At 38.9% G+C, this 576,716-nt stretch overlaps 2 protein-coding genes across 4 annotated transcripts in view; one reads left to right on the forward strand and one right to left on the reverse strand.

Moving 5' to 3' along the window:
- Nucleotides 1–10,918: 10,918 nt before the first annotated feature.
- Ack (activated Cdc42 kinase) lies at nt 10,919–377,788 on the reverse strand. 3 transcript variants are annotated; one of them, XM_067139425.2, is made up of 13 exons: nt 377,657–377,788; nt 357,398–357,501; nt 337,330–337,586; nt 302,684–302,875; nt 275,463–275,572; nt 247,001–247,113; nt 215,556–215,694; nt 200,184–200,347; nt 148,084–148,241; nt 136,581–137,161; nt 107,015–108,162; nt 78,713–78,867; nt 10,919–12,530 (listed from the first exon to the last, which is right to left on the reverse strand). In XM_067139425.2, exons 2-13 carry the CDS (start codon nt 357,488–357,490, stop codon nt 12,428–12,430), a joined length of 3,213 nt encoding a protein of 1,070 aa, XP_066995526.1. In that variant the 5' UTR covers nt 357,491–357,501; nt 377,657–377,788; the 3' UTR covers nt 10,919–12,427. The 3 variants fall into 3 exon arrangements, with proteins under 3 accessions (XP_066995526.1, XP_066995528.1, XP_066995527.2); XM_067139427.2 differs by lacking the exon at nt 78,713–78,867; XM_067139426.2 differs by lacking the exons at nt 10,919–12,530; nt 78,713–78,867 and adding an exon at nt 84,032–84,081.
- Nucleotides 377,789–421,013: 43,225 nt separating this feature from the next.
- LOC136863675 (tumor protein p63-regulated gene 1-like protein) overlaps nt 421,014–576,716 on the forward strand; it is a 167,893-nt gene continuing 12,190 nt past the window's right edge. Inside the window, exons 1-5 of the mRNA XM_067140037.2 lie at nt 421,014–421,299; nt 447,934–448,138; nt 448,234–448,410; nt 487,190–487,333; nt 576,207–576,340. Coding sequence (XP_066996138.1) covers nt 421,014–421,299; nt 447,934–448,138; nt 448,234–448,410; nt 487,190–487,333; nt 576,207–576,340 — 946 coding nt within the window. The remainder of the gene's footprint in view (nt 421,300–447,933; nt 448,139–448,233; nt 448,411–487,189; nt 487,334–576,206; nt 576,341–576,716) is intronic.

A 576,716-nucleotide genomic window follows, 5' to 3' on the forward strand; every position in this document is an offset into this window, starting at 1 on the left:
AAACGAGTTGGCCGTGCGGTTAGGGGCGCGCAGCTGTGAACTTGAATCCGGCAGATAGTGGGTTCAAACCGCACTGTTGGCAACCCTGCAGATGGTTTTCCATGGTTTCCAATTTTCACACCAGGCAAATGCTGGGGCTGTACCTTAATTAAGGCCATGGCCGCTTCCTTCCCACACCTAGGCCTTTCCTATCCCATCGTCGCCAAAAGACTTATCTGTGTCGGTGCGACATAAAACGAATTGTTAAAAAACAACTTCTGGTTGTTAGTTCAATAACATTTGATCCATCACCATGTACAGAGGGGTAGTTGCCGTTCCAAATTTCTTGCAAAAAATCTGCAAATTAATTTTTTTTTTTGTGGTTTTGGCTGCATAAATTTTTGTAAGCAGCGTATTTTGAAGAAGGGTCATAGAGAAGAGTTTTTAATACAATTATAAATACATCATTGTTTTGCAATAAGCATGTGGCAAAACAGGCAAAACCTTTATTATGAAATCTTCCCCAAGAACAATAATTTTCTCACCAGCAAGAATGGAATGTCATTAGTTACTTAAGATATAATTTTAGAAGATGATTCATTCATAATAATGAAGGACTATTTGCCATTGGGGCTTTATCCCAATTTGAGCCATGCTAATCAAATATCATCAGCTGCTTTGGAATTTAATTATAATTCTGATACCGAACTCTCATTTAAATTTAGAGGAATTTTGAACGTAATGTGCACTGTTCAAATGATGGGCAGCAAAACAGCAGCTATTCCTGTTCACATTACTGAAATAACATGAAACCCTAAATTGAAGCACTTTTGTATTATATGTATCCTAAATGTTTCTCTAGTGCCCCTGCGACCGTCGATGAAAATTGCATTCTTGACATTTGTGTTGTTTCGTTGGAGCAGGTCAATGATATCATTCATAACTGAAAGTTTTCCTGTTTGTGGTTTTATTTTTATGAGTACCATGTCGGCCAAGTCAAAATTGAAAATTAGTACTTTAGTATGACACCGAGGATAGACTCGCTTTGCTAACTACTGAAAAAGAAGTAGTTAAAATTACGACATGAAAAAAGGTAGGTGTGACTGCGCACGTGTGCTTTCATCCTCCTCTATCGTGCCACATGCCTCAGCGCTGTCATGGTTCAAGCGGACCTGAAGTGCTGGCAAGCACTTTAGCCAATCGCTACATTTTTCTTTAATAATTTATAAATATACAGCAAGAAATTTTTGTGCTTTTAAAGACACTGCAAATCTACATGTCAAGAGCGTTTGTCAGAATGCTTTATGATGTTAATCGGTTCAGTGTTCTGTCAAACTCGTGGTCACAAGAATCAGCCTAGTGTTTTATATACTGATAGTAAAAATGTTACTCGTATTTGACACATACTAGGGAGAAATGAGCTCCATAAGTTGAAGACGCTCATTTCTATTAGTCATTAGTCAACATTAGTCATGAAAAAAAAAAAAAAGCCTGCTTCAATACATTTCCAAAACCTCAAAGGGACCAAACAAGAGGGATGCACAAGTTAATCGGCATCCAAGACGAAGAACTAATTGTCAGAAATCGAAATTGGATTGCGGAGATAGCTTTGTCATTCTCCATCATGTTATACATTAGACTCATTTCTATATTAATTTTCAGCAGCCTGTTCTAAGATCCAACAAAATAGGCATGTCGCTAATAGCAGTGTGTAAAATATTAATAATATTATATCTCACACATTGCCAACTAAAGTACTCTACAGTCTAAGAGCTCACCCCGAGTCATAGCTTATCACGGCTATAGGTAGTACGTGAGGAGTGCGGAGTGCCAACAAGAAGGGAAAGAACGAGGCAAGATAGAAAGAGGAAAAGACCAACCTACCAGCCACGAAATAGGTCAAAGTAAGTGAAAAGCAGTGTCTTAAAATCTTCTAATTAAGTGACAACAAATATCGGTATCCAAAGATAAAACCTTTATGCCAAAACTGAGAGGCGGATCGGACTCTGTTAGTGAGGTTAAGTAACAAAACCCACAAATCGCACACCAGAAGAGAAACACACAAAATCGGTGTCAAGTAACAAACTCACAAACTACACACCAGAAGAGAAACATAGAATTTCGTGCCAACGTGAACCGGGATTAAATCACGAAGAATACACAAAGGCAACGCACACACCACACACCATGGCACCCAGTAAAAACAACAATAACGCAAGCAATGAATGCAAAAAAACAATCAAAGAGGAAGAGCAGGTAATCTTGTGTGACGGAAAGTGTACGACAATGTATCACAGAGTGCACGGGCGTCTCCATATCAGCGTATAACGTGTTAAAATCGAAAAAGAACAATTTCTTCTGGTTCCACCACAAGTGTAGAAATCAATTAATCGCATACGGCATGAACACAACGCCACCAGAAAAAGACGAAACAAGATGCGCTATCCTGGAAAATAAGGAATTAAGCTCAGAATTACACAAAGATGTAAACGAAATTAAATCAACGATCGACAACCTCAGCGAATCACTGCTAAGCAAACTAGCACTCATACTGGAAGTGCAAGTGAAACAATCGGAAATAATAACAGACCAGCTGAATGTACTGTGACCCAGCAAACATCAATAGGCAAAGAATCCAGAACTGCGGGCAAGCAACCGTACCCAGAAATAACTCAAAACCAAACACAGGAAGCAAAAAAAAAAGACCACGCCCGTAGCCCGACTCAAAACCGCACTGTTAAAGAGCAAACCAGCAGCATGCTACAAGCAACCACGTACACACAGGATGCCCGCACTGGGTACAAACGTAAACAATACGGTACAGGAACAGGCAAAGGAACTAGCAACCTGAGAGCTGCCGAAAAACTAGCATGGTTCTACGTTGGAAGACTAGACCCCACCACTACAGAGGAAGACATAAAGAACCACCTCGCAGCAAACGGCATAAAGGATGTCCGAGAATTCACACCCTTAAACTCAGAAGGACAGAGCAAAGCCTACAGGCTCACAGTCCCATTATCAAAAAAGGAAACCATGGACGACCCAACCTTCTGGCCTGAGAGGGTAACGTTTCGTCCCTACAAGTTCTAACAGCGAAGCAATCAGCTCGTCCGACAACACCAGCTCAACACACGATTATGACAACCGCGGAGCACCCACCACAGACAGAACCTATACAACAATCCAAATGATTCTATGGAAGGTAGAGGAACTCAAAACACTACTCTCTAGAGATTTAAGCACAAGTTGGGACACATACAACATTGTAATGCTTATACTGTATAGACCCTCACCACAGAGGGAATTGACATACGGGGATTCTACGGCACCCATATCGGTGCAAAACAAGGAAGCAGAGGATGCCCCAGGGGGGGGGGGGGTCAGCTGCTACGTCAAACCACATCTGCAATCAACATGAGCAGTTTTCAAATCACAGTTCACAATGTCACTATCTACCCCAACTCATCAACATAATAATAGCCTACTTCAGCCCAAATATAGACACAGAAACCATCATAGACAGCTTAGGAGGAGCCATTGAAGCATTCAACGACAATAAGCCCCTCATTGTAGCTGGGGACTTCAATTGCCGGATTGACAAAAGAAGCATTAAAATTGATAATGTTATAGACTTCCTAATAGACAACCGTCTGAACCTAGTGAACACAGACGAGTATGCATACATAGGACATAACAGGAAAAGCACTAATGACCTGGTATTCCTCAGCAACCAAGGGAGAGACCAAGTGAAGCAAAGGGTTGAACTCAGCAATCCAATCAGGAAGCACCTACCAGTCAAGACTTCCCTCTGCATAGATATAGACGCACCCATGAAAGCTCCGGAACTACCAACAAGTTTCTTGAGAAGACTAGACATAAACCTATAGGAGGTAAACAAAGGAGCCATACCGGAAATAACGGCAATGACCGAACGGGGAGACACTGACGAAGCCACGACAAAACTACAGCAAATTCTACTGGCCTCAACTATGAAACCAAACACCCAGAGAACGGCCAAGAAATGGTTCGACAAAGAATGCTACATTGCAAGACAGGAAACCCTGGAATACCTCCAAAAACCCAGATCCAGTAGCAACCAACACCATCTAAAAAATACGCTGAGGCGAGGAAAATGTACAAAGAAATACTAAGAATGAAAAAGAGTGACCATGAACTACAAGAAGAGAAGAAGCGGAAGCAGAGGAAAACCCTCCACCGAATCCTGAAAGCAGGCAAGTCAACACAGAAAACTTCTGTAATAAGCCCGCAACGATGGACGGAACACCTCCCGGAACACACTCCACCCACTCACAACCGATGAGGTGTGGAGAATTATCCAAGAATAAAAAGGCAGCAGGCCCGGACGGAGTGCACAACGAGCACATCAAAGCCACGGCGACGGACACTAAGTGTACTGACGCTACTGTTCAACGAATGCCCGTGAAGTAAGATGATCCCAAACATATGGAGAGAGGCCAATCTAATCACATTGTACAAAGGCAAAGGAAACAAGGATGACCTCAGCTCATACTGAGAAATTGCCCTGGGGAGCAATATCTTCAAAATATTCTCAAAGGCCATCCTCACCCACATCAGACCAAGAATAAATGGAAGAGATACCACCCAAACAATATGGATTCATGGATGGCAAATCGACATTGCAAGCCATTAGGAAAGTAACAAACGAAGTAGACACCGCACTAGCACAACCATCTACACCAATTTACACTATATTCATCGACTATCAAAAAGCCTTCGACAGCATAGACAGGAAGATGCTAATAGGAAAACTGGAAGCAACACTAACAAACTTGCAGCATGAAATGGAAATCATAAAAGTTATACTTAATGTAAACTACGTGAAAATCCACGATGAGACAACACTCTCAGCACCTATAACGCAGACCAAAGGGGTACTCCAAGGAGACCCAATGAGCCCGGTATTGTTTAACCTGATGACAGCTGACATCGTAAGTACTATAGGGCCAGCAGGGGTCAATCTTGTAATGTATGCCGACGACATGGCTCTGCTATCAAGAGACCCTACCGAACTCCAGAAGGCAGTCAACAACCTAGAAGAATAGGCAAACAAAAACTCATTGAGCATCAACAGTGGGAAAACGAAAGTGATGAAATTTAGAAGAGGAGGAAGACTGGCAAAGAACGACAATTTCACAAACGGAGAGGACCAGCTTGAAATAGTACCATCATTCAAGTACCTTTGTATCACGCTACAGACCACAGGAGCAACTTTCACACAAAACGTTGAAGAAAGAGCGATAGCAGCAACTAGAGCAATGTTCAAAATCCCCAAGGCTCAGAATCTATCGCTAAGAACGGCCGTGGCATTGTTTAAACTCAAAGTCGCCCCAGAAGCCATGTATGGAATATAAGTAATCTGGCACAAGCTAACCACAGAGAACCTAAAACTGACTGAAAACATCTAAGCCAGATTTCTCAAACGGATCCTCCAACACCCCGGTGGACGAGCCGTTCTTCCTAGAGGACATAAAAACTACCTTTGACCTCCTCGACACTTAAGCACCAGCCACAGTCCTGGAAGAGAGACAACGAAAAGCACAGCAAACTCCCAAAGAATTACGAAATGGAGGCAATGAGAAACGATGAATGGAAGAGGCCGGGCTACATCCAACATTCGCCCGATTCGCCGTCCACGGGTTCCATTGAAAGGTATGTCAAACTGCCTGGATACCACGAGCCAGATGAAGAATATACTTGCCGGTTCTGTGGTGGAAAATGCCCCAGGTACCACCTCATCAACTGCACCGCAAGAACGGTATCCATTGCCGCATTCGCTAAAGACTGGTAAAGTGGAACCACAAAGACTTACAAGCGGACGCGGTATGCTCAACAGTGTGTTGCAACTAGACAAACAAAAGATCTTTCATCACTGTGCTCTGCAATATGCGATCTCAACAGAATGTCGCAAATTAGACAAGCAAATGGCCCCTCACCACTAAGCGTTGCAATATGTGATCGAGGTCGGTCCTAGTCCTAAATGCCCTCTCACAGATGGAACACGAGAAAAGTCGAACACCAATTTACGATCCTACTTGCAAGATGAACACTAGAATAGTCACCCCCGGCTATGATCAGCAAGTGCACTTAGGCCATCTCTCTCTCCCCCACACCTAAAAAGCCACTCCGCATGTAACACAATGGAATGGCCTACTAGCACTATGGTTACCCAAGGGTCCCCTAGGAAAAATGACCACTTAAATGCACTCTAACAAACAGAACAACTAAAAGGCCTAACCTCACTGTGTGTAATGATACGCGACCCCAGAGAGGACTCAACTTAAAGGAGCGCCAAAGAAGTTTCCACAAGCGGAACGGAAGGAGATACCCACTTTAACTGCTAGTATGTTATTCTATGGAATTTAATTACCTATGTAATCTAATTATTGTGTGTATCATCCCTTATGGCCATTGGCTGCAATAATTATTATTATAGCTTATCATGACTTTTGACATACCAGAAAAGGCTTAAAACAGTGAGAATGATATAGAACACTTCTTCAGAAGCTGATCAACGATCGAACCAAGTTAAAAAAAAATTATGGGTCTCGTAAATTTTCAATAAAATGGTTCATACATTTCTAAAATAACGTACAATGCAGTCCTTAAAAGTGGACTTCTCCCTAGAAAAGTGTCTGTTAACAGTGAGTTGAAGATGTACCTATGACAATGATGCTGGGATTTGTGAAAATATGAGTTAAAAAGTGGGAATACCTAACTCCCCCCACCCCCACCCAAATAGAACAACAACAACAACAACAACAACAACAACAACAACAACAACAACAACAACAACAACAAAATCAACACAGATCTTTCAAATGTGATCTACACTTTAACAAAATACTGACTGAGCAGTCTCTGTCATCTTACACAGGGAACAGATGTCTTCAGAATTCTTTAGCAATAAAGCACCCAACTTCTAGAACTGTAGCCATACAGTGTGTCCACAGTCCAAGAATTGCAATGACATGACAATGCAAGTGAAGTGAATTTTTAAAATTGTATTTTGAATATTTACAATTAATAGTTTCCTTAAAGGAAAAACGGTTTTGTTTACATGTATATATTAATTCAGAGAATAACAGACACAAGAGCACAGAAAAACTCTGGTTAATTCTTGAAGTTCCAGAATAATATAAAAAAACTGGCTAATAGTGTGCTGCAAATTTAATAATAATAATAATAATAATAATAATAATAATAATAATAATAATAATAATAATAATGCCCATACATTTTAAAGTTACTGTAAATTCAGAGAGGAAACAATTACTTGCACCACTTAATGAACAGTTATCTAATAATGAACAATAATACACAATTCTAAACAAGATTCTGCAACAGCATATACAACTTGGGATTCTTAGAAAGTGATAAAAAGGGTTTTGATGATAGGATTATTAGTAAAGGATTATTGACAGCACGTTTACATGATCTTAGTGAGTGCAGCATCTTTCTGAAGGGAACACTAAAAATTACAACCTATACAAATACCTTGCATGCCGCTGAGGAACTTAAAAGAAAATATCAGGGTAGAAATTGTAAGACAATAATGGCTTGTTTTCATTATGCATATTTAGGGATTCTGGACAAAGCACTTTGATGTTCCAACACAGAAAATTAATGTAATTCTCACAGATTATTTCAAATGGTTGAAGTTTCTTAAAGTTGAAAGAGGTGAGGATATTAAAAAAAACATTTGGCTATATTGCTTTTAGATACAATCAGCAATATTACAGCTAAAAATATTCACACATCACAGAGTTTATAACACAAATGCCGTTAGCACCAATACAGGTATTTATCCTTATATTACCAGAGATTTCTTTCAGTATGTTTCTAAAATTACTTATGAACTAAAATTGATTTGCATACATTTCTAGAATATGGGATAATTCTCCTATTATGTACATTGGTGATCTTTAAGTCTCAGAACATATTCTGACAAACTTGTACAAAATTTAGTGTAAGTTTGATACAAAAGGTGCATCATTTATGGAGAATCTAGATTACTATTCTTCAGGCATTTTCATAAAAAAAATTCTGGAGGTTGCTGGAGCCACCCTGGGTCACTTTGGGTTCACAATTTTCCTGATGATATTTCTAGCGCAAATTCCAGCCCTGGGATCCACAGAGATTTGAATCTCAGACGTTCAAGTGGAATGTCAACAGCTAAATCACTCAGCTAATTGCACCTCCCTTCCCCCATACTTTTCTGGTATTTTCACATTCCCCAGTAAGGGGAATTTAACAAAAGGACAATGCTTAAATCAAGACTTTTCATTTTACACTTTCCTTAATTTCTCTTCAAAACTAGGCCTATATTATAGAGCATGATTTCACTCATTATCACATTACTTCACGTATGTCAGTGTCATTCAGTGCATCAATCAATCAATCAATCAATCAATCAATCAATCAATCAATCAATCAATCAATCAATCAATCAATCAATCAATCAATCAATCAATACAGAGTTCCAGTTTTTAGAGGCTAGCAAGTGTGCTTTGTTTTCAAATTAGAGGAGAAAATTGTTTTAATTACTTTTGTACATTCCTTTTTGAGATACAGATAAAAGACAATATGCTTCAAAAACTGACAAATGAAAATCTGAAGAGTTTAAGATGGGTGGATAAAGGCTAATGTTTGCCGGGTAAAGTGGCTCAGACGGCTGAGGCACTGACCTTCTGACTCCAACATGACAGGTTCGATCCTGGCTCAGTCCGGTGGTATTTGGAGGTGCTCAAATAAGTCAGCCTCATGTCGGTAGATTTCCTGACATGTAAAAGAACGACAAAATTCCGGCACCTCGGTATCTCCAAAAACCGAAAAAGTAGTTAGTGGGACGTAAAGCCAATAACATTATTAATTAAAGGAAGCATAACTCAAAATTGCATAAAAATTCAGGATTTCACTTTCTACACTTTCAAATTTCCTTACAAAATTAATTCACATATGAGTACTGAAGCACAAATAATGCAAAAACTTGTAACAGATAAGCAAATGTGAAAAAGAGGTGCAAGGTCCGTCGATTTATAAGTTATTACAAATCGGGTCAGGCATGTTAATGGTAACATCTCTAATGCTGGCAATATACAGTACTATAAAAGGAAAAGTGAATGAACTAGGGCTTAAGACAGAGCTGAAGTTAGTGTGTTGCAAAAAATTGGATTCAGTGTTTTGAAGATCAAATTCATATTACCTCCAAAGCTGTTTCTGAACACGAGAGATCAATTAACACTGTTGATATCAGGGATGGCAGGAAAGTTTAATGTCCATCATATATTCATGTCATGTAGGCTATTTTTGGTGCTGTGGAATTGCAGTTTCCTTATACCAAGCCCAAAAAGATTTTTGTATTACCCATGGTAATAAATCTCAAAATGGTAAAATCTCACAATGGTAGAGTTACAGTCCTATTGTGATACAATACCTATAGGTGTGAGAAAATCTCTTCTCCCTCAGCTGCAAAATTTAAATATCCACTGTTTCAAAAGGTACTGGATATTTTTCTTGAAAATATATAACCATTTGAAAGAGAAAACAGCAGGTTAGAACAGAAATCATCTTTCTAGACCGGTGAGCTGCTCATACACAATTTGATTTTAACAGCATACATCTGTTATCTCCACCAGCTAACACAAAATGGTCATCTTAGCACAGATTTGCGTGTATGATTCTTCCACGATTCTTCCTTCGTGAAATTTTGCTAACAGATTTGAGCAATGGAAATGTGAAGGGAACATCAATGTCATGAGCAGTATTACCACAGTATGGATTACTATTTCTTTTCAAAAAAAATTAAGAAACCTTCAATGAAGTGTGGATAGGCTTCGGTAAATGAAGCAGAAAATTCCAGTAAAGAAAATGAAGAATGGAAGGAGCTAAAACAAGGATTCTACACTGATATACTTCAAGGAAAACATACAGATATACACACTGAAACCCACAAATGAACTGATGGATATGCTAGTGCCATTCAACTTTAACCACACAATGCCATAACTTGTTGCCCAACAAACAAAGTGGGGGAATTATCCAGATGTAAATGATGTTCCCTTAAAAAAAAATAATAATAAAAAAATAAAAAATATATATATATATAACATGGCTTAGCTAAAATGATACTGCTCCAAGCCTGAAACAGTGGGAAGTTACTGCCACATCTCTGAATGATTGTATTATGTCAATTTGAGGGGTTTTTCTCAGGCAAAATACACTGAAGGTAAAGTAGGCCCCCAATTTGAATCTCTAGGTGAGGACTACATGAAACAGAGAGGGTGGGCATTCATCACGAAGGTGATGAATGCTGATATTCTGCAAGACAAGGTGTGGAATTTTAGATGTCTGAATTATTGACGCACGCTAGAGTTTCTGAAGATAGCAAGACTGCAGTTTTACAGAATTGTTATTAATACTGTGATCATAGCAATGGGACCTAGAGTTTTAAGTGGAATTTGCACTATAGAGACATGACTTTTCATTTCAAAAATCCCACTGGCATTGGTTGATTCAGATACCAGTGTTGGATTGCATAATCCTTCCAGGAAATGAGGACTCCAGTCACAAATTTGCAGCTGCAAAATGTTGACTAAAGTTGAAGAAATTCGGGACACAATGCAGAGGGCAAAAGAAACACAAGAGCGGACAATCCTACATAAATAATGAATCAAGTAGACAAAGTGCAAGGCAACTAAGGGGGAATGGCTGAAAGAAAAGTTAAAGATGTTAATGTTCGTATGGTTATGTGAAAGGTAGTTGCAGTATACAGACCCAATCAATTAAAATTGAAGAGGTTTTACAGTATGTAAATTTACTCTTCCTATAAATGATAAAGTCAACAGCACTGATGATCCACTAGACCTGCTTCTATGATTTTCTTTTTCTTTTTAGAATTTGCTTTACGTCGCACCGACACACATAGGTCTTATGGAGATGATGGGATAGGAAAGGGCTAGGAGCAGGAAGGAAATGCCATGGCCTTAATTAAGGTAAAGTTCCAGCATCTACCTGGTATGAAAATAGGAAACCATGGAAATTCATCTTCAGGACTGCCGTCAGTGGGATTTGAACCCACTATCTCCTGAATGCAAGCTGACAGCTAAGTGCCCTAAACCACGTGGCCACTTGCTCGGTCTACTTCTATGGATATTTATATCAAACTAATAAACAAACCCTCCACTTCACTAAGTACATATATGAGAATAGCATTTTCACTTGGCAAAATTTAAAAGCATCTGAGCCGGCCCCGCGGTATAGGGGTAGCGTGCCTGCCTCTTATCCGGAGGCCCCAGGTTTGACTCCCGGCCAGGTCAGGGATTTTAACCTGAATCTGAGGGCTGGTTCGAGGTCCACTCAGCCGACGTGATTACAATTGAGGAGCTATCTGACGGTGAGATGGCGGCCCCGGTCCAGAAAGCCAAGAATAATGGCCGAGAGGATCCGCCGTGATGACCACATGACACCTTGTAATCTGCACGCCTTCGGGCTGAGCAGCGGTCGCTTGGTACGCCGTGGCCCTTCAGGGCTGTTGCACCATGGGGTTTTGAAAGCAAGGAGAAGTATTATAATTCTAACATAAAAGAAGCAGCTAACTAGTTATATGAATCATCACTAGACGCATAGGTAAATCTAGAATGAGTCATACTTGATGAAGAGCTTCATATTTTGGTAAATGAAATGGAAAATAAAATATACCTGCATACTATACAGCAAGTTATAAATTTATTTGCGACACTAATTTTTTAAAAATTATGTCAAAACTAAAAACAACAACAGAGTTATTTATAAACAAAACAGCTAAACACTGGACTAATGAAGAATGACTCTACTTCTTACTAGAGGCTAAGTTAAAAAAAAAAAAAAGAGAGAATGATGCATGCATCATCATCTTAATAAAGAAGACCAGAACAATAACTTTGAAGATAATACTCAATACGCATTAAGTAGGGCAGTCATAGTTTAATGTGTACTGTACCTATAAAACGAATGCACCTAGTATTGTGACTTAATCGCCAAATTGTAATAGCAAAATGGCAACCCTAATCGAAGACCACAATAGTGGCACAGCACCTACAGCACTTTATTCCTATGAAATGTCCATGACATCTCACAATACACTTCTATATACATCATGGAAGAAATAGCTTTATCACAAGATAAGAGCATTGAAAGTATAAACAGAGACAGATATCAACAGACAACATCCACTTTTCTCTGCACAATAAAATGAAGACTGCGAAGACACAGTTGTATTATAAAAATGTATACTTTGTATATTTTATAATAATATTTATATAAAAACAAAAATAATGCTCTCAATTAATAATTGCCAACAATATAGACCTTAACAGCCTAAAAAAGGACACAATATCAATATAACTATGGTACGTGCCAACAAAGGCAACTACCTACTGAGCTCATCCATAACCATAGATGCAGCTGATGCTATGTTCCAATCACACTTCATAAGAGCCAGCTCACACTGTTGTCTTGAAGCGAGACCCAATCTGCAATAAAAAATATTTTGTTAATGATTAGTTACAAACACTAAAAATATTAGTTATTTAATATTGATATTTACACTAAAGACAAAATTAAGTTTCTTCAAACACATTTAGCCAAAACTGGAGGAAAAAAGTCTGTCAAAGAATTTGTCACCAAAGCAGATCTACTAGACCTGCTATGTGACAATGTATAACTGTGATACACTCCAGAAAACAAAATACGTATGTAGCAGTCAAAACTATACAATACATTGATAAACATTGTGCGTTTCTGTAGTTGTTGGTAGCGTAATGTGTTGCAAGCAGATAAAGATATGCATTAATTTTAATATCGTGTGGCTATTTCTAGCCGAGTGCAGCCCTTGTAAGGCAGACCCTCCGATGAGGGTGGGCGGCATCTGCCATTTGTAGGTAACTGCGTGTTATTGTGGTGGAGGATAGTGTTATGTGTGGTGTGTGAGTTGCAGGGATGTTGGGGACAGCACAAACACCCAGCCCCCGGACCATTGGAATTAACCAATTAAGGTTAAAATCCCCGACCCGGCCGGGAATCGAACCCGGGACCCTCTGAACCGAAGGCCAGTACGCTGACCGTTCGGCCAACGAGTCGGACAAGATATGCATTGAGACGAACACAAATGATACTTCCCAGGCTAGAGGAATTAACAATACACAGTTAAAATCTCCAACCCGGGTGGGAACCAAGGGCTAGTACAATGACTATTTAGTCAAGGAACCAGACCCATCATACACAATCTATGAGTTATATCTTTACTCTGATCAGAATTTTAAAAACTTGACATTTGAATCAGCCATGTCCGTCCAACTGCTGACAATGTTAATCTTATCACCAAGGAATTCTTTGTAATAAAGGGAGCAGGAATAGTAAATCCTGATCTTCCATGCCTCATACATTTTCCTCGTAGTAGACAGGTTACCAATTCTGACACCGGAACGTAATGTCTGTCCCAAAGTGGGTCATCAGTAGATGTATGCACGATGTATGACCTAGGGGAATTGCCTAGTCAAGTGGAACAGCCTCCTGTGCCTGAATATTGGTGGGGAGGAGCTGGAGAGTTAGATAACTTTCTATTTTATCTCATACTTCCTCTGGATAAAAAACACACACACTACTCCATAATGGTATTTGTCATATATCTTACGATTAAGCAGTTATCAGATATCCCCTTTATCCTTTTTCTATAATCTATACTTTATTATTCCTTCCCATACTATGTGAACAGATCTTCAAAAAATACAGGTTTTATTACAAAGGAGATTACATACAGAAAACAAAAACACTTGTTCCTACCAAAGAGATCCAAGCAGTACAATTAAAGTTCTGAGATACACACTGGTGCTGCCACAGTATTTAAGCTACTCGATCCATGATATGGAAGTGTTTACAGAATGGATTGTTTACAAACTGAATGGAACAGAGCAGAACAGTCTTCACTATTGTCTGTGGCCAAATCATTCCAGCACTGGAACTTGGCAGAGGTAGATTGCAAGTGTAGCACTGTTCCCAAAAAGTTAGAATCTGTGCTGGTTTTAATTTGAACAAGCATTTCATGCAATAGCATTGCTTTTAACTGCAACATTCAGTCTGGTTAAATATATTCCGATAAGAATACTGATGTCAGTATGAGGAGTACCAATAATGCTCCCATGAAACTTAAATGCAGCAAAATTTTGCAACAGTACTCTTCTAATAACAAGGACATTACACAAGGCTGCTTACTACATTTCCACCTAACTGAATCCCTCCCTGCCATTTTATACCTTTCAGCAGATGATCCATGTAAACTAAGACCAGCAGAGGTGAAAGATTACAGCCTTGTCTAACCCCTACAAGTACCCTGAACCAAGAATTCACTCTACCATCAATTCTCACTGAAGCCCAATTTTCAACATAAATGCCTTTGATTGATTTTCATAATCTACCTTCAATTCCATAGTCCCCTAGTATGGCGAACATCTCTTCCCTCGGTACCCTATCACATGCTTTCTCTAGATCTACGAAACATAAACACAGCTGTCTATTCCTCTCCTAATATTTTTCAGTTACCTAATGCATACTGAAAATCTGATCCTGAAAGCCCCTCTGTGGTCTGAAACCACACTGGTTTTTATCCAACTTCTTCTCAACCACTGATCGCACTCTCCCTTCCAAGATGCCAGTGAATACTTTGCCTGGTATATTAATCAATGAGATACCTTGATAGTTGTTGCAATCTTTCCTGCTCTCTTGCTTATAGATAGGTGGAATTACTGCTTTTGTCCAATCTGAAGGTACCTTACCAAAACGCCAGGCTAATCTTACTACTCTATGAAGCCATTTCATCCCTGCTTTCCCACTATACTTCACCATTTCAGGTCTAATTTCATCTATTCCTGCTGCTTTATGATAATGGAGTTTATTTACCATCCTTTCCACTTCAAGCATGATTTCACCAACATCATTTTCCTTTTACGTTGAGAAGATGTTCAAAATATTCCCTCCACCTCTGCAGTGATTCCCTGGGATCTCAAAACACTGTTCATTTCCTTTTTCCCTCCCTTCCTAAGATTCTTTATTACTGCCCAGAAAGGTTTCCCTGCAGCTTGACCAAGCCTTTCCAGGTTATTACCAAAATCTTCCCACAACTTGTTTCTGGATTCAACAACTATTTGTTTTGCTCTGTTTCTTTCAACTGCGTACAATTCCCTGTCTACCTTGGCCCTTGTTTGGAGCCATTTCTGATAAGCCTTCTTTTTACGTTTACAAGCTGCTCTCACCTCTTGTAGAAGTAATGTATTTTAAATACTGTAGTTATATCAAAGCATTAAAAAAAATAGGATGATTCAAAATCAGAACTGGTTTAAGGAATGTTTACCATTGCTTTTACTGCATAAAAAAACTTGTTGTTTTATGCAACTGTTGATCATAGCCATGAGACCCCCAGTTTTACGTGAAACTCGATATATAGAGAAATGACTCTCGCTCCTTTTGACTGTAATGGATAACAGCAGCAACAGGTAGAATACAAGAATGAACATCATGCTATTTGCTGATGATTATGTAATGTGGGGAAAGGATCAGGGAAGTATCCAACATCAGTGATGTAATGAATGGGATGGCTGAATGAAATATATAAATAATTGGGGGAAGGGGGGCAATACAATGCTAATGAGTAATGACCAAGTGGAGAGCAAGAAGGAAAAGGAGGAATAAAATCAAAGAAAAAGATAATGAAAATGAGAAGAACTTTACAAGTAATAATGAAGTGAATTAATGAAGAATTCAAGACTGAATATGGAATTAATGCAAAGATAAATTCAGAAGTCTTTTCTATCACAGGGTACTGAATCTGCTTTGGATCTATGATGTGCCAATGAAGGCTAAAGAAATAATCTAATATACACAGCATATTACTCTCCTATAATGACACATGTGGACAAGACCTAGCCAGTAATGATGTGGGACAGATATAAAGAGAGAATTTCTGACACAAGTATGCTACAGAAGGTAGATTACATGCAGCAGATAGAGGAGAGGCATACACGGAAGAGAGTGACAAAATTGATAAGACGTATACCAAGATAGTTTAGAAATTATGAAGAATGTTTATCAGAACAATGAGAGGAAAGAATAGTTGAGAAAGAGTCAGATTATCAAACCTGGACTGGGATGGATGATGAAGGGGTGGGAAAGGGAGAGTTTAAGAGAACAATGTGTCTCCATTTGAATGAGCCTTGATAATGTGAAATGGAAAGAAATAATATACAGTATACTGATGGATATTGGCATTCATAAATAAGACTTAAGGGGAGTATCAATGATGAACATATAAATTTAGAGCTTAATTTATTTTTTAACTTACCATAATTCCTCCTGTCTTAATCCTAATGACATCAAAAACTATCTAAGAAAGAAATCTTAAATTCCAAAAATGTGGTGTGTTTATTTCCCATCTACTTTCAACAACAACATTGATTTCAATCCAAAATTTCATGATGATGCCAACAAAGAAAATTATTTTACTGTATGTTTAGGAGCAAAGATCTGATTAATGACAGAAGAGTGAACTTATGAAAATTTTAATTCTAAGGTTGTGAAATTGGCATAATGGATGGAAATGATTAAGTTTATAACTAAACTAATCAACTAACCACAATAACAGATATAGTAATCAATGCATAAGATTATGCATGTGTCTAACCTCGCCAATAATTTATCCAGGAAAAAAGTATATAATGTTTGTCTGCCTTTCACCATAATAATCAATCCTGTTGGGACTCCTACCTGTCTTTCTTTAGTCTAGGGTTCAATACACACAGGAACAGGTTTCCTTCCCTTGTTGTATCCTGGAGCAACTTTGCCTCTGTGAGTCCCAGCGGGATTGATTATTATGGTGAAAGGCAGACAAACATGTTTTAAGGTCACGATGAAATCTCTCGACGAGGTTTGGCTGAGGGTGGTGGGGGCTGAGACAGATGTGTTTAATTCCCCAAGAGAAACACATGTTTTGGAAATTAGCACAAGTAAAAACAGAAGAATTGTCTGATATTAAAGTCTTGGGAGGGCCAAAGATGTCGAACATATGTTTAGTTAACATATTTGTAGTGCCATTGGAATTAATCGTACGAACAGGAAAAACCGAACGAAATTGGAGAAACCATCAATGACACGATAATATACCGATGTTCCCATTTTGGGATTTTGTTAACGGCCCGCAAAAGTCGAACAGTTTCTCCCCACGGGAATTAGCAATATTGGCGGTGTGAAAGCCAACTTGACCCTTTTGAACAGGCTTACTTTTTGACAATCGTCACATGCCTTAACATGTTAGAAAACATCCTCCTTTAAATTCGGCCAGTAACAGATCCTTGCGATTTTATGGAAGGTTTTAAGTTGCCCAAGATGAGCACCCAAATGAGAATCATGATGATAATTTAAAATCTTAGATCTTAAGGCATGGGGAACGAATATCTTTCAAGTTTTGTTACGGGGACTCATACGACATAACAGACCTTTCTTTATCTTGAAAGATTCCCAATCCTGTTCATTGCTAGAGATTCTACCCATTATATGAACACATTCATCATCCTTCTTTTGAAATTCAGTCAGATCTGTAAAGCTGAAGGGGTCATTTTGAAGAATACAGACAGGAAGATGAGCATTGGAACTACATCCGATGTCACAATCGGGTGTTTCTACGCCTTCAAACATACGTGATAAACAATCATCAACAATCCTGTCATTGCCTCTCACACGTACCACAGTGAACTTACAAGACGATAAGCGAAGAATCCAACGAATTGTCCTTCCTAGATTTTTGATATTAGCGCTCATCCAGGATAGCACTTGGTTATCCGTGTGAAGCCAAAAATGACTATTCTAGGTACGAGTGGAAATTTTTGACGCCTAGGACAACAGCCAAGCATTCCTTTTCGTATGTAGTGTGCTGTGGGAAGTCTTCCCCGGCCCCTTGTATTTTATTCAGGCTGGCCAGGCTATAATGTTATGTGTAACTTTATATTTGTAACCGTTTTCTTGTATAAGTATATATGTTTATGTATTCATTTCCAGCCTGCCTTCCTTCCCTTAATAAAGTGTCATTCTTTGATTATTAACTATGGCTCCAGGGGAAGTGGATTTCTTCCACTCCGGAGCGTTACCCCTCTTCTCGTGCCTCCATGTCTTTGGGCTACTTCCCTGCCCCTCTCGGGGGATCCAATCATTGTTGACTCACTCGGCACGTTGCCCCTTGGGCAAGGTCACGGTTGACCGAACTGAGAGAGACCATTCTGCTTCTCGTGCCTGAAGGCGACACACTACGGGTCGGTGCCGTGTGAGGGTAGAACTAGGTTCTACTGACATGGAGATAGGAGTTGAAATTTCTATAGTTCCCCAATGTCTTACCAAGTAAGAAGGGGTATGAGGTGGTTCGACTTTCTTAATGAAAATCAAGGTGTTAGGTTTACACAAAAACTCATTTGTAACTATCCTCTGTAAAAGTCTAGTTGGTGCATTTACGTAGAGCTAATGTTTGTTATTTCTTGTACTGTGTTGCACTTCTGCCGTGACAGTTGTTCGATGAGGCATGTCGTATCCCTTTTATGGGGATGATTAAATTGTAAAGTTCCTGAATATGAATTGTAAAGCCACAGGTAATGTTATTTGAGGTTCCTTATGATGAAGTGGCAAGCTTTAACGCACCTTTGTATAATGCCAAGTAAAGTGGGCGACGCCTAGCCTAGTCGCATCTGTTGGAAACTAGAAGAGTTTCTCTGCAGTTCTAAGAGCTGGTTAGATGATGTTACTGTAATCTCGTGCTTACCTCAAGTGTAATAGTTAATTAGATTGTTAGCCAGGTTATTTTCTGGAATTACCTGTTTGTAATTGGCAATTACATGAAGTGGGATACCCTCCTATTTAAGCTTGTATTAACTGTTTTTTTAATTACCTGGGCTGGTTCCCTGGGTTACCTTGTGTGACATTTGTAAATTATGTATTATATTATATATTGGATAACCCTTTCAGACCGTGTACGCACAATTGTGCGGGTTTGTATTTTATTTATGTCTGAGCTTATTTGTTGTTTTCTTGGCGCTAGACTGGACTGCAGTGCTTGTGCGGGGCACGTAGCATGTACTTCAGTTGCTTTTATTTAGGTCTTGACCACAGGGGGCAGGAAGAAGAGTTTAAAAATACAGTTCATCGGCAAGATGGTGGGAAGCAGTAATGCCTAAAGTAAATATTTATTTATTTATTTATTTATTTATTTATTTATTTATTTATTTATTTATTTATTTATTGCATTCATATTAATCTAGAAGCTCTACTGAATATCAGAATATAATCAATTAAGTGTGTAAATTGTTTAGCGAATGTAAATTGCGAACTTACAACATCATACGTAATACCATGAGGTTTTGAATGTTGATACACACATGTGTGCACGCTAGGTTTCCCCACAGGCAATACATGCAAGAGTGCTGGGTGCTGCGACCAAAAGGACTACGAAAGCAGAACTCGTACTCTAAGTGAGAAATGTAATGTATAAGATTTTAATTGTTTAAAATCGTTCCACACTGTAAAATAGAACATTTGATCATGTACATGTGTATATTCACATGTACTGAGCTGAATTATTTTATTTTTTTATTTTTTGTAAGTAGTGAATTAAGTTCCGACATGCACACTTGTGTGGGTTCTGTTCTTCAGTTGAAAGTTCTCATTTTGTAAAATAAACTGTAAAAACATGTATTTGAGAGCATTTTAGTTTTTGACGTACAAACGCAAATTTACACCTCCAGTTTTCTTTCAGATCCGACGACAAGGCGCTGCTGCCAAAAGGGCAGTAAAAGCAAAACTAGTCTACAGTGTAGAAAATGTAATATTTACTTGCGTTTTATCAAAGATTTAATTGTTTTAAATTATTCCCCACTGTAAAATAGAACATTTGATCATGTACATATGTATATTCACATGGATTGAGGTAATTTTTTTTGTTTGTAAATAGTGAATTAAGTCCTGACACGCACAATTGTGTGGGTGGTTTTTCTCAGATGTTAATTTTTATTTTGTAGAAAAACTAAAAATATATCTATTGAAGATCATTTTAGTCGGTTTTTGACGTACAAACAAAAATTCACACCACCAGTTTTCTTTCAGGTCTTAAAGGGATAAAGAGTCTGACAGAGTTTATGATTAACATGCGAAGCAATGTTGTCCTCAAAACAATGCAAATTTAAATCATTTATATAATAAAGTTTTGGCACTATGTTTCGAGTGCTTATCTGTCCAGCCCCATAGGCCCACCACTTCCTTCTCTTTCGCTACGCTTGCCATATGTTGGCACATGTAGAATACCTGACTTCAGAGTCGCACAACATCTTACTGAAGTACGTGATAGGTGCCAAACTGTTATCCTCTATCCTTTGATTTAGTACGGCAGAGACTGCAGTGTCACTGGCATCACATTGAAGAACAAAGTCACTGTTAAAATCAGGACTGTGCAACATGGGAGCTTGACAAAGAGCATCTTTAAGCTTACAAAAGGCTTGTTCTCGAGTGTCACCCCAACAGAAACAAGTTTTTTTCCTCTTTAACAGGTTTAACAGAGCCAAAATATCGGAAATATTGGGGATGAATCTGCTATAGAATCCCACCATGCCAAGAAACCTTGGACACCCCGGAGATTTTTAGGTCTGGGAAACTCACGAATACTCTTTACTCTCTCTGGATTTATGGAGATGTCAGTGCTGGAGACAGTGTGCCCTAAGAATTTGATCTGCCTAAAACACAAGGATACTTTCTCAGGGTTGACAGTGAACCCAGGTTTCTTCAGTCTAGTGAGGAACTCGCAAAGATGAGTGATGTGTTTCTAAAATGTGTCAGAAAAAAAAATCACGTCATCGTCCAAATAAGCAAACAGACAGGAAAACTTTAGATCACCAAAGACTGAATCAAATATGCGGCTCAGCGCCTGACCACCTACAGAAATGCCTATGGATAATTTGTTAAACTGATACAAGCCGAAAGGTGTGGCAAAGGCTGTGAATTCATGGCAACTAGGATCGAGAGGTATCTGAAAATACGCTAAATTGAAGTCAAAAATAAAATAGAATTGGGCTTTCACAAAGGACTGTAAAATGGACTAGATAGTGGGAAGAGGAAAACTATGGAACACAACATGGAGATTCGAAGATCTATAATCTATCACAAGACAAGGTTGGCCGTCTTTCTTGGGGATTAAGAAAGTGGGGCTGCTAAAAGAAGACTTCTAGTGTCTTTTCTAACAACTCATTGATACATTTCCTCATGGCAGCGAGTTTGGGAGGGGAACAGCTGAAAGGGGGATGTCAGACTTTTTAGCGCACCCCAGTTATGCAGTAAGCACATCACAAAATTCTCCAAGAAGATTGTTCAGTACGAGGGCTTGGTTTTCAGACAGATCAGATCGATCAATAAGGGGATTACAGTTTGACAGAATGCATAAATATTTTGTTTCCAGAAGGATTTTCAAAAGGGAAACTTTCAATGGATCTAAAATGAAAGGCAAAGGATCGACTGATGAAATCGAGAGACAACCCAGTGGCTAGCATGAAATCAGAATCTAGAACGAGAGGAACAGTCAACTCAACTCTGGGACAACATTGAAATTACAGTCCCAGGAGAAATTATAAATATTCATATGAATTCTGACACACTTTATAGGATGCACGCGATGACCATTGGCAGACATGCTGTATAAGTTTCGGAGCAATCACTATCTCGAAGGTACTTTAAGATCATTCCATCTACAAAAGACTGATTTACGAAGGAACTACAAGATCCAGTGTCTAGTAGGGTGTATACTGAGCATGAACCAGAAAGAACTTTGGCCCAGGGTGAGGCCGAAGGAAGTCGTCAAATTCTATGATTTAAACAAGTTTTTATGGCATCAACGGTGGGTGGTTACGTTGGTGCGAAGTAATTTTCCCCGATTTGCATAGCACCGTGGACAGATGCTGAGATGAACACCAGTCTAGCTGCATTGACTGCACTTTACAGGAGACTTGGAGTTACAACGTCTAAAATCATGTTCATCGTTCCCACAGTTCCAACACTTGACCGAATTCGCCACCTTATGACGAGATACATTCCGACTCAGAAGGGCATTACCGGTATGATTTGAGGAACGAGGTGATTCAAGGTGATCAACATACCTATCAAGTATATTGCACACGGGTAGGCGACCTAGCGAAGGAGACAGATTTGGACACGATACGGCAAGCAGTGTCAGGAAAAGAGCAACCGGCAGGAGGGGGAGGATGTTGATATAGATTGTTCAGGTGAAGTGTTGACTCGAATTCACGACCAAGACTGATTATGTTGTCAACGCAATTTACCTCAGACTTCTTTATGAACAACTTGTACTGAGGAGCTAAATTACAGTAGAAAGTGTTGAAGATTTCCGCTTCGTAGGTGCTTACATCAAGGTGATTAAATAAGGTTAGAATACCAGTAGCGTATTCTTCGATAGGTTCTTCCTGACCTTGCGTTCCCCTAAGTATCTCTTGCTTAAGGATAAAGTCCATATCATATAGGCCAAACCTATTCTTAAGCTTTTTTGCGAAATCAGCCCAGCATCGAATTTTAATCTGTACAACCAAAACCATTTACTGACACAATGGGAACAAACAGAACTGGGGACATTGAGGTACATGCCGCTATGTCTTCAACCCTTCCCAAGAACTCTACGACAAAGTCCGTTTTCCTCTCCAAAGAATTTTAGGTCCCATTTATGAACTATGTCCAAAGCAGGACAGATGGGATGACCTACTTGCAACAGAATGGGAAATCTGCTATAACTGTTAACCTCGACATCAGCATTGCTACGATTTGCACTGGATTGAGGGGAAGCGCAATCATTTGACATATCATTATTCTTATGTGGTTCAACATTGGGAGGACTACTGGGTATCATTTCACTTTCATTCTCCATAGTTCACAGATACAAGGACGGTTTGAAAAGTTCTCGGAATCACCGCTAGATGTCAGTGCTAGAGCAACGAGTTTCCCACGCAATAATCACACATCCTTTGTGAGTGAACACGTGGCGCGTCAGTGCTCTAGCTGCAGGAGTGTGGTAGTGACGACACTTTGTTGTTGTTCCCACGTAGTGATCTGTGACAATGGAAAAAACTGAGATTCGAGCAGTGATTAAATACTTTGTAAAGAAAGGTATGAAAGCAAAGGAAATTCATGCCGACTTTCAGAACACACTGGGGGACTCTGCTCCTTCATTTTCAATTGTTGCCAAGTGGACCAGCGAGTTTAAATTTGGTCAGAAGAGCTTGGATGATGATCCGTGTAGTGGGCGGCCAAAAAGTGTTACAACACCAGAATTTATTGCAAAAGTGCATAAAATGGTCATGGAGGATCGTCGACTGAAAGTGCAGGAGATTGCTGAAGCTGTAGGGATGTTTTCTGAATGGGTATATTATATTTTAACCGAAGAATTGGGTATGAAAAAATTATCCGCAAGATGGGTGCCGCGGCTCTTGACATTGGACAATAAACGCACCAGATTGGAAATGTCCGAACAAAGTCTGGCCCGTTTTCAGTGCAACCAACAGGATTTCTTGTGCCGGTTTGTGACTACAGATGAAACTTGGGTCCACTACTATACCCCAGAGACAAAACAGCATTCAAAGCAGTGGAAACATGCTGATTCACCACCACCCAAAGAAAGCAAAGGCAGTGCATTTAGCGGGAAAGGTCATGGCCTCAGTTTTCTGGGATCCAAAAGGCATTCTGCTGATAGATTATCTTCCTACTGGCCAAACAATTATGGGGCAATACTATGCAAACCTCCTAGACCAACTACAGGAAATGATACACAAAACAAGGCCTGGTTTGGCAAGGAAAAGGTCATCTTTCATCAGGACAATGCTCCGCCACACACAAGTGTTATTGCCATGGCAAAACTTCATGAACTGGGGTACGAATTGTTGCCACATCCACCTTATTCACCTGATTTGGCACCATCCGACTTTCATCTAATCCCCAAGCTGAAAATTTTCCTCGGTGGACGGAGATTTTCTACAAGGGAAGAATTGACAGCCGAACTGGAGAGGTATTTTGCAGGCCTGGAGGAATCTCATTTTTGAGATGGGATCAAGGCATTGGAACATCGCTGGACCAAATGCATTAGTCTACAGGGAGACTATGTTGAAAAATAAAAGCAGTTCCACCGAGGTAAGATACTTAATTCTAGTACATTCCGAGAACTTTTCAAACCACCTACGTAAAGCAAGCGGGGCAATATGAGGTGAATATCGCAAAACAATAATCGAAACCAAAATAAGAGCATGAAGGTTACATGCAGGATGTAACAAAAATACATACAGAGAAATTATGTTGGTTGGAAGTACACGAATCACAGATGACGACGTGCAAACACTACGTGAGGGAAATCTGGGTTATAAACGATTTCAGCTCTGCTTCACCAAAATTCAATCTTTCAATGAAACATTTTGACCGAACCACGCTCTGCATGCTATTTATACTACCTACCACTTTTGGATCGGTCGAAACTGGCTAAGAACTGCCAAGAGCTTAATCCGGGCATCTTAGACTAATGAACAAAGTGTAAAAGGTATGTCCCCCAAAGCAGAGAGATAATAACGTAGAGCAGAGGTCAATTTAAATGACTTAAGTTTATTAACATAAAAGCAGAAGGAAACGGTCTGAAGATTAGCATTAAAAAACAAACTAATGGGGATACAGGGAGTCAAATATTCACATACATAACATGCAATGATACTCCAACCACAATAAAAATGACTTGACTTATCAATCTGTTTCCTTTGTACCTTGCACCGCCACAACAGAGATATCGTGTACTGCGATACAAATTTTTTTTTTTTTTTTAACCAGACAGTGACAACAGGATTAAAACATGATTCAAAGTATTCCTTTCTCAAAAAGGACCATTAGCTATCTCTAGGTGAAAGTAACAGCTTTCACGCAATAAAATCTAGCAGCTCTCTAGATAACGTCAAAGTTTCATAAAATATGGCTTCCAACAATCCCCATAGAGACTACATCCCCATAAATCAAAGACGCCAGTGAACCAAGACTGGCAGAAAAGTAAAGAAATATGGAATTCAAGAAGATAAGAAAGGGGTTGACATAGTTACAGAAATATGTGAACATGAGTCAGGAAGCAAGTAAAATGAGAGCAAAACCCCGAAATAAACATATTAATCAGCTGAGGAAACCGGAAACAATGGCGAGATAAAATAATAATGACAAAAACAAATAACAAGATACTGAAAAGTAACACAGGTCGGATAACCACTCCACGCTCACACACACTCACACCAAACACATGAAACAGAGGGTATAAAAGTATAATAAGACATGTTACGACAAGAATCGTAACAGCATGACATGATTCAGTCAATGGCTCATGAGCTTGACCTGAGAGAACAGATCAGAAACCTGTGTCGCCGCAAAGAGGCCTGGGCTCGCCCAGTCTAAACACATAACATAAATAACTTACACACTACATAACATGTATTCATATTGTACATCTAGGCGAACATGAAGCGTACAGTATCAGTGTTAAATCACAATGCAGAACATAAGCTCGAACCAAAACGTCGAAGATACAGAGAAATAAAAGTTCTCCAACCAAAACAAGCAAACCCATCACACACACTTATAATTGTATCGGTGCCACCTTTCGTTCTTTGCAGGAACAAGTACACATAAGCAGATATGAAGCAGAAAGGAAGGACAGTGAAATAAGCCTGCAGCAAAATTATAAAAGAATAATACACTAAACAAGGTATCTCTCTGTAAACTAACTAGCGTAACTATGGCAAGCTGAGAATGACTGGAACAAACATCACCCACAGAAAGGTAAGTAGATTAAATACTTCAAAACTGAAATAGTCATATACACAACTCTAAACTTTGGGAGCCATTTAAGATAATGTTTAAATCATTTAAAGTACCATCTGTACGAGATGAAAGCCACCTTGCCGACCAACGTCACCATCTTTTCTCAAAACTTATTACAGTCAGACGACCAGCGATAAATCAAATCAAAGTAAGAGAGAAGGAAATGCTTTGGCAATTCTCCATTACATGAGGTGCCATCTGTCGAATCGGGACAAACTACACATCAAGTCTGGCATAGAAAATACTAAGCAGCCATAATAGACTGACCTATGATATCACAAAGAATGTGATATCTGTAAAATACAAAAGCAAGATACGGTGGTAACGAGGTGCAGCCCAGTGCTTAGGTTGATGAGCAAAATTTAACTCTAGCAGTATGCCTCTTCACGCAGTTCACAACATGGTATCTCACACGTTCCTGCATAATTCAAATACACACTCTGCATTCGGCATATGAAACAATTTTTTTTTTTTTTAAACAAACTCGATGGTTAAAATCGTGAGTTGCAAATCTCATGACCATGTCACTGTTCAGTCTGACTTCAGCCAATCTGCAGTAGTCATGGCATCCATGGCATAGCTTTCCCATATTTCCCCTCTTCGTTCCATGTAGCTTCATTTGTAGCTGGTTAAATTAAGTTCTAGATGGCAACTTAAGTTTGAAACTTTCGTGAGTATAAGTTCTCTTGTGAGCTCGTATCACAGTTTGGATGGAGTAAATTCAGAAAGGCACAGTAGTTTTTTCATGTTAATTGGCTTCATATTTTGTATGCCTTGTACATTCAGTTTGGAAAAGCAGTCCCATAGTGGTTCCAACCCACATGTAGTTATCGATGAGATTGGCATGGATTAATTTCACTGCTACGTCAATCAAGAGTTTACTTACCACAGAGATGTCATTCATCACTATTACAGTTGCTGTCACAATCTTTAATGAGCCGTATACAGATAATTCCTGATATTTGCAGCACGATAGCTGGATATTTAAACCTGTTAAGGATTTGTAGAGATTCTCATAGCATAATGCTGTAACGCTTGTACGCTGATAAGCAAAAGTAATGTAACACTTGGATTTTTTGAGTAATGTACATTTAATGCACATTAATGTTCCATTTTTATGTACAGTTGTAGGCGTGAAAAGCAAACCAAGAAATTTGACCAACTCAAACAGTTCACAATCATATATTGGTCAGCTAAATGTTTGTAATTTTAACAATAGTTTACGGTACATAACTTTTCTAATCTATCTATGTATATATAATAACTTGCCCTGACTGACTGACTCATTCGTCATCGCAGAGCCGAAACTGCTGGACATAAAGAAATTACATTTTGAAGAAATGTTCATATTACAATGTAGGTGCTCACTAAGGGAGGATTTTCAGATATTCCATTGCTAAGGGGGTGAAAACGGGGGTGAAATTTTAAAATGAGTGTATCTATATCTCGAAAACTGAACAGTTTAAAGACATGAAAATTGGTAATTGGAATCTGCTTTAAAAATAAAGAAACATGTATTTATTTGTTTCCAGAAAATCCTGTCAAGCGGGGTGAAAAAAGGTGAAAAGGGGGTTGAATACCTTTTATGTGGATACTTGTGTCTCAAAAACCAAAAATGCTGCAGTCATGAAATTTAATTTGTTTTCTGAAAATTGACTTAAGGGGAAGTGTTAAAGGGGGTAAATTTTTAAAATGAACATATATACAGTATATATTAAAAACTTAACGTTACAAATGGGAAAATTGGTATATTCAATCGCATTTAAAAATAAAAGTAACACACATTTGTTTGGTTTAGGAAAAAAACACTTCAGTAGGAGGTGGGAGTGGGGTGTAAAAAGGGTTGAATTCTTTTTATGTGGATACTTATATCTCAAAAACTGAAGATGTTACAGACATGAAAATTGGTATTTGGTGGAGTGTAAAAGGAGTTGAATTCTTTTTATGAAGATACAAATAAAAAGTGGACTTAAAAAAATACATCTCTAAGGGATTTTGACTGGGGGATGAGGAATGATGACAATATACGTTTATATGAAGCCGTTTAAATTCAAATGATGTCCTAGGTGTTAAATAACAGAAGGTTTGAAACAAATTTAACCGCTCTGAGTTAAACAGGGGTTAAGATCCGAAAACAAATATATTAATTCCTTCCTCCGAAACGGTTTAACGTACGAAGACAAAATTCCAAATAGCGGAGTATATTTTAAATTCTAGGTGTGAAATAGGAAATATTTTTAAACATTCCACTGCTTAAGTGTCAAATGAGGTTAGCTCCGTAAACTAAATTATTCACCCCTCCAAAACCGTTTGACATAAAAATTAGTAATTTTATAAGAAGGGTCTTCCTTTGTGTCCTACGTGTAAAATACCCTATACTTAAAAAAAATTCTCCTGTACAAGGTTTAGATGGTAGTTGATTCTCAAAAACACAATATCCATTCTTCCGAAACTGTTTCAGGCACGAACATAACCTTTTTTTTTTTTTTTTTTTTTTTTTTTTTTTTTTTTTTTTTTTTTTTTTTTTTTTTTTGAAGGGTGGTCTTCTATATCCTACATACATACATACATACATAAATAATAATTATAGATCGTTATGCCTTTCAGTGTTCAGTCTGCAGTGTAAGTAGGATAGCATCCTGCTTCATGAAATTACTAAGCTCAGAACGTTTTAAGCAAGCCTCTATAACCTAGATGTTAATAAATATCTCAAAACATTCACTCCTTAAAAAAATATTCATTCCTCCATTACTGTTTGACGTAAAAAATAAAAAAATTGCAGGTTGGTTGCTTTTATATCCTAGATGTTAAATCAGATATGGTTTAAAACATTCAAATTCTTCCGTACGAGGTTCAAGTGAGTGGCAGATTATAAAATGATCATTCCCCAAAACCGTTTGACATACGAACTAAGGATGTAATTTACAGGCTCAGTTGACAGTGGACTCTCCAAAATTTAAAACTTTGAATAATGACTCATTTTAAAGCCGTAGCGAAGCACAGGTATCTTTCCAGTATTTCAGAAAATGAACTTCTTGAAAAATGTACCAAATTCTGATGTGTCACACCTAGAATTAACTGTGCACGCTTATAGTAATTTTATCCACAACCCTAAACAACCGTCAGATGTTAAATACATATAACTCATCCAGGCAGCTGTGAAGAATCAAATCATTTGATTACAATAGTACCGGTATTGAATATACAGGGTGTCTCAAGCCTTTTGGGTAAAATTGAAACAGGTGATAATGGGTTCACAAACAATTATATTGAGATAGGGAACCAATGGTCAGAATGCATATTTATTGTGTTATGGACATACACAGCGTACACCGCATAACAACAATGTAGCTCATAGTAACTGTTCATAGTGACGACTGCCATTCTCAATGCATGGCAACGGCGCATTAAGTTCTGCTGCACTCTCTCAAAAATCCCTGCTGTCAGTTATACCAGAAGACAGGCAGATTAGACCCTAGCAAGCAGGTCTTCATCCATTTCTACAGCGGTTTGATACACAAATGACTTGACGTAACCCCGGAGGAAAAAGTCCAGAAGTGTGAGGTCAGGCAATCGTGCTAGCTATGGGACAGGACCTCCCCTTCCAATCCAACAATGAGGGTACGTGTTGTTCAGGTGCTCGCGTACATTAGCATTGAAGTGGGCTGGTGCACCGTTGTGTTGAAACCACATCCTTTTGCGGACAACAAGGGGTACAGCAGCACATCCCACAGGAACACCAGGTAACATGGACCAGTCAAAAGGGGAGGCAGCAAATAAGGTCCTATTAGGTGATCTTGGACAATGCCCACTCATAAGTTGACAGAGAATCATTGCTGGTGGCCACCGATGTGAGTAGCGCGGGGATTGTCCTCACTCCAGACATGGCTGTTGTGGCTGTTGAAAACACCATCACGGTTGAATGAGGCCTCATCGATTAACAATACAAGTAGTAAAAAGTTCAGCACTACAGTACTGCGGTGGACAATCCACTCACAGAAGTGAACGCGGGGCTCAAAATCCGTTAGTCCCAGTACTTGGCCAAGTTCTTTATGATACTATTCTGCCAGTACTCTCCACACTGTATCCTTCGAAGTGTACATTTAATGGACAAGTTGACAGTACGCCATACCATCCAACACCTCAAAGTCTGGGGTTCGGACATATCTTTGGTGGGAACCTTAGCCAGCTCTCTGTGACGTGAACGAACCCGTCTCTCGTAATTTGGTATCCACAGAGATAAACTTCTTCCAATTAGGATGACACCTGTTGGGAAAGAGTTCTCTGTACATTCATGCTACTTTACGAGCACTACATCCTGCCACACTGTACATTAAATGCATGTCTGCCAACTCTCGTGATGAGTAATGTTCCATTTTTGACTAAGCACAGTAGTAACAACCTCACCATGGACACATCACAGGCTGTCTGATGCAATGGACAACTGACACCAAGTATATGATGTGCATGTGGCACAGGTTAATGTACCAGTGCGATATATGCAGTCATCACACAACACACATGCTGCGAGCTAAGTTGTGTACAGTACATCTGTTTGGTTGTCGGTGGTATACGCCTTTTATCACCCGCTGCCTGTTCCAATGTACAACAGACACCCGGGATCTTTGCAAGAGTGCGGCGTTGCAATACACACATTGAGACTGGCGGTCATCACTTTGAACAGTTACTATGAGCTACATTGCTGTTATGCGGTGTACACTGTATACGTCCATGACACAATAAATATGCATTTCCGGCCACTGGTTCCCTATCTCAACATAATCGTGTATGGATCCACTATCACCTGTTTCAATTTGACCAAAAAGGTTTGAGACATCCTGTAGAAAATTGAAGAACAGAATCAGTAATAATCTCTTACTTATCAAGGCTGATAAAGGAAATTCCTGAGTTAATCTGAAAGGAAAAAAAATAAAATAAAAATTTCATTTCATCTAACAACTTCAGGCTACTTCACAACAACCAATTACCTCAGTCTTACCAAGATATAAAATCTTCAGTTAATAATGTAAATTATCGCCTTAGTGAGAGAGAAAAGAAAATCATAGTTCTAATGAATCCCAGCCCTCCACAATTACACGGTCAGTCAAAACTACATAAACCTGGAATTCCCATCAGACCAATCGTTTCATATTCATGAACTCCCTCAGCAAAATTAACCCACAGATTGAATACCATTTCCAAGCGAAAATTCAGTTCAGACCAAAACACAGCAACAAACACCCTTTAGATCTCGTCTATAGAATACAGAATATTCCAGCCCCATTTTCCCACAGGGTCTTTTGATGTCGAGAAACTTTTCACTAATTTCCACTCTCTCAAACCCTCTCTCTTGCCAAAAACATTTATAACTCTTCAGTACCTTCCATGAAAAAAGTGCAGCAGTGTGAGCTACTTTTTTACCTACCAAACACAACTTTTTTAAACTTTAAAGAACAATACTACAAACAAACTGACTGCCTTTCCATGGGAAACCCCCTGTCATCTCTACTTGTCAATATATTTATGGACAATTTTGAGAAAAATCATTTGTCTACAGACCAAGATATAGTTTATTGGTTTTATTATATTGATATATAATCTGCTTGTAAAAAGGTACCAATTTCCAACTTGAGAAACTACTTCAGTTAAAACATTTCTTTCACACCTTCTTGCAGTTTACCCTTGAAACTGGCAGCAATTTCAAATCAAATTCCCTTGATTTAACTGTTGATAACTCAAAATATCCACACCTTTAGCATCTATGGAAAACCAGCTAAGGCAGTAATTTCCTACACAAGAGCTTCACTTGGCCTCCAAAGGGGGGACTCCTCCACCGTAGCCGTTTGTCCCCACTTTGGGTGTAATGGCCGCTTGACCCTTGGCCAGACTCTCGCAGGTAGTGCCATCTAATGTCACATACAGTAGTAGGATGATCCTGATCTGACAAAGATCTAATCCCAGACAGCAGTTGCAAAAGGTGTCCGTACTCCTCAGAAGCAGCCTAAGTTACACCAGGCAGTAGGTATACAATGCCTCTGGGAGTGGCATCCCCGCCCAGTAATAGCAGCCTAAATATGAGTATGAAACTTCTAAAGCTGCCTTGGAAAACGTTTAGGGCGTACCCTGCAAGCGACGCGCAGCACCTTGGATGCTGGGGGAAGTGTGAAAAATGGCTGACCAGTATCCAGCATCATGAAGGTGGGCACAATCAACCACAACAATCAACATGACAGGAAAGGCAGAAGTGATGGATTTTATGGAAAAAGGAGGTATAGAAATGATGGGGTTGACCAGGTTAAATGGCAGGGGAAAGGAACAGAATGAGGAAAGGATTTACACTATATTGGAATGGTGGCCGAGATGCAAAAATGGAGTGGGCCTGATAATTTCAAAACAGCTGGATGAGTATGTAGATGGATGTATGTGGATATGGGAAGAGGAATGAAGGAGAGAAACTAGTTTAGTTTTGTGAGAGGAATGGAATGATTGTAGGTAACACATGGTTTTGGAAGTAAAACAGCAGGAAAATTACAATATAGGCTAGGGTGACAGAAGAATAAAGTCCGTAATTGATTTATTTCTGGTGGAGAGGACAAATCTCAGGCAGTTGATGGATATAATAGCATTACCAGGAGAAGCATTATATGGAGATCGGAGTTGTGATAGAAAAAAATGAGTGGGAAAAAAATGGAAATATTTAAGGAAATAGCAAAATTAAAATGTGGAAATTAAAAGATAAGAAAGTACAGGAAGAATTTATGGAGAGTCTGAAACAACAAATTCCAGTTACTGAAATAGGAAATGTGGAAAATGAATGGTCCAGCTTTAAAAGGCATTTGTATGTGGGGGCAGAGAGCACCTGTGGTAGAACATCGGCGAGAATGAAGGTAAAGAAGACACTGTGATGGAATGAGAAGGTGAGAGAGGCAATGAAAGAAAAGGTAGCATGGCAAGAATGGAAAAGCATAAATCAAAAGGAAGTATTTTCATAACAAAAGGAAATTTAAGAAATTGGTATGAGAAGAGAAAAAGAAACGTTTGGAAGAATTTACACAAAAGATGGAAATGGATGGACCTGGCAGTAAAAGAATCCTGTATGCAATTATATGAAGTAATGGAAAAGAAAGAGCTCATACAAAGCTGATGAAAGAGGAATGTGGAGAGTAACACATCCAGAAGAAATAATTAAAAGATGGAAGGAGTGCACTATTTGATCAAAAATATGCGGACACCCCTGTACACCAGTTAACAGTAACAAATGACGCATTAGAGTCATATAAAATGAGGCTAGGTGGTTTGTATTGTGGACTGCGACTACGGAATAGCAACACGGGTAGGTCACGTGAACTTGGTGACCTTTAACACGGGGAAATCACTGGTTACCTAATAAGCAAGCAAGATATCTGTAAGAGACATTTCTAACCTTACGAATGTACCCAAATCAACTGTCAGTAATGTAACAGTAATGCAGACACATGAAGGTACAAATACGGCATAACCAGGATCTGTTTAGTCACATCACGAACACCCAGAGAACAATGAACTTTAAAGAGAGTGGTGCATGAAAATCTTTGTCTATGGAAAGAATCACCAGGGAATTTCAAGGTGTTGAGCAAAGTACAGCCAGCCCCTTGGCTGTGCGTTGGGAATTAAAAGTAATAGGGTTACGTGGTCGAGCAAATGCCCATACATCAAACACTCCCCCCACAACAAAAAGCACCGCTTTGCATGGTGTAAAAAGGAGGTGCTACTGGATCCTGGAACAGTGGAAACAAGTCATTCGGAGTGATGAATCACATTATAAATTGTGGCAATCTGATGGCAGGACTTGATATGCTTAGTATTTTTATTAACAACAGTGAAGTTTCGAAGAGTTTGCATTATGGTGTGGGGATGTTTATATGGCATAGTCTTGGCCCTCTTGTAGGACTGCATGGCACTGTAAACAGAAGGATATCCGGACATCAGCTCATTCTGAATGCTTTCAAACTACATACCGTCGAAAATCAGTTCGGTGATAACTATTGTTTATCTCAACATACTAACGTTCCAAATCATAATAAAGGGCTCTGTAATCCAATAGTTTAAGGATAATAATATTCTACAACTGAACAGACCTGCCCAGAGTACCGACTTAAACTCAAAAAAAAAAAAAAAAAAAAAAAACCTGTGGGATGAGTTATAATGCTGAATTCATTCCAGACCCCACCGTTCAACATCGACACATTCTCTGGCTAAGGCTCTTTGGGAAGAATAGGATGCCCATTCCCCTCTGGAAATATTCTGACACCTGATGGAAAGTCTCACCAGCAGAATCATGGCAGTGATGAAAGCAAAAGGCGGACCAACATCATATGAATATTAATTATTAACGGGCACATTACCAGCAAATTCTGTCTTCAGTTTGAGGTAGGTGTATGGATACGTTTGATCAGATAGTGTATTTTGATAAGGTGCTAAATGTGAGAAATTGACCATGATGCATACCTGCCAACTTTTAGAAATAAAAAATAGGAAGATTTCTAATTCTTGGATTTCATCGTGTATATTGTGCCATGGTCTCGAAAAAAGGACAACATAAAAGGCATCCATATCTACAGTTACAAGCGGAATTGACTATTAAATTTAAAATCTTATACTGAGAAAACATACAAATGGTTACAAGAAAATGTAACAAAACGTGGAACAAAATGCATAATAGTTTCCTTTATTTGTAACATGAAAATTCAAAATTCCATTTTATAGCTATCTCTGAACATATGGAGATAACTTGTTTTATGGCCATAATGTGAAGAGAAAATATCAGAAACTGTTGCCGACACAACTCTCTGAAATACATTCAACTCATTAAAATTATGAACTAAGAATGAACACAAATGCTGACCGAAATATGCGAAAATACCACATACCAAATAGATAAATATGTCTTATTATTAACATGTGACTTCAACAGGGGGAAAAGCACAGAACCGCAAAAAAGAAAAAGAAAACCGCACGTGGCCTACAACTCTAACGACACTATGCACAGAAACAATGTTAACAGCGCGCGAGCCACACGATAAGAAACTCAATCTTTAGTCCCGTTTAACAGAGTTGCTAGCGCGTGCTAGCATCTCTCGCTTGTAGGATGATTGCCGTCCCGAATTCCCAGATGTAAAACACATACAATGCTATAGTGAGTGGGAAACACGATACACAAAGGCAACGGACGATACACTTGCCAAATAAAGCACCAAATAAGTACACTTGAAAATGAGGTTGTGTAAATTACACAAGCACACAATAATTTATCCTAGGGGAAGAGTATTGACCGTACTGGAGGTTATATTGCTCAAAAATAGGAAGAAGTAAAAATAAATCAGAAGAAGAGTTAAAAAACAAAGTTTCCAGGTAAATCAGAAGGGCTGGCAGGTATGATGATTATAGAACAATGTTAGAGGTGAAATTAGCAATGTTAGAGGTGGAAATAGCAATCATTAAATGAAAATGAAGGCACCAAGGATGGATGAAATTAGTGTGGAAATGATAAAGACTGGTGGACCGGTCAGACTACAATAGGTGTACAGGTCGTTAAAGTGCATATAGAAACCAACATGTGCCAGAAGACTGGCAGGAAGGAAATAATATCAGTCTCTAAGATGGGGTACAAAAAAGTGTGTGATAACTATAGAGGAATGACACTCTTATAAAAAATGGCATATAAAAAATGGCAAAAATACTGGAAAGGATTTTAGGAGAATGAGAAGAAAGGAGGAGGAGGGTTGTCGGAGGAACAATATGACTTTGGAAGTGGAAGATCTAAAGTGGACCTAATGTTCAGCATGAAGCAATTAATGGAAAAGAATTGGGAATATATAAAGGATCTGGTCATGACATTCATAGATGTAAAAAAGGCATGTGATAGTGTTCCCAAGGAGAAGGTTTGAGAACCATGGTCAAAAGGAGACTGGGTACACAAACTGTAGAAATGGTGCAAGCAATGCACAACTGCATCAGCTGTGTTCAGACTCTAGTTGGAAAGATGGAATGGTTTAGAAATGAAACTAGACTAAGACAGGGTAGTATGGTACCACCTCTTTTGTTTCTAATGGTTATGAATACATTTGTAAAGGAGACAAAGGAAGCATATGGGAATGGGGAGATAACTTAATACTATCTGCAGACAACATTGTGGTCTAGGGAATGAACAGCAAAGAAGAACAAGAACAACTTGGTGCAATGAACAAGAAAACTGAAAAGTATAGTACGAATATGAGTGCAGAGAAAAGCAAAACCATGGTGATATCAAGAGGAGAATGGCAAGGGTAAGGCATTGTGAGAATTGGTGATCAAAGCCTTGAAATTGTCAACAGTTTCAAATACCTAGCAAGTGAATTAATGCAGCATACAAGGCTGGACGTGGAGATTAGCAAGAGGATGAAACAGAGCAAAGCATTCTACATGAGTGTAAGAAACCTTGTCTGGAATAAGGAAGTTCCAAGGAAGTGTAAAGAGAATGTATAAAATGTATTTTGCACCCATACTGATTTACATGGCTGAGACCTGGAAAATGATAAGTAGGGAGGAGAGTAGAATTCAAGCCAGCAAAATGAAATACCTAAGAAGTATGATAGGAAAGATGAGGAAAGACAGGGTGAGATGTTAGAAAGGAAGTCTGAATAGAAGACCTAAATGAGAGAACTGATCAGAATAGATTAGGATGGTTTGGACATGCAAACAGGATGGAGGAGAAAATAATACAAAAACAGAGATGGAGATGAAGTTCGAGGGAAAGAGCATGATGCTAGAACAAGCTGAGATCGATTCAATAGAGATGTGCAAGAAGAAACCTGGTCTGGGACAAAATGATCGAAGAGGAATGGTGTAAGGAGAAAGGAAGATGGAGATGTTCCATGAATGTCCCGACCCAAGAGGTAATCACGGAATAAATCGTCATAGCCGCATGGCTTCCTAAGTGGCCATGACGGAATATTCCTTCATAACATAGCAAATGTCTTTTGGCGATGGGTATGACGACTTATTCTGTCATAGGATCCAAGATCCCTGTCCTTTGTGCATGTATGTTAATTTCGAGCTTTGCGTATAGCAGCACTCTCCTAAAGGGAATAGGAGGAGTTTGTAAGATTAGATATATTAAGCCTGTACTTACGCAACAAAAAAAAAGCATGTTTTTCTGTTTTCGTAAAATAAGGATGACCTTCAATTAAAGTGAGAACTTAAGTCCCTGAATTGGATTAATCTGGGGTATAAAAAGCATCTAAACCTTACATTAAAACAGGACTCAGAATGCAAAATATCTTCATGAATTATTGAGTCATTTCTTATTAAATCTTTTTATACATTTATTTAAATGAAAACCAGAATCGTAACCAAAAAAAAGGATACGTAAAACAGGAGTGAATAGATGTTGCACAAACTGTTCCTCTGGTAGCATTCGAATTACCCTCATATAATGCCATTTAAACACACCCCCGGCCATAAAAGAAAGTGCACAACCAATTGAAAACTGCTCTCACAATTTGAATCAATAGAAGCTTGCATCCTATTTGGCGTGCTGGCAACTGAGGTGACAAGATCATTGTGTGGTATTGTGTCCCATTCTTGCAGGAGAACTGCCCGCAGCTTGCCAGGGTATGAAAATCTTGTTGATAGATTCCACACATGCTCAATAGGGTTTAGGAGAGGGGCTTTGTTCTGGCCAGTCCAACATAACTATATCTGTCTCCAGTAGGAATGCTGACTCTGAGCAGCATAAGGACGGGCATTGCCATGCATCAAAATGAAGATTTCTCCAATACAGGGAGCAAAAGGGATGATGTGATCAAGAAAAATCTATGTACTGGTATGGTGTCCAGTTTTCAATAAACATCAGCACAGTCAGACGTGAGAAGTGACCCTCACCATACCATGGCAGGACCTCCTCCGTAGTGTGTTCCTTGTTCACAAGTGAAGTAATCGGTAAGACAGGTTGAAACTTATACTGAAATATATTTTTTAGACAATCCTTGTACAATAACAGGACAAAGTGCAGATATCAGCCTCCAGATGTAACTATAAGTTTCCGAAATCATGTGGCAAATCTCTCATATCCTTTCAAGCGGTAATGACGGAATAAATCGTCATAGCCGCATGGCTTCCTAAGTGGCCATGACGGGATATTTCGTCACACAGTAAATGTCTTTTGGCGATGGGTATGATGATTTATTCTGTCACAGGATCCGAGATCGCTTTCCTTTGTGCACGTATGTTAATTTCGAGCTTTGCCTACAGCAGCACTCTCCTAAAACCACGTGACCGGGCGAAATGCTTTTGTTCCGCAGCCATCTGGCAGCCAGCCAGTACCGGCCGCTAGGCTGCTGAGAGTGGTAGGTAGTACATTGTGGTAGGTGTAAGCAGAGCTCGCAAACGTCTGCGGGAAGAAGAACTGTTCGATTTATTACACTGTGACAATTTGAAGAGGGATGTGTCGTCTGATAATGAGAATAATGTTGAAATGTCAGGAGATAGCAAGTGCAATGGTGAAAGCGACTCCAGTGAATGTGACGGTAACACTAGTGGTGATATTCAGCTTGGAGTGTGGACAAAGGTAGGATCTGAACGGCCGAGATTTACATTTACAGCGCAAACTGAAGACATAAATAATCCGCTAGAATATTTTCAATTGTTCATCACTCCTGAATTAGTGGAACTAATAAGTAGGGAAACCAACCGGTACGCTTAACAGATTTTAGAAAGCACACCGACCTTGAAACTATATTCAAGAGTGAATCAGTGGACTGATACAAATAAAGATGAAATTTTCTCGTACTTTTCTCGTAGACAGATATTAGAGACCCGAATATTTTTGGAGCTGTTCTCTGAAAGATGATTTCATCTCCTTCTCAAATTCTTACACTTTATCAATAACGAAGCATAAGATGAAGCCAAATGTGGTCCGAAGAAACTCTACAAACTGAAACCTAATGCGGACCACTTGAAGAGCAGATTCCGAAGTGTGTACACACCCGAAAGTGATGCGTCTGCAGACGAGTCTCTTATGATCTGGAAGGGACGTTTGTCATGGAAAGTTTTCATACCGTCTAAGCGCTCCAGATTCGGTATCAAATCATTTGAACTGTGTGAATCTAAGTCTGGTTATGTGTGGAATTTCTTGGTGTATATAGAGAAAGACACCCAGTTTGATGACTCTCTGAAAAATGAACCATATGAATCAAAAGCTGTTTTGCAACTCATGGCACCCCTTCTAAACAAAGGGTGCCACACAACAATGGATAACTGGTTCTCGAGCCCAGATATGTACAACAAGCTGTGTGATAAGGAGGCAGATGAAATGGGTACATTGCGTTGGAAATCAAAAACAGCACACTCAGGAAGGGAGAAAAACTAGCAGTTTATAAGGGGAAACTCATGATAATGAAGTGGAAGGATAAAAAGGATGTGTGCCTGATAAGCACTACGCATGATGATACCATGGTGTCATGTAGGGAGAGAGGGAAAGAAACCACAAAACCAAAGTTAGCCATTGACTACAACTGTTAGATGGGCAGAGTTGACCTGAGTGATGCATATCCCATGAGCTATCAAAGCACTTGTAAAAACCGAAGAAGTACTACCAGAAGCACTTCCACCATGTGCTGGACATACGCTGCCTAAATGCCTACTTGTTGTACAAGAAGTCAGATTGTCAGGATACCCAATTAGAATTCCCGATGAGACGTTTTGTTGTACTTCATTATGATGTTCTCAAACATAAAAGACCGCAGTCAGCCAGACCTTCGGAGACTCTTCCCCCAACAAAAATCAATGCACCTCACTATCCCTCATACACTGTTACAACGGCATGCAAGGAAAACCCCACTCGGCAGTGTGCTGTGTGTTATCGAATGGGACAGAGACGAGAACCTAGGTATGAGTGTGAAGACTGCAAAGGATCTCTGTGCAGTGTGCACTGCATCTTGCTTCCAGTGCTACCACACAGTTGTGGACTTCTGAGGACTACTTTTACGGAAGTGGAAGCAATGCTTCAAGATTGATGAATATGAATAAAGTATTATAAAGGAGAGAATAAGTATTGTGATCATAATACCTAAGACAAATTCTTTAATCCTGTAAGTAAATATGCCATTTGAAGAGGAGTTAGTAATTTAATGCCCTGATTGAACTTTACTACGGAGGCTTCCTTGAAACTGTAATCATTTATGGTGCGTTGATAATGAGCGTGTATTTTTAAAATCTGATAAAGTACTTGACTACACAAGATTATGTTATTATAGGTTTCCTGCTGCTTTCCTCACGAGCCAGATTCTCTTTCTTTGCCATTGGCACTGTAATCCTTTTAATAGCTTCATAGTGAGAATGGTTTTTTTTAAAACCTGACGCAAATACCTGATCAATTAATTGTATTGCACGATAAGTTTCCGTTGATTTCCTCAGCGAACCAGATGCCTTGACCTTTGATAATTTTTGACAGCTTGATACATATTCTGTACTTTTTAAACCTGATAAAAATACTATACTGCACAAGAGTATCTCACTATATGTTACTTCCCAGTACCTTATGGAAAATGTGCCACTGTGTTAGTAGCTATACCACTTGAAAGGATATAGATCAATGAGAAATACAGTGAGGATCATGTATGTACACGCTGGTGGAGTGGACAGCCCTGACGTCACAGGTACACAAGGCCAGTGATAAGCAGTGGAGAGATGGCCTGGAATGACATTAGTAGACGAATAAGTTTGAGTGGTGCCTTTAAAAGTAGGAAAGATCGAAATATGAAGGTAAAGTTGGAATTCAAGAGGACAAATTTGGGGCAAATATTCATTTATAGGAAGGGGAGTTAGGAATTGGAATAACTTACCAAGGGAGATGTACAACTTCTTTGCAATCATAAAAGGCTAGGAAAACAACAGATAGGGAATCTGCCACCTGGGCGACTGCCCTAAATGCAGATCAGTAGGGATTGGAAAGTCGCACATGCTAGTCAGTTGTAGGGCATTTCAATGCATACAGCAATAACAGAAGAGTTTTGATGGTTATTTTAAAGAAAGCAAGACAATGAAAATGAGTTTCTTAGAGGATGACATTTTAAATGCAATTAACATAACTGAGTTTGTAGCAAGTTATATCCGCGAACAGGGGTTTTTGTTTTCCAGAGAAATTAGCTCGAAAGAAAAGGAAATGAGGCAATATCCGATTGATTTGATGGAAAATAATCATAGCAGAGTGCAACATATTGAAGTTTCTCTTGATGTACACAGTGGAGACAGTGAAAGTGACTCAAGTGATTCAGTTTGTCAAAACCTGCTGACTGCAAGTAAAGTTCTAGGTCCGAGTTCAAAACTAGAATACGACTTCCCGGAATCTAGTGAAAATATGAGTGTCTTGCCATACAAATTGTCCAGTTCTAGTTATGTTCCTAGTCCCGTAAAAAGTGTGTGAGAAAAACATCACTATGGTACGGCGGGGGGGCTGTAAAATTCTTGCTTAACGAAGGGGCTAAAAATCGATTATCACTTTCACACGTGCAGAAATACTTAAGGTTAATAATAATTAATGTTATTTGCTTTACGTCCCACTAACTACAATGTTATGGTTTTCAGAAACACCGAGGTTCTGGAATTTAGTCTGCAGGAGATTTTTTCCAAGCCAGTAAATCTACCGACACGAGGCTGACTTATTTGAACACTTTCAAATACCACCGGACTGAGCCAGGATCGAACCTGCCAAGTTGGGGTCAGAAGGCCAGCGCCTCAACCGTCTGAGCCACTCAGCCCGGCAAACATTTAAGTTTAGTGAGTCGGAGCGATATCTTTACTTGTGGAAGCAGCAGTTGGAAAATACAGGTACGTCAGCGAGTCCGATTGAACACAAAAATATTATGTATGAAAAAATCTATTCCCGTTTCAAGGAGGCAAGAAGGAGAAAGCGAAATGTAAGTGATGAAGATTTACGACTGTGGACTTAGGAAGCTGCATGTGAACTACCTATAGTAAAAAGTAATTTCACCATCTCATGCCTGGATCAGCTGTTTCAAGAAACACAGAACTGTAAGTAAGAAAATTATGAAATTTGTATCCCGTTCGCATATTCTGGATGAAAAACGAAAGAAAAAGGCTGCAGAAGAATTTCTGGAGAGGGCCCGAGAGAGATTTCTCCATTACACCCCGTCCTCTGTTTACAACACTGATCAAAGTGGGTTAGAGCGCAAAATGCAATTGAAAAGTCTATTTCTTGTAGGTGAGAAAAAAACACACACACGACAGCTCAATCTGTTAGTTCATTCACACATTCATACATCATAATGCCAACAATCAGTCTGGAGGGTTCTTTGTTCCCTAAATTATTCATTGTACTGAAGGAGCCGACCGAAACCTTTGGTCCTCTGGTTTTACAAAAATGTTTAAAGCAGATATCACTGTCACAAAATCAGGAATAATGGGGAAAAAAAAAAAAAAAAAAAAAAAAAGAACTGAAAATATGGTTCAGAGAAACGTTTTTCCCGTTTTTTGAAGATGATTGTGCCCTCCTTTTTGATTCGTGGACCACATACATTGATACAACTTGTCTTGAAAACATCCCTCCATGCAAAACAACAAAACAGCTTTCTTCCACGTACCATTCAACCATTACACAAATTCTTCTTCTGGCAGTGGAAAGCTTTTTACTGCTGATTAACAGAAATTCTAACTTCTTGTGAAGATGTTAAAGTTGAGGTTCATCACAGAGAAAAAATCCTTAAATTGCAGTCTTACATACATTTTCAGTTTTCATCTCCTCGATTTTGGGATAAAATATTCATGGTTTGCAATGAATTACAGAAGAAAGCAACCTCCTGAGCTCATAGTGCCCACTAAATATGGCTTGGAGAGAAGGAAACGTGTAAAGAACAGTGCAACAATGAATTTCTATGTAAAATAACTCAACTAACAAGTAAACAAAAAAATTCCACCTTCCACCACTTTAATAATCACTTTTAATGTAAGAATAATCAATCTATTTAAAAACGGTACATGTACCTAGTATGGTTTTCTTTTGAGAACTATTTCAGCCGTGTTCATAGTTCAAGATTAAAATACACACAGAGTACAGGTTTCATAGATACATACAATTAACAACACATTGTTAAGAACATCTTGTCCTAATTGTGGAAAAGGCTTAAGTCTTTTGAGTCCTGGAGCATGTGACATATCATGTTCTTAAAATTTATCTAAATAACCTTCTGAAGAATAAAGAATTACAACTGTATACAATTATTCAGGAAAAGTGTGTTCCCAACGGGTCATTTGCTGTGAGTGGAAAGGGAAAATTTCTTAATTCGGACAAAATGGACTAATTGTGTTTGAATTAAAAGAGCAACTCCATATGCAGTTGTATCCAAATCTGGAAAACGGAGAGTATAACTAAGTACCCGAAAACAGCGAGACAAACTGCACTCACAGCTGCCAGCGGGGCCTGCTTGTGCGGTAGGAGGGGAAGTAACGGAGGAAGGAGGGAGCTGTGGGGAAGTGCTCCATCTAGGAGGGAGAAAATTCTTCTTTCCATAAAATATTTTGCTATTAACGTCAAATAAATTTAATAAGTGAGGAATTGATACCAAAAAAAAAAGATACGCATTATGTTAACACAATTGTGATTGAAGAATTTTTGTATTGGAATTTTTAAGCTTGCCAAGTGTCAATTTTGGAAAAAAAAAAAAAAAAAAGCTTCCTCTTTACTTTAGTTGCAATTTTGCTGATGAAACCTGCATCAAAACCGTTAAATTTGGCTATGTTGCTTACAAATTTCAGTTTTTTGACATGTTCGTCAGGGAAAGGGGTAATTTGAGAGCGTGATTCACCAAAGTATAGTAAGCCTCTTTCTTGTGGCAGGTTGGATAAAAAGTTACTAATAATTGTAATGGGTGAATATGTTGATTCCCTATGGACATCTAAGAAATTTATGGAACTCTTCACTTCATTTTCAACAGTAAACTTTATGTTTTTACCTCAATTAGACAAGTATAAAAAAATACAATTTTTCTGTATTTTCATTTAATAATCCTACGATTATTCAGGTAGCTAAATTGCCTGAGAAAATAAACTTCCAGGTGGCATATTCCACCGACAATACCAATGCCAACATTTTTCAAATAAAAAAAACAAAAAAAACAAACATTAACTTACTGGTATAATACAGAAGTAAGGCAGCTGTAAGTGCAGCAGGTAATCGGGTGTGAGTTAGCTGTGGGAGGTAACACATGGTTGAGTAATCTTAATCGTGCACCTCATAAAAATTAGTTCGTCTTGCCATTTTTGGATACTTAGTTATACTCTCCTTTTTCCAGATTTGTATACAACAACTGCATATGGAGTTGCTCTTTTAATTCAAACACATTTGGTCCATTTTGTCTGAATTAAGACATTTTCCCTTTCCACTCACAGTAAATGACCTGTTGAGCACTCTTTTCCTGAATAATTGTATATAGTTGTGATTCTTTATTCTTCAGAAGGTTAAGATAAATTTTAAGGCAAAATATCAAGTGGATTTCACGTGTAACGCGCGTTTATAAACAAGATAGGTCACATGCTCCCACACTCAAAGACTCAGTTTTTTAAGCCTTTTCCAAGATTAAGACAAGATGTTCTTAACAATGTGTCATTAATTGTATCTATCTATGATGATGATTAAGATTACAGTCCTTAAACTTTAGCCAGAAAGTGCTGGAATTTTTCTATTCTTACCTAACAAACTGCCGGCAGTGTGTGGTTGCAAATAATAATAATAAATCAACGTGGCGAACCAAAAATACTGGTGTTCCACAACGGTCAGTCCTAGGCCCTCTCCTATTCACTTTATATATAAATGATATCACCAGATCAATTAAGCACTGCAAGTACCATCTTTATGCTGATGATCTGCAAATTTATTACCACATTAGAACTAATAATATACAACAAGCAATATGTTATGTAAACGCTGACCCTGAGCAAATTAATAGCTATGCAATTATAAACAACCTTAAATTAAACCCCCATAAAACACAAGCCATTATCATCGGTACATCAAAGAATCTTCACATTTTAAAACAAAATTGCATTCCTCCCATAACTTTAAATAATACTGTTATACCTTATTGTGAATCAGTTTCTAACCTTGGTGTTACTATAACGGAAACTCTAAACTGGTCAGCGCAAGTTAAGAATATCTGCAAAAAGGTTTATTGTGGCTTGCACCCCTTAAAACGGCACAGAAATGTATTCCCTCGATCACTAAAAATTCAACTTGTTCGGTCATTATTATTTCCCATTTTTGACTACTGTGATGTAATTCTTACGGATATAACAAATGAATTAAGCTTGAAACTACAACGCACCCAAAATACTTATCTTAGTTATGCTATGGATTTACGGTATGACGCTTGAGTTTCTCCCTACTATAAACAATTATCTTGGTTATGACTAGACGACAGGAGTAAACTACATGCAAATACTCTTGTGTACCAGGTACTTTTGGAAGACATCCCTGCTTATCTCTCCAGCAATTTTCGTCACCTTGGTTCTTTACATCTCCATGATACTCACTCAGTGTCCCTCCTAGAAATACCTGTCCACCGAACAACCACATACCATCGATCATTTACTATCACCGCTTCGGGATGGTGGTGGAATGCTCTTCCCAAAGACATCAAGGATGCTGCATCAAAAAGTATATTTAAAACCTCCTACCAGCAGTTCCTCGTTAAGTGCTTCCAGCAAGGTACAGTACCTGTATGAGTGGAACGAGTGATTGTGTGTGAAAATGATATGAGATTATTGCACAATAAATTAAATATTGGTTTAATATGATAATTTAAATTAAATTAAAAACATCCATATTGTATTTACGAAGTAGAAGTAGCCTAAAAATAGCTAGTAGTAAGTACAGTATTTAACTTAGATCTAGTCATGCAAGGATACATTCAGTTAAATTTCATTTAATATTTTTATTAAGCTTACTAGTATTTTTTACATTCGTATTTCTTTCGTTTGTATTGAAACTTTTTTCAAACCTGTATTATGTAGGCAGTTACTTTTTCTTTCTTTCTTCTTTGCGTGTATATATGCATATTTTTGTCTTAAAAATTAGTGTTATTTGTAGTTCTTGGTATTTTAAATTAATCAATGTCATTATATGGAATAACAACAATATGTGTGTGGTTAAGTGTAAGAAAGGGCCAAGAGCCCTAACTTCGCCACAGAAAATAAAGGCTTTATCTATCTATCTATGATGATGACTGTTGTTTAACCCTCTGAGCGCCAACGTCCTTTTGAAAGCCCGTTTGGTTTCCATCTGAAAACTGCCATAGTCCTTTCAAAAGGAAGTTCAGTATTCATTTGTTATTATTAAAAGTAACAGTCATTTCCTTTCAGAATTTCTCAATATAGTTAAAGACTTACTATTTTTGCAATACACAGCCTCTTTTATTTTCAAGGCCATTGTTTCAGTATATCAGTCCAATCAGCAGGCATATTTATCGGCGCGCTTTACTTGGCGCGGCAACAACACCAGCAGTCTCGCTGTGTACCTTGTCCGCTCTGTGTCTAGTTGCTCTTGATCTTTTACTTGTTAATTTATTGCTGTGAAAATGATTATATATCCACTCTCCTTGACAAAACATAAGTGTGTTTGAGAGGTCTTGAAAAATGTACTTGTACTGAATTTGATTATTATTATTATTATTATTATTATTATTATTATTATTATTTGTAGTATGTTATGTAAGTGTTATGTAAAAGAAGTTTGTACCGTATTTCATTAGTATTGACATAAACCAAACGAGTGTTATTAGACTTGTATTTATGGCTCATTTGGATATGTAAATTAACTATTTTTACTACAGATTTATTTTAGGTACAAAATTAATGAAATTTTCAATATAGCTTCATAATAGGTTGTACTATTCAATAAATATGTTCGCGATGTATAAAAAAATTTTTGTTCTACCTAAATTTTATTGCTAAACTTTTGTTTTGTTTTATTTTTAATTAATATTTTTGGGTTTTGGCTGCTAAATATTTACTAATGGTCATAAATAAACTGAGTAAGGCTTTATTTGTATAGGCAATCATATTAGTAAAATAATAACGAAAATTTCAAGTTTATATCTACAAGAACAGCTGAACTGTGAGTGATCAAACAAAAACTTGCAAAAAACAGAAACTAGCCTTGGTGCTCAGCGGTAGCAGAACTGTAATATAGATCAGGCCAGCTAGGAAGACATCTGGGCACGCATGCGCTCTTTGGGTGATCCAGCGTAGTGCATCCCCTCCTAACAGAGCTCCTGCTACAAGGACAGTTCAGTGCATAAGTTTACACTCAGCTGACACGCGCTGCTTTGTAATTTCTCATTGTGTAGTAACTGTGGTTAGTGGTGGTGTATGTTAGGGCGATCTGTGAGAGTATGGAAGGCGTTCAAAGTAGCCTGCGTCGTAAGGTGCTAAAGAGTCAGACTTGTGCAGCAATCTCGAACGTTATAGACTTTATGAAAAGGGAGGCAGTGGAAGAAAAGTTCGTGATAGATTGTAGGAAAGTGTAGGAAAGTGTAGCAGCAGCTGTTGGAGTGTCAGTAAGTTCTGTGGCACGTATTAAGAGAGAAAAACGAAAAGCGATAGAATTAGAAAAACCTATCGATAGTCGGTTTGAAACACCAAACAAAAAAAGAATGCGCACAAAGAATGTTACTGGACTGGACGACTTTGATGAAAGTGCTGTACGTCGTATTGTTAACAATTTTCATTTGGTTGAAAAATGTTTACCTACAGTTTCAAAAATTTGTGCCAAGTTAGAGAAAGACTTAAAGTTCAAGTGTCAGGCGAATCCTTCGATCAATAGGATATCGTTGGAAGAAAACGAACACTAACAAGCACATCCTAATGGAAAAACATGACATAATATACAACAGATTTGTTTATTTAAAAAAATTGCCCAGTATCAGGTGGAGGATAGGCCTATAGTGTACAAGGATGAAACCTATGTACATACGTCCCATGTATCCAGCAAAGGCTGGTAATTCAATATCTGGTATATCAGCGCCCATGTCAAAAGGAAAAAGACATACTTGTACATGCTGGCGGGGAATGGGCTTCATCGAAAACTATCTGCTAATCTGGAAGTCTGGCAGCAACAGTGGCGATTACCATGATGACAGGAATAGTGACATTTTTTTTTTAAAGTGGGTGAAAGATATGCTTATTCCTAATCTTCCACCTCGCAGTGTTCTCGTGATTGACAACGCGTCGTATCGCAACAAGGAAGTAGATCGTGTTCCAACCTCCAGTTCACGAAAAGTGACGATCTCCTGGCTAGTGAATAGGAACATTCCACACCGTGAGACAATGTATAAACACGAGCTTTATGAGCTTATCGAATTCCACAAGCCGGCACACAAAACCTACGTCCTAGACGAACTCGTGGAACAGTACGGACACTCGGTCCTTCGACTGCCCCATATCACCCTGAATTAAACAGTATTCAAATAATGTGGGCAGAAGTGAAGAACTGGGTCGCTTCTCACAACGTCACCTTCACTATTGATGACGTAGGGAAACTCGCTAGACAGAAATTTGCGTCAATATCCACCGAAGACTGGAAGCGTAAATGTGAACGCACAAAGAAGGTGGAGAAAGATTTCATGAGGGATGAGGAACCTCTTGAAGACAAGTCCTTTGTGATCCAGCTGGGAGCCGATGACACGTCATCCGATGAGGTCGACAGAAGTGATGACGGAGGACTCAGTGGAACTGAATAGCTGTAGAGGACATTTAAAACAAGTATGTGTTCATTTTGTGAATATAGTGTCATTATTTTATTATTTATTATTTCAAGTGTCATTTAAGTTATCTTTGTATACATTCGTTGTTGCCTTTTACTCAGCATATGTAGACCCTTTATGGTGCATCTTTTTATGAATTATATTTTGTTTCTGTACCTGAGAATCATTATATATGTCATATCGTTAAGTCACATTTCTTATTTTACAAGAGAGCAAAAAAATCTTGACATTAAGGAGCTAGGGACAAATTATCATATAGTCTAACACTGCTTTCTCACCTTATAGCAAAAAATTATTATTATTATTATTATTATTATTATTATTATTGTTGTTGTTGTTGTTTTTTTGTTTCACCCTCTTTGGGGTATGTTTAATCAATCCTGTCTCTGTGTGTTGTTCTTTCTTAGTGCCCAGTATTTCTTCATTTTTTAAAAATCTTAGTTTCCTCCTGTCTTTCGAGATAATAGATTTGGCTTTTAATGTAGATTTGTCTTGGAACCTTAGATTTTCTTCTTTAGTTATTACTTTAGCTGTTTGACCGAATAGTGAATTTTCTGTAATTTTTAATTCTACCAGGTCTTTTTTACTTTCTTTAAACCAGTCCAGTTTTGTTTTGCGGTCACGGAAGAAGTTAAAGATTTGTTCGGGTAATCTGTTAGAGTTCATTCTGAGGAGAAGACGGCCGTAAAAATTATCCTCCCTTTTTCGCATAGTATCCGAGAGTTTTTCAATTTTCTTGTAGTGTGTTTTATTCGTGATTTGTATTATTATTATTATTATTATTATTATTATTATTGTACCGGGTGGTACGCCTCCACGCCGCACATTCGAATTTTCCGCCTTAAAGTACTACTCTACTGGAGAAACAGTGAACTTAAAACTGGACCTACTTAAACTTTTGCTCTGAAGATGTCACTGTGTGAATTTTGACTTGTTTTTGTTTTCTATTTATCAAGAAGTTTGATCATTCTCTCATAGATGTCACTGCCTAAAAACTATAATCAGACACCCTGGTGCGAAGTGAAGGAACTTTCTTGAAGAAATTTTGTACTCATAATTTTTCTTTACTAAATTTCGTTCTTTCATTTGTGGGTTGGCAATATTCACCTTTTCTTTCCGCCAGTTTTGAAGTTAACCAATCAGTTATTTCTGTAATTAATTTTCAGCCAATCCCATATGTCTTCTTGGATTTTGTGTGTAACTGTGTACTGTAGCCAATAAAAGCCTGTGGGTGTGTCTTAATTATTCATGAAAGGTCTCGAACCTTCGAGGGTATAAAACCTGCTGATTTTCTTGTCTCTCGGCCACATGATCAACATCTAACCTAGTGTATGAAAGTGTAGCAGGAGGCGGGAGGTGCCTCGTTCATCAGGCAGCAGCTCTTCAGCAAGGTAATGGCCACTTAACATCTTTATTTCTTGCTAGCTCAGCAGTTTAACCCGCGGGGAAGGTCCGAAACCTTTACCATGTAACTTATCTCTATAAATATGTAAATTTCTTCCAGTTTATGTAAAACTTAAGTAAATTTGTAGCTGTAAATTGGGGATAGAGAGTGCTTTACCCTCTCGAGCTCCCCTTCATTTTGATTTGAGGTGACTACATTTTGGTAACTGAATTTCTTTTCTTCCGTAATGTTCATATTTCTTCCTTATACGGGTCACCTCCATAGTTTGGGAATAGCCCCTGTTTCATCGGCGTAGTGCCTTTTAGGTTTTAAAAAGTTTCATGTAAGAGTGCAAATTCACGCCTCCATTCCTTTTGTGTGTCGGGCCATTTACTTAACCTGTTCTTTTTCTGCTAAGGCCCAGTAGGTTGGGTGCAAGATACCCCTGTTTAATTTTGTAAGTTGTGCCTTGATGGCAAGTAATTGTAAAATTTGATGTTGCCTTGAATAGGCTTGATTAATTGAGAGCCTATTAGCTCTTTTCAAAATTAGATTACTGAGTGCCTTTTGAAGGCTTGATTTTGTGAGTTGGGAGCAAGTGCTCCAGGAATTAGGGGATTTCTGCCCTTTGAACAAATTTGTGCCTTGGTAAAATTGGGCTAGTAGCTCAGGGATTGTAAAACTTGGGGCTTGAAGCCCAGATTGTTAAATTGTCTCTAAATTTTGGATTTTCGTGTTTTGGTTAATGCCTTGTCATTTTACCTAATGTTTCATTGTTATAAAATTTGCAAAAGTTGAATTAAAACAAAAAAAAAAAGGAAATATAACCTTCAATTTAAGTTTTAAATTTTTCTTTTCTTGACATTTGTAGTTAGACCCATTCACCCCTGCACCTTCTTTCACCTCTGCTGTTCCACAGAAACTTCGGAACAATCATCATCATCATCATCATCGACATATTTTACATGATGTGGCTCAGGTTATGTAGCCTACTGTTATAGCAAACCATATTCTACACTGTTCTTCTACATCGTCATAAAGTTAATTTTACATTAAATTATAATTTAAAATAATGACTACGCAAAGTGATACACGAAAAACATATTGACAGCTACTATAATAAGAGGTTAAATTATGTTGTAACTCCTTAAATCTAATCTATCATCTGTAACACTTATAAATAAATTCATTTCGGCTAGGTATATCTGTAATTTACAGCTGGAAGAGAATTCTACTAACTAAAAATCTGCGGAGTGTTACATATCAGTTATAACAAACATTTCGGGTCAACTGTATGTCGCAACAACACTGAGCGAGAAGGGGAAGTCAGCGTTCTCGCTCCCACGGCTCTGCTTTCCCCCTCGCACATTTCCCTTCACCGGCTATCTTCCTAGCTGGCCCAATCTATAGCACGCGTCGCTCAAAGGGTTAAAGGTGGCTAACAACTAGGTCATCTGCCCCTAATGGTACGAAATGGTAACAAAATGCAAATGCAAATTAAAACTTCAAAATGTATTCACTGACTAGCATTTAAAACAAATAGTGATGAGAAAATGATCATGAAACAAAAACTATCAGTGGCTTCAATTCATAATGTCTTAATCATTGGGATGATGCTTATTATCTAAAGGGGTTCAAAATCCATGTCACCAGCCCCTCACAATGGTACTAATCACAGGTAACGTAGACTCATGGCCTTTCTCGCATGGTGGTACTAATCACAGGTAATGTAGAACCATGGTATGTCACACACAAGGGCATTAACACAAACCCATGGTGTTTCACACATAGGGGCACAACTCGCAAGCAACGCAGACACATGGTGCTCCTCACATAGTGGAACTAATCACGGGCGCCGGTATTCCTCACTTGGTCGAACTAATCACAGGCCACGAATACTCATGGCGTCGCTCACATAGTGGTACTAATTATAGGCAATGCAGACCCACGGTGTATCGCACATAATGGTAATGCTCACAGGCAACACAAGCCCAGGGTGTTCCTCACATAATGGTACTACTCTCAGGCAATGCAGACCAATGGTTTTACTCAAATAATGGTACTGATCACGGGGGGGGGGGGGGTGTCAGCCAAAACTGTAGTGTTTCTCACATAGCAGTACTAACCACAGGCAACGTAAATTCATGGTGTTTCTCATAAAGTGGTACTACTCATAAATAACACAGACCCATTCTGAACACAGTGGAACTGACCAGTGGAATACACACACTGACCTCTATCATAAGCAACACTCGGACCCATAGGTTCCTTACATAATAGTACTGCTCCTATATAACCTAGACCCACAGTTTTCTTCGCATGGTGGTACTAGTCACAAGTAACTTTGACCTATGGTGTTCCGCACGTAATGGTACTAATCATAATTATTCTCATGGTTGTAATTTAATTATCCCTTAGTCGCCTCTTACGACAGGCAGGGGATACCGTGGGTGTAGTCTTTGTGTCCCCCACCCACAGGGGGTAGAGAGAGAGAAAGAAGTAATCAGACACTTTGAAAAATGAAGTACCGAACAAAGAAAGGCAGGGGCCACGAATAGCATGAAAATGAAAGACTCCCTACACCCCGAATGCTCTAATACCGCTGGGGTCAGAAAAGAACAAGAGCTGACCAAGGGAGGTCAGACAGGATAGAAGAAAGTGAGGAGCCTGGCACAAGTGAGTAAAAGCAATGCCAGGACTCAGCTAAGGGATCTGTGGTCACCAACCCACTCTTCCATGTATCTGTGACACCTGTACTTTGTGTGTATTTTAATCTTGAACTATGAACAGGGCTGAAGAAGTTTTCAAAAGAAAACAAAACATGTACTGTTTTTAAATAGATTAATGTTCTTTTAATGTCAGAATAATCAAAGATTATTAAAGTGGTGAAAAGGTGAAATTTTGAACTTGTTAGTTGAGTTTTTACATTCCACCACAGACAAATATGAAGTTTATAACAGGTAATTCAATTCTAATTCATTGTGCTAGGTGTACAAAAACTTGTATTATCATCATGCAATTCACACAAGTCATTTCTGCTATACTTTATAGGGTGACTGACAAGTGAGTGGAACAATACAGCTTCAGAGTGGGTCGAGAGACTGCATTCATACCACAACTCCGAGCTGGCTAAGGGATGTCTAGCTGCACCACCCATTATGCTTGCATACCAAGATTCCAGGTGTGATTTTGGAGCCTTGCAGTTAAATCTGCAGGCTGATTCTCTGCATGCTATCCTCTTACAGCACAACAATTGTGTCAAAAAAAATTCAGGATAGGTTTTGACTTGTCTTACCTGTTACTTCCCTTGTGAGAAGGTTACATAATGGTCTACAGGTCTCTTCCACGTTCTTTCCTTTCCATCTGCAGAGCTGAGGTTGAACAGGATTCATCAGAGAGAAGGATGGTGCTCCTGTGCCCAATTCTGATGTTCTCAAGCAAACTGTGATGTTGGCAGTGAAGTGGGACTAGTAAGAGCTCTTCTTGAAGACAGAATTGCCTCTCTTAGTCTTCTCACTGTCCACTGAACATCACTAACATTGAACATCTCCTCTAGATGCCTTCTAGCCTGTACAGCTGTAACGTGGCAATCTCTTGCCACCTCTAGAGTAAAAAATCTACCAGGCGAGTTGGCCATGTGGTTAGGGGCATGCAGTTGCGAGCTTGTATACGGGAGATGGTGGGCTCCAACCCCACTGTCAGCAGTCCTGAAGATGGCATTCCATGGTTTCCCAATTTCACACCAAGCAAATGCTGACACTGTACTTTAATTAAGGCCACAGCTGCTTTCTTCCTGTCCCTGGGCCTTTCCTATCACATCGTTGCCATAAGACCTGTGTGTGTTGGTACAACGTAAAGCAAATTGTAAAAAGTTAAAAATCTGCCATCCCTGGTAGATGCAGACTTCGAACAATCTGATCCAGGTCATGTATGATAAGTGATTGGCTCTCAATCAAATCTTACAGCTCGGTACACACTTGGGGGTAATGTTCCCAGCATATTCACAACATAATGCAGCCTGTGTCCATCATCAATTAGTGCTACATCTCTTGCAGCATCTTCCAGTCTCAAATGTAATCTCAAAAGCAACTTTCAACGACAGAACCTCATGAAAACTAAATGAAAAGTTCATGGAATGTGTTTGAAGACTGGCAGACACAAGTTCAACTATAGGAAACAATAGGGACATTGAAATAATGTAAAGCTCCTTCCTAGGTATTGGTATCAAAAAGTCACAATGTAGGACTTCCAATTTTACAAGGATTAAACTTGTCTTCTGGTAAACATTAAGCTTGTCATCTCAGCAAAGGTGTGATAAAAGATACTTCAAAAATTACAATGACATAATGCATTCTGAGTATCCCTTTAGTACATTAAATTTGCATTTGTTGCATTTTTTTTGCAGGTTATTGTATTTAAACAGCAACAGTCTTCTTCAAAACTAACACAACAACAACTCCTGGCAATAACTGTCACTTGCTATTTGTTACAGAACAGAGCCAATAAAATTGAAAGTTTTAGAAGTAATATAACCTATTCACTTACATTAACTATGATGTATGAATGAATTAGCTTGCACTCATTGCCAAGAAAACTGCAAAAATTGGGTTAACATCTACAAGCAACAACACCACAAAACAATATGGAGATAAAGCAAAAAGTATGCATTAGCAATACTTGACATTCAGTTGCTAATTCAAACAAAAATTTGAAGTTGATGATTATCTTTGTTTCAGGGGCTAGGACAAATGTGGACAACAGCCTTATGTACTTAGTATATATATGAAGTCCACAATGGGGGGGGGAATAAATTTCAAGCTCCTTTTGTCAGGGGTATGAAGATTAGAACAGGGTTTATAGTATATCTAGATTAAATCTATCAAAACATTTCTATAATAGGAAAATCTACCATAAAATACAACAAACAACAGTAAACTATTAAAACTCAAATATAAGGGAAAAAGTGCAAACATGCATTTAAATGACACAGGAATGTCTTTAATATCTGTCAAAACAGTATGAGTTTGGTGATGCAAGTTGTTTAAGCGAACACAAAGGGGATCATAAACACTAGAGATGAAAAGAATTTATTGACCAACAGCTACTCAACACACCAAGCAAAAGATTGCTACGAAGTTCTTTAGAATAAAAGATGCACTCATATTGTAAGAATATGATGAAAAGAATGTGCAAATGAAATGATGTTTTACTAGGGGAGGATTCTACTCACAAAAAGAGTAAAAAAATATTTTTGTAAACACTGTGAGTCCCTGGATGCTTCATCTGAGTTGTAGCCCTCTCATGCTATAAAGTGATGAGGTTGTGTTTGCAACTGCAAGAAGAAGGATAAACATTAAAGCAATAACATATGGACCAGAATGAAGGAGAATAAAAATGTCAGACTGAAAAGATATATCCTGACAGATGAAACAATTAAAAACAGATATGCGTACATCAAAATATCAGATGATCCACCAACATATGAAAACAACTTCTAAAGACGGCAACTCACTAAATACGAGTATGATTCTTTCATGTACAGATAAGTAATACAAGATATATATTAACGCATCAAGTCTCAATTTATGATGATAAACGGAGACCTCTAACTACACAATGCATTTCTGGCAGAGCTTTAATTATAGATTTTTTCGAGTTAAAAGGCGTATGTTTTTTGTTTTGATTTAGGGAGCCAAACACTGAGGACATCGGTCTGGAGTAAAGAAAGGAAATATAGGAATAATTTAATAAAGGCATATAAAGAAAGATAGGTATAAGAAAAAGAATGCCTAACAGGATAAAAACAATGACAATACAATGTGGGAAGAGCAACAGATAGAGATTAGGATAAGCACTAGAAGACTAAGGAACATCTTCGTATCATATTATTTGAATAAAGAATAGGAACAGTAATAGGATAAATCTAATTAGAAGGCAGTGTGGGGAGGGGGAGCAACAGAAAGAGTAGACAGGCTTTCACCACCTCAATTTCTGTTCTTCTAAGCTTCCGACGAGTTAGCCTGTCACCACCTGAATTTATCAGAAATCTTTCTCTCCTCCCTTTCCCTGCATTTATTTGGCTTTCTTCATATATTAAACTACCCACATCAAAACTGAAGATCTCTCAAAATGGCCCCTCACTGAGTGTCGAAGCATGCCGCCCTGATTAAGCTGGAAGCAGAAATTACGTTGTCGAGAAATACGAAGAAATGGATGCAGAAGAACTGGGATTGAGGAGGAGAAAGTCTATTTAGGCGAAGACAGTAATGTACGAAGATGTAGAGTTTGTCCCTTTGTTTTTTCATATTTGCTCTTTTCTCTTCTTTCTGTTGCTCCCTCTTCCCATACTGACCTCTCATTATACAGTGTGTACACAAAAGAATATCCGAGTTTTAAGTTGTTAATATGGCTATGTAACTGATCTTGGCCATCTGTTTCCTAGATCAGATGAGAGAGCAACTGTGGACATTTGCATTGCACATGGCAAATTGTTGTTTCCTCACCCTGTTGCCTAACAGCACCGTATGAAGAGTTCCTGCTACAGATGGTGGCTCTCAAGTGTAAACCATTGTGTACTGCAGCTTGCGAAGTGTGATTCAGTAGTTACAGTTTAACATCAGTTTCGATGGCAGTATGGGTGTGATCCTCCATCCGACAACATTCAGCGATGGTAAAAACAGGTCCAGATGACGGGATGCCTGCGTAAAGGAAAGAACCCGGGGCAACCTTGAACATCAGGCAAGACAGTCAAATAAGTCGGGGCAATCTTCGTGCGCAGTCCTAGCAAATCTGCACGATGGGCTAGTATTGAACTAGCACTGCCGATCATGACAGCGTGAAAAGTGTTATGATAGCAAATAAAGTGCAACTGTACCATCTTCAGCTGTTACAGGCCCTAAAGCCTGTAGACCGTGAGGCACGTGCTAACTTCTGCATGGAAATGCACAAAGGGATGCAAGGTGATGAAAGTTTCCTTAACTATGTAATCTTCAGAGATGAATCAACATTTCACCTTAGGGGTAAGGTGAACACACAAAACACTCATATCTGGGCACTGGAGAATCCACACATAACAGTGGAATATGAAAAGGATTCCCCACATGTTTATGGGCCATATTTTTTCCAGGAACAAAAATATCACTGTATACCTTGACATGCTTCAGAACTGGCTCTTCCCTCAGATAAAGTATGGACTTCAAACCATTATTTGGCAGCAAGACAATGCACTGCCACATTCTTCTCACCCCGTGTGAGAATGGCTGTACAAAGTTGTTCCCCATCACTGAATCGGTCATAATGGTCTGAACAACAAGGGTTTCCTTTGGTGGTCTGCAAGGAGTCCCGACCTTTCCGCATGTGATTTTTGTTTGTGGGGGTATGTAAAGGACCACATGTTTGTACCGCTGCAACCTACCAGCCTACCCGAACTCATATGTAGAATTTCTGCAGCTGTTGCATCCATTACTCCAGACATGCTGAAGTGTAGAGAGAGCTGGACTCTTGGCTGGACATGTGTCATGTGACTAAAGGTTCTCACATTGAGCACTTGTAGTGTGCACTGTGAAAACTCTTACAGTTACTCTTTCAGCCCACATATTAATTATTATTGGATACGATACGCAAGAGAAATTACACAACTTTAAAACCCCAATATTTTTGTATTTATCCTATTACGTGTTGATATTCTTATTCCAATTTTTTCTATGCACAATTAAGTTACTTGTTTCTTGCCAGTACTTAGTTTTAATTTACAGTAATAATAACTATATTTAAATTCAATAATATACAAAATATTAGACAATATTACATAACAAGATTAAATGTTCTTATAGAATATAACAAGCTATCACTTAAGAAAGGGGGATTATAAGGTAAATTTGACTTGGGAGGCATCTTTCAGAATATTTAGAGCTCATGCAAATAGAGAGCATTGTGAACAAAATGCACAGTGGGTCTGGCATTTAGGTTTTAATTCCCCATTTAATGCTTAGCCGATCGCCAGCAAGAGATGCGTTTCCATCAAGTCAAACAGAACACTCAGCTGATATTACTCTGTGGGAACATACTCGGAATTGAAAATGCCACCAGTACAAATCAAGCTACAGGACAAATTTCTTCATATTCAAACCCGTAAAGTGGTTCTTAATGTCCACCACTTTATGAAGTAAGAAGCTGTGCTTGCTGCTCCAGTGAAACTTAAATCAAACAACTGGCAGAAGCAACTTACATATTGTTTACTTCTGTCCAGCAAATCAAGAATAAATCCAAAACTGTCCAGGCAGGTGAATCCTGATTATTTTAAACACTTCAATAGAAGGCCCGAGAGATCTTGGAAAGACACTTCACAGACCATTTTAATAGGGAAGTCATTTGCCATGTAGTAACTAATGCTCACTTATTAAGAGACATATTAAAACCACCTTTTCATTACAAATCGTGATACAATGGACCACTAAGTTAAATAGATATATTTTTTTTAAATCACATTAAAAATGTATGGAGTACATGTTTCATCCTTCTATGGGACATCTTCAGCTACACAGATTACAATACTGAGTTGCACATAATTAAAATAACATTGTCTTACAAATTGAAGTGGGGAATTTTTAAAAAAAACCTCTACAGTCTTAAAAGCATCAAGTAAATATATGCTCAACAATGCCTCAGTAAAATGTGGTACTATTACAATACACTGCCATATAATGTAAACAAACTAAAAAAATCTTTCAAGTTCAAATGATTATTAACAGTGCAGGAGTTGCATCAAGTCGCATTAAAATAGCCAATTATTGTGTGAACTTATAACGTGCAGGTGGTGGACAAGTTCAATATTTGGGATTCTGATTAGTGGGGCAATATCTCTCATAAATGCAAGTACAGTATTTACTTGCATATTAGACCCCTTTTTTCCCCCCACTTTTACAGCCAAAAAAAAGGGAATGCGGGGTCCAATATGCGATAATCTCAAATTTTGTGCAGTGAACACATGACTTCTAGGCTATAAAGAGCTATAAATTCTACATGCAAACATTCTACACCATTCTTTAACAAACTTATGAATGTATCTGAGTTATACTGGCTATTTTCGTTGGACGGCAGTATTTCTAAATGTAAAAAGTCAATAAATGGTGAATACAACTTTTAGGCCCACATATAATGTTAGTTTTAGTTACTCATATCATGTCATTCGTTTCATCTCAATTTCTCTGATGTGGAAGGGCATACGGTCATAAAAACTCACTACGAAGATTCATCTAACTTCATACTAGACCCCGTAGGGAAACAGGATAAGGGTATCGTATTATCATACTATGCAATATTGATACAAAGCAACTCAATGGTCAGTCATTTGTCTCTGTCAGTTGAGCAGTAGGCCTACCACAAAGTAAACCTGATCACTGTTTTAATTTTAATTGTCTTGCACCACTAAATTCCCTGTTACCGGCATGTCATCATTCCAACTGACATCATCTTCACTGCCATCTCGTCAGCCAAGCACTGCAATCAAGACCGAGAGCATTCGAGGTCCTGTCTTTTTGAACCTTTTAAAAATAGTTTTGTTCCCGACTACAGAGTCCAAACTGTGTGAAGCTATCCCCAAATGGTTTCTGGAGATGGTCTCTGATATTCCCAGCTGGTGTATGTGTAGCAGAAGCCACTCCTTCTGAATAAAGCCATGTTGTTGAAAGTGTGTCAAACCACCAGCTGATAACTAGCGTATGTTACGAGTTGTATTTTCAAATGTAATATGCCCATAGTGACTGGGAGCGTTCTTTTGATAACTGCGGCTGTTGAAAGCCAGACCATTATTTTTAAGTATATTTCATGCTTGTTCTCAACATTTATCACATCAGGATTTACCTACACAACTGTAAATGAGATGATAGACCACATTGTTTAGGTTAGGTATGCTATCACCCGGATAGTGCCAAAAGTTCCATGACAGAAAGAATAAAATTAAATAACAGGAAAGTGTGCCGCATTTATGGATATCTACAGGTGTGGCGGTAATGCGTTCAATATCATAATGTTTAATTTCGTATGTTCGTTGTCTCCCATTTTTTATTAACGTATACCCTAGTATGTTTTCTTTGACGTCTCCAAAAATTTTTAAAGTGGGGACATAAAAAAAATCAATATTATTATTTGTTAGGTACGTTGGCGAGTAAAACAATTGTGGCTGGATTGTTTTTATCATGTTTTAAACCTACTTTTCACCCAAAAAACCCTATACTGGCCCGATTTACAAGATATTAAACGATTACTTTGTTAATGATCACGCCTGCCTATATTAATAGGCCTAGCAACAACTGTGAATAGTTCTTAATTAAAGTAAACTAGTTTCCTTATGCTGAGGTGGTGCAGCTCTTTTTTGGACAGGCCCCCAGTGGAAGGGAGTTGCATGTACCATTTTTACAGCAAATCAACCTTCCTGCCATTCATAAATCTCTGGTAATACGGTAATGGGAAACGAACTTAGGCTCCCGAGAACAGCAGCTAATTGTGCTAACCACTACACTGGCGGACATTTCTTAACTACAAAATACAGATGTAGCGTGTTTTCATTGCGTGAGTTGTACGGACGAAACTAGTCGCAAACTTGTGTAATATCATCAGAGCTGCATAAGGCTTGTACCCGCTTCGAAGCAGAATCATTGTTCTTCTCTGATGAATTGCATTCAGGGGTCTTGTATGCAAGATTTATTTTTTCATTTTCGTCGTCCCAAAATGCCAAGGGGGTCTAATACGCAAGGGTGTCTAATACACTAGTAAATACGGTAATGGAAGTTATGGAAAAATCTTATAATAGCATGGATTGAAAAGCCCAGTTCTAAAAGGATCAAATTCTAGTAATTGTGAAACGATATTCACCAGGCTTGAAAGAGGAGTCTAAAAAAAAAAAAGAGGAAAGAATGCATTGAAACAAGAGCCGCAAAGGAAGATTAAATGATGCAGAAATGAAATACTTACTCCCCGCTGGCCCTGCTGGATGCACTGAGACCTGCTGTCGTGTTTGTGATGGACTGATCGCTGTGTAACCGTAAAAGCTGGGAAGCAGCCTTGTTGAGGAGAGGCGGAGGGCGAATAAAGGGAGGGAATGGTATACGTGGCGCAAGAGCAGAGCTAGGAGAAGTTTACATGGTAATATATGCATTAGAATTAGTCATCAAAAAGGATGTTTTGTTATTCCAAAATTTCATTCAGATTTTTTATTCAGTCAAAATTTTGATCAAGTAATGAAAGTAATTGAAGTTCTGTAAAAATCTCATAATGGCATGGATTGAAAAGCCCAGTCTTAAAAGGATCAAACACTAGTAATTGTGAAACGATATTCTCCAGGCTTGAATGAGGAGTCTAAAAGAGAAGAGGAGGAAAGAATACATTGAAACAGGAGCCGCAAAGAAAGACAGATTAAATTACGTCATACAGAAATGAAATAATTACTCCCCACTGGCCCCGGACACCTTTGTTTTCAATGCAAAGATTGCTGAGATCGTGGCATAAGGAAGGAAAAGAATGGTTAAAATCTGGCACGAATGCACTCATGGCAGAAAATCTATTGTATTCCTTGGCATTACCTTCTTCTCGCATAGAGGAAACACATGATGCCGGATAATTATTCGTCTGATGCTTGGTTACAAAAATCATTCTAGGTACCTAATGTGCATGATGCCATCAGAGAACACCATCTGTAAGTTACTGTACTCGCAGACAGGTAGCAGCAGCATTCGAAGTTGAGTTGCAACTGTTCGTTTCCGGCAGTGCACACGTGTTCTCAAGTCTGCTTGCACTAGGAATATAATCCCTTCGTGTACGCATCAGTACTGGTTTCAAAAAGTAAAAATACTCGGATATGCAGTATTGAATGCTTTATACAACAGTATGAAAATACTAATATCATAATAATTTGTAGCAGTACTAGAAACCGTAACACATGTGGCATCATATGATGCCAGTACGCAGAAAGTTACACATAACCTCTACGTCTTGGTCAGTTATGGTAGCACAAAAACCATTTGATTTAGGTCAAAATTGGAGTTTATATTATTGTTAATTTACAAAGTATAATGTAAGTGGTCTAGAAATATTTCTTACTATGCCAATGTTGCTTTCAAAATAATTTTAGGTGCCGTTCCTCCTAGCAGCAGCCTATAATAAGACTATGCCGCCTATAACGTGAAGATTGTTAGAAATTACTAATGAGCCCATTATTTCATAATAGATTCCTAATGGCTGCTTTCTGGATTCAGATGAAATCAAGGAACACTTGTTGGAAGATTCTCTGCCCCTAGATTCTGATGCTAGCTTTTCGAGTAGTGATGACAGTGATAAATGTGAAGTCATTCAAAGAAGAATTCGTGATCGCATATTTCTACATAGTGATACCGATGATAATGTTCCACAGCTACAAAATGTCCAAAATTCTACACGATTGCTTCCATTCCCTGATAGTGGAACACGTAACCTTGAATGTGGAACTAGTCATCACTAGCTTCCGAACCTAGTAGTTCTAAAACTATCACCCAAGGAAACAGGGTCAATCCATTATCCGCCACTGATAAGGTAAAGCAAAGACCCAAACTATAGTTCTCAAAGAAGGACAATGACTACACCAACCGAATCCCTCAGTTCCTTGATATCTACAGTATACACATAGATAGAAATGATCCGTACGATTTTTTCATTCATCTGCTATAGTGTACGAGACTCACCATTATGCCTTTCAGAATGGGAAAATGTTGTTCAGGGTTTCAGAAAATAACCTAAAAATCTTCCTGGGAATGAATATTATTATGACCTACATTGTAAATATCCACAATCAAGAACTATTGGTCATCAGTGAAAGGTCTTCAAATGGATCTAATTGCAGACAGCATGTAAGTCAATAGATTTGAGGAAATATAACGTTACATTCACTTTGTGAATAATGACAATAAAGATGATCAGATGCCTGATAAATTCTGGAAAGTACGTCCAATTGTTTCCACCTTGCACCAAACCTTCCATGAAGGTGTTAATTCTAAAGAACATCAGAGTGTGGATGAAATGTTGGTACCTTTCAAAGGCAGGAGTCATTTGAAACAATATTTGAAAGGCAAGCCAAAATAGTGGGTCTTTAAAATTTGGGTAAGAGCTAATGTGGATGGTTATGTTCACTGTTTTGAACTTTATGAATGAGCCAAGCAACAAGATAGGAGTACACTAGGACCTATTTGTGACACTCTTGTTATGCTCTGCCATGGAATTGAAAGGAAGAATCACAAATTATTCATGGACAATTTATTCACATCGGTCCCTTTGCTGGAGCACTTGAAATTGCAAGAGATTTATGTTGTAGGAACTGTGCATTTGAATAGAATTCCCAACATTCAGACAAAACTTGTGGATGGGAAGCAGCTTCCACGAGGACATTGCTGAATTGCAACACCCTGTGACAACATGACTGTTGTACGCTGGAAGGACACGAGAGAGGTGCACTTACTTTCAACATATGCTGGTGCACAACCAGAGGATGAAGTGGAAAGATGGGACAGGAAGAAGAAAAGAACTGTATCCATTGCAAGACCTTTTGCTGTTGGAGAGTACAATAAAATCATGGCTGGTGGAGACTTGGACAGAATGATTGCCACTATCCTCATGAGTTTAAAAACAAAAAACATCTGAGACTGCTTTTTCACCTCCTAAATATGGCTATTGTGAATGCATGCCTGTGTTACAGGGAAAAAGTTGAAAAGATCCCAAGGCTACTGTTGCTACATCTCTTATTCTGATAGGGACCACTCCTCAAAGCTGAAAAAGAGGTCGCCCTTCAACTGAGGGGGAAGATGAACAAGTTGCCAAGAAGAGGCAAACAGTGAAAATTGCTGACGGACAGGTACGGTATGATGGCAGAGGACACTATCCTAAGAAAGTAACAGCAAAACAAGCACCAAGATGTCATGATGAATTCTGCAAGAAACGTACCAGATACATCTGTAAGAAATGTGAGGAACCAGTGTGCCCAGAATGTATGGAAAGCTTTCATTATCAATGAAAAACATTGTTTGCTGACCTTGGATTTTAAATACTGAGAAATCCTAGTGTAGTAATGTGATAAGTGAAGTGTATTAAGTAAATATCTTACATATAAATATCATACCTATTTAATTTCTTTAAAAGTTCAATAATTTTGTATAAGTGATACCTTCATTGTTAACTCAGATATTGGTTATCAGATGCATAATGGCATCAAATGATGGCAGGATCCACAGGTCCTTATGTGGGCCTTTATAATGAAAACGTTATTATCTTGTAATTAGATAGGGCTCTCAGAGCAAGATTTCACAATTTTTAAAAATTTTTTTTTTTATTGAATGAATGTTAATTTGCGCAAGAAGAGGTGAAGGTGTTCTTGGTATATGACAGTAAAACTTCTACCAGTAAGGCTTACATAGCTAGCTTCAGACTGAGAATATTTCAGTTTATAAACTCCGGAATTCCAGAATTTATTAGTAATATTAATGCTGTGTTGTGAAATAAAGAAAACTAGGTATTATATGTCCTAAAGACTATGTTGAAATTTAGTTTATTTGAAAATATTAGTACTAGTAATTTGATAAATATTGTTGTTGTATATGAAAGTAAGATATTCTTCCATTTCATTTTTACAGATGACCTGACCATACCAGCTAGAATCAATGTGGATGCGGTTGTGGATGTGTATAGAGCCACTGCTGGTTTCATGACCATTGTGGAGGCTGAGTATAAGATCATTCAAATGAAGTGATTACCGATTGCCAAGACCCTAACTAACACGTTTCATCAGCTTCTTAATCAACTGTCAAACTTGAATGATAAGAATATTGCTGTCCACTCGGACTTTGTGAATCTGTTATATGCATCACCCACTGCAACCAGACAATACAAGAACAGTGCAGAACATGCCAGAGGCCCTGTGGATGATATACAAGGGATTCAACAACAACTTAGAATGCAGGTAATGGGAGAAGCTAGAAGACCTACTGCTGGAGTATCAGGATGTCTTCTCCCCGGCAAGACGAAACTTGTCCAATATCGGATTAATGTGGGTGACAGTGCGCTGTTCAAGGCTCCGTTGTGACCAGTTCTGTTCATGAAGCAAGATGAATTGGACCAGATGATCGAAGAAATGAAGGTGCAACAACCCTTAGTAAGTGCTGACATGTTCGGAACTACTTTCTCCTAATTATCAAAGTTCTGTATTGTGTTTGTGCACACATCTCGGATACATAAGACTTAGCCATGAAAGATGTTTGGCAAATGTAACCATATGTAAGAAAATGTTTATTATTTTATTAGTGTGACAATTGGATGCCGTTATGCATCAGTAGACTAAGCGCCATTTGACGAAAATTGAGATTTTAGCCCCATTTTGTAGAGGAAGGCTTGAACTGTTTATAAAAAAATTCCCCAATGCATTACAAGAGGCCGTTAGTTGTTAGTAAACAGAAAACCTAAGCGACAAAGCGGGAATCAGTAGAAATGTAAATTGCATCAGTAGACTATGCGATGTTCCTGTCTGCATCATTAGACCAAGCGCCACATTCGTCACATGACGCGCGGATGACAGCGAGGGAGCCCGCGTTTTCGATAGTGCTGACATTTTTACGTGGTGATACATTCAGTGGTTTATCAAGTGACGAACTTCAGCGATGTATCAAGTACTTCCAAAAGTAAGGAGAAGGACAATGCTATTAATGCAGCTTGCTAAGAAGGTTGCGTCTGAAAATCATTCTCTAGAATTTGATGGTGAATCTCAGGAAGTAAATCTAAATAAGTCAAGACAGGGACGACCACGGGAAAGTAGAGTTCCCTTTCACCAGGCATTAATACCTCTGTGGCCAATAGGGGAAAACCTATCTCTGAAGCCAAACTAAGATACTTTTGTTTGCTGATGCACCTAATACCTGCAGACGCCAAACAATTTTACCAGAATCTTCAAGCAAATTCTGACATCGTGGATGACGTACATGGATTTAATGGAGATCCTGATTTCAGGTTTGAATGAACTGAGTGCAACAATCTTATTACCTGTCCAGTGATTTGTGTGTATTTATGGGAGAAAATATCTGGAATCACATTTTCTGTCTCAAGCAGAACAAAACTTACCCACAGGCTTAAAAGTATCACGTCAATACTGTAGGCCTACTCTCAGAATATAATAGGCATATCGTTAAGGAAAATCCATTCAAAAATTGTACAGACTACAATGGCTCATGTCTTACCAATGTATTTGACTCAGATAAGTTGAAATTCCTCAAATCATTAAGTCGTTATAGCAACGACTTTAGAGAATAGCTTCCCATCTAGAATTTCTCCATCTAAAACTTGAATAATGTACCGGAGTTGTGGCCCAGCTCGCAGTGCATCAAGCACTTAGCGGACCTTTCCAGACAGTAGGAGATTCAGGTTTTAATCATGGCTGCCGCCACGTCATGTTTTTTGAAGTTTTACTCTGTAGATACTCAACAGTAAGGGGTTAACGGTGTAGCATCGTGATGCATTATTCATACTTGAGAAAAACCTTAAATTGCATCAGTAGACTAAGCGCCATTTCTTCAAGAAAATCTATGCAGTGCGAGTATAACAATGTTGAAATTTGGCGAGAAGGTACAATCTATTATACTACAACACCAGTAATACCATATTTAGCAAAATTATGTTCGCTCTAATTTACACATAGAACCAAATTTAAACGCGATTATCTCGCAACCAAGTTTTGGCGCTTGGTCTACTGATGCATAACGGCATCCAATTGAGAATGCATGCTTACATTTTAAAAATGATCAAAAATTCTTCAAAATGTTATATATTGACAAAGTCTTCTTGAAAGATGAAATAATGACCAATCAATTTGCAAAAAAAAAAAAAAAAAAAAAAAAAAGTTATCCCGTGGGGGTTTTCTTACCAGGTCCCCTAATGGGCGCATCCCAGATAGCGGATAGGGGGACCCTCCAGCCTCTCATGGATCAAAAACAGGTATTGCCAGAAAACGTCTTGAGGCACTGTGATTGTTACTAGCCCAAGTCAAGGCTTGGAAATGGAGGACCCGTCCACACATGCTAGAGACGCATCCATGATTCCTCCACATGGCTGATACGTTGGTTCAGGTGAAGTGGGGCTGGTGATTGGGGTGAAGGCTCACTGTGGGGTGCTGGAACCAACACATCACCTTGCTCGACGTAGCCTTGACGAGCCGCGGGTTGGGAAAGAGGAGATCCCAACCTAGGGAGAAAGTCATGGCTGTGAACTCAGTCATGATAATGCGAAGTTAGTAGGCCTACTGAAGAGGGAAAAAACCTAGCTAGGTTTGGGCCAGGGGCAGACCGCTGGATGGACGACTGAGGGGCGTGGTCTCTGCTACTGAGAGCCTGAGTTGCGGAAGGACAATGTCGGCTGTATGCCTCACCAGGGATAGTGAGAACGACACTCAAGACCCTAGAAGGGGCAAAAACCCTATGATTGATTGAAATATGGTTGAATATAAAGAAACAATTTCAAAAATTTTGATATCAAGGGAAGCCAAGGAAGCTCCAGTAGAGCAGATCCGGAAGCAAGCCAAGATAAAAAAAAAAATGGAGACAGAAGTCCCAACTGGACAGGCTGTTGCTGACTCAAAACAAGAAATGGTAACAGAAGCCAACAGACTATGTGGGATTGAGATCTACAGAGACCCAAAAAAGAACTAACTGGGACAGATACAGAGAAGTTCTAGGGAAGGCTGTACAAAAAATTCCAACTAACGTGAGAGGACAGAAAGAATTGGATGAGGCAGTGGAACTATTAGAAGAGGCCATAACAGACTCAATCCATGACAACTGCCCTCTAAAGAATTTGAAGAGCTCAGAAAGAGAAACCTTAAGGCTAAGCTCAGACTTGGGCAGATCAAGTTTCAAGTCATCAGAGGAAAAACAAAACCCAATGTTGATAAAGATGGAGCTGAAGGTCCTTCAGACCAATCTTCAGCATAAAAAAGCAGCTGTAGCCAATTTTGCCAGGAAGTTCAAGTCCAAGGCTATTGATGTGGCCCTTGTTCAAGAGCCATGGGTAGCCGAAGGCAGAGTAGCAGGATTGGCAGAATCTGGAGGTAAGCTGATGTACGATATAACATCGGAAATACCCAGAACATGTCTTCTTGTGAACAGGAAATTAAAATGTCTTATGTTGCAGGAACACTGTTCACGGGACTTAACCATGGACAAGATTAAACTTGGAAACTGGGAGGGACCCAGAGAAATAACAATAGGCTCTGCATACCTCCCATATGACTCAACTAATCTGCCCACATCAGAAGTTCAGAACCTAATTTGCAATGTAAAGAGGAAAGGTGAACATCTAGTCCTTGGAGCAGATGCAAATTCACACCACACGGCATGGGGCAGCACGAACTGCAATGCAAGAGGCGAGTCTTTACTAAGAGTTTATTATTGGAACTGAGTTGACGATACTAAACCTGGGAAACAAGCCTACATTTATAACTAAAAATCGTAGGGAGGTAATAGACATTACACTAAGCACTACGCATATTGCAAACTTTATTAAAGACTGGAAGGTGCTGGAGGAACCACCATTGACAGAATACCAGCACATCCAATTTGCAATAGATGCGAGACTATGTGGGATTGAGATCTACAGAGACCCAAAAAAGAACTAACTGGGACAGATACAGAGAAGTTCTAGGGAAGGCTGTACAAAAAATTCCAACTAACATGAGAGGACAGAAAGAATTGGATGAGGCAGTGGAACTATTAGAAGAGGCCATAACAGACTCAATCCATGACAACTGCCCTCTAAAAAAACCACCATAAAAGTAAGGAGGTGAAACAACAAACTAGCCAAAATAAAAAAAAAGAGGTTAGGATGGTATATAGAATATCATCTAGAAATGGTATGTGGGACGTTTTTCATAGGAAACTCACCGAGTATAATCTAGAGATACGGAAAGCAAAAAGAAAATCTTGGAGACTGTTCTGTGAGAAAGTGGACTCACACTGAAACAGCAAGGCTCCAGAAGGTTCTTAAAGCAAACCATATAAATCAAGTGGGGACACTGGAGAAACCAGATGGGTCATTTACTCAGGCGGGGAGGGACACGCTGGAGATACTAATGGCGTGTCACTTTCCTGAGGCTGAGGAGATGATGGAAGAAGAAATGGGTGGAGCAGAGACCAGAGCTCGAAGAGCAGACTGGAACTGTGCCAACAGAATAATAAAACATAACCAAGTAAAATGGACAATCGACACGTTTCATCTTATAAAGGCTCCGGGGCTAGATGAGATACTTCCGATACTCCTACAGGAAGGACAGGAGGTACTCGTCAATGCCCTGACGGACCTTTTCAGAGCTAGTCTAGCTTTAGGGTACGTGCCGAAATCATGGTCTGAAGCTAAAGCAGTATTCATACCTAAGCCTGGAAGGGCAAATTATGCCCAAGCCAAAGCATACAGACCATTATGTTTAAGCTCTTTCATGCTGAAAGCAATGGAGAAAATTCTGGAAAAATATATCAGAAGAACAGTGCAACTGAACTCAATGTTACATGAAAATCAGTTTGAATAAAGACCTGGCAGATCCACTGAAGTAGCACTCCACTAGTTGGTTTGTAAACTAGAGGAAAGCATAGAATATAAAGAAATTGCACTAGCGGCATTTCTAGATATAGAAGGAGCCTTCAGCAAAACAACCAATCGCTCTATGATCAAAGCATTGGAAAAGAGCAAGGCGAGTAAAACCGTCGTCAAAAGGATTAAATCCATGTTAGAAGGAAGGAAGATAAAAGCAACCCTGTTTGAAGAAACGCTGACGGCTAGGACCACCTGAGGCTGTGCTCAGGGAGTAGTTCTTTCTCCTCTGCTGTGGAACCTCGTGGTGAACAAAATCATAGCTATACTCAACGAGCAAGGTTTTTATACACAAGGATACACAGATGACCTAGTGATTGTGGTACGAAGTAAGGTGTTAAGTGTTATCCAGGACCTCATGCAAAGATCACTAACCTTGTGGAGAACTGGTGTCGGGAATAACAACTATCAGTCAACCCGAACAAGATAACTCTGGTCCCTTTTACAAGGAGGAGAAAATTAGAGGGAAAGAGATCACTGAAGCTCTTTGGGTAAGATATATATATATATCTCGAAGAACAGGCACTGTACCTAGGTGTAGTGTTAGATAAAATCTAACCTGGAATCCACATATAGAAGGGAACATAACCCGGGCCAAGAACTTGCTGTATGCATGTAAAAGAGCCGTTGGGAAGACATCGGGCCTAAGACTATCAATGGTATTGTGGATATATACAATGATCATTATACCGTTGATGGCCTATGCTGCAATCATCTGGTGGCAGAAAGTAAGACAAGGGAAAGTCAGTAGTAGATCGGATAACCTACAGAGAATGGCATGCATAGCCATAACTGGGGCTACGAGAACTACGCCGACAGAAGCCTTGAATACTTTACTAGACCTCCCCCATCACTATGCAATTTCATGAAAGGAGAGCTCGAATGAGTTCATATAGATTGGCACAATCAGAGTGCTGGAATGCACAAAGACCCAATCTAGGACACTGTAAAATTAACAGAATAATAACAGAGGAAGTTCTACACATGCCTTCTGATCATATGATACCAAAGTACAACTCTGAAAAACTGTCTGAGATCCAGATAATAAAAAAAAGAAGACTGGGATATCAACAAATGGAATACTGAAAAAGAAGATATAGTGTGGTGGACTGATGGCTCAAAGACTGGGGATGGCACAGGAGGAGGGATCAACGGAGGAAGACCTGAGAGATCAATCCAGATGAGCCTGGCCAAACACACTACAGCCTTTCAAGCAGAAGTGATAGCTATCACAACATGTCTTGAAGAAAATCTGAAAATGAACTATAGGAATAAGAACATTTTCATTTTTACGGACAGCCAAGCGGCCATTAAGGCACTAGAGGCAGTCCGGATAATATCCAAAATTGTCTGGTATTGCCATTCACTTCTCCTGAAGCTCTCAAAGTACAACATTGTCAAAATATGGGTACCAGGGCATGCAGGTATAGAAGGAAATGAAAAGGCAGATAAATTGGCCAGGAAAGGGGCAGAAACACATTTTGTAGGCCCAGAACCTGTATGCAGGATTTCCTATGGACAAGCTCAACACTACATAGGAAAATGGGTACAAAAGAAACTGAAAAAATACTCCAGGATGCAGGCTTGCAAAGGAACGGATAAAAAGACCAAACACGAAGCATACTAAAGAACTGTTGAAACTCAGCAGAGAAAATATAAGACGTGTAGTAGGACTGTTGACAGGACACTACCATCTGAAAAAACACCTACACAGAATTGAAGTAATAAGAGACAATATATGTAGGAAATGGAATGAAGCAGAGGAATCAGCTGAACACATACTTTTCGAATGTGAGGCGCTAGGTAGAATCAGACTCTCCACTCTAGGACTACCAGGTGAAGAGAGAGAAAAATCCAAGACGACCCAATAAGAACAACCTGCAGCTTTGTGAAGGGAGCAGGCACATCTAGGTGGGAATGAAAGAAAAACATGGTAGCAAAAGATCTTAGTGTCGACACTAATTAGGAACTAATATTTAGAGGCCCCATGAAGAAGAAGAAGAAGAAGAAGAAGCAGTATTATCCTTTGTTATATCGCAAAATAAATTTCTACACTACTGAGCAATGTTCTAAATGCAAAGGGAAAAAAGATGACATTTCAACAACACAAGTTTCTTGGTCCTGGTTGACGAGACGAGGAACCCACCTGACAGACAATTTTCTGAAATGGAGTTAATCTCGGATGATGGTTTGAACACTTCTGTAACTTATTCCTATGGCTAAAAAAATTGCAAAATATTTATTTGCCGATCTTCACCAATAATGTCACGAATGGCAACATTGTTGTCAGCAGTGATGCTTGTCCACGGTGTCCTTTCATGAGGTTCATTTTCCACAGCTTCTCTTCCTGCCAGAAATTTTTTAGCTCACTCATACGCTGGAGTCTGCAAAAGTGTTTCTTCCCCAAACTGTGTGCAGAGCAATCTCAAAATATCGGAAGGTTTGATGCCCTCTTTTGCGAGAAATCACAGAAAATCATTTTCAGGGTTGCCGACAGTGTGGCTCGAACCCATATCTCCCGAATGCAACCTCATAGTACAGCGACTCCAACTGCACGGCTAACTTCCTCGATAAATTCATTAATACCTATATCTGTTGTCATAGCCGACACGATAAAACAGTGGAAGTCATAAATGACTGGAAATGGTATTCTCTTTAACTTTTGTCACGTAGTATTCATTAATAGGATCAGAGAGAGGGACAGGGAAAAAACATTTACTTACAAATTAGCATATGCTTGCGGCTTCGCCCACATATATTAATTCAACCGCATTAGACGTTTCTAAACCATAAAAGTTGCTTGCTGACAACGCTGACAGCTTCATTTCTTGGAGCAAAAATCGCTCTTTGACATAGCCATGGTGATCAGTGAAATGCAGTGCCCACGTATGTTAAAAATTTCAGATCTCTACGTCCAGTAGATTTGGCTGGGCATCGCAAACTTATACACAAACAATTCTGGATATCACGGACTGAATGAAAATAGCTTCCTAAGCCATGGACTTAAAATGGCATCTTGACTGTTATATGTATTACTATTCCTCTTTTTACAAAATTGGCTTTACGTTGCACCAACACAGATAAGTCTTATAGCGATGATGGGACAGAAAAGGCTAGGAGTTCGAAGGAAGCGGTTGTGGCCTTAAGATACAACCCCAGCATTTGCCTGGTTTGAAAATGGCAAACCACGGAAAACAATCTTCAGGGCTGCCGACAGTGGAGTTCGAACCCACTATGTCCCGAATGCAAGCTCACAGCTGAGCGTCCCCAACTGCACAGCCAGCACTCTCGGTTTACTATTCCTTGTTTATCTATCTTATGTATTATATGTCCCTCTGTATAAGATAATAAAATATAAGATTGAGTTAAAGAAAATGCAATTCCGTTTTATTGCTGGTATAGTAAAATCCTCGTATTCCCTAACATTTTAGTGAATGAAATGAATATTGGATAAATACGAAATAAGTAAATTATTAAAGCGATTAAAGGTAGGCTAATATAAATAATGAAAACAGGCCTTTACTTGTATAAATATTCATCAAACAACATGCCTATGTTAAAAATTTCAGATCTCTGCCTACTGTAGATTTTTCTGGGCATCACGCACATATACACAAACACTTCCGGATATTACGGACTGAATGTGGCTCTTTGTGTCTGGAGACCATCCAAAAATGGCTTCTTACACCAAGGACTTAAAATGGCTCCTTGACTTGTATTACCTATCTTATGTACAGTACGTTGCCTAGCGACAGTGAATCTATACATTTTCCATCTACCTATGTTCAAAATTTGACCTCCTTCCATCTACCTACGTACAAAATTTCAGATCTCTGCGTGCCATAGATTTGGCTGAGCACCGCTCACACAGACAGACAGACAGACAGACAGACAGACAGACAGACAGACAGACAGACAGACAGACAGACAGACAGACAGACAGACAGACAGACAGACAGACAGACAGACACTCACTATGCTTTATTATTATTATAGATGTACTGCTAGATTTTCATCTAGTTGCCACAAGACAGTGTGTAGTAAAATCAATCAATATTGACTATCTGTTGTGAACACGTTAGCATTTATATTTAACAAGGCCTACTAGTTCAGCAAAAGATAAAGAAATCCAAGAATATATTAGAGGTACAAGATTTGATCCTGATGATGATGCTTGTTGTTTTAAGGGGCCTAACATCGAAGGTCATCGGCCCATGGTACAAGATTTAATATAGTATGCAAAGGTGACAAGAATCTAATTCTGATGGGAGACTGGAATGGTGTCGTAGGCCAACGAAGGGAAGGTAATGCACTAGGAGAATTCAGATTGGGACAAAGGAATGAAAGAAGTTGAATTCTGCACTGATCATAATTTAGTCCTTGCTAGTACTTGGTTCAAACACCACAAATGACGGTTGTATACATAGACGAGATCTGGAGACATTGGAAGGTATCAAAATAGACTTCCTCATGATTAGGCAGAGATTAAAAAAAACTACGTGTTGAATTGAAAGACTTTCCCTGAAGAAGACGTGGACTCTGGCCACAATTCGTTGGTCACAAAATGCCACCTGAAGTTGAAGAAAGGAAGGAATGCAAGGAGATGGGATCTAGAAATGTTGAATGAAAAAGATTTGAGGGATTGTTTGAAGAAACATCTTGCCCAAAGTCTAAATGAAAAGGCTGAAGGAAACACAATATATGAAGAATGGAGAGTTGTAAAGAATAAGATCAGTACAGCTGCTAAAGATAGCTTAGGAAGAAAGGAAAGATCAAGTAAGAATCAATGGAGATACTAGACCTGATTGACGAAAAGCAAAAGTACAAGAATGCAAAAAAACATGAGGAACGCAGAGAAGAATACAGGTGATTACAGAATGAAGTAGGTAGAAAGTGCAGGACAGCTGAGGAAGAATGACTGAACGAGAAGTGCAAGCTTGTTGAAAGTTGTATGGTCGTAGAAAAGGTAGATACTGCATACAGGAAAATCAAGGAAACTGTTGTAGAAAGGAAAACTGATGATGATGATGATGATGATGATGAGGTGCCATCAAGTCAACGTTGACTTGAGGATGGACTGCCTGCAGAGGTTTCTGTCTTCAACCATATACTTCAGGTCCTTCAGTGACATGTTCATTTTGGATTTGATGGAGTCGATTCATATCAGTGTATGAATATTAAGAACTCAGATGGAAAACCTGGAAATCCACTTCTAGGGAAAGAAGACAAGGCAGAAGGATGGCAGGAACACATCCAACATTGTTGTATCAAGGGGAAGAAGTCTACGATAAAGTTCTGGAAAAAGAAGAGTATAATAATAATGTTATTTGTTTTTACGTCCCACTAACATTTCATATTTTTGAGAGACTCTGAGGTGCCAGAATTTTGTCCCGCAGGAGTTCCTTTATGTGCCAGTAAGGAACACCTGTGGGACAAAACCTACCAACATGAGGCTGGAAAAAAAATCATTTCCGTACAGGCCATGAAGGCCCTTGGAGGGGTGGAAGGTAAAGGCTTCCACTATCCATAACCTTGGCACTTGATGGGGTAAAGTGGTTAGCTCTATGCCCAGCCGCATTTGCCCCCAGGAATTAACCTGGTACTCATTTTTTGTGTAGGCTGAGTGAACCTAAGGGCCATGTGCACATCTGGAAGTGGAAATATTGTTTCTTAAGTTTTATGACTTCCCGATGGGGATTCAAACTCACGTCCTTCCGGGCGAACCGAGTACGCCTTTACCACCTCGGCCAAGCAGCCACTCTGATGTATCTGAGGACCTTCAAATACCACCAAACTGACTCAGGACCAAACCTGCCAAGATAGCCTCAGAAGGCCAGCACTCTACCACCCAAACTACTCAGCCTGGCAACAAGAAGACGCTGTTGATGCTGATGAAATGGGAGACCCAATTATGAGGTCAGAATTTGACAGACTTTGGGAGACTTAAACAGTAACAAGGCTCCTGGAATTGATGATATCACCTCACAATTACAGACTGCCTAAGAAGAAACCAGCATGGCAAGGTTATTCCATTTAGTTTCTACAGTAAGATAATAAAACTGGGTTAGTGCCATCTGATTTTAGGCAGAATGTTGTTATCCCTATTCCCAAGAAAGCACGTGCTAACAAGTGTGAAAACTACTGCACCATCAGATTAGTATCTCTCACATGAAGAATTTTAAGAGGTATTATTTACAGAAGAATGGGAAGACAAGTTGAAACTGAGTTGGGAAAAGATCAGTTTGGCTTCAGAAGGAATGCAGGGAGATGTGAAGCAATCCTGACAAGCTCATGTACATTGCATTCGTAGATCTAGAAAAGGCATTCGATAATGCTGATTGCACCAAGCTATTTGAGATTATGAAGGTGATTGCCATCAGATACCGAGAAAGAAGAATTATTATCTGCAGTCTGTACAAAAATCAGCCTTCAGTTATAGGAATCGAGGGCTTTGAAAAAAGGAAGCAGCCAATCCATTAAAGAGTGAGGCACAGCTGCAGTTTGTACCTTCTCTTTTGCAGTGTTTATATAGCACAGGTAGTAACGAAAATCTAAGAGGAATTTGGAAAGGGAATCACAATCCAAGGAGGGAATATCAAAACCCTAAGATTTGCTGTGTTATGTTACCTGAATGGTAATATCAGGAGATATTGCTGAATAGTATGAACAGAGTCTTGGGGAAGGAGTACAAGATGAAAAATAAATCCAAAACAAAAGTAATGGACTGTGTCAAACTAAGTCAGGTGATGCAGGAAATCTTAGATTATGAAATGAAGTCTTAACACATTGGCTGCCAGAGCACCGCTGAGTGAGTGTCTCATGAGGCCACGGTGGTACAAAGTACCGCTGACAGGTGTTGCATTATGACTTTCCCTGCTGGGCCGGCAGACCGCTGAGCCGTTGAAATCGCTATGCTAGCATACCGCTATGGCCTCGGAGCAAATCCTGGCATGTTTGCTTTCCAAAATATAGTCTATTTTTTATTAATCCAACCTCCTTTTATTGGCAATATGTGAGTATTGTCCAATCAGTTTAGCCATGCGCTTAGGTGTACCGGGTTAGCTAACTCGCAAGCTCAAGGTTTTAGAGATTGTGGGTTTGAATCCTACTGTCGGGAAACCTGGTTATGGTTTTCTGTGATTTCCCATTTTCACCCCAAGCTTATGCTTACTTGATCAATAGGCCACACTGATACCTTCCAAATTGTTGCACCCATACCTGAGCCGATTTCTACGCTTATCGCAATAAATATAGCGTAAATATGAGCGTATTTGCATTTTCTAAATTGACAACATTCATTGACAAAATAACAACATTTTACATTACCACTGAGCACTTGGCAAGGAGTAAATACAAAATAAATATATTTCAAATTTAATTTGGTGAAGAGTTCTTTGTGTTGCAAAACGTAATAGTTCAGTTTGACATGGACACTACTTACCAGAATTCTCATACCGAAAGGCTAGCGTCATTATCTTCTGAGTTTGAGAAGAAACCGGTTTCATTTTTATAACTAACCTCTCCGTTCACTGGTGAAATAACCTAGAAATATCTTGCAAGTATTTCACACACCCTACTGTAAAACAATGAGTGCCCTGCGATTGTAGTCCTAAGAGCTAGTAAACAAATCGTGGCACGCTCTTATCTTCAATGTGTATTATCAAGCAATGCAAGCTTCTAGTACTGCTAGACTGTACTGCTCTGGCCGTCTAGGCAAAACCATGCAGTGAACTTTTCTGTGGGGCCACGGCGGTACCTTGGGGTGCTGGGAATTTTTATTGTATTTCGTATGTACATTTAACACTTAAGTGAAATATCACTTCGAATTTTGTTTTACTGCTTATTTACTACAAGCATAGAAGAAAAAATGCTTTGGCCACCAGGACATTTGTTGCTATGTGTCCTGGCAGTCAACATGTTAAAGGAAGTAGATGAATATTGTTACTCGGATAGTAAAATAACTGACAATGGCAGAAGTAAGGAGGACATAAAATGCAGATTAGCACAAGCAAGGAAGGCCTTTCTTAAGAAAAGAAATTTGCTCACTTCGAACATTGATCTAGTTATTAGAAAGATCTTTTTGAGGACTTTTTTTCTGGAACATGCCACTGTATGGAAGTGAAACATGGATGATAACTAGCTCAGAGTGAAAGAGAATAGAAGCTTTTGAAAGGTGGTATTACAGAAGAATGCTGAAGGTGAGATCGGTAGTTCGAATCAAGAATGAAGAGATACTGAATCGAATTGGAGACATGAGAATTTGGCTAAATTTGAGAAGAGGTGGCAGAATGATAGGACACATCTGAAGACACCCAGGACTTTTTGAGTTAGTTTTTAAGTGAAGTGTAGGCAGTAAGAACTGTAGGGGTAGACCAAGGTATGAATGTGACAAGCAAATTAGAGCAGATGTAATAGTTATGTAGAAATGAAAAGTTTAGCACAGGATAAGGTGGCATGGAGACCTGCATCAAACCCGTCTATGGGCTGATGACCCAACAACAACAAATATTATTACCATCATCGTCATCATAATCCATGTGAACTATATAAATTTTCAATTGATGCCTAATGAGAGGTAAGTAGAAACAAGGAATAGTTACACTTACAATATTAAGACACTATACATATTATATAATATAAACACAGTGAATAGAAGTAAAGTCATCACCTCACACTACAGCATCGACCGAGTGACCTGATCACACGTACTTGAAACAACCCTGCATGCCTGAAGGATATAAGGTGTTCATATGGAGGATTATTGGCATGCTTTATAAAGGGAAACAACGAATGAGCACAACAGATGTTCTACATGAAGACTGCACTAATGACATCCATCCAAGCCAAGAAGGTTTAATATTGAAAAGAGTAAACCATGCAAGGTTTAATATCGGAAAAGGTAAACCAACCAAATGCAGCTGACCTGAGCAGGTGCTCCAGTTTCACCAAACGTGCAGCAGCATTCACATTCCAGTCAGTAGCTTGCAGAGCTGCAAGGCTCTCTTCCTCCAAGGCATCCCCTACCTCCTTTATCACATGTGCAACTTTGCACGCATGGGACTCCCCGTTATGCAACACCTGCCACCGCAACAGAATATACACTCGCTCAGAGTTAGGACTTCATCATAAAAGAGAAAAGTAAAAGTAATGTATAAATACCTAAACATCTATTTAAAAATATACCAAAAAACTACCTTTACATATATAAGCTATAAGCCTTCTTTAAAATTAGGAACTACAAGACTTGAACATATACCTGAGTATTCAAACCCACAAAGATGAGTAAGTCACAAAGCAATCGCACAGTCTGACTTTAACCTTTTCCGGTCCAACGTTGAGGTGAGCTCGACATCATGGTTTATTGTAACTGGTCCAATGTCCGAGGTCACCTCGACATTATTGTGTCGTTCTACTTGAGAGGTTATTTATTGAAATTCTTTGATTTCATTGAGGTCTATCGATATCCCTGGAGTTTCTAGAGCAAATTTTGTGCATAAAGGAAGCCGTTCTCTTATATCCATGGAAATAATATGAGATATATGTAGCCGTGTGGATACCTGCGGCCTGTCAGCTGTGTTTACATTGAGTAGTGCTGCACTAGTGTTGTACTAGGCATGTTTATCTGTGAATGCGAATTGTCTCAGTTGAATTTACGATATAAAAGTGGCAAATATGAATGAAGAGGAAATATGTATGCACGTTTATTTAGATAGTAGTTACGATGATTATTTATTTGAATTAGACTGAGAGTTTAGAGAACTGTCAAGTGAAGATGAAGGTGTAGTGAACTCCAGAATTGCAAGTGAAACTTCATCGACTGGACCTCTGCGTAAAAAAAAGAACGGAATGATCCCAGACCATCATATGCTGTTTCTGAAGATTCAGAAGAGGATTTTCCAGTGACTGCTACAAAAACAAGAAGACGCGCGAAGGTAATGGTCCGGGGTGGAGGAAGGGATATGGCACACGGCAATGACGACGCTTCTCAGGTCAGTGTTGATAATTATAATTTAAGTAACAGTGATGCTGAAAATACTTCCGCACATAAAAATAAGAATGAAAACTACTATAGTGTTTACCGGAATGTAACATTTCATCGTAATTAGCCTCCTAGACTGAGTTATTTATCAGGTCAGAAAACTAGAGGACCGCAAGTGCCTCCTAGCTGCACCACTCCACTTCAGTTTTTGTTATTTTTCACTTCTGCACCGATGACGAAAATTATTATGGAAACTAATTCCTATGCAATAGAATATACGGTAATAATCATTATAATATAATTATAGTTACTAATAAAAGTTCAGAGTTAAATCTGACTAGGTAAAAATGTGCAAAATTAATTTGGACCAGAATGTTGGAACATGTGACAGAATATTGGACTGCAAAGGGTTAAAGTGTTCAGAAATGGGATAAGCTCTCTATAGATGTTGCTACTACCACAATCCTACATAGATTTTTAAGTGGAAAAAATTGTAATTCTCATTAAATAATGTGCAGGCATCACCTGGGTAATCATAAATAAGGATTATGCATACTAAAATTATTGGCTTATGAGGAACAAATTGCAAACTTAGCCAAGGAGTCAATACAGCAACCTAAAGCAAATGAATTTGTCAGAAACAAGAGAAGAAATCTTAAGGTAACTGAGGAAATTCAAAGCTACTGACTTCAGAGAACAAGCACAAAATTAGTGAATTACTTATGCAATGCAGATAGAAAAAGGGTAAATAAAAAGTTTCCAAGAAGAAGTATAAAAATAAAAAAGACTGAAGTTTAGCATAAAGCAAAGACTACACAGAAAATTCAGGAACAAGAATCATTTTTCAATCTGGTACATGCAACATTAGTTTGAACTTTCATATGGAAGGTATATTTCTTCTAACTTGCTCACATGGTAAATATCTCATTTAGAACATATCACCAACCAAGAGAGGCAGACAAGTATTATGTACCTTTTTTATGCTAGGCCTTAATTAAACTTACTTCAGAAATTTATTATAATGTAATATAAGTAAATGCCATTCGGACCCTGTATTAGAATTCACATAAACAGCACTGATACATTAGAAGAACAATGTGAACAATTCATGAAACAAATTAAAGCCTTATTACACAATTCCTTAATAATACTGCATTTTCTCTTACCATTCTCAAACAGGATCAATAATGAGCCCCACTGTAAGATGGGTTACAAAACATAGTAAATGTCTGCATAATATTTTGTCATATCTCTACATGCAGCAGGAATGAATACTTCAGCATTTTGTCTCACTTGCCAGCAATCACCACCTACACCATCTGCATGAAGCCAAAACAGTCACTGGTTCAAAACAGCTGTGATGCAAGGGAGCACAGGTTCTGCAAATCCTGTGAAGGTGCCTATTGGTTGGGCATTCCATATAATGCAACACATTTTAAATCTCGGTCAATTTTGGTTTTAAAAAATTGATATTTTGTTTGGGACATCTTTGAATGTTTCTGCTTCGTCTCGTAGAATTTCATGAATTTCCAATCGGTGGCAGTGCTATAACTAGCATTCAAAATGGCATCTGTAATAGAGGTGCTTACCAAACAGAGAGCAGTTATAGAGTTTCTTTTGGCAGAAAACCAGGGCTTCACAGATATTCATAGGTGGCTGCAGAATGTCTACAGAGATCTGGCAGTGGACAAAAGCACGGTGAGCCTTCTCCATGACAACGCAAGACCTTGTGCAAGTCTGCGCATCCGACAGGAGCTCAAAAAATTCAGTAAACTGTCCTTCCTCATCCACCCTACATCCCGGATCTCGTGCCTTCCGACTTCCATCTGTTTGGCCCAATGAAGGATGCAATCCACGGGAAGCACTATGTCGATGATGGGGAAGTCATCAATGCAGCACGACGTTAGCTTAGACATCGACAAGTTGAGTGGTACCATGCAGGCATACAGGCCCTCTCATTGCAGTGGCATAAGGCCGCAGCATTGAATGGAGATGATGTTGAAAAATAGGGTACTGTAGCAAAAGAATTGGGGAAAGCATGGTGTATTTGAATCCTCAATAAAACCAACCTGCTTTTAGAAAAAAAAAGAAGTGTTGCATTATGTATTACATATATCCCTTCATATCTGGGGCCCATTTGTAAGCTGCGTGCCACTGCAGACTCGACTTGATCCAATTCACCCCATAGATGATAAACTGCATTATAATCTAAGAAACTTGCAAGCTAAGCTAGAACACCAGGGATCAGGACTGAGCTGTTCAGAATGTTTTTTAAACTACATACAGTCTATGCATAATGGTTGGGCATATTACTCCATTAAGTAATCATGATCAGATGATAATGTCTAATGACGTTCGGTTATAAGACATACTGGAATATCCTGAGAAATTTTTTTTCGCTGCGGCAACTTAATACTCCAGGATGTAATTCTGCAATGTTTGGCGCAGGAGATCTATTACTATTGCAATTATATTATCACCAGAATGAATTTAAAAAATATATATTAATCCAAAGCCAATTTCTCAGAATATTGCTTAAGGAAACTGGATAGTGTGAAATGAGCAAAAATGGCTATTTTTGTTTTTAAGCATCGGGCTGAGTGGCTCAGATGGTTGAGGCATTGGCCTTCTGACCCCAACTTGGTAGAGTTGATCCTGGCTCAGTCCGGTGGTATTTGAAGGTGCTCAAATACGTCAGTCTCGTGTTGGTAGATTTACAGGCATGCAAAATAACTCCTGCAGGACAAAATTCCGGCACCTTGGAGAGTCTGTGAACCGTCAAAAAGTAGTCAGTGGGACGTAAAAAAAGCATTACTATTTTGTTTTTAAGCTCAAACAATTCTCCTTCCTTTTCCGATTATGGCAATATATAACACATTGTTATTAGTGTTCCGAAAGAACGATGACATAACTGTCAAAACTGCAATTGAACAGGAGATGCGAAAAACCGATTTATCTTTCGTTAAGATTCAATTACGCAAAAAATTAGTTTTGTAGGAAATTGTAACCAGGGAAAATTGTAACATATACAAGCGCACTATAAGATACAAAAAAGGTTTCAAAATAATTACTTTATTTTCGCTCAAAATGACCCCTTTTCTGCAAATACGTCATTGTTCTTCTGAAACTGTGATCAATATGTAACGAAGTTTGCCAGTAGTATCAGGAAGAAAAAGACCCCATGTTTCAAAAATTACATTCTAAAACATTCTTTAATGAACAGTTTATACATAGGCCCTACTTTTTGACAAATAAAGGAAGCTGTTTATTTTTGTGGAAACTAAAAATGCACAAAATTGCAGTCCAAATATCAAAGTGATATCCTGTGTGGATTCCGATGTTTCTACGAGTATTATCATAGAATAATAGGTGTAATTGATACCATTCTGCTAACGAAACAGGATAAATGAAATACAAACTATAAACACTGAAAGTAATTAAAAAAAAAAAACTGTCATGTAATGAGCTTCTCAACCACTGAAGCAACAAGTCAGAGAAATACAATCACATCGCAGCATGGAACACCCTGCCAAAGGATTCCTACTGCTAGAAATGGATGACCATAGTATAATTTGTACATTTAAACACCTTGTATGGCATTACACCACTGAGCTTTCACAGACAAAACTTAAGAGAAATGCTATGAGAAATACATGTTGAAAAAATCCATGAAAAATGCATTCTGAAGTACAGCATAAAGAAAAGTTATCTTCAAAACATTTAGTGGATAAGAGAGTCATAAAAACCCTTATATAAATGAGGAAAGATGTTGCTGCCAATCAAACTACGTAAATCTCTAATTTTATTTTCAGAAAGGTCCATCTTTCTATTATAGGCACGTTTCAAATCAATACCAGCTGGATCTTTACTCTGTGACGAACGACTCTCTGTAACTTTAAACTGAACGTTACTCCATTCCAATTTTTTATAGCTAGTATTATAGCAAAACACATCACTATCCTTCTCAAACCGTTAAAGTTTAACTTCAGACATTTTGAACACATTTCCATCAACGTCCTTAAAATTAGGTGTCATCTCCTCGTGCAATGCCTTGATGTCAATGAAGTCAGCAAAACTCATTTCTCTAACACGTAGAGGCTCCCCCCACATTTTTTTTTTTTTTTTTGATGATTGATACGTATTGATCAGGCACATAAACAGGTCCAAACTTCTTTGCTTTCTTCAAAGACCTCTCAATGATGCTATGGACTCCATCCCCCTCATTTTGTGTGTGACCACGAATCAAATATTTATGGGAAATAAACTGAATGTTAAGTCGTGCAACTGCATACAAATACTGTGCTATGATGTATCTGAAAAAGAATAAGACAATTTCACTCTACATGCTTTCTCCTATAAGTGAATTTTTATAATTATTTCTGAAAATTGACATAATAACTCTATAAAAATAATTTAGAGCTTCCAATCAACACGGAAATGAAGCTAATAGATGATAATAACACTATTGCGAAGAAAACGTTGCTTTCTTGCTGCTGACCTCCACAGTTATCAGAGTTGTCCCAGGCATAGTATTTGACAACTCTTCAAGGTATCGAAACAAGCAAGCTCCTATTTCAGTCACACCTCTGTTTCCGAGTCGCTCATGCCAAAAGAAACAAAGGCTTTTGTCACGTCCAATTTCAGTTACCTAAACAACAAAAATACAATAAAGTTTTCGTCACTAGAAAGCCAGGTAAAATGGATTAAAAAATGAGTAACTGTATACAATACAGGTTGACGGACACTTACTGTGAAATTGTAACAGTTGAGTCTCAATTTGTAGAAAAAGGCTGATGTTTGTCCCATTGGCACTGGTAAGACTGCTTGTAAATCATAAACCGGTAATTGCATTTCTCCACTTTTGGCCTTTGCTTTGTCTGCGGGTTTTCTCTGTTCTACTCAGTTCTTTTTCTTCCACGTGTTCTTCATACTTTAATTGCAGATTTGACTTTTCTTCATCTACCGCATTTTTATATCCTTCACATTGATAACGTTGCTCCTCGTTTGGCATGAAGAATCCTATAATAAATTCTGTATTGAATATGCGCGCGTAGGTATCGCAATTCGAACTGGCTTATTAGCGGAAGACCGCTCTGAAGAATAATGTTGGTGCATTTCTGCAATAGACAATCCACCATCTATAAATTCTCTTGAGGAAGCACTTCTTACATAATGGCTCTCAATTCGTTGTATTGAATTTATGTGGGTCCTAACTGAGTTCAAGTTTTCTTCGTCTGTCTTATTACGGTTGTCATGCTTTCCTCTTCTGCCTTCAGGCGCAATGCCAGTCCCAGTGAATTTGCCTGCGATCACAGTATGAATTGTCCTTTCTGTTATTCCGAAAATGTTTATCAAGAATATTTTGTACACACAAACTTTTTGGTCATTATTCATTACATAGAATGCGCAATTCGACTTTCTAGGTTCTCGGGCAGATATGCGCCGATATTTCAGAACAAGTTGTTCTATGCACGAATTCAAAAAGTCTCGTCATTGCAATGAACCTAGGCCCCAATAACTCCTGAATAGCTGATTTCTGTAGTCTTCCAACAACTTCCTTGAACAAGAGAGGATACATTTATCTCCAAAAGCAGCGCGCATCTAACGAGCCTTAACGATTTTCCCCATTCTAGATGTATACATTTTCCCCCAGTTTCTCGGAACTTTTGCGTGAACTTTGCGCCACTTATTAACATTCCACACTCTTGTTTTGCCTTTCTTTGTTGGAGAATTTTCAGCAAGGCCTTTCTCGCTCAACAATTGTTGACTCACAGGTATTTTGGTGTTGTTGGACAATGAATCAGAACTTGACAATTCGTCATTACTAGATGGTTCGTAATTGTCATTTGAGCCTGACGAAAACAGATCTGAACTATCATCACAGCTATTATGGAGCTTAGAGGGTGTTATTTTCATTTTTTTCAAACCTACTTTTGTTGGTGTTGAACTCTGAACCACACAATAATGTGAATTTTTAGTTTCCTGTTTGGCTACGAGAATATATTGTGTGTTAGATGCCTGTGGCTCCACATTACTGACCTTTGAAATTGAAGTATCACGTACGGTTTGCATTTTACTTGACGTAGAATAATTTCCCCCTGTTACACCTCCATTCTCTTCCGTTTCCTGAGCACGAACAAGACGCATAATTGCTTTCGTTCGTTCGCACATTTTCACCCTGTGTAAACAGTGAACACTTTCAATTATAAAAAGTAAGATTTTAGAAGGTCACAATGGTCGCAAACTACCTACTTCCCAAAATTGATATAAACGAACGTCGGCATGAATCTGTTTAACCCTCCTAGTACCATTCGGGTCTAAGTGACCCAAGAGCACGCTTGATATTGAAGAAATATCCACTGTTTTAAAAAATGTAATGTTCGACTTTATCCGTCTGAGTCAACTGTATTCAAAGATGTTTCATTATGTTTTCTATTTTCAACACACAAAGGTTTATTCACTGACTGATGTCAATTACGACCCTTGGTGGTACTCAGTGTAACAAAAAACACCTGGTATTACGAAGGTTATGCCATCTCGTTCTTGTTATCATTGGCATCAAGAACAGTTATGATGTAGAATTGAACGGACTGTGGAGTTCAACAACGGTGAAAAGAACACTTAAGATACACAGTTTTCAATTTGTTAGATGAACAATGACACCAAGCACACTTACGTTGTTGTCGCTCTGGGACTGCGATGGATGTAAGTGAAGTTTCGACCAGGAATCACACTTACGTCATTGTTCCAACGGACACGAAGGATCACTCACGAAATCAAAGAGAGCACTGAGACATGCGGCGATATTGCTCTGAAGCGCGGTCACAAACAGCTAACATTTCTACAACGACACAATTGCCCTCTAGTGGCCTGGAGCATAATTACAGTTCGAACGATATTCACACTGCGTGCTAGGTATTTCTGAACTCATACAACCACGTAACTAAATTTGATCAAATTGTGCAGTTGCGTCATTGTTCTTCTGGAGCGACGATATTATGTCAGCAGAGCAGCTGAATATTCAAACAAAGAAGGCAGAATAAGAAGAGAGAAGCAATGAAGAGGAGGATGACAATTATTGCCCTGGAATGTTTCAAAATCGTAACCACGTTCTTACTCGAACTTCAACCTCATTTTTTCTCAACATGCCATTTTTGCTCAGTCATGTACCTTTCCCTCGGAAACTACAAAGTGTACAGATGAAAAATCTCTATCACTTACTGAGCAAATACCAGCACACACTGGAGCAGAATGGGTTTGATTTCATTAGTAGTTATTGAGATAAAAATTAAATATGAACAAAAAAATTGTTTAAAATAGGCTCAAAAAATTTGCTCCATTAGAAGTTTTTGCATAAAATCAACCACCAATATTCATGACTCTGTGTCATCTATATCACAAGAAAAAAGGCACACGAAAAGCAGTGTTTTTTTTTTTTCGTTTATAAAATTGTAAACTTCCTTCACTGCTCACTGGATCAATCAATTGCTACTAAATTCAAGAGAGATATACCCACATGTCATTGTAACAATATTTCAAAATCTCACAAAGATTGTTGGAGTCGCTTAAATGATATTAAGGATTTATTGGTGACCTGCGTTTACACTACCTGGTCCCCTTAAAGCACCACTTTTTCTCATTTGTTTAGTCCCTTGACTCCTGCTCTCATTTCTTCATCAATCAAGAAAAATCATAAATCTAACCATCAGACCAAACCACCTTCCACCCTTGATATAGTGTCCAATTCTAACGATCAAGAGGACTACCATGGGCCATTTGACATCCACTACCATGAACAGAATAACTCGTCGGCAATGTATCTACAACAACACAGGTTGAATTGCTAAGTGCCCCCAGGAATCCCACATAAATTCTGCAATTAGTACTGAACAAAAAAACAAGGCAAAATCAATTTCCTGTTGTCAATAACTGCATCCTATGCTAAGCCTGCACAACTAGGCTGATAGCAGGCAATGTAGCCCTTGCGTTGCATTTCTTCATAAAAATTCATCCAAAGCTTTCTCTCTATACATTTGGCCTCCCTCGTAGCAGTCAAAGCCCCTCCCTCTCTGCTGATTGAATGCAAAGTCTGTAATTCTACAAAGTGAATGGCAAATCCAAGAAAAATATCTATCGTGCAAAAATCTTCATGGTTTCTATAAAAACTTTTCTAGAGAAAGGTTTCTGTGCTTACACGGACTTGCTGCATGTTTGGCACTACATACCTGTGTGAAGAGCTGTTTCCTAAAATGATGTTATGAAAAGCCAGATTTATTCTTCCATGTCAGATGTACACCTATAAAACATTCTCAGGCTAACCAGTGCGCAGAACCTGAACCCAGATATTGAACTTGTCCAACAAAAAAGATGCCACAGAACCTGAACCCATATATTGAACTTGTCCAACAAAAAAGATGCCCAACGTCTCGAAGCTGCCTCGAATAAATGTCTGTATTTAAACTGTGTGCTGCTTGCATTTAATTTATTCTCTTAAGCTCTAACAGATCCGTCAAAGTTTTTTAAATATATACAGTCATCATTTTTCATAATGTCCAATGTAGTGTTAAGATGTTCATTACTTGATAAGAGATTTTTAGGTTTTTGCCTATCATTATCCGCACGACCCTATCCAGCCTACCTGTGTCGATTATCCATATTATTTTCCTACAGTTACAGTGAATGCCTATATGCACCCATTTCAACATTACGACTTATTTTTGCCTTTCTGAGTATGAGAACCATTTTTTGCTTTAAATCGTATATATTTCATAAAATAAGCAATAATATTAGTAATTTATTTTATTGTTCAGTTTTCACAGTACGCATGTAAGATAAAGATGCAAGCGATGCATTAATATTATCAATCAAATCAAATCAAAATCTCTTTATTTGCAAATGAGGAGTCTACCTCGGTGGCAAATGGTACACTAAAATACATTATTGTCAAGCACTAAATATTACATTAACAAGAGAAGAAAATTTTCCTATAATACAATATTATACAATTTACACTAACAATTTTTTTCCATTAAACACACAGCTCATCCTTAATAAATTTATATTGTTTACAAAATTCTACTTACAATGTCTCCTGTACTACTTACAAATATAGTCAACTGATATACAGTATGTGGAATAACTTCAAATGATACTATACAACTGGTATAAGATTAAACTTTACATTATTGCATTTATTTACTTTTTTTTTACCCATTCTGGAACCTAAGTAGCATAACGACCTGCTGCGTCTTAACCAGAGCACCTTTTGCCACCACTTTTCAGAGTTCCTGAAGGGTCTTCACAGCTACCGTAGCGGTCCCAGGGCCCTCGAAGTCCCCACTGTACTTCACCCCTACAGGCAGTCCTCTACTTTGGCTGTCCAAACTCCTTAGACCAGGGGATGGAATTAATTTATTCACACACATTTTTTTATTTACAATAACCTGCATTGGACAAATGCCCTCCAACACTTCATTTATTTTCTCTGTTGCTGTTTATTCTCTTCTTGAATATCTGTACAGAGTTTGGAAAAGGATCAAACACTACCCCTGGTAAACTGTTCCACTCCTTCACACCCTTCCCAATGAATGAAAATTTACCCCAATCGCTTCTGCTAAAATTCCTTCTTATTTTATATTTGTGGTCTGTCCTGCCGATATAATTATTTTCCAAGTGAAGCCTCTCACGGATTTCTTCCCATGCTTCTCCTGTATAGGCTCTGTATAATCCTATAAGTCTAGTTTTCTCCCTTCTCTTACTTAGAGTTTCCCACCCAAGTTCTTTTAACATTTCTGATACACTACTCTTTCTCCTGAAATCTCCTGTTACAAATCCTGCTGCTTTCCTCTGCACACTATTTCTTTTATTAGGTATTCTTGGTGAGGATCCCAAACACTGTTTGTATATTCCAATAATGGACGAACCATACTTACGTAACATTTTTCTTTTAATTCTTTATTGCATCCTTTAAGTAGCCTCATTATGACGTAACGATCTGTATGCTTTCCCAACAATGTCATCAACATGACCCTTCCAGTGCAAATTACTTTCAAATCTCACACCTAAGTATTTGCACTTGCCATCTTTTGGGATAACTACCTCATCCAAAGTATATTCAAATTCAGTTTTAAAGCTCCTGTTTGTAAAAGTTGTAACAGTTGATTTGCCTCCATTAACCTTCATATTATTTTCTTCAACTCATTGTTGGATACTTTCAAGGTCCCTTTGTAATTCTGAACAATCCTCAATGTTATTTATTTCCCTATAAACAATTATGTCATCTGCATACAATCTTATTTTTGATGTTATATTGTTCCCTAAATCATTTGCGTATATTAAGAAAAGTAACGGACCGATTATACTACCCTGTGCAATTCCCTTCCAAACTTTCTCTTCCTGCGATACGTTAATTCCTACTTTGACTTTCTGAACCCTTGAATTTAGAAATGTTTTTACCCAACGTGTAACCTTTGGGTCCAATCCTATTCCCTCCAATTTCTTTAATAATATTCCATGTTCCACTCTTATCAAAGGCTTTGGAAAGATCTATGGCTATGCAATCTAACTGACCTCCTGAATCCGATTGATGTGATATGTCCTGCTGAAATCCCACCAGTTGTGCCTCACAAGAAAATTTCTTTCTAAATCCATACTGGCTCCTCATGAACCAATTTTTATCATCACATATCCCTCTAATGTACTTTGATATTAAACTCTCCAGTATTTTACAAACTATACTGGTCAGCCTGATTGGTCTGTAGTTCTCTGGTTTCCCTTTACCCTTTCCTTTATAAATTGGTATTATTATAGATTCCTTCCATTCCTTTAGTATTACACTATTATTTATGACATAGGGCCGGTTCTACCACCTACTGGTAAAGTAGCGCTTAACTTTCCCTCTGCGTAAAAGTATGTTTCCGTTCGACCACTCCCAGGTAGCGCTATCGGCAGCATAAATCGTCGTTACCCAGCGCATAATTTATCGCCACTTCGAGGACCCGATAAGACTTTACCTGCCGGGCAAGTTTTGAGAGCTGAACATTATTAGCTGTATTTCTGGTGACATACAACTCAAATTAGCTTAGTATACTGAAAAAAGCATTATACTGTAACAGTGAGATCGATATTGCATTGCACGATTTTCAACATTAATGCTTCCTTAGAGTTGCAACGGTCACACCAGCCTCTCGCATTGATAGCGTACGCAACACATTTTATACGTCAAGCTTTCGCAAAGAAACTCTAAAAGGATATAAAATCAAAACCTATTTGGAAATAATTTCAAATTAGATTTAATATTCTACTTTTTCAGTTTTCAAACACCAGGTATAACTTATTACTATGTATCCCAATTACCCTAAGCTACGTCATAGAGTAATGGCTAACGCGCACAGTTCATACTACGAGGTTTGCAGGTTCGAGTCTTCCTTATGACGATTTTTTTTTTCATTATTAGCGTTGTATTAAACTGTATGCCTCTTTTCATACGTTCTTTTGTTAATAACATATTTCATTGAAATGTTTAATCACAATATTATGTCTTCTAGGAAAATGCTTTATATGTGTGCTACTTATAGAAAGTGATGTTACGATTAATATAGCATACCGTATAGGACTGTCGCCCAGGTAGCAGATTCCCCATCAGTTGTTTACATAGTCTTCTTGTAAATGATTTAGAACAAATTGGAAACTATTCCATTCCCGAATTCCTCTTCTTATGATGGATATTTACCCCGATTAGTACTTTACCAGTACGGTACCTTCCAACTTTATCTTCATAAACATTAGAATGAAATGCACTATAAACAAATGGAAGCATGTGGAACTAAATGAGGTCACAGAGCTAGTTGCAAACAGAGCATCGTGGAGATACTTAATCAATTCACAGAAGCCTGCAGATAGAATGTTCAAAGGCAATAAGTCCGTAAGGAAGATGTTGGGTGTATTTGAGTATATGGAAGCGCGTGAAAAAGAGTTAAGAACAACGGCAGGGAAGGAAAATATTTTAAAAAATGTAAATTAGAAAGACGATGAAAACCTGCGTACCTTCTATTACGGAGCGAGCAACTTGACCAATCTACTACGAGAATACTTTCCAAAAATGCTGCCTTACATGACAGGTTTTAACTGGCATAAGAAAATGTAATCTGGAGATTTTAATCCCAATTAGGTATTGGTTTTGAAGCTCATAGATTAAAATCACGAAAGCTTGACATAAATCGTTGTCCATAACTCTTAAGACTCCCCTTATTAGGCTTTTTGAAGATAATCAACAGATGCAAGCACAGGAAAAGAAGACAATCGAAATGAGCTTCATACATCTGACGATAGATAGCACCACACTCGAAAGCGAGAAGTGAACTCCGTATATCGGTGTCTAGCTCCTGGTAGCTACCCAGCGCTTGCGCGGAGGTGGTTGGATGCAACGCAAAGTACCAGCTGCTTTACACCCCCAGGTAGTTTACCTCCCGGGCAGCTGCCAGCCACTTAACCAGCTGATGGTAGAACCGGCCCATAGACAAAGAGAAATTTTAAATAAAGCACTATGTACCACCCCATTGTCTTTAATACCTCCCCAGTAATTTGATCACTTCCTGCTGCTTTTCCTTGCTGAAGCAGTTGAAGCAGTTCGTGAATGATAAGCTTTTTGTTTCCCTCTGTGTCTCTCCCTCTCTATCTTCTGTTTTGGTTTCCAACTCCTGACAATAATCTACTGAATCTCTGAATTCCCTGCTAAATAGGTTTGCTTTATCAGTATCTGTTAAATAGTGTTCACCCCCTTCTCCCACCATTGTAGGAATTTGGATTCCTTTTCCTTTTTGATTCCTGATATATGAATACAGCTTTTTCCATTTCCCTTTGTGGTCATTACCCTCTTGAAGTATGCCAGTCATATAATTCTCTTTTGCTTCCTTTTTCACTCTATCCTCACATTAGCTGTTTTCTAGTTTCTCTACTCTCCCTACCCTCTTTGATTTTCCTGTTTACTATTCTACATTTTCTTTTTAATTTTCTTATTTCCCTTGTATAATAAACAGGGTCTGAGGTCATTTTACCCTTCTTAATAGGTACAAATCTCTTCTCTCCTTCCCAAATAATTCCTTTAAATTTAGCCCAAAGTGTATCCACATTACTCCCTTCACTTATCCAGCAACTGAATTGTGATTTAAGGTAAGTCCCAAATTCATCAACTTTGGTTTTTCTGTACAATTTCTTGTCTTGTGTAACCCTCTTATTAAGTCTTTCTGGTACAAGTCCTACATCCATTATTACAGCCTTATGGTCTCCTATTCCTTCAATTACCTCAGTTTTATCAACAATTTCCCATGGTTTAATCAAGAATACATCTAGTAAGTTATTGAGACGAGTCGGTTCTTGTACTACTTGTGTAAATCCTCCCTACCAAATTTACTTATTTGCCAGTTTCTGTTCATGGGCTTCACTTGCAGCTCCATTCCATTCAACTTCAGGCAAGTTGAAATCTCCCCCAATTATTACCATATCATTATTATCGGGCTGATGACCTAGACATTAGGCCCCTTTAAACAACAAGCACCATCATCATCATTAATATTATAAATTTATTATATTAAGTTTTTACAGCATACAGCTAAGATGTCAGCCAAGCAGCTGAGAGGGCAGGTGTGGGTGTTTGTGAGGGAAGCTTGGAACCAGGAAGTGATGGATTTTACCGTTATTCCCACGCCGCTTGCTTCTGCTAGAATATCACAGAAGCCGGGGACGGCAACACTTCCATATTTAGGATGACGGTAGTATGGAATTTGTCAATTTCCAAGAACCTATTTGACTATGGGCATTGACAACCTTTTCTTTACAGTTCTGACTGAAACAGTTGAGGCTAGAAACTCATACTAAGTGCTAGTTTTCTTTTGATACTGTGCTAGCAATACAAAATATCTATTAAAAAAACTTGTAAGTCTGTGTTAATAAGGCAGTGTACAGCAGACTTTCCACGTTTAATAACAGATGAAAAAGTGACTTTCTGCCAGCCGTGCAACAAACAGATGATGAAAATGTTTAAGTATAACTTTTTCTTTGTATTTCATGGATTATGGAAATATGTTCTTTTTTTTTTCTTTTCACAAATTACATCAACCTTACCTTTCTGATGCCATTTATAAATAACTTTCTCCTGTGGCATCATGAATCAAACTTACTTGACTCATTACCTGCCAAAGGGTTGACTGCCAGATTCCCCAAGCCATGAACTCTGTCCTCAGATTCCCTGAGCAACGTAACCCTGTAACCTTCATAACCACATATCATCCTGGTCTACACAAAATCAATCACATTTTTAAAGAATCATTCCATCTTATCTCATCCTCATCCTACACATGTGATGATTTCAAATAGCAGGAACCCACCTAAGCTGAGAAACATTCTCACCTACTATGAAACACACCAACACCCACCCCCTTCTGGCTCTTTCCCCTGCAAACACAGCTACCGTAAAACCTGTTGCCAACATATACCAATCATCACTTTCACGAGTAGCATTATCATTAAGTGTTAAGCTGCATGAACACCGAGCGCACTTCGCGTAGTGAGTCGGGTGTTGAGTCACGCTAAGCATAACCAGTGCTTTGTTCCTAAGCTAGGTGTGTTCACACTGTCCGTGCTTTGCTGCACTGAACGTCTACCTTACAGCTAAGCGAAGCGCCAGACAATGCGCAGTGTTGATTAATTGCTTAGCGCTACCTAGCTGGTTCTGAAGCTATGGAAGAAGAAATTATTCATGCAGTGTTTCAAAGGGAAGAAATATGGAAGCCAAGACAAAAAAACTATAAAGATGTAATTTTTTTGCAAAATAAGTGGACTTAAGTATCTACAACAGCTTTATCACATTCCTACAGTAAACATATACAGTAATATTACTTCTACTGTCACACTTTATTAGGCTTAACACTGTGGCAGGGTGAAATTGCGTATGGATTTTAGTGTCGGAAATGTCCGAAGAGAAGTTCGGCTTGCCAGGTGCAGGTCTTTTAAATTGACTCCCGTAGGTGACCTGCGTCGTGATGAGGATGAAATAATTATGAATACACACATACACCCAGCCCCCGTGCCAATGGAATTTGCTAATTATGATTATAATTCCGACTCTGCCTGGAATCGAACCTGGGACCGCTGTGACCAACCATTTCGCTATGTAATCGGACACTTTGTGACAAAGTGTATAGAATCTCCCAGACTCTGTCATATCGGTTTATTATTTTGCCAATGGAGGGTGGTAACGTGAAGAATATCGCTCTGCAGGCTAGTAGTGGGCTTGGAAGGAAATATTTCTGTTTATGAATTACATTGGTTGCACATTTACTCCACTTTTGTTATGATGATAAATTGTGTATGCTAATTGTAACAATATTGCAAAATACTATTTATAATTACAGTAGAAGTCCGTTATAGCGAGAATTCACACCAGCGAAAAATTTACTTGCTATAGCGGATTGTCGTTATATCAGATTTTTGTATAAAAGTCGGAAAACCCCCATACACATTAAAATCGGTATGAAATGGTGATCAGTTTGTTCAAAACGTGCGTTTCCACGGATGATGATTTTTCGAAATCCGATGCTACGTGAAAGTGTATGTTAATTTCATTCTGTAAAAATTACAGTACCATACTTCTCCGAATCCATGACGAACCCCACTTTTTTCTACAAAAATTTTTTTAATCATGCTCAAAAAGTGCTTTGTAAAATCATATAAATGCCTTTGTTGTACAGTACGCATTTTTAGACTATTTTTAGACGCCGAACATTGGCTTTCGTTATACCAAATTTTTTGCGGTTGCACAATTATTCTTTATTCCGCGGGTTTAATGACCATTTACTTAAAATTGGCATCATAATACCGAAGAGAACCCATTGAAAATTTGCCGGCAATACCTATTCCATATATCTCTACAATACGGCGATCCACCAGGAAAATATTCTTGCTGTCTATAAAACTGTTACGTTACTTTTACTCAGCGTCAGATATAACCAGCTACCGCTACATGCACGTCTCGCTTGCCGGGTTCGGCCCAAGTTCAGCGGCTAGCGATGTATAGGCCTAATAGCGGACGCTGAAAGTCAACGAACGAGTTTATTGCTGCACAGTATGGCCATTCGACCCTTGCGTTTTTCGTGCACATGCCTCACAATTGGATTTTCGACTTCTTTAAAGCGTCCTTGTTGCGGACCACTGAATGCACTTTTTGTTCAGTACACTTTTTTTTTTTTTTTTTTTTTTTCCTTATCGTTGTCTTCACACAGGCGCCAAATATTGGCTTTACTTACGCCTATGCCATATTTTCTTGCAGCTGCACAATTATTCTACATTTCCGAGTGTTTAATAACAATTAACTTAAAACTGGCATCATAATACGGTATCAACTAGAACCCATTGAGAATTTGCCGGCAACACCTGTTCCACGTGTCTTTAAGACTATCCATCACGAAAATGTTCCTGCTGTCTATAAAACTTAATTTTACTAAGAGTCAGGTACATTAGACGCGTTATAACTCTGCCACGCCTTTGCTGGCAAGATGTAGTGTGTACAGTGCACTATGTCTTCTGGTATGGGCTATATCAAATTTGTTACTTTCATTGACCTGTCTCAAATCTCATCCTTGGCTTTGACAATATGAAAGTGACAGGTATGAGTGATGCCTGTAATACCATTCCTTATGCAGCCAGTCCCTGTTATGAATGGTGTGAAAATATCGCTCATAGGGTTGGTTGGTGCATGCATTTCAGTGGGCTTGACAGACTGATATGTTATAGCAGCGGCTGGTTCGGTGAGGAAAGCAACGGGAAACTACCTCAATCCTCATTTCCCTAGTACGCATCTTCAGTGACGCCTAGGCTATTTATGACAGCTGTTGGCGGAGCTGCAGAGGATCAAACCAGCCTTCGGGCTGAATACCCAAAATACAACATACATAACTCTGCCACTGAGTAGCCGAGGCCTTTCTAAGAATTCGAAGGCTCGCATGTTTTGATGCCATTCTGCAGATTTGAGAAATGCTTTGTAGAGGCTAGTAGAATATGATTCTCTCCTCACTATTTCCCCCGATCCAGTGACGTTACACACAGGCACCGTACAACCGGCTGTCATGGCCAGCGATGTATAAACAAGAGGCGGTCATTTATTGTCAACGAATTTTGTGTGGGTATGCGCGTGCGGGGGTGCAAAGAAGCGGCGTGGTTGCCACGGTAGTTGCCAGTGGTATTCATTCCTGTTAGGCCGCGAATGGAAGACAACCCTTTACTTTTTGCATGAGATTCTGAGGGGAAAAACATCGTCTTGGATTCGGAGAAATATAGTATCACTCCAGAGTTTCCTTCTTCAAATGGCGTCACCTAACTAACTGTATATGAGTCGTGAAAACATATTTGAAACGCATGTAGAGCCGATTGATCCTCGCTAAAAATTTGCATGTGAATAGTCTTTCCAAAATTTAGGTAGACGCGAGAAAATATGAACTATCCTCTGAAATCAGCGATGTAGGCCTACTCTGCAATATCTGGAGGCATCATATTTTTAATTATTTTCAGTACATAACATTAAAATTAAGAGATCGTTTACTTCAGCCGTTATTTTTAATGAGCTGACAACTGCTGTCGGCCACGTTATTTACGCATTTATTACGAAAACTTATCCTCTTTCATTTCGAATTTTCTTTAGAGAACAGCGGTCGTTGGGTACCGTGTTACTAATCTACTCCAACATCGCCTTCGAATGTCGACGAGAGAGCTCGCAAATGAGAAAACGGTACTGTACCAAAGACGATCGATCGCATTTTGTGGCAGACGTTTCAGTTTCCTTATTCAAACAGTGCCACCTATCCTAACTTAACCGTACTATACATATGATAAAAACATACTTAACCGCCAGTAGAGAAATGATAACCTTTTCGCTATAAATTTACATGATAATAACCTTTCTGTAATTTAACCAGATTACAAGTGATAAGCTTTAACAGCTTCATTTCAAGTAATACTAATCCTGTATTGACTATAATCAATCAATGAATATTCAAGATAAACTTAAATATTATAATTAAGTGGTCCGCCTATTCAATACAATATATAATTTATTATATCTAGTACATGTTTCGTCCCCTAAGGGACATCATCAGCTAATAATAAATTAACATTAATATATCAGAAATAAATATTATTAAAATTGTAAAGACATATTAAAATCTTTTGACATTTAAAATAAGATCGTAATTTTGTTAAAATTGCGAGTCATAAGACAGATAAAACAGTTAAATTGTCCATATGTCTCTTGTTGATGTTCTTGGAAAATACCAGTTATGCTTATAAAATCTTAAAATATCATTTGTTGTAAATAGCACACTTGATGTGTATCTCTTGGTAGAAGATTTGTTGAAACTTAATAAGCATTCCTTAGACGGTATAATCAAATTTAAATGCTTCAGAATTTAAAGTAAAGGAGTAAGTAATGCAATTTTATTACATTACGTTATATTTATTTCATCTTCCATTTCATGTTACTTACACTTATATTATTTTTTATTTTTTCATTTTATTTCAGATAAAAAAACGTTACCCATTACCATACAGAACTTTACCATCGCGGCCCCGATCTGACTTTAAATTCTGAAGCATTTAAATTTTATTATACCGTCTAAGGAATGCTTATTAAGTTTCAACAAATCTTCTACCAAGAGATACACATCAAGTGTGCTATTTACAAAAAATGATATTTTAAGATTTTATAAGCAAAACTGGTATTTTCCAAGAACATCAACAAGAGAAATATGGACAATTTAACTGTTTTATCTGTCTTATGACTTGCAATTTTAATAAAATTACGAAGATCTTATTTTAAATGTCAAAAATATTTTAATATATCTTTCCAATTTTAATAATATTTATTTCTGATATATTAATGTTAATTTATTATTAGCTGATGATGTCCCTTAGGGGACGAAACATGTACTAGATATAATAAATTATATATTGTATTGAATAGACGGACCACTTAATTATAATATTTAAGTTTATCTTGAATATTCATTGATTAATTTAACCAGACGCGAGAAAATATAAACTAACCTCCGAAATCAATTACGCACTCTGCCATATCTCAAGGTGTATCCAATTTTTACTTGATTGCAGTATTTATCATTAAAATTAAGCGATCGTTTAGTCAGCCTTCATTTTTAACGAGTTTAGAACTGTTATCGGACACGTTATTTACGCACATATTACAAAAATATGTTCTCTTTCAGTTCAAATTTTCTTTACAGAACAGCAGTCGACAGGTATTACTAATCGAGTCCGACATCGCCTTCGAATGTTGAGGAGAAAACTCGTTAGTGGACATAGCGAAGATAATCGATTGCATGCAACATAATCGCGGGGGGGGGGGCATAAACATCGCTAACAAAAAAATATTGCGCGCTTAATCGCTCGTAATAACGGATGCGTCAATGATAAGGCTCTCGCTGTAACCGAAGGATAATACACAGTTTAATATAGGAATTTTGAAGGAACAGAAAAAAGTTGTTGGTATAATGGGGTTCTCGTTATATGCCGTACTCGCTATATCGGACTTCTACTGTATTACATAAAGAGCGTGATTTAGCTGGAAATTTAATTTCCACGTTTTTGCTGCCTGGTGCTCCTAGACAATTGGGAAAATTGAATTTCTCCCAATACTTCTCTGCTACTTGTCGCTACATTTCAGTTGCAGGGTTTGGAACGTCAAAGGTATTTTTTGTCATTCTTAAGTAATCATAAAATTTATCGCGATAAAGTCTCGCATCTCTGTACAAACGATGGAATTCTCCGAAAGTAATTTGTTCTTCATTACATTCATGAACCCACTTTCAATTCTTCTTTATCATTTTCAATTTTAAGTAACTGTTATCCATCAGTGAACTGTTTCTACTGTACTTGGATAACGGCATTAGTTTGTGACCACCGTAAAACGCCTCGTGCCAAACTAAGTTGAGAGCACAGCGTAGAGTTTCCGGTGTGAACAGCAAGCACGCCTTGCACTATGCATAGTATTTCGCGCTACACGTGACACACTATGCGAAGCACGCTCGGTGTGCACGCGGCCTTAGACTTACCACCATACCAGGTCATCATGACTGCACTTCATCCAAGATCTACCAAATTCAGTTTGTCTAAAGTCCTGATGAAGCTGGCAAGCAGAAACAAGCTCATCAGGTGCTGAGAAGAACTGGATTAAGACAAAATGGTGATGCAAGTGTGATGGACTAGTATAAACGGAAACAATATTTTCTGACCCATGAATGGTTATCTGTAAAGGGTAAATATGTTATGAGTGATGGATTGTGGACTGAAGGAATGCCTGAAGACGTGTGTGAATTAGAAAGTGTACTTACTGCTGTTGTTGTGGTTGGGTAGTGCTCTGTTTCAGAACTCATTGCGTATTGTTGCGGGTTCGTCTTGGGCTTATGCCAGCTGTGATGAGGGCTGTGGACGGAGGGGTAGGGGGATTGGTTGTTGTGGAGGCAGAGGTGAGGTTGGGCATGTCGCTTAGTGGTTTTGTGGCACATGTTGTGCTCTACTTATTGACTGTTTTGAGGCAGTCTTTTTTTTTTTTTTTTTACGGCGGGAATGATTTTGTTGATGATATTGGTTTTTTTTTCCTGTAATATCATTTATATTGGAATTGGGATTAGCGTATTGATCTAAAGAAATGTAAAACTCTTCTGTTATAATGAGCAGGGGGCCTTTGGGATTTATGTTTAATATTTTCATGGGCCGATGACCTGCAATGTTAGGCCGCTTAAAACAACAAGCAGCATAATATTTTCATATTATTTTCGATGTTCGTGAAACTGTGTTTATATTCTTGAATGTGTTGGCCTATTGCTGAGAGTTCCGAAACAGAGCACTACCCAACCACAACAGCAGCAATAACCATAATACCAGAACACAAATATAGACAGGAAAGGAACTACCACCGCTGTCAGTATTTTAATCATACTCAAAACAAGACTACATCTTGATCTTATGCTTCTAACTCAAATGAACGAGATTTTACCTACCATGAAGTTAAGTTGACCTCTTAACGTCAAGTGTTTTATTATAATACACCTAGCTATTAACCAACTAAATGGAATACATCATAGAAACCCATCATTGTTTACAAATATAGTAACAACCGACGCAAATCTATGATTAACAGCATGATCATTACAAGACGAAAGCATACGCAAGACATGTACACTTAAACTCTTCAAGTTTTAGACTATTGTTCATGAACACTAGCATCAACTGATGTAATTCATAGCCATAAGACTCTACCAAGAAAGAAGAAGATAAGTGCAAGACATAAACATATAACTTAATCAGTACAACTGATTAGCTCTTAAGTTTAGGTTGTTATAAGCACAATTTAAACCTCACGGTCATTTACACTTACATACCACAATTTAAACAATAAATCATAACTTATATGCCCCATTAGACACATTTGGATATGCCAATCAAAGATGGCATCTCCCTTCAGACAATGTAATGTAATTCATGCAAAACATCAACATCAGCCAGCTGATGATGGCCAAATAGGCCGAAACCAGTACTGTAAGAACTACAAGTATAATAAATTGTATTGATCAGGTGGAATCCTTTCTTTACCATATATGTGTAATCTATCAATACAGACATAAAGCTCATAAATAATGAATCAATTCCACCTTAACGAAACAATGACAAACTTTCAGACAAAATTTATCAAGCTAATTCAGTTTTATCCAGACAAATATCACAAGTGTACACGCAGGTTTACAACCTACAATCGAAAATTTCAACCGTACATGTTAAAATTTCATCCCAAATTAGCAACATCACAAATAAATTAACACAGCAGATATTGGACATCAGGTCCAAACTGGGACAGGTTAAGCAGATCGATAGTAGGGTAAGCCAACCGGAAGGGGACCACAAGGAGGAGGTGGAAATCCAGGTTTTCGGCATAAAACAACAGGTTGAGGGAAGAATTTCTAGTCAAGGGAAATTTTGAAAGCCATATCTCTGCTGTTGGGGGAAATTTTGGGAGCCGTATTTCTGCCATTGAGAAGGTTAAAAAATAGAATTTCGACCATCAAGGGAGATGTGCAGAATATGAGAGAAAGCATCCTTCATGCGGTAGAAGATAAGATTCACTCGAACAGGACCTATTGCCACACCTGCTAACTGGCAGTACAGGACACCTAGACCCAAAGGTGATTATAGAGAGCCGTGTAAACAACGACTGAATCAGGGTACCGGCCGACAATGGACAGAAAGAGTCTCCGATAAATGGAAGGGCCCGTGTTCTCCTTCGGGCTGGTGAGCAAATGTAGAATTATTTCAGTTGTCCTATTATCCATGGAGGTACCCTACTTGAGCGTTTGACAAGACAAGGACCTGAAGGTACATCAACTGTCTATGACTGCTATCCAAGTGTATTCCAACCAACTGCATTGCTTGAGGATAAGCAGCGTACAGCGGAGGGTTTCCATTGTGGAACACGCAAGGGTAGCTTGGGTGAAGTGGCATCTGTCGCAAATTTGCAGCATAGGACAGAAGCATTTGCTGGTGCTTCAGGTGTAAAGGAGGCACTCCAGATTCAGCAAGCAGGCTAGCAATAGGGCTGTGGTGGATGCTATTCAGTTTCACAATGATGCTTTGCCTTGCTGATCCATACACAAACTAACACAATTCGTGCTCTCTCTTTGTGTTTTCTAGTCATTGTAAAATAAAATAATTTAGCTGCTTCCTTGTTCACAAATTCTGGCTTTTAATTAATGTACATACTGTAAACTATGTAAATATCACCTAAAGCACAACTTTATATATATATATATATATATATATAAGCATAAGACCATTGTATTTAGTATTAAGTTCCAATGTTTAATAAACTTAAGACTTGACCTCAAGATTAGTATTAGGCTGAAGATGCCAAAATTAGGGCAAAACATGTTCCTAGCTAGTGTTTATAATTCATGTATGATTTAATCACTACAAAATATAATTGTATTGAATAGGTGGACACAGTAATTTTATTCTTGAAAGAATTTTACTTAAAGATAGCTAGTGCTGTGAACTTTGGCCAATCAGCACGTTTAAGAATCCATCGAGGAGGAGCCTAGATAAATTTTTGTTTCAATAAAATAAGAATAATAGAGAAATGGTCACTGTCACAGACATCAGTGTGTACATTCCACCAAAGCAGGGGAACCAGCGTTCGGCTGCATGCACTAAGGTCTATGCGAGAGTATGTGCTGCAACATACACCGAAATGAGCGGGTTCACGTGTATTCAAAATACATAAATCCAGCTCTCTTAGTAATATTTCCAACTCCCTTCCCCTGGGGCAAGGCATATCAGAGCCCCATATAAGGTGATGGGCGTTAAAATCTCCCAATAAGAGGAATGAAGGTAGAAGCTGATCTGTAAGATCAGTTACATCATTTATATTAACCCATCCGCTTTCCTCATAAACGTGTTCCGGATCTTTAAATTACCATTTAAATGCTGGTGTTTATAAGGTCCATGCAAGACTGCGCTTAAATGATGATATCACTGCAACTACTGGCAGAAACGTCAAACTTTCATAGAAATACTCAAAAATAATCATTTCAATGGAATGTGCTGCATTACAGTGAAAAATGTAAACTATGCACTATAAACTCACCTAGTAATTCTTACAGTGCATCGTAACATTTACGTTCGTAATATTTACATCTGCTTATTGACTCGTATTACTATCGCTAACTTCACTAAGCACATATAACGTATCCACATCACTAGATTCACAGGTAGAACTTTCCGATATATTATAATCTTCTTCACAATCACTATTCAGTAAAATATCCACGACTTCTCGCTCGGGAATAGTCTTGCACGTGCTCATGTTTACTCACTGAACACCCATGATATCAGCTCAATGCTATCTTCAATTTATGCGGTTAAGGATGTAAAGGAGAGAGCATATTTGTCTCTGGTGAGACCTTAACTTGAGTATGGTTCCAGTGTATGGGACCCTTACCAGGATTCTTGATTCAGGAACTGGAAAAAATCCAAAGAAAAGCAGCTCGATTTGTTCTGAGCGATTTGCGACAAAAGAGCAGCGTTACAAAAATGTTGCAAAGTTTGGGCTGGGAAGACTTTGGAGAAAGGAGACGAGCTGCTCGACTAAGTGGTATGTTCCGAGCTGTCAGCAGAGAGATGGCGTGGGAGGACATCAGTAGACGAATAAGTTTCGATGGTGTCTTTAAAAGTAGGAAAGATCACAATATGAAGATAAAGTTGGAATTCAAGAGGACAAATTGGGGCAAATATTCGTTTATAGGAAGGGGAGTTAGGGATTGGAATAACTTACCAAGGGAGATGTTCAATAAATTTCTAATTTCTTTGCAATCATTTAAGAAAAGGCTAGGAAAACAACAGATAGGGAATCTGCCACCTGGGCGATTGCCCTAAACGCAGATCAGTAGTGAATGATTGATAGTGATGACACAAATACAGCGGAAGAGACTTCCTTCAGATTGTAATGCCATCTGTTGAGTTTTTAACGTACTACCTTCCCTTTACCATCGCTAAAGCAGGACGCTGCATTACCCCGTCAATTCAACGGTTAGGTAAGCCGGTGGGTTAAGAGGCTGGCCTGGTGGAAAATAAACATTACACACTGTTCCTATGACAGGCAGCGGTACCCGCACTGCAGCTACTTCCAGCGGGGTTCTTAGAGGAACCTCTTCGCTATAGGTATCAGAACGAACAAAAATACCAACGCCACCGGACATCTGGCTAGTATAATGTCGTTCTGTGAAGTATAGTCTGAAATTTCTCCAGACCGTATGATGACCTGGTCTGACATTAGTTTCCTGAATACAGACTACACTCACCGCAAACTCACTAATTAGCTGGCGCAGCTCAGCAAGATGCCTGTCATAACCGTCACAATTCCACTGTAACAGTGCCACAGTGTGGACTAAAAGAGAGTGTGTTAGGTTATGAGCGACAAGACTCTCTTAAACCTAAGCACTATCGACATCAGCAGTTATATCCGTAGATGTAGATTACAGCTCAACGTCAACCTGTCATCAACAGATGAGGCGACCGATGCCCAGAACTTTGACGTACCTTGGGGGCAGGATTTTTTCCTACGAGGTCAGCGCTCAGGGTTTTTTTTTTTTTTTTTTTTGCTAGTTGTTTTTACGTCACACCGACACACGATAGGTCTCATGGCGACGATGGGACAGGGAAGGGCTAGAAGTGGGAGGGAAGCGGCCGTGGCCTTAATTAAGGTACAGCCCCAGCATTTGACTGGTGCGAAAATGGGAAACCTCGGAAAACCATCTTCAGGGCTGCCGACAGTGGGGTTTGAATCTACTATCTCCCGAATACTGGATACTGGCCGCACTTAAGCGACTGCAGCTATCGAGCTCAGTGCGCTCAGGTTTAGGGGCAGGCGTACCTGCTGGCGCTGGTTCATACCCCCCGACGAAGGGCATGATCTTCCTCTCCAGGAGAAGTACGGGAGCGCCCGGTAAGGGTGTTCGTCTTCTCCACCTTCTTTTCTTGTCTAGACAGGGTGGGAGATAATTTCCCAGCCCTTGTCAGTGATGCCGCATCCACCAGTTTGTTTGCGTCCCCCACCCACAGGGGGTCCCCAACAACAAGAGATCGGGGAATGATTCCATAGTTGCCAAATTTCTGAAAATGCCTGGCCGAATTTTATTGCCAAAATGGAAGAACTCTTTCACAATATATGGGGATCAGAAATTATTCCTTAGGAGTGGCTATCAGCTCATATACATCCTCTCCATGAAAAAGGCAATAAAGCAGATGTTTACGATTACAGAAGCGCATCTCTTCAGTCAGTTGCCTATTAAATCTTTGTCACAAGGACTTCAAAGTTGCATTGAACCTACTGTTGATACACAGACTGGCAAATATACAGCTGGTTTCCTTAAGACTTCAAGAAGGCCTAGGACTCAATCGACTGATTCAGTCTTGATATCCTCAAGGAGATGAGTGTTGCCAATAAGACTCATTCCATCATCGAACAAACTTTGACCAGCACCAATTCACAAGTGAAATTCATGGGGAAAATCTCTAGATCCTTTGAGATTAAGACTATGCTCATCAAGGCGATGGGATCTCGCCCATTCTTTTCAACTGTGTTCCTGAAAAGGTAACCCATGAGGGGAGAAACACATGACCCAATAATGGTAATGCCCACGCTGGGCAGTGGATCCAAAGCAGTTAACACTTACTGCCTTACTATTGTAGATAATGTAGTACTAATAGTAGATGATCTTAACAATGTCAATCTCCAGACTGAAGTGTTTACATTTCACGAAAAGAATTATCCACAACCGGTCGTGTTAATATCCGAGTAAAAGGAGACCACGTTAGAAAAGTGTTTTAGCCGTGGACTGTGATGAATTTGTAATTTAGGAGAGGATTCTAATGATGCAAGAGGCAATGAATCTTGCAATCTACAGGGAATCAAACCTATTGAAAGTTCAGATTAATGAAATACCTAGGCCTACTTGCTAATTTTCATGGCAAATTTATTTTATAGCAGTGATAATGTATTTTTATCATCTCAAATATGTTCAGGCAAAGCAGCTATATCTGTAAATTTACATGTTCATATTTGTGTAGAGACCACGTGAAACTTGCAGTGTGATAAGAAATGTTTGTTTATGCCAACTTTACTCCTTTGATGAAAGGAATTTTAGTTCATTTCTATTTTTTTTCTGTTTTCTTTTCTTTTTCTTTTCAAAATGATCCTTCCTAAAATTAGGGTGCAGAGATTATTCGGCAGCGGGGATTATTCGCGTAAATATGATATGATAACCACTTGCAAGGTGACATTTAGCTGCATCTCAGGGTAGTCTGTCACGATCTGTAGATGATGGGTTTTCTAAGTTTCAAAAATGGATGAGCAAAAGTTTTTTTGTTTTTTTTTTACATATGCCATTCTTCTACAAAAAAGAAGAATAACTTCAAATTATCCAGATATTTTCTTTGCTCTTTTTTTCTAATACCAGCGAACAAATAGGAATTTCTAGAGGAATTACTTGCAATCGCCCAATATTTCAAATTAACAAATTTGCTTATGTAATATTCAAAAGGCAATATGGGAACAGATGATTTCAATTAAAAGACACATGGTTGTACACAAGAATCAAATAGAGTTAACTCATCTCTGCTTATACTAATACCAACCTGATCAAGGTTACTATCCCGAGCGGCATGTAGTTCTTTATCAGTCCGTTGAAGCTGAGAAGTTAGTGATGAACTAGTGCCACTAACTCTATTGCTTGACGTTGCACCGACTATGGAAGAAGAAAGACTGGTGCTACTTTCCACAAGTTCAGATGGTTCAGATTTGTGCTTTAGTTTAGATACATCATTACAACTACCATTAAATAGGTAGCTGTCAGATAAATTCTTCTCTTGAGCGAGTGAATTATTTGCAGAAGAAAGCAATGTGCCATAACGGTAGCAATTTGCATCTACATTTGATGATGAATAGTTATACTTTGCAGGACTACCATACATATATGAGAGATCAATAGGCACTGAGTCAAGGCAGGCACTTTGAGACCTAGAGGACTGAGTTCCAGAATTTTCCTGTAAACTGGTACCCAGTGAATGAGAATTTAATGCCTTTTGCATCCTGAGACACTGTGAGGCTGGACTTGATGGAGATACACGTTCACGAGATGCACAGAGTGGAGAAGTTTTATGTGTTAATTTGCTAGATGGAGGAGGTGGTAGTAAAATAGGAATTTTAGAACTCAAATTTGACGCAGACTGATTTGAATCCACAGAAACAGAATTCTGTACACAGTTAGTGTTTGCACTGGCTTCTTTCTGTCCCAAATGCTTTTCCAAAACAGATATAATGCTGGGATCTAATTTCCTGACAGGAGATTCACTGGGTAACTCTTCTATGCTCACAGGTGAAGTAATTTCACAGGGTTCAACAGAAAGTCGGTTAAACGATGATTCCAAACCCACTGTTTCATTAGTATTACTAGCTGGTGATAAGTTCAGTAAACTAGTAACCATTAGATCAGGGGTCCAACACGTTTGGGTTGGACTGCCGAAGTCTTTATCCACTTTGTCAGCGACACTGATATTGAGATAACTATTACTTGTTGATGAACAGTATTCAGGTACAAATGATGACAATGCCACATCCGGTGTAACATGTGAATAATATCGGCTTGGCCTATACACTCTTGATGTATCAAATGGATCGGGAGAGTCACGTTGGTAGGGTACAGGCGTCGCTTCAGTACCTTCACCCGAATTGTCCATGAAGTTCTCATAAATACGAGCTTCTCCAAAACTCCCATCTGCATTTCCTGAAAAAATGTGAAGACTTATGTAACACAAATTAATGTATCTACATCAAGAACAGTTTATGTTTGAAGGAACACCGTTTCAAAAATATGACAAGATCTGTATGGGCCTAAGACTACTCTATACCACTGCTAAACTGGTAGAGCAAATTTACTGGGGAGTACCAAAAAATGAAATCTATACTGCTAATCTCACTATCAGAAGCTAATTATAAAATAAAGTTCAGATGTTTCGCCAAGTTCAACTACACATTCAGTGAGAATAATTGTTTTTAATTCTTTGAAGATTAATTCCCTTCTTTGTATTTTTATTATCATAGCTGTGTATGACAGGTCAGCCATGTATGTGGTTCAATTAAATGGAGAAAAGAACATGCTGATTGTGAGCAACAGCTTCTCTCAGATAACGGCATTAGTAGCTTTCAATTCGGCTGCTCTCATCCCACCTGTTACAACTGGCAGCGTCCGACTGAAGTCTCCCGCGAATAGCACTGTTACACCCCACATAACTATGTCTGTGTTCCATATGTTCTTCAGCTTCCGATCTAATGGTTCTACTACCTTTTTCTTTTTCCCGTGGTACCTTCATTCTGTCATATCCTGACCTATTCTGCTGTTCCCTGAAAGAGAATACAACCAACAAATTTGGCTATTCAGTTTCGGTCACGTAGTAGTGAGCTTGCATTTGGGGGATAATAGGTTTGAACCCCGCAGTTGGCAGACCTGAAGATGGTTTTCCGTAGCTGCCCATTTCACACCAGGCAATACTGGGTATGTACCTTAAAGACCACAGCCACTTCAATCCCAGTCCTAGCATTTTCCCATCCCACCATCGCCAAATACTATGATGGACTAGGGTGTCTATCAGTACCGGTAGTTATTAAAATATGTATGACCCAGAAGAATGACAAGATAAAAAAATGAATTTATCTAACTCACCAGCACCTTTCCTGCAATATACGGACATACAAGATAACACCCTCTAGACCACGTTATGCAGATGTCACTCGCGATCACTTTGAGACAGACAATACATTCAAGTATCGGGACCAGTAACCTTTACACTACAGCAAAAAAACAACATATGAAGTATGGAAGACAAGAACTATTCCTCCCCTCTTTGTTACTAAGGATTATTCATTAAGATTAACAGTAAGATGCAGGAAATAAGTACAAAATTTAAAAATCTAAACATTTCCCTTATTATTTGACCTAGGATCAATTTATACTGTGCATAATATTGGAAAAAAATGTCTACAAACTTTGCTATGTAGCACTTGTTGATAGGACCAAAATACCCGAAAATATATTTTCAGACCTTCCCCCAAATTACTGTTTCACCAAGCGTGAATAAAATGTACAGCCTAGATTGTAGCGCTTTCACCAATGAACTTAAATATCTTTTTTAATCAAATTCTGTTTAGTATTTTTCTTGTGATGTGAATCCATATACAAAGACAGATATGACTGAAATTGAAAAATTTCATTTTCTTCTTACTCATGACGAATGACAAGGAAATACCAATTTATAAAAATTCTGACTGAAGTACAAATAAAACACTATATTGTTGTTGCAGTCATCAGTCCTTAGGCTGGTTTGATGCAGCAATCCATGCCACCCTATCATGTGTTAACCTTTTAATTTCTATGTAACTACAACATACTCCATCTCTCCAATCTATTTGTCACATTCGTGACTTGGTCTACACCTACCTATTTTTCCACATACACTTCCCTCAAAAACTAACTGAACAAGTCCTGGGTGTCTTAAGATGTCATATCATTCTCTCTCTTCTTCTCGTCAAATTTCACCCAATCGTTCACCTATTAACAATTCAATAACTCATCATTCATTATTCAATCTACCCATCTCAGCTTCAACATTTTTCTGTAATACCAGATTTCAGAATCTCCTATTCTCTTTCCTTCTGTGCTGATTAATGTCCACATTTCACTTCCATACAGTGCCATACTCCTGATGAAGCTCTTCAAAAACATTTTTCGAATTCCTATATCAATGGTCGTTAAGTGAGCAAATTTCTTTTCTTAACAAAGGCCTTCCTTCCTTGTGCTAATTTACATTTTATGACTGCCTTACTTCTGCCATCATTAGTTATTCTACTATCCAAGTAACAATATTCACTTACTTCCTTTAAGACTTCATTTCCCAACCTAATATTTCCTGCATCACGTGATTTCATTCGACTACACTTCATTACTTTTGTTTTGGATTTATTTATTTATTTATTTATATACTGTACTACAGTATGCGCCAAAATATACAGTAACAGAAATTATGTCAGTCTTATTGTCATTACCTTACTTATCGAGATGATAGTGTAAATGTTCAAAATGTGCTCCATTGCACTGTAGGCAGTGTTCATAACGATTAAGCAGATTTTCCGACATATTCCGGAAAATAGGTTGCTGCAGAGTTCCGAAGAACGAGATGATCTTCTGACGTAATGCAGGCACAGTTTAGGGTGGATCTGGACAATTAAAAATTTGCTCCTTTAACATTCCCCACATGTAAGCATCAGGTGGTGTGAGATAGGGGGAATTGTAGGTAGGGCAACTCAGCCCAGCGGGAAATTACTCATCCTGGAAAGGTTCCCTGTAGCATAGCCATAGTCTGTCGAGCAGTGTGGCAGGTCGCCCCGTCTTGTTGCAACCACTGTCTATTCATCTGCATGTTCCTGGCACGAGAAAACCTTCTTAGATCCTGAATAAATGACCTGATCACCATGTTCCTATAGCGTTCCTGGTTAACAGTAAGAGGTGCACCATCATCATTCTCTATGAAATACGAACCTAGCACATCATTTCCTGACACTGCACACCAAATCGCCACACGCACACTACGTACCGGTTTCTGGACTATAATGTCTGGCCTCTCGAAACCAAGAAAGCAAGCTGTTTAGCAATTGATAAAACCGTCCAAGTGAATGTGACTTTTGTCGGAGAACCAAACGTTGAACAAGAAATCTGGATCCTCATACACCATGGCCAAAAATCTTGCATAATATTCCATCCTGACATGCCTATTGTGCTCTGTCAATCGTTGCCCAACCTGTATTTGGTATGGAAATCCACCTATGTCTTTAAACAATCAAAGTGACGTAGGGCTGATATTTAATTTCAGTGCTGTTCGCCGAAGACTTCGCTTTGGAGACTGCAACACCTGATCGAGGACACGTCCATGATTTTCATTTGTGGACACAGTTACTGGCCTACCAGACCTTCCCTTGCGTTGACACAATACACTACCCGTACGACAAAATTTTTTAACAATAGATAGCATAACTGTGTTGCTAGGTGCTGCCTTATTGAACTGTTCACGATATTGTTCCGCCACTATCTTTAAACTTGGCCCATCTTGACAACCGTTTCCATACGAGCGAAAATAATACTCCACTATAAACACTTTTTCCTCCGTCGCGAGACCCACTGTCACTTCCAATCACAGAGTGACTTCTTTACACAACTAACAATTCATCATGGCGACGTAAGAACACGCAGACGCTCAGGCGTGCGCATGCGCACTACGCGAAAATGAGTACTGTATATTTTGGCGCATACTGTACTATAATATTGGCAATGTACCATTCTATTGTCGTGGAGATGTAAGAGATACACTTGAAACACACGATTCCCAAAGGAACCTGAATATTCAGAGTAACCTCCGTAAGACCTGTACACTTGTGCATTTGCCAGAACACACTTCCTTTCTAGGTTATTTAGCAATATGAAAGGCTAATTCAATAGGAATAAGGCCTCGGAAAAATAGACGCAGTGGAATATATCAGGATTATCATGAAAACTAAGCGTAGGCCTAGGTACTAAAGAAAATCTAGAATCATGGTCAATGAAAAAATCGAGATAGAATAGAGCATATAATACCTTGAATTAACACTCGTTTACTTAAATAATGAAATTTTCCATCCAGCGGACTAAATACGTTAACAGGAGAATTTCACAAATTGCGAAGTGCAAATACCGGATGAAGATCAATGAAAGAACCATCACCAAGTAACACATCACTCTACACAATGAGTTTGCCTATTTAAACCAGATTATCAAAAAAATCTACCAAGGTAAATATTACTCTACTTTAGCTCATTCCGCATTAAGAAAACAGCTTTGCTCTTACGGACCAACAAGCAGTGAACACACCCCCTCTGAGACACCCATAATTCTTCACGATTAAGGGACATTATACTGTATTCTGTGATACATTATGAAAGAGAAATAAAAAGGGGGAGGCATTTTTGCCCGCGAGTTATTAAAATAACTACACAACATTTTCTTTTTCTGTATATTCATAGGGAGCAAGCACAATGGCAGGAACAGCCATCGCTTCATTGCCTTCCTTCATTTTCCTTCTTCTGTGTTGCTCTGGTACAAGCCTCGTGTAGTCCCTCACTCTGAACCGCCGGCAGATCACTTCTGCAGTGAAGTCATCTACAGTATTTATTTGTTGCGTGTGTTTTTAGGCTTTAAATCAGTACGCACTTGCCTTGTGTTGAGTGAGAGTTGGTTGTATTGTACCGGTTACGACCTGTACATAAGTATTTTTTGAACATAAGTTACATTTATTTACCACGCGTAATGTTCCGAGCGTGCCTGGTTTGTTTACCACCAGCGAGGACCAGCTAGCGAGTGTATGACGACTGTGAGCTGTGACGTACCCATAGAGGCTAGCTAGACCACCCGCTCGTCTCAACACGTGTTACCAGCCTTGACTGGTATTTTCTGGATTCCACGTCACTTGTTCTAGAGAGTTCGATGGAGAAAATTTTGAAATTTCTATAATAATGATGCTAGCGAATCGAGCGATATGTCATCTTGTTTGGGATCACCTAAACGTCCCAATGCTCGAGTTTCAAGCAAATCCATCGACGTAGACATCCCAGATTGAATAAAAGGAGGACCTACTGTAGCCTATTCACACAGCCTCAGCTGAGTAGTCAGCGGGGACACTCTTGCTGTTACTATCATCGTGGAACTCTGTCATTATACAAGTGTGGGAAGACGATTCTTCCAAGTACTATAAGTGGACTCATAAGACTTCGAGTATTGTAGAAAATTTTCTAAGTCTTCGTAAATGAACTTAGAATATTTACAAGTGTTAATTAAATGGACTTGTGTTATTTACGTGCCTTCGAGACTGAAACTTTTCTAAGTGTTCACTAAATGGACTTGTATTATTTACGCGTCTTCGAAGATGGAATTTTTCTAAGTGTTCACTGAATGGACTTGTATTATTTTCATGTGTTCGAGACCAGAACTTTTCTACGTGATCATTGAATGGACTTGTATTATTCACGAGTATTCGAGATTGGAAATCTTCTAAGTGTTCGTGAAATGGACTTGTATTATTTACGTGGAATATTTGCGACTGTTGAGGATCTCATCCTTCTAATAGACAGCGATTAACATTGCTAGTGATGAACTTTAACTTTCCAACGGCTTTAAACAAAATTAGGATTTCACTTGCATTTACTCAAAGACTTGTACATTTGCCAGTGTTGGTTTAAAAGACTTATAAATTTCGTCAGTGAATTTATTTATGTGGAAGGACTTGTGTTTCCGTCAGTGGTCACTCAAAGACTTTATGAATTTCACCAGTGATTAACTTTAAATATATTCAAACTTCCAAGTGAATGGACTTGTGTTTTCATTCGAGTTTAGGCAAAAACTTGCACCTTCGCCAGTAATGAACTTTTGAGTTTAACTATAATTTCACAAGAAGGGACTTGTATTTTTCGTTGCCAAAGTTATTCAGGGAAGGGGATTTTCCTAGTGATCAAATCTAAAATTATTAATACCACTCATATCGTTTTAGGAGTGTTGGAAGCCTTGATGTACAATTATCAAGGACTCTGCTTAAAAGTTGATCATCCAAGGTTTTCATGGACTCAGTGACCTTGAGAACATCAATCCTCTCAGTCTCATTGCCTCATCGCCTGGATCACCGGGGTTCGACCCGGGCCTCAGAGTTCGAGACATCTCTACTTGCCGTCAATCCAGACAGTCCAGCTGCCTCTGTCTGGAGTATCTGGAGTCCCTGGAATCCCTGGAGTCTTCTGGAACGTGCTTCAACCAGCTTGGCTTGGTGAGCTGGAGAACCCGAGCCATACTATTGGAATACGAGGAAGACAATCCATTTCTACTTAGAGGTGATGTGCCAATTCATGACTTATTTGAATAAACTCTTGTTCAATCAAAGTCAAAGTTTTTCTGTAGATAGGACCTACCTCCTGTACTGAGCCCTAGCTACAATTAATCCAGTTTTTCGCCCTGAGAACTACAGTCATGCTACTTTAACATTTAATCTGAGAGTCGGGCTCTTTTACCGGTACAGTATATTGCATAGTATTTGGGTGTGTACTATTATTTTTGTATTGTACAGAAGTTGTTACTTAAGATCTTAAGATTTTGATGTTGTGTGCAGCGATAGTCATGGCATAACTTGTACTGATAAAAAAAATTGTCGTGTGTTTTATTTGTGCTTGGCTTTGTTATTTAGCTATTCTTTCTTAAATGCATTTTAATTTTACCACCTTTTTACGATTGCATTTAATTTTTACTATTGTATTTGTGAGTGTTACCACAGCACAGTAGTACCCCGCGTTGCCTGGGGAAATTTATTAAATGCAGTTAAATGTATCCCTCACTCCTGGAGCCCATAAAAAATATTTTTCTATTTTCTGCTCCAATTTGCCTTACACTTCCAACGTTGAGATTTTTTATGTGCTGTAGTGTACCCCTTATCCTGTACAAACCAAAAACAGCCCCTCTAAACCCCAGTCCTCTTTAGATCATAAAAGTAATTTGCAGCTTAGTTTCTTCCACTTTTTATCTTGAACTTAAATACTGAATTTCACAAATTAATGTGCAGTCATTTTAACGTGATGGTGCTGAGCAGAGCCATTCGATATGGCAACACTGTTGTCATAAGAGCAATACTGTTTTCTTAAAATGGAATGAACTATAGAGAGAGTAGACTTTAATAGTCTAATAATTAGGAAAGTCATAACATCAGGTTAACCAATTTAACTTTTACACATTCAATTCACCAGAGAACAACGATAACATAATTTTACTAATGGAATGGTTTGTCTCGCCAGGAAAAGAGAAGACAACTTAAGTAAAATTGACGTTTAACACGAAAAGGTAGTTACTACCATAGAGCAAACTTTCGTTTTTAGTGAAGTAGGCAAAGTAATTGTTATTTTTCTAAAGAATGAAATTATTTTTTTGGCTTTAAGAACACTGACTCAGATTTTGATAAAATTAGCAGTGAAAGCTTGCCAAAGAATAATGTCATGAAGTGTTTGAGAGGTTAAGAAACAAGAATAAACATATACAGTATAGAATTTTAATACAAAGAACTCTGATTTGTGAACTCTGGTACGAGTGACATTTGAAACCTTGCCAAGGGATCATATTTCGCATTAAGCCATAAAGTGAGAGGTTATGTAACAGGGGTATTACTGAACTTTGATACAGAAAAGACTGATTTGCAGACTCAAATGCAAATGACATTAAAACTACAAAGGCTCATTGCAGGCAAGTAATAGCTGAATATGCTGACATCACATAGCATGCTGTAGAATTTGACCTGTCGCTAAGATCACAGGATAGCAAAACTGAAGTAGGAGGCAATCGAGTTCATGAAGTATCTCAACAATTTAACAAGTACAATGTACAGAAATTTAGCTACGTATAGAAGGTGTGGCAGCACAGGGGCTGATTGATTAGGTCTGTAATCAGTCAGGAAGCAGCAAGTGAACAGCCAGCAAATACAATAAATAGATCTGGTCCTAAAAATACCCAGCTTTTTGCCTGAAAGGTCAGCATAGTTGCCTTTAGTTGTGGAGGCCCCAGGTTCGATTCATAGTCAGGTTGGGGATTTAAATATTAAAGGGTTAATTTCCTTGCAGTTTCCCCACAAATGGTAGGTGACGCCACTCCTCAGAAGGTTGGAAATACAAGGGCTTCACCATAATAGCAATAGTCATAAAAAATGATTTTCTATCCTAAAAATGCCTGGCAGTGTGATCTCCAAAATATTCATGACAAAAACTGATGTAAAAATTGGTGAAATGTTGCTTAATCAGCTTACAATACAATTCTGCTAGAAAAGTAATTTGTACACATTTATTCATACACAGTACTGTAGTGCTTTCATTTACATTTGTGGGAGAATTAGTGTAGGAGAAAATTCTGACACCTCAGTACTTTTATAGCACTTGATAAGAAGTTAGTTTCTTCTACTTTCCATTGAAACAACACAGACAGGTCTTCTGGCATGATGGGATAGGACAAGGCTAGGGATGAGAAGGAAATGACTGGCCTTCATTAAGGCACATGCCCAGAATTTGCCTGATGTGAAAATGAGAAACCAAGGAAAATCATCTTCACAGCTGCCAACAATGGAGTTCGAACCCACTATCTCCCTAATTCAAGCATACAGCTATGTGACCCAAACTGCATAGCCAACTCATTCAACACTGTAAATGATGATGATTATGATGATGTTTTAGTGGAACTAGTGCTTACCTAGTCAGTATTTCACATTCTAAGCAGTGCACAGGTCTTAAGTTCATAGACGAATGACCTACCAGAAGGATCAGTGATAAATATTTATGGTATGACCGAAAAAAATAGATACAAGAGGATAAATAATCATCATTTACACCCCCCCCCCCCCCACACACACATACACTGGAGCATTTACGGCGATTATCCACTAAATTTTATTTCTCCTCCACCACTCCGCCTTCCTCACAGCATTCCAGTTTGGGTTTCAGTGTCATATTCTATCCGTAACTAATAATATTACTGTAATGTAATTGGCTTCACATTCCTTTATTCCTTTAACTAATTATACGGTTTTAGGAGATGCCAAGATGCCAGAATTTATAACCGTAGGAGTTCCCTTATGTGCCAGTAAATCTACCCACATGAGGCTGACGTATTTGAGCACCTTCAAATACCACCGGACTGTCACGACCGCATGTTGCGATGCGCCCCCTTTCATGCCTTAGTGCCGAGTGAATGGACTCTAGCGAGTCTCGAATCTACGACCTCCGAGACCACAGATATTGAGTATTGATCCAGAGTTTACATGATCATGTAACAGTGGCAAGAAGTTAGAGTGCTTCAAATGTTTGAGCGATAATTTTATTAAGTGAAAAATTTTGATTGTTCAAGCATAAGATTTCATTCAAGTTTTACTTGAGGCAAGCTAGTGCAGCGCAAGTTGGTGCCTGTGTAATGTTGTGAAATAGTCGACAACACGTCAGTGTAAAAGGGGAAACGCAATAGCAAGTTCTGAAAGGGTTTCTGGAAGCCTGTAGAAGAAAGTGTTGCGCAGAATTTTCGATACAGTAAAAAGCCAGTTGTTCCGAGTAAATTTGATGACCCCCCCCCCCCCCCCATCAGTCACTGGGAGGGACACACGAACCGATCAGACTTAAAACTACCGACTTATGGAGAAAGAGAGGGGTAAATATTTCTGAAGCCTCGAATGGAAGATATAGGGAGTTCTTTGAGAAGACGGAGCCTCGAATGGAAGATATAGGGAGTTCTTTGAGAAGACGGGAGAATGGGTCTAACTACGGTGCAGAAGCGTGTCACAAAGGGAGAGAATCTGTCTAACCACTGTTCAGGCAACGTGCGCGTCACGAAAGTAAACAGCCGCCGTGCAGACTGGGAGTACGACTGTAGGCCGTAGCAGAGCAGAATTTGTAGGTTATGTGTGCCGCAAAAACAGTTAAAGTGGCTAGGCAAAACAGTCCAGAAATTGTAAAGGGTTATGTGAGGCAGTGAGGGAAGTACTGTGTACCACATAGATAGCAGGTTGCTATAGAAAGACTCTTAGGCGCATCGACTATGTTACTTGTCGTAGCTGTGAGCCTAAAGACTGGGAACGAACATTCAACTGTTTACTAGGAACGCCGTGTAATACTGTGTGCCTATCTTACCAGTAAACTTAACCCTGTAGTCAGAACTGTTGGGAGATGAGCTATTCTGATCGACGACAGAGTTTGTGGGTGTCATGTTCGAGCCCTGGAGATACACATCCACTTTAACCTAACATCGTATCGCTCGAGACACCAGCGCAGAGAAGAAGTCAAGAAAGAAGACGGATGCAGATGGAAGAAGTAGTCTTCAATTACAAGCTAAGCAATTACCACTTGATCTTATTGTATTTCAGAGTGGAAATGAACTGGAGAGTCAAGGACTTTGAGAGAGACTATCTAACCAAGAGCTATACTTGTACAAAGATTTCAAGATTCATAATTGTATAGTTGTGAATGTACAGTGTGTGCCTATTTGAGATAATACAGGTGAAGGGAATTGTGTGAATGGAAAGCTGACCTTGTTAATGGTTAATAACAGCCCCTGAAAGAAAAACCTGAACCCGGTCCTCAGTCTGCCGAATCCTTAGTATCATGACAGGACTGAGCCATGACAGAACCTGCCAAGTTGGAGTTGAAAGGGCAGCGCCTCAACCATCTGAGCCACTCAGCCCGGCTATTCTTAACTAAAGTCATCCACTATGCTACACATAACACATAATGTTACATGCTCAAGCGACCATCAGTCTTGTCGCAGCCTCTTTGGTATTACCTGAAAGCGGATGACTAAGCCAGCTCAGAGAACTTCCCAGCCCGCCCAAGGACATGCCACGGCCCTGCCTCTATTGTTCCCTTCATCTAGTTTCTCCATGCGATTTCTGGAAGATACGACAGGAAAGTTCAGTCTCCAGCCGAACCCTGAATGTTCTAGTGGCCCAACATTGAGGTATAAATACATTGCCCCTGCAAGCGAGCTGTCGTTGTGGTGTCGGAGAGACCAGAGAGTAGGTGGGCTGTGGGCTAAGACCCTGTGCACATCAGCGAGAGAAGCCGTTATCGTGAGTGTGAAGGTAAATGGACCTAATGGACCTGTGTTAATGTTTACTGTTGTGAGTATTGTCCTGCTCTTGAATACTGTTGAGCTGTTTACTGCATGATGTGACTCTGGGAATTACCGGACTGTCTGTGGAATTGAGAGAGAGAGAGAGAGAGAGAGAGAGAGAGAGAGAGAGAGAGAAAGAAAGAGAGAGAGAGAAAGAGAGAGAAAGAGAGAGAGAGAGAGAGTGTGTGTGTGTGTATGTACACATTTATTGAGTCATCCTGAAATAAATTGGAGTAATGAAACAGATGGAATTTTATTTGTAACAATACATTACATACATATTAAAGTGACTGATTTTAGTCACCTTTTGCCAGAAAAAATATCTTATAGGAACAGTGTGTGTAAACGAGTTATTTAAGTCAACTGACATTTAAAATAGGTCTTTGAAAGTTATTTTTATCAGTTTCCTTCAGTGTGCCTTTACAAAAGAATCTGTTAAGTCTTTGAAATCCATTCTCCTTCTAGGTTTCCCAACTAATGCCAGTCTGACTTGCAGTATAAATGTTGAAAATCTGGTCATGGATTTCTTGATTTCATGATTTGTTTTTTGTACTAAGTTTTGCGTAGGGAAAGCCTCAACTAGATAGGATAAACTCTGCTAAACAAAAATTAACACTTTACTGCCCACTATTTAAGGGCGGCTGCCTGGCCGGAATTAGCAGTTTTCTGACAGGGTCGTTTAAATCTCAGACGCAGCAGTTTAAATGCCACATTTTAAAGAAAATAACATACAAGTCAAATGAATAAAGATATAAACGTAATCTCTTTTGCGTTTTGTTTCTAAATGATTAGTACATACATATATGTACTTCCCCTAATTTTGGATCTCCACATTTCGCTTCTGATGGTATTCCAAAAAAGCAGCCTATCCTGCACAGTGGTAGATCTCACAGCTTACATTTGAATGTTGCTCGTCTGCCTCTTCCAGAAGCTGTCCTATTTTTCGTTTGTAAGCAAAAAGCACACACATTGACAGAACCAGGTATATTCACATAATGAAATGTGAAAATTTAGGAGATGGGTAAAATGTTTTCCTGCTGTTTCTTTGAGGACTTCAATCTGCTTAGTTGCAATCTGCAAATTCTCAAAAAAGACTATCATCTGCAAATGCGAGGCATTCAAATTTAAGCCCGGTTCTCTTGTGACCTAATCTAATTCCATATGGAAAGTTGAACATGCTCATTTCTTTTTGCCATTCCCTGATAACTTTCTCTAAAACACAGTTGAACAAAACTGGAGAGATGCCATCTCCTTGTCTCAAACCTGTTTTGATTTCAAAGGGCTCTGACAGTTCTCCTAAAAATATTTACCTGCGATTGTGTGTTTTTAGTGTTCGATGAATCAGGGTTGTTGTCTTACCGTCTACTCCAAATTCCTTAAGCACTTTCATTAGTGTGGTATTACAGTAGTAATACATAATATTTACAGCCTGAAGTATTTACAAGTTCAAATTATTAACAAAGTCAACACACAAGGGCGAGAGCAGAAAAAAAGTCTCTAGGGTTTCCCTGGTAGACAGCGAGAGAAAACTGCTTCACACTGTGCCGAACTATTTGCTTCACAGCACCACAACTGCACGCTGCCAAATTAAGTATTCCTCATTTATAGAGAGAGTTGGCACATCTGCCATGGCCAATGCGAATCCTGTTGATTGTTTTCCAGGTCTGGTTTGTTTTTCAGCCATGGTAGATTGTGATATTCTGATGGAGCGCTGGATATCCATACTTGCTTCCAGGCCTGAAGCAGATTGAAGTTAGCGTCTGCTAGGTTTTTGGCTGTTCCAACAGGTGGGTGTCTAGATTTATGCCTGTTAGTAAGAGCATCGTTCATGTCACCATGGACCGGTAACTGACTGTTGTTAGTTATTTTCTTATAATCTCGTAGGAGAGCATTTTCCCGACGGAGGTCAGATGGTGGAATACGGGTAGAACAGGTAGCCAGAAAGTGGGAGTAGATCTAATTGTCCCTAAAATCACACGCCTAGTGTGATTCAGCTGAGAGTCAATTTGGTGTGACTGCTGTTCAGCCATATCGATGAGCAGTATTCTGCAGCAGAGTACAAAAGAATAAGAGCTGCAGATCGTAACTTAGCAGCCGTATTCTGAAGATGTTTCTTGAAGGACAGAGTTCTGTTGAGAGTGATCCCTAGATATTGTGGATATCTGCTGTGGGCAAGACAAGTGTTCTCAAACTGAACCTTCAGTTCACAACTGGCCATTTTGTTGCTAAGGTGAAAACACGTAACTTCACTTATTTGGATTTGGTTGTAATCTCCACTTGTGAAAGTACTGTTCCAAGGTAGCAAGATCAGCTGTCAGTGTTTCTTCAGTGTTTTCCATGAATTTATCTTGTACTGCCAGAGCCCAATCATCAGCATATCCGAATTTCCTAGAGCTAGTTTCAGTGTAACAACACTATTAGCGGCCGTCCTTAGTGGCCTGGGTTCGATTCCCGGTACTGCCGAGATTGGGGTACACTGTTGCTTCACATCCATAGGTTTAACGTCAAAGTGCCCTAGTGGCCTGGGTTCGATTCCCGGTACTGCCAGAGATTGGGGGGTACGCTGTTGCTTCACGTCCCTAGGTTTAACCTCAAAGTGCCCTACATGTGACCCCTGGGTGGTGCTAAGAAAGCAACAACATTGGCAGCTACACAATCCTTGGGATCTTCTGGCTTAAAACGTATCACAATCACTTGTAGTGTTAAGCTAGTAGTAAGTTCAACCCATAGTATTGGAAGCCGTAGTGTTAAGTACTGGAAATAATGAAGTTTTGCGTGAATTTGTATATAATGACGCTGGATTTAGAATGTTAAACTAGTAGTATTTCATGTAATATTTTCTTTCCATGGAATTTTTTGTTGTATTCTTGTTGTTTGTTTGTTTGTTTGTTTGTTTGTTTGTTTGTTTGTTTGTTTGTTTGTTTGTTTGTTTGTTGCTGTTGAGTAATTATGTTTACTTTATTATTACACTACTGTGAGTGACAACTTCCACCGGGTTATTTCACATTTGTGATGTGTTGTTAATAATAATAATAATAATAATAATAATAATAATAATTCCCCAATTACTGGAAATCTATAAAATGGAAAATGCAGAAAGTCTCCCAGGATCCCAATGAATTTAAACCTTCACAAGAAAGAAATTCCAATGAATTTAAGATCTCAGTACTTCAATAAGCATTTCCATTCAACATTTTCTATTCCCATACCAATTTCCGAATTTTCACAGCTCACGAGCATTTGATCTGAATCACCTCAAATGTCACTGACCCCTCATGAAGTCCAGAGTATTCTCAATAGTTTACTCTCAAACAGATCTATAGGACCAAGCCACAATAGACAGACCCATGTTCCTAGAAAGAACCTCAGCATCTCTCAGTATACCCTTATCCTTAACACTCAACTGGTGTATGGTGTCTTAAGATTTCCAGAGACCTGGAGAAGAGCTAACGTCACACCTATTTTTATACAAGGCAATAAACAAGAAATTTTTTCATACCAACTCATATCAACTGTTCCCATACTCTCCTCTGCTCTGGAGAGAATTATCCATTGCTGCCTCCACTCTTTCACTCACCCAAATCTTTCTGAAGAACAGTATGTCTTCGTCCCTAGTGAAACTTATTTAACAAATCTAACTCTTCTAAATAAGCACTTAATCTCTGCAATAGCAGATATATTACAACTGGATGTAATCTACAACAATATGGCCAAAGCATTTGACTCTGTGAAACACTTCCTACTTCTCCATAAGCTTTTTACCAAATTTAACATACATTGGGCTCCTATTCTCTCTTTAATATGGAGCTTCCTGTGTAATACGCAACGGCAAGTGGTACTCCTGAGATCTACAGGGTGAAGCGTAATTCGCGCACTCGGGTATCGCAGCGCGACTCCTCACATGTCAGCAATAAAAAAATGTCTCTTACAAAATTTCGTCTTGCGAATATATCCGGTAGAAAACGGACGTTGAAGAGTAGCAATCTGGCAACACTGTAACCATATGTAGGGTAACTATCGCTGTCAGCACATTCTCGTCGTGCTGTACAGTTGGTGCAGTGGGTAGAGGTTTTGGTTGGCGTGCAGGAGGTCGATGGTTCGATCCTGGGTTGAGGCGCATTTTTTATTTGCTAATTTCCATCTGACATTACCTACTGTAATATAGTAAGACACCGTTTCTGAGGTGACATGTATCCTACATTTACAACATTTTATAACGCTGAAACAACAAATACCTGGTTAGACTAATAAGAAATAGACAGCTGAAACAAACAGGTTTCACGTCTAGTAGATGAAGTGGTGCGAATAAATTCACGCTCACAACGTGGAAAGGGCGCCTTTCAAAGCTGACCAAAGAAAACGATTGTTCGTCGATTTCTAGGATCGTAGTATGTAAGTGCAAATGGTTTCTAGAGGACCCACTGCAATCGCTGTTGACGATTAAGATGCCAGATACCATACCACCTGGACTACATTTACAAAAGAAAAAACATACGCCTGAACCAGGATCGACCACTCGACCTCCTGCACGGTAACCCAAAACTCTATCCACTGCACCAACTGTACAGTACGACTAACTCCTGTTGACAGAGGTAGTTACCATACATGTGGTTACAGTGTTGCCAGATTTCTACTCTTCAACGTCGTTTTACTGCCGGATATACTCGCAAGACGAAATTTTGTAAGAGACATTTTTTTATTGCTGGCATGTGAGGAGTCGCGCTGCGACGCCCAAGTGCGCGAATTACGCTTCACCCTGTATATCAACCTGGCTTCCTGTACTATCAGCAGTATACCAAGGCAGTATTCTTGGGCCCCTTCTCTTTGTACTCAATATCTGTCAATCAATACTGATCTGCATTTAGGGCAGTCGCCCAGGTGGCAGATTCCCTATCTGTTGCTTTCCTAGCCTTTTCCGAAATGATTTCAAAGAAATTGGAAATTTATTGAACATCTCCCTTGGTAAGTTATTCCAATCCCTAACTCCCCTTCCTATAAATGAATATTTGCCCCAGTTTGTCCTCTTGAATTCCAACTTTATCTTCATATTGTGATCTTTCCTACTTTTATACACGTCATTCAAACCTATTCGTCTACTAATGTCATTCCACGCCATCTCTCCGCTGACAGCTCGGAACATACCACTTAGTCGAGCAGCTCTTCTTCTTTCTCTCAATTCTTCCCAACCCAAACATTGCAACATTTTTGTGACGCTACTCTTTTGTCGGAAATCACCCAGAACAAATCGAGCTGCTTTTCTTTGGATTTTTTCCAATTCTTGAATCAGGTAATCCTGGTGAGGGTCCCATACACTGGAACCATACTCTAGTTGGGGTCTTACCAAAGACTTATATGCACTCTCCTTTACATCCTTACTACAACCCCTAAACACCCTCATAACCATGTGCAGAGATCGGTACCCTTTATTTACAATCCCATTGATGTGATTACCCCAGTGAAGATCTTTCCTTATATTAACACCTAGATACTTACAATGATCCCCCAAAGGAACTTTCACCCCATCAACGCAGTAATTAAAACTGAGAGGACTTTTCCTATTTGTGAAACTCACAACCTGACTTTTAGCCCCGTTTATCAACATACCATTGCCTGCTGTCCATCTCACAATATTTTCGAGGTCACGTTGCAGTTGCTCACAATCTTGTAACTTATTTATCACTCTATAGAGAATAACATCATCCGCAAAAAGCCTTACCTCCGATTCCACTCCTTTAGTCATATCATTTATATATATAAGAAAACATAAAGGTCCAATAACACTGCCCTGAGGAACTCCCCTCTCAACTATTACAGGGTCAGACAAAGCTTCACCTACTCTAACTCTCTGAGATCTATTTTCTAGAAATATAGCAACCCATTTAGTCACTCTTTTGTCTAGTCCAATTGCACTCATTTTTGCCAGTAGTCTCCCATGATCCACCCTATCAAATGCTTTAGACAGGTCAATCGCGATACAGTCCATTTGACCTCCAGAATCCAAGATATCTGCTATATCTTGCTGGAATCCTACAAGTTGAGCTTCAGTGGAATAACCTTTCCTAAAACCGAATTGCCTTCTATCGAACCAGTTATTAATTTCACAAACATGTCTAATATAATCAGAAAGAATGCTTTCCCAAAGCTTACATACAATGCATGTCAAACTTACTGGCCTGTAATTTTCAGCTTTATGTCTATCACCCTTTCCTTTATACACAGGGGCTACTATAGCAACTCTCCATTCATCTGGTAGAGCTCCTTCGGTCAAACAATAATCAAATAAGTACTTCAGATATGGTACTATATCCCAACCCATTGTCTTTAGTATATCCCCAGAAATCTGATCAATTCCAGCCGCTTTTCTAGTTTTCAACTTTTGTATCTTATTGTAAATGTCATTGTTACCATATGTAAATTTTATTACTTCTTTGGCCTTAGTCTCTTCCTCTATCTTGACATTATCCTTGTAACCAACAATCTTTACATACTGCTGACTGAATACTTCTGCCTTTTGAAGATCCTCACATACACACTCCCCTTGTTCATTAATTATTCCTGGAATGTCTTTCTTGGAACCTGTTTCTGCCTTAAAATACCTATACATACCCTTCCATTTTTCACTAAAATTTGTATGACTGCCAATTATGCTTGCCATCATGTTATCCTTAGCTGCCGTCTTTGCTACATTCAATTTTCTAATAAGTTCCTTCAATTTCTCCTTACTTCCACAGCCATTTCTAACTCTATTTCTTTCCAGTCTGCACCTCCTCCTTAGTCTCTTTATTTCTCTATTATAATAAGGTGGGTCTTTACCATTCCTTACCACCCTTAAAGGTACAAACCTGTTTTCGCATTCCTCAACAATTTCTTTAAACCCATCCCAGAGTCTGTTTACATTTTTATTTACCGTTTTCCACCTATCATAGTTACTTTTTAGAAACTGCCTCATACCTGCTTTATCAGCCATATGGTACTGCCTAACAGTCCTACTTTTAAGACCTTCCTTTCTATCACATTTATTTTTAACTACCACATAAACAGCTTCATGATCACTAATACCATCTATTACTTCAGTTTCCCTATAGAGCTCATCTGGTTTTATCAGCACCACATCCAAAATATTTTTCCCTCTGGTTGGTTCCATCACTTTCTGAATCAGCTGTCCTTCCCATATTAACTTATTTGCCATTTGTTGGTCATGCTTCCTGTCGTTCGCATTTCCTTCCCAATTGACATCTGGCAAATTCAGATCTCCCGCTACAATCACATTTCTTTCCATGTCATTTCCCACATAGCTGACTATCCTATCAAATAATTCCGAATCCGCATCAGTGCTACCCTTTCCCGATCTGTACACTCCAAATATATCAAGTTGCCTATTATCTTTAGAAATGAGCCTTACACCTAGAATTTCATGTGTCTCATCTTTAACTTTTTCGTAGCTTACAAATTCTTCTTTCACCAGAATGAAAACTCCCCCTCCCACCTTTCCTATCCTATCCCGACGTAAATCTCTGTAGTCAAGATTCCTAGTGTTATCTTCTCCTGTACACCTACACTGATGACCTCAAGATTTTCAAACAAGTGACCAGTCCCAGTGTCAAACCACGGAAAGTTGTGAACTTTTGTGCTAATTGGTTAAAGAATGGAAAGTATCTATCCCTTAATATTAAAAAGTGCTTCACTATGTGATTTTTGTTGCAGAAACCCAGGATAGATAGATTTGATAAAATTCATGGAAACTTATTAGAAGCTGGTTCTCAGGTGAGAGATTTTGGAATTGTATATAATGGTAAATTCACCTCTCTCCACACTGAAAATAAAATCCTGCCCCATGTGTAGTCTTGGCATTCTTAACTAATGTACAGAAATTAAAGATCCCTTTGCTTTAAAATTATACTTAATATCATATGTTCTTCCCATCTTAGATATCCCTTCCCCTATTTGGTCCTTGTCTGCCATAACTAACATTTCTATATCTGATAGAGTTTTTAATATCTTCATTTCGATTGTTAAAGCTCGTAATCCTTCCCGAAGACACTTGAACAAATCAGACATCTTAAACTGACTCAATGTACTTGATCTGAGAAACAATTTACAGTTCTCCAAACTGTGTTATCTATATAAGAAAATGAATGGCTATACTAAATGCAACATCTTACTGACCTATTTCCCAATCAATGTTCCCTCCTGCTCAACAGGTAACTAATATTTGCATCGTGTTGTCTCGTGTATGCCTCAAACAGCAGAAACTGATTTTGTTATTGCAGTAGAAGTCCACTATAGTGAGTACGAAATATAACAAGAACCTCGTTAAAACAATAATTTTTATATGTCCCTTCAAAATTCCTATAATAAACTGTGTATTATCCTTCGGTTAGAGCAAGAGCCCTATCACTAATGCATTCGATATTACGAATGATTAAGCATGCACAATTTTTTCCATTATCGATATTTATGCACCCAGCGATTATATTGCATGCGATCGATCATCTTCAGTATCGTTTCCTCGCTATGTCCGCTAGCGAGCTCTCTCGTCGACACTCGAAGGCAATGTTGGAGTGTCGATTAGTAATACTCGTTGACTGTTGTTCCATAAAGAAAAATGGAAATGAAACAGGAGAACATTTTCATAATAAATGTGGAAATAACGAGTCCAACTGAAGTTGTTAACTCATTAAAAATAAAGGCTGAAATAAACGATCACTTAATATCAATGCTAAATACTGCAATTAAGTAAGAATGGAATACACCTCAAAGGTTGGTTTTATATTTTCTTGCATCTGGTTAAATTTCAGAAGGGCTATTATGCTGTAAATTTATAGCGACGTGGTTATACTTTCTCTACTGGTGCTCGAAATATGTTTCTGTGATACATATAGAACGGTTTAGGTGACTGAATACGAAAACTGAAACGGCTGCCACAAAATTCGATCGATCATCTTTGGTAGAGTATCGTTTTCTCACTATATGCACTTAAGAGCTCTCTCGTCGACATTCGAAGGCGATGCTGGAGTCGATTAGTAATACCCCTCAAGTGCTGTTCCTTAAAGAAAATCAGAAATCAAAGAGGAGAACATGCTTTGGTAGTAAATACGTTAATAACGTGGTCGGTAGCAGTTAACTCGTTAGAAATAAAGGCTAAGTAAATAATTGCTTAATTTTAATACTCTCCACTGAAATTAAGTAAGAATATGTTATACCTCGAGATATGGCAGAGAGCATCATTGATTTCAGAGGCTACATTTATATTTTCTAGCGTCTAGTTAATTTTTGGAAAGGCTATTATCGTGTATATTTATAGTGCGAAAGGTTATAATTTCTCTACTGGCGCTTGAAATATGTTTTCACAATACATATAATACAGTTACGTTCGGTTAGGTGACGCTGTTTGAATAAGAAAACAGAAGAGTTTGTCACAAGAAGAGACCTTTGGTAACATTTTCTCGCTATGTGCACTTGCGAGCTCTCTCGTCAACATTCAAAGCCGTTGTCGGAGTTGATTAGTAATACCTGTCAACTGCTGTTCTATAAAAGAAAACTGAAAATGAAAGAGAATAAAACGTTTTTGTAATAAATGCTTAAATAACATTGCAGATAGCAGTTGTTTACTCGTTAGAAATAACGGATGAAGTAAACAATCACTTCATTTTAATGTTATATACTGAAATTAAGTAAGATTGTGATAACACCTCAAGATATGACAGTACATCACTGATTCAGAGGACAGTTTATATTTCCTTGCATCAAGTTAAATTTCGGAAAGGCTATTCCCATGTAAATTTGTAGTGACGAGGTTATCATTTCTTTATGCGATTTTGAAATACGTTTTTATGACACATATACGGTTAGGTTAGCAACGCTGTTTGAAGAAGAAAACTGGAACGTTTGCCAAAGAGGCCTCTGGAGTGATGCTATAATGTTTCAGAATGATATTAAACATACACTTCCACGTAGTATCAGATTTCAAAAAATAACAGACAAGTAAGCCATAGTGTGGATATAACACTTGAACAAATTGATCGCCATTTCATACAGATTTTAATGTGTATGGGGTGTCCACCCCCCACCCACTTTTATGAAAAACCGCGAATATAACGACAAAATAAATAAATAAATAAATAAATAAATAAATAAATAAATAAATAAATAAATAAATAAATAAATAAATAAATAAATAATTTTTTTTGCTAGGGGCTTTACGTCGCACCGACACAGATAGGTCTTATGGCGACGATGGGATAGGAAAGGCCTAGGAGTTGGAAGGAAGCGGCCGTGGCCTTAATTAAGGTACAGCCCCAGCATTTGCCTGGTGTGAAAATGGGAAACCACGGAAAACCATCTTCAGGGCTGCCGATAGTGGGATTCGAACCTACTATCTCCCGGATGCAAGCTCACAGCCGCGCGCCTCTATGCGTACGGCCAACTCGCCCAGTATATAAATAAATAAATAAATAAATAAATAAATAAATAAATAAATAAATAAATAAATAAATAAATAAATAAATAAATAAATAAACGATTCAGTCACCACCACCATCATTTAAATGTGCATTTACACAAACTTGTTATCAGTGGAATTTTTTTTCATCCAAAACCCAACTAAACCAAACAACATGTGCCAAAGCCCTCACAAGTCATGGTCTACAAGCAGCTGCTGTTCCGCCTGAAGCCCTGCAGATTATGAGGCAATGCATTGTCGCGCAATTAATCATTCTGGCCTTTATTGTTGGCTTTCTATACTGGGGCCACTACCTCACCATCATAAAGCTCCTCAATTGCTCTCGCATAGGCTAAGTCATCCTCCAACCAGCCCTCAGATTCCGGTAAAAGTCCCCGACCTGGCCAAGTATCGAACCCGAGGCCTCTGGGTAAGAGGCAGCAGCTACCCCTAGACTGCACAGCAGGCTAATTTAGTTCATAGTGATGGAAGTGTGTACTAGACTAATATAACTTGGAAACAATTTTCTAAACCCCTGGGTAAATAGTGAAATATCAAGCTCGATTAGTAGGTGGCATTATTATTTTATTATTGCTATTTGCCCCCTCGTGTGTGCTTCTACAATTGTAGGGGAATAACCTTGGTTACCCTCTTCAATTGAAGATCCTCTGCATGGTGTGGGGGGCTAGTAGCTCCTTTCTTGCGATGCCGAATGGAGCCCTATTGGGTAACCATTCGGTATACAAGGAGGAAGAAGCTAAAGCACCACCCAACCCTAAGGTGTAACGCGACCCGTGCCAATGGGGTGCATGGCACATGGGAGACGTATCTTGAACGGAGCCTTCGAGATACTTGGCGCCCTCTCAAAGTAAGTAGCCTTACCCGGGTATGCGGGGCTCTGCCTGAGCGGACATTATATTTCCCTAGCTACTCGTGGGACCTATACGAGTACCGTAGCCACCCAAGAACCGGAGAGCTCCTCTGGGGCCTCCGAGAGAAACACCAGTTCAACAATAACCGATGGGGACTCTTCGGAGGTACCCTCGGATAGTACGACCTCGACAGTAAGAGAGCTCACTCTAGAGGCTAGAGTCTGGTCCAGAAGAAGAAGAAGAAGAAGAAGAAGAAGAAGAAACAGCGCTCCGGCGCTGAGAAGAGGAGGTATAAGAAGGCTTTAAAGGCCCGGGCGCAGGCCAAAGAGGGCTTAACTCCTGGAGCTGAGAGGCCTTCCACTGCCACGACAGCGACGACTGTGGGGGGATCCAATGAGCACAAGAAGCGGGACCCTGAAAAGGGCTCTGCTTCTAGGGCACAGAGAACTCCACCCACCAAGACGCCAGTGGGGAAACGACTTCTGTCGGGGGTAACCCCAGAAGAAGATCGGCAGGCCCACAAAAAACCCAAGGTGGAGTATGCCAGGATAGCTAAAGCTGGGATCAGGATGGCCATATTGCCTGTAGGATATCCTGACCAGCAGCTAACTGAGAAACAGGTGGAGTCTGTGGAGGAGGCTATCACCAATCTGATGGATGAGCTTCCAGAGCAGCGGCCCATTCAAGCCTCAGTTTCTGGATTGCTATCTGTCGAGAGGTGCAGCCATCATTATCGCAGAGGACGAGACTGTAGCATGGCTTTCTAGTCTTGTTACAGACATGCAACCGTGGGAAGGAGCCAGGCTCACAATTGTGGGCATGGATAAACTCCTTTCCTATAAGAGAGTCATGGTCTGGATACCAGGACAACCAAAGGACAACCAAAGGACAACAACGTCCTTTTGGGAAGAATGGCACGCCAGAACCATGGCTTAAATCACAACAGCTGGAGAGTCTACGTCCGCAAGGAGGAGAAGAGAGGTGTCCGACTTGTGGTCAGCATGGACTCCAGAGATGTGGAAAAAGTAGTGGGGAAGATCTTCTGCGGGGTGCATGTTGATACCTTCACCCCGGTGGAGGGCAAACGCGACAAGCAGAGGACCAACCCCACAACAGATAACACTGAGACCAGCAGGGGCAAAGAGCGGGAGCCTGGACAGGAGCCGGGGCCAGCCAAGCCTCAGGATTCATCATGGGAGACAGAGCTGCACGTTCTGGAGATCGCATAAGGTAAAGTATTGCATGAAAGTAAGAAATTATTACTTTCATACAAGCAAACATACAACATTGTATAGCGGCCGTAGGGTACTTATAAGAAGTATCCAGAAAGGCAGGTTTTCGGTCGCACTGATAAAAGAACCCTGGCTTAGACAGGGGCATATCATGGGACTAAAATGTGCAGGCTTCACTCTATTCAGTGGAGTGGCAGAGGAGAAGCCTAGAGCATGCATACTAGTTAAGGATCATAACGCTTGGGCTATACCAGCTATACCAGGCTTCATTACTAGAGACCTTGTAGCAGTTCTAGTGAGATATGAAGAGGGCGGACAGCCAAGAGATCTCGTTGTCTGTTCTGCATATTTCCCAGGAGAGACTGAATCTCCACCCCCGCCGGAGGAGTTCAAGAGACTGGTGATATACTGTAGGAAACAAGGACTTAACCCATAGTAGGATGTGACGCCAATGCTCATCATAGCATTTGGGGAAGTAAATACACAAAACGAAGAGGAGAGCATTTCATAGAATATCTATGTACAACTGATCTTGAGATCATGAACATAGGTGATACCCCTACCTTCATCAATAATAGGAGTGAGGGGATCATAGATCTTACCCTGGGTTCCATGGGAATCATACAGGAATTTAAAGACTGGAAAGTTTCGTTTGAGCCTTCCTTGTCAGATCATAGACACATTGTGTTTCATATAGAGGGCTGCTTCGAGATCCCATCTTACAGAAATCCTAGACGAACCAATTGGAAGTCTTTTAGGGAGGACGTGAGGAGGGGACTGGAAGGAGAACCCTCAAATATAATTAAGAACAAAGAGGACCTGGAGCTCAGTGTGAGCTTTCTCACACAGACACTAGTTACCTCTTATGAATTAAACTGCCCAGTTGTTAAGGCAAAAAGAGTAACAGGAAGCTTCAAGTGGAACAGTTATCTTCACCACCTGAGGAGAAACACACGAAGGCTCTTGAATGTATACAGAGAACTTCAGGATCAAGAAAGTCTAGATACTTATAAAGAATCACAAAAAAAGTACAAGTCAGAAGTCAAAAAGACTTCTAAGAAATCTTGGAGACAGTTTTGCGACTCCATCGAGAGTCAACATGAAGTGGCAAGGCTTCATAGAATTCTAACCTTGGATGGAAGGGCAAGGCTGGGCTCATTGGAGTCACCTTCGGGTGGATATACATCCAAAGAGGGGGAGACCCTGAGCTTATTGCTTGATGCCCACTTTCCAGGTTCAGTAGTCACAAATAGTGAAGTAGAATCGAGCGGATCCTTCAGACCCGATAGAAGTGGCTGGAAGGAAGCCGCAGAGATTGTTACCCCAAGAAGGGTGAAGTGGGCATTAGAATCTTTTGCCCCTTATAAAAGCCCAGGAATGGATGGGATCTTCCCAGCACTTCTCCAGGAAGCGGGCGTGGTCCTTATACTATACTTGGTCAGAATTTTTAGAGCCTGTCTCACTACGGGGTACGTGTACTCCTTGTGGCGTCAGGCGAAGGTAGTGTATATTCCTAAACCCGGAAGGTCTTCATATACTAGACCTAAGGATTATAGACCCATTAGTCTATTGTCTTTTCTTCTTAAGACTTTGGAAAGACTGGTGGATAGACATATCAGGGAGAAAGTATTAAGAGTGTCCCCTGCATCCTCATCAACATGCATACCAACCAGGGAAGTCAGTTGAGATGGCACTACACCAGCTAGTTTCTAGGCTGGAGAGCACCTTGGATCAGCAACTTGCTATGGTGGTATTCCTAGATATAGAAGGGGCATTTAACTACGCATCTTTGGGCTCCATAGAACTTAGTCTAGAGAGAAGAGGAGTGAACATGAGGCTCATAAAATGGATTATGGCCTCACTGCAGGGCCGTCAAGTTCTGTTTACCCTCAATGCAGTAATGTTGAGAGCTAATATAGACAGGGGGTGTCCACAGGGAGGAGTATTATCACCAACATTATGGCATCTAGTAGTGGATGAACTACTTACCAGATTAAATGTTGGAGGAATTTACGCCCAAGGCTACGCAGATGACAGCCTGATGACGGTGGGAAATTTCCCCAGTACAGTTTCAGAGCTCGTACAGAGCTCCCTATGTAGGGTGGAAAGATGGTGCCACGACACGGACTTGTCGGTTAATCCCGACAAGACAGAGCTCGTGGTATTTACCAGGAGGAGGAGGCTAGACGGACTGTCAGAGCTTTTCCTATTTGGGAAAAAATTAGTTAAGACAACCTCAGTTAAGTACCTTGGGGTAATCCTCAAGGCAAAACTGAGTTGGAAGAAACATATAGACTATAAGGTGGATAAGGCTCGCAAGATTATGTGGGCCTGTCGCAGGGCCGTCGGAAAGACTTGTGGCCTAGGACCTAACGTGGTCCAGTGGCTCTATATCTCTATTGTACAGCCCATGACCACCTTTGCATCTTTAGTCTGGTGGCCAGGTTCGGAGAGTAAAACTGTGACCACCAAGTTAAACAGTGTCCAAAGACTTACATGTCAAGGAATAACAGGGGCACTGGATACCACACCATTATGTGCAATATAGGCCACCCCAGGTCTTCCTCCCTTACATTTATATGTTAAGGAAATAGCGGGAATGACTGCCTACCACCTCTGGTCACTCAGAGGATGGTCCTTCAAGAATCCAAATAGAGGTCATGCTTCTATTCTTACAATGCTTCACCAGACCGGCCCTACGACAATGATGATCGGGGACCTGATGAAGCCTAGTTTTAATCTGAATTATAAGTTCACAGTAGTTATACCCACAAGGGAGGAGTGGGCTGTGGATGCTGGTGCCCGTCTTAGGTCTGGGGGCTGTATATGGTACACAGATGGGTCACGGACGGAGACGGGCACAGGCGCCGGGGTCTGGGGACCTAAGACCAGGTTCTCCCTTCCCATGGGTAAATATGCTAATGCTTTTCAGGCCGAAGTATATGCAATACTGGCCTGTGCTGTATATATATGGAACATGCCTGGACATACGAGATGCATCACCATTTGCACTGATAGCCAGGCAGCGTTAAAAGCACTATGCGCAGTTAGAACAACATCAAAAATGGTATGGGAATGCCAAAGGATGTTAGATAAGCTGTGTGAACTTAGCTCAGTTACCCTATTATGGGTCCCTGGGCACACAGGTATCAGTGGAAATGAAGAAGCTGACAAACTAGCGAAACAGGGCTCAGAAGGTCCTTTCATAGGACCAGAGCCCTTCCTAGGAGTGTCACTCCGAACCATGAAACTGGTAATATTCCAGTGGACAAACCAGTCTCACTTAGACATTTGGAAAAGGCTAACCACAGCAAGGCAGGCACGTGAACTTATCAAAGGTCCTAGCCAAAGTTATAAAAAAGGTCCTGATAAATTTGAATAGGACCAGAATACGAATGGTAGTTGGACTGTTGACAGGACACAATACCTTACAGAGACACCTACACATCATGAAAATCAGTCAGAATCCGATGTGTAGAAGATGCGGTAGGGAGGAAGAGACTTCCGCGCATGTGTTGTGTCAGTGCGAGGCTCTTGCAAGCACTAGACATCGATATCTTGGCTCACATTTTGAGAGCCTGGAAGACATCAGGAATGCCAACATCCAGACGCTGGTACCCTTTATAGGAGCACTAGGGCTGGACTAGGCAAACCCGTTTAAGGGACACAAAGGGTCTTCACAGACCTACGTGTGGAGCCCTGCCCCGCAGGGCTCACCCATTCTTTATCTATCTATCTATCTATCTATCTATCTATCTATCTATCTATCGCTATTTGCTTTACATCGCTCCGACACAGATAGGTCTTATGGCGACGATGGGATAGGAAAGGCCTAGGAATAGGAAGGAAGCGGCCGTCGCCTTAAGGTACAGCCCCAGCATTTGCCTGGTGTAACAACGGGAAACCACAGAAAACCATCTTCAGGGCTGCCGACGGTGAGATTCGAACCCAGTATCTCCTAGATGCAAGCTCACAGCTGCGCACTCCTAACCGCACGGCCAACTCACTTGGTATATTATTATTATTATTATTATTATTATTATTATTATTATTAGCTACGTAGTTAAGTATGATAAGTTGTCAGTATGGACTTTATTTGGTATAAATCGTGGTCATATCATTTATTATTTGGGTGTTGTATGATCTGTCTTGTGTAACAGAACACGTGAGGTTATGTCACGATACTTCTGCTGTATGTTATTAATACGACTTTATTTAATGTAAGAACTCTTAATTAATAGTATATAATTTATTATTACCTGTAAATATGATGTATAAATCCAATGTAAAGTTGTGAAACACAGGTTAATAATCTAGAACAACGCACCTTTGTCACTCGAGTTTTACAGAATGTTCTATCCATTTGTACATAGGTTACTGGAGACTCGATAAAGCATGTTATGTCATACTTTTCTAGAAGTCTGGCCAGGCAAGGTATATAAAGAGAGAGTCTTGGGTTGTTTAGTTGAGTTGAGCTGTTAGCAAGAGGCGTTAGTGGTTATGTTGGTACAAGTGATCCATAGTTCATGGACATGCTAATGTGGCAGACAAAGATGGTGGTTAATTAATGTGTGTGTGTAATTTGTATATAACTTATAAGTAAAACAGTATACACAGTTGACAGCAGCTCGTGTGTGCGTCTTTGTGACTACGATAATAGCTATATGTATGGTGTGATAGCGAAGTGGCATTGTCTCTAGATTTCCACCACTGCAGGTGTGCTCCAAATCTCAATAAAACCATGTGGGATTTTTTTAAAAGAAATGACACATAGTCACGTAAAACAACATGCAAGTTGTTTCTAACAGTAACATTTTCTCTTGCTCATTCAAAATGGCTTTCTACTGTTGAGTCTAGTGAGTGGAATCTACTCATCAACAATTAATTTTTTAAATAAATGTTTACCTGCTTCAAGAACTTCCAAAGGTTCATCGATAAGGGAGACTTCACGAGTTTCTGACTGCAATGTATTTGTTGTTTTAACACTATTTCTGTCCAGCCACTGAGGAGGTAACTGAATACCTGCAAGATCTATAAGAACAGGATCTCCAACAAATGCAGCATCACCTAGTGTGGGTAAACGTGAAGGATCTTCCACTGGAGCTGGAGGTGGACTACGCTGATCTCTGTTCTCATTATTTAGTTTAGAATAACTGAATTGTTTAGTGTTCCGGGTCATGAAACTGCTCTGCTGTGCCCTCTTCTTCTTCCTATCAGGAAGCTTACGAGTAGGCCCTGGGTCCTGTACCATTCCCAGGACATCAGGAGGATCCATTGGATTGCGCAAGTAGACATCGTCAATGTACGCTGGACTACCCCAAGATTTACCATAAGGAGACCCATGGCCGGTATGAATGAATGAATTCTGTAGAGGTTGGCTGATATCCTCAACCACTTTCTTCCGCATTGGATCAACGAAGCAACGTGGAAAGAAACCAACTGTAAAGGTTCGTTGATTTTGGCCCTTCCACCAATAAAGATCAGCTCTGAAAACGAAAGTAACAGAAATAAATTTTATTATATACAAGGAATATATCTGCAAAATATTTGCATTTTTACAGGACAAACTAAATTTTGAAATAATAAAAGAATTACATTATATTACAAGATGTCAAAATGCCACACAAATGTTTTAACCAACATACAGAGGATAAATCAAAGTAATTAGGAGGCTGAACAGAGTTTGGATTGAACATATAAATAACTTTTTGTAATAATATATAACATACGTATAGGAACCAGATGGAGAGCAGTGACTTACTGTGTAAGCACACGTCTGAGTACATGTTAAAGACAGATATGGATTCAGAATGTTCAGCTCTAGCCTTGTCAGTGGAGGATAGAATAAGAATATTGGTGGTCATTGTTGATAAATTAGCCACCGTTGTGAGGTACAGGAAGGGGGGAGATAGGTAAGACAAGAAAATGGAAGAAGAAAAAAATGGGAGCAGTAATCGGATGTTGAGGCCCGGTGCGCTTCTCCTGAGTGCCAGTTTATGTCCAACTCTGAATCTCTAAGGGTAAGAGGGTGAGAAGAAGGGAGAAACTGTTTAAGGACTATAAACGTAAACCAATCATCAACTGTGGCTTAGTGGTGCAAGGTGTGAATGGGGGACAGGAAGATTCATGTTAAGGGTTTTGCAAGCATTGTGGCTGCATAGTCATTTGGCTGGAGTGCTAGTAGTATAGGAGGCTGGGCAGAGTCTGGATTGAAGCAGGTAGATGTTAGATGAAGTGCAGTCATGATGGCCTTGTATGGGTTAAGACTGCTACTGGTGAAAGCCGTGCTCTATTTATAGATGGCAGGTCTGACAGCGATTGCGTTCAATGGTAAAAGAGACAAAAGGACGTAGGATGTGTGTTTCTTAACAGTGAAAATGTTTCTTTTGCAGTTAGAGATATGCCTGAATGTGACTGTGATTGACTGTAGAGCTTTTCAGATCACAGGTGTGGGGTGATGATGAGAACAGATTAAATGCTTGTTTTAAAAGATTATTGACTTTGTGAAGACCAGGATGATACTGTATTATTGGTCATTAAGGGTACTGGGTTCAGCTGCATGGAGAGTCTGAGAAGAGTTCATAGCTTGGTAAATCCGGCAGTCAACCAATTGGGTGGGTTAACCCCTATCAGTAAAGGCTCTAATTAGGTTGTTGTTATAGGAGGTATGGTCTTTAAGGGTTGAACAAATCCATCTGTCCCAGATGGCAACGCTGAATGGTACAGATCATTTAGTGTGATATGGGTGAAAACTGTTGTGCTGGAGACACTGCTAATGGTTGATGGGTTTAACGTGTATGGAGGTATCTATTCTGCCATCGTCGAAGAGGAGATCAATGTCGCTAAAAGTTAGATGAATGCCAGGATGACTCCCTCCTATGCAAACCTCTTCATGATAAAACTTCAGAAGTATTTCCTTGTTACTGAGGTTCTCCAGCCCCTAGTCAGGTGGAGGTTCACTGATGATACTTTTCTCCTGTGGCACCATGAAACAAACCTGCTGGACTCATTCCTTCATCGCCTTAACTCTAATTACAGCGTCAATTTTACTTGGTAGATCTCCCCACTTTTCTCCCTTTCTTCGACAATGATCTCCAGCTTCAAGACGACCGAATCGATACCTCTGTACCTGTACTGAACAGGTGGAAAACCCTACCCTTATCAATTATTGTAAATTTCGATTCAATACGGACCGAAAATGAAATTCTTGACATTAAACCTCTGTACTAATCCAACCCACTAACCATCAACAGAACCTCCACAACAGTTTTCACCCACACCACAGGGAATAATATTTATTACCATTCAGTCTTACCATCTGGGGCAAGCGGATCTATTCAACCCATAAAGCCAGTGCCTCCTACAATGACATCTGAGGAAGGCCTTTACTACCAGGGGTTACCCCATGCAACTGGTTATCCACCAGATTTCCCAAGCCATGACCTCTGTCCCAGACTCCCCAACATAAACCCAGAATCCTCCATAACCACATATCATCCAGGTCTGCACAAAATCAATCACATTTTAAAACAAGCATTCATTCTTCTCTCATCATCACACCACACCCATGATGATCTGCCAGAAAGCGCCACATCACATTCAGGCACCCACAAAACCCCAAAAACATTCTCTTTCAATAGAAACTACATCTACCCCAGCCCCTTCTGGCTCTTGGCCCTGTGAAAACTGCTGCAAGAATTGCCATCTATATATACCCAGCACCATTTTCTACAGCACTATCATTCACATATCTTTACTCAATAGAACGTTGTCACGATTGCACGTCATCCAACATTGCCTACCAGTTTTGATGCAGACTCTGCCCAGCTTTCTACACTGGCCTGACTACCAGCACTCTAGTCAAATGAATAAGTGGCCACTACATTACTTGCAAAATCCATAACATTGAACTTCCTCTCCCTGTTCACAACAGGCTCCATCAAACCACATTCAATGATCGACAGTTTTCATAAACATTTACCAGATATTCTCACCTTCTTCCCCACAGAGATTCCAAAATTGGACATGAACTGATGCTCAGGTCCAGGGAAGCACCTGGCCTTAATATTAGACAACTACTCCCTTATCTATTATGTTGTCTCACATACCTCCCCCTTCCATTTACCTTAAGACAGTATCTCCTTGTAAACAATTTTCACAACCATTCTTACAGTCTCCTCTGAAACGCTGCAGCCAAATTTTTTAATGTGTACTCTATATACACATGCTTACATAGTAACTCATTGCTCCCCATATGGTTCCTATACATATACATCTGTAGACCATACCTATAAAATGAGCCTAAGTATGCAGTCTTCTTCACTGAAGTAGTGGTTCTTGCTTTCTGCCACCAGCTACTGATATTAAGAAGCACCCCCAATAACATCAATAGGGATGCTGGATACCGCTCAAACAGAATGTGAAGTCAGTATACGAGGACGGTTTGAAAAGTTCTCGGAATCACCGCTAGATGTCGGTGCTAGAGCAACGAGGTTCCCGCGCAATAATCACACAATCCTTTGTGAGTGAACACGTGGCGCGTCAGTGCTCTAGCTGCAGGAGCGTGGTAGTGACGACTCTTTGTTGTTGTTCCCGCGTAGTGATTTGTGACAATGGAAAAAACTGAGATTCGAGCAGTGATTAAATACTTTGTAAAGAAAGGTATGAAAGCAAAGGAAATTCATGCCGACTTTCAGAACACACTGGGGGACTCTGCTCCTTCATTTTCAACTGTTGCCAAGTGGACCAGCGAGTTTAAATTTGGTCGGGAGAGCTTGGATGATGATCCGCGTAGTGGACGGCCAAAAAGTGTTACGACCCCAGAATTTATCGCAGCAAAAGTTCATAAAATGGTCACGGAGGATCGTCGACTGAAAGTGCGGGAGATTGCTGAAGCTGTAGGGATGTCTTCTGAATGGGTATATTATATTTTAACCGAAGAATTGGGTATGAAAAAATTATCCGCAAGATGGGTGCTGCGGCTCTTGACATTGGACAATAAACGCACTAGATTGGAAATGTCCAAACAAAGTCTGGCCCGTTTTCAGTGCAACCAACAAGATTTTTTGCGCCGGTTTGCGACTACAGATGAAACTTGGGTCCACTACTATACCCCAGAGACAAAACAGCAGTCAAAGCAGTGGAAACATGCTGATTCACCACCACCAAAGGAAGCAAAGGCAGTGTGTTCGGCCGGAAAGGTCATGGCCTCAGTTTTCTGGGATGCAAAAGGCATTCTGCTGATAGATTATCTTCCTACTGGCCAAACAATTACGGGGCAATATTATGCAAACCTCCTAGACCAACTACAGGAAAAGATACGCGAAACAAGGCCTGGTTTGGCAAGGAAAAAGTCATCTTTCATCAGGACAACGCTCCACCACACACAAGTGTTATTGCCATGGCAGAACTTCATGAACTGGGGTACAAATTGTCGCCACATCCACCTTATTCACCTGATTTGGCACCATCAGACATTCATCTATTCCCCAAGCTGAAAATTCTCCTCGGACTCAGATTTTCTACAAGGGAAGAACTGACAGCCGAATTGGAGAGGTATTTTGCAGGCCTGGAGGAATCTCATTTTTGAGATGGGATCAAGGCATTGGAACATCGCTGGACCAAATGCATTAGTCTACAGGGAGACTATGTTGAAAATTAAAAGCAGTTCCACCGAGGTAAGATACTTAATTCTAGTAAATTCCGAGAACTTTTCGAACCACCTACATAAATAAACTCTTATTTAACCCCCAAAGCAGATACAGAAAACTTAGAATTAAAAAGAAAGTTACTTTATTAGCTGACCTTGTCTTTTTATTGATATTTTATTTGGATGAGTGTATCACTGACCAAACTCCGCTATACTATAAATTTCATTTGGGGTTGTATCTATATTACAATGTTCTTTATTTCACAGGTCATCTTGAGGCTATAATTGCTTGTGTTTTGTTTGTCTTTCCTGTTCGTTATTTTCCCAACAGTCTCTTTCTACAAAAAACGCTTTTCTTTCATGGGGGCCTTGGGTAGCAACTTCAGACTGCTCATTCTGTTTTCTCATTTGAGTATTTTAGCAGTAACAAAATCAGGGGGGTACTTACTAATCGTAATTACTTTTACGTAACTGTTGATATTATGATCGTAACTAAATATAATAACTGTTTAACTAATGAATACCCTAATTTAGTAGTCTGTTTGCTATTATGGGCTAGGTATTAGTACTGCAGCTTCTAATCTTGTCAAGTTTGTTTTCAACATCCTGCTCTGCAATGAATGCAAGACTGTCCAAGAGACTGGAATGCGGAACACACAGCCTCAGGTAACAACTGATTGGACAAGCAGATTAAAATCCCAGTCTCAGCTATCACAGATGTGGTCTTCTATATTTTCCCACTTCAACTCCAGCCATCAGCTATCACAGATGAGATCTTCTATGTTTTCCCACTTCAACTACAGCCAAATGTCAAGATGGTAATGACCAGGCCAATTACAAATACATATAATAATACACATATCACAGCAGTACTTATTATCAGTCAGCTGCTAACCAAGACAACTCAAGCACCTTACATGAAGCAAAGCAACAATCTGCCAAAACTTGGAAGCAAGTATTATGAAGTTATACATTGTGAGAAAGTTTCCTCACAAAACAGCACCATGGTCTTGATGGTGTCTACCACAGAAGCATTAAGGATGATTTTTTTTTAAATTCCAACTTGCTTTATGTTGCACAAACATTGATAGGTCTTATGGTGACGATGGGAAAGGAAAGAGCTACGAGTGGGAATGAAGCATCCATAGCCCGGTGTGAAGATGGGAAACCACAGACAAACATCTTCTGGGCTGCCGACAGTGGGACAATAATAAACAGAATGACATGATATAGAATCTCAAAAGGCATCACTGGTAACATCCACAAAATTCTACAAAGTAATATGAAAAGTTATAATGAATGCAAAGTTTTATGAGATGGAATGAATTCTTTTTAAAATACAGCTGCAAATTTGTACACAAGATATGATTTCTAACTACTGATGATTTCTACTATTCAGAATGAGCAACATGAAGGTTTTGGTTCACAAATCCAGAACATCCTATTTCACTCAGTTTTGGTAGCAGATGGAAAGCTCAAATCTGAACACAGCCTGATGCACCTACCACATACCTTCACATCATGCAAAAAAGAGAAGCTCAACATCCATAACATCAATGATTAGCTGCAAAAGAAGTGAGAGAGAAGTCTAGGTATAGACTGCAGGCCTTCAAGGCGTATAGTCTTATCAATAAGAAGAAGACGGTCAAGGTGAAAGGAATCCAACTGAAAAGTTCAGTCAAATGGTTAATACCATTAACCCGGAAGCGCCGTGCGGTACCGTATAGTACCAGTGCGTCTTACTTCAGATTTTCTCATACCGGTACTGATCGTTACCTGTGCCATAAATCTGGCAACTCCGCTTTACATAGTCAAGGAGATACTCCGTACAATGCCTGAAATAAACAGAGCGTTTTATTTTAGTTTTGTCTGCAGCGATAACTACTTGGAATTAGAGACTGCATCGAGAGGAATAAAAATCACTTCCCGCTGAAGATAAGTTGCTTCATTTTCTTTATAAATTTTGACAAATTTTTGTATTATGTGGTTTATCATCTTGAAATATCAATCCATGACTTGAAATAACAAGCAATTGGTCACCATTTCTGTGTCTGCTGTTATGACACTAATTTGTTGGTACAGTATGGTACTGCATGGCGCTTACCATACCTTTCTGCTCCTTTTCTCCTCCTTGCTTTTAAGGGTAATTCTAAAGTAACAATTCATACTGTAGTCAAAAATGATTATTTATGTGTGTCTTACAACTGTATAATTGTAGATTTTAATTTTTTTAAACACTTATAACACACACAGAGATCACAATGTATTGCATCTAATGATGTGTGAACTTCATTTGAGTGGCTTGATGCTTGACATGGTCCTACATGTTATTGAAGAAGAGGATACTGATGCTGAAGCCATATACATTGTACCACCAGAATCTAATGTATTGTCAGATGAAGATAGGGGGTTCTCACAGGTAACCTTATAGGACGTCAAATCTGAGCGCTAGCTGAAGTAGTGTTGAAGCAGCAAATTATGCAAAGGAGTAGAGAAGCTGTCCAATAATTATTCACGGCCCATGAAGAGAGCGAAATCATCACACTGTAAACCAGGCAACTAGATGGCAGATGACCCACAACAGTCCACTTACATCCCAAAGTAACCCCAAAGAAATTAAAATATTTGTTGCCATTTTACTTCTAAGTGGCCATATGCAAGTGCCACCATCAGAATAAGGTAGGTGCAAAATAAATATTACAATACGAGAGGGGGGGATCAAATATAAACAGGATTTCATTTTTCATTTAAATTCATTTATTGAAAAACACAAGACAATTACAATTTATTTTTCCACATAGTATCCAGCTTTGGAAATACATCTGTGCCACAGTGTATAGGCAGCTTTTTGATGCCATCATAAAATGATCAGGGTTGTGTCACCAGCAAGTTGCACACGAAATCTTCCACACTTTCATCATCTTCAAATTGTTGCCCGCCTAGAGCTGCTTTAAGCAGTCCGAACAAATGGAAATTGCAGCGGGATAAGTGCGGACTGTAAGGAGGATGATCAATGATCAAGTGTAGTCCAGTGCATTTCCTGTAGTATGGAGACAGAGCTGCAGTATTGAGCCGCGCATTGTCATGGAGGAGGATGACCTGTCAAGTCAGTTGGTCTCGTCTTTTGCGGCTATATGCAACCCTCGCCAAGTTCAACAGCTTGCAGTAGTAAGCAGCATTGATTGTGCGTTGCTCATGCAAAAAATTAATCAGCAAAATGCCTTACCGATTGAAAAAAAAAAAAAAAAAAACAGTTGCAAGAACCTTGCCAGCCGACAGTCGAGTCCTGGCTATCACTGGTGCTGCCTTCCCTTCCCTCCACCACTCCTTACTGGCTTGTTTGGATTCAGGAGTGTAGTGGTGGACCCATGTTTCATCACAGGCAACGATCCGACTCAAAAATGCATCACCTTCTTCCGCAAACCTTGCTGTAAGCCCCCGACAGACCTCCAAACGTCTCAACTTCAGATTTTCGGTCAAAAGGTGAGGGACCCATCTGGAACACACTTTATGGAACTGTAGGCCATTTGTGATGATTGCTTGACAGCTCCCATAACTGATTCAGACTTGTTCTGCAATTTCTGACACACTCGCCCGTCAATCGTCGTCAATAATGTCTTTAACTGCAAAAATATTTTCATCTGTAATGCTGGTCCAAGGATGGTGATTGTGTTGATGATTTTCGATACATTCTCATCCTTCCTTGAGCTTTTTATGCCAGGCAAACACATGCGCCCTTGGCAATGTTTGATCACCGAACTGTGCAGTCAATCTCTGGCAAATTTCTGCCGCTGTAACTCCTTCGCGAGCAAGAAATTTTATAATTATGCATAGCACAGTGGAGGGGTGCACCTGTGCTCCGACATTGTGAACATTACTGACGAAATGGCGGGAAATATCTAACAGCACGCTCTCCCCACTCGTAGCAGACCCACCTAAGCATAGCAGAAGCGTGGGACCAGTTCTAGCAACTGTTGATGATCAGGAACAAAAAACCTGTTTATATTTGATCAACCTTCATATATATATATATATACACTGACCGACAGAGCAAATGCAACACCAAGAAGGAGTGGTTCGAAAGGGATGACAGTTGGGGAAAAAACAAGAGACGGCACGGACGAATAATTGATGTTTATTTCAAACCGATATGCAGGTTACACGATGCGCACGGCATCGACTCAGTAGGATGTAGGACCACCGCGAGCGGCGATGCACGCAGAAACAAGTCGAGGTACAGAGTCAATAAGAGTGCGGATGGTGTCCTGAGGGATGGTTCTCCATTCTCTGTCAACCATTTGCCACAGTTGGTCATCCGTACGAGGCTGGGGCAGAGTTTGCAAACGGCGTCCAATGAGATCCCACACGTGTTCGATTGGTGAGAGATCCGGAGAGTACGCTGGCCACGGAAGCATCTGTACACCTCGTAGAGCCTGTTGGGAGATGCGAGCAGTGTGTGGGCGGGCATTATCCTGCTGAAACAGAGCATTGGGCAGCCCCTGAAGGTACGGGAGTGCCACCGGCCGCAGCACATGCTGCACGTAGCGGTAGGCATTTAACGTGCCTTGAATATGCACTAGAGGTGACGTGGAATCATACGCATTAGCACCCCAAACCATGATGCCGCGTTGTCTAGCGGTAGGGGGCTCCACAGTTACTGCCGGATTTGACCTTTCTCCACGCCGACGCCACACTCGTCTGCGGTGACTTATCACTGACAGAACAGAAGCGTGACTCATCGGAGAACACGACGTTCCGCCATTCCCTCATCCAAGTCGCTCTAGCCCGGCACCATGCCAGGCGTGCACGTCTATGCTGTGGAGTCAATGGTAGTCTTCTGAGCGGACGCCGGGAGTGCAGGCCTCCTTCAACCAATCGACGGGAAATTGTTCTGGTCGATATTGGAACAGCCAGGGTGTCTTGCACATGCTGAAGAATGGCGGTTGACGTGGCGTGCGGGGCTGCCACCGCTTGGCCGCGGATGCGCCGATCCTCGCGTGCTGACGTCACTCGGGCTGCGCCTGGACCCCTCGCACGTGCCACATGTCCCTGCGCCAACCATCTTCGCCACAGGCGCTGCACCGTGGACACATCCCTATGGGTATCGGCTGCGATTTGACAAAGCGACCAACCTGCCCTTCTCAGCCCGATCACCATACCCCTCGTAAAGTCGTCTGTCTGCTGGAAATGCCTCCGTTGACGGCGGCCTGGCATTCTTAGCTATACACGTGTCCTGTGGCACACGACAACACGTTCTACAATGACTGTCGGCTGAGAAATCACGGTACGAAGTGGGCCATTCGCCAACGCCGTGTCCCATTTATCGTTCGCTACGTGCGCAGCACAGCGGCGCATTTCACATCATGAGCATACTTCAGTGACGTCAGTCTACCCTGCAATTGGCATAAAGTTCTGACCACTCCTTCTTGGTGTTGCATTTGCTCTGTCAGTCAGTGTATATATATATGTACTGGGTGGTATTTTGATTAGAAATTGATTGTTCTCACTTATTTTCTTTTTAGAGTATATGACACCTTGAGATTCAATGGCTTACATCACTATATTGCTCTAACGCCAGCACTGTGTGGCCTCTGGATGCAAATCCCGCGTCCGCACAGAATGCGCCAAGTGTAGTGTGGGCGTTTGTGTAAACTACTTTTTTGACATTCGAAAACTAGTTAAATGTGGAAATGAGTGACTAAATAAAAAACTGAAGCCTCTAATAGTATCGTTCCTAACTTCTAAAAGATATGTCATGTCTGAGCTAATGTTATTTTTTGGAATTCCTCAAGGGATGTCACAAATGAATTTTTTTTTGAAACAGCACATGTCAATAAATCTTAGTTTGGAGATATCCACTTAAAATGTACAGTGTCAGTGACAAGTGCTGTTTCTCCAACAAACTATTATTACCAAGCAGAGCTACTGGGTAAGGCAATGCAGTGACGTGTGTAGTTTCTGCAGAAAACGATAGATCTATACTTAAAGACTGTATTACTTGCCTTAACCCAACTGTGGCAAAATCTTGACATGTGTCGTTTCAAAAAAACCAATTCAAATGAACATATAAATATTGTTTGTTCTTGTGTTTATTGCTAAGTAATTTGTAAGTGATATTCTGTAACAATATTAAGCATTAAATTTCATGATATTCTAACGAGGTAACAATTTTTGTTTCACTCAAAAGCTATGTCAAGTGCCGTGCAGTACCATATAGTACCAGGCCCCCATTCAGAAACCAACTGTCCAATTTTGTGAAAAATGATTTTTAAATGTTTTCTATAATGTGAATGCTGGGAATATTAAATTAAAAAAATAATTCAAAACTCAGGCGTTCCTGGGTTAATTCACATTCCAAACCATTTACTAAACAATGTCACAATTCAAAAATAATGAAAATTAGCAACTTCATTCAGAAAAAGATGCCAAAATATAACAAATTAATTCAACTACTGGCCCAAGGAGGTGGGTGGAGGGGCAAAATGCACACTTGTTTATCGTGACTATTGATATTGTGATTACAACCAAAGGACCTTCAGTTTACATGGAATCTAAACCACATGGGTGTGACTTTTCATTTCAAATATCCCAAATGCATTGGCCAGGAATCAAACCACAGCCACTTTGGTAAGAATGGGGAAGTGGGCCAGGGAAGTGTGAAAAATAGTTAAAATGTAACACACTCTCCTGAAAAAATACTCCCAGTACAAGGATTTGTTTCCAACTTCGTTGATAAACTATATATGTTGTGAACAATACCTTCCATCAATAACTATGATTTGATCTCCTGGTTCAAGGCTCATTTTCTCAGGCTCCTCATATTTCTGTAATGCCTTCATGACAGAAGGATATGACTTCGCAAAGTAATCTTTCAAACCAGTAAAATGTGGACGTTCAGCTGGATCCCTTGCCCAACACTGGAACATAAAGAAAAAATGTGCCACTGAAGGTAAATAAACCAACAATTGCTTGGAGAGAAACAAAATATGAAATTTCAAAGAAACCTAATCATCAGAAGAGAGAGAGAGAGAGAGAGAGAGAGAGAGAGAGAGAGAGAGAGAGAGAGAGAGAGTGAAAAAAAGAAAAAAAACTATGCAGATATACACACAAGAAATGGACAAGATAATAGATTGTGGTTGGGTTCGTCAAGTCTTTTCCTTATTTGTGAACAAGAAGTAATAGCCCAGTGACCTAGTAAGAGATCATGAGAGTATAGTGAGACAGAATTATTCTCCATCATGGTATGATTTAACATATTTCATCTCATCACCTTGAGCTTTGGAAACTAACCAGTATTAGAGTCATGAGACTTTTTAATTTCATGAACTGTATTCATTCACTTATACCAGCACTGTAGATTTTATTCACATATTAAAAACTTGCATCCCTGATGTTCTCTTCACACGCTTCTTGGAGTAGTTCATTACCATCCTTCAAGCGATACAATAATACCGAAGTTGTTGCCCACTGCTGTCATGATCATCACCTTTTCTTTGTTCCAGCAAGCAGGGTGCAGGGCTACACGAGTCTATTCCAGTCTGTTTTGTTGATCCACAGCTGTACCATTTTCTTGACCTAATATTGACATCTCCAGGCATGCAAACTTTCAAACGTAAAAAAAAAAATTACGAAATTTTTTGCGGCATATCCCAACAGGTTACAACAAATTGTAGTGGTTCAAATCCTGTTACAAGCTTTTATCTGTATTATTATTATTATTGTTATTATTTGTATTATTATTGTATCTGTATTATTATTACTATTATTGTAACTATTATTATTGTTCGATTCAATTCTATAATTTGATTTTGCTATGTATTAATTAATTAATTATCGGCTGCTTTATTGTATTTAATTTATTAAGTATATATACACTGACTGACAGAGCAAATGCAACACCAAGAAGGAGTGGTCAGAACTTTATGCCAATTGTAGGGTAGACTGACGTCACTGAGGTATGCTCATGATGTGAAATGCGCCGCTGTGCTGCGCACGTAGCAAACGATAAATGGGACACGGCGTTGGCGAATGGCCCACTTCGTACCGGGATTTCTCAGCCGACAGTCATTGTAGAACGTGTTGTCGTGTGCCACAGGACACGTGTATAGCTAAGAATGCCAGGCCGCCGTCAAAGGAGGCATTTCCAGCAGACAGACGACTTTACGAGGGGTATGGTGATCGGGCTGAGAAGGGCAGGTTGGTCGCTTCGTCAAATCGCAGCCGATACCCATAGGGATGTGTCCACGGTGCAGCGCCTGTGGCGAAGATGGTTGGCGCAGGGACATGTGGCACGTGCGAGGGGTCCAGGCGCAGCCCGAGTGACGTCAGCACGCGAGGATCGGCGCATCCGCGGCCAAGCGGTGGCAGCCCCGCACGCCACGTCAACCGCCATTCTTCAGCATGTGCAAGACACCCTGGCTGTTCCAATATCGACCAGAACAATTTCCCGTCGATTGGTTGAAGGAGGCCTGCACTCCCGGCGTCCGCTCAGAAGACTACCATTGACTCCACAGCATAGACGTGCACGCCTGGCATGGTGCCGGGCTAGAGCGACTTGGATGAGGGAATGGCGGAACGTCGTGTTCTTCGATGAGTCACGCTTCTGTTCTGTCAGTGATAGTCACCGCAGACGAGTGTGGCGTCGGCGTGGAGAAAGGTCAAATCCGGCAGTAACTGTGGAGCGCCCTACCGCTAGACAACGCGGCATCATGGTTTGGGGCGCTATTGCGTATGATTCCACGTCACCTCTAGTGCGTATTCAAGGCACGTTAAATGCCCACCGCTACGTGCAGCATGTGCTGCGGCCGGTGGCACTCCCGTACCTTCAGGGGCTGCCCAATGCTCTGTTCCAGCAGGATAATGCCCGCCCACACACTGCTCGCATCTCCCAACAGGCTCTACGAGGTGTACAGATGCTTCCGTGGCCAGCGTACTCTCCGGATCTCTCACCAATCGAACACGTGTGGGATCTCATTGGACGCCGTTTGCAAACTCTGCCCCAGCCTCGTACGGACGACCAACTGTGGCAAATGGTTGACAGAGAATGGAGAACCATCCCTCAGGACACCATCCGCACTCTTATTGACTCTGTACCTTGACGTGTTTCTGCGTGCATCGCCGCTCGCGGTGGTCCTACATCCTACTGAGTCGATGCCGTGCGCATTGTGTAACCTGCATATCGGTTTGAAATAAACATCAATTATTCATCCGTGCCGTCTCTGTTTTTTCCCCAACTTTCATCCCTTTCGAACCACTCCTTCTTGGTGTTGTATTTGCTCTGTCAGTCAGTGTATATATATATATATATATTTGTATGTTAGCATCGAAATAATGAAGAGTGAGACTTACTGCCTAATATCAGATATGGTTATATTATTTGGGATACCACTTTTAAAACATTACAATATATGGTGCAATACTGTTACAGTAACTGTCGAGTCATTGCTCTGTCATTGTATGCATTTAGACTATGAGATAATATTCAGGGAGTTCCTACTTTGCCTGAGGCTATTTCATCACAGTCTGTAACACTTGAGAGCTGGGTGGGAGTGACATGTACTCTTTGAGAGATAATGTGGGTGTGACAACTAGTGTCTATGTATAGAGTTGAATCCTATAGTGGCAGTGGAGTTGGAAGGATTGTGAGGCCACAGTTGGTCAGGGAGTGAGTTGGAAGGAGAGGTTGGCCATGAAGGGTTGTAGTCAGATGGGTGGAGCCTTGGTCGATGGATAGTCATTTGGAGCGTGAGACCACAGTTGGTCAGTCAGTCGGTTGAAGACAGAACAGTGACATGGATAAATCGTTGTCAATGACCAAATTGATGATATGTTTGGAGTGTTTCATGTATCTGTTCCATCGAGTTCTTGCGTCAGTTCGGCGATAGCCGAATACTGAGTCATTGTAATGCAGACTAACAGTTATCAGTGAATTACTTGTCAAGTCGATTGTGACGTGTGAATAAAATTTCAAGCAATGCTATATCTTGTTTGTGAAACTAAGAGGATACATCACCAAATTAGGTTTGAGATACCTACAGCTGATACCAATTCAAAGGAATACATCGTAATAACACTCGAAGTGTTGAAGGTACTGTTAAGTGAACCAGTGAGGGTTAAATTTCTTGTACAACTTTTAAATGTCCGGTCAAGAGGACTTCAAATTTGATGCCTGGAGTTTCTTTCCGTTGTAATTTCAAAATTTTATATTATCGCAACAAGTCTTGCAATTTCAATTATGAATTTAAAGAATATATTTTGTTTAGTGTAAAATACAATTAACTGTTTTATTTCAATAGTAGATCAGATAAACTCAAATTTTAATGGGGAAACCAAACTTCAATGTCCTTTTCCCAGAACCTACGTTATGGTGCCAAAGTAAGCTTATTACCTCACACCCTAGAGATATTCAACATTCTATTATTGTTACATTTATTTGTAGCTGGCGCCCATCAACAATCGAATGTGTAAGTAATCAGGTAAATGGGAGTACAGAGTTCGACGATTGACTATTTTATTTCTTGAATATATTAATTCAGTTTCACATTTTTAATTAAGAGAGCAACCACAACATCATTGATGACATAACTTTGAAGGATATTTAACAAATTATACTGCTCAATTATGTAATTTTTCTTATTTATGAATGAATTTATTTATTTGTAAATAAAGCCTCCATGGCTCAGGCGGCAGCCCACTGGCCTCTCACCGCTGGGTTCCGTGGTTCAAACCCTGGTCACTCCATGCAAGATTTGTGCTGGACAAAGCAGAGGCAGGACAGGTTTTTCTCCAGGTACTCCAGTTTTCCCTGTCATCTTTCATTCCACCAACACTCTCCAATATCATTTCATTTCACGTGTCATTCATTAATCATTGCCCCAGAGGAGTGTTACATGCTTCGGCATGGTCGAATGACTGGAAACAGGCTGTGGATTTGCATTTATTTGTAAATACTGAAGTATTGCATGTAAATTATAAATACTGAAGTACTGCATGTATCTTGAGCTTTACAACACGACTCATCATTGAAACTCTTCATAAATTTCTGAACTAGATTTATGCTCAAAGCACCGGCCTTGTTGAACGTGTTTTAAGGTTTAATTTTTTCCAGAATTCTTTTTCAGGAAGCTTTGATTTGAACTGAGTGTTTGTTCATGTACACATGCTAAAAAAGTACTATCATATGATTTAAAAAAAGTACTCTCACAGTCGGCACTGCTATGTGGAAATGATAAAATAGAAAACATCACGTTAGAGATGCTGTCATATTTAAGAACACCACTAGCTGATTGCATCCGTCTTGACATTGTCCACTGAACAATTCTCCCCAGCTACTGGGATTTTCAAAAATAACAGGAATATTAAATCAGTTCTTAAAATTGGGAGATACCGTAAGTCTCTGCGATCAGGAGAGAAGGAGGGAGGAAGGACCAAAAATAGGGAGCCTCCCACTTGAATTGAGGAGTTGGCATGTCTCCATTTCTCTTAGTAAAATCTCACCAGATTTGTTTTCCCAAACATAATTGGAATTACACTAAGATATTTGCCAAGACAATCTTTCAAAGTGCATTCTAGTCGTCTTATCAACTGTTCAGATCTCATATTTACTACAAAGAACTTTCCCAATCTCCTAGAGGCAAGAATAGAGAAACATCATTTCATTTGAGACGTGACTACTTGTCTGATGTGATCAATATCTCGTTTTCCCATTAATCAAAGTTGATGCTACACCTTCTCCAATTGTACATTAGGAAAGATAAATTTTAATTCAGATTAATCAATTTTCAAAAAGTAAGATCATTCAGATTGATCAAAAGTAAATTAGAAAGCATCAGATCTAATTCAGAAATGACAGCTGTAATTCAGAAGGCATCAACTGTACTTTAAAATGCATGAACCTTAGTTCAAAATATTGTTTTTTGAATCTTTACAATGAAACACAGCCTCCCGTAAGTCCAACCCCTTGTCCACGTAGTGGGAGGTGGGCAACGGCATGAAGTAAGGGATTGCCTGCAGGGGTGATGTACAGCGGAGACTGTGTGTGCCCAATGACCGCTATGGTAGCTGTGAAGGCCCTACAGGAACCCTGAAAAGTGACGGCTAACAGGGCTTTGGCGAAGTCCTCAATGGCAGATGCGGTGGAAAAAGAGACTTTTGGAGCGGCAAAGCTGGCAGACGAGGCAACCCTCTTCCCGTGGGGTTTAAAGAAACAAGGGGAACCACTGTCTTGTGGTGAAGAGGGACCTTCAAAAGCTAAGGGAGACAACCCCTACAGAAAATAGCAGGCTTGGAGGCTTAGGTGGCAGTCTCACCACCAAGCTCGGGTTGCTGTGGGTTAATAACTCTCACAGCCTTAAATATAAACTATTAAAGAAACACAATGAAAAAGACACAAATTTTTGCCAGGACACTAACTACCTCAAAATAGACGAGTCTTCGCTCTTGAACTCCAAGATCTGCAACCTCAGGTACTATGAGATAACTCTTCACATAGGATTTTACTTTCGACTATATCATCTCAATGAGATTAAGCATTGGCTGGAGACAACTGCGTTGTTTCAATATCATCAAACACTGTTTCCAATTTCGGGTAGCAGGGTGCATTATCACTAGGGAGCGGATTTTTATGTAATTACATATTTTTTTTGCGCAAGTTTTAACGCAAGTTACGAAGTTCATTATTCCTATTGTACATCCCCAACTGTAAAAACTGAATCTTATTTCAAAAAAACCCCATATTTTCAAAAATGTTTTATGTAAATACATATTTTAAGAATATCTATAATAAGCACATAAATCGCCATTATTTGTTGATCAATAAAATTTAAAATGCTTCTGTGTTATAAAACAATGCTCATATTTTCATTTTACGATTACAGTATTGTTTACAGTGTATTTAACATAATGTATCTGAATGTTTCGACTATTTATGGATTTCCCTCCATAAGTTCTAAAACTTGCTGGTCACTAGCTACGTCGTTACATTTAGACAGCAATTTAATTTGCTGCACAAAATGTTTGCTTGCATGATGTCATTCCAACTTTATGAGTCAGCCCTCTCAGGTTTTTTTATAGAATATCAGCGAAAGGCAATCACGGAGAGATAAGGTGACGTAATTCCGTTACGACATGGGAGACTCGGAAGAATATTGCCCCACCATTAGGTAGTGGAATTTCATCACTCCTAAGAGCAAGGTTAGCTGTTCGGGTCCATATATCATTCCCGTGGTCGTGTAATTTTGTATGGATTTATAAGAAATATTTCATTCAGTGTCCGCTGCTATTCTTTTTATTGAAACAGTGATTCACAATAAATGCGTGTGTCGTAACCTGCAAAATAATGCCAAAAGAGAAGTCGAGTACAAGGTCGCGTCTTCAACAATATGTAGTGGAATTTAAAAGCATTTTCACTACCAATGGAAAAGTATTATTTTGCCAACCGTGTGGTAAAACAGTATGTGCAGATCAACGTTCTCAAGTAATCCAGCATTTGTCTGGAAATAAGCATACTGCGGCTGCTTCGCGTGTGCGTTCGCGACAATTATTAATAGCTGAACCAGCTACTTCAAATGCAGGCCCATCTAAATATTCCCAGTATTATTTAGATGTGTGCAGAGCATTTGTTTGCGCCGACATTCCTCTTAGTAAAATAAATAATCCGAGACTGAGAAATTTCCTAACAAAGTGCATTAATTTTGAGCCTCCAGATGAATCCACATTAAGGAAAAACTATATCCCAAAATGTTACGAAGAAACTTTACAGAGAATTCGGGCAGTATATGATAGCGAAAAACTGTGGGTGAGCATTGACGAAACCACTGATTCAAGTGGCAGAAAAGTAGGAAATGTTGTAGTTGGTGTGTTGAAGAATGACAAACTGCTTGCGAACATTCTTATTTGCTAGCGTGTAAAGAAATGCTTGCTGCAAACCACGTCACTGTAGCTAGGTTATTCAATGAAGCCATGCACTTACTTTGGCCAAAAGGTATAAAATACAACCATGTATTGCTTTTCCTTACTGACAGTGCAGCTTACATGAAAAAGGCAGCCGAAGGCCTATCTGTGAGCTTTCTGAAAAAGATACACGTAACTTGCGTTGTTCATGCTCTACACAGGTTATGTGAAACTGTGCGGGCTCAGTATCCTCAAGTGGATAAATTAGTGTCTAATGGCAAAAAAGTCTTCGTAAAGTCACCCTCAAGAATCAATCTCTTTAAAGAGAAAAACCCAGATCTTGCGCTTCCTCCTCTGCCTATTGTTACGCGGTGGGGTACCTGGCTTAGCGCTGTTGTATACTACGCAGACAATTTCGAAAGTTTTGCATCCGTTGTGAACGTGCTAGATAAAAACGACGCGTCATCAATTGAGATTCTTCAAGAGATACTAAAAGACAGCTCTTTGAAAAATGATTTGGCGTTTATATCTGCCAATCTAAGCTTCTTGTGTAAAACAATAGACATACTTGAAAAATCCACTAACCTGTTGTCCGAAACAGTGAAGGAAGTGCGCGCTGTTGAAAATAAATTAGATTCACTCCCGGCTTCGCAGGTACAGGGACTGTTAAAGGTCAAATATCAAAATTTGTTCAGGAAAAACAGAGGATTTCAAACAATGTGCCAAATTTCTAATGTATTAGAGGGTGCTCATGTTGGCGAAATTGATGGCGTTATTGTTGGTGACATTCCTCTCTTTAACTATGCTCGTCTGACTTCCTGTGATGTGGAGCGATCGTTTTCGCAGTATAAGGCATTCTTTAGAGATAATCGGCATGCATTTGTGATGGACAATTTGGAGATGACCTTTGTTGTTCACTGCAATTCTGAGACTACTTCTAGCAACTAATATTCCAGCGTGTGATGGGTGAGTACGAACTGGTACTATTTTTTCAAAGATGATAGGTTGCTTTTGCCATATTTAAGCAAATCATTACCTTAAAAAAATAACCATTCATAATATCTACTCTGGAATATCAAAAATTAATATACCATACAGCACGTTTCCATACACAGACATCATTTTGCCTTAAGGAGCAAGTTTGGTAGCACCATATTCTAATACAAAACATTATACTTATTTACTTCTTGAGCGCGAGTAGTTATGTGATATTTAAAGGAAAATAATTTCAATTTTTTATCACATATTTTAAAGTTTATCAGCACATAAAAAAAAATATTTTTCACATTTTTAGCACATAAAAATCCGCTCCCTAATTATCACACACTACCACTAAGTCATTTAGCAGGTTGCCCACCTGTTGCAAATGACGCAAAAGGCTTGCCATTGAAGCTTTTGATGACAACTATGAATGAGCTCCTCCTCCTCTCCATCGTCACAATATCTACCGCTAAAACTGCTCCAATGAGGTGAACATTTAGGCCTCTTGCTGGAGTCATTTGCTGGACACCTCTGAAACTGGCATGGGCCCGGCGCTTGTTCGCCAACGAAACAAATTAAAATTAAGTATTTCATTTTGGTTCCATGTTGATGTCACTGAACATGTACTACACAAAGAACAATTTTAAGACTCCAGTGATTCGCTTGCCAGAATGTGTGATTCCACAACTTGATACATACCCTGTCTACTCATAGATTTTAATGATTCATACACTAGTTTCCCATAGATTTTATTCCATTGTTCTTTTATTATTTAGTGATAGTGATTTCATAATGATAATATTACCTGAAGATGTCCAATAATTGGATGAAATATGTACTAGTACTTGCTGTAAGATAATTTTATCTGAATATATGTCCGGCTCCATGGCTAAGTGGTTAGAGTGCTGGCCTTGGTCACAGGGGTCCTGGGTTCGATTCCCAGCAGGGTCAGAAATTTTAACCATAATTGGTTAATTTTGCTGGCACGGGGGCTGGGTGTATGTCGTCTTCATCATTTCATCCTCATCACGACGTGCAGGTCGCTTACGGGCGTCAAATCAAAAGACTGGCGAGCTGAACTTGTCCTCGGACACTCCCGGCAATAAAAGCCATACGCCATTTCATCTGAATATATGATGAATTGGTGAAACTTTTACATTTGCATTTGTACATGTTTAGTTTGATCTATTCAAACAATTTATTTATCCAGCTGAATATGTTTTTGCTGGGCTGAGTGGCTCAGACGGCTGAGGCGCTTGCCTTCTGACCCCAACTTGGCAGGTTCGATCGTGGCTCAGACCAGTGGTATTTGAAGGTGCTCAAAAACGTCAGCTTCATGTCGGTACATTTACTGGCACATAAAAGAACTCCTGCGGCACAACATCCTGGCATCTCAGCATCTCCGAAAACAAAAAAAGGTAGTTAGTGGGACGTAAAGCCAATAACACTAATTGAATATGCCTTTAAAATTTGCAAGTATTTGGCTCTCCTGCATTTATTTTCAATTGAATTCATCATTGTTTCCAGGTTTCTTTCTATAATACTGCGTTGGATTGTGTCCTTCCAATCCTCAGGGACCTCCTTATTCTCCCAGACATTCCTGAGAACCCGATATGTCCACTGCAGGCCTACAGCTCCAGCTGCCCTTATCTCCATCGAAATTTCATCTATTCCAGCAGTTTTTCCATTCTTCATCTTTCTTACTGCCATTTCAATTTCATTCATTGTCATTTCTTTATCCATTTCTTCATCAACTAATTGCCTTTCCTGGTCGTCCACTGAATGACTCATCAGTTCTTATGTTCAGCAGCTTCTGAAAATATTCTCTCTATTTCTTATTTCTTCTGGCTTTGTTAATATTATACCACCTTCATCCTTCACAAATCTGGTGTTTACTTGATCTCTCTTTTTGTTTCTTAAGATACCATACAGTAATTTCTTGCTGCCCTGCATATCATCTCTCAATTTCTGTGTGAATAAGGCCCAGGTTTTTCTCTTTTCTTCCTCCACTACTTTCTTGGCCAAATTCTTTGCCTCCGCATATTTTCTTCTGCTTTCTTCAGTCTTAGATTTTTCCATGCTTTCCATGCCATTTTCTTTTCCTTCACTTTAATCTTTACCGTATCATTCCACCAGTGTGTCTCTTTGTCTTTCACATTTCCTGATGTTCTACCACATACCTTTTCTGCACATCCAACCAGTGCTTCCTTAAATCTTTTCCATTCATCTCAACATTCCCCACCTCCATCCTGGGTACCAAGGGTATTACTTCCCTTTGAAATTCTTCTTGTATGCTTTTCTCCTTCAACTTCCATACTTTAATTCTTTTCTCTCTTCTTAATGGGGGTTTCTCAATCTTTCCGACTTTCAATTTTCCTATCACAACTTATGATTTCCACCAAATGCTGCTTCAGGCATGGCTGTTACATCTAAAAGGTTCTTCCGGTGTTCTTTCTCTATGATTATATAATCAATCATCGTCTTTGTCTGTCTGTCTCCCCAACCATACCTTGTAATCTTCTGACTGTTCTTCCTAAACCAGGTGTTTCCAACAATCATTTGATTCCTCATGCAAAAATCCACCAACAACTCGCCTTCTGGATTTACATTTCCATATCCAAAGGGGCCTACAACATCTTCCTTTCCTTGTCTTTCCATTCCAACTTGTGCATTTAGATCTCCCATCAATAGCACTTCCTTATCTTCTATCTGTCTCTCCACTTCCTCTACGAAGTCCTCTAGACGTTCATCTATGCAACCAGTTTGTGGGGCATACAACTGAAATAGATCTTTCACGCCATTTTCAAACTGGAGTCTCATCATCATCATCCTATCGCTGACGTATTTTGTATATTCCACATATTCTTGGATTTCTTTTCTAAGTATGATGGCCACTCCATTTTTTGCTTCAGGTCCTCTGCTGTAATACAGCCTGTATCCTTCTCTCAGAGGAATCTCCCCTGTACCCCTCTTCTTGGTCTCGCACAGTCCAAGTATGGCTATATCTTTCTCTATCATACGGTATATATAAAAGCCAAATAACACTTGCTGATCACAAATTCTCCAGGTCAGAAAGACAGAGAAAGCTGAATTTTGGAACTTAGGTTCATCTTTTGCCCTAGAGATGCACTAAAAAAAAAAAAAAAAAAAGGATTCTTCAAAATTCAGTTTCTGCCCTAGATTTAGGCTGTTTACCACAATAGCATAGGCAAAAATCAAATTTGTTATACAAGGTAGAGACAAAGCTCATTTTAATTCTTATGACGTGAGGAACAATTCTCGGACATGAGGTTTTACGGCTATGAAACCAACAGTTTTTGAGATATTGGTACAACACTGTCACCGTTCTAGGTCAAAGTGCTGGAGAGCAGATGTTGACAGACTCGCAAATAAGGTGATCGGGAGCTTCGGCAGATTACGTAAGACATGCAGGAAGATTGCATGAAGAAGATATTCTGCAACAGAATTTTACAGCACTCACTGTCAATTGTCTCATTTACGACAATATGATCAGACATGCTTTTGCGTTCTATCAGACTCATCACTGAACTAACTTTTATTTGTCATACACTTCCTTTATATCTATCTACTCACTTTAATTCTTAATGTTGTCCATCTTTCCAGCCTCATTTTGTTCACAATGCTAATCCTTTCTTATAATTTGCCTTACGTCGCACCAACACAAGTCTTATGGCGACAATGGAATAAGAAAGGACTAGGAGTGGAAAGGAAATGACCATGGTCATAATTAAGATACAGCCCAATCATTTGCTGGGTGTGAAAATGGGAAAACATGGAAAACCATCTCCAGGGCTGCCGACACTATCTCCTGATTGCAAGCTGATAGTTATATAGCCCAAACCATGCAGGCTCAGTCACAATGCTATAGTTGTTCTACCAGGCTTTTCTAGAGCTCCTGTACACTGTAGTTCCTATTACTCATTGCTGACTACTTTCCTTTCTTTTTCTTTTTTTTTTCCATATCTATCTTCTATACCTAGAAAAGCACACACAAGCTTCTGCCCCCCCATTGTGCAGCTTCGTATTGCTTCATACAGCTCATTGAAATAACTTTTATTCGTCATACATACTGTATTTTCGTATCTTCTCTTCTCCTTTTCTGTTATTCTTAATACTTTCCACCTTTTCAGATTAATTTTGATCACAACGCTATAGTTGTTCTATCAGCCTGTTCTTGTTTATATACAGCTCCTGTATACTGTAGTTCCTGTTTCTCATAGCAAACTATATTTTCCTTTAGTTTTCCACAATAGAATTCATTACGTATGGAGCTCATTACTATTGGCAGTGTAATGGTACCTCACAGTGTTATATCCACAAAGGGAGACAGATCCTGCTTTTTCTCTTCCTTAACATACTTAATGTACGCACTGACTCACTGCCTGAATTGGCTTAAGGAAAGAGCTATTCTCATGCCTAAAAACAGACTCCGCAGCAAGCATCAATTATTTCTTAATGGACAAACTTCCTAAAATTGTGGGATATAAGTCTTTTTTTTTTTTGCTAGGGGCTTTACGTCGCACCGACACAGATAGGTCTTATGGCGACGATGGGATAGGAAAGGCCGAGGAGTTGGAAGGAATCGGTCGTGGCTTTAATTAAGGTACAGCCCCAGCATTTGCCTGGTGTGAAAATGGGAAACCACGGAAAACCATCTTCAGGGCTGCCGATAGTGGGATTCGAACCTACTATCTCCCGGATGCAAGCTCACAGCCGCACGCCTCTACGCGCACGGCCAACTCGCCCGGTGGATATAAGTCTGTAGACTCCATGGTGAAGATAGAGAATGTGGTCCACAATCCTATGGAGCTCCTCCACACATTAAACCCATCAGGTTTCCTATTTCATAATCTCACTCTGAAAGTTGAAGCACCTATAATGCTGCTACAGAACCTCCTGGTATCTCCTAAGCTTTGTCATGGCACCAGGCTGCAAGTTAAATCTTCATATAGTAAGATGATCGAAGCAACAATAATCATGGGATGTAGTACAGGAGAAACAGTTTTTACCCCTCGCACAAGTGAAAAAATTTATTACATATTTTAGATTATAATTCCATCGTCATTGTTATAGATTTGATTTTGCACATTTTATTCACATTATTTTTATTTAAATGCATTCTAACAATATTGGGTTTATTTTTGCAGAATGTCTCTTATTAGTTATTAGTAGGGGGTAGATGTTGTTGCCCTTAAATTTACAGAAAAATGCTATAAAATATGACAAACATTTGACCAAATTGAATTCTGGTGACTGCGTAACCATGGTTTTACAACTAATATATCCCTGTTCTATTCACTGCACAGCTTTTGTTTCTACAAAATAATTATCTCCTAATTTACTTGGAAGTGTATATAATATGGACATAATTATATGTCCCCACAGAACTTGGGAACTCTTGTTCTTTTCACTCATTACAGATTTCACATGTTTTTTCTCATTTAATGTGCTGCTGTACAACGAACTTCTTTTCTGCACTTCCTTAACACTATACAATTTACAAAATGAAACATGACCATCTTTCTTGAACAAGTCTGATTTAAAAATACACTTTGTGGCAGTTTCAATTTTGGCATTTTCCTTGCACAGAAAACGTAGCTTGTTCTATGAGCCCACTTCAGAGGACAATTCTGTACTGAAGCAGAAAGTTTCTGTAAATGTTGTTTCCACCGTCTGTTCTTGGTGGCTGCAGGGGCAGATGCGAAGTTTGGTGCTTGAGACAAGTCAGGAAATACTTTTTCCTAACTATCGGAGTTCTGTATTGTGTTTCTGCACATCTTGGATACACAAGACTCACAGTTATAAATCTTTTCCTTACCATTTCTAGTCATCCACAACTGCTGGTCAGTTCGCTCGGCCGTGAAAAATATTTGGCAAATCTAACCATATGTAAGAGGAAAATTATATTTTTTTAAAAATTTTTACTTGTGGATTTTTATCAGCATGATAATAAAGGATACATGTTTAAATTAAAAAAATTAAATGATCTAAAAATTCTTCAAATATGCTATAAAAGACCTAAAGCCTTCTTGAAAAAAGAAATGACCAATCACCTCAGTTCAGCAAAAAAATGCACAAGAATGCAAAATAAAAACGTTATTCTTCATTACATCGCAAAATCAATTTCTGTACTACTGAGCAACATTCTAATTAAAAAAGAAATTAAATGACATTTCAACAACATCCACCCCCCCCCCCCCTCACCTCCCCGGTAATTAGTATTCCATTAGGAATGCAACCTAAAACATGCAATAAAAAACTCAGGGGTAGTCTTTAAAAGTTGCTGGTGTAGAAATAATTTTTTTTTTTCTCTTTGCCAGTTTTAAGTAGCCTGTTCGTGCGTAAGCTCACCTCACAGCTTTGTGATTCTGCAGCCGCAGAGGTGAATGGGAAATACAGTTAAGAAGGAAGTTTTATAAAACAACCTGACTTCAACAACACCCTTGGACAGGCAGAAGGCAAGGGGGCCTGCCATTATAACGAAAACATTCAAACTTGAATATGACTGGCAGTAGGCAAGGTGGCCTGCCATTATAATGAAAATCCAGAACTAGATTGTGACTAGCAGTAGACAAGGGGAGCCTACCATTATAATGAAAACTCCCAACTCTATTGTGACTTCAACAACCTCATTGGACACCATAATTTGAACAGCAGCAGGCTAGGGGGTCTGCCTTTTTAATGACAACTATAGAATTAAGTTGTTAGTGGCTGTAGGCAAGGGACCCTGGCATTATAATGAGGACTTCCAAAGTCGAGTGTGACCAGCAGTAGGCAAGGGGACCTACCATTATAATGAAAACTCCCCAACCGGATTATGATTAGCAGTAGGAAACTGGGGCCTGTCATAATGAAAATTCCCAACTGGAATGGAACGAGAAGTAGGAAAGAGGAAAGGGGGTGTGTCGTTGTACCATAAACTGGGGTTACTTTGTGACAGTTTTGGTGATTTCTTCAGGATAATAAGAATAATATCATTATGTATTAAGGTTTTTCTATATTGTCGTATTCTTCCATCCTTTATTCATGTTTGGAAATAATTTTTATATGTGTATTTACATTTAATCACTTAATGTTTCAAGAAAAACTTGTCACAATGTTACCCCGTTAGGTGGGGTTACTTTGTGACACAATCTTTTTACCATTGTATTTCCATGTTTGGTGCAGATGTCACAAAGTTACCCCGATTAAGTTATTACTTAAGACTCTGGGTAAATATAAAAGGAGAATTTCTTTCATAACCATGATAATACAACACACTGTGTATTTTTTAAAACCTGAGATATAACCACTTGAAATATCTGCATCATTAAAAAGTGAATAGTTTACAAACAAAATTAAATAGTTTACAAATAGTTTACACCATATTTTATCATCTGCATACTATATATCATCCTTGATATCCGCCCGCTTCATGGTGCTATCCATAGCACTGACAACTGCACCTTGTTTGTATACTTTTGTTACGATTCTTGGACAGTACAGTTATGCGTGTCCCAACAATCTTATCATCGGATTCCAAGATACGATTTTCACGAATAGGAAGTTCTTCAGAGTCAGAATTAAATTCTTCCTCATGCAACGAGTTGTCTTTTGACTCAGTACAGATGTCATCATTGTCATTTTTACTTGAATTCTCCTTTCGGGTGTCGTTAATATTCTTTGAGGGACAGTTCCCGTCGGTGCCACTACAGCTAGGAATCTCATCTACAGTGTCAAAATCTGAAGCTGTCATACCTCTTCCAGGTGGCACATCTATACATCTCCCCTTTCTTCACCCATTACTTGTTACCTTACCCCCTTTGAGATTCAAGTGCTCAATGAAACTTACTTACAGCTTGTTTCACAGCATCACCTTCTACATCCATTGACCTGTTATACATGTGCTTCAGCACTTCTTCCTGGCTTAGAGGGCAAATACTACATTTCCTGCATCAAGAACGTAGATTACTCAGACCATTTTTAACTATTTCTCAATTAGATCTTAACAAGAGATGGACATTATTGCTTCAGTATAGTGGAATATCGTTTTCAGACTCCACATTACTAAAAAAGGCAATTTTAGAACACTGGGGTTACTTTGTGGCAGAGTCATTGTTGTCACAAAGTTACCCCTTAAACTTCTCTTTATTTTATTTTAACATAAATAACTGAAAGAAAGCTCAAAGTGTCATGCGAATCATGCATTTTTATCAGGAAACATGAAATTAAGATTTCCACTTACTTTGATGTGTGTACCTCATTAACGTTTTCTGTCGCCGACAAAAGTCTCCCGCTGTTCACAAAATCACGTGCTCAGTACAATACAACAAAAGGATCTCTGTTGCCAACAATCCAACACTTAGGACATTATCATTGTACACACAGGTAGCAGCATTATTGAGGAGTGAAAACACCTAGTGTTCATTGTCAGACCATCAATGTATATCCCGCGAAATATGAAATTATTTGGTGCGCACCTGTCACAAAGTAACCCTGGTTTACGGTAACGAATACTCCCCAACTCACACTTTAAATGAGAAACATCATATGGTGACCTCCGTGGTGTTTCGCGGGTAATGCAAAGAGCAATGTAATGTCATAAAATCTTGCTCATAACGTGTATAGTATTTTACCTAGAATTCTGTATAGTGTTTAGGACAGTGGATTTCTCGCTCAGATGTGTTGCTCCAGTTGGCCCCAGACATGATCATATTCAAGACGGAATTTCTGGATGGGCACTCCATTCACTGCATGTGGTGCTACTGCAGGAACTCTAAATGAAATTTGCAATAATGTCTTCTAGCATTATCAAATGAAATTGTTAAGAGTCCACCTTTTCAATACTATAATATTGCTATTTTCTTTTTGAAGAAATACAATTTTTTCTATTCTATATACAAGTACATTATTCTTTTTTTATTTTTTATTTTACAATTGGTTTTACATCACAGACACAGATAGGTCTTATGGCAACGATGGAACAGGAAAGAGCTAGGAGTGGGAAGGAAGTAGCTATAGCCTTAAAGTACACCCCCAGCATTTGCCTGGTGAAAAAATGGGAAACCACAGAAAATCTTCAAGTTTGCCGACAGTGGGGTTCGAACCCACTATCTCCCGAATGCAAGCTTACAGCTGTGCACCTCTAACGGCAAGCCAACTTACTTGGTAAGAACATGTTTCGTCCCTTATAATAATGAAGTTCATTACATGTATTACTAGCATTATCTTGAATATACTATGTTTTCTCCATACTGCCTCATGTAAGAAATAGCAAATGGCACTAAAATCTCATCAAAGTACCATCGAGCAGTTAAGGATCCATTGTGAATGATCAGGAGATAGGTTTTAGTGTCAAGACATGCCTGCCCACATCATAACAGATCCACCTTCATAAGCAATGGTAGACCGTACAGCTGCCAGGAGAAATCACTTCCCATGTCTTCTCCAGCTTCACGACAACTATCTGAACAATATAATGCGAAACAGGATTTATCTGAGAACAATACAGGATGCCAGTGTCTTAGCTGGTAGTGCAAATTATTTCTAGTAAACTGCAGTCTCCCACAACTATGTCATCTGTCCAGCGCAGGTACTTGAATCAGTCATTGCGATCTGTAATTAGCCTCTTGAAGCCTGTTCCCGACTATTCAGTCACTAACTCATACTCCAGAAGCCTGCTCTAGGTCCACCTCTAGTGACTGTGCTATAACTTGACAGTTTTGGAGAACATGCATACGCACAAAATTATCTTGCCCTGCCATCAATTTCGTTTGACGGCCCATGCCAAGGTGCCTGGCAACTCTTGCAGGCTCCTGAAAACGTTTTCATATTCTGAGCAGCTCCAAGTATTCTAGCAACATGTGAGTAGACTTCTTGTAGCAGTGTTAGTGCACAAGTGACTTCATGCAAAAACAACTGCTTCCCCTGTTGCCTACACCAGTCTGCATTATCAGCTATGACTTGTAAAAAATGAAATTTAAAAAAAATTTAAAAAACCACACACACACACACACACACACACACACACACACACACACACACACACACACACACACACACACACACACACACACACACACACACACACACACACACACACACACACACACCCCCCACCTTTGCACACATTCTGAATTGAGGCAATCATACCTTTAAACTAACACAGATACCTCCCAAATATTCAGATGACTGTTGAGTCCTCTTATGTAAACAGAACATGTTATTGCCATAACAGTCCAATCCCCATCCCACTATGCATTCGTGAAATGTAGTTAGGAACATGTAAAGATGTGATCAACTTTCTATTTTGAGCAGTGTATCAAAGATTTCCTTCCTTCCTTCCTTCCTTCCTTCCTTCCTTCCTTCCTTCCTTCCCTCCCTTTTTAGATCTTTTTGCATTCTGCTTCCAGCTCCATCTCTTCATGCATAGTTTCTATCTTTGATGGCAATTTCTACAATTTTTTCCACCAGACTGATTATTAGGGACCTGGAAAAAATTGCATTTGCGATAAATGCGAATTTTTGAATCTTGTACTGAATCCAAGCCTACAGTAATTCTAATGTGGAAAAAAATCATTTTTACGCATAAATAGAAGTGCGACAAAATGCGAATTGTGACCCAAAATGCGAAATTAGTATGAATATGCAATTTTTGTGCGAATTCTGCAAAAATGTGCAATTTTACTGGTGAAAACATATTTTGGCAAAATCGTAAAAAATACTCAAAATATGATGCATAAATCTTTCGACTGTTCCGATCGATGAAGAAAAGTAGCCGATCGATTGCTGCTTGCTGACTTTAATTGATATTTACAATCGGAATAGCAAGGGGAATAAGATCTGTATCAGTTATTACCGAAATGTAAATTGAGCGTCATGGAAATAACGAGATAGATGCAGCGTTGTTTTACTGTTGTTCAAAATTGAAACTAGTGAAGAGTAGAAATTCGAGCGATCGTTTAGGTTACGGGGCGCACGACAAAAACTGTGCACGAAAGGGCTCATCAATATGCAAAGGATGGTTTATAAGCCACAGATTTAGCGACAGCGTTTTGCGAGTATTGTAAATGCCGAGTTGGGTGGGGGAAAAAAGATAGCATTGTGAAACATGTTAAATCTGAAAAACACGTGGATAAGCGACACGGTAACGAAAGTTCAACCCTTGCTGCTAGTACGTCTCAAAGAAAGCAATCTTCTGTGCTTACACAATTAGATAGTTGGAAACGATGAAAAATTTCCAGAGATAACTTCTCAAAACGCACAGTTGAAGTATTTGCCAAGGCAAATATACCGCTGGAAAAGCTGGAAAGCAAAGAGCTATGAGCCTGGATTACTGAGTTTTCAAATGAAGAGCTGCCATGTGCAAGAACTCTACGTGAAGTATATTTACCGGGTAAGTTTTGATTTCATTGATCGGATATGGTTTAGGTATTACGACATCAAAACCATGCGCAAAATTGTAGGACACCAAATTTGAGTGCGATTTCCATATTGAACTATCTTACCTGTACCCAATTGATCCAGTAATTTTAAATTATTATGTTATAATTTGTGGTCTTTCTTCCTTTCTAGAAGTTGCATCTGACCACCAGAAAAGAACAGCAGAGGCTCTAGTGGGGAAGAACAACAACATACTCTGTGATGAAACTACAGATAAAATGGGCCGTTGTGTTTTTATCATCATATTCCAAGTCCCAGCCGGATCGAAAAGGGAGCTGCACGTTGTTTCTGTGAACTATCTTGATGCAGGAAATGCTACAAACTGCTCTTGTGCTGTTTCAGAAGCTCTGCACAGTTATAGTGTACCATATGATGCAGTTAAAGTGTATGTTAGTGACAGTGTCCCGTACATGACCCGGTGTATGAAACATTAAGTGTGGTCATAGGGGATCATTTAATGCATGTACAGTGCTGGGCACGTAAGATCAGCTTGGTTGGCAACAGGTTGTGTCGCAGTGATGACATTTAAATCATGTGGTTGCGATGGTAAAGTCTGCATTTTTGAACACAAGAAAGCAAAAATGTAATTATTTACAATTCTTAACATCGAAGTATGGTGCCTCAAAGGAAGCAAAGCTTTTTCCTGCACCTTGTTGCAGGCTGTCTTCTATTTGAGTGCTTACTTTACTGATGTTGTTACATTTTTTAAGATGTCTGACATGAAAGACCTCAACAACTGTGGTACTAAGTACCTGACTGAAGTGAATAGCCTTTACTCCCACATAGTTTTTGTCACAGATCATGCAACTGTATTGGTTGACCACCTTACTGAACTGAAAGGGTCTCTGTATCCTAACTCTCATCTCCTTTACGCCAAACTGCATAACCTTGACGCCACTCTTACCTTCATTTGCAAGGGGAATTTTTCTGCGACAACTAATGATGCTTTGATTAAGCTCACTCCTCTACAGCAGGCTGCATGTAGAGACACATTTATCACAGCTGTTCCTTCACAGTGCAAGCTAGCCACATTGAAAGCTAACGACACCAACCATAAGCATTTTGTGTCAATTTCTCAAGCTTTGTATCCAAAAAGTATAATTCTGAATAAAACTGATAAATTAGATGAGCTTGAGAAATTGGTTGGAGTAACAGATCTCTCACGAAACAATATCTGGTCTGGTTACTGTCCTCTGAAACATGCAATTCAAAACCAGATGAAAGAAAGTGAAAAATGTGATGTCATGCTTGCATTAACTGCAGTTCAGACAGAGTTCAGCATATTTGCTAAACACTGTCTTGAGTTGTTGCGGACCCCAATGAACAATGTAGATAGTGAGCGCGTGTTGTCTCATTTCAATACAGTGGTTACAGACAGATGGTGCAATTTGAAAAAAAGCAATGCCAAAGTACTGGCAATGCTTTCGTTTGAACAATGAATTTGTATTGTGTGAACCAAGGACAATAATTGGACTTCATAAACTTGGAATCTTTAAAATTAGTAATACCATGCAATTATTTTAACTTTGTAAATAGATGCTAATTTTGGAAGAAATAGATTTTAATTTTTCAGGTCCCTACTGATTATCTTATTTTTTTATTTTTTTATTGAACTCTACTGCTTGCCTACCCCTGCATTAATAAAATGCTTTCACTAACCCACATACAATTCCTCTATAAATGTAAAACAAAAGTAACATATTTCAAACTGATAGGAATGGGGAGGAAAATGCTAAATACATGTATGAGCTAGGGTTGGAGTGCAAGGTTTCCAAAATACAAACAACAGCTGCTTCCTCGTATGCACATCTCCAAATGCACTGGGAACTTTGTTAAATTAATATTACAAACAATTTCAAAACCAGATTTTCATTGGAAAACATAGTTCTTAAAAAAAGTACATAAAATAAGTTCAAGAAAAATTTCCACCTGAAATCTGTAAAAAATGTGAATATATGAAGTATGTGAGTTAAGGCAGCCGAAGGAAGACAGCTCTGGAGCTGGCACACAAAAGACTTGATATGAAAGACTACAAAGTATTTTCTGTAAACATTCTTGAAATGTATATACATTCTGTATTAGTATTCCTGATTATAAAGAAACAGTAATGAATAGAGCTGGAAGTTTTATGTAATATCAGGTTGCAAAGTGAAAGCAACATAAAAAAAGGTGGGTGTAATCAACCTTATGACCCTGACAGGAAAGGCAGATGAAGTGGTGGATTTTATGGAGAAACAGAGTATGGAAATGATGGGGTTGAGCAAAGTTCAACGGAAGAGGAAAGGAAAGAAGAAAATGAGGAAAGGATATACACTATACTGGAGTGGTGGCCAAGAGGTGAAAAATGGAGTGGGACAGATAATTTCCATATGGAGGAGTATGTGGATCTAGTAAAGTACATCAGTGACAGGATAATGGAAATTAGACTGAAAAGGAATGAAATACAGGACTTCATAGAAGTGTATGCACTGGACAGGGAACAAAGAGGAGGATATTGAGAAATTCCTGGAGAAATTAGAAAAGAAGATAACTGATGTGGAAGTGATTAAAAGGGGACACTTAAATACACAAGTGGGAAACGAATGACAAGGAAAGGAAGAAGTAATCAGACCATATGGATATGGGAAACGGAATGAAGAAAGAAAGAAACTAGTTTTTAGTTTTTTAAGGGGAATAAAATGATTGTGGCAACACATGGTAAATGCAACTTAAAATCTTTCCAGTCTGAACAGTGGGAAAATTACAAGATATGGCTGAGGTGACAGAAGAATAAAATCAGTAACTGATTGCCATCTAGTGGAAAGGACAAATCACAGACAGTTGATGGATGTAACAGCTTTACCAGAAGAAGCATTTGATGGAGATCATAAGAGTTTTGATAGCAAAAATGAGAGTTGGGAAAATTTAAAAAATTAAAGGAGATAGGAGATAGTAAAATAAAAGTGGGGAAATTAAAAGGTAAGCATGTACAGTAAAGGAAGAATTTCTGGAGAGACTGAAACAACAAATTACAATTACTGAAGTAGGAAATGCGGAAGATGAATGGTCGAATGTCAAAAGAGCATTTGTAAGTGGGGCAGATTTTGTTCTTGCACAGCCGTATTTCTTTGCAATATCGCTGTCCAGAAACATTTTTCTGAAAAGGTGACTTTAATGATCTGCACAATTAAGTGACAAATTATGCTCCAAAATGAATGATGTAAACAAGCATTCAGCATATCACCCCATGACTTCACTTTTAACAGCTACATTTAGTTTCTTTATTACAGTCTATACACTTGATGTTTTCTCGGTGGTTCTTTGTTTTCAAGTGTTTTGAAACATCACTTTTTCCACTATGCGATACAGAAATATCACATCGACAAACAGTACAATATGCAAAAGATCCACCTTTCCTGGATTCAATAATGAACAGAAACAGTCCTGAACACTGTTTCAAGAAAACAGAATTGTATTTTTTTGGCCACAGTGAACAAACACCAAGCAAAAGCACTATTATATGACCAAAATTGTCATTACAATCTATAAACAGCCGCTTAACAGGAAAACGAACCCCTTCAGGGATTCAGGTAGCCACATAACGTTCAGCCAACTATAAAAACTTCAATAAATACTGGATATTCTTGAACTTCACTGAAACACCTGTACGCATCCAACCGAACAAGATAGACCACCACTGAACACAAATATATAACAGAACAATGAACAATAGAAGCATCCGATCCAGTGCTGCCATTTAGTGTTAGCCAAAAGTTGTCAAATTCTAAATTAAAAGCCACCAAATCGAATTAACAACCATAATCCAGTAGCACTTTATTTGTAACATCATCATCTTTGCATTTTCCCATTAATCTGGGGTCTGCCTAAAGCTTTCTTCAGCTTATCCCAAGTGTTTCTGGGGTCGCTGGAGCCTCCCAGGCTCGTTTTGGTTTTGACCGGGGGTTTAAGACCGGATGCCATGTGATTCTTGAGATGAAAATCTCGACCTGGGATCGACCGGGATTCGAACCTCAGCCTTCCGGGTGAGAAGCCAGCAGCTAAGCCACTGAGCTAACCACGCCCCCCTTTGCACTTTATTTGTATGATATTTAATAATTTAAAAAATTAAATTCACGTACCTAATCAAAAGAAAAATAAATCTTAATTTTCCAGCTGCGACACAGCAGGTATATGCTGATATATACCACCTTTACATATAACTTTCCTGAAAGTTCACACCAATAATGTTTTCCCTAAAACCCTTAGTGCAAGTTTTTTTTTTTTTTTTTTTTTTTTTTTTTTTTTTTTTTTTTTTTTTTTTTTTTTACGTTACACCAACACAGGTAGGTCTTATGGCGACGATGGGATAGGAAAGAGCTATGAGTGGGAAGGAAGAGGCCGTGGCCTTAATTAATTTGCCTAGTGTGAAAATGGTTGTTGATGATGATGATGATGATGATGATGCTTGTTGTTTAAAGGGGCCCAACATCGAGGTCATCTGTCCCTAATTGTGTGTGAGTGTGAAAATGGGAAACCACAGAAAACCATCTTCAGTGCTGTTGACAAACCCACTATCTCCCAAATGCAAGCTCACAACTAAGAACCCTTAGTGCATTCCTGCAATGTAGAATCGCTAAAACAGTTGAACACTTATCGTGATTCCTAGATTTTTTCCTTTACAATCTGCTTTACGTCGCACCGACATAAATGGGTCTTATAGTGATGATAGAATAGGAAAGGGCTGGGAGTGGGAAGGAAGTAGCCGTGGCCTTAAGGTAAAGCCTGATGTGAGAAAGGAAAACCACAGAACACCATCTTCCGGGCTACCGCCAGTGGGGTTCGAACCCACTATCTCCCGAATGCAACTGACAGCTGTGCACCCCTAACCGCACGGCCAACTCGCTCAGTCCGATTCCTTAGCTTTGTATATGTGATGGATTTCCCACAATCACATATTAAATTAAATACTAATAACAATTAAGAACACTAACTACAACCATAAACAATACAGGAGTACTACGGTATATTAATTATAACACTTATTGTCTCAAAACCCGACTTGCTATACGAAGCTAGAAGGCTAAAAATTACATACCTCCATTCCCTCACAGGAAGTATGTGAAGGGGATGATTATCTTTGATAAGCCTTCTGAAAATAGTATCACCTCATGATCCACACATGTGAATCAGTCGTGCACTCGGATGCCATTACTTAGCAAATGCATAGATTATTATATTCCAACATGTGCCAGCACATTTATGCAAAGCGCAATGCCAGTGTTGACTGAAAGTGGCCAATGAGCAAAGGACTTCTGGCCACTGACGAACAAAGCTGAAATGAAGGGATTTTAAAACAAATGTTTGAAGTTCACCAAAAATAAACTAAAATCAGGAGAAATAATGGAATAATCAGGAGGCAGGAAAAACTGTGGAAAATCAGGAGTCTCCCACCTAAATCTGTAAAGTTGGCAGGTATATAATTTCTTGTAATGTTAAGCTAATAGTTTCCTGGGAAGTGTCATATTAGCCACATCAACTGGTGGCCACAGATGAAAGTTAAGTGCTCTAAGAGCTCAGCATGAATAAAGCACTTAGGAGCAGAGCAGAGCAGAGAGCCGAGTAATGTAGCAACATGGTAAGGTTTGCTCAGAATACAACACAACATACAGGAAAGCGAACATTCAATACTTACGAAAGCAAGGGGAACATCCAGCGCACAGTGACGCAAATGTAATAGATTAATATAACTTAGAAACAATATTCTTCAACCCATGGGTAAATAATGCAAATATTGATGATTATTATTATTATTATTATTATTATTATTATTATTATTACTTGTGAGTTTATTTAATGTAAGAACACATCATTAATAGTTTATAATTTATTATTACCTATATATATGAAATATAATACAATGTAACATTGTGCAACACACCATACAATCCAGAATAACGTATCTTTGGCACTAGATAATTGTAGAAACTTTTTACATTGTAGCTAGGCTCGAATTTACGAGAAAAACATGTCATGTATATCCCTCTAGAAGGCTGCCCAGGCAATATATACAAAGAGACAGTCTTGTGAGTGAGTGTTTTGATGAGACTTGTGTGGAAGTCGTATTAGCCACGTGGTTGAAGTCAAGTACGTGAATTGGCTTTGTTGGGTTGGTAGTTGACAACACGCATTTGCTGCAGTTTCCTCTTATTCTTTTGTAGTGTTGTTTTGTTTCATGATGGCAGTTCATTAATGCGTGTGTGTAGAGGATGTAAGTATAAATTGTGCAATAATTTGTACATAAGCTAGTGTATGCAAATGACAGCATTTTGTGTGCGTCTTTGTGAATTCATCAAGAAACATAACATAAAAGGTTTTTAGCAATGCAAGGCTGGGGAAGGTAGTAGACGTTGCCTTAATTAAGGTGTAGCCCATGGTGTGAAAATGGGAAACCATGGAAAACCATTTTCGAGGATGCCAATGGTGGGATTAAAACCAATTATCTCCTGAATGCAAGCTCACAGTTACGCGACCCTAACCTCCCAGCCAACTCGCTCAGGAAACTTCAACACATACCACAAGGAAAAGTACAGGGCTTCCACACCACTGTTTTGTTTATGTAACTCCAACACAAAATATTTAGTAATTGCTTTACAGTTTTGCAAACATATCAGGAACAAGATACAGTAAAACTGTGATTAAAAAAAGGGGAATGGGATGCAGCGAGACCAACGCTAAAACAACAGCAAATATATGCACCATCAAACTGATAATTTTAAATACAGGAGAAGTCTGTTATAGCGAGAATTTACAACGGCGAAAAATTTACTCGCTAGAGTGGATTGCCATTATATCCATTTTTTGAAAACCCACATACGTTAACTCACGTATGTAACGGCAATCCGTTTGTTCAAAACTTGCGTTTTCGCAGATTTCCAGACTACAGCTTACCTGTAAGTTGTTTTTCTAATTCCAAGACATGAATGCGTATTTTCAATTTCATTCAGAAAAATATCAGTAGTATCACTTCAGTGGCTTCTGTGGCTAACGTTTCAATTTTCTTGTTCAAACAGAGTCACTTAACTTAACCTCATATGTATCATAAACACACATTTCAAGCACCAGCAGAGTAATGATAACCTTTTTGCTATAAATTACTCGGGAATAGCCTTTCTGACATTTATCCAGATGCAAGAAAATACTGTGAAACTCTGTAGTCCTGATTCACGTTGTATTAAATCTATTTAAATCTATTTAAAAAAAACTCACTTATCGCATCACAAATTTTCTTTTTGCAAGCTGTTGTGTCCGTTATAAATGTGTAAATAACGAGGTTGATAGAGGTTCGTTGTTACCACTCAGTACAATCACATTTTTCCCAGCCCTGAAATACTTCTTTGTCATCCCTTGTGAAGCGAACGTGAATTTCAACACAGATTAGAGCCCTAGCCACAGGAGGTAGGTCGGGGAAACTTAGGCGAAAACTGGAAATGGCCTTGAATTCCGGAACTTTAGAGGGTAAATTATTGCTTCGGGAAGCAAGCCATTAGCCTCACGAAAGTTCAGGTTTGCCCTCCGGAAATCACTGATATTGCCGAGTAACCCAGTAAGCATGTTTGTGTTTGTATTCCATTCAGACGTTAGAAATGTATTCTGTGTTGAGTGAAGGGTAGCGAATATTTGTCGCGTGATAGACTACGTAAGGATTAGGAACATAATCGCGTGAAGCTGACTAGCGTGGAGCTTATTTGTCTTGTGGTAGCCCCGTTATATATAAAGAAAAAGTTGTGAAATCGCTTACTAATGAAGGCAAAATCCAGGAAGTGGACAGGCATCCGCATCTTTCAACTGTGGCGTGTATGTTGAAACAGGCACCTTCGGTTTCGACTCTATTCGACCAAAGTGTTGTCGCATTCAAGATGACTGTCAGAAGTCATTTCTGTTGCACACGGCCGAGTTTAACCTCCAAATTCATGGTCAAAGAGTGTGACCAGAAAACAATGTTTAACCACTGGTCCGAAATATAAGGCTTCAGCTGAAATTTGTTTGAGAAAAGTATGTGATCTGCAATAATGCACTGATACTTTTATGGGAGCCCACTGCAAACGTTTTTATATTTGTTGTTACATGTTTTACACACCTTTTAATACCTATTTGTATTTAATAAGCCCCAGTGGAAAAAGTATTCATATTCATTCTGTCTTCTTTTTCATGCCTGTTAACACTCGCATCGCACCTTTAGAAATTTTAGATAGCCTATATCTTTCACTGTACCTGTGCACACACGACATAAAATGCATGCATGTCGGAAAAATAACATATTGTGTATGTACGTTCTCTCGCTTAACATTATCTTTCCTCGTCCCCTGCAGAAACGCCTAACGAAGTTTTACTGTATAAACTAACCTCCGAAATCAATCATCCACTCTGCGCCGCATTTTGAGGTGTATCACATTCTTGCTTAATTTCAGTACATAGTTTTAGAATTAAGTGATCGTTTACTTCAGCCTTTATTTCGAACGAGTTAACTACCGCTATCAACCTCGTTATTTACACATTTATTACGGACACATGTTGTCTTTCATTTCGAATTATGCTGATAGAATACCAGTCGATGGGTATTACTAATCAACTCCGATACTGCATTTGAGTTTGAATGTTGATGGGAGTGTTTGTTAATGGCACATAGCGAAAAACCTATACCAGAGATGATCACATGCAATATATAGGACATAAAAAAACTTTCCAGTCTGTCAAACATACACCTAAATTTCAATAAAAACGTCAACACTATAAACATACCTGTAAAAAATACACACTATTACACAAAGAATAACATGTTTCGTTCTACAAGAACATCCTCAGATTCTACCAAATCACTTAAATCATGCATAAATATGTACAGTATTGTTTATGTTGTGTAAACTTGTCAATGATAAGAGAGTTAGGTAATAATATGAACAAGTATAAACAAATGAAGATTGTGTAAGTACTCAACCAACACCGCATTAACATAATGAAAAACAAAATTTTCTACTCATCTGGATTACCGAAGCTTAGTCCGTTATCACCAAACGCTATTTCATGACTGTGGTCAAGGAAAATCTAGTGGAAGATTTTGGGGAAAGCATGTTGTTCCGTGAAGAAGGGAAGGGCTAAGCCCTCGAACGTTGAGGATCATTCCTACTGGATAGGGGAGAGCAGGTCAGTACTTTCTCCACGTTATAATCTAGCATACTGTGCCGTGGAGATGGGATGGGGAAGTAGGGACGGGGCGATACGAGTGTTCTGGAACCTTCCTTCATCTATTGGATACAGGGGGGGGGGGGGTAGAGAAAGCTACTAATCTTCTTCATGTAATAATATATTTAGATATTATGGTTAAGTGCAAATTAATGATTGAATAAAGTGCGGAATTGAAATGGAGAGTATCTATTATACATTACTTTTACGATAGGCCATACTAAAAAAAGCTGTTAAGCGCTAATTTAAGCAGTAAGTGTTGACCAGATGTTATGTAAGTAGATCGAAGAGCGGGAATTCTTTAAACGTGTATAGTCATTTAGGTTGGTTTCATTAGCTATTTTTGCGATGTAAATTTTGATTGCTTCCTTAATATCCCAAACATTCACTTTTATTTTTGAGGTGTAAAACTTTTAGGTCTGTGTTAATGTCAGTGAAATTGTACGAACTATCGTATATGTGCTCTCCGAAGGCTGAATGACAATTACATATTATAGCATTTTTGTGTTCCTTTTATCTTGTGTGGAAATTACATTTTGTTTGTTCTATATATGTCGCACTGCAGTTAGGTTCTTGGCACTTGAGTTCATAGGCTCCCGATTTTTAGAAAGGGTCTTTTTTGTTTAGGTTGCACTTGATCACATGGTCTCTAGAGTGTGTTGTTTATTCTAAAGGATACTTTTAAACCTTGTTTTTTTTTAAATTCGCTACTTTGTATGTGTTCTTGTTAACGCAGATGAGAACATGTGTGGTGATTTCCCAGGTATTTTTCTTGTTTATTTAAAAGTTTATCTACTGTCCCCAGAGAATGGTTGTTTTCTTTCGCAATTTGTTTCATGATTTGTATCTCTTCAATGAAATCCATTGTGCTCACTGGTAATGGAAATAGCTTTGTGTATCATTGTATTCAGTCCTGCTATTTTGTGTGCGTATGGATGGTTCGACTCGCCAATAGTATGTGACATTTGAGTGGGCTTTCTGTATACTTTGTAAGACAGGTTTTCATTATTCCTACTGATTGTGATTTCTAAATAGTTTATTTTCTTGTTAGTTTCTGGTTCCATTGTGAACTTGATGGACTTGTGTAAAGATTTTCTTCTTCTTCTTCAGCTCTACAGTTCATTGTGAACCTTGGCCTCTCCAACAATCTTCCGCCATTTATCTCGATCCAACGGTAAAACTTTCCAATTCCTATAGCCCATTTCCCGAAGATCTTCAGTAACTTCATCCATCCATCTGGTTCTCGGTCGACCTCGTCCTCTCTGTCCCCCTGAATTTCCATTTAGTACTTTTTTAGGTACTTCTGTATCACCCATCCGTGCTACATGCCAGGCCCACCTTAATCTGGCTGATTTCACTATTCTTCTAATAGGTGGGTCTTTATATATGTAGTACAATTCATGATTGTACCTCCTCCTCCTCCTCCACGTTCCTCTTTCACAGACTGGGACGATGATTCTTCGAAGTATCTTTCTTTCGAAGGCATCCATCATTCCAGTATCCCTTGCTGTTAATGGCCAAGTTTCCGAGGCATATGTAAGCACAGATCTTATAAGTGTTTTATAGGTGGTTAATTTAGTGGTACGGGTCAAGAGCCTTGAGGAGAGAAGCCTTGTTAGAGCAAAATAGGCTCTGTTGGATGCTATTAATCTCTGTTTAATTTCATGAGAGGTATCATTTGAGTAGGTGACTGCCGAACCCAGATATTTAAACTGCTCAACTCTCTCAAAGGTGTAATTGCCCACGGTTATTGAGAGTGGCATGTTCTCCTTACGTGCTTTCCCAGCAGCCATATATTTAGTTTTCTGCTGGTTGATGTTCAGTCCCATTTTCCTACTGGCCTGTTCAAGGGTGATGAATGTCTCTTCCATTGCCTTTCCAGTTCTTGCCAGTATATCTGTATCATCGGCATAAGCAAGTACTGTATCTGCACTGATCTACAGAAAATTGTTCCCCTATTCAGGAGGTTTGCATCTCTCATCACCTCTCCAAGGCAACATTAAAAAGGAAAGATGCCAGCACTTCTCCCTGCCGTACCCCATTTTGAATATTTAATGTCTCAGACATCAATCCTCCCGTTCTTATACTACTTCGTGTCCCACTCATTGTCATTCTCGCCAGCCTTACCAATTTTCCAGGAATTCCCAGTTCAATCCTAGCATGGTACAATTGCTCTCTGTCTACACTGTCATACGCTCCTTTGTAATCAATGAAGAGATGATGCGTGCCAATCCCAAATTTGATTGTCTTCTCTAATATTTGCCTTAAGGTGAAAATCTGATCTATAGTGGACTGATAAATCCCAGTCTCTCTCTGAACAATTGGGAGAAGGCGGTCAAATAGAATGTTGGAGAATACTTTACATCCCAAGTTTAAGTAGCATAATTCCTCTATAACTTTCACACTCAAGCTGATCCCCTTTCTTATATATAGGACATATAATTCCTTCTTCCCATTGCTGAGGCATTTTCTCCTCATCCCATACTGAAGTAGCTATTTTTAGGAAAGTCCGTTCCAATTCATTGCCAACTTGCTTGAGCAGTTCCACTGGAATATAATCTGTTCCTGTTGCCTTGTTATTCTTTAATTTCTTCATGGCAGTTATCACCTCTTCTAAAGTTGGTGGACCTATATTTTCATCAGGGTAATTTTCTCCTTGCGCATCAATTGAGTGTCTTGTTATCATTCTGAAATTCAGGAGTCTATCAAAATGTCACCGCCATCTTTTACATATTTCTTTCCCCTCGCTAACAATTTTTCCTGTTTCATCCTTTATCAGGCTAGTTTTGCCACAGAAGGGTTTCCGTGCAGCATTTACCTCTCTGTACAATTTCCTTGCCTCATTTCGATTTCTCAGAAGCTCCATTTCTTCTATATTTGCCTTCATCAATTCTCTCTTTTTCCTTTGATGGATCTTCTTTTCAATCCTCCGTTTTGTTTTTTTTTTTTTTTTTAGACCTCCTTCGTTCTTCTTGTACAATTTGATTGTAATGTCCTTCTGTATGCCATGTTGTTCTCTTCTGTTGCTATTTCACACTCAGTGTCAAACCAAGGTGATCTTTTATATCTTGTTTAAATTCCCAGTGTTTCATTTGCTGCCATATCCACTGCATTTTTAATCATTTCCCACTGATACTCAATGTCATTGCATTCTTCAGTATTTTCAAGGATCTGTATTATCCTCTTCTGGTATTGCTTTTTAACTTCAGATGATTCTAGAGCTGTTATATTGTATTTTGGTATGTTGGTTCAGGTTCCTTTGAATGCACTGGAGATCCCAGCCCTAATTCGCACACGTACCAGGAAGTGGTCTGAATCTACATTTGGGTATCTGAGACTCCTCACATACAAGAGATCTGACTTGTGCCTTGCATCTATCAACACAAGATCAATCTGGTTAACTATGTTTCCATCCAGGTGTAAAGAATTTAGTGTTTTTAATACCTGGTATGCATTAGTGTAGTCAGTATCATAAATGCACATTACGTCATCTCTATCTGCTCTAGTGTACGATTCCTTTTGAATGTTGGCCGGTTAAGAAGAATCTGATATAGATGTTGATACCCATAGGAAACCTGAAAGAAGTTTTCGAAGTTATTAAGAAAAATATTAGCTATTATACCTGACAATGTTGAGCCCATGGCTAACCCTTCTCTTTGACAATAGATTTTGTCGCTGAATGTAAAGCAATTTTCGTTTAACATTGTCCAAAAAAGGCTAATAATTTCTTTGGTTTCTTGTAGTGAAGTTATTTCTTTGAGATTTTCGATCATTTTAAAGGATTCATCTACTGGTATGTTGGTGCATGTGTTGGCAATGTCAAAGGATATCATATGGGTGTGCTCTGTTATTTTAAGTTTATTCAGTTTTTTAATTAGTTATAGGCCGTTTTTAATTGATCTACCTTCTTTAAGTGAGATTTTCTCTTATAGAATTTTGTTGTTTGCTTAAATTATAACTTGGTGCATCTTTACAATTTACTATTGGTCTAATGGGACACGAGTTTTTGTGTATTTTAAGGAGGGCTCTTAGCGTGGGGAGCTTTGTATTTTTGATAGTAAGGCTTTCATTTTCTTGTTTCGTGAAAATAAAGTCTGTTTCCTTGATAGATTGTATTATTTCATTTTGAAATTTACTTGCTGGGTCGCATTGTAGTTCTTTAATTCCGTTGTTCTTGATGAATTGTTTTTTCTATGTACTCGTCTTTCTTCACTATGACTGTTGTGTTCCTTTCATAAACTTCTGTGACTATTAGGTTGTCGTTTTTTATTTTGTTCTTAACTGTTTTTAATACAGAGTATTCAGTGGCACAATTCGATTGTTTGGTGGAATTTTCATGTGTGATTATTTTTACGACATCGTTGGTGGCTACGTTTTTTTATTATTTCTCTTTGTGGAGAGGGGATTCTGTCGCAAGCAATTTCTATGTTAGTAATTAGCTGTTTTATGTTTACGTTATGACATTCCTGGCAATTGAATTAGAGTCCCTTCTTTAGCAGAGTTATTTAATTCTTTGAAAAGGTAGTGTCCAAACTGTTAACAAGTCTAGGGTGAAAATTAAAGAGTTTTTTGTGGGTTTTTGTTTGTTTTTTTCTGTTTAAAGATTACGTTATGTACTTTATTGTCAATGACCTTCTGTTTCCCGATTACTTCTTTTTTAATGTAATCGTGTAAGAAGTTAGAGTAGGAGTGTGGTGCCAGAAGTTGCTTAGGTTTAAATGGATGCATAGAATTTGTTTATTGATTTCCTGTTTCTCTATGTACGCAAATTTAATTTAGTTACAGTAGGAAGAAATCACAGAAAGAATATCTCAGTCCGGATTTAAGTTACCACTGGATGTTTACTGCGTTCGAAGAAAATTATCCAGACAATAAGGTGACATAGGAATACTACTGCGGCGTCTTCAAGACCAATTTCAAGACACTCCATTGTTACACCCAGAACAGACACTTGCCAGCGTTGTGACCGCTGTGAAAACCATGTCTTCAGATTCGGAACGACATAAGGCCAACAGTGAACTACAGCTACATGTAGAGCGAGTGAAAAAAAAAAAACACAAACACTTATGAAAAATTATATCTGTGATTCTCAGTTACCCACCAGTAGTACCTGCACAGTGAGTATGGATATGCAACAGGTTCTGTTTGTTCCAGCCCTTACATTTCCAGTATATTTTACTCAAGACAACTAGCTTGCTATAATCAATGCATACATGATTCAAGAACCAATGACAGTTTCATGTGCTTGTGGGATGAAGGGAACAGAGGTCGAGGGGGTAATGAAATATCAGCTTGTTTATTCAAAGTGATGACGTCTGGATATAAAAACGAAACATTATATGGTGTGACAACTGCACATCACAAAACAAAAACAGGATGATGATAATGACACTCATTTATTTAGTTGCTAAAGACCATTTTGCTACTATTGATTTAAAATTCACCGGGCAAGTTGGCCATGTGGTTAGCAGCGCTTAGCTGTGAGCTTGCATCCGGGAGAAAGCGAGTTCGAACCCCACTGTCGGCAGCCCTGAAGATGGTTTTCCATGGTTTCCCATTTTCACACCAAGCAAATGCTGGGGATGTACCTTAATTAAGGCCTTAGCCGCTTCCTTCTCATGCCTATGCCTTTCCTATCCCATCATCGCCATAAGACCTATCTGTGTCGGTGCGACGTAAAGCAATTAGCAAAGAAAAAGAAATAATTTTAAATTCTTTGTGTCCAGACATAGTTTCATGACATGTGACAGGGACTTCTGTCTCATTGAGAAAAGGAAACGAGTAATGAAAGCCATGATCCTAGATGAGCTAGAGGCCGTTATTAAGTCCGCAAGACCAAAAAAAAAAAAAAGAAAAAAACATTCAAGATAGTTAAAATGGGTACAGATAACTGCTTTGACTTTGGAGCTCTAACCAACGAGTACATCAATACTACCAAGCTGCAGCTCAGTAAAGCCTCACACATTAGAGTGAGTAACCGACACCCTAAAGTAATACATGTCAGAACGCCATTTGATAGTGATTGGGTGTCCTACACGATATTTAAGAAAACAAAGAAAATGTGGGGGCTTCCTCCAAAATCACAGCTTCCCCGTGTGCAGCAGCATCAATCATCACATCAGTGCAGAAAAGAAGAAGGATCTGCTGGCGCTCTGTGACTACTTAGATGTAAAGTATAGAGATTACTATCGTCAGCTGTGTTGAGAAGAAACCATATGTTCATAACCATGTACATACACTAAGGAAGCTGACCCACACTAACGTCTTTGTAGTGAACGTGCCCCACAGGTATGATTTGAGTAGAGACTCGTGTGTGAACATTGAAGTGGACAAGGTCAATACAGATATTGTTAAAATTTGTAAACATTTTCGGAATACCCAGATTATTGAATGCAGCAATTTTGAGAGATACTGTTATACTAAACATGGCCTCCATCTAAACAATTCAGGTAAACGAAAAATAGCAAATATTGTTCTAGATTTTATTAATCTTAAGATACCGGTATGTACTGTAAAACAGGCAACTCGCCTGACTTATAATACTCACCAGGAAAACTAGTAGAAAGAGCCAGCAGTACTTCAAGCTGGCTCAGTCAACTAGAAAATGAAACTCAGGAAAGTAAGGAATTTCAAGTTACCCAATTGCAAGAGTCAAGTTTTAGAGAGCAAGGGGGTCTGAGATTGCTCTTGGTAAACTGTCAAAGTGTAGTAAATAAACAATTAAAATTCGGTACATTGATGGAATCTTATGAGACTGATGTGGTAATAGGAGTGGAATCGTGGTTGAGAGAAGGGGTGGGTAATAGAGAAGTATTTCCGGAAGGGTACACAGTCTATCGTAGAGACCAAGGAGATAAAAAGGGAGGGGGGGGGGGTGTTTATTCTGGTGAGGGAAACTTATTGTTCACATGAATGGTTTACCGATGAAAGGGATGAAATATTAGGGATAAAATTAGTTTGTGATAATATGAAGGAGGTGGGAATTATAAGAACATACAGGCCTGGAAGAGAGGAAAGAAACATGGAAATATCTGAGAAAATAATAGATTATACTCATAAAAACAATAATAATGATATGGTAATAATTGGGGGAGATCTAAACTTGCCTGAAGTTGAATGGAATGGAGCTGCAAGTGAAGCCCATGAACAGAAACTGGCAAATAAGTTAATTTGGGAGGGAGGATTTACACAAGTAGTACAAGAACCGACTCATCTCAATAACTTACTAGATGTGTTCTTGGTTAAACCATGGGAAATTGTTGATAAAACTGAGGTAATTGAAGGAATAGGAAACCATAAGGCTGTAATAATGGATGTAGGTCTCACACCAAAAAGGCTTAATAAGAGGGTTACACAAGACAAGAAATTGTACAGAAAAACTAAAGTTGATGAATTTGGGACTTACCTTAAATCACAATTCAGTTGTTGGATAAGTGAAGGGAGTAATGTGGATACACTTTGGGCTAAATTTAAAGGAATCATTTGGGAAGGAGAGAAGAGATTTGTACCTGTTCAGAAGGGTAAAATGACCTCAGACCCTGTTTATTATACAAGGGAAATAAGAAAATTAAAAAGAAATTGTAGAATAGTAAACAGGAAAATCAAGGAGGGTAGGGAGAGTAGAGAAACTAGAAAACAGCTAATGAGGAAACTAAATAGAGTGAAGAAGGAAGCAAAAGAGAATTATATGAATGGCATACTTCAAGAGGGTAATGACCACAAAGGAAAATGGAAAAAGCTGTATTCATATATCAGGAATCAAAAAGGAAAAGGACTCCAAATTCCTACAATGGTGGGAGAAGGGGATGAACACGATTTAACATATACTGAAAAAGCAAACCTGTTTAGTAGGGAATTCATAGATTCAGTAGATGATTGTCAGGAGTTGGAAACCGAAACAGAAAATAGAGAGGGAGAGACACAGAGGGAAACAAGAAGCTTCTCATTCACAATGAAGATATTTTCAGAGAAATCCAACTGATTCAGCAAGGAAAAGCAGCAGGAAGTAATCAAATTACTGGGGAGGTATTAAAGACAATGGGGTGGTACATAGTGCCTTATTTAAAATTTATCTTTGCCTATGTCATAAATAATAGTGTAAAACCAAAGGAATGGAAGGAATCTATAATAATACCAATTTATAAAGAAAAGGGTGATAAAAGGAAACCAGAGAACTACAGACCAATCAGCCTGACCAGTATAGTTTGTAAAATACTGGAGAGTTGTTTTTTTTTTTTTTGCTAGGGGCTTTACGTCGCACCGACACAGATAGGTCTTATGGCGACGATGGGATAGGAAAGGCCTAGGAATTGGAAGGAAGCGGCCGTGGCCTTAATTAAGGTACAGCCCCAGCATTTGCCTGGTGTGAAAATGGGAAACCACGGAAAACCATTTTCAGGGCTGCCGATAGTGGGATTCGAACCGACTATCTCCCGGATGCAAGCTCACAGCCGCGCGCCTCTACGCGCACGGCCAACTCGCCCGGTGCTGGAGAGTTTAATATCAAAGTACATCAGAGGGATATGTGATGATAAAAATTGGTTCATGAGGAGCCAGTACGGATTTAGAAAGAAGTTTTCTTGTGAGGCACAACTGGTGGGATTTCAGCAGGACATATCACATCAGATGGATTCAGGAGGTCAGTTAGATTGCATAGGCATAGATCTTTCCAAAGCCTTTGATAGAGTGGAACATGGAATATTATTAAAGAAATTGGAGGGAATAGGATTGGACATAAGGGTTACACGTTGGATAAAAACATTTCTTTTTTTTTTTTCTAGGGGCTTTACGTCGCACCGACACAGATAGGTCTTATGGCGATGATGGGATAGGAAAGACCTAGGAGTTGGAAGGAAGCGGCCGTGGCCTTAATTAAGGTACAGCCCCAGCATTTGCCTGGTGTGAAAATGGGAAACCACGGAAAACCATTTTCAGGGCTGCCGATAGTGGGATTCGAACCTACTATCTACCGGATGCAAGCTCACAGCCGCGCGCCTCTACACGCACGGCCAACTCGCCCGGTAAAAAAAAAAAATTTCTAAATTCAAGGGTTCAGAAATTCAAAGTAGGAAATAATGTATCGCAGGAAGAGAAAGTTTGGAAGGGAATTGCACAGAGTAGTATAATCGGTCCGTTACTTTTCTTGATATACGCAAATGATTTAGGGAACAATATAACATCAAAAATAAGATTTATGCAGATGATATAATTGTTTATAGGGAAATAAACAACATTGAGGATTGTTCAGAATTACAGAGGGACCTTGAAAGTATCCAACAATGGGTTGAAGAAAATAATATGAAGGTTAATGGAGGCAAATCAACTGTTTACAACTTTTACAAACAGGAGCTTTAAAACTGAATTTGAATATACTTTGGATGAGGTAGTAATCCCAAAAGATGGCAAGTGCAAATACTTAGGTGTGAGATTTGAAAGCACTGGAAGGGTCATGTTGATGACATTGTTGGGAAAGCATATAGATCGTTACATGTCATAATGAGGCTACTTAAAGGATACAACAAAGAATTAAACGAAAAAAGTTACCCGAGTATGGTTCATCCATTATTGGAAATGCAAACAGTGTTTGTGATCCTTACCAAGAATACCTAATAAAAGAAATAGATAGTGTGCAGAGGAAAGCAGCAAGATTTGCAACAGGGGACTTCAGGAGAAAAAGTAGTGTATCAGAAATGTTAAAGGTACTTGGGTGGGAAACTTTAAGTAAGAGAAGGGAGAAAACTAGACTTATAGGATTATATAGAGCCTATATAGGAGAAGAAGCATGGGGAGATATCCGTGAGAGGCTTCACTTGGAAAATAATTATATCGGCAGGACTGACCACAAATATAAAATTAGAAGGAATTTTAGCAGAAGCGATTGGAGTAAATTTTCATTCATTAGGAAGGGTGTGAAGGAGTGGAACAGTTTACCAGGGGTAGTGTTTGATCCTTTTCCAAAATCTGTACAGATATTCAAGAAGAGAATAAACAGCAACAGAGAAAATAAATGAAGTGTTAGAGGGCATTCGAGCAGTGCATGTTATTGTAAATAAAAAAATGTGTGTGAATAAATTAATTCCAACCCCAGGTCTAAGGAGTTGGACAGACAACGTAGGGGACTGCCTGTAGGGGTGAAGTACAGTGGGGACTTTGAGGGCCCTGGGACCACTACGGTAGCTGTGAAGGCCCTTCAGGAACTCTGAAAAGTGGTGGCAAAAAGGGCAACACTGTACTGTACTAAGAAAAATCCTGTATTTAGCCCACTGGGCCAACCTCCCTGGCAATTCAGCCTGTCCGCCAAATTTAGCGGGAAATCCGCAGATTTCTGTGGTGCACCTGTTGTCCTGAGTGACAATGCTTCCAAGTAGCAAAACTGACTTACATGTTGTACATTTTCATCACCTACCTTAATGCTTATTGGTGTTTCCTCAGTTGATTTCTTGACAACTAATACTTTTGGTTTTTGAGGTGTTCAGTTTCAATTTTGATTCTTGTAGTGTTGATGTTAAAACTTGTAGCATTTTACTTACTTCCCTCTCTGAATCTGCAATTAATGCAATATCATCAGCAAACCTTATACAGTGGATATGTTGTCCGTTAATTTTAATGCCTTTGGCTTTTTGCTTAAGTTTTGATATGGCCTCCTCAATGAATATGTTGAACATAAATGGAGATGGCACACAACCTTGTCTCACTACCGTTCAAATAGATGCTGTCTTGACATTACCATTGATTTCTATTGTTGTGCTGTGATTTTTGTACAGGAATAAAATGAGTCTTCTGTCCTTCCAGTCCAGTTCTATATTCTTCATGTTCCTAAAGAGTTGCTTCCAGTTTACTTTGTCGAAGGCTTTCTCTATATCCACAAATGCAATGTATGTTTTCCTGTTAACACTCAGTCATCTTTCTAGAATAGTTCTTAACCTTTTCACTGCCACGTTTTCTGGACCAAGCGAGTCCTCCTGGCCGGGTTTTTTTTTTTCAAGTAAGGAGCACTTTCACAACTATTCTTTTAACAATACTATAACTGGAATATAATTCAAAACTGGCTTGAAATACATTGAATACAGGTTTGAAATACACTCAAGAATCATTAGTATATATTGAATGATCTCTAGAAGTGTCTGAGTTCACGAAAATCCTTGAAACAAAGCACAACACAAAGTCCAACACCACATTCACTACACATGTATCTTGATTCTTTCCTTTCCCATTCTTTTCTGGTAGTTTGACTGCATACAACACACAGACAGGCTGCATTTTTCCTCTTAGATGAAGGTGGAACCACGATGGGATAATGTTTTGATGTTAGACGCAGTGGGCTCTCAGTGGAAATTGATGGCCTTCCCCCCTTAGGTTTTGAAGCAGGTTTGTGGAATTTTTCCAGGATCTGGTGGATGACTGTCAGATGAAAATCTGCTAAAGGTACTTTCTTTCCAGTTCTGACCATGTACAAGGAATGGGCATTGTCCAGTAAGTGAAAGCCTAATTTTTTGTACCACTTCACTGATTTTCTCATCGAGTCAAGCCCACTAAGCATCATGTCAGTTTTATGAAGAGACCCCATACTTCCATTGTAATCTGTGGCACATGTGGGCTTCTTTACAGGTTCCTTTGTTATCCGATCCAGTTTCAAAGTCTGCGTCATACTGTCATTGAAGTTTTTTACTAAATCGAGGCAGTTCTTTTCTATTTTGCCATACAGTGCCACAATCGTTGGATTTTTTCTTGTGCAGCATGTCAAACAAAATTGGGCTCGTATACCAGTTGTCAACAAACAATGAATGACCCTTTTAGGGATGTAGTAGAGTGGTAGCAACACTACCTGACACACCTAAATTGAAAGTGTCCTCAATCTCAGTGCCTCTGCCAGTGTAAACAATTAAGTCCAAGATATACCCTGTCTGAACATCACAAAGCATGAACAACTTTATACTAAATCGACGACGTTTTGATGGGATAAATTGTTTGAACCCTAAACGACCTTTGAAGGTTACCAGGCTTTCATCTATACACAACTTTTGAAATGACAAAAGTTTACCTTTGAAGATTCTTCCGACATGATCGATCAAAGGTCGCAGCTTATGTAATTTATCACTGCCATTGGCACCAGAAGAGAAGTGAAGCATGCTGAGAATATTTTCATACCTATTTCTTGACATAATTCCTGCAAAAATCGGAGTGTGAAGGAGACCATTTGAAGACCAATATTCCTGTATAGTAAGCTTCTTTATCCTAGTCATCAGCATTGTCAATGCAAAAAAACACATACATCTCTTCCACTGTAGGATCAACCCATGACTGTACCCTCGAATTAGGTGAAAGGGGGTATTTTTCAATCACCTGTTTGTAGTAACTGACAGTAGAGTCAACTATAAACTGTACTATTGAGCGAGTTAGAAAGCACAAGAAAAAGTCAATCGCCAATGAATTGTCACGAAGATTTCTGTCGGTGATTCCCGAACTGGTGTCATCAAAATTGTGAACAACTGGGAAAAACGTACCTGATAACCATGAAAATGCAGATGCTTGCTTTTTAGGCCTAATATGCGTTGCTTTCACCCTCTTCACAGCGGGTGCTGACAGTTCCTCAGAGGATTCATCACTAGCACTTTCACTTACTTTCCTGGTGTTTTTGTTGTCACCCGTAATAAACTCACTATCTTCCTCTTCAAAAAAATCCTCTCCGGAATCACTATTTACCAGATAATGTTCAATTTCATCGTCTACAAGAGGTGACTGAGTACTGCGAGACGCCATGATGGTTGCAATACAGCGGGAAAGATATTATACTTCAACGAAGACTAAATAACATCCGATCACTTCCAAAACACACATAAAGGAGTGGAATATATGCAAGAGCGAACTTCCTTCAACATTTCCTGGAAGATTGAAAGTGTGACACTATATCTTGTACATACACGGGATTGGCAAAGTAGCCACTGCAACAAAACGTATATATACGCGTTTGGCAAATAAGGCACGGAGTTCTGAAACGTATATATACGGGTTTGACAGTGATTGGGTTAATGCTAGAAGAGCTTCTCTTGTTCCCTTCCTGATCCTGCGATGCATGTTGTTCAATTTTCTTTTTAATCCTGTTGTTAATTACATTAAGCAGTATTTTGGATGCATGTGATAGCAGTGTTAGTGTTCTATAGTTGGAACAGTCAGTAGCATTTCCTATGTTTGGTAAAGTAGCTGTCCTACTTTTAGTAAAGTCTCCAGGAATTTTGCCATTGTAATAGCATCTTGCAATGATATTATACAGCTGTTTCATTCTTTCTCCTATTCCGTTGAGAAGTTCTGCTGGTATGTCGTCCGGTCCGGTTGCTTTCTTGTCCTTAAATTGTTTTAGTGCAAAGTCAAATTCTTCAGATTATGACATTAATTATGACATAATTTAATAATTATTATTTTCCCAATGGGCCATGAATTTCTTGAACCTTTCTAGAATTGTGTGGGCAAAATATCTTGCTGGCTTGGTATACACACCCATTAAGATCTACAAATCTCACTTCTGATTTTTCCACATACCCACTCCATAGTCCCATTTAAATCCCCGATCACCCTCCAGCCAGTATCCCTCCTACACAGTATTCCACTGATAATCTCCGCTCTTTTAAACTTCTCCTGCATTATCATAATCAGATTCCACACATCCCCAAATATATTGGTACCTATTCCTGCTTGCCTTAAGTTATTGGTACCAGCATGGAAAATTACTACCGTCTCCTTGCCCTCCTCCACTTCTACTTTCCTCCACATCTGCCTTAACCTAATTCCTGGATAACACTCTACCCTGGTTCCCTTTCTTCCACACACTTTCTTCACATGCCAAACAATGGAGTCCCCCACAGCAAGAGCCTCAACCCTACTGAAGTCATTATATCCCCCTCTCCTTCTGGTCTCACTTATCTTCCCTACCTCCTTCAGAACCTATTACTTCGTCACTCTAAAAACCCTGTTCACTTCGCTCTTCCTATCCACTATTCTATGTTTCCCTTTCCTACTTTTCCCCTCTTCCTTTCCTCTTACCTCCTTTATTATACTTCCCTGTTTCCCACCCTCTCTTTGTTGTTCTACCTGCAGTGACTTATACTTTTTCCTCATGGATACCTCTCTTCAATTCCACCCCTGACTAGACCCTTAGCCCTCAATTTCATTCTGCATACAACATTAGATCAAAAGCAAAGTAATCTCTATACAGGGCATGAAGGCTCCCTGGAGGGGTGGAAGGTAAAGGCTTCCACTATCCGTAACGTTGGCACTTCCTGGGGTAGAGTGGTTAGCTCTACGCCTGGCCACCTTTGCCCCCAGGAATTAACCTGGTACTCATTTTTGGTGTAGGCTGAGTGCAACATTAGATCACCTGTCTTATTATTTTTATTTTTTTTTGTTGCTATTTGCTTAACGTCGCACCAACACAGATAGGTCTTATGGCGACAATGGAATAGGAAAGGCCTAGGAATGGGAAGGAAGCGGCCGTGGCTTTAATTAAGGTACAGCCCCGGCATTTGCCTGGTGTGAAAATGGGAAACCACAGAAAACCATCTTCAGGGCTGCCGACAGTGGGGCTCGAACACACTATCTCCCGATTACTGGATACTGGCCGCACTTAAGCGACTGCAGCTATCGAGCTCGGTCCTGTCTTAAATAACATCACCTCCCTCTAGCCTACCTACTATACTCTATATAGTTTCAGGGTTTACCTGCCTTGATTCCTGTCCAGTTAGAAGCCTAATTATCCCCCTCAAACTCTAACTCTTGTCTCATGCTCCTTAATACCCACTCACACCTGCAGTTCCTACACCTCATTCCTCAGTCATTCTTTAAGCTTCTTCAAAAAAATATGAAATATTATGAAAATATTAACAGAAATAAAGTAACATATTCTGTGAAATTTTCAAAAAATCAAAGGAGAGAAGTACTGTATACTACACTAGGATTACATTACAATAAAGCAAACAAGAAACCAGTAAATAAAATAACTCCTCTGTACTATCTACATACATACTACTTATAAAATAATAGGAATAACAAGCAACAATCTACCGAAATGTAGTGTAATCTAGGTTCGTAAATACACAGATTATCTTATCCTACTACACACCAACAGAAATGAAAACTGCCGTTAAATGCTGAAACATCAAAAGTATTACATAACAAAGAAAACAAGATATCATTTCCCTTTATCCAGCTGTAGCCAGGTAGGAGGCAAATATGGTTCCTCTCCACTTTCTTCGGTCTTTCCACCACTCCTCCTCCAACACTGTGTGTCAGTCCAGGTTTCTTTCTATAATACAGGGTTGGATTGTGCCCTACCATTTCAGTCAGGGTCGTCTATGGCCTCTCCTTCCTTGCATTTGCATTTCCATCACCTCTTTTGGCATTCTTTCATCACACATTCGCTTTATGTGCCCAAACCATCTTAGTCGGTTCTTCTCTATTCTACCATTCATTTTTTCCACTCAAATTTCTTCCCGGTTTTTCTCATTCCTCATTTTGTCTCTTCTACTCTTCTGTACCATACTCCTCAAGAACTTCATTTTGGCTGCCTGTATTCGACTCTCATCCTTCTTTGTCATTGTGCAAGTTTCTGCTCCCTAAGTTGTTATGGGTACTAATACATCTCGTACACAGTTTCCTTTGCTTCCATTGGCACATCTTTGTCCCATAACATGTTTCTTACACTATGATAGAAACAGCTTCCAGCTTGAATCCTTTTACTAATCTGAGCATCCAGTCGAGCATTCTCGATTAATTCACTCCCCAGGTATTAGAACGTCTCCACTACTTCCAGGGGCTTGTGTGCAAGTCTAATCTGACCTTTCCCTTCTTTCTTCCCTCTTTTCCTAACAAGAGTTTTACTCTTTTCTACACTTATTTTCAATCAACATTCTTCGATCTTCCCATTCACCACATTCAACTGTTCTTGAACCTTCATGTCCTCTTCTCCCCAAATCACCATATCATTTGCAAAAAATATCAAGTTCATTTCTCTTCCTCCATATTTTGCTTTTGCTGTTCTCATGTCACCATCCATTACTATTGTAAACAGGCTTGGCGACAGAACGCTTGCCTGTCTCAGCCCACTACCGATTTTGAACCAACTTGTCCTGCCAACTTGTGTTTGCATGCAACAACAACATTCCTTGTACATTGCCATGATCATTTTTATTTATCCCTGTCGAATTCCTTTTTCCACCAGACTGTCCCAAACTTTAGTCCTGGGGACATTGTCATATGCCTTTTCAATATCAATTAATGTCATCCCATATCATTCCCATACTCCCATTGCTTTTCCACTAGTTGTCTGATAATGAAAATGGGCTCTATTGTTGACCTTCCACTTCTGAAACCAAACTGATTTTCCTGTATCTGATTTTCAACCCTCAACCTTATCCTACTTCTCAGTATCCTCTCCATTATCTTAGCATCATGGGATATCAGAGTAATTCCCTTGTAGTTCTTCAATACTTTCTTATAGCCATTCTTGAAAATTGGGATGATTATTCCTTTCTGCCAATCCTCAGGGACCTCCTTATTCTCCCAGACAATCCTGATAACTTGATATGTCTACAGCTGGCATACCGTTCCAGTTGCTTTTATCATCTCCACTGAATTTTCATCTATTCCAGCAGTTCTTCCATTCTTCATCTTTCTTACTCCCATTTCAATTCCATTCATTGTAATTTCTTTATCCATTTCTTCATCAACTAATTGCCGTTCCTCGTCGTCCACTGAATGACCGTGATTTGTTCTCATGTTCAGCAACTTCTGAAATTACTCTCTCCACCTATTTCTTATTTCTTCTGGCTTTGTTGATATTATGCCACTTTCATCCTTCACAAATCTGGTGTTTACTTGATCTCTCTTTTTGTTTCTTAGAAAAATGAAAACCTACAACCTGTTTTCCAGTCATTGATCGGGTCAGGGATGGAATGAATGAAACATATATAGGCTGTTATTACAATGGGGTCGCCACTCCCAAAGTGATTTATTAATGAGTGATAAATGCTATGAAATGATAATGGAGAGTGTTGCTGGAATGAAAGATGACAGGGAAAACCGGAGTACCCGGAGAATAACCTGTCCCGCCTCCGCTTTGTCCAGCACAAATCTCACATGGAGTCACCGGGATTTGAACTACGGTATCCAGCGGTGAGAGGCTGACGCGCTGCCGTCTGAGCCACGGAGGCTCCTTGTTTCTTAGAATACTACTTAATATACTATCTCATAAAATAATTAATCTACAATTCTAAACTGCACTTCCGTGTTTCCTAATTATAACAGGTTAACTGAAACTATAGAAATGTAGTTAAAACTAAATACATGAACAAATATTTTTTTCTTACTATGTGCTAACAATAATTAACACACTCCTAAATACTGAAATATCAGAAGTACAAGAGAAGATTTCAAAAACAATGACTCGATAACGACTCTCAAAATTATACTAAAGATTTTAACAACAAACATCAAAATATGAGAATCAGCCGATTCATTTTTACTCAACCATACGTAAAATCCTTGTAATTCCATCTCTTCCATTGTTCCCTTACATTTATTTCAATTTCTGCCTCATGATCTTGGTTATTTAGTTGTTTATAATATTATGTAAAACAAAAATGTAAGTAATTTTATCTGTTACTGGTCTAGGCATGAAAAATGTCATTCTCTTTAACACATTGGAGACAGCCATATTGGAATGTGCTACCCTCCAGAAATCACAGGGTTTTTATTGTTTAAAAAAAAAAATTCAATGCTAGGGTAAGCCATGATTATAACAACTTTTTGTAATACTTAGGAAGATCACACTTTCTTCTATACAAAAACAAGTTTTAATTATCATAATAGTGCAGCAATTTTTAAATATAAATTTATGAAAAGTTTTACAAATGAAAAAAAAAAATCTGATGCAGCTATGGATGCCAGTTCCATTAATATCCTGAAATATGTCTGATATTGTGGAAACATCTACTGAAACACAGTAATACAGATTCTAACCTAATTGGTCAATTGGCACTGGTATCCTTGTTTACAACTAGTAATTTGCTTTCCCACTGTTTGTTGTTTGACGACAGGGTTGCATTGAGATGTTACAGGTTGTCATCTGTACACGGGAAACACCCACATTCTTAGGAAGCGGTATAAAACAGTATTACAGACCCCACTTCAGGAAGCGGTATGAAACTGTGTTACACTTCACACCAATTTGAAATTAGCTCATTATCTACATTTACTTGCTTGAAGCACCAGAATTATCATGTTTACTTAAGTGTGTTATTGTTATCCTCGTCCTCATTTTCAGAGCTCATGTCTTCTATAAGAACATTCATTATGGATTCGTTGTCGAAATTTCGTAGTTGAATTACACATGCTAAATATTCACAAGAATTACACAAACAAGCCTGCCTCTCAAACACACACACTCTTTCTGTCCGCATGTACTGTACTACTTTCCCACCCATTTCACAGCTGAAGTAGACGATGACGCAGCCCCAGGTTATGTAGGAATGTGGCTGTGTTATCAATGCCTTGAAAAAAGAGCTCCCGACTTATGTTCATAACTAGTACATTTTATGATTATAGAAGCATTCAACTGTATCCTAGTGAATTCACAGCTCGATGAAACGGCAGCTACCATTTTTTAGCGACAGTGAAAAAGTGTACAATTTACAAACTTCATTGTATAGATCCGTATTGATACCGTTAAAACTAAGAAACAATGTTAGGTTTTGGTCCACCCAATCAATGTATGTGGACCAAAACCTAACATTGTTTCTTAGTGAAAACGTGCCCGTACATTATCTGAGCTCCGTCAGTTCCAATGAAATAGCGCGCCCGTAGTTTCTACGAGGGGCGTTTCCAATGTGTTAAGGCTTATTTTTTGAAAACTGAAGCACTGAAAATGTGATCAAAGTATCCTTCAATCTATAATTATTCTTTTTAACACACATGTTGAATATCCTATGTTCAGGGTTTTCGAATGTTGTCATGAGCCAAAAAGTAATTCAGTAACTAGTATCATCATGAATAGAGTGTATGTAAAGTTCACTCACAGTACTCTGTATGTATAGGGACTCTCAAATAAATCCAGAACGTCCAGCAGAATTTTTACCCTCCAAGACTTGAGCAGCAGTACAGGAGGCATGCTCATAGTTCTTGACTTTGCAGGGAGAATGTACGTATTCGACCTAGCAGTCACCAGCCTGAATCTCTGCTGTGAATATGGTAAGACAGTTATTTTCATATGTAACAGTTAATTTAGTTCAAGTCAGTTCAACGGGTATGCAATGCATTTGTTCAGAAATTTCTTGGTGAAGTGCCACCTTCGTGAGCACAGATCCACGTAAACATAAATAAATATATTGTATATAAATTTAAAATTACAGCCTCAGTGTTCAATAAAAAACATGCATGCACACGAACAGTTTTAACATTGTTGAAAACCTGTTGACCCAGCCACAAGAGTCAGATATTATGAGTGGTATCTCGCATCATTGAATGATCATTTATTGGACCCTCAGCTTTTTTTTGGGGGGGGGAGGGGGGTGAAGCCTGGTTTCATCTTAATGGTTGTGTGAACAGTCATAACTGTACCTATTGGTGTGCAGAAAATCCCAATGGTGTTTATGAAGTCCCTTATTATGAAAGGAAGATTGGCGTTTGGTGTGCTGTTAGTGTAAGACGAATAATTGGGGTGGTTTATTATTTTTATTTTTTTCCCTGAGGCGATGCTAAATGCAGTGTGTGATTTTTACTTGTGGGATAAACTGAAAGAAAAAGTGTATCAAACAAATCCTCACACATTGGAGGAACTGAAAGAATACGTTACAAATTAAATCAGAAATATTACAGTGGCAGAAATCACTTGTGTAAGCCAGAATGTGGTTACCAGATACAATACCTGTATAACCCAGGGAGGACGACACTTCCAGCATCTTTTATAACGTAAAATTTTGTATAAGACAGCATACGTGCTGAAAGCAGGGCGGCCACATGCCACATTAAGTTCGGCTGAGGCAGCTGCCGTAGCGCAGAGTACAAACACTGTGTGCTCTGTCTGGGTTTATATGACAGACCCTGTATTTGAATTCTTCCAGATCTGGCAATCATATACATTCACCAACACAGAAAGTGAGTGCGTGCGTAAGTCCTAATGTACAGTAAAAGGCACTGGCACATGCAACCATAATGTTGCAGTTCCTAATTCAATATCTCTCTTTTTTTTTTTTTTTTTCTTTACTAGTTGCTTTACATCGCACCGACACAGATAGGTCTTATGGCGACGATGGGATAGCAAAGGGCTAGGAATGGGAAGGAAGAGGCCGTGGCCTTAAGGTATAGCCCCAGCATTTGCCTGGTGTGAAAATGGGAAACCATGGAAAACCATCTTCAGGGCTGCCGGCAGTGGGGTTCGAACCCACTATCTCCCGGATGCAAGCTCACAGCTGCGTGCTCCTAATCGCACGGCCAACTCGCCCGGTGAATTCAATACTAAGAGGTAATGAAACATTACTCATATAGAAGTTGCCATCATAACTGGAGTATCTACGAAGACGAAAAGCAATCAGATAAAACAGATTCCTGCAAACGGCCTTAAATACGAGCGAAGTGGAAGATAGCAGACAGACTAATAGGCGGGCAAAACGATCAGATTGCAGGATGCCCCCACCACACTCATTACACTCAAGTAGGTCATTCTATCGGCAACTATGGCAAACCAAGGACCTCACATCCATGAGCAGGTAGTTGCTTTCAACGAACAAGAAAACTAGTCATAAAATAGGCTGGATGACATTATGGCGCCCCACGAGTATGGCGACAGTGTTTGACAAGACGTTTTTGAGAATCTGGACAAATAAGCCAAAGTGCTACTGGGAACAGGACGATCCCTCGAACAATGAGGCCCATTCAACTCCATTCATGAATGCCGTCCAGCCACACCACACCACACCACGTGTTTTACCGGCAGCTCGAGATGCCTGAATCCCAGTGAACCGCTTAGAAATGAAAAGCTCGCTGATAAGCAGAGGGAGCACCGCCTTGCATTTGCTGAGGAAAACATGCTACATTATTTGTCAAATGTCACATTCTCCGTCCAGAGCATGGTTTCCTCGGCGAACGATGGGTCGGTACGCGTTTTGCCCTTTCAATACCAGACACAACCCAGCATACGTGACTGAGCATCAGCACATTTAATAGTGTGTATTTTTATTCCTTTCTTAATAATGTGTTTTTCTACAGGTATGTTATAGTGTAATATTTATTCTTAACTTGCGTATTCGGCAGACTGAAAAGCTTTTAAGTTGCGAGCATCGGCACTCTAACCATGTATCTGTTGCATGCTGGGGTTGGACGAGCTCTCGCAGGATAGGAATGTTGCACAGAATCTAGCAATGTCTCACTGCTTGGCACTATGTGCGTATCTTAGAGAATATTATGGCCCTTTCCATTTGGGTGTTTCAATCCTCCAAGGTTTCTATCAGCAGCACCTGTCTCCGATCAACACGTTCCGTTAAGTCCAGGAATGGTTTGTAAGGCAAGGTCAGGTCAGGTCAAGCTTATCAACTGGCCTCTTTGTGGGGCAGACATGAATCCCAACGAGAACATGTACCAGTGATGCATTCTGCGATGTTGCCAGTGTGGCCTGGGATGAGGAGACAATAAGTATGCTTCTGCCCTAATTGATTCCGTAGCCACATGCCTGGAAGAGGTCATGCACAACGGTGATGTGCGGTCCTCTTACTGACAGGACCTCCCAACTGCACTTTTCAGGACCACAAATACGCTCACTCACTGCCAATAATGACATGATAAAACAAAGGAAGTTACTTGACTCGCCATATAAATCAGTGTAGGAATAAATATTTTACCCTACCAAGATTGGAACTCCTGACACCAGAGGCAAGCAGCAGAACTCACGGTTTAGCACGCACAGATACCACCTTGGCTAACAGAGTCTGCACGTTTGGAGGTACTTCACAAAACTATAACATGACCGCTGGAAAAATACAGTGCATACATCACGACTTATGACTAATGTGGCCACTGGACGGATATATTATATTCCAGGCCAAGAGACGCAATAAGCCAAGTCTTGTGACCATGTAAGAACAATGAAATAGAATGTAACTTAGCAGGGTCATGCTGCATGTCCTATCTTCCCACCTGTACATGCTGCGCACAACCATACCTTCCAGGTGACCCTCACTTTTTGTGTCGGCGCTGGGCTGAGTGGCTGGCCTTCTGACCCCAACTTGGTAGGTTCGATCCTGACTCAGTCCGGTGGTACAGTATTTGAAGGTGTTCAAATACGTCAGCCTCGTGTTGGTAGATTTACTGGCACGTAAAAGAACTCCTGCAGGACTAAATTCCGGCACCTCTGTGTCTCCAAACACCATACGAGTAGTTAGTGGGATGTAAATTACATATTATTCTTATTCTTCTTATTCTTATTCTTTTGTGTTGGCAAGTGCACAGAATTCTTTCTTTGTATTGCATATTGTTTGAAGAGTAACAGTGGCAACTTCCATCTTCTAATGGATAAATTGCATATCTGCCACTAGCAATCTACAAATTCAATCATGGCCAGGAACATGTTCTCCTTCTGCCACCCACAAAGAGCATCTACTGCAATGATAAACTTTACAGATTGGTTTGCCTCCCTCTCTTTTTTCCTCTCTTTTATGGTGTTCATTGCTTTTCCAACATTATAGAAGCAGTGCTCTATGAACCACTATCAACCGCATAATGGAAAAATAATTACATCTTTATTTAAGGGCCTCTTCCACTTCTTCCACTGAAATAAGTTGTTCAAACCACCGTATATCTGTTAAAACCAATGCAGTCATTTCAGGAGATTCTCTATGTTGCTATGTTGGGTTACAAACGGACAAGAAATTCAGAATTACATTTCTTTACTCCACTAACTTGAAACATCCGCTGAGTGGACTGAAATTCTAGAGCAATTACTCTGGTAAGCATGTTAAGTTCTACAGTTGAGTAACTGTTCAACGGCAGTGGGAAGTGAGAAACAGCTCAACCACGAAAATTTGGTGAGCAACTTCCGTCAATTTTATTCAAATAACTGCAAGTAGTTGCTGCAAAATTGCCCTACATACTGTTTGAATACTAGGGGTGGCAACGCAGTGTAACCAATATACTCAAGTAACTGCTAGTGACTGCAATTCAAATTACAAGTTTAGCATGTTATCCAACCCAGGACTGCAATATTTTTATGAGAAAATCAGAATTCCAACAGGAAGTATACAGAATAAATAACCATCCTACTATTATGGCATTATAATACTTTACATTACCTGATGCATCAGCTGGTAGATATCTGAAGGGCATGCATCTGGTTGAGGAAGACGTTCTCCCTCACGATCTATTTTAACCAAGATCTGAGTTCCATTCAGTCCAGCCCATGGTTCTTCACCAAATGTGAACATCTCCCACAATGTCACTCCATACATCCAAGTGTCTGCAAATTAAGAGCAATATAAAATTTTCAATTAAATACTATGGTACTCTATACCTCATGTAATAATCATATTGATGCCATTTACTTTCAAGTATGGTGAGAAAGATTTCCCAATAATGCCAACGTCAGATGGGGAAAAGGACGTTATAATTGAAATTATGATATAACAAAGCACTTTTTAAGCCAGATTTTATTTCTTGAAGGAAAAATTTGGGGAGGGGGGGTCCCTTTGCATTCAGGGTGGTCTTGGATTCAGAGAAATTCGGTAGTTGTGATCCTGGGGTACCTGTGTAGTTTTGTATGTATTTATTAGTGTTAATAAATCTTGAGAGTAAAAACTACAAGCTGTGTATTTATTTACCTACCACCCCGCCATCATGTTACAATAACTACTAACCTACAGTGGAATAATTTAAGAGGAAGCACATCTTGCAGAAAGTTACTGCTATCAGACTAATGACCGGCAGCCACGGAACAAGCCCAAAATCATTTCTCTTCTAGATTCTTTTTGCATTAGCAAGCAGGTAGGCAATGAGTTGACCTTCCTTGCTTTGATGGGATGCGTGCAGATCTTGAAAAGCCATCGGTATGGTCTATGAGTAAAGGAAAAATCCATAATCTGGACAAAATAGAAATTAAACGTGATGTTATATAGGGTGCACATCTATCTTCCACGCTCTACAATTTGGTGACATTTTATATTAGACGAATCCTCAGAAACCACAGTTGCTGAAAAATATGGGTTGAACTGGTTAACAAAACAATAAGATAAATTGTACAAGATCCACCTTTTCAATACAAGATATGTTGTTGATTAAAATTACAACATCATGTATTAAATGGTACCAGTTTCAACATCCATGGACGTCGTCATCAGCCAAATAGGGTCATTATACAAAGATACACATTAAAGATAAAACACATAAAGTTGACCCTCATAATTAAAACTATCTATAACAAGTTAAAATACAAAGGATATTTACGCTATATGTCCAGCTTTGAATATGTGATTAGTACAAGATTGACAACTTGTTAGTCACAAATAAAATAAAAAACTGAAGCTGAGAAGCCTCGTAGAAATAATTTCGAAGTCTTTGACAGTCTTAAAATTTTTTGATTTGGGTGCTTTCTACAGCATTGGCATCAACGTATGTAGAGAAATGTATGCTAAGTGCGATGCATTAATGTTAAATATGTTGCAAGAAGTGGATGATGTTCCTCTGTGAGCGTAAAAACAATACTAAGTCAGTAGATAATACATATTAAAAACATCTTCGTAAATACGATGTTATGTCGTATTTTTCTGGAGCGAGTGGATCTTGTGACCGGAACTGTATGTTGAAGGAGTTAAAATATTCTCGATCGCACTTAGCATACATTTCTCTACACACGTTGATGCCAATGCTGTACAAAGCACCCAAATCTAAAAATTTTAAGACTGTCAAAGACTTCAAACTTATTTCTATGAGGCTTCTCAGCTTCAGTTTTTTATTTTATTCGTGACAAACAAGTTGTCAATCTTGTACTGATCACATATTCAAACCTGGACATTTAGCATAAATATGCTTTATGTTTTAACTTGTTATAGTTTTAATTATGACAGTCAATTTTATGTGTTTTAACTTTAATGTGTACCTCTGTATAATGACCCTATTTGGCTGATGACGACGTCCATGGATGTTGAAACTGGTACCATTTAATAAATTATGATGTAATTTTAATCAACAACATATCTTGTATTGAAAAGGTGGATCTTTTACAATTTAACTTATTGTTTTATAATCTCTATTCAATACAGACCAAACATGAAATTCTTGACTTTAAACTGAACTGGTTAATGAACTCTCTAAATTAACGATGCTGGTTTTGTAGATGGTACAGTCATTACAAGAAACAAAGATGATGCCAGTGTTCACCCTAGAACCTTTTTAATAGGCGCACCGGCCTGCTGCTTTTACAGACCGCCTGGCTAACATAACCTAGATATATGTTTTAGTTACATAATATTAATACATATTTGAGTCATTGAACCAAACAAACAAACCCCATGGCACTACAGCCCTTGAAGAGCCTTGGCCTACCAAGCGACCGCTGCTCAGCCCGAAGGCCAGCATATTACGAGGTGTCGTGTGGTCAGCACGCCAAATCCTCTCAGCCGTTATTCTTCGCTTTGTAGACCAGGGCCGCCATCTCACCGTCAGATAGCTCCTCAATTCTAATCACGTAGGCTGAGTGGACCTCAAACCAACCCTCAGGTTCAGGTAAAAATCCTGACCTGGCCAGGAATCGAACCCGGGGCCTCCGTGTAAGAGGCAAGTATGCTACTACCCCTACACCACGGGGCCGACATTTGAGTCATTAGGTGCTCAAAATTAAAATATAAATACTGTAAAACTGTTTATTTAAGTGATAAATCATTACTGTCAGCATAAATGCATTAATTACATCAGAGTTCAAATGTTTAGCTTGACTCACACGTAGTGACGTGCGCGAGTGGTGTCTGGAATCGCATCCGAGCACTCTATTCCACATGATGTCACAAACCAGTATGGAACTCCATAGCAACTGAGTGGTAAGCCCCAATGTTTCATTATTATGAAAGAACAGTAGAGTACTAGAAGTTCAAAATACTCTACGTCTTGTTTGTGATGATAACACTAAAATATGTCTATTTTGCAGTAAATATTTAGCTATCTGATATCATTGTTAATGCCCCCTGTGGGTCATTGGTATAGAGTATCGGCCTCTGAATACCAAGAGAGCAGGTTCAAACCCACCAGAGGTAGTCTGATTTTAGAAGGGCGGCAAATATTCCATTCGACACTCCATGTCGTACGACGTCGGCATGTGAAAGATCTCTGGTGTCACATTTGGTGTTTACCTGACAAAATATACTAAAACTCAGTCATAGACGTCCAGGACAGATTCGGTTTACTTTACCATCTAGTACGCCCAGAGTAAAACGGGAGGTTAAAATTGACAAGCAAGCAGCCAGATGGCGTCAAATTAGAATGCTTGCACATGGTACCCGAGGCCATAGGATGCATTATTATTATTATTATTATTATTATTATTATTATTGTTATCAGTATTATTTATTACCCTGAGGGGAATAAACTGAAATTTTATCACATTCATATTTTACGTAGTATTCCCCGCCCGCCTGCTCATTCTTGCCACCTGGCTGACGAACAATTCTGGGGAGAACACTGGATGCCATAAACCTTGCGAACATTGTCATTTCATCAAAGATATAAGAAATTGGGCTTTCATTAAATGCTCATGAATCTTTTGCTATCAACACTGTAAACGGAAAACTTAATAGTTCTCCAATCTCTCTAGATCCAGATTCTGCAATTCATCCCATTATCAAATTTGAGACCATGGGTTATCTTGGAGTAAATTTTTCCAACAAGCTGGTTTTCAACAGAGAAGAAACAGCACAAGAACTTAATGAACACCTTTATCTGCTACTCAGCAGTCTTCTCCTGAAGACAGAAGTTTTCTGTCATTACTTTCCCTTCCTTAATTTATTGCTTTCAGAATCTCGACAAACTGAAACAGTCTAAATGATTTCTCATAACCTTAGATAAAATTATAAAGAGCTCAGTCAAGGAAATTTTACAGTTACTGACCAACACCCCAGATGCAGTGATTTATTAATAGTGGATTAAAAGTTTAAAGCTCAATGGGAAGCCTTGATTCAGCAATTAAATACATGTCAAATTTTCAAGAGAAGTCTTGAAATAAGCAAATCACTGCAAAAACAAATCCAGGCACAGATAAATTCAAATGTTTGGAAGAGCTAAGCAATCATGATAGAGATTTGATAGTTCTCAAAAAAAAAAAAAAAAAAAAAAAAAATCTGTTGACATATGTCATATCTAAGGAAAGAGAATTTAAGAACTGGTGTCAAATTCGTACCCAAGGCAAAGGTGTTATTCTTTATGAAGACTGCCCATCAGCAAACTGATGACTTGATTCTAGAAAAGGAATCAGCAGCTCCCGATGGAGGAATGCCATCAAACTTCAAATAAATGTGGCTCCCGTAAGAGCAATCCACGACCGCATAGAGGACAGAACCCGCTGCAAGTACTGCAGTGAGAGTGAAACACTAGCAAACGTTCTAGACTCCTGGGCAAAAAGAGGACTCTTACAGAAAACTCATCACCATTGAATTAGAAACAAGAGAGCAGCTTAACTTGCTAAAAATAATGTTGAAGTCTTTGAGGAAGTTAACTGCGTCACCAACAACTGGATTACAAGACAAGTGGACGTAAAAGGAAAAAGTCAGGCATCATCAATGACCTTACTATACGTTTTGAAGTTGGTTCAGAACAGCCCCAGCTGGTCGAGCAAGAAAAAAAAAAAGACATCTAGGAACCTACAGTGGAATACTTTAATCCTTAGCACTCATGTGGCCAGCCACGCCAGACAATGAGAATATCCTGCACAGATCCTACTAATATACCGTATCTACTCGCGTATTAGACCCCTTTTCCCCCCCACGTTTACAGTTAAAAAAAAGGGGGGGGTAAATATATGTGATAACCTTAAATTTTGTGCAGAGAACACATCACTTCTAGGCTATAAAGAGCTGTTAATTGTACATGTAAACATCTACACTGTTCTTTAACAAAACTACGAATGTATTTGAGATATACTGGCTATTTTCATTGGAGGGCAGTATTTCTAAATGTAAAAAGTCAATAAATGGTGAACACGACTTATAGACCTACATATAAAGTAAATATAATCCATTTTAGTTACTCATATCATGTCATTCATTTCATTTCATTAATTCCTCTGATGAGGTCAATGTCAGGAAGGGCATACGGTCGTAAAAAACTCACTACGAAGATTCATCTCACTTCATACTCAACCCCGTAGAGAAAAGGGATAAAGGTATCGTATTATCATTTTGTGCGATACTGATACAAAATAACTCAATGGCCAGTCATTTGTCTCTGTCAGTCGAGCAGTAGGCCTACCATACAGCAAACCTGATCACTGCTTTCATTTTAATTGTCTTGCACCACTAAATTCCCTGCTACCAGCACGTCGTCATGCCAAGTGATGTCATCTTCACTGCCACCTTATCGGCCATGCACTGCAACCGAGACAGAGAGCATTCGAGGCCCTGTCTTTTTGAACCTTTTAAAAATAGTTTTGTTCCCAACTATAGAGTCCAAATTGTGTAAAGCTATTCCCAAATGGTTTCTGGAGATGGTCTCTGATATTCCCAGCTGGGGTATGTGTAGCAGAAGCCACTCCTTCTGAATAAAGCTGTGTTGTTGAAAATGTGCCAAACCACCAGCTGATAACTAGCGTATGTTACGAGTTGTATTTCCGAATATAATACGTAGGGACTGGAAGCATTCTTTGGATAACAGTGGCTGTTGAAAGCCAGAACCTTATTTTTAAGTACATTTCATGCTTGTTCTCTACATTTATCACATCAGGATTTACCTAAACAGCTGTAAATGAGATAAAAGAGTCTGCATTGTTTAGGTATGGAATCGCCCGGTTGGTGTGAAAAGTTTCACGACGGAAAGAATAAAAACAAATAACAGAAAAGTTTGCCGCTTTTATGGATATCTACAGGTGTGGCGGTAATGTGTTTTATTATTATAATTTTTAATTTCCTACGTTCGTTGTCTCCCATTTTTAACACACACCCTAGTATGTTTTGCTTGGCGTCTCCGAAAATTGTTGAAAGTGGGGACACAGAAAAATCAATATTATTATTATTATTATTTGTTAACTATATTAGCGAGTAAAACAACTATGATCGGATTGTATTTATAAAGTTTTAAACCTACTTCTCTCCCAAACCTATATTGGCCCGAGTTACGAAATATTAGACGATCACTTTGTTATTGATCTCGCCTGCCTATATTAATGGGCCTAGCAACAACCATGAATATTTCTTAACTAAAGTAAACTTGTTTCCTCATCCCGAGGTGGTGCAGCTCTTTTTTAGACAGGCCACCAGTGAAAGGGAGTTGCATGTACCATTTTTACCGCAAATCAACCTTCCTGCCATTCGTAAATCTCTGGCAATACGGTACCGGGCATCACCTCAGTGCACTAAATCGGCCTCATCAGTTGGTAAATAGCACATCTACCAAGACGCATAGGTAGTGCATACTGTGGAGGCCACTGCATAGGCTACTTGGAGCCACCAGCAGTGCCAATGCCAACAATATTGGCATTATAAATTTACAATTGTGGCATTATGCTGGCAAAAATTCTTAACTACAAAACACAGACATATATACATGACTGATATGTGCTTTCAATGCACGGATCGGACACGAAACTATTCACCTATTTGTGCGACATCATCAGAGCTGCAGTAGGCCTACGCTACAGTGGCGGACATTTCTTAACTATGAAGCACAGATGTACCGCATGACTGCGATGCGTTTTCATTGCGTGAGTAGTACGAACGAAACTATTCAAAAATTTGTGTGATGTCATCAGAACTGCGTAAGGCTTATCGCTGTTTTTCTCTGACGAATTACGTTGATTGTCTTGTATGCAAGATTTATTTTTTAATTTTATTCATCTAAAAAAAGCCAAGGGGGTCTAATACGCGAGGGGGGCTAATACACTAGTAAATATGGTAGTTGGTCCATTATTGGTATGCTAGTGCATACTGTGGAGGCCACTGCATAGGCTACTTGGAGCCACCAGCAGTGCCAATGCCAACTGTATTGGTATTATAAATTTACTCATTCAGGACAAATATTTCAGGTTTCCTATGGGAATCAACATCTATATCATCTGATGGCCAGGAAGGCATCAACTGTTGAAAATGAGACAAAGTCTCTCATAATGCATTGGCACTACTGTTGGCTCCAAGTAGTCTATGCAGTGGCCTCCACGGTATGCACTAGCATACCTGCCAACTTTTAGAAATCAAAAATATGAAGATTTTTGAAATTCTTGGATTACATCACATACATTGTACCGCAGGCACGATGACAAGATAAAAGGCATACGTATTTACAGTTACAATGAGACTTGGCCATTAAATTTAAAATCTTAAAATAAGAAAACATAAAAATGGTTACAAAAAAAGTGTACCTAATCATTCTCATTTCGGACACACGCATACCAATAATAATATTTATATCACACTGACATATACATAACAGTTTCCTTTATTAGACTGTAAAATGAACGGAAATTCAATTTTATAGGTATCTCTGAACACTTTGAGATAATGTCTATATTTTGTGGCCATAACGTGAAGAGAAAATACCAGAAACTGTCACCGACACAACTCCCTGAAATACATTCAAGTCAATACAATTATGAAATAAGAATGAAAATTAATGCGCTGAAATACGCGAAAGTACCACATACAAAACAGATCAATATGCCTCATACATTATTATGACTTTTACAGGGGGGAAAAGCACAGAACCGCAAGAAAAAAACATGCTGCCTACACCTCAAACGAAACTACGCACAGAACGATGTTCACAGCATGTGAACCACAAATTAACAAACTTATTCTTTTGTAATTTTTTTAAAATTTTCCAGCTTATAACTTTACTCATTCGGAACAAATAATTCCGATTCCCTATGGGAATCGACATCTATAACATTATTCTTTTGTCCCGATTAATTAACAGAGTTGATGGCCTCTCTCGCTTGTAGGAAGATTGCCGTCCCGAATTCCCAGCTGTAAGGCACACACTGCTATAGTGAGAGGGAAACATGATACACGAAGGCAGGCGGGCTATACACTCGTCAAATAAAGCATCAAATAAATACGCTTGAAAATGAAGTTGCGTAAATTACACAAGCACATAAGAATTTATCCTAAGGGAAGAGTACTGACCGTACTGGAGGTTATATTATTCAAAAATAGGGAGAAGTAAAATTAAATCGGAAAACCAAAAGAAGAGTTAAAAAATGGAAAGTTTCCAAGTAAATTGGAAGGGTTGGCAGGTATGCACTAGCCATGCGTCTTGATAGGTGTGCTATTTACCAACTGATGGGCCCAATTAAGCACACTGGGGCGAAACGCTGGCAACCAAGACTGAGTTAACTGGAAAATTTATAATGTCCAATAACGGACCATTAAATTGGCATTATAAATTTACTCATTGAGGACAAATATTTCATATTCCCTGTGGGAATCAACATCTACATCATCTGATGGCCAGGCAGGCATCAATTTTTGGAAATGAGACAGTCTCTCATAGTGCATTGGCACTGCTGGTGGCTTCAAGTAGCCTATGCAATGGCCTCCACGGAATGCACTAGCCATGCGTCTTGGTGGGTGTGCTAAGTACCAACTGATGAGCCCAACTTAGCACATAGGGGCGAAACACAGGCAACCAAGAACGAGTTAGATGGAAAATTTATAATGTCCAATAATGGACCAATAAACTGGCATTATAAATTTATTCATTCAGGACAAATACTTCATATTCCCTGTGGGAATCAACACCTATATGACGGATTATTGTCGGAAATTGTGTACAAGACTAACCGGTATGCCAGTGTAAACATCCAAAAGGCCTAAGTGGTCATCCGCACTTCATTTATTCTCATCTACAGAGGAGAACTAAAGACTGTGCAGTTTGCAGTGACCATAAAGTGAAAACGGGGGGGGGAGAGCAGTGTTTTTCTGCAATACTTGTAGAAAAAAGCCTGAATTACATCCTGGCGAGTGCATTGAGAAGTTCCACACAATCCACCATTACAGATAAAAAGAGATATCAGGGTTAAAACCCCTGAACATTGCATCTGAATGTTGTATTATACTTGTATTATATTTACTTTGTGTTTGCTTTATTTGATTTTTATAAATATGCTGTCCATAAGTTTGTGCTGTCTCCTATCCCTCTGCAAGCAGATTCTTAAATAAAGCTGGGGAGGCAGAAGTGTACAAAAAAGGAGGGGGGGGCTAACGGTTAAGAGGAAGTACTTCTTGCAGAAAATTACTATTAACGGACTAATGATTGGCAGCCATAGATCAATCCCAAAATAATTTCTCAATTTTTGCAGACTAGGCAATGAGGTGGCCCTTCTTGCTTTGAAGGGATTCATACAAATCTTACAAAGCCATCTGTATCATCAATGAGTAAAGGAAATATCCATAATCTGGATAAAATTATAAATTTACAGAGAGAACCATAGTTTAATGTTTATTGTTTTCCCTTTTTTATTCATCATTACTAATGTTCATTATAGCGTCCTTGTATCATAAAATGTGTATGGTACTCTTTGTCTTGAGGCAATCTGCAGTGGCAGACAGAAGAAATAAATAAAAAATAAAATTATCCTGAACATTCTACGGAAGTTACAGTAAATACAGTGCATTACGATCACGTGATCTCTATAATCTATAAGCTTCATTTTCCGTATTGATGAATTAAGAATGCAAGTATGAAGAATGAGATTTCCACCTAATAAATACTTTATTACAAAATGTTTAAAGTTATCTACATTGAAACAGTACCGGTTTTGACCTGTAAAAAGGTCATCATCAGCTGTTGGTGAACCTGCTTAATAGCGATTGTATGTAAAACATTACTAAAACTAATTTAACAAGAATGCCTTATTCTAATATAATATTACTATTAAGATATATACATATGGTACAATATGGGGCTTAGACTCGGAGTTCCATTCAAAAATCTGTGCTATTGCCAACATTATGTCAAACAATATACATATATACATATGGTGCAATAAAGGGCTTTGGCTTGCTGGAGTCCCTTGAATGCCACACACTCCAAAAATTGTATAACAGAGATTGAAAATATAGTTCCTATAGAATAGAGGATCACTGAGGTTTCGGTGTCAAGTTGAAACGTCTATGCAGCATGTCGGCACTGAGACCAACTGTTGTGAATACACAACAAATACAGCCACTCAGGAGTGTACCGCATGAAATGCAACGATTATGAAGCCAGCTACATCGGACGTACTGGCAGATGCTTTTCCATTCGCTACAGCGAACATGTCAATGCCACTAAATATAACCGCTTTTCATCCATAGGGCAACATGTCGAAGAACACAAACATAAGTTCACTAATATCGAGAACGATATGGAAATTCTAAATATGAACCCCACAGGCCCATTGCTCAACATAGTGGAAGATTTTTATATCAATATGGACCAATACGCTAATCCCAACCTCAACTTAAATGAAATCACAAATAAAACTAACATCCTCTTCAACACAGCCATTCCCATTCTAAAATACACATATTTAGAAAGAATCAGCAGACACAAACCCACACAAAACCCAAAAGGCACAACCCACTCCACCTCACCCCCTCCAGAAGCTGCTTCCCCCTCCCCACCACCTCTCAATCTGAACACTACGACAGCAACACGACGCAGCACACTCCCGACTACACTTGAAGACATACCCAGCCCACACGTAAGTAACACACACTCTATAGCACACAAACCATTTAGCAAGCACTCTCTATCAGTTATTCTAATTTCACTTCCTTTTTCTTTCTCAGATTTTTGAATTTACCTGAGCACAAATGCAAGTGTGAAGAGGGGGACTCTATCAACCTTTCTTTAATTTCAAAACTTCATCCATAGCATGACATGCCTCAACAAGGAACCTGGAAACTAGTATTTATCAGCAACATCATACACTAAGAATGAACAAGCTACAGAACCTCAGTCGATTACGCTCCCCGCAAAATTGCGGCCCAACAAAGCACCTTGATTGTGTATTCACAACAGTTGGTCTCAGTGCCGACATGCTGCATAGACGTTTCAACTTGACAACGAAACCTCAGTGATCCTCTATTCTATAGGAACTGTATTTTCAACCTCTGTTCTACAATTTTTGGAGTGTGTGGCATTCAAGGGACTCCAGCAAGCCAAAGCCCTTTATTGCACCATATGTATATATGTATATTGTTTGACATAATGTTGGCAATAGCACAGATTTTTGAATGGAACTCCGAGTCTAAGCCCCATATTGTACCATATGTATATATCTTAACAGTAACATTATATTAGAATAAGGCATTCTTGTTAAATTAGTTTTAGTAATGTTTTACGTACAATCGCTATTAAGCAGGTTCATCAACAGCTGATGATGACCTTTTTACAGGTCGAAACCGGTACCGTTTCAATGTAGATAACTTTAAACATTTTGTAATAAAGTATTGATTAGGTGGAAATCCCATTCTTCATACTTGCATTCACGTGATCTCTCTCAGTGAATATTGAGAAAGACTGAAAACAGGGTGAATAGTATCATTCCTGAACCAGATGGACAATATGAAACTAGGAACAGTCGACAGAACTAGTTGAATTTATGAAGGAGAAGGACACACCCAACTTTAGGTTTAGCGAAACCAAGCAGAAAACAACAGGAGAGAGGACACTAAGGATAAATACAAACTGATTTAGAGCAGAAGACTGGAAGCCAGAAATGGAGTAGACATAATCTTGAGAAAGAATATGTGGAAAAGGCAAAGAATATAAATGACAAGATCATAATACTGACAATTCAGTTGGTTTCAAGTACAGAAGGTTATACAGGATATTTCCTAATTATTTTATGACACCACTGCCATTTGTGAGACAGAGTTGGAGTTGCAGAGCTGCTGTTATTAGTCCTGTGCCTAATCTAGCATGTAGAGTGTTTCTGCACATAGCTGTCAAATGGTTTCAAAAATGAATAGTTATTGGGAGTAGACATAATGTCTCAAAGATGTTTTGTATTGGCCCTTTTCCACACACATTTCACACGATCAAATAGTGAAACAGAATGGTCTGACCCAGGAGAAAACCACTGAATGATATAGTGCCCTCGTGGACACAACTGGGGACCTATGTCAACAAATGGCTCCTGTAACAGGATACCAGTGAAAGCTCTGCCTGCTCTGGTTCAAGACGTGCACTCTAAAGGGACCCTGAAGGGTGCTCCCCTTCCGTGCTGTATTTCCACTGACCATGAAACCAGTTCCTATTCGTCAAAGTTTTCACCGATGCTACCCCGCAATCCATTGCGGCCGTCGCACCACGCTTCAACATGGGCTCGGCGCAGGCGTACAGCATGCCTACCACTATCAACGCCGCTGAGACAGCTGCTGCAGTAAGTGGGGACCTATGGCCATTAAAGACATTCCTTTAGAGTTTTCTAATCTACATGTTTGTACCGATAGTTCGGTTGCATTGTATATTTGCTGACCCCTCTCACGACCAACTGTCCCCGAGCTGCCTCAGACCCCAGCTTATATAGGCACGGGGTCGATCGCGTGTAGTGGAGGTAGCATGGGCGTTAGCCGCGATAGAGGCAGTGAAGGGGACCCTGAAGGGTGCTCCCCTTCTGTGCTGTATTTATTTATTAAAATAATATATACAAGGTGCTCCCCTTCTGTGCTGTATTTATTTATTAAAATAATATATACAAAGTGAAAGAACCTCAGGTGAATCCATTACAAACATCTAAGAGGTGGCCTCCGAGATGGAGCCAAAATGAAAGAAATTCAAGTAAAGAAACTTTCAATACTGGGATCTTAATCAGACAGCTCAACTGTCCTCCTGTAAGCCGAGTGGACCTCAAACCAGTCCCCAGATCCAGGTAAAATGCCCTGACCATCCCTGAAATATATAACCCAGGGCCTCTAAGTAAGAAGCAGGCACACCACCCCTAGATCATGGGCAATGAATGAATTAATTTTGAAGGTGTATTTTTCAGCAGAGCAGACAACGAAGAATAATGGCAGAGAGAATTCATTGCACTGAACATAAATCACCTCCATCTGCAGGCCTACAGGCTGAGCACAGTGATCGCTTGGTAGGCCAATGCTCATGAGGGTTGTAGTGTCATAGGGTTCTGTGTTTGTTAGCAGAACAGAAAGAGTAAGTGATGGATCAGATAAGGTAAGACTGCCAGAAAGAAACACAATAGCATAATATCTTTTTTTCTAGCGGTTTCTTTTTTTTTTATTACAATTTTGGTTTATGTTCACCACCTAGTGGTTTAATGTCATACCAGCTCAGACAGGTTTTTTAATGATGAGATAAGAAAGGGCTACAGCTGGGATGAAAATAAGTGTGAAATTAATTACAGTACATCCCCAGCATTTGAAAACAGGAAAGAAAGGGAAAAAAAAAATCTTCAGAGCTACCAATAGTGGGGTTTGAATCCACCATCTCCTAATTGCAAGTTAGCAGCTATACGACCCAAACTGCGCAGCCACTTCACTCGGAATAATCCCCAGCAATCCACTAATCTAGGGGTTCGTTAATTGCACTCAATCTTTTTTTTCTGTCTCCATTTCTCCACTAAAATGTACCATATTCATTAACATGTACTTGTTTTAAGATGTATTTTTTGCACTCCAACTGAAAGATCCAATATTTTAGAAGAAAATGTAGGTAAAGAATATTGTGGCAGTGATTTTGCTTGATTCTTGTGTAATTACAAAATTTAACAAGTAGTTTTCATGTTTGCTCAAGACAAAGGCTCTGTCATTGCCCCGCTAAGACTGAAAGAAAGTATACAGGTGACGCTGTACATCCTCTCTTCAAAACATTTTGGCCAAATATAGGTGTACAACAGCAATAATAAGGTAGCTGACATCAGGCCATTTCGAAGTAAGTATATTAGCTACACATTATCTCCTTTAATTCAAATTATATTTGTATCATTCATAATTTCCAGAAATGTCTTAATATTCAACCAATGATGTTATCGACATCAATACAATGATCACATTCACAATCTGGTTCAAACTGACCATTCACATTCTTTAACTTCGGAAGATCTTCGTAACACACGACAGAGCTTTTTCAGAATCATTCTTTTCCAATTCTTCCAAATCTGTAACTTCCAGTACACTATCTTTTAAATGCTTAGCAATTTATAGGACCTCCATTATGCAAAAGTTATAAAATTAAGGTACTGTCAATTACTACTGACAAAATACTGTATAAGAACAGTCCATCTTCAACGTACAATTCCACCAGAAGCTAAGAGCAGTATTTTTGGTATCCCAGTCAGGGATCACAAATATTCATTCAGCGAACAGTTGGATAGCACCAAGATGGTCTATCTTGCAGTGAAATATGTGATGCTCTAACTATGACCGCTAACGTCACAGCCGTTCGAGCTGTGCCAGGCAGGTCCCAGGACAATAACCGTTGTCAGCATTGCCACAACGAGATGGAAAACACTTTCTCATGTCCTGGGATACTGTCCCTACAGTGAAACCTTGCGACTTACTAGACACCACATGATACGAAGCTCCATCGCTCAGTCATATGAGACGCTGGTTACACAGTGCACAAAGTGATCCATGGACTGTTGGATAATGGCAATACCAGTAGGATTGATATGACAGCCTTAAAAAATAACAAAAAGGTATATATTACTGTCCCTATGATTCGGTTTGAATCGCACACTAACCAGACCAGTGAAGTACATGAGAAAAAGAAAAGTATCTACGAACCAACTATATCCCCTTCTACCAACATGAATATGGACTCTGTAACATTGTGATGATAGGGCTCATGATAGGTGCAAGAGGAACAATTCCCAAGTTCTTCGAAGAAATCCGCTCAAGATTAAAACTACCAGAGTCGTCGTGCAGTCCTCAAAGCCTTGAAAGGTTCATTATCAATACTTAGAAACCATTTACATGGTCACAAAGGTACTTAGTGTACTTTGACCGTATGAACTACCTCCTTATGAGGGAAGTGTTTATTCTCTGAATATATGTATATACTGATGAACTCAAGCTACTGTAATGGATTTTATTCCATCATTCAAAACCATTAAAAACTGAATTTAAAAAAAAAAATAGATTCCATAACTTCGTAATTTCAGTTAAAAGGAAGAAAATAATGCTCAAGGTATACAACATCTCCTGCTTTGCTAGGATGATGTTGCATATAACATAAAAAATAATATGCATTTCTGCTATATCACAAACAGAATAACAAATCTTGTCTTAGAAATAGTCTTAAATGGTAAAATCTAAATATTTTTCACTTCAAATTTTTGAAAAATTGTTATTGATTTACTGGGAAATTGTAAGACTAATACTGACAGCAGTGAACTTCTCAGAGTAGAAGCAATTGTTCAGGAATAACCACTAATTATCTTTTAAACTCTGAAGTCAGCAGGGTCTTCAAACATTATTTGCTTTAACCAACATTAATATCAAATTCCCAAAATAGATCGAGAATCCTACCTGAAGCATGGCTGAATTGTCTATGCCTGAGACTCTCGGGTGCACACCAGGGGAAGGGAACCCTTTTGTGTTCAGTCATAAGATAGAAGTCCTCCTGCTGAGGAAGAGCTCGCATCAAGCCGAAGTCGCCAATCTTAACCTACAACACCAAAAGTAAGAGACAATAGATTATAAAATACTGTACAATATATATTACTGAGTGATTTGCAGAGGAAACAACACAAAGAGACTTAAGTTACTCATCCAAGTTATATCTATTTACTAAAAAGGAAAAGGCAATGATTAGACTGATCATAACACTTTATTATTATAATTTCTTCATTTATTCCCTTGTTCTGCACTGATTTGACAAGTGAAACTACAGATTTCCATATGACCTAAAGAAGTACAAAATATGCAAGCAAATATACCCTAAAAAGTAATTAAATGTGACATTAAAACAAAAACAAAAATTAGGACATAAAATACAATAAAATATGACATGAAATGGCGTGTGGCCTCTGGAGAGGCCTGGTGCAGGTCTTTTGATTAGACTCCCGTAGGAGACCTGCGCATCGTGATGAGGATGAAATTATGATGAAGACGGCCCATACACCCAGTCCCTGCACCACGGGAATGAACAAATTACAGTTAAAATTCCCGACCCTGCCAGGAATCAAACCTGGGACCCCTGTGACCAAAGGCCAGAAAGCTAACCATTTAGCTATGGAGTCGGACAAATATGATATGAGCTTAAGGGATAGATAGCAAGTATTTGAATATTATAACATTAAAGTCTTAGGTAACAAAACGTGGTCAGCAATAATACACCAGACACATTTAATCATACAAACTGGCAGAGAGTGAGCCCTTATTGAAGTGCTCATTCAATTAATCAGTCATCTATTCATATGTGCAGAGAATATTTCAATTTTATTAAGTACTTGTAACTGGCAGGTAACATCTACATTCAGCAGCACGTCGCAATTTCTGCAGGGAGCTTGGAGCTCGGGTTTATTTGCTCGCCAGCTAAGTTTAGAAGGAGAAATTTTGACATGAAGTACACAAAGCAGAACAAGGAAACAATACAACTCCTCCAACAGCCAAACCAACAGACAACATTGCGAAGGCCCGGCGAGAGGCTACAGGAGCTGCAAATATACGTCTGAAGCAAGCCTCGGGTAAGCGATGTTTGAGCCAATGAAATTATAGAGCCACAGTCAATTTGGCTAGGCATTGGTCCATGCGAGTGATGGCCCCGATCAAGGATACAATGGCGTATTAGAGGACGAATTGATAAAACCAATGAGTGCGTGGGCTAGCTAACCTATTATTCGGCGAGATTCTGTGCAGGTAACATCGAGAGAAGTATTATTTACACGAGTGCGGGTCAGAACCTAGGTTTCTTGATTGTGTGGGGACTTGAACATTGGTTTAAGACGCCCAGTCTTCATTTCAATTATTGAAGATTTTAAACTTTCGAGAACGGCTTTTATTTTTTTATTTGCGGAGAGACGAACAGTTTCCAGACAGTCATTCAATGTTTAGTAGCTTGCCAGTGTAAACAGATTTTATGAGGACATCAAACTCAATAATATCCAGTCCAGCATTTAAATGGGTAATATCTGACCTACTTACGGGATTAGATAAGAGAAGTTGTTCTGCGACTGAATGGGAACTGGTTTCATGGTCAGTGGAAATTACCCCGGCTGTAGTATTCTAGTAACTGGTGGGTTAACCTTGACCTAGTTTTCTACGTCGTGGACGAGGGGATGTTTTAAGAACAACATCCAGAAACAGCGATGGAGACTACAAGATCACCACTTCAATGCCAGGAGAATGGAGACCCAAGGACTGATCCAGTTCTTTACTGAAGGCAACACTTTTGATATGGCTGGCTAAAACGATGGGATGCCGGCTGTCCTGAAAGGCTGGCGGCGATAAGTCAACGAAATACATGAGTACAGAATTTTCAATGTAATTATGTGAGTGTGAACGTGTTTTAATGTTGCAAAAGTGGATAGGTAAGTTTTAATTTTTATAAATTTTACTTTGTTTGGAAGGACTACGTCCTATTTAAAGTAAATGTTAGGAAGCTTGTTACTGTAAATTTAATTGTAACGTAGATGTGGACCGATTACATAAGGTCGCAAAATGCTTTCTGACATTTTTATTCAGAGTTATTGGCTGAGTGGTTAACATCTTTTTATGATGATGATGCTTGTTGTTTAAAGGGGCCTAACATCGAGGTCATCGACCCCTAATGGTACGAAATGAGACGAAATGTTATCCAAATTTAAAAGTTCAAAATCCTCCACTGACCAGAATTCAAAGCATGAGGACGAAGAATGAAAGGATGGATGGATATGAATTTAAAACGATTAGTGGAACCGACCCACAGTGCCTCACATGCACAGAAGCTGGCACAAAACAATAGTATTGCTGACCAAGGGCTGCTTCTATAGCACAATGCTGAATCGATTATGCTCGTAGTCGAAACGGGTCCAAAATCCAGATCATCGGCCCCTCATAATGGAACTTATCGCTAGGAAAGTAGAACCATGGTATTTGTCATTTGGCAATACTAATCAAAAGTAGCGTAGACTCACAGTATTCCACACATTATGGTACTATTCAGAGGTAGTATAATGTGTACATGTAACACAGACCTATAGTGTTTCGCAGACTGCAGCGCTATTTACAGGCAACGCAAACCTATGGCATTCCTCACACAAGTGGACTAACCACAGGGACCCAAACTATCCCGTGGTATTCCTCACATAGTGGGAATAAAGCACAGGCAAGGCAGAACCATAGTGTTGCTCATATAGGGGTACGAATCACAGGTACTGTAAGACCCTCATCCTGATTCAGACACTGTCACTACTAATCGCAAACCTACTGCGTACCTAACATAGTGGTACTACGCACAAGTAAATGCAACCCATGGTGTTCCCTGCATGATGGTACTAATTACAAGTACCGTAGTCTCATGGTTCTAATTTGATCATCCCTTGGTTGCCCCTTTTAATCGCCTCTTACGACAGGCATGGGATACCGCGGGTGTATTCTACATGTGCGCCCCCCACCCGCAGGGGGTTATCTTTTTATGAGTCTGTTTCTTATTAGTTTTTGCCTCATTTATTTGGATTTGTTTTGCTTTGATGTTTGAGACGCAGTGTACGTCTGGAAGCTTAAATGTAAATAAGAATTTAAATTAAGGTCAGGAAGGACAATAAAGTATTAAGGGGAGTTTGAATTGTACCGAAAAATACTGTGGACATTTTTCTGGGATTTTCTTGCATGTGTGAATGAGTATGTTTGAGATGGTGGAGTTTGGATCCACAAATTTTGATAGCGTCATCTTTGTGATCATTTTGAATATCAAGATGAGCGTAAATTAGCGTTTGACTCACGAGTTTCTCAAATGCAGTTTCGTATTTCAAGTTCTGAATAATCAGAATTCATTTTCTGTAAAATTTATTATTATTATTAATGTGAGTTTCTCAAGTTGTAAGATTGAGATATTTCAGTAACTTTCAGATGTTCAGACATGATCGATTGTCTATGTGGCAATTTCTTAGTTTCAGATTGTGATATTATTACAGAGTTGACCACTGTATTATTCATGTTTCACTTTACGAATGCAAGTGCTTTGATTTGTGACCAGCGTGGTCTTGTTTCTTTTCATGCGAGGGAATGTTAGAGGAAGTATTTTTATATACGTATTCAGTTTCGGCAACCTTAGAACATGTGATGGCGCTGGGTGATTTTCAGTAAGAGGACGCGTTCCTCATTTGAAAGGCCTGCATTTTTCATGTTTGTGTGACTTGCCTCGGGTAGACTGTTGAGCAGCGAGTGTGAAGAGTTGGACCCCGTGTTTTGATGATTGCTGCATTATTTTGAGAGGCCAAATCTCCACTTTTGAGTCATTAGGCCATGTGTTGACGAGGGTGATATGTGCGTCTACCAAAGAGGGTTTATTTTAGCAGTCTATACATCGTGATGATTTATGGTTTTTGTCCTTGTTTCTATAGTTGTTGCAGTAGACGAGATTTTCATATCGCGACGTTTCATTTGGTTTTTCTTTTGTGATATAACTGCGCTGAGGAACATTTGTGTCATGTGATTTATTGCAGGAACCAATGTTGAATTATGTGTTGAAAGTTAAAGCCTACTCTGTTTTATTTTTTTATTTTTTATGAATTAGTGCCTGTAATTTATTTCAGGAATCCACATTGATTTGTGTGTGCCGTTATAAAGTCCACCAGTTGATTGCTTTTGTGTTGTGTAATTTATTTTAGGAACCTACGTTGAATAGGATGTGTTACTTAATGTGTAAAATTATGTTTCCTTATTTTTTTCATCGAGGCTTTGAGTGAATGAGAGTTGCATGAATGACGCATGCTTTCTTGGCGAACCCTGGAAAATGTGACATTATGTTTCTTTGATTGTGTATATTTGCCATTTTTGTGATTTTATTGTGTGTGGTTCCGACCCACAGTGTTCTATGGTGCTCATGAGGTCGCTCATGATTCGAGGTGTATATTTTGATAGGATGTTCTACCACTCAGGGTGTTAAATACTGTACAGTCAGGTTAGTTTTCGTCTTCCCCTTTTGTGCATTAAATCACGTCTTTTCTTAAGGTTAGGGATCCCCACCGCAATGTCAAGTGTGCAGGAAAGGGAAATGTACTCATCTACAGTTGAAGGTGTTAACAAATATAAAACCAGGTGCGTGGTGTGAGAACGCAAGCCAATGTGTTAAAATTAATTAAACTTCAAGATTTGATTTGATATGTCAAGTATATGTGTATATTTGTAATAACTTTTTATTCTCAAGATGGACTTTATCAAGCTGAGAGAAAAATTCCGAGTCATGTAAAACTTTGAATCATTTGATACTTTTGCTATTTTTTTTAAATATTTTTCTTGTTTATTTTAATAAACAGATTTTCCTCCAAAACTGACGTCATGCTTCGCCTTGCTTTATTTGTAGCTGTTAGTTGACATCACCGTGTCGATATCAGTTATATGTTCCCCATCTAAATCCAGGGTGTATATATTTTTATGGCATTATTTTTATCATAATTCGGACCGAGCACCCCTGGGATCGGCTGACTAGTCTGGGGCAAATTAACTTGATGATAGAAATGGGGCATGAGCTACAATACGTTAAACGTTTCAACATTCATTATCATAGCTTTTAATCCAGTTCTCGCTTGGTTTTCCTATATAAATAAAAATAATGAACGAAGTATTAGCATGCTTTATGGTATGTGTCTGTGTAAGTTAGAAAACACTGCCTAACAGGAATTCTATCAAAGCCAATCTGTTGAAATTTGCTGGTAGAGAAACGGGGAAGGGAGCTGTAACTGGACACTTCAGCGAAGAACCGGGCGAGAGATAACATGGAATTTAATTGTTTGAAAATTGCTTCCGAACTAAATATATCTACTGGAGTGATTTAAAGACGGAAACACACTATTGTCACGTTCCGTGAACTCAGGCATTCGTGTTGCAATCTAATTTGTCCAGAAAGATGTGCTAAAAGATGCCTGTACAGTAACTCCTTCGAATCTGGTCTTCTAAACCTGCTACCTGTCTGTTCTGGGAAAATAAAATAAATATATCTACTACACTATTTGGAAATCCTGTGCTTGAAACTCAATACAGGTAACAGTACCTTGTTAAAGAGACCTCAATTTAATAAAAAATACCAAAATTATAACCAAATAGGACCTAATATAATTAAAACGGGCAAATTTAGAATTATGTTTGCCTCCTGTTACATCAGTAGCACATGTAATGTGTAATAAAAAGTGCACAAATAATTTAGCGTCATCATCGAAGCTGGTGTGTTATTTACGTGAATCAGTTGGCAACTAAATTTTCGTTGTGGTAGTTCCAAACTTAGCAGTAAAGCAAAGATGAGACGCAATGTAATTTAAACATTTGAAGCATGAAATTTCACACACCACAAGCTGTAAATGAGATAAGACAGACTGCATTGTTTAGGTTAGGTATGGTATTGCCTGAATGGTGCCGAAAGTTCCAAGACGGAAAGAATAGAAATAAATAACAGGATGGATATCTACACGTGTGGCGGTAATGCGTTTAATATCATAATGTTTAATTTTGTATGTTCATTGCCTCCCATATTTTATTAACGCATACTCTAGTATGTTTTGTTTGGCGTCTCCAAAAATCCTTGAAAGTAAGTGGGGACATAAAAAATTTATTATTATTATTATTATTATTATTATTATTATTATTATTATTATTATTATTTGTTAGGTACGTTAGCGAGAGAAACAATTGTAATTTTTATCACATTTTAAACGTACTTCTCTCCCAAAGAACCCTATATTGGTCCGAGTTACGAGATATTAAACGATCACTTTGTTAATGATCTCGCCTGTGTATATTAATAGGCCTAGCAACAACCGTGAATATTTCTTAACTAAAGGAAACTCGTTTCCTCATACTAAGGTGGTGCAGCTCTTTTTTAAACAGGCCCCCAGTGGAAGGCAGTTGCATGTACCATTTTTACCGCAAATCAACCTTCCTGCTATTCGTAAATCTCTGGCAATACGGTACGGGGAATTAAACTCAGGCTCCCGAGAACGGCAGCTAATTGTGCTAAACATTACGCTAACGGAAATTTTAACTACAAAACACAGACATACAGTATATACATGACTGATGCGTGTTTGCAATGCACAGGTTAGACACGAAACTGTCACCTATGTGTGCGACGTTAGAGCTACAGTAGGCCTACGCTATGGAGGCAGACACAGATGTACCACATGACTTCGATGTGCGTTTTCATTGCGCGAGTCGAACGGACGAAACTATTCACAAATTCATGTGATGTCATCAGAGCTGCATAAGGCCTGTACCTGCTTCAAAGCGGAATCGTTGTTCTTTGACGAATTACGTTTGGGGGGGGGGTCTTGTATGAGAGTTTTATTTTTTCATTTTCTTCGTCTTGAAAAGCCAAGGGGGCAGGGGGTGTAATACGCGAGGGGGTCTAATACACGAGTAAATACAGTAATTAACCATAGGTAAACAGTGGGGTGGAGTGGCTGCTAATCACACTAACCACTACACCTTAGAGGCCTGTGCCTTGTTGCCTTAGACAGAGAAGGTTAAATTTATGTGAAATTGCCTCCATTTAACAACAAATGTATGTCAGAATTTCCAAATCTGTTTCGTTGTGTTTTTCACAAATTTCATCTGAGGAAACTTTCTCGTTTTTTCAATATTGCTCTGCAGAAGAGTATTTTTGTCTTGCTTTACGACAGTCAAACTCGTTCCATTGTAGAAACCAGCAATAGCATTTCGATTGTGAAGAAGAATGTTAGAACACATCTAACTTTCATGTCTATCTTGAGAGGTGGCTTGCCTGAAGGAGGAAGAGAGTGAAGAAAACTAAATGTACATAGTGCCTCAAATACATCATCGCATTCTGCTGGGTTATTTCTAATGCACATTATTTTGTCAACTTCCCAAATTTTCAGAACCTATCGCTGATGTTAATTTGTCCTGATACCTTAGGAAAAGAAATTGAATTATCGTTTGGATACGAAAAACCAATTAAATATTGTCAAATATATTTTGGAATTTAGTTTGTCTGAAATCTCAATGCAATTTTGGCCTACTTCTTCACTGTTGAGCTCTAGAAGCATTTCACCACAGTTGGGTTCTACAGCATTTTCAATCCATTTTGGTTTAAAAATCTTAATTTGGAACCTTAAAGTAGTGATATAAAATTATCCGAACAGGAGTCAGAAACAATGTAGATATAAAACCCTTATGCCACTGACATTTGAAGTCATTAGAAGTGGTTCAAAACTTCTGCAGCCAATTCGACTGTCATTTTCAATTTTCCAATATTTGTATATTGATTTCTGATTTCTTTCCGAAGTCCATAGCTTCATTCTTGTTGCAACTCCTTTCACAATCTCAATAAACTGAAATAATAATACAAAATTCATCTACTTGCTTTCAGTGTCTTAAGTTGATCAATAACCAACGGCAACCGCTCTATTGATGGATTTGCTAATACGGCGACTGGCAAAAATCTTCATCTAAGTGAGCAAATACATTTCAATATGTGTCACCATCTCTTATGTTATTCCATGCTTGTTGGCAACCACATACAGCGATTCATCAGATACGTAATTTTCTTTCAAAAGTACCAAATTTGTGGTTGTGTAAGTTTTATTGTATATTTCTTGTAAAAGGGAAACAACTACATATATCTGGTGCAAATTCCAACCGTTGAAACTTTCTCAATTTTTCCATATCACTGTGCATGACAGAATAAGGATTTATATATATATATGCACACATGTACATGGTATTTTTCAAGGATTACAAATTTTTTAAGTTCATTCTTATAGTAACACTTCAGAGAGATACGGTGCATTCCCTTGGATGATACAGATTTTAGAAACACTGTACAAAGGCCAGTTTGCCACAATTTCTGGGTGGGAATGTCACTTGAGAGGGAAAAGTCATTAACATTACTGAAGATTTCAAGTATTGGCAATAAGTTTGTAACAAATCACATATAACAAACCATTTTTCCAAAAACTGGAGCTTGCAACTGATTATGAATCAATGCATGGATTTTTATTGCATCGCATCTACTCGTGATATCCCTTTGCTGTGCAATGAGTGTAGGACAACCAATGTTTTTTTAAATGCTATTTGTTCGGGGCGTCTACCTAGAAAGATCTTTTGCCCCTACTTGCACCATATGCGAGGAACCTGAGTGTATTTTGTAAATGGTGGAAGTGTAAAGTGTTGAATGTGAGGAAAGGAACTTTAAGGACAACACAAACACAGTCCCCAGACCAGAGATATTAATCATTTACGATTAATTAAGTTTGTAACCAGCCATTTAAACATTATGAACGGAATTCAGAAATAAATTTTGCATGTGGTTAAGACTTTATACTGGCGTGTGACTACAATCAACCGTGTGATAACAGTGTTTGTTACTGGGCATCGCAAAATTTGGTTTACAAATGCCGATGGTAGCAGTTTCTTCTGCAGACAGACTCAAAGAATGTAAGAATGAAGGATTTATAATTTCTTGTGGCATTCTTATGTCCAAATGTTATGATTGTCAGATTACTGCATGAAAGATGCTTCAGACAAACTCTGCAAATCAGAGCAGCATTCAAAATGCCGAGAAATTTCGCACCTTGAAGTTGGTGTTCCTAGAGTGGTCACATCGAAAGAAACATTATCAAATGCTAGTCTCTTGAAGGATTCGAAAGAAGAGTTTATTTTGGACACTACTACAGATTCGTGAAAGCTAACATACCAGTTAAAAAACCAGACAATCCTGCTATCCATACTTGGCTTCATAAGTATGTTCATGGAAGTGGACATTTACCATCAGAATATCAGATCCATCAGCAAGACATCCCTATGATCGGTGAAAGGAGGGAGGAAATTAAGGAAGAGCTCGAAAATGAGGGCTTGTTTCTGCTATGTGATGAAAGGATAAGAATGATAGGTTTTTCTCCAACATTCTACTTCGTCCATCACTACCATCAACTGAAATGAACACCCATCTGGCTGCCTCTGTTGTTCTAGATTCTGCCAATAGCGCAAATTGTGCTAATGACATACAACATGTGACAAAGTTTGGTGAATGAAGTCAGAATGGTCGATCCTGCAACACTGGCGACACACAACGCTGCACGGTTTTGACCACCTGCTCCCAACGTTGTTCAGTTGAGCATCGTGTGTGTGCCGTGTAAGACCTGTCTGACACAGTGTGTGTTTAGTGCGTTGATTCTGAACTGCGAACAGAAACATGAATGACCAAAAGATCAATGTACAGTTTTGTTTTAAGCTTGGCAAGACACCAAAAGAAACGCATGCGATGCTGGTTATGTGTTTATGAAGATCAAGCACTGTTCTTTAAGTGTGTGTACGAGTGGTTCGCCTGTTTTCGAAGAGGGCGGGAATGTGTTTCTGACAACCCCCACAACGGAAGACCGGCGACCGCCATCAGTGACGAAAACATTGAGAAGGTGAGGACATTAATCACGAACGATTGGCGATTAACTGTGCGCATGATAGCAGATGAACTGCAGATTAACCGTGAATCCGTGCGACAAATCATTACCCAGAAGTTAGCGAAGAGGAAAATGTATTCTCGTCTTGCGCCACATCACTTGACTGACGATCAGAAGCAGGCAGATTTAGAGGCTCCACGGGATTTTGTCGAAACGGTGGATGCGACACCAAATTTCTTGAACTGTAATGTCACTGAGGAAGAAACCTGGTCTCAGGTACGACCCTGAAACAAAACGGCAAAGCATGGAATGGCGTTCTCCGGGATCCCCTCATCAGAAAAAGGCCAGAGCTGAAAAGTCACGCATTAAAACGATGCTCATCAGTGATCACCTGTTTTGATAGTCAAGGCATTATCCACAACGAATTTCTACCTGGGGGAACGGCGTTGAATGCTGCACGGTACATTGAAATTTTGACCTGTTTCTTGAAACGTCTATGCAATGTACGACCCCAGTACCCACAACAGGGTTTATGGTTTTTTTTGTCCATGACATCGCTCGCCCACACAAAGCCAATATCGTCAAACAGTTCATGGCAAAAAAGGGGGTGGTGTAACTTGAACATCCCCGATACTCGCCAGATCTCAATCCTCCAGACTTCTTCCTATTCCGACTCAAACTCGCTTTGAAAGGAAAGAGATTTGAAGATATTCCTGACATTCAATGAAATGTGATGAGGCTTTCATAGACGTGAGACCCATGAATACTTCTGAAATTTTAAAAAGAAGGTACAAGGATAAAGGCACCTTCCCTTTGCTTTCTAAGGAAAGATGGAACTCTTGCAACATCAAATGAAGAAAACTGCGAAATCTTAGCTAAGTATTTTAACGACCTTCTAAACTGTGAAAAACCAGCCAACCCCACATCAAAACTAACAAACCAGTGAGCCAAAACCTGCCATCTTCTCCACCAAATTGCGATGAAGTCAAACGTCACATAAACATACATACATTATCATTATAGACTGTTATGCCTTTCAGCGTTCAGTCTGCAAGCCTCTGAGAATTTACTAAACGTAGCCACAATCCTCGATTTGCAACTAGTGTTGTGGCCTCATTTAGTTCTATACCTCTTATCTTTAAATCGTTAGAAACCGAGTCTAACCATTGTCGTCTTGGTCTCCCTCTACTTCTCTTACCCTCCATAACTGAGTCCATTATTCTCCTAGGTAACCTATCCTCCTCCATTCGCCTCACATGACCCCACCACCGAAGCCGGTTTATGCGTACAGCTTCATCCATCAAGTTCATTCCTAAATTAGCCTTCATCTCCTCATTCTGAGTACCCTCCTACCATTGTTCCCACCTGTTCCTACCAACAATCATTCTTGTTACTTCTAACTCATGAATAAGATATCCTGAGTCCACCCAGCTTTCGCTCCCGTAAAGCAAAGTTGGTCTGAAAACAGACCGATGTAAAGATAGTTTCGTCTGGGAGCTCACTTCCTTCTTACAGAATACTGCTGATCGCAACTGCGAGCTCACTGCATTAGCTTTACTACACCTTGATTCAATCTCACTCACTGTATTACAATCCTGGGAGAACACACAACGTAAATACTTGAAATTATCGACCTGTTCTAGCCGACATTCAATTCTGTTGAATTTCTTACCTACTGACATCAATTTAGTCTTCGAGAGGCTAATTTTCATACCATACTCATTGCACCTATTTTCAAGTTCCAAGATATTAGACTGCAGGCTTTCGGCACAGTCTGCCATTAAGACCAAGTCGTCAGCATAGGCCAAACTGCTTACTACATTTCCACCTAACTGAATCCCTCCCTGCCATTTTATACCTTTCAGCAGATGATCCATGTAAACTACGAACAGCAAAGGTGAAAGATTACAGCCTTGTCTAACTCCTGTAAGTACCCTGAACCAAGAACTCATTCTAGCATCAATTCTCACTGAAGCCCAATTGTCAACATAAAGAGACTGAAAAATAATAAGGCTCCTGGTGAAGACTCCATGATTGCGGAACTGTGGAAACATGTCCCGGAAGAAGTAATTGACATCCTACACCAAACCGTTGTAGATATATGGGAAAAAGAACAACTACCAGAGGACTGGAAGCTAGCTTTGATCCATCCTTTACACAAGAAAGGAAATATAAGAGATGTGAACAATTATTGTGGAATTTCTCTTCTGTCAGTAGCCTACAAGATCCTGTCATTATCCATCCTTGAAAGACTAGAAAAGCAAGTTGAACACAAACTCTGAGAATACCAAGCAGGTTTTCAGAAAGGCCGATCAAGTGCAGAACAAATACTTAACCTAAGAACCATAATAAGATACTATATGCTCAGAGGTCGAACCTATGTACATACCTGCCAACTTTACAAAACCAAAAATCAGGAGATTTTGATGTGAAAATCGGGAAAAATCAGGAGCTACAATTGGTCAAAACTGCTTATTCCACATGACTTGTGCAATACAGTACTATGATATATTTATAACACTTATAATCTCAAAGCCCGACTGCTGCTATATGAGGCTACAAGGCTAAAAATTACACATCTCTATTACCTCACAGAAAGTATGTGAGCGAGATGATTGGCCTCTGATAAGCCTTCCGAAAATAGTATGAACTCATGTTCCACACGTGTGAATCGGTCATGCACTCAGATGCCATTACTTAGTAAATGCATACATTACGGTAATATATTGCATCAAGTGCCTGCACGATTATGTGAAGCTCAATGCTATTTGTATCAAATAACTAGCTGTTGTACCCGTGCTTCGCTACAGAATTCTCAGAAAGGCTGTCCTTATAGTTTTCCCAACTGAAGTCAACATAGGTCATTACAATAACGTCAGTACGAATGTCACGATTAAAAGTAATGCTGTCATATGAAATACCCTTGATAAGTGGAAAACAGCATATTTTCTCACTTTTAACAAAAAGTACTACAGTGCCGATCTAACAGTTGAAAGTTCCAGAGCTAGAATGAGCAGGCCGCAGATAGCCGCAACACACTCCTGTGTCATTATTCCATTGAAGTGTGCACACTGCTCATTCCAACCACTACCTCAGAGAAGGGATCAAAAAGCTGGAATACCATGACGATCCAGTGTGTTATGTACCAGCAGAATCAGAAAATTTATGAACCAGAGGAATAGCATGCTTAAGAAGAGAGAGATCTAACTCCCCAGCTACTTCCTACCAATATTCAGACAGGCTGTTATACTCGATACGCAGCAGTAATCCCATCTATCGGAGATAAATGCCAGCAGAATACACAAAGCACATCATAACAAACAATGGTCAATGTAATGTTATTGTTGATCAATTTTATGAGCTCTCTGTATTGCACGTCTTCACATTTAGTTATCTTCAGACTCTGCGATATTATAGCATCTTATGTAAAGTGAGTCCTAGCATTTGACGATAGCAGTTCTGAGAACTGAGTTACAGCAGATGATGGATTTAATGCATTGGAGGCAAGATTGATTACAAGTAATAAATCTCATTGTAGACTGTACTGGACATCAGTTATAAAACTTAAAACAAGAATAATAGTTAACACCACCTTTCCAAAACTTATCTTTCCTTATATTTAGGATATAAACATTACAATAGGCGTTGTAAGATGGGACATATTTTGCTTAACAGTCGTAAGCATCATCAGCCGAAATAAATCTTAGCCTAAAGTTAGGTCAGGGCCCCGAACCTAGTGTCCTTAAAATATATGGCACTCTAAGAATCAACATTTACATTTAGAAAATCAAAAAGGCTAAAAACTAGTGTGAAAAAAACATACAGTGTTACAGCATGGCTAAGAGAAAACATACAATCGTGTTGAAACAGAGGTTAAAAACAGAAAGTACAATACGGAGCTGGTAGTGAAATAATTAAAATCGTTAGGATATAATTGCTACCAGTCAGTCAATCAGAATGTTCAAACACAAAATGTGAAAATATATGAGTGTTCATCATGGCTAAGTGAAAAAAAAAAAAAAAAAAAAAAAAAAAACCACACATGTAATCGTGTTGCCTGAGGCTCAAAACATAAGGTACAACACAGAGTTGGCAGTGTAATAAACTCATTGCTACCAGTCATTTAATAAGAATGTTCATACGTAACAAAAAATGATGATTATATTCTTTTGAATGAAGAAATAATTAAATCTCGCTCTTGTATAGATACGCGAGTCGGGCAAGAGAAATCGCATATTGTTGCAGACATGCAGTAGTAACACTTCAAACAGGATTGATCACGCCTGAAGCCGCTTATAAGGTAGAGGCCAATATCCACTTCATCCAAAACAATGGTTAAAGCCGAATAACAGGTGTCTTCATTTTACTGGGAGTTCAAGACCAAAAAGGGAAAAAATAAGATGCAAAGTGCGTGAACTGAAGTCTGAAAAATGGAAAAAGGAAAAAAAAGATGTAATCGGGCCTTGAAAATAGGGATTTCAAAATGAGAGTCTAAGGTCACTTACCTCTTATGTTGGATGAGCGTTGACTGGAGACATTAGCCGTTCGAGAGGGTCTGTTAAACGTATGCCCGTTGCTGCGTGTTTTGTATCTGTGCGTTTGCTTAGACGGAGAGCAAAGTGTAGCTTCCACCGCAGTCCCAGTCTCATCTATGGCTGTGACAGTATGGAAGCTGCTGGGGTATGAGTGGTGCTGAGTAATGACGTTTGGGGCACAACTAGTGTCAGAGTGTTATGAAAGGTGTTGCTCACAGGATCAGTCGTGCTGCAGTGGCTCTTTCTGGTCCAGTGAGGAAAGCAATGGCAAACTACCTCACACGCCTCATTTGGGCTCTGCCATTGGTTTTTGCGGTTTCCCTATAACTACATAGCCTTTAGTGGTGCTATTTGAGGATCCAACCAGCCTCCAGGCTGATGACCTAACAGACAGACAAGTTGGGACGGGAGGGGTAGGTGCAACAATGAGAGTGCTGGAAGCTGGCGGCGGTGTTCTATTATGGGGAAGGGGTAAGGTGGAATCTGTTATGGCGACCGGAGGGATATTTAAAGGTTTATAATTGAAGATTTTTGTGAAATTGTTATGATTTATATTAAAATTAGGGAGTAACTTGGGGACTTGTTCAATTAATGGGCTGTTGTTCTCAGGGACATCGTTTAAATTAAAAAATGTTGATTCAAGAAAATGTACGTATTTTCCAATCCTGTCATTAAGCTGCTTTTATTTACATATTTTATGATGTGGAGGTCCTGATCGATTTTAGAATAATTGTGCCCGGAATCCCTCGTGGTTGCTCATGGCAGAGTACTTTTTATGCTTTAAGGCATTATAATGTTCCAAGTATCTAGTTCTAAAACTGCAGCCAGTTTGTCCGATATAAGAAAATTCACACTGGGGGCATTTGAGTCTGTAAATACCAGAGTTCGAAAATTTGTCCTGAGAAGTACTTACCAAGTTGGAATTAAAAAATATATTCCGATTAGTGTTGCGAGTTCGGTAGGATTCTGATGTTATGCTTCTTAAATGGGTTAGTAATGCTGTATATGGCGGGGGTAGTGAAGGTGAACGTTGCAGTGTTTATTCTTTTGGGCTTATCTGGAATTAAATTTGTAGTATTTTTTTATTTTATTTTACCAATAATCTTATTGACCAGGTTAGCTTTATAGCCGTTAAGTTTTGCAAGTTCTTTTATGTATTCGAACTCTTCTTTCTGGTTAGAAGGGGATAGTGGAACATTTAATGCTCGATGAACCAAACTGTAGAAAGTTGCTTGTTTATGAGCTTGAGGGTGTAAAGACTCATTCTTTATTGTCAAAGAAGCAGCGGAAGGCTTTCTCTAAATTTGGAAAATAAAATTATCACTGGCTCTGGTCAAGGTTAAGTCAAGGAAGTTTAAAGACTTGTTGATTTCGTCTTCCTTAGTGAACTTGATATTGTGGTCAAGGTCATTAAGGGTCTTTAAAATGTTATCACTATTATTGCGATGTGTGTCGATGATGGCAAATGTGTCATCGACGTATCTTAGCCAAAGCTGTAGACCATTGATTTTATTGATTATCTTGTTAGTCTCATTAGTCTCGTTACAATACTGTAACGGAATTACTGTATACAGTATTCAGTTCAGTAGTAACAAATAATTGTTTCATTATTTCAGATTGCTTTGCGCTTTGTTGAACAAAGCAATGAATCTACACTAGCTGATGTATTGTTGATTAAACGGTGGCGCGACATAGCTGCACGACAGCGCTGCATCCAGAAATTTCAGAGGAAAAATCACAGATTTTATACGAGTGACATTATGTAAATATTTTAATGTTAATATATAGTATGCACCTTTGCTTAACAGAGTTTATGCATTTTTATTTCGACATTTGACATGTGTCATCCGAAAAAACTCGACAACCGAAGTGGCTCCGCCCCCCTTATTTCGGATAAACGGGGTTCTACTGCGTGTATATATCATAACCTTTCAATGGATTCTGAGTCGAAGGTGAAGAAATCATTGAAGTTTATGATAGTATGGAAGCTGTTTGAAATGATGTAAAAGTATACGTCCAGACACATTGATAATTCAAAGTAACTCGCTCAACTGAATGGCGAGCTTAAATAAAAATTAAATATATGATAATTCATAAGCTCAGAACCCCGTGGTATCTAATAAATTCACGTCCAGAAGTTTAATATTGAAGTACAATCAACTACTGTTAAATGAAAAGGACTATATTCGACGGGAGAGTAAACTGATTTCTTATGAGCAACGTTTAGTTCCGATAACAATAAGATGGAGGCCATGGACTGAAGTAAATATTATGAATGTTACATATCAAAGTCACCTTCATTTGCACTAGTCATACGTTATCTGACTACAGTGAACATCTACAAATGGTCGAGAATTTGTTTACGAAACAATCGATTAAGACACAATTGAAGAAAATGATATGAATTATTAGGTGCAATCCATTGTTAGCATTCCCGATTGTGAGAGTAATTTATGTCAAGGAGAATGTTCCTCAAACGTCAGAAATATTAAAAAGGAGGTTACATGGCAATGATTTATTCTCAAGTATAAAAATGCATGCAATTATATTACTGTTATTATAGAATAGAGTTTTATTTTTATTAAAAATAATGAGGAGAATGAGCATCGTCATTCACATACATACACAAATGAGAGGAAAGCTGGTTGCGGACTGATTGAATCTGTATAGCTATTACCTATATGCTAATAAGAAAAGTAAATTGTAAAGATATACAGCATAGCTTTCAATAGAAAAACCACAAGGCGAGTGTTGTATCAAAATATTCATATACCTGTTTTGGAGTGTAATACTGTACTGATCGTATTATATAAATTGCAGGTTTCATGATGTCAAGTCGGGTGGAAAATTGTTATACTGAGATATCTGCCAGTATGGTCATGCAGGCCTAAACCGGGTTGGAATCCCGACGGGTCTGGAAGATGTGTTGAAACAAAATGACCACGTTCCAACAACCAGAATGATGGAGCTGTCTCTTCAAGAATTCATCAGATACGATTAGTACCAAAACCTTGTCCTTTTTCCTATTCTACTAGAATTGTACATTATGTAGATGAAGATTTTCTGTGTGACGTGTTATATGTAAATACAAATTGAGCAACGCTATAAGATCACCTCTGAGCATCTTATGATATTCGTGGGGTGCGATAATCCTCTTAAATAATGGCGTAATTGGAATCATGATTTATAATGTGCTATTTCCTCTAGTTTCGAGCACACAACTATGGATTATGATATGAGAATTTGACTAGGGATTAACATTGTTTCTGACGTACGGTCTTCCTAACTAATTCAACGTGCCAATTACTACGTGGATAGTTCTTACTGGAATAATTATAAATATTTATTATGCATGTCAAGAATAGAAGTTTCCTTGTAAAGCGATGTTTCATATAACGCGAATGAGTCTTCATGAGAGAAATATTTTATTAAACCATGTTGATGTAGATGGTGAAGTTCATATGTACTTGGAACTGAAATAGTGTTCTTCGACAGTTTTGAGCTTGTGTATTTAAAGGAAGGATTTTGAATAAGCATGATGTGTAGATGAAATGATATATGGTGAAATGATAGGGTCGTCGAAGTAAATGAAATGAATTATGTTTCAAAGATATTCTTCCCGGAGAATATTTTCTTATTGGACGTGTGAATAGTCATCAATAATATTAATTCGAGATGTGGTTATGGAACGAAGGTTATATGAATGAATAGATAAATATGATAGGAAGATCTTCAACACAATAACCAATAACCAATGAGACATACGAGTTATATAATGACTGGAAATGAAGTTAGGGTCATAGGTACAACTTAGTATGTACAACTTAGTATTTCCTGTAGAATAGCAGTTGTTGTAGTGGCCGTGTCTTGTAGATATTAGTAGAATTTCAGATCTTTGGAGGAAAACCTATGGACGGATCCAGATGATGTGGTGTATTAATAATATCCAATCATGATTGTTTATGATGGTATTATGTAGTTTTGAATGTCTATTTTAGGTGCAATGATTTGAAGGCACCAGGATACGTTGTTCTTTATTTCACAGTTCTGGCAGTTATTTACCTGAGATTAGCTGCAGATCTTATTTTGAATGTCCACGATTGTTTTATTTTAGGTTCCACGATGTTACACACATTTACGTAGTGAACACTCAAGTTGTTAGTTAGGGTTCACTGATCTATGCAAGGATTATAATATTATATTAATATAATATTAAAGGGCAAGGTTTTGACTTATCAATGAATAGATATGAAGACTAATATTTTCTTTATTTTTTTGGTGGACAAATTAAATAATTTAAATAATTATACTGTCAATTGTACATATAAGCCTTCAGCAATTTTCATGTTGGCAATAACGATTCGTTTGCTTTGTTAAAACCTGATTGATTTGCCAACACATTTGTTTTGATTATATAGGATTGTGGCGCCTTACAAGCGAGAAATGAGAACCAACAAAAGTACATAAATGTTTATTTTTAACTGCACAGATTACCACGTTCAACATTTGACTTACCCATCCATGTTGCAATATTTCATTCATTATTATTGTCAATTATATTTTATCAATGAATTGATTTGATTAAAGCGGAACATCTTTCCAATTAAAATTGATTCTCAGTATTGTCAATTATAGATTAAAGAGTTAGAATAGCCTTAGATAACTATAAGATACATATTCTTATAATGACTATGATAACGTGCTATGTTTGCCATGAATTGTAACAGGTGCCTGATTGAACCTGAACGCCCGCGAGTGGAATTTCATGGATCACGGTTGAGTAAGGCCGAGGCATATCTACAACATTTCTTCAAACCCCTAATTATACTTGAACAGTTACTATATATACAGTATATACAGGCGGCTAACGAATGCAGGGACCGAGTATCTCCCGGCATAAGGAGACCACCTTCTACCAAATGCCAACGGCCTCCTAGGAGGGCGGATGAGCGGGTAGAAGGAAGGGCACTCCCTAGCCCTTGGAGTGAGAAACTGCTATTAAAGACGGAAGAGCCACTAGATGGCCAACGGCATAGGATGGGGAAGGGAACGGAAAACCACTCCATTAAAGACCTGAATGGGTATCCCAAGCATCAGCCGAGTCAACGCAAGTGTTGAGAACCTTGGAGGGGGGTGGCACCTATGTCGAGTAAGTGTACCTCCTAAACCTCAAGAAATATTTGGCTGACAGATCACCTGCTATACATTATAACCAGCAAATCCTATTATAATAGAAGGGGTGAGGGCGAGTAAATGGCACCTTAAAACTGGGACTACTCGGCTAAGATACGGCAACCCTGACAGAAAAGTCTCTGGCTCTCCAGGTCTGAGGTTGCACACAGGGTTAACATCTCTACTGCATTAAAAAAAAAAGGTTGTTATGAAAATCTCACATTTGCCTTGGATGAATAAAAATGGATATCAAAATATGACAAACCTGCAATGGAAATCGGCTTTACGAATAGGAAAATGGAATGTAAGAACCCTGTATAAACCTGAATCCTTCAAAATCCTCAGTCAACAGCTGGAGAAGTATAGAGTGGGAATTGCTGCAATTCAAGAGACTACATTATTAGTTAATGATATACAGGCCATGGAGAAGTACACACTTTTTAAGGGTGGTAAAGAAACTGGACCCCAGGAATTTGGTACTGCATTTTGTGTCCAAAATTCACTAGTATCGAAAGTGCTGTCCTTTGAACATGTGAATGAAAGACTATGCTATTTCAGGGTGAATTCTAAATGGTTTAACATATCACTGATGAACTGACACACCCCCACAAACGACAAGGATAATCAAGTTAAAGACTCCTTTTATGAGGATTTGTTAGAACTGTGGAATAAATTACCCACAGATGATGTCAAAATGATTTTGGGTGATTTCAATGCAAAAGTTGGAAAAAAATAAATTTTGTGCCAAGAATAGGAAGGGTGACTAAAGCAATGATAATGCCATTAGACTCATCAATTTTGCTACATCCACAAACAAGAATGTGCGGAGTACCACCTTCCCACAAACAAATACATAAGGAAACATGGCATTCATGTGACGGTAAGACTGCCAATCAGATAAATCATGTACTAACTGATAAGCATAGAAGATCCATAACTGATATCAGAGCTTACAAAGGAGCTGAGATAGGATCTGATCACAACGTGATAATTGCTTCTGTTAAAATTAAATTGAAAACCTCTTCTAAGACACAGACTGAGGAAAGATGCAAAGCTGACAGTGAGAAACTGAAGCAGGAGGATGAAAGATTAAAGTATAATGTAGAAATTATAAAATAGATTTGATATTCTGGGAGAAGATCCTACAGAAGACATTGATGAAACAAATGACAAAGTTTGGGAACGAATGTTAATAACGCGAAACAAATCATGACAACAGTAGTAATTAAAGTGATACCAAAAGGTGTTAGTAAGAAAAAGAAATGGTTTGATGAGGCATGTCAAGATGCAGTTAATGAAGTGGCAATATGGCGTAATAAGTGGCTGCAGTCTAATAAGAATGTAGATGTTGAACTATACAGAGAAAAACAAGAAAGAATGTAGTAAATTAAATTGTAGAAAGAAAAAAAGTCTACCCGAGACAACAAATAGAATCAATCCAAAATGACTGCAGAAACAGGAAGATCTGCAAGATGTATGGAACTGTCAACACAATTTAAAAATTATTTCAACCAAGATAGTGTATTATGAAAGATAAGTCTGGAAATCTAATTGCTGATCAGGACAAATTATTAAATTACTGTAAGCAATACTTAAGATTCCCTGCTGAATTGTGATGATCCAGAAACCTGTATTGGTAAACCATCTAGCTCCCCATCAGAAGAACAAATACTAGAGCCATCATATCCAGAGGCAAGGATTTTTTCCTCGCGGAACGCACCGGAATGGCGTTCCGGAACCTCTTCATGGATACAAATCTCTAAAAAATATTTAGACTTCAAATATGATTTTCTTTCAGGTTAAGGAATTTTTGAAATATTTTTACTGTTCCTGCGCTAAATGACCTTAGTTGAAAAGGAAATATCACATATCACCTTGTTATTTCGAGAATCAAAATTGAAAACATTCTTCCGGTTTGCGGGCAGCATGGATATACGGTATTCATTCTTGTTCTTTCTTCGCTCACTTTGTAGCAGTTCAGTATATTGGTCCCAGTTCTAGTTACATTTCATCTGGATTGCCCTCAATATAGAGTACTGTTGTTCGTTGATTTAGATAATTGCCCGTGTTTGTTGCATTCTCAGCCGTAGTTTGTACTACTTCTTACGCGGCAATAGACATAACCCAAATCTGTCGACCACAAGGCGAGAATGAAAAGAATTTCAGAATATTTTTCTGTGCCTACCACCAAACGCAAAAATTGCCCAAGCAGTTCATCAGTCCATCAAGCTGGAGTATCATCAAACTCAAGTGTGGAACTTGAAGCAACAGATGTGTCGACGAGTTCCACAACTGTAAAGTTCACAGTGAATTTCAATGTCTGTGGTCTGTAGAACAAAAGAACGATTTTGTAAAGAAAAAAGATTGGTTGAATTTTCATGAAGGCAGGTTAGGTTGCTCAGTGTATAAAAATGTTGGAAGTTTAGGTGTACAGAAGAATGTGGGTATGCGACTATCAAAAGAGTGCATAAACTGTGATATTGTGTCTTATGGAGAAAATCATAAACAGAAGCTAACATCTCTCAGGAAAAGATTTTTGACCACAAAGAAAGTCTTGGACATAAAAGTGCTAATAAAATAACTGAAGGCTTTTTGCTAGGGGCTTTACGTCGCACCGACACAGATAGGTCTTATGGCGACGATGGGATAGGAAAGGCCTAGGAGTTGGAAGGAAGCGGCCGTGGCCTTAATTAAGGTACAGCCCCAGCATTTGCCTGGTGTGAAAATGGGAAACCACGGAAAACCATCTTCAGGGCTGCCGATAGTGGGATTCGAACCTACTATCTCCCGGATGCAAGCTCACAGCCGCGCGCCTCTACGCGCACGGCCAACTCGCCCGGTGATATAATAACTGAAGGAGGGAAAAAAGAAAAACTTGAGACAGTATCTCTAAAGCATTAGAGAGAGAAAAGGAAATTACTTGTAAAGTATTTCATACTGCTTATAAGGTGGCAAAAAAGAACCAGTCTTTCTACAATTTTGAAACTGAAATTGATTTACAAGAATTAAACAGGATTGATATGGGGAGGATTTTGCATTCAAGTAATGCCTGTATAAATATAGTAAACCACATAGGCAGTGAAATGAGAACAAGATTGATAAAAAACCTACTTGATTCAAAGAGCAAGTTCTCTCTTATTCTTGACTAGCAATTACCCGCGGCTTCGCTCGCGTGGATTTCGTAATTTGATCAAAGTAATCATTCCTCGGCATTGTACTAGGAGACTATCTAAAAATTCCTAAAATATAAAAGTATAAAGTATAAGTAAAGTATAAAAACACACCCAAAAATTGAGTTTCATTTACCCCAGAAATTCTTTGTAATCCAAGCTTGTGGTGTTACCTTTTGGGGCTAAGACACCATGCAACATAGAACTTTACATGCAAGAAACAGTGTTCTCTCAAGTCAAAAAAAATAAATACATGTTTCTATATTTTTAAAGGAGATTCCAAATACCTATTCCCACATCTGTAACATATCCAGTTTTTGAGATATACATAAATATACCCATAAAAAGAATTCAACACCTTGATCAGTCCTTTCCCTACCTCCATCTACGTGTATTTTCCAAAAACAAAAGTACATGTTTCCTTATTTTTAAGGGAGATTCCAAATATCAATTTTCACGTCAGTAACATTTTCAGTTTTTAAGATATGAGTATCCTCACTATTTTTCACTACCTTTCACCCCCTGCTAGCAAAAAGGTACAGGTTCCTGTATTTTTAAAGGACTTTCCAAATACCAAGTTTCTTGTCTCTAGCATGTAAAGTATTTGACATATAATGTAAAATGAAATGGCGTGTGGCTTTTAGTGCCGGGATATCCGATGAAGGGTTTGGCTCGCCACGTGCATATCTTTTGATTTGGCGTCTGTAGGCGACCAGCACATCGTGATAAGGATGAAATGATGATGAAGACAACACATACACCCAGCCCTCGTGCCAGAGAAATTAACCAATGATGGTTAAATTTCCCGGCCATGCCGGGAATCGAACCCTGGACCCCTGTGAACGAAGGCCAGCACGCTAAACATTTAGCCATGGAGCCGGACAACATTTTTAATTTTTTGAGATATAAGTATCCTCACACAAATAATTCAATTAATTTTTCAATTCATTCACCCCCCTTAAGTGTATTTTCCATAGACAAAAGAACACACGTTTCTTTACTTTGAAAGAAGATTCCAAATTTAAATGTTCATCTTCAGTTTTTAAGAAATAAGTTGTTGTTGTTTGTCCAACCCTTGTCTCGTTTCCCAACGGGGTCGGGTATGAGGTGAGATGAATGTCATGGCGGGTTTTTATGACCGGATGCCCTTCCTGACGTCAACCTCATCAGAGGAGATAATGAGATGAAATGAATGATGTGATATATGATAGTAGGGAGAGGATGAAACCCGGTGCCGGCACATAGCCTACTCCTGTCCAATAGCACCAAGGGGTCTGCTCAAGGCTTAAATTCTCCATCCGACGGATGAATCACCATCAACAGCGTCATATGCCCTCACTCCATATGAGCACTGCGGAGAGGTTTGGAATTTAATCCAGGCTTTTGGCACGTAATCTAGTGATTAGAAATTGTATACCACCAACTCCCCTACCCCGCCGGCCAACATTCTGAAGGTGAAACTTTTATCGACCAATGGGACTCGCACCGGCTAACCTCGGTGTCAGACCGTTTAGACTTCAGCGCCTGAATGATCATGGCCACCAGGCGGGCTAAAGTTTTTGAGATATAAGTATCCTCTTAAAAAGAATTCAACTACTTTTTCACCCCACCCCGTTATGTTGATCCCCCCTCTCCAAAAATACGTGTAAATTTATTTTTAGGTGATTTCTAGTAAAAATTTTCACGTGTGCAACCTTAAATTTTTGAGATATAAGTTTCTCCATATAAAGAATTAAATGTTTTCACTTCCTTTCAACCTTCCCCTTAAGTGAATTAAGTTTCTTTGTCTATAAAGGAGCTTCCAAATGCCAATTACCACGACTGTAACATCTTCAGTTTTGAGATATATGCATCCTCATAAAAAGGAATTAAACTCCTTTTTCAACGCCCCTGCCCCAAAGTTGATTCCCCCCCCCCACCCAAAAAATGCGTGCTCCTCCATTTTTAAAGGAGATTCCAATTACTAATTTTCACGTCTGCAACATCTTTAGTTTTTGAGATATAAGTCTCCAACCCCTTTTCCACCATTTTTCACTCCCCTTAATGGGATTTTCCGAAAAAAAAAAAAGTGTTTATTTGTAATGGAGATTCCAAATGCCAATTTTTACATCTGTAAACGTTTAATTTTTTGAGATATAGAAATCCTCATTTGAATATTCCCCCCCCCCCCCCCCTTTTCACCCCCTTAGGGATGGAATATTCAAAAATCCTCCCTTAGCGAGCACCTACATGTTAATATGAATGTATCCCCAAAATTTCACTTCTTTATGTCCAGTAGTTTGGGCTTGGCAATGATGAATCAGTCAGTCAGGACAAGTTATTTTATATATACATATATAGATGAATAAACTACTCTTAAGTCAAAAGTCTGTTCTGATAGTATATGTTCACACCAACATTGAAGAAATAAAAATGGCAGAACCAGTCAAACTTTTCACTGATTTAATTGAGTTAGGTGACATAACAGCAAATGGAATTTACAAAAGCTTGATGTCTTCTATAGGAGCACTAGGGTTCACAGAAGATTTTCTAAAGGAAAATTTAGTTTCACTGACGTGTGATGGTGCCGCAGTAATGTTCAGAGTACGTGGAGGAGTTTCAAAACTTTTCAAAGACAGATTTCCTGCCATTGTTTTGTGGCATTGTGCTAGCCACAGACTGGAATTATCACTACATGATGATGTGAAAGAGGTTTCTGGCATCAATAGATTTAAGTTTTATGGACAAATTATATGTTATGTATCACGCCTCTCCAAAGAATGCAAGGCAGCTCCAGTCATGTGCAGCTACACTGGAGATGCAGATTTTAAAAATTGGAAGAATTCTTTCCACAAGGTGGGTTGCATCCAGCTATAGAACTGTTTTGGCTGTTTGGCAGGATTTTGAAGTACCGGTACTTCATTTTGAAAGAGGTAAATCAGAAAATGTTTGTGACAGAAAGGAAAAATGCCCTTATGAAGGTCCTCACAGGAAAATATCTGTGGAATTTATTTTGGATCTGGGATTAATTTGCAAGGCTTTGCAAGAACTGTCTGAACTAAGCTTAGATCTGCAGGAGAGAAATGCTGATCTTTACAAAGCCCACAGTAAGATTGAGTGTCTTGTTGATATTTGTGAGAAGAGGTTTGTCCCAGGGCCTTACTATCAGAAAGCTCTTGAGGCAGCTGCAAATCTACAATTTAAGGGTATTCCATTGCATAAGAAAAACAGAATTTATGATCCACCAATCTCTCCGAACGCTTTCTATGAACAACTTAAAACTTCTCTCCAGAAAAGATTACTTTCCGAAGAAGACACTGAACTGTCAAGATGTGGAGTTCTGGATTCTAAGAATTGGCCAGCAAACTCAAGATAAAATATTCTGTATGAAGAAGCAGAAATAGGCACAATGGCAAGAAGATTCCAACTGTATGAACAAGAAGCTATTTGAGCCTTCAGAGATCATCTGAAATTCAAAGAAGAAATGCCCAGGGAATTTTCTTGGGTTCGGAGGACTCTCAGCACAATAGCTGTATCTTCAAGTGAGTGTGAAAGGGGATTTTCTCAGATGAACTTGATTGTGACTCCAGAAAGATCTTTGTCAGTGAAAACCATTACCTTATTACTATTTATAAGAATTGTTGGACCTCCTTTGACGGTATTTGATCCAACGAAGTATGTCAAAACTTGGTTGTTACAAGGTCGTCATTCAGCCATGGATACAAAAAGCAAGACCAGAAAACGACTGAAGAGGATGATATGTCAAAAATTTGGAAATTGTTTTGAATTCAGTGTAAGTAGGTTTTGATGAAAATTACATGCTTTCTTAAATGTTCGGTAAATCCCATGTCATCTTCCTTAATTTCCCTCCTGTGAGTTCCGGCACCTCTTTTTCCAGAAAAAAAGCCCTGTCCGGAGGTATTACAAAGTATCTCTCATCCCCCATAGAACACCCCTTTTACGTCCTCCTATTACCTTCTTCATCACACTGTCTAGGACCAGCAGGAACAGAGTGGGAGAAAGAACACATCCCTGTCTCACTCCAGACTTGACGTTTCATCGATTAATAGACCAAGGAATTTAAACTCCTCTACTCTTTTAAATATATATTTTCCAGTCTTCCAAGATCTTCAAGCCTGTCTCTCATCCCCCATAGAACACCCCTTTTACGTCCTCCTATTACCTTCTTCATCACACTGTCTAGGACCAGCAGGAACAGAGTGGGAGAAAGAACACATCCCTGTCTCACTCCAGACTTGACGTTTCATCGATTAATAGACCAAGGAATTTAAACTCCTCTACTCTTTTAAATATATATTTTCCAGTCTTCCAAGACAATCTGTCAACCTCCTCATGTTTCGGTCTCTGTACGATCATGTAATGTCTTTTTATCATTTACCCGTAAGCCAATTTTTGTTGCCATTTCCTCTAGTTCCACAAATAACTGTCTAATTTCTAATTCATTACAGAACAATATCATCCACATATGCAAGGCCTTTATGTTGTCTCCTCAATATGATGCCAGCAGGTACAAGAGCTAATATCCTGATAATCTTCTCCAGTGCAATGTTGAAAAGAAGAGGAGATAGTGCCTCCCCTTGTCTCAGACCAGTTTTATTCTGGAAGGAACTTGATTTTCTGCCCTTGAACAAAACACAGCTAACATTACCATCCATACATAGTTTGCACGTGGTAATTTTATGGGAAAGCCATACTCCATCATGATGTTCCACAACCGTTCTCCTTCCCATTCCTAGGCCTTTCCTATCCCATCGTCGCCATAAGGCCTATCTGTGTCGATGCGACGTAAAGCAAATAGCAAAGAAAACAGCCCCCATTAACATTTTTAACAAATGGTTTTAAACACTGTAAAAGAATAAAAGACAGAACTTTGTAGGCCGTGTTTAAAAGAGTGATACCATGATAATTTTGAAGTTCTTCCTTGTTTCCTCTTGTATGAATTGGGACAATAAGTGATTCCTGCCATTCTTTTGGAATAACTTCATCGTGCAATATCCTTAGAATTATTTTATATATGTATTTATGTAATCTTTCCCCACCGTATTTAATAAGCTCAGCAGGAATGTCACTACCTGAAGCTTTATTGATTTTTAAAGGTATAATACTTTGTAATACCTCCGGACAGGGCTTTTTTTCTGGAAAAAGAGGTGCCGGAACTCACAGGAGGGAAATTAAGGAAGATGACATGGGATTTACCGAACATTTAAGAAAGCATGTAATTTTCATCAAAACCTACTTACACTGAATTCAAAACAATTTCCAAATTTTTGACATATCATCCTCTTCAGTCGTTTTCTGGTCTTGCTTTTTGTATCCATGGCTGAATGACGACCTTGTAACAACCAAATTAATCCTCATCTCTTTAGTCTTGCTTGTGTTGATCATGAGACCTGCACATTCCGCTTCCTTCTGCAACCTACTCAGTTTCTATGTCCCGGTACCGCTGCGCCATAAGGCAAATGTCGTCTGTGAAGTCAAGATCTTCAAGATCTTAAATCCCATGTCATCTTCCTTAATTTCCCTCCTGTGAGTTCCGGCACCTCTTTTTCCAGAAAAAAAGCCCTGTCCGGAGGTATTACAAAGTATTATACCTTTAAAAATCAATAAAGCTTCAGGTAGTGACATTCCTGCTGAGCTTATTAAATACGGTGGGGAAAGATTACATAAATACATATATAAAATAATTCTAAGGATATTGCACGATGAAGTTATTCCAAAAGAATGGCAGGAATCACTTATTGTCCCAATTCATACAAGAGGAAACAAGGAAGAACTTCAAAATTATCATGGTATCACTCTTTTAAACACGGCCTACAAAGTTCTGTCTTTTATTCTTTTACAGTGTTTAAAACCATTTGTTAAAAATGTTAATGGGGGCTGTTTTCTTTGCTATTTGCTTTACGTCGCATCGACACAGATAGGCCTTATGGCGACGATGGGATAGGAAAGGCCTAGGAATGGGAAGGAGAACGGTTGTGGAACATCATGATGGAGTATGGCTTTCCCATAAAATTACCACGTGCAAACTATGTATGGATGGTAATGTTAGCTGTGTTTTGTTCAAGGGCAGAAAATCAAGTTCCTTCCAGAATAAAACTGGTCTGAGACAAGGGGAGGCACTATCTCCTCTTCTTTTCAACATTGCACTGGAGAAGATTATCAGGATATTAGCTCTTGTACCTGCTGGCATCATATTGAGGAGACAACATAAAGGCCTTGCATATGTGGATGATATTGTTCTGTAATGAATTAGAAATTAGACAGTTATTTGTGGAACTAGAGGAAATGGCAACAAAAATTGGCTTACGGGTAAATGATAAAAAGACATTACATGATCGTACAGAGACCGAAACATGAGGAGGTTGACAGATTGTCTTGGAAGACTGGAAAATATATATTTAAAAGAGTAGAGGAGTTTAAATTCCTTGGTCTATTAATCGATGAAACGTCAAGTCTGGAGTGAGACAGGGATGTGTTCTTTCTCCCACTCTGTTCCTGCTGGTCCTAGACAGTGTGATGAAGAAGGTAATAGGAGGACGTAAAAGGGGTGTTCTATGGGGGATGAGAGACAGGCTTGAAGATCTTGACTTCACAGACGACATTTGCCTTATGGCGCAGCGGTACCGGGACATAGAAACTGAGTAGGTTGCAGAAGGAAGCGGAATGTGCAGGTCTCATGATCAACACAAGCAAGACTAAAGAGATGAGGATTAATTTGGATGTCATGACCAGCTTGACAGTAAATGGAAAGGAAATTGAGCGAGTTGAGTCCTTCCTCTACCTTGGAACTATAGTTACAACGGATGGGGGGGGGCTGAGGAAGATGTTCGAAGCATATCCGCAATGCAAATGCTGCGTTTGTCCAGCTCTATCCCAAGTGGAAGAATAGAAACATCTCCAGGAAGACTAAGCTTCGTTTCTTCAACAGCAATGTAAAGTCAATTCTTTTATACGGCTGTGAAACATGGAAAGTTACAAAACAGATCAATAACCAGCTACAGGTGTTCATAAATAGATGTCTGCGTCACATAACAAATGTGAGGTGGTCAGACATAATCTCTAATGAAGATCTTTGGACCAGGACCAATCAGCAGCCGATTGACATCCAGATCAAGAAGAGGAAATGGCGCTGGATCGGCCACACGTTAAGGAAGCCGGGTGGAGCTGTTGAGAGGGCGGTGCTGGACTGGAACCCTCAAGGCACCAGAAAATGAGGTCGGCCAAAGATGATCTGGAAGAAGGTGATTGAAAAGGAAATCGCAGAGGTTGACAAGACCTGGAGTGAAGTGAACAGAATGGCCAGGAACCGTACTGTGTGGAGAAATTTCGCCAAGACCCTATGCTCCACAGGGAGCAACAGGAAATAAGTCAAGTAAGTAAGTAAGTAAGTAAGTAAGTAAGTAAGTAAGTAAGTAAGTAAGTAAGTCATTAATCGATGAGAAAAAACTGAAGGTAACAGGAACACCAAGCTAGAATTAAGAATGCAAATAAGGTCTTTTACTCTATCAGCCCTATATTAGGCTCCAAGTTTGTAACAAGAAATGCAAAAATGATTATCTGCAATCAACCGACCAGTACTTCTGTATGGTTCCGAGACATGTTGTATAACCAAGAAAGAGCAGCAGCAGTTGAAAGTCTTTGAGAATAGAGTTTATAGAAAAATATTTAGCCCAAGGTTCGACCCTATCTCTCAAAGCTGGCAGAAAAATCTAAATAGGAGATTTACACCTTCTCTCAACAACACACTATAATGGGCGTGATAGAATCCAACAGACTGTGCTGGGCTGGACATGTACTGAGGATGCAGGATAACAGAGCACCAGTAGATCTATACAAGGGATCTCTTAATGGGAAAAGACCTTCAGAAAGACCCCGAAGCACCTGGAAGAAGGAGATCAACAAGGTATGCCGGACCCTCCAAACTGATAACTAGGAAGAGCAGGCTAAAGATCGAAAAGGATGGAAGAGGACTGTGAGATCGGCACGGGAACTTCACGTCCCTCAGAAGCCTACGGAATGAGTGAGTGAGTAAGTATCATCTGGTCTTGTAGACATCAACAAACAACATTCACAATTAAAGGCTACGGTCAGACTATGGCAGTGTGGTGAAAAATAGAATTAGGTTGCTGAATATTTCACCATGTTAACTTTTCATTCTAACCAGGAACATGGTGTTTAAATGTCTTGCTTTTAATGTTGTTCATTTGTAAGAAATAACTGTCAATGTACTTTAGGGGGAAAAATCATTAACTTTTCAAAATTAATGCGATTTTCTTAGAAAATATTTGCTAATTAGTGGGAAAAACATGCTAAATTTTTCAGCCCCCAATAATCATTTTCTGTAACAGGAGTAACTTGCAAGATCAGATTAGTAATCCAAACATCTATGGTATGAGACTAATTTGAGAGACCTGAAATTATTTCCAAATCTAGAAATGTTCTCCTCCTCCCTCCTCTGTTTCAGGCATTTCAGATCTTAAAATACGAGACATGTAATTACAAGCATGCTTCACGTAATCTTAGAGAAATCTAAAGAAAGATATTACCTTACGGTTGCTACACATGAACACATTTCGGCATGCCAAATCCCGATGAATGAAACGCATTGCTTCAAGGTATGACATTCCACTGGCTACCTGATAGGCATAATCCCAGAGAGCTGTAAAATAAAATATTGCATTACCATGGAACTCATAATAAGATTCGGTAAAAACCAGAGAATGACAAAGACTACACAAACTTCATGAGATAGATTTAGAATCAAAACACTTTCATCCAACTTCTTATTGTTGGTGTAGACAGGGTCATCAGTCCATCAACTGAAGTGATGAAGCACTCCATGCCACCTAATCCTCTCTCATTTCTACGTAACTACAACATGGAACATTTATTCTCATAACCTCCGCATACGCATGATTTGACCTCCCTCCTATGCTTTCCCAAAAACCAGTTGATCAAGTCCTGGGAGTCTCAAAATGAGTCCTACCAGGCTACCTCTTCTACTGGTTAAATTTTGCTCAATGCTCACTGCAGCACTAACATTCCTCTGCAACACCACATTTTCAATGTTTCCATTCTCTTTCTTTCTGCACCATGTTACACTTACACACAAGCTAACCTTCAACACTAGTCTTCAGAAACATTTTCCTAATATGCAAATCTGTCCGTGGTGAGCCTCCGTCCATCATCTGCATTTAGGGCTGCTGCCCAGGTTGCAGATTCCCTATTAATTATTTACTAAACCTCTGAAACATTTTCAAGCCTTTTCTTAAACGTTTTGAAAGAACTTTGAAATTTATCAAACATTTACTTCAATAAATTATTCCAGTCCCTTACCCATCATATAAATTAACATTTGCCCCAATTTGTCCACCCAAATTCCAACTTTATCTTCATACAATGATCTTTCCTACTCTTACAAGCTCCACGGAAGCTTGTTCATCTACTAATGTCATTCCACGCCATCTCTCCATAGACAGCTTGGAACATACCACTTAAATGAGCATCTTGTCTCCTTACTCCCAAGTTTTCCCAGCCTCAAATTCACACATTTTTGTAACACTACTCCTTTGTCAGAAATCACCCAGAACAAACACTGCCACTTTCCTTCAGATCTTTTCCAGTTCTCTTATCAAGCAGTCCTGGTGTGGGTCCTATACACTGCTACCATACTCCAATTAGGATCTTATGAGAGATCTTAAATGCATTCTCTTTTACACCATAATACAACTCCTAAATACAGTAAACTATTTGAGGAGATCTGTTAACTGTATTAACAACCTCATTAATATGATTACTTATATTACCACCTAGGTAATTACAGTGATCCCTGTGAGGTAATTGCCAAACACAGTACTTAAAACTTTTCCTCTTGGTGAAGCTTACAACCTGACTTTTCAATCCTGTTTACCACCATACCATAGTCTGTCGTTTATCAGGAAACATCATTTAGATCTTTATGTTTCGCTCACAATCTTGTAACTTATTAACTACTCTATACAGTATAACATCATCTGCAATTAGCCATATCTGTGATTCCATTTATATATGTAAGAAAACAACGGCCCCATAATACTGACCTGTGGGGTGGGTCCTATACACTGCCCCCCCAATCATTACAGGATCAGATAACACTTCACCTACTCTAATTCTCTGAGTTCAATTTTCTAGAGATTTAGACACCCATTCATCCACTCTTTTGTCTAGTCCAATAGCCCTTATATTTGTCAGTAATCTCCCATGACCTACCCTAACAAAAGCCTTGGATAGGTCAGTTGCGATAGTCAATTTGACCTCTTGCATCTAAAATATCAGCTATGTATGCATCATGGGCACTGGTGCCAGTTGACACACATGTGCGTCATCGATGCGAGTCTTATTAATAGACCGTACTGAGAAGTACTGGGAGGACCACAAGGCTCTGACAGTTCCTACCAAGAAATCGACAAACCAAAGGGTTTATTTAAAAAATACAATGTGGTCTCAAAAGAAGAATAAAGCGTATTTCGAGCGTATTTTTACTGCATTGTATGAAATGTTACATTGTTGTGCAATAATAGTTTATACCAAGAATATCCTTCAGTAACAGTTTTTTTTATTCAGTAGTAAACATGATTGCCAAGAATATCCTTCAGTAACTGTTTTTTGACACGGCAGTGAATATTATTGCAGTCATTCACGTCATGTATTGCACTAGTGGTAAATCCCAAAGCAAGGCTCTAAGCCAAGTGCAGGATTGTCAGAGAACTGAGGACAATAATAAATGGAGTCAGTTCTTCTCATGGCACAATTTACATCTCTTTCTCATTGATCTGCCTTTTACTTTTACTTGCGGTGTTGGAATAAGAAGGACCAGTAAAACTGTCATTGCCACAGTCATCCATCATTAAACCACATTTGAAAGCAGCTGGCAGCAAACCAATAACCTGAACAGGTAACTCGTACTTCAATCTGAGTGCAGTTACAGAAGAACAAAGCCCAATCACTGTGCCATCCAGTAAAGACAAGCAAAACTGGATCATATACTATGACACATATGCGCGTCAACGGCATCTAGCGTGGGAGCGACATGACGCACAATGTGTTAAAAACCCTCAAATAGCCGAACAGAAAGCTTGATAGGTTATATATATGCAGATTACATTGTGTTCAGGATAGCTAAACTAGAGAACATACCTCCAGACTGTAAATGAAAGCTACAGTATGCGTTTTCAACCCAGATTCCAGATAAATGTGCAAGCTGTTGCATAAATTTAAACTACACATTTATCTAGCAGTCATAATAGAAGACTGAAGACTGTAATAAAAATGTTATTTCCCATCATCCATCTTGTGTACTCATGTTTCATACAACAAAGAAATGGGTCTTAGTGTTGAGTGAGACATTCTGGGAAGGGAAGGGAAGGGAAGGGAAGGGAAGGGAAGGGAAGGGAAGGGAAGGGAAGGGGAGTAGACAAACGCACTTTCCTGTCGGCATGACTTGCTGCCAGATTTATTCCAGTCCTTCAATTTGTTGCACACGGTCGCATCCAGCAGACCAAGTCAGCTTCCCAAACAGCCAGTTTTAATTTCAAGAATCTTGCTCTTCCTTGTATCCCACAATGTTCTTGCATATTACGACCACTATAACAGGATCTCCCATCAGTAAGCATTATCTCTTAATTTCCCAGAATAATCCTCTACTTTCCTTCCCTTGATGAAGATGTTCAATGTTTCCTGCGGACATTCTGCATTATCTTCTTTTCCAAAAAGTATTTTTCTGAGTTCCTAAAATCCATGTAGGTACCTCATTTATCTCCCTCAAAAAAATTTTTTTCCTACATGAATCATCTACCTTTCCTGCAACCATACAATCACCATCATTCTAATTCTCCTTCAATCATTCCTCTCCAGCTGTCTTGAACTTCCAATCTACTTCTATTTCAGTCCCTTTACTCCCCTCTCCCCCTCATGTTTTGCATTCCTCTACTACTGCCATTCATAAATCAGGTCTAGTGAGTTATCAACCGATTCTTATATAATTTTACCTGCCTGCTTCCTCTCCTTTAATCATCAGTCATTAATGTTTTATGTTTCATGTCCCTTCAATCATTCATTATAAACTTTTAGACACAGGTCTTCAGAATTTAGTCCTGTGGGATATAAGTTACATGCCAACACCTTTAAATTCCACCAAGGCAGTTTTCTTACAAATGGAAGTACAAAGAAATGACCACACCACTGAGCTTGGCTCAACAACACCCCTACTGATCTAATTCCATATGATTGTCCACTGTTCAACTACTGCATTTCTTGCATCGTTTTCAATTAGTCCTTGGCAGTATGTTCCATGAAACATTTCATCGCTTCATTCTTCTTCAATTTAACAATATCCCACATCTTTGTTTTCCTTCCCATCTCCAATTACACCAACTTAATTCAACATTTCATGACAACCAGGTTGTCTGTTCCTGGAAATGTCCTGCAATTCAACACCTAGACTCTGAATCTCTGAGTAACTATCATGACTTCTTACAGTGTTTCCAGGTCTTGTCCATTATGCAACCATTTCATGGTTACTGAACCGAGCACTTGCAAGGACTAATTCATGATCAATGCAGAATTCTGCCAGCCAGTTTCATCTTCCATCTTAGTACCAGTTCTTATTCTCTCACATTGCCTCCCTTCCTACGCAACCTCTGTACTCCAGACTCCGATCTCAGTAAAACATTTATCCTCTTAATTTATATCAGTGTATATCTTCTACCTCTTAGTATATTCTTTAAATTCCTTCATCATGTACTGAACTAGAAGACATGAAGATCTATACTATTAGGGTAAGTATAGAAGAAGTATTGACTGGCTGATATTTCTCTGCTGCCTTTAATATTAATATAGTTAATCTGATAAATTACATATTTCCACTCACTATCAAAAACACCCACTTAATTTTGTGTTAATTCTGTAGTCATCTGATATGATATCCCATGTTTTCTAACAACACATCTTACTCATACCAAACATATCTAATTTTATTTTTATTTTTTTGCTAGTGACTAAACATCGCACCAACACTAACTGAGGTAAAACTCTGGTATTTGTCAACATGAACATGGAAAATCATGGAAAATGATTTCAAGGGCTGATGATGGTGTGGTCTGAATCCACCACAACCCAAATCCACGCTTACAGCTATACAACCCGTACCACATACTCTATACACCATCTTCTGGAACCCATCTGTTTTGAAGTTGGCAATCATCATAGCTATCTTGCCCTGTATCTTCCCTTGCAGAAATGATTCCAGTATTAAGTATCTGCAAACGGTACATCTAACTGTAGCTCTTCCCTTTTTGCAGCCCCTTACAAACAATAATGAATCAAATATCTTACATTCCATGGCCTGACTCCCAGCATGTCAGTATTGTTCTTCCAAATCAAAGCAGACCCTAGTTTAGTCTGCACCCAAAGATCCAGATGTGGGACTATTTTACTTCCAGAATGTTTTGCTTGGGAGGAAGTCATCAGAACATCACACACTTCTGCAGAGAGAGCTGCAAGCTCTCAGGAATTGTGGTAGTAGTTTCCCATTCCCTTTAGCTGTGCAGCAGTGTCAACACAGCTATGCCATGGTGCGTAATATTACAGGGCAATTTCAGTCAACTATCCAGACTGCCACCCTCAACTTCTCAAGTGCTGTTGTCCTCTTCCAAAGAAACTTTCGTTAGTCTGGCCTCTTGATAAATACCCACCCAATATGGTTACATGGCTCAACTATCTGCTTCAATGGGCAACACAAACCACCTGAACACAGCAAGGTCAATGGTCCACAGAGGCAGATTTTTATATCAAACATATATTATTTCAGGCAACCAAAGGCAATTATGTGAACAATCATATTACAATGAGAATTCCTGTGAAGGGGCTAGTAAAGTAATTGTTTTGCTCCGTTAGAGCATCACCACCATTGGTCAATGTAGAAACACAGCCTAGTATATAGTCGCAGAGCTCCATGTGATTTTTCTTCAGATGTGACTACGGCAAACCAGGTCGCAAGCAAGAGGGAACGTTAGTTCCAGCTTTAGCTATGATGATTTAAATGCAGTCATCATATTATGGAAATGCACACAGTGCTACAAATTGTAGAAATTACCAGAAAAAATGGCCAGGTCTCCAGAGAAGTAATCCTAAACAACTGCACATGAATTTAATTATTATGATGCTAACTGATCGTTAATCACCAGTATGTTACACACACGAATACCCAACTTGTATGTTTTTACTTCAGTAGCAGATGGCTAAAAAACAGCAGAAGAGACGATCTTTCTAATAGAGAAGTCCACTAGTTATTCAATAATATAAAATCTGATAGTGATAGTGATGATGAAAACATTGATGACTGGAAGGAAATAAAGGTAGGTGAGGATCCACCTCAGTTTACAACGCATTTCATGGAAATAGAGGGTCCTAAGCATTGTCCCCCACCAGATTCAAACCCATCGTCATACTTTTCCTTGTTTTTTACTTCTTCATTCTTCAATATTCTTGTGACAGAAACAAACCGCTGTGCTCAACAGTTCCTCATTTCCCATCCCAATCTTAACGCCAAAATCCAGAGCAAAACTGTGGAAACATTGCCGGAGATGAAGGCACTTGTGATCTGTATTTTGAACAAGGGCATAATTCGAAAACCGTCCATATTTGGCTACTGGTCAGTAAAAGGTTCCATGTAGCACCATGGTTCTGACAAATGTTTTCTCGCAATAGATTTCAACTTATTCTCCAGTTTTTCACATGGTAGATAATTCTAAACTTTCTCCACCTGGTGACCCTTCATATGATCCATTTGCGAAATTTCAGCCCGTAGTAGACCATGCAAATCTGACCTTCAGGCACTTTTACACTCTGCATCAGCAGCTTAGTATCAATGAGTCTTTGATTGGAACCAAATCATATACCCAGTTATTACAATATCTCCCAAATAAACATCACCGATGGCGAATCAAATTCTGGATGGTGTGCGATTCTGTTGTGGCTTACTGTCCTGGTTTCTATCCATATTGTGGTGCAAAAAGTGTAGAAGACAAAGAAAAAATTAGAAAAGATGGTCTTGCTTTCACTGTTGTAAAAAAATCTTCTCTCTACAGGCAACTACTTGAACAAAGGGTACCATATTTTCTGTGATCATTTCTTCACCTCCATTCTGCTGGCTGAGAATTTATACTGTTATGATCGCCGAATTTACAACGTGTATTCCCTACCTTGCATGCTGCTGTTCTCTTCGATCTTGTCCTCGCCGCATCAAGCATTCCACAACTCCGCTCACCTGTGCTCTGCCTGTGCCATTCATCATGTGACTATGACGTCATCCTCTCTATGCTTCGCCTTCTCCGTTGTCTGTGCGCTGCGTGCTCACCTATTGGACACATGATGATATGCTTCTCGAACTTGCTGGCTTGTAGCCTCCTCACCTTCCTCGATTTTTCTACACCACTATATATTTCCCACTCCGCTGCTCCACATTTGAGTCTGCTTTCGTCTCGGAGTGGTGGAGCACCAAAATAACCGTGCTACTTTGTATTATGTCAATTCCATCTGGACTGTATATCTTCAAACTATTTGGTGAGCAAAATTTATCATTATTTGGACATTAATTTTTCATCTGGGCCATTTGCCTGCTGAACTTTTCTTCCGCCGACTTAATACATGGTATTTTAAAAGCTCATATGAAAGACTGCACTTCTACAGGAACTGCGCTATGGACAATATAAAGTCATTTGCAATCACTTCAGTTGTCTTATAAGACGTATGCCATTTGTAAATTCTGTTCTCGTAACATAGGAATACCCGGTGGAGAAAATCCCTTCCCCGTTCTGATCCTTATCCCACTTCCCTTTCCCGTTCCTTTCGTACTTGACTGTTTTCCAAGATGTGCAAATCACTTACTACTTTATCTACGTCTAATTCTAAGCTGCTGATTTTTTCATTAATTTTTGAAATATCTTCTTTCAGATCTTTGACGAAAGAATTGATTCGGCCCTTTATTTCTTGAGACCGGGCCTCTATTTTCCCCTCGCGTTTTTCAGAAGGGGCCTCAATTTTCCCCTTGAGTTTTCAAAACTAGGCCTCAATATTTTTAGACCGGGCCTGAATCAAAGCAGTTGTGCGAACATAATGCTTACCTGGTCATTGGTTTTTTCCTCTGAGGTGACTTCGAAGTCAAAACCGCCTGGGTCCTCGTTGTCCATTAAATCCTGGTGCAGCCTCTCTTGTAAGTCCGCTTTGCTTCCAGCCGTCAGTAAACCTTGGGATGCCAGCGCTTTTCATAAAATCGGCACGGTCATTTGGTTAATCTTCACTGCCAAGTCTCGAAGTGTCCTGTCACGTTCGCCAATTTATCACTCTCAAATGTGATTTTTTTTTTTTTTTTTTTTTTGCTAGGGGCTTTACGTCGCACCGACACAGATAGGTCTTATGGCGACGATGGGATAGGAAAGGCCTAGGAGTTGGAAGGAAGCGGCCGTGGCTTTAATTAAGGTACAGCCCCAGCATTTGCCTGGTGTGAAAATGGGAAACCACGGAAAACCATCTTCAGGGCTGCCGATAGTGGGATTCGAACCTACTATCTCCCGGATGCAAGCTCACAGCCGCGCGCCTCTACGCGCACGGCCAACTCGCCCGGTCAAATGTGATTTTGACGCAAGTAAATATCACACGAGAACACGTTCACTTCTTTGTGTAAACTACTTTAATGTCACAGTAAGTCACAACACACAACTACACACACCAGCAAGTGACACTACAACACTTAATAGCGGAGTACCCTGAAGTCGATTCTGACAAGTACAGATATCGACAACAATGACTCGCCCACTGTAACACACTGACTGACAGCTCGATATATATACTGCTCGATCAACCGTCTAGAATTATTGATTACTGGAAGGGTTCTTACAACACACTAAATGGTACACACTCGAAACATCGATCGACCAGCTAGTCGAATGGAGTACTCCAGTAATGGATCCAGCTCAAACTTTTGATTACTGTTTAGCAATACACATGGAAATCTCTCGAACATTCCTAATGTCTCTACATCTATCTGGATAATAAACCTTACAGTAAGTTTCCAGATCCCTTCATATGTACCAAATTATAGCAGAATATACCTAATATACGAACATTATAGTTTTCTACAGCTTTTGACTATACAGATTTTGAGGTTAAACTTACACACATTACGTATTTGAGGTTACACAAATTTATAATACATATTTACAGGGAAACCATGTATTAATCATATTTAATATTTAATAAAAGATAATTTAGCAATTAATAAAATAATATTAATATATATTAAACATAATAATTGAAGGTTTTACAACAGTTAGAATGTCGTACCTACGACAACCCAAGCCTTTGTATTAAGAACAGTCTGAGCCAAAGCTAGATATGGTGCAATACAGGTCTCATGCTTAGATAGCAAGGGCGGTTTAACAAAAGAGTAATCTTCAGTGTAAACAGTAAACAGTATTGTGTATAGGGTAGATAGCTCCTTATTTTATTGCCATCATTGTGTAAATAATGGGTGATGGTGCAATTTATGTTAATACAGGGAGAAGGTGTGCTTTCTACTGAAACCTCGATTTAAGGTAAACCCCACCTAAGGTTTTAAAAAATCAGATCCCTGTAGAAACGCTAAATAGGTGTTTCACTGTAACCAATCAAATAATTATAATAATAATCATAATAATAATAAAAATTGTGTGTGGCCTCCGGAGAAAACTGGTGCAGGTCTTTTGATTTGACGCCCGTAGGCGTAGGATAAAATTATGACGAAGACACCACATACACCCAGTCTCCGTGCCAGGAAAATTAACCAATGATGGTTTAAATTCCCGAAACGCCCGGGAATCGAACCCAATACCCCTGTGACCAAAGGCCAGCACGCTAACCAATTAGCCATGGAGCTGAAAATAATAATGAAATAATAATAATAATAATGATAATATATCTCAAAAACTGTAGATACTATAGTCATGATAACTGGTATTTGGAAGCTCCCTTATAAATAAACACACATTTTGTAGGGGGGGGGATAGACTTGAGGGGGGAGAGTGAAAAAGGAGTTCAATTCTTTTTATGAGGATACTTATATCTCAGAAACTGAGGATGTTACAGACATGAAAACTGGTATTTAGAATCTCCTTTAAAAATAAAGGAACACATATTTTTTGTTTTCAGAAAATCCAATTAAGGGGGTGAAAAGCATTGAAAAAGTACCTGAATTTTTAAAATGAGTACTGGTATATGTACAGTATATGTCAGGGTTACAGACGTTGAACTTGGTATTTTGAAAGTCCTTAAAAAATACAGGAACATGTTTTATTTTTGTTTTCGGAAAAGGCATGTAACGAGAGCGAAAAGAAGTGAAAAAGTAGTTGAATTTTTTTGCGAGGGTACTTATATCCCAAAAACTGAACATGTTACGGATGTGAAAATCGGTATTTGGAATCTCCTTTTAAAAATGTATTTTTTATTTTTGGAGAAATCCACTTAGGTGGGGGTGGGGAAGGACTGATAATCGGGTTAAATTCCTTTTATGGAGAACTGAAAATGTTACAGATATGGAAATAGGTATATGGAAACGCTTTTAAAAATAAAGAAACATGTTGGTTTCTTTTTTACGACTTGAGAGAAGACTGTTTTTCACATGTACAGTACTATGCAGCATGGTCACCTTAGCCCCAAAATGCAATACCACAAACTTGGTGTAACGGTTCAAATCCAGTTAGAAGCTTTTACCTGTATCGTCGTCATTATTATTATTATTATTATTATTATTATTATTATTATTATTATTATTATTATTATTTGATTCAATTCTATAATCTGATTTTGCTATATATTAATTATCACCTGCTTAATTGTATTTAATTTATTATGTATATATATGTGTGTGTGTGTCAGCATTAAAATACTGTAGAGTGAGAGTTGCTGCCTAATATCAGATATGGATATATTTTGTTAAATAACTTTTAAAACATTACAACATATGGTGTAATACTGTTACAGTAACTGTCGAGTCATCACTCGGTCATTGTATGCATTTAGAGTATGAGATAATTTAGGGAGTTCTTACTTTGCCTGAGGCTACTTCATCACTATATATAACACTTGGGAGCTGGGTATGAATGATGTCATGGCCTGTTTTAATTCTGATGTGGGTGTTATACCATGTGACAACTAGTGTCTATATAAGCAGCAGTATCCTATAGTGGCTAGTCAGTTGAATGGAGAAGCTTGCCATGAAGTGTTGTAGTCAGATGGAAGTGGACTCTCAGCGAGTCGGTCAGTGAAGCGGATGGTGAACAGTCAATTGGATGGAACCTTTATCGATGGAATAGTCATTTGGAGAGTGAGGCCACATTTGGACAGTCAGTCAGTTGAAGATAGAACAGTGACATGGATATGTAGTCGTCAGTGACCAAATGGATTAACTGTTCGGAGTGTGTTTCGTGTATCTGTTCGAGTTAGAGTGTCAGTTCTGTGACAGCCAAATACTGAGTCAATATAAATCAATACTGATCTACATTTAGGGCAGTCGCCCAGGTGGCAGATTCACTATCTGTTGTTTTCCTAGCCATTTCTTAAATGATTTCAAAGAAATTGGAAATTTATTGAACATTTCCTTTGGTAAGTTATTCCAATCCCTAACTCCTCTTCCTATAAATGAATATTTGCCCTAATTTGTCCTCTTGAATTCCAACTTTATCTTCATATTGTGATCCTTCCTACTTTTAAAGACACCACTCAAACTTATTCGTCTAAGGATGTCCATAACTCCAAACTTTTGAAAAGGGCTATCAGTAAAACGCACACGCGACAAAAAATCTAACGATTTTCGACGTACCCTGGCTTGACGAAAATAATAATACTTCTGGGCTACAAAATATAAGAATTCACGCTTTAAACAGGATACTTCAAAGAAATCATATCTCCTTACAATATAGGCCAATGATTTCTAGATGAATATAACAATCAAGAAGAAATCCATGTTAAACAGCAGCAGGCGTGGAGAATATTACTTTCAGCATACATAACAGGACTTCCTTGATAAATTAAGCACAGATGCGATAATTGAAAAAGGCTTTACACAATAAAACTCGTTTAACGTAACAGGCAAGAATTAATATAATACACACTGCAAATCAAACGCTAGTTCGACTTGAAAGTCATAGTTGTAGCCTTTTTAGCTTCCTGCAAAAAGTCTTGAGGAGATATGTTGTCATAAGGACCAGAACTCCTGGTCTTCAAAATAGAAATAGACTCCAGACATTTATTGGAAATGGATGATTTGAACTCTGTTCTATTTTTCTTCACAAGGCTTAAATCAGGTTCACATTCTGCATTGCTATGGGGTACGGTGAGAATAGACAGCATTACTCTAGAAATTCTGTTATACTTAAGAAGTCCATCGTCTCCACAAGTTCTTGATATTTGTGCCCAACTGGAATCGCTTGCAACATTGTGATTTGCAACCAAAGTGCCATCAACCTGAACTCATTTACCATCTTATCTGTAGTTTCATTCTCTTCCTTGCAAATGTTGTTTCAAATTTTTGTCCGCGAAGTCGTAAAATGACACCGTCCATCCTTAAAACCGTAAAATGCAGCCATTTCTGTAAATTTCACGGATAAACCGTAAAAGCTGGCAAGTATGGATGTTACTGCACGCCATCTCTCTGCTGAGAGCTCGGAACATACCACTTAGTCTAGCAGCTCGACTTCTTTCTCTCAGTTCTTCCCAGTCCCAACTTTGCAACATTTTTGTAATACTACTCTTTTGTCAGAAATCACCCAGAACAAATCGAGCTGCTTTTCTTTGGATTTTTTCCAGTTCTTGAATCAAGTAATCCTGGTGAGGGTCCCATACACTGGAACCATACTCTAGTTGGGGTCTTACCAGAGACTTATATGCCCTCTCCTTTACATCCTTACTATAAACCCTAAACACCCTCATAGCCACATGCAGAGATCTGTACCCTTTATTTACTATCCCATTTAAATGTTTACCCCAATGAAGATCTTTCCTTATATTAACACGTAAGTACTTAAAATGATCCCCACAAGGAATTTTCACCCCATTAACGCAGTAATTAAAACTGAGAGGACTTTTCCTATTTGTGAAACTCTCAACCTGACTTTTAACCCCATTTATCAACATACCATTGCCTGCTGTCCATCTCACAACATTATCGAGGTCACGTTGCAGTTGCTCACAATCTTGTAACTTATTTATTACTCTATACAGAATAACATCATCCGCAAAAAAGCCTTACGTCTGATTCTACTTCTTTACTCAAATCATATATATATATATATATATATATATATATATATATATATATATATATATAAAACATAAAGGTCCAATAATACTGCCTTCCTCTTAATTATTACAGGCTCAGATAAAGCTTCGCCTACTGTAATTCTCTGAGATCTATTTTCTAGAAATAGAGCAACCCATTCAGTCACTATTTTGTCTAGTCTAATTGTACTCATTTTTGCCAGTAGTCTCCCATGATCCACCCTATCAAATGCTTTAGATAGGTCAATCGCGATACAGTCCATCTGACCCCCTAAATCCAAGATATCTGCCATATCTTGCTGGAATCCTACAAGGTGAGCTTCAGTGGAATAACCTTTCCTAAATCCGAACTACCTTCTATCGAACCAGTTATTAATTTAGCAAACATGTCTAAAATCAGAAAGAATGCTTTCCCAAAGCTTACATACAATGCATGTCAAACTGATTGGCCTATAATCTTTGGCTATATGTCTATCACCCTTTCCTTTATACACAGGGGCTACTATAGCAACTCTCCATTCATTTGGTATAGCTCCTTCAACCAAACAATAATCAAATATGTACTTCAGATATGGTACTATATCCCAACCCATTGTCTTTAGTATATCCCCAGAAATACTAACAATTCAAGCCGCTTTTCGAGTTTTCAATTTTTGTATCTTATTGTAAATGTCCTTGTTATCATATGTAAATTTTATTACTTCTTTAGCATTAGTCTCCTCCCCTACCTGGACATTATCCTTGTAATCAACAATCTTTACATACTGCTGATTGAATACTTCTGCCTTTTGAAGATCCTCACATACACACTCCCCTTGTTCATTAATTATTCCTGGAATGTCCTTCTTGGAACCTGTTTCTGCCTTAAAATACCTATACATACCCTTCCATTTTTCACTAATATTTGTATGACTGCCAATTATGCTTGCCATCATGTTATCCTTTTTTTTTTTTTGCTAGGGGCTTTACGTCGCACCGACACAGATAGGTCTTATGGCGACGACATATTATCCTTAGCTGCCTTCTTTGCCAGATTCAATTTCCTAGTAAGTTCCTTCAATTTCTCCTTTACTTCCACAGCCATTTCTAACTCTATTTCTTTCCAGACTAACAGTTATCAGCGAATTACTTGTAAAGTTAATTGTGAAGTGTGATTATTATTTCAAGCCATGCTATATCTCGTTTGTGAAACTAAAAGGATACTTCACCAAATTAGGTTTGAGATAACTACAATGATACCAATTCAAAGGAGTACATCGCTAATAACTAGGGCCCGGATTTTTTAAAAATGCATATGCGCATATGCAATTGCATATTTTGACATATTTTGAGGGTTAGTGCATATTCTAGACGTAACAACATATTCCGGTATATAATGTCTGAATTTAAGGATAATTACAAGAACTACTAAAATAAATCTGTTTTGTACATCCCTAGCTAGTTGCCTATTTTATGTGCATCCCTCGCTAATTGGTATTTTCGACTGTCTGTGTAACGGCACTTTACTTTCACAACTGACAATGGCAACAGATAGCTTAGGTGTGGGTAGGCAGGCTGGACTTCCCTGAATTCCTTTCTCTACCACAGCAGATAATAATCTCAGGGGGCTGGGCACTTGGTCAGGACAGAAGTATCTTCAGTCCACTAGTTACGTTCCATTTTAATGCCCTGCATCTCATTTCTAAAAGTGTTAGTTTTTAAAAAATGCCTAAGGAAAAGAGCAGCAGAGGAGATTTACTAAATCAGTGGGTGTCGGGTAATAGGGGCTATTCAACAGATGGTGTCATCGTGTACTGTCAAGTTTGCTCAAAGGAAGAGAAATGTGAAAAGAAATTTCAGCTTGAACAGCATTCAAAAACAACTGCACATATTAAAGCAAAGGAGAAGAACAGCACACCACAACAACTACTTCTTACACAGGTAAAGCCCAAGTCCTGTAGTCTTAATACATTTTCAAATGATCTTTGTATGGCTTTCGTATGCAGCAACATTCCATGGAATAAATTAAACAATCCAGTTCTGCGATCATTTCTCGAGAAATATTGCGCAATCAAAAAATACCAGATGAATCAACTCTTAGGAAAAATTACCTACCTCCGCTATATGAATCTACCCTGGAATTGATCCGTTCTGATATCGGAAGGAACTGTGTATGGACATCGGTGGATGAGACAACGGATTCGTGTGGCCGTTACATAGCAAATTTCGTGGTTGGTAAATTACATCCAGACAAACCCGGTAAGCCGCATGTTCTTGCTTGTAAAGTACTAGCGAAAACCAACCATAGCACAATAGCAAGATTTGTAAATGATTCTCTGCGACTATTGTGGCCATCTGAAATTGAGACTAATTGTTGTAAAGTGCTTGTACTGCTCACAGATGCAGCTTCGTATATGTTGAAAGCAGCAAAGGCCCTCCAAGTATTTTATCCAAAACTCATACACGTAACCTGTTTAGCGCACGGATTACACCGCATTGCAGAAGAAATACGCGCACAGTTTCCAGCTGTTAACAATTTAATTGGATGTGGGAAGAAACTGTTTCTGAACGCACCAGCTCGTGTCCATTTCTACAAAGATTGTCTACCTGAAGTTCCTTTGCCACCTGAACCTGTCCTGAAGTGAAAGAAGTGGTTACAAAACTTGAAGATGAACATATTGCGTGTGTCCATGATGCAAAAGGTGTGTTTGAAACCGCTACTGTTTATCAAGATGTGAATTTCATTCATGCACATTTTTCTAAATTTCCAAAAGCCATTGAGAGCTTAGAATCTTCTGGTACTCCCCTCCATGAATCACTTGATCTCGTTGAAAAAGCTGCATCTTCGTTGAATTACGCTCCAGGCAAAATTGGGGAGAAGATTAAATGCAAGTTACAAAAGGTGTTGAATTCGAACCCAGGACTGAAGAAGATTAAGTTAATTAGTCAATACTTGAGTGGAAGTAGGGTATCCTTGCCAGATGTATGCTCCGAAACGTTGGTGCCCATGTAGAAGTACTGTCCAGTTACGTCAGTTGATGTAGAACGATCATTTTCAGCCTATAAACTCATTTTGACGGACAACAGACATAGTTTGTCTCCAGAAAACATTGAAAGACTACTAGTTACCTATTGTGATGCTTCTTTTTGCAATAAATGATACCTGTAAATAGGTAAGTGAATAAAACTGCATGTTTTTTAGAGCATATTTCCTTATTTTCCGTGCATATATTGCAACTTTTTAGTGCATATTTGCATGCATATTTTCAGGTTTTTTAGTGCATATAAATCCGGGCCCTAGTACTTACATCAATATCTTACTTTCTTTCAGACCATTGCTCATTTCTGCCATATTGCTTATATTGTCTGTAATGAAACTTCTCACATTATACTTTTAAAACGCTCTCACAACTTTTCATTTATTTTATTGCAAGTTCAATGTATGTGAAGATGCCTAGATGTATCAACCGTATTGAACAGATTTACATCACTAACACATACAGTGGGCTCACAATGCACATATGACCATCCATCTAAGCTCATACGAACTGTTTTCTCAAATAAATCCTTGTAATACTTATCTCTCTCACACTCACTTTGAAAAATTTCTTCAAGAAGTGGTCCTGCTACTGCAACAGATGGTAGAGGAGTATAGCCAGATCGCAACATACTTACGAGTCTTCTGAATTCTTAATGATTAACGGAGCGGAAGGAACTCTTTGTGGCATAACAGAATTTTGCAACCTGCTTAACTAGGTCCTTGTTTTGTTTTTCACTACTTCAGACAACAAAGCGACTAATCTGACTTTGCTTAATTTTTGGAGTTTTTCCCTCAGTGGATAGCTGATTCGTAACTATTGTCGCGGCCACCAAATTAGGCGGGTGAGGAAAACTGCGCTGTCGTCAGATATGGGAACGGCCAAGCTACAAATGGTCAAGAGTTGCTTACCTCTGAGCACGGATTGGCAACGCTGATCGTGCAGTGCTGTCTAGTTGAAGCCCATCCGCTCCAGGCCACCTTGCCGAGTCATTCCCTGTCGTGCACCTGTTTAGCTCGCACCGTAAGTGCAGTTAAAGATGGATAGTGAAAGTGAATTGATTTGGGCTAAGACAAGAGAGAAGTGGCAGAAAGGAACAAGACATTCAAAATAAAGGATGTAGAAAAACTGATGTCAGAAGCCATCGACCGTGTGACTGCTGCAGATTGGGAAAAGTGCGTCAATCGCGCGGAAAATCTTCAAACAGATGATTGAGCAAGGAATGGAGCCATTCATCCTCAGTGTAAATGACGACTCGACAGATAGTGAGGTGAGTGATGAAAGTGACTAAGATATCTTACACTGCCTTGAAGCTAGAAACAGATTCTTAATTCATTGTAAATTAATGTAAACCTATTCTTTAAAGTAGTTCTTTTTCTATATTACTCAGTACAATATACAATATTCAAATATTTAAAGTTATAATGTAATAAAACTGATATAGATGAATATGTAATCCGAAAGTATTTGCGGCGTCCTGCAGCCTGTGCTGGCACGCGCGCCCTGAACTGCCTCAGCAAGCAACATTTATATGATAGCTTTCCGGGCCATTTTCCAGGAAAATTGCAAGACTCACAGAAATATGTTTCAGATAAAAAATATAAGTCGGGTGATTGTTTACATTTTTCGCGCCGACAAAATTTTATTGGCTGAAGAAATAAAAATTTGGCCGCTTACTGAAATTTTCAATAAATGATTCTGCGGATTTAAATTTACTCGATAAGGATTTTATTTTTAATAATTATTTAAAGTGGTTTACATGGAAAATGGTTATACCATTGAAATCAGCAGTCTTTTCCGAAGCTTGTAGTATAATTTGTTTTGAAGCATTATATGAAGAAACCTCAGGATCTTGAGAGAGAACAACTTGCCTCGCGCTCCGAAATGATGTGTTCAGTTAGACATTTCTTCGCCAGTTGCTACATAACTTTGGCAACCGCGTAATTTCTCTGACCCGCCTAATTTGGTGGCTGCGACAATGAAGATCGTTTGTTTTAATGCTGAAGGTGAAACTACGGGATCTGTCTCTGAATTTTGATCTTCAATGCCAGACATTGCAGTATCATTTTCTTGATTATCTTTTGTGCTGTTAAATCTCTGAATATGTAACTTTATTCTAGCAACTAATCCCTGCATTTCAAAACTGAATGATTTACATTTAGCTTTCATGCCCTTTCCACCTGAAGTGGGAAGGTACCGAGCTCGATAGCTGCAGTCGCTTAAGTGCGGCCAGTATCTAGTAATCAGGAGATAGTGCGTTCGAATCCCACTGTCGGCAGCCCTGAAGATGGTTTTCCGTGATTTCCCATTTTTCACACCAGGCAAATGCTGGGGCTATACCTTAATTAAGGTCACGGCCGTTTCCTTTCCACTCCTAGACCTATCCTATCCCATCGTCACCATAAGACTTATCTGTGTCGGCGCGACGTAAAACAAATAGCAAAAAAGTTTTCAACCTGGATTATCCATTTTAAGTTAAAAGCAAATTTCTTGCAACACCTTTACGAGTACAGTACAACACACTCAATATAGCGACTCTTCCATTAGAAAATTACCGCTTAACTATCTCAAATGAACTGGGAGACGAACTAAACAAGAAATCTTGGAAAATGAGTTGGTACAGCCTACCTTTTCTTAAACTATTAGAAAATGTCACACTGAGCTCGATAGCTGCAGTCGCTTAAGTGCGGCCAGTATCCAGTATTCTGGAGATAGTGGGTTCGAACCCCACTGTCGGCAGCCCTGAAGATGATTTTCCGTGGTTTCCCATTTTCACACCAGGCAAATGCTGGGGCTGTACCTTAATTAAGGCCACGGTCACTTTCTTCCCACTCCCAGTCATTTCCTCTCCTATCGTCACCATAAGACCTATCTGTGTGTCAGTGCTAAGTTAAGCAACTAGCAAAAAAGAGAAAATGTCACATGTGTAAATTAATGTTATTTCCATATCAGCGTTACATGTATGCCTTCTAATGCTGTTTAGCTTCACTTTTCACTTCAAAAAGCAGTTAAGTTTCAATTCTTAATCAATATCTGTACATTGAAGTCAACCACAGGAACAACCATTCTTTTAACTAACATCCGACCCACATGCAAAAAGAGCTCTCTGTTTACTTATGTGCAACTGTGCTCTTGCAGTGCCAGTGAATTTGCTGATTATTACGAGTTTCTTTCTCGTTAATATTTAGTAATTTATTAAGGAGGAATGTACACTTAGTTACATTAGTAATTTTGCATTATTATGTTTGTAGTCTGTTTTGGAGTTCAGGGGCCTGTTCCACGAACAAACTTTGCAACTTTTCAACTTTGCACTTTTCAAATTTTGCAAAGTGCAAAGTCTTTCTGTTCCACCATGGTCTAGGTTGTACTTTTCAATTTTTTCGCAAAGTGAAAAGTCTTTGCGAATGAGTGATACGATCGAGTTTATTCCATGAGCAAACTGTATAGGCCTAATAATCTTACGATTTTAATGCTTTACTTTTCGCAGCGAATTTGACGGTATAATTGTCGTACAGTTTACGTTTTTATCATGGGAAAAAAGGTTATTACAAGTAGCTGGCTGTGCTGGAAGTTGTCAAGGATAAACGTGACATACTTTTTCGACAACTTTAAAGATAACCTCTCAAATTGTGACACATCAATATTAACGAGAGTAGGCTGCCGTCAACACATTCACACTAGTGATGTGCTTGAGCCCAGCTCGAGCTGCTCGAACAGATGACGTCAGAGCTCGAGCCTGTTCGAGCTTTGCTCGAGCTTTTGCGCGCGCCGCAACCTAGCGCCTTGCTGTTACTAACACCCAGCAAACTTGAGAAGGATATGTAAGAGTATTTATGCTGGACAGTACCGGTTCGTCCTCTCTACTGTTACTTCCATGTATTTTGTACATAATTTAATTTCGACCCATACCTATATACTGGAGACAGTCAAAATTTGTGTTTGTGCGATGATTCGTTACATATGCCTCCATCCGTATAAACCAATTCTCTACTAAAATGTGTTGTTTGGGCCGTATAAAGACAGAAAAAGGAAACCATTCACGTGTTGTAATAGTTACATATTTAAATGGTTACGAGACTAAATATGTATATTTTACCTGCAGTTGTTGTTGACACGTTTCTCGCTCGGGTGCATGGCTCAATGGTAAGCGTGTTGGCCTTTGGTTACAGGGGTCCTGGGTTTGATACCCGGTAGGATCAGGATTTTTAAAACCAAAAGATGATGTCTTGTTTTATTTGTTCCAGATGGGCTCGAAAACTACTGAACCGATTGACCTGAATTATTGTAAATGATACAGCTTGAAATCGAGTCACGTTTGAGTTTCATATAGCCTATATTTCACGCAATCAGACAGTAACATTGCTGCATCATAATATTTATACACGTATTTGTGTATACGATTGATGAGATGTCAATCCTTTCTTACTTAAAGTCTTCTATACGAGCAACAAGGGTAATACTCTCCCAAGGAGTGGATTTAAACCCCCCAACATTGAGGATAGAAGGAGAACCTCGCCTGAGGCGCTGCCAGCTGTCTTAGCCGCCCAAAGCATCGCATTGTAAGAATAATATTACCGTATTCATAATTTTGCACGGTCTAGAAAGCCAAGATTAACAGACGAGAGGATCTGTCGTGCTGACCACACGACGCTTCGTAATCTGCAGACCTTCGGGCTGAGCAGCGGTTGCTTGGTAGGCCATGGCCCGTCGGGGCTGTTGCGCCATGGGGTCTGCGTTTTTTATTCATAGTGTTGCGTCCAACGTGGAGTTGTTACACGGCACACAAGTACTGCCTTGGGAGGAAATATTTCTGTTAATACGCGGGGAATATTACGGGTACATCCTTCGTCATTTTCATTGATATCATAACCTAAGCCTTCTAATTTTATGGCCAACCTTTATTCCTCATAAGATATACGCCAATGACTGAATGTAGTAATATGTGAAAGCACGCACCTTCGATATAAATATTATACACACACACATGTGCGAAAGGTGCTTCACTTCATATGCTGTTTGCTAATCTGCACGTTCTATCTGTAGCCCGAGACAGACTCCGCCTTCTATCACGTGACTGCTCGAGCTTGCTTCGAACCTCGGCGCGTATCAGGTCGGCTCGATCCCGCTCTCTACGTGAGTGATGGGCAAACGATACCCGTGTTCAAGCGGGATCGAGCCGACCCGTTACGGGCCGAGGTTCGAAGCAAGTTCGAGCAGTCACGTGATCGAAGGCGGGTTCTGACTCGGGCTACAACTAGTGATAAGCAAACGATACCTGTGTTCTAGCGGGATCAAGCCGACCCGATACGCGCCGAGGTTCAAGCCTGTTCGAAGCAAGCTCGAGCTGTCACATGACCGAAGGGTGAGTCTGACTCGGGCTACAGCTAGTGATAGGCAAATGATACCTGTGTTCTAGGGGGATCGAGCCGACCCGATACGGGCCGAGGTTCGAGTCTGTTCGAAGTAAGCTCGAGCAGTCATCACGTGACCGAAGGCGCAGTTGACTCGGGCTACAGCTAGTGATGGGCGAACGATACCCGTGTTCGAGCAGGATCGAGCCGACCCGATACGCGCCGAGGTTCGAGCCTGTTCGAAGCAAGCTCGAGCAGTCACATGACCAAAGGGTGAGTCTGACTCGGGCTACAGCTGGTGATAGGCAAACGATACCTGTGTTCTAGGGGGATCGAACCGACCCGATACGGGCCAATGTTCGAGTCTGTTCGAAGTAAGCTCGAGCAGTCATCACGTGACCGAAGGCGCAGTTGACTCGGGCTACAGCTAGTGATGGGCGAACGATACCCGTGTTCGAGCAAGATCGAGCCGACCCGATACGCGGCGAGGTTCAAGCCTGTTCGAAGCAAGTTCGAGCAGTCACGTGACCGAAGGCGGAGTCTAACTCGGGCTACAGCTAGTGATGGGCAAACGATACCCGTGTTCGAGCGGGATCGAGCCGACCCAATACGCGCCGAGGTTCGAGCTCAAATACGTCAACCTCTTGTCGGTAGATTTAATGGCACGCAAAGAACTCCTGCGGAACTAACTTCCGGCACCTTGGCGTGTTCGAAAACGGTAAAAGTTGTTAGTGGGACGTAAAGCCAATAAAATTATTATTCTTTCTTGGCCCTTATATTTTTCTAGCCCGATTTCCCCAGCGCTTTAAAACGAGGATGTAAGGGGTTTTTATTTCCTGTTTGGAGCCATAACCATAGAAGTAAAGAACCCCATTGTTCGTTATTGGCTTTACGACCCACTAGCTACTTTTTCGGTTTTCGGCATCGTTTTCTTTAATTGCCCATCTTCTTCTTCGTCTTAATCTGCTTACCCTCCAGGGTCGGTTTTTCCCTCGGACTCAGCGAGGGATCCTACCTCCACCGCCTCAAGGGCAGTATCCTGGAGCTTCAGGCTCTGGGTCGGGGATACAACTGGGGAGGATGGCTAGTACCTTGCCCACGCGGCCTTTCCTGTTATGCTGAACAGGGGCCCTGCGGGAGGATGGGAAGATTGGAAGGGATAGACAAGGAAGAGGGAAGGAAGCGGCCGTGCCCGTAAGTTAGGTACCATCACGGCAATAGCCTGGAGGAGAAGTGGGCAACCACGGAAAACCACTTCGAGGATGACTGAGGGGGGAATCCAACCCACCTCTACTCAGTTGACATCCAGAGGCTGCGTGGACCCCGTTCCAGCCCTCGCACCACTTTTCAAATTTCATGGCAGAGCCGGGAATCGAACCCGGACCTTCGGGGGTGGCAGCTAATCACACTAACCACTCTACAACAGAGGCGGACTAATTGCCAATCAATTAATAAATTGATGGTTTCATAACGTAATGCTTACGCACGTAAAATCGGTATAAACTGTATACCTCAACAGTAAACTATGTAGACCCTGTCTAGGCGGACATTCTGAGCCTTTAGCCAGTCAAATGCGAGCGGCCGTCCACTGTGCTATTCATGAAAAACAAAACGGAACCTATTAAGAATATTTTACCTGCATATGTCGACGTCGTTTACGTGGAGGTGTCTCCCCCTCATTTGGAATGGTGTCATGCGACGAAGGACGAATATTATGAATTTTTAAGTATCTTATCATCGTCGATGTATTTTTACTATCGTTTTAATATTTTATCACATCGAGTGCATTTTACTCGTTTGTCTGGAAGCTCTTCAAAGTAGTCCCAAGTCCATGACCTTTTTCTACCGGCCATTGTCTGCTCTGTCTGAAGTAATAATAAATTCGTCTATTATAATAATGTATTTTCTTTCTTTCTTAAACTGCATACCCTCCAGGGTCGGTTTTTCCCTCGAACTCAGCTAGGGATCCCACCTCTACCGCCTCAAGGGCAGTGTCCGGGAGCTTCAGACTCTGGGTCGGGGGATACAACTGGGGAGGATGAGCAGTAGGCCTGCCTCGCCCAGGCGGCCTCACCTGCGTAACCTTAAGTTAGGTACCATCCCGGGATTTGCCTGGAGAAGAAGTGGGAAACCACGGAAAACCACTTCCAGGGTGGCTGAGGTGGGAATGGAACCCACCTCTACTCAGTTGACCTCCCGAGACTGAGTGGACCCTGTTCCAGCCCTCGTGCCACTTTTCAAATTTCGTGGCAGAGCCGCGAATCGAACGCAGGCCTCCGGGGGTGGCAGCTAATCACACTAACCACTACACCACAGAGGCGGACATAATAATATATTATTGGGAGATAGTGGGTTCGAGCCCCACCGTCGGCAGCCCTGAAGATGGTTTTCCGTGGTTTCCCATTTTCACACCAGGCAAATGCTGGGGCTGTACCTTAATTAATGCTACGGCCGCTTCCTTCCCAGTCCTAGCCCTTTCCTGTCCCATCGTCGCCATAAGACCTATCTGTGTCGGTGCGACGTAAAGCCAATAGCAAATAAAATAATAATGTATTACTAATTATTAATGAGAAAATAATAGCTCGTAGCATACGAAAAACATGTTAACTATCGGTACTTGAAAGTAATGATTAACAACATTAAGCCTGCAAAACACGACAAAGTTATACAGAAACGTATTTCTGAAGAGCGGACAAAATGTAAAATGCAAAGGTACATATTAACGAAATAAATATTACCAATCTGTTGTTCGTACTGCCAGAAAGACTTAAACAAATGTTCTTTCCGTTCACTGAGAACGTTGTGTTCACCACCCCCCACACATAAATATACTGAGTGTACCTAGTAATAATCTAATAGGACGAATTTTCCGTCCGCGCTCCGCTTAGTCAATGTGTGGTGTCGCCTGACAGTTCGAACAGGTTCGATACGGCATCGAGCCTACGTAGCGTATCGGGCCGACTCGAGCCTGTTCGAACTTCCGTATCATTCGCCCATCACTAATTCACACACAGAAGGAAATTCACCCTTCATTAGAAATGCCGTCGCTATATTGAGTGGATTATCAGGCCAACGTACTGTTAGGAAATATTACATTTACTATAACATCTACGACTTTGGTAACAGTTCGCAAATAATTGTTTTGATGTCCCATGCATTGGTGTTACACCGTGCAGCTGGGCACCATTTACTAACCAATGTAAGCATATAAGAATTTGTTCTTTTCCGGAAAGGGATTGACTTCTTTTTGTTACATGTTTCAATAAATGTCCGATCATTTCAAGAATATAATGAGCCTGTGTTGGGGTAATACGAAATCACTCGCGAAAGTCCGTCGAAGTGAGGTTATGAAAATTAATCTCATCTTTGTACGTTCTCTTATTGGATTCTTCATCACTGTCCTCACTTGATGCTAATAGAAGCTCACGTCGTAACGTGTTTATATCACTAAACCAAATTCTACGCCGAGAAACTAGTGTACGTACTTGCTAATTAACATATGAAAAGGGAATCATCTCTTTGCAAGATTTATGAAAACTTTTCACTTCATTTCTTTGCACTTTGAATTTCTGTACCAATGGAGGAACATAACAGGCTTGAAAAGTGAAAAGATTCCTAACTTTTCACTTTTCACTTTGCAAGTTAAATCTGAAAAGTGATGGTGGAACAAAATCTGAAATGAAAAGTGCAAAGTGCAAAGTGAAAAGTTGCAAAGTTCGTTCATGGAATAGGCCCCAGGATGTAGTTAACTGCTGTAAGTGAAATGTTTCATAAGCTTTTAATTTAAATTTAAAGTTTGTCTCTTAGTCAATCGGTGCAAAACTGATATTTACTACGCTCGCCACTTGGGAGTTTAGCTACACAATCTCAAATCTGATTCACAGTTCACTCAATCTTATCATCACAAAAAACAAATCTGCACAAGTTGGACGATAACATGTAAATAATTACACATACAACTATTGTAATCCCTTTATATCCTGAGCTGCGATCACTGCTTATACTGCACAACCTCAATTTTCATTCAATATTCGTCCAAACTTATTACTATGCATAATATTTTTACCAGAGTTGGATGAAGGCATGCTATAATTACACCTTTTAAACTATTGTTGTCATTTCTGACTTAATCACTGCTTGCACTTAACCTCAATTTACCAGTATATCTATGCTAGTTCAATCTTATTATCACATAGAATATTTAAGAATAATAAAAATTCTTTGGTGAACCATTTGATAATTACGCATATGGATATATGTCTCACTTTTGATTCTTCTATGTAAGTAAGAAACTTCTTGAGATGGGCTGCTAAATCCCTGGTGATCATAAAGTAAGTTTCTCTCCACTCTGCTCAGGTATTGTAAAACATTTTTCTACGATTCCAAACATGCGGGATGGGTACAAAAGCGCCACCCCATTGACCACAAGCAATAAGACAACAAGAAAGCTGATTTTAGGTAACTGATTTTATATTAATTTTGAACATTCGACAGCAGCTAATAAGATGAGATTAAGTAAGCCAACTGAATTTATAATCATAGATATTTATTATAAAAACAAATTTATTGTAGCACACATAACATACCTGTAAAGTATTTAATTTTAGGAGAAACATTTCACACTTCTCATATTAGCACTTACACAGGCTACTCTTAAGCTAAACACCTGGAATGTGGGCTAGAACATTCTTATCTCTATTAAATTCTCTTACCACTGACAAGATTTTAATAGACTATTATTTATCACTAAAAATAATGTTTAACAAGATACTCATTAATTCAATTCCACATTTTATTTCATCAAAATCATTATCTTGCATTTACTCGCTAATACACAAAAATATATTATAAGGTAATGAAGCGGTATTTCCCCCTCCCCTCACTAATGAACAGAATTATTGCCATAGCAATCCCCTCACTCCCAAACTTTCTCTCCCCTCTCCACCGACCAGAGTTATTGCCTACAGCATTTCCTTCAACCCTCTACATAGGAACGATGACCAAGGGAACTGCCTTCAGTCTAAACGTAGTCCCTGAATTTAACAGACGATCGGCAGCTTAGGTTAAATACAGAAAACTTTCTCAAAGTTACTTAGGTGACAGCAGAGGACTATTGTTTATCCAACCCTTGTCCTGTTTTTCTACGGGGTCCGGTATGAGGTGAGATGAATCTGTCGTGGCAGGTTTTTATGACCGGATGCCCTTTCTGATGTCAACCTCAACAGAGGAGTGAACGAGATGAAATGAATAACATGATGTATGACAGTAGGAAGGGAGAGGGTGAAACCCGGAGCCAGCAAATAGCCTACTCCTGTTGAATAGCTCCAAGGGGTCTGCTCAAGGCTTAATGTCTCATCCAATGGACAAATCGCCATCAACAACGCCGTATGTCCCCCACTCCATATCAAACACTGCGAAGAGGTTTGGAATTTAATCCAGGCCTTTGGCATACAATCTAGTAATTAGAAATTGTATACCACAACCTCTCCTACACTGCCAGCCAACATTCTGACAGTGAAAATTCTCTGAACGCACAGACTAACAAAAGTTACATTACTGCTACTACTGCTAGTTGTTTTACGTCACATCGACACATAGGTCTTATGGCGACGATGGGACAAGGAAAGGCTAGGAGTGGGAAGGAAGCGGCCGTGGCCTTAATTAAGGTACAACCCCAGCATTTTGCCTGGTGTGAAAATGGCAAACCACGGAAAACCATCTTCAGGGCTGCCAACAGTGGGGTTCGAACCTACTATCTCCCGAATACTGGATACTGGCCGCACTTAAGCGACTGTAGGTATCGAGCTCGGTAAGTTACATTACAGAAAGTGTACGAGGTAAGAATGATGATGATGCTTGTTGTTTAAAGGGTCCTAACATCTAGGTCATCAGCCCCTAATAGTACGAAACGAGACAAAATGGAATTACAATTTAAAAGTCCAAAATTTATCCACTGACCAGAATTCAAAACGTGAGAATGAATGAATGAATATGAATTTAAAACAATCAGTGGATCCGATCTGCAATGCCTCACCTTCCCAGAAACTATATTACCAACCAAGGGACTGTTCCCAAAGCATAATCCTGAATCAATGATGCTTGCTGTTTAAAGGAGTTCAAAATCCAGGTCAACAGTCCCTCATAACGGTACTTATCGCTAATAAAGAACCAGCATGGTATTTCTCAAAATGCGGTACTAATCAAAAGTAGTGCAAACTCACAGTGTTCCAGACATTATGGTACTACTCACAAGTATTGCCGTTGCACAGGTATCGTAGACCTAATGGTGTTTCTCACATAATGACGCCACTCGTAGGCAACACAAACCCATGGTGCACCTCACATAGGTGTACTAATCACAGGGACTCGTACTATCCCGTGGTGTTCCTCAGAAAGTGGGTTTAAATCACGGGTGACGCAGGCCAACGGCATTGCTCATAGAGTGGTAATAAACACAGGCAACGCCCAGACCCGTGGTGTTTCTCACATAATGGTATAAACCACGGCCAACGTAAGCCCGTGATGTTTGGCATATAGTGGTACTAAACACAGGTACTGGAAACCCACAGTGAACCACTCGCTGTTGCTACTAATTGCAAACCTATTGTGTACTTAACAGAGTGGTAGTACTCTCAAGTAAAGACGACCCATGGTGTTCCCCGCATGATGGTACTAATCACAAGTAGTTTTATGGTTCTAATTCATTCGGATCTTGGTCGCCCCTTTTAGTCACCTCTTACAACAGGCAGGGGATACCATGGGTGTATTCATCTGTGTCCCCCACCCACAGGGGGCAGAGAGAGAGAGAAAAAGGAAGGGATCCGTCCCTTCAAAAGATGAAGTAACGGACGAAGAAAGACAACGGCCACGAATGGCGTGAAAATGAAAGACTCCCTAGGCCTTGAATGCTGTAATACTATCGGGATGTGAAAAGAACAAGAGTTGACCAAGGGTGGTTGGACAGGATAGATGAAAGTGAGGAGCTTGGTACAAGTAAGTGAAAGCTATGCCAAGACTCAGCTAAAGGCCCCATGGTCGCCAACCCACGCTCCCAAATTGAGAGCCCCTGGGGCCCCTTTCAGTCACCTCTTACAACAGGCAGTGGATACCGTGGGTGTATTCTTCATCTGCATCCCCTACCCACAGGGGGTACGTAAGAATGGAAGGAGAAAACCAAGGAATGAAATGAAAAGGTTTTCATAGCAAAAGATAATATAGATAGCTGTATAACCTAGTCAACAAACTGATAACCCAAATGGAAGTACGAGTACCAAACAATGAAAACCACTTACACGAAAGAGGAGTGTGATGGCACTGTTTCCTCAAGTAATCTAGAAGATTTCCAAGAGGTGCTAACTCCGTTATCATCATCAAAGGTTGTGACAGCACAACACCATCTAACCTGTAAACACACATATTCATACTGATGGAAAGGAGGAAATAAATGTCATATCAAGTCCTGTAAAGAGATAGACAAACAGGAAAAGAAACACATAATAGGATGAACACAATGACAGGTCAAGTCCTACAGAGAGAGAGAGAGGGAGGGAGGGGAACAAGAAAATGAACATAATGCCAGGTCAGTGCAGGAGGAGGGAGCAGCAGAAAGAGGACATAAGAACAATCATGAAAACACACAAGGACAATCACCACATCTTCATACACTTTTGTCTTTGAATAGATACACTCCCTTCTGCCTGCTATTAAGTTTACCCTATTATGTGTTCCTATTCTTGTTCCTATCTGTATATATTATAATGTGACAGGAGTGGTAAATAAACACACAACTAGTAGCATTTTAACTCTAAGACTACAGTTTCCTTCACAACTACTATTTACATGCACGCACGCATGCACACTATTTCCACAACTTACACTTCTATTGCGTACACAGACACAGCCACACCAGATTCACCGTTTATTACACATTACACAGTCTCACAATTATACGCAACATGCACAGTATGTCGTAACGGCCAACAGCACACTTCGCCAAGTGTACACTCTTAACAGTCCTCGACTGGTGTCATTTGCCGATCCTCGAATTTTCACTGCAGCCAGATGCGAGAGATCCTACTCCACAACATCACAGGACAAAATGTACTCAAATACACCTCAACTCCACGACAAACCGAACACTCACTGAACTCCATGGCGAGTAACAGACTGCACCAGAACAAAACCTACAACACATTCAACAGAACTTCAAATTGAACCGAACATGAAGACACTCACCGGTCGCCTGTCTGGCTTAGCAGTTGAAGATCAGTATCGAATTTGGACACATCCAGAATACTGTAAGCTCCCAGTTCTCCGGAGATTTCTAGTAGTCACCAGAGGCTTCCAGGGAGACATCAGAGAAAGGCCGGTACATTCCACTACAAGCCTCTCCTTCCTCAAGTTAACGTGCGGGCAGTACCACGGGATCGCCCCCGCCCCCCTCCTTAATGCTGCACCACAATACAGTGCCAAGTGATCCAAATGTATGACCATCTCCTTCCTGCAAGGGAACTGCTGGAATCCAGCAGAGAGCATCATTGATTCAGGAGGCAATCATGTATGGGCCCTCTGTGATGTCTGGCCTGACGATGGTTGATGCAGCCCGATGTCAACCGTGACTCTGCAACTCATCCCCAAGCCACCCGTCTGTGATCAAACTGTCGTCGTTACCCTCAATTACCAAGAGGGGGTCGAGGCCACTCCCACAGGGTAGTTCCTCAACAGATGGCTGCGCTCATTGCAATTCCAACACAGGTGACTCGCCGTCTCGGTGGTGGCATACGTCGCTCGTCGTTACAGGGGGAGCCTCCAGTATGTCCTCATACCTAACAGCTCACAACCTCAGTGATAGTGCTGCAATACCCTTTTCTGCAACCATCTCCAGGGCAATCGTCAGGACCCTTGAGGTTATGCTCCCCTCCAGGCATCATTTTCTTACAGGTCTCTGTGTCACAGAGTCCGTCAATGGAACTGCAGGCCACCTCACACTGGATGAGATCCTGGGGTAGCCCGTCCAGAGCCATGTAGGCTAACTGCTCAGCTTTGACGAATTCTGCAGTGATTCATTGGCACGCTGGGTCCCCTTCTTACACTGGATACTGTAGGTGGTCACCGTAGTGCCCGTCAAACACTCCCATAATCTCCTCGTAGGTGGCACCCGGCCGAACACTGTGTAGTACATCCGCTTTGCACCCAAGAAGCCCAGCAATCAGGTGTAGAGTTCTCTTCCAATGTCCACCCACTGTCTTCACAGATGGTCTCGAACTGTGTCCAGAATGTACTCCAGGAAGACTTTCAGTTCACTCAGTTCTGGTTCAGTTCACACTTAATTTTTTCCAGACTATATCTTAGCTCATTTTTGAGTTCACTAATGAACTGACCCTGGCTGGATGCAAGTTCATTCCTTAGTTGACCCTCACCAGATTTAAGTTTACAAAGAAAAAATTAAAAGTATCCTCCTAATTCAATACAAATCATAATTCCATCATACTGCTCCGTCTAATTTTAATACTTTTAATTTTTCCTTTGTAAAGTGAAAACCGTCAATACGGAAATGATTCTAATATCTCATAATGTAATAGATTTAAATTTGCTCTTAAGTCTGTCTAGTATATTGAGAAGAGTCTGAAACTGTGCAGTATGCATTTTACCATTCACTAGCAAATTCTACAAGCTACAAAATACGCTACCAGTTTATCCCAATTCCAAAACCAGTTGTAACATGACAGAGGTGGTAAACACACAGCTGGCAAAGTTCTAACTCTTAAGACTGGTTGAATTTCAAACTGCTAAACAACATACACTAAGTTCCACAACTTACATACATTTCCATAGTTGCCAATACATTGACACAGCCTCACCAGTTTCACAGCTTACACATTACAGTCTCACAATTATACACGGTGAACACCACCCTTTGTCAATAGTACACTCTAGCAGTCCTCAATCAGTGCCACTTGCCGATCTTCATCCAATATTTCTTTATACGATTTTATATTCATACTTCAAAATAGACACTCCAAATGCCACAGTAGGGAACCACATTCAGACTGGTTTCTAGCAAACCAAATATGTCAAAAGTTTTTTTAAAATACACACACACAAAAGCATACCAGCAAACTTTTAGAAACCAAAAATAGGAAGATTTTTTTATTCTTGGATTTCTTCACATATATTCCACCACGGTCTAGGAGAAAAAAGATCAGGATAAAAGGCATACATATCTATAGTTACAATGCGAATTCACTATTAAATTTTAAAATCTTAAACTAAGAAAACATAAAAATGGTTACAAGTAAATGTACCCAAGCATTCTAATTTATGACACATATGAATAATATTTACGTCACACCGACACAAGCAACAAAATGCATAATACCGCATTTTCTTGCGTAATTAACGCACTTTTTGACGAAAAATACTGGCGAAAACTTTGGATACGTAAATTATTCAAGGAATTCAGATATTTACAAATTATTTACAAATCATTTACATTTAAAAGATACAACAAATATAATATAAACACAATTGGTTCAACTCATTTGCGGTTATTGTCAATTGGCGTAAAATTCCGGCGAGAGATTTTTTTCTAAGAAGTCAAATAGGGTACATCAGGTAAGTTAGACACGTGGGTTTGGAGTACTGACAATGGAAAATATTCTTCCCATTACGAGCTGACAACACGACCTGAAGTGATATAAACATGAACTAATAAAAGTACAATTCATGTAATGCTGTAACAATGACATACTGGCAAAAAAAAAAAAAAAAAAAAAAACTGTCCAACACAAGAAGGGCCGGGCATCAAAGGAGGGACCCTGGTATGTTACCCCAAACTGTTGGTATCCAATCTCGTAAGAGTGACGTGTCCACCCACCCTTTTTCTTTAATACGAGCTGTTCCAGCTGTTACATCGTTTTTTGTTCCTGGTGGCGCGTACGATAACACTGTATGTTCCTTTCTTTTTGATTGTTCGACTTTAAGGCATATGGAAACTGATTAGCGTCTGACCTGCGGTTCCTATAAGGAAGATCAAATATTCCTTCACTTTATGGTTCTCAATCACAAAGTGATGAAAATGGTTGAAATCATTTGTCATTTTTTGGCATAGTGTTGTTCTTTGCTGTTCCATTTATCTTCATAGAATTAATCAAGCCTCAGCTAACCTTCAAATCCGAAACTCTGATCCCATGTATATACAGCAGCTATTTCTCATTCTTTAAAATACAGCATTTCATGAGAAATGGCTTATCCAACGTTGCATAACATTATCATATATTTAAGCAGATGCTCCTCTACTTGCGGAAACTTGCCGCTTTTTGGTCCCTGAAATGCTTTGCGAGACTTGTTGGATGCTCGAAGTGCACTTCTGTTACCGTGATAGCGCACGTTTCATTTGGACACTGAATACTTGCTGCCCGCTGCCATATTCCCGTATGTTTCGGCGTAACTGATAACCGCAAGTTTGTATGATGCAGTATTACTCTAATACTGTGGACTGACAAAATTTTGAGATCACAGAATGTCCCATACCCAAAACACTCGTAAAACTAGTGCAGTGGGATTTCCTGCCGGCTAATAACAGCGGGTTGCCCTGTATTTGGAATGCCCGCTTTTGCAATAGGAAGCCTGCTACTAGGGTAGTTGACATCTTTATATCAAAACGCATCCGGAGCTGAGTGATGTTCGAAGTTGTGGGTGCGTCAAATACGTTTTCCCCACTTTGGACCCAAAAATATTGGGATGCGTAAATTATGCAAGGGCATTAAATACGTGAGAAAACACTGTAGTTTACTTTATCAGACGGTAAAATGAATGGAAATTTATAGGTATCTGAACACTTGGAGATAACGTTTGTTATATTTTTTGGCCATAACGAGAAAAGAAAATACCAGATACTGTCACTGACACATCCCCCTTAAAAACATTCAACTCAATAAAATTATGCACTTAAATACGCGAAACTACCACATACAAAACAATTCAATACGTCCCATACATTATTAACATGCGATTTTGACAGAGTGGGAAAGCATAGAAATGCAAGAAAAAACACATGGCCTACAAATCCGATGAAACTACGCAGAGAAACGATGTTAACAGCACGCGAACAACACAATAAACTCATTCTTCCGTCCCCATTAACTGAGTCGCTAGCTCGCGCCAGTCTCTCTCGCTTGCAGGACGATTACCGCCCCAAATCCCCAGCTGTATAAAGCACACGCTGGTGTGGTAAGCGGGAAACACGATGCACAAAGGCGACGGATAAAACACTAACGAAATAAAGCATCAAATAAATACGCTTGAAAATAAGGTTTCGTAAATTACACAAAGACATAAGAATTTATCCTTTATCCTAGGGAAAGAGTATTGGCCGTACTAGAGGTTATATTGGTCAAAAATAGGAAGAAGTAAAAATAAATCAGAAAATCGGAAGACTAGTTAAAAACCGGAAAGTTTCCGGGTAAATCGGAAGGGTTGGCAGGTATGGAAAAGTTATCAACAGCTGTATTAGGGAAAAGATGATGTGCATAACGCATGCCATATGCTAAAAAAACAGAAAAAATGGTTCCCTCATGATTTGTGTGTTAAACTGATAATACATCAAATAAGTCAGGAGAAACCAAGTACATCAAATGTTTATTTTATGGTCTTAACTTACTCCCTTACTCCGGGAGTATAAGAAGATAAATGCAAACGACCAGCTACCAATACACCAGGACATCATTGCTGCTGAAGCCAGGCGTTTACGTTCGCGGAACCCCTCCATCCGGACAGCGAGACACCTGGTGAACAATAATTTCAACCTCTTACAAACCTGGAAGGATGAATTAGTAGAAAACATTCCATGTCAGCTGCAAGACATCACAACACCACCAAGTGGCTTTCACCTACCCCGGAAAACATGGTCAACACTGAACAGGATAAGAACAAACCATGGCAGATGTGCAGATCTTCTCTACAAGTGGGGACATATACCTTCGCCAGAATACAGTTGTGGTGCTCCCAGACAGACCATACGGCACATAGTGAATGACTGCCCGACGTATTCCTATAGTGGCAACTTCAGTGACTTTGTGGAAGCAGGTCCAGCTGTAATAGACTTTATTAACAACTTGAAAGTCGAACTGTAAATAATGTAAATATGTTTTTTTGTTTTTCTGACTAATATTGATATGTACAGCCAAACGCTAAATAAATAACTATAAATAACTGAAAATTGAGGGCTGATAATTTTCAGGACAATCACGATGCAAAACCTTCATTTTAAGCAGATTCAGTACTATAAAAGATTGATCACAACATCAATATATCAATGTTCTTATCTTCAGTATTATAAAAAGGTTCATAATGAAAGAAAAAGTTTTTAAGACATGCTTAAGTGCTCAAATTCTATTCTGAAAAGGAGTTCTATAAAATGCCAAAAAATCTACAGATACTTGTGTCCCACATTTCAACTATCTTCAATTGAAATTGCTGTCAAGGATTCAATCCTGATACCATGATCAAAAAAGTAACTGCCTAATCTCATACTCCCTCTCCCTGGTCCTAACATATTAAAAATAATATAAAAACACATATTCTTACACTTCAAAGAAACAAATAATTTATAGAAAATTCTATCTATGTAACATGACCACTTGTCTTAACTGACCACATTTTTATGAAACTGGCAAATTTCCATTTGTTTGCATATGCATTTTACTCCAAGTTGACAACCTGTCTAACTTGTATGTGGGCCACTATCCACTAATATTTTATGTACTATTTGCCTGTGTAAATTGCCCTCTGTAACACTAGTTGTTGGAAATACTGCATCAAACTGTACAGAATTTATAATTCATAAAGAAGTATCAGAAAATATTCAAAGTGCCCCTGAGGAGAAAGAAAAATACAATGATGATGATCCCTATGGCACCAGAAAAAAAATAGAGAATCAGTTCCAGCATATAATGAGCCCCTAATATGTGACAAACATTTAATTAAATATTATAATGCCTATCATTCAGATGTTGTAAAAGAACTGTTTAGACCAGGGGTTCCCAACCTTGTGGGCGTGCCCCCCTAGGGGGGGGGGGCTTTATCAGCGGGGGTGTGAAGTGATTTCCGAATTAATTTTTTAAACTTGTACATTACAATTTTGTGTAATAAACATTTTTTGAATCTCTCCAAGTAATTGTCGCACTAAGCCAATCGTTCAAAGCACTGGTAATTACCAACTGTCAGCACAAACCTCTGCGGAGCCACGAGGTTGGAGGTGAAATAAGAAATTTGCTGTGTTGTGAGGAGCAAAATGAAGCCTCAGAGCAGATGCGGGAACAAGACCACTCAACGCACATTTAATTGCACACTCTGTGGACCTACTTGCGTGAAAGTAAACCATGACCATACGCGACGTTTCAACTCATCAACGATGTAGTAGTTTCTTTCATTTTCCAGTATTTTTGTTACATACTGTACAAGGTTTTTCTCACAAACAAAATATATTACATGAAAGACGTACTCGTATAAATGTCTGTATTATATCAAATTGATCTAGTAGTGAGAACAACAGGAGATAAGGCAATAATAGTAGGCTAAATTATAATAAATTTATTTAATATCATATGTTAGGCTTTCACGGCTAGCGTGAAATTCTATGTAGGCCTATTAGTATTTTGGGCTACAACTATTAATGTTTAACCACATCAATTAATGAAACAGTGATATTTTCTCACCAAAGATCTTAACTGGCAATAAGTTACTACAGTCAGGAGTCGACATTAACTCTGCAGAACAAATAATATTGGAGTTTCAGAAGCAACAAATGAAGTGGAAGTTCCTCCTTCCCTCTTACTCAGCGGCATATAGACTTGTTTTGTGGGTAGCTCGTCCTTGAATGCTCTGTTCCCACCCCTACTCATTCTTATTCTTCCCTTGCAGTCAAATTGGCGAGAGCTACATAGTACAACTGTCCCGTCAGAGATGGCACAGTAATGTCCATGATAACACATCGCCGATAGACTATCAGTGGCCGGGCCGTTCGACTGTTTGATTCTGTGCCTCGTATACTTTCGCAGTGGACGTGTCTGTCAAGTTGTTTATTGTGAGTGTTGTGTATGCTTCGCTGTAACAGTGCGACTGTGTGAATTGTGTTATTTAATATTGTGACTTTTAAAAAAATGATAACGATGTCGAAGAAGAGACTGTACAATGATGACATTAAATAAGGCTTCACAGTCGTTGAATGGAACGGAATACAACAGCCTCTGTGTTCTGAGTAACGATGCGATGAGGCCTGTGTGTTTGGAGACACACTTAAACACGAATCATTCGGGCTTAAAAGACAAACCCACAGAATTTTTTGCAACTAAACTCAACTCACTAAAATGTATGAAATTAGATTCATCGGGTACTTTTAACCAAGAAAATGAGAAAGCAGTGGAAGCATCATATGAACTAGCTCTTCTGATTGCCAAAGACAAAAAAGCACACACATTTGGGGAAACATTAGTAAAGCCATGTATGTTATTAGCCGCAAATATAGTTTTGGGTGAATGTCTAAAATTTTTCTTTCTGATAACAGTGATAACACAGTGAAGTGCAGGCTTCAAGAACTGTCAGAAGACATTAGAATGCAAATTTTGGAGAAGGTGAAAGCATCTCCAGTGATTTCAATTCAGTGTGATGAAACAACCGATGTGGCCCATTGTTGTTAACTGATTGTATATTGTCAATTTGTCAACAGTGGAATTTTAACCCCCGGGATGTCGTGCCATGGTCTTTTCGACTGCTCGCATTCTTCTTTTGTTACTCTGTCTACGATTGTTACAGGACAGATTTCTCCTTACACCATATCTCCCCTGCAACCTTCCTCTAATGTTTTTAGCTAGGTAGTGCTCGCTAATTGCTCTTCTATTGTGGCTGTGGATGTTTATGTGAGTGCGCGGTGCTTTTGACCGCGGGCGACTTCTGCCATTTGTTGAATTTGGTTCTAACCCTGAACGCGCAACTATTCATATACACGAATTGTTTGACTGTTTACTTGTGTTGCGAGTGAAAATGGATTCCGAAGAAGTTGATAGGATAAGCAAATTGATTGATGGTGTGGAAAAGGAAACAGAAAGACGAAGACTTCGTGTGCTACCTGCTCTCTGTGCATATGCCGGGAGCACACTGTCTTCACCTGTCAAGCTTGCAGTATGGGGACAGCAGGTAAAGATGAAGAAAATGAAGATGACCATTTTATTATCTAAGGACGCAGTCAGCTCACGAATATAATGAAGAATGACAAATTGTCTTTAGTGAACAGTAAATCTCTAATTGCTGTTACCCTTCTATCTGTTGTAGCCTTGCTCTTACCATTGGAGTGTATACCTTATTTATATCGCTGTAACTTTTTGTACATATTTTTACTGATAGTTGTAAATTACTCTAAAATTGCACTATATTTCTTTTACCAGTTTACTTTTGTGAATTCTGTGAATCTATGTTCTTCCCAATTCACTGTTTTTTAATATGTGTTAAGTAGAACATAACGTTGGTTATTGTATTATTTTAAAGCACTATTTAAATGTAAATAAATAATATTTGTATTTTTAATGATAAAAATAGAGAGTAAACAAAAATATAGCAACATAGGAAAAATAAATTGTAAATTGAAATACAAAAACGGCATGGAGTTCTTGCGCGGTCTTTTCCACCGCAGGCGACGACTGACGTTACACTGAGTCACGCAACTCCCGAGGGTTAAGAGAAGAAATATTATTTTCCCAATGTTTTTAAACAACTTCGAAAGCTTGTGATGTGTTTTCTGCCATCGATAGTTTTTTTCCAAGAACATGGACTTTCCTGGAAAAACGTAGTGGGTGTATGTACGGATGGTGCACCTGCTATGATTGGGTCACGTTCTGGGTTTCTCAAACTGGCCAAAGATAAAAATCCAAACATCATGGGAACCCACTGTATAATTCACAGGCAGACTTTGGCGGCCTAAACTTTGCCCCAAGATTTTTATAATACTAAAAGTCGCTATAAGATTTGTGAACTCTGTGAAGACAAGTTCTTTACAGACAAGATTGTTTGAAGCCCTTTGTGTTGACCTTCAAGCCGATCAGAAGACTCCTGTTCCACACAGAGGTTCGCTGGCTATCAAAAGGGGACATGTTGGCTCGGCTGTTTGAATTAAAGTCTGAAGTTGAAATTTTTCTTCTTGGTGAAGATAAGAACGATCTGTATGAAGTGTTTACTGATGTCAACTTTATCGTCTCATTGGCATATCTTTGCGATTTTTCTGAAGCTTTGAACAGTTTGAACTTAAAGCTCCAAGGCAAAAACACTAATATTAAGCTTGCTTATGATGCCATCAGAGCTTTCCTGGAAAAAATACAGTTATGGAAACGCCGGCTTCAGTTGAACAACTTCTCATCCTTTCACCGCCTTAATGAAATTTTTCTGGGAAATGAACGTGATCGTAGTAAACTTAAGGTGCAAATTCAGTCACATTTGGATTCCCTGGCACAAGAATTCAATTTCTACTTTCCTGATGTCTCATGAGATGAATGGTGCTGGATGTTAACAAGAAATCTGTTTGCCATTGACATTGAAGCACTGCCAGCACAACTTCAAGAAGAAGCCATAGATTTGAAGTGTAATTCAAAGCTAAAAGCTGATTACAAAATATTAGGACTGGGCGACTTTTGGGTAAACTGTCTTGCAGTGTATCCTGAAATAGCCAAAGTAGCATTGCATGTCATTGTCCCATTTTCAACGACATATTTATGCGAGTCAGGATTTTCAATGCTGAGTGTGATGAAAACAAAGCAGCGCTGTCGGCTTGATGTTGCAAGGGATCTCCGCTATGCTCTGTCAAATATCAAACCAAACATAACGAATCTTACCAAGAGAAAACAGTGTCAACCCTCTCACTGATAATGACTAATTTAAGGATTTACTGTAAAAGTGTGTTCTTTGTATTGTGCTAAAATGAAGTTAGTATGTCATAGATATAAAGCACGTACTTCATATTATTTTTTCATAAATAATTGAATAATTCATAATGTAGTGTCATTAGGTTAGGTCTATATCCTCCATGTCAGTTTATCGGAGAGGTTATAGAAGCGACGAGGGGGAGGGAGGGGATGACCACCCGTATCTGAAAAGAGGGGCGCCAGCTGGCAAAGGTTGGGAACCACTGGTTTAGACAATGAAATGAGGATGCTTAAATGTAAAATTAATACAAAAACAACAAACAAATATCAAGGATACTTTTCTAAGTAAGAACTGTAAGCCAACTGTAATGTCACAAATATTATGTAATGCAAATTTTGAATAATGAAGTACTGCTCACTTCAGCCTCACCTCCAATTTAGGGGAGTTGAATGTACCATTTTAACTACATACTGTATAATTAACATTTTTACAGGTCATTAGAAAAACTTAGTAACATGACCACCTCTGGTACATAGTGGTCCACCAGACCTTTAAAATTTAGTTTTGTACAACCCACAGTTGCGAGTAAACCTAAAATATATCAGTCCGTTTCTATACAGGATTAGAACAACGATATGTTTGGGTTTAAGCTCGACAATACAGACAGAAACAGTAGCACCACTGGTAATTCAATGGTACAGACTGTAATGAGTACATGAAATAATCACAGTTCTGAATAACACATTGGAACAGGAGGCTTAGTTAAAACCTATGAACAGATACTATATAGACTGCCAAGACTCGCTCTAGCTAAGGCGGCAAAAGAAACCACCTGCATGGTTTAGGCCATGCAGAGGTCGAATTAAATCCCAGGCAGAAAGTTTCCTTTTCTGTCTGTTACTCTGAACATGGTATGGGGCACGTACCTACGCCTTTCCTATGAATAAATTTTTATTTGACCCTAACAAGTGGGAATAGAAATTACTCTTGCTTCAGATGATGATGATGATGGTGATTGTTCTTTACAAGGGCCTAACAGCCAGGTCCTCGTCCCGTAATGGAACAAGGTGCAACTAAAATGAAAATCATTTAATTCTTCTTTTTTTTGCTTTACATTGCAGTGACAAGTCTTATGGTGACGATGGGAGAGGAAAGGCCTAGGAGTGGAAAGGAAGCGGCCGTGGCCTCAACCAGCATTCACCTGGTGTGAAAATGGGAAACCACGGAAAACCATCTTCAGGGCTGCCGACAGTGGGGTTCGAACCCACTATCTCCTGGATGCAAGCTCACAGCTGCATGCCCCTAACCGCACAGCCAACTCATCCGGTAAACGATAATTAAACTTCAAAATGTATCCACTGACTAGAATCTTAAATGAATGCTGATGAAATAATAGCCATGAATCTAAAACAATCAGTGGATTAAATTCACAATGCCACATATTCTGAGATGATGCTTGTTGTCCAAAGTCCAGGTCACTGACCCCTCATATTTGTACTAACCACTGATAAAGCAGAACCATGGCGTTCCTCCAATTGTGGTACTAATTGCAGGTAACGTAGACTCATGGTGTTCACTGCACAGTAGTACCAATCACAGGTGAAGCAGATCCATGGTATGCCACACATAATGGCACCACTCACAGATAACACAGACCCATGGTGCTCCTCACATAAGGGTACTACTCACAACCAACGCAGACCTTTACACCTGAGGCACCAGCAAACGCTGTTGTCCTATGCTGGGAATTTGCGGCAGATGCCGCTTCACCCAAGCTATGCCTGCGTATTCTACAATGAAAAGAGTCAGTTGTACGCTGCTTATCCCCAAGTTAGTTGCGGATTTTTATATTTTTTATATTCCTTCAGTTCCTTGTCTTGTCAGACGAACAATTAGATTACCTCCGTGGTTAATACAATGACCTGAAATCATCCTGGATCTGCACGCTGGCCCAAATGCAAATATGGACCCTTTCATTTATTGAAGGTTCTTCATGTCTTGTTAGCCGGTATCCAGTCAGTAGATATTTACACCAGGCATCGTCAAACGACAGCAAAATGCCTTTGGAGCCAGTTTGCTCCCCGCTTTCAAGGAATGAGAGCAGCTTAGCGAGCAAGTAGGGGAAGTGCACGACGTAATACGTACTGAAGGCCAGTGGCACAAAGGTATAGCATATTTTTCTGGACAGGTTAGATTGCGACACGATACGCATGAACTCATGTGAGGTGACAGTAGTGTGTTTCCACCTTTATCCTCCCATCACACGGCGTTGAAGCCTAATAGGTAGATGTTGCATACACAATAGAAGAGAGTTCAGCAAAGCATAGGTTACCGACACCAACAAGTTTCAAACCTTCCTGGGAAGAAGAGTACCGTATAATCTCGAATACCACCCATACTGTTTTTTCGAAAATATCGCTTCCAAAGTTGGGTGCCGGTCTTATTTAAAATTTTGGGAAATTTATCTTTCCGAATGCGTGTAAATCGGGCATCACCACCAGCGCGGCTTGGCAACAATGCTCTCTCCGCTCTTAGTATACACTACTTCCGTGCTTGGTGTCAGTCTCACACATGTTCTCGAAGTATCAACATGAATTTCACAAAGCGTTTGCGATCTTTTACTGCGAGTGAGAAACTGAAAGTAGTTCGGGAAGCTGAAATTATTGGAAATTATACCGCCGGTAGGAAATACGATATTGATGAGTTGTGTGTTCACGAATGGAGAAAGAAGAAATATGTGCTATTAACATGTAGTGGTGATTGTAGAGTTTTTCGTGGACTGAGTGTACAGTTTCCAGAAATTGAAAAAAAAACTTTATAAATATGTGACAGAAAGGCAGGAATTGGGATATGGTGTGTCAACCGAAATGTGTCAGCTAAAGGCATTAGAGATCGCAAAGGAACTTTCATCAGAAGGGTTTAAGGCAAGCCGAGGATGGGTTTGTAATTTTTATAAAAGAAATTTGTTGAACGTACGAGGGCGTACCACAATTTCACAGCGTCTTCCTGGTGCCTACAATGAGAATTTATTGTTGTTTCAGTGTCACAATTCGGTTGCTGAAGGAAAATGCATATTTGCTTTCCCAAATTGGCAATGCAAATCAGACGCCAGTCTACTCTGAAATGCCAGTGGACAGGACTGTGAATGTTAAGTGTGCGAAAAGTGTTACCATTAGAACAGGTGGTAATGAAAAACAACGGTGTACGGTAATGCTGTGTATTCTCACCGACGGAACCAAATTGCCGCCGTACATTGTTCTCAAGTGAAAGACGCTCCCTAAAAATCTACCCGCTGGTGTTATAGTCAAATCTCAGAACTCCGGCTGGATGGACAGTTCACTTGTAGAAGACTGGGTAAAGGGTGTCTGGCAACGTCGCCCTGGTGTATTATTGGGACAAAAGAGCTCGCTTGTTCTCGACGGTTACCACGGCCACACAACAGACGCTGGGAAAGGATGGGAAAACCGACCTAGCAGTCATTCCGAGCGAGATGACATCTATGCTACAGCTGCTGGATGTCTGCGTGAACCATTCATTTAAAGCAGCCTTGAAACAGCTCTATACAGAATGGAGGGCGGCTGATAATCACACACTGACGCAAAGTGGTCGCATTCAGCGCCCAGAAGTTCAGCGGCTGTGTTTGTGGATTTTGGCGGCAAGAAATCGTATCCCTGGAGACCTCATGCAGAAGAGCTTCAGGAAATGTAGCATTTCTAATGCTATGGAAAGCAGCAATGACGACATTTTGTGGGAAGGTGATGGTGATGAAAGTACCGAAGTTGGTACTGATGATGATGATGATTATGAAGAACAAACTCGTAGGATATCATTCTGGAAATGTTTGTTTACTTTTATTTGTATTTTCTAATCATTTAATGTGTATTAGTAAAGATTGTAAATAATTCTGACTTCACTTTTTCTTTAAATTTTGTTCTTTCAAAATAAGGGTGCGGGTCTTATTCGATGACGGGTGGTATTTGAGATTATATGGTATTTAATAGTTCAAGAAAACAACACAGCAAAATGTTTAATATGTTATAAAATATTGAATCACATTAAAAATGTAATCTGGAGTGCCATTATTCCTTGTGCCATGCCAACAAGTATAAATATGAAGGCCGGGAAAGGACAGCTTTGCTAGAAGAACTTAAAAACAACATGTTTTTTTTTTTAAGTTGCTTTACATCGCACCGACACAGATAGGTCTTATGGCGACGATGGGACAGGAATGGCCTAGGAATGGGAAGGAAGCGGCCGTGGCTTTAAGGTACAGCCCCAGCATTTGCCTGGTGTGAAAATGGGAAACCACGGAAAACCATCTTCAGGGCTGCCGACAGTGGGGCTCGAACCCACTATCTCCCGATTACTGGATACTGGCCGCACTTAAGCGACTGCAGCTATCGAGCTCGGTAAACAACATGTTTGAGGAGGTACGTAAATTTCATATTATCCTACTCAACTCTCATCAGTTGTATTATAAAGTTTGATAATTCCTCACAGATGATGTATTTATGTACTGATATACTTATGTACGTACAGTATTTATGTTGTATTTCATTATCTTTAAAAGGAAGATATGCATTCCAGTGAACCTCCCATTCGGGCCAGCTACAAGATTGCTTTGCAGATAGGGCGTACTTTGAGACCCTTCAGTAAGGGTGCGTTTGTAAAAGAATGTATACTTCTGGCAGCTAGAGGCAGTGTGTCCAGAACAAGTGGATGAATTTCAGTCTATTACCTTATCCTCTTCTACATAATTATGCGACGAATAAAAGAGACCTAGCTAATGACGTTCATAGGCAATTATGTAGCATCATAAAGAATTTCATAGCATATTCACTGGCGATAGATGACAGCATGGATATAAATGACACCTCCCAACTTGCTATCTTTATCAGAGGCATAAACAGTGACCTTGTGGCAAGGGAGGAACTTTTAGATATAGTGCCAATGAAACATACCACAACCGGTTTTGATATATTTGCAAGTATCGAAGTGACAGTGGAGAGTTTCGGCCTTCTATAGGAAAAACTAGTGTTCATAGCAACAGATGGGGTAGCTGCAATGTGTAGGAAGAATACAGGAATGATAGGACATCTCCAAAACAAATTAAAAGAAATTAACATCCAACATGATCTTCTGCCTGTGCACTGCATTATACAACAAGAAAATCTATGTTCAAAGCAGATCCAACTTGTAACTGTCATGGATGTAGTTACTAAAAGACTCAGATCAAGGGGACTGAACCATACAGAATTTCAAAAGTTTCTTTGTGACATTGAAAGTGAGTATGGTGATATTCCATATTGTACGAACGTGCGGTGGTTAAGTAGAGGAAAAGTTTTACATAGCTTCTACGCTCTGAGGAAGAAATAGCTGTCTTAATGGAAATACACAGTGAACCACGAGAAGAACCGAACAATGGAAAATGGATACGAGATTTGGCATTTCTAGTAGATCTCACCAGCCACCTTAATGATCTTAATTCCTCCCTACAAGGTAGAGATCTTACCACTATTCACTTCTTTGACCGTGTTAAAGTTTTTACACGAAAAGTACTGCTGGGGGAAAGTCAGTTCGTGAATGAAGACAATGCATTTTCCTCACTTTGACTGCAGAGTTGTGTTCAGCTCCAAACTATTCCGGTAAAACATTAGAAGAATTTGAGAGTAGGTTTCATGATATTCAGGCATTAGAAATAGATCTGCAAGTGTTCGCTACACCTTTCTCAGTGGATGTGCAAACTGTTAGACCAGAACTGCAGCAAGAGTTGATTGACTTACAGTGCGATACTCAAATGAAAGATAAGTTTGCAAACGCAAACAGTACAACTGCATTTTAAGTTTGTTTCCCCACAGAAGAGATTTCCTCGATTGCCAAAATTTAATGCACATATTTTAAGTATATTTGGATCAACTCATTTATGTGAACAGATGTTTAGATTAATGAAGATTTGTAAATCTAGACACAGAAGTAGGCTCACCGATGAAAACTTGAAATGTGCTTTGCGACTTGCCAGTACACAAACGATAGTACCAATCATTGACACAATACTATCTAAACGAGGCCAAAGGTCCCGTGAAGGAGGAGTACACTAGTGATATGTTTCAGTTCGTGTGTTTAATTTGTTGTCATAAATGCCATACAAATATTGAAATGTGTGTTAATGAGAGTGCAAAGAATGTGTACAAACCACACAAATTGTATTGTCTTTCGGTAAATGTACGTGTCCCAAAGCTACAGTTATACGTGAAAATGTATTTATTCAGGACATATTGCACAATGTTGTATATTCCTTTGTCAATGAATAATTTTCTTGTCCTGTTATACTCCGTAATCTGTGTCCTGTTCGTATCATATGATCCATGCTCCAAATTATTATTATTATTATTATTATTATTATTATTATTATTATTATTATTATTATTATTATTATTGCAGTTCTTCATATGGTAACATTTCCAAGCGGCAAGTACAGTATGGCCACAGTATGCAACCCGCCTGTTCACTGCTCTCTTGTCACGTTACAGGCAGTCGTCCAGGACAGAGCAAGTAACACGGGCTCCATACAGCAACTACATGACGACGTCTGATTTACACGGATGATTCAGGGGCAGAAGCGAAAGTAGGCTGTGCATTCAATGTTGATGATAAGCGGTTTCTTTCTTCTCTACCTGAAACCTGTAGTGCATGCAAAGCAGAGTTCTATGCTATCCTTGAAGCTCTGCAGTATGCATTATCCAATGAACATTGGAACTTTCTGCTGTGTACCAATTCTTTGGGTCGTTAGCCTACAGACATAAGTTTCCCGAAACACACTTGGTGCAGTGGATCCAGGACCCATTGGCCAGGTTGTGCAGAGTTAGCACCAGAACTATGTTTCTAAGGCTCCCAAGCCACATGGGTGTAGCACTAAACGAGTTAACTGATAAGGCTGCCAAGTAGTTATTCACATTGCTCCGGTTGCCGTACAAGGTTCCAGCCAGTGATAATCTTTGTCAGCTGAGACATTTGGTAATGTCCCATTGGGAGCAGAAATGGCCCTCCCGCCTTCAAATAAGCTGAGAACAATTAAAGCAACAACAACAACAAAGGTATGGATGACTTCTCTTCGGGTCTCGCGGAGAGAAGCTGTGGTATTATGTCACCTTAGTATGGGCCATGGTATAGTAACGCACTCCTACTGACTGAAGGGAGAACACCCCCCCCCCACCACCACAGGTGTGTACTTGCGGCAGCCATCTGAACATAGTACGCGTCCTTACAAAGTGCACGGATCTGGCCGGTCTGTGCCGTAGTGTAAAACTTCAGAGAACAGTCTCTATCATTCTACAAGATGACGAGCTGTCATTCAATCTCATCATCCTTTTTATAAGAGATAATGGCCTGTTTTATCGTTTTAAAGTGATTTATTAACTTTTTATTTGTTTTAACTTCTCTTTTTACTGTAAACTCTACTTTTATTCACTTAACTATGTTTTTATCTATTTTTTGGTATGTTTTAATATGTTTTAAAGTTGAAACTCTAGTAAAATTCATGGTTTCATTCTTAGGCAGTGCCATATTCAATTTCGGACATTTTATTGCATCTAAAAAAATCCATTTTGCAGGAAAATAAGGCACTGTGAATTAGATCCACTGATTATTTTAAATTTATAATAATTTTCCCCATCATTTTTAAGCCCTATTCAGTGGTTAAATTTTAATCTGTCATTTCATTCAGTTTCATCTCATCCACCAGAGACCAATGACCTCAACAATCATACCCCATGGATGTGGGACACAGACGAAGAATACACTCACGGTATCTCCTGTGTGTCGTAAGAGGTGACTAAAGGGGGTGACAAAGGGACGATGGAACTGGAACCATGAGATTACTTTCAATTAGTACCACTATGTGGGCAACACCATGAGTATACATGGCCTGTTATTACTTCCACTAACTGAGGATCACCACAAGAATACCGGCACCTGTGATTAGCCCTACTAAGTGAGGAACACCTTGGGTCTGCATTGCTTGTGAGTAGTACCCTTATGTGAGGAGCACCATGAGCCTGTGTTACCTGCGAATGGAGCCATTATGTGTGACAAACTATGGGTCTACGTTAAACTGCGATTAGTACCACTATAGTAGGAACACCATGGTTCTGCTTTACCAGTGTTAGAACAATGTTATTCCAAACATGCCCTCCCTACTCCAACATGCAATAGACGGAGGAACAATTCTCAATGATAACTGGCAAGTTACCTTGGAATTTCCATTGATTCAACAAGTATGCCTCCACTGGGACTCGTACAGAAAGCTCCTGTTGCCAGCCTAACTCCGCTGTGGTGGTCGCAATTCACTTTACCAAAACCATTTTTCCTTGCTAATAAATATGCTGCACCACCAGAGATTAATCTGGATAAAATATGTGCCCTATAAAAGCATAGCAGCACTGCGATACCAGCCCCATGTAGTGCCGCTAATGAACCTCAAAATACTGAGCTAAATAGCGCAATGTTACTTTTAACTGATGCATGTGCAGGTCCAACAATACTTTATACTATAGAAAAGGAGCCCAAGAAATCGGTATGTGTCTCCTACAGGAAGAGCAACTCCCCCTGAATAAAACTCAGGACGGGAATGAAGGGTGCGCTGTCAGCAGAAGTGAACAACAGAGATCTTGCCTGTTCAAAACTGAAAACTATGTTCTAAGGTCCACTGTTCCACTCTCCTAATAGCTTGCTGTAATTGTTGTTCTGCGACTGCCATATCTGTGAGCTATGATGCAGGGCAAAATCATCCATGTATAGCAATCGCATTACTGGTGAATCCGCAGCAGTGATAATAGACAATAATATTCATGGCAATCACGAACAGAGCGACACTGAGAACTGATCCCTGTGTGACTCCATTTTCCTGAACACATTATTGCAACCATGCCCTCCCTACTCCAAGATTGAATAGGAGGAGGAACAAAAAATTCTCAATGATAACCGACACACTCTTACCGGTAATTTGTGCCCGATATAAATTCGCAATTCATAGCAGTTTTAACCGTATCTTCATGCGCCGCACTGACTATGTCCAACAGCATTTCAGCATGATTTTAACAAGCACTACGGGAACATTTCATATTATTTCGATGTGGAAACGCCATTTAGCAGTTCTGCGTCAGCTGGTGGTTATTTACAGTGGCATCCAGTGGCTTGCAAACTGCTACCATCACTCAAAGTAGATTTGGTGATTGATGATCTGACTACAGAATCAACATTTACCAGTTCCCATTTTGCAATTGAAATTGTAATAATTAGCAGTGATGGAACTAACAATTCTATGAATATCAATACAAGAAAGAGTCTGGATGATGAGCATACTCCAGATTCTAAGAATTTAGAGCCTAATTTATTTTTCAGATTTTACACTTAGTTCATCCCAGATTTTATGTTAATTGTATGTTTGTACGTTAGTTTTCATGTCAATTGTGTGTTTTTACATTTTTTATTTTTTTTTGTTATTAGATGTATAACATTAAGGCTGAAGATGGCCAGCCAAGGTCAAAACTAGTCCCTAGTTCAGTAATTTAATTCAATAATACTGCATAATATAGTATTGAAAAAGGTGGACCATACAACATCAGACATGCCAAATTTCGAAAGTGAAAAATCAGGAGAAATTTTGCAGCAAATCGCAACGTATTACGACACATCACTGATGGCAAAACATGTACAAATTCATTATAATTCAATACATTAACAATTCTATTTGCCCATATATATTTTTTTCATCATTTACATGTGAATACTAAATACTGGACATACCTGAACTGTAGAAACATGTGACTTCTCATCCTTCAACATGGTGATCACATTACGACTAATTGTGGTTCAACACACCAGTAGCTGACTTAGCCCTCTTCAGAAACTCTGAACTACATTTTTGCTCAAAGCACTTGCTTTGCTGAACTGATTTCAAGGTTAAAAGTTTCTCCTAAGTTTGTCCAGACAGCAAGGATCTGAACTGTGTTTTTGTCTTTGTGACTCTGCTAAAAATCCTTTCACATTCTGCATTGCTATGTGGAATTGATAAAATAGCAAGCATCACCTTAGAGAGTCTGTCATATTTAAGTACACCATCAGCTGATTTCATCTGACCTACAAATGCCCACTGAACATCAATTCTTCCTTTAGCCAGGTCTGTTTCTTCGAGCTGAAAGTTACAGAACTGGGAGTGCAGAATATCAGTTTCTTTATCCAAATGTTCCGTTTCACTAGTCAAAATGTTCGGACACTTGTTAATGAAAAATCTAAGGCTAGAAAATGATGCCTTACTTATAGCAGAAATATTTGCAACTTCTGCATTAATTAAAACATCTTTGAATGGAAATTTGTGGACCATGTAGTCGCACGATGAAGAGAAACACTTTCTAACAGACTTAAAGAATATGCACTTTTCCTCAGACTTCAAGGTGTTCACTAAAACAAACGCAGAGTTCCCTAGCATCAAATCACAATCATCCTTTTGATTTGCTGCAGTATGATAATCTACATCAAGGAGAGAGGAGGATCTTTTAATAACGTCTGGTTTCACAAACCTTGCCATCACATTCTTCAATAGTTCCTCCAAAACTGACCTCAATAAGTGGATGTGCGGCATACTTTACTGAAGAGCTACGTTTGGATTCTCAAAGATATCCATAAAACTTGAGAGAAAAAGGCAAAAAGATTTATGTAAATTTGAGGAAAGGAACATGAAAAGTCGTGACAATGTATGGCTCTTAGTGTGATCAGTAGTTTCTTTTTTTTTTTTTTTTTTTAGTGAAACTGATGACTGGGTTTTCCTTTTAACTGAGGAGTGAGGTGAAATGTTATGACATTCCTTAACGTTTTCAGACAAACAAGACACATCTGCACTTAAACTGTGCTTAAGAATTTTGTAAGTCTTCGAAGTTCCCATCTGAGAATCCTTACACACAATTTCGCTCCTGAAAAATGTAACCAAAGGGTCCCACTGAAGCAAAATCCTACCTAACACCTTCTTAGTGATAACCATCAAGTAGGCACATGCTTCAGAATTTTCCTGATCTCAGTGTTGTGTAAAGTCTGAAATTCTCTGAACTTTTCTTTCCTCTTTGCACTCCTTTCCAGATAATAAAATACTGTATATCAATTATACTTTCATCTACATTTACGGGCAAGCACGCCGCACCCTTCTCGGCAGCAAGTTTAATTAAGTGACAAGAGCAGCTTACGATGATTATGTTACTATTTTCCCGCTTCAAACATCCTGCCACACCATTCTTTAATCCTATCATTACTGGAGCATTATCAGCACCAAGAGCTAGGCAGTTTTTTAATGGAATGCAGAATTCCCGAAAAGTTGAGAGCAAAAGATTGGCAATGTTAGCTCCAGTAGCATCCCCTTCTAAATTAGGCACAGAGAGTAGACAACTCTGAATTTCATCAAGTTCAAGTCTAAAAAATGTTGCAACAATCGGATATATCTTCAAGTCGCTTTTATTGCTACCATCAGTAGCAACAGAAAATGCTTTCACCTGCAAATGTGATACAATTTTCGCCCTTTCTTCCATGCACATTTCTGTAATGATAGCCGCTGTTTTCGTTCTAGCACACCCATATCGTTTAGCGATTTCCGAATCAGGAAACATTTTGCGAAACAAAGGTCCCGCGTGATCAGCACAATTTACAGGCAGGTTATGTTCTACTATAAATGACATAAATAACGCCTCGGCATTCGTCACAGGATTTACATCTTGGTTTTTACATGAAAAGTTCAGTTTCTGGTTTCTTTCTACACACTGGACACTCTCCTTATGTTTTTCGTTTGCATATGCTTGAGTATATCGCATTTCCCGCCATCTGCAACTGAAAATTCACACCTACATATAGTACAGAATGTGAACGTTGGTCCCTTTCTGGATTAACTCAAACATTTTTCCCTATAAGCAGTTTTGAACACTGCATCATATTTCTTTTTTGACATTTTGGCCAAAACAAATATTAAGGCACAACACGAGCACTTCTACGGGTAAAACAAATATGGTGTGCTACTTCTGAGGTTAGGTTACTCCAAAGAGAATGTTACTCGCTTGACTCACTTACGAAGAGAATGACTGTATTATAGACCAAAGAGCAGCACACGACTGGCCACCGTGCCCCGTACTGCCATCTGGTATCATTATTAGAACTACTATCGACCAGCCATACTCAGCCATATATCGATAGAACGAGGAAATCCACGGGAGTTTGAAATAATACGAAAATTACGGATATTGCTCTGAAAATCGGGAGATCGGACCCGGCAATCAGGAGATCAGGAGGAACGATGAAAAATCGGGAGTCTCCCACTCAAATCGGGAGACTTGGCAAGTCTGCAACATTAATTTAATAATTATTATTGTGATCACAATTCAATACGGATCAAAACCATGAAGTTTATATCTTATGATATGAACAACTTTATGCCAAAAAATGCCGAATGATTTAAATGAAAAAGTAATTGATGTTCATCACTTTGTCATTGAGAAGCATAAAGTGAAGGAATATTTGCTCTCCCAAACAGGAACCGCATGTCAGACGCCATTCAGTTTCCAGATGCCTCAAAGTCGAACAATCGATAAGAAGGGGACATCGAGTGTTTTCGTACACACTATCGGAAGCGAAAAACAACAATGTACTGCAATGCTTACTGTAACAGAATGCCTGAAGTAAAATTTCTGCGAGGGATCTACGTTTGTACCCAAGAAAAATGGCGGACGGACATGTCACTCGCACAAGATTAGATACAAACGGTTTGGGGAAATCTATCAGGGTCCCTCCTTCATTGCCCAGCAATAATAATCATAATAATAATAATAATAATAATAATAATAATAATAATAATAATAATAATAATAATAATAATATTTGCTTTACGTCACACTGACTACTTTTAAGCTTCTCGGATGACGTCAACATGCCGGAATTTAGTCCCGCAGGAGTTCTTTTACGTGCCAGTAAATCTACCGACATGAGGCTGACGTATTTGAGCACCTTCAAACACCACCAAAATGAGCCAGGATCGAACCTGCCAAGTTGGGGTCAGTTTTTTCTTCTGAAAAGTGAAGTAGGGTACATTAGGTAAGTTGGACACGACCTGAAGTGAAATAAACATGAACTCATGAAAATACCATTCATGTAAGTGCATAATAATGACATACATATGACTTCAGGTCATATTGCCAGCTCATAAAGGGAAGAATATTTTCCAGTGTCGAAACTTAAAACCCACGTGTCCAACTTACCTGATATACCCTACTTCACTTTTCAGAAAAAACCTTACGTCAGAATTTTATGCCAATTGACGATAACCGAAGATGAGTTGAACCAATTGTGTGTACATTATATTTGATGTACCTTTAAATGTATATGATTTGTTAATAACTTTTGTACATATCTCAATTCCTTGAATATTTTACGCATCTGAAGTGTTCGGTTGTATTTTTTGTCAAAAAAAGTGCATTAATTATGCGAGAAAATATGGTACCCTCCTCAATTGATAACCATTTTTTTTCAACTACGGTATCTATGGCACTTTCCAGGTCCCACATCCTTTTATCTTCGCACACTACGTGCTAAACAGGAATGCCATTGATCAGCTGTCACCTCACGAAATACTGTGTCAAGAATTTTATCCACGTCACAAAGCTTGGAGGTGGTGTTAAGGCTGGCAACATAATGTTTGATCTGGCTCCACACCATCTCTATTGGGCTTAATTCTCAGTGATACAGGGGCAATCCGAGTACAGTGATGTCCACTTGTTCAGCTAACTTATCTATTACATATCTCTCGAACTGAGGCCTGTGAGTCTTCACAAATTCTAGCAATTCGGTTTTACCAAGTCCTTCGCGCATGTTACATTTTTACTTCTCAGCCAGGGAATTACCTCACCTTTTTTTCAGGATTTGTTTGGGATCCATTGTAACTTCACAGTGTGATAAGGAGTGTTGTCTACCACGATAATACTACCAGGCATCAGCTATGGTAATATTCTTTCAAACCACGTTTTAAATACGTCACCAGTCATTTCATCGTTTCTCGGTTTTTCTTAGACTTGAACATAAGATCACCACCCTGCACAAAACCAACATAACTTCCAATGTGTAACACGATCAGTCGCTTACCCCTCCCTGTTGGATTTTTAGCCTGTGCTTAAACCTGAATGAAATGCATGTTCCTTCTGTCCCAAAGTACCTTTTCTTGCTGTTTTTGTAGACGCCAAAGTGCCACAATTCAGTCCCGCAAAAGTGCTTTTACGTGCCAGTAAATCTACAAACATGAAGCTGACATATTTGAGCACCTTCAAATACCACCGGACTGAGCCAGGATCAAACCTGTCAAACTGGGGTCAGACGGCCAGCATCTTTACCATCTGAGCCACTCTGAAGACTTCTTACTCTTATCCACTTAATACAAGGAACCTGCGAAGTATCTGGTGACCTTAAAAATGCCACTATCGTTACTCTAATCAAAAAAGGCGATTGTAGTGTTTGTGGCAACTATCGTGGTATATCACTATCTATAGTAGGTAAAATTCTTGATAGAAATTTGCTTCATCGCCTGCAGAATATTTGAGAATACTACTAGTCACAGTGCAGTTCTCGAACTTCCAGAGGTACGACATATGTGCAAGGCAAATCCCGGAAAAATGCCGAGAACAACAGACTTCTTTGTACCTAGTGTTCTATAACCTAGAAAAGGCTTTCGTCTCAGTCCCGAGACCAGCTATGTGGACAGTGCTGAAACATTTTGGCTGTCCTCAGCACTTTGTAGATCTGGTCAAGGCTCTTCATAACACGTCTGGACAAATCATCAAAATGATATCTCTGATCCATTTTCCATTACCCATGGATTGAAACTTTTTTTTTTTGCTAGTTGCTTTACGTCGCACCGACATAGATAGGTCTTATGGCGACGATGGGACAGGAAAGGCCTAGGAGTTGGAAGGAAGCGGCCGTGGCCTTAATTAAGGTACAGCCCCAGCATTTGCCTGGTGTGAAAATGGGAAACCACGGAAAACCATCTTCAGGGCTGCCGACCGTGGGGCTCGAACCCACGATCTCCTGGATGCAAGCTCACAGCCGCGCCTCTACGCGCACAGCCAACTCTCCCGGCGGTGGATTGAAACTAGGATGTGTGTTAGCTCTTCCCTCATTACCAGCCTGCCATGCTATATAGTCTACAGACAGTCAAGGTGTAAGGGAGAGGTATCGCTTTGATGGGGGAGTGTTCAATCTGAATAGACTTCGCTCCCAAACACTCACGATGATTATCTCAATTACAATAGTACATGCAAGCACAGAAATGGTGTCCCGACGTAAACAATCAACACTGCCCCACTCCAGTAGAGAAAATGAAGGGAGGGAGTGGAGGGGTAGTGTCGAAGGCCATTCCAGTACCAAAAAGGAGAGGAGGGAGTGAACGGGTAGTGCTGAAGGCACAGTGTGTGTATCGCTATACATCCACCGCTGTGCCCATTTAAATCACAACAGTCTTGTAGCGGACTGTCTACCAGTAGCAATGCGTTAAGCGTGGAGGTGGGGGTATACCATGCTTTGTTTATACTGGGACACCATTTCTGTGCTCGCGTGTACAATATGCAGATGACGCTGTAACACCTGCTCTCACACCTGAAGAGCTGCAACAGTCAGTGAATTGTTTCCAAGAGTGCTTGCGATCATTTTAGCCTCTTCATTAATGTTCAGAAAATTACGTATTCTCACAGCCTGCATCTGGGTCAGGCCTCCCAATTTCCAATATCTCCACTGCAGATACTACACTAAAGCAGATCTACCCCTTTATATATCTTGAAAGTATCCTTTCAAAAAAAATGCTACCTGTTCTAAAGATGCAGCTAGGAGAATTGGTGCTGCACACTCAGCACGTTTATCCCATCATGACTTCATGCATAAGGACCTTGCACTGCATACCAAGATCATGGTTTGCCACGCTTTACGATGTGACACTTGGATCTTCTATGTCAAGATATAAAAAAGCTAGAGCGCTTCCGTCTGTAAACACTTAGATCCATCCTTAACATCAAATAGGAGGACCGTGCCATCAAACTTGCGGTTCGTGAGAAAGCGCAAGTATTAGGCTACCGTCATTGGCCATCGTCCCAGATGAATAGAGCACATTAAGCACATGAGTAATACCAGATTTCCTAGCAAAATCCTGTACGGTGAACACTGCTCCAGCACAAGACTTCATGGACCCCCTTTGAGGAATCCTCAAGGACCAGCTAAAGCATACCATGAAGACGACTGGAATCAACACTCGAACCTGAGATACATTGCTAAGATTCGTACACTTTGGTGCTACACTGTCTCTATATCAGCTACCGAATTTCAAGAGGAACAACGCAGATATAAAGAGGCCAAACGACAAGCACGAAAGTTCTGTCAAGCTCAGTATCCCCCTCTCCGAGCCACACAATGTGATTTGTGTGGATGTATGTTTCATGTCAAGATTGGGTTACTCCGCTCCTCCCTCTTCCATTCAATATTTGGGCTCCACTTCTCAAGAAAAGAAAGGGCAGGGAATTTTTTCTATGTAACCTACCTGATAAGATTTGGATGATTAAGCTGATGCATAGCTTGTACTTCTTTTACGAAGTCTTCAAATACACCAGGTTGACTGAGAGCATCCTCCTTTAAAACTTTAACTGCTACAGGTCTGATACGACCGGTTGGCGTAGTCCACTCTCCACGACGCACAACTCCAAACGACCCATCTCCTAATTTGCTGATCATCCTGTAGGCAAAACAACATTTATAAAACAATAAATCTTTTACTAGTAGCAAGAACATTTATTTCCGTTATAATTTCCAAGGAATAAAAATTCTAGCTGTTAAAACAATATGTAGTTTCTAAAACAACTGAACCATTTCAACTCAAAAGTACCAAATGGGAAAGAGATGTGCCACCTAGTGTTGAGGTATAGGAACATATTAGCTGCTGAAACCTGATGCATACTTCCTAGCAGATTGTATAGATTATTACTGAAATGAAAGCGATGGAGAAAAATCTCTCCTGGAAATATTTGCTTCATCTGGTGAAAATTTCATTTCCAGCCTGTAAGTTATATGTCCCAGTGCCAATCCCATGAAGTACAAATGAAATCATTTTGTTTTCTTCACAGACAATGCAGGAAGTATATCACAAGACTAATTGTGTAAATAAGGGTGAATGTACCAACAGATAACCTCATCATCAGTGTGACTACAACAGAAGAAGAAAGTGAAATATCCTACACGAAGAGAAAAGAATGAAACAGGAGAAATGTCATGAAAGTAATAGTGCAGAATGGTACAAATTACAAACATCAGCACCAAAGTACATGATGGCAAAATGAACAAAATTATCACAAAAATAATGTATTCTATTATCACCACCTATTTAATACAAGCCACGTGTTACGTAGATGAAATCTACATAATACTATGTACACTTCTCAGGGACATGTTTCGCCTCTTGTTAAGGGCATCATCAGCCTGTAGATCTCTTGCAAAGCAACTAATCAATCAATCATTGATCTGGATTTAGGACTGTCACTCAGGTGGCAGATTCCCCTATCAATTGTTTACATACTCTTTTCTTAAAAGATTTCAAATGACTTTGAAATTTAACAAATATTTCCATTGATAACTAGTGTTCCTTTCACTATTCCTGTTCCTACAATTGAATATTTGCCCCTATTTGACCTCTTTAATTCCAAATTTATCTTCATATTATGATCTTTCCTATATTTAACAACTACACTTGGGCATATTCATCTACTATTTTCATTCCACAACAATTCTCCACTAAATGTTCAAAACAGTCTTTGGATCTTTTCCAGTTCTTGTATCAAGTAATCCTGGAGTGGGTCCCAAATACTGGAACAATACTCTAACTGGACAGTGTTATGCATCAACCAGCTAATACCAATGTAGTTGGTCTGTTATTGGACATTATAAATTTTCCAGCTAACTCATTCCCGGTTGCCAGCGTTTTGCCCCAGTGTGTTAAATTTACCAAGTGATGAGCCCAATTTAACACACTGGGGCAAAACACTGGCAACCAGGAATGAGTTGGCTGGAAAATTTATAATGTTCAATAACGGCTCAACTACATTGGTATTATAAATTTACTCATTCGGGACAAATATTTCAGGTTCCCTATGGAAATAAACATCTATGTCAACCAGCTAAGCGCCTATTTAAAAAAAATTACATTTTGATATAGCCTATTGCATAGGACAATGAACTACATGTAGCACTGTTTTTGCACCTTTTCATTAGGTTTGTTCCAACACAATTCCGAATCGATTCTGAACTGTGTGCTCATGCGCTGTAACTTGACGGGCGTTCCAACATAAATGAGAATCGGTTCTGAACGGTTCTGAATTCCCAGCTTGCTGTTCCAATATAATTCGGAACTGATTCGTAACGGTTCCAAACCGGTGAAAACGATTCTCGGTCTAGAGAGAGCTAGACGTTCTGGTCATGAGCACTAAAAGGTTTGTTCCAATACGAGTTCGGAATGCAATCTGCGCACTTAGATCCATCTCAGATCTGCACTTCCTCCATAAACCTCACGGCCGAGATAACCCACATTTGAGATTTTGGAAAGTAAGGAAAATGAGTGATTTGGATGGTGATAGTGACCTCTACATGAGGAAAGGTTAAGTGATTAGGATGAGTTTGATATGAACATACTGAGAAAAAGAGAATGAAAATTATTTAGGTAACTAACAATTCAAGCTTTATAATTAGGTTAGGCCTATAATATTGAAGCCAAGGTTACGAATAGTGGAAGCTTTCACCTTCCACCATTCCAAGGGCCTTCGTGGCTTGTACGGAGATGACTTTGCTATAATACTGAATATTTTAACTTGATTGTACCATGTTTTCTTTCACAAGATTTTAATCCTAATGTAAACATATTAGTATAGGTACCTCCGTCCAGGCAAGTATTGCGATTTGCTGAGCTCCAATAATTGTCTCATTTTCAGCCAGATTACGGTCACGCATCTGTGAGTTTGCATTCGGAAGTTAGTGGGTTCGAACTCCCACTGTCGGCAGCCCTGAAGATGGTTGTCCGTAGTCTCCCATTTTCACACCAGGCAAATGTTGTAACTTACTTTCATTAAGGCCATGGCTGATACCGGTACCTTTAAAAAAAATAAAGAAATTCTGCCTTCTGTAAATCCTAACATGTAAACGTCCCTTGTCCATTAATGTTCCCTGGAATGTCCTTCCTGGAACCTGTTTATGGAGGTCCCACCAAGATATATCAGATCGCTGGATTCAGCGTCCAGAGTGCTAACCTTTACACCATACTCACTTACCCAATCAACTATGTCTATGCCCACTTTCAAGCGCAAGATGCTCTGGTTATGTGGGTTGGACCCTGTCTTGAATTTTCTTTTTCGATTGCACAATTGTGATGCTGAGGGGATGTTTTTTCCAAAAGGGTATAATATTTATAGGAGGAACCAGGGTTGCTGGGGTTTTCTTATTAGATATAAATAATTTTGCAAGTCATTAAATATTAAAATAATCAAAATGAAATTAGACTTCCCATCAACAGCACAAGATTTTCTTGAGAGTAAGATAGTGAAAGGAGGACAGCGTGGAGAAATATGTACAGCTATATTAAAACACAGAAGGGGGTAAAAAATAACATTCCAGACCTAAAATGGGAGACAGGACAGCTCAGGATGTGTCCTTGCAGATAGGGAAAAGTGGAGATGTAAAATTGGTGAATGATTTAATTCAGTATGGAGGCCGAGAAATGTGGTAGAAGTATTATCACTGGTGGTGACCTAAATATGGACATGGCTTGGGAAGGAGATTTAAACTCTGAGAAACATGACCAACTTTTTAGCAAACAAGTTGATCTGGTAGGGTGGTATACCCAACTGGTAAAGGAAAATACAAGGGGCAATAACTTTCTGACTGTATTCTTGGTCAAACCTGAAGAAATGCTTATTAAAACAGAGGTACCTAATAGAAGGAATGAGTGATAATAGCACAGAGATGTTAGAAATTAACTGGGCTCAGTGGCTCAACCATAAAATTAGTTAGTGGGATGTAAAGCAAATGGCATTATTATTATCATTGTTGTTAGAAATTAACACTGAAGCAAGAGAAAAGAAAAGAGAAAGGAAGATAGTCAAGTTGTATGATAAGGCAGACACAGAAGCAATAGGATCTTACTTTGCAAAAAATGTTTACAAGAGGATAAATTGATGCGAAAATGTAGAATTGCTATGGGGAGGACTCAAAAATGTACTTCTGGAAGGGGAAAGAGTAGAGGTGCTGATTGAAACTGTCAGCAATACAAAGACCCATCATACTACAACAGGGAGTCAAAAGACTAAATAGGGTGACAAGGAATAATATTAGAAAAGGAGTATGAAATAAGGTGAAACTCTAATTGTTACAAAGGGAATTAAATAAGGTAAAAAAAAAGAGGCAAAGGATTTCCTTGAGAGTAAGGACGGGGAGAAATATGTATAGTTACATTAAAACACAGAAGGGAGTAAAAAATGAAATTCCAGACCTAAAATGGGAGACAGGAGAGCTCAGAATGTGTCAGAGGTTTTAGACAAGAGTGAACAGTTGGACTGTATAGCAATAGACTTGTCTAAAACTTTTCACAGAGAATACCATGGTACTTATCAGAAAATGAGAAAAATAGGACTGGATAGGAGGCAGATGGATCATTAACAGAACCTCAGAAAGTGGGGAGGGATATAGGAGAGGGCAGTAAACTGGTGCCTTTACATTTTTGTGAACAATATTCAAGAAGAATTGAACTTGCAAATTGTATCAGATATTAAAAGGAACAAGCATGAGTGTAAAAGAGATGGCATATTTAATACTTGTAAGACCTCAACTGGAGTATGCTTCGCAGATAAGAGATCCTTATTAAGAATTTTTGGTAAAAGAATTGGAGTGGGTGCAGAGGAAAGCAGGTTAGGTATGTGATGGGGACCACAGAACAACCAGCAGTGTTAGTATCATGCTAAGGAAACTTGGGAGGGAAAGTCTGACAGAAAGGAAGTTGAGAGCAAGAATGGGGGGTATGTACCTGGCATATGCAAGGGAAAGTGCTTGGGAGGATAATGGAAAGAGATTAAAGACTGAAGGTGTTTATAGAGGTAAGTTCGATCACAAGTTTAAAATAAGGTTACGCCAATGGCATAATAACCGGGGGAAATATTCATTTGTGGGAAGAGGGAAAAAGAATGGAACAGCTGTGCTAAGGACATCTTCAATCATTTCCAAAAATATGTGCATTCATTCAAATGTAAAATGTGGTCATGGCAGAAGGAAGTACCCCATTTGGAAAATAAATTTTCTAATTCTTGTGTGTTTACACCATGATTAGATTCTGGTGAAAAGGATCATAGACTTATTGCATATACCTTTATATTTTCAGAACAAACAGTCCCTCAGTATGAAGATGAATCATTTTTATAAAATTTTTGGGTCACTCGAGCAGTTGCTGAGAATATTGCTGAGCAGTTCCAGCAAACTCCTCAGTTAAGGCACTATGGGCAGTATGGAAAACTATCGGCTCTAAGTCAGGTCAGCAGTGGTAATTTATAGTTGACTATGCTTCGTGCATTCATTTCTCAGCAAAATGCCTATACATGTATTTTATTCATCTTTGGCATAATACATATGCATTGCTAATTTCAGGTTCTCATATTTCTGAGGTTCATGGGGCATCACACTGCAAATTTCAGAGATGTTGCTGACATATTAGATGTTACCGTCAGTTCTTTACATAGGGTGCTCCAAAGAGTAGTTCTATTTTTGAGCAATCTATCTATCTATCTGCCCAAATAATTATCCGGCCTACAGAAGTTGAAAAAACGGACAGTGAACTACATTTCAGAAAAAAAAGGGTTTCCAGGTGTCATTGGGGCCATCGATGGCTCTCACATAAAAACTGACAAACCAAGAAATGACCCGGATTCCTGTATAAATAGGAAAGGCTTTTATTTTATACCTACAGTTATTTCGTGTTCCATCCATGTTTAAGTGATGCTGTTTTGGAAGAGAATGGCATCAACATTGTTGTGGAAAGGGCCTTGCCTCAACAGGAAATAGGCGACGTTGAGGACGATGACGATGATTACGATAGAGATGCTAAAGGGATTCGGAATGACATTGTCAATACGTTAAGAATGTAAACATAATTCATTCCTTATCTCCTCATTACAGTAATCAAATACCCGCCAAATAAATGATTCGTTTCTCCCACTGTCACTAGATGACACCGATTACGCACAGAACAATTTTATTTGCGTTCCAACATGCCGCAATAACGAACCGGTTCTGAACGGTACTCAGTAAGCACTTGCGCATTCACAGTTGTTGGTATCGATTCTGAATGCGTTCCGAACTGTGTGTTGGAACAAACCTTTTAACCCAGATCTGCCTACTGTCCTATTTTAAGGACAGAAGACTTACCCACCATCTGTTACTACTGCCTAAGCCATCAGGCAAAAATTGGTGCTAATTGTTATGTTGGTAGCAGACTAAAGATATAAACTGCCATTTGTTTTCGTTTCAAGCATTTTAAAGAAGTTTCTGTACATTGTTGATAGCTTTATAACAACACGACTTTGGCATCATGGAAAAGCTCCTGCCCCGGAAGAATGAAAGGTAAGTTATGCAGTACCTTTTGTTGATATTTGTAATCCAATTGCTGTGATATGTTGGTCAAGGTAGAAGTAATGATTATATGAACTCTCCATTCTTGGTGGCGAATAATTGACTGTGATTTTCATTTATATTTGAGTGTCCTCTCTATAGGACAGTGGTCATAAGGGGTACTATTACATAGTTTGTTTCTCCTCTATTCCAGCATGTCTCTGAATGGGATTTTGTCAATTCTGGAGGAAGAACCAGACTGCAATGTGGCATCTGTTACTGTGTTACCACCTAGTTCCATGGATGACATCGTTACTGATGAGGAATCCGGTGAAGAGGACAATTTGAACGTGAATCATTTTCCTGGATCATAGTTACGTGCTGATGCAGAAATGATTTACCATAAACAAGACGATGTAGCAGTTGAAGAAGTTGTAAATAACACTTCCAACTGTGACATTACTGAGGAAAACCACCCGAAATTGGCCATGTCTTCTAAAACTGCATACGTGTGGACAACACATGACTTGGAACCTGAAACGGAAAAGAAGCGCAGTCGTCCATCGCCGCTAGAAAATGCTGATTCCCGATATGACCACGTAGATCATATGATTGAATCCCAAGGGAAGCAAACAAGGTGCAGGGTATGCGACAGAAAAGCGTCTATGAGGTGCAAAAAGTGCAACATAACGCTACATGTGTAGTGTTTTGAGAAGTACCACTATGCCATGTAGAAGCACCAAGGTCCTCTGAAGTCTTACATTTTACTGTATTCCCTTCAGTTCAAACTCTAACAATTCATTCTGTAATCAGACTGCTTGCATTAGATTCAAATTAAGAATAATATAACATTAGAATGACATACACATTTTTCTTATTATCATACCCTTTTTGCCCACTGTCCTTTTCATAGGACACCCCCCCCCCCCCTGCCCATGCAATGTACCTGGTCCTGAAATACTTAACATTGGGGATCATCATACAACCTATAGGTCAGTTATATACCATTAATCTTCAAATTCAAGCAAAAAAGATTTTTGGGCAGATCTGGGTTAATAATAGCCTTAAAATATAGGAAACTTACCTAAGCACCATCATCTGAATCCAAGATTTCTATTTTGCAACAAACTGCTACGAGCGGATTTTTGTGAACAACCTTAGTTCTGCTTCAAATAGGTGACATATTACACTGTTGATCCATAACTGACAATTAAGGGTGTGATAGTACATACATCACACCCTCGCACTATATGAAGAGGCGAGAGATATTGTCAGTATTCGACTTATTATTATTATTATTATTATTAATATTATTATTATTATTATTATTATTATTACTATTATTATTATCTGCATTTCAATTGTATATTTTGTCATTAATATTTGTAAGCTGGGATGTCTCCATATATGCAGTATGAGTAATTTGTTTTGATCATACGGCTGGGAAAACATTCCTATATTGGAACTTGGAAACTTTGCATGAGTCAAGTATATATCCCAATCTGATGAGATGAACTTGTTGTACCAGGAAAGTTCTATGACTCATGTGAAGCAACCCAGAGAGTTTGTTTATGTCTTGGGACCAACAAGGAGTTCACGGCGTGGTCTTGACAAGAGGATCTACCATGATTGGCTGGCGAGGATCAATCCAGACGTATCATGTTTTCATTGTTGTTATAAATATGGAGTCTTCCAGCAATCTTTTGTCTATAAAGGTTCATCAAATGGCGGGAATGACACAAGGTACGGGAAAGGAGTAGTGCTGACACACTGTACGAGAAGGAAGTAGTGCAGACACACTGTACGGGAAGGAAGTAGTGCAGACACATTGTACGGGAAGGAAGTAGTGCTAACACACACGGGAGTGAAACTGGATATACGGTATTCGAGTGACACTGCTACAATGGACTGGACTTCAAACGTTCATGGAACGTAGTCTTGTTATGTTTGTGGAAAGTAGCTGATCGACAAATTGTGGAGTGCTTACGCGTTAGGTATTGTAGCACTTGTGGCGGCCTGGCATTATATGTTGGTGAAAGCTATCTCAGACTTTCCATAATTTATGTTCAGGATCGACAACCATGTGTTGCTCAAATGTATATATCTTTAGAACAAGTGTTAAAGTCTGTGAACACAGTATTACGAGGTACAGTATCTGTGATGTTATAACTGCCGATTATGAGAATCGGCAAGTCGTATCGATATAGAGACAGTGAAGGGTTCTTATATACATATATGTACATTGTTCAACGAACTAACTACAAATGGTGGCATAGTTCTCGCTTTCGTTTTCCTACCGTTTTCATTGTTGTTATAAATATGGAGTCTTCCAGCAATCTTTTGTTTGTGTATTATAACCGTCTTACTAATAAACGGTGTATAACTTTTATACAAGGTTTATACACCGTTTATGTGAAATTCGTTACTAATAAACCGTGTATAAGCCTCCTGTGTATACAACTGTTATAGTTATTCACTGAATTGCGTATACAGACCAGGACCCTTGTATAAGCGTTGTATAGCAGCGAGTAGCGGAAAAAGGAATGAGTGAGCAGTTTATTTTCGTGGTATGAATTGTCTACAGTAATATAATCGTGGTGAAATATTCGACTTATCCGTTTAACATTGAACACACATTGAAAGAATGGACGATAACGTTGATGATCTTCACAATATTTTAAACATAGAAGACATACACCATTCAGAGGTTATGGAGGCTAGACATCTTCATAAAGTAAAACACTTTAAAGAGACGGAATGACAATGAATAACTATAAAAGAAATGATGGTTGGGAGTATTTTTGTGCAATAATGTGTTACAACTTAATAGACTTTTGATATTGCGAGTTTATTATACACTATCTGCCCCTACAAAGATCTTTCTCAATTGAGTACCAACCGTATAAAAGGGGACATATTCCTCGAGATAAAAAATGGCATAACTTGAAAACCATACGTTATATGATTTCCATACTTTGTAGTTGAATACGCAGAAATATGATGTATAAATGCCTAATAGGAACTTTTTTTGATCAAACCTTTCGTTTAAGCTACAAAACAAGTTTTCCTTTCTATTGAAAAGTAAAAATTTTGGAATGTGTACCCTTTTCAACTAGCCGATTCAATTACAATTGCTTACGTTTTCCGTACTACCCCAGTTAGGAGCTTTTGATACTTTCTTAAGCTTTTTCATGTCTTTTTTGGCGTCCATTACACAAGCAAGCTGAAGAAATGTTGATATCAATATACTGTAAGTCAATTTCCAGCTGTCTCACGGAATGACAATGAATAACTATAAAAGAAATGATGGTTGGGCGTATGTTTGTGTAATAATGTGTTACTGCTTAATAGACTTTAAATTGTGAGTTTATTATACATTATCTGCCTCTACAAAGATCTTAGATCTTTCTCAAATTTGAGTATAAAAAGGGACATATTTCTTGACATAAAAAATGGTATAACTTGAAAACTGTACATAATATGATTTCCATACTTTGTAGTTGAGTACGCAGAAATATGGTGTATAAATGCCTTAATAGAAACTTTTTTGATCAAACCTTTCTTTTAAGCTACAAAACAGTTTTTCCTTTCTCCCGAAAAGTAAGGATTTTGGAATGTGTACCCTTTTCATCTCGCCGATTCAATTACAATTGCTTACGTTTTCCGTACTATCCCAGTTAGGAGCTATTGATCTTTTTTTAAGCATTTCCATTTCTGTTTTGGTGTTCATTATACAAGCAAGCTGAAGAAATGTTGATATCAGTATAAGCCAATTTCCAGCTGTCTCAATGTTGCCACTGCCTTTTCGATATGCCGTGCTACTGTGCGACTTTCCAGAAAGTTTTTCTCGTAGATAACCAGCAGAAGCGATCATAAAGGCGGTGAACGTGCGAAATACATCAGTGAACTGCAGGAAGAGATTCCTACGCCTTGGAACAAGTGTATATGTGCTGTATAGTAACACAATGCGTATACATCGTTTATTAGTAACAAAAATGTAAAAAAGCTTATACAGGGTTTATTCACTGTATAACTATACAAGAGTTAAACAACTGTATAAGGACTTTTTATTAGTAAGACGGTAAGTGTATTTTGGTGTGTCGATGAGGTGCTCATGCACGGATTTTATTAAGAATATAGTTAGATATTTTATAATCAGTGGAGTTATTGATGAACCTAGGTGCAGTTCCTACCTATTTAGTCGTTTTCAGAAGGTTAGGTAAGGCCTGTAGCAGATGTACCAGTACGCAGCATTATGTACACGCCCTGGGATATAAAGAATGATCATGCTCTATCTAAATTCGAGGGATCCATTCTGGTGAACTCTGGCGTCCATACTAAGGACATTTCGGTTAATTATGTTTATTAATTTAAATTATTTCAAGTATTTTATTAAGTTTTTTAGTAATGTTATTTATTTACTTACTTACTCCTCGGCGCTACAGCCCTTGTAGGGCCTTGGCCTCTCTGACGATTGTAGCCCAATCTTCACGATCTTCTGCACGCCTCCTCCATTTTCTTATTCCCATCTTTCTTAAATCATCCTCCACATCATCCAGCCATCTTTTCCGGGGTCTTCCTTTCCATCTTCTACCACCTGGATTTCCCTTATAGATCTTCTTGACAGCCCTATTATCTGGCATTCTCTCTACGTGTCCCAACCATCTTAATCTGTTGCTTTTTATTTCGGTTACGATACTTGGATGTCCATAGAGTTCTTCCAATTCCTTGTTTTTCCTTATTCTCCACAATTCCCCTTCCTTCACCGGGCCAAAAATCTTTCTCAGTATTTTTCTCTCCCATCTGTTCAACAGTTCTTCATCTACTTTGGTCATTGTCCATGTTTCAGAGCCATAAGTTACCACTGGTCGTAATACTGTTCGATAGACTGTCAACTTTAATCTTCTACCAAGGCTGCGTGATCTAAACACTTTCAATAAAGCTAAGTAAGCCCTATTGCCCGCAGCAATCCTCGCTTTTATTTCCTCTTTCATGTCATTATCTTTTGTCACCAGCACTCCTAAATACTTAAACTTTTCACATCTCTCGTAGTTAATCCCATTTAATTTTATGCACTTGTCTTCCCTTACTACGGTCCTCCTAGATGCAAACAAGTAACGAGTTTTGGCATTATTCACTCTTAGGCCCATTTCACCTCCTTCCTTTTCTAATCTATCCAGTCCTTCCTCTAGGTCTTTCAATCTTCTAGACAGCATAACATCATCAGCATAAGCCAGATTCTGTGTTACACGGTTGAACAGCGTACCGCCTGGATTACTGACCTCCAACTTTCTCATCACACGCTCCAAAACCACATTGAAGAGCAGGGTAGATAACACATCCCCTTGCCGCAAACCTTGGTTTACTTCAAACTCTTTAGTAAGATTTTCTTCTATTTTAACCATGCATTTAGTACCTGTTAGGGTCATTTGTACCAGTCTTATCAATTTAGTTGGGAACTCCATGTCCATCATTGTTTGATACAGTTTCCTTCTCTTCACACTATCATAAGCCTGCCGAAAGTCCACAAACAGCTGATGCACATCCACATTATATTCATAGCATTTCTCCATTATTTGCCTGACAGTGAAGATGTGATCTGTTGTTGATCTACCCTGTCGAAAGCCACTTTGGTAGTCTCCTAGTATCTGCTCAACCAGTGGAGTGAGTCTCAGACAAAACCTTGGCTAAGACCTTATAAACCACACTAAGCAAAGATATACCTCTATAATTTTCACAATTTGCTTTATCTTTCTTCTTATGAATTGGGCAAATAATTGCTAAGCTCCAATGCTCTGGCATTTGTTCTGTTTCCCAAACTTCCACAATTAGTTGGTGAACAAGTTGCGTCAACCAGTCACCCCCGTATTTAATCATCTCAGCTGAAATGTTATCACTTCCTGGAGCCTTATTATTCTTCAAGTACTTAATTGCCGTCCTCACTTCTTCTATAGATGGTACAGGCACTGGTTTTAAATCTAGGCTAGGATTCTGCCAAGGCTGCCCATCCACTTCTTCCAATCTCCCCGTCTCTGCAGCAACATTCAACAGTTCACTAAAGTATTCCGCCCATCGGTCAAGAATCCGGTCTCTTCCCCCAATCATGTTTCCTTCTTTATCTCTACAGAATACAGCATGTGGTTGAAAACCTTTCTGTACGTCCTTTATTTTCCCACAGAACTTCCGTACTTCTTGCATATCATATTGTTCCTCCAAATCTGTAATCCATTTCCTCTCTGCCTCTCTTCTTTCTCCTACAAATTCTGTCTGCCTCTTTCCTCTTCTTCCTAAATTCTTCTACATATGTTCTTGTTTTCCTGCTAAACATTTTCTTCCTTGCTTCATTTCTTTCCTCAACTGCTCTTCTGCAATCATCATCAAACCATCCTTGCCTTTCGGTCTTTACCTCAACTCCTAGTACTTCATCCACAGTTTCCTGCAATGCATCCCTCAATAAAATCCACTTTCCTTCGATGTTTTCCACTGCCAAGCTTTGTTGTTTAGCCTGCAATTTCTTCTCCATCCTGCATTCATATAGTTGTGCAGTTTCTTTATCTTTCAATTTTGAGACCATATATCTCCTTGGAGCTTTCCCTTTCTTAGCAGATCTGTAAGTTGCAATACGTTGCCTGTATTTTACCCGTACCAAGTAATGGTCCGAATCACAATCAGCTCCCCTACAATTGTCAACTTGTAGTATGTCAGATGCATGTCTCCTATCAATTACTACATGGTCTATTTGATTAAAGGTGACACCATCTGGTGAACACCAAGTGGCTTTCCGTATATTCTTTCTCTGAAACCATGTACTCTTTACCACCATTGAGTTTCCCATGGCAAAATCAATTAGCCTCTGTCCATTATCATTTGACTCATCATGCAAACTTTCCTTCCCAACTGTCTCCCTATAGGCTTCTTCTTTACCCACTTTAGCGTTGAAATCTCCAAGTATGATTTTTACATCTTGTCTTGGGATGCATTCTATTTCTTGTTCCAATTGTCCATAGAACATATCTTTCTCTTCATCCTCAGCCTCTTCTGTAGGTGCATACACACACACAAGGGTGATATTGAAAAAATGGGCCTTCATCCTTAGAGTGCATATTCTTTCATTTACAGGTTTAAAATTCAAAACTGCTGACTTATATCTGTCATCCACTAGGAAGCCTGTGTCACCTATTGTACCTTTGGCTCCTCTACTATGCAGAACTGTATATCTACCACTTCTAAAAACACCATTTCCTTTCCATCTGACTTCCTGAATTGCTGCTATTCCAATATTATATTTCTCCATTTCTTGTTTTAGATTGTTTAGGGCTCCTGGTTTATTCAGGGTTCATACATTCCAGGTTGCTACATACATATCATATTTCCGTTTGCATCTTCCATTTCCTCGTGTGGGTCGTTTACCATTTTCATCAGTCCGGCTAGTCTTGTCTGTGAGTTTCGTAACGAGTTGTTTTTCCGATATAGGGTTGTTAGCCCCATGATCAACCCCCAACCTGGAGGACCAGGGTATCCCTCTTAGTCTGGCCTATCACCTCTGACCTGTCCGGCTTGGGTGGCCCTACCAGGAGCTTATGCTCCCGCCGGCATAGCTCTCAGGATCACTTAGGCACGCAAGCTCCCACATCGCGACAAGATGAAGATACCAGCGTGGGAGAATGTTATTTATTTATATAATTTTAATTATTTTATTATTTATTTATAGTCATCGAATTATTACAAGGGAATGGTTATTTTCAAGAGTTTTGTTGCAGTTTCTGCTTAACACTAATCTAAATTGTGTATCCAATATTGTTTCAAAGCATTATATTGTTACTTGTGTTTTCTACACATACATCTTGCTCAGAATGACAAGCAGAGCCCAAAAACTTATAGACATGATCTTAAGTCAGCTAAGTGCCTATTTCAAGAAAATTAAATGTTGATGCAGCCTATTGCATAGGACAATGAACTACATGTAGCATGGTTTTTGCACTTCACACTATAGTGTGGAACTATATTATAATTATTATATGAATGCATTCATTTTTCACAACCATGAGGCCTATATATTCTCATATTAGAAATGAGAGTCAGCAAATGGCAGAACCAGGGAAAAGTAGGACAGTATTTAAATTTTACATTTACAGGTAGCAGGTAGGGACCCTCTTTGGAAGCAGCCCTACAGAGGGAGTGATGCCTCTGCCTATGCGAGTCCCAGAGCACACTGACCCGGTGTGTAACATCTGTTATGGGTCCCAGCTCAGGGTAACGAGTGAAGACCTCAACGCCATCTTGTGATAGTACATATATCACACCCCCGAATTATATGTAGAAGTTAGAGATATTATTGTCAGTATTCAATTTATTATTATTATTATTATTATTATCATCATCATTATTATTATTATCAGTATTTCATTTGTATATTTTGCCATTTATATTGGTAAGCTGGAAGATATCCACATATGTAGGTATGAGTAATTTGTTTTGCACGAGTGGGAAAACATTGCTTTAATAACTCAGGTAATTTGGTTGTGTCGTGTGGATACCCCAGTGTTTGTTGTGATGTACTTGTGTCGGGATATTCAATGAGTCATGTATATATCCCAGCCTGATGAGATGAGCTTGTTGTTGTATTAGGGAAGTTCGTATAACTCATATGATATACCCGAGCGTTTGTTATTGTCTTGAGACCAAGTATGAGTTCAGGGCTGGGTCTTGACTAGAGATCACTAATGATTGGCTGGCAAGCACCAATCCAGACATATCATCTGAGAGGAGGGGGATGCTGATGTCTATAAAGGTTAATCATACGGCAGCAACCGGGGTGATTGTAAAGGAACGAGAAGGAAGATAACTACAACCAGTGACAGTGTATAAGAGAACTAGAACTGACGCACTGTACGAGAAGGAAGTGGTGCTGATACACGGCACTGGAGTGACACTGCTGCAATGGACTGGACTTCAAACGTTCGTGGTCTTGTTATGTTCGTGGAAAGTGGAAGATTGTGGAGAGTGCTTGCGCATTAAGTATTGTAGTACTTGTGGCGGCCTAGCATTATATGTTGGTAAAAGCTATCTCAGACTTTCCATAATTTATGTTGAGGATCGACAGACGTGTGTATATATCTTTACAACAAGTGTTAAAATATGTGAACACAGTAGTACAAGGTACAGTATCTGTGTGATGTGATAACTGCCGATTATGAGAATCGGTAAGTCGAATTGATATAGAGTCAGTGAAGGGTATTTATCTTCATACATGTACATTGTTCATCGGACTATCTACAAATGGTAGCTTAGTTCTCGCTTTCGTTTTCCCACGATTTCATTATTGTTGTTGTTGTAAATATGGAGTCTTCCAGCAATATTTTATGTGTGTATTATATGTATAATGTTGTATGTTGATGAGGTGCTCATGCACGGAATTTGTTAAGAATATAGTTAGCTATTTTAGAATCAGTGTTATTGATGAACCTAATTAGTCGTTTTCAGGAGGTTAGGTAAGGCCTGCAGCAGATGTACCAGTACGCAGCATTATGTACACGCCCTGGGATATAAAGTTTATCATGCTCTTATCTAAATTCGAGGGATCCATTCTGGTGAACTCTGGCGCCCATACTACGGACATTTTGGTTAATTATGTTTATTAATTTTATTAAGTTTTTGAGTAATTTTATTTATATATTTTTATTCATGATTTTATTTATTTTTATCAACAAGAAGTTACAATCTACAGCTGAGAAGGTGGACTTCAGTATGGTGGAGATGGTGAAAGACGCCGCCCTGGACTCGAGGATAAATATGAGTACAATCTAAAGAGGCCAATAGCCCCGGGCTCTTTAGGAAGGCTGATGGTCCCTTAGTGGAGGTAATACCACAAAAGTTTATCTAGCAGCATCTGCACTCCATGTTAGGGGCAACTGCAAAAGGCATCTGTTTCCCCATGTTAGGGGCAGCTTAAAAAAAAAACCCTGGCAGTAGGTATAAAATGCCTTTGGGTGTGGTGAGACCATCATACTAATAGCCTATAAAATGATTGAGAGTGAGCTGAGGCTTCAGAAACGGTTAGGGTGTCCCCCGAACGCAACACACAGTTCCTGGTGTTCTCAGGCTGGGGGAACTGTGAAAAGTGGGCAAGCAGCGACGAAGATTGCAAGATTACCCTTAACAGCAGGAGAGAAGAACTAATAGAATACATGGAAAAGGACATTTCATTGTTGGGATTGAGTGAAACCAAGTGGAAAGGAAAGGGACATAATAGAGAGAAAGAGGTTTCAGTTGTCTTGGAGTGGAGGTGCATACTGCAATAATGGAGTAGGTTTTATTGTGAGGGAAGACCTGATGTGGTACATAGAGAAGGTCTACCAGGTAAATGACAGAACCATGAAAATCAGACATTACTTGGAGAGTGGAGAGCAAGATTTTATCCAAGTATATGCACCTCAGACAGGAAATGTCTGAAAGAATCTAGAGGAATTCTTGGAGAAACTGGAGAGGTGCACTGAAGATAAGGAAGTGGTGATAATGGGAGACATGAATGCCCACATAGGGGCAGACAGGCAAGGTGAAGAGGAAATAATTGGTCCTTTCAGTTACGGAAAGGAAACTGCAGAAAGAGAGCTACTACTAGAATTCTGAGAGAGGAGTGGATTAACAGTAGGCAATACATGGTTCAGAAAGAACAACAGCCAAAAAATTATACGGATGGTGACAAAGGAAAACAAAAACAATGATTGATTTGATTTTAGTTGAGAGAGGGAAATGCAGCCAACTGGAAGATGCAACAGCTATGCCAAGAGAATATTTTGAAGGAGACCATTAAAATGCAGTAGCTAAACAGACTTAGTAAAAAAGAGAAAAGAGATGAGAGAAAGAAAGATAAATGTATGGAAATTAAAGGAAAAGGGAGCATAAGAGAAGTTCCAAGAAGAACTGAAAAAACAAATTCCTAAAGGAGAGATTGGCAGTGTTGAAGAGGAATGGGTGAAGTTCAAACAAAGAATGGTGAAATGTGCAAAGATACATGTGGTAGAGTATCAGGGAACACGAAGAAAACAGAGAGACCCAGGTGCAATAACAAAGTAAGAGACATAGTGAAAGAAAAACAAAAAGCATGGAGGAGCTGGGTAGGAGGTAGAAATACGGAGAGTAGGCAAAAATATCATGAAGCAAAGAAAGCACATCAGAAGATTGTACAGGAAGAGAAACAGAAGTGCTGGGAAAACTTCACAGAAATCTTGCGAGAGAATGTTAAAGGAAGTAAGGAAATGTTGTATGGATTGGTTAAAAGCAAATTAAACAGGAGGGAAGACACAAAATTTGTAACGACAGATACAGGACAAATTTTGACACAAAGATAGCATATTCTCCAGTGATGGGAGGAATATTTTGCTAAAGTACTTAATATCAAATTAAAAGAAATGCAGGAAGAGGAACATGAAGAAGAAATGGCTGAAGGTAACCAAAATGAAGATACGGTACAACACTGTTGGAAATAGAAGAAGAAAATTGGCAAAGCATCAGGCGAGGATGAGGTGACTACAGAGATAATAAGGGCAGCAGAGCAGTAAGGTTACATTGGCTAGAGAGGGTGGTCAGAAACAACGTGAACCAGGTATATGAGCATTAGAGGGTTGGTCATGCTGATAAATAATTTGAAAGAAATAATTTGATATCTCGCACCGTTGTCTTCTTATCAGCTGCTGAACTTAGCCAATCACATTGCTTCGGGGCAAATTCATATGGGCTGTGAGGGACAGTGTTGCTGTTGCTGACGTAAGCACAGTTTGAGAACCATGCCAAGAAATAAGCAGTAAACACAAAAACACCGTTGCTTTCAGCCAGTGCCACCGTAGCGTACTTGCTTTGGCACGATCCTGGAGCTTCGAAGTTTGTATTCAAACCCCTCCTCTGGATAAGTTTCATTATTGGACTGGAGCTCTCATACTCTAGAATAAAAGACTTGAGGATTTCCACCTTTTCAAATCAATTCTAATCACACTTGGAAATTAAATTACGGTACATTATCAAACTCTTTCATCTCGTGAAAGACATCTTCAGCTGCTTGCTAACAATTTAGATCAGCAGCATCCAAGGTAAGTCTGTACTGTGCAGACAGTGTGTGTATCCGAAGAGCAGCTGTACATCACCACCCTTACCGTAAATCCTTCCTTCCTTCCTCTCCACTCCTCGCAGTGGGGGAGTGCCCTCATTCAACAAATGTTTATAGGTCAAATGTTAGGTGACGAATGTATTTTGCAGTAAACTTCGCGAGAACACCAAACTCATAATTCATGAAATATTACTTTCAGTTAATCAAATTGCTAGTCAAATGAAGGGAGGGGCTAGAAAAGAACAGCAAAAATTTTCCTTTCAAACTTATGCTCACATTAACTCTGGACTGTTTCAAACACAAAATTTATATTTTTTTCATTTAAATTTTTCCCCACTTATGCAAAAGGGAACAAGAAAACACATTTCCACTGTGCCAAATATCACACAGTAACAGCTTTACAAAAAGAAAATACCTAATGTTTCAACAATGGCAAATCTACAACTAATTTTACACACCAATTAAAACCTAGTACCATACATGTTTGCCGATACACATAATGTTAATTGCCGTTCTCATTTACAGTAATTCATGGTTTTGTGAGTTAACAATCTTGTTACAATTAGGCTCAAATGAACGTGTTACAGAGAAGCATAAACAACTTCTCAAATTCTCGTCTGAAATGCCTGGTCGTAACCTTGGTTTGTTAAGTTTCAATATTGAAAAAAATCTTTCACATACATAGGTAGAACAAAACATACTCATAAGTTTGGTGGCCTCGTAACTGTAACTCCTATTCTTTCTTAAGGGCCCCATACACGCGCAGACTTAGTCGGAGGTAAGTCTGCACAAACCAGTCTCTTCAGACATGTCTCTGTGTGTATGGCCGATAAGTCTGCCGACAAAAAGTCTGCAGGCAAGTCTCTGACATTCTAGCGCTGCTTGAATTAAGCCGGAGACTTTGCGACGAAAGCGTCATCTCAGAGTTGCGGCAGAAAATGTAAATGTGGTAACCTACAAATATGAAAACTGAAATTTATTTTTTTTGCGTGTCTTTTTTTCGTGCAGAGCGCTAAATTGTGTCCAAATAACTCATCTTCTATACCGACTATCTAATTAATTTCGATCTGTACCGGGCGAGTTGGCCGTGCGCGTAGAGGCGCGCGGCTGTGAGCTTGCATCCGGGAGATAGTAGGTTCGAATCCCACTATCGGCAGCCCTGAAAATGGTTTTCCGTGGTTTCCCATTTTCACACCAGGCGAATGCTGGGGCTGTACCTTAATTAAGGCCACGGCCGCTTCCTTCCAACTCCTAGGCCTTTCCTATCCCATCATCGCCATAAGACCTATCTGTGTCAGTGCGACGTAAAGCGCCTAGCAAAAAAACAAAAAAAAAATTTCGATCCGTATACAATTTTCAACCATCCGAAGCGCATAATCTTAAACAGAAAACAGCTGAGCGTGACGTATTCAACTTCCTCGGTAAATAGTCATTTAGTCTGAGCGTGTGTGGGGAACTGCATACTTCTGACTTACCTCCTGGAGGCAAGTCTGTGCAGGAAAGTATTCAAGAAGTCTGCACGTGTATGGGGCCCTTTAAATTATTGTGGCAAATCGCGGCTGATCCACAAGAGAACCACCTTCAGAAAAAAGTTACACACATTTAAGGGGTTCCTAGAGCCAGAAACGGTGACCAAGAAGAAGCAACAATGGACGGCTGAAAGGAAAGAAGCAGCAAGCAGGAGGATGAAGGAGTACTGGCGCCAAAGAAAACTTAAATCATGAGGAGTTATTTGCGTGGTCCACAGCTGGCGAAAATCAATAAAAGAAGAATTTGAAGAAAAATCATTAAAAGATTGATGTAGTACTAGATCAGATCTGCATTATCTGTGTTCAGAGATTCAGGAATTAAGGATTTGAAGAATTAATTAAATACTTTGACTTCAATAATGAACTTTATGTATTTTAAATAGAGGAAATAATTGGCTAGACAGCTATCAAATTTGTATTTCAGATTTGTGATATTAATGCTATTTATTCCTAAAACGATAGAGAAGAATTAGGTAATTTTCAGATAGGTGAAATTACATGGGAATTAGCCTGGGAGAAATTTGGGCTAACCACATTGTTTCATTTTCGCGAAATGTGACAGTCAGTTGACATTGAATATAATTTGTAAAATTATAGGAGCAGAGGAGTAGCCTCCTTATGTGAAAAGATACTGTAGGTTCAATGTGATTTTTGAAACTCAATCAGGTGAGATTTTGGCAAAAGCTTAGAAACTCTAATAATCAACTAATTTATTTTAACTTTGTTGAGATTTATTATATTTCAGTTGTGTAATTTTCACTGTTGTGGACACGAAGAAATTTTGTTCTTAATCACATTGTCACCATATATAAGAGAGTGAAATCTCAATTTCAAAGAACATTGTAAATTTCAGTACCACATAGAAGAATGATTTTTATATTTTTGTGAACATTGATTCTGAGTTTATTTTAATAAATGTAAACATTTGTCTGTATTCTGATTCAATTATCTCATCTTCCAAATCCTGCCATATCTAAAAATGCTGCAATTTATGTGCTGCTGAACTCCAATGGTCCACCTCTGGATTCCTCGTGTTCACCAGCTGGCTAATGGGGTTATTTCGGGGGCAATATATAAAGTCTTCATCCTCAATTCTCCACCCGGTAGGGCATGGCGGACCTTCATGATTTTACTGTCCTAATTTTCTTTCTCTAAGTCTGGCGGTCTGTCAATATAAGGGTAGCCTCATGGAAAAATTCCTCCACTAGAGGCCTCAGATGGTCCACCCATCTGACTATGTCTTCCTCACAGTCTCTTGCCATTAATATTTCCCTCCACCACAAGCTTCTCCAGAGTTCCTGTCCTCCTGGCGATGTGTCCAAAGTACCGGAGGTAAGACTGGCTGATCCGCTCAAGAAGTCAAGTTCATCCAGCACAGACGCATTACTTCAGTGTTCAGTCCAAGAAATTCAGAGAATGCGTCGGTAAACCCACACCTCAAAGCTCTCTATTTTCCTCTTATCTGCCTGTTTAATTGTCCAGTCTCAGCTGCACAGGTGACAATGGGAAATATGAGGAAGTGAGGTAGTTGCAGGTATGTGTTCTTTGTAACTGTATGGTCCTTTCATATCATTGCATACTTCTCAGCTTTGTGACGGCTGCCCTGGCCATGGCTGTTCATCTCTTGATTCACTGGAACACCCTGCTGTAATAGAAATCGTGGGGCCCCAGTAGACAAATTTCTAGACAAGCTCAAAACTAGTTCACACTTGGTTGGCTGGCTTTATATAGTACATAGCCATTAAAAATAGCACAAATTTATCATCATTTGGCGTTAAATTATCCTGTCAGTTTTCTTCTGAATGGTCAAGTATAAGCTTACACCTAGCAAGTTGAACTCAAAGGTCTGAAGTAACCTATGGGTATTGGAATGATATTCTTCGCACTGCAAGCAGGTAACAGCACCTGAAATAAAATAAATACGAATTACCTAACGTATCAATCCCTTCTGAATATAATGGCATACAGCAAAACAAGAAACACATCCTTACCTTCAGATATTTTTTGTTGCACCTACTACAGGAAGAACTGGTGCTGCCACCATCATTTGCACCTTTCCAGAACAAATCATCTTCACTCCTGTGTAACATGTTAGAGATTCCCGTTTTCTTGAAACCGTTTTCAATTGCCTCAAAGAAATCACGTCCCTAGTATGCAGTATCCACTGGCAAAGAAGTTCTACAGATGGTATCCGCATCTTGCCTGCTGGAGTTCGAGCATACATTCTGCCATCCCGTCCTGATAGAAATTTCATACATAGTACTTGAAAGGCTTATTTAACGGAATGTTCAAGGGCTGAAGTAAAGAGGATAGTCCACCAAAAATCAATAACAAACTGTTTTCTTCGTTTCCACTAACTTCTAAGCATCATCCGTCAAGTGGCCACAAAACATATCCAAAAAGAGACATCAGGCACTGATGGAGAGATCCAGGTCAATTTCTCCAAATTGTTTGTATCCAATTGTGAAAGAGCAACAATGTGACCATATATTTCAAGTTTTCAATACCAGAACGTCGAGTTAGTGCGTGGGCAAGACATTTCTCTATGCTAGTGGTATAGAGTCGGCTGTTTGGCAAAGGTCAGGGGCTTACTTTCTTGGATTAGTCACCCAGCAAAGGAGATCCGAGCAATGTTTGCACTGTAGACTGAATAGCTTTCATTGGTGGTAAGTGATCGCATGGAAGGTGTGGCAAACGACATGCTGGTTCAAGGTTAGCGAGACTGCTTGAAGACTATTCCAGATCATGCAATCGTGGAAGAAATTTTCTTCGAAGTACGCTGGGCGAGAGACACCAAGATTCATTCTCATACTACTTTGGACGTGGAACACTAATAGTTCACAACTGTCTTAGCTTATGAGAAGAATTCTCATTTATGAGTCTTTTCCATTCATCTTCGCAAGATTTCAGGTGAACTGGATAATTGATAAACTGTACGATAAGTTATCTAGGACGACATGAGGCAACTAGCAGGAAGCTGTCCACGTTGTTAGTTATGTGCCACTAAACTACCATGCCACCAAGACACTAAAGGGGATACATCCAGGAAGGTATCAGTCGAGAATTCGAACCGGCCTCCAGCTGATTAATATAAGTATACCTTTGTAACACACTTCTCATTTCAGTAGAATGTAGCACCATCTGTCTTCAGCAATTTGCATCTCTATTCAATTAAGGTACACATAATTTCTTTCGCTTCCCCTCCATATTTGTGTGCAGGTAGAATTTGAGCAGATCTACTTTTTGCCTTTTGTGGTACCGATTAGTGTTCATTTATGTGACTTGTTCTTAACATCATTACACATTCAGAAAGAAAATCAGGATCACACCGATAAATCGTAATTTAAAGAATCTCTGTTAAGGATGTGACTGCCTTCAACGATGTTATTCGTATGTTTGGTAATAGATCTGTCATCTATGAAATTCCTAGGTCCTTGAAAATCAGCAAGTCTTCTGAGCAAGGTTTTATGATTTCAGGGATAAACTTATATGTAAATGTAATGCGATAGATTTCATGACCATGATTTGCAAGTATGGTAAAATGATTCAGTGGTTAACTACGAGTGAATATAGAGGCGATTTATTGTGGCGTACCGTGCCTTTATTTCGCCAGGTTTCGATGCAATTGTACCTGCATGGTTTGGCGAATGACATGGTAGTGGTGGTTACAACATTCGTAGATGGGATTGTGAATGCGCATGTTGGGCCAGGCCATTTGTTTTTGGGGGGATAATATTTTTTGAGGGGAGCCTCCGTGGCTCAGACGGCAGCGCATTGGCCTCTCACCGCTGGATACCGTGGTTCAAATCCGGTCACTCAATATGAGATTTGTGCTGGACAAAGCGGATGCGGGACAGGTTTTTCTCCGGGTACTCCGGTTTTCCCTGTCATCTTTCATTCCAACAACACTCTCCATTCTCATTTCGTACCATCTATCAGTCATTAATAAATCACTTTGGGAGTGGCGACCCCATCGTACTAAAAGCCTATATCTGCTTCACTCATTCCATCCCTGACCCAGTCAACGACTGGAAAACAGGTTACAGGTTTTCATTTTTCAATACTTTTTGAGGTACACTATCTTCCCTAACTGACCCGAAGCAAGGTTTATATCCTGAATCATGGAGCGGAGTTCAGTGATGATGCAACTTAGGTAACAGCGATCTTCTGTACCATTCTCTTTTGCTATGCACTCGAAGGTGTGAATCTACGTAGAACTTCTAAATGATCATTCCACAGATTTGATAATGAATTTATTCTAGGAGAGCATGAAGGTTTAGTTTGTGAAATCAAGGTCTTCAATTATTAATCCTTTTTTTTTTTTTTTTTTGCTAGTGGCTTTACATCTCACTGACACAGATAGGTCTTATGGCGATGATGGGATAGGAAATACCACGGAGTTGGAAGGAATAGTCCATGGGCTTAATTAAGGTATGGCCCCAGCATTTTCCTGGTGTGAAAATGGGAAACCATGGAAAACCATCTTCAGGGCTGCCAACAGTGGGATTAGAACCCACTATTTCTCGGATGCAAGCTCACAGCCGCACGCCCCTAAACGCACGGCCAACTCGCCCGGTAATTATTAATCTGATCGTACAGTAATGATATGATAAAAAATAGTAAGGATAATAATCATGTGTTTAAATTAGAATGGTCTCGTGTACGTAAGTTGGGAACGTCATAATCACGCACTATGGTCAGTGTTCCCCCCAGGACCTTTATAATGGGCGCACCGCCCGGCTGTTTTTACAGAGCGCCCAGCTAACATAACCTAGATGTGTGCTAATTACATTATTTGAACACATAGTTGAGTCATTCGTTGTTTCGAATTAAAAAATAAATACTGTGAAACTGTTCATTTAAATGATAAAAATCCATTGTCAGCATAATTACATTGGAGTTTAAGTGTTTTGCTTCACTATAACGTAGCGTTGTGCGTGAGCGGCTCTTGGATCAACGTAGAATCACTTGCGAGCACTCGTCTCGATTCCGTATGACATCACAAACCCGCATGGCTCTCCACAGCAACGGAGTGGTCAAGCACGATGATATGCGATTATGAACGAGCGGTAGAACACCAGAAGTTCAAAATTCTCTGTCAATACTTGAATTAATAACGATTATAACAAATTCCATGCAATACAAATGGAAGAAATACACCAGAATCGTTAGAAAGCAAATCAATTGGAGAGGATTATCTGTTGCAGCAGCATTATTGAAGTCATGCATCCCAATGTGATGCTTGGTACCGGCATCCTCCCAGTCACCTTGGTGAATTCATTAACAGTGTTATACTGATAATAACAATGTTGTCTTTACGTACCAGTAACTACTTTGGACGGTTTTCGGAGACGCCTAGGTGCCGGAATTGTGTCCCGTAAGAGTTCTTTTACGTGCCAGTAAGTCAACCGTGGCTGACATATTTGAGCACATTCAAGTACTACCGGACTGAGCCAAGCACGATTATACACGATTATGAACGAGCGGTAGAACACCACAAGTTCAAAATTCTCTGTTGCCAAGTTGTGGTCAGAAGGCCAGCTCCACAACAGTCCGAGCCGCTCGGTCGGGCAACAATATCACTAGCAGCTACACAGAAATTACTGACATTCGGTCCTTCCATACTTAATTTCATGAAGTGGTAACGCGAATACCATACTAATATTTGAGATTATCCTACGTTAAGATTTAACCGAGTTTGGGGTTTTGTTCATTATTTTATTCTTGATTTGAAATGTATGTACTTCGCATATATTGAGCCATATCATTGTCTTGGAGTCATTAAGTATTATTTTAAACACACTTCCTTCGTTACATCAGGATTTCATTCCCGCTAGTTTCGTTGTTACAAGTAATTTTACGAACGGTCAGAGATGCCGATACATATTCCCATGGACTCTATTCCAGCGCAGTGTCCATTTCCAGGAATAGAACTCAACTCGAGACAGACTTTCTCGACTCCACTCCATCGCTAGCTTATCACAACATTTTACCAAAAACTTCAATAAAATATTTGGTATTGCGCATTTGCTATGGCAGCCATTTTGACGGAAAATATCGATCTACAATCGAATATGAAACATATGAATCGATAGAGTGTGTGTTAGTGTTCAGTGTCACCAACTTAGTTGTTTTCGAAGCAAATCTGTTTGTTCGGTGTTCTTTTGGTTTCTTTAACATTTAGTACTGATAACAAAGGACTTCAGTTGAATTATACTTCCAATTTAATTACATTTTAACTATTGTTGTCAGCGTTTTCCATTTGTGCTTTACTTTCTAATTCATCACGGATATTGGTATTATTTTCAATCTCTTGGCGGGAATTACGTAAATGAACTGCCCATTTCATTTCTTTGTGTTTTGACGCCAAATTCTGTGTTCTCAAAATGAGCAGGAAATCTCGTCAAACATCTACTCTTCTTTCTTTAAGAAAGAACCTAGTAAAAGTAATAATTCAACACCAGGAGAGATTTCCGAAAAAGACATTGCTGACGCCGGCTCATCTGGTGAAGTGGAAAGTATTCAAAATGAAAAACCACAAGTGAAACATAACACTGCTTATCGGGCATCAGCAATTTACGTGGTTAGTTGTGAAAGAAAATGGTATGTTTTGTTCCACATGTATAAAATGTTCATTGAAGAAACCAACAAAGAAGGAAGGGACTTGGGTGACTATATCGTGAGCATGACTTTGAAAGGAGAGTTTAGTTGACCATGAACAAACAAGCTGCATGCCGATTCTTGTTCAAACTTAAGTGAAAGACGCGCATTCGAAGAAACTGGATTTGGGCAAATAGAAAAATCAGTTTCTATTTTAAACAATTTACAGAGAGATGCTTTTCTCGGAGCCCTAAGATCAATGTATTGGTTGGCAAAAAATGAGCTACCACACACTACATTATACGGAAAACTGCTCAAACACTGTGAGGCCATGGGTTGTACATATCTAAAGCATCTTAATATTGGTGATAATGCTAATTATACTTCAGAAAGAATAATGCAGGAGTTATTTGATGTTATAGCTTCAGAAATTAGATGCAAAATATTAAAGAACATACATTCAGCAGATTATTTCAGTGTTCTGTGTGATGAAACTACAGATATTTCTGTACTGAAGCAACTTAATGTGTACATAAAATATGTCAATCAACTTGAAAAAGAGGTTAATGTTAGCTTTGTGTCAACCTGCAACATCATTGATGGTAAAGCTGAGACCATAACAAATAAACTAACTGAAATCCTTGAAAATTTAGGGTTAAAAATGTGTAATTTGGTAGGTCTAGGATCTGATGGGGCAGCTGTCATGATTGGTAAGCAAAAGGGAGTAGCAACACTGCTAAGAGAGAAAACAAATGGACTCATGGTAAACTGTCACTGCATTAACCACAGATTGGCACTTGCTAGTGCCCAGGCAGCAGCTGAAGTGCTTTATTGAGTGAAGTTTAATGACATTTTAAGACAACTCTTCTTCTTTTTTCAAAATTCCTCAGTCAGGATGGCTGGTTTAACTGAAATCCAGAATATCATGGACAGCACTCAAATTAAACTAAAATTGGCCAGTGCTACTAGATGGTTGTCTCATGACTCTGCTGTAAAGTCTCTAAGAAGAATTATGGTGAGTGTTGTTGCTGCAACTGAAAGAGAGGCCACCGAAAGGAATGATATTACAGCCGAAGGCTTAAGCAAGTACATGAAGACATACAATTTCTTAGCTACAATTATGATGCTTTCAGATATCTCACCTGTTCTGTGCACATTGTCTAGAGCTTGGCAAACGCAAGATATTGACTTGACAGAAATTGAGCCAATCTTAGAAGCCACAAAACTCAGCATGTTACAAATGAAAGGCACTCCAGGAAATAATTTTCATAGTCTCAGTCACCATCTTGCTGGTGAATGGTCAGACTTCCACATCACTTATTCAGATGTCGATGTTGTGACCTTCAAGACAACAACAAGTACATAGATACTGTTATCCAGCATCTAGAACACAGATTTCCAGATATGCCAATCATTTCCTGCTTTTCAAGAGTGTTTAATGCAAAAAGTCAAGATCAGAATGAAGCTTCTGAGTTGCTTCTTGATTTCTACTCTAAAATGGGAAGCCCTCCAGTCATAAGTTACAATAGCACTAAACTGGAATGGTCTGTTGCATCAAAAATGTTCGAAGGAGAGTCCTACATTGGATTAAGACCTAAAAAATAATGAAGTTTGCAACAACATGCGAGCTTAAGGAATCTTTTCCAAATTTAGCAAAGCCAGTTGCTATTGGACTCTCCATACCTGTGAGCACAGCTGTGAAAGGGGATTTTCGGCTTTGAAGAGAGTTAAAACCTCTTTGAGGAATCGTATGAAGCAGAGCACACTCAACAATTTGATGCTGATTTCACTAGAGGGACCAGACTCGACAGAATTCAATTATGTAAGAGCTGTAGACAACTGGGCTTCAAAAAAGAAAAGAAAAATCAACATATAAAATGTCATGCTAAAAGTAAATTTCAACTTTTTAATGGTTGAAAAAGATATCCTATTTTGTCTTGTTGGTGATAACAGTGAAATCAATTTTTCAGTTTATGTTTACCTCTCTGATATTATTGTTGATCCAAGCATGTGCCCCACCTATATCAACCAGAGGGGAATAAACAATTTATTTATTGAAACTTTATCATTCATTTTTGAAGTAGTATTCCCCCACCCGGCTACTTATTCCTGCCACCCAGCTGACAAAAATTTCTGGGGAGAACACTGATGGTGTTGTGGTTGTGTACTGGTTTATAGGTCTTTTGAATTGTACAGTGAATTTGACTTCTTACATTTTTTAATCTTTTTTTTTTTTTTTTTTTTTTTTTTTTGGCTGTTAATTTTTGTATATTTATATTTCTTATATTTGATGGTAAGGTTTAGAATCAACATTAAGTTGTTAAAGGATTGTGAAAGGGTTTCTATTCTGAATCGAGATGATAAATCTTTTTGTATCGGGATAACTTAAAGCTTAGAGTAATAACAGTAAATTATTTATTAAATTGACCACCTAATCAATACAATAATTATTCTAATCAAATATCATCAATACGGATCAAAGATTATATTTATTACATGTAATAACTTAAAGCTGTCGACAGATCATGCTACATCCTCTGACGAGTGGATAAATCAACAAATAAATGGTTACAACATGTAATTTTCCGAATCTTAAGGAAATTGTTAGGATAAGGAGTGTATTATATAAATTTCACTAGGAAACTGATGAGAATCTCTCAACTTCTATGTAGTGGTGTAGAGAAAGGAGTTAAATGAAGGTAGGTCATGATGGTTGGAATAGATGCCAACATGATTAAATTGAAATGATAGTGATACAGGCCTACAATAATGTAAATATTAAACAGAGTTTATTGTGGTCAAGAATAAAATTTATCTGGATTAGTTGAAATGGAAGAAACTGTAGATTCAGGTGATGGAAAAATAGGACTTCATGCAAGCTGCCATAAAGATTGATAAAAGCGAACTACAATTTAATTTGATAGGGATGGCTTCTGAGTACTGATGTAAGTTTAGTTTGGAGTGATTAATCTTATGAATTTAAGAAGAACTGAATATTTCAGGTTTAGACACTGTAAATATTAAAGTTGTGTGCGAGAAGAATTCAAAAGTGGGATCATAGATATAAAGATTTAAATTTTATGAGCAGTCAGGAGTATCTGCAATTGTGATTGATTTCATTCCATTTAACTGAAAATGAATAAAGGGTTATTTGTTATTTCAGTCTGACAATACTGCTGACGTTCAGTTCTATGATGCAGGAGATGTGAATGAGGAATAGAGTGAACCCTCATGTCAAAATCATGAGTGTTTAATTAAAATTTTGAAAGAATCGGCAATGTCTCAAACCAAGACGACTTAAATTTGTTATTTTAGTTATGTTCACATATTTGTTTCTTAAATAAATTATTGTGTGTTTTGATCTTTTGTGTCATTGCCTTCTTCGCTTCCTATGCCACCAAATTAAAAATGCCTCAAATTAATGGTTGCTGTTCATGAATGTACCACTCCTAAATACCTCATGCCCACCGAATGGGTAGCACGTCGTTTGGAGGCAATATATATATACACACACGAGGTTTGTCCGGAAAATACGTATAAATCTGTCGGGGTGACGTATCACGTATCGTGGAGGCGCCGCCAGGTGGCACTGCTCTTGTCGCCAATCTTCTCAACGCTCAGTTCGAGTCGGAGAGCTCTGCGTGTCAGTAGCAGTGTGCGGCTGCTTGTTGAAAGTTACCCGTTTTCACCTGCCATCGGTATGGAGCTCTCTCTGATTGAGGAACAGCGCATCAACATCAAGTTTCTTGCCAAACTAGGTAAGAATGGCCGTGAGATTTTTGAGTGTTTACAACAAGTTTACGGAGACAATCCTTCATCACGACAATGCGCCCGCTCACACGTTGCTCGTAGTGCGTGAGTTTTTGGCCCGCAGCTCAATCATCATGACAGACCACCCGCCTTATTCACCCGATTTAGCCCCTTGTGACTTCTTCCTGTTCCCGAAATGCAAAATGGTGCTTCGGGGGCGGCACTTGGGTGATGTGGAAGCCATCAAGGGAGAAACGACACGGCAACTGAACAGCATCACAACTGAAGACTTTCAACAATGTTATCAACAGTGGAAACGGCGTTGGCAGAAGTGCATCTTGTCTCAGGGAGAGTACTTTGAAGGAGACCATATTGTAATACCTGAATAATTGTCAAATAAAGTTATTATTCAACTTTTATACGTATTTTCCGGACAATCCCCGTGTGTGTATATATATATATATATATCATGTACCGGAAACACCGCTAGGTGGAAATGAGTTAGAAGTATGAGTCTTAAACCTCGCGTGAGGTGGAAGATAGGCAAGCCCACCGAACTCACTGACATACACAACCGTGACATAGCCGCCGCGAGCTGGCTTCACGAAGCAAGGCGTGACCATATATGGTATTGTTCCGACCCCTGTGTAAAGTCTATTTGGGATTAAGATATTGTTATTTTTGCACCGCCAACGTAGAGGCCATCATAACAGACACAAACTACCAAATTTTCAAGCAAATCTACCATGTACTTTGGGAGTTATTGAGGTGGATAATATCCACGTCTCGAGACTTGTGTGGTGATATTATACATGAATTATACGCTGATAATTTGTCATATGTTTCCCGTGATTGTGAGGAGAGTGAACGTTATGGTGCCTGTAATACATAAAAATATTTAAAATTAACTATAAACAACCAACAGTGACTATGGTACATGAAAACATGTATAAAATTAAAATATTGTGTATTTCTTGAATAAATGTGTTACAAAATTATTTTATGCTCGACGATGCCGAAATATGAATATTATACGCCAGAAAACTGAATCTTAATGAGGCTTATTATAGTTCAAGTTTCATTATGATACAGGTTCTCCACCAATCAGAGTTCATTGTCATTATGATACAGGTTCTCCACCAATCAGAGTAAAAATGTTCACTATGATGCAACTGTCTGATCAATTAGGTAAGGATAACATCGCACCTGCGCTCAACGCATGAGCTTCGCACTTGTTTCCAAAATCAAACATGTTGGACACACATATTAACATCAATGCACCTTCTACTTCCAATATTCCACAACCACACGGCACATTCCTGCAAATTCACTTCACCAACTGTACAATAAACAATTTGTATTTGAAATAAAGCTAGGTTATGATAACCTTCTATCAAAGCTTTGAAAACATACGACATTGTGAAGGTCTCTGATCCACTCATGGAAAATCAATAACCCAGCGCATGCGCTCTGTTTAGTAAACTGAACTGTCAAGCAACATCTCGCATGGAAATTATGAAACTAGCTTCACTCGTTTTATAAACATACTCTCATCTTAGTTATTGCCATTATAGGCTTGTTGCATAATGTACTATTTCAGTCTTGTATAGATGTTAGTCCTAAATCAAAACGTGATTGGTTAAACCATCCAAATGATATTAGTATCTTTTTTTAGTACTGTTTTTACAATTTACAATTATAAGGTTGAAACATCCAACCCTTATAATTGCACAGGTGCCAACCTTTGAAGTGGATTATCAGTAATCGCCTTCCGCCCCCGATAAACATTTCGAGTCAAATCCAAAGTATGCTTATCACTTCTTGACAATGACACCCCTTTTCCCCTTCCCTCTACCAATCTATTCGAAAGTATATCATATTACACAATAACATTTGTGCACACCCTGTTAGTTCTGTGATAAAACATTCCTTGTAGCTTGTTTCTCACGCAGCAGCTGCTTTTCAGTGTAGGTTTTCTTGAAGCATCCTTCCCACTGTGATGACATTTTCGTCTTCTGAACCATAAGCGACTCCCGCTTAATGTAGGCCTCACTTCTTTCTCAATCTTTCTGTCAACTGTCAGGTACACTTGACGCAGCAAATACAACATTATTGAAGGATTTATAGTGAAGAACAGCAGCGCCGGAGCTCCTTCATTCACAATGAATTTTACAACGCGTATGGGTGGCAAACGGAAGTCACGATCGAATAACTATCATTGCCAGCTCAGAGGCATTGAAACGAGGATGGTTTAGGAGAAATGTTCAATCTTTTCGGGACTTTTTCCTTCTTTTCTTTTTTCCGTAGAAAATTACTTTTTTCTGATAATGTCAGCTTTTCCGTAATAACTTCTCCTTTGACCGTAATTCCGTAATCATGAGGTGAAATCCGTAATAATTACGGACAATCAGGTAATAATTGGCATCTCTGTAATTGTGAATTGGTAAACCATACAAAACAAGTACTGTAATCACGTGCAGTCTCTTTTCTCGTGTATACGTACATAGATCCCTTATGAAAATATAACTTTTGGTATTTTTTTTTTTAATTTCAGAATTATATACAGCACATGTCTCTTCTGCCTTCAGCTGTTATTGCAAGCATTACCAAACATCTCCGTTTCCTTGCGTCCAGTCTTTCGTAAAAGGTGTGGCAGAAACAATAACCCACTTTAAATAATGCATCATTGTTGGTCAAGGCATCCTAGAGAGCAGAAGTTTATGCCATTGGGTAGTGCAGCTTAAAGCATTTCCTGCCCATGACATAACACAATCCTGGCAGTCAGAATGGAGCACTAATCGAATGAGCATTGAGCATTTACAGTCAAAATGTTTTACAAATGTGTGGATAGTGTAAAACAAAGCAGGATTTTTGTTTCGACAACATTCTGAACTTGGGCAGAATGGACAGGTTCCATTGCAGAAGATAATTATGAGATGGATGCGGCAATTCAGAACAACATCTGCATCAAACAAGACGCCAGGTGGAAGGTTACATATGGTTCGCACCCTGTAGAATGTGACAACAGTAAGAGCTGCTTTTGAGCAAAGCCCAATATGATCAGTTCATCGGGATTCACAAGCCCTCAACACATCGATTTTTATCTGTGAGGACTCCCGAAGTCGAAAGTCTATGCTAACACACCAAGAAATATCCAGGAACTCAAAAACAATATTCACACCGAAAATGAGGCAATAACAAGAGACATTCTTAGAAACAATGTTAGGTTTTTTGTCCACCCAATCAATACACATCACTTTATAAGAACTACTACTACTGTTTTCCCCACACCTGTGGGGTCGCGGGTGCAAACTGTGTCGCACATGTGGATTTGGTCCTGTTTTACAGCCGGATGCCCTTCTTGAAGCCAACCCTATATGGAGGGATGTAATCACTATTGCGCGTTTCTGTGGTGGTTGATAGTGTAATGTGTTGAGTGAATATAAAGAGGAAAGTGTTGGGACAAACACAAACCCCCAGTTCCCGAGCCAGAAAAATTAATCAGAAGTGATTAAAATTCCCGACCCGGCCGGGAATCGAACCCAGGACCCTCTGAACCGAAGGCCTCAATGCTGACCATTCAGCCAACGAGTCGGACTTACAAGTGAAAAACAATTTAATTAAAAAACATATTAAATATTAGGGATATGTTTCGTCTCTATTTGAGACTTCATCAGCCATAAAATCACATGGTAGATTACAAAAATCGTTGTTCAGAAATTGAAACAAATGGAAGAACCCAATTCCTTTTTAAGGATTATTTGATAAATGCAAAAGATACATAAATATATATACATTATGTGTATTGATTGAGTGGACCGAAACCTAACATTGTTTATTAGTTCCAGCCCTCAGATCCAGGTAAAAATCCCTGACCCAGCCAGTTCAGGATAAGAGGCAGGCACGCTATCCTTACATCACAGGGCCAGCTGTTCAACTTTATGGCTTTTTAAAATAAAGATTTATTTAAGTTGTCACATTTTCGGTTGATTATACAAGTGGTGGTGGTGGCGTTATTGGCTTTACGTTTCACTAACTACTTTTTCGGTTCTCGGAAACAAGATGCCAGAATTTTGTCCTGCAGTTCTCTTAAATGCCAGTAAACCTACCGCCACAAGGCTGACGTATCTGAGTATCTTCCAGTACAATCAGACTGAGCCAGGATGAAACCTGCCTGATATTATAAAGTTATTTATTCAAAATTTTATTAGTCTTGGGAGACTGAAGAACCTGACAGTTATAAATTAACTGAGTCAAAACTGATATGGCTTCAGAAAAAACAGCCAGCAATGGCTTAAATAGGCAAATATAAAATTTGTCCTTTTGTTCCAAAATTTGCCGAAAGTTGTTTATATCTGTAACTTTATCATATGACAATGCCCGGTTAAAAAAAAAAAAAGGAAAAAAAAAAAACATTTTATCAAACATCCAGGCCCCATTTATAATATTAACCAATATTTTGTTACCTGAATAACTCTTCCAGGCTGCCATATCTGAGTTGCCTACATATGCAGTAAATATCTACGTAAATATCTTTATGTTCTACACCAAACTTACATTATTTTTTCTTACCTTATATCCTTCTCTTGAATTAGGCAGGTAAGGTTAGACTCTGCCAAAGCTTCATTAGGTGATACACCTTTCCGAGTACCTGGTGACTGTTTCCCACTCACAGTTGTTGGTATTAGTTTTGTAAAAATGTTCCTTTTCCAGTGTTGGGATTTTTGTTTCTTTACTGCATCAAGTAAACGGCGTACACCAGGTTTCCCCATACCAATCTTCTCTAAATCCTCTGGCTGTACATAATCAAAATGCCTCAAGCGGGTAACCTAAAATGAAACAGTTTAAGGTATATAAATATGGCAATCAGCAACTAAAAATTTAAAAACCTGCAAATTCACAGGACTGTTAATCTTGCCATCAGTAGCCACAGGATCTAGAAATTTAGGTAAAATCCAAATCACACGGACACACAGTGGCGTATTCTGAGGGCAACCATGATTATCAGTGAAGCCCAAACCTCAAATGCGAGCGATGGAAATCTAAAGCACATTATATTGTAATCATCTGACATATTTGTTCCATTTGCAAACTTTCAATCAATCAATCAATCAATTACTGATCTGCATTTAGGGCAGCCACCCAAGTGGCAGATTCCCTATCTGTTGTTTTCCTAGCCTTTTCCTAAATGATTTCATTGACATTGGAAATTTATTGAACATCTCCTTTGGTGGAGTCTAACAACAGTAAGAAATTGAGACGAAGCTCCCTTCCCAAAAATCGACCAGCAATCAGCTTCAAAGTTCGGCATTAGACTCAATTTAGGGCATATTTAATAAATAATAGCCTACCTGGAAGGAGTGAAAGAAAAAACATTCAACAACAATTTGAACAAGTGTCATGAAGCCAATCATTTTTAAAACCTTTTAACCGGAAGACAGACATTTTTAATGTAAAAAAGTGAAACTTTTAACAACTATTCCAATGAATATAGTTTTTAAGCTGACCAACTATGTAATCATCCAGTCTCATTTCATTAACCCATTAACCCCCACATTGTTTTAACATCATTTTAATTTGTATTCAAGTAGTCTTTAAGAGGATCAATGTACTTGCAAATAATGTGTTCAGAAACTTAGTGATTCACCTAAGCTTAACAACAGCTGAAGATGTTCCCAAGTGAGAATGAAACATGTACTGTTTACAAATAATAATTTGCTAAAAAGCAAATAAAAAACATCAAAAAGGTGGAAGATTTTCAATTATTGTAACTCTCTGTGACATACCACTTAGTCGAGCAGCTCTCCTCCTTTCTCTCAGATCTTCCCAGCCCAAACTTTGCAGCGTTTTTGTAATGCTACTCTTTTGTCGGAAATCACCCAGAACGAATCGAGCTGCTTTCTTTGGATTTTTTCCCGTTCTTGAATCAGGTAATCCTGGTGAGGGTCCCATACACTGGAACCACACTCCAGTTGGGGTCTTACCAGAGACTTATATGCCCTCTCCTTTACATCCTTACTACAACCCCTAAACACCCTCATAACCATGTGCAGAGATCTGTACCCTTTATTTACAATCCCATTTATGTGATTACCCCAATGAAGATCTTTCCTTATATTAACACTTAGATACTTACAATGATCCCCAAAAGGAACTTTAATCCCATCAACGCAGTAATTAAAACTGAGAGGAATTTTCCTATCTGTGTAACTCACAACCTGACTTTTAACCCCGTTTATCAACATACCATTGCCTGCTGTGCATCTCACAACATTTTCGAGGTCACGTTGCAGTTGCTCACAATCTTGTAACTTATTCATTACTCTATAGAGAATAACATCATCTGCAAAAAGCCTTACCTCTGATTCCACTCCTTTACTCATATCATTTATATATATATAAGAAAACATAAAGGTCCGATAATACTGCGTTGAGGAATTCCCCTCTTAATTATTACAGGGTCAGATAAAGCTTCACCTACTCTAATTCTCTGAGTTCTATTTTCTAGAAATATAGCAACCCTTTCAGTCACTCTTTTGTCTAGTCCAACTGCACTCATTTTTGCCAGTAGACTCCCATGATCCACCCTATCAAATGCTTTAGGCAGGTCAATCACGATACAGTCCATTTGACCTCCTGAATCCAAGATATCTGCTATATCTTGCTGGAATCCTACAAGTTGAGCTTCAGTGGAATAACCTTTCCTAAAACCAAACTGCCTTCTATCGAACCAGTTATTAGTTTCACAAACATGTCTAGTATAATCAGAAAGAATGCCTTCCCAAAGCTTACATACAATGCATGTCAAACTTACTGGCCTGTAGTTTTCAGCTTTATGTCTATCACCCTTCCCTTTGAAAGCAATTAGAAAAGACATCGCACATATTTCTGAGAACAAGGCTTCGGAGGCTGATATTGCAGCCCAGACTCCGTCCCGCTCCCCTCGACAAGCCTCACGCGGCATTCTGCTGTATGCCTACAGGCGCGGGGACCGGTGGAGGATAGGTGTGCTAGGCTTCGGTCCATCAGATCGACGGTGCTAAATATCAACCATGCGTTAATCATCGTATATACCTCCTCACCTCATCCTTCTGACTTAATTATATAGATAACGGAGTGCTGGTATTTCACTCCCGTTTACTTCTACATCCTTGTAAGAAGACACTGCAGGCCCCCTGTTACAGGAGTAATATAGTTTTATTTTTATATGAAGATCTGCTAAAATGAAATGCAATCTTTCAAGTTTAGTGTTCTCTTTTGTTGGTTGGAATCAAACCCGTGATCATGGGTCGTACACCACCAGTGACCTTCCGAGGAAGATAATTAACCAGTGAACGACTGGTACGACCGCCGTAAAATTAAACATTGTTCTTTAACGATTATGATGATGTGTTTAATAATAATAATAATAATAATAATAATAATAATAATAATAATAATAATAATAATAATAATAATAATGGTGCATGGCATCTGTATAGGCTTGGTGGTGACCTAATAATGATAACATAAATGGCGGACGTCATAAACACCCAGTCCCCAAGCCAGGGATTTTTTTCTTTTCTATTTGAACATTCAACTATGCAAAAAGGTGTCTAAGAAAGACAAATCCATGAAAATAGTAATATAAGCTAATTACTACCTGACTGGACTTCTAAGGCATACCATGAAGCTCTCTGAATGAATTATGATTGAATAGAATTGAAAGATTGACAAGACAGCCAAGAATCAAGCAAAATTTGAGGAAAAAATGCAGCACAACCGATGGAATTCCTGCCATACAGCTTCTCTCGTTGAGAAACTCTGTAAAAAGATCAATGGTTCTATCTTGATTTCCTGCACCAATGCATTCGATTGCACGACACATGACCTGATACAGCGAGCACTTCGACAACACTGTCTTTCACTCCCTTGTCAGTTGGGTGCTGTCGCTGCCTCTGTGGATCAGTGGTAGAGTTGGCCCACATATCCCAAGATAGCAGGTTCAAACCTGCAGAGGTTGTTAGATCTATGAAGGGCAGAAAAAAGTTCATGCAATACTCCATGTCGTACGATGTCATCATGTAAAAGATCTCTGTGACACATTTGGTATTTACCTGCCATGGCCTCAAAACATCAACCCCAGGAATGGTATGATTGATTGTCACAATGTGGGCTGAGACTCAACAAAATGAGAACCAAATACATCAAGTCAACTCACAAGAAATCAGACCAAATGAAGTTGATGGAAAGGATCTCATATGAGTAATGAAATTTAAATATCTTTAGTCTACCATTACTTACGATGGACACCTTATCGAAGAAGTAATCACAAGGATCAATGGGCCCTAGATAAAATGACTGACAACGAAAGAAACTGCCAGCAATTACTGCATTTACGCGAATAATACCAGCACATTTTTTGAAAAATTTGGGGTGCGGGTTTTATTTGCATCAATGTTGGCATTTTTTTTCAAAATTAGCCTTCCTAAATTTAGGGTGCGGGATTATTAGGTGGCGGGTATTATTCGCGTAAATACGGTGGCGGGGATTATTCGCGTAAATACTACTAAATAATACCCGCACTTTTTTTTTTTAATTTGAGGCACGAAATTGGGATGCAGTTTTTTGCATCAAAGTTGGCATTTCTTTTTTTTTTTTTTAAATAAGCCTACCTAAAGTTAGGGTGCGGGGATTATTTGCGTAAATACGGTACTTCATGAAAACCTTCCTGGAATCTATTGCACCATCATCTATATTTTGCACTCTGTGGTACCAAAAGTTGGCCAACTATGAAAGATGCCAAGCATCAATTAACCTTCAGGCTACTGACGACACAATTCATAAAGAACGCTACCACACGGTAATGCTAATAACAAAACTGTTAGTCGCTATGTGCACACCTTTTCAGTTCCACATTCCAGGTATTTGAGGTGCTGTATTTTGAAAGCACACTTACCTGCAATCCTGTGATAGTCTAAAAAACCAATAAAACCACTTATTTTACATTTACAATCCCTACAGTGAGCATACAAAATGTGTGTTTAACATTAATTATTGTATCATACAAAAAGAGAAAAACGATTAGAGATGATAATGTTTCCAGGAGTACTGTATTTTTTTTTTTTTTTGCTAGTGGATTTACGTTGCACCGACACAGGTAGGTCTTATGGCGACAATGAGATAGGAAAGGCCTAGGAGTTGGAAGGAAGCAGCTGTGGCCTTAAGGTACAGCCCCAGCATATGCCTGGTGTGAAAATGGGAAACGACGGAAAACCATCTTCAAGGCTACTGACAGTGTGATTAGAACCCACTATCTCCTGGATGCAAGCTCACAGCTGTGCGCCAATAACCGCATGGCCAACTCGCCCGGTCCCATAAGTATTAAGCTATAAAGTGGAAGTAACAGAATCATGTTGTAATTTACATGGAAATACTGTGTGTTCTTAACGATTTTTTCAGTTATAATTTGTCAGTTCCATAGAGTTCTCTAGAGCTTGAACACAGCACTGGTTGAAGTTTATAATAATGTTATTTGCTTTATGCCCCACTAACTAGTTTTACGGTTTCTGGAGACTGCGAGGTGCCGGAATTTAGTACCGCAGGAGTTGTCTTACATGCCAGTAAATTTACCGACATGAAGCTGACATATTTGAGCACCTTCAAATACCACCGGACTGAGCCAGGATCGAACCTGGCAAGTTGGGATCAGAAGGCCAGCGCCTCAACAGTTTGAGCCATTCAGCCTGGCACTGGTGAAAGTTACTTATGAATTATGTAAAAGGGAGTTTTTAAAATTGCATGATGTAAATCTCTTTTACAGGAAATGAATCACATTTCAAATACCAATTTTTAATTTTCATCCACTCTGTAACAAGAGACCGCCGGGTTGTCTCGAGGTAACATTCTAGCTCCTGATCCGGAAATTCATTTTTACTTACATTTTAGCTGTATAAATTTCTGAAAGTTTACTGCTTATATAGCACTGCAGAAAAACAATTTGCCAGAAAATTTAATAGGGCTATAAATGCTACAACGGAATGCAATCGTAGTCCTCAATCACAAAAGGATAAAAGGGACAAATTAACTTACGAGTATCTCCTAACTGCAAGCTTGACAGAAGCCAACCCTTCCATTAGTAGCGAAGTTGGGATTTCCAGTGATCCACTTCTTCAGCCAGTAAGACTTGTGAATATTTTTATTACCGAACACACATCTTCAAAGTAGATCTCAACATGATCTCAAGACAAAGCGTCCCAACAATTTGCAGTGAGAAGTAGGGCCATGAGTACGTATAACAGAGTTTTCGCATTTCAACTTAGGAGGTGGTAGGGGGGAAGGCTTTGAAGTGAAATTGTACCTAGTTTGTTCTGATGGAAATTCCCCAAGCACTATCTTCTTATTGTTAACAGGGTACACAAATGTTCAGTAAAAAGAAAATAATTGGTAGGTCGGTGGGTGGGTAAAGTGTGTTATCTCCAAATATGCTATTTTCGAACTAAATTAATTTTTTAAGTCCGAGTTCCTTAATATCACCAATATATGTAAATAATTCCCTTTTGGTGATTTAGTGGTGCTTGCTGCACCAATTTTATGCTTATACTAAAATATTTGGATCCCAGCCTTCATTTCAAATATTAAAATATGTTTACTGTTATATATATTTATATATATATTTTTTTGCTGGTGGCTTTACGTCGCACTGACACAGATAGGTCTTATGGTGACTATGGGATAGGAAAGGCCTAGGAGTTGGAAGGAAGCGGCCATGGCCTTAATTAAGGTACAGCCCTAGCATTTGCCTGGTGTGAAAATGGGAAACCAAGGAAAACCATCTTTAGGGCCGCCGACAGAGCAATTCGAACCCACTATATCTCGGATGCAAGTTCACAGCCGCGCGGTGTTTACTGTTATAAGCATTACTATTGGTGTAAGTCCAGTATCCGCTGGCACGGGCGAGCACAGGCTCTGCGGCTGCTATTCGTGCACGTATAGGACGTTGTGTATAACGTTTAGAAAGATGAGGTTTGCAATCATGGCGGATAATTCAAAGGGACGTGTAGCGGCAGTTAAATGTATAAATAATGGTCCGGTATATTGGGCTGTTTGAGACAACGTAACATGATCTACAGGCACTAGACTGGGTTAAGACTAACTGGTTCATAAGAGAGACATTAACGATGCGATATGATGCAACTGTCGTGACGTGGCCAAAACGTGATGAGTAAAGCGTACGTCTGGCAAGTACGAAAAGCATTGGTCTGGTTTTTTTTAGGTCCAGCTAGTGTCAAAACCATTGGTCTGGGGACAAGCAAAGGGGATGTTCGGGTGGAAGTATCCAGATTAGGGCCGTGAAGGGGCCAAAAGGCCTCTAGCATCCCTTACGAAAAAATTGTAATTCACCGAAAACCACTGATAGCGACAGGTTGGGTTGTGATCTACCAAAAAGCACCGATAGTGACAGGTTACATTGTGATTGACCGAAAACCACTTACAGACACAGGTTAGGCTGTGATGCACCGAAAACTACTGGTAGTGACAGGTTAGGTTACGTCAGGAGCAACAGCACTGCTAATTGAGCGACTGTTGTTGGAAGTACATTTTTGTTGATCACGTCACGAATGGGAAAGCAACACTATACATACGGAGTATATTGCAATCACTAAGACAGGATATGAATTTATGGGTACTCACCGTAATTGCAGGATCCGCTGGCTCAGGAGTGGATAGAAGATGTAATTGATGTGTTCGCATAGTTGTACAGTCTTTGTTACATTCAGTAATGGCGACAGACATTTCAACAAGCAGGGAACGATTCTAGTTTAAAAGAACACTTCTCTTTCCAAGTTTGTAGTAGTTCAGCTAGCGAGCGGCTGTTCGAAAACATTCACTTTCACCATTTAAAAGAGGGTCTTCAAACGACAGTCAGTATACTCGGTCAAGGACGAACAGAACTCCCAAGCAGCAGCAGCTGTGGGAGACTCTTTGTCAAGTCTTAAGGGGAGGCTTGCAACTGTAGGATGTTTGGGTGTGTGTAGAGGAAGCCAACGTCCGAGAAAAAAATAACTATACCATCAGTTCTTCGTGGTTCAGTACAGAGTAGTGAGTTTGAATATAAGCTGATCAATGCTCCAGCGTATAATGCATAATTGTACAGTGAAAATATAGTATGTTAAGTGTAAATAATTAAGTGTAATATTTCTGTGTTAGATATAAGTTGTGTGTGAGCAATGTTGGATACAGCAAGAAAAATGAAAATTTGCAATCTGTTAAAGATGTGGTTCTAAATTTACCATGATGGAGCCCGGTGACTATGGGCGGGATTCGGTTGCAAAAATGTGAGTACATCTCATAAATTTATAGAATCTAAAACATATCTTACCGTAAATGTAGTTTTAAGTATGAGAGTCATAGTGATAAGGTTAGAGGGTGCAGTCAAATTATCTAGGGATTTTTCTTTGTCATATAAATATGTGTTCAATTATTATTATTATTATTATTATTATTATTATTATTATTATTGTTAAGAGCATGTTGCTAGATCAGGTTGTCAGTGTATTTCATGACAATTATGTGAGATATAATTTCAGTTTAATGTGGTGCCGTAAACACATTTATTTTGAATTATTTAAACAGATAATTATTGGATTAATTTTCACAATTAATCAATATATATTTTTAGTACCAGTGAAATGAGATAGGATTGAGTTATATGAGTTGGATATAAATGACTAAGAAGTCATTGATCTACGGTCACAATGTCAGATAATGTGATAGTAGGAATATTATTTTTCTTTCTTTCTTTCTTTTCAAGCAGAATCTAAATGAACAAATTGGAATATTATATAAAATTTATAGCCTTGAGTAGGAATCATTTATTGCAATAGAATGAGATGTTGAGTGACAGTATTAGTCATACATTTTTAATGAGGTCCAGATTGAAGAGTATACTGTTGTACATGATAGTTTGGATACTTTATATTTTGATAGCCACTGTAAATTTATTCAGTTGAATTTATTATTATTATTATTATTATTATCATCAAATTGTTATTATTTTATGATCACTGTCATAATATTACCATCCAAGTGTATTTTCATCGCAAATATTTAATGAATTTGAATAATAGATTCGGAAATTAATAATTTCTCACATGTTCATTAACAAATTATTTATTTTAAAAGTCAATTAATGATGTGATACCAAGTTTCATTTTCATGAACGATACTCGTGGAAACAATAACAATGTAAAAATTACAGCTTTTGATTCTGATTATTCATTATATTCACTGATAAGGGATAATTACATTTTCTTATTTTTTATGATTGTATGTATGTATGTTTAGTCATCAGCCTGAAGGCTGGTTGGATCCTCAACAGTTGCGCCATGAGCTGTCATAGATGGCCTAGGCATAACTGAAGAGGCGTACTAGGGAAATGAGGAGTGAGGTAGTTTCCCGTTGCTTTCCTCACCGAGCCAGAAGTTGCTATTACATATCAGTCTGCCAAGCCCACTGAAATGCATGCACCAACCGACCCTATGAGCAACAGTTTCACACCATTCATAGCAGGGACTGGCTGCGTAAGGAATGGCATTACTAGCGTCGCTCATACCTCAGTCACTTTCATTTTGTCAAAGCCAAGGATAAGACAGAGACAGATGAATGAAAGTAACAAAATTGATCTAGCCCATACCAGAAGACTTAGTGCAGTGTAAACACTAGGTCCCGCCAGCGAAGGCATTTTTTATGATTATAAATAATAAATTTCGTACAGAATTTTCATGAATCAGTCTGTGTCAAGGTCTTTTATTTTGGTAGATAGCTATCCTTAGTTAAATATTCCCTTATGCATCCATAAATCGACAACAGGGACTGATCACCTCTGAGGCGAGTCTCAAAGCTTTGGTAAATGTATTCTTTTTAGGGGGCAGCCATGGCAACAGTGAACTTCAAGTGAACACCGAAGAAGCTCTCAAAGGGTGCAGTATGTATGTATGTATGCACTTCCTCATAAAACAATTATCACCACCATGACAAAGCTGGATTGTTTTTTCTAGTTGTACTTCCTCTTAAAACAATAATCAGCACCATTGGTAACGGAAATCATGATTTAAGTTTTATATATTTTTAGTTATGTTGGCAACAAATGAGAGAGAGATGACAAGAGTCACCTTTTGGGGTAAATATTAAATACTTTATGATGCCATCTGTCTTACTGATAATGTATTATCTGTATCTATATGTTTTACACCTCAAGCCATCAAGTAACTTGTTAGCCGAGTGGAAAAGCTGATGGACTACAGAGTTGAAGATGGCTGGTTCAAGACTGCCTGTCGCCAGGAATTTATAACAGGTAAGTAAAATTAGTATAAAATGCAAATATGTAAGTGATATAAATAAGTATAAAATGAGATAAGTGGATACCGGTGAAGTAAAGACGGGAGGAGAAGGAAAGTGAAGATAAGGAAAGTAAAAGGGGAAAATACTCCAATAACCGTTAGGTTCTCCTGACCCGAAACCCCTACTACCCAGGAGGTCTTGTAAGTATGTAGTCATAGTTGTACCAGCAGATTCTGTCCTTGTTCATTATTATTATTATTATTATTATTATTATTATTATTATTGCAAATGCTTATTTTTTGTGTGTTTTCCTTCTAGGACACATTGCAAACCAATGAAAGTACGATAGCAATAGGATTATATTTATAGAAATTAACATTTTAAACTTGTTTGATTATCGAAAAATAGAACAGCAAAAAGCACTATATACTTAAAATTAAATTACACCTGTAACTTAAAGAGGCAAAATACTGAACATTTAAGTCAGTAATACAATACAGCTTGGTTCTATTATGAAAATTATACATCATTACTCTTAATTTTAGAAGAAAAAGAAAACACCACAAGTCGCTTGAAAAGATACTGCACATAGATTGATTGCAATTGATAATATCTGTAACTTAGGAGACAAATGAGTTTTAGCAACAGTATACACTTAATTCACTTCAAGCCAGGGTCAAAAGTTGTTCTTTGTGTTTTTTATTTTATATTTAGGCACTCAGCTACCCTCCAGTTCATCCAGACCCCTTGGATTACCCCATCTCTTAACTTTTACCTTCTCTTTCTATCTATATACTTCTCTCCGATTTTTTCTGTGTCATGGTTCATGGCGTGGATTACTGTAGTCACGCCCTAGTTCGTGAACCATGGGCAGCGGCTGAGTGGCCTAGTAAGTGGTCCTGAGAGTCAGGATACCATTAGCTATGGAATGGGAGTGGACATCTCGGACACATTCTGAGTCGTGGCCCTGCTTGTGCTCAGGCGGCTAGGACTATACAATCCACTGTGCCCCGTAACCCATTACAGGAGAGATCTTCACTTGGACTATATGCAAGTAGGGTAACATCCTGCTTCATGTATTTACCGAGATCAGAACATTTTAAGCAAGCCTCGGACCTATGGGAGTAACGGAGTCCCACTCCCATTTGACAGGCGAGTATGCGGTATAATGGGGGCGGTGACTGAAACCAAGTTTAATAATCTTATGTTCCTGTTTCTTACCACAAATGATCAGAATAAAAGTTTCCCATATTAAGTTATTTTTTTAATTTATCTCATTTAAGTTGAGGGCTGGATCAAGACCAACTACAATATATCAGACCTTAATGCAGCTATCGATATTAGCTAAAATGGCGACGCGATTGGTTTGTCCAAATGTAAACAGCATGTGCGAAGTATCAGTTTAGTTCTTTTTGTTTGTTTGGTTTGATTAGGAAATGTTAGTGTAGTGTTGTATTTATTGAAATTTGGTTTTAAAACTATTTTGATATATTAGGACGTGTGGATCGTATTGTGTGTCTGGATGTCATTCATATTACAGCAGATGCACTCACATTCAGATCAGGGTGTACTTAATGCATCGTTATGATTTTGTAGTTACATATAATTTATTAGGGTGCATTAAAACATTTGACCATAAATTTGTCAACAGAGAGGATGTTTTCCGTATACTTCCTGAGCTATTTCTTTCTGATAAGGCCAAATGTCAGTGTTGGTGCCTAGCCTAGTATATTTCTCAATTACCACTCCTTTTGAAATTTTTAAAAGTGAGGTTATAAAAAGTGATAAAGCTATTTATTTTATCTGTGACTGAAGATTATATGCTCCTTGTTGAATTAGAGGACCAAGTTATCAACTGATATACTGTCACAGTACGCATTTACGTTGCCAATGATTTTGGTGTTAAAATGCTTTACACGAAAATGCATATCCCACCAGAGAACTTCAAATCGATTCACCCATTCATTACCTGAAGTGAAACAGATGTATAGCAGTTTGGTGAGTCATTATCAGAATCATTGTTTTGAGATTATTGAAATTCGTGACAAGGTTGCGTTTCTAGTAAATTTCTTGAACGAGGTAGTATATTGTATTTAAAAGCGTGTGGTAATATGAAGGAAGAATTATTACAGTCTGGAATAATTTACTAAGGGTGCCCCCTACTATATCTACACCAATTAGATAAATTTCAGACTTTTTGAAATCACTTAAGAAAATACTAGGTAAACAACTGACACGTAATCTGCCACTTGGACCACAGCCCTAAATTCAGATCATTGGTGACTGACTGAATTGAAACTGCCACACTTTGAAACGCATCAGATATTCCCCGAGGACTGATATTTTAGAATGCAAGCCTATATTACCTATTTCCTGGACCATACTAGTTCATAGGAAAGACTTATATTTTGAATTTTCCACTTATTGCTCATCTAAATATAGTCTATTTCTAGATGGTATTGGTGTATTACCCTAAGTGAAGTATTATTTTCATTATTATTGACAACTTAGCAATTCAATACAATAATCAGAAGGTTATGTTTATGTATCACAGGCTTGTTTACATTTAACCGATGCATAGGCCATGTTGATTTTGTATTAAGGTCTGATAATATTTTAGATCTTATACTGATCCATACTGATGTAAAAATTCTCTAAAATGTTAAGTAGTGGAACTTTTTGTTCACGTTGTAGAATTTTTAGATCTTGATCTATTGTAGTATAATTGTGATTATAGTCTTTGTGATGGTTACTCAAGGCAGAGAAACGATTATATTTTAAAGCGTTGCAATGATCTGTATATCTTATGAGGAAGTTTCTACCAGATTGTCCGATGCAACTTGACCCGCATCCCTGACATTCCAGTTTATATATTCCAGAATGTGTGTATTTATTGCTAGTATTTACTGTGTGAGAATTAAATAATAATCTTTCATTAGTGTTGCTGGTTTTGAAAGCAATTTTTAGGTTCTGTATTCTTATGACATTGGTGGTAATGTGTATATTATTATTGCTAAATGTGAATGTGGCATATTTTTCTTTTGTTTTTAACTCTTTTGTTCAAGTAGCTGTAGGCTTGTTAGTATGTTTATTGATTAGCTAATTCATAAAATTTTGTGCTGAATTCGTTGTTCAAAGCCATTTCGCGGATAGTCTTGATTTCATTTTTCAAATTTTCTTTGAGAGCAGGATTTTCAAAGCTCTTCCTAACACGCTATTGTAGGCAGTTTTTTTGTGACCTTCAGGATGAATTGAATTTTGTTTAATGGTGTTAGCAGTGTAAGTTGCTTTCCAGTAGATATTAGATGCCAGGTGATTATTCTTATGATGTGATAGTGTGATGTCTAAATAATTCAGCAAGTTATTGTTCTCCATTTCCAGAGTGAATTTAATAGTCTGATCTAAACGGCTGAGTAGTTCCAAAATTTCCTTTACTACATTAACGCTGCTATCTATGATGGCTAGCACATCATCGACGTAACGTGTCCACTATTTTATAGCTTTGATCTTATCTATGATCTTTGTGGGTTCTGTTGACAGTGATTTACGATCGGTTTGCGAGATGAAAGACCTCAGCGTTTTATTCGACTACAAGCTTACAGTCAATTCGCATATACTGAAAGTGGTAGCCGAGTCGTAAAAGATCCTAGGATTCATTATCAGGAATATAAAACCCTTCAAAAACACACAAACTTGCATTCATCTGTTCAATACCATATTAAGACCAAAAGTAGAATATGCCAGCATCGTTTGGAGCCCTAGGTGTCAATCATATGTCTATCAGATTGAAAAATTATAAAAAAGATTTTTAAAATACTGTACTAACAATATAAAAAACTGGCTGCTATCCCCGTATGGTACCCTATAGTGATATCCTTTTAAATTTTGGAGTGGAGAGTTTAGAAATTCGCAGACGGAAGGATGCAGTAAAATTTATTTTTAAAGTTGTAAACTATGCTATTGATAATCCTGAATTAGTGTCTCTCCTAAATTTCCATGTACTTCATTTCAATTCAACAAATATCATTTTTAAATGAAAAAACCAGGACGTGTGGCCATGATAACTAGCCAGTAAACAGGCTCTCTAGTATCTTCAACAGTGCCATTCAAAAAAATAATTGACTTTACTTTAGTCTGCCATTGCGTGAGTTTGTAACTGAACTTCATCGCGCAATTGTATGAAGTCCTAAAAATAGGGGAAATTGTAAGTTGAAGTTCTATAATATTATGCTTGTACGTGTATTGCTTCATTTATTTTATCATTTTACTTCGTCGTGTGTTGTTCCATCACATTTACATAAGCTTCTTTAGTTTTTAGAAAAATACTTTTATATTTTATATCAATATTTTAGGAGATTAGATAAAATTGTAGAATGTAGTTTAGATATGTTTCACCATGTTAATTGTAGCTTACCTGTCATAGTTGCCACTGTAATTGGGACACTAAGTCCTGCAGTGTACAATAAATAAATAAATAAATAAATAAATAAATATGTTCACCAAAATACTCTAGGACGGTGCTCCCATAGGTAAACCTGTCTGTTGGTAGATTTTACCCTCAAAAAATGAAATAATTATTACTTAAAGAGAATTTTAATAGGCATATGAACTCGTGTATTTCACCAATGCTTAATTTGCTTAATTTGGTTAAATTATTCTGTATCAAATATATAGTGGTTTTAATGGGGATATTGGCATCTGTGTTGATATCAAATGAAAGGATCTTGGCGTTCTGGTTCCTTTATATGTTTTATTCTTTTGCAAAGTTCTATGGAGTTCTTTATCATTGTATTTGCTTGGTAGTGATATGTGTACTAAGAAAATATTGAATAAATTGAGATAATTTGTACGTTGGGCTACCCCTAAAATTGATAACTGGTCGTACAGGGGTGTTAGCCTTATGAATATTTGGTGCCGATTTTGCTAAGGGTAACCTAGGGTTCATGGCAATGAGTTTTCGTTCCAAATTCATTGAAAAGGAAAGTACTATTGATTGTAATTCTTTAATTCAATTGCAGTTATCAAGCGAAAATGACCAAAATTAACATGACAGGAGCTGTTTTAATGCATCATGACAAGTCATAGACCAGACACTGACAAAATTACATGTCCAAATAATTTTAACCAGCACTCATCATACGGTATTGGAAAAATACACTTATTTGTTCTATTCGTCCAAGGATTAGGAGATTTACTTTACAAGTCTTTACCTTCCAAACTGAAAGTTCACTCAGGCAGACACTATATTTCCAACGATGTCACAAGAGTTTTAACAATCAGGCACGTCTTTTCAGGATAACCCTCATGTGAGCAACTAGAGACTTCAAACCTTCGTCATTAACAATGAATTAATAACACTTGTAGTCTTTATAACTTTTCTTCTGTCAATTTCGTCCCCATTCCTCTACATGCCTAGATCAAATACGACTGGCATAAACTCCCGCTAAGCATCCTGTATTCTTACACCCCATCCACACATGTACCCGACGTCATATCTTCATCCGTGGGAAACATAATACAGTAAAACCTCGTCAATTCAAAGTCGTTGGGACGCAAAAATCGGACTTCAAATTGCGCGATTTCGAATTAACCACCAACACGTACTTCGGAAATGCCAACCCTTGCGGTGTCACAATATATTCTAAGACCCGTTACTGCATGCAATTAACCTTGATTCACAGTTTAAAGCTCTCAAATGCCATGGAAAAAAATTATTTCCAAAATGTATCCAACAAGGTGCATTTACAGTATTCAAATAATGCACTTGGATAACTCATCGGCAAACATAACCTCACGCAATGAAATTAAAAGAAAGAAAACATGATTCAAAGATGAGGAGAAATCTATACTGGCTCCCCTGTGCAAGTGTTTTATTCATTGGATTACTGTACTCTATGCATTTTAGGTGCCTTGTGCTTGCACGGAATGTACCCGATGCCCTTAAAACATCGCGGCTTATCGAACTTTCCCAAGACGGAGGAGAAAGTCTCTCACTTCCGCCCACATTACAACAGTACAGTGACTATACTTGTACGATTTTCCGCCATGGCACTTCTAAGACCCATTAATGCATGCAATCACCTTGATTCTCAGTTTAAACTTTTCAAATGCCATGGAAAATACTACTTCAGAAATTTCTCCAACAAGGAGCATTTATATTATTCAAATAATGCACTTGTATAAAACAATGAAAAACATAACCTCGCGCAACGAACGGAAGAAAAACACAATGCACTGTTTATAGGCCATCAACATCATGGATATTAACAGATTCCCCAACAAAGCAGCCTACCAAATTCAAAAAATATCCGCCAAGAGCTAGGATGTCAAAACATATCAGATGTAAGGGTTTTCAGGCATTTGCTCAATTAATGAGCATTTCATCTTAGTTCTGACACATCCCACTCTGATGAGTCTAGTGTCAGATCTAAGACGAAACGCTGGTTAATAGAGCAAACGCCTGAAAACCCTTACATCTGATATGTTTTGACATTTTTGACATGCTCTATTGGTGAAGAATATCTAATTCCCTCCATGGGAATTTAGAATTTTAATTCGGAATTGCTAGGCGGGCAATAATTCCACTGTGGAAATTTATCTCCCGTATGCAGTTATCAGACTGTGCTTCTTATAAGGGCTTCTGATAAGTTCACCTGCATACACCCCAGCATCAGTGGGTAGGGTCTGACACATCCCACTCTGGTGAGTCTAGTGCCAGACCTAAGACGAAACGCTGGTTAATAGAGCAAACGCCTGAAAACCCTTACATCTGATATGTTTTGACATTTTTGACATGCTCTATTGGTGAAAAATATCTAATTCCCTCCCAGGGAATTTAGAATTTTCCATCAAGAGCTAAGAGTCGTGAAATTAAAATTTGGTGCTCTTTGCCTCAGAAAGGGATAGGTGTAAAGCTCTAGAGTACACTCCAGCCAACAACTCAATTAGGCATAACCAGGGACTTTCTTGAAGTGAATGGCAGAAGGCAATCAAGATGACATCAAATATTCCTGCAGTACCAATTGCTCCAAGCAGAACTCAGGACTGAAACCTCTGTCGCAGCTGCATCAGAGAGAAAATCACTGGCTCACATTCTGGGTTCTTGCCCCTCCGGTGAAGTACCAAGAAATACATGTCACCAAAGGATAAGGTAAGTGATTGCAGAAGAACTCCACAATAAGAACTTCAGCGTACATGAAGAAGTACACAGGTTGCATACAATAGGCAGTATGAGATGAACCGACATAACTGCCTTTAACAATAATGACAATAAAGGCTTTGGTATAAATCCGACCATCCAATTCCAGTACCCTCTCAGCCATCCTACTGAAGTCCACCTTGAGAAGCAGAACATTTAAACGCCCACCATACTGTTCCATATAAACAAGAACCAGTTGAATGAAATACAGATCATCGGCTAATGGATCAGGCTCGTGGCACTATACCTGCCTGTTCGTGAAATTCTGGGAAAGTTTGAGCTGCCTATGAACAGCATTCAAAGCATTGTGACCACCACATGTGGATCTCACTTGTTTGAGTCCCTGCAATTCAAAAATCTTTCTACCACTATACTTCAGTACAGTACAATTTGTTTTACGTCACACTGACACAGATAGGTCTTATGGCGACGATGGGATAGGAAAGGGCTAGGAGTGGGAAGGAAGCGACTGTGGCTTTAATTATGGTACAGCCCCAGCTTTTAACTGGTATGAAAATGGGAAAGCACGAAAAACCATCTTCAGGGCTGCCGACAGAGGGGGTCGAACCCACTATCTCCCAGATGCAAGCCCTCAGCTGCGTGCTCTTAACCTCTTGGCCAATGCGCCCGGTGTATATTTCTGTAAGATGATAATTTCTAACGCCCGGTGTATATTTCTGTAAGATGATAATTTCTAAGTCCTGGTAAGCTATACCTCATCAGTTGTGGCAATACGAATTCTACAAAGTTACTGATTTGTTCAATAAATATATGACTTATCTAACAATTCTACAATTTGAGGAGGAGGAGGACCAAGACTCTCACAGGATCTCACAACCAACTAATTTCATTTTCTTTTTTAAAAAAATGTTTGCACAAGTCAAGAAAGTATCCACTGGTGTATTTATGATATTGCTGTTGCTGCACAGTTCCCAGAACTCAAACCTTTCCAGAGTTGAATGAAATGTATCACAGGCTGAATTCATAAGAGAATTTCCCTGAAACTATACATTTAATTCATTCAATTCTGAAAAATATGTAGTTGTAACCAAACTGAATAGCCACACACCAACACAGATAGGTTTTTTGGTGATGTTAGGAGCAAAAATGGCTAGAAATGGGCTGGCAGCAGCCATAATTTTAGTTAATGTATAACCACAGCATCTGCCTGATGCAAAAATGGGAACTATGGAAAAACCACCTTCGAGACTGCTAAGAGCAAAGTTTGAAACCATCATCTCCCAAATGCAGGCTATACAACTCTTGCAGTATGGCCACTCGCTCAGTGACAGTCATCTTACTTCTGCATTTAAATGTATCCCCACAATGAGTATTGAATAGTCTTGCAATCAAAGACCTAGATAGATTTGACAAAATTTGCAACTCTGACATCAAGAGCAGCTTTAGACATCTCTGCAATTTGGAACGGACTTACTGAAAAACACTACAGATGAGCTGGACAGGTAAGGTCACAAATGTTGAGGCAAATGGCATAGAGAAAAGAAATATTAAATACTGTGAAAATCAGAATGCTGCAGTATCACAGTCATGAGATGCGATGAGAGAAATATCATCTGCTGCAGCCAGTCATTCAAGGGAAGATACAAGGCAAAAGAAAACTGGGAAGATGCATTTCTTGAACTTATAATCTGAAAAACTATTGCATTATTGAGCTGTTTTGTGCTGTAATAACTAAAACAAGAATCTCTGTGATAGTAGCTGACCTTCTGAGAGGAGATGGCACTCAAAGAAATCTGCTTTACTACCAGATTTTGGGAATAAACATAAAGCCTACTTAGCAACAGCTCTTTGCTTTAGGGAACATGACACTGGGGGTTATCAATTCTGGCAGTCAGAAATTAAGCTTTATTCCATATTTTCAAGACAATATAATTCTCTTTAGGCCACACTATCGGTCAAGTTCTTGCTTTACTTAAAAAAATACATAATATGGAGACCATAAACATTCATCAAAATATTTGACAACTTAAAGCAAAGGAACTTTCATTATATTATTTTTAACAATAACAGCACTACAGCTTGTCTTGAAATGTATTGAGAAAAAGATCAGTCAAAAATGATGTGAAACAAGGTAATATCTGAATTACTGCATCCATTGTAAGGCAAGAAAATGGGTATAGTGCAGTACATTCTCAGTTAATAAACCATATAAAAGGGTCTGAAAAAAAGTAACACATTTATATCTTAGTGCTGGACTTGGACTTTTAATCCTCATGGTATGTTGCCTCTTGATTAAAGTATTACATAATTCAGAAACAAATGAAGATAAGAATATTTCCCTCATTCTAGCTCATTTGTTAAACAGTACTTTCATATCACAGGATACAACTTTTCTTAAAATATCTTTCATACAGGGTGGGCCATTTTGATCTATCAGAGCAAATATCTTGAAAACTACACATCGGATCAAAAGAAATGAGTAATAAAAGTTGTTTGTTTCGACAGGGGTCATCCAATGATACCAAACTCCACCCCCTACCCACACCCCCTGGGAGTGGGGGAGGGGGGAGAAGGAAATCTTAAATAGGAACCCCCATTATTTTTTGCAGATTTGGATTCCTCAGAAAAAATTACCCCTATCTGACCTATGATTAAAGTAATTTTGGCTGACAGATGGCGCTGTAATCGACAAAAATTAAATTGGTTAAAAATCATCAAAAAATAGGGATATTTCAAGAAAAACACATGATGCCAGAAAAATAAAAGTAAATGTAAATGATATTTTCAAAATTGATATCCTGGGGCACCATTATTCACCAACGCACCCCATCCCCACTTATGGGATTGGAAATTATTTCAAAATCTTCGATGGGAAACCAATTTTTTAAATCAAATCTTGGTTTTCCAGTACCAGGGTGGAGTTTGGTATCACTGGATGTCCCCTTTCAAAATAACTTTTATTACACATTTTTTTTGATCCGATGTGTAGTTTTCGAGATATTTGCTCCGATAGATTAAATTGGCCCACCCTGTATGTCTATTATTGAATATTTCACAACTACGTGGATCTAATTTGTACATATCATGAAGTAAGAAGCAGACAATTTTGCATTTCAAGGTGAAAAGTATGTATATGTGTGATTAATACACCGGACTCACCTGCAATTCATCGCGTATCCTCGTGAAGAACTGTTCTAACTGAACATCCTGAAGTAGCTCATAGAGCCATTCAGCTCCAGCATCATTAGCCATTTTCAAATAACCTTAAGGACAGAACAAAGTTCACTTCAACAGATCAATGAAATAAAAACAGTACCAAAAAAGAATACCGAAAATGAAACAAACACAGTATGATAAACAATTCATAACCCCACCATGATTTAAGAAAATTAAACCACCAGAAATTAATTTTTTTCTAGAAGTCCAAGTAGCTAGAACGGTGTTCAATTTCAAAACACACTACTGAGGAAATTAACTCAGTTTTAATAATTAGGAGTGTGAAACAACGTTCAGTCCTAATCTCTTGAACACTGATAAACTCTTCATTGCATCAATTTCCATGTTATTTTATGCTTACTTTTTAAATTTTCAATGCCTTACATTTTTTTTAAGAATTTGTTTTAAGTTGCACCGACACAAACGGGTCTTATGGCAGAGGGCTAGGTTCTCTGAATGTACTTTATCATATCAATACAGGTTAAGAAGGGACATATCGGGCAAGTTGGCTGTGCAGTTAGGAGCGCGCGGTTGTGACCTTGCATCCGGGAAACAGTGGGTTCGAATCCCACTGTCGGCAGCCCTCAAGATGATTTTCCGTGGTTTCCTATTTTCAAACCAGGCAAATGCTGCAGCTGCACCTTAATTAAGGCCAAGGCCGCTTCCTTCAAACTCCTAGGCCTTTCCTATCCCATCATCGCCATAAAACTTATCAGTGCCGGTGCGACGTAAAGCCAATAGCAAAACCAAAATGAACCTATGTGGCCGTAGTGACCCAAGAAATAGCTGGGATAAGGTGAAGAATTTTTTTAAAAATAAATTTTATTAAAATCAATAAATATCTTATCTCATAAAAAATAGTTTGCATACATGAACACAAAGAGTAACTGTAGGAGTTTTCACAACACATTCTACAAGGCCTCAGTGAGAGAACCTTTATCAAATAGCTTATGTCCAACTGACAGTTGAGTTCTTCCCACATTCCAGGCTTGTCTAGTAACAGACTCAACACCAAAAGTGAATCTACATCTCAATTCAGGCTGACTAGCACATACACATGATCCTTGACATACCTCTAAAGAAACTGCATACAGAGAGGTTGGGGTTCCTTGCATGCAATCGAAGGAAAGTCTTATCGTCAGACGATGAAAACTGATCCATGAAATCTTTCATCACATTCCATTAGCTGCTGCATTCTTAAGCAGCTTAGCACATGCCTCATGGGCACCAGGCTTTAGGGCCAGTAACAGCTGACGACAGTATGGGTGCTCTTTGATTTGCTTCTGTAACACTTTCCACACAGTCATCGTCAGCAATGCAGGTTTACTAATAGCCCATAGCATAGATTTGTTAGAAATGCACATGAAGATCACCCTGACATGTTTGACTGTCTCGTATGACACTCAAGGTTGCCCCAGACTTCATTTTACACAGGCACCCCACCATTTTGAACTGTATATGCCACCATAGAATGTTGTCGTCAGATGGAGGATCACATCCAAATTGTCACTGAAACTAACGTTGAACTGTAGGGCTAACTACCGAATTACACTTCACAAACTGCAGTACACAAAAAGCTTTGTGCTCGGGCACCGCCATCTGCAATCAGAACTCTATATACGGCATTGTGAGCCACAGGGTGAGGAAACAATTTGGCGCAAATAACAAAACGACCTTCCTCCGGTTGAGAGAAAGAGATGGCTCAAGTTTATTTACATAGCTATAACAACCACATAAAATTCAATATTCTCTTTTGTACAACCAGTATTACCTCCAGAATGGAAGCATGGTAAACTATCCGGGGTAGATCCACCTACTGACTCAACATAGTTTATCAATCCTTCATTTTTAATACTGATCTTCTCTGTAACCTTATAAACTATCAATTTCATTTTTGTTCTGTACTGAAGTGCAATTATAAGAATAAATTGACAAATACCAAGTAAATGATATTACTTAAGTCTTGGGCCTAGTTTCAGCCACTTAGTGGCCATCTTCAGCCAAATAAATTTAACAGATTATGTGATAACTAAAACATATGTATAACAGACAAAGACAATGATGCAGGAATAATTGTAACACTGAAATACATATAATAACAAAATTTATGGTTATGATCTTCTTGTCGTGATATGGTGTCTAAAGTTCACTTAGGACCGCAGGTAAAGAAGTAAATCTGAAAATGATAGCCAGAATTAGGAATGAATAAACATGTGTTGTTGTTGTTTGAGTCATCAGTCCATAGACTGGTTTGATGCAGCCCTACATGCCACCCTATCCTGTGCTAACCTTTTCATTTCTGCGTAACTATTGCATCCTACATCTGCTCTAATCTGCTTGTCATATTCATACCTTGGTCTACCCCTACCGTTCTTACCACCTACACTTCCTTCAAAAACCAACTGAACAAGTCCTGGGTGTCTTAAGATGTGTCCTATCATTCTATCTCTTCTTCTCGTCAAATTTAGCCAAATTGATCTCCTCTCACCAATTCGATTCAGTATCTCTTCATTCGTGATTCGATCTATCCATCTCACCTTCAGCATTCTTCTGTAACACCACATTTCAAAAGCTTCTATTCTCTTTCTTTCTGAGCTAGTTATCGTCCATGTTTCACTTCTATACAATGCCACGCTCCACACAAAAGTCTTCAAAAACATCTTTCTAATTCCAATATCAATGTTCGAAGTGAGCAAATTTCTTTTCTTAAGAAAGCTCTTCCTTGCTTGTGCTAGTCTGCATTTTATGTCCTCCTTACCTCTGCCATCGTTAGTTATTTTACTACCCAAGTAACAATATTCATCTACTTCCTTTAAGACTTCATTTCCTAATCTAATATTTCCTACATCACCTGCCTTCGTTCGACTGCACTCCATTACTTTTGTTTTGGACTTATTTATTTTCATCTTGTACTCCTTACCCAAGACTTCATCCATACCATTCAGCAACTTCTCGAGATCTTCTGCAGTCTCAGATAAAATAACAATATCATCGGCAAATCTCAAGGTTTTGATTTCCTCTCCTTGGACTGTGATTCCCTTTCCAAATTTCTCTTTGATTTCCTTTACTGCCTGTTCTATATAAACATTGAAAAGGAGAGGGGACAAACTGCAACCTTGCCTCACTCCTTTCTGGATTGCTGCTTCTTTTTCAAAGCCCTCGATTCTTATCACTGCAGACTGATTTTTATACAGATTGTAGATAATTTTTCGTTCTCGGTATCTGATCCCTATCATCTTCAGAATCATAAATAGCTTGGTCCAATCAACATTATCGAATGCCTTTTCTAGATCTACGAATGCCATGTACGTGGGCTTGTCCTTCTTGATTCGATCCTCTAAAATCAGATGCAAAGTCAGGATTGCTTCACGTGTTCCTACATTTTTTTTTTTTTTGCTATGGGCTTTACGTCGCACCGACACAGATAGGTCTTATGGCGACGATGGGATAGGAAAGGTCTAGGAGTTGGAAGGAAGCGGCCGTGGCCTTAATTAAGGTACAGCCCCAGCATTTGCCTGGTGTGAAAATGGGAAACCACGGAAAACCATTTTCAGGGCTGCCGATAGTGGGATTCAAACCTACTATCTCCCAGATGCAAGCTCACAGCCGCGCGCCTCTACGCGCACGGCCAACTCGCCCGGTCCTACATTTCTTCTGAAGCCAAACTGATCTTCTCCCAACTCAGCTTCAACTTGTTTTTCCATTCTTCTGTAAATAATACGTGTTAAAATTTTTGCAGGCATGAGATACTAAACTAATGGTGCGGTAGTTTTCACACCTGTCAGCACCGGCTTTCTTGGGAATAGGTATAACAACATTCTGCCGAAAATCGGATGGGACTTCTCCTGTCTCATACATCTTGCACACTAAATGAAATAACCTTGCCATGCTGGTTTCTCCTAAGGCAGTCAGTAATTCAGAGGGAATGTCATCAATTCCAGGTGCCTTGTTCCTATTGAGGTCACTCACAGCTCTGTCAAACTCTGACCTCAAAATTGGGTCTCCCATTTCATCAGCATCAACAGCCTCTTCATGTTCCAGAACAAAATTATCTACATCTTTACCTTGATACAACTGTTGGATATGCTCCTGCCATCTTTCTGCTTTGTCTTCTTTCCCTAGAAGTGGCTTTCCATCTGAGCTCTTAATATTCATACACCTAGATTTCCTTTCTCCAAAGGTTTCCTTGATTTTCCTGTATGCAGCATCTACCTTTCCCAGGACCATACAGCCTTCGACATCCTTGCACTTCTCCTTCAGCCATTCTTCCTTAGCTACCTTGCAATTTCTATCCACTTGATTCTTTAATTGCCTGTATTCTTTTCTGCCCTCTTCATTTCTAGCATTCTTGTATTTTCATCGTTTATCAATCAGGTCTAGTATCTCCTGTGTTATCCACTGATTCTTAGTTGATCTTTTCTTCCTTCCTAACATTTCTTCAGCAACCCTACTGACTTCATTTTTCATGACTCTCCACTCTTCCTCTATTGTGTTTCCTTCAGCCTTTTCATTTAGTCCTTGTGCAACGTGTTCCTTGAAACAATCCCTCACACTCTTTTCTTTCAACTTGTCTAGATCCCATCTTTTTGCATTCTTTCCTTCTTCAATTTCTTCAGCTTCAGATGGCATTTCATGACCAACAAGTTGTGGTCAGAGTCCACGTCTGCTCCTGGGAAAGTTTTGCAATCCAACACCTGGTTTCTGAATCTCTGCCTAATCATAATGAAGTCTATTTGATACCTTCCAGTGTCTCCAGGTCTCGTCCACGTATACAGGCGTCGTTTGTGGTGTTTGAACCAAGTATTGGCAAGGACTAAATTATGATCAGTGCAGAATTCAACCAGCCGACTTCCTCTTTCGTTCCTTTGTCCCAATCCAAATTCTCCTACTGTACTACCTTCTCTTCCTTGGCCTACCACTGCATTCCAGTCTCCCATCACAATTAGATTCTCGTCACCTTTTACATATTGTATTAAATCTTCTATCTCCTCATATATTCTTTCGATTTCTTCATCATCCGCTGAACTAGTAGGCATATAGACCTGCACTATTGTGGTGGGCATTGGTTTGGTGTCTACCTTGACGACAATAATTCTTTCACTATGCTGGTCGTAATAGCTTACCCGCTGCCCTATTTTCTTATTCATTATTAAACCAACTCCTGCATTTCCCCTATTTGATTTTGTGTTGATAATTCGGTAGTCGCCTGACCAAAAATCTTGTTCTTCCTGCCAACGTACTTCACTTATACCAACTACATCTAACTTTAGCCTATCCATCTCCCTTTTCAGATTCTCTAACCTACCACAACGATTCATTCTTCTAACATTCCACGCTCCGACTCGCAGAATGTCAGTATCCTTCTTCCTGATGATCGCCCCCTCTCGTGTAGTCCCCACCCGTAGATCCGAATGGGGGACTAGTTTACCTCCGGAATATTTTACCCGGGAGGAAGCCATCATCAGCACATCATTCATACAGAGAGAGCTGCATGTCCTCGGGAGTTAGTTACGGCTGTAGTTTCCCGTTGCTTTCAGCCGTGTAGCAGTACCAACACAGCTAAGCCATGTTGAGTATTATTACAAGGCCGTATCAGTCAATCATCTAGACTGCCGCCCTTGCAACTACCGAAAGGCTGCTACCCCCCTTTCAATGAACCATTCGTTAGTCTGGTCTCTCAACAGATACCCATCCAATATGGTTGCACCTGCGGCTCGGCTATCTGCATCATTGGGACACGCAAGCCTCCCCACCGCGGCAAGGTCACATGGTTCGCAGAGGAGGTGAATAAACATACAGAAAAGAAATTAAAAAGAAGAAAAATTATGTATGAGACTCGCCTAATGTCTGATGTAGAAGAATCTGGAAGAAGCAGGGAGGCGATATAACAAAGGAGTGGGCAGGGAACAAGCACTGACCTGCTGTAGAAAGCAGGCAATGTAAACAAAGGAGTAGGCAAGGGAGGGGAGGGGAAAGTAGGAGAAGGTGGGGAGGGAGGGGAAAGGGATGTCTAAGGTGGGGCTGAAGGATGTGGTGCATTGATGATGATTATTATTATTAAATAATAATAATAATAATAATAATAATAATAATAATAATAATAATAATAATAATAATAATAATGTATGTTTAATAGCCCTACAACAACTAGGGTTGGAGCTTAACAGCTAAATGACATCACAGGGTTCTCAGTACGGCAGCTGTGGTTTGACTCCTGACCCATACATGCAGAATGTTTACCCAACTTTTAACTTCTTTTAAAGCTTGCAACCTAACGTTTCTCCCTCTCAGTGCCACACATCACACACCTTAATTGATCTCATTGCCACAAACCAACCTGAATTAGTTCTTCACCACAGTCAAATTAGTGTCCCAGGTATATCGCGACATGATGCTATATTTATGGCTTATTCTATTAAAAGTCCCAAGTTCAAACCGAAAATAATTTCATATCGAGATCTACGACGAACTGATAAGAATAAACTTTTACAAGATGCAGTTGCAGTGCCATGGCATGACATATTTAATCTTAAAAACATAAATGACAAAGTGGCATGTTTCAATCAACATATGACTGAGATGTACGATAGACATGCCCCTGAAAAGACGGCTCGAGTTTCGCGGAAGCCAGCTCCCTGGCTCTCAGATGAGATTAGAGCACTAATGGCTGACCGCGATGCTGCTTACACATGATTATTTTCATTTTGACCGTATTGAAATTCAATTATTAAATGTTAAACTTTAATTTATTGAAACCACCTATTCAATACTAGTTAAGTCTTTATGACTATAACAATGTCGTCATTACATTAAGTTTGAGTATGGTACATGTTTCGCCTGGCATTGCAGGCATCATCAGCCATGAATTCTATCTCCAAGTCAGAGCTCTGAGTGGATGCTATATTAGGATTAATCATAGTAAATATTATTTACGTAACAATTGCAATGGAGTGATCAAGCCATCCATGTTTTAAAGTACTAATGTGATGACCAAATCTTGTTCACATTTAATGGAGATAATATTAACTGTCACATTTATGAGTTAGTAATGAGAACGACATGATACAGGGGTTTAAACCATCTGTACATTTTTACAACTTATTGGAGATTAACTTGTGCTAGAACTATTCTTAAAATGCTGTATAGTTTAAAAAGCTGGTGGAGAAAGAAAGCTTTCAAAGAGTGACTGAAAGAGATAATTAAGAATGTTAAATCAACATTGCTGAGTGGCTCAGCCAGTTGAGGCGCTGGCCCGCTGACCCCAACTTGGCAAATTCGATCCTGGTTCAGTCCGGTGGTATTTGGAGGTGTTCAAATACGTCAGCCTCGTGTCAGTAAATTTACTGGCACGTAAAAGAACTTCTGCAGGACAAAATTCCAGCACCTCGGCATCTCCGAAAACCAAAAAAGTAGTTAGTGGGACGTAAAGCAAATAACATTACTAAATCAACATTGTGGTTGTACTTTCCTATGGGATAACATTTTTTTAAACAATTTGCTTTACATCGCATCGAGACAGATAGGTCTTATGGTGACAATGGGATAGGAAAGGCCTGGGAGTAGGAAGGAAACGACCATGGCCTTAATTAAGGTACAGCCCCAGCATTTGCCTGGTGTGAAAATGGGAAACCATGGAAAACCACCTTCAGGGCTGCCTAGAGTGGGGCTCAGACCACGAAATAATTCCTTTCATTGCTAACCATCACAGCAACACTTTTAGGTTGTCGACAATGGTTGAATAGGAAAAGTATATGATTAGAATTGTAGCAGCTCTGCCATTTGCCTGGTGTCAAAAAGGATAAACCACAGAAAAACATTTTTTACAGCTGTCAACAGTGGGGTTCGACCCAACTATTTTCCAGATGCAAGCTTTATGCACAGCTGCCTGGTAACTCCAGGAGAGTCCATTGTCTGTTGTTCTCATAGCACTGGTCAGTCTTGCACGAGCAAAATCCGTACCTTCACAGAAAATCCTGGAGAAGACATACTGGCACTTGCTACTCTACCATGCTAGAATGTTGCTACCCACCTCATGACCATTTGGATGGACAGCGAGTTTCCATAATGCAATCACAGATGATGCAAGACATTCAATTATACCAGCTGCAAATCTGCTACAGTCCTTAAGGCTTTTACTTATATTTATATTGTATTGAAAAGGTGGACCCTCTTGTCAATTTATTTCTTATAGTCATGAAGGCTGTTCCAGGTAACATTCACATGTGATGCCAGTTGCACACATACTGACTGTATGCTCCCTTTCTGCAGATACCCTAACCTCTTTGGTTCTTGATATCCAGAGGTACCTCACCAACATATCTTTATATTTTCTAGCATCTTGGGATTTGGGGTGACAAAAGTTGCCATAACTTAGTGATTCTTGTAGTTTGTATTAACTGTAAGGAGTTGACATGAATAGAAGGGTTTCTGGTCAGAAATTAACATATCAGGCAAGGGATATTAAGATTTAAGGCAAATATGAAAACTGGATAAAAAGATATATAGTAAGGATCATTATGAGCAAGATAAAAACCAACCCAACACCTGCCATAATTATTGCCCGTCTAGATATCCACCAGTTCAGTAATGATGACATTGAAACAATATGTAAAGAATCGGTAGATAACTTAGGCCTAAGTTATACAGTAAGGTAAATAATAATAATAATAATAATAATAATAATAATAATAATAATAATAATAATTGCTTAAGATGCATTTTAAATATCAACTTTTACATACATCAGAATATATGGGGATTTTGTCCCATACAAGTTCTTTAACATGTCCGATATAAATACCTTTAAAGGGCACCAACCCCATCCAGAATGATTTTATCCATTATTGTGGCCGCAGAAGGCCAATCAGTAACCGAGTATCAATGATGGTTCATATCATAGGTTATGATTTGCATTTCCGTGTTGACGTATAACTAATATAATAGAGTTAGAGGAATATCAAACCATTCAACACAACGTAAAATATTTGAAGTGCATTAAGTGAAGACCGGTTTCGACTCCCTTGGAGTCATCATCAGTTCTTGAAGAATAATTCAATCAAAGGGAATCTGATAACAATCACAATGAGGATTGCCTACATACATCGCAATAGGTTGACATAAAACATAATGACAAATTATGTACACAATGACATGAAACACCTGGCACTTTAAGAAAGTCCTTGGATCTGGGTTAAAAAACCCTGTCGTGTGTTTGTAGAACTCGGAACAGACTTGTCAGTCTTGTTTCAATCAACTTGAAAACATGTGAACCAGTTGAAATAAACTGTAATGACAAATTATATACATAATGACGTGAAATGCTTGGCACCTTAAGAAAGTTCTTGGATGTGGGTTAAAATACTGCCATGTGTTTGTAGAACACGGAACAGACTTGTTGGTCTTGTTTCTTTTTTTTTTTTTTTTTTTGGTATGGGCTTCACGTCGCACCGACACAGATAGGTTTTATGGCGACGATGGGATAGGAAAGGCCTAGGAGTTGGAAGGAAGCGGCCGTGGCCTTAATTAAGGTACAGCCCCAGCATTTGCCTGGTGTGAAAATGGGAAACCACGGAAGGTCTTGTTTCAATCTATTTGAAAATATATGAACTAATGAAATTATACATACTGACATGAAACACTTGGCACTATAAGAAAGTTCTTGGATCTGGGTTAAAATTACTGCCGTGTGTTTGTAGAAGACGGGACAGACTTGTCGGTCTTGTTCAATCAACTTGAAAATATATGAATTAGTTGAAATAAAAACTCGGTTGACAATGAAACATACGACAAATATAGGCGTTGCTTTGCTCTAGGTCATGTAATCTTGCAGTGCTTTTGTATAGTGTGGATCAAAGTTGTTGGTCTTGTGGAAAGCTGATGTTAAGAATAATTGGTAGATTAAATTAGCTGAGGGGTTGGGGGAACATCCTTCATTATGGAACATCTGCTTTTGAAGTTGAAACTGTCATCTACTATTATTGTTGATGTAGAATTGATGATGGCACAGCCTTGGTCTATGGCACCATGTCATTGAAAAGCTGTTCAGTGTTCTACAAACACACGGCAGTATTTTAACCCAGATCCAAGAACTTTCTTAAAGTGCCAAGCATTTCATATCATTATTTGTATAATTTGTCATTAGGTTTTATTTCAACCGGTTCACATGTTTTCAAGTTGACTGAAACAAGACCAACAAGTCTGTTCTGATTTCTACAAATCAACGACAGTATTTTTAACCCAGATCCAAGAACTTTCTTAAAATGCCAAGTGTTCCATGTCACTGTGTACATAATTTGTCATTACATTTTACGTCAACCTATTGATATGTATTTAGGCAATTGCCATTGTGTACGGTATATAATTTCATCATGTTTTATGTCAACCTTTTGAGATCTATGTAGACAATCTTCATAATTGTCATCAGATTCCCTTTAATTGAATTATTCTACACAAACTGATGATGACTCCAAGGGAGTCAAAACCAGTCTTCGCTTAATAAATTTCAATTGGGGAACATACCTCTAACTCTATTATATCAATGATGGTTTGTATACCAGAAAGCAAAGTACTGTAACTATGTAAAAACATGCAAGTCTTCTGAAGGAAATTGCGGGATATTTATTTTACCTTAAAAGTAATATTTTGGACGTTTCTGAGGTAAGCTTCCTAGTCATACTTCTGCATAATTCAATACAAAGTCATACTTTGTCATATTCCACAGAATTTTATACTACCAGTACACGAGTTCCTGAGAGAAACTTCCATGTGTTATTAATGCAGCAGGTAGGTAGTACCTTTTTCTAGAGAGAATAATCAGTTTAGTCTTTTTTTCCTTTTTAACAGGTACTTGTAAAAGAATAGACAAAGGAGGCTTAGGCCTTTTGGAAATCCCTAGTTAACTCAACATTGAAGTGAAAGGCAGCTTGGCTTGGGACATCTTAATCTTACTCTTATCTGAATGGTCATGTTGCCAGGACTCTTCTTTCCTGAAAAAACAGGGACAACTGAACTAACCTCCTCTCCACCCTTTAAATATCCTTGCCTTGAGATCACAAACTCAGTCTTTCAGTGTGATTTCAACATCCCTAACGGGAAGAGTTCAGGAAGTGCCAACAGAGGTAATTCATTGAAGAATTTGGAGAATGGATTTTTAGTAGAGAATACTGTAAACTCTGTAGAGATACAGTATCAGCTCAAAAGAGTTGTAATGTGCACGAACACTGTGATAAAGGAGTTTAACTAAACTTACAGTTCGATGTCAGCAGTGAAGCGAGCAAGTTGTTTCAGTTCGTGTGCTGCATGTGATCAGTGTTTTACTTGTTCGTGTCCACTTCTGAGTTTTCTTTTGTCCAATAACTACTAGTAAGTCTTGTATAGGATGGCCACCTCCAGTGGAGGAGGTGGTCAAATTACAGGGGATTGTATACAAGTTAGTACGGAAGAGGAAGTACTTATGAATGTGGAATCTTCTGGAAATTCCACCTTTCAACAATCTATGAATGACACGACATCGCCACAGCGAAATAGTAATGATAGTAACATTTCACAAGTCCAAGTGGAAAAGGAATATTATTCCCATTCCCATCGTGGACCATACCTAGTCTTTATTGAATCAACCAAGAAAAGAATCTTGGTCAGTTACATCCTATGGTGTTGGGACATCATTTCTACGACAGACATCTATGTGCAATCAATCGCACATAAGGGGAGAAATAAATTACAAGTTGTATTTAATAATGCTGACCAGGCTAACGATTTCTTCAGTAATCCTATTCTTGCCACACTGAAACTCAATGCATATATTCCTTCGTCCAACGTCTTACGTGTGGTTGGGGCTGATGACCTTAGATGTTAGGCCCCTTTAAACAACAAGCATCATCTTACGTGTGGGCATTATTCGTAATGTCGATAAAAACTTAACTGAAGAGGACATTTATACATACCTCACATCAACGGTTCCAGTTAAATCAGTCCAAAGGCTTAAACGGAAAGTAGTTACTAACGATGGCATAGATTATGTTCCGACAGGTTCTATTAAAGTCATATTTCGTACTCAACATTTATCAGTGTAGAACACATTTAATTTACCGAGGCTAAAGCAAAAGTCGCCCCACCAGTTTATTACCCACAACAAAATCCACAGGACTTCCCACCCCTCCCTCAAGATACTCCCGTTACTTACAGTTATAACGAAAAACTGCCAAAAAGGAAGTTGACACAAGTAGTCAAGAAAGCCTCAAGACCCATGCCAGCATCAGGCTTTGATAAAGAGGGTCATATGGTGCTCCTACCGTACGAGAACATCCCCTCGGGAAGAACAGTTGTTCCGCCTCCACCACAGCCCACCGCTCTACCTTCTACTTCTACTCTACTGAATACGGGTCTTAGTTACCCGACCCTGCAGCAAGATCAGCATTTACAAATGCAAGGGACTCATCTACAACACAAAATACAAAAAATTCCTTTTCTACTACTTCAAAATTTGGGAGGAGATTCCCCAATTTCCCCCATGATTTATAAACTACAAGAGAGGATTGCACATATGTTGACACTTTATGATACGCATTTTACAGTGGAACGCAAGGAGTCTAATATTTAAAAAATATTAATTACAATTATTGATAAAAGAAACTTTTGCTAATATAATCGTTATAAAAGAAACATGGTTATCTTCTGCCATCAATTTTCATATTCCGGGATTCAATCTCAAACGTCAAGATAATAATGGAAGCACAACCATACCAACTTTTCAATTTTACGTATCATATTCCTAATACGTTTGTCCTTGGAATTATTTACAAAAATTTGTATCTGATTAACATATACTGTCCTCCAGATGTGTATATTACAGCCTCTCAATGGCCAAGGTTTTTTGGTCAATTTGATACGTTAGAGTTTGTCATTATATTGGAAGATGTAAATTGCCACCATACTTTTTTGGGGAAGTGAGCAGGACACAGCAAAAGGAACACATCTACTTCTTGAGTCTCAATTACATGATTTTATTATTCTAAATGATGGTTCGCCAACAAGAATATCTCCACCGGGTGCGCCATCAAGTGCAGTTGATCTAACTCCTTGTAGGTCCCATATGACCCCCAATACAACATGGCAGACACTTGCCGACACTCAGTCCAGCAACCCAGTCTCCCAGGAAGAGACAGAAATAATCGTGAAAAACTCATCCCAGCAATCGCTCACTTGTCTTTGTTTAGATATTTGAACCTCAGCCTCTTTTCATTTACTTCTAAACTTGTACCATTAGTGAAATCACGCGCTTTTGTTTTGTTTCAAATTAGTATATAAAACATTTTAGCCTTAGGTGCAGATTGAAACACCCATTTTTCTACCACAATGTATTGAAAGACATCTGCTTAATTTGCTTCGTGGGCCGATGGCCTAGATGTTAGGCCCCTTTAAACAACAAGCATCGTCAATCATCATCAATTCGCTTCGTGGTGCTCAATTAAAATTTTAACGCATTTGAATAATATTAATGAAATCTGGGCTTAAACGTCCCAAAAATATTTAAAAGTAGATTGATTTCTATTTTTCTTGAAATGCAGAATGCAAACATGTCTTGACTTTTAAAATGTTGTGTGATCTAATTATCTTAACGAACTTAGTACTTTATAGGTATGCATTCACAAATGTTTGATGAGTGAATCAAGGGCAATCGACTGTTAATAACTGCTAAACAGTATATTCAGAAAATTGACATGAAAGTAAGAATAAATAATTTAGTTAACAAATAATCATCAAAGGCATTGCCGTTTTGATGTATAATATATTTTAAAATGGCCATATTTATATTAATCATTTTCGGGTCATATTTTGTAATTTTTATGTCATATTTTGTCACTTTTGAGGTCATATTTCATCAATTTTTAGGTAATATTTGCTTGCTTATTTGGCTTATTTTTAGGTCTTAAACATCTGAGACCTACTGATGATATTCTCCCATTTCTTACCTCTCTTACACCGGACTGTACAGTTCCCCGCCCTTTTCATTCACCCAGTAATCCATCTTCTGAATACATTACATTATTAAATCCAATCCAGTTCAGTGAACTACAATATGTATTAGCCTCCACTAATAGTACTTCTCCCGGGCCTCATAGTATTGCATACACTATGCTGAAATTGCTACCTGCTTCCGCCCACCACATCCTGCTTTCTTTTTACCCAGAACACTATCGCGGCATTGTATTAAGTTCATGCATCAGAAAAATCTTCTTGAAAATTCTCTTAAAGCGACTGGTGTGGATATTGAAATACTCTAACAGGCTTCCAAAAACTCAATATGCCTTCCATAAGGGGGGTAGAAGCAAGCAAGATCCTATAAGCATGTTAATAACTGATGTTCTATTAGCACGGCATAGAAAGCACAGAGCAATTACGTTTTTTCTTGATATTAAAGGTGCATATGATTCTGTACCCTTGAGCCTCCTATGGACGCACCTGAAGTCCTACATATGTCCAAACTTCCTATGTATTCTATACCTTTTGAAAGTTCAAACGAGTTAAAATCTCCTTATCTGATGTTGAAGTTAGCATTTACACCGATGGTGCTAAATCCATAAATGGAACCGGAGCAGCCTTTTTTTAGTCCCCATCTATATACAGTCACAGAGTTTCACCTTCCCTACCATTGTTCTATATTTACTGCCAAATTATTTGCAATCCGTCAAGCTCTCCTTCACATTAAGAAACATTACTATTTTTAAAAAAATTACTATATATACGGATGCTAAAAATGTCTTACAGGCCTTACTCTCTAATTTGACTTCATTCAATTGGTATTTATATAATGTGAAATATTTACTGTATTATCCTGACCAGGCTGGTTTGTGCATAACCTTAGCATGGAAATCTGGACACGTAGGAATTCCTGGCAAGGAGAAAGCTGATTTTGCTGCTAAACTAGCGAGCAATCAATCTACTGCACCTATCTCCAACGAGATTCCTCCTATAGATTACCAATCGGTAACCCATACTGAAGCCTAGCAGACATGGCAACATGATTGGCAAAATTCTTCAGGTATAAAAAGGTAATTTTTATTATCAACTCCAACCTATAATCCCGCTTAAACCTAGGTACTTCTATGGATCTTATACACGACGTCACATCACAAACATAATCCGTCTCCGTTCCATCCATACGTTAACGCCTCAATATAAAGCACGTTTTCATCTTGCGCAACAAGCTTCCTCTGTGTGTGTGTGAGTGTGTGTGTGTGTGGGGGGGGGGGGGGTCAGTCTAGTGGTGATAGCAATCATATCATCTTTCAATGTCTGGTCTACGATTTACCTCAAAGAACTTTATCTTGTTTAGCGAAGATGGCTACTCCCTTTCCCACCAGTCTATCTTGCTTATTGATAGTATAAGTAAGTTTCTTGATAACGCTCAAATAGTGCTGTAATAGTTCTACTACGACTAACTTCTGCAACTCCTTTCCAATGTGAAGCGTGTTTCTCACTCCATTTTTAGTATACATGTGATAATGTACATAAAACTAGCAAATTACATGTGTCATATACAGCCTATGTCCTTATTAAATTATCAGTTACTATCTCCAAGGTTATATTCATCAAGAATTCAGCTCATAATATATGCAGGAGTGTGTGTATTAACAGGGTTATAGTGACTGGGCGATAATCAAGAGAGTCCAAACCAACCCCTCTAGAAGAACAACGACAAAACTTTCCACAGTGGAGACAAGACAGCATCTGCTTTTTGAGGGAGCTTCTTCAAATACTGTCTTGTTAGAAAACATCAGAATTTTATAAAGATCTCTGCACAATGATGGCTACTTCCAATATTCCTATAAAAAGGTAAACAGTGCCAGCTTTAGATCCTTTTTAGCAAAGTTACATCAGTCATCCAATTCCTAATGAAACACAGAAAGCAATTATACCTCAGGCAAGTCAATAAATATCTGCAATTTTTCCCTAATTGTCTTTAGGTTGGCTCTATGGCGTTGTGTGCTCACCAGCCGCTAGATTGCACAGTTGTCTACATCTGTGGTAGGTTTCAGGTCAGTATAGCTTTCGCTGGTGCGACTAAGATGGCCAGACCACTCTCTGTTTGCACCAAGGAAGAACAGCATTCTGTAATCAATTTTTTGTGGTCTGGGGTTGTACCAGGAGCGGAAATTCACAGAAGATTTTCAGCACAATACAGGGACAATGTTTTGCCACAGCGAAGTGTTTGCTGGTGGACTGAACAGTTCAAAAGGGGTCGCATGAGTGTGAAGGATGAGGAAAGATCCGGGCGTCCATCTGCAGCCATACCTGATGTCAATATTGAACAAGTGCGTGATATGATCCTGAATAAAAGACGAGTGACTGTTCTATGAATTGCAGATGACCTAGATGTTAGGCCCCTTTAAACAACAAGCAACAACGTTCTATGAATTTCCGCTCCTGGTATACCCACAGACCAAAAAAAACGGATTGCAGAATGCTGTTCTTCCTTGGCGCAAGCAGAGTGGCATGGCCATGTTTACATCGCAAGCTTCACTGATCTGATAACGCTGAAACCTACCACAGATGTAGACAACAGTGCCATCTGCAGCTGGTGAGCACACAATGCCACATAGCCAACCTAAAGACAGTCAGAGCAAAACTGCATATACTATTGATTTGTCCTCAGATATCCTCTTGCTATGAAGATAGTGTGTTAAAGAAGATAAGATTTACAGTGATCAACAATAAGGGTTATGCCAACGAATCATATCCATGAAATTTCATTGTATAATTTGTCCTAAATGGAGTATAATAATGGTTTTCACACAAATCAACAATAAAATTAGCGGTAAATTAATAAATCGATAGCTGCAGTCGCTTACGTGCGGCCAGTATCCAGTAATCGGAAGATAGTGGTTCGAGCCTCACTGTCGGCAGCCCTGAAGATGGTTTTCCATGGTTTCCCATTTTCACACCAGGCAAATACCGGGGCTATACCTTATTTAAGGCCACGGCCGCTTCCTTCCAATTCCTAGGCCTTTCCTATCCCATCGTCACCATAAGACCTATCTGTGTTGGAGTAACGTAAAGCAAATAGAAAAAAAAAAGTAGCATTATTACTAGATATAGTATATCGTAACACAAAAATAATTTTTGTTGAAAGAAAAATAGCATGATCCCTGGACTACAGCAACTATTTTGCTGTAGACACGACTCTCTTCTATGGCATTCAGCTTCGTGCCGTCTTTTGTTTCCTTCCTGAGGTCCAGGGCTAGCACCGAAGAATGGAAGTGATATGCCTGTGAATTTTCAATATCTTTGTCAATCATGACTAGTGCGGGCAGTTCAAAGGGGAAAATGGAAGTGAAGTGCTGTTACGCAGTATAATTCATAGTCTTAATATAGAAAAGCACGTATGTATATATTTCTCTAGTAATACTGGTAATGGTATTTATTAATTTACCGCTAATTTTATTCTTAATTTGCGTAAAAGCCATCATTATCTTCCATTTAGGACAAAAATTATAATTTCATTTCATGGATACAATTCATTCACGTGCCCAACAATAAGATACGGGTTTCAGTGGACGAATCAAGTGATGTAGATGGGAGATACATAGCCAACATCATTGGTGTAATTACAGGGAGCTGGCCTGGTGTAGTGTTTATTCTCATGTGTGACGTTCAGGAGAAAGTAAATAATTCTGCCATTGCAGTGCTATTTGATGAAGCTATGGAACTACTGTGGCCAGATGGTGAAAAGTGGGAAAACATACTGTTTGCAACCGATACTACCCTTACATGACCAAGACAGGGAAGGACAAACTACTTTACCCCAAAATTGTTCATGGTATGTATCTCTCGCGCATGGTTTGGATAGTGCTAGGTGAGGTTCAAACCAACTACCCTGACATAGACAGGCTATTATCTAACAGAAAGAAAATATTCCCGAAAACTCCACTTTGAATACGTAAGATGAAAGAAACAGCCCCCGTGTTCTACCTCCTCAACCTATACTTACTTACAAATTTACTTACTTAGTTACTGGGGCATATGGGTCAATGCTACTTAATATTATTGCAATATTACTCCTTTGAAAGGGGTAGTGGGCCAATGACCTTAGATGTTAGGCCCCTTTAAACAACAAGCAACAAGAAAGGGGCAATTCAAAAGTTTGATCTTTCTGATTCGCCATGTATTAAAATTATGCAAGATTTGATGTCTTGTAAGAGCTTGCTCAGAAACTTGGCACACATCAAACTTCGGCAGAATATAATGATTAGTCGTTTGCCTTGAAATTTGGTGATGCCCTGGACATTGTAAAACAAACCACGGATGATCTAACGCAAGCAACAGGTGAAGAGACTGATACAATTAGTGCAAAATTGGAAAGGCTGCTGTTGTCTAATAATGTAGGTTATTCCGTGCTTTGCTAGATAAAAGACATTCTTTGTGGTCACTATGCAAAATTTGAAGATTCTGAACCACAGTTTTTCCCAGGTGAAAAATCTTCATTCAAATTTGGTCCCATAACATCATGTTGAGATAAGCAGAGTTCTTCCAAGTATAAAAACATCCTCTGACAACCGAAGAGACTTCCAGTTTGCCAACTTCAAAATGCATGCGATTATCCACTGTAATTTCACTGACAGTGGGAACTAATGCCAGGTACAGATATTTTATTCCCATTTTTATAAATAATTTGCTGGTTAGACACTAGCCAAGTACTTTGTGACAGTTTTGTTTTTTCCAGGCTATAAAACTTGCTATAGTTGAAGCAAAGTGGGACAAAGAACTTTCTGATAGACGACAGAAATAATATGTAACCAGTAAGGCCTAATGATTGTGAGATGTTAGTTATATATGAATTAAACTGTATTGTCACATTATTGTACATACTTTAATTAAGCTGTAAGGTTATATTTTTGTCTTTTTTTCATTTTTCATTTGAATGCACTTTAGAACATATTGGCTTGCATATTGCTAAGTCATAAAAACCTGCCCCCTAGTGATGACAATGAAAACAGGACTAACTTTAGTATTCGTACATTTATTCTTCAGTTAAATGGTTGAATGAATTGCACAAAACATTATATTCTCCACACAAAATGTTAGTTACCAAATGTCACTCTCTTCAAACAATTATTTGTATATACCACAAGAAGTCCTACAATTATGAAGACATCTATCCTACACAATGCAGCATTATGAAAGGGTAGAACAACTAAGTACGGCAACAAAAATACTAAATAGAGTTTTGAGCATTGGAAACAAGTCATTATTTCACAGCAGTTGTGTTTCATTTCTACTACTGGGATGATCACATTCAGAACAAAGACTACAAAAAAATAACTTTCTGGTATCACTGCCGTACATCAATTATACTTCATGACAAAAGTATGGCTATGGAATTTACACTCTCCCAGAAAAATGATTAAATTCCAACAAAACAATCTCGCTGAAATCCCTACACAAATAGGAAGCAGGGCAACTTAAAATGAAAGACAACCCCAAAATCACAAATAGGCTTACTTAACCTACAACTACCATAAATTACATTTATGCAAACCTCCGTAAACAAATAAACCAAGCTACTCTCTTTTCTTAAACCAGATGAAATGTGGGAAACAGTAATTTCCTTGTAATCATTATAATTACCAAATCACTTGACATTCAACCAGCATCTTTGGAAAACACGACTAAAACACAAACGAAAACAGGCATTCCAAAATTCTTAAAAAGGACCCTGTTACCCAAGGGTCGAGGGACCGGCTGTGCACTGTAAGCAATTATATACTTGCATCCCTTCATAAAACACTCACGACTAACCTAACACAAACAGCTCTCCCATTTAAAAAGTCCGTATTTATCAATGCTTCCCCTCGAGCTGATATGGCAAAAATATAGAATACAAGAAACACAAAATACGCTTTAATTAAACTACAAAATACATCTCCGGCAGACTAAACAGAGAAACAGGTTCAAACTCGATGCAAACAGGAAGACCAAAGTACGACAGCCCTGAATAAATAAGCTGTATAATAATTTTGCCACTGAGAAGTATGAACCAAATAAGAAATAATTCTACAGCCACCATAAAAACGCTCTCCCCGCAATCCAATTCGAAGTGTTTCAGTGTAAACAGAGCCTGACAATCACAATAAATTGCCAATTGCCTTCACTCAAGAAATTTGTTCCCGACAATAACCCCCAGTAGTTGTTATCAATACTTACAAATAGCCTGTTAATGAACGACAATTAGCCTTAAACATTCACTGCTTCAAACATGCACGCTGTATTCACTGAACAACAATAAGTAACATATACACGAATATCTATCCTTCCGCTTGATCTGAAACTCTTAACTTTTCCCTTGTATTGAAGAAAGACTGAATGTCTACACAGGGTAACCAACATAATTATTGACAATTCAGGGGAGAAAGGTTGTATCAGTCCGTGGGCCTATAGCAAATACAATAATACAATACGCGACACATACGGATTTAGCCTTGTTAAAATGGGAGACAATTCGATGGTGGCGCTCCTAGTGACTTGACCTGAAACGTCGCGCTAAATTCAAATATCAATAGAAATGCATATACGAAAATGGATAGATAAATTACGTCTAGAAAGAAAGTATAATTGAGATATTAACTTTGAAGTTGCTAAAGCAATTCTGGATAAATGAATGAAGAATTATTTAAAAGGTTTTTATTTAAAGACTGAAATTAGACATATAAACAAGATGCGAAATGAACTGCTGTGAAATGGGTTGATCTTTCATTTATGCATTACTTTTTTTGCTTTAGCATCCCTGCCTGAAATTTTACGGTTAGATTTGTCTTTTTTCTCATTTAAAAAATATGGTATCATCACATTAAGATACTTGTCAATAAAAATATCGGCACATTCCTTACACAGATGATGCAATGAATTAATATTTATAAGCTGGACAATTTTCCTCTTAACATGAAGCCTACTAACAGAAAGAAAATCTGTAAAATCCTAGCTTTAATCTGAGAAGAGGGATAAAAGAAAGAAAAGTATGAAAATGTTGTCGATAGTGATGCTTTGAGGAATATTTACGTACAAGTAGAGTAAAAATGTAACATACCCTTGACTGTATAGTCGACGATTTTTAAAGTCGCTGGCCTGGAAATGATCTGAACAGATCTTATAATTCTTATATAAGCGTAAAGTCCCTTCTTTCTTGTACACCTTATCCAAATCACTTCTGTGACATTTCAAAACCCACAGATCACACCTACAACACCACATCGGTATTGAAGGTAAACTGCTGCACTATACAATAAAATATGCGTATTATATTTTAAGTCAGTTGAAATATGGGTCGAGCAGGTCAGAAGATTATGAAGTACTGTAAAAATCTGTTTGTCACTGGAAGAATATATATGCAAAAACAATATTACTTACATTTTCTTGTCACGAGCGAAGCGAAAGAAAGTCCGCGCATTCTTCTCTATTTCATAGTTACTGCAGCCAAACACAGCACATACCTTTCCCTTCATGTTAAGAGGAGATATCAAGGAATGACACACGCTACTATTGAATTATGTCAACTCACTGAAAAAGCATAAATAACACCAAAAACTTCACAAACAAATACACGTGCTCTTATGACAGAATCAGTAGTTCTCAGGTCTACCCGCTAGAGAGAGAGCTCTAAAAGCTGTCCCTCGATATCTCGTTGAGTGCCGCGTATTGTCTCTACTGTATTTGCTTGCATCTGCTGGTTATCACCAAAAAGCCTAATAAGGGGAGTCTTAAAAGTTATGGACAACGATTTATGTCAAGCTTTCGTAATTTTAATCTATGAGCTTCAAAATCAATACCTAATTGGGATTAAAATCTCGTGATTACATTTGAAACTTGAAAGCATTGAGAAAGAACGTCGCTCGTATTTCTGAGAGCAAGGCATCGGAGACTAACATCGCAGCCCAGGCCTTCGGCCCACCCCCTCGACCCGCCGCGCGAGGCTTGCCGGCGAATGTCGGAATGGTGCGGGGAACGAGGGGATACTAACCTTGAGCTGTGCTAGGCTTCGGTCCGTTAAATCGCCGCCGCTAACAAGACAGACAGGGGTGGAAAGAGAAGGCCCAAAGACTCAAAGGTCTCCGGAAGTGTCCGAATTGATGGGATTCACCGATGTGCTACAGTATCACGAGTTTGTTTTTGCATGTGCAGAGCATCTCACGGGTTGCTTATAGTTGGAAATTATTGGTATATTTCAGTTGATCTCAGAACAATTTTAGTTTATCTGAAGTTATAGTGTTTAACGTGACTGTGACCTTGTAATGATACTGTTGTGACATTGCTGAACCGTGTGTAAGTTGCTGGATAAACCATTCTCGCAACTGAAATATGAAGATAAATTGCTGATAATTAAAAATTGCAAGCCTACCTCACCTCTTAGTCAGTTACAGTGTGAACGGGAGAAGAAAAACAAGAATCCATACAAAGGGGATTTCAACTTAAGTAAGTATGAAAATTATTTATGGTTATGTGGCTCATGCGAACTTCACAAACTTTATTGTTGGCCATGCTTATTGTTTGCAACTGAGAAAATAATAATAATAATAATAATAATAATAATTAAAACCGCCTCTATGGTGTAGTGGTTAGTGTGTTTAGCTGCCACCCCCTGAGACCCGCGTTCGAATTCCGACTCTGCATCGAAACTTGAAGAGTTGTGCGAAGGCTGGAACGGAGTCAGTTCAGCCTCGGGAGGTCAACTAAGTAGAGGAGAGTTCGATTCCGACCTCAGCCATCCTCGAAGTGGTTTTCCGAGGTATCCCACTTCTCCTCAAGGCAATTGTCGGGTTGGTAACTAACCTAAGGCCACGGCCGCTTCCTTCCCCCTTCTTTGTCTATCCCTTCCGATCATCCCATTCCCCACAAGGTTCATGTTCAGCATAGCAGGTAAGGCCACCTAGACGAGGTACTAATCATCCTTCCCAGTTGTATCTCTCCGACCCAAAAACTCACGTTCCAGGAGGCTGGACTTGAGTGTAGAGGTGGGATCTCTCGCTGAGTCCGAGGGAAAAACAACCCTGGAGGACAAACGGATTAAGAAATAATAATAATAATAATAATAATAATAATAATAATAATAATAATAATAATAATAATAATAATAATAATAATAACAATAATAATAATAATGCATAGCCTCTGGAAAGACTTGATGGTGACCTGATGAAATGAATGGTGAAGATGCCATAAGCCCCCAGACCCCGAGCTAGGGAAATTAAGAGTACGAGGAGGCTGATTCGTTGGCTACCATCTACATTGATCAGGTGTTGAGTATTGGCAGTAGCAGAGGCTAGGGCAGGCTAGCTATTTGCTACAGCTCAAAACCCTTACGGCTTGACGTTCACTAAACCAACTATCGAACATGGGTAAAATAAGCCTAGTGATAGCCCATCACTGCTAGATTGCAGCATACGCCACTGTGTAGTAGATTGGTCAAGTCGCTCGCTCCGTAATAGGAGGTACGCAGGATTTCATCATCTTTCTAATTTACATTTAAACATTTATTTTACTTCGCTGCCGTTGATCTTAACTCTCTTTTACGCGCTTCCATATACGAATAGACACATTTCCTTACGGACTTATTGCGTTTGAGCATTCTATCTGCAGGCTTCTGTGAATTGGTTAAGTATCTCCACGATGCTCTATTTGCAACTAGCTCTGTGATCTCGTTTACTTCCACATGCTTCCACTTTTTGATAATGCATTTCATTCTAATTTTTAACTTTATGATGAGACATTTGGAGGGTACTGTAAATGTAAAGAAATTTATTTATTTATTTATTTATTTATTTATTTATTTATTTATTTATTTATTTATTTATTTATTTATTTATTTATTTATTTATTTATTTATTTATTTATTGTCTTGTTTTATATGGCGAGACTCAGGCTATGAAGCCTGCTATTCTGTCCGAACATACACACACCTACATGAAGAGTTAAAAATACACTAAATTATCTACAGTTTAATATCTTAACGTATCAATTAAATGCTTTAATCAATCTAAGACTTAGCTATGATCTAATCCTACTATGTTATAAGAAATTATTATTATTTATTAACCAGGTTTGACAGAGTTTCTTAAAGCGGAGGTGGTTTGACACACTCCTAATTTCAGCAGGTAGGGAATTACAAATTCGGCTGGCGGCGACTATAAATGATCTACTGTAGCCAGTTGAGCGGTGAATGGGAATGCTTAGTACTGAGGTGGATGATGATCTGGTAGGAATACTAGAAGGTGATGCTAGGTAATGGAATTGTGTGGCAAGGTATTCAGGTGTGTTAAGGTTCAGTATACGATGTGTAAATTTCGTCGCTCTCTTAAGCGTAGCCATGAAAGCCTACCAAATGCGGGAGAAATATGGCTAAACCTTCGTATATCTGAAATAAATCGAACGCATGCGTTATGTGCCATTTGGAGCTTGATGGAAAGTGAGGCGTTCAGGTTACTGTATACTACGTCACAGTAGTCGAATATTGGCATTACCATACTTTGGATAAGCATTTTTTTACATTTTGGGGGAGTAAATCTCTGAGTTTTTTTTAAGGGAATGTAAGGAATAAAACACTCGCTGACATATACTAGTTACATGATCGTTCCAACTAAGGTTTTTATCCATTAACATCCCTAAGTTTTTAACTGTATCTTTGAATTGTAACTGAGTGCCTCTTAATGTTACTGAGTGGGTATGGATATCTGTAAGTCGTGCGTGGGTTTTTTGGGTAGCTAAAAGAATACACTGTGATTTTTGGGCATTGATTTTTAGTGCATGGTCATCGGTCCACCTACATACTCTTCCCAGGTCGTCGTTCGTATTATTTATTGCAGTCGGTAAGTTACGAGGATGTGCATGTGCATATATATGTATGTCGTCTGCGTACACATGATATTGACAATGTTTAATTACTTGTGTTAATCCTGAAATGAAGATCGAAAATAGGAGTGGCGCTAGCACTGACTCCTGTTGTATTCCAGTCTCTACAGATTGCCATGAAGAGAAACTTTCGCCTGAATATACACATTGCCGGCGATCAGAGAGATAGGAATACATCCAGGATAGTGTGCCTTGTGAGAAATTAAGAGCACGTAATTTTGCTATTAGTATGTCCTTGTCAACGCAGTCGAAGGCCTTACTATGGTCTAGAAGAGTTAAAACAGTAAATTCTCCCTTATCCATAGCTACTCCTATGTCGTTTGTAACTTTAAGCAGTGCAGTAGTTGTGCTAGGATTGCTTCTAAAACCAAGTTGGTATTTGTCAAGAAGCATATTGTTATTTAAATATGCGGTTATTTGTCTGTGAAGTATTTTCTCCAAAATTTTGGACAGAAATTGTAAAATGCAAATGGATCGAAAATCTTTGGGTACCACGGGATTGTTGGTCTTGGGGAGTGGGCGAACAATTGCATATTTCCAAAGGGAAGGGTATATGCCGGTTATCAGTGAGGTATTTATGATGTGGGTTAGAGTTGGTAGGATTACGTCTAGAGTTTTTAACAGTAACTATGGAACAATCTCGTCACATCCTGCCGCAGTTGTCTTTATTGATCGTGCAATTTGTCTCACTTCTGCAGGAGTTACGAGGGAAAAATATAACTCTTCTCCTCCATTGTTAGTATTGCCATTGTGTAGAATTTTGTTAATATTCTGTTCTTTTGTTGTCTCGTCAATGTTAGCGGGTCTTGTAGTAAAGTATTGGTTTAAATCATCCAGTGATATTTTAACGTCAGCAATATGTATTTTATTTCCGCCTATGCCCATTTTTAACGGTTTTCCAGATTGTTGTCGTGTTTCGGGTTAGCAAAATGTTCTGTGAGTGTCTTATTTTCGCATTCCTTACGGCCTGTATGGTACTGTTACGAAGGGTCTTGTACAGGTCAAAATCGTTTGGTATTTGGCTAGTTTTGAATTTTCTGCAAGCTTTGTCTCTCACTGTCATTACGTCTCGTATTTCCTGCGTCATCCATGGAGCCGCAGGGCGTGTTACTTGAGCAGTGCGTTTTGGTGCGTGTTTATTAAGAAGAGATAGCAGTTGTGTGTTTAAGAACTCCACTTTATCATCTATATTATCTAAAATATGGACATTATGCCAAGGTATGTTTGCAGCATCTTCTAATAGGGCTTCGTTATTTATACTTTTTAGATCTCGGAATGTAATTAATTTAGGTCTGTACTTGGAGCATTTAAGTGAATAAGCTAAATAAATTAAGTCGTGATTGGACAGTTCGCAAGCAGACATTTGCCCGTAAGTCAGTACCCTGTCAGGGTTATTCGTCACAATTAAGTCCAGTAATGTATGTGACGTGGCTGTGTGATGTGTTGGGTTAAGTGGCAAAGTCGTCATGTTACAAGATTTAAATATGTTTATTAGTTGTTTAGTCTCAGTCATTTTGTCATTAAGGATGTCAGTATTGAGGTTACCTAGTAATAAAACATGCTCATACCTGGGTAGGTCAAGTAAGATGTCTTCAAGGTCGGTGATGTATCCAATCTTTGGGGAGCGATACACAACACTCAGTAAGCACTTTACACCTAAAGCCTCAATTTCAATGAACATGAACTCGGGCCTTGCGCAGTATTCACTAGTTGTTTTGTAAATTATTTTATATTTTAGATCGTTCCTAATATACATAGCTACTCCGCCGCGGGCTTTACCTGTGCGATCATTTCGGATCAAGGTATAATTTTCGAGGTGGACAAGAGAATCTGACAACCAAGGTTTCATCCAGGTTTCCCCGTTCATGACGATGTGAGGGTTGACATTAGCAATAATGTTACGGAGTTCGTGGAAGTGAGGAATTAGACTTTGAACGTTAGGATGTACTACCTGTAAGGAATTTGTAAAGTTGTTAAAATCATTTGTAAGGTTATTTGTAATAGGGGCTGCGTAGGTATGGGAGCGGAGATTCCGCTCAGCTGACCACCAGTAATCTTGCCGAAAATAGAAGCATGTTTAGCACTCTCGTTTTGAGTTACCAACCTGTACGCTATCTTGCCCAGTTATTATATGTAAATCTAACGAAGATATAATCTAAAAGTAATAGTTTGAATAGTAATTATAGTCTAGTAATTAAAAGTCTTGTGTCTAAGTTAGTTAAAACAGTAAAATGTGTAGTACCATGTTGGTTTCGGTCTGTCGGTTTATTTGATCCTGTCCAATTCCGCTCGGCTCGACACACGATATTTCACACCATTATGTTTCACAATAATCGTACCGTCTATTGTCCAACAATTGGACACAGAAAATCTAGTGATCGCTTCTTGCAACAGTTTCATCCTGATTGACGTGAGGTCTTCTCTAAATGTTTTGCACGTTCCTTTCAGTTTCTTTTTAGATTTGAATAGTTTGTTCCGTTTGCGGTACGACACGAACTTCACTATTATCGGACGCGGCTTATCTGTACTCATCTTGCCTACCCTGTGACTTCTGTCTATGTCCTCGTGCGTTAAATGTACTCCAATACTGTCAGCTAGCTCGATGACAATTTTGTCGTGTCCTCACCAATCGATTCCCGAACCGCGAACACACGCAGTGATTGCCACCGCTGATTTTGTTCGAGAGCATCGGTTTTAGTTTCGAGCTGCTCCCTGAGATCTGATATTGTCTTGTCTCTGGCTTCGAGCGCTTCCCTCATCTCCTCGATTACTTTCGTATTAAAATCTATCGTAGCTTTAAGTTGGTCTATAACGGCCCTGCCTACCTGGTCTTGCATGATGTTTGCTAGAGTGGCGAGTGTTTCCTTGTCTCTCAGAGCTTCCTGTAGGGCGCGCTTCACTGGGCTGTCCGTTGTTACTACCTTTCCTTTCCCTGGCATGGCTGTTTACAAGAAGGATTTTGTTCTTAATTACTTGTGATACACTTTGAACTGGCTGTTCGTAGCACGGTAGTTTTACTTATCACTTAGTTGAAATTATATATCCATTCATAGGAAAAGGAATTCGGGAATCATTTACAAGAAGACTATGTAAACAACAATAGGGAATCTGTTGCCTGGGCGACAGTCATCTGTGCTATATTAATCATAAGGTCTATTTCTATAAGTAGCGCACATATAAAGCATTTTCTTTCTTTCTTAATCTGCTTACTCACCAGGGTCGGTTTTTCCCTCGGACTGAGCAAGGGATCCCACCTCTACCGCCTCAAAGGCAGTGTCCTGGAGCTTCAACTGGGATTCAACTGGGGAGGATGACCAGTACCTCGCCCAGGCGGCCTCACATGCTATGCTGAACAGGGGCCTTGCGGGGGACGGAAAGATGGGAAGGGGGAAGGAAGCGGCCGTAGCCTTAAGTTAGGTACAATCCCGGCATTTGCCTGCAGGAGAAGTGGGAAACCACGGAAAACCACTTACAGGATGGCTGAAGTGGGAATCGAACCCACCTCTACTCAGTTGACCTCCCGAAGCTGAGTGGACCCTGTTCCAGCCCTCGTACCACATTTCAAATTTCGTGGCAGAGCCGGGAATCGAACCCGGGCCTCCGGGGTGGCAGCCAATCACACTAACCACTACACCACAGAGGCGGACATAAAGCATTTTCCTAGTAGACGTAATATTGTTATTAAACATTTCAGTGAAATACATTATTAACAAAAGAGCGTATGAAAAGAGGCATAGAGATTAATACAACGCTAATAATGAAAATAGGGCCGATGACCTTCGTTGTTAGGCCCCTTTAAACAACAAGCATCATCATCATCATCATCATCATCATCAATAATGAAAAGAAAAGATTCGTCATAATGAAAACTCGAACCTGCATACTTGGTTCTATGACGCGAAAGCGTTAGCCATTACTCTACCAGAACGCTTGGGGCAATTAGGATACATACACTAAGTTATATGTGGTGTCTGAAAACTGAAAAAGTAGAAAATTAAAACCCATTTGAAATTATTTCCAAATAGGTTTTGATTTTATATCCTTTTAGAGTTTCTTTGCGAAAGCTGGACGTATAAAATGTGTTCCCTAAGGTACCGATGCGAGAAGCTGGTGTGACCGTTGCAACTCAAGGGAAGCATTAATGTTCAAAATCCTGCAATATCGATCACTGTCACAGTCTCATGCTTTCTTCAGTATGCTACGATAACTTAAGTTGTATGTCACCAGAAATACAGCTAATAATGTTCAGCTCTCAAAACTTGCCCGGCAAGTAAAGTTTTATCGGGCCCTCGAAGTGACCGATATATTACGCGCCGATAGCGGTACCTGGGACCCTGGGAGTGGTCGAACGGAAATATCTTGTCTTGTCTTGTCTTGCGGATATTTATTTGGGAACCAATATATTCTTTCCCAGTCACGAGCCCAATGAAATTTTTCACTTGTATCACAACAGCACAACCAGTTTTAGCACGATTACACTTAGATAGATAAACTGAAAGAAGCACTATGATATCGTGTATATGTAAGTTCATTAAAGTATTAAACTATCTGCACTGGTCGAATACACAGATAACCTATTAATCTTGAGCAATAGAAACGTGTTGCACTGTACAAGATTGGAGAGTAATAAAACTCTTGGCCCGAGATCCACTCACCCGGAACATATAGAAATGCCACCTCACCAACATGTCTGAAAAAAACAACTGAAAATCTAGATCGTAATTACAATTTGATGTGAGTGTTATCAAGGTATTCGTTTAAGATAGCAATGATCTTAGGCGAAGGTTGATAACGGAAACATCCTTTTACGTGGAGGGCAAGCAAATACAGTAGAGACAATACGCGACACTCAGCGAGATATCGAGGGACAGCTATTAGAGCTCTCTCTAGCAGGTAGACCTGAGAACTACTGATTCTGCCATAAGAGCACGTGTATTTTGTTCTTGTTGTAGATGTTATGGGATCTATTATTTCACCCAGCCACTACACTTATTATCGTGATATTACACTTATAATGCGAAATCACACGCTAATATTCACACTACGAAGGTCACAAAAATGAATCTCACTACGAAGGTCACAAGAACAGAGTTGAGCAACATGTCTATGTACACATCTTAAGTAGCGCGTACTATAACAAAGGAAGTGCGTAAAAGCAAAAAACTGTGGACGCAGGAGTATGTAACCGTGCGAACAATAAAAAGACAGTAATTTACAAATGAATATGAGAGTCATCCAAATATTGATTGATAGCATGTATTATAGCAGGAGACATATCGGTAAGCAAACAGGAGACATTGGTGGGGAGAGCTTTCTGAAGACTGATAAGACGAGAAATAAAAGCCGGACGAAAAGAATCATACACAGGACATTGAAATAATAAATGATTTACATCAGCACTCGGAGTACCACATAGAGAGGAGGAGTGGGGGGAGAGGTTAAAACGATGTTTATACAGAGGAGTAATGGCATGATTAAAGCGAAGACGAATAATTTTGGTAATGTGACGGCGAGAATAGTTACCCTTCAAATACCAAGGATAGGGAGGAATACAAGGCTGGATATTGTAATAATAGCGACCTTTATAAGAAGCTGATCGAGTCCAATCTTCTTGCCACTGACGATAAGCGGAATGTTTAAGAACAGGGTAAAAGTCGGGTAAAGGAACTGCAAGTTTAAGTAGGGATTTTCCATCACGAGCAGCTCGCTTAGCGAATAAATCCGCCTGTTCATTCCCATAGATACCTATATGACCAGGGACCCAGACAAAAGTGAGAACCACCCCAGATTGATGCAAAGTATAAATGAGACTTTTAACATGATACAAATACCAGTTAAAAGAAAGATGAGAGGACATGAGCGACTGAACTGCACTGAGAGAATCCGTATAAATAGCTGCTTTAGGTATAGAATGATGCTTAAGGTACATGAGAGCTTGACGAATAGCAAAAATTTCCTCAGTGTAGAGAGAAAAGTCACTGGGTAAACGATAGAGTTCAGCAACATTGGTATGGACAATATAGAACGCTGCTCCAACGCCAGAAGAGTTTTTTGAGCCGTCTGTATATATGTTGACGCCAGAATCACTTAGAGCAAAACGTAGCTTCTTAAAAGAAGGGCCAGTCAACGAAGAACCAGGAATAGAAGAGGAAAAAGATGTAGGGGAGATAATGATAGAAGGGACAAAAAATAAACAGTCAAAATTTACTGAATAAAAGGGGGAAGAAGCAGTGCGTAAGATAGTATTTTTATAGGAGAGAAGAAATTGATATGCATACAACAAAGCAGGGATCTTATGACGGCGGGCCTGTTAAAGAAGAGAGTATTCATCTAATAACTGCAATTAAGGAAGCAATGGGTGTTGAGCCAGGGCAAAACTTTTAAATAAATATTCAGATGTTATCATGTTACGGCGAATTGGAAGAGCGAGCTCACCGGTCTCGACAAGGAGAGCATTAGTAGGGGTAGACAACAATGCTCCAACACAAGTTCTCAGGGCCTTAAATTGTAAAGTATTTAAGTGGTTAAGAAAAGAATCCGGCGCAGTATCTATAACATGCGCGCAGTAGTCGAGTCTAGAGCGAATAGTAGCGGAATATAACAACTGAGCTGTGCCAGGGTCAGCACCCCATGATCGTCTAGTAACCGCTTGGAGAATTTTTAATATACGTATCAGAAAAATTTCGTAACTGAGTAATATGATTTTTCCAAGGTAACGAGTGGTCTAGCATAACACCAAGGTATTTATGGGAGGAACAAAAAGGAATTACATGAGAATCGAAAACAAGTGACTCAGAGTTAAACCTACGCTTAGAGGTAAAAAACATTGCACAGCATTTGGAGGTGGAAAGTTGAAGACCATGGAAAGTAAGCCATGTAATGACTTGCTCCATTAGCTGATATATATGGTGACGACACACATCGACATTACTATGAGAGTAATAAAGAACTATATCATCAGCATAAAAGAGAATGCAAGCTTTTTGTGTAACCAATTGTTCAAGATTACTCTGATACAGGGCGAACAACAGACCACTTAAAATGTCTCCCTGAGGAACACCGACAGATGACAGACGACAAGGAAGAGAAGAATAAGCGGATTTAAGTGAAAGTTTCCGATACGTAAACAAATTACGCAAGATGTGGAGAAAATGAGCAGGAAAACCTTTCTGTGCGAGATTAGTCCAGAGAAGATGAAGTGGTATGGAGTCAAAAGCTCCTCGTATGTCCAAAAAAATAGCAATAAGACAATCCTTACGAATTTGCGCTAATAAGATATCTATAATTAAAATGTTAATAGCATCTTGAGCACAACGACCTTTAAAGTAGGCGAATTGATATTTGGGAACCAAATTATAATATTCAAGAGACCACAGAATTCGTTGAAGGAGAATTTTTAAAAACGTCTTGCGGATACACGAACCAAGGACAATCCCTCGAAAGCTGTTAGCGTCAGTGTGAAGTTGACCAGGTTTGGGGATAGGCACCAAAAATCATTCCAAGAGGTAGGAACAGAAGTAGTGAGAAGTATATTGTTATAGAGAGCTAATAACGCTTGTTTAGCACGTAGAGGGAGGTTCCGGAGCATATCATATGATATATAATCAGGGCCAGGAGACGAACTCTTTGCGATACACAGGGTGGCCTCAAGTTCAGAAAGGTGTATAGGTTGGAGTAATACAGAAAAGCGGGAAGAGCATGGAGACAGGGGGATAGTAAAGTCGGGCACGACATAATCAGGAGTGAGTGAGTTGAGAAAGATAGATAGAATCTGTGGAGGGGTGACAGAGGGTGGAATGTATTGAGAAGCTCGGGTAAGTGAGCGAATTGCACTACATAATTGAGAAGACGAAGTATGAGCGTTTAGGAAGGAAATGAAGGATCGCCATGCAGCATGGCGTTTAGAAAGAAAAACTCGTCTAGCGTAAGCAATATGTTGTTTAAGACGGAAATAATGATGGGGGGGGGCTAATGTTTTCCTATATGTCCGGAATGAACGGCGTCCTTTAAGAACCAGATTATGGCACTCTGAGTCCCACCATCGTAAAAAGGAAGAGGGACGTGCAGAGTGAGAAGAAATAGGTTTATAGGGATGGTAAAGATCGAGTTAATCGGGTATAAATTGAAAGAGAGTAGAAAAGGACAAAATAGTATCCGAAATAAGCTCAACACGATGGGTAACATAAGAAATAAAAGATACTCTATCAAAGTGACGGAGGGAGCGAACATTACTGATACATGTAGGAGTGGAAGAATAACTAGGAAACCTACCAAGACCATACGTAAGAATAATAGGGAAATGGTCGTTAGAATGTGTATCAGTAAGACGGTGCCAAGTTACAACCGAAGCCATTGCAGGACGACATAATGGTAAATCCACAGCACTGGGAGGAGAGCCGGGGGGAGTGAGGCGCGTGGGAGAACCATCGTTTAAAATGACAAAGTCATGCGATTGGGAAGCAGTGAGGAAATAAGAACCCAGGGAAGTATAACTACTGCTTCCCCACATAGAATGATGAAGATTGAAGTCCCCTAAGAGGAGAAGCTCGTTATGAGAAGAAAATTGCTACAAGAATCGACACCACTGAATATGAGAAATAGAAATATCTGGAGGGCAATAAAGGTTAATAATGGAAAGGTGATTATATGAGATACCAATAACAAACGTATGGGGTAGACAATACGAGATATGAAGACGTTGATAGGAAAAACTATGGTGAATAAATAAAGCAACACCACCGTAACCAACACCATCACAGCGCTCAACATTAAAGCAATTTAAATAAAACTCAGAGGATGGGGAAAACCAAGTCTCCTGTAATGCTATAATGAATGGGGAAATTTCGTTTATCAAAAATTGTAACTCATACAGTTTAGAAGGAATACTCCTAGCATTCCACTGCAGGATACGTAGCATCTAAAGAGAACATAGTGTGCACACAGTCACGAAGCTTATAAAGAGTATGTGCAACATGTGGCTGGTCCCCTAATAAGTGAATAAGTTGTAGAACTAGTTGATGAATACCACATTGGAGATACGCCTTTTGGCGTAGCACAGGGGAACTAGATGATTGAGAAGGAGCTGAAGGTAAACACTGAGAATTATGGGACGTAGACAGAATCGGGGACGGGGAGGATGAAGATGAAATGGATGGAAATACCGACGTATGTGAAGACACTGGAGTGGGTCTAATGAGATTAAGATACCCAGACTTATCGAAACCAGGTGTTGGAATAGCACGGGGGTCTTTCATAACCACCTGAGTAAATTTACGTTTCCTCGGGGTTTCCACAGATGAAGAGCACGGGTATTTGTGTGTGAAGATTTTGGTGTTATTTATGCGTTTTCAGTGAGTTGACGCAATTAAATAATAGCGTGTGTCATTCCTCGATATCTCCTCTCAACATGTGGGGAAAAGTATGTGCTGTGTTTGGCTGCAGTAACTATGAAGTAGACAAGAATGCACGGTCTTTCTTTCGCTACCCTCGTGACAAAAAAATGTAAGTAATGTTGTTTTTGCATATATATATTCTTCCAGTGACAAAGTGCTTTTTATAGTACTTCATAATCTTCTGACCTGCTCGACCCATATTTTAACTGGCTTAAAATATAATACGCATATTTTATTGTATAGTGCAGCAGTTAACCTTCAATACCGATGTGGTGTTGTAGGTGTGATCTGTGGGTTTTGAAATGTCACATAAGTGATTTGGATAAGGTGTACAAGAAAGAAGGGACGTTACGCTTATATAAGAATTATAAGATCTGTTCAGATCATTTCAGGCCAGCGACTTTAATAATCGTCGACTATACAGCCAAAGGTATTTTACATTTTTACTCTAACTGTACGTAAATATTCCTCAAAGCATCACTATCGACAACATTTTCATACTTTTCTTTCTTTTATCCCTCTTCTCAGATTAAAGCTGGGATTTTATAGATTTTCTTTCTGTTAGTAGGCTTCATGTTAAGAGGAAAATTGTCCAGCTTATAAATGTTAATTCATTGCATCATCTGTGTAAGGAATGTGCCGATATTTTTATTGACAAGTATCTTAATGTGATGATACCGAGTTTTTAATTGAGAAAAAAGACAAATCTAACCGTAAAATGTCAGACAGGAATGCTAAAGCAAAAAAGTAATGCATAAATGAAAGATCAACCCATCTCACAGCAGTCCATTTCACATCTTGTTTATATGTCTAATTTCAGTCTTTAAATGAAAACCTTTTAAATAATTCTTCATTCATTTATCCAGAATTGCTTTAGCAATTTCAAAGTTAATATCTCAATTATTCTTTCTAGACGTAATTTATCTATCCATTTTCGTATATGCATTTCCATTGATATTTGAATTCAGCGTGACTTTTCAAGTCAAGTCACTAGGAGCGCCACCGTCGAATTGTCTCCCATTTTAACAAGGCTAAATCCGTATGTGTCGCATATTGTCTCTACTGTATTTGGGGCAAGCTACGCGCTACTTTACCAGTAGGTGGTAGAACCGGCCCTACGAACATGAAGAATTCAATGGTACAGAGTTATTCATGGATCCAGGTTAGTCAACGTACAAGGTAATTTAATTTAAAATAAAAACCGACATTGTAATTATTTATGCGGATACGAATAATATTAACAGCTACATAAAACCATCACACATAACGAAAGACAATTAGAAAAGAAAGAAAAATGAAAGAAAATAGAACAGGTGGAAGATATCAAGGATTTAAAGGCCAAAATGTTTAAAAGAACTACGGGCTTAACAAATTACAAGTCGTCTCGACTAGTTTATGTTATAGCAAAAGAAACATTTTTGTTGGAATATGTAACTTTAAGCCACTTGTTACCAAAGACACCTGCAGTGAATAATCCTCTGCGGAACAGACAGAGAAGGAAGATCAAATATGGGAAGACTTCTCCACAACAAGAGCAGTGATGACTCCAAAGGGAGAAATCATACCAGAAATCATGACATGTGGTGACCGGGAAGTCGGTGCACGAGTTTCATACCCAATTGTGCATAAATCAGAAGTATCACATAACCAGCAGTGATTGTGTGTGTGAACTTTGTAATGAACGCTGTAAACGCTACCACATTCTAAGTTGTAAATTACGATCAAAGGCTATCTGTGAATATTCGAGTTTGTAATGCAAAATTTTTGCGCACTTAATATAATAAAATAAAATAAAATAATGAAAGACATGAAACAGCTGATAGGGAAGCGAAGAATAATTTTCCACGTTCGAAAGTGTACATAAGTGGAGAGGTATACTGAACATACGTGGTGTCGACTACAGATACATTAATGCTATTAATTTGTGTCTTAACTACATTTGTGAGGAGATGGGCTTGCTACTCATTTATCGTAATCCACGGATAGGAGGTAGGGATATTGGAAGAAATGGCGTGGATTTCAACAGAAAGGGATCATCACATTTCAGCAGTCTGTTCAACAGGGACAGCCTTCAAAAGGGACACGAGTAAGAAAGCAGAGCGGTCGACGAGTGAAGACAATCACAACCCCAAATTCTGAACTGATTCGCAGGGTAAGTGCACCAATAGACATTTCTCAGTATAATTATTAAATCAAGATGATGATCATGATGATAACTTAAATAACTGTACTGGTAGCAATAATAACGGTAATAACGACGGTAGTGTTGATACTACTACTACTATTATTAATAATATAATAATAATAGTAGTAACCTAAACAAAATGAACTGTGAGGAATTTAGCAGAGGTCTATAAAACAAATGTAATCATAGTGAACGAACTATACGTTTAATCATTTTTCTTCTAAATGCATGTAGTTTAAGAAATAACATTCTAAAATTAAATGCATTCTTAAGGGACTAAAATTTTTATATGCTGTGTATTACTGAACACTGGTTGGAACAACAGAGGTGCAATTTGTTCACCTTAATGGTTTTATACTAGCTGAATCATGTTGTCGAATCAATCAGGTTACAGGGTGTGTAGCATTCCAATCTTGTGTCTTGGTATGTGAGGTTTTTGGCGTGTCTCGTTGAATCTCATTGTGAAACAGTAGCTCTTTTTCTTCCTGAAACTAACATAGTCCTGATATTATTTTACCGCTACCATTGCGGGTGTGTAAATAACTTTCTTGGAACTATAGAATCATTACTTTCTAAGGTAATAAGGCTATGCATAAACTAAAAGTAATAATCTGCGGAGAGATTAATATTGATCTTATATTTTTGTATAAAGTCGTATGGTTTGTAATACTTATACATTTTGTGGATTATATCATACTGTCAAAGAAACAACACGTGTCCAGTCCTGCATACTTGAAAACATTGCGTGCAAAAATCAGTGAAGATATTATCTATGCCACTATTAATGTTAATATTAATGTTAATATGCTCACTTAGATGAAGGCGGTGGCAAAGTTAGAAAGCGGCGAAGGTGGATGATGAGGTTGTAAGAGGAGGTATTTAGTTAGTTTAAGATAAGTGAGATAAATCCCTAAGTGAGCACGTTAATATTAATACATCTCTTATGTTTAACTTTGATCTCTGTGCCGAGTATTTTTCAAGGCAATAAAATTATCAACGTCATAAGGCTGTTAGGCTTATCTTCAGAATGTTTACTTGCAGTCATTCTTCTCTTACTTTAAACATGTGTGATAATCTCGCGCGTCATGCGGATTCTAATGAAATTTGCTCAAGTAATCTACCATTAAAATGCTTAGTATCCATGTCGGAATGTTGACAGCAAAATATAAAAAGAATGTTCTCGGCTATACGATATCGCTTGAACCTACTACAAGTTCTATTACACCTGAAGATAAAGAGCGCAAGAAGAGGGTATGTAGAGGAGGACAAAGATCTCGAAGTTTATTTACTATTAGAACTATTTTAAATTCTAAGCCTACAACAAGTTCTTTCGCCATGCAAATACCTCAAGAAGAAAACCAGCAAGATAAAGTAGGACATGAAGAAGTAGAAGAAGAAGAGGAGGAAGACGAAGCAATAAAGGAGATTTCGACGTCTCTTTACCTTCAAAGCAAGTTAAGTTTGTATCTACAAACACTTCTGCAGAAACACCTGCTACATCAAAACAAAATCGACGTACCTTGTCTGAGTTATTGAACACACCAGAGTATCGTAAACAGTTAAAGACATTTATTCGAAACACTTACGGTTCACGCTTTGCTCCTCACATAGAAAAACTCTTTACAGGATGCACCGACACATACTACGGCATTCGCTATGAAGATGACATATTTCGTATAGGTGATGCTGATATTACGAATAAAAGCGAATGTCTCATCGTAAAAGTGTTACCTATAAACCTACTAATGTTCTCTTATAACACCGCTTCTCTCTGACAACCGACAAAAACAATTTTGCTAGTTGATCGTAAGAAGTATAGTTCGAATATTTCTCCTACTAAAGCTGCTCAATGTAATATTACAAGGGGACAGAAGCTATAAATGCAAACAAGTGTCGCAAGTATTAAGAGTTTCCGTCACATCGTCTGTCTTCATATCCTTAATCTGATCAACAACCTGCTCGTAGAACATTTGGTACTGCTAAGAGCCTATCAAGATGCTGGTCACACAGGTTACAAATCATACATTTTAGAAATGGACAGAAAGAATTGTGTCACGCTAGTATTATTGAGTAATAGCCTATCAAAGCAAGACCTTGCCTGTAAAGAAAAGCATTGCATACTAGTTAAATAAACCATCTCATCGCAGACGTGTCATCACACGCAGAAAGGATGATTTATAGCAAGCTCACATAGAAGAAATGATTCCTTATGCCTCTAGAAATAAAGAGCACATGGATCTATTTATTTTTATCGATGTGTACTCTAAGTTTTATTCATAGCATGAATACAATTATTTATGGCCAACACGACTGCACCTTATTCTACCCTTTGCATTCTCTTCAACCACTTTCTCGCAAACTCAGTTAAAGTTTCCATTCACAATTATCTCTTATTACAGCCTGTACAGAAAAAAGTTAATGCAAAAATGATTAGAAATTGTATTTTCTACAATTTCGGGTATGTCGAATTTATCGATAGAACCGCTAATTACGTAACTATACCAAGATTAATCATTGACGTCATGCTTGGCTAAGGCAGTGTCAGTTCGTGATCCGTATTGATTGCGTTATTTTATGGTGTATATTGGAGTTAAACGCCTAAAACATGTTTCTAATGCTGCAGTAAGTTGCATTGGACTATTCAGTATATAAATTAGATCGGTAGAGATTCATACAATTGCTTGATCGTGCGGTTTTATAGTAGCAATGTGTAAGTAAACATTAGAACACAAGTGTTGCCAACAACATAAATTGAAGTGTCGGGGCATACTTACCAGTGCCATCTACAGTTAAAATCGGAAGGTAAGCTTGGCAACGCTGTATCTATCTGTCAAGCGGAGACCGAGAGAAGAGGGGGCGCGTCCGATTTTGAATGACTTCACGCATTTCACTACATTCAGACCAACACAATGATTATGATAAATGCACACTCTCAGTAAAATAGTACCAAGAAACACACACATCAGTAAATGCTTTCACTGAAGTTAGAAATACACATTTTACATGAATAAAAACAAAACACTTTAAGAACAGTACTCACAAGCTCGATTATTGTGGAGCGTTGACAGCTTCCTCCGGTTAGTGTTTTTGTCCTCACTGCTGACATAACTCGCACTTATTTAACACGACATTGGAAAATGTGTACAATAAACAATCTATCGCACCATTATTGTCACGCCCACAATGACGGCGTTCAAACCAGAACTGCTGCTTGTCATCTCTTCCTAAAGCAGCTCAGGATAGAGAGAACAGAAGTTATTTATAATTTTCACAACCCATGTGGTGTTCGTATACCATTGTTCCGCAGACATACACAATGCAATATGATGGCACCACTAACCCACATCTCTAAAGTTCTTCAAAATAGGGATCACCTGTTTCATTACTCTGCAGGAGACCTAAACAAGTGTCACAGTTATCCTTCTGGATATTGTCCTTAGTGTATACCCAGAAATGTATAGAATATTACCTCTGACATCTCAAAATGTCCACCAAATTATTCACATGATAAATGTGAGTCTCACTTGTTTATTACCTCCATATTGAGCCTAATTGGTTACAGCCAAACCTCACTTCTCCATAATATCACCACCACAACCGCAACCATAGAACACCCTTATTCCTAATTTTCATTTCATTTCACTTTCTAGGACTTGAGGTGCAGTAACATTCTTTCTAAGTTATCACTTTGAAAGTTTCTTGATAGTAAATAACTTACTTTCACAGTTCCAAGCGATATTTTTGAGTAGGGCATAACTCTTTTTATTTTAGTGAAAATAATAATACTTGCTTTACGTTCCACTAACTACTTTTACAGTTTCTGGAGACGCTAAGGTGGCGGAATTTAGTCCATCAGGAGTTTTGTACGTGCCAGTAATTCTAGCGACACGAGGCTGACGTATTTGAGCACCTTCAAGTACTACCGAACTGAGCCAGGATCGAACCTGCCAAGTTCGGTTCAGAAGCCCAGCGCCTCAACCGTCTGAGCCACTCAGCACGGCCCATTTAGTGCAAAGTTCGAATTGTTCCCTTAAACATATAAGGCTAGCAAAGAGTGTGCTTTCACTACTTACCTCACGATACTCTATGAGATTGTGAAGCATTTTAATATATTTATTTGTACACAACTAACACTAACACTACATGAAGTGGTTCTAATGTAATTTATTAAATATGCATTTAGTTGAGACCACTTTGATATTTTATCAAATGCTAAACATGTCATTTCTTTACCAACACCTGATAACTTTACATATACAGTGACATATCTTGGTGAATTTTCAGTACATGGGTAACATTTGGCATATCACCAATCTTCTTGTTTACCCTACTCTACATTTCCAGGCTCCTACCTTCAGGATCTTTTCCTTTGACACTTTTCGATGACAAATATTTTGGCAAATTGAGAAAATGATTGGATATGCATCAGGGAGAAGCTCATTAGTTTTAGGTGGTAGTATAGTTACGTTAACTATCACAAATGTTACCACCTGTTGATAACTTTCGTGTGTGGCATGTTTTATTCATACGACTGCATCCTTCCCAGGTTCCCAATTATCCCGTTTAAAATGTTTCTTTTAATTCCTCGTGAAAATGAAAAACCTACAGCTTATTCCCAGTCAATAACCGGGTCAGGGATTGAATGAACGAAGTCCCCATCATGCGGCGAGGACATGAACTGTGCCGGCTGCCGAAGCCTTTCGCAATCCTCTGGGGCCACGGATGACCAATACCTCGCCCAGGTGGCCGCAATTGCTATGCTGAACAGGGGTCTTGTGTTGGGGACGGGAAGATTGGAAGGGATAGACAAGGAAGAGGGAAGGAAACGGCCGTGACCTTAAGTTAGATACCATCCCCCGCTTTCGCCTGGAGGAGAAGTGGGAAACTATGGAAAAACCACTTAGAGGATGGCTGAGGTGGGAATCGATCCCCCTCTACTCAGTTGACCTCCCAAGACTGAGTGGACCCCGTTCCAGCACCCATACCACTTTTGAAATTTCGTGCCAGGGCCAGGAATCGAACCTGGGCCTCCAGGGTTTGCAGCTAATCACGCTAATAGGGTATTTTTACCCCTAAATTTTCTTTCATTGAATAATACTTTCGGTGGAGTCGTATTTGCATATAACAACAACACAGCACATTTCTATCCAAGATAATCTGAACATTAGCAAACACTGACAAGTAAGAACCATTACTGTTTTGACGGTAAGGCCAACGTATTAAGTGATGTTACCTGAGCAATGAACAGTTTTCAGTGTACTTACTCAAAATACTTTTCTCTCACTGAATTTGTATTTAAAATTCTTTGTTGCTATTTGCTTTACGTCGCACCGACACAGATAGGTCTTATGGCTCAGACGGCAGCGCGTCGGCCTCTCACCGCTGGGTTCCGTGGTTCAAATACCAGTCCCTCCGTGTGAGATTTGTGTTGGACAAAGCGGAGACGGGACTGGTTTTTCTCCGGGTACTCCGGTGGGATAGAAAAGTGCTAGGAGTTGGTGGGAATCGGCTGTGGCCTTAATTGAGGTACAGCCTGATGTGAAAATGGGAAACCATGGAAAACCATCTTCAGGCCTGCCAACAGTGGGGTTTGTACCCACTATCTGCCGAATGCAAGCTCACAGCTGTGCGCCCCTGTCCGCACAGCCAACTGGCCCGGCACTTAGAATTCTAGTGCAAGGTATGCATGAAATGTAATCTGAGACTATATATATATATATATTGAAATTAAAATCGAAACGTGGTTTGAGTCAAAATATTTATGTTATCCATACAAAGAATATAGACAAATGTAAGACTTTTATGTTTGTCCAGCCCCATACGTGACAGCAGCACTTGAAGAATTTTAAAACTCTAATTGAACAATGACTCTTATTCTCAAGATTAACATCAGACGACAAAATAATTGTGGTAAGTTCTGCTATGTGTTGTACCAGGAAAGCCTAGGTCCTGGTCCATATCAATCGAAAGAAACTTTATTCCAGCATAAAAGATCCGACCGACGTACGAACATCTATGTAAAGAATGTTCCAGTATGTGCCAGACCCCACGAGTGCACTAGGCGGAGTCAAGTGACGTCACCTGTCGCTCGAAGCTCACCTCCCCTAGAGATATTTCTCGAAAAGAATTTTCTTTTACCAGCTTTTCAACGCCTTAACCAATTTCAACGGGACAAACGCTGAATTGTAGCGGACGTCATAAAAGTTAATCCCTGTGAATTTTGAATTAATTCATCCCATGGTTGTTGAGTTATAATAATTTAAAGTCTAAAGAAATTACGCACTCACGGTCACATGGCCAAGAGATGCTACCCCTCCCAGCGCTGCTATCTATATATGTCAAGGCTAGCCAGCAAGCAGGCCAGTACAAGGACGAGTATACAGCTGTGTGTGAGTGAGACAGAGGAGAGACCGACCCGCGTACAGTATGTTCGCGCAGTCACGGTGAAAGTACTTGCCGTCGCATTTCCGGAACGCGAAGTTATATCGCCGACAGAATTATAAAAGACGTCGCACTGTATTTAGTACATCGCGTCGCGACTACAGTCTAATCCTAAAGACATTTAAGAATATAATACGAGTGAACTTATTGAAGTGCAAATATCAAATATTTAACGTTCACAGCATATGTCATTACGTGTAGACTTAGGTTACTTCAAATGATATTGAACTTCTACAGAAACTAATGTGTAGAATCACCAGAACTCATTTCTTTTCGAGTATTGAACTGTATTTCTTTATTCACGCCACATCAGTATACGACTTACAGTAGTAATTTGAGTGAAAACTAAGAACTTTTTCTGAGGTAATATGACGTTATAATAACAAGATAAGCAGAAAATAGTCCTTAGTGACTTAATGACTGTGTTCAAAGACTGTGATTATCGACTATGATTTGCCTTTTCAAGTGTGAACTGTGTAATTATGAACGTTTCAGTAACGACTTTAAATAGTATTTCATACAGGAAGGACTGTAATTCTTCATACGCCATAAATAGTGTTCAACAGTAAATGACAGTGTCAGTGATAACTACTCGCACTAACTGAATTTTTCGTGTGCGAAAAATCACCCTACAAGCTGCAATTCTACATGATCCAGTTCCAGCCGTCATCATCTCATCGGGAACGTCAACATGGTGTGTTAAGGGAACATCGCCGATCCTGACTCTCCACGGAACATTCCAGATGTCCATCCTTCGACATTTTGTAGCAACATTTATTTCCGTAAGTGAGTAGTAACAAACTGACTAAATTTTTTTCATTAATTTTGAACAGTGGAAACTTCAGTGCCGCGTGTGAACAAATATTTCAGAGTTCTCATAATTTCTCAGAAGTGATCAATTTAATTTCAAATTTCATTTTTATATCTCGTAGAAAGACTTTAGGCTTTTCAAGTGTGCTATATATCAAGGTTTACAAACTGAAAACTGAAAACTTTTAACAGAAATTTAATTTCTCATATCAACTTACAATTACAAGTGTGTGCTTAGGTTTAGAAAGATTTTAGGTGGAAATTCAATACCTCATATTCTCACATATGAAAGACTTTGGAATCAGTGATATTTATTCCATTTTCATGAACAGAATTCAGGAAGATTACGTTCAAACTTTTAATTTCAATGCCAGATTTGAGTCCAATAATCATATTGCAGGGTGAAGAATTAATAAATTATTTTAAAAATTTTTTTAACCATCTATTATTCGCTCTGCGAGTCTATCCTACTCTGTATCGGCTCCAAAACCAAGTTCCACTCCCTGAGGTCCTACTCATGCCCTTTGCCCAAAAACTTTTCCTGGTACAGTATCTAAATGCCATGAAATGACATTTGGAAATATTTGTTGTTCCCGAGTCTCCTAACGAGGATATTGTGCAGACTGTTATCAATATAGGCAAGGCTTTAGACTGAGATTTGAAGGAGGACATGTCATCGATTGAAAAATATCTCTAATCGTCCATCTTCTGGATTATAATAAAATTTGTTAGACGGACCCATAAAGAGCAATTACTCGCCAGGCGCAAGGTCAAGCGAACCTTGTCCACAACCCAGCTCGGGATGTTAACTCCCAACCCAATCTATATCAATCAGTCACTTGCCCCAGCTAGAAGAGTGTTATTTACAAAGGCGAAGTAGTTGTAACGCGAAAATGACTATTAGTACCTCTGGGTTTATAGAAGTGGAAAGATCATGATTAGCAAGGTAGATGGGAGGCCTGTACACGTTATCAGTAGTAATTAGGACCTGAGTAAGCTGTGATCTACATGCATTTGGATATACATTTATTTAATTTTTCTTTGAAATTATGGAATTGTATCTTTTTTGTAGTATTTATAATCCTCTAGTGATATATGATAATGTCTGGGAGTGAATTAACCATTTATTATCAAAATGTTCGTGGCCTAAGGACAAAAACCGCTGTATTTCTTAAAAAAGTCACATGTAGTGATTATGATGTAATTGTACTGGCAAAGAGATTTTTTGGTCAGGACATCATTGATAGTGTGTTCTGCGATGATCGCTATGTTTATCCAGAAGTGACAGGGATCTGTCTTTGTCTGGGAAGATTAGAGGTGGTGGAGTTTTTTGTAGCTGTCAAAAAGGAGTACAAATCCAAACTGTGTTCGAAATATAACGATCAACGGTGTGAGTCAATAAGTCTTTAGATTCAGGGTCATACTCGTAAGGTATTTATAAATGCTGTGTACATTACTCCGTCTTCTGAAATTTCTGTATATGAAGGATTCTTCAAATAAGTTGAAAACATAGGTGGTCTAGTGAAATCTGACTGCCTTATTATCGGTGACTTCAACATACGTAAAATTATTAATGCTAGTTATTACTTTTTTGCTATGGGCTTTACGTCGCACCGACACAGATAGGTCTTACGGCGACGATGGGATAGGAAAGGCCTAGGAGTTGGAAGGAAGCGGCCGTGGCCTTAAAGTTATTACTTTAATGAAGTATCAATGACCAGTCGTCATCTATTACAGTTCACCTCATATTTTGGATTAACATCACGTAACAATATTCAAAATTGTAATTTCAGGACTTTAGATTTAGTGCTATGTAATATTGAAGTGAACTGAAGCAAGGCGAATTCACGTTGATACCTGAAGACTTGCATCACCCTGCACTTTTTTTAGCACTTTAAACACTACATCTCGCCAGCAAAGGCGAGTAAGGAAGTGGAATCAGAGGTAAAGCTTTTTGCGGATTATGTTATTCTGTATAGAGTAATAAATAATTTATAAGGTTGTGAGCAACTGGAAAATGACCCCGATAATTTTGTGAGATGGACAGTAGGCAATGGTATGATGATAAACGGGGTAAAAAGTCAGGGTGTGAGTTTCACAAATAGGAAAAGTCCTCTCAGTGTTCATAACTGGGTTGGTACGGTGGATGATCCTTATGGAGATAATTGTTAGTACTTACATATTAATATAACGCAGTCTAAACTAAGCAAGCAACTAATGTGGACGTGCTGAGTTGGAGAGCGTAGAAGTACAGTATTGTGGGAGTAGAGAAGTAACTGAGAGCGAGCGTGCTAAGTAACGAGAGCAGGGTAATGACCGGAAGAGAGCGATATCGGGTCGTGATCGGAAGATGGCAGGGGAGAACGAAGAAGAAAACTGCCAAAAGAAAGGAAGGTAAAGAGGTTCTGGGTAAGATGGCACAGATGGTGTTGATGACGGCAGTGATAACCATGTTATTATTTACTGGAGGCCTGGAAGTAAACCACGGCCCGAGCACATGTGGAAATGTTAGTTTGGAAGTTGTAGAAGTCATCAAGAAGGTGGTGAAGGAGGGAGTTAAAGAAGATTGCCCATTTGACCAGATAAAAGAGTTGATAAGTGATCAATCCAAGCACTTCGAAAATATGAGGAAATTTATACAGGAATAAACGGAAGAAGCAATGAACAAAGTGGGGAAAAAAGAGAAAGAAATTGCGAGACTAAGGGAGAAAGTAAAAGGTCTGGAAGGGGAGGTGCTGAAACTGAAGAATGAATCAGAGATCAGCAGCCAGGGATGTAGAAAGAAATGCATATTTATATATGGTGTACAGGAATTAAAGGGAGAAAACAAAATGGATGTAATATACAAAGTGGTGGAGGTTATCCAGAATAAAATGAAAATTAATTTTAGTGAAGTGTACATACCCTAGATGACGCGAAAAGGGTAGGTAAAGTGAGAGGATACAGACCAATAAACGTGAAGTTATTATCTTCTCTGATGGCGGATATAGTTATAAGAAACGCGGAAAATCTACACGGTGGAAGCATTTGGATTAACAGAGACATGGGAAGAGAAGGGAGTGAAAATCTGAAAATTTTGAAGAGACATTTAGTGAGAGCCAAGAAGCAAGGACTGCGGGCGCATAAAAGGGGCCAGCAGTTAGTGGTATCTAATGGCATGTGGGTACGAGTTTGGTCAGTGACGGAACAGCAATTAATAGAAGAGAAACTCAAGCAGGAAAAATACATGGGGACAATACAGAAGGGAAGGGAGGTCCTAGAGAGTTCGGTTTGACATAGAGAGTTAAGAGACGTACTCAGTGAAGGGTTCGGTGGACAGTGCAGTACAAGACCAGAAAAGAGGGTCCAGGAGGACCTGGCGGAAAGAAAACCTCAAGAAATGGTAAGTACGGTATCCAATGGTCCAGTGCATAGTACAGACAAAGTCAAGGCGATAAGACTAGGTGGAATGCAGGTCACGAGCACTGTTGGGAAGAAATAAAAGGAGAGGAGGGGAAGGTAGGCAAAGAGCGCACCAAAATGTCAAAAAAGATTGAAAAGAAGTAGGAGAGGGTGTCGTAGTTACGAGAAGTAAACTGATGGCAGAGAGTGTTCGAGAATACTTATCGGACCAGTTAAAAAAGAGTTGATGGCAAGAGTCAGTGAGGGTTGGAGGGAGATAAGAGAACAATCCAAGATGCACTTAAATGAACATAAATGGATGAGATTGGAGGGTGGTCAAGAGAGATACGGTAATTGTATATTGGAGGTGTATGAAAAGTAATGAAGTTACAAAGGGAGGGCTTGTAAATAATGGTATTATAAGATGTGGTGGTATATAGGGCTGTAAATAATGGTTGGATGATGATATTGGATGAGGTGGTGGTATATAGGGTTCAAGCTATAAAGATAGGGCTTGTTGATATTTGAATTGTAAGATGTGGCTGTATAACGAGCAGTAAGTAAGTAGCTAAGTAAGTTACGTTGTAATGAAGGATTGTCATTTAAATTTGGAAGGTTTGTGTACTGTGAAGGTATTGTAAATTTGGAAGGTTTGTGTAATAAGAAAAAATGAGATATTAAATTGGTGGATTGTGAAGAGTGTTAAAGCAAGATGAAATATTGGAATTGTAGTGTGAAGTTATTGTAAATTTGGAAGGTTTGTGTAGTAAGATAAAAAGAGATTAGATTGTAGTTTTGTGAGGAATATTAAAGAAAGAAGGAGATAGGATTGGTAAATAAGGATTGATGAACTTATGTGTACTTAATTGGAAGAGAAGGGTGTCCTGCCACAGCAAAAGGATATGTAAATAACGGTTTATATCTTGCGTGTTTTATTTACCTACGCAGTACATTGCAGTACCTGTACTGTACTACTTCAGAATGTACATAATTCGTACAACAATGTTACTGTAACGAAATTCTCTTATTTTCATCTCTCTTGATAGCAGTGCAAATAGTATTAAGTATAGCGGCTGTCGCATTGTAGTACGGCAATCACATCGCGAGTAAGAGGACCGTGAGATTCGCGCTTGACTCTCGGGATGTGCAACTGCTGCGCGTTTCCTTTATCTCAAGCGTCAACTTCACGTTGCAATGTCGCGGGATGTAATTGACATATTGCGATGAAACAAACGCCATTACTTACGTGATTTTTCATATTAACGATTGCTTACGAAATAATACAGGGTGTCCATTTAAAAAACGTGTTGATGTTGAAAATACTATTTCCTACGTTTTAAACTAGCTCATAGTATTTACTTTAATTAGTCCCTTCCATGCCTTCATGCCCGTGAAAGTCATTTTTCAATATATCTTGTTGTTCCAGATATATCTGCGGTGAAACCTTTAAGTGGGCCACCCTGTATAAATAACAATCTTCAATTTTACAGCGGTCGTACCCATCGTTCAATGGTTAATTATCTTCCTCGGAAGATCAGTGGTGGTGTCCGACCCATGATCACGGGTTCGATTCCAACCAACAAAAGAGAACACTAAACCTGAAAGATTGCACTTCATTTTAGCAGATCTACCAATAAAAAGAAAACTATATTACTACTATAACAGGAGCCTGCAGTGTCTTCCTATAAGGATGTAGAAGTAAACGGGAGTGAAATACCAGCACTCCGTTATCTATATATTTAAGGCAGAAGGATGAGGTGAGGAAGTATATACGATGAGTAACCCATGGTGATAGTTAGCAATGCCGATCTGACGGACCGAAGCCTAGCACAGCTATCCTCCGCCGGTCCCCGCGCCATTAGGCAGGCAGCAACAAGCCGCTTGAGGCGAGTCGATGGGAAGGGACGAGAGTCTGGGCTGTAATATCAGTCTCCGAAGCCTTGTTCTCAGAAATACGTGCGACGTGTTTTCTCATTGCTTTCAAGTTTTGCAAATGGAACAATATGTCAGATGTTTACAATATAATGTGCTTTAGATTTCCATCGCTCGCATTTGAGGTTTGGGCTTCACTGATAGCCATGGTAGCCCTCAGTATACTCCACTGGTGACGTTACTCGCAGCCCCTGCTCATTTACCCACGAGCAATGTAAGTTCTGTGATGTAGTTCTATATACCCGCTCTTTATCTTCTATGGTGGCTTCAGATTTCGTGATTGGTGGAAGTGAATTAAGACGACTTGGGCGGAGTCCGACCACAGGGAGGAGCCAAAATTCGCGGTAGTGGGCGGATAGTGTGAACAAAATTCAAATTTTGTGAAGCGAAGCCCACTAAATTATAAAGAAGAAACTTTGTCCACTCTAACGCCTCTTCATTTGGATCAAGTGCTCTAAGAACGAAGGCCTAATTTTATTTGTGGTAAAATTCTGTGAATGTGTGGTTGTGAGTAAGAAGTACTATACGCGCACTTTTTCTTGAGCCCGATTTTTACACTTGTGTCTCGGGAACGCAGGATGAGGAGCCTTTCGGAACATCTCGGAACACTTCGGCTCTCTTCGGTTCCACGAACTATAACTGGGTGAGCTGCTGTCTTCAGTTCACGAAGTAGGGGCTAGCATAAGGCGCCATTTCGGACACCAAGACTTTATTCACGTGCGTGTGGTAGAAAGTCGCCAACTACAGGTCCACTTTGACAGGTCTACAGGTTGCTCTGGCGTGAAGCTTTGTACCTTGTGTTCTTCTGTGTGATTAAGAGTGCCGTCTCCCACTGCAAAACCAGATATCCTTCTGCACCCGCCATACTTCCCCGACCTGGTGCAATTTTGAGAAAGTTGGAAATTGGCTCGACGAATGGTTTGCGCAAAAGACAAGTAATTTTTCTGGCATGGTATTCATAACTTACCTGAAAGATAGGCAAAGTGTGTGGAAGCCAATGGCCAATATTTTGAATAAACAAACAATTAATTTCCCCTTGAAAATTACGTTGTTTTCTTTGCCACAAAAACTGGCAAAATCTTATGCATACACCTGATAAAAAATTATAATTTTTCCTATATGTGGTTAAATTAGCTAAATATATTTCATAACCAAGCAAACTGACTGGTTGTTGTCGGTGCCGTAGTGAGTTGAAGGTATTATTACTGAACGGGTGGATAGTCGTAATTTATCATGCAATAATGGATAGGTACCTATAATTGCAATTTCTGCAGTGAGTCATTTAGTGTACATAAAACGTACTGAGGCACATCAGTACCAAACATCGTGGCAATCAAAGTGAGAGTTTTAAGTGCAACTTATGTGATTACTCCACTGCAAGACGTGACACACAGTATAAACTTAAAGTATGTCACCTGGAATCATAATTCTTCTGCTTTGCTCGAGAGAAAACAGTGTAAGTAAATTCCAATATTGTAAAATATCACATTAGGTTTAACATTCAGTTGTCAACAAGTATTCTTATCTTATCTTGGATGAATTACATAAATTGAAAGTTGGCAATGGCGTAATACTTGCAGGCATACGTTAGATTTTATTTTGTTGATTTTTGTTGTTGTAGGTGTGATCAGTGGGTGATTTTGATAACATTTACAAGAAAGAAGGATCTATCTACTTCAATACCACTTGTGAAGTGCTGCTTCAACGCCATGAAAGAAAATCATTTCTGTACCGAATTGTGACGGGTGACCAAAAATGGATTTATTTTGAAACCAGAAGCGGACAAAATCGTGGTTGCCACCTGGCTAAGCAGGTCTTTCAACGCCAAGGCCAAATTGCTTCGGCAAGAAGACCATGCTTTGTGTTTGGTGGGAGCAGAGTGGTATTGTGTATATGAACTCTTAAAGGCTGGCGAAACCATTAATGCACAACGCTATCGCCAACAAATAATTAAATCACGCATTGATCATAAGACGACCAGAATGGGCCAGAAGACATGGTAAAGTGATTTTGTTACTCGAAAATGCGCCGGGGTTATGCACTAAGTTCAGACTTCCAGCCGCATACTTCCTTAACCAAACTAATCTCAGGCAAGGAACTGTATAATTTGACACTGTCTGTTATCAGAGAGATTGAGGCTTGTGGATTTCTTGTAATAGGTCTAGTTTCCGATAATCATAAGGCCAATGTTAATATGATGAGACGACTTTCCAATAGCAAGATTTTGAAGCCACAAATTACTCACCCAAATGACCCGAGCCGACCCTTATTTCTTGCATTTGACCAATTTCACATTTTAAAGAACGTAAGAAACACATTTTAAGAGAGACCATGTTTGATGGAGAAGACACAATAAGTGGCTCTCACGTGAAGGATTTATATGAATTGCAAGCAAGTCAAGTGGTAAAACCTGTTCGCTTTCTGACTCGAAAACATGTAAGCCAAAACAAAATAGAAAAAATGAATGTGAAACGAGCGAAGGACATATTTTCTACACCAGTAATAACAGCTCTGGAATAACTACAAAAATATTCTGGACATCCAAAAGCCCACTTGTTCCAAGACTGCACAGCGACTATATACTTCATGGAAATGATTCAGAAATGGTTCAATGTCCATTAGCAGTCACAACAACGCTAAGATTTTCCCTGACAGGGTCCATTTTTTCAACACAGATGATGACAGGATTCGCTGCCTGGAGAGTGAATTTCTGGTATATCTTGAGGATGTGAAGGAAGCATGCCATGGGCAAGGCGCGAGTTTTCTCAGCAATGAAACTTACGAGGCTATTTGGCTAACTACGTGTTCTACAGTTCTCTGTATCCGATACTTACAGTTGTCTGGCTTTCATTTTGTGCTAACTAGAGTATTTAACAGCGATTCCCTGGAAATGTTCTTTAGCATTTTGAGGAGAACTTCAGGCAACAATTACATGCTGGATTCAAGGGCTGTAGTACTTGCCCTCAACAGAATTTTGAAGATAGGAATTCCTTTGAAATGGCGAAATCAACATACTCGAGAGATGAATGTTATTAGCTGTGTCAACTCACCTAAATCAGTCCCATCGGAAGTGATCCCTAACATTCCAGGTACAGTGACAAAAATCCTGCAAAATCTTCACAAGCAGCATTGTACATATACTCACTTTTACAAAATTTATTTACTGTTGGTTATTAGATAACAGTATTCTAAATAATAACCATACTGTTATTATGCAGTAAACTTAATACCCTTATTTCTTTTACAGGTCTAGATGTAGTGTCTATTAAACTTGCATCGCTTGCTTTCCTCAGGGGTTTCATTGTGAAGGAAATAAGAAAAGAAGTAACTTCAATACCACATACATGATATGTTGAGATCACTTCCAACCCACAGATTTTAGGAATCCTCGGCTCTATAGTCAGGGGTAAGCTATGAATCAATCAGTCACTACTGAATTGCATTTAGGGCAGTCGCCCAAGTGGCAGATTCCCTATTTGTTGTTTTCCTAGCCTTTTCTTAAATGATTGCAAAAACATTGGAAATGTATTGAACATCTTCCTTCATAAGTTATTCCAATCCCTACCTCCTCTTCTTATAAACAAATATTTGCCCCCATATTTACTCTTGCATTCCACCTTTATCTTCATTTTGTGATCTTCCCTACTGTTAAAGACACCACTCAAACTTATTCGTCTACTAATGTCATTCCACTTTTTAGGAGATATCTACATTTTAAATTAAGTGTTGCTTTCACTTCAACCAGTTTTTACACTATGCGTCTTTTAAAGTGTCCCCCGAAACCTTTTCAACGACAAAAGTTATGTACCTCGAAACCTTGATAAGAAACAAGCAGGGGTGATTTGATTTTTTGACTGTCATGTTGTTATTTTGAACAACCGCCATTGTGAAACTAAATTCCACGTGGAAAGTGTGAACAATGAGGGCACGTGTGACATTGGAACGCACGACCATAACCACAGCTGAACGCGAAATGACCCAAGAGTGCAATAAGTTTCATTTAAGCCCTTTCGGTATCTTTAGACTTCATATTTGAGTATTCGGAGGAGATAATTTTTTGCAATGTTATGGCTAATTGTGTTTATTACGATAAAAGCCGGATTTTGGAACTATAGGTGCACATGTGTGTAGAAAAGGAGAGGTATTGAAACACATTGGAGACCGAGCCCGAGCGTCTATCGGGGTGGGTTCACAGCGCAGACTGACCGCGCCTGATTCTAACTCGGGCCAGCGTATTTCAAATCAAAAATCAAAATCTCTTTATTTGCAAGTGAGGTGTCTACCTCGGGGGCAAATGGTACACTAAAGTACATTATTGTCAAGCACTAAATATTAAATTATCATGAAGAAAATTTTCCTATAATACAATATTATACAATTTACGCTAACAATTTTTTTCTATTAAGCACACAGTTCATCCTTAATAAATTAATATTGTTTAAAAAATTCTACTTATAATATCTCCTGTACTACTTACAAATATAGTCAACTGATATACAGTATGTGGAACTACTTCAAACGATACTATATAACTGGTATAAGATTAAAATTTACATCGCATTTATTTAATTATTTTTTTACCCGTTCTGGAACCTAAGTAGCATAACGACCTGCTGCGTCTTAACCAGAGCCCCTTTTGCCACCACTTTTCAGAGTTCCTGAAGGGCCTTCACAGCTACCGTAGCGGTCCCAGGGCCCTCGAAGTCCCCACTGTACTTCACCCTTACAGGCAGGCCCCTACTTTGGCTGTCCAAACTCCTTAGAGCAGGGGATGGAATTAATTTGTTCACACACATTTTTTATTTACATTAACTGCACTGGTCGAATGCCCTCTAACATTTATTTTCTCTGTTCCTGTTTATTCTCTTCTTGAATATATGTAGGCTACAGATTTTGGAAAAGTATCAAACACTACCCTTGGTAAACTGTTCTACTCCTTCACACCCTTCCCAAAGAATGAAAATTTACCCCAATCGCTTCTGCTAAAATTCCTTCTAATTTTATATTTGTGGTCAGTCCTGCCGATATAATTATTTTCAAACTGAAGCCTCTCTGCTTCTTCTGCTGTATAGGCTCTATATAATCCTATAAGTCTAGTTTGCGTTAATCAACGTTTCTTCTATTAGGGCTATGTCAGTGTGATTCGAGAATGGATTGGTGTGAGGTGCTGTACAGAAGAAAAGACGTTTGATCCTGTTATAGGAATTATTTGTAGCCATGCGTTTTAAATGTAGAATTTGATTTGTTAATTGCTATCGTTAAACATGTATTTAATTGGGAGGAAAATAAAATTTTTAAATTAAAACGCAATTTGCGTGCGATCACAAGTTGTCGAGAAGGCTTCCGTGTGTTTCTTCCAGATACTCTATGAGAACGAGATGATAAAAATGAATGATGAAGGCATGTTGCCTAAACTTTTAAACCTACATGCAGCCATGGTGACAAAATTTAAGTATGTTATAACATTACAATTAGGATCTATGATACGAGCGTAGTCAGACCGGTAACATAGGAGAACAGTCGTCAAGTGGGAAAACGGGAATGTAGTGTATTTGTTGTTGTTGTTGTTGTGTCGTCACGTTGATGTAATATTTGTCTTTATCTTAGTTGCGAGAGGTTACGTCTCAAAACACACGAGTCTCAAAACCCACGGGCTCAATTTAGTACCGTAAGTAGTTTTACACCACGTGTCCTGATCATCCTTGTTTTTAGTTGGTGGAAGTAGCGTTTCGCAGTTTTCCACGTGTTCTGAACGTGGCTGTTTTAACCTTTATTTTGAGGTAAAATCCAGATATTGTAATGCCTCATATTAGGTGCCACCGGGCGAGTTGGCCGTGCTTGTAGAGGCGCGCGGCTGTGAGCTTGCATCCGGGAGATAGTAGGTTCGAATCCCACTATCGGCAGCCCTGAAGATGGTTTTCCGTGGTTTCCCATTTTCACACCAGGCAAATGCTGGGGCAGTACCTTAATTAAGGCCACGGCCGCTTCCTTCCAACTCATAGGCCTTTCCTATCCCATCGTCGCCACAAGACCTATCTGTGTCGGTGCGACGTAAAGCCCCTAGCAAAAAAATATTAGGTGCCAGTTATGTAATTTGACGTATAGTGATGCTGTCTTCTGTTGCAGGTAATCAAGGTGTTCTGACCTTTGAACATAGATTTTTCTCCCTCTTTTGTAGGGAAAATGCAGTGAAAGTATTTTTATTTCGTGTTTTGTACGCTCTGTGTGTTTATTGTGTTCTGTATGTTGACACTGGATTGCTAAGTAGCATTTTTTTACAGCACTCCATTGTGCCTGCATGGCTATTTCTATTTTTGTATTGAGGTAAATTTCCGTGAACGAAATGCCACCTCTTGTTAGCTGCCGAATCTGTGACAAAACTTTTTCCAGAATGTACAGTTTGAAACGACATATTTCTATAATTCATCCTGGAAAGGAATATAATCCACAAGAAACTTGGCCTATAATGAACCCACCAGTTAATAGGTTTAGCTGTCAATTTTGTGACAAATCTTTCTTCAGAACGTTCAATTTAAAAAAGACACATTTCTAATGTTCATCCCGGAGGTGAATATAATCCAGTAGAAACTGTATCATGTCTGTTTAAGTGTGCAATTTGCCAGCAAGATTATGACCTTGACATTTACAAGGAGCATGTGCGTGAGGCCCATGATATTACAGCCGAGACAGAAAGTCACAAATTTATATCGGAATCAAATTTTTATAAGTGGAAGCAGACGGTTGAGCACAAGGACAATGCATCCTTTGTGATACATAGAATATGGGTTGAAGGGAAGCTTGAGTCACCGCGCACCTCATCTCTCCCGCGGTCATCCCAGGAACCTGTTGTTCGGAGTCGTTAACTTTGAGACTCCTTAGAAAGTTTACTTTAGCTACCAGTTTGTAGTCGTGAGTTTTGATACTATTTGCTACTCAAAACTACACATTCACTGAATTTTAACCAAAAATAAAAAATAGGCCTTATAATAGAGCACTTTAAACACACGAAGCGTTCCTGGACAAAAAATATGAAGTCTGCTCCCACTAAATACGGATTAAACACAGACAACAGTGATGTTCGGAAGTCATAACCTGCGACAGAAGAAAGCATCGCTATACGTTAAATTAAATAACAGCAGGTAACACGAGGCGGATTTAAAAGGGCCACGCTCAGAATATGTGGAGTGCAGTGAAACGCTACTGCAGCAAAATAGAAGCACTCGTTAGTACGAACTTTACCCAAAAATACAAAATGATAACAGGGATGGCCTGAACACGTGGTGTAAAATACTATACGCGCACTTTTTCTTGAGCCCGGAGCTCCATAGTGCTTAATCGGTAGACATCAGTTATCTTCGACATCCATATCGGCAACCTTTGAAACACAAACTATGAATCGCTTATTCATCGCTGTGCGACATCTGGCGTACACTTTACGACCTAGTACTGTTGTTGTTTACACAGCAAAGTCAAACTGTATAATTCATGCTAGTAAGAAGCTTCGCATTGAGAAATGTTATATATTGTTAAATAATGTATGTGTGACACAATTGTTGACGTAAGATAATAAATGTTTAGAAAATTCATATCGATCGATCATATTGTCGATTCAATTCAGATTTCATTTCCATCCAGTTGGCAGTATAACCGGAACTGGCAGCATTCCCTCCTTGCTCCTCACCCCGTAAAAATCTCTCTGTTTTAATTATTGCATTGATGGGGTCAAAGTTCCTTTGGGGGATTATTGTAAGTACCTAAGTGTTAATATAAGGAAAGATCTTCATTTTGGGTAATCACATAAATATCATATTGTAAATAAAGGGTACAGATCTCTGCACATGGTTATGAGGGGGTTTAGGGGTTGTAGTAAGGATGTAAAGAAGAGGGCATAGGTCTCTGGTAAGACACCTACTACAGTATGGATGCAGCGTATAGGACCCTTAACAGGATTACTTGATTCAAGAGCTGGAAAAAATCCAAAGCAAAGCAGCTTGATTTCTTCTGGGTGATTTCCGACAAAAGAGTAGCTTGACAAAAATGTTGCAAAGTTTGGGCTGGGAAAACTTGGGAGAAAGGAGACGAGCTGCTCGACTAAGTGGTACGTTCTGAGCTATCAGCAGAGAGATGGCGTGGAATGACATTAGTAGACGAATAAGTTTGAGTGGTGTCTTTAACAGTAGGGAATATCACAAAATGAAGATACAGCTGGAATGCAAGAGTAAAAATGGAGGCAAATATTTGTTTATAAGAAGAGGAGGTAGGGATTGGAATAACTTATGAAGGAAGATGTTCAATACATTTCCAATGTTTTTGCAATCATTTAAGAAAAGGCTAGGAAAACAACAAATAGGGAATCTGCCACTTGGGCGACTGCCCTAAATGCAATTCAGTAGTGACTGATTGATTCATAACTTACCCCTAACTATAGAGCCGAGGATTCCTAAAATCTGTGGGTTGGAAGTGATCTCAACATATCATGTATGTGGTATTGAAGTAGATAGATCCTTCTTTCTTGTAAATGTTATCAAAATCACCCACTGATCACACCTACAACAACAAAAATCAACAAAATAAAATCTAACGTATGCCTGCAAGTATTACGCCATTGCCAACTTTCAATTTATGTAATTCATCCAAGATAAGATAAGAATACTTGTTGACAACTGAATGTTAAACCTAATGTGATATTTTACAATATTGGAATTTACTTACACTGTTTTCTCTCGAGCAAAGCAGAAGAATTATGATTCCAGGTGACATACTTTAAGTTTATACTGTGTGTCACGTCTTGCAGTGGAGTAATCACATAAGTTGCACTTAAAACTCTCACTTTGATTGCCACGATGTTTGGTACTGATGTGCCTCAGTAAGTTTTATGTACACTAAATGACTCACTGCAGAAATTGCACTTATAGTTACCTATCCATTATTGCATGATAAATTACGACTATCCACCCGTTCAGTAATAATACCTTCAACTCACTACGGCACTCTTAATCACACAGAAGAACACAAGGTACAAAGCTTCACGCCAGAGCAACCTGTAGACCTGTCAAAGTGGACCTGTAGTTGGCGACTTTCCACCACACGCACGTGAATAAAGTCTTGGTGTCCGAAATGGCGCCTTATGCTAGCCCCTAGTTCGTGAACTGAAGACAGCAGCTCACCCAGTTATAGTTCGTGGAACCGAAGAGAGCCGAAGTTTTCCGAGATGTTCCGAAAGGCTCCTCATCCTGCGTTCCCGAGACACAAGTGTAAAAATCGGGCTCAAGAAAAAGTGGGCGTATAGTACTTCTTACTCACAACCACACATTCACAGAATTTTACCACAAATAAAATTAGGCCTTCGTTCTTAGAGCACTTGATCCAAATGAAGAGGCGTTAGAGTGGACAAAGTTTCTTCTTTATAATTTAGTGGGCTTCGCTTCACAAAATTTGAATTTTGTTCACACTATCCGCCCACTACCGCGAATTTTGGCTCCTCCCTGTGGTCGGACTCCGCCCAAGTCGTCTTAATTCACTTCCACCAATCACGAAATCTGAAGCCACCATAGAAGAAAAAGAGCGGGTATATAGAACTACATCACAGAACTTACATTGCTCGTGGGTAAATGAGCAGGGGCTGCGAGTAACGTCACCAGTGGAGTATACTGAGGGCTACCATGGCTATCAGTGAAGCCCAAACCTCAAATGCGAGCGATGGAAATCTAAAGCACATTATATTGTAAACATCTGACATATTGTTCCATTTGCAAAACCTGAAAGCAATGAGAAAACACGTCGCACGTATTTCTGAGAACAAGGCTTCGGAGACTGATATTACAGCCCAGACCCTCGTCCCTTCCCATCGACTCGCCTCAAGCGGCTTGTTGCTGCCTGCCTAATGGCGCGGGGACCGGCGGAGGATAGCTGTGCTAGACTTCGGTCCGTCAGATCGGCATTGCTAACTATCACCATGGGTTACTCATCGTATATACTTCCTCACCTCATCCTTCTGCCTTAAATATATAGATAACGGAGTGCTGGTATTTCACTCCCGTTTACTTCTACATCCTTGTAGGAAGACACTGCAGGCTCCTGTTATAGTAGTAATATAGTTTTCTTTTTATTGGTAGATCTGCTAAAATGAAATGCAATCTTTCAGGTTTAGTGTTCTCTTTTGTTGGTTGGAATCGAACCCGTGATCATGGGTCGGACACCACCACTGATCTTCCGAGGAAGATAATTAACCATTGAACGATGGGTACGACCGCTGTAAAATTGAAGATTGTTATTTAACGATTATGATGATGATGTTAATAATAATAATAATAATAATAATAATAATAATAATAATAATAATAATAATAATAATAATAATAATAATAATAGTAATAATAATCCATGGTATCTACATAGGTTTGGTGGTGACCTAATAAGGATAAAATGAATGGAGAAGACGTCATAAATACCCAGTTCCCAAGTCAGGGGATTTAACACTATGAGGGGGTTGATTATGAAAATTAAACCGGGGCCGTCGGACCAAAGACAAGCTTCTATCCATTTAGCCTCAAAGCTGGACTTCAATTTGCTAAACCTTAGGCTACCAATTCGATTAATCAGGTGTTGTGTATTGACGGTGGCAGAGGCCAGGGCAGTAGCTTGTGAAGCAGCCTTAACAACACAGCGGGCAACTCCGTTGGCTGCTGGCTGCAGTTCAAAATGCTTAAGGCTTGATATTCCCTAAACCAACTATCGAAAAGTGTTAGCCTAAGTCTAGTGGTAGCCCACGTCTTGATACCAGCATACGTCACTGAACGTCACGTGATGTTCAGCACCTTAAAGGCAAAGTCTCAGTTGTGCCAAGAGGAGGAAGATCTTAGCAGTGTTTTTTATGACACAGACAGTGCATTAAATCTTGTGAACCAGAACAGATTAATTGTCGGCCTTCCTAGCTGCAGACTAGCAGCGGAAGTGGGGAGGGGAGGTGTTGGCGTGTGCCACCAAAAGGAGTCATTCTAGCATATGTAATGGACGCTAGATCAGGAGGGATCGGGTGACACATGCCAACACGTACCAAGGAAGTTAGGTTGTTTAACCTGGGGTTGCCGTACTTTGCCCTTTTAATTTTCCTCTTTACTCAGCTGGCCGCGAGGCCAGTGTTTTTTCTTGTTTTTGTGTTTAGTATTGTTATGCCCACCAGCGTGGGGTATCATTTTATCTTTATAATGCATTGTCTATGTAATTTTGGTTTCATTGTTTTTTGTTTTTGCTTGTATCTATCTTAGTTTTTCTTGGTTGTTTTTTCGAATTAAGTATTGCCACTTTCTCCGTTAAGATCAATTAGGTTGTGAAACTGTAAAATCGGGAGAAAAATAAAGGTTTTCTTTACTTACTAACAAGAGCACTGCGAGATATTCATGATTGGCTGTGAAGAAGAGGAAAAACGTGATGATCCACTGTAACGGTGAATACAAAACTAGATTTTTTAACAAACATTTGCGAACATTATTTTTAATTACGTTAACTGACAAATTATTCCATTGTATGTGCTATTCGAATAATTAGCCAGGTTGAGTTTTAGAGATATTTCTACAGTTTAATCTAACATAGTGACTTGGGGTTATCTCAAAATATATCCATTTGTTTAGAAAATCAGCCAACTTGGTTAACATTACCATTTTAAAAATTGCATGATTTCTAATTTGTGGAAATACGACATGATCATTATATCATTTGTAACCATTTTAAGATCTAAACCTTTTGATAATGAATCATAGAAGAGGAAACACAAAATGTTGTGATCACAATCTCTGAACTGAAGGCTATATTTCCATCCATTCCGGCCATAAAGTAGCCAACGGTTGCAGAGCAGCGAAGAGCGCCTTTGGCGAAGGGAGTATGAAATGGAACGGAAATGGGTAGGGGTGGGGATGATTGCGTATCATCATCATCTATGTAGGTAAGGAAGTGAAACAATGTATCTTCTTTATAGCAGGAAAGTTTATCTAGGAAATTGTTAATGCTCCCCCCCCCCACTGGAAAATATCCTGTGGTGCCCATGCTTCCCAAACATGGTTCAGTCCTTGTATGATTGTAATTTCAAAAACTTTTTCCACCGGATGAATTAAATTTTCACGAAAATCTTCCTCTCAACACAAATCCTAGATCAAAATTTTCACACTCTTTAAGCTGATTGGTATTACTACTATAGTCAGTTTTAAGTTCGCCCCAATATGTGCGCTGGCTATTAATGCCTTTGCAATATCTCGTTATGTCACGTACGGTCTATAGTGTATTTGGTTGATCTTGCTTCTTTCTTCCTCATGTTTGTAGCCAACCTAGGACGATTTAAATATTCTTTCGTGCACCGCCGTCTCGATGCTCTTATACTGCCTGCTCTATGCCATTAGTTTAACACAGGAAGGAGCGACTACCATTATTTTTCCAAGTCGCCGTAAGAGTGCAGCAGTATACGCACAATCTTCGCTATTAGTGTGGGTGTAGCACTGTGTTATTGGAGCATGAATGTGTGTGAAATCCTGAGTTATTTCGTACAATGAGTAAACGTGTCTGATCACTTTCGTTCGTACAAGATATATTTTGTATATAACTGTGAAATGAATTAATCATGTTATGCCTATAGATGTTTCAAAAGTGATTTTAAGGTCTTCGTACTTGTTTCTCTCCGTTCGTGCAAGGTATATTTTTTGTAGAACTGAAACTTCAGATTCTTTTCCCGAAATATTCAACTGTTGTGTACCATTTTGCCAATCTCGACATGGTGGTTCGCAGCCAGAGAAGATACGACTACATGAAATACCGTCTAGAAGGGAATTATGAGAATAGCGGCTGTCGGCTTTATCTAGGCAAGGACCTAATAAAGGAAGTAATTGGATATCTTCAGATTACTCTCGCACCTGTGCCTTTACACCTTATTTCGGAAGTTGGTGCAGCCTCCGCAGCTCAGGTGGCACAGCGCCGGCCTCTCACCGCTGGGTTCTGTGTTTCGAATCTCGGTCACCCCATGTGAGATTTGTGCTGGACAAAGCGGAGGCGGGACAGGCTTTTTCTCCGGATACTCCGGTTTTCTCTGTCATATTTAATTCCAGCAACACTCTCGAATATCATTTCATCTGTCATTCATTCATCTTGCCCCGGAGGAGTGCGACAGGCTTCGGCAGCAGGCACAATTCCTGTCCTCGCTGCTAGATGGATCTTCGTTCATTCCATTCTTGATCCGGTCGAATTACTCGAAACAGGCTGCGGATTTTTTCAGAAGGTGATTAAAGCCGTGGAGGATAGTGGATTCCTTGTGATAAGAATTGTGACGGCGATAAAAAAAATAAAAGTCTTCATGTTTAGACATTTTGGACAACCTCAGATATCCAGACGATAATATTTCAATCAAACTAGACACAGGAAGTCAAATCCTAATTTGCGAGTACTAGGTTTGTGTTGTTGAAAAGAGGATGGAGTGTGACATTTGTGTGAGCGACATCTCACTGCCTAGAGCTTCGACACTGCTAAATGGAACTGATTAGACATCAGGACAGAGGAGGAGTTTGATACCCAAAACCTTGTTTTGTTGCTCTGGTGAAGCATCTGCAGGAGTTCGTTTAAGCAGCTGTGCCCTATTGTCGAAGTCCTTCAAACGTACGAGCGTAATACGAGGACTTGCGACGTCTTCCCTTTCAGAATCCTGGGCGAGTTGGCCGTGCGGTTAGGTGCGCGCAGCTGTGACCTTGCATCCGGGAGGTAGTTGGTTCGAACCCCATTGTCGGCAGCCCTGAAGATGGATTTCCGTGGTTTCCCATTTTCACGCCTGACAAATGCTGGGGCTGTACCTTAATTAAGGCCAGGGCCGCTTCCTTCCCATTCCTAGACCTTTCCTCTCTCATCGTTGCGTTAAGACCTATCTGTGTCGGTGCTACGTAAAACAAATAGAAAAAACTCTCAGAATGTGTTTTGTTACAGTATGGTGTCAAGGAACAACAGCAAACTGTTAGTGCTATTATCCTAACCAAGTTCGTAAGGGCTCTATAATTTGATATTGCATTGGCAAGAACGCCAAAAGTATGGTATCGGAACGCTCCAAGCCTTCGTCCAAGAATATCTTTAAATTGTGCATGAGGAGGACAAATGCGACTTCAAACAGGTAATATTGCCGATATTTAATATTAGTGATGTAATTTACGAGCTTCAGTGAATACATGACCATACCGCATAGTGTGTTGTAGGCTGTCGTCTTCAGAATAAGTGTAGAACATTGTACGTCTATGGCTGCCATCTAGTGGAGAAATTTTGTCTCTGCGTAGTCGCAATAAAAGGCTCGCACAGAGCAGGCAGTATAGGAGGATCGAGACGGCGGTGCTTTCGTGTTATATTTTTCTCTATGGATGTCTTTTTGGACGTTGTGGTGCACCTGATTTGACGTTTGTTAAATCGGTATTTGTTTATCGTTTGTGCTTTGTTAGTGTAAGTGGAGCGCCGGCGTTTGTTTTGTTGTTGTGTTGAATTGTGCGATTCATTTCGTATTAATATGGCTTTTGCCAAAGATTACGATGTGAATGCCGAATCTTTGTTGGAAGAAGGTCCAGCGGTTGATTTTCAAGGATCAAAGCTTTATATTCGTGCAGAAGGTAGTAGAACTCCTAGTAGTTTGGATGACGAATGTGAATGTTCGGCTAAGTTACTGGTTTCGCCGGAATGTGCTGTGTTACCGCTGTCGCCTACTGTCAAAAATTATTCTGATGAAGAAACTCTTGCGCCGGTAGTTTCCGGTGGTGATGACATTGTGTCTCCCGTGTCTCCATCCCGTGCGAGAGGTAACTGAGATAGAATGACTATCTCTTTTACATTATGTATTTAGTGGTATAAAATGGTATATTTGTTCGAGTTGTTCGCATATGTCATTTACGTTTGTGTTATACTTTCTACAGGATTACTTTTTGAATTTTTTTCTTTAGGCTTCGTTTGTAGCTGCCTTGAGCTATTCTGTTAGAATTATTTAGAGTTAACCGAGTAAGTACAGTAAATGTTTACCAGTAAGATAATATGTAAGTTATGTCCGTGTTTGTGTATTGGTGAGGAATGAACTTGGAAGTGTGGACATGCTAATTTATTCCCCTGAATTTAGCAAGTCATCTTCATGCCGATTCTCACCGTTCATCCGTGTGAAGCTACAAGGGATTTATGGTTATGCACTTCCAAAATGTTGATAGAAATGTAGAACTATGATAGCCTTTTAAATTCTTGGGTATTAATCCAGTCCGGGGGCCACTATAGGCCTATTTGTAATGTTATAATTAAGTGGAAATTAATGCAGTCTTACTTGGAGAACATTTGAGAGGAGAGATGTGTTCATTGCGATGTCTACGAACCCACAATCCTGCCCGAAGAAGTACATTTACCTTTATAACCTAATGAAGATTATTACACGCCATATTCGTTTCTCAAGTAGCTTGTTGTATTCCTACTGGCCAATGTAAAGTGGCACGTGATCTCCTTCCCTTGAAGAAACTTCATCATAATGCTTTACCAACCGCAGCACAGTAAAAGCGCAAGACCAATAGTGTTTCCTCACGAAACTAGGGGCCTAAGGCCGCTTGGCGGCTTCTAACTGTCCAGACCAATGGTCTTGTCTACGACAAGGATTCTAACCGTCCAGACCAATGGTCTTGTCCACGGCAAGAATCCTAACCGTCCAGACCGATTGTCTTCCGTCCAGACCAGTCGTGTTTTCTCACAAAACCAGGGGGGCCTAGGGCCGCTTCGCGGCTTCTAACTGTGCAGACCAATGGTCTTGTCCACGGCAAGAATCCTAACCATCCAGACCAATGGTCTTGTCCATGGCAAGAACCCTAACCATCCAGACCAATCGTCTTGTCCATGCCAAGAATCTAATAATCACCATCACCAGTCATCGAAGCAAGCATAGTTCTTAAGTACAGAGGTTGGCAGCACTGAGCTCTGCTAGAGAACATCCTTTCCGAGTAGGCCGCGAGCGAGGAAACAAACGACAGTCGTTACATGTGTGTGGCCCCCAGGCTGGACTAATGATAATTCTTGTTGAAGATGATGTTCTAATGAGGTCTTCCTTAAAGTAATCGTACATCCACTTAGCTGATTGTGATAGTCCTTTTTTTCAAAATTATTATTATTATTATTATTTATTTACCAAGGAAGCTGAGCACAGGCTCATAAGAGTGCAGTACACTTTATATTGCAATAGTACTGTAGCAGTTTGAGAGTTGGCAAATTTAACAGTATGGATTTCTCTCCTAAAATACATATACAGACTGGGCGAGTTGGTCGTGCGGTTAGGGGATCGCGGCTGTGAGCTTGCACCTGGGAGATAGTGGGTTTGAACCCCACTGTCGGCAGCCCTGGAAATGGCTTTCAGTGGTTTCCCATTTTTACACCAGGCAAATGCTGGGGCTGTTCCTTAATTAAGGCCACAGCCGCTTCCTTCCTACTCCTAGGCCTTTCCCATCCCTTCATCGCCATGAGACTTACCTGTGTCGGTCCGACGTAAAGGCACTAGTAAAAAAAAAAAAAAAAAAAATCTACAAAACCATCCTTAAGAGCAGGATTAGAAAATATGTTGAACCTACATTTGAGGAGAAACAGCATGTATTTAGACCTCATAGATCAACTGTAGACCTTATTTTTGCTACTGGAATGCTCTATAAGGAGTATTGGAAGAAAGGTATCTGTTTTTCTGGATATTGAGAAAGCATATGACCATGTACCACACAGGCGTATATGGGAATGTTTGAAACATAAGAAATTGCCCGATGACATCATAGCACGAGTGCTACGATTATATAATAAAACCGAGTGTTGTGTCCAGGTCCAGGATGAAAGGTCAGGTTGGTTCGAAATGAAAAGTGGAGTCCAGCAAAGAAGTTGTCTTCATCACTCTTCATAATCATAATGGATGAAGTTTTAAAAGCAGTTAAAAGAAACGATCCAGCAACTAATGCCCTGGTTTTTGCTGATTATGTAATGATATGAGGTGACACAGAAGCAGAAATATAAGCTAGGCTAGATCTTTGAAATGAAACTTTTACAACCTTAGGTCTTAAAATAAGCAAAATCAAGACAGTTGGCTTGGTGATCAGTAGAAACTCTCCAGCTGTTTATCTTAGAATTGGAGATGAGGTGAATATGGTAGACACCTTCCAGTACTTAGGTAATGTTCTGTCCTCGGACAATACCATACATCAAGAGATTAGCAACAGAATACAGAAAGCTTCCACATTCTATCATGCTGCACGTCAAATACTTTGCTCTTCCAGAATCCTGGTGTACCTGAATCAGTCCATGGTCCCTTTAACCTCAACTAGAGGACCGACAGCACTACGTGAAAAACAACCCCACCTTGTTTTATAGTGGTTGACTTGGTACTTTATTCATCCATTTTGTTGATCGATCGTCGAACGTACTGCATACCATCAGGAGAGAACAAACAGAACCTGCTCTCAGTGCTTCATGATACTTTGGACCAGTCATCAGGTCTTCAAGATGCATACTTCTTTGCAAACTTAAGTCTGGACTTCCTAATCTTTGTACTAATCAGTGTTTTTCGAGAAGGTTGCCTGCCATATTGATCTGCAGCTGCTAGGTGAAGTTTCACTGTCAAAATATGTTTTCTTCTAACTCATTCCTTATTGCCTGAGCTGACCGTTTAGGATCTGCCACATGCAGCCTAAGGTTGATTCTGTCTTCTTTTGGTGCGGTGTTCCGAGGCCGTCCACATCGGTGCTTATTTTTCTACAGTCTCTCGTTTCTTCTGATGGTGATGCCAGGTATTAACTGCTGCAATATACTAAAACCCTTTGCATCTTAGGATTGCGTTTTTCCTCCCATTAAATGCATTTAAGACAGTATGTCGTAAATCAACAGAATATTCCTTCTTCTTTGGCATTATGGTAAAATATACATGTATTATACAAATTAAAATGTCTGTCAAATACATAGTTCATATGGGTGTACAACTCTACAAAATACTTACGAGCTAGCATCTCATGAATTGATTCATAACAGGAATACTTACGACATTCAACACCAGTATCTACACCAGCGGACAGTCGCCTGTCATCTTAATGACTAGTTCACTTTGTTGTGTTTCTACTTGCTGGAAAGCAGGCGTGTCAGTCAAATATGTCTCATACAAATTACTTTTGAATTGTACCATGCATATGGGTTAAAGATCCTCAAAATACAGAGTAAAATATGGGCTGAAAGTTTTCAAAGTATGGACTACATACTATGGTCGTCTGATGAGAAATCACACACATGCGTAGTAAGGGGTGCGGAGGGTAAGCATGGCTGCTGCGCATGCGCCAGTCTCAAGGCCTGACCATGAACATCGGTTCTGTCCATGGTGATTCTTGTGAACTTAAGTGCTGTTGTGAAGTTTCAAATTGGTAGTGCAATTGCTCTTTAGTTACACATTTACTGCAAGTACTGCATAATGAACAGTTCAATAATGACCACGCATCTCTTTCAGAGAGCTCGCACTGTTTATCATGACTAATGTTTGTAGCTTAGTGTGGTATCTGTTACTTGCGCCGTACCTACAAGCTGCTGCGACTTCTCGTTAGACACAGATAGTACATGCCACACAACAGTTTAAAGGAAAGTCACAAAACAAAAGTTTAACCTTTGTACTTATAGAATTGGGATTTTCTTTGAAGCTGTTTGCTACAATTTCTTTGCGGTGATGTGGGGGAGGGGGTGCTCACATCTTAATCTTTTAATGAGAATTGCCTATTTGCGAATCAGTGGATAAGAAATTTTTAAAATTTTTTTGTAAGTGAAACTGCGTTTATTGTCTATTAAAATTGCTTTGTACTCACTGAAACTCCGCTCAACGTCACAAGAAATTATAGGGACGATTCAAAATCTTGCAACATCTTCAGGAGATAAATCCGTATCTAGTTCTACTCTCGATTCACCACTTAAAGTTGCACTGATTTTGTACATGTCACTATACACAATAAAGAAAGAAAAAGATAAGATCCACCTTTTCAATACTATATATTACGTGAAAATTTTACATTTCTGTTAAATCATCACGTTTATGAACTTTCGGTACCGGTTTCGACAAAACTATAGCCTATGTCATCATCAGCCTAGGACAGATTATACAAAGACAATAAAATACATTGATCATGACTCTTAGAGTAGTATCACAGTAGTATTTAAGTAAAAAAAGTGATAAAACTAAAATAATATTTACAGAGGCCTATATAAGCTGATAGTCATTAATATAATAGTGGTGGTTTTTTATAAGGTGTACACCTTTACATTCTATTGTGTATATACTCAAGTGGAACAACTTATAACTAAGTGTTTGTTTACTTCTTTTAGCATGTTAAACATGGCTATAAAGCCTCCCTACCGGGCGAGTTGGCCGTGCGCGTAGAGGCGCGCGGCTGTGAGCTTGCATCCGGGAGATAGTAGGTTCGAATCCCACTATCGGCAGCCCTGAAAATGGTTTTCCGTGGTTTCCCATTTTCACACCAGGCAAATGCTGGGGCTGTCCCTGAAATAAGGCCACGGCCGCTTCCTTCCAACTCCTAGGCCTTTCCTATCCCATCGTCGCCATAAGACCTATCTGTGTCGGTGCGACATAAAGCCCCTAGCAAAAAAAAAAGCCTCCCTACCGGGCGAGTTGGCCGTGCGCGTAGAGGCGCGCGGCTGTGAGCTTGCATCCGGGAGATAGTAGGTTCGAATCCCACTATCGGCAGCCCTGAAGATGGTTTTCCGTGGTTTCCCATTTTCACACCAGGCAAATGCTGGGGCTGTACCTTAATTAAGGCCACGGCCGCTTCCTTCCAACTCCCAGGCCTTTCCTACCCCATCGTCGCCATAAGACCTATCTGTGTCGGTGCGACGTAAAGCTCCTAGCAAAAAAAAAAAAAAAAAAAAAAAAAAAAAAAAGCCTCCCTAAAAATGAACCAGACTGTTCAAAAACACGATAATTCAAAAGCTGATAATTATATTTTACTACAAATATATAGTATAAAAACTGAATTTTCTTTTAACAGGTCATTCTTTTTAATTATAAGTACTAAGGTGTACACCTTATAAAAAACGACCACTATTATATTAATGACTATCAGCTTATATAGGCCTGTGTAAATATTATTTTAGTTTTATCACGTTTATAACTTAAATTACTACTGTAATACTACTCTAAGAGTCATGATCAATGTATTTTATTGTCTTTGTATAATTTGTCCTAGGCTGATAATGACATATAGTTTTGTCGAAACCGGTACCAAAAGTTCATAAACGTGATGATTTAACAGAAATGAAAAATTTTCACGTAATATATAGTACCGGTATTGAAAAGGTGGATTTTATCTTTTTCATTCTTTATTGTGAATCTTGATTCAATACAGAACCCGAAGAATGAAATTCTTAATGTTAAACATGTCACTATATCCTGGATTGTTAGCTAGCACTGTATTCACTTTTGCAACTTCGCTCCATCCTTTCCACTGCAGGATTTGAGATATGCAATGGCTCCCCTCACAATGACAAGGCTTTTGGTTAGAGTGGTTTCGTGGTTTTGGAGAACTTTTAATGCTGTTGTGATGCATGAGAAGTTTGCTTGGATGTAAACTGTGATATTTTTCACTGTTCTGTCACCAGCAACCGACTATATTGATCCAATTGAAGTAGCGCCTTCAGAGTCTAAAACACTTATTTATTGATGGCTTCAATGTAAACTTCAAAGTATCCTACTGACTCTTACCATGTTCCCCGTATCGAGTTATTGGTTAGGGTGGCAGTGGCATATAAGTTTACTTGTCTCTCAGAATGTGAATCCTGCTAGGATCCCTCAAAAACACTTTCTTTATTGAGGATATTGAAAGGTCCACTTTAGAGTATCTAGCTCAGACAAGTTCTACACACCGATGAAGGGCGTGGCTGTGTAAGTGAAGTGAATCTTCTTGGCATATACTACTTTCACCAGCTTTGCCATATATAGAGTTGCATCACTTAGAAACATGAGCATATTTTCATATCTAATACCATTTGGCCATAGAATTGCCATAGTATCATTGAACATTTTAGCTATGCTCTTGTTACATGTATCCAAGGCTTTGCATGTTAAAAGAACAGGTTTACAAAGCTGACCATTCATTAAACCAATGACAACATTCTCCATGTGCTGTCTGTCCTGTCCTCAAGTGATACTCATATCAGTCTTGCATAGATTTCCTTATTTTTCCCAGAGTTTCTTCATAGATCAATGGTGCATAGGTCTCTTTTCCTTAATGTTGATCGGCCTGGTATAATCTGCGCTGTGTATTTTTCCAGGAAAGTTTTGAAGCCAGAGAGTAAAAAAAATAATGAATTTATTAAGAATCAATGGCAGACAAAGAATGCATGTACGATATCCCCTGCGTGTCGTAAGAGGCGACTGAAAGGAGTGACCTATGCGCAGAAATGGGTTGTGGCTTTGGGACCATGTGTTGTACCCCCTGTGGATGAGAGGGGCTGAATACATCCACATACCGAGCTCGATAGCTGCAGTTGCTTAAGTGCGGCCAGTATCCAGTAATCGGGAGATAGTGGGTTCGAGCCCCACTGTCGGCAGCCCTGAAGATGGTTTTCCGTGGTTTCCTATTTTCACACCAGGCAAATGCCGGGGCTGTACCTTAATTAAAGCCACGGCCGCTTCCTTCCAATTCCTAGGCCTTTCCTATCCCATCGTCGCCATAAGACCTATCTGTGTCGGTGCAACGTAAAGCAAATAGCGAATACATCCACAGGTAATCCCTGTGTGTCATAGAAGGCGACTAAAAGGGTCATGTGGCCATCGGTCCCCTCTTTATTTATTACATTTTTTCTTTAGGGTTAGTTGTAGACCAAATCAAAATTTTGATGTGCATGCTGCTTGGGGAAGGGCCTCTTACGTGTGTAGTTGTGCTCGAAAGCCCAACGGTATACCAAAAATCCAATTGGGTGGAAGCGCCATGTACTCGGCAGTAGTATCCACCTAACAACTTAGGTCACCGCACAGCTGAATTCAGGAGGACATATTATTAATTGTCCTTTATTTTTTAGATATATACTTACCACTCTGTACACGCTATGGGGTACATGCTATTGTGGGTGATTTGAGGAAGGGAGTCCTAGTGCTCATTGCCTCAGTCAGTATTAGTCATTGTCCAACATCAGACACCGGGCAATACCTGCTACGACCAGGTGGCTGCTTGGTTTGGCTACACAGGCTCCTGATTGGATTGGTTGGCATTCAGGGTGGATGATTTCGGGCATGGCTTCGAAACGTCTCAAGTCTGCCCAGGGTGGTCCACCACCCAAGTCTGTAACATTTGATTCCCTCAGGAGGTCAACCCTGTGAGAACAGGTGCATTGTGTTAACACATTCACTGCCAGGCATTCTGAGGTGATTTAAATGGCCTGTAAAAGCAAAGTCATTTCCATACAGGCCATGAAGGCCTTTGGAGGGATGGAAGGTAAAGGTTACACTATCTGTAACCTCGGCACTTGATGGGGTAGAGTGGTTAGCTTTACGCCCGGCCGCCTTTGCCCCCAGGAATTAACCTGGTACTCATTTTTGGTGTAGGCTGAGTGAACCTCCGGAAGTGTTAAATGCCATGTGCCAGACATTTCTAAGGGAGGTGATCTGGTTTGACGTAGTTACAAATAAAAGTGCATATAAAGAAAAGTAGCAAACATAATACTGTAGCATGAAAATTTCAAGATAGTTTCAGTAATGTTTAAAATGATGATGCTTGTTTAAAGGGTCCTAACATCGAGGTCATCGGCCCTTGTTTAAAATGAGCTGAAAGCGATTTCTAGGCATAACTTCATGAATATGGGAGTAACAAACATGTTAGTTTCTCAATACATTTCTACCTTAGGTTTTTTTATGATACCATCATCCAGAGTCCTAAAAGAATTCTCATCTCATACAGAGTAACAGGCCTCCAATTATCATACGTGCAGTATTTAGTGTATGGTCTTGGTACTGTGCTCAAAAATTGTTCCGAGTATTGGTTAGTTTCTGTTACACCGGGCGAGTTGGCCGTGCGCGTAGAGGCGCGCGGCTGTGAGCTTGCATCCGGGAGATAGTAGGTTCGAATCCCACTATCGGCAGCCCTGAAGATGGTTTTCCGTGGTTTCCCATTTTCACACCAGGCAAATGCTGGGGCTGTACCTTAATTAAGGCCACGGCCGCTTCCTTCCAACTCCTAGGCCTTTCCTATCCCACGTCGCCATAAGACCTATCTGTGTCGGTGCGACGTAAAGCCCCTAGCAAAAAAAAAAAAAAAAAGTTACGAGAAATGACAGATATGCCAGTGTGAAAAACAACATGAAGTATGGCATGCAAGATTCATCAATAGGTAATTTACTCATACCTGCGTTCTTCGAATAATTAGGCATGTGTCCAGGCTAATCGTTGTCTGACAAGTCATCTGAATCAACACCAGATGTATCCTCCAAAAATGAATCGTGAACTATTGCTGGACCTACCTTATCAGGTTCAACACTTGCGACTTCATCAGGTATATTGCTATCACCTTCTTCCATACAAGGCACTAAATGATTTTCCGACTCACAATCAGCACATATTTCTTCTAACATACCCCCGTATATTGCTTTCCTGCAAGTAATATGCACTTTTGTAGGATTTACAGGCCATTTTACAAGAGCTCAATGACACTAACTGAGAACAAACACACTGTACTCAACAAGTGAAGATAGCACATGTTTGGATGTCAACAGGAAGTTACTTTATTAAGGAATGTGGTTCGCATGTTTATCGATCGATGCATTGATCCTTCATTTTGAATCTGTGAAAGTTAGACTGCATTTGGGTGACATCTGTGGGAGCTACAATCGACTATTTGAACATATGCACCTAAACGTCAATCTACGTGTTTGGCACTGCCTACACCCTAGTTTTAAATCATCGATTGACGTGCTTGGCGCTGAGTGAGTTACTATGAGATCCAGCTTCCCTAGCTTCCTGGTTGTTACCAGAACCGATGAGATTGACTTCAAGCTGGTGAAGTCTATTTTTTTAGTAGACACATAGAAGGTGACTACGGCACACTGGAAGACCTTAAGAAAATGCGCAGTGGTAGTTTGCTGCTCAAGACTCGCTCTGCACTTCAAGCTGATCAGCTGCTCAAGTTGGCGAAATCCCTGTCAGAGTGGAAGAGCACAAAACCTTGAATCTGGTTCGTGGAGTTTATCTTCTACCGTGATCTCATCTTGAACACTGGTGATCAGTTGATGGAAGATACAAAGCACCATGGCATGCTACACGTCCAGCGCATTACGAGCAAAGTCATCGGCAAAGACGTTGCCACACTTGTGTTCATTGTCTCCTTCTGATTGTTGGTATTGTCAGAAAATATTAAGGTAACAATTTATCGTTAAGATGTGAGGCCATATATTCCGCCTGCCATGGTGCTATCAGTGCGAAAGGTTTAGGCTTTTGGTATCTCGTTTGAATCATCTTAGTACATGTGGAAGAAGAGCTCATGGCATGGAAGAGTGCACACCTCCTTACAGGTGCACTGACCTTCCTGGCCTTCATTGTCCTTGAGATAGAAGCTGTCCAGTCTATCCCAGTGAGAAGAAGTTCCATATCAAGACCCTGGATGGTCTCTCCTGCCAGGAAGCATGCCAGGTGTGTAATTCCACAAAAACACCTGTGATAACACTAGACTGTAGCATGATAGCACAGAGTTTACATGGTTTGTCGTTTACTTCAGCAATACTTGCGAAGATTGCTGCGCCGAAGACTGCTGTTGTTCCTGTGAGCAAAGCTCGAAGGTGGGGACTACCCAGCCTTCGAGCACAAAGAAGCCTGTGCCGGCTGGGAGTCTTCCAAGTGGTCGGCGAATGCCACACCTAAGCTGGCGGAGGCAGCATCATTGACTAGGGCTGGGAATTCACCTCCCAGCCTGTCTGAACAAAAAGAGAAAGCTGAGAAGGGGGATGCTCTTACAGGGTGCTCCCCCACTCCTTCTGCGAAAGGTGTATTATGCCCTCCATCTGGAGCATACATTTCAGCTCCAGCAGGTACGCCTGCTTCAAAACCTAGGCACTCCCCTCGTAGGAAGAAATCCTGCTGCCCAAAAGTGTCAAAGGAGATCTCGGTGTTAGTCACCTCGTCCGCTGATGAGAGGACGGATGGTGAGCACTTATCTACATCCACATCCATGTTTCTGTTTAGGTCTAAAAGTGTCTTGCTGCGTATAACCTAACACATTTTTTTTTTTTTTTAGTCCACACTATGGCACTGAAATGAAATGTCGTATGGCTTTTAGTGCCGGGATATCCCAGGACGGGTTCGACTCGCCAGGTGCAGGTCTTTCTATTTGACTCCCGTAGGCGACCTGCACGTCATGATGAGGATGAAATGATGATGAAGACAACACATACACCCAGCCCCCGTGCCGTACGAATTAACCAATTAAGGTTAAAATCCCCGACCCGGCCGGGAATCGAACCTGGGACCCTCTGAACCGAAGGCCAGTACGCTGACCGTTCAGTCAACGAGTCGGACACTATGGCACTGTTACAGTGGAATTGTAATGGTTGTGATAGGCATTTTACTGAGCTGCGCTGGCTAATTAGTTAGTTTGTGGCAAGTATAGTCTGTATTCAAGAAACAAATCTCAGATCAGGTCATCATATGTCTTGAGAAATTTTATACTATACACACCACAACAATATTACGCTAACTGGGCTTCTAGTAACATTGGTATTTTCGTTCGTTATGATACTTGAAGCATTTCCTCTAAGAACCCAGCTGGAGGCAGTAGTGGTATGTGTTCCGCTGCCTGTCGTAGTAACAGTAATATAAATGACGTAATTGATCTTATAGATCAGTTCCTACCTCCGTTCCTCTTATTAGGTGATTTTAATGTCATTCACCTATTATGGGGCTCTGAAATGCCTTGCCTCAGAGGGAGGGATTTGGAACAGTTAATAGGAGAGCTGGATCTATGCATTTTAAATTCAGGGGAACCAACCCATTTCAGCACAGCGCAGTACCTTTTCGTGCATTGATATTTCAGCCGTGACCTCATTCCCCTGTTTCGGTTGGATGTACACGATGATCTCTCTGACAGTGACCATTTCCCCATTGTTCTTACTTTGTTGAAACAGAAATCCATCAAAGCTCCTCCCCAATGGATTCTTAAACATGTTAATTGGGCAAAGTTCACATCACTATAAATAAAAAACCTTATCTCAGATTACCTGCGAGATAAGAATAACAAGTCTGGCCATATGCGCATTGCAGTACTAGTCGCATAAAAACATCAGAAAATGTGAGAGTGATAACTAGTTTAAATAATCTGTAACTAACATGTTTTAAGAAGAATACAACATTTATACAATCACCAGAATGAATCAAGATGATATTCGGTACATTTCTGAAGGTTAATGTACTCACTAATGTCGTCTGCGGAAGAAAGATACGTTACTCACTCCCCACCATATCGTTGTCGTCATCCTTGTCGGAGTCGTTCACATTTATCACTATCCGTTCAATGGCATCGTCTACTAACTGGTCTATATCCTACATTCGGTTTTCTTCCGTTTCGATTACGTGTTTTACACTCTTTCCCAACGTTGAGGTGTCAATAGCTCACTCCCTTCCAGGAGCAGTTTTTTTACTTCCGCAAGGGTGAAAGTTTTGTTGTTCCTAGCCACATGGCCCTTCACTTGGCTCCACACACTTGCAATTGGATTTAAAGAACAATTGTACAGAGGTAACCTTAAAACTTTCCTTCCTGATTGCAGTGCGATATCATCTACTCGATGCTCGCCACAGGACTCCTTAACATGCTGTGGGATGACATTAAGAAGTTCCAACTTGACACTGTTTGGTTCGTAAGGGATTCCCTTCTTGTCCAGAAACTTAATTATATCTCCCTTTCTCCACAATTGAGAACACACTTTTTTTCTCCTCTTCTCAATGCTTTTCCCTTCTTATGCTTTACATGAGAAGGGCCAGGCTCACTCATCTTCACTCCACATGGAACTTTAACAAAGGTTATGTAAACATAAATTAAAACAGTTAACTAAATCCTAAACACCAAGGCAAAGACTGACTACCAACTTAATTAATAATGATATATATGAGGACAGTTTGAAAAGATCTTGGAATCACCGCTAGATGTCAGTGCTAGAGCAACAAGGTTTCCACGCAATAATCACACATCCTTTGTGAGTGAACGCGTGGCGCGTCAGTGCTGTAGCTGCAGGAGTGTGGTAGTGATGACTCTATGTTGTTGTTCCCGCGTAGTGATTTGTGACAATGGAAAAAACTGAGATTCGAGCAGTGATTAATTTTTTCGTAAAGAAAGGTATGAAAGCAAAGGAAATTCATGCTGACTTTCAGAACACACTGGGGGACTGTGCTCCTTCATTTTCAACTGTTGCCAAGTTTACCAGCGAGTTTAAATTTGGTCGGGAGAGCTTGGATGATGATCCACGTAGTGGACGGCCAAAAAGTGTTACGACCCTACAATTTATCGCAAAAGTGAGTAAAATGGTCATGGAGGATCGTCGACTGAAAGTGCGGGAGATTGCTGAAGCTGTAGGGATGTCTTCTGAACGGGTATATTATATTTTAGCCGAAGAATTGGGTATGAAAAAATTATCCACAAGATGGGTGCCATGGCTCTTGACATTGGACAATAAACGCACCAGATTGGAAATGTCCGAACAAAGTCTGGCCCGTTTTCAGTGCAACCAACAAGATTTTTTGCGCCGGTTTGTGACTACAGATGAAACTTGGGTCCACTACTATACCCCAGAGACAAAACAGCAGTCATAGTAGTTGAAACATGCTGATTCACCACCACCAAAGAAAGCAAAGGCAGTGCGTTCGGCTGGAAAGGTCATGGCCTCAGTTTTCTGGGATGCAAAAGGCATTCTGCTGATAGATTATCTTCCTACTGGCCAAACAATTACGGGGCAATACTATGCAAACCTCCTAGACCAACTACAGGAAAAGATACGCGAAACAAGGCCTGGTTTGGCAAGGAAAAAGGTCATCTTTCATCAGGACAGTGCTCCGCCGCACACAAATGTTATTGCCATGGCAAAACTTCATGAACTGGGGTACGAATTGTTGCCACATCCACCTTATTCACCTGATTTGGGACCATCAGACTTTCATCTATTCCCCAAGCTGAAAATTTTCCTCGGTGGACGGAGATTTTCTACAAGGGAAGAACTGACAGCCGAATTGGAGAGGTATTTTGCAGGCCTGGAGGAATCTCATTTTCAAGATGGGATCAAAGCATTGGAACATCACTGGACCAAATGCATTAGTCTACAGGGAGGCTGTGTTGAAAAATAAAAGCAGTTCCACCGAGGTAAGATACTTAATTCTAGTACATTCCGAGAACTTTTCAAACCACCTACGTATTACTAAATATTAGCACAAAAGAAACTCTTAATAATATGCTAAGTCACTAGCGTGCCAATAACACCTGGAACACAGCATTAAACAGAAAGCACATGGGTTGTATGTTCGGTAAATGAACCGTCAGTGGATACTGCAATGGCTGTTCTGCTGTTGACACATCACCCCTCTGAAAAGGCTCTTCACTGCATGAGTATCAATTATAAATTGAAACTAAACAGTTTTTAAAAAGTGAAAAGTGAAGATAAACGGATTTAGATGACATACATAACCTTTACGCGGAAATAACTTTACTTAACATGTGTAAAGTATTTTTACCACCTTAACAAAAGATAGACAGTACCACCGCATTTACCACTTATTTTTCGTATTTACTTTATCTCCCATGTTATTTGAGATAGGGTATAGCTGTCTATAACGACGCAAATAGCCGGAGCGTAGACAATGATATAACTTATATCACACAAGTGAGTCTTGCTACTGATGAGGAGTCTATTCCGTCCGTTTCTGGGACTTGTTCAATGAAAAATCATTCCTTGGTGGAATGAAGAAGTAGCAGCAGCTTAAAAGAATGATGTTGCACTCATAAATGCTCTCGTAGGTAGCCCACTATGACCAACATGGTATCATTTAAGGAACATCGTGCTGAAGCGCAAGTTCTTATTCGACAGAGTAAAAAAGCTTCATGGGAAAGATGTGTCATGTATGAGTTACATACACCGTCATCTCAAGTGTGGACTAATCTTCAACGCATTTTGTGAGTACGAGGACCATCCTCAGGGCAGAGAATTTCCATTGCAGACAGTATTGTGACTGATCCACTCTCGGTTGCTAATCATCTTGCAAGTCATTTCGCAGATGTGTCTGTTTCCAGGAATTACCATTGTGATTTCCTGGCTTTGAAGCGGGAGAGAGAACGCCATCATCTGAATTTTGCCACTCAGGCTTCAGAGGATTATAACATGCACTTTACGGAGTTTAAGTACATGGCTACTGGATCAGATAATGTCCATAACCAGACGTTGAAGCACCTCAATGAGGATAGTGTCTTATATCTTCTTGGGGTATTCTACCGAATCTGGGTAGTGGGTGAGTTTCTGTCACAGTGGCATGAGGGAATAGTAATTCCTCTCTGTCGCTTCAGTGCGATAATACAATAAGATGTATTGATTAGGTGGTGAAATCAATAAATTAACTTATTGTTATTATTCCAATCAAATATCATCAATACGGATCAAGAATGATATTTATCACATGCATTATCCAGTAATCGGGAGGTAGTGGGTTCGAACCCCACTGTCGGCAGTCCTGAAGATGGTTTTCCGTGGTTTCCCATTTTCACACCAGGCAAATCCTGGGGCTGTACCTTAATTAAGGCCTTGGCTGCTTCCTTCCCATTCCTAGGCCTTTACTATCCCATCGTCGCCATAAGTCATATCTGTGTAGGTGCAACGTAAAGCAAATAGCAAAAAAAAAAAAAAAAAAAATCCTCTCCTAAATTCTGAGAAAGATCCCAAGAATGCTGGAAGTTACAGTCCTGTTTGTCTCACTGTCTTTGTAAACTATTTGAGAGGATGGTGAATCGCCGACTTGTGTGGTGTTTGGAGAAAAGAGGACTTTTTCCGAGTGCCAATGTGATTTTCGAGCTGCTCACTCCACCACTGACCCCTTTTTATGCCTGGAGAATTCTATGCAGGACGCTTTTCTCCAAAAACAGCGTTTAGTGGCTGTTTTCTTTGATTTAGAAAAGGCCTATGCCACCACATTGTGATATGGCATCCTTTCAGTCTGCACCGGTGGAATTTCTAAGGTAACTTGTCAGTTTTTATTGCAAATTTTTTGTCCCTTCCTCTATTCCTTGTCTGAGTTGGGAGGGCATATTGCAATATTATATTCAGGAAAATGGAGTCCCACAGGGACCAGTTCTGAGCGTCACTCTGTTGTGATTGCCATAAACGGTATTATCGCTGCTGCTGGTTCAGTAGTAATACCATTGCTATATGTAGACGGTTTTGCTCTGCATTATAGCATTTTATTATAGTATGGCAGTTGCAGAACGGCATTTACAGCCAGCTATCAGGAGAGTAGAACAGTGAACCTTAGAACGTGGCTTTTGGTTTTCAGCTGCAAAGACCTGTGTTATTCACTTCTGCCGGAAGCACACTCTTCACCCCATCCTGAGCTTTATTTCAAGGGTGTTGCTCTTCCAGTAGCTGAGCCTTACCGATTTCTTGGGCTCCTTTTCGATAGTAAATTATCATGGGAGCCACACGTGCGTCAGTTAGAAGTCAAATGTGGAAGGAAACTTTCTTAGTTTCTTAGTGGCAGTACTTTGGGGGTAGGGTGAACAGTGTTCCTACAATTTTATAGATTACGGCAGTGCAGCATATGGATTAGCAAGGCAAATTGTCCTTGTGAATTTTAATAGCATCCACCACAATATAGTTATGTTGGCAGCGGGAGCATTCCGAACAAGCCCCATTGCTAGTCTGCTCACTGAATCTGGTATGCTGTCTTTACACCTGAGGCGCCAAAAAGTATTATTAATGTATGCTGCAAATTTGCAGCAGATGCCACTTCACCCATGCTATCCCTGCATATTCCACAAAGTAAACCACTGGCTGTACGCTGCTTATCCTTGAGCGATGCAGTCAGTTGGTATACGCTTAGATAGCGGTCACTGATTGTTTGATGTACCTTCAGTTCCCTGTCTTGACAGATGACCAAGTAAGATAGCTCCATGGTTAATACAACGTCCTGAAATAATCATGTATCTTCATACCGGCCCAAAAGAAAACACGGACCCCTCCATTTATCAGAGGCTTTTCTTGTCGTTTGTTGAATGGTATCCAGATTTAGTAATTGTTTACACGGATGGTTTGAGGTCAAATGCGAAAGTAGGCTGTGCGTTCATTGTCGATAATAAGAGGTTTCTTTTTCCTCTACTGTAACCTGTATTGTGTACACAGCAGAGCTCTATGCTATCCTTGAAGCTCTGCGGTAGGCACTGTCCAGTGAACGCCGGCATTTTCTGTTGTGTACCTTGAGCTCGTTACAATCTATTGATATATCATTCCCTTGGTAGCCTCTGGTGCAGCGGATCCAGGACTTGCTGGCCTTGTGTTGGAGAGCTAGCACCCGAATCATGTTCTTGTTTCTCCCAAGCCGCATGGGTGTAGAGGATAACAAGTTAGATGATAGTGCTGCCAAGGAGGCGCTCACATTGCCCCCATTGCCTTACAGGGTTCCAGCCAATGATATTTGTTCTCAGCTGAGATATTTGATTATGTGGCAGGCTACCCCCCTTCCAAATAAGCTTAGAACAATTAAGGGAACTATGAAGGTATTGTAATGGTTGTAGGGTCCGCCATGCTAACTCGCTACGCGCCGGGGGCGTCACCCATCGCCCCACCCCCCTTACGCTCAAGCGCGCCAATCTTCGAGCAACACTCAAGCGCTGGGCCGGCCCTTCTCAATTCTATCTGCGGTCGTGCCGCAGCGAACTACGGAGACGACTGGAAGACTAATCTGGAGTCTTCTATTTCGCGAGGTCCCTCAATCCATCGAGCATCCGGACTATTCCAGAAGGGCTGGCGCAGGTATAAAAGAGCAGTTAGTTGCCTACAGAGTTAGTCAGTGAGAATTGGAGAGTGAGAGTGAGTTAGTGAGTGAGTGAGAGCGAGATTGAGTTCGCTGGAGCGCAGTCAGTGATGGCCTGGGAGTGTGCAGCCTGATGAAGTATCTGCCTGTGGAACCGAGGACTCGTTCCTGTTTTCCTGATGTCGTGTGTGTGTGTCCTTTGAGGCTGGCTGCTAGAGGAGAACCTGGAGTGTTCTGGAGCGGCGAAGAAGGGAACACTAGGAGACGACGTGTGAAGACTGCGGAGTTCAACGGGTTGAGTGAACAGCGGATACTATCCCGACCTGCGAGGCTGGCGTGTAGGCTGTGAACCGTGACAGCGCTAACGAGTTTGACTGAGTGGCTGAGAGAGTGTACTGTAAATAATCGATGACTATGTGTGTGTGTGTCGTAGATGGAACCCAAGAGAAACTAAAGAGAAAGAGCGCGCGAACCGGAAGTGTGTAAGTGTACTTGTGTAACTTGTAAGCTCGGCTATCGTCTCTGTGTGTGTGTAAATCTGTAGTGGTAGTGCTTAGTTAATAAATCTTAGAAATAGGTTGCTACCAGGTGCTGTACTTATTTACTTATTTAACCCGCCAACACGTTACAGTATGGAAAACTTCCCTTTGGGTTTCTCTTCGAGAAGCAGTGGTATTATGTCTTCTTTGGATCATCCATGGTTTAGCAACACACCCCGTGTGTACTTGCGGTGGTCACCTTACTGTGGTACATATCCTTACGGTGTGCGGCTGATCTGCCTTAAAGTCTAAAACTTTCGAATACCATCTCCCTCATTCTATGAGATAACAAACAGTCAGACCAGACTTCGTCATCCATTTTATGTGGGATAGTGGCCTGTTTTATTGTGTATACAAGTATATTTTCTTTTCATTTTGAATTTTTATATTAGTGTTGACTATGTTTTATTCCACTGAGTCTGTTTTAGTTAGTCTTTGTGTATTTTAATGTGTTATTTTAACTTTTAATTTGAATGATATACCATATATGATGTTGCTTCAAAAGCAAATCCTATTTCAATCTATTTTTATATAATTTTATAAGGAAATATGGCATTGCAACTTCGAACCACTAATTATTTTAAATTCGTATTCACTCTTCATTTTTGTTTTAAAAAATTGTAGGTAGGTGAGGGTTATTCTGCCCGAAGGAAGGTCCGAACCTCCGCAGAGGTGTTCCTGAGCCGGAGTTTACGTGCGGTAGGGTGGCCAGTTCCTTTCCGCTCCTCCATTCCCTTACCCCCCCCCCCCCACTAACAGTGCGTGGCAACCCATCCAACTCCTGACCACGCCCAATGTTGCTTAACTTCAGAGATCTCCCGGGATCCGGTGTTTCAGCAGGGCTACGGCTGTTGGCTAAAAATTGTAGTCAATGGATAAGTTTTAAAATTTTAATTAAAATTACATTTTGCTTCATGTCATACCATTAGGAACTGATGACCTCGATGTTAGACCCCTTTAAACAACAAGCATCATCATGATATCATTTGATATTATTTTCAGATTGGTGATGCTTCACTGTTTATTAAGTACCTAAGATGAATAATGATCAACCTAAATTATGTGTTTTTACAATACTTTGATTTGGGGTGTGATAATTAAAACATATTTTTCACCAAGCTCGGTAGCTGCAGTCGCTTGAGTGCAGTCAGTAGCCAATATTCGGGAGATAGTGGGTTCGAACCCCACTGTCGGCAACCCTAAAGATGGTTTTCCGAGGTTTCCCCCTTTTCACACCAGGCAAATGCTGGGTCTGTACCTTAATTAAGGCCATGGCTGCTTCCTTCCCACTCCTAACCCTTTCCTGTTCCATCATCGCCATTAGGCCTATTTGTGTCAGTGCGACATAAAGCAACTTGTGAAAAAACATATTCTCCAACCAGTTTTTTTGTCTCATGACGTATTCTTTTAAATAAAATATACAGACTGGAAACTTTTTTTAGACTAAGCCCATTTCTAAACTATTTCTTCATTTTCAGTCACAGTTATAGCTTCCGTATTTAAGTGCTTATAAAAAAAAATAAGCATGGTAGCCTTGTCTATTCCATGTCTGTTTCTTAACTTTGAATGAACAACACCAAACATAGAAAACACGCATTATACACCAGCAGATGATGCTCTAGCAGTTAAGAGTTTCATAAATTTGTCTGTTACAAACTTGCCAGTGATATTTTCATGAGATTTCCACCACTGCAAAGCAGATACAACTTGTACCACTTCATCAGTGGTGATCGTTGGAATGAAGGGTTGAGATTTTGCTTGATATTTCACAAGTACTGATAGAAATGAAGTTCTCGCATATTTTCCCTGGGCAAATTGAAATGCATATTAACGCTCAAATGTATGTAAAACATATTCTGTGTTTTTAATTCTGGATGAATAATTAAAGGCAGTAAATGTAGTATAGCCAATGCTTGATTACGATGTTTTTCAAACATCTTAATTTTTGTGTCATTGGTTCCGGTTTTTTCTTAACATATGTAATTCCTCCAAGTCATACTTCAGTTTTTTTTTCATGCTTTTGCTGGTTGCTGTTTCAGTCACTTCTCTGGGTTGCATCAACAGCCAGTGCTGTTTTTTTTACACATTTAAAATATCTTCAGTATTTTGCTTTATTTGTAGGTCACTAATGATTTTGTTAACCTGTAAGGACAGGTGTATGGGTAAAAATTACCCAAGTAAAATTGAGATGTATATTTCAGTTATTTCTAAATGTGTTCTTCAGGCTTCCTCTCTCAGTACCTTTCTAGTGAACTCTTCCAACTGTCTTGATTTTGAATAAACTGCGCAGCTTTGTTAGTTCCGCTCATAGTGTGAGAGAAACATCGACTGGGTAAATTTCACCCATGCTGGGTAAATTTCACCCATGCGTGTCCTCATACATCTCAGAATGCCGTTGTTGTTTATTATTAACTATTTTCATTTTATGGATGAACAGTGTAAAATTATTATAAGACAAGTGTATTTTATAGTATGTGTGCATTTCTTCAGCAAGATTATGTGGAATTTTATTGAATTTCAGGAATTGAAAATATATCGCTGTCTGATGCAGAATGAAATTACAAACCTCTTGGATGTTTCCCGAGGAAAACAGCAACATCGAGGCTAGTGATGACACAGAAATTGGCATTGTCAAAGAAAGTAATTGCGATTCGGAAAGTGAACAGGGAATAGTGACTGTGAAAGTGGAGATGATGTGGTTATTGGGTCTCCTAGCATCCACTATGCATTGCAATACAGCCATTGTTGAAGAGTCTGGTGCCAAGAAGAAGCCAGAAATGTTGACATTGTACAATGGTACTAGAGGGGTTGTAGAACACGGTTGAAGAAATTTGTGGCTTTCACACCATCTCTCGAACATCATCTTGATGGCCACAAACAATACTTTTCTGCATTCTGAACATCGCTGCTATCAATGCTCAAGTTATCTATAAAGCAAGGAATCTCAAGTTTGAATTCATTCTGTTGAAATTTCTTGAAAATACTAGCCTTTGATCTCACAAAGGAATAATTTGCATCGAGAAGTAAAATACTAACTCTTCCAACCAATCTCCAAAGCTTAATTCAGCGGATTTCTAGAAAAAACTGAGGACAGAGAAAGGTCCTCGGAAATCATCAAGCACGAAGATTTGAAAGCTGTAAAAGCAAAAAATGACAGAAAAAGACAATGTGTTATGTAATGTGCAAAAATTTAATTTGCCGGGAGACTATGTGGAACAAGTGAACAATCAACAGGAAGTAATGGACCAGGAGTGAAGTGTGATCAAGTCTGATCTTTGAACATGCTCTACAGTTCTTACCGCCTGCTCTTCCCTCTATACCCAATGGGTATTTATCTATGGGACTCTTTTGATACAGAAAATGTGTGTTTAATATAAATGATCTACAATGAACTGAGTAATGCCAGTGTATGTAAGCATAATGATAACATTAATATTTCAATATCCATTCTTATCGTTACAAGTTGCACATTGCTGGAATTACTCCAAAATTATTACAATTGATTTATTACATATATTTATCATCATTTACATGGTTTCCATTAATTACATTTTAGAATTAAATAGGATTTTTGCTTGTGGGTAATATTTACCCATCGCATGTCCTTGTGTCTCAACAGAAAGCATGCGCCCTACCAGGTAAATGGAATCTTGAATATTGTCTCTATTTTCTTCATAGATCTTCACAAGTAGTGATCAGTTTTTAATATAAAATTGAAGGCAGTCGGATGACATATTCCATCAAACTTCTTGAGGCAGGATTAATGATTGCCCTTCTTCGCTCACAAATTTTCCATTGACGGAATGATTATTGCAGAAGGATTTCACAATTTCTATTACATGCTCCTTAAGTTTGAGCTGTCCTTGGTAAGATCCTGCGAGAGGAGATTCAAATTATGAACAGAGCAGCCATATGTAATTACTGGGCCATTAAAATCTTCCCTATCTTTGGGAACCCTCCTCATCTTTGCCATGTTGATTTCATTGTCTGTAACAAAGGTTCTCACATGATACTTTAGTTTGCTCCCTCAACTTTCACTGTTAAGTAGCGTGTGTTTGTTTGTGTGCACGCGTAGGCACACGCGCGCGCACCCAGATGTATCAACTGTGTCGAACAGATGTATGTCCTCCATTTTCACTGGTCACTAACACAATGGGCTCATTAACCACATTTGACCATCCATCTAAGCTCATGCAAACTGTATTCTCAAATAAATTCTTGAAACACTTATATCTCTCTCTCTCACTCTCTCTGTAAATTTCTTCAAGAAGGGGTCCAGCTACTGCAGCAGATGATGGAAGAGTATAGCCAGATCGCAACATACTTATGAGTCTTCTGAATGTTGCCATTGGTGCTTTCATGGCCCGTACTTGTAGACATGACTGATTCTGATGGTTCGGTCAGCTTCCGCTTTGAACGCTAGCGCTGTGCCACATCCTGGGAGCCATCTGGTGGTGAATGAACGTACCGTTTCCACTTCTATTATCCCTTTCAGACCTGAAAGATAACTGGCGGTGTGAATTTTTGTTTGTACTTCAAAAACTGACTAAAATGCTCTTAAATACATATATTTTTAGTTTATTTTACAAAATAAAAATTAACATCTGAGAAAAAGCACCCACACAATTGTACGCATCAGGACTTAATTCACTACTTACAAAAATGAAAAATTACCTCAATGCATGTGAATATACATATGTACACGATCAAATGTTCTATTTTACAGTGGGGAATAATTTAAAACAATTAAATCTTCGTTCATACACAAGTAAATATTACATTTTCTACACTGAGGACGAGTTTTGCTTTTACTTCCCTTTTGGCAGCAGCACCCTGTTGTCATATCTGAAAGAAAACTGGAGGTGTGAATTTTTGTTTGTACATTAAAAACTTACTAAAATGCTCTCAAATACATGTTTTTACAGTTTATTTTACAAAATGAGAACTTTCAGCTAAAAAACAGAACCCACACAATTGTGTGTGTCAGGACTTAATTCACTACTTACAAAAAATAAAAAAAATAAGAAAATTCAGCTCACTACGTGTGAATATACACATGTACATGATCAAATGTTCTATCTTACAGTGTGGAACAATGTATTTTAAACAATTAAAATCTTATACATTACATTTCTCATGTAGAGTGCGAGTTCTGCCTTCACAGTCTTTTGGTGGCAGCACCCAGCACTCTTGCGTGCATTGCCTGCAGGGAAACCTAGCCCGCACACTTGTGTGTATCAACATTCAAAACCTATTGGTGTCACATACGATGTTAGTTCACAATTTACGTTCGCTAAACAATTTACACACTTCATTGATTATATTCTGATATTCAGTAGAGCTTCTAGATTAATATGAATGCAAAAATAAATACTTATTTTAGGCATTTCTGCTTCCCGCTATCTTGCCGATGAACTGTATTTTTAAACTCTTCTTCCTATCCCCTGGTGGTCAAGTGCTAAATAAAAACAACTGAAGTACATGCTACGTGTCCTGCACAAGCACTGCAGTCCGGTCTAGTGAAATTAATGTTATTTCCACATAAATGTCACATGTATGTCATCTGTTCATTGATGATGAGATAATTGAAACTGTTGTTCAGTTCACTAATAAGAGATTCAGTAGCTCATAATTACTGTATAAGATTGCTTCCATTACTAAATCACATGTCACAAAGGAAGGAATTCACGCACTCCTGGGTTTGTTAGAATTGACTGCCATGATGAAAAATAATAATTTATTTGATACTTCTCTTTGTATGTTAAGAGTTATGAGTATTGCAGGTCTGAGTTTATTTCGAATTATCTTAGATTCAATGACTTAGATACTCAAGGTGAGCGGAAGAAAACCAACGATTTGGCATTGATGAGAGACATTTGGGATGTTCAAAATTGCCAGCATAATTACAAACCAACATCTTTTGTAAGTAAAGCTGAACAGTTAATTGCATTTTGTGGCAAATGCCTCTTTCAAATGAATATCCCAAACAAGCCAGCAAAATATGGTTTAAGAAGTCATTATGGCTTATAATGTAGCTACAGATTATATGTTCAATGCTATCACTTATTTTGCAAAAATGATGAAAAAATTCAGTTTGTTTCTAGGTGAATACTTTGTCAAGGAGCTGACAAAACCTATCCATGGCTCTAACAGAAACATTGTGGGGGATAGCAGGTTTAAAAAGGTTCTCTTAGCTGAGGAGCTCTTAACACCACCATTCAATCTCACACTTCTAGGGACAATTCATACCAACAAGCAAGAGAGTCTTTGGGAATTGCTTAACTCTAAGGTCAGAAAATTAGGAATGTAAATTTCTTGCTTTGATCGTGTGAAAACTGTTTCCTACGAGCCTATGAAGCAAAAAATTGGTACTGCTATCATCAGCAGTCCATGAAATATGAACCTGCATGAGACCTCCAAAGGGTGCTCAAATACGACAGCCTTGTGTCAGTAGATTTACTGGCACTTTAAGAACTCCTGCAGGACTAAATTCTGGCACCTCGTGGTCTCCAAAGACTGTAAAAGTAGTTAGCGGGATGTAAAGCCAATGACATTATTATTTATTATTTGAGACCTCCAAAGAACCCCAAGTTGGTACTGACATAAAACAAAACGGGCAGTTGACACCTTAGACCAGATGTCTGGTAATGTATCTTCTAGCAGGAAAACTAAAAGGTGGCCTTTATGTTCCTTCTTTGACATACTTAATATTGCATTTACCAATGCTTGTATCATGTATAGCATTAATAAATTCACCAAACTTGAAAGCCCTGTGTCGAGAAAAGACTTAATGAAATCACTAAGTCACAACATGTCAGTACCACAAATGGAACAGCACCTGAACACTTTGGGCCTTCAGCACTTCATCTAACAAATAATACATGAGGCACTGGGTATGTCTCATAAGCAATAGCAGCCAGAATACAAAAAAAGGAGGGAAATGTGCGCAGTCTGCCCTTTGATCAAACGGAGGATGACTACAATATTTTGCAAACACTGCTCAAGAGCTATTTGTGCAGAGCATTAGGCCAAGTCCTGCCTGGATTGTGACAGTAGTCATATTCTATATAAATAATATGTCCTTTTTTCTATAAGAATTTTGAATAGTAAATTTATCAAGGTTTAGCAGCAACGAAATATTTCTTCACCCTTAGTGATGTAGGGTTAACCGTGGTGACTGGAGCCATAGGGTTTGATTTCAGGTCACTTAAGGCTCTTACTGATATTGGGGTCACTGATGACACTGCAGTATGACTGTGACACCCTGCTTCTTCATGTTGCCACCCATGGGCAGCACTTTTTCAACAAGACAATGCTTGTCCACACAGCATGTGTCAGTGGACTGCCTGCATCATTTTGAACTACTCCTCTGGCCAGTAAGGTCTCCTAATCTGTATCTAATGGAAGATGTGTGGGTTCAGCTGGACCAGTACCTACCTGCAGGAATATTGAGGGCTAGGTACGCATGTAGGTCAACCTGCCTCTTGAAAGGATAAAACAGATATACAGCCTTTCAAACTGAATCTGTGCCTGAGCAGATAAAACCTCCTCTTGACATGGGGCCAGTAGTAAGCCTGTACTGCCAAGTCTGTCATCCATTTGATTTGATATTGTAATCCAGAACAGTCACATCTGGATGTCACCAGGCAGGGTGGGGGTAGCAGCCCATTCGTAGACAAAAAGTTTATAACTAGTGCCAAAACTGAAAATTTGTCATCAGTGGAGGGGAACTTGTGGCTCTGAGAAGCACATTATGACAAAGTGCTAGGTGGGAGACAAGCTTGCAATGCTGGCAACAGGGGCAAGTGACGATCCTCTGCATAGATAAAAGAATGTCCCTGTAGATTTTGTGTACAGCATTGAGGTATTTAAACAGTGCGCTAAAGGCACCAGTCAGTCAGTGTGAATTATCGAGTCAGCAGGTGTTGTTTACTCAATGTTCAGTGTTCAGAATGCCATAAAAATTACCATGTTGTGTGCTGCATCACTGTCTCAGTCTGTGAGTTTTAGTTCAGTTTTGTTATATCAATACCGAGGATATGAAACATGGATATTAGGAAATTTTTGGTACGTACCCTTGCCCGGCTAATGGATACTGGAACCCTTTACCTTCTGCTCCTCTAGGGTCTTTCTTTCATGGTCTGTATGGAGATGGCTTTTTTTTTTTTTTTCTGGTGAGTGACAGATTTTAGTTCATGGTAGGTAGGTTCTGGTTAGGGACAGATTACTGTTCCGTAGCAGAAAAGTAGTGATATGGCATCAGGCTTGATAGCAGAATGTGTGAATTTTTCCTAAGAAAATCATTCCAAATTATATGTCAATTTCAGTCAAGGAAATCATTTCTTGCATTATTTTATCTGCTTGTAAACTCCTACATATTTTCAAAGCTACTTTTGTTTCAGAAGAATTGATTTTATCATATAATATTATTTATTTTAATGCCCCTTCATTAACATTGTTACATTTTAAGAGATATCAGTGTTTTGTCTTGATGTAAGAATTCCCTAATGTACCAGAAGGTTATGATTTGGCATTGTCGCCCTAAGAACACGTGCAAACTGAGTTCAATGGTTTTTGTCATACAGATTGTTAAGTTTTGTCTCTCTTCCTCTCTCTCCCTGGTTTAAGATTTAATAGATAATGCTTTTTTTCAGCCCTTCATATTGTTGTTGCTTTTTGTATGCTTGTCTTTTGCATGTAACCAACTGTTCTGCTCACACTGTCATTCTGCAATTGCCGTTGTTAATTTTACCATAGCAAGTTTGCATTTTGATTGTATGGCAGGCTATATATTTTATACGGTTATATTGCTTGCCTCAGGAAAATAATTTTGAGGAGTACAGTACATGATACTAAGTATTTGTATTTTACAGATTGTAGAAGTGAAAGATCTATTCAAGGCAAAGGCCGCTCGGATTCTAAGGTTATTTGTCCGAAGAAAATAATTGCTATGGAAGATGCAAAAGATTTCTTCACTTACAGAGATAGCATTGTAGAGACTGCTGTAACAGAATGCATTAACAGTCTTATATCACCTGAAACAGACGGAGATTTCTTAGGCGCATGGCTTATAACAGAGTGAGTACTTCCTTTTATAAATAATTGTAATCAGATTGAACTTAATTTTTATTTTTGACTAATCTTCTATATTTATTTGTTGTTTCTATTTACAGAATAAGTCTTTGGGATAATGATAAAGAACGCCTGATTCTGCTATCTGCTCATAGTCTGACAACAGTAAAATATGATTTCATTGCTCTCAAGCAATTGGAACATCGGAAGATTGCTTTAGAAGAAATCGATACACTTATTATTGGTGATTTGGTATATCCAACTGGATCTCTTGTGCCGTAAGTAATTTTTTTTGCTTGTCAATTCATAGTAATGTATCAGAGTTATTTTATCTGCTGCAAGAAAGTTGTTGTGTATTCCTTTTGGATGTTTGAATAAGTTCTCTACTTCATAAATTTGATTATTATCTTTCATGTAAGTGAGATTTCTAAATATATAAATACATACTTGGGATCATGTAAGATTAGTCCATAAAAAGCAAATTTGGCTGCCCTATATATGGCTCATCACTGCTGTAAACTGGACTGGTAACATATAATCACCGACCATTACCAAACAAACTTACGTCATTGTAAGCAGCATTATTATACCTTAGTATATATATTAAGAAGAATACACACACTCTCTCTCCATCACTCAGTTCAATTTTACACATTTCCTGCCTTTGTTTTGACTATTCTTAAAATGAGAGACATGTCGTAATTGCATGATCTGTTGTGATTTTTGAAAGTTTGAGAACTTGCTTAGCATGCATCTATACTTCCTTTTGATTGAATGGCTTCTTTCTTTCTTTCTTTCTTTCTTTCTTTCTTTCTTCAATAAGCAGTAAGTAATAGAGATTTTTAAACATATTTTCATCTGGCAGGCTGGTTGTTTCTTCAAGCTTACCACATTAGGGAAACCAGTGGGTTATACAGGGCATTAATGAGTCAGTCTACATTCAGAGTAATTGGTTTCAGTTTTCAAACTCTGTTGTCTGGCCCATTACCCTGCTATGGTGATGAGTAGACCATACAGCCAGTGTCTCAATACTGAGTGTCAGGCGGCATTAAACAACATGATCCCGCTAAGGTGACCACCTACTTCGGGTGGATGAGTTCGTTACATGGTGTGATTGTCCTCTCGGTGTAGGAAGTGACACTGGAACCCATCGAGTAGCGTCCGACCCTGGATTAGGGGCGACTGCAGGAGTGTCTGCACTCCATGTTTGGAGCGGCCTGATCACCTGCTAGCAGTATCTCTAAAATGCCTTTGGGAGTGGCGACCCCATTGCAATAACAGCCTAAAATGAAATTGGCATTTTGAAATTGGCCTTGGAAAATTCTAGGGCCTTCCCCGGAAGCATCGTGTAGTTCTTATGCTGGGGAAATTGTGAGAAATGAGTGACAAGTAGAGAACATTAAGAACGTGGCAATAAGCAACCTATGTCGCTCACTAGAAAGACAAAAGAAATATTGATTTTATGGAGAAGGAGAATGTAACTATGATGGGATTGAGCGAGGCTAAGTGGAAAGGAAAAGAAAAGTAGTTGAGGGAGGGATACACGTTCTACTAGAGTGGAGGACATAAGGCAAAGATCTCAGATGAACATGTAGATTAAGTAGATTACATACGTGATAGCATAATGAAAATACAGTTAAGGACCAAGAATGAAGTAAAGTATTTCATTTAAGTGTATGCACCCTAGACTGGATGCAAAGAAGACAATAAGACAAATTCCTGGAAACAGAAGGAAGAGAACGTAAGGATGTGGAAGTGACTGTCATGGGAGACGTTAATGGAATGATGGGATCTGACAGAAAAGGAATGTACAAGGGTAATCCCAAAAATAAGGTTTCCTATTTTTTTATAAATACAGAACTCTGTTTGTGTGGCTGTTGGTCACAATATTGTGAAGAGTGTTTCCCGAGCTCGCAAATAAACACGCACACGTCATGCTGGGTCAGTCAGTCTTGGCTTGGCAGCCTTTGAGAATGAAGGTCCCGTTGGATGTTATAGCCAAGTGCTAAGTGCGCACAGTTATTCGGTTTTTGAACGCAAAATGTACTGAACCGATTGAAATCCATCGCCAATTGACGGAAGTTTATGGATGTCAAAAATGTTCATAAGTGGTGTAGAGAGTTTGCAGCCGGTCGGACTGAAATTCACAATGAACAAAGGAGCGGAGACTGTCAATTTCCTTCGAGACAGTCGTGAAGGTTGAGCAAATCATACGTGAAGTTTGGCGGATCACCCTGGATGATTTCTGCACTTTGGTTCCTGAGGTTTCCCGAAGCGCCGCTCACAGAATTTTAACGGAAATTTTGAAACACCGGAAGGTGTGTGCAAGATGGGTGCCACGCACGCTGACCGAAGACCACATGCGGCAATGAGTTCATTCTTTCTGCGCTCTTCTTCAACGCTTTGCAGCCGAACATTACAACTTTTTGGACTCGGTTATCACGGGTGACGAAACCTGGGCGTTCCAATTTACACCTGAGACCAAGCAACAATCACACCAGTGGTGGCATCCCTCTTCGCCAATGCCACGGAAATTCAAGTAAACACAGTCTGCCGGTAAAGTCATGACAACTGTGTTTTGTTATCGAAAAGGAGTATGGTTGGTCGACTTTATGCCTGCTGGGACCACAGTTAACGCTGACAGGTACTGTGGTACCCTGAAAAAACTCAGATGGGCAGTTCAGAACCGGAGAAGGGGAATGTTGAGCAAGGGCGTAAACATTCTCCATGACAACGCTCGCCTGCACGTCGCCCAACAAACCGTTGCTCTCTTCCAACAGTTTCAGTGGAACATCATCACCCACTCACCCTATAGTCCCGACTTGGTACCCAGTGACTATCACTTGTTCCCTAAGTTGAAAGAACATTTGGCTGGAAAGCGATTCAGCACCGACGACGAGGTGAAAGATGTGGTTCACAACTTCCTGAACAGTATGGCTGCGAGCTGGTATCACATGGGCATATAAAAACTGTCACAGCGTCTACAAAAATGCATCGACTGAAATGGTGGTTATGTAGAAAAATAGCTAAATGTTCAAGCTGTAAAATGATGTAAACCATTGTAGAAATAAACAGGTCTATGTATTTATAAAAATATAGGAGGCCCCATGTTTGGAATTACCTTCGTTAGAAGTAATTGGACCTTTTGGATATGGAAACAGGAATAAAGAGGGAGAGAAGTTGGGGGGAGTTTTTTTTTGTGAGAAGTGGGTTAGTGTGGGCAGTACGTTGTTCAGGAATAAGAATAGTAGAAAGATTGCAAGATATGGATGAGGAAACAGAATGACAAAGACAGCAAATGGTAGAAAGAGCAAATCATAGACAGCTTTTAGATGTAATAGCCTCGCTAGAAGTAGCCTCTGATGGAGACCATACAGTAGTGGTAGCAAAAATTAAAGAAGGAAAAATAGTGGGAAGAAAATAAAAGTATGGAAATGAAAATATATGGAAATAAATGAAAAATTCTGATTCAAACTGAAACAACATGTACCCAGAACTGGGGTGGAGAGTGTGGAAGTAGAATGAGACATGTTTAAAAAGACATTTTTAAGCTGTGCAGAGAGTGCTTGTGACAGAATAGCTGAAAGTGATGAAGATAGAGACCACATTGTGGGATGAGAGGGTGAACGGAAGAGTGAAAAATAAGAAGCATGGCAACTGTGGAATAGGGTTAGAATGGAAGAAAGTAGAAGAAAATAACAGGAAATTAAAAGAAGGTGCAAGAGAAGTGAACAAAAGAAGGAAAGCTGAGAAGGATTTACACGAGACTTGGAAGAGGATGTGTATGGCAGTAAAAGGATGCTATATGGACTTATAAGAAGGAAGAGAAAAGAAAGAGTCTACTCAAGGCAGGTAAAAGGGAAAGAAGGAGCGATAATAACACAACCAGAAAAGGTGGAAGGAAAACTTTGATGAACTCCTGAATGTGAGAAGGAGTGTAGGCCTAGATGAGATGCTAGAGGTAGAGTGTGAGGAGGCAGAATCCAAAAGTGAAATCACAATGGAAGAAGCGGAAACTGCTGCCAAACAAATGAAAGTGGGAGAAGCAACAGGATTTGGTGAATTTTGTGTGGAAATGATAGAAGCAGCTGGACATGCTGTATAGCAGAGTTGCTCAGCTGGGTGCCTGTTGAGATTAGCCCGGTGTGGCGGGGCAGGCTTGATGTAACTGTGGACAGCTTATGTGTCAGGCACATGTCACGATCAAGCAAGAGAGCAAACAAATTCTGTGCGGCGAAGGAGCAGTTTATTCAATACATTGATTGTGTCTGCAGAGCTTCCCTCGCACCATTTTTAACAAAATGTTGTTTGGAGTACAGCATAAAGAATGACACTGTAATCATAAGAAAGAAACATTATTTTGAAATATTTGTGTGATTTATACTGCCCTCAATTTAATATACATGATTTATTTTCCTATATTTACACATTCAAAGAAAACTGACACACTATAATATACAGTAACTCAAAAGAAAATGAGCGCATGGTATTGTATGTTCCTCAAACTTAATATTCTATCAGACTTAATTTTAATTTTTATCAAAGTATAAATCACCTCCCATGTAATTGGAAACCTTGTGGATATCCACAAGGAACATTATATCTATAGGTTCAGTTATTCTGAAAAAAAAAAAATATCTGTGAGGAACGTTTACAACTCCCTGTGCTTTTCCCCCCTTTTTTAGTGGCTGTACAAAGATACAGTGTTGGAGCATGCAAGCTACGATTGACAATTTCTTCGATGGGAATGATGGAATTTTCAGTAAGAAAAGTAAAATCCTTATTATTCATTATCCGTAATACATAATCCAAAAAGTTTTATGCTTGATTTTGTGCAGTGTTCTAATGTCATGAATTTTGCTGTTCGCCGAGTTTCTGATACTACAGTAATATTTAAAATCTATCTTCATTTTTATTTGATCATCCCCTACAGCAGTATCATGCAAATGAGTATGTTTCGCTTTATAGTGGCATTCCTCATTATACCTTCTCGATATAACAGGCTGCCATCATAGGAATTTCGCATGATCCACTGCTAGGAAAAAAATCTTCCCACTGAATCTCTGCTGTGAGATTCAGCAAGGCCCTTTCTTTCTCATTAGTTTCTGCCACCATTTCGAACTTGGGTATCGCCACAGTGATTAAGTCTGACTATCGGCCCTCGCCTGGCTTCGGCCATCATGGACTGTGACATAACCGCAATGACACTGTGGCTGAAAAACTTACGCTCATCGCCTGCCCACCTGTATACAATGCTGTGTGCCTGCGGGACAAAATGCCCAGGGTGAGCACCTCTGTTTTATAGGCTATTTAGATCTATTTGGAAAGAAAAATCGGTACCAAATAACAGGAGTAAAGGAGTAATAATAACTAAATTTAAGAAGTGAGGTGATAGGAAGATATGGGATAATTATTGTGGAATCCCACTCATGTCTCAGGTAGCAAAAGTATTTGAAAGGCTACTAGGAAAGGGAATGAGAAGATAGTTGGAAGGACAATTTCAAGAACAGCAATATGGCTTTCGAAATGGAAGATCAACACTAGACTCTTATCTTCAGTATGAGGCAGTTAATGGAAAAACATTGGGAATATGGAAGGGATATGGTGATGGCATTTCTTGTTTTAGAAAAGACTTACAATAGTGTACCCAGAGCCAAGGTATGGATATTAATGTAGCAGAAAGGATTTGGAAAACAAATGCTAGAATATGTGCAAACAATGTACAAAATTTTTGCAACAGTGTTCAGAAACATGTGGTGAGAACAGAGTGGTTTTGGAGTGAAACTAAACTACAACAAAGAAGTGTATTTTCACTACTGTTATTCATAATGGTTATGGACAAAATTGTGAAGTGGAAAAAGGTAAAATATGGGGAGAGGGAGTCTTTACAGTTTTTTGTGTGGGGAGCAAACAGAGAATAAGTGCAAGGGCAGCTTGCCATATCGAGTGAGATTATTGAAAATGATGGAATGAAAAAAGGGAGACAGTGGTGTTAAGTGGAGGAGAAAGGGAAGAGAAATTGATTAAGGAGACAGTACCTTGGAATTGTGGAGAGCTCCAAGCATCAAGGCCAGTGAAATGAAATTACCAAGTGAGTTGGCCATGTGGTTAGGGTTGCATAGCTGTGCGGTTACATTCAGGAGTCGATGGGTTCATATCACATTGTTGGCAGCCCTGAAGATGTTTTTCTGTGTTTTCCCATTTTCACCCTGGCAAGTGCTGGGGCTGTACCCTAATTAAGGTCACGTCCGCTTCCTTCTCAGTCTTAACCTTTTCCCATTCTTGTGTTACCGAAAACCTTCAATGCATTAGTGCAATGTTAAACCCCTAGCAAGAAAATAAACTAACTTTTTAGAAGTGTATTAGAACCTCATTAGTCCAGACTTCGCTTAATCTGGACAGCTGTTTAATAATAATAGTATAAAGCTGACTTACGAGCCAATGTTGTAAATTATTCAGATCGTGCTGCAGCTAGTAGCAGGTTGTTGACCTTTTGCAGGCCACTCTGGTTTTGAGCATGCGTACGTGATAACCTTTACTCGCACTGCCTCCCATCAGTCTCAATCAGTTGGTCGCCCGATGCACTTCATATGTCATTATACATTTTAGAGTGTTTCACGTTACTGTGCATTACATTGTGATTTTTGGGAAGTGTTTTTGTCTGTTTGTGTTTAGTAGGCGTACAGAAACATACATTGATGTCGTTAAGTGAACTTAGTCAAGGTAAAAAGTGTAAGCGTATGTCTCTTTCTCTTAACGATAAATTACACTGGTATGTCATAAAAAAACTTGTAAAGCGTCTGTGTCAAGCATTTGTGCGCAGTATGAAATTGCCAAACAGACTGTCTCGGACATAAGAAAGTTTGTCCTGAAGTTTAATGTAGAAAAGGAAGCAAGTGCTATAAAAAGAATGCGGATGATACTAGATCAATCCCTGGATGATGAATTTTACAAATGGTTTTGACAACTCCGTTCTTTTGGATTGGCTGTCCATGCGGTTGAAGTTCAGGCTGCAGTGAAAGATTAGCTAAACAGTTGGACATAAACTAATTTAAAGCCAGTTTTGGATGGCTATTTAAGTTCAGAAGGCATCACAACATAACAAATTAAAAAAATATATGGTGAAAGTCTCAGTGCTGACAATGAAGCTGTTGAGCCATTCAGGAAAAAATTGAAGGACATTGAAAATAGCTGAAAATATACAGCCTTTGCAACTGTACAGTTATGATGAGACTTTTCTTTTGGGAGCGTCACCAGACAGTACCCAACTTTTAAGGCTGAAAATACTTGCTTGCTAGGAAGATCAGTAAAGATTGAGTTTCTGCATTGCTATGTGCTAATGCTGATGGAAGTCAGATGTTGAAGTCTGTGGTTGTAGGCAGAAGTAAAAAACATGTGCAAAAAAAATTTATGAACATACTGTAGGTCTTTTCTGCTCTGATGGCGGGCGGCCTACATGCTGTCAGGTGAAGCGGGGAGCATGGGGCCGACCAATCCAGCACGACATGAGAGTCCGTTAAGGGAAAGAGACAGAGGCCACTATTACAACGTTGCCAGGAGCGCCCGCGCGTGTTAAAGTTGTGTTGAAATCCACATAACTTTGAAATACAGAGCTTCGTATGTTATAGTTCGAGTATGGCCTATGGATGAGTTCTGTTATTTTTATTTATTTATTTTTAATATTTTATTATATCTTCAATGTAGTACGATACGAGTTAATTAATAATGCATATAAAAAGTGCACAGAGGCTTGCAGACTGAATGCTGAAAGGCATAACAGTCTATAATGATAATGTATGTATGTACGTATGTGTGTATAAAAAGTGCATTGACAACATACCTAATAATAATTCATTCAAAAGTACAGAGTTACACAGCACATTTGTTCAGTGTCGGGTATTCGCCGTTTACGTAATAACTGAGGAGAGTTTTTTTATTACATCTTTATGGAATCCGTCGATTGCCTTTGTTATATTTGTACAGTTCCTTTTGATTCGTTTGCGCGGTGATTGAAATGAGATGGAACCAGATGACTGGGTACTATCTTTACCTTCCTTTACTATGCGCTGAACGGTTCGCGTACTAACTTGACAAGCTTCCGACACTCTCTGCTGCACTTTATACACACTCACTAAAGGTTCATTATTTTCTGCTTCCTTTTGAAAATGTTCATGATCATTGCTGATAATTTTCTACCCTGGCTCCTTATCTCCTTCCTCTTCGCAATTGTAAGATATATAGTGCAGTTATTATATACAACAACAACAACAACACAGAGCAATGCAAATAGAAACAAACTAACGTCACATCACATGCCATGAACACGCTAATCGAAGAATGCAGTAAAGGACGCGGCAAGAATGACTCATAAAACAAGAATTATCCTAAAACAAACTCGTCAAGCAAGCTCTTTGTAATACCCACACGCACACTGCAAGGCTACTCGGCTACACAGCAGTTCGGAGAGCGAAGTGACCGCGGCAAACTCTCCGGGAGACTGTGTAGTTCTCAGCGCCACCGCCAGGCAATCTTTTGCCTGATTGGGCAGTGACATACTGCCCGCACCCCACTTCCGCTGACAGCATTTAGGCCGCCCGCTATCAGAGCAGAAAAGACCTATAGCAGTTCACAACTGCAACTCAAAGAGTGCTCAGAATTACAGTACACCTTAGTCTTTTATTGTCTGGTTGTACAGAAAGAAAAACCAAAACATTATTTACTCCCTGCAAATGTTTTGTATAACTAGAGATAATTTTCTGTAGCCACATTGGACAAATTCGAGTAAAAGCATTCACTGCAGAATGTCTGTTATCTGAAAGTCTTCAGTCTGTTAACCTTTTTGTGGCTTTTTATGATTATCAGAAATTTGAACTTAATATTTTTTTTTTTTTAGCCTATTACATCCAAACAATGTGGGTTTATAGCTTATCAAAAGTACAGAGATAATTTCTAATGGAATTACAAATAAAGAGTATGGGAAGAAATAATTTTACAGATAGTAAATTGGGTTTTAATTGCAATGTATTAGAATTGTTTATAAAATTAGTGCTTTTATAAAAGTGATATAGCAACGAAAGAAATGAAATATTTCAGACTATTTCTTATCTAATCTGTGAAGATGGTTATTTTGAGAATTCTACATGTAATTATTGATGCTAGATAATAAGACAAACAGTGGTGGTGTTTGAGTGTTATATTTGATGATTGAATTTTTAGTGCATCTTATAAAGAGTGAAATTAAAAATTATATAGATTATTAATCTGTTCTTAAGCACGGTGAGTCCAAGTTGAATGTTGAAATTTTTGTAATGTCTGTAGTCATGTCAGGCCTAATTTCAAGTAAATCAGAAATTTGAACTAAACTGTTTCCTTAGTTTTAGAGTGATGCTTATAGTATGATGACCAAATGGTAGTGTTTATTCCAACTGAGAATGAAGTAGAGTGTAGTAAAGAATTTTCCGAATTGTGTTACTTGAAAATTTCTGTGTATTTCTGGCAGTGAATCCCAGGATATTCAAGGGGTTTTTTTGTGGTCAAAATGAATTACATACTCTAATTTTTCACTAGTGCACAAGCATTCACAACTTATGCCTTCTAGCGTATAATTTAAATTAATCAAACCATTGGTCTGTAAAACCTTTATATTTGTGTCAGATAGTTACCTTTACATTATGCTGACACTTTGTCCAAACAATTCTGGATGTATGCGGTCTTCCTTGGAATGTAATGATGTGTAAGTCTTCAGATCATTAACAAAGAAAATTAATTTGATGTTACTGAAAGAGAGAAATATTAACCAACTAAAGAAACAGAAATGACCTCAGATGTGAGCCCTGAGGAATGCCTGAAGTTCCTAGCAGTAGCATCTTCAGCATGGGTACATCAGTTGACTGAAGCAATGTACTTAGACTTGGCCTCATAATTACATCTCCAAAAATAATATCCAAGATACATGGCACACAAAAGTTTCATTGAGAACACAGGGCAACTGTAGATGATGAGCATTGGAAAGTTTCAAGAAATCTGCGGATAATGTACAAATGATCTTGATTTACTAGTTTCATTTCCGTATTGATAGTTCACGTATGTATAGACAAGAAAAGGTTCCACCTTATCAATACAATTTTTATTATTGTAAGAATTAACTTACAGGACCGGTTTTGACTTTTAAATAGTCATCATCAGCTGTACATGAATACCTTTACATTTGTATCAAGCATTAGTTAATATGTCCTTTCTTAAAGGGAGATGCCATAAGGAAGCATTATATCTAAGTGTCCAAATTGGGCATGTTGAATGTGAAAAGGTTATATGTTATGATTCAGGTACTTAAGAGTACTTAAGAGCTATCTTTTTAGGACTAGAATTTGTTTGTAAAACATAACTTAAGCTTAAATCTAAATTACGAATATATTACACACAATAAAATACACAGTACATGTTAAAATCCTTTAAAATAATGAATGTAAAACATTTCATACAAATGAATGTATGCGTCTTGCATGTATCTACGTTCTTTTTTTTTTTTTTTCTAGGGGCTTTACGTCGCACTGACACAGATAGGTCTTATGGCGACGATATATCTATGTTCTCGTTTGAGTCCAATGTTATAAATAATTCAGTGCTTGCTTTCATAGGCAATGCTGTAGCTCTCCTGGGAAGTCTTACTGTATATTTAAATGCCTCCACTTGTGTGTGTGGTGAAAAGCTTCTATTGTTAACAAAATCCAGTATATAGACGGAGGTAAGTATGTGCAGCTGTGAGTGGAATACTATCTTTAAGTAATGGAGGGAGTTGTAGTCTAGGTTGTACGTAAGTATTTCTTGATGCAGAGTGGTGGCTCCTTCCTCTATAACTGTATGCTGATGTACACTGACTGACAGAGCAAATGCAACACCAAGAAGGAGTGGTTCGAAAGGGATGAAAGTTGGGGGAAAAACAGAGACGGCACGGACGAATAATTGATGTTTATTTCAAACTGATATGCAGGTTACACAATGTGCACGGCATCGACTCAGTAGGATGTAGGACCACCGCTAGCGGCGATGCACGCAGAAACACGTCGAGGTACAGAGTCAATAAGAGTGCGGATGGTGTCCTGAGGGATGGTTCTCCATTCTCTGTCAACCATTTGCCACAGTTGGTCGTCCGTACGAGGCTGGGGCAGAGTTTGCAAACGGCGTCCAATGAGATCCCACACGTGTTCGATTGGTGAGAGATCCGGAGAGTACGCTGGCCACGGAAGCATCTGTACACCTCGTAGAGCCTGTTGGGAGATGCGAGCAGTGTGTGGGCGGGCATTATCCTGCTGAAACAGAGCATTGGGCAGCCCCTGAAGGTATGGGAGTGCCACCGGCCGCAGCACATGCTGCACGTAGCGGTGGGCATTTAACGTGCCTTGAATACGCACTAGAGGTGACGTGGAATCATACGCAATAGCGCCCCAAACCATGATGCCGCGTTGTCTAGCGGTAGGGCGCTCCGCAGTTACTGCCGGATTTGACCTTTCTCCACGCCGACGCCACACTCGTCTGCGGTGACTATCACTGACAGAACAGAAGCGTGACTCATCGGAGAACACGACGTTCTGCCATTCCCTCATCCAAGTCGCTCTAGCCCGGCACCATGCCAGGCGTGCACGTCTATGCTGTGGAGTCAATGGTAGTCTTCTGAGCGGACGCCGGGAGTGCAGGCCTCCTTCAACAAATCGACGGGAAATTGTTCTGGTCGATATTGGAACAGCCAGGGTGTCTTGCACATGCTGAAGAATGGCGGTTGACGTGGCGTGCGGGGCTGCCACCGCTTGGCGGCGGATGCGCCGATCCTCGCGTGCTGACGTCACTCGGGCTGTGCCTGGACCTCTCGCACGTGCCACATGTCCCTGCACCAACCATCTTCGCCACAGGCGCTGCACCGTGGACACATCCCTATGGGTATCGGCTGCGATTTGACGAAGCGACCAACCTGCCCTTCTCAGCCCGATCACCATACCCCTCGTAAAGTCGTCTGTCTGCTGGAAATGCCTCCGTTGACGGCGGCCTGGCATTCTTAGCTATACACGTGTCCTGTGGCACACGACAACACGTTCTACAATGACTGTCGGCTGAGAAATCACGGTACGAAGTGGGCCATTCGCCAATGCCGTGTCCCATTTATCGTTCGCTACGTGCGCAGCACAGCGGCGCATTTCACATCATGAGCATACCTCAGTGACGTCAGTCTACCCTGCAATTGGCATAAAGTTCTGACCACTCCTTCTTGGTGTTGCATTTGCTCTGTCAGTCAGTGTATGTTATTATTGCTGTCGTGTACACAGTACAGTGACAGTACACGCCAAGCACTCAAATCCAACGCAACCCAACCACAACAGCAATAATAACGTACATCAGCATACAGTTATAGAGGAAGGAGCCACCACTCTGCATCAAGAAATACTTACGTACAACCTAGACCACAACTTCCTCCAATACTCAAAGATAATATTCCACTCACAGCTGCACATACTTACCTCTGTCTATATACTGCATTTTGTTAACAATAGAAGCTTTTCACCACATACACAAGTGGAGACATTTAAATATACAATAAGACTTCCCAAGAGAGCTACAGCATTGCCTATGAACGCAAGCACTGAATTATTTATAACATTAAGACTCAAACGAGAAAATAGATACACGCAAGACGCATACATTCATTTGTATGAAATGTTTTACATTCATTATTTTAAGGGATTTTAACATGTACTGTGTATTTTAATGTGTTTAATGTATTCGTAATTTAGATTTAAGCTTAAGTTATGTTTTACAAACAAACTCTAGTCCTAAAGAGATAGCTCTATACCTAAGTACCTGAATCATAACATATAACCTTTTCACATTCAACATGCCCAATTTGGACACTTAGACATAATGCTTCCTTATGGCATCTCCCTTTAAGAAAGGACATATTAACTAATGCTTGATACAAATGTAAAGGTATTCATGTACAGCTGATGATGACTATTTAAAAGTTGAAACTGGTCCTGTATGTTAATTCTTACAATAATAAAAATTGTATTGTCTATACATAATGTACAAATGATTCGATATCAGATACTAATAGCTCAAAAATTATATATTCCTTTGTATTCAGGAAGTTGAAATTGTAAATTTTGCTGGCCCTCCACTGATGTATGGAGTGAGATGAAGAAAGGGAGCATGTTCTGTGTTTTTCTTTTCTGTATCCTAAAACTATTTGACTGATTGTAATACCAGATATTTGTATGATCTGGAAACTTATTTCTGTTGATGTTATCTGATTTTCAATTTTAATTCATTTTTTGTGTATTGCTCACATAACAGGTTCAGTAATTACAGCATTTTCTTCTCTTTTGGATGTGAAAGTCTAAATGAACAGTTGAATGGTTTCATAATGCTCATGGTCTACAAGAACTGAACCATAGCAAATCAAGAATATGGTATATTTCTGTAAATCAGTATTCAACATGAAGAATATTTCACATGAATGTGCTTCAAAAGTAAACCACTGTATGCAAAATTCTCCTCTGTCATTGCATCATCATCTACCATGCCTTTAACACCTCTGTACTTAAAGTAATCACACGTACAAGCAGTAATACAAAATCTTTGGTATTCATGTCACTGCTGGTAGGTTGACCCTCTTCCAGCACTGTACAAGCACAATGCGCCGCTTAAGCCCAGTGAGTGTATCTTCTGACAAATCGGTATGTTATCGAGTTCCAAAGTGTTCTATTTCCTTGCCGTCAGTTTTATTAAGAACATCTGGAACTGTAATTCCACAAATAAGTTTGCTTAACAATTTGTTATGATAGCTGTCGGGTGATGCGCATTTCAGCAAGGGTGATTCGTACATAATAGGAAGAACAATTTCAGTTATCATTTCACACGCTCTTTGGACGTAAATACCCCGGCCTCACACAAACTGCAGAATTGTGGTCGTATAATACACTTAAATTATTTGGTGGAATATTGCAGCTTGTCAGATGTATCCCTCTTGTAAGTAAGATTTGTTAGTAGGGAACCAGATCACAACATAATTCACACTTAATCTTCTTCTGTACTTGCTGCACTATAAAACCTTTGTATGTCATTGTTGCTTGATCCATTGTAATGAATCCAAGACCTGAAAATTTACCCAAGCGTTATTCAGTTCGAGATGCAAAATAGTAAAGTAGATCATCATTCTACCGGGCGAGTTGGCCGTGTGCATAGAGGCGTGCGGCTGTGAGCTTGCATCCGGGAGATAGTAGGTTTGAATCCCACTATCGGCAGCCCTGAAGATGGTTTTCCGTGGTTTCCCATTTTCACACCAGGCAAATGCTGGGGCTGTACCTTAATTAAGGCCACGGCCGCTTCCTTCCAACTCCTAGGCCTTTCCTATCCCATCATCGCCATAAGACCTATCTGTGTCGGTGCGACGTGAAGCCACTAGCAAAAAAAAAAAAAATCATCAATCATCATTCATTATCATTATAGACTGTTATTCCTTTCAGCGTTCAGTCTGCAAGCCTCTGTGAATTTACTAAACGTCGCCACAATCCTCGATTTGCAACTAGAGCTGTGGCCTCATTTAGTTCTATACCTCTTATCTTTAAATCGTTAGAAACCGAGTCTAACCAACGTCGTCTTGGTCTACCTCTACTTCTCTTACCCTCCATAGCAGAGTCCATTATTCTCCTAGGTAACCTATCCTCCTCCATTCGCCTCACATGACCCCACCACCGAAGCCGGTTTATGCATACAGCTTCATCCATCGAGTTTATTCCTAAACTAGCCTTTATCTCATCATTCGGAGTGCCCTCCTGCCATTGTTCCCACCTGTTTGTACCAGCAATCATTCTTGCTACTTTCATGTCTGTTACTTCTAACTTATGAATAAGATATCCTGAGTCCACCCAACTTTCGCTCCCGTAAAGCAAAATGGTCTGAAAACAGACCGATGTAAAGATAGTTTCTTCTGGGAGCTGGCTTCCTTCTTACTGAATACTGTTGATCGCAACTGCGAGCTCACTGCATTAGCTTTGCTACACCTTGATTCAATCTCACTTACCATATTACCATCCTGGGAGAACGCACAACGTAAATACTGGAAATTATCTACCTGTTCTAGCTTTGTATCACCAATCTGACATTCAATTCTGTTGAATTTCTTACCTACTGACATCAATTTAGTCTTCGTGAGGCTAATTTTCATACCATACTCATTGCACCTATTTTCAAGTTCCAAGATATTAGACTGCAAGTTTTCGGCACAATCTGCCATTAAGACCAAGTCGTCAGCATAGGCCAGACTGCTTACTACATTTCCACCTAACTGAATCCCTCCCTGCCATTTTATACCTTTCAGCAGATGATTCATGTAAACTATGAACAGCAATGGTGAAAGATTACAGCCTTGTCTAACCCCTGTAAGTACCCTGAACCAAGAAGTCATTCTACCATCGATTCTCACTGAAGCCCAATTGTCAACATAAATGCCTTTGATTGATTTTAATAATCTACCTTTATTTCCATAGTCCCCCAGTATGGCGAACATCTTTTCCCTCGGTACCCTGTCATATGCTTTCTCTAGATCTACGAAACATAAACACAACTGCCTCTTCCTCGTAGCATTTTTCAGTTACCTGGCACATAATGAAAATCTGATCCTGACAGCCTCTCTGTGGTCTGAAACTACACTGGTTTTCATCCAACTTCCTCTCAACGACTGATCGCACCCTCCCTTCCAAGATGCCAGAGAATACTTTGCTTGGTATACTAATCAGTGAGATACCTTGATAGTTGTTGCAATCCTTCCTGTTCCCTTGCTTATAGATAGGTGCAATTACTGCTTTTGTCCAATCTGAAGGTACCTTACCAACACTCCATGCTAATTTTACTACTCTATGAAGCCATTTCATCCCCGCTTTCCCACTATACTTCACCATTTCAGGTCTAATTTCATCTATTCCTGCTGCCTTATGACAATGGAGTTTATTTTCCATCCTTTCCACTTCCTCAAGCATAATTTCACCAACATCATTTTCCTCCTCCCCATGAGCTTGGCTGTTCTCAACACCATCAGGATGATTTCCTTTAACATTGAGAAGATGTTCAAAATATTCCCTCCACCTCTCCAGTGATTCTCTGGGATCTATTATGAGTTCACCTGAATTACTCAAACTCTGTTCATTTCATTTTTCCCTCCCTTCCTAAGATTCTTTGTTACTGTCCAGAAAGGTTTCCCTGCTACTTGACATAGCCTTTCCAGGTTGTTACCAAAATCTTCCCATGACTTCTTTTTGGATTCAACAACTATTTATTTCACTCTGTTTCTTTCATCTACGTACAAATCCCTGTCTGCCTCTGCCCTTGTTTGGAGCCATTTCTGATAAGCCTTCTTTTTACGTTTACAAGCTGCTCTCACTTCATCATTCCACCATGATGTTCGCCTTTTCCCATCTTTACACACAGTTGTTCCTAGGCGTTCCCTTGCTGTTTCTACTACAGCATCCCTGTATGCCACCCATTCACTTTCTATATCCTGAACCTGCTTACTGTCTACTGTTTGAAACTTCTCACTAATCATATCCATATACTTCTGTCTAATTTCCTCGTCCTGGAGATTTTCTACCCTTATTCGTTTGCAGATAGATTTCCTTTCTCTACCCTAGGCCTAGAGATACTTAGTTCACTACAGATCAGATAGTGGTCTGTATCATGTTGTTGTTGCATTGTTGGATGCGCTTGAGAACGGTTGGCTGTTGAGAGAGCTCTTGCATTATTGTAGTGATAAAGTAGTGAAAACCTATTGAAATAGCTTAATTTTGTGTATATCTGATTCATTTAGTGCTGTTTATATAGTGGTGTTTAGTGCTTGTTGGTAGAAATTGGGAGTAGTAATAATTATTTAAATTTTGTAACAAGTAATTCAGTTGGTCTTCAGTAAATTACGTTTTCTAGGTTAAGTAGGCTAGCTAGGTGCACCTTGTTTCGAATTTAGGTTTAGGTAATACTTTAGGTAACAATATTAACTTTAAAAATATTTGTAAATATCTGTAGATTCGTTGGTTGTACTTACAAAGGCAGATTATCATAAGGAATAGTACCGTAACTTCTGCAGCAACTTCTCCGGTATTTTGTATAGATATACGTTCAAACTATCGCGAAGGTAATAATTTACTACATTAAAAAACACGGTACGCCTGTAAACTTTCATTTGAAAAGAAGTTAAAGAGATTACACGGTAATAGTTAACAGTCGTATTGTTATTGATTATTGTCGCTCCTCATATTCAAATATTGCATTGTTGGCTACAGTCGTGAACAAAGGGTGTAGTGTAGTCAAGTAAATATAAATAAAAATCAGCTGACCTTGTATTCCATTCATTTGTACTTCTGAGTAGGTAGTTAGTATCCGTAATTTATATTTCGCTCCCTCGATCTTTCAGTATTTATGAGCGGTTAGCTAATAATAATAAAGTTCATATATCCCAGTAATTGCAGTTCAAGTCCCTGGAGTAGTAGTAGTAGTAGTTTTGATAGAAATATTTGAGAAATTATTGTAGACAACCTCGTATTTTTCAGTAGGCCTAATTAAGGACACTTTTTTTTTTTCTCCGTCCCGTGGAGTAGGGAAAATAATAGTAATCCACCAGCTGTAATAATCACATAACCACATTTCAGTAGAATTGTAGTGAAGATAAGGTATAATATATTAGATAGTATCTTGCCAGTTATATTCGTGTTTTTCTTCGTGTACGGCAATCCTTTTGACACTTAAGCATTTAACCAAACGCAGTGTAGTGTAGTGTAGATACATTGTAGTATAGATACAGTACATGTAGATAGTGCCGTATCTTGCGTGCTATATTCGTGTGTTATCTTTCGTGTATATCTATTAGACCGTAATACTAATAATAATTTGTCTAAGCATTTAGCTTCGTTGGTAATCTTTGAGTACAGTAGTTCTTGCAAATTTCATTTCTGTTGTGCTTAGTAGTGACATACGGTACGGTACCGGTATCGTAATTAGGATACGTCTGAAAGTAGTTTAAAAATTACTGTAGTGTACTGTACAGTAGTATACGAGTAATATCCTATTAGAATTTAGTGTGCTTATTTTATTATTGTAAAATATTTGTGTAGTACTGGTGTGGTAGAGGTATCCGTAGAAACTCTTACTAAAATATTGTTGAAATTAGGATAGGCTTAATTGCAGTTTGGAATTGTGTAGTTCTTGTGTATTACTTTTGATATTCAGTAATTAACAGCAGCTTTTATCCTGTTAGGGGTTGTAGGATAAAAAAATTAAAAAAAATAATAATAGAGCACGACTAAGTAGTATTGTAGTGTAGTCGTATATTAATTACCTTATTGTTGTGTACTATCCCAGACAATATATCCCTCCGTTCATTTATTTTTTTGCAAATAAGTTATTTTATTTTTTTAATTTAAAATTTTCCCCCCGTAAAGAATGGCTAAGGAGCGCGAGTGTACTTATTGTGGGTGTGGTGAGGCATTGAGGGGTATGAGGGAGGAGTTGGAAAGTTTGAGGGAGATAATTAGGATTCTCACAGAAGACGGGAAGGAAGATAGGACTCCCTCAAACAATGTACAGGTTACAGTAGGTGTACAAGAGGGAGGGGAAGGAAAGGGAGGAGTTGTAGAAGACAGGTGGCCTAATGTTCTAAGGTGAAGGAGATTGCAGGCCAAGGGCTCTATTCAGGATCAGAATTCAGGACAGGTGTCTGTGCGAAATCGGTACGAGTCACTCCAGGTAGAACAACAGAGAGAAGATGAGGGACAGGGAACTGTTGCTGAGATGCGTGGAAGTAGGAGGAAGGGAAAAGGTAGGAAAGGGAAATGTAGAGTAGAGGATAGGAAAAGACAGGTGGAACGGGGTCATGGAAAGGAGAAAAGGGAGGAGGAAGTAGCTTCTGCAGCTATCAGGAAAGATAGGGCTGACCAGGAGGGGAGGGGATCAAATGAGGTGGGTAGGGTTGAGGCTCTGGTCATGGGGGATTCCATCGTTAGACACGTGGGGAAAGTGTGTGGAGGAAAGGGAACCAGGGTAGAATGTTATCCAGGAATTAGGTTGAGGCAGATGTTGAGGAAAGTAGAAGAGAGGGAGGAGGGGAAGGAGAAGGTGGTAGTGTTTCACGTTGGTACCAACAACGTAAGGCAAGCTGATATAAGTACCAACATAGTTGGAGATGTGTGGGATCTGGTAAATGCAGCACGGGTGAAGTTTAAGAAAGCGGAGATTGTTATTAGTGGAATACTGTGTAGGAGGGATACTGACTGGAGGGTGATTGGGGATTTAAATGAGACTATGGAGTGGGTATGTGGGAAACTGGGAGTGAAATTTCTAGATCCTAATGGGTGGGTAGGAGAAAGGGATCTGCGCTCGGATGGCCTTCATTTAAACCGCAGTGGTACGTATAAGTTAGGAAATTTGTTTGGAAGGGTAATAGGGAGGTACATTCAGGGAAACGGGATGGCCTAGGGAGCGGTGATAATGGAACAGGGAACTGGAAATCAAGTAGGGATGACATAAAATTGTTAGTGTTGAACTGTAGAAGTATTGTAAAGAAAGGAATAGAATTAAGTAATTTAATAGATATATATTTACCAGATATTGTAATAGGAGTTGAATCATGGCTGAGAAATGATATAGTGGATGCAGAAATTTTCTCACGGCACTGGAGTGTGTATCGTAGAGATAGGATAGGAAAGGTGGGAGGGGGAGTTTTCATACTGGTGAAAGAAGAATTTGTAAGCTACGAAAAAGTTAAAGATGAGACACATGAAATTCTAGGTGTAAGGCTCATTTCTAAAGATAATAGGCAACTTGATATATTTGGAGTGTACAGATCGGGAAAGGGTAGCACTGATGCGGATTCAGAATTATTTGATAGGATAGTCAGCTATGTGGGAAACGACATGGAAAGAAATGTGATTGTAGCGGGAGATCTGAATTTGCCAGATGTCAATTGGGAAGGAAATGCGAACGACAGGAAGCATGACCAACAAATGGCAAATAAGTTAATATGGGAAGGACAGCTGATTCAGAAAGTGATGGAACCAACCAGAGGGAAAAATATTTTGGATGTGGTGCTGATAAAACCAGATGAGCTCTATAGGGAAACTGAAGTAATAGATGGTATTAGTGATCATGAAGCTGTTTTTGTGGTAGTTAAAAAAAAATGTGATAGAAAGGAAGGTCTTAAAAGTAGGACTGTTAGGCAGTACCATATGGCTGATAAATCAGGCATGAGGCAGTTTCTAAAAAGTAACTATGATCGGTGGAAAACGGTAAATAAAAATGTAAACAGACTTTGGGATGGGTTTAAAGAAATTGATGAGGAATGCAAAAACAGGTTTGTACCATTAAGGGTGGTAAGGAATGGTAAAGACCCACCTTATTATAATAGAGAAATAAAGAGACTAAGAAGGAGGTGCAGACTGGAAAGAAATAGAGTTAGAAATGGCTGTGGAAGTAAGGAGAAATTGAAGGAACTTACTAGAAAATTGAATCTAGCAAAAAAGGCAGCTAAGGATAACATGATGGCAAGCATAATTGGCAGTCATATAAATTTTAGTGAAAAATGGAAGGGTATGTATAGGTATTTTAAGGCAGAAACAGGTTCCAAGAAGGACATTCCAGGAATAATTAATGAACAAGGGGAGTGTGTATGTGAGGATCTTCAAAAGGCAGAAGTATTCAGTCAGCAGTATGTAAAGATTGTTGGTTACAAGGATAATGTCGAGATAGAGGAAGAGACTAAGGCCAAAGAAGTAATAAAATTTACATATGATAAGAATGACATTTACAAAAAGATACAAAAGTTGAAAACTAGAAAAGCGGCTGGAATTGATCAGATTTCTGGGGATATACTAAAGACAATGGGTTGGAATGTAGTACCATATCTGAAGTACTTATTTGATTATTGTTTGGCCGAAGGAGCTATACCAGATGAATGGAGAGTTGCTATAGTAGCCCCTGTGTATAAAGGAAAGGGTGATAGACATAAAGCTGAAAATTACAGGCCAGTAAGTTTGACATGCATTGTATGTAAGCTTTGGGAAGGCATTCTTTCTGATTATATTAGACATGTTTGTGAAATTAATAACTGGTTCGATAGAAGGCAATTCGGTTTTAGGAAAGGTTATTTCACTGAAGCTCAACTTGTAGGATTCCAGCAAGATATAGCAGATATCTTGGATTCTGGAGGTCAAATGGACTGTATCGCGATTGACATGTCTAAAGCATTTGATAGGGTGGATCATGGGAGACTACTGGCAAAAGTGAGTGCAATTGGACTAGACAAAAGAGTGACTGAATGGGTTGCTATATTTCTAGAAAATAGATCTCAGAGAGTTAGAGTAGGTGAAGCTTTGTCTGACCCTGTAATAGTTGAGAGGGGAGTTCCTCAGGGCAATGTTATCGGACCTTTATGTTTTCTTATATATATAAATGATATTTGTAAAGGAGTGGAATCGGAGGTAAGGCTTTTTGCGGATGATGTTATTCTTAATAGAGTGATAAATAAGTTACAAGATTGTGAGCAACTGCAACGTGACCTCGAAAATATTGTGAGATGGACAGCAGGCAATGGTATGTTGATAAACGGGGCTAAAAGTCAGGTTGTGAGTTTTACAAATAGGAAAAGTCCTCTCAGTTTTAATTACTGCGTTGATGGGGTGAAAGTTCCTTTTGGGGATCATTGTAAGTACATACATACATACATACATTATCATTATAGACTGTTATGCCTTTCAGCGTTCAGTCTGCAAGCCTCTGAGAATTTACTAAACGTCGCCACAATCCTCGATTTGCAACTAGTGTTGTGGCCTCATTTAGTTCTATACCTCTTATCTTTAAATCGTTAGAAACAGAGTCTAACCATCGTCGTCTTGGTCTCCCTCTACTTCTCTTACCCTCCATAACAGAATCCATTATTCTCCTGGGTAACCTATCCTCCTCCATTCGCCTCACATGACCCCACCACCGAAGCCGGTTTATGCGTACAGCTTCATCCATCGAGTTAATTCCTAAATTAGCCTTTATCTCCTCGTTCCGAGTTCCCTCCTGCCATTGTTCCCACCTGTTTGTACCGGCAATCATTCTTGCTACTTTCATGTCTGTTACTTCTAACTTATGAATAAGATATCCTGAGTCCACCCAGCTTTCGCTCCCATAAAGCAAAGTTGGTCTGAAAACAGACCGATGTAAAGATAGTTTTGTCTGGGAGCTGACTTCCTTCTTACAGAATACTGCTGATCGCAACTGCGAGCTCACTGCATTAGCTTTACTACACCTTGATTCAATCTCACTTACTATATTACCATCCTGGGAAAACACACAACCTAAATACTTGAAATTATCGACCTGTTCTAGCTTTGTATCACCAATCTGACATTCAATTCTGTTGGATTTCTTACCTACTGACATCAATTTAGTCTTCGAGAGGCTAATTTTCATACCATACTCATTGCACCTATTTTCAAGTTCCAAGATGTTAGACTGCAGGCTTTCGGCACAGTCTGCCATTAAGACCAAGTCGTCAGCATAGGCCAGGCTGCTTACTACATTTCCACCTAACTGAATCCCTCCCTGCCATTTTATACCTTTCAGCATATGATCCATGTAAACTACAAACAGCAAAGGTGAAAGATTACAGCCTTGTCTAACTCCTGTACGTACCCTGAACCAAGAACTCATTCTACCATCAATTCTCACTGAAGCCCAATTGTCAACATAAATGCCTTTGATTGATTTTAATAATCTACCTTTAATTCCATAGTCCCCCAGTATAGCGAACATCTTTTCCCTCGGTACCCTGTCATATGCTTTCTCTAGATCTACGAAACATAAACACAACTGCCTATTCCTCTCGTAGCATTTTTCAATTACCTGGCGCATACTGAAAATCTGATCCTGACAGCCTCTCTGTGGTCTGAAACCACACTGGTTTTCATCCAACTTCCTCTCAACGACAGATCGCACCCTCCCTTCCAAGATGTCTGTGAATACTTTGCCTGGTATACTAATCAATGAGATACCTCGATAGTTGTTGCAATCCTTCCTGTTCCCTTGCTTATAGATAGGTGCAATTACTGCTTTTGTCCAATCTGAAGGTACCTTACCAACACTCCACGCTAATTTGACTACTCTATGAAGCCATTTCATCCCTGCCTTCCCACTATACTTCACCATTTCAGGTCTAATTTCATCTATTCCTGCTGCCTTATGACAATGGAGTTTATTTACTATCCTTTCCACTTCCTCAAACATAATTTCACCAACATCATTTTCCTCCTCCCCATGAGCTTGACTGTTTGCAACACCACCATGATGATTTCCTTTTACATTGAGAAGATGTTCAAAATATTCCCTCCACCTCTCCAGTGATTCCCTGGGATCTGTTATGAGTTCACCTGAATTACTCAAAACACTGTTCATTTCCTTTTTCCCTCCCTTCCTAAGATTCTTTATTACTGTCCAGAAAGGTTTCCCTGCTGCTTGACCTAGCCTTTCCAGGTTATTACCCAAATCTTCCCATGACTTCTTTTTGGATTCAACAACTATTTGTTTCGCTCTGTTTCTTTCATCTACGTACAAATCCCTGTCTGCCTCGGCCCTTGTTTGGAGCCATTTCTGATAAGCCTTCTTTTTACGTTTACAGGCTGCTCTCACTTCATCATTCCACCAAGATGTTCGCCTTTTCCCATCTTTACACACAGTTGTTCCTAGGCATTCCCTTGCTGTTTCTACTACAGCATCCCTGTATGCCACCCATTCACTTTCTATATCCTGAACCTGCTTACTGTCTACTGTTCGAAACTTCTCACTAATCATATCCATGTACTTCTGTCTAATTTCCTCATCCTGGAGATTTTCTACCCTTATTCGTTTGCAGACAGATTTCACTTTCTCTACCCTAGGCCTAGAGATACTTAGTTCACTACAGATCAGATAATGGTCTGTATCATCGAAAAATCCCCGAAAAACTCGTACATTCCTAAAAGATTTCCTGAATTCAAAGTCTGTTAAGATATAGTCTATTATGGATCTGGTACCCCTAGCCTCCCATGTGTAGCGGTGAATAGCCTTATGCTTGAAGAATGTATTTGTAACAGCTAAAGCCATACTAGCACAGAAGTCCAGCAAACGCTTCCCATTCCCATTAGCTTCCATATCTTCCCCACATTTACCAATCACCCTTTCGTATCCTTCAGTTCTATTCCCAACTCTAGCATTGAAATCGCCCATTAGCACTATTCTATCCTTGCTGTTGACCCTGACTACGATGTCACTCAATGCTTCATAAAACTTGTCAACTTCATCCTCATCTGCACCCTCACATGGTGAATACACGGACACAATTCTTGTCCTAATTCCTCCCACTGACAAATCTACCCACATCATTCGCTCACTTACGTGCCTAACAGAAACTATGTTGCGTGCAATGGTATTCCTGATAAAGAGCCCTACCCCAGACTCTGCCCTTCCCTTTCTAACACCCGTCAAGTACACTTTATAATCTCCTATCTCTTCCTCCTTATCTCCCCTTACCCGAATATCACTTACTCCTAGCACATCCAGATGCATCCTCTTTGCTGACTCAGCAAGTTCTACCTTCTTTCTTCCATAAGCCCCATTAATATTGATAGCTCCCCACCGAATTCCATTTCGTTCGCCAAGTTGTTTCCAAGGAGTCCCTCGCCTGTCAAATGGGAGTGGGACTCCATTACTCCCATAGGTCCGAGGCTTGCTTAAAGTGTTCTGAGCTCGGTAAATTCATGAAGCAGGATGCTGCCCTACTTGCACATAGTCCAAGTGAGGATCTCTCCTCTAACGGGTTATGGACCACCGGTGAATTGTGTAGTCCTGGCCGCCTGAGCACAAGGAGGGCCGCGACTCAGAATATGTCCGAGATGCCCACTCCCATTCCATAGCAACTGGTATCCCGACTCTCAGGACCACTTACTAGGCCACTCAGCCGTTGCCCATGGTTCACGAACTAGGACGTGACTACAGTAACCCACAAAGTATCTAGGTGTTAATATAAGGAAAGATCTTCACTGGCGTAATCACATAAATGGGATTGTAAATAAAGGGTACCGATCTCTGCACATGGTAATGAGGCTGTTTAGGGGGTTGTAGTAAGGATGTAAAGGAGAGTGCATATAAGTCTCTGGTAAGACCCCAACTAGAGTATGGTTCCAGTGTATGGGACCCTCACCAGGATTACCTGATTCAAGAACTGGAAAAAATCCAAAGAAAAGCAGCTCGATTTGTTCTGGGTGATTTCCGACAAAAGAGTAGCGTTACAAAAATGTTGCAATGTTTGGGTTGGGAAGAATTGAGAGAAAGAAGAAGAGCTGCTCGACTAAGTGGTATGTTACATGTAATAAATATCATTTTTGGTCCGTATTGATGATATTTGATTGAAATAATAACATTAAGTTATTTATTAGACCACCTAATCAATACAAAATCGTCTTGGATGATTTACATAAATTTGTTAGCTAATAGTGGTACATGTTTCGCCTTCTCTGAAGGCATCATCAGCCATAGTCTTAACCTTAAATTAAAAATAAGCGTCTAAATAACATGTAGTAATGAAATGAATTTTAAAATCTTGAAGAGATTTGAAGTAAAATAACATTAAAAATAACAATGATGGTTTGAAAAATACAATGTGATGAGATACAATAGTGGAAGTATTAACAAAATTAACATTAGAAGGCTGCTAAAATAAGTACAATGGATAAAACAACAGATTGTTATACAACAAGTAGTAAGATTGCATAAAAGTAAAGTTAATAGTCTGGCGGTTATAATTAGACGATGGCGAAAAATCTTATATAATCAAAGTAAAGAAGAGAGAATAAAAGTCAAAGTTAGTCGAGAGATCCGAAGTTAATCATGATCTTGAAGATAAAAGACGAAAGTCACATGCATATGGTGAAGTTGTAGAACACGTTGAGGATATGAAGTTGGTGAATAGAAGTTGAAGAACAGTTTCAAATGGGATCACTATGGACCATCTCAAAATTTGAAGTGATGTTCAAATGTTGTAAATTGTGAGTTTGTAGATATTCAGTTGAAAAAGCATATAAAAGTGGAATCTGTAAATGGAAGCAAGAAACGTAGAGTTAATTGTGTGAAAAGATATTTGAAAAATATTGAAGTAGAATCATATGCACTTACCATTTGACGGTGACAAAGATAGCTTGTAATATTATGAGTTAGAAGTATTTGCAACAGTAGACTTCTTGCTACGTGTGTTATAACTGAAGTTTTGTGCTGGAGGGGGATCTGTTTGCGTTGACGTAACTATTGGAGGGGGGCTGCTATTGGTGGGAGGGAAGGAAGAGAGTGTATTACTGCGCGTGTTGTAACGGTGTAAGGCTATTGGAGGGAGCGATGTTACGGTGGGTGTGGCTATGGGTTTATTGGTTGTATTTGAATTAGAGGTACTAGCGGCGGGGGGAAGGGAGGGGGGTATATTAGCTGTAGGGGAGGTGGGAACTCTAATTGATGTGAGGTTGAAGATTTTTAAGAATTTGTTGGTGAGGGAAGTTGATTCTCGTAATAAAATAAGAATCTGTTCATACAAGGGGCTTTTTTTATCAATAGTGTCATTTAGATTTTTATCTTTATTAAAATGTTGGTCGAGGAAAATAAATAAGTTTTCATATTCTGTCATGAGTTTGCTTTTATCGACTCTTTTTAGGATATGGAGGTCTTGTTGTATTGTGGTGAATTTATGCCCGGTGTCCCTCATATGGTTGGCCATTGCGGAGAATTTGTTGTGTCTTTGGGCATTGTAATGCTCGGCGTATCTGGTAGAGAAGCTGCGGCCAGTTTGGCCAACATAAGAAAAATTACATGTAGAGCATTTCAATCTGTATATTCCTGATCCAGAGTAACTATTGTCTGTGATGTTAATAGAGTTGTGATTGAAGAATAAATTACGATTAGTGTTTTTTGTTGTGTAGGCTATTTTTATTTCGTGCTTCATTAATGAATTGGTTATCGGGTAAATGCTTTGGTTAGTGAACGTGAATTTAGCGTATTTTGGTTTGACGGGTTTTAATGGAGTTAAATTGGTAGCTAGTTTCAGTTTGGTTTTATTGATGATTTTATCAATCATACTCGTGTTAAATCCATTGAATTTAGCTATTTCCTTGATGAATAGTAATTCTTTCTTTAAATTAATAGAGGACATAGGGATCTTTAATGCTCTATATATTAAACTGTGATAAGTGGCTTTTTTATGTGAGTTGGGATGTAAAGAATCATTTTTTATGGTTGTTGGAGAAAAGGTGGGTTTTCTGTATATTTGGAAGTCGAATTTATTCAATGCTCGTGTGATTTTGATATCTAAGAAGTTCAAAGAGTTATTGAACTCATCTTCTTTAGTGAATTTAATATTAGTATCTAAGTTGTTGATGAATGATAGTATGTTATTGCTGTTGTTGATTTGCTTATCAATGATAGCTATGGTATCATCAACATAGCGATGCCAAAGACAGAGTCCGTTGATGTTATTAATAATCTTACTATGTTCGAGATTATCTAAGTATATATCGGCTAGTATTCCAGATAACGGGTCTCCCATCGCTAGACCTTCTTGTTTGTAAATTTTCTTATTGAAGGTAAAATAGTTGTTGTCTAAAACGAAATTAAGTAATTTTAACCATTCATCAATTTCGATTTTACTCAATGTGCTATGTTTCAACAGATTGTTTTTTATGATGTTAATAGTATTGTTGATAGGGATATTAGTATACATGTTGGTGATGTCAAAAGAACATAAAACGTGGTTTGGTTGTAGACTGAACTTATTTAGGGAATTACAAAGTTCGATCGAGTTCTTTATGGGATTGGAGTTGTGAAATTTGAAGTGTATTTTTAGGAATTTGTGTAGGAATTGAGAGGTTTTATAGGTAGGACTATTGATACTATTAATTATAGGCCGAATGGGGACATCATTTTTATGAATTTTGGGCAGTGATCTGACTGTAGGTAATTTTGGGTTCATTACAGTTAATTTCTGATAATCTTGATCATTTAAAATGAAGTTAGAATTTTTAAGAAGGTTCTTTAAGTTACGTTGTATTTTGTTTGTTGGATCTTTGTTAATTAAGGTATAGGTATTGTCTGAAAAAAAGGTTTCAGTTTTATTGATGTAATCTTGTTTGTTCATTATTACTATGGTGTTGCCCTTATCTGCTTTTGTAATTACTACGTTGTTGTTATGGATTTTGGATTTCAGGTTTAGAATTTGTTTCGAGACATTGTAGTTTTTATTAGATGTTATCTCATTAATCAAAGTTGGGAGTTTCTTTTTTACTTCATATCGTACGTCATTCTGTTTAACAATTGGGATTTGTTTATCGATATTAGTTTCGGTTTCAGCGATGGTAGTGATGATGTCTTCTGCCTTTTTGTGATTAGGCCAATTATGTTTGATGCCTTTATCTAATAGATTTAATTCTTGGTTAGAGAAGGTTGCATTAGATAGGTTGATTGTAGTGGGAATCTTAGTCAAATGGGAAGGGGACACTTTGTTGTTTGTATTTTGGTCAGGAGTTTAACATTTGTTTTCTTGAAGACAAAGTAATTTATGGTTTAGGGTTTTCTGTTTCTTGTCTAATACGTAAGATAGTTTGAGGTCAGTGTACCTTAAAAATGAGCTCCATTCAAGTGGGGGTAATTTCTGAGAGATGGTCAAATGAGTCCTATATAATTGTAAATTTAGTAGAGATTTCTTCTTGTATAATAGTTTAATTTCATTTTTCAACCATATGTTGTTTACTTTCTTTTGAGTGGCATTAGATTTTGAATAGGGATGACTTTTTCTTTGTAAAGAATTGAGAAATTTAGGTACCAACTCTAATTTCAAGCAATCTTTAAGAAACTTGATATCTCTAGAAATCTTGCCTATTTTAATTTTTAGGTTCACGTACTTGTTAGGTTTTACTATTGCCTGGTTGGCATTGACATTACATGTAATAAATATCATTTTTGGTCCGTATTGATGATATTTGATTGAAATAATAACATTAAGTTATTTATTAGACCACCTAATCAATACAAAATCATCTTGGATGATTTACATAAATTTGTTAGCTAATAGTGGTACATGTTTCGCCTTCTCTGAAGGCATCATCAGCCATAGTCTTAACCTTAAATTAAAAATAAGCGTCTAAATAACATGTAGTAATGAAATGAATTTTAAAATCTTGAAGAGATTTGAAGTAAAATAACATTAAAAATAACAATGATGGTTTGAAAAATACAATGTGATGAGATACAATAGTGGAAGTATTAACAAAATTAACATTAGAAGGCTGCTAAAATAAGTACAATGGATAAAACAACAGATTGTTATACAACAAGTAGTAAGATTGCATAAAAGTAAAGTTAATAGTCTGGCGGTTATAATTAGACGATGGCGAAAAATCTTATATAATCAAAGTAAAGAAGAGAGAATAAAAGTCAAAGTTAGTCGAGAGATCCGAAGTTAATCATGATCTTGAAGATAAAAGACGAAAGTCACATGCATATGGTGAAGTTGTAGAACACGTTGAGGATATGAAGTTGGTGAATAGAAGTTGAAGAACAGTTTCAAATGGGATCACTATGGACCATCTCAAAATTTGAAGTGATGTTCAAATGTTGTAAATTGTGAGTTTGTAGATATTCAGTTGAAAAAGCATATAAAAGTGGAATCTGTAAATGGAAGCAAGAAACGTAGAGTTAATTGTGTGAAAAGATATTTGAAAAATATTGAAGTAGAATCATATGCACTTACCATTTGACGGTGACAAAGATAGCTTGTAATATTATGAGTTAGAAGTATTTGCAACAGTAGACTTCTTGCTACGTGTGTTATAACTGAAGTTTTGTGCTGGAGGGGGATCTGTTTGCGTTGACGTAACTATTGGAGGGGGGCTGCTATTGGTGGGAGGGAAGGAAGAGAGTGTATTACTGCGCGTGTTGTAACGGTGTAAGGCTATTGGAGGGAGCGATGTTACGGTGGGTGTGGCTATGGGTTTATTGGTTGTATTTGAATTAGAGGTACTAGCGGCGGGGGGAAGGGAGGGGGGTATATTAGCTGTAGGGGAGGTGGGAACTCTAATTAATGTGAGGTTGAAGATTTTTAAGAATTTGTTGGTGAGGGAAGTTGATTCTCGTAATAAAATAAGAATCTGTTCATACAAGGGGCTTTTTTTATCAATAGTGTCATTTAGATTTTTATCTTTATTAAAATGTTGGTCGAGGAAAATAAATAAGTTTTCATATTCTGTCATGAGTTTGCTTTTATCAACTCTTTTTAGGATATGGAGGTCTTGTTCTATTGTGGTGAATTTATGCCCGGTGTCCCTCATATGGTTGGCCATTGCGGAGAATTTGTTGTGTCTTTGGGCATTGTAATGCTCGGCGTATCTGGTAGAGAAGCTGCGGCCAGTTTGGCCAACATAAGAAAAATTACATGTAGAGCATTTCAATCTGTATATTCCTGATCCAGAGTAACTATTGTCTGTGATGTTAATAGAGTTGTGATTGAAGAATAAATTACGATTAGTGTTTTTTGTTGTGTAGGCTATTTTTATTTCGTGCTTCATTAATGAATTGGTTATCGGGTAAATGCTATGGTTAGTGAACGTGAATTTAGCGTATTTTGGTTTGACGGGTTTTAATGGAGTTAAATTGGTAGCTAGTTTCAGTTTGGTTTTATTGATGATTTTATCAATCATACTCTTGTTAAATCCATTGAATTTAGCTATTTCCTTGATGAATAGTAATTCTTTCTTTAAATTAATAGAGGACATAGGGATCTTTAATGCTCTATATATTAAACTGTGATAAGTGGCTTTTTTATGTGAGTTGGGATGTAAAGAATCATTTTTTATGGTTGTTGGAGAAAAGGTGGGTTTTCTGTATATTTGGAAGTCGAATTTATTCAATGCTCGTGTGATTTTGATATCTAAGAAGTTCAAAGAGTTATTGAACTCATCTTCTTTAGTGAATTTAATATTAGTATCTAAGTTGTTGAGGAATGATAGTATGTTATTGCTGTTGTTGATTTGCTTATCAATGATAGCTATGGTATCATCAACATAGCGATGCCAAAGACAGAGTCCGTTGATGTATAGTAAGATTATTAATAACATCAACGGACTCTGTCTTTGGCATCGCTATGTTGATGATACCATAGCTATCATTGATAAGCAAATCAACAACAGCAATAACATACTATCATTCCTCAACAACTTAGATACTAATATTAAATTCACTAAAGAAGATGAGTTCAATAACTCTTTGAACTTCTTAGATATCAAAATCACACGAGCATTGAATAAATTCGACTTCCAAATATACAGAAAACCCACCTTTTCTCCAACAACCATAAAAAATGATTCTTTACATCCCAACTCACATAAAAAAGCCACTTATCACAGTTTAATATATAGAGCATTAAAGATCCCTATGTCCTCTATTAATTTAAAGAAAGAATTACTATTCATCAAGGAAATAGCTAAATTCAATGGATTTAACAAGAGTATGATTGATAAAATCATCAATAAAACCAAACTGAAACTAGCTACCAATTTAACTCCATTAAAACCCGTCAAACCAAAATACGCTAAATTCACGTTCACTAACCATAGCATTTACCCGATAACCAATTCATTAATGAAGCACGAAATAAAAATAGCCTACACAACAAAAAACACTAATCGTAATTTATTCTTCAATCACAACTCTATTAACATCACAGACAATAGTTACTCTGGATCAGGAATATACAGATTGAAATGCTCTACATGTAATTTTTCTTATGTTGGCCAAACTGGCCGCAGCTTCTCTACCAGATACGCCGAGCATTACAATGCCCAAAGACACAACAAATTCTCCGCAATGGCCAACCATATGAGGGACACCGGGCATAAATTCACCACAATAGAACAAGACCTCCATATCCTAAAAAGAGTTGATAAAAGCAAACTCATGACAGAATATGAAAACTTATTTATTTTCCTCGACCAACATTTTAATAAAGATAAAAATCTAAATGACACTATTGATAAAAAAAGCCCCTTGTATGAACAGATTCTTATTTTATTACGAGAATCAACTTCCCTCACCAACAAATTCTTAAAAATCTTCAACCTCACATCAATTAGAGTTCCCACCTCCCCTACAGCTAATATACCCCCCTCCCTTCCCCCCGCCGCTAGTACCTCTAATTCAAATACAACCAATAAACCCATAGCCACACCCACCGTAACATCGCTCCCTCCAATAGCCTTACACCGTTACAACACGCGCAGTAATACACTCTCTTCCTTCCCTCCCACCAATAGCAGCCCCCCTCCAATAGTTACGTCAACGCAAACAGATCCCCCTCCAGCACAAAACTTCAGTTATAACACACGTAGCAAGAAGTCTACTGTTGCAAATACTTCTAACTCATAATATTACAAGCTATCTTTGTCACCGTCAAATGGTAAGTGCATATGATTCTACTTCAATATTTTTCAAATATCTTTTCACACAATTAACTCTACGTTTCTTGCTTCCATTTACAGATTCCACTTTTATATGCTTTTTCAACTGAATATCTACAAACTCACAATTTACAACATTTGAACATCACTTCAAATTTTGAGATGGTCCATAGTGATCCCATTTGAAACTGTTCTTCAACTTCTATTCACCAACTTCATATCCTCAACGTGTTCTACAACTTCACCATATGCATGTGACTTTCGTCTTTTATCTTCAAGATCATGATTAACTTCGGATCTCTCGACTAACTTTGACTTTTATTCTCTCTTCTTTACTTTGATTATATAAGATTTTTCGCCATCGTCTAATTATAACCGCCAGACTATTAACTTTACTTTTATGCAATCTTACTACTTGTTGTATAACAATCTGTTGTTTTATCCATTGTACTTATTTTAGCAGCCTTCTAATGTTAATTTTGTTAATACTTCCACTATTGTATCTCATCACATTGTATTTTTCAAACCATCATTGTTATTTTTAATGTTATTTTACTTCAAATCTCTTCAAGATTTTAAAATTCATTTCATTACTACATGTTATTTAGACGCTTATTTTTAATTTAAGGTTAAGACTATGGCTGATGATGCCTTCAGAGAAGGCGAAACATGTACCACTATTAGCTAACAAATTTATGTAAATCATCCAAGACGATTTTGTATTGATTAGGTGGTCTAATAAATAACTTAATGTTATTATTTCAATTAAGTGGTATGTTCCGAGCTGTCAGCGGAGAGATGGCGTGGAATGACATTAGTAGACGAATAGGTTTGAATGGCGTCTATAAAAGTAGGAAAGATCACAATATGAAGATAAAGTTGGAATTCAAGAGGACAAACTGGGGCAAATATTCATTTATAGGAAGGGGAGTTAGGGATTGGAATAACTTACCAAGGGAGATGTTCAATAAATTTCCAATTTCTTTGAAATCATTTCGGAAAAGGCTAGGAAAGCAACAGATAGGGAATCTGCCACCTGGGCGACTGCCCTAAATGCAGATCAGTATTGATTGATTGATCATCGAAAAATCCGCAGAAAACTTGTACATTCCTAACAGTTTTCCTGAATTCGAAGTCTGTTAAGATATGGTCTACTATGGATCTGGACCCCTAGCCTCTCATGTGTAGTGGTGAATAGCCTTATGCTTGACGAATGTATTCGTAACAGCTAAACCCATACTAGCACAGAAGTCCAGCAAACGCTTCCCATTCCCATTAGCTTCCATATCTTCCCCACATTTACCAATCACCCTTTCGTATCCTTCAGTTCTATTCCCAACTCTCGCATTGAAATCGCCCATTAGCACTATTCTATCCTTGCTGTTGACCCTGACCACGATGTCACTCAATGCTTCATAAAACTTGTCAACTTCATCCTCATCTGCACCCTCACATGGTGAATACACGGACACAATTTAGTCCTAATTTCTCCAACGGACAAATCTACCCACATCATTCGCTCATTTACGTGCCTAACAGAAACTATGTTGCGTGCAATGGTATTCCTGATCAAGAGCCCTACCCCAGTCTCTGCCCTTCCCTTTCTAACACCCGTCAAGTACACTTTATAATCTCCTATCTCTTCCTCCTTATCTCCCCTTACCCGAATATCACTTACTCCTAGCACATCCAGATGCATCCTCTTTGCTGACTCAGCCAGTTCTACCTTCTTTCTTCCATAAGCCCCATTAATATTGATAGCTCCCCATTGAATTCCATTTCGTTTGCCAAGTTGTTTCCAAGGAGCCCCTCGCCTGTCAAATGGGAGTGGGACTCTGTTACTCCCATAGGTCCGAGGCTTGCTTAAAATGTTCTGAGCTCTGTAAATTCATGAATCAGGATGCTACCCTACTTGCACATAGTCCGAGTGAGGATCTCTCCTCTAACGGGTTATGGACCACCGGTGAATTGTATAGTCCTAGCCGCCTGAGCACAAGGAGGGCCATGACCTAGAATATGTCCGAGATGCCCACTCCCATTCCATAGCAACTGGTATCCCGACTCTCAGGACCACTTACTAGGCCACTCAGAGCCGTTGCCCATGGTTCACGATCTAGGACGTGACTACAGTAACCCACAAACATGAACCATAGTAAAGTAGATACCTAAACTTATTTGGGGATTATTAACCCTGAAGCAGGTGTGTTATATTTTGAAACACGTTTGGTTGCGCAAGGGACAGGTGTCACACAAATAATTTGCGGTTCTTCTCCGTAAAATAAACTAATGTTGACATTCATCACTGATAATATGATTTAATGGAGATATGTGAAGGTTTTAAAATTAACACAATTAACTGAGGCATGGATATTTAAGGAATAATATCCTTTTTATGAGAAGTAACATAATTTTAAATGTGTTTACGAGCTTTTGGTTTAGACTGCCTGTCTTCTGTTTGCAGCGTTAGTCCTTACAATACTATTTGAAAATATACTTCATAATGAGTGTTCTCCAAAAAATAGTAACAATGTAATAGGAATCTAATCGTATGTAAAATTTTGCTGGTGCTCTCTGTCCAGTTTCATCTGGTACGTCCGCTTCGTTCTCCACCTCTTCTTCCTCTGTTTTGGTGTCATTCATGTTCACTAACAATAACTGCATCTTATTTCTCACAGTCACTTTCTTCAAGTGAAATATCTTCGTCTTTGCTAAATGACTCATTTAGCCAATCAGTTATAACTGAAGGATCCACCGTGTTTGCAATCCTCTTTTTTTTTAGGTCCGGACAGGGTACAATAAAATTTTGTCCTCACCTACAAAAAATGTGCGAGCATATATAGAATAGAAACAGTCTTATAGCATGATTTATTGATGAGGTTAGAGTAGATTTATTTTTGAATTGTTATGGTTTCCAAATTGAAATGAAAAATTGATCATACTCACCAAGAAGAATTTAAAAGAAGTTTTCACCAGTGGTCGCATGGGGGACACCTGTCACCCCCCCCCCCCCCAAACCCCATGGCACTTCAGCCCTTGAAGGGCCTTGGCCTACCAAGCGACCGCTGCTCAGCCTGAAGGCCTGCAGATTACGAGGTGTCATGTGTGTCAGGTTGGCTGTTATTCTTGGCTATCCAGACCAAGGCTGCTATATCCTCAGTTCTAATTATGTAGGCTGAGTGGACCTCGAACCAGCCCTCAGATCCAGGTAAAAATCCCTGACCTGGCCGGGAATCGAACCCAGGGCCTCCGGGTAAGAGGCAGGCACGCTGCGCCTACACCACGGTTCCAGCACGCCTGTCACCCACCAATTTTAAATGGAATCTGCTTGCTAAACACATGAAGCAGTCAATAAAAGCATTATCAGGTATAGTTGGCGACAATATGCTTGGAAGCTACTAAAAGTTACGCAGGCTTGGAACAAACTAAATACCAACGGCATAAAGTAATAATAACCTGGGTGAGACTTGTCCCCACACGTCTGCTCTAGGGATAAGGTTGTTTAAAATATTCTTCTCTGAATCTAAAACTGCAGCCTGCTTCAGTTCCTGTCCCAGTTGGTCCTGATGGAATATGACCTCATCTATAAGTCTCTTCTTCCTTCCTTTGTGAATGGATTGCCATTGAAAATAAGCATGTTTTTCAGTATGTCATATCTGTAGCCATCTCTTGTCACTTTCAACTCTTAATATATAACTCTTAGGTTCTTCAGTCTGCCAAAACTAATTTTGAATGAATAACCTACCTGAAAAGAAAACATATGGTCACAGAATTATACCTGGAAAAGAGACTGAAGGACTTAACAGTTATAAATTTTCAGTATTTAGCTCATACTGAATATAACTACTTTACAATCCATGCCGTCATTGCTTCCTGAAATATCTCATAATTTACTGAAGTATCTTTCATTAGAGTCACTGATAAATGGCCCTCATAAGGGCAAAATGAAACCAAGAAGGCAGCAGATACTTAATACACTGAACTGTTGAAGTACTAGTCAGTAGAATGGCTTCATAAATGTCAACTAAAAAATGCATCTCCAGATTATCGCATGATTCTTTGACCTATGGCAGGTGGTATACCAGAAGCTCTTTTTCCAACTATGACAGCTCTCGTCTTCCACGTTGAAGAAGTGCATTTCCTCTTGATTTTGAATTATACTAGAATACTCACATCATGAATATCAAGCCACTTTTTTATTCCTTTCAAGAATGTTACGGTTGCATCACAGTTTGGGAGTGCTTGTGCTTTAAAATGCATGGAATTGTCCTTCAGACATTCCGAAGCATTTATGATCTTCGTAAAAAATTCCTCTTTTGCCCTTTTCACATGCATTTTTTAAAAAGTTTGATGGTGTAACATGTTCCCGAGTTAAAAATGGAACAGGTTTAATAATTTCCTTGGACTGCATTTCATACAAATTGTTAACATATTTTCCAGTTACTTGTTCACATCCGTCTTTCATTTTCTTTTTCTGATGACCTTATATGTTAGGCCCCTTTAAACAACAAGGATCATCATTTTCTTCTCTAGCAGCATGTTTCTGATGTTCTTCAGGATGTGGCATTAGTCGAAAGCCAGAAAAAAATGTCTGTCTTGGTCTTCTGGATTACATGTTTGGGGTTTTATTTCCCTTGGATAATCTCATCATAATTGCGTTTGTCTTATGATTATCAGCAACTAATCTTAAGTAAACATAGCCATAAGCCTCTAATCTGTTTTATTACCGACAGAGTTAGAGCTTGAATGTTACACTGGTAAGTCTTTGAGAGAAGAAATACGCGGCAGGAATCTTGTAACAAATAGATGAGCCACATATCAAAAAGCACAGTAAATTGTTCGCAAAAACTGCCCTGTTCTCTTTCATATCTTGCAGAATGGACATGTCTAGGGAGGAACTGTTGTTCTTCAGGGCTCTGACTTGTTGAGAAGTGTCTTTGCGACCAAAAAATGTGTCTAATTTCTTATCACACTGAATGATTACTTGATTGACATTTCATCAACAATTAAGGAGCACATTTTTTCAATGTCAGTCATTGAAATTCTAGTGAAAATTCTCTTTATCAAGATGTATCATGCCTGTCTCACATGGTGTATCTCCAGTGTAGCAATGAAATGTTCTCCTTGATGGTAATGTAAACAAATTATTCCAAGCATAAATGTACCCTTTTGGGGAAATGAATTCCCATATCGCACCGTGCTTTACTGCATTTTTTTTACAATCTAGCTGATTTCTTTCCATAATATACTACTAATTCAAAAGTAAATTAACATTTTGTGTTTGTAGGTTGATGTTCGTTATTATTAAAAATACTTTTCAGAGATGCGTGATACTCATTATCATATCATTGCATTTGGCTCTTCTAATATTCCAGTCCCAATTCTAGTTTCTGTATTTTCATGTTGGCATGCCACAGCTTTAATAGAAGAGAAGACAAATGCTTCCTGGCTCGAATAAATTTATTTTCATTGTTTTCCATCTGAAGTTGAACAGACTTGCTAATATTATCTCTCAGCTTAAGAATTTGTTCTTCACTTGATGTTTCAGAAAATTTTAATTCTACTATTTCAGCAGTAAAAACATCACTTTCAGCTGTAACTGATGAAAAAACATCATCCCTCTTCCTTTTCTTTCCATGGCACTCATCATATTTAGTTATTTTTCTTTGTTCAATCTTTTGTTCAGGGATAATCTTCAAATATTCTGGGAAAAGCATTGTTTTTTAACTTCTTAATTTCAGTCCAGAATGAAATGCCTTCTGCATGCATGGGAAATTCTTGATTCTAAATTAGGCAGAAAATTATCTCTAGAAATTACATTAAGCTATTTCTGCCTGAGGTCTGGATCACACATGGGAATCCCTTTAATTTTCCCCCTCACACCCTTGCAGTATGGTACACAACAATATAGCTTTTTGGTTGTCGGATTGCCTATGACAATTAAAATTTTTGGCTAAGTGATAAACATTTGCAGATGCATGCAGAATATTACAAGTTGAGGAAACATTCAATTAATACAGGCTTGATACTCTTATGATTTAGAATCACAAATTCAACCAACTTACTTACTAAAGAACACCGGCTAAGCTTCTAATATATACCAAAAGGAACTGAAACCAGCTCAAACACTTCCAGAAACACTGCTTTATATTTTAAAAAATGATAAAACATCTGAAACATGAAGAGTGGTCAATGGTGTCTGACAAGGTCAAGCTGCTGCGAGGGTCAACCTACTAGGGATCCTCATGGAGGGAACGTCAGTTAGGGAGTGTTTACTGAACAACACTGTGAAGCGTATTAGTGGGAAGGCATAGAGCATGGTAGATTGTGATGGTGTCAGGTGGATTGAGAAAGAGGAATACCAAAGAGCTTTTAGTCTTAAGTGATATCTTAATCACAAAAAAGGAAAGTGCTTAGAAGACAGTATGTATGTGGTACTCGTGTCTTCTGCAGAGTGATGATTATAACATGGTGGCTTTTTTTTTTTTCTGTTTAGCAATGTTCTTTCCTTGATGTCTTGTTTTAGAAGGCTAAGTGGACTGGCCACTGGTGTTGTGACTGTGGTCAAGGGGTGCCTATTGAAACCATTACAGGAACGATGGACACGCAACAGTCCTATAGACAAAGACTTCTGTGCTTCATCGTTTGACTTCAATAACTTTGAACCAAGGTACTGTACAAGAATGTTAGCCATTTCCAGACGTGTCATTTTTGAAGTGTGATATTTGCTGTTGAGGTTTGATGTCTAAATTTTATGTTCAGGTAAAGTATTTAATTTGTTGATACACATTGAGGTCTTGGGACTTCATTGTTTAACAGCCTTACTGACTGTCTGATGACCTGTCTTATTGTGCATTCTGCTGTGTTGTTCATATAACTGTAATCATGTGATCCTATCTGTTGAGATAGATGCATCTCTCTTCGATCAAGGTCCTATTCTGGCATTTCCCTTGAGTGAGTGTGGGTGTATTTTTTGCAAACTACATAGGGATGTCAGTTCTGGAATTCAAACCTCAGATTTTGGATAAGTGCAACTTGTTATTCCTGTTGTGTAGCATTAATTCACATACTTGGCTACAGAAGCTGGTATTCTAGAAGACATTTGTAAAGTATTGTGGAATAGTTTATTCCTTTTGTAGCAGGCAGAATAAGTCTAGGAAGACTACATTCTCAATACTATTGTTGCATATAGCAAATGGATCTCTTGCAGCTCTACTGAGTGCTCAGAGTGGATTATATGAATTTGTTGAATAACAATGCAATATTATATTGAAATAGAAAATAATATACTGGGAACAATTTACAGGGCCATTATGAACAATGTGTGAGATATGAGGATGCACATTTTGAACACAGGCTGTACTGATGCAGTCAGATACACATTGCTGTCACACCTTACATGTTATAATGGTGTATCTCGATGTTCAGAGCATGTTTGTATTTCAGAACTTTTCGTTTTGCCATGTACTGTACAAGGATATTTTTTGAGCTTTATAATACTCTATACTTCTTAGCTGATGGGGGGAGCCCACTGAGTGTAACAGCCTGGTTTCCCAGAAACTTCGCTCAGTGCACGATGGGTCGAAATAAGCTAACTCGTTTTGGCTTATCCATAGACACTGGACTGCTTCTGAGAAAATGACAAACGAAGTTTCCGTCGTGCTTTACTTGCCTTTTAAAGCGTAACAAATTCAACCGACATGGTGGCATAGCAATTGTCACTGCGGCTTTGCACTTTTGCGCGTAGTGTTCAAATCCTGATGTTTTTTTTGTTTTGTTTCATTTATGTACTTACGTCCATTGCCGATTACTACACAAATATTTTTTACAGAGTCAGTGGATACAAGGTGTTATGTTGATTGTAAAATTACAACTGGGTTTCACAATAAGTGTTAGGTATTTATTATATAGCCTTCATAGGCTTGTGGTATTTTTCAGGGATTACAATGTTTTGTAAGTCCATTCTTAAATTAACGCTTCAGGGAAATACGGTGATTGATTTTTTTTTTTTTGGATTGATTTTTTTTTTTGGTAGTGTATAATTCAGCAGAATGAAATTTCAATACAAATAAAATTCATGGACTAAACTGGGGCAAATATTCATTTATAGGAAGGGGAGTTAGGGATTGGAATAACTTACCAAGGGAGATGTTCAATAAATTTCCAATTTCTTTGAAATCATTTAGGAAAAGGCTGGGAAAGCAACAGATAGGAATCTGCCACCTGGGCGACTGCCCTAAATGCAGATCAGTATTGATTGATTGATTGATTGATTGATTGATTGATTCCCTTGGATGATACCAATCGTAGAAACATTCGAAACATAGAAATTTTGCATACCACGTGCATTGTGCGAATGTAGGTTTGCCACAGTTTCATTTCTGGGCAGGTATGTCACTCGGAAAAGAAACGTCTTTAATATTACTGAAGATTTCATGTGTTGGCAATAAGTTTGCGACAATCCACGCATAATAAATCATTTTTCCAAAAACTGGCGCTTGCAATTTATTATGAAGCAGTGCGTGGATTTTTATTGCATCGCGTCTAGTCGTGATATCCCTTTGCTGTGCAATGAGTGTAGGACAATTGATGTTTTAAAATTCATTTACCAGGCAGAACATTAATAGATGAAAAAGGACAACAATATTTCAAAGTACCTGTACATTGAACGAAACCAGACTTATTGTAATCGACAATGGACAAAAGTAAATAAATGAAACAAAAAAACCACAGTTCATCGGGATTTGAAGACAGGGTACAAAAGTGTGAAGACGTGGCAAAAGCCACTGCTAAAAAATAAAGGAGAACAATAAAACTTTGAATTTCACCTATTCAATACATTAATATATAAAGCATTGTTCTCCTTTTAACAGATTTTCAATACGGAAAAAATGAGGATAGTCTCTTGCAATGTAATGGAAAGCCACTGCGTTGATTCAGCTTGCTGTATTATAAGTTATGAAATTCATTTTCCCGTGTTGAACTGAGATTCACAATTAGAATTGAGGAAAGGTTAAACCTATTCAATACTAAGTATGTCGTATGTTTACAACATTTTATTTATTGTTACTAGTACCGGTTTTGACGCTTAGTGGCGTCATCATCGGCTAGAAGTTACAAAGTGGGCAGGGTACATAACATAAAACTGTGTACATAATACATGGAATGCAAAGTACAAATGGTTAACAATTTTTGTTACATTTAGAGCAAAATGAACAATGGGTAAAGTATGGAGTAATGTAACGCATAACAGGCATTGTAGTCTAATATGGTACATTGGTGTTATACAGTAAAATTGGTCTGATGAATGAGAGTAAAAATCTTGGTGTATATATAATAAAACAAAACAATGACATAAAATTGATGTCCACTCTTCTGTTATTATCAGTGGAGATATATAAGTCAAGATCCAGTGTTGTGTGTGGATGGCAAGGCCATCAAATATTTGTTTATGGCCAGTACGCCTAAAGTTGTGTGGTTGAATAAGGTTGAATTTTAAATTAACGTTGTGTCAGCTGAACATAGGTAAAGAAGCCTTGTTCAAGTGCGCTTCACCACAAATGTTGAGCTGAGACAACTTTAATTTAAAATTCAACCTTATTCAGGGCCATTTTCTCCAAATGAGTTTAAATTAGGTTTATTTCAATCTGGTTTAAGTCTTAGTTTAAACTAACATTCATTTTCCCACATTGGTTTAAACTTTGTACTAAGTTTAAACTTGGTTCAAAGTTAAACCTTCTATGTTGTAGATTTAAACTGCTGTTTATATTCAGCCTTCTTGACATTTTATTAATGTATCTGTGATTTTCCCAATAGAATGGGTAGTTTTGACTACCAGTACTGCAGTACTTAACCCTCCTTTAGTCGCTCACGGAGATTTCCTCCGGGCCGATTACATTTTGCACGGTACTGAACTTCTCAGTTGAACTGTTGGTCTCCCCACCCCTATACCTTTCTCCTTGTTCATTTGGACTCGTTCTGTCAGCATTTCAGCGCGATCGTGCATCCTGTGAGCGAGTGTGGGATCATTGTTGTGACAAGTGACATCACCTGGACGTTTCCTCAGTGTGCAAATAAGCAAAAAAACCTTATATTTTAGTGCATATTATTTATTTTCTAGGTCTATGACTTTGTTGTTCTGTTCTTCTAAACGTATTTTAGAAAAATATTATTTCATATTTCATATGATGTGATCGTCGTAGGTAATATCATAAGACCATTTGTCACGGTTAAGGTGTACAGTATTCTGATTTTAGATCAAACAAACTGTGTAAGAATAACCTACTAATACTTAAAAGGGTTTCTTTTAATTATACCGAAGAATACTGCAGACGAACATGCCAAAACAACATCTCAAAGGATGAAAATTACGTGCATTTTTAGCCCCAGAGGTTACCTCCTTGCGTGACTAGTAACGTATTAATTTTCGTGTGACTAAAGAAGGGTTAAATTGAAAACGTACTAAAATTAGAATGTAGTAGTAGCATTAGTAAAATAGAAGAATTTATTATTGAAGTCTTTCATTAAATAGGAAATAATTCTGATGTGCAACTGGGGTTAAGAAGCCGCATTCCAACAAAAGTTTACAAACCTGGAAAATCGGATGTAAGGGAGTTTTTTGATGGATTTATAATTCATAAGCGACCAGCAAGGATTGTCTTGTAACAAAGAAGGATTAATTTAAAACGTCAACTGCACGGAATAATGCTATTTCGCTAGAAGCAATGATTCTGGTTTGCTTTAAGATATTATGCAGCAGGCATTTTTCTCATTAACAATGGGGACCACAGACCTTAAATTGCTGTCTCCTAATAATATTATATAAAATACTGTTGGTGGCATGAATACTGTAATGTGAAGCATAAAAATATTTGTGCATAAGTGGTGTACCGGTAATACGCCCGCTCCCTGTGTGGTATGTGATGGTTGTGGTCGATAAAGCGTTAGGGCAGCATCGACCGAAACCGTATTTAGACGGTTCAAATCCAGGTGGTCATAAATATTTTTACCATCAGAGTGTTGGCCAGCACGGATGGCTAGATTGCGTGCCAAAAGCCTGGATTCAATCCCGAGCCTCTGCCGTGTTTATAAGGAGCGGGGGCATTGACGCTGTTGATGGTGATTCGTCCATCGGATGGCGACGCTAAGCCCGAAATTCTATGAAGGGAATAAAATGTCATGGAAGTATGGAGTAGTCATTGGAAAGTTCGGTCATTTACATTACCAGATTCAGCTAGACGATGGTTATTATTATTTTTTTTTGCTAGTTGCTTTACGTCGCACCGACACAGATAGGTCTTATGGCGACGATGGGACAGGGAAGGGCTAGGAGTGCGAAGGAAGCGGCCGTGGCCTTAATTAAGGTACAGCCCCAGCATTTGCCTGTTGTGAAAATGGGAAACCACGGAAAACCATCTTCAGGGCTGCCGACAGTGGGGTTCGAACCTACTATCTCCCGAATACTGGATACTGGCCGCACTTAAGCGACTGCAGCTATCAAGCTCGGTGACGATGGTTATAGCCTCAAAAGACATATTGACCAAATACTTAGAACGGAGGTTCCGGAGAAGACTGGAACAATGACTGATCAGAAATTAGGCCCAAGTCAACAAGAAGGACATCCTGAATATAAACAACCTTCCATCTTCACTGACTGGATGAATGAGCCAATCCCTGGGAGTAATCAAGGACTCGAGCCAGAAGGAGACATGCAAAATGGAAGACTTGAAGCAGAAGAAAACGGACTTCCACCCCCAGACCTAACCTGCCGGCCAGATAGGACACGCCGTCCGCCGCAGTTCCTTAAGGACTATGTTACTTAAATGATCACCAAATTCTCTTCTTCAAAAATAAGCGTGGGAGACTGTTATATCCCAATAGAATGTGCGCATGTCGACCACAGGATTTATATAGAGACTGTGTTATTCTTTGTAGAGGATGCTTTGTGTCAGTGTATCATGAGACACTTTTCAATACAGTATTTGTGTAAGCAAGGTGTTCGTGTTTAATTATAAATGTAATTCGTATATGGTCATAACATAATAAAATAGATAATATACATTTTTGGTGCAGATTTGTTGACGATATCTTCGTAATTATAGATAATAGATCCACTGACGCACAAACTATACTAGATAAACTTAACGCTTTAGACCCCCAAATTAAATTCACTAAAGAAACCGAAAATAACCATACACTAAATTACTTAGACTTGACAATAACCAGACACGACAACCACTTATCTTACAAGATCTACAGGAAACCCACACACACCTTAAATACCATAAAAAATGACTCCATTCATCCCAATACACACAAAAGAACAGCCTATTACAGTATATGATATATAGAGCTGTAAACATCCCAATGACAGTAGAAGACCAAAATAATGAATTGAAATTAATTCACGACATAGCTAAACATAACGGATATAGCAAAGAAATGGTCAACAAAATCATTCACAAAATAAAATCCCAACCTAAAACTAAATTAACTATAACAGCCAAATCCAAAAAAGATTATGCCCTATTTATCTTTAACAACACCCATATATATACCATCTATATATATAAAGTAGCTTGTCCTGACTGACTGACTGACTGACTGACTGATTCATCATCGCCGAGCCAAAACTACTGGACATAAAGAAATGAAATTTTGGAGATATATTCATATTAACATGTAGGTGCTCGCTAAGAGAGGATTTTTGGATATTCCGTCGCTAAGGGGGTGAAAAGGGGGGTGAAATTTTAAAATGAGTGTGTCTATATCTCAAAACTTTAAAAGTTTACAGATGTGAAAATTGGTATTTAGAATCTTCTTTAAAAATAAGGAAACACGTATTTTTTTGTTTTGAGACAATCCCAATAGGAGGGGCACAAAAGGGTGAAAGAGGGGTTGAATGCCTTTAATCGGGATACCGGTACTTATATCTCAGAAACTGAAGATATTACAGACATGAAAATTGGTACTTTTGATCTCTTTTAAAAATAAAGAAACACGTATTTTTTTGTTTGGGGGAAATCCAATTAATGGGAGGGTGAAAAGGGGGTGAATTTTTAAAATGGGTGCATCTATATCTCAAAACTCTTAAAGTTTACAGATGTAAAAATTGGTACTTAGAATCTTCATTAAAAACAAAGAAACACGTATTTTTTTGTTTTCGGAAAATCCCAATAGGAGGGGTGAAAAGGGGTGAAAACGTGGTTGAATGACTTTCATGAGGATACTTATATCTCAGAAACTGAAGATATTACAGACCTGAAAATTGGTGTTTAGGATCTCCTTTAAAAATAAAGAAATACATATTTTTTGTTTTTGGAAAATCCAATTAATGGGGGGTGTGAAAAGGGGGTGAATTTTTAAAATGAGTCTATCTATATCTCAAAACTTTTAAAGTTTAAAGATGTAAAAATTGGCATTTAGAATCTCCTTTAAAAATAAAGAAACACGTATTTTTTTGTTTTCGGAAAATCCCAATTGGAAGGGTGGAAAAGGGTGAAAAAGCGGTTGAATGCCTTTAATGAGGCTACTTATATTTCAGAACCTGAAGATATTACAGACCTGAAAATTGGTATTTGGGATTTACTGTAAAAATAAAGAAACAGGTATTTTGTTGATTTTGGAAAATCCAAATAATGGAGGGTGAAAAGGGGGGTGAATATTTAAAATGAGTGTGTCTACATCTTAAAACTTTAAAAGTTTACAGATGTAATAAAATGGTATTTAGAATCTTCTTTAAAAATACAAGAACACGTATTTTTTGCTTTCTTTAAATCCCAATAGGAGGGGTGAAAATGGGTGAATAATGGGATGAATGCCTTTAATGAGGATACATATATCTCAGAAACTGAAAATATTATGGAACTGAAAATTTGTATATGGGAGCTCCTTTAAAAATAAGGAAACACGTATTTTTTGTTTTTGGAAAATCCAATTAATGGGGGTTAAACAGGAGTGACAAACTGGGGTGAATTTTTTGAAAGACTATATCTACAGAATATCTGAGAAACGTAAAATGTTATAGACGTAAAAAGTGGGTATTTGGAATCTCCTGTAAATGTAAAGAAGATAGGTGATTTGTTTTCGGAAACTCCACGTAAGGGGAAATAAAAAGGGGTGAAATTTTAAAAAGCGAATTTCTACAGTGTATCTCAAAAACTTAACATGTTACAGAAGTGAAAAATGGTATTTTTATCTCTATTAAAAATAAAGAAACGTGTATTTTCAGCTTTCGGAAATACCACTTGGGTGGAAAGGGGGGGGGGGTAAAAGTGACTGAAAATGGTGTTGAATTCTTTTAATTAGGCTACTGATATCTCAAAAATGAAGATATTACAGACGTGAAATCTGCTTTGGAATCTGCTTTAAAAGTAAAGAAACACGTATTCTCGGAAAATCCAATGAAGGGGGGGGGGGGGGTGAAAGAATTGAAAAATTAATTGAATTAATTGTATGAGAATACATACATCTAATAGAAACTAAAGTTGTTACGGACGTGAAAATTGGTATTTGAATCTCCTTAAACAAAGAAAAACGCGTTTGGGGGGCGGGAGTGAAAAGGAGTTGAATTCCTTTCATGAAGACACATAAATCAAAAACTGAAGAAGTTAGAGTCGTGATAATTACTATTTAGAAGATCCTTTACTATTAAGGAAACAAGTATATTTTGCCGGAAAATTCACTTACGGGGTGGGGGGGAGGGGAGTGTGAAAGGAAGTGAAAATAAAGTGAATTATTTTTATGGGGATACTTATATCTCAAAACTGAATGTAACAGATGTGAACATTGGTGTTTGGAATATCTTTTAAACATAAAGAAACACGTCTTCTATTTTGTTTGCGGGGGGGGGGGGTGTAAATAAACTTAACGGCGGTGGGGTGTAAAAGGAGGTGAGATCAATTGATTTTACTGTTCATAATGTACTTAAGGAGCCTCCGTTGCTCAGGCGGCAGCGCACCGGCCTCTCGCAGCTGGGTTCCGTGGTTCAAATCCCGGTCACTCCATGTGACATTCGTGCTGGACAAAACGGAGGCGGGACAGGTTTTTCTCCGGATACTTCGATTTTCTCTCTCATCATTCATTCCAGAACACTGTCCAATATTTCATTTCATTTGTCATTCAACGATCATTGCCCCAGAGGTGTGCTTCGGCAGCCGGCACAATTCCTATTGTCGCTGCTAGATGGGGCTTTATTCATTCCATTCCTGACCCTGTCGAATGACTGGAAACAGGCTATATAGTTTCGATGTACTACTTATTCTGATCATAAACCGATCATTTTTAATCTTTCCTGGGCTGGTTTTCAACAGCCATCTTTTCCTTCGGAGAACGTTCTTAGATTACAGTAGATCCTCCTGACATGTAAATAAAAATTTAAACACATTTGAAATAAACGATAGGAATGAGATGGACCGTCAAATTGTTCACCTCTATAATAAGGTCAACAATGCACGGAAGTATGTCATTGGTATCGCCAGAAATCCCGCACACTTGGCTACGCGCGACGATGGTGCTGGTCACATTGTAACAATGACACTGGCAGCAGATGTAATTTGCCGCCGAGTAGCGATCTTGCAGCTTGCTGTGGGGTTCAGAACATCTTTTAATAATAATAATAATAATAATAATAATAATAATAATAATAATGTTCTGGACCGTTGTCAAATGTGCGGACCCCCCTGGAAAATGGTCCTGGACGGGTAATGACTAAGAATGCAGTCCGGCCGCGGGTTCAGTACCGCCAAGGCACCTAAGACGACACCACGCCGGATCTACTGAAGGATTTGATCCATATTAAAAACGCTTATAGGAAAAGATGGCAAAGATTTAGGGACCCAACTGACGGGGTGGAATATCTGGACCTAGCCCGGGAAGTACGAAATCGATTGCTGGAAAGAAAGATTGAAAAATGTGAGGAAACTTACCGTAATCTATTAGAAAACGAGTCAGATCGCGAATTTTGGCGGATTCTCGCAGAAAACGAGTCAGATCGCGAATTTCGGCGGATTATATATCTAACACAATTAGCATTCAATTATAAATTTCAGTATAATACCGTAGCGAAGCACGGGTATCTTGCTAGTAACTAATATTTTCAAGAAGCAAAACATGAAAATAGCATTCAAGACCACACACAACAGCACCAACATTATACATAACACTAAAACAGTCAATAATAATAACAAATACAACCAATCAGTTGTCTACCGTATCAAATGTAACAACTGTGACACAAGTTATATTGGACGTACAGGCAGAAACTTCACCATCCGCTATAATAAATCAATACTGATCTGCATTTAGGGCAGTCGCCCAGGTGGCAGATTCACTATCTGTTGTTTTCCTAGCCATTTCTTAAATGATTTCAAAGAAATTGGAAATTTATTGAACATTTCCTTTGGTAAGTTATTCCAATCCCTAACTCCTCTTCCTATAAATGAATATTTGCCCCAATTTGTCCTCTTGAATTCCAACTTTATCTTCATATTGTGATCCTTCCTACTTTTAAAGACACCACTCAAACTTATTCGTCTAAGGATGTCCATAACTCCAAACTTTTGAAAAGGGCTATCAGTAAAACTCACACGCAACGAAAAATCTAACGATTTTCGACGTACCCTGGCTTAAAAGGGTCCACCTTTTCAATACAAATAAATGTTATAGTTTATTTACAACATATATTTACACTTGGAACTAGTTTCGACGCTGTTTGGCGTCATCTTCAGCCAAAATGTGGGAAATAGGCTAGCATGTAGACATTTATATTACAAGGTGTTACATTAGTGTGATTAAATGAGAGAACATGAAGACGCGAAGTACAATGTTTGTTTTGAAAGTGGTCCTGAAGGGTGAGTCGAACTTGTATAAACATGAGATAACATAATCACTTGAACAATAAAACATATAAACTGTAACAAAACCATGCGGAAGTACAAGATGATTGGCATTGGAGATTCAAATTAGTTCAGACACTCTTCCATTGAATGTTGCCTGCCGCGAGTGTAGTACAAAACATAGGTTATATTTCAATAAACACAATCTTCTCAAAAATGCACATAACATTATAAAATATTTGGGTTGAGGTGAAATTTGGCAGTTAGGGATTGAAATCACTTATTCAATTAGCGTCAATTCAAAAAACAGCTTAAAGGGTGAGACAAGAATGGCACAAGCGTGAGTTTGGACTCTATAAATGCAAAAAACACATGAAACACACTCGAAAATGTAGGTTCGTGATGGATTTGGCACAAAGGGTCTGCGTTTAATCATTCATTGAATGGCACCGGTGCGAGTGTAGTTCAAATGTGAGTTAGGATTTAAACAGCCTCATAGAATTGCACGTGAACTCTGAACTTATGTTGTGAGATGAACTTGGCAGTGAAGGTTCGAATTGCAGATATTCAGTGATGTCATTTCAAAACAGTCCATGAAGGTGAATGCAAAAGCTATAATTCATACGAGTTAGGACTCTTAAATAATATTTTCAAATATAAATAACATATTCAACTTTCCGTGGTACACGGTGAAATTGGCAGTTAAATAATTAAAGTTTGTAGGATTTCTTCGTCAGGTGCCATATAAGTCAAGCGCAGCGTAAGTATGAGACAGGGCTCAACATATCCAAACTGGTACAAATGTATATTTGAATCCAAGTGTGAGATGAACATGGTAGGTTGACTGTGCCAGTATTTGTGGTGTATTGTTGCAGCGATACGTGTAGGGTGGGGGCAGGTTTCTATGATGTTTATTGCGGGACCTAAGGCGGTAAAGCTATGGCGTGAAATGAAGAGGAATAGAGCTTATTGGATAGTTTAGGTCTGGGGAGCGGCCATTGTTGGATTAGGAGGGGAGAGGGAAGGAGCGGTAGGGGAGGAGGAGTGGAAGGAGGGGAAATATGGAGGGTGATGTGGTGAAAGTGTGTGGCGTGACAAAGTATTATGCATAATGTGAAAGACAGATCTATTTTTCGGGATATTAATGTTTTTGAAAAATTCAATGAGAAAGTCGAATAGGATCTTTGGTTTCTCTGAGATATCATTTAAGTTTAGGTTTGGATTGAAATATTGGTCTAAATGAATATAGAGGTTTCAGTGACGTCTAGGAAAGAACCTTTGTTTAGAATTTCTAATACCTCAAGATCTTGATTTATTTCAGTGAAGTTGTGCTTGAATTCTTTTATATGTAGGCCAACCGCGGAAAAACGGTTGTGTTTTATGGCATTGACATGTTCTGCATATCTGATTTTAAAACCGTCCTGTTTGCCCTAGGTAAGAACTTTTGCAGTCTTGGCAAGAAAACCTATATACACCTGATTTAGAAAAAGGGCTACTTTTATTTATTGATGAAGAGTTGTGTAGGATCTCTGTGCTTCTATTGTTAGTACGAAAGGCTATTTTTACATTGTGTTTTTTAAGAACGTTAGTGACGTAAATTTCTTTATTAAAGGTAAATGTAGAAAACGTGGCAGTGCTATTATTGTCTTTTATTAGGGTGGTTTTTGGGCGGTGTCTGAATTTATTGATTATTCTTTCAATAAAGGTTTCATTATATCCATTAAATCTTGCTATAGAGCGAATGGTGTTCAGTTCTTTATTTAAGTTTTTCTGGACATCGGGATCTTGAATGCTCGGTCTACTAAGCTATTATATGTAGCTGCGTTGTGTGTTTGGGGATGTAGTGAGTCGTTTCTTATAGTAGTGGCCGTTTGAGTGGGCTTTCTATAGATACTATATGTGAACGAAGAGGGGTGCCTATTGATTGTTGGGTCTAGAAAGTTGATGGAGTTGTTTATCTCTGATTCTAAGGTAAATTTAATGTCATGATCAATGTTATTAAGGTTTTTGAGGGTGGATGGCGCGTCTATGGAGCGTTCATCTAGGATTATAAATGTGTCATCTACGTACCTAGCCCAGAATTGGATATTAGCAAATTTGATGTTATTGTCGATGGCGGTGTGCTCTAGGAAATCAAGGTAGATCTCTGCTAAAATTCCTGAGGCTGGTGAACCCATTGCCAAACCATCTTGTTTGTAAATAATCTTATCGAATGTGAAATAATTATTGTTAATTAGTAATCTTAATATAGTCATAAAGTCTTGAACTTCTAGTTTACTTAGTTGGTTGTTAGCAAGTAAGTTTTTTTCGATGATTGGGAATAATGAGTTGGTTTTTATACTGGGATACATGTTGACTATATCAAAGGAGTGCATTGAGTGATATGGTTGAAGTTTGAAACTGTTTAGTTTGTTCACTAATTCTACAGTGTTCCTGATGGATTTATTTGACGAGAATTTATAATGTTTATTAAGAAATTGTTGGATAAATTGAGATAATTTATATAAGGGGCTTGGTCTGTAGTTTATTATGGGTCGAATAGGGACACCGGTTTTGTGGATTTTGGGTAGTGCTTTAGCTGTTGGTAGACCTGGGTTCATAGTAATTAACTTTTGTTTTTCTTGCTCAGTGAGGAGAAAAGATGTGCTTTTTAGAATTTGTTTCAATTGCTTTTGAATTGATTGTGTTGGGTCCTTCTTAACTATTGAAAAGGAGTCATTATCTAAGAAATTTTTGGTTTTTTGAATGTAATCTGTTTTATCCATAATGACTGTTGTGTTGCCTTTGTCGGCCTTTGTAATAATGAGTTGGTTGTCTTTGACTTTCTTTTTAAGATTGAGAATTTGTTTTCTTTCAGTAAGGGAATCTTTGTTGATTTTGGTGATAGGGGTCGCGGTGCGATTTTTTGAGAAAAAACTTTTGTTTAATTGTTTTTTTACGTCCATTCTGAGTTCGTCTTGTAGGTCATATGGCATTCTTGCTGATAGCAACTTCTGATTCGACTACGAGTTTGGAGGCTGTAAGGGCCGAGTTGAAACAGGGCCAGTTGTGCTTTGGACCTTTCGAAAGAATTCTTATATCATCCTCATCTAAGTTGGTGGAGGAAAGGTTAATTACTGGTGGGTGGAATTGTTGTAGAGTGTCATTAGCGAGTTTAGGCTTGCTGTTAGGTTTTGGAGGGGAGTTACTGTGATTTTTCTTATTTTTAAGTGCTTCAAGTTTTCTCTCTAGTGTTATCTGTTTTTTGGACAAATATTGAACAACTTGATTTGGACTTCGTCAAAAAAAAGATTCCACTGAGCACTTGTGAGTAAGGTGGCTGCCTCTAAGTGAGTTTCATATAAACGATGATTTAAAAACGACTTTTTCCGATAGAGAAATTTTAGTTCATTTTCTAACCAAAGTTTGTTTGTCCTAACCTGAACATCACGTTGATGGGGAGGAACAAAACGTTGTTTCGTGACGCTTTTCAAAAAATTAGGGGTTAAATTCTGTGTAATGCACTGTTTGATAAATGCTATATCCTTGCCTGTTTTCCCAATTTTGATTTTTAAGCCCAAGTAATGATAGGCTACCGACTTTGCCTGGTTGGCTGTTTCATTGAAATCTAAGAATGAAATTCTTAGATTTAAAAGTACCCTGGCTTGACGAAAATAATAATACTTCTGGGCTACAAAATATAAGAATTCACGCTTTAAACAGGATACTTCAAAGAAATCATATCTCCTTACATTATAGGCCAATGATTTCTAGATGAATATAACAATCAAGAAGAAATCCATGTTAAACAGCAGCAGGCGTGGAGAATATTACTTTCAGCATACATAACAGGACTTCCTTGATAAATTAAGCACATATGTGATAATTGAAGAAGGCTTTACACTATGAAACTCGTTTAACGTAACAGGCAAGAATGAATATAATACACACTGCAAATCAAACGCTAGTTCGACTTGAAAGTCATAGTTGTAGCCTGTTTAGCTTCCTGCAAAAAGTCTTGAGGAGATATGTTGTCATAACAAGGACCAGAACTCCTGGTCTTCAAAATAGAAATAGACTCCAGACATTTATTGGAAATGGATGATTTGAACTCTGTTCTATTTTTCTTCACAAGGCTTAAATCAGGTTCACATTCTGCATTGCTATGGGGTACGGTGAGAATAGACAGCATTACTCTAGAAATTCTGTTATACATAAGAAGTCCACCGTCTCCACGAGTTCTTGATATTTGTACCCAACTGGAATCGCTTGCAACATTGTGATTTGCAACCAATGTGCCATCAACCTGAACTCATTTACCATCTTATCTGTAGTTTCATTCTCTTCGTTGCAAATGTTGTTTCAAATTTTTGTCCGCGAAGTCGTAAAATGACACCGTCCATCCTTAAAACCGTAAAATGCAGCCATTTCCGTAAATTTTACGGATAAACCGTAAAAGCTGGCAAGTATGGATGTTATTGCACGCCATCTCTCTGCTGAGAGCTCGGAACATACCACTTAGTCTAGCAGCTCGTCTTCTTTCTCTCAGTTCTTCCCAGTCCCAACTTTGCAACATTTTTGTAATGCTACTCTTTTGTCAGAAATCACCCAGATCTAATCGAGCTGCTTTTCTTTGGATTTTTTCCAGTTCTTGAATCAAGTAATCCTGGTGAGGGTCCCATAAACTGGAACCATACTCTAGTTGGGGTCTTACCAGAGACTTATATGCCCTCTCCTTTACATCCTTACTACAACCCCTAAAAACCCTCATAACCATGCGCAGAGATCTGTACCCTTTATTTACTATCCCATTTAAATGATTACCCCAATGAAGATCTTTCCTTATATTAACACGTAAGTACTTAAAATGATCCCCACAAGGAATTTTCACCCCATTAACGCAGTAATTAAAACTGAGAGGACTTTTCGTATTTGTGAAACTCTCAGCCTGACTTTTAACCCCATTTATCAACATACCATTGCCTGCTGTCCATCTCACAACATTATCGAGGTCACGTTGCAGTTGCTCACAATCTTGTAACTTATTTATTACTCTATACAGAAAAACATCATCCGCAAAAAAGCCTTACCTCTGATTCCACTTCTTTACTCAAATCATTGATATATATATATAAACATAAAGGTCCAATAATACTGCCTTCCTCTTAATTATTACAGGCTCAGATAAAGCTTTGCCTACTGTAATTCTCTGAGATCTATTTTCTAGAAATAGAGCAACCCATTCAGTCACTATTTTGTCTAGTCTAATTGTACTCATTTTTGCCAGTAGTCTCCCATGATCCACCCTATCAAATGCTTTAGATAGGTCAATCGTGATACAGTCCATCTGACCCCCTGAATCCAAATGAACGTATAAATGCAGTAAAACATAACCATTTCTCATCAATAGGCCAACATGTAGAAGAATCTAAGCATAGCTTCACAGACATCAATAACGATATGACGGTACTAAACATAAACTCTAAGGGCCCCCTGCTCAACATAACCGAAGATTTCTATATTTCTTTGGACCGGTACGCTAATCCTAATCATAACATTAACGATATTACAGAGAAAACCAGCATCATTTTTGATAAAGCCATTCTGGCATTAAAGAATGATTACCTCAAAATAGTAAACACATGCTCTAACAAACCAATGAATCACAAGCCTGACCCCGCCCCTACTTCCCCAATAGTCACTCCTTCTTCCCCTCCACCTAAATCCCCTCCACAGCTAACATGAGCCCCAGACGCACTCGTAGTAGAACATAGCAAGCCTTCAGACATATTGGTACAAGACCTCCACAACAACAATAGTAAGTACTCTTTCCATATACACACCAGGCATTCCTTCATACATACACTATACTTATATTAGCTTATCTTTACAGACTACACCACAAACGAACGTAGACGAGGGAGGTGTTGCCACCAACAGCTTCTAAATTCAAACTCAAGACCTGCAGTTTATTATATTAAAATGTACTGGAGTACATCACAGTTGGATTATATAACACAACATTTTTTCATGATGAAGGTTCATACCAACATGACACATATCAGCCTCAGAACATTCTCGAAGATTACCTCACACAGCTAAACCAACATACATAGAAGCAAAGGAACCACACAGAAGATAGAAGAATGGAATCTAAGCAACATGAACTTTTAATAAGCATTTTAATGTGTTAAAACTTTTTAAGTGTTTTATATTGTGGCCCATATGTTTTAATGTGTTCTGTATACTCATGTTCTAACTTATTGTAACTTTTTACCTTTGACCACAGATATTTTAACTTCATGCTACTATATACTGCATTTCCATCCCCCATTAGACATCCGGATGTCTAACACAATAACAACTTGTGATTTGTCTAATGGCTGGAAACTAATCATGTACTAGCTGATGATGGCCGTTAAGGGCCGAAACCGGTACTAGTGTAATCTATTTACAATAAATCGTGTATTGATTGGTGGAATAACACATTTCTTGTCTATACACAGTATCCTGCATTCGGGAGATAGTGGGTTCGAACCCCACTGTCGGCCGCCCTGAAGATGGTTTTCCATGGTTTCCCATTTTCACACCAGGCAAATGCTGGGGCTGTACCTTAATTAAGGCCACGGCTGCTTCCTTCCCAGTCCTTTTGTTTTCCTGTCCCATCATCGCCGTAAGACATATCTGTGTCGGTGCGACGTAAAGCCAATAGCATTTGAAGCTTAACTCATGGTATTGTAACGTGTTGGTGGCGTAAATAAATGGGTACAGAATTTGGTAGTGTTTTACTTCTAAGATTTATTAACTAGTTACTAAATACTACATATTAACAGACAGGATTACCAAGCTCACAACTTACACTCATGACATACAATTACACAGTACACGCTCTCTCTTATTTCTCATTGTTCAGACACATTAATTTACACTTAGTCATCGTTCACTAACATTTACAGTCTCACTCAGTTACACTCTTTGGCGCTGTCACAGTTCGCAGCCCATGCACAACAGTCTCACAGACCAGGATGGTATCTGCTGTCCACATACTCGAGCAGAACTCTGTTCCCAGCACCATGCCGACATTCTAGTGTTCTCTTCCTGACTGTACCTGAACGCTCATTGTTTCCTTCCAGCAGCTGGTTCAAGAGAGAGAGAGAGAGAGAGAGAGAGAGAGACACACACACACACACACACACACACTCACACTCTCTCTCTCTCTCTCTCTCTCTCTCTCTCTCTTGACGACAGATGTGACAAACAAGTTCTCAGTTCCAACAGACTGCCGCTCTGAACTCAGACCATACTCATACTCGGCCACTAACTGATGGAGCTCACACTGTGCTCACCTGTGACTGTAGCATCTTTCGCTCACACTGAGTGCACACGCTCACTGACATAACTGCCAACTCCCACCACCGGCAAGTCACTCCTGTCTTATATACCCGGGAAAGTCATTCCAGAACAGTCTGGATGCTGCATGTATCCAGAAACTTCGCAGGGTCAAAGGCTCCAGATTTGGCTCTCTCATCATTTCCATAGTCCTTACACCACGTCACCAGGGGTGGAAGAGAGAGGGGGCTTGCTTGAATTGGCAGACGGGCCAAATGATGACGTCATGCATTGGCCCTGCCTACACTGGAGGTTGACATGGTGAACGTAAGAAGCCTTGCCTGTAGCAGTATATTATTGGTCTGATATTCAGAACATTCTGATTTATAAATTAATTTCTCTTGCACTTATATTACAGTTTGTCATTTGTCATTAACACTTTCAACACTATGCCCATATGGGATTGTGGACAGTGCCTGTATTTGATACGGGTGTGATTTTCTTGTATGTTTATATGCAGCCTGCACAAATTCAATATGGTTCCTGTCACTTGCTTTGAGGTAGTAGTTTATTCAGTGTCCACTAGAACGCAACAGTTATGGGTAAGTTGAAACTGAAATGATAAAAAGTGTAATATATCCTTGCTGTGACCTCTTCCGAAGCACTCGATGTACCATGACAGATCTGTCACGCTGTCAGCTTTGTTACTGTACAGACATGTCTGCATGCTGGCTCAGTGATAGTGAATGATTTCATTCTACATAAAGGTGTATGAAAATCAAAGATGGCTCTTCTGGATTATATGAGAACGATCAGTTTCAAGTTAGCAGCTAAAGGAGGAGACATCTGAGCGCTGAAACTTACACCCTCTCCAATTGTTGACAGGACTTTTGCTCGCCATTTTCCAGGTTCCTCCAACGAACAATAAAGTGGAAGTGAATACTACGTGTTATTGTAAGGTTTGCTCAGTGGTATAAGGACTGCAAGGTTGGACTGTATTGGTATAATTTGAATGGAAAAGGTTTTACTGTACAATTTTCTTCTTGATTTTTGTAAGACTAGTATAATTAAATTACTTTAAATATGCACTTTCTGAGTAATATTTTCATTTTGGATGGCTGACACCTTCATATGATCCAAAATTCATGTATATAATATGTTTTGCTGTTGCATAATAATGTGTTAAAATTCAGAAAAAAAAGACCAAATTCACTGCCAGGGTAGTGTTGAAACTGTTAACAATATAACAGCTATGAGTGGCCAGTGTGCTGGCCTTCGTTCCTTGGGTTTGATTCTTGCTAGTTAATTCCCTTGACCCAGGGACTGGAGTGCATATGCTGTCCCCAACATTCCTGTACCACACACATAAAACTATTCTCCACCACATTAACATGCAGTTTCCCCATACATGGAGGTGCCGCACACCCTTGTTGAATGGTCTGTCTTACAAGGGTTGCACCATGCTTGCAGTAGCGACACAAAATTAAATTAAAATTAATACTATTCTTGCTTCATAATTGTTTTGATCTGTAAGATTGTGGCATGATATAAGTACTCTTATTATTGTCATCGTTGTCATTGTCGAGTAATCATTAGTAAATGAGCATGATATCCTTCCTATGCTGCATACTTCTTTCTGAGGGTGTCTCTTCACATGGCTGGAGAGGCCTATCCTTGGACTGCATTATTCTTCCACAGTGTGGGCAGGTTTTCCTGGCTGAAATAAATCCCTTCATTTGGACACCTTCCCAGAGCTTCCTTCTGGCTAATTTCTTCTTCAGATTGACAGCTAGATGTTCCCAGTTTCAGGGGAATGTTGCAGCTTTTGATGTCCTATTTAATTGCATTTTGAAAAAGTTTTTAGAGGCCACCAATGTTTCTTTTGCCATATTTAATTCTGAGTGCTGCATTTTTTTCAGAAGACTTTGGTTGGGCATTCGAATTACATGCCCAGTCCACCGCATCTGACGCCGAATTATCATGGACTCCATACTAGCACAGTTAGTTTCCTCCAAATCACTTATGTTTGTTCACTTATCTTGCTAGGTGATTATGAAAATCACCCATAGACATCTGAGGTAGTAATTTTTCAAGGCATTTGATGTGTCATCTGGGAATGGTCCATGTTTCACAGCCATATAAAAGTTTTGAAATAGTTGTTTTTCCAGGGTTCTTTATTATCAAATAAAGGAGGTGTCAGCACATCTTGGGCATTGTTTTACCGTACTTCAGCATCTATACTATCTGCTGATGAGGTATGGCTACAGTTCTCTCTTGGGGTTAGTTGGTGTAGCATCTTGGTCTTATGGGTTTTGATTTTCAGGCCTAGTTTTTGATATGCCAACTAAAAATACATTAAGAATTCTCTGAAGTTCTCCCTGAGACTATGCAACAGTGAATGTTCTTGTCCATGTACTGAAGTTCAACATTGGATGTAATGATTGCATTTGTATTAGCTTTCAGCCTTTGCAAGTTGGAGAGTCCACCATCAGTGCAATAAATAATAGAAACGCTAAGTGGAAGGCTCTCATAGATCAGGGTTATGATGGCAGAAATGCACATAGAGAAGAGTGTTGGTGCTATAACACACCCCTGTTTTACCCCAGTTTTTATTCAAAAAGTTTTCCATTTCCAGTCACTGCAGCTGTCATGTGATCTTAAAACTGAGGTGAATTTTGGTGGACAGCAGTAGAGCATTAGTATTTTCCACAGTACGCAGTCAGTTGAAGTCAATGCTTTTGTAAGATCTATTAAAGAATTCATTTGTTGAGGCGTGTTCTATTAACATTTTTCTTGCATTTGGAATACTGTGAAAATCAGGTCTTCTCTCCTCATTTTGGTTTGAGACCACTCTGAGTTTCAGGTATAATTTATTCTTCATGGAGTAACATTTGATTGGCTAAAATGTGTGCAACAATCTTCCCCACAACAGAGAGTAGAAATATTCCTCTATAGTTCTCACAGTCTGTCCTGTCACCTTTATTGCATATAGTGACTTTCAGAGCTTTCCTGAAATCAGGTGAGACTTCTTCAGAACTCCACAGTGAGGCTCTGCTTGTTCTATAAGTTACCGGTAATTACCTATATAGACTTCCGCTGGGATGCCATTAGTTCCAGCCTCTTTATTACACTTCGTAGGAATTGCTTTCTATAATTTATTAACTGCGGAAGGTAACTCTTGTTGCTTTCTGTGGGATAACTTCCAGAATACTGTATTTATAATTGATTATTTTACCCAAGATCTGGACAAGGGGAAATGAAAATGGTGAATCTTAACCATAATCTTCAATTAGTAAATTGATCTGTATTGACAACCAAGCTGCTGAAGAAGAGGACTTTGGTTGTTGAAACATGTTTTGTGTATTGAATTTGTAATACATTTCATATTGGTGTTGACAGGGTGGACATCCATATTTAATTGACATTTGAATGTGAAACACTATATTGATGAGAATAATCCCCATATATTTAAAAAAAAAATTGAGGTAAGAAATTGGGGTGCAGGTTTTATTTGCATCAAGGTTGGCAACACGATTAAAATGAATTGTTTATTACGGTTTGAAGTGATGAGTTTGTAAGTAATTTAGGAGAGGATTCTAGTGATTCGAGGGACATTAAATCTTCCTATCTACACGGTATCTTGCAAGTTCAGATTAATGAAATACCTGTCAAGTAGGCTATGATGGTTCTTGGTGTGGGCTACTGTAAGTCACATCCTAGTTCGTGAACCATGGGCAATGGCTAAGTGGCCTAGTTAGTGGTTCTGAGTGTCGGGATACCAGTTGATATGGAATGGGAGTGGGCATCTCGGACATAGTCTGAGGCATGGCCTTCCTTGTGCTCAGGCGGTTAGGGCTATACAATCCACCGGTGGTCCCTAACCTGTTAGAGGAGAGATCCTCACTTGGACTATGTGTAAGTAGGGTAACATCCTGCTTCATGAATTTACTGAGTTCGGAACATTTTAACCAAGTCTCGGACCCATGGAAGTAACGGAGCTCCACTCCCATTTGACAGGTGAGGGACTCCTTGGAAACAACTTGGCATGCAAAATTGAATTCGATGGGGAGCTATCGATATTAATGGGACTTGTGGAAGAAAGAAAGTAGAGCTGGCTGAGTCAACAAAGAGGATGCATCTGGATGTGCTAGGAGTAAGTGATATTCCGTTCAGGGGAGATAACGAGGAAGAGATAGGAGATTATAAAGTGTACTTGACAGGTGTTAGACACGGAAGGGCAGAGTATGGGGTAGGGTTGTTTATCAGGAATACCATTGCACGAAACATAGTTTCTGTTAGGGACATAAATGAGCAAATGATGTGGGTAGATTTGGCAGTTGGTGGAATTAGGATGAGAATTGTCTCAGTGTATTCACTGTGTGACCGGGCGAGTTGGCCGTGCGCGTAGAGGCGCGCGGCTGTGAGCTTGCATCCGGGAGATAGTAGGTTCGAATCCGAATATCGGCAGCCCTGAAAATGGTTTTCCGTGCTTTCCCATTTTCACACCAGGCAAATGCTGGGGCTGTACCTTAATTAAGGCCACGGCCGCTTCCTTCCAACTCCTAGGCCTTTCCTATCCCATCGTCGCCATAAGACCTATCTCTGTCGGTGCGACGTAAAGCCCCTCCAAAAAAAAATTCACTGTGTGAGGGTGCAGATGAGGATGAAGTTGACAAATTTGATGAAACATTGAGTGGCATCGTAGTCAGGCTCAACAGCAAGAATAGAACAGTGCTACTGGGCGATTTAAATGCGAGAGTTGGAAATAGAACTGAAGGATATGAAAGGGTGATTGGGAAATGTGGGGAAGATATGGAAGCTAATAGGAATGGGAAGCATTTGCTGGGCTTCTGTGCTAGTATGGGTTTAGCAGTTATGAATACGTTCTTCAAGCATAAGGCTATTCACCGCTACACGTGGGAGGCTAGGGGTACCAGATCCATAATAGACTATGTCTTAATTGACTTCAAATTCAGGAGGTCTGTTAGGAATGTACGAGTTTTCCAGGGATTTTTTGATGATACAGACCACTATTTGATCTGTAGTGAACTAAGACTCTCTAGGCCTAGGATAGAGAAAGTGTAATCTGTCTGCAAACGAATAAGGGTAGAAAATCTTCATTATGAGGTAATTAGACAGAAGTACATGGATATGATTAGTGAGAAGTTTCGAACAATAGACGGTAAGCAGGTTCAGGATATAGAAAGAGAATGTGTGGCATACAGGTATGCAGTAGTAGAAACAGCAAGGTAATGCCTACAGGAACAACTGTGTGTAAAGATGGGAAAAAGCAAACATCTTGGTGGGACGATGAAGTGAGAGCATCTTGTAAACATAAAAAGAAGGCTTATCAGAAATGGCTCCAAACAAGAGCTGATGTAGACAGGGAATTGTCCGTAGATGAAAGGAACAAAGCGAAACAAATAGTTGTTGACTCCAAAAAGAAGTCGTTTGAAGATTTTGGTAATAACCTGAGGAAAGGCTAGGTCAAGCAGCAGGGAAACCTTTCTGGACAGTAGTAAAGAATCTTAGGAAGGGAGAGAAAAAGGAAATGAACAGTGTTTTGGGTAATTCAGATGAAGTTTATAATAGATCCCAGGGAATCGCTGGAGAGGTGGAGGGAATATTTTGAACATCTTCTCAACGTAAAAGGAAATCTTCCTGGTGGTGTTGCAAACAACCAAACTCATGGGGAGGAGGAAAATGATGTTGGTGAAATTACGCTTGGGGAAGTGGAAAGGGTAACATATAAATAATGCACAGTAGAGTTTTCCACCTATTCTGTACTAAGTTGTATTTACAATATTTACGTTACATGGGACTAGTTTCAACCCTACTCGGGGTCATAATCAGCCATGTTAAAACATACACAATATTTGGCAAAATCCTAAAACATGTTTTCTAGCAGTAAGACTCTTATGAAAATATAATTTTACAGTATGAGGTGTGGTTGAAATGTTGCAAATGAAAATGATATATTACGTGTGATGTTGGTGAGTAATAATTAATACAAGTACATTATAAATGCTCAGAATTCTGGAACAAAAATACAAATAAGGTGCTCTGTGTTGTTAAAATTTTAATATGGCTGATGATGACCCGAGTAGGGTTGAAACTAGTCCCATGTTATTGTAAATATTGTAAATACAACTTAGTATTGAATAGGTGGAAAACTCTACCGTGCATTATTTATATATTATCTCAGTTCAATACGGACCGACAATATGAAGTTCATAACCCTTAGTGGAAAGGGTGGTAAATAAAATCCATTGTCATAAAGCAGCAGGAATAGATGAAATTAGACCTGAAATGTTGAAGTATAGTGGGGAGGCAGGGATGAAATGGCTTCATAGAGTAGTAAGATTAGCTATGGAGTGTTGGTAATAGGGTTGGGCAGACCGGAACATTCAGTTGTTCCGCAACATTAGGAACTTGAGGCGGAGTGTTTCGGTACAGAGTGCTGGCACATGGGACATGGGACTGTAACTGCGTAGTACAGAGAACTTCGAGAGGCAACATGACATGCTCCGCGTCAGCTGGAATGTGCCTGTACTGAACGTGCTGTGTCGAAGGCCGCACTAAATGGACTAGTTGGCCTTCACTGTGTCTGACTGTCAATACCAGCTGTGTGCCGCCCTGTGCTGGAGTATAAACAGTTTTTCATCCAGTTGTATCTTTAATTCCAAAGCGATGACCTATATTTTTCGTGGGCTTAGCAGTTTCCTGAAAGTCCAGATTAATTTTTAACGTCAATCCCCGAGAAAGTGTTGAGGGAAATTTTCGAGATATTACAGAAGGTAAACGGAAGCTGAGGGAAATTAACGGCGAAGTGCAGAAAGCATAACACCACGAAAGTATAAACATTTTTTCATCCAGTTATCTTCAATTCCAAAGCGGTGACTATCTTTCGTGGGCTTAAAAGTTTCCTGAAAGTCGAAATTAATTTTTAACGTCAATCCCCGAGAAAGTGTTGAGAGAAATTTTCGAGATATTAAAGAAGGTAAATGGAAGCTGAGAGAAATGAACGGCCAAGTGCAGAGAGCATAACACCACAAAAGTACAACAATGTTTTCATCCAGTTATGTTTTAAATTCCAAAGCGATGACCTGTATTTTTCTTGGGCTTAAAAGTTTCCTTAAAAAAGTTCAAATTGATTTTTAATATCAAACCCCGAGAAAGTGTTGAGGGAAATTTTTGAGATATTAAAGAAGGTAAATGGAAGTTGTGAGGGTAGGATTTCGTACGAAAGACGGTAAACTTTGCATAACGTCGCATTGGAGTCCTGTTCAGGACTTTTTTACTAAGAGAAAACCGGACAGAGTGAAATGCAATTTATGTTCTATTTTGTCTGCAAAGGGATCTTCAGCCGGCACAATGACAAGACATTTCAAACTTAAACATCCCACAGTTTTTATTTTCGTGTTGTGTATGTATATTGAGTTTAAGTTTTATTTTCATGTTCTGCTTGTATAGTTTTATAGTTTTATTTTTAATCTTTGCGTATAGTGTTTTATCTTTGTGTTTCACTTGTATGGGTTAATTATTATTTTCGTGTTCCGCTTGTTTATTGTGTACGTGAATAGAGTACTGACGAATGTTTCTTCAGCTGTGCGAGTATACTTTTAATTGATGAAAATAACATTGTGACATTTGTAAACACATGTACTGCCAGTGTAATTGTAACAGGTGTATTTCAGAATGAATGAAAACATTCTTATTCTAAAAAGAAAATTTAGACATGATTTTTTGGGTGCCTATTTCATTGAGTTCTGACTGCTTTCTCACGTGCCGTGAAGTTTTATCCTGGCCCTAATTACTCACAATACGGGCCGATAAATTCAACTGGGGAAAATATTATTGAATTAGTTACTTTTAAACACCTGTACTGCCATTGTAACCATGTTATGTGTGTTTCATATTGACCGTAAAAATATTAACCTAAAAGCAGCCTTTAAACATGGTTATTTGGGTGAACACCAACCACACAGCACGTTCGGTACAGGCACATTCCCGCTGGCGCGGAGCATGTAATGTTGCCTCTCGACTGCGCAGTTACAGTCCCGTGTCCCGTGCGCCCACTGCATGGTCAGCTAGTAGGCGAAGGGCAGTGCATAGTGGTGCTTCTGACGGTACAGCGAGTCAGTGTCTCCGTCTCGCTTGAGAATGTTTCGGAACAATTTTTTTGCTAGGGGCTTTACGTCGCACCGACACAGATAGGTCTTATGGCGACGATCGGAACAATTAACACTCGGTGTTCCGGAATAGCGGAACATAACTGCACTGGCACAGTGTTTCGAAACAGGGACGTAGTGCCCAACCTTAGTTGGTAAGGTACCTTCAGGTTGAACAAAGGCAGTAATTGCACCTTTCTATAAGCAAGGGAACAGGAAGGATTGCAACAACTGTGGAGGTATCTCATTGATTAGTATACCAGGCGAAGTATTCTCTGGCATCTTGGAAGGGAGGGTGCGATCAGTGGTTGAGAGGAAGTTGGATGAAATCCAGTGTGGTTTCAGACAACAGAGGGGCTGTCAGGATCAGATTTTCAGCATGCGCCAGGTAATTGAAAAATACTACGAGAGGAATAGACAGCTGTGTTTATGTTTCGTAGATCTGGAGAAAGCATATGGCAGGGTACCGAGGGAAAGGATGTTCACCATATTGGGGGACTATGGAATTAAAGGAAGATTATTAAAATCAATCAAAGGTATTTATGTTGACAATTGGGCTTCAGTGAGAATCGATGGTAGAATGACTTCTTGGTTCTTACAGGGGTTAGACCAAGGCTGTGATATTTCACCTTTGCTGTTCGTAGTTCACATGGATCATCTGCTGAAAGGTATAAAGTGGCAGGGAGGGATTCAGTTAGGTGGAAATGTAGTAAGCAGTCTGGCCTATGCTGACAACTTGTCTTAATGGCAGATTGTGCCGAAAACTTGCAGTCTAATATCTTGGAACTTGAAAATAGGTGCAATGAGTATGGTATGGAAATTAGCCTTTCGAGACTAAATTGATATCAGTAGGTAAGAAATTCAACAGAATTGAATGTCAGATTGATGATACAAAGCTGGAATATGTAGATAATTTCCAGTATTTAGGTCGTGTGTTCTCCCAGGTTGGTAGTGTAGTAAGTGAGATTGAATCAAGGTGTAGCAAAGCTAATGCAGTGAGCTCGCAGTTGCAATCAGCAGTATTCTGTAAGAAGGAAGTCAGCTCCCGGACGAAACTATGTTTACATTGGCCTGTTTTCAGACCACCTTTGCTTTACGGGAGCGAAAGCTGGGGGGGGGGGACTCAGGATATCTTATTCATTAGTTAGAAGTAACAGACATAAAAGTAGCGAGAATGATTGCTGGTACAAGCAGGTGGGTACAATGGCAGGAGGGTACTCAGAATGAGGAGATTAAGTCTAAGTTAGGTATGAACTCAATGGATGAAGCTGTACGCATAAACCGGCTTCGATGGTGGGGTCATGTGAGGCGAATGGAGGAGGATAGGTTACCTAGGAGAATAATGGACTCTGTTATAGAGGGTAAGAGATGTAGAGGGAGACCAAGATGACGACGGTTAGACTCAGTTTCTAATGATTTAAAGTTAAGAGGTATAGAAGTAAATGAGGCCACGGCACTAGTTGCATATAGAGGAGTGTGGTGACGTTAGTAAATACACAGAGGCTTGCAGACTGAATGCTGAAAGGCATAATGGTCTATAATGATGATGTATGTATGACTTTCTATCAGTGATGAACTTGACACATGTGAGATTATTCAGATTCAGACAGCTCCAGTCAGCTGTTGTTGTTGGCTAGTACATTTATATCATGCTGGCCATAGTGCTGCTTGCTTCCTCCCAGAGCGCTAATTGAGCTGCTGTAGCCACTCTTGGTTTAGGGCACCTTTTCTAGCCCCCTCTCCATTTGGGGTGAGCAGAGCAGACCCTAAGCAGGGCTGCTCAGTCATGGATGCAGATACCGAATCATTCTACAGACCCGAAGCCTCAAGTGAGACAATAAGTCACACACCCACCTGGTTCATCACGGAGGCTTCCTGACTTCACTTGTCCAGCCCCATCGCTGATCCCTGATCACTGTTGAGCTTTAAAGAAGTTTGACATTCAGAAGATGCCTATGCGTGACGCCGTTTAACATAAATAGACTGGTGCACGCAGCTAAGTTATGTTCCTTGACAATGGAAATTTTACAAGATGATATGCTGAAGCACAGTGACCAAGCATCCTTTATGCTGCTGCAGCTTTCTTCCATCTTCCTAGCTGCTGATTGGAGTTAACTGCCTTCTTACACTTCGTCTACCTGTAAGGTCTTCGGAGTTGTACTTTTGCCTACTGAGAAGTATCCATTGAGGCCGCTCCTTTGTAGTACAGACGCCTTTACAGTTGCTTTACTGAAGAACAGACACTGCTAGATGATGAGAATTCTTTCTCTTTACTAGCTGTTGAGACAAAGGGTTTTCTTCCACATTCCAAACTGTTGACTGTTTTCTATTTTATGATAAATTTGTAAGGGAGAACTCCACCTACCCTTAGTTTGCCAGGTTTTGCACTTGCCACCTGACTGTCAGCCAGACAGTTGCTGATATTACTGTCTACATCACATATGGTAGCAGGATGTTCCTGACCTCAAATTGTACTGCCACTTTAGTGAGATATTGTATATTCTTGATCAAGTTTTTAATTGATATGTGCAGTGAAACCTGGCAAAACAGCCACTTTCATGCATAGGTCGCCTCAATAAATGACTATTTATCTCTGGAACAAATTAATCTATATATATATATAAAGTAACATGTCCTGACTGAATTACAGACTGATTGATTCATCATCACTGAGGCAAAACTACTGGACATAACGTAATGAAATTTTAGGGATACATTTATATTAGAGTTTAGGTAGTCGCTAAGGGAGGGTTTTTGGATGTTCCGTCGCTGATTTTTTTAAATGAGTATATCTATATCTCAAAAACTTAAAAGTTTACAGACATAAAAATAAACAAACATATTTTTGTTTTGTTTTGGAAAATCCAATTAAGGTGGATGAAAAAAAAAGTGAAAATGGGTTTGAATACCTCTTATGAGGATACTTATATCTCCAAAACAGACAATGTTACAGACATGAAAATTGGTATTTGGAATCTCCTTTAAAATAAAGAAACATATTTTTTGTTTTAAAAAATCCAATTAAAGGGGGTAAACAGGAGTAACAAAGGGGGTGAATGTTTAGAAGGACTATATCTACAGTATTTCTCAGTAACGTAACATATTACAGACGTAAAAACTGGTACTGTGAAGAAACCTCGGAATGCGAGTAACTTGGCCTACGAGTGTTTTGCAAGACGAGCGAATATTTTAAATAAATTGTAACTTGATAAGCGAGTGAGGTTCCGCAATACGAGCGTCACGTGTGCCTACGTTTTCCCCTCCCCTGTTCGTTTGCTGAATGGTTCAACAAGATCTTTGGTCCTGTAGTGAAAAAATACCTTTCAGAAAATAATCTGCCATTCAAAGTCTTGCTGCTTATGGACAATGCTCCTGCTCATCCTCCTTGAGGCCTTGAGGATGACTTACTGGAGGAATTCAAGTTCTTTAAGGTTAAGTTCCTTCCTCCCAACACTACTCCACTATTCCAGCCTATGGATCAATTAGTCATTTCGAACTTCAAAAAGCTATACACCAAAGCACTATTTCAGCGATGCTTCGAAGTGACTGAAGGAACAAACCTTATTCTCTGAGAGTTTGGGAGAAATCATTTCCCCATCGTGAACTGCCTGAAGATCAACAATAAAGCCTGGGATGGAGTCACCAAGAGAACTCTCACTTCCGCTGTGTTCTTGGACGCGACGTGATCGCCGATTGTCGATGAAATTGTTTCCTTAGTGAAGACTTTGGGGCTGGAGGTGAATGACGTGGACATTCAAGAGCTGGTGGAAGAACATAGCCAGGAACTAACCACCAACGAACTGATGGACCTGCATCGCGAACAAGGGGAGTTGGTTATGGAGATCTCATTCGAGAAGAGGAGGAGGAAAAGTCAGTGGAATCTCTCACTTCATTCGGGAAAAGTGTAAAATGTGGGAAACGGTGCAAAATTTGGTAGAAAATCACCACCCGAATAAGGCTGTAGCAGTACGAGCGATGAATCAGTTCAATGACATTGCAATGTCACATTTTCGTGAAATCCTCAAAAAGAGGCAAAAGCAACAGTCGTTGGACAAGTTCCTCATTAAAGTTGCGCGTAAAGAAACAAATTCCAGTGAGCAGTGATTCCGTTAGTGAAATTCGTGCTACCCAGTAACTCTTTTCATGTCATCTCTCATCTCCCTCACACCAACAATGATTCTATTGTAAGGAAAAGTGCACTTTAATTTGTTTTACTTTATATATTGTTTTAGAAATGGTATGCGAATAAATATTTTTGTGTTGTGGACGAATCATCCGCGTTTCAATTGTTTCTTGTGGGAAAACTTGCTTTGATATACGAGCGCTTTGGATTACAAGCATGTTGCCGGAACGAATTATGCTCGCAATCCAAGGTTCCACTGTATTTGGAATCTTCTGTAAAAGTAAAGAGACATAGATAATTTTTTCTGAAAATCGACTTAAGTGGAACTAAAAAAGGGGTATGAATTTTTAGAATTAGCATATTTACAGTATGTCTCAAAAACTTAACATGTTACAGAAGTGTAAATTGGTAGTTTAAAATTCCTTCAAAAATAAGAAACACGTATTTTTGTGTTTTCGGAAAAAACACTTGGGGTGGGTGCAGGTAGAAAGGACTGAAAAGTGGGTTGAATTCTTTTTATTAGGATACTGATATCTCATAAACTGAAGATGTTACAGTCTTGAAAATTGGTATTTGAAATCATCTTTAAAACATGTATTTTTTTGTTTTTGGAAACTTTTCTTAGGAGGGGGTAAACAGGAGTCGTAAAAGGAGTGAATTTTTTAAATGAATATATCTATGATGTATCTCAAAAACGTAACATGTTACAGATGTGAAAATTGGTATTTGGAATCTGCTGTAAAAGCAAAGGAACATGCATAATTTGTGTTAGAGAGGGTGAATTTTTGAAATGAGCAATCTGTAATACATCTCAAAAGCGTAACATGTTACAGAAGTGAAAATTGGTATTTTTAATCTCTTTTAAAATTAAAGTAACACGTACCTATTTTTGTTTTCGGAAAAAATACTTAAAGGGGGGGGGGGGAGAGGGGGGTAAAATGACTGAAAAAGCGTTGAATTATTTTGATTAGGGTGCTGGTTTCTCCAAAACTGAAGATATTACAGACGTGAAAATTGGTTTTTGGAATCTCCTTTAAGAATAAAGAAACACGTATTTTTTGTTTTTGGTAACGCACTTAAGGGGGGAGGGTTGAAATGACTGAAAAGGGGTTGAATTATTTTTATTTGGATACTGGTATCTTCAATACTTAAATATTACGGGCAAGAAAATTGGTATTTGGAATCTCTTTAAAAATTAAGAAATACGTATTTTTCGGAAAATTCACGTAAGTTTTTTTAAAAAGAAGGACTGAAAAGCGAGTAGAACTCTTTTTACAAGGATAATTCTATATCAGAAACTGAAGATGTTAAAGACATGAACATTTGTATTTGGAATCTTCTTTAAAAATAAAGAAACATGTATTATTTTCTTTTTGGAAAATCCACTTAAGGGGGCGGGGAGGGTGAAAAGAACTGAAGAAAGTGTTGAATTATTTTATGAGGATACTCATATATCAAATAATGAAGATGTTACAGATATGAAAATTGGTATTTGGATCTCCCCGAAAAGTAATGGAACACGCATAATTTGTTTTCTGAAATTTCACTTAAGGGGAAGTGTTAAAGGGGTTTATTTTGTTTTCAGAAAATCCACTTAAGGGGATGGGGAGGGTGAAAATAACTGAAGAAAGTGTTGAATTATTTTTATGAGGATACTTATATATCAAATACTGAAGATGTTACAGACGTGATAATTGGTATTTTGATCTCCTGTAAAAGTAAAGGAACACGCATAATTTGTTTTCTGAGATTCCACTTAACGGGAAGTGTTAAAGGGGGTTAATTTTTAAAATGAGCATGTCTACAGTATATAAGAAAAACTTACCATATATTACAGACATAAAAATTGGTATTTTTAACCTCCTTTAAAAATAAAGTAACACGTATTTTTTGTTTGGGGAAAAACAATTACGGGGTGGGGGCTGTTGAAAGGACTGTAAAAGGGGATGAATTCTTTTGATGAGGATTCTTATATCTCAATTACCGAAGATGACACAGACATGAAGATTTGTATTTGGAATCTAATTTTAAAAAAAGGAAACATGTATTCCTTTTTTCGGAAAATCCAATTAAGGGCAGGGGAGATTAATTAAATTGAAAATGAGTTGAATTTTTTGTTTGAGGATACTTATATCTCGAAAATGAAGGATGTTACGGATGGGAAAATTTATATTTGGAATCTCCTTTAAAAATAAAGGCCGGCCCGTAGTGTAGGGGTAGCGTGCCTGCTTCTCGCCCGGAGGCCCTGGGTTTTATTCCCGGCCAGGTCAGGGATTTTTCTCTCGATCTGAGGGCCGGTTCGAGGTCTACTCAGCCTACGTGATTAGAATTGAGGAGTTATTTGACGGTGAGATTGCGGCCTCGGTCTCGAAAGCCCAGAATAACGACCGAGAGGATGCGTCGTGCTGACCACACAGCCCCTCGTAATCTGCAGGCCTTCAGGATGAGCAGCGGTCGCTGGGCAGGCCAAAGCCCTTTCAAGGGCGTTAAGTGCTTTGGGGGGGGGGTGTTAAAAATAATGACACATGTATTTTGTGGCGGTGGAGAGGGTGTAAAAGGAGTTTAATTATGAGGATACTGATAAGAAGTGGACTTGAAACAATATGCCTCTGGGGGTGAGGAATGATGACAAAAATATGCATTTATACCAAACTGTTTGAATTATGAAGTTAAAATTTCAAATGATATCCTAGGCGTTAAATAACAGAAGGCTTGAAACAAATTTAACTGATCAGAGAGTTAAATGGGGGTTAAGATACGAAAACAAATATATTCACTCCTTCTTTTGAAACGGTTTAACGTGTAAGACAGAAGTCCAATTCCACATCCTAGGTGTGAAATAGGAAATATTTTTAACGTTGCAACCCCAGTGTGTTAAGTGAGGTTATTCATGTTGCCATCCCTCCAAAACTGTTTGACGTACAAAGATGTAATTTTACGAGAATGTCCTAGGTGTAAAATATCGTATACTTCAAAATATATATTGTTTTGCATGTTGCTTTACGTCGCACCGACACATATAGGTCTTATGGCGACGATGGGATAGGAAAGGGCTAGGAGTGAGAAGGAAGCGTCCGTGGCCTTAATTAAGGTACAGCCCCAGCATTTGCTTGGTGTGAAAATGGGAAACCACGGAAAACCATCTTCAGGGCTGCCGACAGTGGGGTTCGAACCCACTGTGTCCCGAATACTAGATACTGGCCGCACTTAAGCAACTGCAGCTATCATGTTCAGTTTGAAAATATTTCTCCCCTATGGGGTTTAGATGGTGGTTGACCCTCAAAAACACATATCCATTCTTCCGAAACACTTTCGGGCACTAATTTATTTTTTATATGAAGGTTGGTCTTCTATACTCTAGATGTTAATAAATATTTTAAAACATTCACCCCTTAAAAGGTATTCATTCCTCCATTACTGTTCGATGTACAAAATCAAAATTTCAGAGGTTGGTCGCTTTTACATCCCAGATTTTATATAAGATAGGGTTTTAAACATTCAGATTCTTCCGTATGTGGTTAAATGAGTGTTAGATCTGAAAATAAATAATCATTCCTCCAAAAACGTTTGACGTACGAACTGAGGGCGTATTTTACAGCCTTAGCTGACAGTGGACTCTCCAAAATGTAAAACTTTGAATAATAATTTTCAGTTTAAAGCCGTAGCAAAGCACGGGTAGCTTGCTAGTTTCCTAATAAAGCTGTGATAATATCCCCTCTTTTAAGATGAAATCTCTCATACCACTGGCAGCGACCAGACACATTTCACAAACTGAGCTGAATAAAATGTTTGGTTATAACCCCTCTGAATACTTTGTTCATCCCTGAGATCGTCACATAATAATAACATTGTTGACCATTTTCACATCTGGCCTTCCAAATAGTACTGTAGTTTCTCTTTTCTGAGGTACAATATATACTGTCCTTCTTCCTCTTCCTCTGTTCTCCACAGCCTACCAGTAAACAAAGTTGTAAATTACCCACGGCAGAGAATGGGTCAGTGTGATTCAACAAGCAGACAATAAGCAAACCTATTTTGAAATGTTTTTGATTGGAATAATGTTTAAATAGTGTGTTCTACTGTTATGCTTATTGGCAGTACGGTGAGTATACAGTTTCACATGTGAATAAACTTAATCTTTTGAAACTTGTGCCACTAAAAGGAGATGCAGAAGTACTACAGAACAAACCACACTGAGAGAGTTTATTGTAAATCAAGGAATGAAGAAAATATCTTTCTGTAGTAAAATTAAAATAGCATACTCTACATATGTACCATACTCTCATTGTTCAGTATTAATATACTCTGTTTTTTACTGTTATTAACATAAATAAAGGGGTAACAGGTTAGTGATTATATATGTTGCTTTTAATACACTGTAGGCCTTACTTAGCCATTCGTGGGTTGAAATAGACCTCTTCCCCAATTTTAAAATTTCATGACTTTAATTTAGCGGCCACTTGTACTACAGCCTTTTCTTTCTCCTGATTTTTTTTTTGTGGAAGGACAAATGATGACTGCTTTAGGCATGTTTCACTGTTCTTACATATTTAATGTCGTTATTATACATTGTATGATTATGATTGTTGATAATCTCTGTATAAAATCATCTTTCTCTGTGTACTTTTTGAATATCAACCTGATATTTATTTATTCACAAAGCACAAGATACATGGCAGGAGGATACTAAGAATTAGAATTAGTTTAAGTCTTGTCCCTGTTCGTCCACTTGTTTGTTACAGCTTCACGGGAAAATGGGTAGCACTACTCGGAGATTCGGGGTTCCAGTACCCTGCTTCTCATGGCAGGATTTTATATACTCACTCAAAGGAAAATGCTGGGATAGCACCTTGTTGTCTCCTCCAAAGACACTTGTGCTAGGAATCTCAATTACTCATACTCCCTTGGACTGTGTAATAACATAGGTGATCTCAAGCTCTTACGCATGCAACTACTTCGAAAAAAGAAAAATTCACATAACCTAAACATCGTAAGATGAATCTACAATTATTACTTTTTGATTAGATGGTCTTTCGTATTGCAATTAACTGGCCCTCAGATTGCAGCTACTGTATCTGAATGGAGTTTAACTGGCAGAGCCTCAAAATTTCAATAGAAGGGTCTGTAAGGTGAGTCTTTATGTGAATCTAAATACGATCTAAATACGATCTTTGTTGTTGGGGCAGTCTGTGCAAAACACTTCTCATTTGTAAGTAAATTGTGTATATTACTATTTCATATTGATGTAATCTCAACCCAGATATCACACTTCATCTTTATTAAAATAAATGCTGTGTTGCTTATTTTAAATTACTGGAATGTTTTTGCATTTTTACAATTTGTAGCTTAATGTACATGCTTATTCTTTCTACATAATTATTCACATTTCCAGGCAAGGTGAATACTGTCTTTGTAGTACTTCCTCTAATCAGTTCTGCAAATGGTTGCTTGCTAACATGTCTAACTCACAGTGTTTGGAGTGTTTCTGTCTGTATTTTACTGCTTGTGTATCTGATGATGATATTGGTTCCCCCCCCCCAGTAATTACGTTTCACGGTTTTTGGAGACACTGACGTGCCAGAATTTTGTCCCATGTGAATACTTTTACATACCGGTAAATCTGCAGACATGAGGCTGACACATTGAAGCATCTCCAAAAACCACTGGCCTGAAATGCGATTGATTGCACCAATTTGGACTCGGAAAACAAGTGTTCTACCTTGTCTGCCACTCAGCAAGGCAATTAATTGAACCTTTTAGTCTTCAAAACTAAATATGTCTAGCTATATACAATTTAAATGTAATTCTTTTAGATAGAAGCAGTCTGAAATTATAATAAATTTATACATTTTCCTTGCTTTCTTCCCTTCTGTTTTCTTGTAATCATTACCATATGGCATGTTTATCCTTCTTCAAGAATACTATGCTACATTTATGGAAAATTAAAATGTAGGATCTTTTTCTGTGTGAACTTCATAGCCATTGCTCTGAATTATTGTAACATATTGAAGTAGGCCTCTTAAGGAATTTCACTTGTATATATTTGTTATATCCTTATTATAATTCATTCTGGTCGCTGTGTACACTTTGTCTAACGTAACTGGTTGTATAAAATATATTTTTCAAAAGTTTGTACTTTTGATTTTTATGATAGTCTCCTTTATGGATACAGTGGATGTCAGTAATTTTATCATTGTGTGTGTACTAGACAAATCAGGGAGGTAATGGGGTACCATGAATTGCAGAATAATTTGTTGTACACTTTAATCCTAATGCCTTTCACTCAACAATTGAGCATGGAGGGTAAATTTTAAATCCAGTAAGAATATCTTTGCTATAGGACTGAATAGCCTTTGAAATTCTTTTGTTACTATTTTGCATTGCAGATGATGCGGTGGACAGTTTTATGAGGTTTTTGAATCTCAGGATCATGAATTTTTGGTGCTGAGACACTTAATGTGCATTGCTGAGGATTTGATGTGCAGCCACCTTGGTGAGAATTACGTGGTGAAACTGCATCATCATTTATTATGGTTAGTTTTTTGAAAGTCAAGTACTGAATTAGTGATGAAGTAGATCATTCTAAATTTTACATCTTTGGGAGTAACTAATGATGGAAGTATTGAATTAAAGGTAGGATAGAAAGGTATAATTGGCATGTGCTCAGGTTGGATATGAAAGTTTGGTGGTGGTGGTTATGACTGTGGTGAAGGTGCTGGAAGGAATGTTGATGTATGTGACTACAAAGAATGTTTTCAGTTGTCAAGATATTTGTACTGAGACATGAGATTTATCAGTGTTGAATGCTTCTTACTTGGATAGTCAAGAGGAAAGAGTTTCAGTGTTTTACAAGGATGAATTTTCAACTGGCCTGAAGAGGGAACATTCCTAAGAGAAGTTGTGAATTTCAGTTATTTGTGTAAGAACGGTTTCAGTTAGTAATTCTTGTGATGTTTTAAGGCAAATATCTCAACATAATGATTTTTGCAGATTTCATTAATTTTGGTAAGTTTAGTGCAAACTAAATATGACCGAAAATGTTTACAAATTTGGTGTTTGAATGTTCCTTGCAATCTATGCTCAGCTCTCTTGAGTACTAGGGGAGCTGTAAAAAGTGGACGACTTATATTTAATCCCACCCAGATGGACCTGCTAAATTGGGAAAAGTGAATATCTTGACAAGCAAGACTGAAAAACTAATCAAATTCATGAAGGAGAAGAACGTAGTCATCCTTGGGCTAAGTGAGACGTGGACTGACAAAGTTGGTTATGTAGTTTGGGTCGTGTAGCTGTAAGGTTGCCTTTGGGAGATTGTGGATTTGAATGAACTGTATGAAGAAGTGTGTACATGATAAGAGAGTGATGTTAAAGGTAGATATGATTGCAGAAGTGAGAAAAAGGGAATAGTAGCTGGTTCTTATAAATGTGAAAGGAAGAATTAAGAATGGGATATACTGGTGTAATTTTGCCAGTGAAACAAGTTGATTATAGGGAACATATGGTTTAGGAAAAGAAATAATAATATGAAGAACGCTAGGTATTGACGGTGTGATAGAAGAACTAGCTGTTATCCCGAGGAAGCTTGTGGTGGTTAGTAGGGAGAGCAGTAATAGTAAAGCTAAAAGTGAGTCGTATAGCTTAATTACAGGAAGAGAGAAGGCAATAAGGTTGTGGAAATTGAAAGGCGAACAGGTTCAGGAGGAGTTTATGAAGGAACTTTTCTTTTTGCTAGGGGCTTTACGTCGCACCGACACAGATAGGTCTTATGGCGACGATGGGATAGGAAAGGCTTAGGAGTTGGAAGGAAGCGGCCGTGGCCTTAATTAAGGTACAGCCCCAGCATTTGCCTGGTGTGAAAATGGGAAACCACGGAAAACCGTTTTCAGGGCTGCCGATAGTGGGATTCGAACCTACTATCTCCCGGATGCAAGCTCACAGCCGCGCGCCTCTACGCGCACGGCCAAATGAAGGAACTAAAACAACTAATACCAAGAATGGAAATTACAGGTATTGAAGAGTAATGAAATAATTTCATGAGTGCTGTGTCATTACTGCAGTAAAAATGGGTTGTGGAGCGTTAAAATGGATAATACTAAAAGACACACCATAGTGGAGAGAATAGAAAATAATACTCAAGAACAGGAGGTGAACTGAACCAAACCAATATTAAGGAAAGTGGTTATTGAAGAAATTGAGGAAAGTAGAAAGACATTATTATCTGGAAAAAGATAGGAACAGAAAATTTTAAGTCTAGATTTGAACAGTACAAAGTTGAGTAATATTTACCATACTAGGAAAACAAAATAGTTATGAGGAATATGTTTCTGATTTGCTAAATATAATAATATGTATAATATAAAATATGATATACTATTAAATATAATAATATAAGGTATCCAACCAATAGGTGTAGTTGAAGCAGACCTCCTGTTGGCAGTGATGGAACAGACTTTTAAACAGAAAGTAAGTGTGGAAAGTTAAGGGAATATATGAAGTTACAGTAAAATTTATTAAAGGACTTCCGTGCTTGTACAGAATGATTAATAATAGCAGCTCACTGAAGAATGACGAAAGAGAATAATAATATCCATTTTCAAGAAAGAAAAGTAGATATGCAGTAATAATGAAAGGAGCCAGAATTACATTTCATAGGGCCAGACTATGTAATGGAAAGACTACTGGAAGGATGAATTAGGGATAGTGTGAAAATCCATCTTATAGAAGAACAGTTCATTTTCATAAGTGGAAGATCAACAGTGAAGCCCTTTTTCTGAATACAGTTGAACCTGACTTAAACGTATATCAAAGGGAAGAGAAACGTCTACTTGTAACTGAGAATTACTTCAAAATCAGACTTACACAATACATCACATATTTACTGAAAAACCAATGGAATAGACCTACATGTGTAAATCCTTGCAAATAATAAATACATTTACTGAAAAACCAATGGAATAGACCTGCATGTGTAAATCCTTGCAAATAATAAATACATTAAGACAGAAAATATTATTTTGAACTTGGTCGAGCCTTAAAGAAATCAGATAGTTTGGCTTGTTTTACTTTTCTTGCATTAAGAGTATAAACCTCCTTTTGCAAACTTAGTAATGAATTCAAAGCATTTTCACTACAACTTTTCGCACTGATGTAATGCCTACACACATTGATTGCATTTAACACTTCACTCAGTTGAGGTGTTTCAAGATTCAAATCGTTATCTCCACCACTGTCACTATCGCTTGTAGCTGGTCGATCACCACCGCGTTGTTGACATACATCAGCAATAATGTCTTCATCCGGTAGTTCTCCACATACAGCCAGATTATCATCGAAATGCACAATAGTATCGAATTCTACACCCTCCGGTAGCATTAGCTCATTGCCAGACAAAACTTCGTCCCCATAATCATCATTGGAGGCAGCCTCTTCTAGTAAGACTTTGCGGAAACAGTTGTTGATTGTGGAGGATGACACCTGCTTCTAGGCAGTCGAAATAAAGTCCATAGCTTGTAGCAAATTAATGGAGAGAGGTTCATTTCCTGCGTCACTCAGTGTTATCAAATTTTGAACCAACATTTTTCTATAATGCACTTTGAAATTTGCAATGATGCCCAAATCAAGCGGTTGTAGAACACTAGTACAGTTAGGAGGGAAAAATTCCACTCGGACATTCTCCAGGACGATTTGAGGTGGATGTGCTGCACATCGATCCATAAGAAGGATCTTCTTCTGTTTCTTTTTCATTTTAGTATCCAGTTTTTTCAAACACTGTTCCATTAGAAGCATAGTCATCCAAGAATTTCCGTTGGATTCATATTCCGTAGGTTTTGTTTTCGCACCCTTAAAACACCTTGGATTCTTCGATTTTTCTATCACAAGTGGAGGAAGTTTGTCAGATCCATCTGCATTGGTGGCGAGAAGTACTGTAACACAAATTTTACTTTTCTTCCCTCCATGGCATGAGTCCCCTTTTTCAGCTAATGTTTTACTGGGAAGGAGATTGTAGAATAGGCCGGTCTCATCACAATTGTAGATGTTTGCAGGCTGATAATCGCTTACGATACCTGGCTAAACCTCTTCTTTCCAGTGTTGCACCGCGACGTCGTCCACAGCTTTTGAGTCACTGCAGATTGTTCTCCCTCTGATTCCACGACGATCTTTAAATCCTTGCAACCATCCTGATGAAGCCTTGAAATCAGCAGTGATACTCATCTTTTTAGCTAAATCTATCGCCTTTGCCTTCAGCATGTCGCCACTAATTGGTAGAGCTGCAGCCCGCTTTTGCTGGAACCATGTGAAAAGTGCTTTCTCCAAACCTATGTACCTTCCTTCTTGCTGACAGCTGCGCTTTGTTGATTTTGAACCCAGTTTTAAGAACTCATCCAAAATAACATTTCTTTTACTGATGACTGTACATAGTGTTGTATAAGCAATCTCTAAGTCTGAAGCAATTTCACTTTTTGTTTTGTGTATATTAATGTCCACTTCTCGTATGAATTTTACTTTTACTTCTAGGGTATAACTTTTCCTTTTTCTGTTCTCTATGGCTAATCAAAAGCAACTGAATGACAAAACTACTGTTCAACAGTAAACACCACATACCGGCACCATGGACAGTTTACTTCTCTGTTGTTCCCACGAAAGAAATTCTCATATTCAAACAAATTTACTGTATTTTCTTGTGTTTCCGTACTAAAACCGCCCACTTTGCTTGTAATGTAACTTAATCTTTGGCGGCATTGTAAAGGTAAAAAACGACAAAGGTAGAGGAGGAGTGAGATAGAGAGCGAAGGGGACTCGATCGGTTGGCCTTTGTTAAGCCGCCAATAAGTAAGTGCCAATCATGTCACTCTGCGAAACTCCTTGTGTTCTGTTTCAGCACCGAAACCAGACCGCTCTACTTCCGCCTACGCCGACAAAGTGGAAACTTCATAAATACAGTAGTTTCTTTTAAAAAAGCACGTGCTCATTACAATTATGCAAAACTCTGTTATATTTCACTGACTCTCAATACGTATAACAGCGATTTACGTATAAACGGATTACGTATAAATAAGGTTTAATTAACGCGCCTTTAAATTACATTTTGCCAGGACCTAAAGGAAATTACGTACAAGTACGAATTACGCATGAATAGAATTATGTTAAAGCAGGTTCAACTGTAATTACCAGGCGAGTTACCCGTGCGGCTGTGAGCTTGCATCCGGCAGATAGTGGGTTTGAATCCCACTGTTGGCAGCCCTGAAGGTGGTTTTCCGTGGTTTTCCATTTTCACACCAGGCAAATGCTGGGGCTGTACCTTAACCTTTTGAACTCCATTACCCTTAGCGTATGCTTCCTGCTCCACTCCTAATTAATTTCTGCACTGTGGGTGTGGAGGAGCATCACCACCTCCGGTTTCATTATCACTATCACTTTGTTCACTTTCACTTATATTCACTAATAAATCATCCAAGTCAGTTATTGATTCATCATCGTCACTATCACTGTCCACTAACTGTTCTAAAATATCCAGTTCCGTGAGTGAAGACGAAGCAGAAGCCATGTTTACATTCAAACAACATCTGTGAACTTGCATAAACATTCAAGGATAACAGAGTTTAAAAAGTTACCACAATTCCTGCGAACTATTGTAATAATAGGAAAACGTGTTCTCTCAGAGACCGTTAGATAGCTCTACAATACCAGAACACGGCACAGTCGTCATACGAGCGCTGAAAGTATGAGATATTGTCATGTCAAGTTGAGCTCGACATCGGAGCGCAAGTCTAATATTTTAATGTCGAACCGCACTCGACATAGGAGTGCAAACGGTTAATGAATGCCACGGCCGCTTCCTTCCAACTCCTAGGCCTTTCCTATCCCATTGTCGCCGTAGGACCTATCTGTGTCAGTGCGACGTAAAGCCACTAGAAAAAAAAAATCTTGATAATTAAGCAAAAATGGTATAGCGTTAGAAATATAGGAATATTGGGTATGATAATGGCAGTTATTGATTTAAAAAATGGTAGTTATATTCCAACGATAAAATTTTGGAAATTTATGCTACTTTAAATAGACTTTCAGCTTGTTAGGTCATGTCAAGTAGGCCTACATATGTTACATACCAAAGAGATGTCAAGTACAGAATAAAAATGGCCAACCGGTCGTTAATGGGATCTGAATCAGCAATGTTAGAATATTACATCCAATGCTCTCTTGATTGAGCTGTGATGGCTTAGGTCATTCTTGTTCTGTTGAATGCCATCTGGGTTGCTGGTCTGGTACTACGGTCAGCTCAAATGCAGAGTGCGCACTTATCATCCACTATGAGCCATTCTAATTGCATATTTACCTCTTACGATCGCATCATTCTTGAAATAAACCTTCAGCTTATTAGGTCGGATCGAGTGCATATAGTACATGGCAAAGAGATGTTATGTACAGAACAGACCTGTAGCTTCATTCTCTGCCAACAGATCAAGAATTGTGCAGGCCACTGTAGCTAACCTTTAAGAACATCACACTTGAAATTCTTAGGGCATGGTTCCAGTTCTCGCTGGTGTCTGGTTGGCTTTTTTTTTTTTTTTTTTTTCTATTCTTAACATAGTCTTGGCATGTACTACAGTATATGTACTCAACATGACCTAATAAGCTGAAACTCTGTTTCCAGTGTAATATGGCCATGAAAGCTAGCGACTGTATTCAAAAGTATGCTACAGTTACGTATTGGAAAAGAAACAATAAAAGTAGTAGATGCAGTTTATTTTATACACTGCTGTTTTGTCAAAACAGGATGGTTTGAAACTGAAACAAAACTGAGACAAGGAAGTCTTCTCTACTGTTTTTGATTCACTTGGCATCAATGACGTCTTTATGTCCTATAAGTTCTCAATTGTCAACTTTGTACCAATCTTTGAATTCTCTGCGAGATGGTGGAACATGGACTATGTTAATATTGTAGACTCTGGCAGATGGCTGTTTTTCATTAGGGATTAATGCTTTCTTCTGCTTGGCACATTATACATGCAGCAGTTTTCAGGTTTACTAACTTAGGGTACCTATATACATTCCTTTTATCATCAGAATTCACTGTAACATTGAGCAGTCATTGCGATAGTGCACTTAAAATGCTTTTATGACTCCTTGATCTCACAGCTGAATCAGTGCTATTGTGTTTTGGCAAAAGCATCACTGATTTTCTGATTTCTTGACTCCCTCCCTGGATCAGTGGTAGAGTTTCTTTTCTTTCTTCTCCGGTGCATTAAGGGAAATGATCTCTTCCAGATACTTAAAATGAATGTGTTTAATTTTTCCATAATTGGTGTCAAGAAATGCAGTGGTATTATGATGGTCAGATATCATTACTTCAGTTTTTTCAAAACATATCTGGAGACCTACAGCTTCAGCTTCTTCTTGTAATGTTCAATCTTTGAGGCAAGCAATGTCAGTTCATCTGCCATTAGGACTACATCATTTGCAAAAGCAAGGCAGTTAGTGTTCACTGCTTTGGATCTAGTGCCCAGCCTAATACTGTTGTTGGGTAGTCTGTTTCTCACTCATGATTGACCTTTTCATGAACACGGTTGAAAAGATTAGGTGAGAACCCATTTGCCTTGTCGAACACAAGTCTTAATTTCAAAGGATCTAGCATGAATTTCATTTGTGAATAGGTGTTGGTCAGAGTTCATTTGATGATGGAATGAGTTTTGTTGTCCATGTCCATCTCTTTGAGGATATCAAGACTGGATTGGTCAATTGAGTCCTAGGACTTCTTGAAATCAACAAAAGTCAATGCAAGTGGTTTGGTGTGAAGAGATTAGATTTTGATGATACTGTTTAGTGAGAAGATTCTATTCACTGCAGAAGTGTGTCTTACAGAAGCCAGCTTGATATTCCCCAATTTGTGGATCAACACTAGGTTCAAAGCAACTTTGAAGTGCTTTCGACAGGATTTTATAGGCTACTGAATGAAGAGATATGTCTCTGTATTTGTTAACACCTGCTTTAGTGCCTTTTTTTTTAAATGGAGGAGAGGATGTATAAAAGCTGATTGCCTTAGGATTAGTTTCTGATTCTTATATATCATGAAAAACTTCTTCTGTGGCAATAAAATTGGGATCAGCCATTTTCAGCCAACTATGGAAACCTTGCCTGATGTTTTTGTTGGGGAGAGATACAGTGATTTGAGTGATTTATTCTTGATCAGGAGGAAGAGAATCAGGTGAAATGAAGGATGGACGAGAAATTGTAATCTTTGATGCTGGAGGAGGGCAGTTGAGTAAGGACTCAAAATATTGAGGTAATTGTTCACACTTGCCGTGATTATTCAGAATAAGGTTACGATTCTCATCCTAGAAACATAGTGATGTGGCTTGGTAGCTTAATAGTGAGAGTTGAGAGACTGGGAGAGATGGCTTTAACACTAGGATTACCAAACACTTTCTATCTACCTTTACCGAGGCCGCAATCTCACCGTCAAATAACTCCTCAATTCTAATCACGTAGACCTCGAACCGGCCCTCAGATCGAGAGAAAAATCCCTGACCTGGCCAGGTCATTTTGACCGATAGTAACACATATTCATTTCTTGAGGATATTGATGCCAGAATAAATTAGTAGGCCTCTCAACACTATCATAGCTGTTGGCTGCAACAATGAGGCCCTAGCCTCCGAAAAACGTTCATATCGCAGACAGTGACAGGTTGCAGTGTGCAAAGGGAATAATACAAAGGAAAGGTGTGCATTGTGTAGAAAACTGGTTTGTGGTAAGTGCACTTCAAAGGTGACCAAGCAAAGTGTGTGTGTGTGAACAGTGTGACAAGTAAGTTGAAAAACAGAAAGTGACATTCATGCATATATATATATTACTGGGACACCGTATTTCGAAGGATTAGAGTAGTCGACGTGGGGTCTTCCCGCTTATGCCAATGTTTACTCAAGCAACAGATATGAAAGTGGTTGGCTAACTGTATTATAGGACCTCTATGCATCTAACTTTGGTTTTCAAGTAGTATGCCAGGAATACATTTTCTTTCTCTCTCAATGATAGACAAATAACGTGGACGTACGATTCTAAATTCTGCAAACCAGTGTTCAAAAAAGGAACTATCATGCAAGTTAACATAACGTATCCGTCAAAGTCAGAAGAAAAGTCATATAATCCAATATAAATGTTGAATTATTCCCTCTTAAATCTCTATTAATGTTCAAAATATGCATTATGCATGCATTTTCTCCCAAAAAAGGCCAAAACATGCAAACATGCACGGATAAAGTACGATGTTTGGAATTGATTAGTCACAAAACGAATATTTGCAAAGTTTCAGAAGTGTAACTAGCTTATTTACAAACATGCGTTTGCATGGAAATCCGGGCTCTAGTTATAACTGTTGCTTCTGACAATGCCAACACAATGATTGGCAGTAATAAAGGCTTTGTCCAAAATATCAGAGACAAACAATCTTCTGCTTTAGTACAGAGATTTTCGTGCTATCAAAACTATTTAGCTGCTCGAAAAGCTTATGCTTATTTGCCAGTCAGTATTGAACATTTTCTGGCTCAACTTTTCTATTATCTCAAATATATATATTCCAAAAGACTTAGCAGTTTGGAAGTGTATCAAAAGATGTGTGGTGTCAAACTCAACAAGATTTTTAAGTATGTAGGTGCACAACACGTTGGCTTTCTCTCCTTGAATGTATCACCAGGATTCTGGATTGATGGGTGGCTCTAACCCTAATGTTATGCAGGGGACGACAACGAAAATGAAGTGTTCACAAACCAATTTGAAACAGTGAGCTTCCTTTCATGATCCCATGATAAATTTATGCTGTTACTTTCTTCAAAGTACACTGCCCATTTTTAATATTATAAATTTGTTTTTACTACAAGTTGCTCCAGTTGTACATGTGCTGAGAAGTAAACTTAGTGGTCTTTTAACAGACTTGCTGGTAAGGTTCATTAAATCTGCTTGTATACAAGCAGGAGTTGCTTCAATTACTGAGGTGGAATTTAAAGAAAGGAAAGCATCAGGAAGGAGACAAGGTTTTGGTGATCGTGCTAAGTCCAGGGTTTATTTGAAAGAAGAATAAGAAGAATTAAATTGTAGTAGTGAGCAAGAGTTTCATTCCTGTGTTTCAGAGTTTTACATTGCAACTTGTAATAACATTATGACAAAATTTCCTCTTGGTGATGAATTTTCGAAATGCAGTGATTGCTAATTTAAATTTGAGATTTGGTGTTTAATTTTCATCTACAGAATATTTGATCAATAGATTTTGCAAAATTGTAGCAGATTCAGAACATGATAAACTTGAATCAGTATTTGGATCTTAGCAGTGTGACTTTTTTTCTGATGACATATTACATTGTACTAGGATTGATGTTGCTTGGAGTGAACTTGCAAATTTAAAAAATCAAAATGGTCAAATGAAGTATAACACATTCAGTAAATTTATGTACACTGTTTTATCAGTGCCACACAGTAGTGCACAGACAGAAAGAATTTTTACTATTGTAAGAAAAATGTCAAACTGAATTTAGGCCCTCACTAAGTACAAATACATTATTATCGCTCCATGCTGAGAAACTGAATATTACAACACAACATGTACACCAGAATAACTGAAGCAGTTACAAGAGGTGAAACATGCTATAACACAATGTGTTTACCAGGATAACTAAAGAGGTAAACATGAACATTTCTTTTAGGTAGGTATATTTTAAAAGTGAGAATTTGAGGTGACCGTTTTGATACTTTCCTTTATTTTGTGATTACCCTGATTATTAATTCCCCGTTCCAAAGATTAACGGGTCTGGAATACTTTCTTCTTCTGCCTTTAGGCCATACATACTAGAGTGTTTTACCATTACAGTATCTTCTCCTGTACAGTGATCCGTACCGAGCGAATTGGCCATGTGGTTAGGGATTCACAGCTGTAAGCTTGCATTTGGGCAATAGTGGGTTCAAACCCCACTGTTGGCAGTCCTGAAGATGATTTTCCATGTTTTCCCATTTACACATCAGGCAAATGCCTTAATTAAGGCCATGGCTCCCACTCCCAGCCCTTTCCTATCCCATCGTCGCCCTAAGACCTCTCTGTATCGGTGTGACGTAAAGCAACTTGTTAAGTACAAACCAGTGGTCCTTGCCGTTATCACCTAAACCATCACCCACCTCAGACATTCTCCTATACTGCTGCTGACTTGTATAGGAGGAGCAGCCATCTCTAACATGAAGACAGATGCTGCTTTATGTATTCAGATGGCATTTCCTCCACCTAGAGGACCATCACCCCATCTGTAGGGACTTGTCTGCCCAAAGCCTTTGGTCCCTTGAAGGATTTGGGTTATTAGCATCCCCTGACACTCAGTGTTTAGACGCTGACTGCATGGTCTACTCTGTTACCATAGCGAGATAGCCCAGCCATTGGTATCATCATCATTTGACTTCAGCATATCAGCTGTGAGACTTTGTAGATTATGGTTAGTACTGTACAGTTATTTTCTTTGTGGTTAAGTAATTGAAGATGATTTCTTATTTGGTGGGTTATCATGGTTCTTTAACTAAAAATCACTACTTGGACTGGTAGTGTGTTTAGCCATCCTATAAATTTAACTACTATTTATGGTTACTAGTTCACTTGCATTTGAGTTTTGCACTCGGCACAGTTTTTTTTTACTTACGATTGTCATTCTCTCTCTCCAGTGCGTCAAACTCCTGGTTTTCAACATGGCTTCTCACAGCGCAGTGTTAATAATCCAGAACAGTTCTCAATAGCAAGCCTTGTTTAGACTCACTCCCAACGAATGACTTGTCGCGGGCTGCGACTGTCTCGTTCCGCTTACTTTCACTCACGATTGGCGCATTAAAAACTGATTCCACGCTACCACAGTTGCACCCATATATTGGCAAGCAGGAGCTTCTGCTAGCTTCCACCTCGATATCATTCTGGGTGCATGATCCATTGTTAATCAGTTTCCACGTTCTTCTAAGAGCTTCCTTATAATGAGCCTCTATAGTTCACTGGTGCAATAATTGATTTCCACACTGCTGGCCACGATTTTTATGTCTTGTTTTTCGACCTGAGTCGGCCTTCTTTGTCACATTATTCTTATTGTTTTATTGCTATTGATCATTACTTTGTTTAGTGCCTGTTCAAGAAATGGTCTTGATTCACTATCACAGGACTTTACCCCTCTAATGCTTTTTGTCTAATACAGGATATGTACTCATCAGATGCTTTTGTTTTCGTGTAAATCATTATGGAATTTCACAGTTTTTAGCTGTTAATAATTTGTGTTGGTTTGGTTCACCTTCATTTGTTTTATTAACAGGAGTGTGATAGCTCAATAACGTTGTCACCAGCTTCTCACCAAGGCAGCCACAATTTGAATCCTGGCTAATGTATGTGGAATTCTTTGAAATTAGAAATCACATCCCAGTGGTTCGAGTTCTACATAGAAACAATGATCATAAGATTATCAGTTGTATGAAACTGCAAGTTTGCTTTCTTTTTCCAAATGTCTTAAAAATGAGACATTTCTATGGAAATACAGTACAAATTGTGTTTACAGTTAGGCCTACTTGGAATTCCTTATTCTCAGAACTGAAAATCTATTAAAAAATCATCAGCTGTAGGTATTCTACAGAATATAATTGCTGCATTCAGAAATTATATTCCAGATATTAATACTTACATTGCTTATGTTCATATTATGAACCATTATCGTTCATTCATTCATTCATTCTTTCATTAATTTCCTCCAAATTAGCTACAAGTATTTTTATTGTTGTTAGACACTCTGCTGTTGTTTATGACTGCCTATGTATGTCTACATTCTGTTAGTAAATTGCCTTTCAAACGCACACCTTCTGTTAACTCACTAGAATTCATACACTGGCAGAAAAAAAAATCCAAACACCATGAAATAAGGAATGTAGAATACGGAAATTTTGGCAGTATATTTGTCGAGGTAACATATTTAATTGATTAAAGGTACAAGACTACAGGTTAATATCCGCGCGAGAAAAGCCATTGCAAGTGTGCCGCGCCGGTCCATTAATAACCGGTGTAATCGCCTGACTATTGAATGCTGGCATGCAAACATGCATGCATTGTGTTGTACAGGTGCTGGATGTCAGCTTGTGGGATGGAGGTCCATGCCTGTTGCACTTGGTCAGTCAATACATGGACCATTAATGCTGGTTGTGGATGACGCTGGAGTTGTTGTCCAATGATGTCCCATGCGTGCTTGATTGGGGACAGATCGAGGGATTGAGCAGACCAAGGCAACATGTAGACACTCTGTAGAGCGTGTTGGGTTACAACAGCAGCATGGGGGCATGCATTATCCTGTTGGAAGACACCCTTGGGAATGCTGTTCATGAATCGCAGCCCAACAAGGTCAAATCACCAGACAGACGTACACATCTGCAGTCAGGGCACGTGGGATAACCACAAGAGTGCTCCTGCTGTCATAGGAAATTGCTCCTCAGACCAGAACTCCTGGTGTAGATCCAGTGTGTCGGAGCCGCAGACAGGTGGAATGCAGGTGCTCACGTGGCCTTCTTCTAACCAACACACGGCCATCATTGGCACCAAGGCTTTCATTGGAAAACACAACGGACCTCCACTCCATCCTCCATTGAGCTCTCGCTTGACACCAGTGAAATCGCAGGCGACAATGGTTTTGGGTAAGTGGAATGCACGCCACAGGGCATCTGGCTCGGAGCTGTCCTTTAAGTAATTGATTTTCAGTTCGTTGCATCACTGTAGTGCCAATTGCCGCCTGAATTGCTGCTGCAGACTCAGTCCACTGCGCCACAGCCATATGCTGAATACGGTGGTCCTCCATCTCGGTGGTGCCACGGGGATGTTCGGAGCGTGGTCTTCTTGCGAGCGTACCTACTTGTGACCACTGCTGCCAGTACGCATGCACAGTGGAGACATTCCTGCCAAGCCTTTCTGCAATAGCGCGGAAGGAAAATCCACCTTCACATAGCCCTATTATACAGCCTCGTTCAACCGCAGTGAGTTGTTGATACTGGCCTCTTCTGTTGATAAACTTAACCATAATAGGTATTTGATTTGATCCTGTATTGGCTTGTCTAAATCTATTAAAGGAACTATTTTAATATTTTATTTGTCCACCTCCGTAGTATAAGGGTTAGTACTATTAGCTGCCGTCCTCGGAGGCCTGGGTTCGATTCCCGGCACTGCCAGAAATTTAAGAGTGGTAAGAGGGCTGGTATGTGGTTGAAATGGTACATGCAACTGACCTCCAATGGGGGTGTGCCTGAAAAGAGCTGCACTACCTCAGGATGACACGAGTTTACTCATAGTTTCTTTAATAGACTGGCCTCTTTGTTGTCATAAAGGCATTCTTGACCCACTCACAGTCATTCTGTCCAATCTCGCAAGTAACTAACGCTCTCGCACAGTACAGCCCGTATTTAAAGCAAACCTGATGTGTACAGTCATTACTGATATGCATTTAGGGCATTCGCCCAGGTGGCAGATTCCCTATCTGTTGTTTTCCTAGCCTTTTCTTAAATGATTGCAGATTTATTGAACATCTCGTGCCAAGCCTTTCTGCAATAGCGCGGGAGGAAAATCCTAACTCCCTTTCCTACAAATGAATACCATATTTGCCCCAATTAATGTGCAACGTCATGGGGTTGCTACTAGCGCCATGCTAATGCGATTTACATGAAATTAGAATCAACGTCATCTTTCAGATATATAAACACGTCTACCAACGTTTGTTAATCTAGCACAACCCTTCCTGGTGTTTGGATATTTTTTTCCGCCAGTGTATAAGAACATAACAGTGTGAGATCAAATAAAAGATTTATTTATTTATTTATTAATTATTAATTAATTCCGTGCCCGGTTAGCTTCCGTGGGGGTCACGCACTGAACTGAGTAAGTGTTTGGCATAACTTCACGGAAGACACTGGGGCGGGGGGCCTCAACCCCGACACGGCGCGTCCCATATGGCTGATAGGGAATGTTCCTGTAGATATGCAGGACAGGTGTGAATAAGGCTTAGCCAAATAAACACCCGCGGATCAACTGAGGCAAAAAGGTCTGCAGTCAACGGTCTCGATGGCGGATGAGGATATTTCCCAACGGCTGAGAGGGCGGAAGAACTGGCTCTACGGCTAACAACCGTAGTTCTAACCACGGACAGAGTAATCTGTCCCACCAAGCATTACCATGAGGTAACATTATGCATGATGGAAACACTTTCAAGGAAAACTACCCCAGGTGGTACCCAGCAATGGAAATCCACCGTCGCACCAGGCGGCGCAAACAAGCCTTCGGATTCTGGGGAGCTTGTACCAACATGCAAGATGGAGTCGGAGCCATCTGGTAGCCAGACTGATGACGTACTAACGACAAACACGACTAACCTAAAACAAAATCTAAGGACAAAGAAACATCACTATTTTGGAACTATCAACATACAGACTCTACTTAGGACGGGGAAATTAAAACGGACTTTGGATGAAATGGAAAATCAGAATATTCTAATACTAGCAGTGCAAGAGACGCGTTTTACTGATATTAATACGTTTGATTCAGAAAATTATAGAATCTTTAAGGGTAAACCTGGACGAAAAATTGGAAGAAATCTGCAACAACTTGGCACAGCATTTTATGTAAACAAAAGGGTTATTGACTCCGTAACGGACTTCTCTTCTCCTTCTGATAGACTCTCCACTCTAACACTGAAATGTGCAAACAAGAGATACACACTATTCAATGCACACGCCCCCATAAATGAAGACAACAGAAACAATCCTGATAAGGTGAAAATATTCTGGGATCAATTGGAGAATGAATTGCTAAAGACGCCAAGCAATCATGTCAAAATTCTGATGGGTGACTTCAACGCGCAGGTTGGGAAAGAACGTCAGTTCCGAAAAATAGTGGGTGGTTATCCAGCTCACACCAGAACAAATACGAATGGGAAGAGACTTATTGACTTATGTGAGACATTCGATCTTAAATTAATGTCCACGTACTTCAAAAGACTGCCAAGGAAAAAGAAAACGTGGTGCGCTCCACGGAAAGACCTAGGTGAATATCAACTGGACCATGTTGCAATTTCAAGGAGAAACACTAAAGAAATTATGAATGTGGTAGTACGGAAAGGAGCCAATCTTGACTCTGATCACTTCTTGACCCGCATAAAATTCAAGCCGTTACCGCTAAACAAGAAGAGACTCTCTCCGAATGCGTCAATAAAAGTAAACCATGAAAAACTTCAAGAAAACAGAAACGACTTTCAAAGACGTATGCGGGAGAAGAAAATGGAGACTTGTGAGGATATTCGAGAGAATATGGCTAATATAGCTAAGGATGTTGCACCATTGCGACGAACTCGCAGACACCGATGGTGGACTACAGACTGTGATGTAGCAATTGATAGGAGAGCTGCAGCCTATAAAGCATGGTACGCAGATAAAACAGAAGATAAATTTGAGACATACAAGGAGGTACGCAAACAGACAGCAAAGATCCTCCGGCAAGCCAAAAGGAATCAAATATCTGAAGAAATTCGAAGTATTGACACAGAATTTAAGAAGAACAATACTAGAATCTTTTATAGGACCTTTAAAGAGCACATACATGGATATCAACCATCTACCATGGGATTTCGAAGGGAAGATGGAAAATTGGCAGTGAATAAGAATGAAAATTGTGAGATATTAGCTAAATATTTTGAGAAATTGTTGAACTGTGAAAAACCTAAAAATAAATGGCCAAAAGAGGATCCAAAGCAACGGAATGAAAACTCAATACCCCCTGACGAAAAAGAACTCCGTGAAATAATTACAGACTTAAAGAACAACAAAGCTGCAGGGGAAGACTCTGTCACAGCAGAGATGCTGAAAAGTGGTGGAGAAATCGCAATAACAATTTTAAGGCGAGAAATGGAAAAAATATGGGAAATGGAGGTAATCCCTGAAGATTGGAAAAATGCTATCATTCATCCTCTACACAAAAAAGGAGATAGAGCAGATCCTAACAACTACCGCGGCATTTCCATCACATCTGTAACTTATAAGACACTCTCTAAAGCACTACAGAGGAGACTTGTGGAACAAGTGGATCATCAACTAGGCGAGTATCAAGCGGGATTTAGGAAGGGAAGATCGTGCGTTGATCAAATCTGGAGTCTGAAACGTGTACTAGAGAATCATCTCTCAAAGGATCTGGTAGTCGTTTTTGTAGACTTTAAAAAGGCGTATGATTCAGTCGACAGGGAAGTGCTATTCAATATATTAGTGGAATTTGGAATTGACGCCAAAACAACAGCAATTATTAAGCAGACTTTAACTGGGACACATTCGAAAGTTAAGTTCATGGGAGAGAACTCCAAACAGTTCGAAATTAAAACAGGAGTCAGGCAGGGTGATGGATTGTCACCAATTCTTTTCAACTGTGTGTTGGAGAAGATTATCCGGGAGTGGGAAAAAGAACTGGACAGAAAAGGATTACTTAACCAAGTATACATTGGAGGGTCAAAAAGTGGTGTCATGATTAATTGCCTTGCCTTTGCTGATGACGTTGCGATGCTATCTAGGAATACTGACACAGCAATAGAACAGCTGAATGTACTAAAACTACAAGCAGAAAAAGCAGGACTACAGATTTCTTTCGAAAAAACTAAATATATAACAAACATCAAAACAGCCCCTCGGTACCTGAAGACAGAACACGGTAAAATAGAAAGAGTTGATAGCTTTAAGTATTTGGGTGAAATAGTGCAATTGAAAACAAATGAAAGAGAAGCAAACAACACCAGACGGGAGAAAATGGCTGCGGCTTTTCGTAGGACATATCCTATATACAAGAAGAAAACCATCTCCAGACGAGCTAAACTAAGGCACTACAATACAGTGATTAAAACGGAATGTCTGTATGCTAGTGAGTGCCTCCAAATGACAGGAAAAGCGGGACTGAGAGAAGCTGAGAAATTTGAAAGAAAGATCCTTCGCAAAATAATGGGTCCAAAGATTGTGGATGGACAGTATAGGCTGCGAGGAAGGGAAGAACTTTACCGAGACAATGAAAGGCTAACTGAGTGCATGAGAAAACGGAGACTTAAATTCTATGGGCATTTATTTAGAATGGATGAGAAGAGACTAACGAAAAGGATTTTCACAATACTAGACAGCAGACCTAAAGTGTCGGACAAATGGTTCAGGGAGGTGAGAAAGGATCTCAGACAGGTAGGACTAAATTCGGAAGACATCTCAAACCGAACAAAGTTTAGGTCAGTGATCGACAGATTTCAGGGATTCCATGACGAACCAAAACTTAACCGTGGGTGGACGGACGAAAGAAGACAGGCTGCCAGAGAGAGGATGCTGAAGTTCTGGGCTGTGAGGAAGGCTTCCAGAAACATGTAATTGTTATCTAACGTGGTCTCTAATGGCCGTAAACGAATATATATAATTATTAATTAATTAATTATTAATTATTATAATTAATATTATTAATTATAATTAATTATTATTAATTATTTATTAATTATTTATTAATTAATTACAAAATACTGCTACACTGAGCAAATATCACTTGCACTGTCAACAGACTATTTAACAAACATAAACTTTCATAATAAAATATAACAAACATAACAAAATATAACAAGATCAGGTACACAGCCTACTAATAACAACTGTCCAAATGCAGGCATATATCTTTTGTTTCCTAGCCATTGGTTCTACCTAATCTTCCTGAATCTTCATTTGTTTTTCATGGTGTTTTACCAAATTTTAATTAGGGTTTTAAATGGTAATGGATGTCAGTTAAGAGGCCCATTTTTTGGTATTTGGTAGAATTTCATATACTTGTCCTCGATGTCTTTCTGTGTACATTAATTCAAAATCTGTACAATCCATTAAAAGACTGAACATCACATCCTTTAATTAAAAAAAACCCCAGATTTAAACATTGTCTGAAATTATTGGTTTTTAAGCAATGTCATCATATCAGTTACGTGATATCGTATGTCACTGCTATGGATGATAGCCAAAGCCTTTTTAATTCCCTGAACAAGACTGTGTATGGATTTTTATATTTGTTAAAATGAAAATACATGTTTTTAGTCCATCCGGATTAAGTACTATCATCTCAGTTTCTTTTTTTAGGCACCAGCCTCATTGGCACAGTCAATTACCGTAATTGTCCTCCTATTCCGAAGATAGTGGATTTAATCCTGCCTGAGTCTGGCAGCGTTTGCGGGTGTTGAAAAGCGACAACTATGTACCATTAGTTACTGATACAGTAACTTCTACGTTTCAAAATTCTGACACCTCAGCATCTCTCCAAATCATAAGCCAATGAAGGGCAAAATTTTCTTGTAAGGGAAACATAATTTCACTGATTATGAATGTTATGTAAGTATTCAAGGTTTTTAGGCTTCTTCAGTTTTTTATGTAAAAGCAAAAAGCAGTATTTATGCAAGTGGAGGTACATATCTCTCCTAGTGCGCTGTTACTGCATGTGTTTTGAAAGGAAGTTTGCAGTGGTGTCTCAATGGCACACTCCCCACCAGCATCTTTGAAGAGGTGTGGCAATCCAGCTGTCGAGCCCAGTGCTACAATATGGTGAACTGCTGGTAATTTCACTATTGCAGATCCTAAAGAGCTTTAATCCTTCATAACGCAGTATTTGTAATCAGTGAAATTAAATAATGGTTCCCTTCTGGGAGCTTAATTTTCAACATTATTATTCCTTTAGTGGCGATATTCCCTTAAACTCTGCAATTCCAGCCAATCCTGTTCAGTTCTATTCCTGGACAGGGTAAATGAAATATGGTTTATAAAGAATACTGAAATGGACTGAAACATTATAAACATTTTAGAATGACATGTTGAGATTTGGATGTTCAATGTATTCGTATGTTGTTAAAATACAAATTTGGAACATGTTGTGTTCAAGAATACCATGTACTGCATATTTTTTTAATACTTCAAGATCAGTAGACCTTGCCTGGAATTTTTTTGGTAGTGTTTTAGTAAGTCTTAGTTAATGATTTGGAAATGGCTAGAATTCAATGTTCAGTTATGGTTTGCTTTGTTGTTGCATTTGGTTTTGTTGTGCTGAGACTGAAACTGAAGTGCTTCTCTTTTGTTTCCTGTAGTTTGCTTGTTTTGTTGGGCTGGTTGTAGCTGGATAAGAAGCACATTTACAAATGAATGTGTAAGTAAGTTTTTGGTAATGTAGTGATCATCAAGAATGAAAGAGAAATACCACAATAAATTCATTCTTGATTGAATGATTCACACTTGCCAAATTGTAGTCTCTTTTTCTTACATCTCTCCACTCCTTACTTACTCCTATATGAACACTCAGCATATACCAGCTGTCACATTAAATGAAATATTTACATTGATATTTTGATAAAATATTTTATTAATTGCTTGGCAACTGCTTGTGTTTTATGTTGCAGCTTAGGATGAGATTTACCTGGTATTTAACAATAATGTTTTATTTTGTTTATAACTTTGCTGCTTCCTTCATTTAATTGCATGATTACAGTTGTAGAGTCGGTGCCTTGTATAAAACACTATTCTCAATGAATAGGACACTTTATTAATCAGTACTCTTGCATAGAGAATAAACTGAATGTGTCAGTATACATCTTTATTCCATTTAGTAAATTTTTAATTGATTTGTTCCCATAACTTTTAGTGTGGAATATTTGTTATTGTGGGAGCAGTAAATTTAGAATGTCATTTACTGTCCGTAATGTTCTTCAGAATTTTTTTTCCTTTGCAGCAAAAGCATTTTCTGTTTTCTTTGCAGTAAATTATGCTATTAAGTTGTACCTGATTTTACATTATTGGTGTTTATATATTATATTTTTTTGGAGATAATACATGATGGTGCCAAGTGCAAGCAATTAGGTATGTTTTGGGTTAGGTTGGCACTCTCAAGCTAATTCGTTCTTTGTATGTCATTAGCTGGAAATTACCAAAAGGGGCAATTCTTTGATGATATCCACTCATAATCATTAAAGTGTGTAAAATACATTAATTTTTAAACAGATTGACAGAATGCATTTCAAATGAAAAAGAAGGATCATACATGGTAAATACAAATTAAGTGAGTATTAAAGTAGAATTCAGATTGGCAGATACTAAAATATTAGACACTGGAGTGACTGACTGATCAACCAACTTACTACTACCTATTTTCAATGGATCGTTCGAAACTGGCTAAGAAAATTGCCGGGAGCTGAATGCGGGCCTCTTAGACTATAGACAGTGAAAGAGGAAGTCCCAAAAACAATAATAAAATGATGCAGATCTAGGGTTAAATAAATGAAACACATTTATTAATATAAGCAGGGAAGAAATCAGTCCAAGCTTGGCATAAAAGAACAAATAAATGAGGATATGGGAGGTCAGTTACTCATGTACATGATGTTCAACAGTGGTCCATTCAAAGGGAGTGTTACACAATCTCATGTTTCGTTAGTAGACTTCTAGAAAGCACAGTAGAGGAATCTGTATTATAATATAGTATTTCTCTCAGCACACAGTGAGCACAGCACTTAAGATCAGATTCCGAAGTATTTCTTTCTCGAAATTGGATAAATAATCATCTTGAGGTACATCATCAGAATCTGTACTCTCACTTTTTTATTTTAACAATCCCTACGGAGATTAAATCCCCAATAAAATCAAAGATACCAGCGAAATAGAGACCGACTGAAAAGCATAATCTTGGGACACAAAGGAATAAGGAAAAGGGTTGCCATAGTAACAAAAAATAAACACATGGCAGAAAGGAAAGCCAGAAATGGAAGTAAGACAAAATGGTAACAATGATAACAATAAATAATAGCTAGATACTGAAAAGTAGCATAGGCCCTGTAATCATACCACACGCACACACATAGAGAGCAGCATATGAAATATAAAGTACTAGTCAAGTACAATGGCACGACACACAATGATAAGAATCGTGCAGCATAAAATGCTTCTGACAATGGCTCATGAGTTCGATCTGAAAGCACAGATCAGAAACCTGGATTGCTGCAAAAGGGGCACGGCACACCTAGTCCAAACACTCAACGTAAACAACTTACTCGCTACATAACACGTATTCATATCGAGCAGAAAGACAAACATGAATCATACAGTATCAGCGACAGAACACAATGTAGAGCACGAACTCGAGCCAAGACATTGCAAATAAAGAAAAATTAAAGGTCTCCAACCAAACAACAAGCAAACCAATCACGTATGTGAACAATCGGGCCAATCCACCTTTCGCTCTTAGCTGAAATGAGCACACATAAGCAGATATATGTAAAGGAAGGGAGGTAACACAAAATAAGTCTGCAACAAGATAATAAAAGAAAAAACACTCAAAACGAGAGACCAAGAATGATAGAAACAAATATTTCGAACCATGAATGATAGGAATGAACATTACCTCGAGAAGAAGTAGTCATAGTTCCGACTCAACTCTGAGAGTCATATAGGTTAACGTTTTAAAATGTTTACAATACCTTATGCAAGAGATGAAAGCCACATCACAAAAAACCGTCTCCATCTTATTATTCTTTCTCTCCATCAGACTCTCAAAGAACAAACAACATGCAGATAAGATAGAAAGAAATGCTTTGGCAAACCTCATAGCATGAGCTGCCATCTGTCTACATAGGGATAAATTAAACATTGGGCACGGCATTCATGATGCCAAGCAGCCATGATACACAGATATAAGACATCGCATAAAATGCAGTATCTGAAGAATATGAAAACAAGACAAGCAGGTTACGAGGTGTGACTCACTGAGCAGCAGAGAAGAGAAGAAAATGTATGGAAGCAAGGAGAGTTTTGAAAATGACACATTGTTCTCATTTGATCAACAAATTATTTTCAACACAATATTGCATGTCTTATACAGCGAGCACAGCTAGCTCGATCTACTAGTGGGAAAAGTTAGGTTGCCACCACTATCGTCTGCATTTTTTCAGTGTTGACGTTTGAGTTGGGTTTGTGGGGGAGGGTAGAATATTGGAGTTGACCGTTACAATATTGCCGACAGTGAGTTTCGGTGTCTTGATGCTTTATTGTGTTATTGTCTAGTTCTTGTGTAAGCTTAGTGTGGTGAAAATCCTTACTATTGAAGAGAGTGTTTTTAGCAGGAAATGTTTTTCTGTGCCCTCAAGAAAGAAGAAAACACTTCTAGCATCTACTGTGATGGTGGTGAGTGCAGTATATTTTATTTACTGTTTCAGTTGTAATAATGTTGAGTCCCACCTCCCAGCATAACTGTAGCCCCTAACCTTCTTGCTGCAGAATATAGTGGTGCCAACCTATCTTTTATGCTAGTAGATCAAGCTCGCTGCGGAGTGAGTTTAAGGATGCACTGCATAATAAAATAAAATGTAAAGACAATTTCTACCCTAAGAGTTATAGGGTGGTTGAGCTTGCATTTGGGAGACAGTGGGTTTGAATCGCAATGTCAGCAGCCCTGAAAATAGTTTTCGGTAGTTTTCCATTTTCACGCCGGGCAAATGTAGCTTAACCCATTAGTGCCTGAATTAATTATTTTTCATAGATTTACTTATTTATTGTATTTTGCCGCGTGAGACCAAAATAAACTAATAAAACACGTTTCAGAATTTTGGGACCGCTTGGTCATAACATATTGGATGTTGCCATGTGGCAACACTAAGCGCTTACACTACCTATTTTTTAAGAGTTCGTTTTGGAAGTCGAATGTAGGTTGCAAAGTGTTTTTATGTTTTCATCCAAAAGCAATGTTGAAATAACTTAGCATTACTTATCATAAGAATATGCAATATCAGTTTTTATTCACATCACAGCAAAAAAAAATAGAATTATTGAACAAAGCTGAAAATATTTTTTGCAGTACAGAGACACATATATACAGTTTGTTGCCAGTCAAAACAAAACACTCACTGGAACAACAGAATAAAATCAAAAATAAGAAAACAAAGAATCAAAGAACTTCAGATGAAGTTACATACTATAGAGTTACTTACAGTGGTCAACATTTTCAAAGGTGGGTAAAAGCCCACCTTCAATACTTGCACGTTAGCCACAGAGGTAGAGAACGACAGTCTTCCACTGTCTTCATATCACCCTGTGTGTCCCAATAAGAACGCTTGGAGGGCAACTTATTGTACCCAGAAATGAAAAGTATGGTGATAAAGCAACGAATTTCATCAGAAGTTATTTGTGGGTCCGTACAATTTAAAAACGCTGCATAAGTTTTAGTCTCTCAAACTAAATGTGCTATGAGCTGGTTATCTGCAAACAGTTCATAAATGTCAATAGCAGTCATGGATTTTCACTTGCTATAACTAGGCTCCGGAAATGTCAACAGTCGCCCAATATTGAAATCAGCCCCTTCGGTCTATCTTGGTTTGTAATTTGATTTATTATTTTCTCTGTCAGTTATCCGCTCTTCCGCAGCATCGGGTATTGAAACAGACAAACAGACAGTAGACAGAAAAGGCACTTAGTCCTCTGGTAACACACCTTCACCATCGTAACTAATCCCGATTGTTTCATTATTTAAAAGCTTCATTTCAGCAGTGACACGTAACTGTCGAGAACCAAGATTATCAATAAGCCCATCATAATCTTCATCACCAGGAGCCCTCATCTGTAAGTACACTTACATCGGGCAGTTCCACAAAAATATCACCATCGAGATCTTCAGTCAGTAGCATATCCAGTGCTTCCAAGAGAGAAAATCCCTTCCTGCAATAAAGATGTATGAATTAGTATAACGTATCATGATCTGACAGCTGCAGCAATTTTACTGAGTATAAACGCCTAGCGTTGCCATGGCAACGCTAATGATTAAACAAGCACTACTACGGCATTGTGCGCCTGTACTATTTCAAATGCATACAGCATATTTAATGAAGTGTGCACAACACTACTGTAAACATAATTCGATGAAACAACTTCATTTATGGATTATTTTTTTATCCTTCTTACGTGAAGCCAGCAGCCATTTTGCAGGAATCTTAAAATAACCACTCCTTGTGTCACAATAGATTTTATAATGAAATGAACGTGACTACTTGATTCTACAAACTCTTATCTAACTGTCGGGTGACGTCACAATCTTCCAGACTATTTCTTGTTGCCAACAGTATTAAAAGGAAAAGGCGTGAAAATCGTTGCCATATGGCAACACACGGCACTAATGGGTTAATTAAGGTCATGGATGCTACCTTCCCAATCCTAGCCCTTTCCCATCCTTCCGTCACCAAAAACCTTAGATGCATTTGTGCGACTTAAACTAGTAGGAAAAAACAATTCCTCAGTGCTTTTTGACTGTGCTTTCTATCTACTCATTTTATGTTTTAAATTTGATTTTAGCTTTTAAATTGTTACATTATCTAGGAATTTACTTTTAAATCAATGCTTCACTGAGCTTTATAAAACATTAATTGTTGTTTTAATCATTTTACAAAAAAACAGGACATTATGAACAACCAGATCAACCGATTATTTTAAATTCATAACCATAATCATCCTAGTTGGATAAATTTTAAATCGTCATTTCATCTCATACAATGAGGGGCCGATGACCTAAATGTTGTGTCCCTTAAAACAGCAATTATCGTCTTCAATTATCACGTTAACAATGAATATTAACAACTTGACTACTGATTTTGATGTTATACAGTTAAACGTGTTAGAGTGCTTTTGACCCATTTTGGACAGCTTTTCTGAGCAACTGACTCCCAGGGCAGGAATTCTTGATATCTTGTATGGTACTAACATCATGGTTAGAAAGGCGTTTTAGTATTGTGTGATCATATGAGTATAATGCATTAAATTGAATAGTATCTGTTCATTGAGATATATCTTCTTCTTCCTAGTGTTTGCCCCAAATAGATGCTGATAAGTATTGTGCCCGTACTAGTAATAGTACTAGTACTAGTCAGTCGACATCAACTGGGGTTGGTGCGTCCATGTCGGCTGAGCGCACAAGTATGAGAAAGGAAAAAGAGTCGCAAGGGAAGAAAAAGAAACAATAACTAAGCTCAGCACAGTCTTTAAGATAAAACAGATTTTATTTAAAAAAAACAGAGCATGGATAACTCATAAGGGAAAAAAACTGAATCAACAAACATGGTATTTTGCAAGAGCTCTGGGTAAGCTCTAAGTCTTGTTCCTATAATTCTGAATTGACTATCATCCCATTCCATGAGATTGACAGATATCATATCTGTAAAATGAATGAACACAAACATTAATCTTCTGAATTAACTCATATGTTATTAGTCTACATATCACCGAAATATAACAACTTAAATTTCCTAAAATTTAACTAAATCTTGACAAATTCATAATTAAAGTCTCAACACTTACATTTTATCATGAAGTCTACCTGTAAGTTTACTCTGACTGAGCTTGATAGCTGCAGTCGCTTAAGTGCGGCCAGTATCCAGTAATCGGGAGATAGTGCGTTCGAACCCCACTGTCGGCAGCCCTGAAGATGGTTTTCCGTGGTTTCCCATTTTCACACCAAGCAAATGCTGGGGCTGTACCTTAATTAAGGCCACGGCCGCTTCCTTCCCATTCCTAGGCCTTTCCTATCCCATCGTCGTTGCCATAAGACATATCTGTGTCGGTGTGACGTAAAGCAAAAAATAAAAAATAAAAAATAAAAAAAATACTCTGGCATAACTTATTTGCTGGTGTAACTTTCCAGACTAATTGTTATTCAATTGAGATTTTAATAATTGATTTCATTGCTCATTAATTAATCACACAACTGGTCATTCACTAGCTCCCTGATCTAATGGCTTTAACAGATCATCAACCTCAATATGCTGTCATTTTACACTTTAAATGATTTCCTCATTTAACATTATTTACATTGACTTGCTCTTGTAATACTCTTAACGCCTAACACTGGTCTTGCTAAGAAACTCAAATTTACTTGATGTCCAAAATTATCATTATCTTCAAAAGCAATCAGATCTGGCAACTATCTTTCTGTTTATCGGTATCGTTGCTGCTGCTGGTACAGCAGTCATACCGTCACTGTATGTAGTTGACACTTACCGATTTCTTGGGCTCCTTTTCGATAACAAATTATCGTGGGAGCCACATGTGCGGCAGTTAAAAGTGCAATGCAATAAGAAGCTGAATATCATGAAGTTTCTTAGCAGCACTTCTTGTTGGGCTGACCACATGGTGCTCCTATGATTCTATAGGGCACATATTTTATCTTGCCTACGGCAGTGCAGCATATGGCTCAGCAAAACCCAGCGTTCTTGCGAAGCTGAACAGCATCCACCACAGCGGGGTTAGGTTGGCGACTGGAGCACTTCGTACAAGCCCCATTGCCAGCCTGCTCGCTGAGTCTGGTGTGCTGCCTTTACACCTGAGGTGCCAGCAGCTCTTACTTACGTATGCTGCAAATTTGCAACAGATGCCACTTCATCCAAGCTATCCTTACGTGTTCAACAATGGCAACCGTTTGCTGTACGCTGCTTGTCCTCAAGCAACGCGGCCGGTTGGAATATGCTTGGATAGCAGTTACAGATTGTTTCACGTACCTTCGGTTCCTTGCCTTGTCAGACAACCAAGTGGGGTACCTCCGTGGGTAGTACGAAGACCTGAAATAATCCTGGATCTGCACACTGGCCCGAAAGAAAACACGGACCCTTTGATTTATCACTGGCTCTTCCTGTCCATTGTTGGCTGCTACCCAGGTTCAGTCGTCATCTACACGGATGGTTCAAGGACAGAAACGAAGTTTGGAGCGTGCGTTCGTTGTCGATAATGATAGATTTCTTTTTGCTCTCCCGGAAACCTGTAGTGTGTACACAGCAGAGCTCTATGCTATCTGTGAAGCTCTGCGGTACGCACTGTCCAATGGACGCTGACACTTTCTTCTGTGTACTGACTCCTTGAGCTCGCTTCAGTCTATTGATACTTGTTTCCCTCGACACCCTCTGGTGCAGCGGGTCCAGGACCTGCTGGCCAGGTGTTCCACTTTTATGTGGCTCCCAAGCCCATGGATGTAGAGGGAATGAATTAGCATATAAGGCTGCCAAGGAGGCAGTTATACTGCCCCCGTTGCCTTTCAAGGTTCCAGCAAGTGATATTCACACTCAGCTGAGACATCTGGTTATGTCCCATTGGGAGATGGATTGGCAGGCCATTCCACTTCCAAATAAGCTGAAAGCAATAAAAGGGACAACGAAGTTATGGAGGACTTCCCTTTGGGCTTCGCGGAGGGAAGCCATGGTATTATGTCGTCTTCAGATCGCTCACGGTATCCTGACTCACTTGCATCTTTTGAAAGAAGAACCCCCTCCGGTGTGTACCTACGGCAATCATCTTACCGTGGTAGTATACATCCTTACGGAGTGTATGGACCTAGTCGATCTTCGCCGTAGTCTTAACCTCTCGAGTACGATCTCCCTTATCTTGCGAGATGACGAGCAGCCAGCAGACCTCGCCATCCACTTTATGAGGGATAGAAGCCTGTTTTATCGTGTATAATGATGTCCTTTGTCCTAGTGTATTTGTGTCAATTGCGCTTTTATCCCATTGACTTCATTTTAGTTTGTGTTGCGTATTTTAATGTGTTATTTTAACGTCTAACGTAAATTATGTATATATATCTGCACTATCAGGCAATGCCTTATGCTTTTTTCTCCCCCTGTATTTTCTCTTATTTTATTAGGAAATAAGGCATTGCGAATTAGATCCACTGTTTGTTTTAATCTCATACTCTTTTCTCATCACAATTTTTTTAAAACTCTCTTCAGTGGATACATTTTAAAATTTTAAATATCATATATCATGTCGTCCATCTCGTTCCATTAGGGGCCGATGACCTTCGATGTTAGGCCCCTTAAAACAACAAGCATCATCATCATCGTCATCATCATCATATCTCTTTTATAGAAATATACTGGCCAATGCTGGATAACCTTGACAGCAATATATCTGACCAAACTCATCAGCACAAAATTGACACATAAATAAATTAACAATAAGTCAAAGGAGATCTGAAATAACATGCATAGAATAACTAACTACTACTCAAAGTACTGGGGTCCCGACTCTTAGATCATGATTTAATGAGTCTGTCATTTATTATTACATCGTGATTGTTATAGTGTTCTCGGACGGGTCACGTTGGACTTGATCACTCTATTCTTACATTTAGTCCCCAAATAATAATAATAATAATAATAATAATAATAATAATAATAATAATAATAATGTTTTTCAGGACGTCACTTGTGGTACTCACTCATTAACACAGCAAATAACTCCTATTCTAATGAAACACGATGAAGTAAGCAGGCGAAATATCATGAGTCAAATTCATCACAGCAACGTCACACGCAGCACTTAAAATCACTCTAAACTCCCCTTGACTTACAACGTGTATCCATAATATACTTTTACCATAAAGCTCATAACAACATAAACTCAACGCCTTCCACCCAAAATGATCATAAATCAATCTAAGGGTTACACCTCAATTAATCTTACATGATAATTATTTTATTCACTTTATTACCATTTAAATCATATATAAATTTATTATTATAGTCATCATTACAGCTACCGTGCCTCATTCTAAAAAATACTGTACAAGATCAAGGGCTCATGGTCAATCCAGAAGCTTCTACACCTATCTCGACTACTTCTGTTACTTAACTCACACATCTTATCACAATTCCGTTATTATCAGCAGGGATTCTGATTATTATAACATTCAGATTATTCTTCTCCTTCTTGCTTTCTGGCCTTCTAAGGACCACGTTACAATTTCAATTCTTCCTCCTTAGTTGTTCTTTCCTTTTCTTCCAGTATTCTTTCATTGTTTCACTGTGCTTCTTTTTCCTGTCATCAGTCCACTTTGTGCCTGCTTTCTTTTCCTTCCTCCCTGGAATCCTTTCATTTGTAAGACTTTCTTCCTAAAAATCTTTCCTTCCGATAATTCTTCTCATATGTTGTTCATTTCCAGGTCTTTCTCGACTTCTTGAATCCAGGTGGTGGTTGATTTCTTTTCCCAAAGTTACTTAGAGATTCGTTTAGTTAGTCTGTTGTCATCCATTCTATAAATGTGTCCAAGAAATAGCAATCTCCTTTTTCTTATTGTTTCTGATATGTTTTCTATGTTCTGGTAAATTTCATTGTTACCTTAAGATGGGTATACTTTGATTCGCGGGGTTACTTTGACCACTTTTTCAGAAAAAGTTTGACCGGGGTTTAGTTCCATATCTTTATAAAATGTATCTCTCGAAGTCCCTTCATCCAGCCAAAGAGATTAATGGTATATTCCTCCATTTTTATGTTTCCTGTTACTTCGCTGCCAAAACTACATGTGACTAAATCCAGTTGCATCGCGCAGATCGTATGCCAGAAGAGGGTTTAAATAAAGCAGGTATGTTGTCCAATTATCTCTAATGATATTAAGTCTTTCATTTTAACTTCAAGTCCAGAAACAAATGTAGTAGAGTAAAATGTTCTGAGTATGACACATTTTTGAGGTTATTGGGGTTACTTTGACCGCTGGTTAAAGTTTCCCACCTAGTTAATGTAAGCGGCGGTCTAAACATTTACAATAATATTTCTGGTTTTTTAAACCCTAATGGTGTGTTTGTATTATATTTCAGACATTCACTCATCTCTTCACCACAATGGGTCGCGTACACAAACGAAATACCTAGAGTAGACGTTACAACACCGCAGATCCAAGTGTTCTAAAGGCAGCAATGGCAGATGTAGAATCAAGGAAATTGTCCAATACCAAGGCAGCTGCCTTGTCACTAGAGAACAAATTATGTTAATCCTCACCAGACCTGATGTACTGAAACGAGGTTTTAAATTTCTTCAGCATGAAATAGTGCACTTCAATATAAACTAATATTTGTGATAATAAACAATTTACTACTGTTATTAAATTTATTTGAAATGCCACAGGAATATACTGTATGGATGTTTATATCTGAATAAAGTCTATTTTTTCCTTAAATTAAGTTTGACATTAATTTCATATTTGTGTAAAAAAATTTTTTGAAACCAACAGGTTGGTACTCACATTCACGAATAAATGATCTCTAATACCTCCCTCTGCATTTTCTTTAAGTCAAAGAAACCTGTGATGGGGTTTACAATGACTGGCAATATTATTCGGGCACAAAAACTTGAAAAACATTCTGTGGTCAAAGTAACCCCATTTGCATGGTGACTTTGACCAGTTACTAAAGGGCTATTTTCTCATGCATAGCGCATGATTAATACATAGTCACCACATATTGTTTACAGGAAGTATCCACCCCTAAATTGGTGTACTTTGTTTCTTCAGGCGACATTCAGAACTTATGTAAATGTAATTTGAATAAAAATTTCAGTCAAAATATACCCATCTGACGGTACTTCTTAATTTCCGGAACTCTGCAATTCTTAGAGGACCTAATATTTTCCTTATAATTCTTCTTTCTAATACTAATTTATCAAGCTTGTAGTTCAGTGCTAGACATTCGCTGGCATACAGGCATTCTGATTTCACTATTGTGTGTAGTGCTTTATTTTAAGATTTGTTGATAAGCACTTTTTGTTGTAAGTATTCTTAGTTATACCGTAAGCTCTTTCCATCTCTTGTATCCTCTCCTCTATTGCAGATTTTTCTAAACCATTTTCTTGAATTGTCTTACCCAAATATTTTGATTTCTTTACCTTTTCCCTATTTGACCAATATCCGTTATTAAAAACTTCGGGGCACTTTTTATATTCGTCAAAAATTTTGTTTTCTCAGCAGAGATTCTCAAGTCTGTCATGTTCTGTCTTTTCAAGGAGATTGACTTGCATTGCTGCATCTGTAAGGCTTTCTGAAAGTGTGGCAAAGTCATCTGCAAATGCTAGGCAATTTATTATAACACCTTTGTTCTTTATCCGCAGCACGAGTGGCAATATTTTGAATTCCTTCGGTTTTCATTCCAAATTCTTACAATTTTGTCCATGACACAATTGAAAAGGAGTGGAGATAAACCATTGCCCTGCTTGACACCTGTATTTATTTTGAAAGGTCGAGATATTTCACCCATAAATTTTACTTTTGGGATAGTGTCTGTAAGGGTTTCACGAATTAGGTTTGCCAATTTAGTTTTAACTCCAAATTCACGGATTACTTTATGTAGGGTTTCCCTATCAACAGAGTCAAAAGCTTTTTTAAAGTCAATAAATAATGTTACAACTATGTCTTTAGAGTTTATTAATCTTTGTCGAATTATAGATTTCAGGTTGAAAATCTGTTTGGAGGAAGATCTTCCCTTTCTAAATCCACCTTGATATTGACCCAATTGACTGTCCAGTGTCATCATCCATTGTAATGAATTTAATTGAACCAGAGACTCATTTTAAAGGACACCTAATCCTGAGTAACTCAATCAGTCATATCACGGGTATCTAAATAGGAAAGTTTTCTAATAAAATATCTACACAATCTACTACTACAATAGAAAAGTGTGAGAACAGTTTGCACAAATTCTACAAAAATGAATTTAGCTCGTACTCATTTTTATATGTCTTCAATTCATCTTGTGGCGTTCGCTCCTCCACGTGATTCATCATTGGGCTAGGCCGTCACATTCACTTAACCTTGACTTTCCAGGTTCCTAGTGATGTTATGTTTATACTGTAAGTCCACGCACAAGTCCTCAGCTGGATACACATGATGATGCATATGTTTACTGGGCCTTGCAGCCATGCATTGATACCTGAAAGTAATATACAAATTAGTCTCTCCCAGACACACTATCTTCAGTTTAGCTCGTAGAATATACACTTAACTTGGATTCTTTGAAGTCAGAACTGCGAGTGACAAGCAGGTCAAATGGTAATACATTCCACGAACGAAGCTGTCAGCTGCGCTGTGACGTTAAGAGCGGAAGTCAAATATGATTGGTTGTAAACGACATCACGTAGAGTACTCTAGGGACATGATTATCCTCTTGTCAGCAACAACACAATTTACTTCTTAGAACACGCACACGAATATATCATCGGCTTGACTCTTAATAGTTCTTCTTTTCCTCGTAGTGGGCAGACGAAACTAGGTTCCCTGACCTCGCTTAAGCTTAACTCTGGCAGCTGATTGTTGCGAGCTCTCCGTGCACCTGACCTAATGCATTCGTCGATTGAATTAATACCTAGTACCTTATATCAGAGGCAATATGTACGTTAATGTAAATCACAAGCACTGGCTGGAAAGCAAATATAGACATCCATTCAAACAGGAGAGAGCTCAAAATGTTTTTCATAGTCAAGAGGAAATATCAATGCTGTAATGAGTAGAGCCGTGCAGACCATGTTGAACAGTTGCTGAATTGAAAGGCATAACGAGTTGAGATTTCGATTCTTCGCAAATATCCTTCTAGTAGTCAAAACTTCAAGTAAAAGGTTCTGAAACTGATCACGTTCCGTTTCCCTTCTGTTGTGTGCAGTTACTGTGTTCAATAATCAGTAGGCCTTCAGTTTGTGTTGACATAGCTGATGTTGCTGATGTATTTTCTAATGAAGAATACACTGACATTGTTCTGCTTTATTGTGAAACTTTGCAAAATGGCGCTGCAGCTCACAGACCAAGAGAGGTTCCCGTATTGTTTACCTTCAGAACGTGTCTCTAAGCAGACGATGAGGTTATGGAGTAACCAAACATATGCCCAACAATCTTCAGAGACACCAGTACATGAGCGTTACGTGATTTCCTGTGGAGCAGAAAGAGGTTAAAGAAGGTGCTGGGGTGAATGGGTCTAACTACAATATCCAGAATTGAATTTAAATTTTAACAAAGGTTATATTTCTTTAGAATTTCAAAAATTAACAAATAACAACATGCCAGGTACAATCTTGAAACAAGACTTGGAAAAATCCAAGGTTCAGAACTTTATAACAATTTAGGGCTTCAAGCCCCTAGTTTTACAATTCCTGAGCTACCACAATTCAAAATGAGGAATAATTTAGTCCAGGGCAGAAATCCCCTAATTCAAGAGCGCTTGCTCCCTAAATTACAATGTCTAGCCTTCCAGAGGCACCCTTCGTTATTACCAAAATTAGAGAAGAGCCAACAGGCTCTCAGTTTCTTCCAGCCTACTCAAGGCAACATTACATGAAAATCTGACAATCTCTGGCCTCTCAAGGCACTATTTACAAATAGAAATATGTTTACACAGGGGTATCTAGTACCCAACCTACTGGGCCTTTGCAAAAAAAGAACAGGTTAAATAAACGGCCCGAACACAAACTGAATGGAGGCGACCACTGCGCTCCAGATAATGAAATATAAAATCCTACAGGGCTCTCGGCCGATGAAGCGGGCTAATCCCAAGCTACTGAGGTGGTGCACATGGAAATAACTGTAATACATTACAGAAAGAAAAGGTTGCAAAATCGTAGACACCTCAAATCAAGATGAAGGGGAGATCGAGAGGGTAAATCACTCTCTGTCCCCGATTTACAGTTAAAGATGTTATGAAGTTTTACATTAGCCGAAAGAAAATTTACATTTTAGAAAAGTATGTTACATAGTTAAGATTCGGACCTTCCCCTCGGATGAGTTTGCGGAAACAGCAAGAAAGATAGAATTTACGTGGCCATTACCTTGTAGATGAACTGCCGGCCGAAGAAAGAAAGTGCCTTAACACACACACTTAGAAAGACGGTGATCAGTTGACAAGGTAGCCAGAAAAGCCGCAGTTTATATACCCACAGGGAAGGTTCGAAAGAATTCAGGACTAATCCGGCCACACCCTCTCAATATTTATTGGTTAACACAAAGTGAATAAGAAATGCAGGATTGGTTGAAAATTAATTACAAAAATTCCTGATTGGCCAGATTCAAAACTGGCGCAAAGAAAGAGAAGTGTTGCCAACCCAAAAATAAATGAACCTAGATTCAGTTATGGAAAACCTAGGAATACAAAACTTCTTTAGGTTTATAAGTTCTTCCACCTTGCACCAGAGTGCATGATCATAGTTTTTGGTAGTGTCATCTGTGGAGAAATGTCCAAACTTCTTGATGTATAGAAAACAAAACAAGGAGAAATTCAATCAGTTTAGGAAACTTCACCATAACACAGTTACTTAATATTTCAGTAGTGACATCTTCTGATTAAAGTTCTAAGCTCATGTAGTATCAGTTCACCTTTTGATCGATAGAGGAGAGTTTATTAAGACGCTTATTTTGAATGAGCAGAGTTGAGGTGTACCTCCCGGTACAATGAGAATTAGGAAACGGTAAAGAATGTTGTTTGTTATTTTGAAGAAAAACCAACACATGGTAAGCACAGTTTCTAACGTATGGACTCCGTCCAGCTCCGTCCGCCAATCAAACAGGCTGCTCAAGGTTCTAAAACCCCATATTGAAATAAGAATTAATTCTTTGGGTCTAACCAAATCCATCACATTCACGTTTATTTTTTTTTGGAACCAAACCATAGATCAAACAAAGTGTTAACTTCACATGACATTAAAACTCTGCAGTGTATTTTCAACAAGATCAAAGAACTAAAGACATATACAAGCTGGAAAAACCACCATGTGTATAAAACAACAGAGTCATCAACATTTTTAAAAGGATTTTATACTAAAGTGCAATATCATCATGTACCATATTTTATTTAATATTCATCCATGCAGGTGTTACAGTGTGTTTTAAAATAATTTTTTAAAAGTTGTTTGTGTTTGCCTGATTTGACTCGTTGGCTGATGACACGAGTTAAGTGCCGAAACTAGTACCTCGTGAACGACATGTGATCAATTCACATTAATAAATGTTTTTGTATTGAATAGGAGGACCCCTAATGATTTCAATTATTGTTTCAACAACTGCTTCCGGGCTGTGGTCGTGATGATGTAATGTAGCTAAGTAGCGGGGTGAGTGAAAAATTTCTGTGGGCGTTGAACTCTGTTCTGTGGAAAGGGGAGGGGATGTAGGAGAATGAGGGGAATGTTGTGCACCTTGTTTCCTCACAACAGTTATTGAACACACTGAATTCTTTACACACGTCAATCATATTCATAACAGAACTAGTAATTAACAAGAAAATAAACTTTATAGACATCGCAATCGGTAGGAATAATGACAACCTATCATTCAAAATATACAGAAAGCCTACTCAGACATCACACACTGTTGACAACGAATCGAACCACCATGCACACAGAAAGTAGCAGGACTGACTGCAATGATACAAAGAGCTATTTCCATACCAATGAGCAAAACAGATTTCAATGAAGAAATACAACTAATAAACAAATCGCAAAAGAAAACGGCTAATCTCTGGACACGGTTGATAAACTATGAAATAAACAGGAAAAACACCTGAGAAACCATGCATGAATGAGAAAAATACATTGTCCTCAACAACATTAATAAGAACACACATAAAATAGCTAACATTTTCAAAAAACAAGGTCTAAGAGTAGCTTTTAGAATGAACACCACACTACAAAGAAATCAGCAAATGCAGCCTCAACACAAAAGGCCTCCAAGTTAGGAGTTTATGAAATCAAGTTCCAAGAACCTAACTACAATGCACATATATAGGCCAAACAAGACATAATTTACACACAAGATTCAAAGAACACAAAAAAAAAAAAGCAATCAGATGCAATCGATATTCAGCCTTCGGAGAGCACAAATGTGACAGCTCACACAATTTTACGGACATCAGAACAGATCTAAAAATTTTACGTGTAAAAAAAATGAAAGCAAATCTTTGAATATTAAAAGAGCAATTGAAACTTCCATGACAATAAAAGCTAACAAAACCAACCTTCATGATAATACACATTTTAAAATATCTTTGCCCTGCTTAATTAACATCTGGACAATGTTTACACCTTTTGCATTATCACTTAATGAATCCCACAGGAGGAAATTTTTGACTTAAATGCCTCGTCTGTGGGTTAGGATATTCTTTTCTGTAGTAAATTCTCTGAATGTACGCACCATCCTTTGTCACTCGAGACTTTTTTTTTAGGTTATTACTTATCACTAAAAATAATATCTTGCAAGATACTCTAATTCAATTCTGTACTTTTATTTAGTCAAAATATTAACTTGTATTACTCCCTAATACAAAAAATACATTAGAACATGAAGTAGCAGCATAACCCTCCCCTCTCCAATAGACAGAACCATGGCCCACAATACTTCCCTCACTCCCTTCCTTCCCCTTCCGTCTACATGGAACAGTTGGTAATAAAAGCAAATATTTTAATATTAAGAAGCAATCCAAATTTACAAAGCAAAAGAGCTAACTAAGCCAACCAGGATGATCATACAGGTAATAAAACAAAACCACTTCATCCTACTGAATTAATATCTTGACAAGATTTTTACTCTTTGCATTCGCGTTTAATGAATCCCACAGGAGGAATGACTTTAATGTGCGAAATGTGGGTTAGGATATTCTGATCTGTAATACTCAACATCTTTAGTCACTCAAGATGGTTTGTAAGGTTATTATTTATCACAAAAAATAATGTCCTACAGGATACTCTCTAATTCAATTCCATACTTTATTTAATCAAATCATTAACTTGCATTTACTCCCTAATACATAAAAATGCAATGTAACATGAAGAAACAACATAACCCTCCCCTCTCCAATGGACAGAAACAAGGTCTGCAACAGTCCCCTCTCTCTCCTACATTGCCTCCCCTCTCCATGGAACAGAGTTTAACGCCCACAGAAATTTTCCACTCACCCCGCTACTTAGCTACACGACAACATCATGACCACAGTCCGGAAGCAGTTGTTGAAAGGCGACGGACTACTCATTAGCAGCTTAGATAAGTACAGAAACATCTCTATAAGTTGATAAAGTGATGATTGAATACTACAATAACAATCATTTGTTATTTTTGTTCATAATATTACCAACTCTCAATTGTTGACAAGTTTACGCAATGTAAACAATATTATACATGTTTACACATGATTTAAAGTGATTTGATAGAATCTGAGGATCTTCTTGTAGAACGAAACTTGTCATTCTTTGCTTAATAGTGTGGGTTTTATTACAGGTATATTATACGTGTTTTACATGTTATAATTAGTGTTTTCAACAGACTAAAAAGCTTTAATGTTATGTTAACTAAGTCGACACTGGAAAATATGGCTTCCTTCCTTAACAATTTTTTCCTGTGGGGTTACATTAAAATTAAGGTGTTCCAATTAGAACCCCTGAATGTAGAGGACTTACATCAGAAAATGAATTAGGTACGTGCATCTGTGATGCCAGATATGCTGAGGTGAGTTCACGAATGTTCAGGAAGACGTTTGCATCACTGTATCGATCAGCTCTGGCAAACTGTTAACACCTGTAGCATGAATAAATACTTTCAATAAGAAAGTCAGAAATTGCTTCATTATGCTTGAACTAGCGTTAGTCAAGGCTCATCAGAATTTCGCTGTTTGCTTTACGTCGCACTGACACAGACAGGTCTTATGACGACGATGGGATAGGGAAGGCCTTGGAGTGGGAAGGAAGCGGCTGTGGCCTTAATTAAGGTACAGCCCCAGCATTTGCCTGGTGTGAAAATGGGAGACCACGGAAAACCATCTTCAGGGCTGCCAACAGTGGGATTCGAACCCACTATCTCCCGGATGCAAGCTCACAGCTGCGCAACTCGAACCACACAGCCAACTCGCCTGGTGCTCATCAGAATTCTCAGATGATGATGATGATGATTATTATTATTATTATTATTATTGTTATTATTATTATTATTATATGAATAACCCTTTTGAGGGTACAATGAATCAACTTTGGTTACTTTTCTTTGCATTTAACTTGCATTAAACTTCCTTCATTTTCTGAGAATGTTGTTCATTTTCCTCTTGAGTCCATTTTCTTCCAGTTGTTAATTTTTTCTCTCCTAAAATCCTGCCTTTCATGTTACTTCTCTGAAACGTGTTCTGTTTACTATCGTATCTCTTTTAATTCCAGTGTTTTTCACATCATTTTCAGTTTCAATGAACCACGTTGGCTTGGATTTGTACTGTTCAATAAGTTGAAGATTTGTTTAGTTAGTCTATTGTTTTATTCATTCTATAAATGTGTCCAAAAAACTGGAGTCTTCTTTTCCCCCATTACAGTTGTCAGTGTTTCAACTTTTAAATATAGCTCTCTGTTTGATCGTAGTCTAAATTTAGCATTGTTGTTTCTTATAGGTCCCAGTATTTTTCTCAGAATTCTTCTTTCAACTTTTTTCTCATTTTTCGAGATCCCCAATTCTTGTAAGTTTAAGAGTTTCTGCTGCATATAAAATTTCTATCTGTGCCACTGTTTGATAATGTCTTAATTTCAAGTTCCAGGATACAGATTTCTTATTGTATATATTTTTTGTGATATGAAACATCCTTTCCATTTTGTTTACTCTTATATCAATAGATACCTTTTCTTTTGTGTTGTTTGTTATCCATTCTCCCAGGTATTTAAAGCAATCTGTCCGAGATATTTTATTGTTAATTGTGATATTTTGAGGGGCATTAATGATGTTTGTCATGAATTTCGATTTTTCGTATGATATTTGCAATCGTATTTTAGCTGCTTGTTTCTGTAATTCTCGTATTTGTTCTTGGGGATTACCTAATGAGTCTGTAATTAGCGCTATGCCACCTGGGAAGCTAAATAATCTATAATGATTTTATTTGGATTTCTTTCTAGTTGAACACCTTCAGTATTGATGGCTTTCCTCCATTCTCAAACTACCTTCTGTAATGCATAGTTGAAGAGTAGAGGTGACAAACCATCTCCCTGTCGTACACCTGATCTTATTTCAAATGGTTTTGAGAGTACTTCCAAAAATTTTACTTTGGATGTTGTGTTTGTTAATGTTACTTTAGTTATTTTAATTGTTTTATTATCAAGTCCAAATTCCTTTAAAATATCAAATAGAGTATTTCTATGAATTGAATCATAGGCCTTTTTAAAGTCTACAAAAGTGATTACAGATTTAGATTTTCTGGTCTTCCTCATAGCTATTATGTTCTTTAGATTTAAAATTTGTTCCGAACATGACCTTCGTTTTCTAAATCCTGCTTGATACTCTCCTAATTGTGGGTCTAGTATTTCTTCAGCTCTTTTTAAGAGTGCCTTGGACAAAATCTTATATGTAATTAGTAAAAGGGAAATTCCCTCATAGTTGTTAGGGTTTGATTTATTCCCCTTTTTGTGTGGTGGATGTATTAATGTTGATGTCCACCCTGCTGGTGAAGTGCCTGTTTTCCACATTTCTTCGATGATTTCTAGAGTATTTCCACAATTCAGCTACTACATTATTTTCCCCAGGTGCTTAATTATTTTTAAGTTCCCTTATGATTTCTTTGATTTCCTCCTTTGTTGGTGGTTTTGAGTCTGGTTGTATTGTTGTCGTATTATCAAAATTAAATTAATGATTGTTATTGTTATTATTTAGATTTATTTTGTGATATTTTGATAATTCACAGATATAAGTAACCTGCACTTTTTCTAGTATCATTCACTGATTTTCTCTGAACTAGTGACATTTTTATAGATGTTGCCCGTTCAGTATAGAAAATACTTTGTGCTCTCCTCTGTTTGGAAGGTTGTCTATATTTGCTATCTGGCTGGTGCCGGTAGGTCACCTGGTACATATATAAAGAGAGAAAGACAGTGACAGTACACGAGCCTGCAAGGTTCGTATTGTTGTATTGTGTTAAATGTGTGTCTTTTGGGGCTAATATGCAGATTTTCTATGCTAGGGTTGGATGGAACTATACAGTACACTTCTCAGGCAAGACAGCTGCCACATGCTGCAGTCTCCTGTAGCTTGATGATCTTTTGCTGCTAGCAGCTTAGTAGCTTACACGATATCTGTCATGATACCAGCTGTTGGCCAGACATTTCTTAGTGACACTCGATTGGTCTGGAGAGACCTGGCTTGTAGTGACACTCCATTGATTTAAATGGTAAGGAACTACCCTGGCGATTGAGGGAATGGGGGTTAATTTTAATAAGTGCCTTAGCCAATTCATTTGCCACAGTTGACAATCACACCTATCTGTATCAAAGTCTGGAAGTAGCACCATTCTGTTATAAATTTTGGTGAATGGTACTGGATGTTGACGTGGATGGAGTGGAAAATGTTGTTTGACTTGTTATTGATTTTATAAAAGTAAAGATATTTTTAGGGGTGGGTTGGTCCCTGCCCTTGGCAATGAACATTCATTCTCCTACAAGAAACACAAGGTAAAATTTATATGAATTATGTTTTGAAATAATGTAATTTATGTTAAGGTGCTTATTATATACCTGGTGGGCAAAATAAAACTGGCCCAGAAAATATTTACAGTAGGACTGACGCTAGATTGACCCATGTTAAGGAACATCACAGAAGATGCTGGAAATGGCCTCATCTGATGAAATGAAAAAATTGAGCATCCAGAAGTCCTGATTCCACTTCACTCAGAAACCACCAGCAGAACTCAAAACGCAAAGGTGCGTCTGGATGCTTTAACGCATGTACAGCAGGAAACTTGTGAGGATACAGATGTAAGTCCTTTTTGAGAAGGTTTCAACATGACAATCTCTTAATTCCCACTTGCACAAATAAATGGTGATGGGATTTTGTCCGACCTCATTCCAGGGTTTCCTTCACTCGAGCAATGTTTCCTGGCACTCAAACTCTTTTAGGATAGTTACGGTTTTTTCTCGCTACAGAGCCCATTTCGCACCCTTTCGCATTGCAGACTTTGCTGGTTTTTTTTTTTTTTTTTGAAACACCTCCAGTCTTAAACTGTTCCACAAACAGTTCTGCACAGGTTTTCCATGTATCGTGCTTCGCATAACACTCGACAATGAACACGCTATTTTATTTTGAGCACCATTTTGTGTTGCATTCAACTGATAACTAAACACGTCTGCTCCTCTCACTCACTCACTCACACGTAATGGCACAGCGACACACTCGGTAGATGCGCACTTACAGGCATATGACAGCAACCAATTGGTACATCGAAATCACAGTTTCCAGGATTTTCTGTGATGGGTAGTTAGTTCTCCTGTTCATTAACAATGGTCAGTTCTGCATCAGTCTTATAAGAATTTTCCAGGCCAGTTTTATTTTGCCTACTCTGTAGTTTTACCCTTATGTTGATCTCTGTATAGGCCTAAATAATTGTCAAATGCAGATTCTGTTTTATGTTTGGGGTTCATGTTTTCTTTTTACCATAATTAAGTAAATAACACACTTCTTTGACTAAACATATAGGCAAAAAATCCAGCTGCATAAATTATACATGTTATTCTGACATGCAAAAATGTTATGTGTTTGGAATTTCCATGATTTACAGAGGTGTTAGAAGGTGCTGGGCTGAATGGGTGGACAATGAGAAGATCAGAGCATAAGTTAAAGCAGTGAATTCTGAAATTTTATTTCTTTCCTTTCCTTTTTTTTTTCTTTTTGACTTCAAAATTTGATAGATACTCTGAATAATCAACAACAAATAACAGTTAACAATAAGCTTGTTAGCTCCCACAATAACAATGACTTAAAGTCAAAAATCCTGTACAATACAGAAAATTATTGACACAATAACTTGCAAGGGTTGAGCAATCTAGCTCAAAACAGGTATGCTTTTACAAAAGCAGGTTTGCTCCACTCATTTTCATTCTAGGAGACCGCTCCAAAAGTTACTACAGTCCAGCCTCTCAGAGGCACAAGCTTCTGACAACATTACATCTTATAACCTTCAAAAACTGTATTTACTGTCATTTCTGCTCGACAGTCTGTTACACATTCGTCTATAAATTATGACAAATTGAACAGGGGCAATGAGTACCCATTCTTAATGGCCTTTATATACAAACTAAAAGGTTTTTGATGATCGGCCATGAACATGCTAGGAGGTGAAACGCTTGCACTCCTTTTTGAAAAATGCTTAAAATCCTAAATAGGCTTATGGCCTGAAGTTACAGAGGCTAAGCCTATACTACAGAGGGGTGACTAGATGCGAAATATTAAGTACCGAAGTAATGTGAAGAATTTAGAGGTTTAGAAAATCTTAGTCACCTCCGTAATTCCGCCCAGGGGGCACATAGGCCATTAGTAGAGACATCTAAAGTTTAAAGATCCAAGTATCTTGTAATACATAGTTTAGGATTCACAGCACAGATGTCCTTATAGAAGGCACGCATTTCAACGGGACGGAGAATTTGTACCCCTGGTACACATCTGCTCCTCTCACTCATTCACATGTAATGGCACAGCGACATACTCGGCAGATTACATGGATTCATGAAAATTTATAAATTAATCAAGTTTATTAAAATGTTCAACCTATTCAATACATTACATTTGTCTGAATGCTTATGACTTATACAATACAATCAAATTGGGACATGTTTTGCCCTTAGTTGCGGGCATCATCAGCCCAAACCTTGCCCCCAAAATCATAAATTCATTGGGACCCCGATTTTCTCTTACAGACTATCTAATATTTAAGTGTAAAAATAATATGGATAAAAAATACATTTTTGTCGATTTTCAAGTTAACTGGCATAAAATTTTAGAAATTATGTGAAAATTCTTGAAGCAGTTTTTAAAATGCTCATTGGATAGCTTGTGTTGAAACCTATTAAAATTTCTTTATATAGTGTAGCGCTATTCTGTCTTCTTGGTCAATGTCCTATAGAATAAAGATTACATTTACACATTATACAAAAACATAAGTACATTTATGAACATACAGGATTCAGATTTTAGTTAAAAATTATTTGGATGTTGTTTAAGCTGCTTGTTGTCTGATAACCTATTCAATAATACTCAAAGGAAAGTTTGTTTTTTAAACCTCTTAATACTTATTTAATTCGTAGCCCTATTTTATCTTCTAGGAATATGCCTTTTGTATAATAAAGATCACATAACACTATGTACAGTATAATCAAAACACCATATAAGTTATATTTGTAATCATTCATATGGATTCCTGATCTGGTTAAGTTAGTCTAAATGTTAATTAGACTTCTTGTTATTTGCCGACGTATTTACACGTAAAATATAGGGTGGCATTGGAGAATTATGATCATTAAGTTTTAAATTTGTGATAAAATGTATTGGTATGCTGATATAATACTCATTCAAAGTATTTATTATAATGATGCTGTTTTCGTATAAGGAGCTTTTACTAATGTTGATAAGTAGTTTAGATGAGATCGAATTCCGAAGTGCAAGGTGGAAGTAATCTTGCCACGATCCTGATGTTAGTCTAATGGGAGACTCATGGAAATCTACCTTGCTGAGGGAAGAATAACTTCCAGCAGAGAGAAAAGATGTTAGGACGTCTATAATGAAATTAGAAAGGTTGTCTTAGAGAATGAGGTGTGATAATGGACGCAAACAAGAAATCTATCGTGGAACTTTTTGCTTACCTCCTCGTGCGTGGCAATTTTGTGTCACTTTCGGTGCTGGCTTGACTGGATGCTACTGACCTTGTGCTTCGTGTATTGTAACATTGTGACGTCTTAGGTGGAAGGTGAGTAGGGAGAAAAGGAATGGGCAGAGTAATACGTACTTGGTTATCGGTGGGGACGTGTAAGTAGGGGTGTAATTGTGAGGAAGCTGTGTTGATGGTAACTGTGGGAGTTGTTGAGGGGGGAAATTATTAAACATGTTCCCCTTTGTAATGTTTCATAAGTGGGTTTCTGAACTTTTGATATGTTGTTTAAGTTACAGTCTTTAATAAAGTATTGATCCAAAAAGGTGTATATATTCTCATATTCTTTCATTAGTTTTCCTTTGTTCAACTTTTTGAGGATCGTAAGGTCTTCGTTTATTGTTGTATAGTGATGGCCTGTATCTTTCTTATGGATACTCATTGCAGAAAAATTATATTTATTTGTGTTGTAATATTCTTAGTACCTAGTGTGAAAACTACGGCCTGTCTGTCCTATATAAGAAAATAAACATTGTGTGCATGTCAGTCTGTAAATTCCTGAACTTGTGTGAGGATTATTTTTAAGGTTTACAACATAATGTTTAAAAAATTTACTTAGGTTACTATTTTGGGTTTTGTATGCTATTTTTACATTTTGTTTTTTAAGGGGGTTCGATACTTGGTAGATGTATGAGTTATTGTACGTAAAAGTAGCGTAATTTGATTTCTGGAGTGAGATTTGTCTTTAATTTTGATTTAACTTTATTAGTGATTCTATTGATCATTTCCATGCTGTATCCATTAAATTTAGCTAGATTCCTAATGTGTTGTAATTCGTTCTTTTGACTTTCTTGTGACAGGGATATCTTAAATGCTCTGTAGACTAAGCTGTAATAAGTGACCTGTTTTTGAGAGGTTGGGTGTAACGAATTACTGTAGGAGTCCGTTATAGCGAGAATTCACAACAGCGAAAAATTTCCTCGCTATAGCGGATTGTCGTTATATCCGATTTTTGTATAAATGTCGGAAAACCCTTCATGCACATAAAAATCAATATGAAACGGCAATCATTTTGTTCAAAACTTGTGTTTCCGCAGATGATATCCACACTACGGCTTACTTGTGTGTTATTTTTCGTAATCCGATACTTCGTGAAAGTGTATGTTTAATTTCATTCTGAAAAAATATAGTACCGTATTTCTCCGAATCCAAGATGAACCCCACCTTTCTCTTCAAAAAATTTCAATCAGGCTCAAAAAGAAGTTTGTAAAATCATATGAATGCCTTGTACTTTAGGCCTACGCATTTTTAGACTATTTTTAGACGCCGTATATTGACTTTTCGTCACGCCGTATTTCTTTTTTTCCCTTGTGGCTGCACAATTATTCTTTATTTTCGGGGGTGTAAGGACCATTAACTTAACATTGGCATCATAATACCGAAAAGAACTCGCTGAAAATTTTCCGGCAATACCTATTCCATGCGTCTCTACAATACAACGATCCATCAGGAAATTATTCTTGCTGTCTATAAAACTGTTACTTTTACGCAGCGTCAGATATAATCGGCTACCGCTACTCGCACGGCTCGCTTGTCGGGTTCGGCCAAATTCAGCGGCTAGCGATGTATAGACCTAATCGCGAACGTTGAAAGTCAACGAACAAGTTTATTGCGTCACGGTATGGCCAACCGCCCTTGCGTTTCTCGTACACATACCTCACAATTTCATCTTCGACATCTTTAAAGCGTCCTTCTTGCGGACCACTGAATGCATTTTTTGTACCGTACGCATTTTTTAGCTCTTTGTCTTCACGCTAATGCCAAATACTGGCTTTAGTTAGGCCTATGCCGTATGCTCTTGCGCCTGCACAATTATTTTACATTTTCGAGTGTTTAATAAACATCAACTTAAAATTGGCATAATAATATCGACTAGAACCCGTTGAAAATTTGCCGGCAATACCTTTTCCACGTATCTTTACAATACGACTATCCATCACGAAAATATTCCTGCTGTCTCTAAACCTTAATTTTACTAAGCGTCAACTGCAATAGACGCGTTATGACTCTGCCACTGAGTAGCCATGGCTTTTCTAAGAATTCGAAGGGTCACATGGTTTGATGCCATTGTGCAGATTTGAGAAACACACAGGCACTGCACAACCGGTTGTCGCGGCTAGCGATGTGTAGTAAAGAGGCGGTCGTTTATTGTCAACGAGTTCTGTGCGCGTGTGAAAAGAAGCAGCGTGGTTACCGCGGTAGTTGCCAGTGGTATCAATTAACTTACTGTTAGGCCGCGAATGCAACAACCCTTGAGTTTTCGCATGAGATTCTGAGAAAAAAAATATCTTGGATTCGGAAAAATACGGTGTCACTCCAGAGATTTCTGTGGCAAACACCTCAGCTTTCTTCTTCAAACAGCGTCACCTAACCTAACCGTATATGTAGCCTATCATGAAAACATATCTGAAACGCATGTAGAGAAATAACCTCCACGCAAAAAAAAAAAAAAAAATGTACATGTAAATAGCCGTAACTAGATGCGAAAAGATATGAAATATCCTCTGAAATCAGTGATGTACTCTGCCATATCTTGAGGTGTATCACATTCTTACTTAATTTCCGTATATTACATTAAAATGAAGATATCGTTTACTTCAGTCTTTATTTTTAACGAGTTAACAGCTGCTATTGGCCACGTTATTTACGCATTTATTACGAAAACGTGTTATCCTCTTTCATTTCGAATTTTCTTTAGAGAACAGCAGTCTACGGGTGTTACTAATCAACTCCATCACCTTTGAATGTCAACGAGAGAGATCGCAAATGCACAAAGTGAGAAAACTATACCGTACCGAAGATGATCGATCGCATTTTGTTGCAAACGTTTCAGTTTTCTTATTCAAACAGCGTCACATATCCTAACTTAACCGTACTATACGTATGATGAAAACACACTTCAAGCGCCAGTAGAGAAACTATAACTTTCTCGCTATAAATTTTCATAATAGCCTTTCCGTAAATAAACCAGACGCGACAAAATATAAACTAACCTCTGAAATCAATTAAGCACTCTGCCATATCTCGAGGTTTATCCCATTCTTACTTAATTGCAGTATTTAGCCTCAAAATTAAGCGGTAGTTTAGTCAGCCTTAAGTTTTAACAAGTTAACAACTGTTATCGGACATGTTATTTACGCATTTATTACGAAAATATGTTCTCTTTCATTTCGAATTTTCTTTACGGAACAGCTCTCGGCGGGTATTACTAATCGACTCCGACATCGCCTTCGAATGTAGACGAGATAAATCGCTAGTGCACATAGCGAGGAAACGATGCCGAAGGTAATCTTATCGCATGCAATATCATCGCTGGGCGCATGCAATATCATCGCTGGGGTGTATAAATGTTGGTAACGGAAAAAATCGCGCGCGCTTAATCGCTCGTAATAACGGATGCGCCAGTGATAGGGTTCTCGCTGTAACCGAAGAACGATACACAGTTTAATATAGGAATTTTGAAGGGACAGAAGAAAGTCGTCGCTATAACGGAGTTCTCGTTATATGCCGTACTCGCTATAGCGGACTTCTACTGTATTTTTAAATTTTATAGGGGAATTTGTAGGTTTTCTGTAAATTTGAAAATTGTAACTACAAGGGTTGGAACTTAAATAGTGGCAACACTGCTGTGGAGACACTATGCAATGGAATCTAATATTGTCGCTGATAGCACACGTTGGTTACATACATACCTTACCTCAGAGCAAATGGACTCGCCCTTCCCACATCACCTGCATGCGCACAAGCGAGAGAAACACAGTAACATGTGAGCTAGCGGTCTAACGTAACGTTGTCACTATATATTCCAAACAGGAACAATGGAGTTGGATCAAGATTGAATGTGCCAGAGGTCATACAGCACGACAGTGTCATCAAGGTCTTCAAGAGGCTTGCTGGGAATCTGCATTGGCTTACAGAACAGTGGCACGTTGGGTAAAAGCCTCAGCAAAGGTCGGCAAACTGTGGTGGACATTCATCGAGCAGGTTGTCCTGCGTGTGAAGAAGTAGTGCACGCTCTTGCCGCGTTACTGGACAGTGATCGAAACCAGACGATTTGTGAGCATTTGCTTCAGAACTGTTGCAGAGATTCGACAGGCAGTAGACTGCTCCATTCGCACCATCAACAGAACAGGCTCTGCTAAAGGTGTACTACGACTTCCACATTGCTGGCAGTGGGTTATACACAATGCTGGTGACTACATTGAAGGACCGTAGAGGTTGCTAACATGTAACTCTTTTGTATCTGTTGTAAATAGTTGTCGCTATTTAAGTTCCAACCTTCGTAATATTTGTGCGTGTTGTGGTCACGTCCAAGAAATTTAATGAGTTGTTAATTTCGTCTTCTTTTGTAAATTTTATATTATTGTCTAGAGTATTGAGGAATTCTAAGAATTCATCACTATTATTTACTGCGTTGTCTATTATTACGAATGTGTCATCCACATAACGTAACCAAAGTTTAATCCCTTTAACCTCTGTCAGTATTTTATTTTCTAAAATGTCTGCTAATATACCTGAAATGGGGTCACCCATTGCTAGGCCTTTCTGGTGGTATGTTTTACCATTAAAGGTTAAATAGTTGTTTGTTAATGCAGAATTCAATAACTTAATGAACTCTTCGATTTCAGACTTACTTAAATGTCTGTATTTGTCGAGATTACTTTTAATAATTTTGACAGTTTCGTTTACTGGGATGTTGGGATACATGTTTGTTATGTCGTACGAACACATTACGTGATTGGGTTGTAGTTTAAACTTATTTAACTTATTACAAAAGTCTATTGAGTTTATCAAGGGTTCACTATTGTAAAATTTGTAATATTATTTAAGGAATCTGTGTAGATATCTTGAGGTTTTTTAGGTCGGGCTATTTCTACCGTTTGTGGGTCATATGGGAGTTTTTTTTTTTTTTTGTGTGAATGTTTGGTAAGGCTCTAACTGTGGATAACTTGGGGTTCATGTTCACTAGTTTCTGTTCCAGTTCTTTTAGCAGGAAAGTTGAACCTTTTAATAAAGTTTTTAAATTCTGTTGTGTTTTGATCAACGGGTCTTTGTTGATAATTGTGTATGACTAGTCTGAGAAGAATTCTTCAGTTTTATTAATATAGTCACTTTTATTCATCAATACTGTAGCTCCCTCTTTATCTGCTTTAGTAACAATTATATTATTAGTTTCTATCTTTGTTTTTAGTTCTTGGCTTAGCTTCTGGTTGGTGTACTCAGAGTTGTTTTTTATTCCCTTGGCTAAGATAGGTAATTTCTTTTTAATCTCATATCTTATATCATTCTGTTGTTCCAAGGGAAGTTTGATTCAATTTCGGCTTTTGTATCAATATTATCCTTCTCCGTACACTAGGCCAATTAAATTTAGGTCCTTTGTTGAGAATGTTGATTTCATCTTCTGGAAACTGTGTATTGATAGTAAGTAAAGTAAACTCATGTCCTCATCCCGAGGTAATGCAGCTCTTTTCAGGCACACCCCCATCGGAGGTGAGCTGCATGTGTCATTTCAACCACATATCAGCCCTCCTGCCATTTTTAAATTTCTGCCAGTACCCGGGCCCCCGAGGACGGCAGCTAATCACACTAACCGTTATGCTGCAGAGGTGGACAAATTGATAGTGAGCTGGGTATTGTTAGTTGATTGTAATGTGTAAGTCATAAGCATTCAGACGAATGTAATGTACTGAATAGGTTGAATATTTTAATAAACTTGCTTGTTTTAAGTACTCGGTAGATGCGCACGCACAGGCATATGACAGCAACCAATTGGTGCATCGAAATGATAGTTTCCAGGAATTTCTGTGATGGGTAGTTAGTTCTCCTGTTCATTAACAATGGCCAGTTTTGCATCAGTCTTATAAGTATTTTCTGGGCCAGTTTTATTTTGCCCACTCTGTAGTTTTACCCTTATGTTGATCTCTGTGTAGGCCTGAATGATTGTCAAATGCAGATTCTGTTTTATGTTTGGGGTTCATGTTTTCTTTTTACCATATTTACATAAATAACACACTTCTTTGACTAAACATATAGGCAAAAAATCCAGCTGCATAAATTATACATATAATTCTGACATGCAAAAATGTAATGTATTTATAAAGAAGGGAAGATACATTAAATATATACATAACTATTTAAAAAACACAAATTGAAAGCCATCTGGTGTAAATTTATCAATTTATCAATTTTACTTTCTTCTGAACGGTCCAAAGCATAAGCTTATATCTGACATGTTAAGTCTTAAGAATTGATGCTTGATATTGAAATTTCACGATTTTTACCATTTACTACATGATATATTACAAGGAAGATAATTAATGTATTTTCCCCTTTCATTTTGCAAATTTAAAAAATGGAAGTTAATTGTTCTGGATTTTCACTTTTTAAATATAGCAACCCTGTCCTGTCTAGAGCTCTGCAGAATAGAATTGAGCAATGAATTGACCAAGAAATTGAAGAATATCAGACTGGTTTCAGAAAAGTGTGATCTTGTGCTGAACAGATCCCAAACTTCGGGAACAAATTTGGGAACACAATGGTGCAGAATAAGGATTATGCAGTAGTATTCATAAATTTCAAGAAGGGCTACTGTCTCATTTGACAGGAGATGCTGTGAGCATTTTGGAAGAATTTGGTGTATATGATAAATCACAAAACCTGATTTAACAAACTATTAACAATATAATGTCAAAGGTCAAGTTTATAGAAGAAATCTCAGATTCTTTTGAAATTAAGACAGGAATTAGGCTAGGTAGTCAGATGTCACCAATTTTTTCCAACCAATGCACATGTTTCCAGTGTTCCATGTTCCATGAACACATGGCAGTTTAAGCCAGAACTATCTCTTTGTACATTTTATTTCAATGTTTATTCAGAGAGAAACAAGACTATCAAGCCTAAGAACATTCTTGAAACGCCAATTATTTCATATCGTTGTAAGTGTTCATGTCACATTTGTGTATATTTTCAACCAGTGCATGTTTCCAGTGTTCCATGTTCCATGAACACAAGACAGTTTAAGCCAGAACTAAGAACTTTTTAAGTTCCAAGTACAGCTTACCATGTGTACGTTACATTTCAAGGTAATGTTTTGCAAACCATTGATGTGTTTCCAGGCAATCGCCTTTAGGTATATAATTTTTTATTATGATGAATGTTATCAGATTCCCCTTGATTTGATTTTCAACAAGAACTGATGATGACTCCAAGGGAGTCGAAACCGGTCTTCTTATAAATTAACTATTTTACAATGTGTTGAATGGTAGAACATCCCTCAAACTCTATCTTACATTATTTAACATCGGCTTATTGGAAAGCTTGAATGAAATTGATAATGTTAATGATCATGTTAAACATGTACTTGCAGTATTAGTGTATTTCATTGCATAATCGTCGCTCATTTTGTACAAAAATTTTCAAAAAGATAGTAGGGTGCGACCGTTATGTGAATAATTTTTTAAATGCCAGTATTTATATTATTCAAATGATCTGCTATGCAAATTTCTGTCTGTAAGTGTTCAGTATAATATATTCGGAAATAAAAAATATTTCTACAAGCACGACAAAAACAAAATAAGACTCTCATGTACACATGTCTACAGTATCTAATCAAATCACAACACAAACAGACACATGCATTTGTACATTCCAGAGCAGTTGGTACTTCCATGAGAGTACCTAATAAACACTAAACAGTAAAAACCTACTATCCCCAGGATATGGAGAGGCCCACTTGAGGTGAAGTACGAGGTTGCAAGCAGGGGTGTACCTACTCGTAAATATCCCAATATCGGACATTCGATTACGTATTAGAGCAGACCATAATACTGTGGCCCATGGCCACAGGGGCTGGTTACATGACAACATTATGAATAATGCATTCATTTCAGTGTTTACAATAATTGATAAGAACAAACATTAACTTTTGTGTGTGTGTGTGTGTGTGCGTGCGTGCGTGTGTGCGTGCGTGTGTGTGTGTTTTTTAGATGTTCATTGACTCATTTTAGTGCCGTTTGCCCATGCATTTTGATACCACTGCACCCTTGGTCACGAGGTTTTGAGAGCTGTACTAGAAACTTGTGTGCAATGCCGGTATTACCCGCCGACGTTGCCAACTAGCGATAACTTACAGCCTCATATGTAATAAATTTCATTTTGATCCGTATTATCAGTAAATTCACAATTAAATAAGGTGTGAGTGAGTCCACCTATTTCGTACACATATAGAATGAAATGACTATGTTTTATTCATAGATTATTCATTGGTACTGGTTTGGACCTCAAATTGTGAGGTCATTCTCAGTCATTACATTCAGTCACTGTAACTGAAGCAAAACCGTCCATAATATAAGAAGAAAGCACTTTAAACTCTTGAGTTTTTTGTTGTCATTTATGTATATATGCATTAAAAGTTTGTCCATTTGTTGTTTACTGGGTTCTTAGTAGACATGTACTAGCTGTATTAGTTCTTTACTTGATTGCAAATCTTGTTACTGAGTGTTTTTCTTTTGTTTTTTTGTAATGTTGAGTTATAGGTATTAGTCACTGATGCAATCAAATTGATTGTGAATCTTTTATTTTCAGAAGCCGAAACATGCGAGGACTTCGTGCTCTGTGGAACAGAGGTGAAGATTTACCTTTCTCTAAAAAGTGGAATCCTTTCAATAAGGATATTCCATTTGTAACCTACACATCACATCCACTCATATGGCATAAAGGTGAGTTGGTTGCATGTTAGCTGTTGGTTTCAGATTTTTGCATCCGGGAGATTGTGGGTTCGAACCCCACTGTCGGCAGCCCTGAAGGTGGTTTTCCGTGGTTTCCCATTTTCACTCCAGGCAAATGCCGGAACTGTACTTTATTAAGGCCATGGCCGCTTCCTTTCCATTCCTAGCCCTTTCCTATCCCATCGTCGCTGTAAGACCTATCTGTGTCGGTGCGACGTAAAGCTAATAGCAAAAAGAAAAGGTTTCAGGTTTGTGGTTTGACCCACTACTTTAGAGGATAGTGAGTGTAAGTTGCCTTAATTAGTTCTATATTTGTAGTTAATTACTTTATTTGAGTTTTTAAATAAGCAATGGATTAGTTAGTTAG

The sequence above is a fragment of the Anabrus simplex genome, chromosome 2 (genome assembly GCF_040414725.1).
Source record: "Anabrus simplex isolate iqAnaSimp1 chromosome 2, ASM4041472v1, whole genome shotgun sequence".
Lineage (NCBI taxonomy): Eukaryota > Metazoa > Arthropoda > Insecta > Orthoptera > Tettigoniidae > Anabrus > Anabrus simplex.

Coding starts and splice junctions, on each gene's coding strand:
- Ack (XM_067139425.2), bottom strand. CDS start 357,490: ATGGCTAATGATGCTGGAGCTGAATGGCTCTATGAGCTACTTCAGGAT. Junction 108,163..136,580: donor TTTGGAAGTTCTTGAAGCAG/GTAAACATTTAT, acceptor ACATTTTTTCAG/GAAATGCAGATGGGAGTTTT. Junction 12,531..78,712: donor AAACTGGAGCACCTGCTCAG/GTCAGCTGCATT, acceptor TTTTTATTGCAG/ATTGGGTCTCGCTTCAAGAC.